Genomic DNA, 495867 nt, shown 5'->3' on the forward strand with positions numbered 1-495867 from the left:
AAAACCAAATTTTTTATTTATTTTTTAATTAAACATCAATTTTATTATAAAAATATTTCAATAATTTAAATTTTATTAACTTTTCTTAAATTATCTTTAAATTTTAAATTGAATATTTTTATTTAATAACAACATTTGTTTTGAATTTAATATTTATATATTTGTTTGACTCATGTAAAACATTAAATAATCATTGGTTATACTATAAAGTAAATTAATCAAGGGAACAAGACGTTTCGATTTATTTCCTTAATCTGGTTAATATATTTTAATCATTACATTGTAATATGTGATTGAAATTTAGTACTTAAATAACAATAAATATACTAAAAAGACTTGCATTCCATGAAAAATTTAATATTGCTTTATGTAAGAAAAAATCAGGATAAAAGCCTGTTTGTCCCTTTATCCGAAATTTATTTCAAGTGCGAAGTGCTGCAAGGATTGAAAAAGAGAATCTGAAAATAATTTCTCTTTACATCAATTCATTGCATCCCTTTTGATATTTATTTGATATCTCCTGTTTCATCACCACACATCAGAGCGTCGACTTTTTCATGCATGTATAAAATTAATTGTGTCCAGCACGAGAATGAAAATGCTCGTCGTCACGTTGCACACTCATTTGTGCGCCTGGATAAAATGAATTTTTTCGCTCTCTCTGGGAAATTCTTGCTCTTGTTAATGTATCATAGCAGCACGGCTAGGTGCAAAATTGAAATGCACGTTTGTTTTGCTCGCCGCCTCTCTTTGCGACCTTTTGCATCCGCAATCCGCCGGTGAGGAAATTAAAACAAAGTCGAGAGCGTCGTTACGAGAGCGCATCCATTCCTCTCTTTTTTTATTTTGCTGCACCGAGGAATTTCTTTTTTCAATTTGTACAATGCTGTGTAATCAAAGCAAACGGTGCAAAGATTAAAAAGCTTTCCATATTTCTGCTATTTCAACTTTACTCCTTTCACATCAAAGCAAAAATTCTTTTAACACTTGCTTTTATTCATGTTACGTTTTTTAACCGCTTTTGTAAAATTCTAAGTTAAAATTTATATTTAATTATATTTTGGGTTTTTTGTTGCATATCTTTATGGAAAAGAAAAAACTACTAACATACTTCAGATTTCTAAATACTTTTCTTGCATCTAAACTTGAATAATATATTTATTATTGTTATTTAATTATAATTATTTAAAATTCCTAGTAATTAACGCACAAGTTATTAAATTCAATTTTCAATTTCATATTATTTCTGCGAGGAAAAAGGATTTGAAGGTACAAATTTCTCAGTTTGTTGGGAAACCCCTAAGATTTTTAATTTTAATGACAATTTTAGTAATCACGCGAAGACTAGTGAGAGTTTGATTCAATTTAATTAAAATCCAACTGATTTTACTGATTTTTAAATAGCAACTTGAGAAAGCTCGAATACACTTTCTACGTTTTTAGTTTCTATTTCTATTTTCTTTTCCACCAGTTTTGATTATTAGAAGAATTGTTGATTTCCCAAAATTTTCTTGCTAATTTTTGCGAAATAAAGAAGAGAGTAACAGTTTAAAATAAATGTATTGTGCAAATATCATGAACAAATCTTATTTCTGCAACGAGGTTCCCACAAAATAAAGAGAGCTCCTCAATTCAGATTTTATTACACATATATAATAGCTTTTATATAGGAAATAGTAAATGAATATTATTAACTAGGAATATGGTGTCACACAAAAAGTGGTTTTGCTATCTCTTGACGACGCCACATGATTTCTATTTATAGACTTCCTGTAGAGTATTTGGCGAGACTTTAATAACGAGAAGCTCAAAATAACACTAAACCAGGCACGAAATTTTTTAAATTAAATGTTATTGACCTTGCTGCGCTGATCACTTTCATTCCTTTTTCTTGTTGGGTGCGTCTTTTAAATATAGCCAATGTCGCTCTTACAGCGAATGTGATCTCTTTATTTGCGGAGTAACCAAACTTGAAATCAAAAATTCCACTGGAAACTGCGATTTTGCTCTGTAAATCACCTTGAAACATAATTAATTATATTTTTACGCAGTATTTATGAGTGGATTTTGTACTGAACTTGATGATTGTGTATTTCAATGAGTCCTGAAAAAAATTCAAAATTTATCTTATTATTGTTTTAGTTTCATAAATTATTACTGTTACAACTTTAAAAGATGCTTTGTTGGAATACGACTAGTTTTGTTTAAAAAAATAAAAATAAATGCAATTGATTAAAATGCCCTTCAGTTGCGAATGAAATAAAACAATGTAACTCTAGAACTTTAATATAAGTGCAAAAAAATTAAATATTAATTTTAACTTGATAATTTCTAAATATCATTCCTTTTAAATTTAAAAATTAAAACCTTACATGCCTTTTATTTGGAAAAATTATAATAAGTTTAAATTTCAAATTTTATCTGCAATTGTTAAAAACGTTATATTAGATAATGTTACCAAGTGTGATTGATTGAAACATTTTTTAATTACTTTTTTTATTAATTTTAGCACCAAATAAATCTCAAGAACATTATTTGACGGTTATTATTTTATCATTCATTTGCCCAAAAGAGCCGGTCTGTACGTTTGAGGTGCGACGCGGATGAATAAATCAGCAGGCTCTTTTTGCAAGTACACTCACGTGGACATGTAGCACACGCTTGGCAGCGGCAAAAATAAATTATGAGTTTCCGCCGCACAAAATAACAAGCTGGAAAAAATGAGCTAATGAAAAAAAAAGGTATTTTTGCCATGCGTCGAGGAAAAAGTATCTGCGTTGGAAAATTTACTGCAAAATGCAGACGCCGTCGGTCGTAATGCACATTTCCAGCATGACTGGCGGCCAAATAAAAATGTCCGTGGCGCACAGCTGTGGGGAATTGTAAGTAAAAATGTACACATGCAAATAGCAATTAAATGCAGTGCGCTGGCAGGCGGAAAATGCAGAGAGCGCGGCTCAAATTGAGCGAACATGTGGCGCTGTCGTTAAAAAATATAACTCGCGTAATTCACTTCTCGAGAGTGCAGCTAATCCAAGTTTGCTCGCAAATACACGCAATGCAAAAAGTCATTGCAGCGAGAAAACTTTTTATACTACCGCTTGTAATTTTCCTCCGGAAATAAACTCGTATATTATTAATTATTATTAATCGCAATTATTTTCTGTGACCTGATTCAGGAGAGGCTTTTGCAAAAATAAAATAGAAACGGCCCGATTTATGTAAATTTAAGTAAGTGGGAGGATTGAATTTTTGAAAATGGACCATTTTTGTTATGCGAATTTTTTCTAAAATAATTTTTCCCTTTGCTTTGATAACACATATACAGGCCCGACATATATAGTTAAAAAATTTTATAGCCAAACGAGTTACTTGATAATTTATGCGTGTAAAAAGAGGCGTGCGCAGTTTTATTTCTTTTTTCTATGTAAATAAAAGCTTCTGGGTATAACCTTGATAGTTTGCCGTTCAAAATTGTTACGTAACACTCTTTTGGCGACAGAGCACCTCATTGTACATAATATATATGCATCCTCTGTTTGTTTGTGGAAATGGCCTGCCAAAACTCATGTAATACAATCAAATTATTTAAAGTAAATTATTTATTAAAAGCCACGGCTCTCCCTAATTCCTATTGTGCCCTATTTCCTTGCTCGCTCATTTATGGCGCTTTCAATAATTATCATTTAATTAAATAAATACGAGTAGATTTTTTGTTGTTATATGTATGTAAAGAATTTTTTAAATTATTGTTACACACATCCATAATTTCTCTATTTAAAAAAAAATCAACACTATTAAAAAAAAGAAATACAAAAATATGAGATTAAAATATGAATTTAAATTTATTAAAAAATGTAATTTACAAATAAGACGATTATTTTTGTGTTGAATGAGATAATAATAAGAGATAAAATAAATATTTTTTCTTTGTTTGCGCTTTTGTAAGACCGCGTCGACATGCAGCGCCACTGCATAAAAAATGTTTGGTTTGGATCAGCTGATCGCAGTACAAATTTTTCTCTCCGCCCGTCGACCTTCTCTTTTAGTTGAATTTTGAATTTGGCACGATGAGATGCCTCGACAGGCCTGTCCTGCGAATCATCAAAGTTAACAAATTCAAAGTTTCGTCTGAGGCGAACTTTGCGACCTCCGGCCAATCTCGCCAAGATATCAAGTGAGTCCATCATCCGGTGCTTATACATACCAAAAACGCCTCACTTAATTTTTATTACACACCAGACTGACCAGACCAAATCTCAAACCTGATCCTCGCTTAGGGATCCATTTCACAGACTCTAACTTGTCACGCACACGCAACCAAATGTTAAAACGTTAATCATATTAAATTTCTTTTTAGTTTTAAATATTAAAGAACATTTAAATACAATAATTTTTTTAATTTTTAAATTAATTTTTGTTAAATATTTAAAAACTAAACTTAAAATTATTAAAAACGATTAATTGTTTGGTAATATTTCCAGATGTGATCTCCTCGTTGTCGGAGGCGGCGCAGGTGGTTGTTCGATGGCCGCAAAATTCGCTTCCAAACTTGGCAAGAACAAAGTTGTGATCGTCGAGCCAAAAGATGTAAAAACAACATAATTTTGCCCTGAAATAAATAAATTAAAAATAAATGCTTCAGGTTCATTACTACCAGCCCATGTGGACGTTGGTCGGCGGCGGAATGAAAACTCTGGCCGACAGTGGCCGTGCCATGGCCTCGGTCCTTCCCTCGGACGCACACTGGGTCAAGGACCAAGTCGCGGAATTCAGTCCAAAGACCAACTCGGTCAGGACCAAAGGCGGAGACTCGATTCAGTACAATTTCATGCTGGTCGCCGTCGGACTCAAGTTGGACTTCCACAAAGTATCTCTATTTATTTTTCATATTGAGAGGAAATTATTATATTTTTCTTCTAAGATCAAGGGCTTGGAGGATGCTTTGGCCAAAGATCCAAGAGTGTGTTCCAACTACTCACCTTTGTATGTGGACAAGACCTTCAAGGCCTTGCAGAACTTCCAAGGCGGACCCGCCTTGTTCACTTTTCCCAACACTCCGATCAAATGTGCAGGAGCACCTCAGAAGGTTATGTATATTTTCGAAGAGTATCTTAGAAAGGTATTATTTTTCTCAAATTTGTATTCTGAATTTGTTCCTATTTATAATTTTTAGCATGGAAAGCGGGACGCAGCAGATATAAAGTATTATACTTCTTTGGGAGTAATTTTTGGTGTCAAGAAATACGCTGCGGTTTTGCTGGAGCTGTGCAAGAAAAGAGGCATCGAAGTTACTTTCCGACACAATCTAATCGAAGTCAATTCCTCGGCTAGTGAGGCAACTTTTGAAAACTTGGACAAGCCTGGAGGGACTCTCACTCAAAAAGTTCAAAATCATTTTAATTTTTAATAACAAAAATTAATTTTTCTTTTAAATTAGTACTCATTTCTGCATGCGACTCCTGCGATGAGCACTCCGGAAGTGCTTTCGAAGTGTGCTGACCTGGTTGACAAAGCTGGTTACTTGGAAGTGAGCAAGACCAACTTGCAGCATGTCAGGTTTCCCAACATTTTCGGAATCGGAGACTGCACAAACGCTCCCACCTCAAAAACTGCGGCTGCCGTTGGTAAAAAACTAGAAAAAAAATGAAAACCTAATGCAATTTGATAAAGTTTTAAGTATGAATTAAGAAACAAATTTAAATTAAAAGTAGCTTTCAAAATTACTTTTAAATTACCTTTTTTACCTAATTCATCTTAAACTGAAATTAAATGATAGCATTTTGTAGTAGAAGTTCACGATCGAGGGTTGATTCATGGTGGATTGAATTTAAATTCGGCTTTTCCTCGATGGGTTTTTGTGAGTTTTTATTGTTTCAGAGCAGGATATTGTTTTTCTTAAACAATAAAAACTCACAAAAACCCATCGAGGAAAAGCCGAATTTAAATTCAATCCACCATAAATGATAGCAATTGATCCCAATTTCGGGAAAGAAATTGTAAATAGCTAATGTAATTTTATTGTCTTTATTTTCACTTTGTTTTTAGCTGGCCAGTGTGGTGTGGTCAAGAAGCACTTGGCCGCAGTGATGGCAGGGAAGCCTCTGCCTTCGGTGGCCTACGACGGCTACACGTCCTGTCCGCTGGTGACTGGATACAGTTCGTGCATCTTGGCCGAATTCGATTACGATGGCCAGCCCCTGGAAACGCTCCCTTTCGACCAAGGCAAAGAGAGGTGGTCCACTTTCTTCATGAAGAAAACAATCATGCCGCAGTTGTATTGGCACGCCATGCTCAAGTAACAAATCGGAAATGGAAAATTATTTTCATTTTTAAAAATAATTAATTTTTTTCTTCCAGCGGATACTGGGAAGGACCAAAGCTTTTCCGCAAAGCATTCCACCTCGGAATGGGAAAATAATCTGAAAGACTAAGATTTGAACCAATAGCCATTCTCCAAGGAAAAATCTATATTTAATCTCAAATGGTAGAGGATATATATTTTTATTCTTCTTATATAATTTTAATTAAAAATCACGCTGTGAGCAGCTGTGAGTTTTGTGAACACGCAAGCCAAGTAATATTGTGATTGAATTGGAAACAAAAATTTATATTTTTAAAACTTCTATTATTGTCTAGTTTTAAATTTTTATTAAAATTATCACTTTTCAATTATATATTTTTTTCTTTTGTTAAAACAACCAAAATCAAGACCACCGAGTATAATAAAGAAAATAAATAAAAAATTATAAAGGATTTTTTAATAATTAAACATAATAATCAATACTTTTAGAATAATTAAAACCTCTTTTAGCTCTTTTCAAACAAAAATAATGCAGTATACATAGTTCTCACTTAGCAAGCAGGTATAATTATGCAACCCGCGCCTTTGCTTCCATCCACGTCAAATCATCGATCATTGCGCATGTGTCGGTGTCGTCGTGTCGGCTGATAATCAAAACATTGATCATGGAGGAAGTTTTGCTGGTGAGAAAAATCAACTTTTTTAGCGATTTCCGGCACCTTTTTGACCAATTCAAAGATATCCGGAAAAATTAGAAAAATTTCCGCCCTCCAGAGAAGTGAATTTTGTGGTCTAAAGGTTAAATATTCACTGAAAAATGCAGTCGAAATCGCCCAGTCTTATTGAGCTTTACAGGACATTAATTTTTCTTGTATATTTAGTTTAAATGTTATAAAAAGTCTTGTAATTTAAAAACAATTTTTATTTTTAATAATGAATGAAAATAGAACCAAATTTTCTTGTATTAAATTGATGAACAATTATGTTTCTCAGGAGCCAACATTGTACACCATCAAGGGGCTGGCCATCCTCGACAACGATGGAAACCGCATTCTGGCCAAGTACTACGACAAGAACGTCTTCCCCACGGTCAAGGAGCAAAAGGCCTTCGAGAAGAACCTTTTTAATAAAACGCACAGAGCCAACGCCGAGATCATCATGCTCGACGGCCTCACCTGCGTTTACAGGAGCAACGTTGACCTCTTCTTCTACGTCATGGGCAGCTCTTTTGAAAATGAGGTGCAATTTTGAATAAAAATTGGAGACAAATGCTTAGTTTACTTTTACAGCTGATCCTGATGAGCGTCCTGAACTGCCTGTACGACTCGATCAGTCAAATTTTGAGGAAAAACGTCGAGAAGAGAGTCATCCTCGAGAACTTGGACATTGTTATGCTAGCCATGGATGAAATTTGTGATGGAGGGTCAGTTTAATTTACTGAGATGCAAAATTACTTAAGCTCGCAATGAAATAAAAATTAAATTGATAAATTACATTCATTTAATGCAAGTTAAGTTAAATGTAATGGATTGTGACAAAATAGGGATTAAAAAGTATATTTAGGATAGTTGATTTATGATTTTACTGTTACGAGTAGAGTTTTATCTTCTCAAAATAAAAAATCCTAATTTTATAAAAATAATTTGTAAATAATTAATTTAATATTATTTTATACAAATTTTTAACATAATTATGAATAAATGCAGGTTGTTCATTTGTAAATAATTATTGACTTTGAAAATAATTAATTTTCAGGATTATTCTGGAGGCCGATTCAGGAAACGTGGTGCAGCGGGTAGCCCTGAGAACGGACGACATTCCTCTCGGAGAGCAGACAGTAGCACAGGTAATTTGACTCACTCTCCATTCGATCTGACTTCCTTGCAATCATATTTCAAATAAATTTATCCTCTTGCACAATGACCTGAGTGATTTGTTTGGTTGCAGGTCGTAGAATACCTTCTTGGTTATTGATGGGTTGGTGGTTGCAAGGAATTCGGTTGTGCCTCTCTTTCTATCTTGATTTTTTTTTCTAAAATAACTCTGAACACACAATTTTTCTCTGTAAATATACTCGCTTCACTCTCCTACCAGCAAACTAATAAAGAAAACTGTGCATGCCCTAAAATTACTCTTGTCAAACTAAAACACAAAAGATTTAATAATTATATTGTGATCGGTGTCGGAAAAGACTGAGCCTTTGGATTTTGTATTTCTAGGTATTACAGACAGCCAAAGAACAGCTGAAGTGGTCACTTCTCAAGTGAGCGACATTCCTAAAATTAAGAAAAGTATGTCATTTATAAATTATACAAATTGCACCGTTTTGTTACTTATTAAGTAAAAGTTTAATCGCAATGATTTTTTTTTAAATAAACCTGCGTTTTATTGTAAGCTGAAATCTGGTCTATTCTTTAAACAATTAAACCCCCAATTGAGAATTTTGCCTTCCTTAAAGGATTAATAATTTTGTTGAATAGCGAGGCCAATAATCCCTGCGGTTAAGATTAGGATTTTGTTATCTTCGAGCAAAGTGATAATTGCTCACGGACGCAAAAGCAGATAAGTCAAGTAGCAGAATAAATAGAGAAAAAACAGGTGTCGCTGTGGCAATGGGACTCGACTGTCTTACTCCGAAAGATGAGAAAAGGGCGACCGCACGGAGGACGAGCAGAGAGCTGGACAAGCAGTTGGCGGGCTGGTCCAAACCCTTCCAAAACGCCATCAAGATCTTGCTCTTGGGTAATTCATCGAAGAAATTTTTATAATCTGGAATTGCGGAATTAACCAAATTTTAAATTATTATTCGCGTCCCTGACGCTCGAGCGTTATCTTGAAAAATTGATGCAACGTACGTCGTCTGATTTTGACATGCAAATTTTTGTTTGCTAATCCTCATCTGCGCATTGAATTTAATAATTTTGAAAAAATTTTAAAGGTGCTGGAGAGGCTGGCAAAACAACCATCATCAAACAGATGAAGATATTGCACATTTCAGGATTTTCGGACAAGTATAAAAAAAATTGGTTTTTTTTATTTAAATTTATTAATATTTTCTTCAAAATAGAGAGCGATTGGAGCAGGTGAAGATTGTGCGCAAAAATATACATGAAGCTATCAGTTGCTTATGCAAGAATGTTTCATTTGCAAATGACCACACAGACGATACACGGTTGAAGGCTGCAGTTGAATACGTCCTGAAAGCAAATTTTCCTTTTGAAAAGGCTTGCAAAATTTGTCTAATATGGGAGACAAAAGTTTTTTAATTATGTAATTTCCACACAGGAATATTATGACAAGGTTGAGTTTCTCTGGAAAAATCCGATTGTGCAGGAACACTTTAAAAATTCAAATGTCTATCAAACCCTGGACTCAGCAAAATAGTAAATAATTATTTTTTAATTACAAAATTTTATATTTTAAAATTTATTGAAACAGCTTTCTAGACAAAATCAGCGCTATCAGACACTCGAATTACCTGCCCAATGATCAAGTAAGTAAAAAGCTATTTTTATTCTCATTTATTTTAATTTATTGTCAAATTTTGAGGACATTCTGCGCTGCCGAAAGAAAACGACAGGAATCCAAAAAGTGGAGTTCACCGCCAAAATACCAAAAAAGTACGGCGGCGGCTCTCAGACCTTCTGGATGTTCGACGTGGGAGGCCAAAGAGGGGAGCGGAGGAAATGGATTCAAGTAAATTAAAAAAAAAAAAAATGAAAATTGCACAAAATAAAGTATTGAGATGTAAAATTTGTACAGGCATTCGACGGAATTCACGCAGTGCTTTTCCTAGTCGCGACGTCCAGTTTTGACCAGACCCTTCGAGAGGACAACGCGACGAATCGGCTGCGGGAGGCGCTCACCCTTTTCAAAGACGTTTGGGACAGCAGGTGTGAAAATTATTTTCTTTTCTGTAATTATCATATTTTTTTCTTATTTCTTATTAATCAAAGGTATTTGAGAGATGCTGGAGTGATATTGTTTCTGAACAAGCAAGACGTCTTGGAGCAGAAAATCAAAAATGGTCAGCGGCTGGAAAAGCATCTTCCAAATTTTCTGCCTTTCGACGAGAAATTAGAAACTCTCGACGAGTACACTGACCGAGCAAGAGAGTACATCAGAGATCTATTTTTGGTACTGACCTAATTGCGTGTGAAAAAAATTAGTCGCACTGATTTGCTTATCTGTTCAAAAGGAGGCCACCAGAGAAAAAAGGCCGTCGACTTTGGATCGCAAGGTGACCATCGGCCCGAGCATAATTTATACTCCCCAGCTTAGGGATGAGCCCCGAGAGTGCTACTGGCACTACACCACCGCCGTCGACACCAGAAACATCCGAAATGTTTTCAATGACGTCCACTCGATGGTGATTTCTTGGAACTTGATGCAGTTGGGCCTGCAATGATTTTTCTTTATGATATAATTAAATTCGGATTTCTTGTGATTTGAATTTAGAAAGTTTTATTTTCGTCGATAATTCCGGTTATTTGCATAGGAAACTGTGCAAAAATAAAGACGAATTCAAAAATTCGTGTTATGTTTTCACAATCGCGGATGAACTCTAGATTCTCCCGCTCTTTCTGAATAAAATGGGAGCCCGTGATTGGCTGAGAAAAAATCCACGTCTCTGATTGGTCGGTTCATTCATTTCTATAAAATCAAAACACCGGCTTTTGTATGAGTAGTTTCGTTAGAAGTTTTGAGACTTTTGAGTGTTTGTTGTCTTAATTAGATCAAATTGTTCGTTAAATAAGCCATGCCGTCGTCTTTAGACACCGTCTGCATTAAAATAGGCTGCGTAAACTACAACCACTGCGGATTTCAGCCTGAAAATGAAGAAACAAGGGAGGTTTGGAGACAGTGGCTGCTGCAAGGAGGCCTCGGCGAAGAAGAGTTTATATTGGAGCAAGAACTCCGAGTCTGCTACAGACATTTCGACCACAAACAACTGACAGGTTTGTCCCCTCGAAAATCTATCTTTTATTCTTATTCGTATTGTTATTTGCAGTGATCAACAACGAAGTGAATTTGCTTCATCCTGATACAGCAGTTCCGAAACTCTATCCTTGTGACTGGGACAAGCGCAAGCCTGAGGACCAAATTTTGCATTATGAAGCGTGCACTGCATTGACAACCGACGTCTACAGGGCGAACTTGAAGAGAACTAAGAGAAAGCTTGCCAATGAACGGAATAATATTAGTCTGAGCTCCAAAACTGCTTCCGAGGAAACAATAACAGCAGCCAAAAAGCCTAAAAAAGTTCCTAAACCTGAGGAGGCCAAACCTGAAAAAATTATTAATTACGATATCCTTGTAATTATCATAAAATGGCTTTTTTATTTAAAATTTTAAGTTTATTAATTTTCCAGTTTTCGACGGCGGCAACTTTAAGTCAAAACATCCTCGGAGCTCACAGACTCATCCCTTTTGCACCAGTCTCACATGCACCAGATGGGTGTAATTAAACTCTAATTAATTTATATAGGATTCAAAATTTTATAGTTTTATCCTTTCAGCTGGTGATAATGAATCTTATCATGCAATGAGTGAAGTTCGGGAAGCTCTTTTAAGACATGACTGGGATTTGGCTCTGAAACTCCTGCCGATGCTGTTTATGAAAAGACACTGCTTGCAGTTTATCTGGAGGGTAAATTACTTGTAATTTATTATAAACATTTTTAATTTTTAAAACTCCTGACGTAGTCGTACTTGCAAATTTTCTGCCACCACCCGAATTCGACGCCCGAACTGCTTAGAGAACTTTTAGAGTGAGAGAAAAATTACAAATTATGGTCAAAATCTGATCAATCTTCCTCACAGGACATGCTTTGGTAAAATTTCCATTCCCACCACGGACTTGGAAAAAGTATTCTGCTTGCCCAAGCCGAGCGAAGAGAATCTATCCAAAAAGGATCCGGAGGAAATGTTCAAAATGTGTTCGATTGTGTACCAAAAAGCTTCTGTAATTCACAAACTGCAGCAAGACATCCCAAGTGAAACGATAAGAAAATTTACAAAAAACGTCAATGTTCAAAAGATTAACAGTGGCGATACCAAGAAAAAAGCTAAGAGTGGTAAAACTAAAAGTAATAAATAAACCGGAGACGGAATATAAGCCGATAAAAATTGTTTTTTATATTTGCTTAGAAATTTTATTTTTAAAAGAAAAATTAAAATTTGATATTACAGTACTTTTTTCTATTGTTCACCTGCATTTGATTGAGGGATCTATTTTTGAATTTGGCGCAATTTTATCCGTAGGCCACGCCCCCAAATTCTTCTCTGCCATTTTCAGCTGATCAATACGAGTCGAACTGAACGAATTTTCCAAATTTTCTCCTCTCTGAGCCGCTTTTCAAAATGATGTCCCCCGCGGCGAGGTTGGTTTCAAGAAGGTTCAACCACAGGAACGTGAGTATCGATCAAAACCACCCTAATTAAACCGTTTTCCCGTAAAAATCGTGGCTCGAAGGAGCGGCAATGTCAAAAAACAATGTTGCACACCGCACGGCCTGTGCCCTTGTGCCAAGGTCTTCCTCGCATTTCAACCCAAAACTACTATAATAGCAATTTCACTTTCCAACCTCACTAGCAAATAAAATTAACAAAAATGTTTCTGATTTTAACTGTATCTAGCTGGCCACTTGGTACGAGAATAGCAAAGATGTGGCGGCAAAAATTGTCCCCGACTTTGTGGACATGTCAGCGGTAAACTTACAGAAACCATCCAGATTTTTGCTATATATATTGTCATTTTACTTATTTTCTGCTAATTTGATTTACATTTTACTTCGTTATTCACATAATTTTTTTAAGTTATGTAATTATTGCAGTTTTTATTTCAATTTTTCTTGTTTTGTCAAACTTTTTTTTTTTAATTTAACATATTTTTTAACTCAACTTTTGCAAATTGATGCCGTACCAAAACTTCTTAATCTGATTGCAGCAAGCACTGGCTCCGTTCTTCACTTCGTCCAAGAGCTTTGCCTCCGAAGCCACTTTTGAAACCAGGGTATATTTTAAAATCAAATTATTATAAATAAATTTTAAAACAATAACTCAAATTTTCTGCAGCCTTTCAAACTCCACAAATTGGACGAAGGCCCAAAGACAACAGTGACCGTCACCAGAGATGATGCCCTCAAGTACTACAAACAAATGCTCACCATCAGGCGAATCGAAACCGCCTCCGGAAATTTGTACAAGGAGAAAATCATCAGAGGCTTTTGCCACCTTTACTCAGGCCAGGTATTTAAAGTTGAAAAAAATCGACAAAACAGAAAAAAATTTACTTTATAGTTGCATTATTAAATCTCCTTAAACTTATGTTTTTCTTTTATCAAATTGTTAAATTTAAAAAAAAAATGTATTTTTGGAAACATCATTTTTGTTTCTGTAAATAACCATTATTTTATTTAAAAAAAAAATCTTTAAATAAATAGAGTGTGTTTTAAGTTGGCTTATAATTCAATAATTTTTTGATTTCAGGAAGCATGTGCTGTGGGAATGAAGGCTGCCATGAAGCCTGCGGACGCAATCATCTCTGCCTACCGAATCCACGGCTGGACGTACCTGATGGGTGTCAGTCCCACCGGCGTTTTGGCCGAGTTGACCGGCCGCAAGTCTGGTTGTGCCAGAGGCAAGGGTGGCTCCATGCACATGTATGCGCCTCACTTTTACGGTGGAAACGGAATCGTCGGTGCTCAGGTGCCCCTCGGCGTCGGGGTCGCCTTTGCCAGCAAGTACAGGGGCGACGAGAATGTCTGCTTCGCTCTTTACGGCGACGGTGCAGCCAACCAGGGACAGATTTTTGAAGTAAATCAACACTTATAATATTTCTTGCAATATTATACAAATTAAAATAATTTTACATAAAAAAGACATTAAATTAGATCAATTATTTTATTTTATAAATAATTTATTAATTACTAAGAAAAACTTTTATTTAATTTCAAACTTCCGATTAGGTGTACAATATGGCCAAACTTTGGAACGTCCCTTGCATATTTGTCTGCGAAAACAACGGCTACGGAATGGGCACCAGCGCAGACAGAGCGGCGGCCAGCACAAATTACTACACAAGAGGAGACTATGTGCCAGGAATTTGGGTACAAAATTTATACTTTTGTATAAAAAAACAAGCCTTCTTGTATTTTGCTGTCAAAAGTTTAAAATTTTATTTTTCGAATGAATGTTTCCCTTTTTTCAATAACCAACTATTCAAGTTAGAGAAAGAAGGTTTTGATACCTCATGAGAAGCAAATTCTAATTTTATCATAATCGTCATAATATTTACATTTTCACCGTTTTTTAAGAAATTTTTCTTACCTTCGTTTCATATTATTTTGAGTATAGTTAAAAAAAATGAATTTAGAAAAAAAAGGAAATTTTTATTTAAAGTTAGAATCGTTGGTTAATTTAAGTTTTTTTCAATTTAGTAATAACTTTTGTGTACTAGGTTGATGGCATGGACGTTCTAGCTGTGAGGGAAGCTTCTCGGTTTGCCATCGAATACTGCAACTCTGGAAAGGGTCCTCTGGTCATGGAAACCGTCACTTACCGCTACTCAGGGCACTCGATGTCCGATCCTGGCACCAGTTACCGCACCAGAGATGAAATTCAAGAAGTTCGACAGACCAGAGATCCCATTGCTTCTTTCAAGGAGAAGATAATTTCCACAGACCTTGCGACAGCTGACGAATTGAAGGTAGAAAAACATAATTATTTTAATTATCAATAGTTTTTGAGAAGGAAAACAATTGGAAACATTGAATTCAATTATCAATGATTGACCTCAAGCTCTTCAAATGAACTTCCCTACTTGATTTGGATAAATTTACATTTCTAACCTTGGATGTTGGCCGCAATTAATCCTCGTAAAAAACAGCCATTTATGATAAGATGACCTAAAATTTAACAACATTGACACATTGCGCTACTTTTCAGCTCATTAGTAAAAGAATTAGGTTTTAAATTCTTTGAATGCATTAAATTTTCTCATTAGCTTGGATGTTAATTAAATTTTTCCAAGTACAAAGAAACTAAATCATAAATAAGCAGGGCGTTCAACTCTATTTACTGTTTTTTTATGACAACATCCCACACAGATCACTCGTCTTATCAAGATTTGAAATAAACAACCTCGTGTCTACTTTTTTTCACAGGCCATTGACGCCGAGGTCAAGAAAGAGATCGACGAGGCGTCTAGGAAAGCCAAGACCGACACCGAGATCCCGATGGAGGAGTTGCCTGCCGACATTTATTCTGCGCCCCTCGAAACCGACGTGCGCAACGTTGCGCCCTGGGAACCCCTGCAGCACAAGCGCATCGGCTCGGCAGTAAATCTGAAGTAATAAATTTCTCAAGAGAAAAATAAAGGACATTGTGTTGTCAAGCAGTTATTAAAAGGAACAACAAATTCATAGGGCTGTTTAGAAAGAAAGAAAAAAATTAAACAAAAAATTTAATCCACACGCTGCTAATTTTTCCTTATGTTAATGAAAATGTGGGTCAATTTCCTTGCCTCATCCAACGTTGGTTATGTAATTTCTCTCGTTTTTCCTCGATTGTTTCTCAAAACAACTCAAAGTTGTGTGAAATAAAAATGCTGTATATTCACGCCTGATAATTATATTGTTACGAAAAACTGAGCATTAAAAACCAAGTCGAGTATATAAATTTGCATTTTTTTTCTCTCTCTTTTTCGTGTCAAAACTGTCAATGGAATTAAAATGATGAAATAAAGTTATTAAATTTCAAGCAGCGCGCTGCGCACGTTTTGGTTCAGTCAGTCTTTCTCTATTCACCAATCTTCTTTTCTATTTTAATTCGCGGCAGCGCATGCCTGCTTTCGGGGCGATCGACAAAGCATGACCCACAATGTGTGCCGCACGCAGTATTGAACCTCTCGTCGGGCGCAGAGATTCACGTCGCAGTAGAGCCGGCTCGCGAAAACAAGAATTTTTCAGCTTCCAACGACGCATTGTCAGCGCTTTTGCAAATGCCGAGAATGCACTGCATTGCATTTGAATGAGGGAGCCGTGTCGGCGGCCTAGCTAGTGGGGACACAAACAACACCCGGGCGCACCACTTTGGTCTAGTCGTTCGCCAAATTCGCTCGGAGAGGCTTGATGCCGTACAAGAGCAATTCCAGAGAGAAGATGCTGCCCAACAAAGAGCCGTGGACGCCGGCGGACGGCGGCTTCCGAGCCTGGCTGGTCGTCCTCTCCAGCTTCCTCATCAACGGCCTCATCTTCGGCATCATCAATTCGTACAGCGTCATTTACTTCGACCTGCAGAAGAATTTGGAGGCGAATGGAATTCACGACTCGTCCTACAAAGCTTGTGAGGAATTTAATTAATATAATCTTTAATTAATATAAGAATCTAAATAATTCTTCAGCTAATTAAAAATACAAATATTAGGGTTTTTTTGTAAATATAGGCGGTGCGGAGATGAAGTATTTTTTTTAATTTAAAAGATGATACAATATGTCGGCTTGGATATTTTGCGGTTTTACTTCATCCTGTAGCATTTCCGTACATTACACGTGAGAAATGTAAAAATTACAACAATGTGTAAAAACTCTTCAACCAACTATGGAAACTTGTAGGCTACTAATCAACCTAAGGCTAATTTAGCACAAAAATAATGCTAGGTTTTTAAATTTAGGGTTTTTCAAGGGACATAATAATAATCCGATATACAAATTATCTGAATAAATATAAAATTGTATTCTATTTCAACTCAATTATATTAAATTACTAACTTTTACGATTTTAACGATATAAACATTTTACTTTTAATAGTAGCAAAGGAGGAAAATAATTATGTTAACTTTACTTTTTCTGCTAATTTTTTTAAGTTCGTGCTCTCTGTGCAAAATAAGCGAAAGGGAAAATAATAAGATTGCAAAAAACAAAAACAATGTGATTGGCATTTTGACAGTACGCAAAGATTAAAAAGTTTAGCAAGAAAATTTACGTAACGCGGTTTCTATTTATTCCATTAAATTTTGTGATTTGTTTTTGCAGCCCTGGTGGGCTCGCTGACGATTGGCGCGACCTTTGCCTTTTCTCCGCTGGCCGGAATATTGACCGACCGACTGGGCCACCGGCAAACCACCATGATCGGCGGCGCGCTGGCTGTCATGGGCATGGTCATGTCTTCGCTCCTCATTAAATATGTGAGAATTAATTAATTAATTGTGAGCCGAATTTTGATTTTGATTGTGCGATCGACTCTGTCAAGGTCAAGGCGCTTTACCTCACCTACGGCATTTTGTTCGGACTGGGCGCCTCGCTGGCCTACACGCCGTCCCTGGCCATCCTGGGCTTCCACTTCAAGCAAAGGTTGGGCCTCGTCAATGGAATCGTTACTGCTGGCAGTTCCGTCTTCACCATTCTGATCCCGCTCGCCTTTGGAAAACTCATTCCTCTCATCGGGCTCGAGTGGGTTTTACGCTCAATCGCTTGCCTTATGATTTTCATTGTCGTCGCCGCAAACTTATTTGAGGTAAAAATTATAATTTAATACGGTGCATGAATCAAAAGTAAAACCCAGTAAAAATTCACGACATTCTCAAATTTTCACCATCCATTGAGACACATTCTCTGAGATTTCTCAAGATTTTTGCCTTTGAAAGGTGGCGCATTTTTAACTTTTATGGTAATTTCACTATTTATTGTGCAACGTTAAGACCAACACCAATCGATAGAAAATTTAATTAGCTTTCAAAACGTTATTTAAGTTTGCTTTAATTGCAAAAAAAAAACACTTTGTTAAAACAAAGATAAATTTTTTGTCATTTTTTTTACTATCAAAAATGCAATATAGAATTTTTTTATATAAAGAAAGTTGAAAGTTGAAGCACCGTAAATTTGAATGAGAGGAAATGTCTATAAATTGTCACAATTCTCATCCTTAATATCAGGGCATATCACCTCAGGTGCAGTTGAGCCTTCTTAGATTTTCACCCAAACTGCCCCTAAGGTTAACATTGATCAGAAACATCATTTTTAAACATTTCCGCATTTATTATAACTTTTGCCGCTTTGGATTTAGAGGAAAATGTTAAATAAAAAAAGTGTGCTAAATTAAATATTCTTCAACTTTTATATTCAACATTTTCCTCTAAAACGTTTTCCAGAAGAACTAGAAAATCATAAAGTATTAAATGATAAAAAATTACCTTTTGATCTCAAACAATTGAAATTTTGCACCAAGAATTGTCTTGGTGACTTTTTTAAAGAAAATTAAATTTACTATTGATTTCCATTACTCTGATGTCTGTACAAATAATAGAAAAATTACAACTACAACAAAAATGCCACCTTTCAAAGGTAATTTTTGATCTGGAAAGGGTGGCTGATTTGCTGGGAAACCTAAGGAAATCTCGGAAAATTTTTTATAATTTTTTTAATATTTTAGAAATAAATTATATCTGAGAATCAATGGGTTGTATCGAGTAAAAAACCAAATTTTTCAGCTAATTTGAAGGATTTTTATTCATTATATTAATCCATGGGGCGCTTCACGGGTATGAGCATTTCTTGATTTAATGATTTTTTTAATATTTTAGAAATAAATTATATCTGAGAATCAATGGGTTGTATCGAGCAAAAAACCAAAATTTTCAGCTAATTTGAAGGATTTTTATACATTATATTAATCCATGGGGCGCTTCACGGGTATGAGCATTTCTTGATTTAATGATTTTTTTAATATTTTAGAAATAAATTATATCTGAGAATCAAGTGGTTGTATCGAGTAAAAAACCAAATTTTTCAGCTAATTTGAAGGATTTTTATTCATTATATTAATCCATGGGGCGCTTCACGGGTATGAGCATTTTTTGATTTTATGATTTTTTAATATTTTAGAAATAAATTATATCTGAGAATCAAGTGGTTGTATCGAGCAAAAAACCAAAATTTTCAGCTAATTTGAAGGATTTTTATTCATTATATTAATCCATGGGGCGCTTCACGGGTATGAGCATTTCTTGATTTAATGATTTTTTTAATATTTTAGAAATAAATTATATCTGAGAATCAATGGGTTGTATCGAGTAAAAAACCAAATTTTTCAGCTAATTTGAAGGATTTTTATTCATATATAAATCCATGGGACTCTTCACGGGTATGAGCATTTCTTGATTTAATGATTTTTTTAATATTTTAGAAATAAATTATATCTGAGAATCAATGGGTTGTATCGAGTAAAAAACCAAATTTTTCAGCTAATTTGAAGGATTTTTATTCATTATATTAATCCATGGGGCGCTTCACGGGTATGAGCATTTCTTGATTTAATGATTTTTTTTAATACTTTAGAAATAAATTATATCTGAGAATCAATGGGTTGTATCGAGTAAAAAACCAAATTTTTCAGCTAATTTGAAGGATTTTTATTCATTATATTAATCCATGGGGCGCTTCACGGGTATGAGCATTTTTTGATTTTATGATTTTTTAATATTTTAGAAATAAATTATATCTGAGAATCAATGGGTTGTATCGAGTAAAAAACCAAATTTTTCAGCTAATTTGAAGGATTTTTATTCATTATATTAATCCATGGGGCGCTTCACGGGTATGAGCATTTCTTGATTTAATGATTTTTTTAATACTTTAGAAATAAATTATATCTGAGAATCAATGGGTTGTATCGAGTAAAAAACCAAATTTTTCAGCTAATTTGAAGGATTTTTATTCATTATATTAATCCATGGGGCGCTTCACGGGTATGAGCATTTTTTGATTTTATGATTTTTTAATATTTTAGAAATAAATTATATCTGAGAATCAATGGGTTGTATCGAGTAAAAAACCAAATTTTTCAGCTAATTTGAAGGATTTTTATTCATTATATTAATCCATGGGGCGCTTCACGGGTATGAGCATTTCTTGATTTTATGATTTTTTAATATTTTAGAAATAAATTATATCTGAGAATCAATGGGTTGTATCGAGCAAAAAACCAAAATTTTCAGCTAATGTGAAGGATTTTTATACATTATATTAATCCATGGGGCGCTTCACGGGTATGAGCATTTCTTGATTTAATGATTTTTTTTAATACTTTAGAAATAAATTATATCTGAGAATCAATGGGTTGTATCGAGTAAAAAACCAAATTTTTCAGCTAATTTGAAGGATTTTTATTCATTATATTAATCCATGGGGCGCTTCACGGGTATGAGCATTTCTTGATTTAATGATTTTTTTAATATTTTAGAAATAAATTATATCTGAGAATCAATGGGTTGTATCGAGTAAAAAACCAAATTTTTCAGCTAATTTGAAGGATTTTTATTCATATATAAATCCATGGGACTCTTCACGGGTATGAGCATTTTTTGATTTTATGATTTTTTTAATATTTTAGAAATAAATTATATCTGAGAATCAATGGGTTGTATCGAGTAAAAAACCAAATTTTTCAGCTAATTTGAAGGATTTTTATTCATATATAAATCCATGGGACTCTTCACGGGTATGAGCATTTTTTGATTTTATGATTTTTTAATATTTTAGAAATAAATTATATCTGAGAATCAATGCGTTGTATCGAGTAAAAAACCAAATTTTTCAGCTAATTTGAAGGATTTTTATTCATTATATTAATCCATGGGGCGCTTCACGGGTATGAGCATTTTTTGATTTTATGATTTTTTAATATTTTAGAAATAAATTATATCTGAGAATCAAGTGGTTGTATCGAGCAAAAAACCAAAATTTTCAGCTAATTTGAAGGATTTTTATTCATTATATTAATCCATGGGGCGCTTCACGGGTATGAGCATTTCTTGATTTAATGATTTTTTTAATATTTTAGAAATAAATTATATCTGAGAATCAATGGGTTGTATCGAGTAAAAAACCAAATTTTTCAGCTAATTTGAAGGATTTTTATTCATATATAAATCCATGGGACTCTTCACGGGTATGAGCATTTTTTGATTTTATGATTTTTTAATATTTTAGAAATAAATTATATCTGAGAATCAATGCGTTGTATCGATTAAAAAACCAATTCTTTCAGCTAATTTGAAGGATTTTTATTCATTATATTAATCCATGGGACTCTTCACGGGTATGAGCATTTTTTGATTTTATGATTTTTTTAATATTTTAGAAATAAATTATATCTGAGAATCAATGCGTTGTATCGATTAAAAAACCAATTCTTTCAGCTAATTTGAAGGATTTTTATTCATTATATTAATCCATGGGGCGCTTCACGGGTATGAGCATTTCTTGATTTAATGATTTTTTTAATATTTTAGAAATAAATTATATCTGAGAATCAATGGGTTGTATCGAGTAAAAAACCAAATTTTTCAGCTAATTTGAAGGATTTTTATTCATATATAAATCCATGGGACTCTTCACGGGTATGAGCATTTCTTGATTTAATGATTTTTTTAATATTTTAGAAATAAATTATATCTGAGAATCAATGGGTTGTATCGAGTAAAAAACCAAATTTTTCAGCTAATTTGAAGGATTTTTATTCATTATATTAATCCATGGGGCGCTTCACGGGTATGAGCATTTCTTGATTTAATGATTTTTTTTAATACTTTAGAAATAAATTATATCTGAGAATCAATGGGTTGTATCGAGTAAAAAACCAAATTTTTCAGCTAATTTGAAGGATTTTTATTCATTATATTAATCCATGGGGCGCTTCACGGGTATGAGCATTTTTTGATTTTATGATTTTTTAATATTTTAGAAATAAATTATATCTGAGAATCAATGGGTTGTATCGAGTAAAAAACCAAATTTTTCAGCTAATTTGAAGGATTTTTATTCATTATATTAATCCATGGGGCGCTTCACGGGTATGAGCATTTCTTGATTTAATGATTTTTTTAATACTTTAGAAATAAATTATATCTGAGAATCAATGGGTTGTATCGAGTAAAAAACCAAATTTTTCAGCTAATTTGAAGGATTTTTATTCATTATATTAATCCATGGGGCGCTTCACGGGTATGAGCATTTTTTGATTTTATGATTTTTTAATATTTTAGAAATAAATTATATCTGAGAATCAATGGGTTGTATCGAGTAAAAAACCAAATTTTTCAGCTAATTTGAAGGATTTTTATTCATTATATTAATCCATGGGGCGCTTCACGGGTATGAGCATTTCTTGATTTTATGATTTTTTAATATTTTAGAAATAAATTATATCTGAGAATCAATGGGTTGTATCGAGCAAAAAACCAAAATTTTCAGCTAATGTGAAGGATTTTTATACATTATATTAATCCATGGGGCGCTTCACGGGTATGAGCATTTCTTGATTTAATGATTTTTTTTAATACTTTAGAAATAAATTATATCTGAGAATCAATGGGTTGTATCGAGTAAAAAACCAAATTTTTCAGCTAATTTGAAGGATTTTTATTCATTATATTAATCCATGGGGCGCTTCACGGGTATGAGCATTTCTTGATTTAATGATTTTTTTAATATTTTAGAAATAAATTATATCTGAGAATCAATGGGTTGTATCGAGTAAAAAACCAAATTTTTCAGCTAATTTGAAGGATTTTTATTCATATATAAATCCATGGGACTCTTCACGGGTATGAGCATTTTTTGATTTTATGATTTTTTTAATATTTTAGAAATAAATTATATCTGAGAATCAATGGGTTGTATCGAGTAAAAAACCAAATTTTTCAGCTAATTTGAAGGATTTTTATTCATATATAAATCCATGGGACTCTTCACGGGTATGAGCATTTTTTGATTTTATGATTTTTTAATATTTTAGAAATAAATTATATCTGAGAATCAATGCGTTGTATCGAGTAAAAAACCAAATTTTTCAGCTAATTTGAAGGATTTTTATTCATTATATTAATCCATGGGGCGCTTCACGGGTATGAGCATTTTTTGATTTTATGATTTTTTAATATTTTAGAAATAAATTATATCTGAGAATCAAGTGGTTGTATCGAGCAAAAAACCAAAATTTTCAGCTAATTTGAAGGATTTTTATTCATTATATTAATCCATGGGGCGCTTCACGGGTATGAGCATTTCTTGATTTAATGATTTTTTTAATATTTTAGAAATAAATTATATCTGAGAATCAATGGGTTGTATCGAGTAAAAAACCAAATTTTTCAGCTAATTTGAAGGATTTTTATTCATATATAAATCCATGGGACTCTTCACGGGTATGAGCATTTTTTGATTTTATGATTTTTTAATATTTTAGAAATAAATTATATCTGAGAATCAATGCGTTGTATCGATTAAAAAACCAATTCTTTCAGCTAATTTGAAGGATTTTTATTCATTATATTAATCCATGGGACTCTTCACGGGTATGAGCATTTTTTGATTTTATGATTTTTTTAATATTTTAGAAATAAATTATATCTGAGAATCAATGCGTTGTATCGATTAAAAAACCAATTCTTTCAGCTAATTTGAAGGATTTTTATTCATTATATTAATCCATGGGGCGCTTCACGGGTATGAGCATTTCTTGATTTAATGATTTTTTTAATATTTTAGAAATAAATTATATCTGAGAATCAATGGGTTGTATCGAGTAAAAAACCAAATTTTTCAGCTAATTTGAAGGATTTTTATTCATATATAAATCCATGGGACTCTTCACGGGTATGAGCATTTTTTGATTTTATGATTTTTTAATATTTTAGAAATAAATTATATCTGAGAATCAATGCGTTGTATCGATTAAAAAACCAATTCTTTCAGCTAATTTGAAGGATTTTTATTCATTATATTAATCCATGGGACTCTTCACGGGTATGAGCATTTTTTGATTTTATGATTTTTTTAATATTTTAGAAATAATTTATATCTGAGAATCAATGCGTTGTATCGATTAAAAAACCAATTCTTTCAGCTAATTTGAAGGATTTTTATTCATTATATTAATCCATGGGGCGCTTCACGGGTATGAGCATTTCTTGATTTAATGATTTTTTTAATATTTTAGAAATAAATTATATCTGAGAATCAAGTGGTTGTATCGAGTAAAAAACCAAATTTTTCAGCTAATTTGAAGGATTTTTATTCATTATATTAATCCATGGGGCGCTTCACGGGTATGAGCATTTTTTGATTTTATGATTTTTTAATATTTTAGAAATAAATTATATCTGAGAATCAAGTGGTTGTATCGAGCAAAAAACCAAAATTTTCAGCTAATTTGAAGGATTTTTATTCATTATATTAATCCATGGGGCGCTTCACGGGTATGAGCATTTCTTGATTTAATGATTTTTTTAATATTTTAGAAATAAATTATATCTGAGAATCAATGGGTTGTATCGAGTAAAAAACCAAATTTTTCAGCTAATTTGAAGGATTTTTATTCATATATAAATCCATGGGACTCTTCACGGGTATGAGCATTTTTTGATTTAATGATTTTTTTTAATACTTTAGAAATAAATTATATCTGAGAATCAATGGGTTGTATCGAGTCAAAAACCAATTCTTTCAGCTAATTTGAAGGATTTTTATTCATTATATTAATCCATGGGGCGCTTCACGGGTATGAGCATTTCTTGATTTAATGATTTTTTTAATATTTTAGAAATAAATTATATCTGAGAATCAATGGGTTGTATCGAGTAAAAAACCAAATTTTTCAGCTAATTTGAAGGATTTTTATTCATATATAAATCCATGGGACTCTTCACGGGTATGAGCATTTTTTGATTTTATGATTTTTTAATATTTTAGAAATAAATTATATCTGAGAATCAATGCGTTGTATCGATTAAAAAACCAATTCTTTCAGCTAATTTGAAGGATTTTTATTCATTATATTAATCCATGGGACTCTTCACGGGTATGAGCATTTTTTGATTTTATGATTTTTTTAATATTTTAGAAATAAATTATATCTGAGAATCAAGTGGTTGTATCGAGTAAAAAACCAAATTTTTCAGCTAATTTGAAGGATTTTTATTCATTATATTAATCCATGGGACTCTTCACGGGTATGAGCATTTTTTGATTTTATGATTTTTTTAATATTTTAGAAATAAATTATATCTGAGAATCAATGCGTTGTATCGATTAAAAAACCAATTCTTTCAGCTAATTTGAAGGATTTTTATTCATTATATTAATCCATGGGGCGCTTCACGGGTATGAGCATTTCTTGATTTAATGATTTTTTTAATATTTTAGAAATAAATTATATCTGAGAATCAATGGGTTGTATCGAGTAAAAAACCAAATTTTTCAGCTAATTTGAAGGATTTTTATTCATATATAAATCCATGGGACTCTTCACGGGTATGAGCATTTTTTGATTTTATGATTTTTTAATATTTTAGAAATAAATTATATCTGAGAATCAATGCGTTGTATCGATTAAAAAACCAATTCTTTCAGCTAATTTGAAGGATTTTTATTCATTATATTAATCCATGGGACTCTTCACGGGTATGAGCATTTTTTGATTTTATGATTTTTTTAATATTTTAGAAATAAATTATATCTGAGAATCAAGTGGTTGTATCGAGTAAAAAACCAAATTTTTCAGCTAATTTGAAGGATTTTTATTCATTATATTAATCCATGGGGCGCTTCACGGGTATGAGCATTTCTTGATTTAATGATTTTTTTTAATACTTTAGAAATAAATTATATCTGAGAATCAATGGGTTGTATCGAGTCAAAAACCAATTCTTTCAGCTAATTTGAAGGATTTTTATTCATTATATTAATCCATGGGGCGCTTCACGGGTATGAGCATTTCTTGATTTAATGATTTTTTTAATATTTTAGAAATAAATTATATCTGAGAATCAATGGGTTGTATCGAGTAAAAAACCAAATTTTTCAGCTAATTTGAAGGATTTTTATTCATATATAAATCCATGGGACTCTTCACGGGTATGAGCATTTTTTGATTTTATGATTTTTTTAATATTTTAGAAATAAATTATATCTGAGAATCAATGCGTTGTATCGATTAAAAAACCAATTCTTTCAGCTAATTTGAAGGATTTTTATTCATTATATTAATCCATGGGGCGCTTCACGGGTATGAGCATTTCTTGATTTAATGATTTTTTTAATATTTTAGAAATAAATTATATCTGAGAATCAATGGGTTGTATCGAGTAAAAAACCAAATTTTTCAGCTAATTTGAAGGATTTTTATTCATATATAAATCCATGGGACTCTTCACGGGTATGAGCATTTTTTGATTTTATGATTTTTTAATATTTTAGAAATAAATTATATCTGAGAATCAATGCGTTGTATCGATTAAAAAACCAATTCTTTCAGCTAATTTGAAGGATTTTTATTCATTATATTAATCCATGGGACTCTTCACGGGTATGAGCATTTTTTGATTTTATGATTTTTTTAATATTTTAGAAATAAATTATATCTGAGAATCAAGTGGTTGTATCGAGTAAAAAACCAAATTTTTCAGCTAATTTGAAGGATTTTTATTCATTATATTAATCCATGGGGCGCTTCACGGGTATGAGCATTTCTTGATTTAATGATTTTTTTAATACTTTAGAAATAAATTATATCTGAGAATCAATGGGTTGTATCGAGTAAAAAACCAAATTTTTCAGCTAATTTGAAGGATTTTTATTCATTATATTAATCCATGGGGCGCTTCACGGGTATGAGCATTTCTTGATTTAATGATTTTTTTAATATTTTAGAAATAAATTATATCTGAGAATCAACGGGTTGTATCGAGTAAAAAACCAAATTTTTCAGCTAATTTGAAGGATTTTTATTCATTATATTAATCCATGGGGCGCTTCACGGGTATGAGCATTTCTTGATTTAATGATTTTTTTAATATTTTAGAAATAAATTATATCTGAGAATCAATGGGTTGTATCGAGCAAAAAACCAAAATTTTCAGCTAATTTGAAGGATTTTTATTCATTATATTAATCCATGGGGCGCTTCACGGGTATGAGCATTTCTTGATTTATTGATTTTTTTAATATTTTAGAAATAAATTATATCTGAGAATCAATGGGTTGTATCGAGTAAAAAACCAAATTTTTCAGCTAATTTGAAGGATTTTTATACATTATATTAATCCATGGGGCGCTTCACGGGTATGAGCATTTCTTGATTTAATGATTTTTTTAATACTTTAGAAATAAATTATATCTGAGAATCAATGGGTTGTATCGAGTAAAAAACCAAATTTTTCAGCTAATTTGAAGGATTTTTATACATTATATTAATCCATGGGGCGCTTCACGGGTATGAGCATTTCTTGATTTAATGATTTTTTTAATATTTTAGAAATAAATTATATCTGAGAATCAATGGGTTGTATCGAGTAAAAAACCAAATTTTTCAGCTAATTTGAAGGATTTTTATACATTATATTAATCCATGGGGCGCTTCACGGGTATGAGCATTTCTTGATTTAATGATTTTTTTAATACTTTAGAAATAAATTATATCTGAGAATCAATGGGTTGTATCGAGAAAAGAACCAAATTTTTCAGTTAATTTGAAGGATTTTTATACATTATATAAATCCATGGGGCTCTTCACGGGTATGAGCATTTCTTGATTTAATGATTTTTTTAATACTTTAGAAATAAATTATATCTGAGAATCAATGGGTTGTATCGAGTAAAAAACCAAATTTTTCAGCTAATTTGAAGGATTTTTATTCATATATAAATCCATGGGACTCTTCACGGGTATGAGCATTTTTTGATTTTATGATTTTTTAATATTTTAGAAATAAATTATATCTGAGAATCAATGCGTTGTATCGATTAAAAAACCAATTCTTTCAGCTAATTTGAAGGATTTTTATTCATTATATTAATCCATGGGACTCTTCACGGGTATGAGCATTTTTTGATTTTATGATTTTTTTAATATTTTAGAAATAAATTATATCTGAGAATCAAGTGGTTGTATCGAGTAAAAAACCAAATTTTTCAGCTAATTTGAAGGATTTTTATTCATTATATTAATCCATGGGGCGCTTCACGGGTATGAGCATTTCTTGATTTAATGATTTTTTTTAATACTTTAGAAATAAATTATATCTGAGAATCAATGGGTTGTATCGAGTCAAAAACCAATTCTTTCAGCTAATTTGAAGGATTTTTATTCATTATATTAATCCATGGGGCGCTTCACGGGTATGAGCATTTCTTGATTTAATGATTTTTTTAATATTTTAGAAATAAATTATATCTGAGAATCAATGGGTTGTATCGAGTAAAAAACCAAATTTTTCAGCTAATTTGAAGGATTTTTATTCATATATAAATCCATGGGACTCTTCACGGGTATGAGCATTTTTTGATTTTATGATTTTTTTAATATTTTAGAAATAAATTATATCTGAGAATCAATGCGTTGTATCGATTAAAAAACCAATTCTTTCAGCTAATTTGAAGGATTTTTATTCATTATATTAATCCATGGGGCGCTTCACGGGTATGAGCATTTCTTGATTTAATGATTTTTTTAATATTTTAGAAATAAATTATATCTGAGAATCAATGGGTTGTATCGAGTAAAAAACCAAATTTTTCAGCTAATTTGAAGGATTTTTATTCATATATAAATCCATGGGACTCTTCACGGGTATGAGCATTTTTTGATTTTATGATTTTTTAATATTTTAGAAATAAATTATATCTGAGAATCAATGCGTTGTATCGATTAAAAAACCAATTCTTTCAGCTAATTTGAAGGATTTTTATTCATTATATTAATCCATGGGACTCTTCACGGGTATGAGCATTTTTTGATTTTATGATTTTTTTAATATTTTAGAAATAAATTATATCTGAGAATCAAGTGGTTGTATCGAGTAAAAAACCAAATTTTTCAGCTAATTTGAAGGATTTTTATTCATTATATTAATCCATGGGGCGCTTCACGGGTATGAGCATTTCTTGATTTAATGATTTTTTTAATACTTTAGAAATAAATTATATCTGAGAATCAATGGGTTGTATCGAGTAAAAAACCAAATTTTTCAGCTAATTTGAAGGATTTTTATTCATTATATTAATCCATGGGGCGCTTCACGGGTATGAGCATTTCTTGATTTAATGATTTTTTTAATATTTTAGAAATAAATTATATCTGAGAATCAACGGGTTGTATCGAGTAAAAAACCAAATTTTTCAGCTAATTTGAAGGATTTTTATTCATTATATTAATCCATGGGGCGCTTCACGGGTATGAGCATTTCTTGATTTAATGATTTTTTTAATATTTTAGAAATAAATTATATCTGAGAATCAATGGGTTGTATCGAGCAAAAAACCAAAATTTTCAGCTAATTTGAAGGATTTTTATTCATTATATTAATCCATGGGGCGCTTCACGGGTATGAGCATTTCTTGATTTATTGATTTTTTTAATATTTTAGAAATAAATTATATCTGAGAATCAATGGGTTGTATCGAGTAAAAAACCAAATTTTTCAGCTAATTTGAAGGATTTTTATACATTATATTAATCCATGGGGCGCTTCACGGGTATGAGCATTTCTTGATTTAATGATTTTTTTAATACTTTAGAAATAAATTATATCTGAGAATCAATGGGTTGTATCGAGTAAAAAACCAAATTTTTCAGCTAATTTGAAGGATTTTTATACATTATATTAATCCATGGGGCGCTTCACGGGTATGAGCATTTCTTGATTTAATGATTTTTTTAATATTTTAGAAATAAATTATATCTGAGAATCAATGGGTTGTATCGAGTAAAAAACCAAATTTTTCAGCTAATTTGAAGGATTTTTATACATTATATTAATCCATGGGGCGCTTCACGGGTATGAGCATTTCTTGATTTAATGATTTTTTTAATACTTTAGAAATAAATTATATCTGAGAATCAATGGGTTGTATCGAGAAAAGAACCAAATTTTTCAGTTAATTTGAAGGATTTTTATACATTATATAAATCCATGGGGCTCTTCACGGGTATGAGCATTTCTTGATTTAATGATTTTTTTAATACTTTAGAAATAAATTATATCTGAGAATCAATGGGTTGTATCGAGTAAAAAACCAAATTTTTCAGCTAATTTGAAGGATTTTTATTCATTATATTAATCCATGGGGCGCTTCACGGGTATGAGCATTTCTTGATTTAATGATTTTTTTTAATACTTTAGAAATAAATTATATCTGAGAATCAATGGGTTGTATCGAGCAAAAAACCAAATTTTTCAGCTAATTTGAAGGATTTTTATTCATTATATTAATCCATGGGGCGCTTCACGGGTATGAGCATTTCTTGATTTAATGATTTTTTTAATATTTTAGAAATAAATTATATCTGAGAATCAATGGGTTGTATCGAGCAAAAAACCAAAATTTTCAGCTAATTTGAAGGATTTTTATTCATTATATTAATCCATGGGGCGCTTCACGGGTATGAGCATTTCTTGATTTATTGATTTTTTTAATATTTTAGAAATAAATTATATCTGAGAATCAATGGGTTGTATCGAGCAAAAAACCAAAATTTTCAGCTAATTTGAAGGATTTTTATTCATTATATTAATCCATGGGGCGCTTCACGGGTATGAGCATTTCTTGATTTATTGATTTTTTTAATATTTTAGAAATAAATTATATCTGAGAATCAATGGGTTGTATCGAGTAAAAAACCAAATTTTTCAGCTAATTTGAAGGATTTTTATACATTATATTAATCCATGGGGCGCTTCACGGGTATGAGCATTTCTTGATTTATTGATTTTTTTAATATTTTAGAAATAAATTATATCTGAGAATCAATGGGTTGTATCGAGTAAAAAACCAAATTTTTCAGCTAATTTGAAGGATTTTTATACATTATATTAATCCATGGGGCGCTTCACGGGTATGAGCATTTCTTGATTTAATGATTTTTTTAATATTTTAGAAATAAATTATATCTGAGAATCAATGGGTTGTATCGAGCAAAAAACCAAAATTTTCAGCTAATTTGAAGGATTTTTATTCATTATATTAATCCATGGGGCGCTTCACGGGTATGAGCATTTCTTGATTTATTGATTTTTTTAATATTTTAGAAATAAATTATATCTGAGAATCAATGGGTTGTATCGAGTAAAAAACCAAATTTTTCAGCTAATTTGAAGGATTTTTATACATTATATTAATCCATGGGGCGCTTCACGGGTATGAGCATTTCTTGATTTAATGATTTTTTTAATACTTTAGAAATAAATTATATCTGAGAATCAATGGGTTGTATCGAGTAAAAAACCAAATTTTTCAGCTAATTTGAAGGATTTTTATACATTATATTAATCCATGGGGCGCTTCACGGGTATGAGCATTTCTTGATTTAATGATTTTTTTAATATTTTAGAAATAAATTATATCTGAGAATCAATGGGTTGTATCGAGTAAAAAACCAAATTTTTCAGCTAATTTGAAGGATTTTTATACATTATATTAATCCATGGGGCGCTTCACGGGTATGAGCATTTCTTGATTTAATGATTTTTTTAATACTTTAGAAATAAATTATATCTGAGAATCAATGGGTTGTATCGAGCAAAAAACCAAAATTTTCAGCTAATTTGAAGGATTTTTATACATTATATTAATCCATGGGGCGCTTCACGGGTATGAGCATTTTTTGATTTTATGATTTTTTTTAATACTTTAGAAATAAATTATATCTGAGAATCAATGGGTTGTATCGAGTCAAAAACCAATTCTTTCAGCTAATTTGAAGGATTTTTATTCATTATATTAATCCATGGGGCGCTTCACGGGTATGAGCATTTTTTGATTTTATGATTTTTTAATATTTTAGAAATAAATTATATCTGAGAATCAATGGGTTGTATCGAGCAAAAAACCAAAATTTTCAGCTAATTTGAAGGATTTTTATACATTATATTAATCCATGGGGCGCTTCACGGGTATGAGCATTTCTTGATTTAATGATTTTTTTTAATACTTTAGAAATAAATTATATCTGAGAATCAATGGGTTGTATCGAGTCAAAAACCAATTCTTTCAGCTAATTTGAAGGATTTTTATTCATTATATTAATCCATGGGGCGCTTCACGGGTATGAGCATTTTTTGATTTTATGATTTTTTAATATTTTAGAAATAAATTATATCTGAGAATCAATGGGTTGTATCGAGAAAAGAACCAAATTTTTCAGTTAATTTGAAGGATTTTTATCTATATATAAATACATGGGGCTCTTCACGGGTATGAGCATTTCTTGATTTTATGATTTATTTAATATTTTAGAAATAAATTACTTGGCGCTTGAGGGGTATGCGATTTTCTTATTATGTTTCTCAATAAATGTTGAAAAGTTCAGACTGGAGTGAATTTTGTCCCGATTTCGAAAGCTTTCTTTCCTGGAAATTAATTTGTTCTAATAATGATGAAATATGCATTTTTACCATAAAATTAAATTTTTAATGAGTAACATTATTATTTATTCTTTATTCTTCTCTCGGTCAATACAAATTTAACTTTTTTTTATGGATTTGCCTCAGATACCAGCAGGAGCAGCGAAGGTCCCAGATTCAAGCACTGAAAAAAAAGAATGCCTTAATTTTGAAATTTGGAAGAATAAGAAGTATGTGATATGGGCGCTTGCCATTCCGATTTCCCTCTTCGGCTACTTTGTTCCTTACGTCCACATGGTACATATTTTTATTATAATTTATTAATTATAAAAAACTTCATTTAATTAGGTGAAATTCGTGTCGGTCAACTTCCCAGACGCCGACGGCAAGATCTTAGTCATGTGCATCGGCCTCACCTCAGGCGTGGGCCGCATCATTTTTGGCAAAATCGCCGACATGCCGAACGTGGACCGAATTTTACTGCAGCAGGTGCGGCACAATTGAGCTGCTTTGATCGACGTAATTAATCGGTGGACGCGATTTCTTTGCAGATCTCATTCATCTCAATTGGCTCTTTGACTATGCTGCTGGTGGTCGCCCCCGCCTGGTCCTACATGATTCTAATTGCCCTGGGAATGGGCCTCTTCGACGGCTGCTTCATCAGTCTGCTCGGACCGATCGCGTTCGATTTGTGCGGCTCCGAGGGCGCTTCACAGGCCATCGGCTTTTTGCTCGGACTCTGCTCCATTCCACTCACAGTCGGACCCCCTGTTGCAGGTATTTCGTTTTTAACTTTTAATTGACAGCCTTATTAATTGTGATAATGAAAATCAGGCAAGCTCTTTGACCACTTCAACTCCTACACGGTGCCCTTCCTGCTGGCTGGAGGTCCACCGATTTTAGGCGCCATCGCTTTGTTCGCCATCAAGTGCGTCAAATCCGAGCCAAAGAACAACTCTCAGGGACTCCACAACAGTGTGTGATGATCATTTATTATAATTCCCTAAATTATTTCTCAGCATTTAAATATTAGCCTCGCTCATTGTGATAGTAATAACGAGATCAAAGAGATATTTTAAAAGAATTTTGTAGCTCATCAACGAAGTCATAGTTTTCTCTCAAAATAAATATATTTAAGATGTCAATTAAAGTTTAACAAAGAATTTGTTTTGTAAAAGAAAATATTTCCCAATCTGGAATAGCAGGTTTACTGTGTATAAATTCAATTTAACTTAAAATTTTCCAAGTCTCTGATTAGTTTTTTGCTGTTCTTTAATTGCTTTAATTAAGAGGTAGTAAAACTCTCAAGTGCAGTTTCTGCAGGCGGTGATGAGTAGCTTTTGTTCAATCACGTTGATTATTCTCCAAACAACAAAATATATTGAAAAAAATTATAGTTTACCTAACAATAAGGATTTTTTAAATAAAAAATTAAAGTATTCATATTATGTATTGTTTCCACATCATAATAGGGGAAATTTTTATTTAGCTTATAATTATTAATATTTTTTTATAGCTATTACACAGTTTTGTCCTATTTTTCATAAACTTAATTTAACTTGCACGCACATTTAGCTGAACACATTCGCTCTGTCCAGTCATTCCAACATTATCACATGTTGATGGCTATATAATTATTTATGCGGCGTGTTAACCCCTTAACAGTACATTTCTTTGTGCTCAATCAAATTATGCAATTAATTCCTCGTGTTTAAAAGAAAATCCAACGTTCAAATTTCACTTTGTTCTAAAAAAAAAAACATCAAAATAATTTATACAGTTTCATTGCCTTAGTTTTGTTTGAGTTTATATCTGCAGTGCTTTTATCTCTTTCATTCAAATGCTCTCATTCAAAACGAAATAACAACAAGTTTGAGTTTTTTAATTCTTCCGCATTTTTTCGATGATGATGCTCTGCTTTTGGGTAACAAAGGGTTGCATACACATCCTGGGGGGACTGAACACTTGAATATAATTATATTTTCTTTTTCTTTTTTTTATAAATTAGTTGCGCTGGTTATAGTTCCCTCTTTCTTTCTTTCCTTAATTAATGCGCGGCAACCCTGCGGCCAAAACACTGATCAAGATGAGGACCTTAATTTCTAGTAGCCTATCTATTGTCTAATACAATCTTTGGTCCAAGCTGCTTCCTAACATCGGATTTAAGCACAAAACCGCCTTATCTTTTTGTAATATAGTGTGTCCAATCAGCCTGATATTTTTGCTCTGCATTTTCAGATGTGCGTACCCCTTTTGTGAGATCAATTTTTGATTAATGAAAAAATTAAGGCAAGAGATAATTTTCAAAAGATATGAAGCCTCGATTTCAATGAAAAGGATTGATAAAATTAGTGTAAAAAAATTAGTCCGCGCTTTTCAAATTGGTCGGTTTCGAGGCGTGAATTGCAAAAATATTAGGGTACTATTATAATTGATATTGTTGGAGAGCAGAATAATTATCAGGACAGGGACCGTCGGTGGGTCTCACTTGCGGCTGTAGTTGTACTCGCTGTAGGCCACCGAGGGGCCGTCGTTATAGATTGCGCTGGGGCCCTCGATGCTGCACACCGAGTCTTCAGGGGTGCGCGACACTTCTCCTCCGTCCTCATTGTCGTGGTGGCCGTGATGCTTGGACGACTTTTGCCTGTGGTGCAGCGCCTGGCAAATTTCAACGATTAATATTAAAAATATCTCAAAATAGATAAAAAAAAAAAAAATATTAAAAAATTTCAAATTTGTTCTCATGCATTTCTCACCTTTTCGCGGCTGCCCTTCTTCTGTTAGCATGAGTGGGAAATCAGAAATATTGAGTGATTCGGCCAAACTACTGGACTTTACCTGCAGGGAGAAGCGTCTGTGCGCCACCTTTCGTCCGCCGCGCCGCTTGGAAATGTGAGGGTTGTCGTATCGAATAGTTTTGTTTTTGAGCACCTCCAGTTGAGTGTAAAGTCGCTTCAGCTCCGCCTGGTAAGTTTCCTTTTTTAAATATTGATTCAAGTCACGTTAGATTGATTCATCGAAACTCACCCGAATGTCTTCTGGGTTCATGTCGGCCAGACTGACTTCGGCAAAGTCGGCGTCCACACACGCGCCCAGGGCCGGACTGGCCGGAGCCGGAGCTTCGCCCAGCAACGGATAGGGCCGCGCGTTGGGCTTTTGCTTGGCGGCCAAGTGACAATACCACCACTGCAAATTCAAAAATTAATTGTTTTTTTCTTTTTAATTGAACAAAAGTAATAAACAATTTAAATTAAAGATAATGTTGTTACCTTTGGAACGAAAATGAGCAGCAGGACAATGGAGTTGGTGAGTTGGGAGCGGGCCACGTAGGCAGTGAAGGCCACGTCAGGGTGCAGGTGGGGCCAGGCCAACGCCCTGAGCGCGTAGAAGGGCACGCTGACCAGGAGCTCGACCACCAGGGCCGCGCACAGGAACTCGCGCTCCCGATATTGCGTGAACGCGTTCCTGCTGGCCACGCTGAGGTGCAGGCCAAAAATAAGTAGGCCGAATTCTCCGGCCTGCGTCACCAGCTCCCACCACAGAGGTTTGCACGTCGGAAACGAAACACCCTGCTCGAGAAGAAAACCAAAAAGATTTTTTAATTACATAAAAAAAAATTGACCATGAAAAATAATTCAGAGCTGAAATGAGATGTACCTGCAGGGTCCGCCCTCTGGCCATCAAGGCCCCCGGCCTCTCTTGCAGGGTGTGAAGGGCAGTGGCTGTGTGGCCAGCCAAGTAAACAAAAGCGATCAGCACCATCGCTGTCAAATATTTGAGCAGGTCTTTGTCTCTGACCACCCAGCGGTGTGCCTTGCGCGTCCGAAATTCAATTAAAATTCTAAAATTAATTAAAATTTTGTGTAAATAATTAGGTTGTTTATAGACACGTCTTACTTATATAGCTTAAGAATGATTGCCCCGTAGCAGATAACGAAACCAAACTCTCTGCACCAGGTTTCGAGAAGACAAAACTCCACTGAGGGATTGAAATACCGAATCAGCACCTTAAAAATTCAATGTAACATTAGTTCCTTTTTTCATCTGATTATATTTTAGTAATTCATACCCCTGCGTATAGAAGGAAAGTGCCAAATAAGATGGTTTCCAACATAGTCCACATGCTGGATGACAGCGGCTGAAAGAATTAATTTTAAATTTTTTAAATTCAGAATAAAAAATAGAGAACGTGCGTATACTTTTCTCTTCCTGTTGCGAAAAACAGCGACGGAAATAACAAAGGTGATGGTCATGCAGACGGCCTGCGTGGCCAAGAGGGCGGCCCTCAGGGTGGGCTGCAACTTTGCCTCGCAGCGGCCGCCCTTGCAAGGTTGGCACTCGTCAGGGCACTGGACGCAGGTGCGCGGCCCCAGGGGAGTTTCGCTGCTGGGCAGAAGGCCCGTCCAGTTGTCAGGGCCCTCAGGGTCAAAGAACCCTTCCACGCAGCGACAGGAATAGGCGCCTGAGCAGAATCCGCGGCCAGCAACGAAGACGCACTGCGCGCAATTATTTTCCATAAAATTACATGTACCAATTTTTTTCAAATCCTACCATTTTCATTGAAATATAGAATTTAACCTTCTCAATTTGACTCAAATGTGATGAAAAATCATCAACTTTTAATTTATCACAGGTCATTTTCAATTTCAAAAAGGTATTTTAAAATCAATAGCTTAATTTTTTTTCTAGTTGCCTATAAAACTTTGACCTAGAAACTTGGTGCACTTTAAAAGATACCTTGGTGCATTAGCTCCAACCTCCCACCGAGGAAATTAAACAATCTTTAGCCGCATTAATTTGACAGCAGTTTTGGTAAACCCTAGTTATGTATCCGGCTGAACATCAGAACTTGAGAAATATGAAGATTCTTCATTAATTCAGTATTTTTAGAACCATAATACGTACTAACGTGATATTTCTTTGCAGATTAAATAAAGTGCTCGAAAATTGGCTTAATTTTCTCAGAAACTAGAAAAAGCACATTTAGAAACTTTCAATTAGACTTTTCTCAATACTTTCGGCTCAAATTTTCTCCCTCTACATCGGCTCATGGTTGAGATATTTGTAATTTCATGCTCTTTTTAATTAACGACGGGCGGTCGATAAGTGCTGATTAAGTGTGATTAATAATTTAGCGCGTGCGACTTTGCGGATTAAAAATAATTGCTATTGGCGTGTACATGCGTGTTTAATGGATATTCGACATCCCCGGCCGGCGCTAAGTAAATGGGCGGCATTGGAGGCGCAGCGGCTTATTGACATACATTTTTTAATGGAGCGTTCACTTAAGGGCGCTCTCCGCCGGCGCGCGGCAGAAAATTATCAATATACACCGGCGGAATTAAAATTAGCAGCACTCACCGTCGATGTGGCCGGGTCGCACTTGTGCGTTCCCTTGAACAGCGACGCGTTCTCGTCGTCGCACTGATCAACATCCAGCGACTTGAGAGGCAGCAGCAGAGACAAAGAGCCCCTGCAAGCAACAATGAAAATGCGAACCGACAGAAAATATATCAAGAAAGAAGCAAACCTGCTGGCTACGGGGAATATTGCAGCCAGGACCCATTGAGAGGCGTCGCAGTCCCAGAAAGGACGGCTCCAGAGCGGGCCAGTAGTGGAATTATTGGCAGGGGTGGTCAGGGCGCCTGCCAGCTGAGAGTATCGCTGGGCCAGAGTGTTGTTCGAAGCGCTGTAGAATGTGCGGCCCGATTCTCGCAGGAACCACACCAGCTCTGAAAAAGTAAATCAATAAAAAGTGTTTTTAAATGAACAAAAAATTTCAAAATTAAATTGATCAGAAAATAGAAAAGAACAAGACTGGCGAAAACGTCTTTTTTCAAGAAAACTTTTTACTTTGTTATTTTAATTTCAAATGTTTTTAAGACAAGATATCAAAGTTTTTCATGATGCAATTTTTTACATTAAAACAATTATATAAATCCAACGATCAATATTTAAAGAAAAAATATCAATGCTCTCCGGAAATAAAATTTGAAATATTCATTTCATAAGTCCAGAAATTTTAACTAGTTTTTTTTTTTTTTACAAATAATTTGATTTTGTTAAATCAGCCTCAAATTTATTTTAAATCTAAATTATGCAATTTGAAATTATCCATTATCGAGCGAAAAATTCTTATTAATATGTAAATTATTTCCACCAGTCCATGAAAAATGGTTAAAAAAAGTTGAGAAGAAACAAGATTTATTGAAATACTTTTGGAAGTGTCGTGAAATACGAGGCCTATCGGCGAGGCGGGGGTGCGAGGAGTGCGCAGGGTGCGCCACAGCAGACCTAACCCCTTGGGACCCACGTCAGGGGGCAACACAGAGAGAAAAGCACCAGCTTCAAGTGCCGTCTAAAAAATTAAGTTGCAAAGGTGAGAGAAAAACACACACACACACACACATAATTTTTACTCACAACCAACTTTTGCAAATTCATCTAATTGTAGGAAAACATTGAAAACTTTTTACCTGCAGGTGAGGTTGGATCAACGCGGGGGTGGCGTTGTGCAGCATGTGGGGGTGGTCGAACGGCTCGGCTGTCTGTCCGCACGAGTAACTTTTCGTCACCGTGTCCAGAGCAGACTCGAGTGTCTCCTCGGCCACCGAAACTGCGGGGAAAAAAGCGCGTGAATTCGAGCAAGGGAGGAAATAGAAGAAGAAGTTTTTTCAGCAAAAAAATAAATAAAAAGAGGACAGACGGATAATTGAATGGAAGCGGCGCGTGAAACTCACAAGTTTGCTGCGTCGAGAGTTGCAGAGCCTTTGAAGTTGAAATGAGAGCCAGAAGAGGCAGCAGAAAAGTTCCACCTGGGCCCCAAGACATGCCTAAATGTCGTCCTTCACTTCAGCGCCAAGTCGAGCCGCAACTATATAACACAGAAAATATATAAATATTATATATATTTTATTTTTAATAAAATACAAATATAATTTATAAGTTAAGTGTAAAATATTATTGGGATATTGGGAAAAATGGGCAATTTTTTGGCCGAAATAGGGGTTTTCAAGTGTTTTTATTTTTAAATAAGTGATTTTTGCCAAAATGGGCAAATTCAAATGGAATTTTAACAGCAAAAAATGGTTGATAGAAGGCGGATAATATCAAAATAGGTGATTCTAATTTATTATTTTTTTTATGTGTCTCTTATTTTATATTTTACAATTAGATCATTTCTGACAATTAATTTGGTAAAAAGATGATAATTCATTTTCCCATCCTTAAACATAAATATTTATTTTCATTTATTATATGCTTGAATGAATTGCTGGAAAAATTCGCAACAAATTTTTCACCGATAAGAAAAGTTTGTTTTTCTTCTCAACCTCCTCTGCTTCAAGCACCAAAAACGTTGAAAGATAAAGCGGGCGCCAACAGAGGAAGAAACAAAATTTCCTGTTGTACTCAAAAAGACAGTGCGGCGGGCGGCACTTGAAAATAAATATGCATATATTCCATTTAGCGCAGGAAGTCTGAGAGCGGCGAAGCGTGCGGACGACTCTCGCAGGAAATTATTCGCAAATCCGCGCGTTAGCAAAGGAAATTTGCCGGGGCGAGGGAGGCAAAAATGGAGAACAATTCGGAGAGGGAGCGAGAGAAGCAGGACAAACAATCTGTCCCTCTTAATGGGTCTGGCCGAGTGAGATTTCATTGCACTCTGCGCGTCCGCATGGACCAAGCCAATCTATCGCTCCAGCAGCCAAAAATAGACGTCGCCACACAAAATACGAGAGAAGTGTGTGCGAAGCGTCGGACGAGAGAAAAACGGGGCAAGTCCGCCCCAGACTGAAAATGAGCGGAAAAATTCATAATATAATTAATACAAATAGAATTTATTAGTTTTTTAGAATAATTGTGAAAAATTAAAATTTGTCATAATTATAAAAAAGACAAATGTTATATTTTTATTTAATTTAAAAAAATATATCAAATATATAATTCAGTAACTCTAGTAAATTGGTTGGATTTCATATAATAATAAGCGTTTTTTTTTTTGTAATTAATCATTTTTCGAAGCAAAACTATAATTTCAAGAAATCAAAAGCTGACTTTTAAATTTGTAAGTAGCAAAATAAGTTGTTTTGTGTAAATAAATAAAACTGATAATCATAATGGAGTGAAATTAAGCTCAAAATTTTGTGTATCCTAATTAAATTGTGAGCATATTTTCAATTTAACTTGCGCCCCTCATTCAAAGCTAATAACTCTCCATTGATGCAAAAGTGTGGCAGCGATTTTCACAGAATCCCGGCTCATTAAATCACAATCCGTCGTCTCGAGTTCTCATTTCGCTAATGATTCATGTCACAGCGGGAGCGGCTGTGAATTCTCTAATCAAACCGCGCGCGCCTCGACACACAGATCTCCTCTTTGTTCTGGGAACGCGCGCGAGGCCTTTGGAAAAACACATAGTCTGGACACATTTATTCCATGGGGGCACATTCGGGCCAAAAATAGCTTTCCACAGATCGCGCCGCTTGGACCCCGTTCAAGAATTTATATCGGCTGAAAACGGTCTCGGCTTTTGCTTGCAGATTTCGGCCGCCGATATAATGTATTATTCCCCGAAACTACTACTTTCCAGCGGTCAAGGTCGAACGCCGCATCCATCTGACTGAGATGGAGCAACACACCTCAGCAGCTGCTGCGGATTTCTCGGTGGAGTAAATAAATACACAGGCCCCACTGTTGTTTCAGTAAACGAGAGAGCAAATTTATCAACAGTCAAATATGTTAAACAAAAATTCCCAGAGACGAAGAGCTGCGGAAAATAAAAAAAAGATCAAAGCGCCAAGAGGAACTTAATCGTTATAAAAAAAACTATTTCAAGATTTTATTAGCGGTGTTTTTAATGCATTTAATATATTTCTCAATCTTTAATCAATTGTGTTGGAAAAGAAACGAAATTGAAAGTAAATTGATTGGACGTGTCACAGAAAATATACCTTTGAGGAAATCAGTGCGAGACGGGGCTGAGAATAATTTGAGCAAAAAAGTGTGTTTTTTCGGCCTGGCGCAGCAGATAAATCGCGGCCGGCCTTTGGGGCGCGGCCAGCAAGCAAATTTGGGCAAAACGAGGTGCGGTGCAGACAAAAAGCGGCTGCATGGCCGCGATGAGTAATGGAGCCTCAATTTGTCTTGTTGCAGCTCTAGGGTGGGCACCTCACACACACGTACGGTGGTGCTAGGGCTGTCGAGGGGAGGCTGGCAGGGGGTGCTCCGCGCCGATGCGCCCGCCATCGATTTTATGGTGTTTGCAAAGAGGCAGGCGGCGCGTTCGTTCGTTCGTTCGTTCGTTCGTTCGTTCGTTCGCCGTCCGCGAACGTCAACATCCTAATTGAATTCCGCCGCCGAGGATATCCGCGATATCGGCCGCCGCAATCCGCAACCGCGGCCACCGGCCCCAGGTGGCCGCCAGGTCGATTCGCTAAAATCCAGATGCGCGTCTTTCTTCTTGTTCACCGAGGAGAATGAAAAAAAATATACAAAAAAAATCCCAAGCCACTTTTCGCGATGCGCCTCTTTTGTTTCGGAAAATGAACAAAAGTATATATACAGTGCGGGGGTGGATATGAAAATAAACACCGCGCGCACTCCGATCTCTCTGGTATATCTGCTGAGAATCTGAATGGATCAATGTGCAAATCCAACTGTTGAAGGGTGTTATCGCGGCGGAGGAACATTACTAGGGGAGAGGGCGAATTTGCATGGCTACGACCTGTGCAGATCTACTTGCATGTGTTTGTAATTTTCGTGACAAACGCAACAGGGTGTGTCTTTTATTTCCACTTCAATTACAACAAAACCCTAACAAATTTTATCAAATTAAAAGAGCTTCATTAAAAATGTACATTTAAAAAAAAATACCGTCTCGTCCCTTTCTTTTGTCTCTTACTTGAGAGCTTGAACAGGAATATTATACACATAAAAAGGACTTGTCTCATTCTCCCTTTGTCTCGGAGCAAAAATTAGCAGCGACAAAAAGGCAGAGTCTCTCTCTGGGCGCGCACTTTCTTTGATAAAACGAGAGACAAAAAATTTGCCCAGCTCTTGAGAGTGCTCCCTGCGCTCCAACCCCTTCCTGCCTAGATCGCGGTCTCCCTTGGAAAAGCGGCCGCCGCCCCCGGGCCCGGGACTTGCTTTTCGGTGTCTCTTTAAACTACTCACCATGAGCGGGCTGGGTTGCGGTGCATCAGGGGCCCACTCGGCGGCATTATTTGTCCTGCGGGTGCAGCTTCTGCTCTCTCTCGCGTGCGGCTCGGCCTCGGAAATGCTCCTCCAGCGGCGGTCCTTCGGGTGCGAAAAATACCCACGGCGCCTGCCCAATCGCTCGCAGCCCCACTCTCTGCTCTCCAGTCCCGTAAAAGCAGACCAGCCGCGATTAGTTTCGGGAACATTAAGGCGCTGCAATTGGCGTCCGGCGACACTATATATATACGAGATCGCCACATCAGGGAATATTATGGGCTCGACGGCAATTACGCACCGATTGTGTGTGTTTTCTCATCTCCCCTTAACTTTACGAGTGTTGCCCGCACCAATTGAGTACAAAAAAATATATATATTTACGACGGAGCAATGTCGCCGAACGGCAGCCCGCTCGACATCCGTGCTCAACATGTTGCATAACTTGTTCGCTAATGGCGTATTATAAATTTATTGGCTCCTAATTCACTAAACCGCTTAAGCAATAAATGCTTTACAAATGGACCAATCCTTAGATTAAATCGCGATCAAGTTTTCCATCCAATTTTTTTTTTAACCACTAAAAAATTGCAGTCTTCTCTTATAATTGCTTTTTTTTATTCGGTTAATTTAATTTTTTTTATTAACTCGTAAAATTACTTAAAATAGTTTAATTAAAATAAAAGCAGTAGATATTTTATTCAGCAATCTGATTTTTGTTGCATTACTTTCAATTTTTATGTTTCTGCATCAAAATATTAATTTGGTAAAACACAGAGGGTGGGTCCGAATATCAGAGAAACGATTCTTGAGAAACGTTTCTCGAGAAACGATTCTGGAGAAACGTTTCTCGAGAAACGTTTCTCGAGAAATGATTCTAGAGAAACGTTTCTCGAGAAAAGATTCTCGCGCAAGGATTCTCAAGGAACGATTCTTTAGTTGAGTTTTAAAGGCAGAAACGATCCTGGAGAATCTTTTCTCGAGAAACGTTTCTCGAGAATCGTTTCTAGAATCGTTTCTCTGATATTCGGACCCACCCAGAGCAAAACTTCAATTCTTCAATGTGAAGATATTAACTTAACCTCTTTCTTTAAATGAGTCTATAAAATGCAGCCACTCAACGTTGCACAGATTCCTGTAATAATAGAAACTGATTTGGATTAACACTCCTCTTCTTCGTTTTAATCATTTTTTATTTTGTACAACTTAACAACATTATTTTTTTTTGCGTGTTCTTCAATTTTGCCTCTACGGTCACTCCTAAATACTTGAAGGAATTCAGAATCAGTGCCGGCTATTGGGCATGTGAACAATAACTTATTACTTGAGGTTGGGATTTGGTTGCAGGTATCTTAGCCAACCACCAGGATTCCTCCGTCCTGGAACTCGTAGGGGGGAACTTCTAGGTTGAGAGGAGCAGGACCTTTGCGGATGCGGCCGGAGGCATCGTAATGGGAGCCGTGGCATGGACAGTAGTAGCCACCAAAGTCGCCTAAGATCAAAATTAGTTTGATTAGCTCAAAAGTTAAAATACTAAATAATAAGTTAACAATATAACAAGGAGTTGAATTCCAATTATAATAAAGCCTCGGCACTGAAGATATTTATTGAAGTGAATAGTGAAGAAAAATCAGCGTCATCATTGTTTAAAATTCTATTTTACCACAAGAGCTATTCTTTTTCTTTAAAAAAAAAAACCACAATTTTCTATAAAAATAAAACCAGATTTGGTTAATTTTTTAAGCGAAATCATTTTTTAGTGAAATAAAAAATTAAAAAAAAAAACATTTTTTTTTCATTCCGGTGCAAAATTAAGAGGAATGAAGTTTTAGAGAACTGATTAATTTTTAATTCCAGAAATTAAATTTGATCTAGGTCAAGGCTGGAGAATAAAACCAAATTTAAGTCTTGAAAAATGCCGTCAAATCCTTTTCTAAAAGCAACTTCTTTAGGTCCACTGGCTAATTTGATTTAATTTTGCAATCAAAATTTAAAAACGCTCTTCCATAGCTTACCAGCATTAGCAATGGGCACACAACCCAAGTGTGTGCAGACTCCGAGAACAATGAGCCACTCGGGCTGTGCTGCTCTTTCGCTGTCATGCTGAGGGTCACGCAGACTGCTGATGGGCACAGCTTGCTCTCTGCTGATTTCCTCAGAAGTCCTGGAATTTAAAAATATGTTAAGTTATAGAAAAAATTTGATGATGTAATGCAGAGCCGGACTAGCCTAACAGGCCTGAACGTAAACAAAAACATAAAAAAAAGAAATAATGCGATCTCAAATTTTGCAACCTGAAAAGGGAACAATCCAGGTTGCAATCTCAAAATGTTGCTATTTTTCACGATAAAAATTTTTTTCAATAAAAAGAACTAATTTCAAATGGTTTTAATCAATTCCTGTTTCATAATGAAGAGTATCAAAAAAACTTTTTAGAAAATTTCTATATCAAATGACATGAAGTTGAGTTCTTCTTACAGATTTAGCATTAAATTCTCACAGATTAATTAAGCATTAAATTTGCTTTCCGTGATCGCAAAAAGATTGCATGAGATTGACTTCCTTTTGTGATTTTGTTCATCCTTGACATTAACATTGGGTTTAAGGGCGAGGCCCCTGATTTAAAATTTGGCTCTAGTCAGGCCCTGACGCTATGCAATCCAACCTGTGGCGGATGAAAAGAGGTTTGCCTCTCCACTTGAATGTGACACTCTTGCCCTCAGGAATATCGGACAGTTTTATCTCGATCTTGGCCAGGGCCAAGACATCGGCAGATGCGCTCATGCTGGAAATGAACTGGGAGACAACAGCCTTGGCACTGTACGCAGCGGCCATTGAGGTGCCTGAAAATAATCAAAATTTTATTTTCGCATCGGACCCTACATATTAAAAAAATTCGATAAAAGTATTCAACGCCAATTAATTTCAGCAGGCCTTATGATTTCATTTACAAATAAAACATTGTTCTTATATAATATTTCTTCATTACGGTTCATGCGAAAAGTATTGATTGTAATTTCACCTGCGACGACAAAGTAAGAGAACGCTTTTCGGTTTTCGGCGCTATCGGCATTTTTCGAGGAAGGGCTCAAGGTGTCTTTGCGCCTGTAGGCACTGAAGTCTGGCACCTGGATGTCCGTGTGAGCGAACCGAACCTGAATGTTGCCTGAAAAATACAAAAAAATTAATATTCGGGTCTTTATAAAATAATTTTGATCCCAGATGATCGTTTGACCGACCAGCTGGTGCTGCATAGAGGTCAAACTTGGACCGACGATCGTGGCCCAGTTTTAGGTTTTGGGCCCAATTTAATGACCTTATTTTTAAGTTTGAGAGAAAAAGAACTCACTGCTCAGGACGGTTGTCGTGTTGGTTGCTCCCTTGGGCAGACTTTTGGCCAAAGAGTAGCCGGTCATCGGGGTAATGGGTGTCGGGACCGTGGGCGCCTTCTGTGCCACGGCGACGGCGGGTGCGGCCGCCTTGAGGCCGGAGGCCACCACCTGGGTGCTGGGCTTCAGGTAGGGGGCCAGGGAGCCCGATTTCGAGACGATGTTCATCATCTTGGCCCTTCTATTTACACCGAACCAATGCACCGAACCCACGAATTTTCTGCTGGACGATCAGCCAATATGGCGATGGACGACGAAAAGGGGGCGTGACGTCGTCAGTGAGCAGATGTTTGCGAAACCGGTTAAAAAACGGCAATTTTGCAAAAATTAAAAACTTAAACAAAAGTAAAATTTGGATATATTTTATAGTTTTAAAAGTATTTACAGTAGTCACAAGTAAAAAAAATTAATTTTTTTAATGAAATTGCGGAGAACAAGTGAGTTGCAAAAACGTTCACTTCTTGAATAATGGTTTTATTTGGAATCTTTTCAAGCGAAATCATGAGATATATATTTATTTGCAATATTAAGCTTTAATTTAGAATAACTTTTTATTGAAAGCACTGAAAATTGCAAAAATTGAAAATAAATACCGGTAAAAATTCACAACTAACCGGTTATTTTGTAAATAACCGGCACATTTACCACTGGCGGGCTGAACTTTTCACAGGCGAAAATTGGTGGCGCCAAAAGTCCATCAATTTACATTGGAGGGCGGGCCGGTGGCGCGACCTTGAAGGCGCACTGCGAATTCACGCAGACCGTGTGTGGTGCGCCTATGAGAAATTTGCTCGCCGCGCTCGGCCCCAAAAATTCGCAAATTGGGTCACGAATTCGCAAAATTTTGGCGACAACAGCATCAGCCGTTGTCGTAAAAAACATTCAATGAATTGGCACAATTTTTGCACTCGTGCTCACGGGGCGTGAAATTCGCACAGGGTGGTGTCGGCGAAAACGTGCGAAAATTTTCATACCAACAGGCCGCAGTGTTTCCGGCCTTGCAACTAACAATAAATTTCTTCTCTATGAACAAGTAGTGCAAATCTTGAAATTAGTCGGTGAACGCGTGCCTCAGGTCTGTCGGATTCGCCAAAGCAAGGGTGAGTGAGCGTCAGGGTCGCGTGTCACGCGCCGACACGGCCGATCGGCGGCCGAATATCGGCGCCAACACACAAATTGCATTATAGAAAAGAATTTGGCGAGTGGGAGGGGGAGCAGGGAGGGCAGCAGCAGCAGCAGCAGGCGAGTCGTGTCAAGATGGAAGTTGCATGCGACGAGCAGCCACAGCGCTTCACCTTGAACCGACAGCCTTGACTGCAGCCCGATTCGGCCGTCGACAAGCATAGGTAGGCCGACTGTCGCCCGATCCGAGAATTCGGCCGCCGATTGTAATCATAATTAATTCATTGCGAATCCGCGAGGAATGCTACAGTGTCCCTGCGCGAATTATATATACGTGCAAAAAAAAACCGGTCGACCCCCAAAAATAAACGCCGCCGCTGCACCGTCTCCGCGAAGAATTTTATTCAAGTCGGCACGTGTGTGCGCGCCGAAAAAATTCAAAACAGGGTTGGGTCGCAGGGTGGGTAGTAGAGAAAGCAGCGGCCGCGACGAGGGTTGAGAGGGAAAGTTGACATTGATCGTGAATAGTGCAGGCGGGCGGGGGGTGGGTGGGGGGCGTGCAGGCAGGCAGGGGTGGCCGGAGCGCACTCACGGTGCACTCGCGCGCGCCGCGGGAGGGGAAGGAGCAGCGAGCAAGCAGGAGCTGCCTAAGTCGGACGGACGGACCGACCCGCCGCCGCCGTGATTAGCAACCGCACTCTCAGGGTCCATTTTGCAGCCTGCGTGCCGATCGAGTCGCCAAATTTTCTCATCGCCAATTGCGCGTCATGCTCTTCGCCTGAAACAGACACACAGAAAGGTAAATTAATCTCATAGTTGTTGTTGCATCGCGAGTGGCTGTCTTGATTACATTTGGAATTTGTTTTCAATTTGCAATTGTTCGCCGAGGACGAATAATTATTATTACGAGACTTGCGTTTTTCGTCGGTGATTTAATGCAACGCAATTCATTTCCGGCAACACGATGTTTCCCTGCGCGCGATGGTTTAATTATTGCCAAGTGAAAAGCAGCATGACTGCCCGCGGTGTTTTTCCTTGTTATTTATTAATTATTCTCTCTGCAATACCGTTTTTCCAGGCATTTCGGAAATTTGTTCCGCCATTTCTGTGGTAAAAACAAAACAATAAGTGAATTTCAGAGGAAATTTGATTGTTAAAAGATATTTAAAATTTTATATTGCAAGCTCTAATACAATCAATTAAACTATTCTAAATTATCTTAAAATAAGTGATAGAGGAAATATATCCTATTCTGATTGATTTTTCATGCAAGCAATCTTTTTCGTTTTAATTATGTTCTGTTGAATTTTACAAAAAAAATTATGCTTACCATTTGGAAGTAATTATCTTTAATAAGAAAATTTTGTTTTAATAATTAATTTGATCTAACATAACAAAGAAAATAACAAAAAATTAAATTAATTATATAATTTGTTTTTAACACAATTTAGTTTTCTTGTCAATTTTCTAACATCTTCCAAACATTTTGAATTCGTCTCAATTAATATACCAACCTCATTATTTTCTAATGTAAGCAAATTCGGTTTTAATTGACGGCGCGGCGATGGAAGAGATCTTTTCTTCTTGGAGCGAAATTGAAAGTTTTGTTGACGGGCAAGTAAGTGCGATGAGCGCCAGCGGGCGGTTACGAGTATGCACTGTACCGAGAGAGTACATAGTTTTTATTCGGTGTGGTGTGAGTGAGTGCGACCAGAGCTAGCGCGGTGCAGAGCTGCCCCACCTCTTGTTTACATTGATCCGCGGCCACCCCAAACATGCCTTATTCACCCACATATTGATCTGAAAAAGAGAGTAAGAATGAAGAAAAAAAAATTGTCCAGATTCACTTTTATTTACGACATGCGAATCAAATAAAATTGTTCTCAAATGTATTTTATTATAAATAATTAAAATAAATTTTTTCTTTTCTCAATTCAATTCAGACATTTTGATCAATAATTTAAGTAACAATATAAAACTTATTTCAGGTATTATTAAAACTTAATCAAAAAGAAAAAAGGCAAAAAATGTAGAGCAAAATAATAATGAACAATGAAAAGACCAGAGTTTGGAATTTGATCTTATTGAACGTTAGATTTATCCACAATGAAATTAAATTCCCTATAAAATCATTGTAAATTGTTTTTATCGGCTGACCTATTGATTTTATTTTTCTATCCTAATTGGAGGGATTTGAACGTGAAAATTATATCAATTTTGGTTAGCCTAATTTTGAGAGGAAATAAATATTTACATGAAAATTCTCATTAGAAAAAAATTCTAAATTTAAAAAATTCAGTTCTTCAAATGACTTCAATTTTTCCTAGAATTAACTGACATCTAAAATTAGAGAAAAATTACCAAAAAAATTAATCAGGCCCGTTTTAGCAAAAGCCGTTGCGTGGTAAACCAGGAAATTAATTGGAACTCATTTCCGGGAGTAAATCTAGAAAACGGATTAATTTCCATTTAGTTATTTGAAAATTGACTTGAATTTAAGTTTCAAATCAATTTTTTGATAATATATAAGAAAAACATATTTATATTAAGTAAAAAATGTAAAATAATTAATGCAAATTTTTTAATTATTGTTCCCCAAAAACATTTTTATTTTACTTATATATTTTCCAAATGATGGAAACAGCACAGAAGACGAAATTTAAACTTCAAACTGAACATTTAAGCAATAAATAAAGTCCAATTAAATAAAAATAAGCGTGGTTGAGATTTGGCGATGATCCACGGCGCGCCGATTAAATGGCGGAGAGGCGCTGGCGGCGCTCTGCGAATTTGCAACTTGTTATTTTTTTTCTTTTTGCACACGAGTGACATTGAATAGAGAAAGTGTCTAGGGCCTCCTTGAGGCTGCAGGCGAACGGGCTCGGCCGTGTCTAATAAAATAACGTGCCCGAAATGTAAATTCGATCCGATGCACTCTTTTGTTTTCCTCTCGCGAATATTTATTTATTCCGCGTGCAATCTCACCTTGGCCGCGAGACCAACACAAAGCCCTTTCCAGAGAGAGAGAGAGAGAGAGACGCGCATTTGCAGATAATTAACGCGGCGGCGGCGGCGGCAAATGGAAAGAAATGAATCGGCCGCCATTTGCGCCTTGCAGAAAATCGATCTTTTTCCCGCCGCCCTCGCTGCACCAGCCCAGCAGCTTTTTGCCTCGGCGCCGCGCACGTGTTTGGAAATTCGTCGGCTTTTTGTGCATTCGCGGCTGACGTCAGAGCTGCAAGAATTCATATCGCATTTTATACTTTCAAATCCGCGCCGTTTCAAAGTCTTCGCTGCTTCAATTTTACATTGTCTCATTCAAATTAAATATCATTTAAATAATTTTCAGAACAAAAACTTGGTCGCTTTCGAATTATGTCAAACCATTTAAAACCAGATTGTTTTCAACAACGCCCATATTGAATGCATATATATAAAAACTCATCAATAGGGATGAAAATATTCATAAAAAAAATCCTAAATTTTACAGTTCATATGTTTTTTTAATTTGTTGATGATCTACGTTTTTACATTAAAAATTTGAAAAATAATTTTTTTGCACTAATTAATTGAATTAAATTGTTCAAAAATTAGTTTCCATTTTCCCTCAAAAACGTGAAAAGTTGCAAAAAAAAAAGAAACACATTTTTCTATCTTTTATTTAACTTTTCTAAAAAATTAACGTGGCAATTTAAACAATGATGATCCTGAGTTGTTAAATTTGAAATCCTCTTCAAAATCTAGTCTAACTTAGAAATTTTTAAATGGTTTATATTGAATAATCTGATGCAAATCTAAGTGGAATTTTTTCCCTTTCCTTTTAGCTGAATAATACAATTGGCGAAAATTAATATCCTCTAATGAATTGCGGTACATAATGAACGCTAATGACACAGAATTTGCATAATTCTCGCCACTTATTGTGCAAGGGATTTTCACGCTCTCCCCGTTTTATATTTTAGACGCGCTGAATGACATGTGATTCCGCACGCTTTGCTCTCGCGCGATCGAATCCAATAAACACTGCTGTGTACAAACGTGTGTTCGTACAAAAAGAAAAAGTGTTATGCAAATGGCAATTTTTATTCAAGTTTATTGATCACGTTCCCCATTCATGGGGACGCGCTACATGACACGGTGCCGTATGACTTGGTCTGCAAAGTTTACTAGCAACGAGATTGAGAATGAGTTAGTAAAATTTCACTTGGAAATCCAAATAAATTACTCTTAAAATAAAACTTCCAAAAAGTATGTTCAGAGAATATAGAGATTTAAATTTCATTTTTTATTTTTTAATGCTTTAATTGATATATTTCTCAAGACAAAAATCTCCACAATTCTGAAATTTTTATAGATGCATTTTTTTTAAAATCAATAAATTTAAATATTTGCACTATTCAACTTTGAGATTAGTTGCTAATTTCACACTATTTAAGTAATTATGTTGATTATTTTTGTTCATACCTGAAAATATATCTCAATTTTTGCTGTCAACAAATTTAAAGCTGCGCTTTTTAGTAATTAATCAATTCGAATCCACTTTTAAAATTCGCGTATTTTTAATTTTTATTGCCCAATTCAGCTTATGTGGCTGCGGTTTTTGTTTTTTAAAACTTTCTACTGGCGGATTTAAAAGCTTTTAGCCGAGTTTTATACATTTTGATTTCAAACGTTAAAATTGTTATATAGGATTTCTTTCCATTTTTATTTGGCGATGGAAAAAAATTGCGTGGAGCGATAAGTAACGGCGGTGGATGATGATTATGTTTTGGCGCGGCGGGGGTGGCGAACGAACACCCCCTTCACGGTGGGTAGAAAAAATGAAAAAATATCGGCGAAACCATAAAACATTTGCTGCGGTGGAAGAAGAAAAAGTGAAAGGAAAACAAAGACGATTCTTGGAGCGAAATTGCGAAACGCATAATTACATCGCACGGGGGATGCACGCGAGGAGGGGTGGGTGGGGGCGCGGTCGTCCATCGCTTCGGCCGGCCAGAGAGAGAGAGTGCTATGACATTTTTGCTATTGATTAGCTGCGAAGCGCAACATACGGCGGAGGTCAGGCCGCGCTGCTTCACTCGGTGTGGCGTGACGTAGGTTGCAGGCTGTGCGGCGGTGCAGTATATCAACCCCCCGGCCCGCCGCCCCCGCCCAAGACGCCCCGCGGTAATTACGCGACGAGCAGATGGATGCGAAGTGCGCGCGAAAAAAAATTCATGCCTTAAACGGCGGTTCCAAAATTCATTGGGTTCAAAAATCATTTCGGCTGAGATGCAAATTTTCTTTTCGATTTCGCAATCAATTATCCCGAGTTGATTTTATAAGGAAAATCGTAACAAAATTATCAAACCAATATGTATGCAAAATTTGTGTTTGACGAGTTAGATTAATTAATTTGTTAATATGTGTGGCTTAACAAAAAGTTTTTATTTTCAAATTTGAAAATATTTGTGGTCTGGTCGTACAAGTATAGTTTTGAACTCATTTTAAAGGGCTAAAGAAGTTAATTAGTGAAATCAATTCAATAGTTCAAATAATAAAATATAATTTCTTAGTGTCAGCTTAAATTGGTGTTTTCAAGAACACTGTCAAATTTTTAAAAATTATAACATGTTTAAAAAAAAATTAAATTACCATTTCTACGAAAGCATTTGGAGGATGATAACATTTTAGGAAATTAGTCATTTTTAATTAATAATGTGAGCGTTTTAAAAAGGAATCGTTTGCTAAATTTTTAAAAATCCCATTTTTCTGGGACATTCTGAAAACTTTTGACGCATGTTTAACTTTGCAACTGCAAATGCTAGAGTGATAAAAATTTCACCTTTAGATGTAATTTTTTATGCCGAACAACTTTTCTGTTGGCACCGAAGCTGTAGGTCAAAGGTCAAGGTCACCTTTATAAGATTTTCGTACTTTTTTATGAAAAAGGTCCAATTTTGGGGATGATGTTCCCTTATCATTGTTTTTGCAGGCACAGGAAAAAATGTAGCTTGTGTAATTTTACATTTTGCAATTTTCAAGTTTCTGCAATTTTTAGTTTGTTCACAAATCACGTCCGAAGCTAACCCCCCCCCCCCCCCAATTATTACCTGTTAAAGACCTCTGAAACCATAGCTCAAAATTTTCTCAGAATTTTCAAATGTTTAAAAAACAACAACATTGGCTTATGAATTAATTCACCCCTCGCGAAATTGTAGTCTTTTTAATCGTTTTAAACTAAAAAAATCCCATGTACTTAATTGTTTTCTATGATAAAATTTAGGAACAATTTTCGAGAACAGTCACTAAATTATTTTTATTTTTCATATCAAATTTTATATCTAATATCGTAAAATGATAAACCAATCCCTTTTCTCATGGTTTACTACTTTAAATTATTAAAAAAAAATTTAATAAAAATTACATCGAAAAGTCTATTTTTGAGTGCAGACGATGGGGCATCTGAAAGCGTTTGCAACATTTTAAATTGGCTTGAAACTCTGCCGTCAACCCACGCTTTCTCGTTGCGTTCGCTGCTTTTTTTCAGTCTGTTTTCGAGATACTTATTTTGCTGTGCTGACTGTGTACGCGATTATTTATTATTCGCGGGGGGAGAGGGGCGGAGTGCACCGGCACGTGGACCGTCGGTCGCCGCGTTCCTGCTGCCAAGACGGACCCGAGAGCAGAGCTTTTCTCGTCTTGCTGATTTTTTTCTCTTTGGCTGCCAGAACATGCTTTCTTTCGCTATCTTTTTTTTTGCCCTCTCTTACTTTGCTGAATATATATATTTAAAAATAATGAAGCCCAATTTAAATTTGCACGCGCGCACCGCCGCGCTAAAACGCAGTTTCAAAAGCTGCTGCTTTGTATGCTTTTCTGAACACTTGGCAGGCGGGGCGGGCGCGGCGGCCACGGCAGGGGCGCCTCTTTTTCTCTCTACTGCGCGTCTCTGCGCTGCAAATACTTAGCGGTGTGAATTTCATTTTAAGGGTCACTCGCGCGTCTTCATCTTGACACCCTTTCCTCGGCGCGCTCAAAAAGCGGGACACTTTTCGCAAAAAATCGTTGAGCCGGCAGAGATTGCTGCAGTTGCCACCCAAGAGCCACACACATCGTCACAGCTAAAAATTAATAAAAAAAAATTAAATACTTCCTTCTAACAACACCAAATTTAATTATAATTTCATTATTTTGACAAACTCTGGCCTTCTGGAAAACCTGTTAATTGGAAAGTTCATTACGTAATTGTTTTTCGGGCTCAAGTTTAGCTCTCATCATTGACGTTATTTTTATAAATCACTTGCAAAGAGCTTTTCATTTCACATTGTACCAAATATACCTAATTTTAATTGCAAAATAAATATTCCCATTAAAGCTTTTATACCCAATCAAAAATTTAACGAGTTTTAATTTATCTGTGATTACTTTTTTCTTTTATTAATTGATATTTCCTCAAATCTCTGAAATTTAATAAATAATTAAAGCATTTAAATTCATTAAATATTTAAAACTGGCCTTTTCCATATAAATTTAACATGTGTTGTTGAATTTCGATGATAAACTTAGGGTTGGTGGCTCAATCCAGACATTGCCTATCATACGGGCTGAAATTGGCGGGTCTTTTTCTGTGTTTTATTTAATCCCAATTATCTCGGCTTCTACTGGAGTACTTTGAAAAAACTCGGCACCGTTTGAAAGCCAATAAAATTGACTTAAATTCGTCTATAAAATTCATGGTCACAGGTTTAAGTTCAAGGTCACTAAAGTTTGATGAAGTTTTTAAAGCACTGACAAGGAGGTAAGGACCAATAATATTTTCATCTTATCCATAGAAAAGATGTTCCAAATTTAATTTCACATCCGAGTGCATATTTTGGTGACACATGTTTCGTTTTTGAGATATCTGCAGGGGGAGTCAGATAAATTTAGAACTCCTCCTCATATTTTGCTAAATTTTCAATCAAATTAAGCAAATACATTTCGGAAGTTGAGAAACCATTATATTAAATGCATTTTTCTATGATCAGGGCTCATTTTGAAATCCAACCCCACTTCCAGGGGCCATTTAAAAAAAATGTTGCAACAATGTTAAAATTTAATTTTTTTTTCTTATTGCAACCTCTTTTTTAAAAGAAAATAAGCTTCAACATTTAATTTAGTAAATTGTTGAAGATTGATAAAAATTTAATTAATTATTGATAATAAGTCAAGTGCCCTTGACAAAATATATTTTAAATTTCTGAATTCATTGAAATATTTCAGGTTAATTAACACCGGCAATTTTAATTAAATTTATCCATAATATTTTGTCAAATTTTATTCCGCCCTTCGTGCAGGTGGCATTATTATTATAGTTGATTGCGACAGTTGACCCTTGAGCCAATATATTTATCATTCGTTTTAAGCTTTTCAATAAATCCACGCGGGGCGATGCAGTTGTCCCAAAACAAACGTTGGTTTGTCGAACGGGCCGTGAGCGTGGAGTCAGTGCTGCGAGTTGATCGATTTTTTTGCATTATCTCGATATATAGCCAGGCGGTTAGGTCATGCGCCATGCACGGGTGCCGCCGCCGCCGCCGCCGCTGCTGCATAAAATGAGTTTGCGAAATTGCGTTCGAGAGAGAGAGAGAGAGAGTGAGGGAGGGGGTAGGGGGCGACCGACTCGCCCTTCAGCCCTCAGACCGGCAGCAGCCACCCCCGTTTTTCGGCGGGCGCCATCTGCATCCTTTGCATTCGCGATAAAACGTACACCGGCCGCGCCGAGCCTAATCAATAAGCACGCACCCGTTGCATTCTGCAACCCTCGTGCACCCCCGGCCAACCCCACCGAGCCCCATGCAGCCGAGCTGCCGCGAGCTTTATTTTCGCGGTGCACGCACCTCTCCCCACTTTGCCGCCGCCAGATCTTGATAATTTGCAGCAGAAATGAAATAAAATCAATTAAATTTTTTTAACAGGCCAAAATAAATTGTTTTCAACAATTGAAATAATAATAAACTAATAATGATATTTGATTTCATATTTACAATTTTTTATTTTTTATGAATTATTTTAATTTAATGAAGATTACTAATAATAAATTAATTTTTTTTTTAAAAATACAAAAATTCGTGAAAATTTGGCAATGTTATAAAAATTTAATTTTAATTATTCATCTTTACTTAATAAACTAATCAGTTTGTAATAATAATAACTTATTCAAAAATTGAAAAAGGAAATAACTCGACTAAATCATTAGTTCTTATTAAAATTCTGACGATTTTCATTAAAATCTATTAATTTATGCAAATTAGAATCACATTTCGTAAAAAAATTGATAAGATTAATAAATCCTCTTTAAATCTCTGATCAATGTTGTATTTTTTTTATAAACTCGTGATCTGTTGCAAGTTACTTGTAAAAGGCTCTAGTATGTTAATAGTTGGAAACGCGCGGTGCTTAAATAGAGGAGCATTCAGTGCATCGCACACAAAAAGCGCTCCTTTTTGCGCCTCTGCGAGTTCCCATCGCTTCGCTTTTGTTCCTCGGCCGGTAAACAGACGCGTCTTTATTTCTTTTCTTCTCGCATGCACCTGGATTTTTATTCCTTGGACGCTCTCCAGAGCTGCAAATGTGAAAATCGATCACGAGTCGGTTGGCCCCCGAAAAGTGCAAATATACACAAAGCTGCATTTATATATTTAATGAATAGGAATGAAAGAAAAATTCCCTGCGCCGATGCAGTTTGATTGGCAGCCGTGCAATGAATCGGTCTTTGGAAAACTACCAAATATTGGCTTATTTAATTTGTTCCCTGTCAATTAAAACACGTTTTCTTTATTAAGAATGAGACAAGTTTGTCTCCAGGTGTTTTCTTTAATATTTTTTTTTTTTAAATATTTGAATAATTGATTATAAGAACATGCAGATGCTTTTTAATTAAACAAATCCTGCAAAGGGGGAAAATATAAGATTTTTTATTAATACTTGAAAATTTAATCAATGAGCTAAATGATTGAATAATATTCAAATTCATTAAAAGGTTTTAATAGTCAAAAGAACCTTGGCCTTTGTGTCTAGTAACGGTAAAAAGTTTAATTAAACAGGTAAAGGAAAGAAAGAAAGTAAGTCTAGCCATAAAATGCGAACTTGGCCGTAAAGATCGCGGTTTTATGGATAGAACCGCAGACTGTAAAAATTGCCATGGTCAATATCAAAAGATATATTTAATCCTCGTTAATTATTAATAATTAATCCGGGGCGTGAAAAGAAAAGGTCTTTGCTGACCTTGGATAATAATTCCGGTGAATAGCTTCGTCATCGGGTTAGCACGTGATCATGTAAATGTTCTCTCTTTGTCTAACAAATAAGACTGTCATTAGGGCGTGTGAAGAACTGAATTTGAGATTAAGAAATTAAAAACTGCCGTCAGCACTGTTTTCACGCCATTCAAATTTTCAATAGTTTCATGAATGAATTGTAATTTCAATGACTTGCGCGATTTAACAAGAGGAGATGAAAAACCTTCTAAAGAATTTTAAATGTTTCGTCTGAAATTTTATTGGATCGTTCGGCAAAGTTATAAAGAAGGCCTAGGAAATTTAGATGAGAATCTAGATAAATTAAAAACTCACAAGTGCCAAATATATATTTGCGTTTTCCGCGCCATTAACGGCTGCGTGCATTCGCAGAGCAAGCAAAAGTCTCCTCTCACCTTGAACCAGCACTAATAATACACCTTGGCGAAATTTATACTTTGGGTGCAAGTGCTAGCTAGAGCTCGGTGGCATTGGCGAAAAGCACCTAACCGGCGATAAATCAAAACGTGTGCGCCGCATTTGAATCAATTACCCGCCGCCGCTCGCAGATAAATCGGCGCCCACAGCAGGAAATATCAATACATGTGAGGAGCCGCGCGTTTCATCTCTTCCTTATCACATGAGATGGTCCAGACGAAAATTAAGATGTGAAAATTGCACCAAAAAAGTAAATTATTTCAACAAGTTATAAAAAAGCAATATTTTATTCTGTTATTTTTTAAGTTTTATTAATTAAAAAGTAATAAAAACTGATCTTGAAAAATTATTGCAAAGGAAAGGAAATTTATTTGTATATTAATTAATTAATTTACCCGTTTAAATGATGAAAATATGTCTTAATAAATTTTGTACAATATATTTCTCATTCGTTTCATGTAAAATTGAAGAATACTGTGAAGAATATTTTACTATGGTGTATCGGTGTGCAGAAACTGAAAGGGTTCGTACGACAATGCAAGGGCAGGGGTCAAGGTCAGTGCCGGCTGCAAAGTTTGCCGGGCCGGGCTATTACGCCGCACATTTATCCGAAACTTGCCCCGTGTGTGCAGCGAGAGTCGTCGTTAGTCGGCGGCAGCGGCGTTTTTTTTTTTCAGCCTCCTGATCTCATGCGCTGCCTGCATGTCTTGTGTGCAAAACTCGTTTTCGCCGTCGCCGCGCCAGTACATAATGAAATAAAATTGATGCCTATTACATTATGTACGCGCGCGCCGGTGCTGCTCAACTAGGGAGCGAGCGAGAGGTGAATTTTTTTTTTGAACCGCCGCGCTTAATCTCGAAAATTCCGTTTTGCATATAATCGCCAAAGTTTTGAGTTGACTGCAATTTTTTAGAGTTGTATTTCCTCCGAGTGCATTCTTTGTTGTGAGCAAAAAGCGAATCGTGTTTCGGATTTCAAATTGATTCGTTATAATTTCATAATCATTAGGTTTTAAACAGAAATTTAAATTAGAATCCAAAAGATGAGGTTTAAATTGATTAAGTTTGATGCAGCCATTTAATTAATATTATAATTGCTTACTTTTAAGTACAAAATGTTAAACAATTTTACAAAATAATGAGAAAAAAAAACAATAAAATATTATTTTTTGAACCTCTGTAGTTCTGGAAAAAGTTAGAATTAATAATTATTGATCGCGTCTTGGCATTAACAAAATGTTATGTAATTGCAAAAGTCAATATACAATTCATGCAAATTTCCAGCAATTAAAAAGCACCGCCTTTTTTCAATATAATCTTGTAGTGAAGCAAAAGTTGGGAAAAGTGGGACTTGATCGGACGGCCCGCTGCGTTTCCGTTAATTTTGAGAGCTCTTGCAGTATTTCAGAAGCAATGAACTGATTTTTCTCTGTGCTATAGAATAAAACATTTCATTCCTTCTCTTAATACAAGATTATTTCCTGGTAAACTGGCAGTCTTTAATTTGACCTGCAGTCTGCGCTCACAGGAATTTTTGAAATTCGTCCGGTGCAGGAAAAGAGCGAACGCGCCCACCAAAAACGAGCCTATAGCAGGATTAGAAAGGTTTAAAACTATTCACTTTTCAGCCGTAAATCACAATGAACAGTGTTATGATTTTGCGAAATTTCCAGCTGAGTTGAAAGCAAGGCCAATCCATTGCAAAATTAAACGAGCAATTTTTCCCAAAACTCTTACATAGGAATGAATGTTTTTTAACTCTATATTTATATATTCGTCAACATAAACCATCAAAGTAAAGAGTGTCGCAGAAATGGAAATATTTTCCCCCAGAAAGAAACTGATCTATCAATTTTTCTTGGAATGCACAACCAATCGTAACTCTGATCCCTTGATCGTGTTTTGATTATTTCCAACTCTTTCTTTGTGCTTGTAGCGTGTTGTTGGCAAACATATTGCAAACTAGCTGGACTTCAATCCGACTGGTGCTTACAAAGTAATACTAAAAAAAAAAAAATGCAGCGAGGTCAATTACAACTTGAGCAGGGGCTTAAGTTCAAAGCTTAAAATTAACTCGAATTTAATTGCTCTTGACAGACACAACCAAGCAAATTTACACCATTAAAACTTAATGCTGAAAAGGAATTAAAAATAATTATTAATTTTTGTTTATTGAAATTCAAAACTGAAGCAAAATTATTGCTGCCTTCCTTTCCTTTTTTTTAAAATAAATTGTTTTGTTCAATTGAATACAAGCAATGCGTAAAAATAAACAAATAGCATTTTATCATTCAGACTATTCAGGTCAAATTACAGGCAATTATTTTAAGCTGCGAGTGATTCAGAGAATCCGCAAAAGTTTTTAAACTGAACTGACTGCATCCGAGTGCGTCACACGAAAGGTCTGGAACATGCACTTGGCTTGTTCGGCCTAAGTGCAATTGCGAGTCACGCGACGCCGAAATTTTCTGGCTTCCTCCTCGGCAAAAGTGCAGCTGAATTTGTTCGCGCCCAGATTGAATGAAGCCCTTTAATGGGAGCGCAGACAGGAATGTGTGTACATGAGGTGCAGCCTCACTCGGGCGGCGACTACCTGCGCTGGCCCTCGTGATCTCGCCTCTAAAATTTTCAACTTCAAGACTGTGGTGAATTTTTATATATTCGCTCTCCGCACTTAAAACCTTTTTTAATGCTGAAAAGTTTCTTTCTTTCCTGCTTGTCTTGAAGTCTTGAGACTGCACGCTCGATTCACTTCTGGGAAAAGCATGAGCTGGTGCATATGTAATAATTTTTGTTGCCCTCAAACGCCATATATAAAGAATTCAGATCGATTTGTTGCCGCGGAAAGTTTGAAACTTTGTTTTATTATTTGCTGTTTGTTGTGCAAAGACGAGCTGCGGGCGTCGCAGAGTTTTGCTTGCACTCAAAATAATTGACAACGCGTAATTGAATGTTCGTTCGGTGCCGCCGGCGGTGCTGCTTGTTTGCTCGTGGATTTTTTCTGGCCGATCGCAAACACCAAATAATGTACGCAATTGAAACATTGAAGAAAATTGTGCAATGTTTGCAGGAAATTACTTGAAATTCATTAAACATTCTGAATTAATTGCTTTAGTGATTAGTTTAGTGACAAGTTATTTAGTTCACTTCACGTGAAATTGGTAGTTTTTTCACCCGGTTTTTCAAGTTCGTACGTGATTTGTGAGAAAAGAGAAAACCACAAAATTAATTATTCTGAAAATAACATATATAATTATGTAAAATTACATAAGCTATAGTTTTTCCTGCACCTACTAAATAATCATAAGAGACCATCCTTCTCAAAATTAGACTTTTTTACTTAAATAAGAAAAAATCCCCAAAACGTGACCTGGACCTTTGAACTACAGCTTTGGTGTCAACAGAAAAGTTGTTCGGCATGTAAAGTTTCGTCATGTGGTGAACTTTTTATTGCTCTAGAATTCGCTGGTGTAGAGTTTCGCCCGTTTTAAATGTTTTCAAAATGTCCCGAAAAAACGAGCAAGACGAAATTTTTGGGTTCAAAATTTTAATAAGCTAAATAGGAATATTCCGTTTCAAAAACTTACACCATAACTTGGATTTTTTTTATTAATTTTAGTATTAATCCACTCTAGATTTGATTCTAAGCTTCTTCTCTGCATCCGCTGAGCTTGTGACTTTGATTAAATCTTGCGAATCATCTCTCGCGTTTAGCAGATCTTATCGATTCGCACACTTTTGATGCTTCTTTTCGCTCGACCGAGTCTGAAATTAATTATGCAAACGCTGCTCAACTAGAACAAGTTTAGTTTATTCGCAGTTAGGTGGTGAGACGAGCTCCTAATGCCAGATAATTAATGGTCCGCAAAAGGAATGCAAACTGCTTATTCAAAAATATTATCAAGTTATTCTATGCGAAGAGAGGCGGAGTAATGGCCAAATAGCCAAATTGCGCTGGCGATAAATTTCGAAATTTGCCCACCTTGTTATTACTTCCAAGCGCCGGCAGATATTTTGATAGTTAATTTTTATTTCTTAATTTTTTTAAAACAACTTTAGCGCTGTATCCAATTAACTCTAACGATCGAGAGATTCAATTGATTTCATGAATAAAATTATATTAAAATTCTGACCATATGAAAAATCTCGGTTCTTGCTTGGTTTTTCTTATCAATAAAATGTGTAAAGGAAGTGACAACGTCCTTATTTATCAAATATGCAGCACAACTGCATTCTACACATGCTGCCTTTGCTTATCTTATCTGAAATTCCAAGGAAACTGGAAAAGGCAGGCACGAAACCGCACGTTTTTCAAGCAGAAAATATGAAAACTAAACATTTAATTTCACAATCCAAACAATAAATATCCTCAGCTTTCACAGATTAATTACAATTTTGAAGTAAAAAATATCCCAGCTGGTGAGCAAATTCTAATTTCTTTTGCTCCGAGGCGGACGAAGTTGCAATTTGGAGTTGCAAAAAATATGTGTACCGCTAATTGCAATCCGGGCGATAATGTGCTCGCGTGATCCGACGAATCGAGCTGAGAGGCTACTTAAGAAAAATCGCGGCTGCCCGAAAAGAGAGTTAGTGTGTTTAATATCAAGGTCTATTGTTGCTCATGTTGTGACTGGCTGCGAGGAAGGAGCAGCAAAAAAATCCAGATATTCGCCTTGGCCGCTTCTATAATATTTTAACTCTAGCAGCAGCAGCAGCAGCAGCTTCGGAGAGAACCGGTTTTTGCAATGCAATGTCTCTCTCTCGCGCGCGCACTCACTCAGTCTGTTTCGATGCGCGAATATATTTATAGATGCGTACCCAGTAACAAACTCCCCCAGGCAACTTGGCCATTTTAGAGAGAGAGAGAGACCAAGGAGCATTGCGGCAAAACCTGTTCACGCCGCGGCCAGCCCCATCGGTGGGCAGGTGTAGAGAGCCCCCCTTACTTCTTATTCTCATTCCGCAGCGCCGAATTTTACAATTTTTTTATTCATCTCTGGTTTTTTTTTTTAAATTGGGCGAAATGCAATTTTGTATAATTATAATTTCGGCGGCCGTTTTTCGCTGCAGCCATTTCGCACTCGCATTTTTGCGCATTATTACGGCGCGTGCAGCAGCCAGAGATGATTATTTGCTCTTTCTCTCTCTCTGTGGCCGGCGCTGCTGTTGCTGCGGCCCCGGCACCACCGGCGGCGGCGGCGGCGGCTGCATCCATTTCGCGAGCGCGTAGACGACGCCAAATGGGGAGAGTGCGTAATCACCGCGCCGATTCGCAACCTGCGGACGACTCGCAAATCTGAAGACGCGCGCGCGGATCATTAAATATACTCGCGCATCGCCCGAATTAATCGTTCGGCACAGCCAGGTACACAAAAACCACGATTTCATCAATTGTTGATTGCAAATTTAAGAGCAAGGATGCACTTTTGAAATTGAAATAAAGTTAATTTTTTTCATTTAATTTTTTGCTTCTTTTATTAAATTTGGGTTTTAAAATTTTTTAAGTAGTCAATTTGCGTGATAAATAAATAAATCATTAATTAATAAATTAAATTTTTCGTGGGTATGAATTTCAAGAGAAAACTTAAAATTAATAGATTTAACTATGGAACAAAATTAATTAGACAATATCCTTTTGGCAGATTTTTGTGGATTTCGGCATTGGAGTAAAAAAATTATAAAATATTAACCAGGGAGATTTTTAATAAATAGGTCAAGTCCCTGCCCAAGCACATCAAAATTCACAAACCTTATCAAATTCAGTAGCAAAAACAGCTTCGTATTGGACCACAATACCATATTTGCCCTGATCTGCCCATCAAAAGAGAAAATGATAATTTAATCTTTTGGAACAAATCTCATTTTTTTTTAACTGAACACAATTCTAGTGAAAATATAAGGAATCCTGATGGAGTAACAGTCTGAATTGGACCTTTGCACAAACTAAAAGAATCATGATTTAAAGAGAACGCAAGCAATTGTTCTGATAGGCATAATATTTGTTTTATTATAAGAAGAGGCTTTTGTAAAAACAACGGCCCGATGTTATTTTGATAGTAATTTAACTCAAAATTTGCTTGTAGATTGTCCAAGGAAAATTCGAGTCAGTTGGAGAACTGAATTGTTCAAATTAAACATTGTTATTTGAATTTTCTAAAATAATTTATTCTCTAAATTTATACAAACAAAATTGATAAAAATCCGAACAAATCATGTACGTATCACCCCAATTAAGATATAAAATAAAATCAATAGATCAGTCGTAATTAAAAATTTACATTTATCCTCTGTGAAACGATTGATAAGTTTTAATTTCAGTTTTTAAGCTCCTCATTAATTCATAAATTATGACTTTTACTCCCTATTAAAGTCAACTTTTTATTCAAAATTGAAACATTTCCAGTGAAAAACAACAGAGTAATTAAAACGAAAATTTTGTCTTCCGGCTGAATTCAACATTGGTCACCATTCCAATTAAATTAGTTGGCCGCCGAATGTTTCAATTATCAAAATCATCAGTGGAAAAGCAGTAATTTAATTTCTCGGTAAACAACATCGCAACATCATTTAGAGAAGGGGCAAAAATTTATGCTCGGCCCCTGATCAGCAGCAGTTAAATTCAATCAACCGGTGTCGAAATTTGTTTTTGCCAGCAATTTGATGTAATTTTGCAGCATATTATGCTAATTAGCGAGCTCACAAAGGCAAATAAATATTTTCAATGCAAATCTTGGCCGGCAGATGTAATAATTATTTATTTTATCCCGGTCGCTTTTAATTAACGGGACAAAACAAATATTTACTTTGCGTCGGTTCCGAACCAAAGCAAACCGAATCTTGTATTTGCATAAAACTGGTACGAAATATAAAAAAAGGAGGAGATTGGGCATAAAATCGGAGCCGCGTGTGCGAAAAATGGAGTTGTGCAAATGAGGCGCGGCGCCATCATCCGAACGGCATTTCCATGCAAACGTGTCAAATTTTAGCATTTTATTGTCTTCGCACTGGATCAATAAAACTGCAGCCCGACGCGCGCGTAACCTGCTTTCTAAGCAGGGCGACTCGGTGCTGGTGGCGCGCCGCTCGTTGGAAAAAGAGTTTTCGCGCGATGCACGCACCAGTGTCGGACAAACGCATGACGCTCTCTCTACAGCCCCCGGCCGGCCTTTTGTTATTCAAAAATTCATCATTCTTCGCAACACAGAGGTAGCCACACTTTTCCCTTAAAAGTTTCAAACAGAAACAATTCCATCATTACCCTAATTTCACGTATCTTAAAATTTTGGAAAAATTTCAACCAATGGCATAATTTTCATCAAACTCCTTATTTATATAAAGTACTTGGAAGTAAACAAGTGGAAATGAGATATTCCTCAATGTATTCAGTTTGTAACAATTTCATGTGAGTTTTTTTAAATTATTTTAGAAAATTCCATATTTATTCAAATTAAAAGTAATTAGTTATAATATGAATGCAGATGCTAAAAAAATACGGCCTTTTAGAGTTATTTTGTTTGGTTTGTAATATAAATTATATTTTAAAAGAAAATTAAATTCGTTAGTGGTGCTGAATTTTTTTCAATTAACAATGTATCCTGTTGGAAATTTTCTAAAATCATTTTTATCTTGAAAGTAGACCAGATAAGAATCAATAAAAATTTCACCAAATCAAGTTGGAAATGTTAAATTGGCAGTTAAAATCTAATTTACATAGATATTATGGGGAAAATTTTCAGTAAACATTTTTCTCAGTGTAGATACCGTTCACTAAAAGTGCTCTGGATTAATTTTCCTTTTGTCTGACAAGTGTAATTATGAGAAATTCCATAACTTATTCCGTTCGCAACCATATCATTTTAATTATTTTTTCTGTTAAAATCTTATTTATTGTTTGTTTTCAAGTAATTAGGCAAATTTTGACCTCAATGCAAATGTGATTGGTACTTCTAACACCTTTTGCCTTTTATTTTGATCCTTTACTTGATTTAAAATGAACTCTTTGACTATTTATTGGCGCAAGAAGCAGCAGAAGGGACAAATAAATTTTTATCTTGTTCGTAATGGCGACCCGGGCCATTAGTCGGTTGGCCGGTCCCTCGGCGGGTTGTGTTTTTTTTTCTCTGATAGAGGCCGCCTCACCTCTCGAGGCACCACCAAATGCATCTTCTCTTCTTCTTCTTCGCTATGCCAAACCTGTCGCAGCTTTCTATACAAGCAGCCGGTTTTTCGCCGCAGCCCGCCCAGCTTCCAAACTTTTGGCCTCAACCGATAGAAAAATATACATAACGAGAGAGTCTCTTTGTGAAATGTAAAATAAAGCGAGTGCCTGCGCAAAACTGGCCCCTCCAAATATTGTCTCAAATCGGTACAATGGCTTTTGTTCGTTACTTCCAGCGTCTCGTTTTTTTTCCGAACTGGAAACTTTGATAGACTCGCTCAATTCGCATTAGGACTTGTGCTTGGGGAACCGGCCGAATTATTTAAAATTGAAACCGGTTCACAGCTAAGTTGTTTCTTTTTGCTTAGGTAACGCGTGACACTTTTTATTGGCGAGCAACACTAATTCAAATTTAGGATACTTTAATGTAAGAAAATAAAGTTTCAATTGCTTTTATTTATTACAAGGATTAGCTAATCTTGTCTCACTACTTTCATCGCTCAATTGGGAAAGTAAAGTGAGCAAAAAAATCATTTTTATGTTCGGCCCAGCAATAAAGTAGTGAAATTATTTATATATTTTTTAACAGGTGAACGTTTTAACGACGAGGGTAATGAGAAAAACCTTTTGCCATAAGATCAATCAAAAAAAAAAAAGATCAATGCAGATTTTGATTTCATCATATACCTAGATGGTTTTTATTACTGCAACTTGACTGGGGTGATATGACAAAATTTAGTGAAATTTTCATCGATTTCAATCGGCCCAATTTTGAGGAAGAAAATTTATTTTAGAAAATTTCGCAAAAAAACTTTCATTTAAAAAATTCAGTTCTTTGAATTAATTTAATTTTTATTACGGTTTCTTTTTTGAAATATAATCTACAAACCAATGCTGATGTAAAGGAAAATTATCTCTAAAATTAATGGGGACATTTTGATATATGAGCTTATTAAGTTAATTTATAAAATTTTGCTTAAAGTTGAAATTTTTAGATATTCGTGTATAAAAAGCAGGTTTCCTTTTACCTTAAAGTTGGAATTTTGCAAACGTTTTCGACGCAAAATAGACCGATGTAGACACACGTGGGCTGTAATTGCCACGTTGGCCAAAAAAAGGGCTTTGTTATCGCTCAATTTTATAATTTTAGTGCAGCCAAACAGCTTTTTCGCGACTATATTTATGTTCATTTGTCACGTTTCCGCACTGCCTTTGAAGCTATTCAAACAAGGTTAATGTAAGAGTCGGAAAGGATTTAATGATTTTATCTCTACAATGTCTTTGATCCAAGGCTGCAACAATGCTCCGCCGCTCATTTAAATTAAAATGACACCAAAAACCTGCAGATTTAAAAATGTTAACAAAATAGATATAAATTTTAATTAATAATTTACAAATAAAATACATCAATGAAATTTAGTATTCAAACTTTTTTACTGGTTCTTTGCAGATTTGATGCCAGAATAGTTTTCAAATTCATCAAAAACTGTGTGTTTTTTTAAGCATGAGTTTGATCGGTCCTGGCAAAATTAATACGTTCGCATCTTTACGACTTTTGGTGCGCGCGATAGAACGATTGCCCGGCACTTAAAATTTTAGTAGTTTGTGGTGCTTCTTTTTCTTTTCTTGTTCCATTTGGAAGAATGGCCGGCTGGGTGTGCCTGGCGGAGAGAAAAGCTGCTGCTGCTAATCCCTGCCATAGTTATCTGGAGCCGAAATCATTCTATCAAAATAATAGCTGAGGTAAAGAAGTTTTTTTTTTTTGCGCCAGCAGCCGGCGCGCGCAAGTCTCATTTTACGAGCGGATTTCATGTCATGATCGCGTAATAAAAACGCACAAAGCTGTAATTTTTAATTGAAACTGTTTTTATTTTCCTCTGCCGAGCGAAACGTAAACAATTCCTACAGATTTCATTTATTTTTCTTGTATCAATTCGCAAGTATATTGACACATGTTTCTTGTCATATCTGCGGTTCTTTTTTTTCTTCCGTCCGCTGTCAGAGGCCGATCTCTTCTTTTTCTGCAAATCTGCGCGGAGAACCGGTTTGTGCGAAAAAAAATGGCAAACCACCCGTCACACTGATTACGTTTGATGACCTTGATCTTTTGAACTAAAAGCACCCGCCAAGGACTGGCAGGTCTGATTATGTATTTTGATCAGGGACGCTCTAATGCTTGAAGGATGAGGGCATCTTTGCCCCTAATATTGGACCGGTTTCTTTCCTTCGAGGCAAAACTTGTCGGATTTGTTGTTTGATTTATTGTAACTTTGCTTAATTATTTTCTATGTTTTTTATTTTTTTTTTGCCATTTAAATGCGAGTTGAGTGAACCCGTTAAGTACTCACCTAGCGGCACAAACTAGATTCGAAACCGCTTTTTCACTTGTCAAGTTTTCACAGGTTCTGAAACAATTTGCGTCTATCTCTGATCGAATGCACGAGAATTAATTGCTAATTAATACTTGGCGGCCTGTTCAAGTTCTGAGCTGGAATTTTAAGGGAAATTTATGGGCGATTTATTTACAGGTTGCGGTAACAGGTGGTGATTAAATAACTTTTCATAATCAACACGCTCATGGTGTTTAACTCCAGAAAATTTAATTGAATTTTTTTTCTGCTTCAGTCACGTCAGTAAATATTAATATCAAATTCCGCAGGATTTCAAAGCATTTTGCCCTGATGTAGCTGGAAAAAAATCATGCTAGTTTGAAATTTTCAACATCTCCATTGAAACCCTTTTTCTGAGATTTTCCAAGGTTTTCCTCTGCCAGCTACTTTTTTTTCTTATTTTAATTTTTCTAGTAATTTTTCTATTCCTTGAACATACATGAAGTTAACGTCAATCGATAGGAAATTTAATAAGCTTTAAAAACCTCACCAAAGTTTCTTGAATTAGACGATTTTGGCGCAAAAATTTCAATTGTATGAACAAGCTCAATTTTTTTTTGTCATCTTTCTATGGTTTTTATAGCTTTAGCTTTTCTGGAAAACATTGCAGAGACAAATGTTTCAGACAAAACTTGTAGAAAATTTAATTCTGATCGTTTTTTATTTAACATTTTCTTCTAAATCCAAAGCGATAAAAGTTATAATAGCCGAAAGGTTGAAAAATAAGGTTTTCCGCTTAGGGGTGAAAATCAAACATGGTCCTTCAAGGCTTAAAATCACCTGAGGTGTTGCCCTTATGTATAAAAATACAATTGAATTATAAGCTTCTGAAATTTGAACGGTAAATATTTTTACATTATTGGAATAAATGATTGTCTTCAAATTTAAAAAAATAGGAAATATTACAGGATTAATAATTGATTGTCAAGCAAAAAATTAACGGAAGAACGTAAATTTAAGATTGAAACCTAGAATTATACATTATGCTTGGATTTTTTATTCAAATAAATTAATCATTAAAAGAAAAATGTTCAAAATTTCCTAAAGAAAGTTTTTGCAAATAATTTATGTATTGAAGAAGGTTTTACTCGAATGAGTTTTCAATAAAACCGTCCATGTATTTGATTTGATTACTTTTAATACCGGTTCAAAAATAATGTTCCATGTTTATTAGTTTTATTGCCAATTAACTATCGCACTACTTGTTCCGAATCCCAAAAGTTGTCTCGCTGCAAAAAAATTGCAAAATGTGAAAGTCCGGTCGGTCGCAACACGATAGAATGAAAAATCAGCCTCAATCGCGCATATAATTATATTTGAATGGAACACGCTATAAACTTTCTTCGCACATTTTCCGTCAAATGGCATAATTAATTTGGCCGCGGTGCCGGAAACGCACAGGATTAATTTCGATTCAATGAGAAATTTTCAAGCGCGCGTGTGTTCGGTTTATTTGCACAACGACCACGTGCAGCGCGTGCAAAAATAAAAAGAGAGACCTCGGAGCGGAGGGGAAAAGAAAAGAATAAGACGCGCATATAAAAATTCCGATAACACCCGCGGTTATCTTCCATTCGGGGGGTCAAGAGGTGACAAATATAAATACATGGAGTGCACTCGGACGACCCTCCGCGGACGGGAAACAAAACGACGCATTTTTATTTTGGACAAACGTGCAGTTATTAATTTTTGGTCTGCAGGAAAATGAAAGAAAATAGCTGTCGCAGTTGGTGCTTTTTATGTTATTGCTTTGGCAAGCTGATGCGCGATATCATAAAAAAGTTTTATTTTATTTATCATTTTTTTCCTCTTGTTTCGTCCGCAGAACTTATTTTTTTCCCAGCTCCATCTTTGTTTCTTCTGGGCGAAGGAGAGGATTAATATATATGTCGGGTCTTTCTGTGGATGGAGCTGGGGTGTCGCATTTCAATATAAAACTACTGAGCGCTTCGTTTTTCTCTACCTGCGCCCGGCCTCACTCTGGAACGCATTCCGCAAAACCGATAGAGGCAAAATGAGCGGCCAGAGAGCATCACGAGAGACCGCGTTTTGCAAGAGACCAGAATAGAAAGAAATGACGATCGGCCAAATGAGCCAACGCGCCGAAAAAATGCCACTTTTTGCAGGGGGGTCGCTTTTATTTCTATTCATACTCAATGCAAATAAAATATTACTTTAAAATAGTCAACATAGAGTTTGTCATAAAAATTAAACTATGCAAATGTTACAGAATTTATAGTTTTTTCTATAGAAATTACAAATTAAACGTAAAAGCATTCAAAAAAATTTGGTAACATTTTTTGATGCAATTTTTTGGTGTTCAAAGTTGGCCCTCCCTGAAAACAGTGCGGGGAACATGATCGGACAAATATATTGAATTTTCTTTTACTTCTCTACAAATGAAGGAGAGGCTTTTGCAAAAAAAAGAAACGACCTGGTTAATTTTGATGGAAGTTTTTTTGATATGGAAATTTAAGATTGAAGATTTACGATTAAAATCAGAACAGATATATTGATAAAAATGAAAGACATTGTGACATTATTTAAATCAATTTTAATAAATTGATGTTTTATTCGGCAATATGAAGATAAGACTGGCCTCTCAAAGTTGGCCCTCCCTGAACGCCTGATTGGACAACTGTAAAAAAAAATATTGCTAGAAAGTTGCATTTGTCATGTCAAAATTATGAACAGCTAGCTTTCTCAATTGGCTAAGAACACTTTTTTGTGTCCCGCTAAGAATGGAAATCTCAACTTGCTATACCGTTTTGAATGTCTTTTAAATTGACTGCCCATTTGAAGTGTTTGAAAAACTATGCGAAATGCGTTGCAAAGTGTCGGATTTTGCGGCGGTGCTCATTAATCCGACGCCCGTAGAAAAACAGGTTGTGCTGGTCATCTCTGCGCCTAGAATTCAAGTCTAGCCGGTGTGTTTGTTTGGGCGCCTCGTTAATTTCGCTGTTAATGTAAATCTCGCGGCTGCAAAAAAAAAAAATATGGCGTGCCAGTGATTTCAAAGCATCTCGAAAACCGGTTGCCTTGGCCATTTTGCATTCTCATTTTCCCCCTTTTCTAATCGATTTACTTGACTCGATTTATGAGACACTTTTCATAAGTTCCTCTTACAAAGTCGCGTTGTGCGAATTAATTAAATTTAATTCCCGTGGTGACGTCAAAGGATAATTTGAACTGAGACTTGTTGAATTAACAAGTGGCATTCTCTGTTGCAGACGGAATCCAAACAGGGGCGGGTCACGGCACACAGCCACAGGAGGGCTTGGCCCTCGCACTCATCATGGATTCCCAAAACCAGCAGTTCTGCCTGAAATGGAACAGTTTTGGCAGCAACCTGGCCACGGCTTTCGGAAACCTCTTCAAGTCCGAAAGCCTCACCGACGTAACTCTTTTTTGTGATGGTAAGTTCGAAACTTGGATGAAATCAATTATTTCCTAGGCTTAATTATTAAATATTTTATTCAAATTTATTTAAAAAATTGTCTGATCTTCAATTAGAATATGAACTTTTAGTATTGTAATTTATAGAGAGCTGTAATTAAAATGTGTAATTAAAATATCTTATTGAAAAAATTAATTTAATAGTCCAGGAATCAAAAGCATTTTGCCTAATGTGACCCAGAAAAATTCATGCCAGACTAAAAATTTGACCCATTATATGTTAACCTTGAGGTGAAAAACTCATTTTTTAACATTTCCGCTTTCATAACTTTTGCCGCTTAGGATTTAGAAGAAAATTTGAAATACAAAATCTGTACACAATTAAATTTGCTACAAGTTTTGTTGGAAATATTTTTCTCTAAAATGTTATCCCGAAGAGATATCGAGCTAAAAAAAAAACCCCAACAAAAAGTGACAAAAATGGATTTTTTTCACAATTGCAATTTTCGACGCAAAAAAATTATCTCATTTAAGAAAACTTGGCAATTATTAAGCTTAATAAATTTCCTATCGATTCGCATTTCTCTCATATTTATACAAGAAATAGAAAAATTACCATAAAAATAAAACACAATTTGTAACTAAAAATAAGAAATACGCCATCCTTCATAGGTAATTTTTGACCTAGAAAAGGTTAATGGCAGAAATTCTCATAAAATGTGTCTCTATGAACTCTCAACAGATGGTAAAAATTTCAGACTGGCATGAATTTTTTCCAGGTTGAAACCTTTCTTTCTTGGACTATAATATATGTTTTAAAATATTTGGTTTTTTTCTCATTAAAAATGACTGGTTATTTTCTTCATTTAAATTATCACAAATTTTGATGATGTTTTTAATCATAGCCATAATATTTAGAGTCGGGATGAAAGTCTAAGCTTATTTTTTTTTTTTTTTTTTTTTTTTTTTTTATTGACTTCTTCTTTGGCCACTTCACGCACACATGATAATAACCACTTATAAAATTGTAAATGTTGCACATTCAAGCCTACAAACACTCACTAGCTTTGCTTTATCAAAACTTATATGTACCGAAATACAAAATAATCTGCGGTTAATTTCACCGCCTGTTTGATAACAGAGAGTTTTGCAATCGATGCAAAGCGCCGTGTTTGTCAGATTAAATAGACCGCTCACGTCTCCCCTGCCAGACAGATAGATATTTATAAAATTGCACTTTTTCACTTGGTTTTATCTTGTTTGTTTTGACCGAAGCTCTGAACAATAATTTTTGAATCAGCTGCTGTTATTTTTCTCTCTCTGACGTCACGTCGGTGCAGTTTTTTCTTTTAATTAATCCTAGTTAACGTTGCGCTCACGAAATAATAATTAAAGCGTTTAGATCATAGTTGCGATGAGTGGTGCTCTTTTGTGAACAATGGCCTTCCTCGGAAATTACACCAAATAACTCTTAGACTTGTTAGATGCCAGATAAAAAAAGTAATACATACATAGAATAAGTGGCGCACCGCGCTCGCGCGTAATATTTCAAATCCGAGCCGCAATTACGCGCGCGAAGAGCGACGAGTTGCGAGAGATAAGATTATTTATTATGTGAGCTACTGCACTTTATTGCGGACCGAGCAATTCGTTATTAATATTCTTCTGCTAAAAAAAAAATGACGATCAATATGAGCTCAGCTGATGTATTTGAAAATATCACTTTTGGAGAAATAATCATTTTTCTATGAATATTTTTTGGGAAAAATATTATTAATAATTACACCTGCGAAGCTAAAAAATAAACCAAAAAATGTGTGTGTGTGTGTGTGTGTTTTTTTTTTTTAATTTGGATGTTATTTCAAAATTATTTAAAAAATGAAATTGAAAATGAACTGGAAATTTACAAATAAATACATTTTTTTTCTAATTTAGAAGTGTTATTTTTCATGAGGATTCGAAATCTACACTTTATTTTCCTCTCTGAAGATAAGAAAATTCAGAAGTTGCGAGTTTTCTTATCGCCGCTTTTTCTACTGCACGAATTTATGCATATAATTCACGCACAAAAGCGTATCCTCTCTCTTAATATTTTTTGGAGGTTGAACATCAAAACAAGGCCGCTTTTAATTCGGTTGTTACACTTGCTTGGTCCTCTCTCTGAAGTTTCCGTGTATCATGCCGGCGAGCCAACAATATTTTGAGAGAAAGAGAAACAAAGCGGGCGAGCGAGCGAACGCGGAACGAGAGAATTGTTTTTGGAACCGCATCATCGTCTCCACGAAAATTAATTAACACCGCCGCAAATTAGCTTGATAAACTTTCATTTAATTTTGAGAGGAAAGGAGTTGTCGTGCGACAAATGAGCCGGCCATAATTAATAAAGGATCTATGATTTGCATTCTCCGCACGCTTCAAAATTAGTAAATCCATTAATAATTGGTGAATTATGCTTTTGATAAAAAAACCTGTCCGATTAATTTTGTTGAAATTTTTTACCTTCATAAGCAAGTTTCACTGGATTTTAGATTCTATTTTCAAGGAGACAGAAAGAAAAATTAAATTCATTGCGGGAGAACTGAATTTTAAAAGTTAACATTTTCTTAAAATTTTCTTTTACGAAATTGGCCCGACCAAAATTGATGAAAATTTCATCAAATCACGTTAATTTCACCGCAATGAAGATGGAAAAATAAATTCTTTAATCGACGTAAAAAATATGTTATTGTTTTTCTTAGTTTAGATACCATAATATCCTCATTATAAATAAATAATGCAAATAATGGAAATGTTTGATAATTCCTAAAATTATTGTTATTTTTGCAGAGATGGTTTATATAATAGAAAAAACTTTCTTTCATTTTTTTTAATTAAAAAATAAACTGTACTTTTCAATATTAAAACAAAATTCTTGCTAACATCAGTTTGAAACTTTTCTCTTTTCAACAAGTTTTTTTTTTCGTTCAATTATCGCCGAAAATTTCAATTGAGATGAACGCAAAGGAAGAAAAGTTGCATCTCTCATTTGTCTCTGCGGCGGGCGTCCTCGGCAGCTTCGCAATAAAAGTGAATTGGGCACGTGCAGTGGTGTGTCGGGCGAGACTCAAGGTCGCGCTCTTTACCCGTTCTTGCGTTTATTTTGCTCTTTTCTTGTATTTGAAAGGTTTGCATATGTTGCAGGTGTGTCGCTGAAGGCCCACAAAGTGATCCTGGCGGCATGCAGCAAGCACTTCCAGGACCTGTTCGAGGTGGCGCCACCCTGCCCAGGCACCGTCGTCATCCTGGACGGCATGTCTGCACCCAACATGGCCGCCCTGCTCGAGTTCATGTACAAGGGCGAGGTGCACGTCTCGCAGGACTGCCTCTCCTCCTTCCTCAAGGCTGCAGAGTGCCTGCAGGTAAAACATGAAAAAACACCAACAAATGCTCAATCGAAATTAACAAACCCGTTTTATGCTCGGATCATTTCTTGATTCGTCTTTTACATTTAATTGCGGCGATAAATAAAATAATAATAAAAATCACCTGGGTTTTTGTATTTAAATATAAGCATTTAATTTAAAAAAGCATTTTTTGCCATAGATATTGGGAGTTTTTTACATTATTTAAAGCAATTATAAATGCTCTTTTTTTAAATTGGTGCAACTTTGTGTGAAATTTCTTATCTAACTAATTCGCTCAACTTGATAACAATTGAAATGCGCACGAAATTACATCTTTTGACCTCACCGAAGTCCATTCTAATAAACCAGCCAGTGTTTTTATATGACGAAAGCAACGTGAACTTTTTATGTCACTACGATAACCTTCCGAAATTTTTGCAAATTCTAATCATTCATTTGATGCAAACTTGCAAAGAGAACATTCTTGTTATCTTCAATATAATTAATCGCTGAAAAAACCAGATTAAAGGAATAAATGACTTCTCTTATGTAAACTTGCACACGTGCCAAAATATTTTGAAATTTTTCAACGAAACTTAGATATTTTTTATTTGGCGAGTGCCAAGGACGTTATTTGACCTTGGCACTTGATTCTTAAATACTTTGTTTATTAATTGGCTTCCAAAACTGTCAAAGAAAATAAGTTTGTCCAAAACATAATATTTCGTTCAATTTTTAAAGCTTCCCTTTATAATTTTGGCCATATTTTTAAATTTTTATTTTTTTATCCGAATTTAAGTAAAATAAAGATCCAGATGACGCTTTTGTTGCCTACATTTTAATATTTTTATTTTTAATGAAGGGCAATTTGTTCAAAATTAACAGCCGCTTTAGAGTACCAAGGGTAGTTCAAGTTACTGTCTCATCTCAAAGAGTTAAAAATTTGTCATAATATATTTATAACAAGATGTGACATAACTAAAAATGTAACTATAAAAAAGCATCAATTTTTCTGCAATTAAAAAAAATTATTGATTCAGGCATAATGAATGTTTATAACTATCTAAAAAAGAGATATAATTGTGAATGGAAGTGAAGAGGTTGGGCTTTTTTCTTGTTGTGAAATTTTTATCATGTTATATTATTATTATATTATATATTATTTTGAAATTTGTCACTCTAAAAAAAGAATCATTTAAAAAGATTTAAGCTATATCAAAATATTTCCTTGCCACGATAAATTTTCCTTTTTTTTTATCTATAAAATAAGTAAAAATACTACAGTAACTTCACAGAAATGAAGTTTTTTTTAATTATTCTTAATTTATAACAAACAATTCTAGCAAACAATTTTAAAGAATTAGTCAACAAAATTAACTGTTGAAACCTTTGTCAATATGAGAGTTTTAATTTAGAAGAAAACTAATTTTGACTTAATTTTGTAGGTTAAAGGCCTGTCGATCGAGCACGAGAAGTTGGCCTCGTCAGAAACGTACCTGGACGGGCGCGCGAGCCCGGCGTGCTCGGAGAGCGGCCAGTCGCCGCACAGGAAGACGCCCAAGCTCAACAACCACTCGGTGCCGTCGCCTATGTCCGACCCGACGGACCTGACCTCGCCCACCACGCCCACCTTCAGCTCGGTGATCGCGCCTTACATGCCGTCGTACCACCGGCCGTACGAACGCTCCAACTCGACCTCGGCCGTCGTCGCCATGCCCCCGACGGTGCCCTACAAGCGCCAGCGCCGCTCGCTCGCCGACGCCGACTCGGGCGGCACCAACGGCCCCTCCTCCTGTCTCGACTCCTCGTCCGCCGCCATCATCCGCGCCTCCGTCCTGCGCGACGGCAAGGGACGCTCCACCACCCTCTCCCCTGCAGATCTCACGGCTGCTAATTACAGGTGAAAATAGCTCAAAAAATTGCCAAATTTTTATACTTGAGATTTATTTACAAATTGGTTCTCAAAAAAGAATTTTCTTTCTTTATATAGCAGTTTTGGCAATTTCAGTGCAAATTTTAGAATTGGTTTTTATTGATGATAATGAAAATTTAGAAAAAAACAAGATTAAAAAGATTCATTTTAAGGGAGGGTGCATTTATCATTATTTCGGTTGTCCCATAAGTTCAAAAAATCATTTGACCTAAATTTTTCATCCCAAAATTTTTGTCCTAATTTGTTTTGCATTTCTCCTAAATGCTTTTGTCTGAAAATTTATTTGTCCTACATCTTGTGAGTCTTGGCCGGATAAACTTTGATAGTATTTTTTACCCTCAAAATTGGCCTATTTAAAATTGATGAATATTTCATCAAACCAAGATCATATCACCCCAGTAAAGGTGACAAAATGAAACAACTGAGGTAGCTAAATTTGAAAATTTATATTGGTCTTATGGAAATTTTTTAGTACCAAAATTGGTTAAACTTACCATAACCAATTTCCAGCAGAAATGTGTGTTAACATAAATTAATTTTTGATGAATAATAATTTAATTTGAAATTATTTTAATAATTACACATCAACTCTAAGATAAAGCTACACTTAAATCAAATGATGACTCTTGAACTTTTGAAATAATTTTTTATTATTAAGTTTGAGAGAAGGAATGCAATTACAATTTAAATCAAACAATGATTTGTGCTTTTATTTCCAAATTAAGGTTATTTCTGCAATCTCTGCCCAAAACGAGATGCATCATTGATATTATTCAAAATATTTAAATGAAACTACAAATTCTAGAAATAGCTATCCCGGTAAAAATCAATTTGCTAAAATTACACGTACACATCATATTTTTATGAAAATCAAACATTTTAAATCAACCTTTGAATACTTTTGAAAAAGATGACAGTATTTTACGATATAATCTAAAATATTTATATTTTATAAGCATTTCCAGCTTCAGCTTGAATTATTTAGTAAAGAATTAATTATTGAATTTACTAATTTGCTGTGATTATTCGCAGGGGACATAACGAAGGACAAACAGGCGACTCAACAAGGTACAATAACGACTGCGAGGCAACGGACAGGGCGAGCACGAGCAGCGGCAACCCGGCGAGCAACTCGTCGGTGTACGACCGGCCGCCACTGTCGGTGGGGTCGGGCAGCGGCGACCGCGACCAGGAGTCAAACAAGGACGAGAAGGTGGTCGGCTCGAGCCAGTCGAGCGGCAACGGCTCCTCGTACGAGGGCTGCCCCGAGAGCCCCGTGTGCCGCAAGCGCGGCCGGCCGCCCTCCACCAGCCTCGTGCCCACCGACCTCAGGGTCAAGATGGAGCCCCTCCACGCCACCGGACTGAGAGGCGACGAGCTCAGTGCCGTCAGCTTCAAGGAGTTGAAGCAGCAGGTGGCCGCGGCCGCCGCCGCCGCCTCCGGCAACGACAAGGCCATGGCCGCCTCCCTCTGGAACGCCAGCACCAAACAGGCCGCCCACAAGGGCGGCAGTGTTGCAACGCCTGATGGTCAGTTTCATATTCATTCCGCTCAAATTGATGCTGAAAATCAAAATTACTATTATTTTCATTATTTCTATTTAAGCTGAAATTCTTGACTTCACTTATTATGCTCTTAAAACATTGATTTGCATATTTTATTCATAATTTTTAAACAAATACAATACATTTTTAGGCCCAATCAGATCAAGATGTTTTAAATTCTTTCAGAATTACTTTTGAAATGCCCCAGATTTTTAAATTAGAGTATGAAATAATTAACGCAAATTTAACTCCTTTCAAATATCAGAACATGCAACCTGCTTTGGTGTGATGTTGAACCGGTTGCATACTTTTTCAGTGCTTCTTTTGGTTTTTCTTTTACACAAAATTTGGTTTGTCCCAATACAGCTAGAGTCAAAGATTCAATATCTCTTTTTTAGATAACGAACTTTTCAAAGAAAGCTTGTTTAATGAAATTTAAAATAGATTATTATTTGTTACATTCTTCACTATTTAAAAACCAAATCAAAGAAAAATAATAATAATAATGGTATTATGCTCAATTATTTGAAGTTATCTTTAACATCTGCTCAAAAGCTCCTATCATTTTCTTTCTATTATCCCTTTAATCACACCTGTGATGATTATTGCTGGTATTATAGAACCTCTTTTTGCACCTTCATTTTTTTTTTATTGATGCCTCTAGAAGACATTTGAGATGAATTTGGAGCTTTCTCAAACATACTATTCTCATTTGTTACATGTTTTTTTAGTTTTTTTTTATACATCGTCACCCAAATTTGCTGTTTTTAAATTTAGAAATTTTTTATTCTCATTAATTTTGTAATAAATTGAACCAGAATGCATTTTTTTTCTTTTGGTTAGTAAATGACATAAAACACAAAAGAGATCAAATTTTGACCAAACTGGTGTTCTTGTTCCTCTTCAGGAAACTGAATTTTGTCGATTTTCCATGCTTCGGGTGAAGATATTTAAAAAAATAGACCTTCAATCTCTATTTCTAGTATATTTCTAGTATGTTAATTTACATGACTTGGGCTACCTTTTTTGTATTTGAAACTTTCATATCCATGCGTAGCCTTGATAAGAATTTTGTGTTTTTAGTTTTTCAATTACCCCCTGAAGTCATAAGTGATAGTGACCTTGATCATCTATGACCTCGAGGTCAACGGGGAAGTTGTTTGCAGTGAATTTTTGTGAAACTATCGTTCAAAAATTTTTTGTTTAAAATTGAGCAAAAATGTCAAAATTTGTAATTTCAAGTTTTATTCTGGAACATAATATCATTTTTAGAATAAGGAAAAATGAACAAATTTGGAACTTGCAATTCACCACAAACGTTTCCTTAATACGAATTTGACAAACTAAAAAGTCCTCATATTTCCTTTTAAATTAAAATAATTGAGGAATTGAAGTTTTTGTTTCTCTGATCATGAAACATGTTCACATTCAAATTCATTTGAACGCTGCAGAATAAAATGCTAATATTTGATTGCAATTTCGCAGGCAAAAAGCTGAAGTGTCCGTTCTGCGAGCGGCTGTACGGCTACGAGACGAATTTGCGCGCGCACATTCGGCAGCGCCATCAGGGAATCCGCGTGCCATGTCCATTCTGCTCGCGCACGTTCACGCGCAACAACACGGTGCGTCGACACATCGCGCGCGAACACAAGACGGAGCTCAGCATGAAGACGGCGGCCGCCGCGAGCGCCGCAGTGGCCGCGGCGGCCGCCGCCTCGGGCTGTTTCCCGCTGCCCAACCACAGCCAGTAGGCTGCGTCTCGACTTCAGGAAGAAAACACACTACTTGATATACCTCACAAGGATCTTATCAATTCACAAGAAACTTTTACATGCAGTCCCGCTCTGGCAGCAGGACCTCAAGGAACCTTCACACATAATAATTATTTACTCGGGGGCTGGAGTCACCCTCTGAGAGGTGCCGCGCCAGCCTCTGTCCAATGTTAGCGAGTGTAAGATGGACCATGAAACACACACACAAACACACTACCAAGCGCTTTTGACAGACAAAAAAGCTGCAGATCATAGCCTCGAAGGCAACAATCTCAAAATAATGCGACATGAAGTGTTTTGAATACTCTCCGCACTCACAAGCCAGAAAATTGATATATACACACACATATATTTATTTATTTCGAATGTGCCCGATTTTATAAACTTTGAAAAAGTTTTTTAGTTGCAGTATTCCATAGTTAACCGATAATTATTTTTACACTCGAAACAACTTTCCGTTCTGGAAGCAAATCAAGAATTTTACGCTGTTTGAGAGAAAAAAAATCACTTTTTTTTCTAATTTATGTTGATATCTACAAAGTATTGAATGCTCATGGATTATTTTTGTTCGCGTTTCCAAAACGTGTTGACGTGTTGCAAACACCACAAAAATACCATCCCGCTAGCCCCTCTGGTCGGACCCTCTCGAAAGAAAGTGCCGAGCACTGTGACAAACAAACAAACTTAGTTCCCCGGCCCCTGACAAAAGAAAGAAAGAAAGAAAGAAAGGTTTCGGGAACTGTAAAATGGAACTTTTATCTACCTCGTTGTAACTGCTGCTGCACATCACATGCAGTTCCTCTTGTTAGTTAGCAAAATGGAAAGAAAAAAAATACCACACAGAAATCACACACATCGCTATAACCTTGCCTATCTTATTACTGTAAAAATAAATATATTTTGCGTGTAGTTTTGCAGCCTCGCACCAGGGCTAAGAGTTCAAACGTATTGGTGTGAGAGTGCAAACGTTGAGCCCCCCTAAGTTTAGGTTGCATAAAGAGCGAGCAAGAACAATTATTAATTAATGAGTTGATTGCTGTTGGTTTCATTAACTCGGTGTGCATGCTAACTTTCGTTCTTACATTTTATCCGGGAGTAGGTTTATTTTATGTATTCGTTGTAAATAATTATTTTTCAAGTTTTTAATTAACACACGCAAAACAATTGTGGAGGAGGGCTCTTGATTCGTGTCATGGAGAGGGAAATCAATCTTGAGAGAATCAATCAAACAATATGGAATTCTTTCAAAAAGAATCAATAATTTTTAATTCGGTTTTAATTACGGCCGCAGTGCGGTTTAGTATATTTTTTGTGCTGTATCCTTTTTGCTCATATCAATCACACGGACCTAGAAGATCAAAAAATGCTTAATTTTAAAATAAGTAAAGGACTAATCGTCGTCTCAGCTGCCTATTAATGATTTAACAACACTTTTTTGAAGACTCGCCCCTTAATTGTTATATTTTTGACTAAATTCTAGTCATTTATTTAGAAAGAATGAAAAGAGAGAGCAGCTTTTAATATTCCTTGTGATTGCGTCAGATTTTGTGCCAAATCTCCTCCTTTCGTTTTGCTTGCTGCAGAATTCGGTTGCCATTCTCCTTTCCGCACTGCACACCCTCTGTCTGCATCAACTCTTTTATTTTCTCCAAGCAAACCCGTCCCTCCTGCTGGACAGGCCCGAAACCACAGACAGACGAACAGACACATAAACATCCGACGATGTCCGCAACTAGTCAGTATAAAAATGAAGAAAATCATCAAAATCACAGAATATATACCAAGCCTTTCGAGAAAATTGTATTTAATGAGCTGAAAAAATTAAAAAAATAAAATTACCATGTGAGACACCCACGCATTTGGAAAAATTGATCGTCTGAAATTAAATATGGATGCTCAATTTAAATATATATTTACAGTAGATGTGGTGTGTCCTTTACTCTTGCACTCTCTCACCGGCTAATATTTATATACAATTGCTCTTGCACTCTCTGTGTTATTTTATTCCGTTGTTGAAACATGTATGTATTTCAATAGTTTACCAAGATGGCTACTTGTTTGCCCGGAATTAGACCAGTCCCTTGATTAGTCTCTGCTGTACTCTATATTTTTCTTTTTATTTCTACCGATTTTGTGCGGCGGCCCTTCCGGAGGCGGCGGCCTCGTTCTAGGGCATTTTCTCTTATAATATCTGGTGCTGCCGCCGCCAAAGGGTCGCGCCGCCGCCTCTAGTTACAATACACATAACGAGCTTTACTTTACCAAATCAGATTTTATATACCATTAAATTTTTCTCACCATATGACAGCCTGCTTAATTTTCTTTTATTCATTTCAAAGGCAGAAAAAACACCACACTCAGGAATATATTACGGCCAAGTGATTATCTTGTTTTAATTTAATAGCTCGCTCCGTCAAAACGAAGAAAAATACATGCAAATCTCCTAGCCCGATTAAATACTTCGAGGGTGGTGTGATTTTGAATCACCGAAGAGCATCGAATGCTCCTTCAAATCACACTCGAAGGGGATGAAATTAAAAATTACTGCAGTAAATCTCACAAAGCTTCGAAAGCTGAGAATCAGAAATAATAGTATATTCATATATATTTACTACCGTATTGGTTTTTGCCGAGCAAAAAACTTACACCCAAACATTTAATGTCCCTTCAATACACACCCTTTCAAGTTGAAATGTTTTATATTAATTGATGTTAAACATATAGTTGTTTCATAATGTTCTATCTATTATTGAAAGATGATGTTTTCTAACACGTTTGTCTCTTCATATCTTTCACAATCATGTACTATACTTACTAACCCCGCCCGGAAAAAGAAAAACTGCTTGACATTGATATATCTATGTAAATCTATATACACGCAATTGATTGATTTTCTGTGTTTGTTCTTTGTATTCTTCTTCTTTTTCGCTGTATAACAATATCTCTCTCTTTCTCTCTCTCTCTCTCCTTATGGATGTGTTGACAGAAGCTGAATGTTTAAAAACTCTCACTCTTACACACACACACACACACTTGAAATAGAGGTTGGCGATACACTTACTTGGATCTAGAATTTACATAAGCGACACACACACACATGGACGTGGTATACCAGACGAAAGGACGTGAGCAAACACACACATATAAAATCCCGGGATTGAATTTTACTAAAAACGCGGAAGAAATGCATGCGAAATATTAATATAGTGTTAAGTGTTGTTAATTACTAAGTGTGATAACGTTAATCAGCATAACAGCAACAACTAGTGGGAAGGAAGGCATTTGTGCGGCAATTAAGGGACTCTTATTGCTTCCCGAAGAGCAGCAGAAAAAAATTTAAAATTAAAAAAGAAGCGCGCGGAAATCGTAGCTTTCGTCGTAGGTAATTAAATATGATTGGGAACAATTTTTTACAAAACATATATTTGTAGTGAGCGTTTGAATTGATGTCGAAATGCTGAGCAAAAAAGCATCACCGTGTTTTAACGAAATTATAGCAGGTTTGGCTTTTACGCAATTATATCGAAATAAAAAAAAAACTCACCGAGATGTGAATGATTTTGCTGCTTCGGCTCTCGCGGCTTTTATGGAGGCGGTCTTGGAAATTCGAAAGAATTGTGTTATGGACGTCGTGATATTCGTGGCTCTCTTTTCTCTTTCACCACCCCAAATCCTTCACGTTTCGGACGGAGACGATCCGGACGAGAATCTCATAAGTTGGGGGCGTAAATTTAATGTGATGGCTGTATTCTTTTGTTTTATTATCTGGTCAATATCGTGCCTACAGTAATTATGCATAAAAAATTGTGTAGCATGAATGAGAAAATATTCAAATTTGCTGGCAAAATTATAACAAGCATGGGAAAAAAACACACACACAGACGCAGGAGTCGGGCTGAGCCAGGTCGCGAGTGACTATCCTTGGATTAAGGTGAACGAACTCTCCCCCGTGGGGAGATCTTGATGGGAATGGTGAGTGTCTATTTGAAGATATTCAGGCTGTGTTAGGTCTTTAACGGACCCTTTTGGGTGAACATCGTGTATGTATTCGTGTAAGGCAGCTCTAAACGGAAAGTGTAATTTTTTAGAAAAAGGAACGAAATAATTTTTGTAACGAAACGGACTTAACGTTGACTAAAAAAAGAAAGAAAAAAAATTAGCTATTGCTCACTCACTTTGACAGACAAGACGGTGGGGAACGTAAAAAATCGCTGACCGCCTCCAATTTTACATATTTCGGTTTCATAAACCGATCGAGTCGCGCACGGAAAGAAAAGAGTCGCCTGAAAATAACAATCGGAAATTGAGACGGACCGAGGAATGCTTACTTAGATCTGCGCTAAATCTAGAGGGTAGTCTTTATGATTTAACACTCTTCGTTTTAAGTAAGAGACCTTAGCGTTTAAGAACGAAAAAATTACAGTACAACATTGAACTAACTAAGTTTAGTATAAATATGGTAAAAAACGACGCGCGATCACATGTCCGAATTCAGCAATCAAGGCAGGCCATTTTTTCACTCGTTTTTTGCATTTAAACCAAATTTCTCTCCTATCTAAACAACCACTTCATTGCTGAACTTATTCGAGGCATTCTTAACCAACTAAAATAATTTAGAGCAACATACGCGATTCGAAAAGGAACTTCACTCTTGGTTTTGAGCAATTGCGAATCAACAACCGGCCCATTTTACCAAGAGTTTTAACGTATTATATGAAAGATAAAAAAGTTTTAAGAAAAATCATACCGAGCTTTAAAAATTTCCATTCGTTTTCGACGCAATTTCGCCGGTTGCTCCCGAGAACAAAGAAATTTGCGTTTTCCGTAAATATGTACAACAAACATCCACTCTTAAGCTGACACTACTTAAAATATATCTCTCCTGCTCTCGCTATCTCTTTCTAAACAAAAGAAACAAATACCTGTGCACTCACACATTCATACAAAATAATTGAAATGCCTTGGCAATTGAAACGGCGCAACTCTTTTTGTCCAACAAGAGGAGCGCGCGCCGGTTTATTGTCTTACAAATTAACCACATTCAAAAACACTCACACACACACACAAAGTACAAAATTGGCTTTTTCCTCCTCCACCGACAGCTGCTGCGTCAAGAGTTACTTTGGAATTTTGCAAACTGACAACTAACAATAAGCCTCTCACCTCTGTCTCTCCTTTTTTTTTATTCAACGCGATTTTTGTCTTTATATTCTTGCCAACCATACTACGATACCACACCTATTGTCGCTAAACTTTGGTTCACGTGACGGTGAATTGAATTATCTCAGGTACAATGACAGTGGCATTTTTTACGATCCCCTCTCATTAATTCACTTTTTTGTATTGTCCATCAAATTTATAACTTTAAATAGAGAGTGATTTTCTCCTTTTGATGCTCAAACCGGTTTTTTTTTTTTTAAATCAATCATGCCATAAATTTTAACTTTCCTGCTTTCAAAATATCTGTAAATTACGGGTATTTAAAGACGTGTAAGTGGATAATCGGAACTTCTCCCTGAAAATCACTCCGACACACACACTTATGAGTAATGAACTAATTATTGTATTAATTGAATCGGTGCATCAACTGGGGGGCCGAACCATTCAATTCCTGCTGCAACTGCGCGAGTACAAAACAGTTTACGATGAATTGTTTATTTTTCACTCGGAATATCCCAGCAAGTGTCTTTTTATAGAGTACCTCTACGGAAAATTCCAAATTAACTCTGCGATCACACACACACAAAACTACTCCCACTCAGACACCCACACACAGAAGACATCAATTATTGATATCCAAATATAATAGTACGGAATCCAACGAACGTTTTACAAATGTAATCATTCGGATATTTTTTGCTGTACAAAAGAATTAATCCCGGTTTTTAAACGCAAAGAAATATGTAGGATTGTTGCAAAAAAAGTGTCACGCACCTTAAAAGTGAATAATACAAAAAACCAGTACTCTTTCTTGGAAAATAGAAATATATAATACAAAAAAGAAAGCGCGATTTAAATTATATTCAATGTTTCCGGTCTTTGACCCCGCGACGTTCTTCAACTTCTTTGGAATTCGTTTCTAAAATCTTCGCTGTTTGCATAATTCTCGCTGGTGTGTTTTCAACACTCAAATTCATTATTTGTGGCTCCCGAGTACATACGAAAAATACAGAGATAGGTGTTTCGTTTTGAATCGTCGTTCAGTTGCTGTATTGTAAATCGTCTAGCTGTATAATTCATCATTAGTTTTTAATTGACAAGGCCGAGAAATTCTCGTTGGCCGAAATTTAAAAAGAAATGCGAATTAAAAATGCGCGCCACCGTTTTGATGCAAATCTATACGTGTCTCCGGTTACACGTTTTATGCCTTTTTGTCATTGATAGAGATGTTTTTATAAATACGATATATATATTAAATGTATGCGTGTGACTGAATGTTGGTACATTATTACAAATGACTTTCGTTTGAGTGTCTCATAATAATATACTTTTGTGTATAAAAAATCATCCTTTTTAATATACATATAATCAACTCGCTCAAAATGATTGTTCAAATCTTAGGGGATTGAAAAAGTAAATAGAGTAACGATATAAAAAGTAGCTCAGAAAACCGGTGGAAAAAACCAACCAAAAAAAGAAAGATGTGTAAAAATGTTTGCAAGAAAAAACACAAAACTCCGAGCTAGGGTATATAAAATTACATAGCTATGATTTTAGGGTGAAGAAGCCGCCTTTAATTTAAGAATCGTACACACACACACACACACATACACACACGCGACGCGTAGGAACTTTATATAATACATTAACAGAGGAGGAAGAAAAGAAGTAATTCGTAGGCTTTATTAAAATTATCGCTAGAAGGAAGCGCTTAATGATGATGTTAAGATTAAGTAACCGTGCGAGCGAGTGTGGAAAAAAACCGAGCTGAATGTGTTGTATAAAGAAAAGAAAAAACGGTACATTAATTAAACAAACACACACATAGCGGTAATTAGTTGGTACGAGCATTAAAATTAATTGATTGATGGCGTACGAGACCTAAATGATGCTAGCTGATAGAGAGAGACGGTTTATGTACAGGAATGAAGTGAAAAAAGAAAAAAAACACACACGTGAATTTCACCTCTCCATTTTTTGATCAGCGACGATTCCAATGTCGAACCCGATCACACACACAAAACACACAACCACACGCAGTAGGAAATTTTATTAAATGATAAAAATACAAATGCGCGTCACAACGTTCACTGCCATTATCGTATGCAAATTGATGAAAAATGGATGTGGAGTTTGCTTACATAGACGACTTGTTTGTGATATTTTCAGGTCTCGTACCGCTCCTTTCTTCGTTTTTAATTCATTTTCTAATTAATTCGCTTCGATTAGAAGAAGAAGAAAAAGTTGTTCTTTCTTTTTGTAATTAAATTTAATTAATTAGTTTTATTATTTTTAGCAACTTTTGAACAAAATATTGAGAAAATTATATTCTCAGCCCCGACTTTTCCTTTCACACGCATATATATTACGTAAATTGGAAAATTTACAAACCTTTTGAGAGAGATTGATAAGAAAAAATTAAATTACACAAACACATGCTGAATGTCCGAAGATGAAAACTAATCGAGCTTAATGTGACCATGAATGTCGCCATGTTTTCTTGACTTTTATGATTATTTTAATTATGTTTTTGAGTCGATAATTTGCTCTGAACTGTACAATATTAGTTTTCTGTCTGCCCGCGGAGGCCGTGGCGCCACCCCCGCCGCCCCCACGCACCCCCGAACAATCGCGAAATTATTGCAAAAAATTAAAATTAAAATTCTGCTGGCATAGAATTCGCTAATTATAATAAAATCTTACCCAATCAGATCACTCACCAAGGCTGTGCTCTTTTAAATTTTACGCGCGGACGGTCGGCGCCGGCGGCGCCGCCCTCGGCCCCGCGGCAGACGAAACCCAACAAAATCAAAACGCAAAATAGTCAAATCCGATAATTTTCTCCAGCTCGCCTATCGGCCCTACCATATATAATTCACTTTTAACTCTTCCAAACCCCCCATTTTTAGTGCCACCTTATGCATCGGACTGAATGAATCAATCAAATATGAGCGTTTAATTATTATATTAAGTTTTTGTAACGAGAGACACAACATACGCATGTAAATGAAATAGCTACACCACCCTGACATACACACAAATTCATTCAAAAAATTGAAGACAAACAAACACTTGATAAAATGTGAAAAATTTCACTTCCCCTCCGATTTAAATTTAAATTGAATTAAAAATATATATCCTTCCAACGGGCCAAGAAACAAATTTAATTATTCAGCCCGCCGCTGTCTCCGGCCTTTAGAATTATATTTTTGTCCCAGATGAAAGGGTTGTTGGACCCGAAGGCCCGAGACATCGCGGGCAAATCCACCCACTTGTTGATCATAGCCAATGGATAGAATAAAAGAAATCGCGCGCGCGGAATCGGAAATAATTCCGGCGAGCGACCCGTTTTTATGCAAGTTGAATGGAAAATAAATTCATGACAAAAGTAATTAAAATAAAAAAAACACAACACAAAAGCGACCACTACCTCCAATAGATAACGAGTAAATAATGTAAACTGATATGACAAATGGATGATCTTGTTTTTACCGCGACAATTATAGAAGAAGAAAATTAATAAATACAGAGACAGACACACTCATTCATAAACACACTCACACACACACACACACACACACACACTATACCGGTGATAGTTAATTGATACAAGACGAAATGGGTCAGTTTTTTTATCGAATTAGGAAGACACACACACTTGCATACACTGATTGAAATATGATGATGATGATGAATTAGTTCTTTTTTCTCGTTTATTGCTGTGCGTGATACACGATGTGTAAAAATGAGATATATGAATTATAATTATATATATACATGCCGTCCCAACTCTTTTAAGTCTACATGTGTTTGGCCGACGCCTCGGTCGGCCGCGCCGCCCGGGCTTGGCCCCGGCGCCGCCCTCACGGTGGGCCCTAGGCAAGGGTCGGCGCCGGCGGCGCCGCCCTCCCCCCCTCAAGTGTGTACAGAGTGCGGCACGGCGCGCACGCTGGCGTCGCTCTTTATAGATGGGAACGTTATTAATTATTAAATATGAAAGAAGAAGAAGAAGAAAGATGAGAAGTAAACGAATCATAATAATGTAATTTGTTATTTGTAACAATGTAACAATTTGGATTTGAGGAAAACATGGTCTGTTATCAAGGTACACCCCTGCTGTTTCATTTCTTAACAAAATTATTCCTTTATCGATGCAAAATTTTTTAATTATATTAATAAATACTAGCTAGTGGTTTCAAATGTATAAAAGAAAAAGTTCTATTTTAATTCAATTTAGAGTTTTCATGAAAAACCTTTTATTTAAATAGATTGAAGTTAATTAAGTTCAAATAAAATTTATTCGGAGGCAACAAAGCTCCTAAAAAACAAAATCTTTTTATATTGAGTGAACTTTCAGAAAATTTAATTACTTATTTTATTTAAATTAGCATAAAATTAGGGTTAGAAGACATCAAGACATCCTAATTTTCAGATTTCTGTTTCAATACAGCTGCAAGTCTTTAGTGAAGTTATTATGAAAGTATTAATGCTTTTGATGAAAATTGATTTAAAATCGGGTCAAAAGAGGATCAATATTTGCCAAGACCGGCGTTTCCACATGATTAAGAATTCAAGGTGGAAAGAGAAGAAATTCCTCAGCTGCTTTCCGAGCGAGTTGCAGTAAAAGCCGCTTTGCAATTTGTTCTCCCCGGCAAGAAGTTATTTACGCTGCACGGAGGCACCACTTTGCCGATGGGGCGAACGACGGGGGATTATTTTCATTACGCGCACCGTCCTCATAATGTACTTTGCCTCAGACGCTTTATGGACGTGTGCAATTTATGGCGAGTTGGAAAGTAACATTAGATGTGTTGCACAAGAAATTTATATGCGCAGAAAAAATTGGCACTGAAACGAGCAAATGACGTACGTAATTTGTTTTGGAATCTTGAAAACCAATTTTGATCAAAAATTATAATAATTTTAATTTCATCACAAAACTTTTAGAATATTCCAAATATTTTGATATATTTTTCCCAGTGTTCTATATTATATGTTCAGTAAAATAATATTAAATCGTGGCCCCTGTTAGTTAATTTTACTAAATAAACTATTGAATTACACCAACAATTATAGCAATGATAATTTTACCAACAATTATTAACAGTAAATAATTTAACTGTTTACTAAATTCCCAAAGTAAAATTGTTTTAATTTGTTCACTATTTTGTTTAATATTTAAAAATTCAGCGACAATAAATTGAGAATAGAATTTAGTTTAGATTTTTTTGTGCGTAATATTAAATAAATTTTATTAATTTTTTTATTTACATTTATTTTCAGACACATTTAATATTAAGTTATTATTAACTTAAAAAATTGTAAACAAAATTGTAAGTCTCCACTTTTTTTGCATTAATACAACTATCATTGTGTAATAATTTTAACAATAAATTATTTGAAAAATTATATTTATTAAGGATTATCACTGACAATGAATTTGTCATTTTTATTATTCTCCAGTAAGTCATTGCTTTTATTACTTATATTTAGAAGGTATTTAAGACTTTCTTAAATTTTTTTTATTTTGATTAATTTGAATGATTTTCCTTTTGAAGTATTGCCAGAAAGATTTTTGCTTCTCACATTTTAACCATTAATTTCAATGACATTCAAGAAATTTTCCCATAAAGTGCATTTGACGGGTGAAAAATTGTGTCTTTCTCTTGAAACTCGCGACGGCAAGAGGAGTTGCTAACTAAGTATCTTGTCTGTGGCTTGGGCGACATTTTCCAGCTGCGCGGATTTGCTCTTCACCCCCGCCGACGTCAATTGCAAAGTTTGCCAAGCAAAACAATCGATTTTTGAGAGTCGCAGCACAGAGAGTTGTCGTCGCGCAAATTGAACGATCGAGAGGCCGGAAATTAAAGGAAAACACCACAGCGTTAATTTCGCAACGTGCGCGGACGTTATCGCAAATTGGACCGCGCGTGTCGACGGAGTTATTATTTTGACACAACAACCGCAGCGAGATCACGCGTCATTTGAGCCAGAGGTAGACACGCATTTTGCAGGATTAGGCATAGAGTGCTCAAAATGCGGTATTGAATCCTGATAACCATTTATTCGATTAAATTTCAAATAAATCCTTCAATATTTGCAATAGCAACAAATTTCTAAATAAAAGTAATGAATCCATCAAATTAAATAATACAATTATAAAAGGATGTTATGAAATATTTAAAAACTTTATCCATTATGTTCAATTGAAGAAGCGTTAAAATTTTACTTTATTTTATTTTTAGTGATTTTTTTTAAATTTGAATTTTACTCTTTTTATTTACAATTTACTTTAGTGCATTTCGTCAATTATTTTAAGTGGTTCGGCAAGTCGCTGGTCACGTGTGGCACGCGGGTTGCATAAGGCCAGATCGATTCGGCCCTGTGCGTCATTAATGTACGTTGAGGCGAGGACCAGCATCAGGGCGCGAGTATTGACTGTCGGCGCCGCAAACTCGTAAATTTTAAAAACACTAATAAACGACTGGAATTCCCGCAATTCGTTCTGACCCGTCTGATTTTTATCGCCCGATTATAATTTTTTCGTTTGAACCCTTTGCTTCCCTTTCGTTCGGAGCGTGCATAATTGGAAATGCGGTTTTATTAGGTACCGAGGTGGCCTATGCTTTGCGGGTTGAGCCGCACACGCAGCCTCGGAAAGCTAATTAGAGACGAGCTGAATAACAGGTGTGTGAGTTTTCGACCTTGACCCCAAGGGTGTAGATCGGAATCAAGAGATTTATATTTTCGGCGAGACAGGCAACCTTGATTTGCCCACAAACCTGAAATAATAATAATAATTATTAATATTTGAGGTTTTTTATGGTTTGTTATAAACAAATTTAAAAAAAAACAGTGGAATTTATTTACTTGTGTCAAAATGTAAAATCAAGTTAAGAGAGAGAGAGAGAGAGTCAAAAGGTGGTTTCCAGTTATATTCATAATCCGAAATCCCTTTTCCATAAAAATCTACTTTATCTCATGTAATTTATGTTAAAAAAAAATGATTCGTTTGAAGAGAGCTTGTTTTTTCTCTCTCGTATAATGCGAGTTCAATATAATTTTTGAACGCGTTAATGTTGCATTTGGGTAATTTTTTATTAATAAAGAAACTCTGTAATTGAAATCTAATTATTAGTCTTAAATCATAATTTATTTTATTGTTAATATTTCTTTTGAATTACTGATTATATGCGTTTTAAGATTGTCCTCCACTGGAAATATGAAACAACGAAATATTCAACCCAGGCGCGCTAGGTAAGAAATCGTCCGCAAAATAAATTTAAATATTTAATGCTTGTTTTCAAAGCATTTGAGCACAATTTAAAATTGAGAATGAAATCAATGTTTAGGCTTCATACATGGGAGCTTTTGCTGATTGTTACAATTTATATTTGGCAATATATTAATTTCCCCCGAATTTACAACATTAATAGTTTATTTAGTTTCAGAATCAAAGAGTTCAAATTCAAAATAAGTGTTTGGAGAATTTTGTGCAACGCATTTGACCGCCGAACCATCTATTTTTTTTTTTAAAAATTCAATTTTTCGATGCTGCAGGAAACAGCAAAAGCTTTTTAATAAGTAAAATCGCAAACGGATGGCAAACAGCAAGCTGGCTGGCATCACATACTTTTTTCAGTTGTACGGGCCGGTACTTTGAAATGCCTCCGAGGGCAAAATTTCTGCTCTTATTCCTACTGGTCGCCACTCAAGTTCTACAACACAGCGTAAGCAATAATATAATTTTTTTTTGTAATTCTCTAAAAATTTCTAAACCAATCACAGGGCGCGGAAAAGCAAGTCATAAAATACGGTGATTGAAAATAAATATTTAATTTACGGCTCTTTTTATTGCAAACTTTGGTGTTAAAGGAAGAAGAACTGTTATAAAAATTATCACCGGCAAACGATTGCACATCATTAGATGCTGCGGCTTAGTAAAGTGTTCTGATGCTTTTGGTCAGGCCAAGACTCCCTCCAAGAGTGGGCAGAACACTCCAGTTAGTTTCCGTTAAAAAATGGTTAAATTTCAAATAAAGACTGGTTTTTAGATAGTGCTGCAAGATAATTCGACCCTGGGTCCTCGTGGAACAGCAATTACGACTTTGGGAGAATTATTGAGCACGCAAAATGACTTTTCTGCTGTCGAAACATCTGATTTTTTTTCACTCCCAGAATCGACAAATGGTGACATGCCAAGTTCTACCACCAAGGACACGGGGGTAAATTTTGAAAATAACAATTTTAAATTTAAAAAAAAAAAATCATGTATATTTTGATCAAAGATCCGCAGCTTTTCGGCAGCCTCAAAAATGCCTGAATTCAACAATAACCCAGAAACTCTGCAAAGTTCTATCATCACAGACACAGACACGGAGGTAAGTTTTGGAAAATAAATTTATTTTCAAATGTAAGAAACGGATCATGTTTATTTTAATCACAGATTCCGGAAATTTTGGCAACCACTGAAATTCCCGAATTTGTCCCCTTTGCAAAACCGTCCGTTGATTTGGGTACAAAAACTTCGGAACTTAACAATCCATCAGAAAGTATCACTGAAACAAGAACTTCCACCATTATATCGAACACCCCAACAATGGAATCGACAAAATTTGACACTCGGACGGAAATTATTTCTGGAACAACAATTTTAACCTCATTGAACACTCTGCAGTCAAGCATCTCGCCGGAATCTATAAACACGACAAAATTAATCACAACTCTAACCACAAATTTATCAAAAGTTTCAACCACGACAGCAACTGAAAAACCTTCAACCAATATGGTTACAACAACAACAACCATGGTCACCACCATTGACGTACACCACGAGTCCCCGTTTCCAATTTCCTCTCTAATGATTCACGAATTTGCAGCCAGCGCTGTTTGGAGAATGTAAAAGAGAAACAAACGCTGCTGTTAACGTAAAAATTCACATTTTCCCTTAAAAACAACATCGTTACGTAAATTTATTTCAGCCAGCCTTCTTTTTAACCAATGGAGAACTAAAGGGTTATATAAATTTTTCAAAATACGCGCGTTTCTTATTATCACTTAAAACAATTCCTTTAGATCCGGACGTGCACGGTTTCTGGCTGAACGCGTGCGGCCAGACCTTTTTGCTTGGAAAATCACTGGTCCATAACAATTCTGAATTTTATTTTCATAAAAATGAATTAATTTTTAGGGCTCTTGGTACGAAAACTCGGATAAATGTTTCAGCCTGAAAATGCAGCCTTTCGCCTTGGAGAGCAAAGAGAAGCTCGACTGCATGAAAATTCAAGGTCTTGGTAAAATTCCTGGTCAAAAGACTAAATAAATTTTAAAAAAGCCAAGGGATGGAAATTCAACATGAATTACTGGACGGGCGGAGCCAAGTACCTGGCGAGCGGCGCCTTTGGTTGGTGCTCGGCGAACGGTTCCAAACCCTGGCAGGACGTTCTGCCCCTGGTCAACCTGGACAAGGAAAAAAACTGCGTCCAGATGCAAATCAACAAGACAAGTGGCTCCATTTCGATCAGCGGCAGGCGGTGCTCGGACAAAACTATTTTCGCGTGCCAGGTTTAAAATATTGCATTTTTTTTTTAAATTGAAATAATTTTAAATCAGGGCCCGCCGACGAAAGGTCCCAAATGCACTAGTCCTGTTTGCCCAAGTTTCACCTGCGAGAGAGACGTATCAAGTTTTTAATTATGAAAATAAACATTATTTTACTTTAACTCACACAGCCATTGCTTTTCACCTCATCTGCTGGAGAAGCATCAATGATCCTGAAAAGTAAATTTTTGTGAAAGATGTTTTCATTAATTTTCTTTCATAAAATGTGATATATTTAAGATCATACTGTTCACGGAAAATGGTTCACGGTCAAACTGCGTAATTACCTCTTCAGTTTCGAAAAAGACACTAGAACTGTGAAAATGATCATTAATATCGAAATAAGAAGATAATATTTTTCTTTTGCAGAACTTTGGAGCGATGAAGGCCTGCTGTGCCCTGGGCATGACTCTGCTGAGTTTAGATGAGAAATACAAGTATGACGCTTTGGCCAGCATCAGCAAAACTGTCGAAATGAACAAAGGCACGCTGCAAAATTTTTTGTCAATTCTTACATCAATATAATTTGTATTGCACAATCATGGGCAAATTGAATGAACACTTTTTCATTTTCAAAAACTAATATAAATTAAGACGTTAAACATTGCTACGTTAAATAGAGTGCCTAAAGAAATTTAATTAATTAAAATAAAATGAAAAAATAAGATAGCATTGTAAAATTCAAATAGAGCTGCAAAATTTGACCTTCTGGACTTCTGGTTCGGACGGGGGCTGCGAGTCTGTATTCGGATTTTGTTCGGCCAAACGGTTGTTCCGGGGCGAGGCAAAGTGGCTGCCGGGACAGCCGGACAACGTCAAAGGAAAGGAGAACCACGTGGCCGTCCACATTTGGCGTCAAAGGGGACAAGTGCGTCTTGCCGATTACGACGGAATGAAAAGATTCAGATACATCTGCGAGGTTTTATTTTTCAATTTTGAACGATTTTTTCAAAAGCAATCTAATTTTGATTATAAATTTAGCAAAGACGAAATCCGCAGTCAAAGAATGGGAAGCAGGCAATTATTGATGAATGCTCGATTATTTACAACGTTACTTCAAGTGATATTTAATTAATTGCACTGCAATAGTAATAAATGTCTTTAATTTCAGCCGAAATTGATTTACTTCAGAATGCGACGATATTGGATTTGCGAATGAAAGTGTGTTTTTTTTTTATATGTAATAAGAAATTAAATATTTTTTTAGTGTTTTTTGCAGTGTGTTGGAGACGCTGTGGGCCTGGTAAAATTTACAAATGTAATAATAATTTTTTTGTATTTTTGATGTGGAAAAAGCTGGTTGATGGGAAGTTTGTGCCGAGCGAGGTGTTCGCGATGTTCGAAAGTATAAATATGCAAAATGCGAACGAGCTGATGAAAAATATGGCCATCATGGACGAGTGCAACAACAAAACTTGTAATTTTTTTTATAAATTTCAAGTTTAATAATAATAAAAATGGAAGATGGAATGGACGAGTGCGACAAGGCGTATCAATTGACCAAGTGCGCCAGGGACAAGGCGCCGGCGGTTTTTGACCAAATGATCAAGAATCTGGACAATCTAGCGTCAGATGTTATTGATCGAACAATAATTACTTTTTTCATTTAATTTAATCCATAAAATTTACAGAGTTTTGAATTGTCGTCCAGGTCGTCCGCATGTGTATATTGTAACGCTAACGTAAGAAATTTATAGTCATTAATTTTTATATCAAGCAGTGAATTCGAATTAGATTATGGCAAAGAAGAATTTAACGTCATTAAATGCGACTATGAGTACGTGATTCGTAATTAAAGTGAAACAAAATTGAAGGAGTAATTTTTAAAAATAGATCCGTCGAGTTATATTGAGTACATCAATAGGACGTACCTTATCAAATGCAGCGATTCAAAGATGTATATCATTATGTTGATTTCTGTAAAGCAAACATCATTATTATCGACCCCAATAAATAATTTTGTCGGCAGAAATTGACTTACGATCAATCTGTGAAAAAATGTTGCGAAATTGGAATGCGGTTGTTGTCGCCCTTGAATTACGCCAAAGCTTTAAAATGCATCAATAGCACCTTGCGTAGGTTCTTTTTTAAAATTAATTTTTAATAAAATCGCTGATGGAAAAATTCCAACAAAGCTGCGAAAACTGCCCATTTACCACAGGCTCCAGCGATCACAAATGGTTTGATGGTGGACGTGACGAGTGGACTCAGCTTTGACTGTGAAAGCCAAACATCTTATTTCCCGCAAAACCTGAGCCTGAGTCACACACCAGGATATAATCCTAACCAATTCTCCAGCGCTGGACCGCTCGCCACTCATTTTTATTATGACAGTGTCAGTAGTCAATTTAAATATGACCCCTATTCATTGACTGCTGCCGATTATTCCATGTGTGAGTTTTTTTGAAAGCTCACAGACATTAAAAAATTAAAAGTCAATTTTCTTTGAAATTTTTTTGTAATCGATTTAAAAGATGAAATAAAAATATGAATTTATTAACATGATTTATTTTGTGTTTTAATTAAAAATAAAACTATTTAATTAACTTTCAAAGGAAATAGTGCTCAATTTAATGCACAATAATCAATAATCTATCAAATTGTATCCATTCAAAACATTTAAGTTTATAAGACTTTTTAAAATGTTATCAGATTTTATTTAAGACCTCAACATCAAGGATCCTTCACACTTCCAAGCACCGAACAATGATAAATTCAAACAAAATATTATGCAGACCATTTGACAGCCGCACCATCTCTTCTGTTAAAATTCCATTTTCGCTGCCGCAGGAAACAGAAAAATTTTTTATTAGTAAAATGTCAAACGGATGAAAAACAACAAGCTGGCCACGCACACACGCTATCCGGTTGTAAGGGGGCTTAGCTCAGCAAATTCACACTTTGAAATGCCTCTCGGGGCAAAATTTCTGCTCTTTTTTCTTCTGGCCGCCATTCAAGTTCACCAAGACAACGTAAGCTATTAAATAGATTTTAATTGTCTTCATAACATTCTGAACCGATCACAGGGTGCGGATAATCAAAAAATAAAACATGGTGATTGGAAGTTAAAAGTAATAAATTCACGTCTCCATTTATTAAAAACTTTGGTGGTTATAGAAAGACGAGCTACTTTTAAAAGAAAAACCGGAAATCGCCCGCAGATCATCAAGTGCTGTGGCTTAAAAAAGTGTTCTGTCGCAATTGCTCAGGCCAAGACTCGCTCCAAGATCACTCAAGTTCATTTCTATTAAAAATTTGCTTTATTTCCAATAAATATTGATTTTTAGATATTGGGCGATAACTCGACCCATAGTTTTCGTGGAACAAAAGCAACAATAATTACGAATTTGGGAGAAATATTGAGCACGCAGACTGATTTTTCTGTCAAAACTTCTGATTTTCTGATTTCGACAAAATCGAACAATGGTGACATAATGCCGCTGTTAACGTAGGAATTCACGTTCCACTTGAAAAAATATGTTGCCTTATCATTTAATTTCAGCGATCTCTCTTTTTAACCAATGGAGAACTATCGGGTGATTGATTACATTTAAAAGATAAAAACTTTGCTTTTTCACTATTTAAATTTATGCAGATCCGGACGTACACGGTTTCTGGCTGAACGCGTGCGGCCAAACTCTTCTGCTAGGGAAATCACTGGTCTAGACCAATTCTGATTTTTTATTTCAAATGATGACCAAATTTTAAGGGCACTTGGCACGAAAACTCGGACAAATGTTTCAGCCTGAAAATGCAGCCTTTTGCCTTTGAGAGCAAAGCAAAGCTCGAGTGCATGAAAACGGAAGGTTGTTCTCAATAAAATATCTGCTTTGAAATAAAAACAAAATTTAAAAAAAGCCAACGGATGGAAATTCAACATGAATTACTGGACGGGCGGCGCCAAGGACCTGGCAAGCGGCGCCTTCGGTTGGTGCTCGGCCAACGGTTCCGCGCCCTGGCAGGACGTCCTGCCCCTGGCCAACCTGGCAAAAGACAAAAACTGCGTCCAGATGCAAATAAATAAAACGAGTGGCTCCGTTTCGATCAGCGACAGGCGGTGCTCGGACAAAACTATTTTTGCTTGCCAGGTTTAAATAATTGAGATTTTTTTATCACAATTAAAATATTATTTGAAATCAGGGACCGCCGACGAAAGGTCCCACGTGCACCAGTCCTGTTTGCCCAAATGTCACCTGCAAGAGAGACGTATCAAGTTTTTATTTTGTATTGGAAATTTTGTAATGTAAACTCGCGCATAGCCACTGCTTTTCGCCTATTTCGCTGTAGACAAATCAATGATACTCAAAAGTGAATTTTCGTAGAAACTGTTTGTTGTATTTTTTTTATTCATTTTATGGTAAATTGAAGATTATTCTCTTCATGGAAAATGGTTCTTGGTCAAACTGCGTAACTACCTCATCAGTTTCGAAAATGACTCAAGAACGGTAAAAATATTCATTAATTTCGAATTCAAATGTTGAAATTTTTTATTTTGCAGTACTTGGAAGCGACAAAGGCCTGCTGTGCCCTGGGCATGTCTCTGCTGAGTTTAGACGGGCAGTACAAGTACGACGCTTTGGCCAGCATCAGCAACACCACCGACGATATGAATAAAGGCACGCAAATTACATAATACGTTTAAATATTAAATTTTTATGAAGATATTTGAAAGTTGGAAACGGTTTTTTGAAAAATTGAGCGTCATAAAAACAAATTTCAAATGATCTTGAAAATTTGCACTGCTATTACCTAATTAGTGGTGGTTTCAAGATGAGATCGTTTTTAAAATGATCAAAAATATTGAAAACAAAAGAAGGATGGAAAAATCCAAAATAAGGCTTAAAAGAAAATAAAATGTTTCCTTTCAAAATTTAGAGCTGCAAAATTTGACCTTCTGGACTTCTGGTTCTGACGAGGGCTGCGAGTCTGTTTTTGGATTTTGTTCGGCCAAACGATTGTTCCGGGACGAGGCCCAGTGGCTGCCGGGACAGCCGGACAACGCCGGAAGAAAGGAGAACCACGTGGCCGTCCACATTTGGCGCCAGAAGGGACAAGTGCTTCTTGCCGACTACGACGGAATAAAAAAGTTCAGATACGTCTGCGAGGTTTTTTTTTCAATTTTGAACGATTTTTTCAAAAGAAATCTAATTTTGATAATAAATTCAGCAAAGACGGAACCCGCTGTCAAAGAATGGAAAGCAGGCGATCATTGATGAATGTTCGCTCATTTACAACGTCAATTCAAGTGATATTCATGAATTTTTAAAGCAATTGTTATGAATTGGTGTAATTTATAGCCGAAATCGATTTACTACAGAATGCGACCAAATTGGATTTGCGGATGAAAGTGAGCTTTCTTACAAGTCCATCGTTGAAAAGAAAAATCAAATTATTTTTTTTAGTGTTTTTTACAATGTGTTGGAGACGCTGTCGGCCTGGTACAATTTTCACGCGCATAATTATGATTTTTATTATTCAAATTATTTTTGGGGGAAAAGCTGGTTGGTGGGAAGTTTGTGGCGAGCGAGGTGTTTGCAATGCTTGAGAGAATAAATATGCAAACCGCAGACAGGCTGATGAAAAGCATGGCCATCGTGGGCGAGTGCAACAACAAGACCTGTAATTTTTTTTTAATAATTGGGAAAAAAGAGTTTAATAAAAACTTGAAAGATGGAATGAACGAGTGCGACAAGGCGTACTGGTTGACCAGGTGCGCCAGGGACAAGGCGCCGATGATTTTCGAGCAAATGATCAAGGAACTTGATAACCTAACTTCGGATGTGATCAATAAGAAATTTTTTGTAATTTTGTGATCCATTCAGTTTGCAGAGTTTAGAAGTTTCAACCAAGTCTTCAGGATGCGAAAATTGTAGTGTTGATGTAGGAAATAATGAAATTCATATTTTTTTTTTAAAAATAACAACTAATTTGCGTGGTATGGATAAAGATGGAGGCAAAGAAGAACTTAACCCTCTTAAATATAAGTGAGTACTTAATTAATTTAAAAGGAAATGTAACTAATTAAAAACTAGACGCGTCGAGTTGCATCGACTACATCAACAGGACGTACCTCTGCAAATGTAGCGGTTTAAAGATGTACGCCATTTTTTTCAGGGATAATTTTGTAAGTCAAATTTCATTGAACTCAAGCATAATTTAAATTTTAAACTCTCTGGACAAATCTATGAAAATAAACTAATTTTGTGGACAGACTTTTTCTTACCCTGGTTCGGTTAAGAAATGCTGCGAGTTTGGAATGCGGCTGTTGTCACCATTGAATTACGTCAAAGCTGTAGAATGCATTAGTGTCCTGCGTATGTTCTTGTTTTAAAAATAAATATCGAATCTCTGATGGAAAACTTTTACTTCCACACCGAAGTCGCAAACGCATCCTACCTTCCAGGAATTTGGGCGGTCACCAATGGGATGGTGGTGGACGTGACGAGTGGGTTCAGTTTTGACTGCGAGAGCCAGACATCTTTTTTCCCGCAAAAATTGATCCCGAGTCTTGAACAAAAAATAATAAGCCCGAACAAGGCCTTCGACGGTGGGCCGCTGGCCTTTTATTTGTCTCATTTTACTAACCGGCCAGAATTTTCACCCATTTCAGTGAATACTAGAAATTCTTTCATATGCGAGACATTTTGAACGTAGAGTTGCTTATGCACTTCACAAAATAAAAATTGTAGAAAGAAATGATAAAAATTTTAAAATTAATTATTTATGAAAATAGTATGATTGAGCAATAAATTTTTTAATATGGGAAAATCATGCGAAATTTCATTATCAAAGTAATAAATCAAGCTTATATTAAAATAATTGAAGCATAATATTATATGTACTGAATCTCCGACACATGATTTTTTGCACTGCTGTCTTCAAATAATGATAACTGTAGTGGGAAGTAGTCTATGGGACTTGGTGCTTGGATATGAATGATAATTTATTAAGTAAGCTCCATTCACATTATTAAGCCAACAATCATCATAAATTAAATATTTACATTTTTTAGCACTGTGAATTTCCCTCTATTGATAGCTGAATGGTAAAAATATATATTTTAAATGTTACACAGAACTATTTAAAGCATAATTTATAATTTGACACCTATGAATGTTAGTTTCAGAAGATTTTACACTAAATTCAAAAGATCATTCAAATATCTGCTGCTTTTAATCTTTTGAACATTTTGAGGACTAATTTTTTTTTTATTAAATATTGAATAAATTAGTCAAGAATATGTACAAGAATAATTATTTACCAGTCACAAATTTTAATTTTGAGAGCTATCTTTTATTTCCATCTTCTGTCGATTATGTTCATTATAAAATAACAATCTATAATGATGTAAATATACAGTATATGGAAAATTTTGCCGGAAGAAACACGAAGTGAAATATATTCCCCATTTCAAATTCTAATAACCTAATTATCAAAAATTACCCTTTATTGTATAAAATAGCAATCTAATTAATACATTCTGCCGCAGTGCAAATGCCATGCAAGAGAATTGAACATTTTAGGAACGTATATTTGATGGCCAAACTATGCATGATCCTATCTATTGAATTTCATTTTTTGATGCCGCAGCGCAGGAAACGACCACGGGCTCTATTATAGTTTTTACTCACAAAACTCGAACGGATGGAAAAAGAAGCTGACAACGCATTTTGGTTGCTCCGGCGTTTCAGCAAAATTAGTGCATAAAATGCCTCTGTTCGCAAAATTACTGCTCTTAATCCTTCTCGTCGCCGTCCAAGTTCACCAAGACAACGTAAGCAAGTAGAAAATTTTAATTTCTCTGTAAAATCCGGATCCGATTTCAGAGTGCAATAGAAAGGCGAGCATTTAGTAAAAAAAACGCAGGGAAACGTCCGCAGATAATCAAATGCTGTGGCTTAAAAAGGTGTTCTGTTGCAATTGGTCAGGCCAAGACTCGCTCCAAGAACACTCAGGTTCATATCTTAAAGAAATTTTCTTCATTTTGAATAATTAAGTTTAATAATTGAATAATTTATTATTATTTTTAGATAATGGGAGCTAATTCGACGACAAGAAGTCGTGAAACTAGTACAACAATTACTTCTTTGGGGGAATTAACGAGCACGCAGACTGACATTTCTGACAAAACTTCTGATTTTCTGAATTCACCGCTATCGACAAAGGGTGACATGCAAACTTCTAATACAATAGACGCACAGGTAAATTTTTGAAAATATTATTTTTAAATTATTTAATATGAATCATGTTTATTTTGATCAAAGATCCCCGAAATTTCGACAACCTCAGAAATTCCTGAATTGGTTCCAACCGCAAAACCGTCCGCTGATATGGAAACAACAACTTCATCATTTGTCGCAACATCAGAACCTAACATTGGGACAGAAACTATCACTGAAACGAGAATTCCTCCTAAATTGAGCACCCAGTTATCTGAATCTTCGGACACAACCTTGAAAGCAGACTCAACGCTAATCACAGATTCATCAGCACTGACAACACTTTCAACTACGAAAGCAATTGAAAAAACTTCAACCAAAATGGCCACAACAACAACAACCATCGACGTGCGTCACGAGTCCTATTTTCAACTTCCTCTCTAATGTTTCACGATTTTTCAGCCAGCACTGGTAGGAAAATGCAAAACGGAAACAAATGCCGCTGTTAACGTACGAATTCTTGTTCCTCTTTGAAAACTATATCATTACATATTTTATTTCAGCGATCATTATTTTTAACCAATGGCGAACTTGCGGGTTAAATAAAATCGTACAGTATGATCTCAGTTTAAAAAATTAAATTGAAATCCCTATAGATCCAGACTTGCACGGTTTCTGGTTGAACGCGTGCGGCCAAACTTTTTTGTTAGGAAAAGCTCTGGTTCCAATTCATTTTTTTCTTTCTTTGCTTTCATAAAATTGAATGTAAAATTCTAAGGGCACTTGGCACGAAAATTCAGACAAATGTTTCAGCCTCAAAATGCAGCCTTTCGGCATTGAGAGCAGAGAGAAACTCGAGTGCATGAAAACTCAAGGTTTATCTTTGAAACCACTGATAATGAATAAAAAAAATAATAATTATATAAAAGCCAAGGGCTGGAAGTTCAACATGAATTACTGGACGGGCGGCGCGAGGGACCTGACGAGCGGCACCTTCGGTTGGTGCTCAGCACACGGCCCTACGCCCTGGCAGGATGTCCTGCCTCTGGTCAACCTCAACAAGGACAAGAACTGTGTCCAGATGCAAATCAACAAAACGAGCGGCTCCGTTTCAATCAGCGAAAGGCGGTGCTCGGACAAAACCATTTACGCTTGCCAGGTTTTAAAATGAAATTCTGTACTTTTTTAGCTAAATATTGAACTGAATTAAAATCAGGGACCGCCGACGAAGGGTCCCAAATGCACCAGTCCTGTTTGCCCAAATGTCACCTGCCAGAGAGACGTAAATTTTTTATTGTTTTTAATTTTAAAAATAAATCAATTATAAAACCCGCGTTTCAGCCCCAGCTTTTCACCACATCTCCTGGAGACAAATCAACTATCCTAAAAAGTAGATTTTGCGTGGAAACTGATTGACGCATTGTTATTTTATGTTACGTAACATTAAAGATCATTCTCTTCACGGGAAATGGTTTTTGCACAAACTGCGGAACTACCTCTTCAGTTTTGAAAATGACACAAGAACGGTAAAAATATTCATTAATTTCGAATTCAAATGTTGAAATTTTTTATTTTGCAGTACTTGGAAGCGACTAAGGCCTGCTGTGCCCTGGGCATGTCTCTGCTGAGTTTAGATGGGCAGCACAAGTACGACGCTATGGCCATAATTAGCAACACGACCGAAATGATCAAAGGCACTGAGTAAAATTATGTTAATTTAATTTGATTTTGAGCGCAAATATTTGAAACAGTTTATTGTCATTGAAAGTTAAAAATATTTTCAATGGATCTTAAAATTCACTCTATTATAAATTCAACAAATTAAGAGAGAGTTTTCAAATTGATGTTTTAAAATAAAGACAAGAATCGTCACAATGGATTATGGATATAAACTCCAAATTAAGGCTTAAAAGAAAATAAAATGTTTCCTTTTAAAATTTAGAGCTTCAAAATTTGACCTTCTGGACTTCTGGTTCTGACGAGGGCTGCGAGTCGGTTTTCGGATTTTGTTCGGCCAAAAGGTTGTTCCGGGGCGAGGAAAAGTGGTTGCCGGGACAGCCGGACAACGCCGGAAGAAAGGAGAACCACGTGGCCGTTCACATTTGGCGCCAGAAGGGACAAGTGCTTCTTGCCGACTACGACGGAATAAAAAAGTTCAGATACGTCTGCGAGGTTTTATTTTTCAATTTTGAACGATTTTTTCAAAAGAAATCTAATTTTGATAATAAATTCAGCAAAGACGGAACCCGCTGTCAAAGAATGGAAAGCAGGCGATCATTGATGAATGTTCGCTCATTTACAACGTCAATTCAAGTGATTTTCATGAATTTTTAATGCAATTGATATGAATTGGTGTAAATTTATAGCCGAAATCGATTTACTACAGAATGCGACAAAATTGGATTTGCGGATGAAAGTGAGAGTTCTTATTAATTAATATGAAAAATATTGTGAATTAATATTTTTAGTGCTTTTTGCAATGTGTTGGGGACGCTGTCGGACTGGTACAATTCCTATAGATATTATTTTTTTTTAGCTATTTTTTGGGAAAAAAGCTGGTTGGTGGGAAGTTTGTGGCGAGCGAGGTGTTCGCAATGCTCGAGAGTATGAATTTTCAAAACGCGGCCGACCTGATGAAAAATATGGCCATCATGGACGAGTGCAACAACAAAACTTGTAATTTTTTTTATAAATTTCAAGTTTAATAATAATAAAAATTGAAGATGGAATGGACGAGTGCGACAAGGCGTATCAATTGACCAAGTGCGCCAGGGACAAGGCGCCGGCGGTTTTCGACCAAATGATCACAAACCTGGACAATCTTACGTCAGATGTGATCAATCGCAAAATAATCTGTACTTGTTTTTCTTTGAATAAATCAATTTACAGAGTTTGGAAGTGTCGTCCCGGTCATCTGGTTGCGTTTATTGCAATGTTGATGTATGAAATTAGTGATTTTTTTTTAATCAACAACCTATAAGCACGATTTGAATCAGATGGCGGCGAGGAGCAATTTATCTTTGATTAATATTACAATGAGTATTAAGTTCATTGAAAGAAACTAAAACTGCAAATTCAAATTTTGAAAAACTTTAGACGCGTCGAGTTGCATGGGCTTCACCAACGGGACGCAAATTTGCAAATGCAGCGACTCAAAGATGTATATTATTTTTTTCTCGAATTATTTTGTAAGTGAAACTAACAAATATGCATTGTTTGTCAATTAAAAAGTTCTTTTTTAACAGACATTTCCTTACGTTGAAGCGGTGAAAAAATGTTGCGAGTATGGAATGCGGTTGGTTTCGCCGTTGAATTACGCCAAAGCTATGAATTGTATTAGAGTCTTGCGTATGTTCTTTTTTTAAATAAATTTTGAGTAAAATGTCTGATGAAAAAATTCCACTGAAGTTGCAAACGGAAACTATGGACCACGTTGTTGGGCGGTCACCAATGCGATGTTGGTGGACGTGACCAGTGGACTCAGCTTCGACTGCGAAAGCCAAACGTCTTTTTTCCCGCAAAAATTAAACCCGAGTCAGAAACAAATGTTTGATCCGAACAAAGCCTACGACGGTGGACCGCTCGCCGTTTTTTTGTCTCATTACAGTGGACGGCCGGAATTTTCCCCCGCTTCAGTGAATGATATCAACCCTTTCATATGTGAGGCATTTTGAATTTTGAGTTTGTGCACAAGGAAAATAAATTGTTTGAAATTATTAAATAATTTTGAATAACTCTCAAGAGATTTCCAGCTGCTCTGATTACTGGATAAAAAAAAAATCCTCGGAACACTTTTGCTTCCAAATAATAATTTGCCGGCACAAATTAATTCCTTCACAGAAGAATTGACATGAGATTGGTTCAGCACTGAATTGCGAAACATTGTCTAAAATTACAGCCTTGCAAATGAACGCTGCGCAAATACCAGGGATAGAATTTTTATGAAAATCATTTGTCGATAGCAGCTCAGCAATCGGCGGGGTTTGCCAGGCGCAAATAACGAGGATAAATTATTCAAACAGACCGAATGATCTCGCTGCATAGATATTTTTAATTAATCGCTCTGGTGAAATTCTCTCTTTTCCAGCCGCTCTTGAAAGCTGAAGGGAACTTTACGCCTAGCGAAATTCAACAATGAGAGTTGTTAATTGGCACGGCTGCCTTTTGTTCCAGCATCCATCGCACTACTTCGCCGTCCTCTATGAATAATTGTCCGCTTGGCTGCAACATTGATATGCACAAAATGAGAGCGTTGCTCGCGCTCTCTCGTTGTCGGTCTGATGAACGAGAATTATTGTTCAACACGGATAAAATAATGGAGGGTCTTCGAGTCTGATTGGTGAATAGAATGTACAAATGAATTGTTTTAATACAAATTAGTTTTCGGTACATGATAAAATAAATTCAATCAAAATTTCATTCAAGTGATTGATATTATTAAACAAGTTTATTTACCTTTTTGGCTTGGATTTTATTCCTAATTAATTTACGAATTGTAGACTATAGATAAAATGATTGGGAAAAATTCATGATTTGATGAAGATTTTGATTAAAATTTCTATTATCTTTGTTTTTTACTGAAATTATATGAATTTGAATTAATTTAAAACTGAAAAAAACAAACACGTACTTTGAAAATATTAATTGATTTATATTTTCTATGGACTTAACATACGGATTCTTGCACTGCTGTTCATAAAATTTTAGTTTTTAAATAATTCAAAAATTTATTTGCTCATGATTGAAATTAAAAAATTAAACTAATTTATTAATCATCAGGCAATACCTTTACGAAACATATTGAAAAGAGAGTCAAATCTGCAATCTTTGCAATCTTGAAACTAAACTCACTAGCAAAATCGTCAATTTCAGCAGGAATTAAGCTATTCAACTTGGCTATAGCACCAATAGCTAGTTATGGAATCGAGGCTATTTGGCCATTTTTAAGCCAAAATGACCTTATTAAACTTGAGACTGTTAAATCAAGATTTTTGAAAAAGCTTATGTGTCTTTCCAAATATACAAAATCGAGATATGCATATGAATTAGCATGTACAAATTTACTCATTATTGATCTCTGTAATACATTCTCGTTAACTAAAACGACTGAATACGAGAATTTCCTAAATGTAAAAAATGTTACAAATGCAGAAATCGACCCACAATTTTACAACACTCCTGCAATGACTGAAAATAAATGGAAAGAGACTAACTTTAAAGATCGGCACCTTTTTACGAGGTATGCTTGCCATGGTTTTCATCATTTGTTATGTGAAAATAAAGATTACCACTGTGCAGCAAACAAAAACTGTAAATGTATAAAATGTGGTGAACAAATTGGAATGTATCACCTATTCGAATGTAAAAAGAGTGACTTAACACTAACTAAAGCAGCTTCTACGAAAGTTTAGTGCAATTACTACCTCTTCAGTTTGCACTATTATTATATGCATAAACAATTAATATTCATATATGTGTCTGTATACCGTTGGTATTTAATAAAAAGAATTAAAATTAATCAAATGAAGAAAATATTCAAAATGATTCAAAATATAGTTAGTAAATACAAAAATTTACGTTCTAAATAATAATTAAATTACAAATTTAATTATAAAATGTAATAGAGTTGGTTTAATCAAGCTGCCTTTTGGTGAATAATTTTCCTAATTTAATTTTGGAGGGTGGTCTATGTGGCAACTTTCGCCCGCCTCTCCGACTCTATTAGCAGTCGCTTTGTCGATGGGGCCAATTTGAATTTTATCTGTGGCTGCCGATCGTCGCCGCCTGATCGATACATTAGCGGCAAGAATAATAAATCTGGAGACGGTGCCGGGGCTTCTCGCAGCCGCAGGTGGCGCTCGCACGCCCCCTTGCCTCGGCCGACCGCGGTCAGTGCATTTTCATTATTCACCGCGAGCACCGACTTTTCCATTAACTCCACTGATTGGTCCGACTTTTGTTGTTGTTCTCGGCAAGCATTTCGACTAAAAGTAGTTCAGCTCCGGATCGACTTTCTCAACTTGTCAATTAAAGGTAAGATTGATTCTCTTCAGCTTCAATTCGAATGTATTTTTGAGATTTTGCTTGAAATCATTCAGTCGGGGTGTCGAACCAGAGCGATTTTTGGTGAAGCCTGACAAATGACAATTGGCATTGGCCAGACTGAGGCTATACAAATAACGAGTGGCTGGGTTTTTCACTCATTCGAGTTTTTTGTCACTCCAAGTGAGAAACTGACATTATGCGGTCTTCAGTTGCAAAACTCCCATTTGTTTCTGAGCAGAAATTGCCCTTGAGTGAATGATTTATTATTTCAAAAGCTTGGCAGAAAGCCAAAAATTAATAGGAATTGATCTGAAATTAAAAAAGAGTCATTTTACGATTTTTGTTACATTTTGTAACTTTTTCGCAGAAAGCATAATTAATGTTATTTTAAAATAAAACTCGAATTTGATTATATAATATTATTATGACAAATAAAATTTGTCCAGAAGCAAAAGATAAAATTTTCACCGATTGTGTTAATAAATTCTTAACTAAAAGACAAAACGTAAGCCACTTCCAGAATCTTTATGGCCATCAAAAATATTTTGTGTCTTTGGAAAATGTGATATATTTAATAAAATATTGTAACAATTTAATAATAAAAATGATAATTTAATAAAAATGTGCAAAGAGGTTTTATTTCTATTTTTGAATAAATATTTTTCCAATTAGAAAGTAAACATTACATTATTTCCTTACTTTGTGTACTAAATTTGAAAAATAAGGATGTCATTTTCTTTCAATTTCAATCAATTTGATTTATCTTTGAAATTTAAAACCACCTGTTACTTCTGGATTAAGTTTAAAAAACATATAACACTTTAGTCGTATAATTATATTTTTATGGAAAGTGATCGATTTCATTTCGTTCCAATCATCCTTGCTTGTTTTTGCTCTTCGCCGCCGAGCACACATTTTCTGATCACCGCGAAGAATGGAGCTTTTCTCGCCAGTTGATATTCCTTGAAGAAGGACGTGCGTCCCCGGCGGCGGGCAACGTTTAATTAAAATTTGTGAATGGGAAAACGACCGCGGTGCGAATAAGAGAGAGAGCCTCGTCGTTTGTGATTTACGAGATGGAACCTTGCCTAGCTGCTTTTACGGCGCTTTTTTACTGTCTGCGCGCGCCATGTGCATTCCTAGATGCGAACCAATTTAGGGTCCAAAGTGCCGAGCTAGACCGAAATAAACTCCCCTTCACTGCCCTAGCCGAGATAAATCAAACGCGTTTTCTCATCTTCCGCATTTATTCAGCACCGATCATTTCACTTTTCCTGTTTTTATTTTTTGTTTGGTTCAGCTTTTACGATGTCGCACAAACTCGTAGATATTGAATCGAAAAATATAATATTATTTGATATTTTCCTCGTTCCTTCCTCGAACGGAAAAATTGTGTTTATTCCTCTTTTATTAATACATATTGTGAATAGACATTGCTCATTTGACTGAAATAAACTTGCATTTGGTGTTTTTTTTCTCTAAATATTCATATGTAATTGGAAGTGAAGAACTTGGGCTTTTTACTCGTTGCATTAAAATTGTTGAATAAAGTTATTCACATCCATGATCATCTTCTCGAGTGTCAATTTCTTCAAACTATTTAATTAATTGTTATAATTTTTTTTTAGGAGTATTTCATTTTTCTTTAAATATAGTCATTATTATTTTAATTTTTTTACCAAATTTTTTTTAATTTTAATTAACTTTTGAATATTTTTATAATATTTTCATTTACCACTGACTTTCATATTTCATATCTTAATTTGATCTCTATTCGTACTTCATAATTTTTATAACACTTTTTTTAAATTTTAAATAAATTTTTGCTCACTTTCAAGGCCCATATAGTTGATTGTTGCTTAAGGCCTGTGCTTGTAATTGTTCCTATTGCTTGAAATTTTCCTCCACTCGCACACAATACATGAAATTTCGATGCACTTTTTTCACAACACGTACCCCGCGGCTGCAGAGAGAACATGATTGAATCATAAGCGACCCCCGTCTGGTCAGACCTAATGGCCATCAAATAGCCGTCGGGCTAATAGGCAGTCATTGCACCACAAGGCCCACGCAATCCCCTCCGATGAACGTCCACTGCGGCTTTCCAAGTTCACCATCGGAACCCTAAAATCTCGTCTCTTCCTTTTCCCACTCTTAATTTCATCTCTGAAATTTGAAGTTGATAACATTGCTCTGCGTATATTTGAAATATTTGCAGATTATTTTATACTTTGTACCCTGATTGAGAAGACTGAATTATTAACTTTTATATTCTAGCGATGAGATTTTAATAGGAGCCAACAGGCGGAGGCAAAAAAAATAGTGGCAAAATATTAGTGTACTTAATAAACAAGACAAATCTATATCAAATTCAATACTGCACTTATTCCATAAAATATGTTTCTGAGAAATTTTGAAGAATAAAGGCGCAATAGGTGCATGAAATATCATATATATTTTTTAAAAAAATATTTACTTCTCCTATTAAGTTTTTATTTTTAGCTCTTTTGATCAAATTTACCAGCAATATGAATCTGAAATTACTACCAAAGTACAAAATTTGATATCATTTGCGCCATCCTTGAAATGGTTTTGTAGACTCCAAATTTATGTGGTAGAATTTTGGTTAACGTTGATGCGCACTTTTCCAAGATTGAGAGAAATTTTATACGTTTTTTTGTTACACTGTTTAGTTTACAGTTATCTTTCGTCTTTAGATAGTGGAGTTCAAAATTTGGTTTGTTTGAGTTTGAAACATTTTAATAGTTATATATTTAATGGGATTAATAGGTAAATATATTTTTAAAATAACAATTGATCCTAAAAAGACACACTTACACTTCTAAATTAAGAATTAGAAAAAGTAATACTTTGTAAATAAAAAGCATTTCCAAGCTAACAATCTTGATCTAATTAATTAAATATTATATTCATAATTATATAATTGTTCCTAAAAATAAACATAACGTATATTATTTCCTAAATTGGTTAAATGTTAAATGTAAAGTTGATGGAAACATCTTTTGAATGATTGCATTATTTCAAAAACAATTTTCACCTTAGCTAGACCAGCTTGGAAATGTTCAATAATTATACTCAATAACATGATCATTGATGTATATTGCATTATTTAGTAACATAAAAAATTTAAACGAAAAATTACAGTCTATAAAACTGTTGTCGGTAAAATTATAACTTTTGTTACATTTTACTCAAAACAATTAAACGAAAGCGGTTATTTGGAATGTTCATTAAATTTTTTTAAACCCATACTGGTTTTATAAAAGAACTTATAAATTTAAGACAAACAAAGTTATTTTTCATTGATTATGAATAATTATTAATTAATAATTTAACTCTTTGCGGTGTGCGGTGTTAATTTTCATTGATTATGATTAATTAATAATTTAACTTTCAGGGGTAAATAATCCAAAGGCAGGGATAACAGTTTTGAGTGCAGCTCCATTATTAAGTGAGAAGCTGGATGTCGTTGCAAATTAAAGTCGCCTCCGCCGGCTCTTTCTTTCTCTCATTGTGCGACTTTCTTTCTTTCTTTCCATTTCCATCGGGCGGCGCATCTTGCATCGCGTTGCACGACAATCGCAGTCTCACTCAGTCGGCGAACACAAAAGGAACAGACGCATCCGAGTGATTTCCCCAAAGTGCACTTTTCCGAGGGAAACGAACCGCCTCTGCGTGCACCCACTTAGCTCTCTTCTGAATTATGCAACGATCCGCGAAAACTTTCTGGCTGCAACGCGCCACCAAAGAACCACAAGTTTACTTTCACAAGGGGCGGAGTTAATATTGAGCATTTTTATTTGAACAGTAGCAACGAAAATAAATAATATAAATCGGGTCAAAATTTTGAATTAATTATTTACCTCAAAGGTAAAAGAAAAAAAATTTATAAATATAACATAAGAAGTTGAAAAACACTCAAAGTTTTTGTTTAATTTTAAGATTATTTTAACAGTTTGATGAAATACCCTGCAAATGCATAAACACATTGAATAAATATATTAATACTATAGAATAATAGCATTTGTCAGTCCAGCCGCATCTGTGCTAAGTTACATAAATTTTGGAGATGAAGAAATCAGGCTTATCCTCGTTTTAAAAATTGTTTTTATTCAAAAATGAATGTTCCGATTTCTTCATTTTTCCATGATCATATCCTGAGTGTCAACTTCTTGAAACAAATACAAAAATTATATTTACTAAAATTATGCTTAACGTGAAAATAACTCTGAAAATAAGTCAGCCAAGCTCATCTCTACAGCCACGTCACTCAAATGGTGCATTTCCAGATCCATTTGATAAAAAAATCAATCTGCTCTTTGCTCTTTGTGAAATGTGTGGTGCAAAAGAGCGTGAGCGCCGCTCCGTACAAAGCCATTGAACACGCTCGTTGCTAAGGGCCATGCGTTTTCCCAGTTGAGGTTTTCGAGTTCTTCTTGTCGCTGAAGGGGGTGGTTTTGTGCGGCGTGTTTTTTTCCGATGCAGCTCATTAGAGTAATCAATAATTATCAAGGAGAAAAATGCGTGTCAAATTAAGTTGAAATACAAAATCTGAAGTTAAAAAGAGACACAATTATAAAGGGAATTATTTTTTGTGTATTACATCAAAAAATATAATTAACTGATCAAGCTGCGCACATTGATGGGAATTTGAAACAATTGACAAATAGTTTCATGCAGGTATTTCTTAAATCTTGTTTGTGATTTAATTATAATAAAAAATATATGTAATTTTTTAATAAAAATTAAAAATCTTGATTATTTTGAGAAATGAATGAGATTTACATCATTATTGGAACATGACTTCTTGCAATTGATGTTTGAGCCACTCTATAAAATTGATCAGAAGACACTCTTCTAAATTATAAGCGAAATATTCAGCGTGAAAATATAAACATTGAGTGGTTCATATTTGCATAAATTATGAATTAGTAATAATGGTATATATTGACTGCCTTCCCTCCACGTTCGCTAGTTTCCTTAGAAGCTCTTGGAAATAACCACGTCTTTTTCTGCTCAATTGATTTCTTTTTCTGAAATGGAAGTTGTGGAAAAGTGCACACGGATGGTCGGTTTCTTCAAGTCGAAATCTACCGGAAAAATTGAAAAGTTCTATGAATATTTCTGGAATATTTTATTTTTCGTGGCGTTTGTATTTGCCTTTCACAGCATATCGGGATTTTTCAAAAATCAGCACATTGTTTTTGTCATTTCCAACACCAACGCGATTATCATGGACGTCAGACTGTGCACGTCCACTTTATTCTTTGTCTTGAGAAAGAAAAAACTCCTCCAGCTGCTCGAGCAAGCTGATCAGATTCACGAATGGGGCCAGAATTTGCTGATCAAAACCAAGCTGGAAACCAAGAGTAGGGAGTTTTCGAAAAACCGAGACTTGCTGTGCATTTTCTTGCTGCCGTTGTGCACCGGAATCGTCGGTTTCACCTCTGCATTTGCGTTTCCAATGATCTACCATCAGTACCAAAAGAATCAGACCAACTCGGTCTCAAATTCAACCGAAATTGATTCTCCACAGAAATTCTTCGCTGAAAATAAATTTCTAATATCTATATTTTCGGCCATTTTCCTATTAATTTTGGCCATGGCTCTCATCGCGATTTTCCTTTTGCGAGTCAGATGTTTGGACATGCAAGCGGTCACTTTGTATTGGCGCGTCATTCGCGAAATTAAAGTTTTGGAACAGAGCCTGGTGGAAATTTTCAAGGAAAAGGACAGGTTATTTTTCCAAAAGGTCAACTTCACCAACTGGATTCTTTTCAAGAACAAATTGGTCAAGTATATATTAAACAAAATCCATTATTTTTTAATAGTTACACGATTTTTTAACATTAGATTTATGGCCGAGGTCAACAAATTTTTATCACCTTTCATAATATCATTGATCGTCCTGGACGCCTTCATCATTTGCTACACCTCCTACATAATCGCAAAAGTAATTAAAAAATAACATTTAATCAAATTTTCCGACAAATATATTTGTGCAGAGTTTTGGAGTTGGCCAGCAGGCTTTGTATTCTTTGGGAAGCATATTTGCGATCGCCGTCGTCGACTGCTTTTTGCTCTGCCACGTCGGGCAAATTTTGCAAAACCAAGTGGGTGGAAAATGATGTTTGCTATCGCGGAGTTGAAAAATATTATCGGTTTCAGGCGTCGGCCTTGCGCGACGAGATTTGCAGGGTGATGGCGAGCGAGAACATCGGCACCGCTCTGCACTTTGCGGCTATCGATTGCGGCAACACCTTCGTGGCCAAGGGAGGCGCGTTTTTTCATCTGTCGCTTGGCTTCTTCACTAATCTCATGGGCACCGTTCTCACTTACTTCGTCGTCCTCGTCCAATTCAAGGACTGATTTGTATTTTCACAGTCATAAATAAATTGCGGCCAATAACTGAGTGTTTCAGCAATTTTCATATCTTAATAATTTACCCATCGAGAAAAAGCCGAATTTAAATTCAAATCGCACCATGAATCAACCCTCGATCGTGAACTTCTGCTAATAATTTGTAGTTGATTTTTTATTGCATGTCAACATTTACAAGCATATTGTTAAATAAATCATTTAATTTCCTATTGAGAGTCAATATAGTAATATAAATAATTATAATATTTCATATATAAATTTTAGATAAAAATGAATTATTTAAAAAATAGATGGAAATTAATTAAGTGATCTAAATATTAATACAACCTATTTTTTACATTAGCTAAATTGATGTAACGAAATATTCAAATGAATTAAATCTTTTTGCCCCGCGTTTTTAATACGCTTAAAATGAAAATGAACTCTTATCAAACACTGCCCTAAATTTGTTTGGAAAATTAAAAAATGTTTCAAACAGAAAACTATACCTTTGCTTTTTTCCAAATACTTTGTGCTTTCCCGTCAAACCATTAAATTTGATGAATCCTCGATATATTCAATAAAACGATTTGACGTCATATATGCTTCACCATAATATTTGATATTACGAAAGCAATTACTTTAATGGCATTTGGGATTGATGAAATTTAACCGAACACTTTTCACTCAATAAATATTCCTCTGCAGAATGAATCCAATTCTGGCTCGTTTGCCCCTCAATGTGCGCCAGATTTTGAAAATCAACCAATTTTTTGGCTTCAACGTTGAAATCGAGAGAAATTTATTGAAAAACAAACTTCTAAAATTATACGAACTTCTTTGTCTCCTGCTGCCTGCCCTGCCACTACTCAATGCGACGTATTCAGGGTATACGTACTCCGCCGGCCAAAAATTTTCCACAACTTTCGAAACCATTGTAAATTTTGGCTCATTTCATTCATTATTTTCAATTAGCAAGTTTCAGTCGCCAGCGTCGTATGGATTTTTACGGAAAAAAAAACAGTTCCAGTTTGATTGGCTGCCTCCCAATTTTTTCATCAAAGAACCTTTTGGTTTTACACCGTTGCTCCGATAATCTTGGCTGGAGTGTTTTATTCGGTCAATCCTGAAAAATGGGCAGTTATTCGTTCCATGACGTGCTTTTCAGCAGAACGGCTCCGTCACTGGCGGAGTTTCTGTTGGTTTGCAAGAAATACGCTCAAAACGCTATTATCTTTTTCTTAATTAATGCAATTAAAGAGCTTGCGTTGAATTTTGCAAGCTAATTTGCAGTATGTTGGGCCTTTAAAAATGCATCCAAGGTGCTCCTTAAGCCAGTGGATAGTTTGCCAACAGGATCTATCAAAGTAATTTCTCAATGTTAAACGTAATTTATTAAAAATTTAAACATGCACAGCTTTGTTGAGCAAGTAAATAACGCATTAGCGACTTACCTCTTCATCATCATTCTTTGCATGATGACCTTTATTCTTGCAACGGTAAGTTTGATTTAAAATTATTTAAATCAGTTTAAAAAATTATCTAATCTTTACATTGATCTGGTGTCAAATCCTTGAAGTGGCGTTGTACTTGCCCTACATTTTTCTTTTCACGGCCGAGACTATTTTATTCTTATATGCAGGCCACACAGTCCAGAGAGAAGTAAAATTAAACTCTCCAAAATTAAAACTTAAATTTTATTCCCCATTGTTGCAGTGCAATTGCTTGATCAATGAACAATTGGAGTCCAGAGCAGCATTGGCAATTCGTTGCAGGCCGTGGCCATTCACTGCAAAAAAAAAAACACTGGAAATACGATGCGGACCGTTCTTTGAACTTTCAATGAGAAGCTTGACTTCATTGTTTAGCTTTGTCGCCACTTACATTGTCGTTCTTTTACAGTACAGAAAATAGCGACTTTGCTGCTTTTAATTGTTAGAGAGATTGTAATTAATTAAATTGGAATAAAACACAATTATTAAAAAGCTTCAACTTAATTGTGCTGAAAAGCGTTTCCAAAGTTCTTTTTTCATGAATTTGTGGCCACTGAATTTTTATATTGTTGCGGAATTTGTGTAAAAAAAATTATGGAAGATTTTTTGCAAGAGAATAATTATAATGAAATGGCACCTCTTTATTAAATTTGCCAAGTCTGCTCGAATAACGAAGGCCGCAACGTGGGTGAATCAACGCGTATATAATAAGCCGGCACCTTCATCCCGAGCGGAATTATCCGCGGCGGCGAGAGCGGCTCAAAAAGCGCTGAGGAGAGGATAAAAAAATAACGAAACTTGACAGGGGTAGGTGTTGTGCGGTGTCATGTAGACATTTGCGAGGCTCACAACAACACACAGAGCAGCAAGAGGGGCGTCACTTCACCCGGCAGCATCCTCATTATCTCGCACCCCTTTCTCTCAAAAACGACCCTGGGGCTCCCGAATTTGACCGAGGTCAGGGTGGTCAAGCGAGAGTAGAGCTTATTTCATCAAATCGAGGGTGCGAAACTTGGTCCGGAGAGGAATTTAAACAAAAAAAAAATGGTCTCGGGCCTTTTGGTAGCCAAAGTTTCTGGGGGCTGCTTTGACTCGGGGCGGCGATATAGAGAGGGCGCATGCAGGCCTGGTTTGCCCGGCTGCCGCTGCTGCTGGTGAGGGTGAGCGAGCGGGCTCAGCTGCAGCCACCCCTCAGTCGGCGACTTGGAGCGGCCCCGAGCAGCCGAGAGACCACCCTAGCTTTCCTGCTCAGGTACGCGCAGCCACAAGTGGTTTGCTCTTGGTGTTGCACCCCCGGCAGCGGAACGTGCCTCCACCGCACGCACCCTCCACCCCCGGGGGCGGCCTCACAGCCGCCCCCCCCACACTCCCTCTCACAAAAATAAAAAGCAAATTGTGTACGTGTATTTGTGTCTCTTTTGTACAATTCTTTCTTCCTTTCCCTTGTCTTGTAATCTTCAGCAGAAAACAGGGTAGTAGAATAGATTCTCTTCTATAGTTGGTGTTAAATGTCATAAGTGTAAATATACAAAAATATAGAGATTGTTAGACTGGCACTGTCATCTTATTGTATTTATTTTAATTTGTTTGAGGAACTCGGCATTTGATGAAATGATCGTGAAATTGAAGAAAACAAGCTTTTTCCTTGTTGAAATTTTTTTATTATTATTTAAAAAATAAAAGATAAATCAAATAGGAGAAAGCCCGTTTTCTGCACTTCCATTTTTATTTAATGTTCATTTTTGCGTCGCGTAATAATTGTAATTTTTTTACTAACGTTCACCATGCGATTCCCAGCGGCCCACGTCTTCTTTTATTCTCTCATGATACGGCCGAATTATTTTTAATACTCTCAACCGATGTAATGTAATTTATGTAAAAGTGAAAGGTCACGTTTGTTTCTCCTGCTGGCAATAAATTCGGTATTGAACAATACACAAGGCATGACCGACGTCACAAATTTGGCTTTTCCCAACAACGCCTGCCGGTTCCGGGAATAACTAATCCGGGTCAATTAGACAAATTGGGAGAGCGAAAAACGACCATGGGCATTGAATTTGGTTTGGATTAAAAAAAGAGCAATTTGATTCCGCACGTTTTGCAAATTTTCCGCTTTTCCGTTTGGCCTCAAAACCTAGCTGGAATTGAGATATCGGGTTCGCTTTGATGTTTTGATAAACGCGGCGGCACAGCAATGACCAGTTTATTTTGGTAAACGCGCCTCTCAAAGTTTGGCCAATATTATGTGGAATTCACCTCATATAGAGAGGTTAAGAGCGACCACTTCAAGTTGTATACAAAACGCAAGAATGTTAATTTGTGCTTGAGTCCAGCTTATCACCAGAGAAGCAAAGTTTGCATGAAATCTCTTTCGTTTCAACATTGGCAGAAAGAAGAAATATTTGTTAACTGTGAAAGTTTCCTTTAATCGAATCTCAAAGTTTTGAAATTTCTGAAAAATCTACAAGTTTTAATTTAAAATTAAATGAAATTTTACAAAATTAAAAAAAGAAATAATGAATAAAGAAATTTATGTGAATATATTAAAATTTTTTACTACTTCAGTAAATTTTACAGTTAAATGTGAGCTTAAAGAAAAAGTAATTGCAGTGAATATTTAATTTCAATTAAAATGAAATTTTAACCTTCTCACAAAGGTTGAAAAGCACCTCCTGAAAGCACAATTTTCCCCCTCCGCCTATGGAGTTTTAAATTTCAAAGTTGCCTAATGCCGGAGGATGCGTGCGACTTTTAATTTGAGTCTTGCAAAGTGGATGATGTCATAAAGGAGATTAGGTCGATGAATATTTCACGAGATCGATCTGCAGAGCAAACACTCGGCCGCGTCTCTCCCTCGCACGTAGACACACACACACGGCCTCTTTTGTCGGCAGCCCCTTGAGCTAGGGAGCGGAAAACGCTTTGCTTTGCTCACCTGACGAGAGACGGGGTTAATTTAATGTTTGATTGTACAATATTGACATAGCTCGGCTTGATTGCCAATTTAATGGCCTGCATATTCCTCCGCTGCGCGCATCGATTTCGCCCAAAACCGAATAAGGAAAATTACTTTACGGTCTTCCAGAACATAACGATTATTATTGAACACAGCAGCAGAAAAACTTATAAGAGTTTTAGGGCCTCGTAAAAATATAACAGCGCAGTAAAAAATGTATGCTGGAATGATCTCGGCGAGGGAAAAACGAACGCACACAAGCTGGTAGGGAATTTTATCGCCAGATCTTAACGGTCTCCTTTTATGGAAGGGAATTATTAACTGCGTGCATAAAATTTTCAAATTATGAAACACGTTGAGGGGTTGATAATTTTAACATTAATTTTTATTTATACGGAGTTACAATTAATATCTTTTTTAGGGGAATGTAACGAATTAAATTAATTATTTTGTTACAAAAAAATTATTAATATTTCACCTGAAAAATTAATATTAGAGATTTAGGAAGTTTTGAACTTCATAATTATAAAATTTTTTATTTCTTAATGAGGAATCCAAAACGACTGGCCTTTCATTTGAGTTTTTTTCTATTTACTTTCGCTTTTAAAAAAAAATAGATTCAAGGTACAAATCGTGAGCAAATTTAAGAGATTTATTTTACCTTTCTTTGCCATGGATTAATTAATTCCTAGATTTCAGAATTAATTTTATTTATTTAAAAATTCTTTAGCAAAATTAATTACAATTAATATTTTCCTGAAATCTCTCTCCTTTCTGGATAAATTTCACTGAAAAAAAGAGCTCACTCATTCAAGCAAAAATTAGAGCGCGAGTGCAGGATGAACGAAAAAAGTAAAGCAAAATAAACCAAACAAACCTTACATTTGCAGCGCGCCGAATCGTGAGATCTATAACTGACTAATCGGCGGTCGTCGCTTCATTGCCCCTAAAAGTGTAAATCTTACAAGAAATCTGAGTTCAATTTACTTATTTCATTTTGTTAACTTTGACGAGTTGGATCTCGTTGCCGCCTTTCTCATTGAAAAAGTGATAATTGCATCTCAGACCATATGATCACTGACCAGTATCAGCTGGAGTTTCATCATGCATAGTAGTCTTTGTTGGACGTGCCGATTTTGGCCGACAATCGTCATCAAAACGGCCGAGGCGACAAAGCAGATTAACAAGGTTTGTTTAATTCATTAGCTTTTGCTTTTTGGTTTTTCTTGCACTCGCGTTCCAATCGACGCAATTTTAAGTTGGAATGTCTTTTTTAATTGTAATTGCATTATCCTTCTTCTTCTAAAAACTATTACAATATTACAATTAATAAAATGTAAGTCAGTTATTGAATTGAATTCCGTAATGATTACCAAAGACTTTATCAATCAAGGTTAGAGATTCGTAGATTACGAAAGTTCTTTGGAACAACCCAATTAAAGGAAATATGCCAAATGAAATGAAGTGACTTTGAGTGAAATGAACTCGATAAATGGGTCCTAAAGACACCTTGCTTTCCCGGAAAATCTTGTGTGTAAGCGAGTAATCAATTTGAGAAATAATAAAAGTGCAGATGTGACGTCGAAAAGGACGCTTCGAGCCGGCGTGAAAAGTATTTGCATCACCATTACTTCACCTATATATCCGGCCGACCGATGCACCGTCTCTTCCAATAATTCTTTTGTTCCTTACTAATGACTTGTCACCAGCAAACGCACACACTCATGCCTGCATTCCTCGCGTTCCCCAATTTCAAAAAGTACTTTCCCGTGGGAATTTTGAAATAATTTTGACATATTTGAAATCTACATAAAAAGATGAGATTGGCGCAGTTTGAATCGTAATTCTACGACAGTTAGAAGTGAAAGTAGTTCTGGTACAAATAATTTTTATTCAAAGTTTTTATATCATTTCGATCTGTTCTGATCATGATTATAAAACTTTGAATAATTTTTATCATCAATATTCAATTTCTTTCATAATACATGATAATTGATTATTTTATATTGATAGAATTCTCATTTTCTCATACTCGGCCAAATTGACACGCGCCGCTGTTTCGCCGCGCGCGCACAGACTTTTGCGCGAATGCAAATGTTTTTTAGAACGCGTTAATCTAAAGAATTCAAAATTTCACCGTTGGTAGGTAATGATGTAAAGTATGTTTTGATGTGCTAATCTTTAATAAGTCTTAATTATGAGCGGAGTAATTAACGTTTCCGCGAGAAATTTGTTCTGGCTATTTAAAAAATGAAGGAAATTTTTTAAAAATATTAAAATAAAGAGAAAAATGTTGCCAATTAAATTTCCTACAAATTCTCTCATAGATCTGATGACGTCAGAATTTTTATTGCTTATGTACAGAAGACTTAAAGTCAAAAAATAATTTTTTTACTTATAACAAAATTTTTTTAATTTTTTTCAAGATAGCCAATCGATTGGAAATTTAATTTTCAGCCTAGAACTCGAATTTCATCAAAAAATATTCAGCCGTTTTGAAATAAGAAAAAATTATTTAACGACTCCTCAATCTGCTGAAGAAGAGGAGTAGTGGCATTGGCGCGCTCTTTGGAAAGAGAGATGCAATTTCAAAACGGCTGAATATTTTTTGATGAAATTCGAGTTCTAGGCTGACAATTAAATTTCCAATCGATTGGCTATCTTGAAAAAAATTAAAAAAATTTTGTTATAAGTAAAAAAATTATTTTTTGACTTTAAGTCTTCTGTACATAAGCAATAAAAATTCTGACGTCATCAGATCTATGAGAGAATTTGTAGGAAATTTAATTGGCAACATTTTTCTCTTTATTTTAATATTTTTAAAAAATTTCCTTCATTTTTTAAATAGCCAGAACAAATTTCTCGCGGAAACGTTAATTACTCCGCTCATAATTAAGACTTATTAAAGATTAGCACATCAAAACATACTTTACATCATTACCTACCAACGGTGAAATTTTGAATTCTTTAGATTAACGCGTTCTAAAAAACATTTGCATTCGCGCAAAAGTCTGTGCGCGCGCGGCGAAACAGCGGCGCGTGTCAATTTGGCCGAGTATGAGAAAATGAGAATTCTATCAATATAAAATAATCAATTATCATGTATTATGAAAGAAATTGAATATTGATGATAAAAATTATTCAAAGTTTTATAATCATGATCAGAACAGATCGAAATGATATAAAAACTTTGAATAAAAATTATTTGTACCAGAACTACTTTCACTTCTAACTGTCGTAGAATTACGATTCAAACTGCGCCAATCTCATCTTTTTATGTAGATTTCAAATATGTCAAAATTATTTCAAAATTCCCACGGGAAAGTACTTTTTGAAATTGGGGAACGCGAGGAATGCAGGCATGAGTGTGTGCGTTTGCTGGTGACAAGTCATTAGTAAGGAACAAAAGAATTATTGGAAGAGACGGTGCATCGGTCGGCCGGATATATAGGTGAAGTAATGGTGATGCAAATACTTTTCACGCCGGCTCGAAGCGTCCTTTTCGACGTCACATCTGCACTTTTATTATTTCTCAAATTGATTACTCGCTTACACACAAGATTTTCCGGGAAAGCAAGGTGTCTTTAGGACCCATTTATCGAGTTCTTTTCACTCAAAGTCACTTCATTTCATTTGGCATATTTCCTTTAATTAGGGTGAGACAGGCGCATTGTGTTCGTCGCTCATTATTGCCAGGAGGAGGAGTCGGGCTGAGTTTAACTCTCGTCACCCCTTTGCGTAATTCTGCAGCTGGCGAGGCACACAAATGGCAGACACGGAGCTTTGCAACATATTATAACATACGTGAGATGAGCCGCAGATTCATATTTATTAGGAAAGTTTTGATGAGAGACGACGAAAGTTTCATGCCTAACAAGGAAATGATGTCGCAGAGAAATTTCGCGGTTAAGGAGAGAAATATTTTTCAAAAGCAAACAAATTTTCGACTCTGCCGTAAATAAAGTTGCTGTGACGGATGCAATCTATCTTGAATTAGGTGCGGCTCTCGAGGAACGTTTGCGGAGGCCCCGACGGAAACATTCGCGGGCCTCTTCACCATTTCAATTCGGATGGAATTGCAAATTGGCCCACTTCAACTTGTCTCTCAAAACAAGTTTCCCTCGGCCTCTGTATTTCCATATAATATATTCCGCAGGATAGACTTGCAATGCAAAAGTAATTCTTAAATGCTCTAAGATGTCTTTTTCTTCACGAAAAAATACAGCGAATTCTAAAGTTAATTAATTTTTGCACTTTAATAACACTATTAGAAAGGTTTAATAATTTAAAAAGTTACTTTATGTTCAGAAATAATAATAAATAAAAAATAGTTTATCTTTATGTTTTGAAATATTATTTAAAAAATAATATATAATATTTAACGTTTGAAAAACTGATCAATTGTAATAAATTAGAAATGAATAATTTACATTTTTTGTTAGTTTTTAATAACATTTACTATAATGAGAGGTTTTTATATATATTATACAACATTTCCATTTGCAATTTGAAAAAAAAAAACACTAAAATATGCTTTTGCTAAACCTTAAACAAAATATGGTTTTTACAAGAAATAATAAATGTTTATAAAACTCAAAAATAAAAATATGTCAGAGCAGTTTATCCACAATGGATGATGGAGGGAAAAAGTAAATTGGTCTGTAAACAGCTCTCGGAGCACGTAAAAGGACGATTTGCGCTTTGGGCTTGTTAGAAAAGAAAATAACTGTGTCGTGAGTTGTGCAAGCAACGTAATTTTCCTCTCGGGTGCAAGTCACGCGTGAATTTGCACAAATGGAGGCTAAAAAAAGTGTCAACACAAACTCGCAATTCGATCTCTTACTTTTGTGCGTCGTTGAAAGAGAAAATTTGTCGCAAAACTTTTCTTCTTGAGAGGAAACACCTGCGCTGCGGCGTTAAATAAATAAGGCGAAAAGGTGGAAAACAAAAATATACGAAAATAGCCCGTGGCAGCTGCAGCATTGATTTCTTGTTGTTTCTGGTCATCGCGTTTCGCTCTATCTCTCTCATCCACGCCTCCCTCAAATCGATCCAACCTCGCCATTCCAATTTTACGCACTCATTCGCACTTGTCTGCGCCGTCGGTAATTGCAATTCTCCGAATTGTTCTCCCTTCCCACCTGACATTGGAATTCTTTCTTTGTTGCAAAATATGCATGTATTTGGAAAAGTTGACAAATAATCTTAATGAAGCTTTTTTACAAAAATAAAGATTTATGACACTAAAAACCGTCAAAAACTCAGAAACAAAATAAGCCAAGTTACATATTCAATTTCTTAAAATTTCTTTCATTTGTCTCTGCTCAATGACTAAAATTCTTCTTGACGCTCGCAAAAATGAAATAAGAATGAGTGCGTCATTTAATTTATTTCTTATGGCGAATTGTTTTTATCAAAAATTTAAAACTCCGCACACGTGAGTAGAAATAATACAGTTTAAAAAAAAAATAACTTAGTGCCAACTTTTTCTTATATAAAATACTTAATATGATCCTACAGGTGGTGAGCAAACGTTGGAAAAGTTGATTGAATTAAGATAACATGCGCAAAAGGGCCTCGGAGCTAAATGTTTTGGTTTTACAATTAGTAGCGCATTTTTTTGCCCGCGCTCGAATCAGAGGAATGCAGCCTTGGCGGGCAGAAGCGCGAGAGGGGCCGACACGGCAAACCAAATATGATGTAAATAATGTGAAATAAATTTTAAAACGCGGTTTATCCTACCTTGGCGATAGTCCCTGGTCCGTTTGAGGTCCTCGGCAGGTCGGCCAAGTCCTCCGTCGGCTCAAATTCGGCGAAATACGGGCGACTTTCGTTGCAAGAGCCAGGAATGAACACTTTCGCTCCGCCGGCTGCTGTTGCTTGGGTTGGAAGACGACGAAGACGAGAGCGAACAAGTCAGGACGCGACACGTGTCTCATGCCTGTCCTGACTTGTTCGCTCTCGTCTTTGAGGCCTTTGAGCATCAAGCAGCAGCAGCAGCAGCAGCAGGATGGAGGAGGCCACGGAGGGAGGGAAAGTGCATTTTTCGTGCAGTGCTCGGATCAACCGCGGTGGTGCCGCGGTAACGAAACTCGCCCGTCTTTCGCCGAATTTGAGCCGACGGAGGACTTGGCCGACCTGCCGAGGACCTCAAACTGACCAAGGACCATCGCCGCGTCCCCAAGGTAGGGTAAAAACCGCTTATCTATAAGGTTATTTAACATTCGCCAGGCTCAATTATTTGATTTGCCGTTTCTCGCGCTTCTGCCCGCCGAGGCTGCATTCCTCCGATTTAAGCGCGGGCAAATTTGACCAAATGCGCTACAAAATTTACCATACAAAATTTGACTCGGGGACGGAAGAAATTTGCAGAGTTTTCTTTACTTTTTTCTTTGTCCACGTGAGGGTATTTTACGGAAGCCCTCAAAATTATCCAAAAAGAAATTTAATAAAAATGATAGTATTAAATATCATTCCCCTCCCCAACTGGTATCCCGATATGATTTTTAATTATATATACTTCCGTTTTTGTTATAAGAGTTGAATTCGTCAGGAATTTTTATGATAAATTTTTCCTATAACATAAATTCTGCCTAATTTGTTAAGGAACAACTTTCGAAATTTCCAAAGTTTTTGAGCAAACTTGCTCAAATCCCAATTAGCTTTGAAAAGTGAGTGAAACAGTTTAATTTGATTTCACGAAGATGACGCAAAGCGAGCGCGGTCGCTGTTCGGCAACTTGCTAATTAAATTAATTCTCAGGCACATTATGATAATTAGCTTGAGCGCCTTTGCGCTTTTGTTTGAGACAAAACAAACTCTGCACATGGAAGGAAACGTTCTTTGCTCGCAAAAGTGACGCGTCCCGGGAAATGATTAAAGGACGTCGCAGCCACGGCAAATGCTGCTTAACTCTAATTACAAGCTGCTTTATTTCTACTGCGTAAGTCGAGCACGCTTAAACGCGGCCGGAAATAAATTTAATATGCTTTCGAGCTGCGTCTCAAAAGCAACTAGGCCAATTGGGTTTTGAGTAAACAACTGAAGTTCACGTTCAATTTAAGAGTTAATTTTTTATTTAAACATTAAAAAGTGGAAAAATGAATAAAAATTATCTCACAATTAAAAATACGAAAGAATTTACTTAAAAAATAGAAGTTTATAAAAGTAATAATAAGTCCCAAAATAAGTTGTCAGCTTTAACTGTTTTTCCCAATTTCAGATCTTCTTTTTGTCCTCCGCCTGAAAATGCATAATTCGTGTTGAGAAACAAACACACAGATTTATTCAGGTGGGGATTGCGATTCAAAACGTGGCCCGCGGTACGAATTTCTGAGCACCGAGGCAGCCCCTGGGGCGGAAAAGTTGGTCTCGTTGTGTGCGAGCGAGCGAGCGAGCGAGGCAGCCCTTGGGGCGCAGGGGAAATCTGTGCGGATGGACACGGAAAAAGTCGACCTTTTCCAGCAGTTGCGACACGCGTGGATGTGTGCGTGTGACACACTCGCGCGCAGCAGTGACCCCGCGCACCTGCCCACACCGCGGCCCTTACTCTTGATTCTTCTTCCCTTTGGTGCCGCTCACGCCGACCCAGCTCCTCTTCCACTCAAAATTCTCCTTTTAAAGGTATAAAATTTAATTACACAAGTATTTACATATTCGTAGAAGCACTAAAAATAATTAATTCCCTTATTTTTAATCAAATTAATCATAAAATGTCAAAATTGGTTGCATATTAAATTCTAACTCACAATGAGAGATTAGTCTTTTTTCATTTTATTAATATTCAATATTTGCAATGAAAATTTTCTTGCAATTTATCGCTGGCATTGTGAGTGAAAATCTGTTTAATGGGAAAGTTGCCTTGAGCCTCTCACGTGACATATTTTATAACTCGATATTGATTGATTTATTGATTGCGGCGGCGATACAGCTTTCAAGACTTTGGTCGTGAACTCAATTTCACTAAATCAAGATACCGTGAACACCGAGCACGTTGAATAATTTCTAACTTACAAACGACGACGACAAAGTTTATCAGACACCCAACATTTGAGTACACTGAAAATGAGAATAATGGTCTATGAAATGTTTTGATTTATATGAAACAGTAAATAATATAGTGTATTTGTATAATCTTAATTTCAACTGAATTGTAAGTTGAATTTAAATAAAACATATAAATGCAGATTTGCTTGAAAACAGGAAAAGGTGGAACTATCAGGATTCGAGTTAATTGAAAACTCTTTTTTTCGCTTGTTTTTTTTATTTATGTTTATTCGTACCATTGCTAATTAATTGAAATCATTTATGAATATGAAAAAGTGTATTAATCAAATATTCCATTTTATGATATTTTTATATGAATTTTATTTTTCAAATATTAATCAGCACAAATCTTTGCTTGAAATTGCACAATTCTTTAAAATGATCTCTATAATGATGCATTTTATTCGTGGTTGTTAAAATAATAATAACTGAATTATAAATGGATAATTCGTTTATAAATTGATCTACTAAGAAGATCAGTAAATTGATTATATTTATTTACAAAACTAAAAATAAATGAATATTACAAATAAATATTTATTGTCATTTTTTAATATAAAAATAAACTAAGTTTATTTCTTTCAAGAATTAGAATTAACCTTAAGAAAGTTAAATCTTTGCATGGAATTTAGTTGCGCTCTCCATCTTGAGTTGCAAATCGTCCAAATCGAGTTTATTGATCTGATCTATCACGAAAAGCGATCCATCCAAATGTTAATACAAAATTATACAGTTGAATGTCATTAAGAGAAATGATAAGAATTGTGCAGTAAACCTTTTTTTATGTACCATACGAAATAACAATAAATTCAAAATTATGAATTATAATTATTGACAAATTACTTCCCCCAAAGACTTGTTAATGGGAAATTTTAGTTTAAAAATTATATCCAAAAATTTAAATTATAAACGCAAATACAAATGCACGGGCCAAGTGGGCTTTCAGAGAGTTAGTTCTCCATTTTTCAACAGAAAAGCTCTTAAAAGTCAAATGCAGAGCCAGAGCCGCTTTTAAGCCGGCTGTCGCGCAAATCGACTTTTTGACGACGTCATCACAAAATGCGCTTACCAGAGAGGGAAAGCAGGCGAAACTCCGATAAATATAACGTACGCACACCCGGAGCGCGAAATTGGAGTTGCAAAAAACGGGACAGTGATTGAAATTCGGCTGCAGATGCGCCGAGTCCAATTTAAGTTTTGGAAAAGTGTTGTTCTGGGTGCACCGAGGGAAATAATGATTTTTGTCAGATGGGCGAAATTTGCATGCGGTCGAGCGACCTGTTGGCGAAAGAGCAGTAAATGGCCTCATTTGCATGCAGCCGGAATGGAAGCCTCAAATGCCAACACATTTGCGTCTCTCGCAGCGAGGCTGCGCTTCTTGCTGCTCATTCAATTTCGCCTGAAAGAGACGCGGTCTTTTGTGGGGCGAAAAACGAATTCCATGGATTACCCTAACCGCATTATTCTTTGAAAGAGTTTCAATCTCGCCGAATTTGCATCGTTCAAATGTGTGAAATGGCACGCTAATGAATAGAGTTTAAGCGGAAGGGACCAAAATTAGAATTTTTTTGGTGAATATATTGGGGCTCACCATTAGTTGCGGTGCCTCTTTGTGAATCAATCTTTCTGATAAACTGGTAAAAAGGGTCAATTTTCTTATTGAAAGAAAAAAAATTAAACAAATTAACAATAAATAATTACTGTTGGTGTGAAAAAAAAATCAAATTCAAGCATAAATCAGTGATATTTTTTAATTCATTCTTCAATATTAAAAAAAAAATTGAAATTTAACTATAGAAGCTTAATCATCTCTTTCATGCTAAGTATGACTCAATCAACGCATCAATCAGAAGACGGATACAATTCAAACACATCATTTCAAGTATTAATTTATGTATTTAATGGCGATTGAATGAAAGTTAGAGAATCAACTTATTTATATTAATTCAATACATAAAACTATTGAAGTTAATTTTAAATTTCATTGATATCTTTTAAATTTATTAATATTAAATATATTTTTATACCTATTTGTTTCATAAATTTGCATATTAGAATAACGATCGTCTCTGTAAATACTTATTAAAGTATTTAATTACCTTTTAAATCATATTTATACGGCAGCTTTTCAACTTATTTGGAAATATTTAGAAGTCGTCATAAGACTAATTACATGAACTCTTTTCCAGTAGTTTTGTATATCAACTATTAACTAAAAAAATAAATTATAAAAATGGGTAAATAATTAATATCCAGAAGAAATTGGAATTTTTTAAATGAAGCTTAAGGTTGCTTGGCAAATTGATGAGTCACAGAAAATATTGTTTCTCTTTGTTGTAGAAATTTTTTTTACTTCCTCTTCTTCAAGAATTTATTCGTGATGTTTGGATTAAAAGTAGGTTTTTCCTCTTAACGTTATTTGAGCTCATTGTTTTGTTTATAGGTAGTTTCTCTACGAAACGATACGCACGATTACTATCAAGTAATAGCCGGCTTAAAATTCAAAAACATTTTTCTCATTCTTCTAGAAAAACTCGTTGTGTGTTTTTTTTTTGTTCTCAAGAGTTTACAAGGGTAAAGTAGAGGTAGCAACAACCTTCTTGTTGCTTTTCCATTATTTTTCTCTGTGCTGCACGCGAATCCGCCATCCATCGAGTCGCAGTAAATGCCCAATTTTCTGATTGTAATCTATAATGCACAAGGCAAGCAAATCGGTCGCCATTTTCCCCTCGATTGTATAGAAATCTGTGAATGGCGAGGCCAACCATTAGTCTCTCGCTCATTTTGCATTCGTCGCTGAATACTAAGCATTACTTATGCCCAAGTAAGGCGCTTACTCTGCAAATGCCTTCATTGGCACTGCAATATCGATCCGCGAGAATTCTTTCCACGCTTTTTGCGCTCACTCCAAACTTTTCCTCGCTCGCTCTCTCATCAAAAATTGACGGCTACATTTATAAGTTTATAACATAGAAAAGTTTTGAGGAAAACTGACAGCATGAGAACGACGCGCGGGCCAGCACAATTTTTCACAAAGCGAAACCCGGCTGGCTTAATTAATTTGCGGGAAACTCAACTTTCCTTTGATGTTTTGAGCGAGAGAAGCTAGGACTAAAAATCGATGGAACAAAGTTAGGCAGGCTGCAAAAGACCAGCACTTCGTCCTCAACTAGACAGTTAAAAAGAAATTAGTAAAAAATTATTAATATTTATTTATTAATAAAAAATCAAATTAATACCGCAGGTAAATTTATTCAAAAATCGATTTTGAAGATTTCTGAAACTTTGTGGGCATTTCCATGAGTAGAATCAGGGCCTTTGGAGGAATTGCTTTAGTTTTTTTCGTTAAAAGGAAAAAATTGTTTCCTTTCACCTTTTTTTTTCAGGAGCCATTTGAAAGAAAACAGAAAATTAATCTTTTCTAAAATTTACATAATAAATGTTGAATTACACGAGCAACATTCATTCTTATACCTGCAGACAAATCAAAAGGGGCCGCAATCACCAAAATTGGACTTTTTCACTAAAAAAACATTAAATCGCTTAAACGTGACCGTGACATTTGACCTACAGCTTTAATTTCAATAGAAAAGTTGTTCGGCTTTTTATAAAAAGTACGTCAAATGGTGAAATTTTATTCACAGTTGCAGAGCAATACACGTTTTATGTTTGTTTTCAAATTTATAAAAAAAAAACATTAAAGTGAAAATTTTGGTACATTCGTTTTTAAAATCTTTCAAACATTTATGTGAAACTTTCCGAAACAAATTCCTACTCATGGAAATGCTCTTTTTATATTTTGGCGAACAGGTTTGAAATTTTAAATGAAAAGATCCTTATAATTTTCATTTTAGAAATTCTCAATTAAAAACAAAAAGAGGTCCAACTTTGTACGACTCTTAAAAATTAAATGGAACCATTACGGACACTTTCTTTGTGGAGTGAAATCGCCTGCGGTTAAAATGCATCAGCGGCCTTTCGACAAGTTTATCTGCAGAGCTGGGCAGTAAAACTTGGGCTCTGCTGAAGTAATTTCACGATCCGGTGTCGTTAAATTGCATGCAGTGCTTTTTCCCGCCGCTGATTTCTTTTGTTCGCCGCCAACAAAGGGAAGTAGAACAACTGCGCGTCCATTCGACATCCCGCACTCTCCTTTTTTCAAAAAGTTCCGCTCGCGTTTCTTTTTTTAATTAATCAAGTCTTCTTCTCTGCGCACGGGATTCTTCCTTTTTTTTTTCCCACCTGCCTGCGTGTGCTTGTACATTTATGTATCTTTCGCCCTCGCAGCAAGTTGTTTTTCTTCTTTTCACCCCCGCTCGAGGCGTGGAATTAAAATAACGAAGCACTTGAAAACGGTCTTCATTATTCCAGAAAGATATACGAACCTATCTAACCGAAATTTCTCTCTTTGCCGCAAAAGGCCTTGCCAGTCTTGAGCACATTCCAGGCTAACTTCGGCACCAAAGGTTTTTCCACGCCCTCTCTCGAGTTTATTTTGGAGTGGCCGAGCAAAACATTGTTTTATTAACAAGGACGGTACAGACAGGCTTTTTATATTACAGTGGAATTTCCGCTGAAATGCCGTGAGCGTGCTCCAGATTAATTTAACAAGTTAATTTCGTACCATGTTCCACGTTCTCTCCACATGCTGAGATTTTTTTATTTATAAGTGTTTTTAAGGCTATAATTTTTATTGTGATTTTAATATACAAAATTTATTTACTTTTTTTCCTTATTAAATTTAAAAGTTAATTTTTTGTTATTTTTTTATTATTTAAAAATCATTGTTTTTAGTAAATCTAAATTTTTTTAACAACTTAAAATTAAAATAATATTATAATTATTTAATATTATGTATTTCAATCAATGGTTTCAAAACATACAAATCTTGAGGATGCAACAATGTGACTGATTGAATTATATGAGTGTTTTTACAAAATATTATCATCGCAGGAAATGTTTGTCGATGGGAATTTAAGCAATAAAAGGATCATCAGCAATGAAATCATATATATTAATCAGTTTCTTTGTTTGAAGAAGTTGACACTCAAGGAGATGATCATGGAAATTAATGAATCGGGCTTTTTCCATTTATCAGTTTCATATTTACTTTTCTGGCTTTGCCAATTAAATTAAATAGGTCAATTTCAATCCATCAAAAAGCAAAGCCTGAACGTCACGAAAAAGCTGTTAAATATTTTATTGCCAATTGTAAACGCGCAGAACCCCTCAAGTTTTCAAAATATTTGCAACTTCCTCTATAAAACTTCAAGATCCGAAAAGTCCCGAACTCATCAAAAACTAGTCAGAACTCTTTATTGCGTCTTTGTTTGTAGCCCGAGCAGAGGGAGAGTTTGCGTGTAATCAAACACCGAGTTTCTCTCTCTAGAGCGATGGAAGAGGGAAAAAGAAATCTCACAAGGTGTGCTGCGAAAGCTTAACTCAATTTTCACTCCCTTTCGCCGGAGAAATAAAACTAGTTGAGCTCGATAGAGAGGAAAAGTTTGAGAGCAAAAAATAACCAGACAGTCTGGCTTGGGTTTCATTGAGGAGGATTGTTTTTGTCTGAAATTAATCACCGCGATCAATTTGGTAATGCAACCGGCACGACACGCGAGTGGGCCGGATTGCGGACACGCCAATTTTGCAGGCGCTCTCTCGAGTGCTTCAATCGTTTTTCGCGCCCGGCCGGAGCCGCCGGGATTTCGGCTCGGGGAATTGATTGTGCACGGAAGGTGGGTGGGTTTTTGTGCAATTGGATCGTCTCATGAAATACGTATGTTTTTTTAGTTTTTTTGCCCATCCCGCCTCTAAACTTTGCGCGGCAAGCGAAATGTAATTTTAATGTGCCCGTCGATGAAATATTGGATACTTTTTTGACGTCAGACCGCTATTCGCTCTCGCACGGTATTGAATAAAGAATGTTTTGGTAATTGACAAAAAAGGAGATGAATCATCTTTTTGTTGAGGCTTGGAAAAATGTACATACAAAATCGACATTGAATTGAATATTCAGTACATGCAATAAATTGAAATGTAGCGTTTATTTTTTTGGTCGAGACAAGGAAAATAGTGTTTTATCTTTATCGGTCTTTATTGTGTTTGTTTTATATATTTTTCTATTTATCTTTTCGCTTTTTTTACTGAAGTTGCTAAACAGAATAATATTCTGAGAATATTTTTTCAGAGCCCGTTTTCTTCCCCTCCAAAAGAATATTGATTAAAAGTCTCACAAACTTTCAATATTTTATTAAAAACAATGTCGAAACTAGTTTATTTTTTCATAAATGTTTTACTTTGAGAGTGTAAAATTATGTGATTTTTTTTAATTAGTCTCAGCATAAGAGGGATTATAATTGTATATATTTTTTTGTTTATTGTGTTGCAGAAAGTGTGATGCCGTGAGACAGGACACGCGAGGTCAGCTTCAGAATGGGCACCGTGGTGTCTCTGCCGGAGACGGCCCGCAAAGTGCTGCTCTGTTCTGAAGCCCCGATGCCGCCCAACGGCCCCCAGGAGGGCTTCGCGGGGGCCACCAACCGCTTCATGCAAGCATTCAGCCCGGCCCGCGCGAAGAGACAAGGTAAACAATTTTTAATTTATATTTATATCATTTGTATTTTTTGTTATTTATTTATTTATTTAATTATTTACCGTAATTTCGATTAAATTCATTAAATAATTGCAAATATTTTGACTTATGAATCGTTATGAATTTTATATTATTTATAATGCGTTTAGTAGCAAGGAATTTAATAACTGAAGAAGAATTTAAAAAAATTGATTCTAAAATAAAATAATATATTTTATACTTTGTATTTTATTGATAAATTACATGTATCAATATAAATCTATGGCGCGAATCGATGTCTGCAATTTTGTGAATTAAATTTTAATAATTAGTCAATTTTAAGAACTCTATGAAGAAAATCTGAATTTTTTATAATAATATTCTGTGAGTGAGAACATTCAGCACAATTTGAATTAATTATCCATTTAAAGGAAATATTTTTTTAAAAACTGAGGCTTAAAATCATTAAGATCATGCAGCTGTTTGCTTTTACCAAATCATTAATATTTCACCAGCGTTTGGAATGAAGTAAAATTAATGAGTTTCAATACTTTGAAGCTAATTAGTAAAGCGTCTTGGGGCGCTGGCAAGATAATTTGTACGTCTGCGCTTGACAGAAGCGAAGTGTCATTTGCAGGCTGAAATTTGTGCTCGCAGCATTTTGCGCCAAATCGAACAATTCGAGCATCCAAGATATTAATTTACGGCGGGAGCGAGGCTTGCATGGGCGAGTAAATATAGATCCGTCAACACCTGCGGGCAAATATTTGCGCCAGTCGTCGACAATTAATTATGGCGGTCCAAAATTTCGGGTTGCGGTTGAAGCAAGGCCGATTCGCAAAGCAACCAAATTACTCAAGCGAAACGTTCTCCGGGATCGAGATTTCATTTGCACGGCCCCGACTCAGCCTCAGCAGCCAATTATACTCGCCGTCCTTGTTAGCGAAATATAATGAGCCGCCCCACGCAAGAACACAAAATACAAGACACACACACATTTCTCCCTTTGTACACACACACGCGCGGGATAAATAAAGTCATGTTGCGCAGCCGAGCGGAAAAGTCCCAAGACGCACAATAACGGCTCAAAGAAAAAACCCACGAGGTTTTATTTTTGCAACTTCTGTAAATCTTATTTCAGAGGCTTGAGTACTTTGCAAGCAAAATAATGACGTTTTCTGCTTTTCTTGTTTGAAATAACAATCTGCAAAGGCCGAAGAATTTCACGTTGATTTTAAAATTTTGAATTCATTTTAGAATTTAACTGTTGAGAAATTTTTGATTGAAATTGTTTAAACGAAACATTGAAAGCTTTGAAAAAAATGTTTTAGAAATACCTGAAAAAATGTGAAAAGTAATTAATGTCTTTATTTTTCTCAAAAATATATAGAAATATCACAATGAATTATGTCTGCGAAACAATTTTGGACCCTAGCAAACCCAACGACAATGCCGAATTTAGATTAATTCAAACAACTCTGGAAATATTTTTTTTTATAACTATAGGACATTATAAATTATATTCGTATGTATAACTCTATACTTTCAATTTTTTTTAAACATGATATTAATATTTGCTTACTTTTATATCTAGCCTAATATTTTCTTTAAAAAATGTTTAATTTTATTTTATTTACCAAATTAATTTTAAGCATATTTAATTTATGTAATAGTAATTTAAATTTTACAAAAATAGTTTCTAAATAATTAGATTAATTGCCCAGCTATGCAGCTCGTAAGGTAAAATAGGTAAATTAATTAAACATGTGAAGAAGTTTGAGATTTGCATTATGTTAGTATCCATTGGTTTCATTGTCAGATAATTTCTGGTAGCAATGACAATTTTAATTACAGACCTATATAAAGAAATTAAAACCGTATTTCTTTCATTAACACCAGTTAATACAACATAAAAGTAATGGTGAAACGTAGGAATTTAAATGAATAATATTTAAAATAACAATTTATATTATTAATTATCAAATTTTAATAATTAAAATGAAATAAAATACATTTATAAATGTTTAAAAATGCACTTAGTTAACTTATATTTGGGTTTTTATTATACTTATTTAAAAGTTTAATTTGAGACAAAATCATCGATTTTATCAGATATCAAATAAAAATATATAAAAATAACACACTTCATTGCAAAAAGATTTTCAACACCTTTGCTTACTTAGTTATTTTCTCGTATATTTTACTAAAAATCACAATTTCTCTCTCAAGATTAATGTGTTTCTGTCAAAGTGAAACAAATTTCAATATGTTTTGACAAAATTAATTTATTCTGTAAATTAGATATGAAATTCAGACCGTCGTCACTGCAATATTGACACTTTGAAGTGCTTTTCAATTTAGTCCAAGACACTGTAACTTTCCCTCTCTGGTCTGTCACCGCACAAAGGCCCAGGTGCAAAGAAGGGTTAAGTCTGACGAGTGAGATTATTATTTGTCCGGGGGCGCCATAAATCATACTTTGCAGCCGAAATTGGCTCTCGCGGCGGCGGCTGATTGTGCGCGAAACGACCCGGTTGACAGGTGCATGACAGGGGGGTTGGTTGGGGTTGGTTGGTTGGTGCCATCTTCGTCGTTTCTCACCAAGTGTTTTGTGTGTCCAAAGGGGGCGCGTGCGCGGCCGAGGGGCCTCCGACGGTGACGTCACCAAGGCAACAACAAGCGGCGGGCTGGCTCAGTAGCGGCGTGTCTCCCCAGCAGAGCACGCAGGGTGCGTGTAACCCTGACAACAACATGCAGGACTCATCTGAGGACGCCCAAGGTAAGTGCAAGCAAATTTTATTTATTTTATTTCGCGCCGAAATGACACGTTGCTCGAAACGCGAATTATTTTATAAAAAGATTGATCATGAAATAAACACTTGCGGGAAAATAATGCTCAATGAATTTAATATTTGGTATTAATAGGAAAGCAAAAAGGATAATAACAAGAAGGCACTTTTTAAAATATTTTGCTGAAACATTAATTTTCGAATTCCGCATTTATATTTTTTTAAGTCAGTATTTACTGTATTATTCCCTTGAAAAAGAAAACGCGCAAATTAATGTAAATATTTTTTTTTTTTAATATTGATAATTAATTTGAATACTAGCGAAATATTATAAACTATTTTAAAATTCAAAATATTCAATAATTTTTACGTTTAAAATTTTAATATGAATTATAATGAAGTGTAATGAAGAGAAATTTAAACTATTTGACAAAAACATGTACACTATCATCATGTTATGAAGAAGTTATGAGGAAAATTAGTGTCTGTAGGTGAAATGTTTTCAAGGCAGTCGCGTGTAGGTTAAACTCGCAAGTAAGTGTCAAGTTAAACAAACTGCACGTTTATAGCATTCCAAGGCTTCCGTCATTGAAGTCGAGCTTGGCCTTGCTAATGCAACAAGAGATTTGATTTTGCAAATTCGCCTCTTTTCATCAAGGCTATTCCTTTTTTTACTTAAACAATTGTTTGAAAATTGGATTAATCGGTTTTTAAAAGATAAAGCGAAGGAAATAAGCCGCAGGACTGCCGCGGAGCTAATTGGCTCTCATTAAGTATTTAATCATTATCGCCGGAGAATGCAAATTGTGCCGTGTCGGAATATGAAAGAGCGCTGCATTAATTTCCAGCTGCTCTAATTTCGCGAGTAAAAAGTTTTAATAAAAAGCTGGAAGAATATTAATGAACGTCCAACGAGAAGCATAATTAGTCAAAATGGAAACGGTTTGTTATTAATTTGTAACTTCATCCGTGCAAAAAAATCAATGCTTTTTTATCGAGATTAAAAAAAAAATTGAAGGTTAAAAGAATTTAATTTTCCACAAAATCACTTCAAAATTATAGCTTGCGTTTGTGAAACTTTTGATAAATAAAATCATAGAATTTTGTTAGATGCCAAGTTTGGTCAAATTCTTAAATGAATCTGCATAATTCATCCTGAAGATTAAATTTACATAACCTTCTAAAATATTCAAATATTAATTTTTCACACAAAATGTAATTGAAAATCTTCAAAGGACAGACATATCAAGAAACTCATTTCCTCCTCTTTTCCATTCGAAACCTTTTCCTTTTCTTTCCGCTTTAGAAGGAAAATCCCCGCTGCGTCGCCGTGTGAGGTCCCAAAAGTCGAAACGGCGACATTATTTCCCTTTAGCCAGAACAAAACTCAAATATTTGCATTGTCAAGCGCGGCGCGTGCCCCGAACGGAAGAAGCGAAAGTCGAGGAGGAAAAGCATTTTTCCAATTTCGCTGCCGCCGCCGCCGTGAATGGCGATCGAGAGAGGCCATAAAAGGATCTTTCTTTTTCTCGTCATTGACACCGCAACCTAGTGTGCCATATTTACGGCGGCGGCCGGCGTCATTTCACGCCCGCTTGGTGTTTATCCTCGCATGTGTGTGACCTGTTTGCGGAATCGCGATTTGCCGCACATCGCATTTAATTACTTACCACACGATTTACTAGTCAAATATATCTCAAACATTAAATTATTCAATGGCAAAAAATAATAAATAGCAGAGAAAAAATTAATTTTAATTACTTTAAAAATTTACTGATTCATTAATATTAATGTATTTAATTTATTTTCAAAATATAATTAAAAATAATTCCAACTCTGCAAATAAATTGAATTTACTTTTATTTTCATAATTTAAAACAATTAATTGATTGTTGCTGCAATGAAACTATAAATGTTTTGTTAAAAGTTAATCAAATTTATAATTCTATGTTGCTTTGAATAAAAAAATAACAGTTCTTTTATCGGCTTAGAGTAATATTGTTTTATCAGAAAGATACAATATTGCTTTTACAAAAAAATGTATTTAAAACAATATTTGGCTCAATGATCCCATCAAGGATGTGCCGTTTTGAATTAATACAAATCAATAAATATCCAAACTCAATTAATATGTTTGGACTATGTTCATAAAGATTGCCTGATTTTGAAGTCAACTTTAGATTTAATTTATTTTCAATAAAATAAATAACTGGTTTCTATAAAAACATTCCATTTCCTACAAAAAACTTGTCCACGTTAACAGAAAAGTTTGTGTGTTTTTCTCATTGTTGGAAAAAAACTATTGAGGAAAAAAACCTGCAAATTTTGGACGCGGATGTGAGTTGCTGCGACGCTTGCATGGCCGCCCTCAATCCCATTGTGTGCAATCAATCCCGTTCCAAATAAATAAAGTTTGGATTCCCACCGCGGGGAAGAGTCCCCCGCTTTTATTTATTTATACACTCCGCTCGAGTTTCATGCACATTTTAATTAAAATCGCGAATGTAAACGAAACAACAGCGAAAGCCATCAAGGGGATTGCAGAAAGATGTTGTGTGTCTGTGGAGGTGGAAAAGTTTTTCAATGGCGGGCAAAAAAGATGGAGATGAAACACGGTTCTTCGGGGAGAGCGAGCGACGGACTTTTGTGAGATTCGGACTTAAAAACTCTTCGGATCGCGCGGGATTTGCGCACTCGATCGGAAGTAATGTCTCTTTTGATTAAGCCCGGCAGGCGGAGGAACTTGCTTAATTGCGCGCAGTTCGGGGCCTAATTTTCGACTAACTTGGATTTAGTATAACGCTTGAGATGAGATTAATTATATCGCAGAGCCTAGACCCAACCATTTGATTTTCCCTCAGGACAAATGTCAAAAACACTCTACTGAAAAGGAAAAAAACAAAAGCTTTTAGGTGGAAAATCTCTGCTGAAATTATAAAATTAATAATTACATATTTTTATTTAATTAGTTCTCTTATTATTTCCAACGTTGGAATTTTCAGTAGTAAAATAGCTTTGGATAAAAATCATAACTTGTATTTCAAAAGTATTCTATAAAAAGAAACTTATTGTGGATTCAGAAAGTGCTTGGAAAACAAAATGTCTCAATTTGAACTTGTCTGGAAATCTTAAATTTTCCAACACAATTATAATTTTACCATTTCATAAACTTGATTTGTTATATAAATTGACACATTTTTAGCTCTCCTTTATCACCTAAGCAAGCCTAGTGAAGGTTGCCACTGCGAATTACTCAGATAATGGTTCTAATGAGGTTGTCGATTACGCGTAGATCAACTTGCTAATTGACTTTTCCACCGTTCGAGCAGCGCTAGCCGCACAAGGAAAATATACATAGTAGTTTGTTGCGATGCATTGCCAGCATATTAGGCTAATCCAGCGCAGTCGGCAACCCGCATTACACCCGCTGCAAACGCACGTTCACCTTTGGCCGGCGCTAAATTAATCATCGCAGCGTGTGCGGTTTAATCGGCCCTTTGAAGTTTCCAGTTTCATTACGGCTCCGATCGATGCATTCATTTTTTATTTTCAATTTGCCGCCAAGTTTGCTAATCCGACTTAAAAGTTGCTTCTTCTCTCTTTATGGAAACAAAAATTCATCCGGGTGACGCAGGCGCGAGAAAAATTAATTGCGTTTCCAGGCGGCTGCGAGAGGCGAAATTGGAATTCTTGGCCTGCCGAGCCAGAATTCCCCACCAACGAACAATCGCCCTCCAATAAAGGCCTGCCAATTGAGCACCATCATATTTCATCCGGTGTCGCGTCGCGCGCCTCTTCTCCTCAGAGAGGAACTTTTGAAGCGAGTTTAATTGATTGGACCACACGTGCGAAAGTAGTTTTCTAGCGCGACAGGTGGAGGTGATTAGCGTGCAGATGGAGTAAAGTTTTGATCGCGCATCTATAAATAAAGCGACAGGTGGGGTGACCTCCTAGGTTATAATAAATTGATTCCGTGTAACGTTAAAATTGTGTTTTGAAAATAAATTTTTATTTTGCTAAAAGTTCAAACTAATTGATAATTTTGCAGCTTTAATTTGTCCTCAATCACTTCAAGATACGTTAATTCACCTAATATTATTTTTTTTATCTTAAATCTATCTGAAATCACAATTTTATTTAAATCCTCATCCCCAATTTTAAGTAATCTGTAATTTGGTTGATAAACCGCATTTAAAGTGAATTGTTATGATTCTTGTCACCTACTTTTCATCCTATGTAAAAGCAAACTTGTTTTTGATCTATTACTGAATTATGTGAGTACCTTGCTAAAATTTGCATAATTTTCCCAAGGATTTTGGCAAAAATTAAATTGTTGATAAAAACTTACAGAGATAACCTATCTCGTTCTTGATTTGATGAATCAGAGAGAAACGTTCGCAGATGAAATTAATAGGAAATATAATATTTTTTTTTAATTTCAGACTTTTCGCGAAAGATATTTTCCCAAAATGTTTCAGCTTCAGAGACTGTTATTTCGGCCCAGGCAGTCTCAAGATATTTAATTATTGGCCAAATATGACACTTGCATCCTTCATTCAATATTTTTTTGGTTTTTTGTTGTATAATTCGGTTAATTCATTATTTGCAAGTCATTCTAAACTTTATTTGATTACGCCTAATCATGAGGGAAAAACAACTACCACATTATTTATCGGCAAAGTGATAAAGTCCACAGTCCGTGCTGTTTTGAGACAAAAAATATTGTTGGTAAAAAGTTGAATTTTGGCGACATTAGCCTTGATAATGCGCGCATGCATGCGTGGCACCATATTGTGTTCGGGACACAGACTGGGTGCACTCGGGCGAGAGTTTGTAACCCGATGTCATCAGAAAATGCTCAGAGCTTCGGGGAATTTGCATAAAATGTTCGCGACGCATCGTCGGGCACGCAAAAAACCGCCGCACGCACTGATGGCCATTTTGCGGCGGCCACGTCGGCAATCAATCATTGCGCAAACCGTGCGTGTCCGTTACAACAAAAACGATCGAACACGCGCGCGAATTTCCCTAAAACACCGACGGGCACAATTCAATCAGTCTGTTGATCAAATAAAACTTGATGAATGTTTCATTGTTTGATTTCGGTGGACGAGAGATGGGGCGAAAAACGATTTTGCTCATATTGACAATTTATTCGAGGTAGTAATTTCAAACATTTGTGATTTATTGACTTGTGAAATATGAACCAGATTCAATTAAAATGATTGATGCAGAGCTGCAAATTTAATAATTATTTTTATTTTGATTTATTCAATCAAAACTTGTGTTTCAATTATTAAAAAAAAAATCTTATTCCTTTTTATTGTAATTTTAATTAATCTCGTTTTAATCAAAAGATATCCGTGATTTTTCAATGATTTATGTTTCACAAGCATTTTTTAATTTATTAAAATTAAGGTTCAAATATTTTTATACAATTTGTAGCAATATTTTTTCAGCTGCGGTGATTAATTACCGGCTTAAAAGCTTCTAGTCGAGCACGATTTATCATGAATCACAAAGCATCCGCCGCTGCAAACAACAGTCCCTTTTAATCTAAAACTTGGTCGTACGTCAAAACGCTGTAAAAAACGAGCGGCCGCCTCACTTTTGACGGCGCCACGTCCATAAAATTGGCCGTCCCTGTGATGAATGGACGCGCACAATCCATTAGCCCCCGATTTATCGTTGAAAAGTTGCTGCGCGCCGAATAATTAGCCAAACTTTTATTAGCAGGTGCGGAAAAAGTTTCTCGGTGACAACTGTTGCTGTTCGCAAAACTTTTGGCCCGCCGGATTTGGAAAACAAATCGCGCAGAACAGCTTTTCCTTTTGCACCGCTGGGGACAAAGTTGCGGAACCGAAATAGCCGCCACCATATTGTTGCGAGTTTTTAATGAGGTGCGTCAGTTTTATCCTTTCCTTTTGAATAAAAAGAAATAAGCGAGTGCGAGGTTCCTCGGAAAACAAAAAGGACATTTCGCAACTCCTTCTTTTGACACTGGACAAGGAGAAATCCGCAAATACAAATACCTTAATGAGATCAAATTCATTAAAAGACATCGTCATGATTATTTATTTAAAAAAAAGTAGAGATGTATTCCAACGATTATATATAATTTTATGAGTTAAAAAATTTAAACCATATAATTTGTAAAATAATTTTTTTAATTAAATTAATGTTCTAATTTGAAAACTATTTTGGTCATTAAAATTGGTGTGATCACGGTTTTAAGCCAGTTCATTCTAATTTCGCTCGGTTTTTGGCCTGATCATTCTTTTATATTTTGGAAGTTTACTCTGAAAAAGAGAAAAACTAAACAAAATTAAAACAATTGAAACCCTCAAATTATAATAAACTGAAATTAGTTCTTCTTTTTTTGTTTCAAAATAACAGAATAAATTAACCTTTGCTTCAGAATGAAATGAATTTAAAAATAAAATAAATCTTCTTTTAATATCAGAGATTTGGAACAAAATTCTTTTTTTAATTGTTTTCCTTCAATTTTTTTAACCTAAAAAATGCAGGATGTCTTTTCTCAAAGTTATGGGAGAATCCAAAAGTGCACAAACGGAATATCCATCTTGACAGGACTCTCTGTTACCAAACAGCCGAAAACAAACATCCGTGCGAATCCCGCCATCTGGCTGCATTATTTATCCTTTCCTCCCTCCCCGGGCGGACGAAACTCCAAAGACGCCCCAATTCGGAAATCCTCCTCCTTGAGAACGACGGTTTTCGCAACCGATTAAAGCAAATTTAAAAAAAAAAATGCGTGACCTTTTGCATTGTTGAGCACGCAGCAATCGAATTGCTCTCAATCTCGAGTGGGATATTCGCCTGCAAGGGCACACACGCCATGTGCAAACACACAAGGGCTTGCTCGGCTGCATCAGCATTATTCGTCTCTTTATCGCCGCCGAGAGACTCTTTCCTCAAAACCGTTGAGCGTGCATTTACTATTTATCGCTCGACTTTCGATGAAATGGTTCCAATTGTGGAGGAAAAAATATTGAAAAACTTAATTTCATTCAGTATCAACTTCAGTTACTTTTAAAAAAATGTTTTCTTACAATTTTAACTTTTGAAGTAAATATTTTAAAAGTCACTGATATGTTGTAAACCTCTTTTGTTTTTATTTATTATACTTCAGTTTAGTTATTTTCAGCTATTTTTATTCATATTTGATCAAATGCAAAAAGATTTATCAATTTTTTGCTGACAGCTCAAAATAAAGAACATCCTGTCATTTGAAGTCAAATTTCCAGCCTCTGAGACTCACAAAGCTTTTAGGGAAATGGTCAGATTGTTTCAAAATGTAAAAATAATTTATGGAAATGACCGTGGCCACAAAGTCCTGAAATAAGTGGATTTATTGAGATACTTATTTCTTAGGAATATTTTACGAGATTAGAAAATTAAAATTTTTCATTGGTTTGTTGATTTTAACAATTTCGCTAAATTTGATTTCGTAAAATAATTCCTTGATGTAGACAGAACCAAAGGAGTACGTCGAAATAGTGTTTCCATTGCTGTAATTCCAATATGAACAATGCAACAATTATTTAAAACAATTATTTGAGCTTTCAAATATTTTGTATTTTGAAAGCAACGCCAAACAAAGCTTATAATAATCTTATAAGACCAGTATAATTAGTTAATTAATTAAATATTATTAAAAGTAAGAAATCAAATAATAAGTTTTAAATATATTTATAATAATTGAAATTTTAACCAAAATATTAAATTAAAACTCTATACTGGTAAATCGTAATTTGAATAATGTGGATTTGTGATGATGTCTGTTAAATGTTTTTTTACTGTGTATTTTAAATATGTATGCTACTTTTTTTAAGAACCGTAGATTTATAGAATGAATTTTGGAGATTAAACGAACCGCTGGCCAGCGACGGTGTATAATCGGCTTTGAGTTTTGAGTCAACAAAGGCGGTGGATTTGTGCTTAATAATGCATGCATGTGATGCTCCGTGACTGGATTAATTGTCACCAGTTTGCGTCATTCAAAAGCGATTTCGCTGCGCCGCGGCTCCGGAAACCTAAATAAAAAAACATGCGTCGTCCTCCTGAGACTTAAATAGCGTGGGTCGATCAATCGCTCGAGTGGCGGTGCGAAATGAATTGGCAGATTTATCCGACCGGCAGAGACGCATTTTACGCTGATCAATAACCGTCAAGTTCCAAAACACATCAAATCAGGCACTTTTTCCAGTCAATCGTCTTTTTTGCAGATAGAATCTTGCGTTTTTCCTGTAAGATCAAAAGGGACATATTTTTGTGTGTGGAAAATTTTTAACTTTTTATAAATATGTAACCAAATAGGTTCAGGGTTTGTTAAAACAAAACGTCAAATATATCAAATTTCCATCTTAATTGACTAGTTTTTTCTTTCTAAAAATAATGACTTCTCAAAAAGAAATTAATTATCGGAATTTATTAGTTCATTATTTTTTACTCTGTGAAAATTTTTCAAATAAGAAGTATTTAAATATATTATATTTATACTGGTCAATATTATTTCAGTCTGATGTTTAAAAGATTATTTGCAAATAAAGTCTCCAAAAAGTGTATTATTATTTGGAAGTAAATCTGAAGACTGTCAATTTCTGATGTATGTGAGCCGAAGCGGAAAATGTGAGAATAGAGTGACGCACGACGGAAGGATCCCCTGAAGGACCCACCTGCCCACAAGCGCAATATCAGCCTGGCTTGTTTGGCGTCGGCACGCAAAAACTGAATGAAAAATATCGATTGGCGTCGTCGGTCGAGGAGTCTATTTAGCAATTTGGCCGTGGGCGGACGGCGAGTTATGCAACGCGCCGATCGGCGGCGTCCCGCGGGTTGCCGAACCCGAGACGCTGAAAGGGGAGACGAGCAGGAATTCGGCCTCACTCGGTGCAATAAGGACGCACAGATAGGCAGGCAAGGAAGGGTTCTTGACAATGGAGGGATAAAGTGGCTGCGCTCGCCATTATCGTGCAGCGCGTCCTATTTTCCGCTCTTGTCGCGCGATTCAGCGCTGACGAAGTGATGGATGGATGGATGCGCGGTTTGTGCACTTCCACCCGCACACTCCGTCAGGGTTTGTCCTTATCCGATGCACAACCCAACCCGCATACATGTGCTGTTATTTATTCGGCCAGACACCGCGCTCCGCTGCCCAGATTAAAGGCCCATCCACTCGCTCTCCAGTTGTGTTGGATTACAAAGATAATGCCCTCTCCACATTGCGATTTTCCTTTCCTGCATTAATTCTTGCCTGGGATTTCGAAACGTGCAGCGTGTTTGTTTTTGCGATTCTCTTCTGTAATGAAATTTGGTCAGGATTTTGGTAGGAAGATCAATGTACAGACTAGGGCAAGAACTCCAAGATTTTATTAATTAATTTTTCTTTGTAAAATCGAATTCCATCAGCCAGTCTTGTAATTCCATCCAACGCAACCCTCAGTTAACCGGGCTGGTAATTACACACAAAATGCTAATTTATTAGGGTAGGTGTGGTGTGCGCCCTCGAGCAGCAGATGCCTCGCAGGGAGGAGGCCGAAAATTTGTCACTGGCGCATTAAAATTCATGAAAGATTAATCAAAGTCCGGCGGCGGCGAGCGAACGAGCCAGAAATAAATCCGGCCAGAGGGCGAAGCCGCAAACCTGCTGCGAAAACCACAAAAGAAGGCGCTTGACGGTCTTCTGGCCCGATTTTATTTTCTCCAATCCCGCGGCCTGGAATCGAACAAATATCGCGAGAAATGGGCCGAAAAGAAGAAGAAGAGCCGCTCTCGAGGTTGCGTCACAGTCCGAACAAGAATAATGGGGGTGACGACGACTGCACTGCCTTATTATTTCTCGGCGCGCAGTAATAACAAGTGCTTAGTCGAGTATTACTCGACCTTCTTTCTTGTGCTCCGGCACACGCGACACACTCGTCCGCGCCCCTCGCACAAAATTAGGACCGGCTCCGACCCTCTCTGGAATTAGGTGCGCCTCCAAAAATAGAGCGACAGAGAGGACGCGTTTTTATCCCTCGCCTGAGGGGATGCAACTTCAAAGGTGCTGGAAATGGTTCCACTTTTGGCCACACTGCAGTAACGAGCTCGGATTGAGTTGGTCCGGAATAATATGTAATTAAAAAAGGAGATAAGAAAGGTTTTATTTATTTCATCAAGATTATTGAGGGAGTCGAGGCTGACATCGGCCGGTGTGCACGCGTGTGTCGGGAGCTCCAGCTTAATCGAGAAAAAAGGGTAGTTTTTGCCCACTCCCGACCTGCACACTCGGCACAGGGTACCGTGGATATCCTAGCAGCGCCCGGGGGCGGCCAGGCGCGTGCCCTGCCCTGCGGGGGTGGGTAAACGGTCTGAGGTACGTTAGAGGGTCCGACGGGCGCTGCTCAGCGGAGACTCACCTTTCCCCCGTGTGAAAAGTTTCCACTTTGTTGTCCGACAGTGCTCCGGTCTCGTGTGTGTGAAACATGGTAGCGGGCAAGGGAGTGGTGCTCGCCCTTTTTCTCGTCGCCCTTTTCCCGCTGCCAAAGGACGCTTTGCAGAAGAACCGCCAAGGTTATCGAGGGCAGTATGGTGTGTTCACGGTACGTTTCACATATCTCGAGACCATTGAAAAAAGTAGTGTGACATGTTGGTGCGCTGTCGGCAACTGTGCACCGTCAAAATGCACGAGCTGGAGAACGGTTTTGTTTGTGCGTGTGCTTGCACCCAGCACCGCTCGACGCAGGAATCGCAGGTATGCCCGGCATCGGCTCGACCTTTGGTCGCGTTTGCTGCTGCTCATCGCCCTCGCCGGTGACATTGAACTCAACCCGGGCCCCTGCGTGCTCTGCGACCGCGATGGCAGGAAGAATCAAATCAGGATAAAATGCGGTGAGTGTAAAAAGTTTTATCACTCGAGTTGTATGCGCTGGAGCCAAAAGGAGATAAAAAAGTTCAGGGGCAACGAAGATTTCGTCTGCTGGTCCTGCTCCCTGCCAAATTTCTCCGACTCGTTCATTAGCGCAGATACTCCTCCATCGAGTCCCCCTGCCGGCCAAAAATCCTCGTCTCGCAATAAAAATCGCACCTTCTACCGACTTTATTCGTTTAATGCTCGCTCTCTCTGCAATCGAAAAAGGCGCGCGGATATTCTCGCGGCAATTGACACAGTCGACGCAGATCTTGTTTGCATAAATGAGACCTGGTTGTCTCCCGACGTTGGAGACAACGAAATTATGCCGTCAGATTACGTTGTTTTTCGTAATGATAGGAGAAGTGGTCGCCGTGCTGCCGGCGGAACCCTTATTGCCGCGCGCCCCGAGTTGCACCCCCGCCGCCTCCAACACCTTGAGGCAGGCGCGGAAGTAGTCTGGCTGGAAGTAAACTTGGACAAATTAAAAATCTTGGTCGGCTCTGCATACAGAAGGCCAAACGCGACCGCTGCATACAATGACGAGTTAATAAAATCACTCGAACGGGTTGCTGAAGTAAAGCACGACTTTGACAGCGTCATTCTCACGGGCGATTTTAATCTGGACGTTAATTGGATGCATGACCCGCCAGTCGCCGGCCTCGCACCCGCAGCAGAGTTTTTGGATATTTTTGACGACCTCTCATTGACACAATATATTAAAGACGCAACCCGCACAACAGACTCCACATCAAAAATTCTTGACCTCGCCCTTTGTGACGCTGAGGGGTTAATTGCAAGGGCGGAAGTCACCCCTGGTGTGAGTGACCATGATGCAATTGTGCTTGAGTTAACTGTTCGGCGAGAAAAGCCCCGACGCGCCCGCCGAGAATATTTTGACTTTAAAAAAGTGGATTGGAATGAGCTTGGAGTGGAACTTTTCAGAAAATTGGAAAATCTGGAATTTAATTTCTGCTCAGTGAGTAAAGCTTGGGAGAAATGGCAGCAAATGTTTTTTGTTACCCTCGCCGAAATCGTTCCAAAGAAAATTGTCCGCCCGAAGAAACGAAAATGCGCACCATGGCTCACAAAAGAGGTCAGCTCGCTTATGAGCAAACGAGACAAAATGTATGCAGCCTGGCGAAAAACAAAATCAGCTTTCTCACGTCTCGAGTTTGAAAAAGCGAGAAAATCTGTGCAGAAGGCAGTTCGACTGGCACGCGATAAGTGGATGTGGGATCTGGGCCGTGGACCAGGCGGAAATAAATTTTTCTGGAACTACGTGAAGGAGAAGAGTAAAGTTTCGCCTGCAGCCGCAGTGTTTGACATTGGCGGCGAGAAAGTGTCGAAGCCCGAGTTAGTCGCCTCCGCGTTCAGCCGTGCGTTTCTCAAGAATTTCAATACTGTGCAAAACTATTTCCCATTCGTGCGCCGATCACCTGCCAGCGCGGCGGCCCCAGTGTTAAGTGATTTCTCTGTTAGCGCAGCGAGTGTGTGCTCCCATCTGCGGCAAATAAAAACAAATGCAGCGACCGGCCCCGATAACGTGCCCGCGATTGTGCTGAATAAGTGTGCCGCCTCACTCGCCCCCAGCCTCGCTCGAATTTTCAATCTTTCCCTTCGGCAGGGTGCACTTCCAGAGGGGTGGAAAACGGCCGCAGTCACTCCTATTTTTAAGAGTGGGAAAAAGTGCTGCCTGGACAATTATCGCCCCATAAGTGTAACTTCATTAGTCGGAAAAATATTAGAAAGGTGCGTGCGAGACAGGGTTGAAAATTTTATAAACGAGAGCAAAATTATTCCCGACTGCCAACATGGGTTCAGGCAAAAAAGGTCATGCACCACACTTTTGTGCAAGACCTTTGACAGTTGGGCCTGCAGGCTGGACGAAAGAAGCGGGACGCACGTCCACGCCATCTTCTTGGACTGGGCCAAAGCCTTCGACCGCGTCCCGCATGACCGTCTGCTGTCAAAACTCGCCCACTATGGCGTCGGCGGCAACCTCCTAAATTGGCTGAAAAGTTTTTTGACCGACCGCAGCCAGTTCGTCGTGTATGGAGGAGCAAAATCAGAACCTGAAAGCGTCCTGTCCGGAGTCATCCAGGGCAGCGTCCTGGGGCCGCTGCTGTTCAACATCTACGTCGCCGACCTGCCCGCCAACATTGACTCTGAATTAGTACAGTACGCGGACGACGCCACCCTCTGGCGCGAAATTCAGAACCTCTCGGACGTCGCCATGCTGCAGGCCGACCTGGACAGTGTCCGGGCGTGGTGCGACAACAACGGCATGTCCCTGAACCCGGCCAAGTGCCACGTGATGGACGTGACGCGTGCCCGGACACATCGGCACGACGTCTACAAAATCGGCGCCTCCACCCTCGAGTACGTCACCGACGAGCGCCTCCTCGGCGTCCAAGTGTCCAAAGACCTGCGGTGGAGCAAACACACGGACATCGCGCGCGGCAAAGCAGCAAAGGTGCTCTCGTTCGCGGCGCGCAATCTGCACGGCTGCACGCCGCGCGTGAAAAAGTTGGCCTACCAGACGATGGTGAAACCTCTCCTGTTCTACGGCACCCCCGCGTGGCACCCCTCCATCGATATTAACATCAACAAATTCGAGCGAGTTCAAAAAAGAGCCCTCAGGTTTGTGTACGGGCGGCACATCCCTGACGCGGCCGAACACGGGTTGCTGTCGGTGCAGCAGCAGCTTAAGTTTAATGACTTGATGTTTTTCAAGAAATGCACCAGTGGCGAGACTGACATGGACGCAAAGGCGAGAATCACCACCGGCCGAGTGATGAGAAATAGTGGCGGCGAGCACCGTTTAATTCTCCCAAAAGTGCGCACAGAGCTCGGTCGACAAAGTTTTTCTTTCCGAGTCGCGGATCAGTGGAATTCCCTGCCTTCTGCGTTAAAAAATTGTACGGTTCCTGAGTTTAAAATTGCATGCAAAATATATGTAACCCTTTGAATTTTCCTTTTTTTTCCCACTTACGGCTCCAGTTCGGCGAGTAGGTTTAAGTTGGAAACACTTTTGCTTCCAAATTGAGCCTATGAGTTTTAGTAAGCTGTTTACTAGAGCTGGCTGCCAATTCTCTCCCAATGTGATTTTTTTTAATTTTCTGTTTGACTTGTTGCGAGAGAATAAATGAAATGAAATGAAGATTAAATGTGGAAACAAGAGCAAAATTTCGCATAAAATTAAAGAAAGGTCCGCTTGGAAAATTTGTTTTCTCATGATTTGGAACCCAAAATAGGCGCGGAATGTTATCTAAAACTTTCAAGTATAACAAAGATGGTGAAAAATTCAAGACAATGACGAAAACATTTTTCAGATATTTGCATGAGAAACTTTCCAAAACTTTATTTTTCCTAACTTGAATTTATATCTTCACTGCGTGAGTGCCAACTTTGCTCGTGCCAAAGGAAAAGTTGCACCTTAAAATATGCCCAAACTAAGGCCAAGGGTGGAACAAAGAAAATTGAAAACGGCAGCCGCCAACTTTTAAAAGCTAGACCGAGTTATTCGCGGAAAAGACACGCAGCCACCCGCAGAGCAGTAATCTGTTCATTACGAGTGCGGCAGGCAGGGATGTTTCCGTGAAATATTTCCGAGTCTCTCTCGATTCCGAGGGCGGCTTAGGTTGGCAGAACAGCAGACATTTCGCACAGGGCTTTTGAAACCCGAGTCTTTGCAAAAACCACCGCCAGGGTTGCGAGCGCACTTAAATAAAATAGCCTGCGCGTGCTGCTCTGGTAATTACTTTTTTAATTTTAAACACACTCGTCTTTGTTCGTTTCGCAATGAAAAGCGGCATTTTCTACTCAGCCGCGGCGGCTCTTTTGTTGCCGCCAAACAATGTGTATATATAAATTATTTTCGCGCGAACAAAGCGGCCTCAAAAGAAGACGAGGAGGCCCAAAATAAAACCTGCAAAGCATAACTTCATTACAGCACACGCCACCGGCGTGAGTGGCGTAGTGGTTTGAGTGTTAGGCTACCAATACGAAGGTACAGAGTTCAATACTTTGACGTTTTTAGCGCGTCAAAAAGTGCTCTGTATCGTCACTCATGTTCGGGAGGTGTCGCAGGACGCCGAACTTGCCTGCTCGAGGTTTGTGCCGTTTCCTCGAGTTGTTGGAATTCCTGCACCAAATGGGGGCATTTCATAAAGTCCAGCGGCACCTGGCTAATTTGGTAGGCTTTCCAGCCGATAAGCACCGAATGGAGCTTGGCAGGATCATAGTCTATCCAAATGAATCACAAAAAAAAAAACTCCATCATTATCAGAGAAATTCCTTCTGCTCGCCCGCATAATTATTCCCCCCGCACTCGCCGCCAAATTTATTTCTTTGCTTATTTACTTGATCATGATGGAAAACTTGAAAAATTTGGCTTTTTTTTAGGTTTTCAGCTGCGAGGATAATTAAAAGAAAATAAAATTTAAAAGTATAATATGAAATTTTGTAAGATTATATTCCAATAGATTATGCCTAAATTCATGGAATTTGTCTGCGTAAAGCCTGCTTTTTCTGGAAAAAGTTGAAAAAGTCGGTTACTTATTTCATCTGTTTTATTCGTTTAGTCAGAAAATAAAGATATATATTCGATTTAAGATTGATGTCAATGTCAAAAGTTGATTGAATAAAATCACTGCAGATTTTGAGAGTTTTTTGTTTAATATTTCATAACTCAAACAGTCAATTTTTTGCGATGAGAACTTTTGAGGATTTAACGAAGCTCAAAACTTTTCTAATTTGTTGCAAATTCCTTTCACGGTTCTTCTAAAGTCTCCCTTCATCACTATGCCTTTGAAGGTAAAAAATAGAAAATTCAATCTGACACCTGACTAGGCAAATTGCTATCTTTTTCAGCTCACTCTGAGCCTAATTGTGAATGAGGAGGAAAGCGTTGTTGTTGATAAATAATTCAACTCATTTCGGACCTTTTGGTCTTTGGTTAGCTCGTTATAGAGGTGGAAAAGTCGCGGAAAATATGCAGGTGTAATCTCACGTGAGAAGTCTAACACGTTCGCGTGAATATTTTACTGCGGACGGTCTGAATTATTCGGCAGGGCCCTCAAATATTTATTGGCGGATGCGCACATTAGGCCCTTCTGACGTCACGTGGTGCCGCTTTTTCCAAGTTAAATTGAGCAAGAGCGGCAGAGACCGGTGGTTCGCTGGAACTAATAAAGGATAAAGTCGTTAGTTTGCTCCCCTGCCGCCCCCTCCCGCCAAATTGGATAACTTTGTGCGTCGACGAACAAACCACCTGCTGCGTTCTGATGCGTCTATTTCCAGTATCAAACAATTTCTATTTGTATAGACAAATTTATTATTCACATCGTGTGTAAATTTATAGGAGAAAAATGCAAGACTTTAATTTAAAAGTCATACGAACAGCTTCAGACAAATTTGATTCATTTTTTACGACATTCTCGTCAAAATGATACAATCAGATTAAATTTTTTTTGCATTCACAATCTTTATTTACAATTGTGTGATAACTTTCATTTTCATTCCTAAAATTTTTGCTGTCGGCGGTGCAGAGAGACCCTTTTTAACTTTTCCGACAGCTGCTGTTTTGGGCGAAAGGGAAATATGGCGCCCGCCCACCCGCCTGCTCCGGAGATAATTGACTCTTGAGTGGATTCGCGCTGCAGATCCGACACAAAATCTACTTTGCGCTCTCTCCAGACTTTCGTCCCGCCAGCTGGATTGGATTTTGTTATTTGTGCGAGGCGGATTAGCTTCTTCAACTTCTAATCTTCCTACTTTTAACAAGCCAATTTAAACAAAAACATTCATTAATAATGATAATCTAATTAAAACTTTCCCGATTGGAGCTCTAGTAACTGTAAAATCTAAATATTTCTGATCAATCAAAGTGAATAAAGATTCTGAAAATTCCATAAACTTGCTTAATTTCTTTTTGGTGACAAAAATCCAGTTTAAAAAAAAATGCATTATTCATTATCTAAATATTTTAGTCAACATCTTTAATGAATGATTTTGCTTTTTAATAAGTGTTCAGACCTTTTGCGAATAGAAAAGTCTCATTCTTGAAGCAAAACTAATTGCGTTAATTGGCCGGAGCTATTTAAGTGATTGGTTCCGGTGACAAATGAAGAGAGTCTCTTTGTCATGCTCGTCGCTCGGCCGAGCACCTGCCTTTGTGCTCGAGTACCTTCCTCCTAATATATCCGGCCCTCCAGTGTGTGTCTTTCTTTCTAAAGCGAAAAGAAATCTTCAGCTCTCGGTGCTGATCCTGGCAAATCCGCCAAAGGAAAATCCATACGCGGCCCCATTTCGCCGCCGATCACTTCACGCAGCGCCTTGAGAAATGCGTGAAGGCTGCTTTTATGAAGGCTCAAATGGGCAGCCGCGGCACACACTTGGCCGCAGCCCCACGGCTTTGCACGTTTATGGAGCACTTTTATTCCTGCCAGACGCGCACCTGCCAACCTACTTTACACGTCCGATGGACCGTCTTCATTTTTACGGAGGTGTTTTATGCACTTTCAGTCTAGGATTTTTAGGTGATGCACAAGCCAATGATCTACAGTGAAAGATTGTGGTAATTTTTGCACTTGTTTATCATTAGAGATTAGTAAATCCGGCTGCTTTCATGATGTAAAAATACTACAATTAAAAAAAAAAAACACTTTTGAGCCGAGTATTTAATTACTTACAATTTGAAATTTTATACTTAACAGATTAGTAAATTATATTTTTAGTAATAATACATTTATTAAAATAAAATTTTATATTAATGGGATAAATATAATAAAATTTCCTCCCGCTTGAAAGTGCTAAATCTTTAGAGCCGAATAAAATTTGTCCCGCCACTATCCTCCCGGGACTTAAGTCCTCCGGGGGGGGGGGGGGGATCTCCCGGAATATTTTTTGCCATGAAGTACTTTGTGTTAATAAAAAAAGAAAATCTCTGTAAAATAGTTTGAAAAAAGCATTTTGACGAGCATGAGTTTCCCTTAGTAATTTCCTCTCTGCGCGAGTTATTTCAATTAGTGCAACTATTCCAATCAGCAGTTTGTTTGAACTCAATCAACGTTGCGCACGTGCATATGGTGCACATTGTGTGGTCCGAATCAATAATCAAGAGACGTGTGCATGCCATTTGCCGTTTTATCGGCTGCAGCTCCAATCGCTCTCGATGTGGTACCAGAGCTGAAAGCGAGGTTATAAATTTGCCGTCGGCAGTACGGATTAAATTGGCTAATTAGGTTCCTCTCAGGTTTCTCTCAAGTTGGCAAAAACGACAGCAGGCGTGTAATTGAAAAGCGAGATAATTATTGCCGCAGTTAATTGGCGGGCTCAACATTTGTTCTATACAAACGAGATGCTCAACGCAGTTTGTTTTGCCGCAGTCACCGCGCAGGACACAATACAAACGCAGTCATGCGGGCCGAACGCGTTTCACCTGCTCGCCGCTTTATTAGTATTTGGTCGGCGGGGAATACAATTGAACAGAATTTGCAATTTATTTATCGAACTACTTCTTTAATATTCCATTTAAAGCTTTTGAGGAAATTAGTACCCAATTTTCTGACATTTTAAAGGACGAGCTGGTGGTGAAAGTAGACTGGAGCCGTCTCGGTGCTTCTTCTCTTTATTTGCACTGCAAGACCAGAAGCAAGTTGATTATTTTCCTCGGTTCAACAATGAAGCCTGAGTGACTTCAAAGGCCGCGTCACTTTGATCCCCGGCCATGTTGCTGCATTGTGTGTTTTTCTCCTGACCGAGACTTCTTGCTTCAATGAAAATTCTTATTCAGTCTCCGCGGTAGCATTTCGGTATCGACTCGGGTACAGACTTTCCCCAGTAAACTGTCTATTATTCTTACTGCTGCTTTTTTCGCAAACTTACAGTAATGTTCATTTTAGTTGCTCTATTATATTGTTAAGGCCAATTCAAAAATAATGTATTACTTTTACCTTTAGATTTAATTTGTTATTATTGAATATAATATTTAATTTCTTTAATTTTGTTGAAAAATATATTGATTGATTAAATTTGTTACTATTGATACAAAGCTAATGATCTAATGAGACAAAGTAAATAATATAAAATGTATAATCAATTATATGATTATAAAATTATAATTACATTTCCATTACGTGCAATTATACGAGATGATTCATTCAATGCTATTAATTTTTGCTTCCGTTTAATAATTCTATGTTTTTACCATATTACAAATAAATACAATTAAAGGATGTATTTTAGGCACTTCAGCGATAACTGATTGGCCTAGTCTAATGATAATATAAAAAAATTATCAGATGATCAAAGAGGAAAAGGTGCAGATTTTATCGGTCCTTCCTGAAATAAAATAGAGGATAAAGTCTTTAAAAATAATGAATGCTTGTCCCATCTGAAGAAGAAGTCGTTCTTGAAGCACTTGATAAATGGTTCATCGAATTTGTCGCGATTATTCGGCTGGATTGAAGTTCGCCCACGCGCGAGCCAATAAAAGGGGTGATTGAGTCGGGCCTCAGCAGATGGTGCCAGAATCCTGCTTTTTCCGACTTTCCCGTACTCGGAAAAGCTGCGACTAATTCCCAGGCTGATCGTGAAAACTGCCAGCTTTGGCACCTCGGAGAATTAAGTGACACTTTGTTAGTCGCGAGCAGGTCTTCTTTCCCCGAAGGACTACGGCAAAAAATTGGACCGAACACTGTCGGAGCCAAGGGAGCGGAATTAAATGCCTGCGTCATTCAAATAATACAAAAAACCGGCACGCGCGTGTGAATTATTTCGGCCATGTTTCACTTTCTCTCGCTTCAAAAGCTCTCTGCGTTTGTTTTTGCAAATAAAGCAGCGGCAAATTAGTGGGCTCCGTTTTTCCGCGAATATTCCGCCCACCAGCAGCCTTCCCTCTCAAACACGCAGAGGTTTTAAATTAACAATAACTAACGAGCCCTGCAGGTTTTTTGTATATGCAAACAAGAAAACACGAGCAAAGGGGTAGTGTGAGGATTTTCATTACGCAAAAGAACCGAAGCATAAAATGAAATATTTTTATGTATGTTTGCTTGAGATATATTTTTTATTCTTTTTGTTGTTTTGTTCAAAAGTTGAAATGAAATTTTACACGAAAATTTTAAGATTTTGAGAAAGAAAGAAAATACCCAATAAAAAATGCTTAAACTTTTTAATTAATTGCAAAGAATTTTAATAAATCACCCACATAATTGAATTATGAAATCAAGACTTATTCGTCAGAATCTCTTATTTAGAGTAATTGAATAAAATTACTTCATTTATATGCATATATTTCAAGGATCACTTAAAAATTTATTGGTCTATTTTAAAATTTGCCTGGCAAAATTTTACAAAGCAAAAGAAATTAGATCAGACCTTTTCCTCAAAGGGAAATTGCTCCATTGTTATACTTTTCCCTGAAATTCACGCAGGCACACCTCGAAAATAGTTCACAAGAAAATCAGTGTTGGGCACAAAGCCAAGTTGCCGGGCCACGTTTGCCTGCGCGCGGATTATATTTCACAAATCGAGCGGCTGCTTTTGTGATGGGGAGGAACAAGATGGGCACTTGCGGGGTTGCAGGCACCCTTTGGAGCCTGTAAAGCGGCCCGCAACTAATTGTGCGCGCAAGTTGAACGCGCGCCGGGCAATAGAAAGAGCTGAACATCTCTCCACTTTGAGTGCTTCTCTTTTGAATGGAAAGCGAATTCGCAACAGCAGCTCAGACGCGCAAATTGCTCTCTGATAATTCCGTCTCCGCAGGTTGAATTTTCCAGCATTTTACCACGAAAAGGATGAAAAAACGAGCTTTAAAAAGGTTGCTTATAAAGTTCTGATGTTAAAAGAAGTAAAATTAATTGTTTTGTTTAATAAACAAAAATAACAATTATTGATTATTTATGTTGCATTTAAATTTTTAAACTTTAAACGAAATTTTATAGGTATGAAAAGATTATAATTAAAATTATTTTTTTTGTTTTTTAGTATTAAAGTTATTTTAATATGTACTACAGACACAGACATTAAATTAGTGTATTTTTCGAATATCACTAATTTTTTATTAGTTATTCATTCCAAACAAGGAACATTATTAGCTTAACTCAACAATTATTAATCGCCATTTTTCTCGGCCTACCAATTTGAATATTAATTTTAACAAAAATAATCTATATCTTGCGCCAAAATCAATATTTTTGGCGCAATGTGTAACAATTTGCCAATATTTTGATGAAAGGCATTAAATTTTAGCAGTGGCGCGTTAACTTTTGTGCCAAAGTGTGCAGAGTCTGCCCGTTTTGATAAACTTATTAACTATCCCGCCGGCACGCACATTAATTTATTATCCCGCCCAAGTCCGGCAGGTTGCGTCCATTAAATTTGCAGGCGCGCCAGAATTCACCGATGTGTTTGCAATGCAAATGCGCGCGTCAGCCGAGTGAACGATAATCGACAACATAGAGCCGATGAATTTTGAATGAGCCGACGCGCACGCACACCCCTTTCGAAATTCCATTAATTTCGAAACAAACACACAGGCTCTCAATGAAAACATTAAGAGGAGGTTCCTCTGGCATTTTCATGTTTGCGGCGATAATTGCAAACATACGCCTCTGGAGAGGGCGATTGAATTATCAGCAAAGCTCCAAACACGCCACACGGGCGAGCATAATCTTTTTTTATATCCGTAAACCATAAAATGTTCAGATGTGACTCGCCATATCTGATAAAATCATATATTTATTACTTTAATTTCTTAGCAATTAAGGTGATTCTTTTACTGGGCTTTGGCAACAAACTGGATTAAAAATTGGTTCCATCAAAATAAAGGTAATTGAGATATTTTTACATTCTCATTCATATTTTGATGAAAATGAAATATTTCGTCTATGTGAAGTTTTTTTATTTTTCAATTCGTTGTAAACTTAAAAATTGGACTAAAAAATTTGATAAACAGTTTTTATTTTACATTAAAACTGAACAACTTTTAACAGGCGAGAGAGGGTTTTGTTTTAAATTATAACGTGAAATTTGATCGTCGGTGCAAGAAGAAAATGTCACCTCAGAGCCCAGCAGTTCCGCCATTAATTTAAAGCTCAAGTTGCTTAACCGCGACCCGGCCGGCGGTTTGGCTTTGCAACTTCGGGGGCGGCCGCACGCGGTGTTTGCCCATCACATTATTACCCTCGCTTTACTGACAGCAAAGCGACCGGCAAAGATAATATTTAGGCGCGCGCGCGCCTGAAATAGAACTTTTGCTGCTCGCGTCTCTCGATTTTCCATTCACCTCGCTCGGCTCGGGGCTGCAATTGAAATTTATGACCGTATTTGTCTGCAGGTTTAATTATTTGATGGATCAAGAAGTCGCCTGGTACGTGTGTGTGTTTGTCCGAGCTCAGAAACGAGACCGTGTTTGTCCAGATGAATTCGGTGGAAAAGGCGCCTTGTTTGTTCAAATAGAGAGAGAAAAGGACAACGCTGCACGCAAACACATTCATTTCGGCAAAACCTTTTCGCAGTTTGCTCAAATCTCTCTAAATTACCTTTAACCTATAAAATTTCTTTCAATTTAACATCATAAAATTAATATTCAAGAGAGTAAAAATATTAAAATATTCAAACAATTGAAATTATTATCTTATTATTATTTTCTTTTATTAAGTAGAAGTTCACGATTGAGAGTTGATTCGTGGTGATTTTAATTTAATATTTGGCTTTCCCTCGATGGGTTTATGTGAGTTTTTTTATTGTTGAAGGATAAAGATCAGGATATTGTTTTTTCTTAAACAATAAAAAAACTCACAGAAACCCATCGAGGAAAGCCGAATTTTAAATCACAATAGTAATTTTTTCTCTCGTGTAATTTTCATTAACAATGTATTTTTTTGTTTTCAAAATAATCTCATAATAACACAATATGTTTAACAGACTTTTTTTTAAGCCGATGTCTAAATATTCAAAGAACGCACTCATGTCTTCAGTTAAATTATGCAGGGATGGAAAAGAAACTCCAGAGCCTTTTTCCAAGTGAAATGAGAATCAGCCAGTGGCGTGTGTGTTTGAAGAGATGCTGCATTAGTTATTTATGTCCCTAGCTTTCCTGTACATTTTCAACTGATTGAATTTTTCCCTTCCTTGCTTTAATTTGACTGAGACTGAGCGACGGTCTGCCCCCCATGCATTTTAATGCGTCACCTCGTTTCCGCTTCCTCAGAGAAATTTGAATTTTACAAAATCAAAACCATGGTAAAAAACGCCTGAAAATAATTTTTAATTAATTTCTTGTTGGGAATTGACTGAAATTAATGAATTGAATAAATGTATAAATTATAAAATTTTCCATTTCCACCCCACGTCTGACATTTAGATTGATATTTGAAATAGTTTATTATTAATGAAAGAGTGAAATTATGAAATTTAAAGAGAAAATAAACAAAGTAATTTAAGAGAATTCCGATATTTAAAACCAGTTTGAAAATTATAAAGCATTCATTGTGATTATTATGGCATCATTTTTGTAACAAGAAATTATTTATACTATGTTGACATTTTGTAAGCAAAGCAGACCGAATCTGCATAAGGCGTTTTAAAATTAAAAGACGCTGACAAAATAATTTGGTCAACAGACGACCTTGCTAATTAGCATTCATGAGTGTGTGAGCCGCGAAAAAAGAAGCGCGGCGCGTTGCCCAACGTTAGAAAGCCGCGGCGGTTGATCAAAAATGCGCATACCAAATTGGGCAGGACTTTTTTTATTTTAACGCAGTGTCATTTGCGGCCAAAAGCCCAATTTGGCGGTCGAGCGAGCCAACAACGCATACAAATTACACCGGCAATAAAAATAAAATAACATTTATGCATGATTAATGACGCGACGAGAGATCGAGCACGTGTGTACGAGGGTGGGGGAGGGGCCAGAGCACCCCTCCCGTGCGCCCTTCTTTGCTAGGACTGCGTTAGTTGCATGGAGCCCTCCTGAGCCACCGCACAGAGCTGGTCCTTCCTCTCAAGTTCGCGCGCGATTCAAATTGGTTTAATCGGCTTAAATGCAGGATCAGAAGCAGAAGACGCTGTGCAAACGGCAGAGCGCGTGCACCATCCAGATCGACGGCGCCACCTACACCATCGGTGAGACTCGATTTCTTCTTATTAATCAGGATTAGCGCCGGCAAAATCGTTTAGCGCGCGCTTTGTTGATGTTTATTTTCCGGGCGGAATTTCATCAAGCCCAAAAGTAAAACGACGATAAGATAAAACAAAAGGCAATCGCATCTACACAGTCACGCGCACGTATAGATTCTCTGGATTTATTTGTTGCAGAGAAAAAAGGGCGAAATCTAAAATTAATTAATATCCATGCAAAGATCTTATTTGTTTTCATTATTAAATTTTTTTATCATTAGAGAGGATCAATATTAAAGAAAGTAAATAAATTCAAATATCTGTACATAGAATAATATTATGAAACAACTTGCCAAGCTGAATGAATCGAATGAATATGAAATTTTATTAATTTTTAAAAATGCTTCAATTAAACTCCTATTAAAGAATAACAATCATGATAAATTTAGGAAAAACCCAACTATTCTTTCAATTCATTTGGGTGTTTGGCTGAATTAAGGAATTTACAATGAAATTAAATCGTCTCAACCTTATCCCATAAGATCAACGTAAATTTGCGATGTCGTCTGACCTATTTATTTTATTTTTCCATCCTACTTACGAAAGTGATTTGGTCAAATTTTTATCAATTTTGGTCGGGAAAATTTAGATTAAAACATTATTTTAGAAAATTTCCATAGAAACAATGTTAAAAAAATCAAAAGCAAAATGGCAATTTTGACTCGGGAAGTAAATTCAGCAGAAATTTGTGTATAAAAATAGAGACTGATTGCAAGCTCGCGACATTGGTTTTCTTTCTTGAAAGAAATGCAGCTTTTAGAGCCAAAACAGTTATCAAGAGATGCACCAAAGTGTTTTCTGGCTCGAGATGTGGGTTAACGTTCAAATGAAGATATTCGCAATTGCACGAGATGTGTTTGTTGGACGCCATTTGAAATTACTGCGGTCGTAAAACTCTTTTTATATTAAAACCGAGATCTCCTTTGCTAGAGAAAAATCTCTTTCACCGCTCCGAGCTAAAGCAGTTGTCAAAAAAGGAAAAAGCATGTAATCTGGCACCATATTTATTGAACGGGAAACATTTTTCGCCGTCTCTCGCTTTTTTATATCGAGCGGACTTGAGCAATAAATGCGAATTGAAGACGGTGTATGTTTTTATTGAGCGACGAAATAAAAACAACTTCCTCTTCTTCCGCCATAAATTATTCGCGCAACCGAAACTTTCATTCAAAGTCAAACAAGTTCCGAAAAAAGAATCCAAATCAAAATATATAAATGCCGAGAGGTTCTTTGAAAGGAATGAAATTCACGCACGCATGTGTATAAAAAGAATTTCCCATAAATACTTTCACAGCACGCGCTTGGTACGAAAAACAGCGCCCGGTTTTTCTTTATCTCAGCATTTACAATTCAAAAGAGTTCCTCTCATACATATTCAATCATTTGCATTCTATCGCCTCGTCGCTCCTCCTCATCAAAAGAAGGAAAGAAGGTTGCATACACCTGCATCGCCCCCGAAATATTTTACGACGCAATTTCGCGCAGTTTATCTGCCAACGACACGCGCAATAAAATATTTTGTTGCCACAGCCGACCGCCGGGCGTGCGTCAAATAAAAATAAACCCGCGGCAAACGTGCAAAATATGTTTGAACTCGCCGATCATTCGCTAGCTTTGGTTTTAAGCGAAATTTTACTGCTTTTATGATGAAAAAACGGAAAAAAAAATGAGAAAATTAATTTTTTTTCTTTATATGCGTCACTACAAAAAAATTTAAAAAAAATTTCTTTTATTTTTGCTATTAAGGAATATTAAATTGTTTTTGCATAAATTTTTAGGAAGTGTAATAAATTTAAAATTAGTTTTTCGACAGCCATGTTTTTTTGTTTCTGCCCGCTATGAATTTTATAATATTTGATGAATTTAATTATGCCTAAAATTTGTTTCTAAATCATTTTTGCTTATTTGCGAAATCTCGTTTGAACTGTCTTTTCAACCTAGTGTTTTAAATTATTACAATTTCCAAGAATCTTGCATCTCGAGTTGTTTGTGTTTTAACTTTGAATTAAGCCAAAGAGTGACGTTGTGAAAATTCCCAAGCGTACACACACTTGACTTGAGTCGCAATAAATTTCACCGAGCGTGTGTGGCAAACTTGCTGAGCTAATAATCTGCACACGCCGCGTTGCTCGCCACACTTAAAATTTACCGCCGGAGAGTGACAGGGCATTTTGTAAGCTTTGAGACGCTTTTTGAATTTCGCCACACGCGGAGGAAATAAATTGTAACAAGGCGTCGAGTGACACTTCTTCTCTTTTACGAGATATATATTCGGAGCCGCTTTTTATCCCCTAAGTGAAATATGATTTGGCCGCGGCTCTCTCAGCGCACAAAAGTGCTCGCCAGCCCCATTCATCACAATGAAATCGCCGAGAGCAGAGCTTTTTGCCGCAGCTCGTCTTTCGCATCCGAGCAATCCGTGCCAAAATATAGAATATGCGAGCAGAACATCGTGTAAAACATGCAAAGGTGCAAATCAAATGCAGCAATCTTATAAATAAATTATTGGCATCAAAAAATTTTTTAGTTATTTTTTCAATTAATTTTATTTATTTTTGTATACATTTTAATATTTTAATGAATTAATTTTTTTTAATTATTTCCTGCTCAAATAGATTGAATTAACTTAACATCTCTAAAATCAAGAGCGAATTTAAAACAAACATCTAAATAAATAAAAAATTTTAGATGTTGTGAACAGTTTCATTGAATAATAATATGTATTCCTGATTAAATTCTTATTTTGGCTTTTTCCAAACAATTTTATATGTAAAATGTTCAAATTTTAACTCTTTAAATTTTAAAATTTTGCAACGATTTAAATTTCAAACAACCTGTTTTTTTTATAAGAAATTTATTTGCTCATGCTGTGATCAGAGAACAAAGCTCATCAAGAAAAATATAATTTAATATCATTTTATATTATCTATTTTAAAATCATTAAATCAAAACAAAATATGTAAATTAAAAGAAATGTTTAATATAAATTCAACATTTTTGAGCTGTTTCAAAATATCTCCAGTGCAGTTTAATAAGCTTGAAGTTTGAGCCAGTTTGGCAGATGGTCCCGGAAATTTTCAATTCGCCTCAGCACCCGCTTCCGCCACCCCGTCAAACAGCAGGCAAATCTCGGCCTTGCTCGTCGCCTGCACCAGACGCTCTCTCGCTTGACTGAATAAATTGGGTGAGAGAGAGGGTCATGCATGTGTATGTAGATTCGGCATCAACGTGTACGTGCGGCGGTTCGTTCCGTCAGCACCACAAAACATACAAGATCCTCAAAAGTTGGGTGAATAAATAAACATTTATATTAATTTTGCTGTGGATTAAAAAAGTCCCAAGAGGTTGAAATGAAAATTCCTTAGCACATGAGAAAGAAAGATGGGCAAATCATCAATCGCTTTCACTTCTGCAGTCTGGAAGCGAGGAATTTAATTTCGCACAGGCACCGTGACGTCATCGGCACCCAAGAGAGGTGACGCTGGAAGTTGAGAGAGATCCGGCGGCAGAGTTGAATAGATAAGGTTGCGGAGCATAACTTTGTTCAAGCTCAAGTTTGGACAATGAAGTGAGCAGAATTGCAGACAATTATTTAGTTTTCAATTAAAACGATCGATTGCATTCGAGTATTGTTAATAAGGCTTATGAGTATGTATGTTTGATATTATATTTCAGTTGTCGCACTTTTTAAAAGTTATATTGAGTAAGATTTTGTTAAAGAGAGGCAGCTGTAATGAGCATGACTTGTTCCTTTGAATTTAAATTTAATGTGCAATCAGGAGTGTTTGATCAACTCTTATTAGTAATTTGAAACTTAAAAATATTTTGCAAGTAAAATAACATAATGAAAAAACAAAACAGATTCTCTTGAAATTAACTCTGGCTAATATTCAATGATAGTTTACAATCATATCATAATATATTGGGGGAAAATGTAGCTCTTTTAATCTTTTTATGCAAGAGCTATTATTTTACGACCTCTTTTTTTAAATTAGAATAAATTCAAAATATAATAAAATATGCGTGTTTAAGAAATTAAATCAAAAATAATTATAAGGAAAATAAAATTGAGTAATTATCATGTTCCAAGCATTATATAAATTTAATTTAAATTTAAGCAATACTTTCAGAAGTTTCAAATTAGATTCCATTGAACCATTGGAATTGGTTTGATTTATTGAAAAAATTTTAATTTAAAAAGTTTATATCATACGTAAAAGATTGAAAGACACTTTGTGACTGACATGAAATTTAATTTCAAAAGCTCTTGGGCTTAAATTTTGATTTAATTTAAATTACCGCAGACAAGGAAATTATTCCCTTGAAACAAAATTTTCGGCTGTGCTGCAAACACAATGAAGTGTTGTTTCCTTTGGCGGAGGAGAGACAGAAACGTGACGATTCCTCGCCTCACACACACACTATACCTGCGTGTGTGTCAACTGGAGTGACACTTTAATGAATTCCAACATTAAGGCAAAGTCACGATTCTGCCGGCGGCTTGCAATTTTCGCGCGATCCCAGATTTCCACTCACTTTGCTGACGACGAAAGATAAAAAAACTCAGCCTTTGGAGCAGAAATTGGCGCAAAAATAATAAAATATAAAAAAGCGGCGTGTGTGCGTTTCCAGCTCGCGCGAAGTATAAATAGTGAGAGATGCGTCGGTTGCTTTGACAGACGAAGGCCGTAAATAAAAGCGAAACAGGGCTGGTGTAAATCCTCATAATCACTGCCGCTGACATCTGGAATTAGTCAAGTTTACTTTCGCCGGAAGCTTTATTTTCACGCCGGTCTACGGAACATCAAATAAATCAAACGAATCAAATTTAGAACGCGGCGGAGAGTGATTTTTATTTAATGAATTACTAAAATTATTAATAAATTATAAAAATAGCAGTTTTAACATAAATTTTGTAACGAATCTTGTTTATGACGAAAATTTAAAACGAAAGCTCTCTTTACTTCTCGCAGTCATTACAAGGTACACATACATTATAAAATAATTCAACAAAAATAATCTATCTTTCACATCAAATTTGAAGGAATGGCTGTTCTTTTTCCGATGCAAAAAGTGCCACATCAGCCAAAAGCGAAATTCAGACTTTCAGAGAAAATGGGAAGTAAAAAGTGGTGCGGTCAGGAGAGGAAATTAAAAAGGAGCGGCGATTCGCCTCTGATAGAGCAAAAAAAAAAATGCTTTGAAGCGTGCGTGCGTGGCAGGTGAGTGCCGAGGTAATGCAACGAGCTTATTTGGCGCTGAATGGCCCAGAAAGAGCGGCTCCGGAAATAAAAGAGCTGCGAGAGAGGATTCTGCTCACGTGCTCGCTTTATGCACTCGCTCGATCGCGAGATTCAATTGCGTCAAACTGCGGCAAATGGCAGCTACACACACACATGCCAGCTACTTTGATTGTGTGTTTCCTTTCGTCTCGCAAAGTAAGATTAGTGAAATTTCGGTGTTTCATATTTGAAAGGGTTAAATGTGATATTCTAGATTGAAACAAAAAACCTTAAATGTTTTTAAGAAGAACAAAATTACATTTTATCAAACAAAGATTTTTAGTATAAAATTTTACTCAAATTTTCTCTAACTGCTGAAAATTTTCATGGCATTTTCGCTTATCCAGAATAATATGGAGCCTAATGTTTGTGTAAATAAATATTGTGTTTCAAATCATTCTCTTCATTACTCATTTTAATTAAATGCTCTAAATTAAATTTGAATTTCTCATTTATTGAAACATTAAATTTATAGTATAACAAATGCATAGAATTGAATAGGAATTGTGATTTTCAATAACAAATGCAAAGATTTGTAGATAAATGTTGATTTTTATTTGAGAAAACTGCAGAAAGTGACTTACATGGTTTGATATTTGTTGAAAGTTCTTAATAAAAAAAATTATCAACTGAATTAAAATCTGACTTTCAAAGCCACTCTTCCACTCTGATTTGATGCTTTCACTGCGTTAGATTGAGAGCAAAAGTAGATTTTTCCATTAGTGGTGCTTTGCATCAAGGCCACACCACACCACTCCACCATTGCAAAAAAATGATCTCATTTTCCACATAATATGATTAAACTAAGCAATTATGCACTTAAATAGAACACGCTCCATACAAAATAGCACACGCTTTTTCTCAATAAACTCTCCGACCTACTTTGGTCCCCAGATATTGACTTTTGCAAATTTGTATCTTTTGCCGAAAGCGTTTTATTTCAACTGGCGGCACTTGGGAGGAAAAACTGCAGAGATCAATTTGCGATTTGCTGAAAATAGGGCGTCTCTCTGTCGTCGTCGTCGTCTAACCCTGTTTGTTTTTTATCGAGGAGAGAAAAGCTTTTCGGTGTGACAAATCACTCACATTTCATCCCTTATCTGTCACACCGGTTGCCCATGGCAGTAAACAACGAGGCGAAAATAGCTATGGTGCGAGGGTATGCAACCTGCACTCCTCCGTTGTCGGAAAAAAATTGAAAAGGAATTGGGTCGGATGTTTTGTTTGAAAGAAAAAGGGTATTAAAAGTATATTTATTTTCTTTCGGTCCGACTGCACATCAGCATGTCTTGGTCCAAATTACGTTGACTCTGTGCAGATTTCAAAAGTGGCTCCGAGGAAGAGCAGAAAAGTCTCTCATGCAGACAAGAGCGGAGGAAAACGACACAAAGGGTTAAAAGGCGCTTTTGTGCGAGACCAGGCCTTCCAAGTGTATCTATATTCACGGCGCACGGAGCAGTTTATTTGCCTTGGAATTTAGAAACGAATTTTTTGCACACATCCTGAAAATAAGTTAAAAAGTTTTTACGTTGAAAAGAATCCTGGATTTGATTTACAAATATTTATAATATTCAAATAAAAAAAAAATTAATTGCCAGTATTGTTGGCAAATTGTAAATCTTTTTCAATGGTTCATTGCCTTTGAATTAAATTTATAATAATCATGTCATTGGTTGGAGAGGTGATTTTTTTCCTTTTTCAAGTTCAAAACTTCATTTCTGCTTTTGAATTAAATTGTTCTTTCTATATCTCCTTGCAACTGAAATCTACAAAGCAATTGTTTTTTTTTCTCGCAAAGTCTCTCTTTAAATGAAAATATTTTTTCTGTCTTCAAGCGTTCGTGGAAATCTTCATTAAAATTAGCTCTCTTCAAATTAATTTCGGCTCTGCTACCGCACTTTTGTAACAATCTCTCGATTTATTACTCATTAAATTTGAAGCTCGTAAATTGCGTTAATAAATTTAAAGCAGCTGTTGCTACTTTTGATCCAGAGGTGACAGGTGCGTCGAGCAAACGAATTAATCGATTTTCACTTATTAAGCCCAAAGCGCAGCCGTGCAATCGCTTGTTAATTTAGAACACGCGTTTTTGCGCCTAATTGCCCATTCTGCGTCGCTAATTGAGGATAATTATAGACGCGCGCCGGCCCAAGTGGTGCCGAACACGCTCCACTGCCTTTTGATTCCAATCTCGGCTGACGTGCTTGTTAATTTAATGAGATATCACAGCACGGGGGCTAAAAAACGAACCACCCTGTAATTTGACAAGAAACATCGCCATCAAATTGCAACACGGAAATTCAATTCAAGTTTGCCCGGGCAAACTTGAAAAGGATAAAAGAATAAAATTGTTTGCTGAGCCAAAAGTAATTTCAGGAAAATTTAAGAAAATTTCATTTTTTTTCATCAAAATTAATTGAAGGTATTCCTTTTTTCAAATTATAAACGGCCATGGCACTTGTAAAAACGAAATGAATCACTTTGGTGCATCTTGTAGAAACATTTTCAGCAGCATTTAGATGGTGGCGTATTTTATAACCTCTAGAAAATGTCCTCTAAACCTGCTCTAAACCTTTGACTTTGGAACTATCTGAGCCCTCAGAGTTTAAGAGGAGATAAAAAGAATTTTATTTTGTTCTAGCAGCATTTCTGAATCTCAAATAGAACTTGCGATATTCAATTTTTAAGTTGAAACTACATTTGTTTCTCACGTCAGAACCTGTCAAATTATGAGTAATTTTCACTGAATATTTTGTATTTCGTTGATTTAAAATCTAGTTACAGAAATTGCAAACTCTAAACATGATAAGAAAAAACTGCTATCGCTTTATTTGTTTACATTTTCTATGTGAAATTTATTTCAATCAAAGGGAAATTATTGGACAAAACGGTATTTATTAAAATTAAATGAGAATTATAAAGCCCAGCAAAAATGCTGTTTACTTTTACAGACTCTTTTTATAAACTAAAGACATCCTCTATAATCTCATGCGTATGGCCCAAATATATAGTTTTCCTCTCCAAACTGTGTCGCAGCAAAGGAACGTGTATCAGCGGAACACGGAAGTTTTGGCGAGAGGACAGATATTGATCGTGTGATCGCAGCTTGATGTTGTCTGTCATCTGCGCGGCGCGTGTATTTGCTTTCCATTACAGAAATTGAATCGTCGCGCCATCACCGCGATATTGTTTACACTAGTTTTGTGCCCGGAGCGGGTGTTTCTTGTGTCCCTGGCGACGCGAAAGCTTTTCACTTCGCAGCAGGAAATATTTTCCCATTAGCGCTTTTCTGAGTAGCAGGATATAATTTTCGCGGCAAGATCCTGCCGAGGTTTCCTTCGCACCGACGCAAGCAAGATAAAAAGAGAGTTTAAATTGAATTTATTGCGCAGGGAGAAAGAGAGTTTTTTGCTGAAAGAAAGTTGGCTGCGGCAACCGGAGAGCGGGTAAATGATCTGTAAATTTTGAATTATGATTTTGTATAATTTATTCAGTGTTGTTACAACATTAAATTAAATTATAGAAAAGAAATTTTCCCAATTAGACTTGTTTAGAAATTTTACTTATTGAAACGAGTTTAAATTTTAAATTTTAATTTTATTTATTTAAAATTTCCATTATTTTGAGAGAGAATTTAAATAAATGCATTTTTTTAAGCTTTTAAATACTTACCAGTTTACATAAGAAAATAAAATTATAAATTTTCAGAGCAAATTCTTTATCTTCTTTTGAAAAATATCTCGTCTTCTCGCTCTTCCTCATTTGTGTATATAAAAGTGTAATTCAAAGTTCTTTCAGTTCAAGTATTGCAATAATTGCAGATTGCATTTGCAACAAAGTAAACCGCGGTGAAATTATTTTGTAAGCATTAGACAGTTCTCGGAGCTGGAAAATTGCCTCGTGCAATTGGCGGCGGTCCAAGTTGGAAATCTTTCTTCCGCACTAATCTGCAGTCCGGAAACTGCTCGCTCATCTTGTCAGTGAAATATTAAAGGGATGAAAAACGAGAGAGTGCTTTAAAGCAGAACCAGCGAGATTTGCGTGTAAATATTTCCCGAATTTTCCTCCCAGCGACAACAAATAGAGTCAATTTCGAGTCTTGAGTGTAATTAATTCTCGCGTCGGAATGTAAATGCAAATTGCTGTTGGCGAGCGGCGCATTTACAGAGCAAATTACAAACGCACTCGCCCGGCAAATCCTACACGGACCACTACACGCCTCTCGAACCAAAAACATGCGTGTTGCAGGCCGAGCAAGATTAGTGCCGACCCACGGGGACTGCACGATGAATAATAATATTGTTACGACCAACAACACAACGAATCCTCAAACAAAATTCCACCACTTTTTGCAAGGATTTCAAGGATCATGAACAGGAATTGCGGAAAAAAGGAAAAAATTTATCAAAATTACACAAAATTCAAGTGGATTTGTTTTAGTTTTATGTATTTATTAATGATTGGAATTCTACATTTATGCAAATCTCCAATATGCACAAAATCCACATACTGAAGAATACTTAAAAATTTGAAATAAATAATTTCTTAAAATTTATATTGGAAAAATTAAATTATGGTTTAAACTTCTATTTTATAAAATTTATAAAAAAATTTCAATAATGTTATGATTTAAATAATTAATTTTAAATAAAACCCACCAAAAGTAAGCGTAAAATATATTTAATAAATTGGCGCAATATTGCGGCTGAATCTTGAACTAAAATTAAGAAATAATTATGTATAATTTTATTAATAAATTTATTTCAATAAAATTGAATACAAAAATAATGGGTTTTTTCATCATCATGATTATCTTCTTAAAATATTCTTTCTCTTTCATTGATTCATTCCATCATACAGAACCTGATTTTTGCTTAAATGATGTTTTAAGGAGTAAAAAAGATTGAGATCGATTGTGTGCTGATTGTGTATCAAGCTATAAAAGAAGTTACTGGGTCTGTTGGTGAAGAGACCCTTTTCAAATCAACTGACTTTTGTGACCATTTCCACTCCCCGGCCGACTTTTCCTCCTAGCGAGTGAGCAGCGAACCCTGGTGTGGAATCGGTGATAATAAATTCGCGCACAGCAACTCTCGGGATCGGGAGACTCGAACCGTCTGAGAGAGCCCAGGAGACTTTTCGCCTTAATTAATTCAAATTGAATTAGGCCGCCGAGTCTGTTTTGTTAGTCGCTCTGCATATCTGGCCAAATCCAGCACACCATAAATATCCATCCGCCTGTGCAAAATAAATAACTCCGAGTGAGAGGGAGAAAAGTTCTCTTTGTTGACGCTCGGCCAACCCGGCCGAGCTGCCCCTGGCCACATATGCAGCCCCACTTTTAATCTCGGCCTGGCTGGCGCAACTTTGCTAATTAAGTGGCACTAATCTAGCCAGCGCAGCCACGGCCCTGCGAAATATACGTGTTAAAAATTTAATTAAAAAGGACATTGTTTGCTGAAAGACGAGAGTATTCATTTTTATTTTGGCAAAGGAACAACAAAATTTTCACACAAAAAATTCCCCTAATTCAGCAAAATATTTTTTTGTAAGTTTAATTCAAATTAAAAAAAACTTTATACTATCTTGATAATTTAAAATTGTATTTTATTATTGATAAAATATGTCAAAAATGTGCTAAGCAAAACTTTTAGATTTATTTCATTTTATACCTTTCATTCTAATCAACTTTTTATATTTTATTTTTATTTTTTTAACTCTTATTTGAACAAATTTACACTATTGAAAATTAAATCTTAAATAATTAAAAATAGAAATTTAATAAATAAAATAAATTAAAGTTTATAAAGAATTAGAAATTGCAATATATAATTAATTAATAATAAAACTTGTTATGTCTAATTTTATTATAAAAAGATAAACGCATAGTCGCTAAAGTCAATTTAATTATTCAAATTTTCAACAAAATATTCGAATTTAGGGACACTAAAAGCAATTTGTGGTCACTGTGGAATAATTTTCTTATATATAATGTAAATATAAAATCTGTTATTTTTTTCCCTCTCTCAGTTTCAGTGAAAACTCATTTGTCCTTCTCAAAATTCATTTCTAAACGAGTTGGGCAAAAACAGGAACGGTGTAAGCAAGCGAGGTCGTTGATCCACCCCGCGATCTGTTCTCCAAGCTCAGCGTTGCGTTTGTTTGCACGAGAGAGCAGCACCGGTTTCGTTCGCCGCCTCTTGGCCGCCCCGCTCAAGCCCCGCTCCTCTGGGACTTCTGCAAAAACCTCATCCATGCGCCCTGGGGGCTAATTTGGTCGTGGAACAGGAAAAGCTGCGGCCAAATTTCGCAACCCACCATCGACCCGGAAACTTTGAATTTCCCTGTAAATTCAATAACAAATAATTACATAACCAAATAAACGAAACGATCAATAATTTGTTTCATTAGAGATATTAATAATTTCTTCTCATTAAATTTCAATTTTATTTATAAGCTACGAAGAAATGGCTTTAACTTGGATTCTTATATTTCTGTACCAGTTTTATAAAAAAGTTAAAATTTAGAATTAAGTAATTCTAATTTCCACAGATTAGTTTTTACTTTTTCCAAATATAAATCCATAATTTCTAGCAAAAGTAACAATTTTATATCCCTTTTTTTAATTTCAAATAACACTAGAGCTTCAATGATTTTTTTTTCTTTCAACTTCTCAAAGAATGCTTACAAAATCATTTAAAAATTGAGAAGTTTTTAATCGTATGAAAACTTGGACACGGATTTTGAACTGCGTAAAAGTTTTGCCTTCCATTGACGCGTCTTGAGCATTATTCAGACTTTGCAGCCTCGTTTTGGCTAAAGAGCGAGTGGTATTGGCAGGTGCTCGGTTGCTCCGACCGCGGAAACCTTCTTCTCTGCTCGACGTGCTCATTACCCAGCGCGGAGAACATTACATATACATATGTACTCGTGGTGCTCCTGCGCGTATTTCACAGCATCAATTTTGCACGAGTCGTCCCAAGTGAAAAATGACGAGAGCCCAAAGAAAGAAAGATTTGTCATTTTGGCGGCGCCAAATTGGACCCTGTCATGTCCGTTGCCAACTTTGCACCGGAGCGGTTATTAGCCTCGCTTCTTTTCCTTTCACACAAAAATAAAATACAGGACATTTTTAAAGTCATTTTAGTCAGGAGATTATTTTTTTTTCGTATTATGCAAAATAATTAATGTATTATTCCTTAAAATTAGAAAATTTAATATATTTGTGGTGCTTTATTGAGAATTAGCTTTGTTAAAGTAATTAATTTTTGCAATTAAATTGAATCTAAGTTAATTTATGATTACAAAACAGACTATTTTTGGCTTATTTAGAAAAGATAAAAATAAACCAATGTGTGCATATCAGTTTGTTATTTTCACATTTCGGTTCAAATAAGGCAAAGGGTGTTCAACTCTGGCCTTGACCTACCAGCGGACTCGCAAAACAGCCGTTGATGATTGATACTGGTTTTGTCACAAAATTCGGATCGGGCTTTATATAAGAGGCGCGTAGGCCATCGCAAGTTCAGAGTCAAAGTGAAGAGACCAAGAAGAGACTGTGATGGCTCGTTTAATCTGGCTGCTGTTGGGCCTCGTCGCCGTTCTCCAGGTGGCCCAGGCCGACCCCCTGACCAACCAAACTACTCAGGTATGCTTAAAATATATTCTTAAATAGCAAAACTAAATAATGAGTGATTAAAAGTATTTGTTATTCAATGAAAATTAATTTTTTAATAGATTTATTTTCAATCAATTGAAATTTTAAATTTTTTCTTTGAAATTTGTTACATTTTATTGAAACTCTCTTTTAAAATGACAACTTAAAAAAATTTGGTCCTTCTATAGGTGGCCCAAGTCGGCACCCTGGCCAACCAAACTAAAGAGGTACTTTTTAAATTTAAATCAAAAATACTTGTCATAATTTAAGGACTCCTTATTAATATTCAAGGAGGTTCTAGCTTTTTTTCCATAAGAGTAATGTTAGGATATGATAAATTTTTATGTCCATGAACACCCAAAATTTTATCTTGAAGTTTTTTTCAGTATTTAAATCGCAATTTTTTCTCATTTTCATTAATCTTTTCCTTATCTTTCCAACATCAACGTCATATGTAAACAATCTTTAATAAACACACCAAAATTTGAAATTCCTATATTCTAGTCTCCACCTCACTGTGCCGCTGTGAATAGTAAGTTTTCCTTTAATAATTTATAAATAACTTTTTAAACAATTACAATATTTTATATTTTTAATTCAAAATTAGAAATAAATCCAAGGTTTGAAAAGCATAATTTAACAAAAGATTTTTGGAACGATCTGTTGACAAAAATACCAAATTATTACATTAATATTGAAAACAGTAAAAAAAATGTAGTTTTGCTCATATTATTATTAAGGAATAATTAAAATTAGTTAAAATATTTATGAATTTTGTAGGAACCATAAATTTGGAAACGCTAGCCAACGGCAAAAAGTACTTTTTCTCCCGTTGGTATGTAGTGAGTATTATTAAATTTTAATTTAAACCAAATCTGATTGATTTCTCTCACTGTTATTTCTCTCCAGTTGACCTTTGACCTCGCGATCGCAGGTTGCAAGGAATTTGGTCTGCACCTGGCTCACCCGAAGAACCAGGCCGATCTGGACGCGCTGCACAAGAGGGCAGATTATTACGACGGTGGCAAAAAAACCCTTCAACAAAATCTCAAATTTTGAATTCAATCGCGCTTTTTTAGAGCATTGGTGGTTCTATGGGGCGAGAAACTTTGCCGAGCCGGGTGAGGCGTTCGACTACCGTTGGGAGGACGGAACCAAACTTGAGGAAAACAGTCCGTTGTGGGGCGAAGGCGCCGACCTGAGTCGCGGCTGCGTCGACCTTTGGATCAGGGTGGACTCGAAACTGCGCACCAGCGACTGCACTCGCCCCCAATTCTTCGTCTGCGAGGTGCCCGCCGAATGCTACTAAGATTTATGTAGTCGACTTCTTTAATTGATCTGATCATATCAGAATACTCATGCAAAATTTAAAAGAAATAAAAAAGAAATGGTGAATTTAGACTTAAATGTTGTCATTTTTTTCCACTGTTTACTTTATTTGGGAAAAACGGTACTTAATAATTTGTTAAATTGTTTCAAGTGTTCTATTTTCTCTTTACTTGAGGCAATGCAACAGTGAATAAAATATTAAAACGTTTAAATTATTTGGGATGAACTAGATTAGGCAGTTTATGGGCGAAAAAAAATTGGAAAAAAAATGTAAAAATGATTTTCTTCCTACACAAAATCTCAACTTATGCAGAATCATATATTTATATACATCCTATCCACAAAATTTGTGGATAGGATGTATATAAATATTTAATAAGAAACCATATTTTTATAACTATTTTTTTTATAATTTTTTTATGCAGTTCCTTATCAGAAAATTACTACGTTTTGAGGGCAAGGTCGCGTATATCAGATACTGGTTTGATTCAGCATCTGCTGAAAGTTGTTTAGATTCATTTGAGCTTCAAAGAAGATGGACCGTTTTTGGTTGCTGCTCTGTCTGCTAAGCGTTCTTTACTTTGCCCAAGCAGAAGAGCAAACCAGCCTTTTCAGCAAGGTCTAAAGAGAAGCTTGAAATGTAAAAAATACAATCGCTGATCTTAACTTTATTCTAGTTTGTGAAGTTCGTGCTCCCGGATAAGTGCGATCTGCCTCGTAAGTTAACCAAAAATTAATGTTCTGTTGATAAAACTTGGATAATTTGAGATCAAATTATTAATTTGTAAACTATCGATTGCCACAATAATTCTGTTTTCTAAGCATAATATGTCAGTGTTTTCTTAATTTAATTAATTTTAATTAAACTTAACATGTTAGTAATAGATAGAAAATCTTTAACGTTTACAACCTAAAAATACACTTAAGTCTGAAAACCATTCAATCAATACTTTTTTTAATTTTGCTATGCGAAACGTGGCATCGCTTTGTAAAATTTCTCAAGTAATAGAAAAATATCAGATCCGGAATTTGATTATCGATTTAATGTTAATGTTGAACAATTAAATCGCTGTAAATTTCCAATGATGATATTAATATTTTAGGAAATAATGTAGATAATAACTTACTCTTCAGCTTTTTCATCTAATCATTTACTGGCCACAACAGGGCAGTGATCTCCGTGACCAAAGATTAAAATTCATCCTCATATCTCATAATTATTTCATACTTAATTTTGAATAAATGTGGTTTTTGAAAGGTTCGGCAAACGTGATTGCACTTTCCAATGGGAAAAAGTACTTTTTCTCCAAACCAAGCAACGTGCGTATGAAAAATTATTGTACTTGACTTTTATCGAAAGCCATATTTTTCTGGACAGAAAAACTGGAGCTTGGCTGAGGAGAGTTGCACAAAGATGGGCCTGCATTTGGCCACTTTGAACAGCCAAGAAGATTTAGACGTTGTGCACGAAAAAGCGCAGACAATCGAATGTAAAGTTTCAAATTTGAATAAGAAAAATTATTATTTTAACTGTCGATTTAGTCCATGCAAGTTGGTGGTTGTCTGCGAAAAACCGCGCGAGTGGCCGTCAGTTGGACTACCGTTGGAAGGACGGGGCCAATTTGACGCTGAACAGCTACTTGTGGGCTCACAATGCCGGAAAGTCCGAGGACTGCATTCAAATTCGAACCGACGAGGCCGCAAACTTGTACGACCAGAATTGTTCTTACGACAGATACTTCATCTGCGAGTTTCCTACAGAATGCTATTGATCAGATTATCAATAAATTCTTCGTACTTGGATAAAAAAAGAATATTAATAAAAGAAATCAAATAAACTTGCAAGATTTATGGCTACGCTGGTTGCGTTAATTATTGCAGTGTTGTAGAATCAAAAGGCTCGGTAATGCCATTATTTGAGGAGTAACCATAGAGTAAAGTCACAATAAAATAATGTTCCTGGTCGAAATTTTTTTAATTTTTAACAATTATTATTATTATTATTGTTTATTCGTCCAAATTATTACATCACATTGTTTACATACAGATTGTTGAAAACATTTATTTGGAAAAAAGAAATTGTTGCACAAAACGGCACCACCACTAGCAAAAATTTTGCTAAAACTTAAAATCACTCTTAATTTTTCTGTCATCAAAACACAAGCAATAGTAAGTCAACAATTATGATCAATATTTTGTACATCAAAATTAAAAAATTTAACAGAAGATGAAAAATAGTATTGGGATTTTTTTTTTATAAAAATCAATTAATGCAATGTTTAGTCAGGAGAGATTGATGAACGTTGCTCTGATGTTTTGCAATATCAGGAGCGGCAGCTTTTTTTAAAGTCGCCAGTATCGAAAAATTTCGCCAAATAATCAATCATCGCACTCTCTAATGAAGGGCGCTGGAGGAAAACTAGAGTGGCCCAAACAGACGCACTCAAACTCGGTCGCTAGAGGGGAAAAATCGCTGGCCCGAGATCGTTTTCGCTCGGCTCGTCAAAGCAATAAAAGAGAGCCGGCCCGAGAGTTGATTAATGGCCGGGCAAATTAAATTAATTAGAAGCGATTGAGGCGTCGCGAGTCGAGCTAGGGTGCCGTTGTAAACGACCGGCAGTGGCGAGCACAATTTTCGACAAGTTTCAGGGATTTTCCGTAACAGCTGAAGATTAGTCTTTATTTAAAATGTCATAAGTAAAAAATGTTTTAAAACTATATTTCAATCGTTAATAGACAGAAACTCAATTAAAAGGTGGCAAACAAAATAAAGTTCGCGTATAAATATCATCGTGTCGCGCTCTTCCTTGAAAACAACAATTTACCAGCCGCCCTATCTTGTTTTTCAATGTTTTGTGTTTTTCACTTGAAGCACAAAAAGCCCTCCGTCTTTTGCTGTCACGGGAAGATTTGCTTTGGCTTTTCTTCTCCGTCTTTCTCTGCCAGCGGCTGCAGTTCTTTAAAGCAAAAAGAGAGAAACATTGAAATTTTCTCAAAAACAAGAGAGCAAAATTGTGATTGTAAATGTTAACTTTATTAACTTGAGGGAACTTTTTGCCCAGATTATATAATAAGAGAGAATGTTTTCCTTATTGTGTGGAAATTTGCTTCATCTTTGTTTTTTGAGGTTGAACTTTCTAATCGAATGATATTTAAATTTTAAATGAGTGGAAAAGCGTCTGAAACCAAATTTTCACTCCAAAATAAATATTTTTCAATAACGAAATTTGTTAATTTGTTTCAAATAATATAATCATTGTTTGATTAAATTTTAGGACCGTTTTTGCAGGGTCCTGGTAATTTTTATTCTCATTGACATCTCGTCATAAAAACTTAATTAAGAAAATTTATTCATATCCTCTGCCTACAAATTGAAAGCTGTATACAGGAGCAGAAATGAAGTCGTCAATAAATTGCAAATTTCGCTCTCTCCATCATTGCCTGTCAAGGGTGAAAATCTGCTTAATCATCGGCGAATCAAAGTGGCTGCCGCTGCAAATGCAAATGAGGTGGATGTGCTGACGGCCCCTGTCAAAATAGCTTCGGCCGCCCCCGATGTAATTTATTCAGATCAGACACCTGTTCCGGCGGCACTTTTGAAGTCGGCGGCCGACCTTTGACGCAATAATTTTTCTGATCAGAACAAAACTCTCTCCGCACTTGATCGCACCTAATTTACCGGCGCTTTATTTATTTTATTGCGGTGACTCCATTAGCGACGTATATAATTTTCGTCAAGACCAACTTGTCGTCCTCGCGCACCAGCTGACTCGGCGTGAGAGCAGCGAGGAAAGTTCATAAAATTTAAGTGCGATCGTCACTCACTCGTTCTCACGTATAGCGATGGAGCGATTTGTATGTTAATTTTTGGAACCCATATCGTTTCACGGCCGAATAATTTGTTCTCCGCGCTACAATTATGCAAGAAGTTTAGTTTTAAGATATAGGTTAAAATTAAAGAATTGAGTAACAAAAATAGAAATAATAATTATCAAAATATAACATAAAATTTCAACTTGATTGTTTATAATTATTTTAACAGATATTTATAAATAAGGTTTAAAATCTCAGCTTCTCTCAATGTAATTGTAATGAATGAATTAAATTGATCTCTTAAACGCTCTGAAAATTAAGTTTTTTTCATAGTCAGGTCTATATCTTAAATATCTTTAAATTTAAATGATGAACGATTTAATATTTCAGACATCGCCAAATAAATTTGATAAGTGCAGTGTTTTTTTGTAATTCGGGCCGGTTATTCATTTTTGAATCAAGTCCTTGTGTCAATCTGGTTGAATTAGAACATTGGACTCTTTCAGGTTTCCAGACCATTTATCGAATAAATAATAAAGCTGTAAAATCTGATCTTAGAGATATCAACGAATAACCATATTTTCGCTTTAAAATAACACTTAAATACGGAAATTATATTTTTAAATTTTTAAATTGTAAAATAACCATTAAAATTAAATAATTTCTACCCAATTTGAAATCTTCTCGTTGTGAGACTAATTTGCTTGACAAAACATAAAATTTTACAAAAGTAAGAAACTTTCATCTGCAGTTCGATTAATAACTTTAATTTAAATTGTCCAACTTTTTTTGCGCTTCATTTTGAATAAACTCCATTATCTCCGTTAAATATGAGAATTCGAAGAAAAAAGACAAATTAAAATAAATTAATTCAACTAACGAGCAAAAAGCTCCTCTCTCGTCTTATTAGAGTAAATAAATCTGCGTGAGGAGAAAAGAGAGACCCTTTCAGGGCAAATTAGCCTGATGGATTGGAAGGCGACGGGGTCGGAAGTGTTGCTGATGATGATGGAAAGACAACACCCCCACTTCCACCCTGAGCGGCCGCCGCGTGCTGCTGGCTGGTGGGGACACAATCGCAGCTTCTCCTGCTGCACTCGGCGCCGCCGAACTCGCTCAGTCGGTCCGAGGACTCTGCAGTCGGCAGAGCGCGCGCCTCTCTTCTCAGAGCACAACAAGTTCAGTGACTTCCGAGGGCGATCACGGGACTTTAAGCCGAAATTAAGTGTGTCGTGGACTTTGTCGGCATCTCCGGGCTTGTCGAACTCTCCAAATTTTTTTATTGACTCGTGGTGGTTTTTGTGGTGCGGACTGAAGGATTTTGGAACAGCAGTGGCATGAGGTGGCCGTGAAATGGGCCAAGAGCCCGCCTTCCAGCCCCGCGTGGACCTCGGCCGCCTCCGCGAGCGCCGCAGCTCGGCGGGGCCCATCTCGTCGGGGGCGGCCGCCGCCGCCGCCGTGGCCGCGGCCGCCGTCAAGGGCCAACCGGTGGCCAAGTGCATGCTCACCCTCGACGGATACTCATACGTCATCGGTAATTATAATGTTCATTTCTTCATTGAATTAGAAAATAAAGATGAAACAATTAATCTATAGTTTTAAGAAAACATATTTTTTCTGTCAAAATATTCATTCATAAAAAATCTAATCAAATTTAAAAGAAAAACAGTATATTTTTTTCTAAAATTCACAATGAAATAATAATTACATTGATTGAATTTTATTTATAAATAAAAAAATATAATTTCTCATATTTGGCACAGGATTTGAATAATTATGTTTTGCCTATTTTAAGTATTTATGCTTCTGTCGTGAGTTTAATGAGGATAAAAATTATTATTATTTATTTATTTTCAGTATGAAAAAGCATAAAATAATATTTAAAATCTACTTATTTACACATAATTTTATTAAATTCTCTATTGCAACAAAGGGCACTTTTGTTCCCTTTGATCCTGAGCATCTTAAATTCATATTTCTTGGAACAATCTTGTTCTCATCTCGGCGCCACACCAAAAATTAATTAAACAGCGCCTCTCTCACATTAATGAAGAGTAATTTTAAAGTGGATATCAACAGCTTAGGATCGCAAAATCATTATTTAGAACTGTTAGTATGGACCTTATGGATCATTTTGATAACAAGAAAATTGGGGGTCACCCCATAAATTTTTGAGAAAATCGCATTTGAAGATAACATGGCTCGCGTATGTAAAATTTTCACAAAAATCGTTTAACTGTAATTGAAGTACATGAAAATAACTTTGCCAAAAGTTTGTGACCCACCATCATGTTCCTTAATAACCAGGCTACAGATTTGGCACAAGAAAATTGGGGGTCACCGCGTAAATTTTTGAGAAAAGTTTAATTGAAGGTCAAAAAACGTGGTTTTTTGCATTTTACTCGTTTCCGAGAAAGATAAGCTAATTTTTAAGCGCTTGGAATTAATTGATTTCTACATATAAATTTCATGATAGTTCGTATTTTGGTTCCTAAAATACCCAAGTAATAAAAAAATTTCATATTTGTCAAATTTCAATATGGCCGCCGGAGATACTGAAGGGTTTACTAAAACTGCTGTCACATTAAAACGGGTGAAGATTTTTTACTTTTCTCGGCGGGAGGTTGAAGCTAATGAACTAAGGTATCTTTTATCAGTGGTAACAAAATTTGTAATTCAAAGTTCATTGACCCTGGCAAAAGGCCAAAAATTAAATTTTTCTGCCCCTTGAAAATATGCAACCAGAACAAAGATCTGAGATTGTCAAAAGATGCGCCATGTCTTTTTATGTTGAGCTCTAAATTTTCAAAAAATTTGGTTGAGCCATTGGCGAAATGTTGATAATCAAAAAATTGTCTTCGAATGACTGAAATACGATAATCGAGACCTTTTCTGCCGACTGTAAACTTTAAAATTAGGGATATTTTTAAAATATTTTAGTCCCTATTGATGAGTTTTGATGCATCCTATCCAAAAATGATGATTTTAAAAAAATTTTGGTCGTTCTTGATATCCACTTTAACCCATCTTTGACATACAACCTGATCCCAACTTGAAACTTGAACGAAATTCTGAAAACTGGTCGCAAAAGCTTTCGAAGAAAAGGAATGCCGCATAAATGCCTTGCAAGCAAAAACTCTATATTTTTTCCCTCATAAATTTCTGTCTCTCGGCAGAAATGTCCTTCTTGCTCGGCGCTCTCGGTGGAGAATTTGACATGCCTGGGCGTCCTTTGACATTTAAATGAGCGCTCGTCCGGGAGCTGCGGAGCTTTTCAGGCTTGTTTTTGTCCCTTGCATTGCCAGGCATGTGATAATTATTCTGGCGGGGCTGATTAAATAGTTTTAAAACGAATTCTGCTACTTATCGAAGGCTTAGGATTTACGGGCAAGTTTAATGAGCTGCGCACCACGGTAAGCCTTATTAAGTACTGAATTAAGCGAATCAAACTTTATGCGGACGGAAACTTGTTAATTACATTTTGCACATGGCATTCTATGGAAGTGATAATCCTGCCTCTTGCTATAGTTAATCTGACCATTAAATTTCAGATTTTATAATGAAGTCGTTATAATTATTGTCCAAGTTTAGAAATTCTGTTTGTTGTTTATTAAAAAAAGTTTTTTTCATTTATTAGGTAAAATTTAGATTTGCAAAATGTATTAATCATTATTTTTTGTTATTTATCCTCCATTCAAATATACACAGACACAATAATAGCTGAAAAATAAACACAAATTGTACAAAACAACTGAAATAAACTAACAGAAAATGAGTATAATAATGAGAATATTTATTCTTAGGCCTTCAATAATGGCCACAAGAAAGCTTTCAACGCACTGAAATGTAATACGAAACTTCTGGGAAACAATTAGCCGAGAGAGTAAATAATCCTCTTATTTAGAAATGACCGGCGAGAGAGGAAATATAATGGCAAATTTGGAAAGCAAACCTCTCTGACGGCCGCAATTTGCCTGTCACAGTCGTCAGGATTCGCACACCGATCAGCGTTTGGCAATAAAATTTACCGCCGCGAGACGAAACATTCAAACTTTGGGAAAGACACGCACTTGTTTGTCCGAGATTGCGTGATTGTGACGCGAGGAAAACATAATTAAATCATCATTAGGTCGTAAATCACTGAGATGAAGAATGTAAATCAGAGACCGTTTATGGCTTTACAGTTTTGGGCGCTCCTAATGAGCTGCTGGACACGGGGCCACTCTCATCATGGATCACGTGTGCAAACTCAAATTGAAATTGCACACTACGAGAGGACGTTTTTAAATGCTGTGTGTACAGTGCAGGATTGTAATTAAATTATTTGCAAAATTTATGATATTTTCGAGTGATTTGCAATAGAACTGTACATTTTCTACTATATAATGATCGATTTGCATTATGGCACAACAACATTAGCTGGGATAATATTTCATAAAATAAATAAAATGCAATAATTTTTAAGTGTAAAAACTGCAAATGCAGTTTTATATAAATTTGAAATTAATGAAAAAAAAATATCAGAATTTTAACTATAGTAAATATTTCATTTTTTGATTTATTTATAATGATCATTTATAATGGATTTTTATTATTTAAATAGATTTTGTATTATTTAATTTGTTTAAATTTGTAAGTTAAACTTGTAACATTTTATTGTTGTTTGTCTGTAAAAATGAATATAAGTTTGAACTATTCCATTTATCTAATAATTCCAATTACTTTATGTAAAAAAAAACTTGATTTCGGTTAAAGTTCTTCATATAATTGACATAATTATGCTTTGACGAATATATAAATTTTTATCAACATCGCAGCTTAAAAACCCAATTTCAGGTGGTTTGAGAGGATTAAAGGATGGAGCGAAAAGGTTTATAATTGAAAAATGCAGGCGGGGCTGCTGAAGCTCGGACCGTGTTTGAGATTCATAGATATTAGTCAAGAGAGTTGAGCGTATGTATTTATTCACAGTGTGCGTTAGGCAAAATAAATGAAGGTGGCACGTTCCGCGTCCCGAATCCGAGAGCTAGGGACGAGCTTAATAAATTTCAATTCCGCCCCAGACTCGCTGCGGTTTAGCCGCGGCTTAATTCGATTCAAACTGCGGCCGGCGGCGAATCTGCATTCGGGGCACGCACGCCTCTGATCTTATTTTTAACATTGCGTCTCCGGCCAGAATCAAAAGAAGGGACTTAAAACACCGAAAAAGAAGCAGAATTGTTGTTTACAAGTTTTTTAATCGGGTCGTTCTAGAGGCGAAAAGTTGGTACATTTGTTTGCTTTTCTAGTTTCTGGCCGGCTCGGGCGGAGCAAATGACTTTTCTGAAAACGTGCCAAATGTGATAAGCAAATTGGCTGCAGAGATCTTTTTGTTTGACTTTTCTTGCCTGCTGCTTGGGAAATTGAAAAACAAGCTTTTTAATTTTCTTCTGCGCACAATTTTGATGGAAAAATTGCGCAAAGACACGACGAAATGGCTTTGCTTCTAATTACCACTTTTGTTTGCTGTGGAATTGGAGGAATGAAAAGCTCAACTTTCTTATCACAATTCAAACAAAAATTTGATAAGGTAAATATTGGAAAAATCTGGCCTTTGTTTTGCTATCAAATCAACATCTCGACACATTTCCTTATAAAATATTGAAAAATGTGCAAATTTTAAAACATAATCTCATTTCTTAAAACCCGCTCAGATATAATTTTTTAGTCCTCGGAACGATTAATATTTAGTCCTTTGCGACGAAAGACCAGTATTTTAAAAATGAAGTGGTCAATGAAATCTTATTTCTCAAAACCCGCTCAAATTTTCCACGGAACGACTATTTTTAATCCTTTTACGAAAGACCAGAATTTTAAAAATAAAGGGTACTTTGAAATCTTATTTCTCAAAACCCGCTCAAATATTCCACGGAACGACTATTTTTAGTCCATTTACGAAAGACCAGAGTTTTTTTAATAACTTCATATTTATTTTTAATTAAATTTATTTAGAACATTTTAATTATTTTACAATTATTTTTAGTTTTAATTCATGTTAGGAATCTAATTTAAATATTTTTATTTAGTAAATACAAGTAAAATTAGGTTATTTTTATACATAATACATGCAAACTCCAAGTTTTTACTCTTTGCTGATTTATCGTGAGGAGAAATAAAATTTTTATTACTTAATTTTATTATACTAAATCGGTATAATTTTAATAGTAATTTTACAGAAAATTTACATAAAATATTAATTCTTTGTAAATAATTTAAGTGATTGATTTAATAATTATTGAAATATTTAAACAAATTCAATGAAAAATATTTTTTTCCGTACTGTTTATTTATTTCCCTCTTTCTAACTCGCTTTCATTAATTAAGTCCAGATTTGCACGGCAGCTAGTTGCGATTAATCCAAGATTTATTTTAACGGTTACCCCATTACATACCGGAGCCGGCTTAACGCAGATGTTGATTAATCGAAAGCGGCATCATTTTTCACGCTTTATTACTCGCAGCTTTTTTTACTTCCTCGAGACAAATTGCAAAATAATCGCAAGAAAACGTCAATTTCTGGCAGGCGAATGAACCCCTTAACCTCCTCCTGGTCGGTATTGATCTCTGCGTGGCAAACACTGAGGTCGGCCAAAATCGGCAGAATCTCATTACGGCCAGTTTCACCACTTCAAAAGACGGTGGCATTTATTTATTTATGGTGATGATATTTACTTGTTTTGGGCGCCTCCGAAGAACCCCCGAGCCAAATAAACACACTCTCTCTCTCCCCCTTCAAAAATAGACCACGTAAAATATACAAAATGTCTCGGCTCGGCGATAAAATACAGATAAAATTCATATAAACTTGTCCGACAAAAGTAAACGTCTTCATTTTTTGTTCGCACCGCCAATATTAAACACGATTCACGTCTTAAGGAGCTCGTAAATTCCATCGAGATCAGGCCGTGAAATTGATGACTAATTACCAAAATCGTGTACTCTTGACAGGGATAAATACGACCGGGCCATTTTTCTCGACAAGAGAATTATGAGGTCTGTGGCGATGAAACGGTTCGCGCCTGTCAGCAATCTTGCCAACTTCCTTTCTACCAAAAGGAAATGGACCCGTGTGATGTATTTCTTATCCTGAATGTAAAACTGATAGGTTGTGTCTGTGTTGGCGGTGATTTATAATCACCGCTTGCCATTTATAATTATTGTGAAAGCTGCTGCAGACATATCTGAGTATCTGCCGGAATTATTTAAAAAAAGAAGTTGAACTACATTTCTTTCAAAATTGAACTTTTATTCCAATTAATCAATTTGTGAACGGATGATTTGAATTCAAAACAAATAAATTTATAGCTTTTCAATTATTTTTTAATCTTGCTTTCAATAAAAGTTGACGATTTTATGTTTATATCAAATATTCAAAATAATGTAAATTACAAATATCCGTGTTTGGCTGCAATTAAAAAGCAATCAACCTTGTAAATAAGCGATTAGCGTTTAAATTTAAACTACCCTTTCGTGAAAAGCTTTTAAAATGCGGATTTGTTTTTTACTTTTTCCGACCAACCCAGTCTGCCTCCTGCTCACATCTAATTTACGTTAATGGTCAATAAAAACCGATTTAATCAGCCGTTTTATCACTCCCGCGAGAGAGTCTGGAGGAAAATTCATTTCATAAGTCGTAACAACAACGTGGATCATCCCAGCATGTCAATGAGTTTTCGTCCGTATAAAGTTTAAACGTGTGGAAATTCATTGCAAAAAGTTTATTGCGACTGGCCGGCCGTGTTAAAACTTTGAACGCGTGTCCAGGGGCGCGGGCGGCTGCCACAATAATAATTTCAGCTTTATGCCTCGGATACACACCGCGGCATAAATAATTCACGCGAGAGCCGCCATAAATCTGGCGCCGGCTGTTCTTGTTCGTACATATTCACGGCTGATAAGCCTAATTTAACAGCCACCGCACAACATAGTAAAAAAACCAAAACGCACAACTGCGATTAGATTCGATTGCTAAAATTCTTTTTCTTTACTGAAACATGGACGCAACTTTCATTGTTTGTGTCTGAATTTAAAGGTAACTTTGAATTAAAACATGCTGCAATTCAGCTGCAATTTATTGCCGCGGAAAAAATTCTGAAAATTGAGTTTGAGGGAGATTTTTATCATCTTTAGCCAGTTTTATCAAGGAACAGATTTAAAATCACAATTCAAAACAGTTGAAATTATGAGAGAAATAAATAAATTTGTTCAACTGTTTTGAATTTTGTGATTTTAAACCTCTATCTCTGGATAAAACTGACTGAGAAAATAAATTATAATAAATCTCCCTCAAAATCATGAATAAATTTTCAGAAATTATTATTATTTTCTTACTCAATTAAGTCATTCGATCTTTGATAACGAATTTAACAGAAATAAATTCAGTATTTTAAACAGCTTTTGATTTTCTACTGAATTTCTCAGAATCCAAAATCCAAATTTTGAGCTGAAATGGTGTTACTTAAAAGGCCATTGTTGCCAATTTTTTTTTAGCAACAAAACAACGGGCAAACATTTTGCCATTTTGGAGGCCGGCCAGGTGCACTTTACCGTGCGTCAATATTTGGCCATTGTTGCCATTGTTGCGGACAAACACAGAGTTGAAAGACTCTCGTGCCGGGCCGGCCCAGCGTCAACACAATTACAAATGTCTCGGCTTTGTGCGTTTCTATGGCTCGTTTGGCCCAATGTCCGAATAAAGCTGGTTTTGTTTGTTTGTTTTGCTGGCCAAATGAATTTGCGAGCGCGCCAACTTGACACGCGCTTTTATTTCGCATTTGTTTTTATCGCTGACGAAATTCGATCTGGGCTGACGCTAATTTGATGGGACACGACGTTTTCAGTTCGATGCACCGAGGAATGGAAATTTTTGCATTTAATTTGATTTTCCATTAAATGAGAAAGCGTGGAATGAGAGTTGGTTTGAAATTTCGCAAACATATTTCATCAGATTGGGCTATTATTTTGCGTGCTGCTTTTGATTCAAATTGTTATATATTTGTCGTTTATTTGTCTGCATTTTTATTTTGTAATAATTTTTTTATAATTTAAATATAAAACAATTTTTTTTACATTTAGCTTAATTTTTTTTAAACCTCTATAATCAGTTGAAAGTTTTATTTAAATCTGCTTAAATCAATATTTATACAATTAATATGAAATTTTGAAAAAAGATTGATTCACAAAATTAATTAAAATTCTACCGAACAAGCTGATTTTTAATGCTATTAAAATCGTGCGTACAAATAAGACTACTTTTTATCGTTAAACTGCTCTTTTTTATGAATAATATATGTACTTTCTCAAAGGCTCCACGTCAGACAACTTCAAACTTCATAAAAGTTATTAACAATGCACAAAGGAGTGGAGCTGCTTCGATATTCCTTGCAAAATGCGCCGCGGGCTCGTCTGCGCAGCTCCTTTGCCTGCTCTTTCTCCACAAATGTATCGCTTTTGTCTGAAAGAAAGATCCGACAAAGAAGGCTCTGAAAAATGGGGCGTCAGTCAATATCCCTCGGCTGCCCTGAATGCCAAACGACGCAACTGCGGCTTTGTTTTAGACAAAAAAAAAAAAACAGCACATTCCAGCCGTGCGGTGCCAAAGGGGTGATCAGAAGAGACAAATTCGCTCTGGGGCCGATTTGTTTCTGCTGGCGGCGCAAAAAATATAATGCTTGGAATCTTTGTTGGGGGAATTTATTTCGCCCGGAGCCTCCGTTTTATTGGCGGCAAAAGGTCAGCGCAAATGTCAAAAGTGACTGCGTGCGACAATTTGCCGAGTGCCAATGCTAATTTTTCCAATTTTGTTTGATCGCTGCGAAATCCAATAATTTGCGGAATTTCGTTTTTTACGCCGACACTTTCTCTGGGAGAAAAATTCAATTAAATATGATTCTATTTAGGAATTTTTTGGGAAGTTTGTCATGAAAATATCTTCAAAGTTGAAATCGTTTTGAATTTAGGGATCATCGGGATTTTTTTAATAAAATGTGGATCTTTATATTGTAAATATTTTATGAATATAAAGCCTTATCTTTATAATTATTTAAATGAATGTGTTTGACAGATATAATTTTTGTCATCAATCTATTTGCTCGGAAATTAGTTTCCATTTTTTCTTCTTTAAGATTTGCCCTGATAATCGGGGCTGTTAGACCCTTCACATGCAGAACCAATCACGGAGGAATTTGCAATTAATTTCGCCTGCTTTGCAAGGAGCTTCTGCAATTCGATTTACATATTGTCGTTGGCTGCTGTCAAGTCCTTCGCCTCGGAGGAGGAATTTGATGACGCGCGGGCGAGCAACGTGTCACGCCTATTAAGCTCGGCAATAAATCTTTGCGATTAATTTGAAACTTTGGAAACACATTGACTGATTTATTCCCTTTTCTGATTCTAGGTAAGTTGCAGAACCTTTTGGAATGGAATGTGGGTTGACGCAGGCGATTCAGTAAGTAGCTTTTCAGAATAACAAAAGTACAAATAATGAACACGTGACTCGCTCATTGAAAATACACAACAGCGAGAGCGAGTAGGTTTGCTGATTAGAATATGCAAATAGCGTTTTGTAATTATTTCCTGTCATTACCAAGACAATCATACTTGGTGGAATTTCGCTCATTGATATTCTTGATCTGAAATTTATTTGCAATTTTTGTCGTTGCGTTGCAATCAAAGTTTGATTAGTGAAAAATACTTTGTGACTGAAAAATGGACAATTTTTTATATTATTTATATAAAAACCGGTAGACTCGATTGAACCAATTGAATTATTCTATTTACGACTAAAATAAGACTAAATGACTGACACTTCCAAACCTATTTTCGCTTCGATGAAATTTTCTTTAAATATTTGTTGAAGTAAAATATGAACACCATTTCAAATTCAATTGTTCACAGATTTTTATGTTCGCTTTGGAAATCAATTTTGCCATCATTTTCATGATCCTCGCAAAATTCTGATTGGAGAAAGTTTTTTTTTATGCAATTGGCCAAAATTTAAAAGTTCACGAGTCGTTTAATAAAAAACAGCTGATTTGATTACAACGCGGGCTAAATATTTATCCCGCCGACGCCGGGTTAAGAAAAAGTTATTTTGAACAAAAAATTTAAGGTGGGATAAAAAATGTTTAGTATTTTTTCTGAGGAAAATCCCAATTGAAAATTAACTATAAACCAACTATTTCGGCAAAAACCAGCTAAAAAACTAATGTGAAGTTAAAAATTGATTGAGCCAGTAAAAAGAACATTTTATGATGAAATTAAATTACGCATTTAATTTAACTCATTTTATTTCTTCCTATTTTTGTAGAATTTATTTATTGCATTTTGACTTTAAAAAGGTTGGAAATAAGAAGCTGCAAAAGGTGGAACATAAAGCGCAGAATTTAAAAGGGTCTTGTTCAAAAAAGCGAAAGCCAAGTTGAGGCCCGGTTATAATTCGGTCTCTCTGCTCTCGCATGAAATGGAAAATGAGCTCCGCGCATTGACATTCACCCACACACCTTAGCCGCGGGCCTGGATCAAGTGAGGTGTTCATTCATGTCAGGGCCCACCTGGCAGCTTAAATTATTACCTGCGCGCTCAACTTATCGCCAAGTTACACGCGTTTATTGCCCCACACGGCCGCCGCTTACTTTGCTTCTTGCGTGTTTACTTTGAAAAGAATATTATGGAAGCTGCTTTTCATTCTTGCTCGGCGGCCCGCGGCGCGCAAATTTTTGGCAACTTTCCTGCACGCAGACGCCTCCAAGTTGTTACTCTTGCTTTTTATGCAAATTTTGTTGTTTTCTTATGCAAATTGCGTCTGCGGATATTTTCAAAAACTTCTGGCAAAATCAAAATAAATTGGTTTCAAAATTAATTGTGGGCAAATTCATGACTCGAAAGCTACAAATTAAGTTTATAGTTAATAACGTTCATTACATATTTAGAAGATCCTTTTGAATATTTCATATTTTCATTCTCTATTCTCTGTATTTTCTATATTAAAAGGAATGCAGTTCTCGCGGAGAAAGTCAATTTTTAAAATTAATCATTAATTTATTGCGGTCATTGAAATTATATTATTTTTAGATAGAAATTAGTCTTTTGTTTTTTTATTAAGGCTCTGGTTGCTGATAAATTTAACAACTTTCAATTTGTTAAAGTTAAAATTGTTTTTAAACATAAAAAAAGTATCAAAATAATCTTTAAAATTTAACTAAAAAATAAAGAAATAAAAATGTTTTATTATAAAATATTGTTAATTTTACAAAAAGTTTAAGTTGATTTAGCCTTTTTTGTTGAGCTTATGGCGTGTTGAACGAATTAATGAAAAGTTAGCTCACCCAGGACGTTTTAATTAAAAGGCTCGCTTTGATCTCGATTGGGCTCGCTGGCTGGACGAATGTAAAAATTTGTCAAACACGTTTATCAAGGCTGGCGCAATTTTTCGTGCGTCTGATGTATAAATTTCGAATGCATCTCGCGCGCTCGCTCGCGGTGAAAACCAATAAAACAGGATCGATGTTCATAAAAATTTCCCACTCGCCGCCGGTAACGCCATAAATTTTGTTCCTATGCGCGTTGAAAAAGAAAAAAATCTCATTTTGGCCGATGACGCGCCAAATTAACAATTTTTTTGCCTCTGCTCCACTTTTGTCCGAGTTGATATTTGTCAAAAATACACACAATGGCGCTTTTTTGAGCAAACAGCCGGCGGCGGGGGACGCGGCAGGGGGCAAAGTTAATTAATTAGGATTGATTTGGCCCAAGGCAGGCGTGGCCGGTCCAGTTGGTTGACCTCTCGGCTCATTAAGCGCCGAGATTACCTATTTGGAATCTGCAGCGCCGAGGAGAAAGTCTCACTCGCTCGCTCGTCATGACTTTACTAATATCAAACCCACACCACTCGCGAAAAGTCTGCGCCGCGTAATTACGGCCGCCGATAATGCTGCTGCTGCTCTAATTTTAAGCTGCGTCCACGAAAAGTACATAAAGTTATGTAAGCAAACCAACACACATGGCTCTTGTGAATCAGACACTTTTTTCGCCGCCGGTGTTTTTTTATTCTTAATCCACAGTGACACCTGATATTCTCTCTCTCGGCCTGCGGTTTTTTTACTTGCCAGGTGGACGATTTTTATCAATTTTTGTGTGTGACGCTTTCATTTATTGTAAAATCGTCAGGCTAGAAAATATTATTCCAGTTTTATTAATTCAAAAATGTTGTTAAAAAAAATCAATTTCAGAGCATAATTTTTCTGGTGGAATTTCGTATTATTTATAACATTTTCATTTGCATGGATGAAATTAATTATCTTCAAGTGCAATTTAAACTTTAAAACCGGACATGCAACATTAATTAATAACTTTTATAATACGTGATATCTTTTGGAAGAAGAAGAGAATGTAATGTTTTTATTATTATTTACTCCAATAATAAAATAAAAATAGTATCAAGTATTAAAAAGAATGGCATGGAAATGCATAATAAAAATAAAATATAATTGATTTTCTTTAAAAACTATTTACTTGAAATTTGTGTGAAAATATAATTTAAGAAAAAAAAACAGAAACTGTTAAAAAAAATTTAATTTGTTATTTTCTGTTTAATTTGATGATGAAAATAGTACAAGGTTTTAAGAATAATTGAAGGTTTTGAAGAACACAATAATGCTAAAGTTGAACAAAAGTTTTAATACAGCAAAGAATTATTAAAAATTTAACTTTCAAATGAAGTGTAAAAAGATAATAATAGAGGAAGATAATGTTTTTACATAACGAAAATTTGTTGCCAAAGAACCATTTTAATTCTAATTTATGAATTTAAATCTGATTTCACCAACATCAGCAGCTATTTTTTTTTTTTTTTTGACAATAATCCATCAATTTTAAAAATGTCCAAGCTTAGAAGTCTGAAAAATATTTCTGAATTCCTTATTAGATCACCATACAATAAAATTAATGATTGAATGGGCCAAAAAGATCAATGCATCAATTAACCGCATCTCATCCCTTGTATTGATCAGAAAATGAGTGAAATCAGCTGCTCTTAATATTTCTGCTGAAATCTCGATTTCCCCCTCTTTCTCTTGAGGCGCCACTTGATATACCGGTGGCAATTTTCCACTTGTTCTTGTAGCAGCGTCGTCACAAATTTTCCACTAAGCGCGCTAGCTTTTTTTTTGTGCGGGCGTCTTTCATTTTTTGCCCGAAAAGCCGACGACCCGCCGCATCCATCTCTCATTCGCGCGCTAACTCAATACAAAGCAGCCCTGAGGGAAGCTCTTTCTCTCGCTCGGTGTCACTCCTATCAGCCCTTAAGATCAAATCAAATTTGCTGGCGCCGTTCGAGCTCGAGAGAACACCCAGACTTCCGAGAAAGCGAAATTTGATTCTGCTGCGAATAGTTTTTGCTCCTCAACTAGATTAACTTGATCAACTTCTCTCGCTCTTCGTCACTGTCAAATAGCCTCGTATTCCATCTCAAAATGTTTTTAATTGCATAATTCACATGACACAATTGACGCTTTCCTGAATCCATCTCTGAAATGGGAATCCACGGTATTTTATGTGAAATGCCGTAATTATTTGTGGATGGATTTTCATCTTCTTCAACTGGCTAGAAAAATTATTTGCGAGAAAAAAAACTGGGCCGAAGAAGGATGAGGAAATTGTCGAGTGCGTTGGCGGAGAGTGTCGGATGTCGCAGGGCGGTGTGTCTTATTTCCTGAATTGACGGCTTTCTCGATATTAAAAGGCCCCGGTGCGGTTTGCTATCCGCGCTCCTTGGAGGCGCAAATTGATTTAATGCCGCAGCCGCAAAATGGCCCGCAAAATGAGAGCCGGCCTAATTTATTTTGCGCGCACATCCATTTGGTGCGGGCGCAGGAAGAAGGGCGCAAACAACAAACTCGACGGGGCGACCCTCCTATTTATCAACGGGAAGTCAATTCGACTGCAATTTACTCGGCCGGCAACTGTCAGATAATTGTTTCCTATCTAACAATAGCACAGAGGTGCCTGCTGCGGTCAAAACAAAATTATGAGAACAAATTGGCTACACTGCTGGGCAGCTCGTTGACGCCTAATCTTATCAAAAACAACACAAAAAGGCGCCATAAACACAAATTTTGTGTTAAATTTCAACGAAAAATTTATTCTTTAAATTTCCATATTGAAATTGGAATAATTAAAGAAAGTTAAATGAAAAGAAAATCATTTTTTACATTAAATTTATTCAGTTAAAAAATATATTTCGATAAAAATCAATTTCCAGAATTAATTGAATGATATTATAAAAATATAAGTCAATTAAATTTTAATGCTTTATTCTGCGCTTAAAATTTTCGAACAAAAGCAAAACTGCCGGTGACTAGTCCCACAAAGACTAACGGATATCCCTGTGTGTGTGTCAAAACTGGTCCATCTGGCGAACATCATTACAGAGGCTCGATGTTGAATAGACTCGAGCGCGCGATAAAGGGTCGGTCGCCCGCGGAGGCCCAACTTAACCCATTCGGCGAACAGAGTCGTCAAAACGCGTTGCCCCGAGCGTGGTGTATTTTATTCAAAGACTGATGGCAGCGGCGGCCGAAATCCTCGCCATGTCATTGCTTAATGGTGTGCCCATTCATTGCGGGTCAGTGAGCACCACGCCGGGCCACCCCCGACCCAACAACCGCCCTGTCTGCAGCCCCAAATCGCTCCCCAGAGAGTCTGGCCGGCGGCGAAACAAGCCTGCTTTTTATTTCTCATGCATGATAAATGCAATAAGAAGCAAAAAATTTTATCTAAAGATAAGTTATTTTTGAAATGTTTCATAAATTATTTTATAAATATTTAATTTATATTTATTGTTTAATTAAATCAATTGAAAACAAAAATACTAACATATATATCTCACATATTTAAAGTTTTAAATATTAATCTAAAATTTTATATGCACCAAACCTTCACGTCATGCATTTTGTTTTAGGTGTAAAATCTGATCGAAAATAGTTTTCCGTCAGTTTTTGTTATGACTTATTTAATTATTGAAACGAAATTAAATTCTTATATGTTAGTCATAAACCACCGAAATTAAGCTCTTTAAAAGAAAACATTGAGAAGGATTAACTTTAAAGATTATTAAAATTGTCCATCCTTTGCGCTGAATTAGACACTTAATAATTTGCATGTCATCAAAACTCTCCCTTCTGCGGGACCCGAACGGAAGATCAAGTGAGTTTAGGAGCCAGAATATCTGAGAAAGGCCATGCATTTCCCCGCCCATATGTACTTCTACTTACATAGTTTCGTGCGCCTGAGCATGCGGATAGAAAATAGAGAGGAAACGAGGCCGAGATCGATTTTGCAGGAAATGATATGAAAATGAAGCGGGCAGAAACGGCGAAGCGTGCGAAATTCAATATTGCGCATAATGTGGGAAAGGTCGCGTCAACGAGAGGCTTTCAAATTGTTTTCCCGCAGAGAGAAACTTTGAAAAGAGTAAATCGTCCTTCTTTGAGATGGAAAAACGCTGCGGCCGGGAAATTGCTTCTTTGGAGCTTTGCCAAGCGGAGCACGTTTTCATCTCAGGTGTAACTTTAGACACAGAGATGATCCTATTTGCATCAGTTCAAGGCCTATATTTTTAAATTCAAATAGGACAAAGTCTTTAATAATGTATAAGATTATAATAATTAAATTGAAATATGAAAAAATTGAAGTTTAAAAATTAAATTGAGACAATTTTTAATCCAATATTCATTATGAAAATAAAATTTCTGATTAATTTTCCTCACTTTGAACTCGGAAATTCACCTGTTAAAGGTCAAAACTAATTAATGCTGAGAGAACTTACGAGCATATTTATTTCTCAAAAAGTTTTGCAAACAGGCGAGCGCTGTCGTCAACCGCGGCTTGGAAACTTTCGGAAAGTTCGAACCACTCTCTTTTGGCACAGGAATTGCGTCAAAATCTAAGCGCATTGGAGTTTGTTGATATAAACATTTCACGGTGCTTTCCGAGGAAAATCAGAGTTCATCAAATTTGCACGCACTCTGCCTCTCTCTTTCCCGGCAAGTGAAGCAAAAGCGTCCCACCTGCGGCACCTGTCGCTCCAACCAGGCGATTTTGTTCGCTGGAAAAGAGCAGAGCGTGATTGCATTCGACGTGCTCGGAAAAATGGCAAAGGGGATTTTGTCTGGCGCTGGCGCCATCTTTGGCATATACGTAATGAGCGCCGCAAATTGCCACACTTGACGTCGCGCGTCACTCTAAAGGCTTTTTTTCTCACTCCAGAAAAACGTCGGCACGGCTTTTTTCAAGCTCTTTCCACCGTGCGATTTATGCAAATTGCGAGAGAGATAAAAATTCGCGGGTGTCTTGCAATTCGCTCTGATTAGGACCAACGTGAGAATAAATAAAACACTCAAAACAAACTAGCAAAATGAAAACACACGCTCTTATTTCCTTATATAGAGTCATGCACCTTAGTATTAAAAGAGATAACTTAAAATCTTATAATAATATATATGTATTATTATTATCTTTATATTTTTATTAAAAAAAAGAATGTGTCGTTTTAATCTCGGTTAAAAATTCACAGATAAAGCTATTTTTTGCTGCAAATAAAAAAATTACGATGAAATCTATTTAACTTTAGTTCTAACATTGATTTCTTTTCAATACAAGAATGTAGGCCAATTTTTATCCACACACAAAAAGTAGTAGAAGCTTCAAGTTTCTGATGAAACTTGCAGAATATCGTACAAACTGTTGTAATCGAATCACGACAATAATATATTTATCTATTTCAAAATTTAGAAAATTTAAAAGCTTTGATCGCAAGTTCCATTTTGCATAGTGGGTATAATTACAAAAATGGGTTTTCAAAAAGTGTATTATCCTCATAAAAGAAAGCTTATTTCATTGCTAAAAAACCGTTTTGTGCATTCAATGAAAATCTTATTTAGTAATAAAAGAGTTTATAAATAAAATTATTTAAAAAAAATCATAAAACAATTTCAAAAATTATTTTATTTTAAATAGCCTTAAATTGTAATTGATCAAATTAACATGATTTTTTCATGTGTTAAAAAAAAGAGTCAATACTTTACTAGAAATATCAGTTTTGGCCAACAGCGCAGCACGAAAAGGCATATTTGATGGCCCAGGCTGATGGGGAAGTCTGTGAAAGCAATAAATCTCGCTCTCTCCGTCGGCCTGGTAGTCATTTCGCCAGATGGAAAAGTGACATTGGGACGCGCAGAAAAGTCGGGGCTCTATATTGGGAGTTGCATTTGGTGCGTCAGTCCTTCGAATTGGTGTCGGCGGCCGGGAAAAAGCATAAATTCGTTGGGCGCGCGTGAAATTGGCGGCGTGCGCGTTAGTCAAAGCAATTTCCTGGTCAAGACGGCGGAGGAAATGGAAACAAACTATTGGATAAGCAAACGCACTTTTGCGCCGCCGTAAATCATCGAGTGCCTTTGCCAATGGCAAAAGTGAGCCGGCAATATTTACGGCTGTCACGTGCTGACGTCAAGAGCAGCGAATTAAAACATTTGAAAATGTCGCACCTGCCACGAATTTCACTCATTCAATATGCGCAAATTTTTGATGTTTTAGCAAATAAATTCACCAGAATTAAGGCCATAAAATAAAATAAGTTGTAAAATATTCAGCTGGAAAAGGCGATAAGTTTCTGTTTAGACATTTCTGAACTGTGCAAATTTTGAGAACTATTTGACTTTTTCTTTATTCTTGGTAAAATAGAGGGTTTTCTATAACTTGAGTTTCTACCAATATTTTCATTTCTTACGCGTTTTTGCACGATCGTTGCAATTATAACCGATTAAAGAAACCAGAATTTGATCAAATTAAGTATTATTATAAATAGTTTAAGTTGTTTAAATTACTATTTACCTCTTATAAATTCTTAATTGTAAATAATTTTTTAATCATATTTAATTTTTTTCTTATTATTAATATTTATTAAATACTGTAATATTTTTTATGTATTCAATACTAACTTATGTAATTTTATAGAGTAGAGAACGTTAATTATTTAAAATATCATTCAATTTTATATTATAAAAGTATACACAATTATAAGAAAATTTTAATCTTATTAGGAATAAAAATGTTTCCTGAGGAATGCTCAGTGTGTTTAATTCAAATATATATTTATTTCAGTGATAATCAAATTATGAAGATACGAACTAGTTAAAAAGTACAACTTTTGAGCTTTCTTTATAGATTGGATTAATTGATAAATCCTATAAATCGTATTCATCAATTTCCTTTGCACACTTTCTAGTCCTTTGGTGTAATGTTTGCCATCTGGAGAGAAGGACCACGTGAAATTATTATTGAATACCGACTTTTGATATTGATTGAACGAAATTATGAGCTGAAAATAATTTTAATTATTATATAATTTTAATACATCATATAATAATTTGAAATTTGAATATATTTAAATTTAAAATTAAAAATAAATTTAAATTTTTGGTTCTTCTTCATAATGAAATCAAATTAAAACTAAATGAACCTGCAAATAAATATTTTTCAAAAAATTGACAGAGAAAATTGCAAACTTCCACCTTTTTCAATATTAATTCGCACAGAAATTCGCACAGTCTTGTAGTTCAATGGAAACGTGTGAGGCACGAGGTGTACTTTATTGGGTGCACCTGCGACAAAATGCTGCTGTCGCTCGACATGACACAGGGCGTGTGTTAATTATGCAAGCGTGGAGTGGAATGCCCGACGCCGAGGACGCGCGCAGCTGAATTTTTTAATAAACAAACGTTGCGAAAATCTCTGTTCGGGCGGGCGTGAAACAAAGGGGCGAAAAATGTGGCGCGCAAAGGGTTTGCGTGCCATCCGTGGGGCAAAACGACCGACTTTTTTCCGCTGCGTGCCACACACCCAGCGGAAAATTGCGGTTTCGCACAAGAATCTCGGCGATGAGATCTTACCACACCAAGACATGCAAATCTAAACAGATTCTAAGCTACACACATATTCCTTGGAAAAATGAGCAGAATAAAAATGAATTGACTCAATTTTAAACAAATTTATGGTGTTTACATTATTCAAATAATTACCTTTGTAATTTAAATTATAAGAAAATTTAATAAAGAATAAATTTAATTGTTATTATTTTAATAAAAGGAATCAAGTTTGAAACTATTCAAAAAAATATCCATTGAAAGGGAATTTGTATTATTATTGTTAACACAAATCAAGTCAGGTTTAACATAATATTTTTTTTTATTAAACTACTAAATAATTATGGAAAATGCTAATATTTGTAATTATTTTTGATCTACAACAATTTTATGGTGAATACTGTTTTTTTTTTCTAACTCAAAATAACAAATAAAATTAACAATTATAAATCGTGAGATGAAAAATGAGTGCTTTGATAAATATCCGTGAGAAGTGCATAAAGTCTTATAATGTTTCGCTATAAATCAGCCGCGCACACACACATTAAAAGGTATAAATATAAAATAAGCAATTACAATTATCGGGCGCGACCGCAGCTGCACATGCGATGCGGCGCGCAAGGTGGATTGGCACAGGTTAGGTCACGCCAGCGCCTCAGAAAGGGGTCAATGTCACCGCCGGACACAGTGTCCGGAGCGAACGAGCAATTATTACGTTCACGTGCACTCGCGCGCTCCGTCGTGATCGCAGCGAATCGCACGGAATTAATGATGCGAGTAGTTTTCTGATGACACACTGCACCGCACTCTGTAATTTACAAGAATTATTGTGCACCATCTATGAAAAGGAATTATTAATTTAAAAACATATTATATTATACATTCTTATCTTACTATTGGAGCAGAATTTTATAAATTTTATTAAAGATATTCCTAATGAGGGAGATTTCATTGAAGTTTTAACTTGGTCAGTTTTTTATTTTCATTTTAGCTGCCTGGAAATTACAATCTTAGAGATAAAAAGTAGCACTTTACTAAAATAAAAAGTGAAATTTATTGAGAAAATTTCATGAGTTAAATTTAAACTCCTAATGAAATGTGATTGATTATTAGCATGATCGATTTCGATCAAGTGAAATAGATTCGCTGAATGACAATTGTTGGTTAACAGATTTCAACAAAGATCACCTTAATTAAATTTACTTACAAATCTTATAATTTTAGTGATTTGAATTTGGAGTCGGCTCACCCTTGATCGTGAATTTCTACTACAAAATTATAATGTTTTGTTGTGTTTGATTACAAACAATGCTCAATTTCTTAAATTAGGAAGATGTTTCTTATTGAAAATTGACAATTTGTGTCGTTTTCAGCCTCAAAAATTTAATTTATACATTTTTATCTCATCAATTTTAAAACCCTTTAATGTTGTTTATCCTAAAATTCCTCAAACCTAATTCAAAATTGATTTCACATCTCAAAATTGACGCTTTCTGTAGAGCAAATAATTCTTGCCAACACACAAGAGCAACATATTCCATATTGAATACAAACTTGGATTTATAGTTTTGCAAAGAATGCCAAAAGCAGCGAATATTTACTTTTTTTGCACGCAAAAGTTTGCAAATGATTCTGTGTGCGTCGAGGCAGCGACGACAGACAGCTTGGGTTGGAATTGTTTGCATTTTACGACTCATTGTCAGCCCCAGCAGCACCCTCGAACGTGCCGAGACGAATTCTGCGCACTCGACGAGCAAATAAAACTGCCGCTTTTGATGTGCCAGTTTGTATTTGATTCAGGGCTCGGTATTCCCAGGCCCTTCTTCGACAACAATGGGCGGCAAAGGGTGCCACGTGTGGAGTGCATTGTTTGCCAATTTATTGCAAATCCACTTGCGAAGAAAGAAAATGCGATGTGGATTTCAAAACTAGACAAATAATAGACCAATTACAGATAGTTTGATAAAATCAAAAACTCGAGAGAGAAAAATCACAATAATTCATAAAAAAAAAAAAATGAACAAAAAGGAGACTATATTTTATAGACGAATTTTACAATCGATGAAAGATTGCCTTTTAGCGTTTTGAATTTAAATTCAGATTTTAATTGATAGGTTTTTTTTTAAATCTTTGATGTTGCATAGGATATTTTTTTCTGTTTTCTTCTTCTAAAAAAATTTGATAAAAGCTGGATTGAAATTCCAGAAATTATTGGGGGAGATTCAATAGACAGCTCTCCCGGGATAAAAGATATCCCGGGATAAATACAAAGGGATAAAATTTAGACCACTGTCCAGGGTTAAATATTTTTTGTCCCGCCTTCAATTTTTCGTCCCCAAGTCATTGGGTGATATCTTTTCTTAGCCCCCTCTACGGGATAAATATTTAACCCGCGCTAAAATCAAATGAGCAGGTAAATAAAAGGTCGTCAACATGCTCGCAAACTTTTTAGATTTTGGCCAATTGCAATGAACAAAAAACTTTTTCAAATCAGAATTTTGTGAGGATCAAGGAAATGAGGGCAAAATTGAAATCCAAAGCTAACAAAAAAATCTGTATCTAACTTAATTTAAAATTGTTTATTTATTTTGCTCAGAAATTTCTAAAGACCTCTTCATCAAAGCGAAATTATGCAAGGATTTTTTTCTTTTGAAATTTTTTGCACGTAAAATTTCTCAACTCTGAAAAATTAAAATTCTCAAGCTTACTTTTTTATTTGTAGATAAATTAAATTCGCTATTTTCTTTTAATTACACGTAACAAATTAAAAAGGAAAAAATTAGAGAACGTGAAAAATTAAAATAAATTTGCTTTTCTTTCATCTTAAGTGTTTCCCAAATATTTAAATTAGACCTTTTCGTCATAGTTAATTTGGGGAAATAAATATTTTTCTTATGGCTATCAAATCAAGTATTGAACCAGTGGCTGGCTACGGCTGCCGGCTGTCAAAAGTGCAACTGCAATGAACACTCAGCTCAGCCAAAGTCAAGAAAATGTTTGACTTGATTTTATTTTTTTATTACTAGCGGCTGACCTTTTTGTTTCAAAATTGACAGCAAGGTCAGCTGGTTCCACAGTCGAAATAGTTGACGGCTTATTGATGGTAAAATTATTGGGATGTTTAAGCGAGGTGGTATATAAATATGAAGGGAGAACAAGCTTTGCGTGTTTTAGCCCAGTTATGATCGCTGTGATCGTTATGATCGCTGTGATTGTTATGATAGTCATGATCGTTACGATCGCTGTGATTGTTATAATAGTTATGATCGCTGTGACCGTTATGATCGCTATGATCGTTATGATCGCTGTGATTGTTATGATCGTTATAATCGTTATGATCGCTATGATCGTTATGATCGCTGTGATTGTTATGATCGTTATGATCGCTATGTTCGTTATGATCGCTGTGATTGTTATGATCGTTATAATCGTTATGATCGCTATGATCGTTATGATCGCTGTGATTTTTATGATCGTTATGATCGCTATGATCGTTATGATCGCTATGATTGTTATGATCACTGTGATTGTTATGATTGTTATGATCGCTATGATCGTTATGATCGTTATGATCGCTATGATTGTTATGATCGCTGTGATTGTTATGATCGCTATGATCGCTATGATTGTTATGATCACTGTGACCGTTATGATCGCTATGATCGTTATGATCGCTGTGATTGTTATGATCGTTACGATCGCTGTGATCGTTATGATCGCTGTGATCGTTAAGATCGCTATGATCACTATGTTTGCAATGATCGTTATGATCGCTGTGATTTTTAAAATCGTTATGATGGCTGTGATCGTGATGATCGCTATGATCGCTGTGATTGTTATGATCGCTATGATTGTTATGATCCCTGTGACCGTTATGATCGCTATGATCGTTATGATCGCTGTGATTGTTATGATCGTTATAATCGCTATGATCGTTATGATCGCTGTGATTGTTATGATCGTTATGATCGCTATGATTGTTATGATCGCTGTGATTGTTATGATCGCTGTGATTGTTATGATCGTTATAATCGCTATGATCGTTATGATCGCTGTGATTGTTATGATCGTTATGATCGCTATGATTGTTATGATCGCTGTGATTGTTATGATCGCTGTGATTGTTATGATCACTGTGACCGTTATGATCGCTATGATCGTTATGATCGCTGTGATTGTTATGATCGCTATGATCGTTATGATCGCTATGATTGTTATGATCGCTGTGATTGTTATGATCGCTATGATCGTTATGATCGCTGTGATTGTTATGATCGTTATGATCGTTATGATCGCTATGATTGTTATGATCGCTGTGATTGTTATGATCGTTATGATCGCTATGATCGTTATGATCGCTGTGATTGTTATGATCGTTATAATCGCTATGATCGTTATGATTGTTATGATCGCTGTGATCGTTATGATCGCTATGATTGTTATGATCGCTGTGATTGATATGATCGTTATGATCGCTGTGATTGTTATGATCGTAATGATCATTATTATTATTATTATATGCCGGCTGGGGTCCTTAGCTTGCCTTTTGCTAGACACATTTGCTCATTTGAGGTACTCATATGAGCAGCTCATTTTAGGTTGTTATGATCGCTATGATCCCTAAGATTGCAATTATCGTTATGATCGCTGTGATTGTGATGTTCGTTACGATCGCTGTGATCGTTATGATCGCTGTGATCGTTAAGATCGCTATGATCACTATGTTTGCAATGATCGTTATGATCGCTGTGATTTTTAAAATCGTTATGATGGCTGTGATCGTGATGATCGCTATGATCGCTGTGATTGTTATGATCGTTATGATCGTAATGATCATTATTATCATTATTATATGCCGGCCGGGGTCCTTAGCTTGCCTTTGGCTAGACACATTTGCTCATTTCAGGTGCTCATATGAGCAGCTCATATGAGGTGCTCATATGAGCAGCTCATATGAGTACCTCAAATGAGCACCTCATATAAGCTGCACATGTTCAATGCAGTTGCACTTCTGACAGCCGGCAGCCGTAGCCAGCCACTGGTTCAATACTTGATTTGATAGCCATAAGAAAAAGATTTATTTCCCCAAATTAACTATGACTATGACAAAAAGGTCTTTAAATATTTGGGAAACACATAAGATGAAAGAAAAGCAAATTTATTTTAATTTTTCACGTTCTCTAATTTTTTCATTTTTAATTTGTTACGTGTAATTAAAAGAAAATAGCGAATTTAATTTATCTACAAATAAAAAAATCAGCTTGAGAATTTTAATTTTTCAGAGTTGAGAAATTTTACGTGCAAAAAATTTCGAAAGAAAAAAATCCTTGCATAATTTCGCTTTGATGAAGAGGTCTTTAGAAATTTCTGAGCAAAATAAATAAACAATTTTAAATTAAGTTAGATACAGATTTTTTTTTGTTAGCTTTGGATTTCAATTTTGCCCTCATTTCCATGATCCTCACAAAATTCTGATTTGAAAAAATTTTTTGTTCATTGCAATTGGCCAAAATCTAAAAAGTTTGCGAGCATGTTGACGACCTTTTATTTACCTGCTCATTTGATTTTAGCGCGGGTTAAATATTTATCCCGTAGAGGGGGCTAAGAAAAGATATCACCCAATGACTTGGGGACGAAAAATTGAAGGCGGGACAAAAAATATTTAACCCTGGACAGTGGTCTAAATTTTATCCCTTTGTATTTATCCCGGGATAAAAGATATCCCGGGAGTGCTAAGTCTATTGAATCTCCCCCATTATCATTTTGACTGGCCTATTTTGTTGTAATTTTTGTATTTCAAAGATACAATCAACAAATAATTTATGTTGCAACACTTGTAATTATTTTTGAATGGTCTAATGAATAAATTAATAAAAATGCAATTTCTTTTTATCTATGTTTTGTGTTGTTTTGTGTTCAAAGACGGAAGCAAGAAGTTGACTCTGTTTTTCACAGAAAAAAGTATCCACTTTTATGCAAAAGAGCGGCGCACGTGCCCCTCTTGGCAAATGGCAATAATTTTTCTCTCTGATCGCGACGGACGTGTGCGTTTCATGAGTAGTCTGTTGGCACAAATGTTCTTTGTACGTGGCTGGAAAGACAAAAGACGGTCTTTTTTAATAATTCTAATCGCTTGAATTTGTCACGAGCAGATATTTATATCCGTCCGGAGGCAATTTGCATAATTTTGCGTGGTGGAAAAAGCATGACATGCACTCGAGCTAATTGCAGGCGTCTGGAGGCGCTGATAACAGAGCAGACACGCGCAGAATCCTAATGCAAGCGTCGGCAGATCATCTCAACGTCTGCTCGGCGAAATTCCTTCTCTTTTTTGTGTGATTAAAACGAGAGGCGAGAATTAACCTCGCCAAAAGTCACAGGTCAAAAGGTCAAAGTGGGGCATACGTTTCGCCCGGCCGACTTTCAATCAATGGCAAATTCAAAAAATAGCCGGAATTTCAGCCTTTGATTTCACCAAACGAAACCTTCAATTTTCATTTGTCCAATTGTTACATCACATTTTTTTTTTTTACATTCAGTCTTCAATTTTCAAAAGTCTCAATTGTTGTGGAAAATCAATTTTTATCAGCTTAAATAGGCCAAATGCGGATGAATAGATGATTCTTAAACATCATTTTTTATTGAAATGGTTTTATTATTTGGCATTAATAATATCATTCTAAACAAACTGGCCAAAATTGCAATCATTTTCTTTTTTATACCAAAACGTCTCTCTGATTTAATTAATTTATATTTGCTTGAATCTGCAATAATTACAATTTTAAAACGAAATCCACTTAAGATAGGAGGAATTTGTTTATCTAAATATTCTTTGAACCGGAAAAAGTATTAATTTGCAAGAATTTGAACAATTCTAGATATTTTTTTCAAAAGATTGTCAAGTTGTCAACTAAACAAACACGTCGGCCATCGATCTGGTTCCACTCGGGACAACAAGCAAGCAACATTATTTGCTCAAATTTCATCCATTTTTTTTCTTGGCTTGGCAAGCATCGGGTAAAAAGCGAATGTTCACCGCATCGTCTCAGAAGAAACTGAATCCAGTTGCGAAAACTCACGCCGACGAGTGTGTTTGCCGTGGCGACCATACACGTGTGTGGCGAGCACAAATAAATTTAATGCATTTGCGGCCGCTTAAATGGCTCGGGTAACAACATATAATTCTTCTTTCGCAACCGCCAAGAAGAAGGCAAAAATGGGTCGCGCGGAAAAGCATCTCCGTCGTGCCGGTTGCATAATCGGCGCACTCGACATTTCTCCAGGAGTCCATAAAGGAGCAGCTGGGCGCTGATTAATAGATTTACGGCCGCTTTATTGCTCCAGATAGGCCGGGTCGTGCGCAGGTCTCGCTGGCAAGGGCACACGTCATCAGCAGGCCAATCCGCAAAATGTGAAAGCTCAGAAAACGAGATATCAAAAAAAGATAAATCCATGCGCGTCAAATTCAGCAAAATGAAAAGCTTTTTTCCAAAAATGAAAATTTTAAGTCAATTTTGTCTGTTTCCAGAAGTTTTTTAGCTGAACAAATAGATTTTGATTAAGTAGATTTGCTGATAAAATCTTGAGTATGAGAGAATTAAAAATAAAAATGGAATAATTTTTATAAATATGATTACATATAGTTCAAAATTGATGCTATCTATATTAGAATCTAATTATCTGAGTTTGAGATACGAAGAAATTCATGCATTAATTATAGTTAGCCAATCAACAAATTCATATTATTAGTTCAAATATCATAAATACATAAGTATTTTTATTTTCTTTTTTATGAAATAAATCATTAAAATTGCAATATTTCCACGTTAACTTCAAATTCAAATTAATCATTTAGTACTTTTTAATAATTTATTAATAAATAACTTAATTAAGTATTTTTTGTTCTTATTACGCGCTACGAAATTTCTCTGGTGGTATATTATGTCGTTATATTGACTTTGGTGAACGATGGTCATAAAAATTGCTCTCGCCACAATCTCGCAGGTCATAAATTCGCCGATGGCTGCTCGAACGCGCGACCAATAAAGCAAAGGCCGTTTTCGGTTCAGGAGCTGCGAACGAAAGATTTCTTTCGCGCTCTTGCATTGTTGCGAAAATCAATGCTGGAACAATGTGTGCAAGTCGAGAAGCACGAAAGGTGATCCGAATTGCAGAGAGAGAAGCAAATCAACCTCTCTCCTGCGCCAAATCCACTTCGCAGACTTCACATGGACCGCAATGCTCAATATTAGAACAGCACAATTATTATGGAAATGGATACAAGTCTTGAAAATGCGCAAATAAAAATAAAAAAGCAAGTTTATTAATTTTATTATTAAATTATATGATCAGGTTTATATATTACATTTATTAATTTATTTATCTTTAATTAGTTGCATAAAAAAACACTACAAACAACGATAACAATAAAATAGACAATTTTTTTTTTATATTACAACGTAATTATCAAGCTGCTGTAAGAAATTGAAGCTTTTGCATTTTGAATGACTTGTAAAATTCCAATATACAAGTGAATTTCGGCTGTGCTGTCAAAAGAAAATTACTGCCGTTGTAAAAGAGCGTGCAGACTTATTTTATCGCTTTTTTTACTCCTCGGCGCGCGGTGTGTATTGAAAAACGATAAGTGGTTTGACATTTTACCGTTGCCGCCGACTTGCCCACTTTGACAATGCTCGCCTTCGTTTTTCGCAACCGATAAATTAGCCCCGGCAGAAATAAATTAAAAAGTAATCGCAGCCACAATACAACACGAGAACCGGTGCCTCGACCATATAAATCACCTGCGCGAAACTTAATGCCAGAGGCTTCGCCGGTCGGGGTGCAAATTAATTTGCCCAAATCGCGCACCGACGAGGGACATGAAGGGCCCTTTTGCCAGCGCAAACACCACGAGCGGCTTCGCTTGTTGGTTTGTGGATTGAAATTTGAAATTCACCTGGCGAAAGTGCGCAGTGCGAAATGGAATTGGTTAACACTGATATGGGGTACATGCAAAATATTTATATAACACTCTCGACTTGTTCCTGACCGATGTGCCCGCCCTTGTTGCGGCCACGGAGGTGGTACCGGGGGTGAGCGATCATGACGCTCTTTTAGCCACCCTTACGGCCACCGCGCTGCGCCCCATGTCGGCGCCGCGCGAAGTTTTGGACTTTCGTCGAGTGTTTTGGCCCGATTTAAATGCCGCACTCGCTCAGAGGCTAATTGGAGTTTTCGCGATTAACGAGGTTAACGAGCTGTGGGAAAATTGGAAAAAGATCGTCTTTGAATGTGTCGAAGAATTCGTCCCGAAAAAGAAAATCGGCGGCGCCAAAAGAAGACTTCTCCCTTGGCTGGACAAACACACAAACTCGTTAATTAAAATTCGCGACCAGCTCTATAAAAAATGGCAAACAGAGAAAACTCTCCCGACGCGGCAAGCATTCTTGGCAGCCAGAAAAACTACGCAATCTGCCATCAGGTCGGCCCGGAACAAATGGCTCTGGCAGCTTGGAAAAGGCCCCGATGGCAACAATGAGTTCTGGCGGTATATAAATTCAAAAACAAAGGTGCCGAATAATAATGCCAGTTTTGAACTCAATGGGAAAAATATTGTTGAGCCCCGCGAGGTGGCAGCCGGCTTCAGTGACACGTTCAAGAGTAATTTCTCACGGGCCACAAATATTTTCCCATTCATCAGGCGCACACCGGCAAGCGTAAATTCCTCGGCTACTACACTATGCGAGATAGTATGCATACCTGGGCTGGTGCACAATGAATTGCAGGCAATAAAAGTAAACGCAGCCGCGGGCCCCGACGGTGTGCCGGCAGTGTTGCTGAAAAACTGCGCCGCCTCTCTTTCTCCCAGCCTTTCGCACCTCATTCAAAAGTCTCTCGAGACTGGCGAACTTCCCGCAGACTGGAAAACTGCAGCAGTGACGCCCATCTTTAAGGACGGCGACAAGCAGGACATGAAGAACTACAGGCCAATCAGCGTCACGTCTCTAGTCGGGAAAGCGCTGGAAAGAATAATCCGAGACCAAATTTCCCAATTTCTGGAAAGAGAAAGTTTAATTCCTGCGTGCCAACACGGATTTCGGTTAAAGCGGAGCTGCACAACTCTCTTGACAGGTGTGATTGACAACTGGACGGCGACCCTGGACAAGACAAGCGGCACGCACATCCACGCAGTGTTTCTGGACTGGAGCAAGGCCTTCGACATGGTGCCGCACGCACGGCTCCTCTCAAAGCTCGCCCACTACGGCATCAAAGGGCGGCTGCTCAAGTGGGTAGAAAATTTTCTCGTCGGCCGAACTCAGTTCGTTTCCTTCAATGGAGCGCAATCCGCGCCCTGCGAGGTTTCATCCGGAGTAATTCAGGGTAGTGTTCTGGGGCCCCTCCTCTTTAACATTTTCGTGGCTGACCTCCCCGAGGTCGTGGGCAATAGCACCCTGGTTCAGTACGCCGACGACGCGACCATCTACATGGAAGTCAATTCCCCTGAACACTCCGACAAACTGCAAGAAGATCTGTGCAACATCGACGTGTGGTGTGCAAATAACGGAATGAGCCTTAACGCAAAAAAGTGCAAAGTGATGGATATTTCTCACGCGCGCGATCGGTTGGAGTTCGTTTACAATCTCGGTGAATCGGTGCTCGAGTACGTGGACAAGCAGCGTTTGCTCGGTGTCCACATCGCGAGAGACCTTCGGTGGCAGGTCCATATGGACATTGTGTGCAGCAAGGCGTCCCAATCTCTCGGCTTCGCGGCCCGAAACTTGCGCGGCTGCACCCCCCGCGTCAAAAGAATTGCATACCTCTCTCTCGTCAAGCCAATCATGACTTACGGACTCCCTGCGTGGCACCCCACGTTGAAGGAGAACGTCAACAAACTCAATCGAGTGCAGAATCGGGCACTGCACTTCATTTACGGCCGAAACCTTCCGCCGCCAATCGAGCAGAGAATTATGCCCATTGACATGCACCTCAGGTACACTGACCTCTACTTCTTCAAAAAGTGCCTGAGCGGCGAGATAGATTTTGATGCGCGCGCCCGAATCGTAATAGGTCGCAAGCTGCGAGGTGACGACGAACAGGACCCCCGCCTCCAGCCACCCTCGGCCAACAACAAGTTCGGTCGCGGCGCTTTTTCCTTCAGGATAGTGAAGCCCTGGAACGACCTGCCACCTGCCCTCAAAGACTGTCCCACAAGCAATTTTCCCTCCCTTTGCAAGGAGCATTTGTGGCAGTAATTGAAGATTGAAGATTTTAAAGTGTTTGTGATATCGTTCTTTTTTTTTTTTCGATAGTGTGGGTTTACCGCGGCGGCCGTGTCTCTTTTGATGTCGGGCGTTTTAGCAGACATCTGCTAGTTGTAAACCCTTTCTTCTCTTTTTTCTCCAATTTAAAAATTTTTGTACAGACCGAGAAGAATAAATAATAATAATTTAATAAAATGATGAGATTTATAAAAAAATCCATTTTGGATTTAAAATAATGAGCGTCAATTATTTTGCAAATTATTTTTTCCATATCTCAGAACAAATGCAAAAATTTTCATTAAAATATTTTTTAACACTAACAATTTTTACAATAAAAAATCCGTCATAATAAAACCCTAATTAATTTTGCAACAATTAATAATCAATATAAAATTCAGTTAAGTATAAAAATACTTATTTGTAATTTTTATCTATTTCATTAAAGATATTTTTCTTTTTCAATTTTTTAATTAGCTAATTTTTTTTAATTTTGACAATTTATTTTTAAAACTGTTTATTTAAATAAAATCTATGCTTACAGTTTATCTAATTTCAATATAATTTCTCTAGTAAAAAAAACTAAATTGATATGAGGGAAGGAAATTACTACATTGAAGAAAACCGTAGAATTTATTTACAAAAATTAGTGTGCATTTGGCCAGAGATACATTTCCCTCGATTTTTATTTCGACCACGCGCGAGAGGAAAAGTTTGGCGGCACCAAATTAATTGGTTCATTTGTCAGCAGTCACGACCTCCACTCTGGGAAAAGCTGCTGGGACAATAACTGTTCAAATTAGTCCCTCTATTCACCGGCTGATTTACTCCCCGAATTAATTCTCTCGTTTGCAATTCAATCCACGTGTGGCGCCGAACAATCCACCGTTGATTTCAGACTTCCAAGTTGGCCCCTTTCCAGGACCCCCGCCCGCTAATTACCCTCGCAATAACACGCCCTCCTTTATTGCGTCCAATAATTATGCATGTATAAGAGTTTATTTTCACGTCGTCCCAACTCTCTTTAAACACGCCCGCAATAATCGTAAAAATCCAATGGTCTGTTACATCTGTGTGGGTGTGGAGGATTCCATTCCTGCCTCGGCCGGTTATGCTAATGGCGGCGAATGAAGACGTAAAATTTGCCTTTGATATTGCGAGTTTTTTGCTTGAAGAGTAAATTGCATGCAAATGTACGCCGACTTCTCTATTTCGTTGCATTTTCATGAGGCTTTGTTTGCAAATAAATAAACAGAAATATTTGTCATTTATGTCGCAAACACACAACAAATTCATATTTTTTTCAATTATCTAGTTGGCAACTATGGCAAAGTGCTTTATTTCAACCTAAATTCAGGTGCATATCAATTTTGGATACAAATTTTCAGCTCGCAGTAAATACGAAAATTCACAAAAAAAAAGTGTAGAAACACTAGAAGTAAATTAAAGACATTAAATTTGTTAAATGAAGCAAATCTAAATTTTAAATAATACAAAGAATTATGATATTAAAAAAAGAGCGACCAACTAATGCAGTTTCCACGAAATTTTAGTGATTGCTCATAATTTTTTACATTTACTATAAGTGTACTCAGTATTGTATAAAATATAATTATACTTTTATAGTTTAGATATACATTAATACAAAAAGTCTTTTCCAGCACAAGTTTTATTACCTAATTATTAATTAAATCTTTATAGAAACAACGCAGGTTTGTCTTTCTCTATTTTATAACGCTTTGAAAATTCAAACGCCTGTGAAAGGAATCAACAATTGGTATAAACAAGCGAGTGACACCAAATTACACGTGTTAAGACAATTTGCGGCGGACGAAGAATAGAAATACATAAAGAGAACCGGTTTTGCACTAGCAGGTGACAGCGCATCATCCATATGCCGCGAGAGAGACCAATTTATTTTTTATCGGCGAAATAAATAAATACGGGTTGAGAAACAGGGCTGTCGTTTTTATGAGTCAAGTGGCCCGCGTGTGTGTACTTGTTGGGCAAGACAAAGACAATGCGCGGCCAAAAGTCTCTGATTAATCGACGCCGAAAATAGCGGGGCCGCCGTTTGATTTCACTCGCGCGCACTCAGATCTGATCTGGCAAACACACTCGATCCGCGTTTAAACTGGTTTGTTTGTTTCTCTTTAATCGATGCGTGTTTCAATTTGATCCGGTGTCAATCTCAAAGGAGACCTCAACATTTTAATCGAGCTTTGCAAAAGAAGATAATAAAAAGCACACAAATTTAATTTGAATCGGTCAATCTTAAATATTTAATGCCAAAAATTAGTAAATTTTAAGTCCAGACCTTACTCAATTGGATTATTATGATTATTCTTAAATTTTCGAATTATTCTTTATTTATCAGAATAGTTTCATAGAAGAATTGATAAAATTAAAGTGTTTACATAGGAAATATAATTGGAAAAGCTTTCATAAATTTCATTCCGTTATGAGAAACAAATCTTTCCTATATTTTCCTGATTTATTTATTTTTTTATTATTATAAATGAACGAATGAATTCATCGTTCTTCCAGATGACTTTTTCATAAGAAAGATCAGTCTTTTTAAGCCGTGCTTTTAAGCTCCGGTGCCTACTTTTCATCTTCATGTCTGACAGCACTTCTTCTTAAGGCTCAGACGAAGGCAGGATCAGCTCTAATGCTCCAGCAAAACTTGACAACGTTTTAAGTCGATCGATCCTCTTCCTAGAAACTTTCGCTCTCCAGCCACTACTGACTTGCTGCTCCAAATATTAAAAAAAAAATATTCAAGAAACCTGAAATTGAGAATAATAATATTCCTCTCAGAGTGAAAATTTTTCTAATATAAAAATAATTTTATGCCTATTTAAGTAAATATTTTGAATAATCAACTTTTGTAGCCATTTTTCACCTTAAATTTATCGATTTAATCTTTAAATTCAATTTTAATGGTAAAAGAAGCACCAATTTGGTACTTTATGCAATGAAAATCAGGAAATTAAGTGGCTTTTAACATTAATTACCAATATGGGAAATTTTTTATCCCAAACGTTATCAATTTTCAATATAAAGATTATAAATTTTGAGTGTATTCTATTTGAAGTTTGAAAAATTGAAAATGTTCTCTTGATTGTCAAAATTAATTTAAATCACTTTGTTTGGAAGAGATTAATTGCATTTGGGTTACAAATCCGCAATCAGAGCGGCCTGGGTGGTCGAGCTGGACAAACGAGAGTGAACTAAACGCACAATCAATCAAAAGCGGCGAGATTTAGTGAATGCTGCAATAAAGCTCTTCGCAGAAGCCCATCATGAGCCTGCGGTAATTTACAAAAGAAATAATATCACAGCTGCTGTTCGGCGCGTCAATAAATCAAGCCGGTCGTAAATTTGACTCCTTAGATTAAATTAAACCAAGTGATGACAAAACACTTTTTTTCACTCAAACGAGAGGATTTCTTTGGCACCAAACGTTTCCGGCCAGTAAAAGTCGAAAAGTTATTTGTCTTTTGAAACTGGTTTTAATTCCGAAATTCGTTTGGTGCGGAGACGATCGAGTGAGTGCGGAGGCGGACGCCGAAAATAGAAGCGACCTGCCTAGCTGCTCCAAACAATACGCGCGCCTAATCTCTGACGATGACGCAAATCACTCCGCAGAGATATATAATTCCAGCCCTTTTGCGCCAGCCACTTTAATTTTCCTTGTTGCGAAGCGCCTTTTGCAAGCTGTGGAAATTCACTTGGGAAATCGCTGTGAGAAATAATGTGAAAAAAGGCCTTTCCAACAAAAAAACGTGTAAAGAGGATGAAAAGTTTCAATTATTGAAATTTAACTGACGCAGACTGTGAAAATATTACTTTCCACACTTATTTAACAGAACCGATTTATGTCTTAATTTTAAATGATTTTATATAAGTTATTTGTAAGGGGGAGTTGAAATAATTCATAATTTTGTTAATCAGAATTTATAAATTTAAAAGAAATTTCATCTTTTAATTAAAATATAATTAAATAATAATTTTAAAATAGTAAATTTAAAACTAAAAAATAACCTTTAATTAATTATAGTAATAAATACCAAGAACTAAAAACTATATTTTTACTCTCTGCATTTTTTTGCTTTATTAACCAGAAATTGGCTATTTAAGCTAAAACCCTCATATTTTACTTTGATTTCAACTCTCATAATTCAAAATTATCGAGGCATCGAGGCCAAATCTCAATATAAGAAAAATGTAAATCTTAAATTTGTTTCAAATTTTAATAATATTTTGTTTGCTAATAAAGTGAATTTCTGTGATTCCAGGTAAGCCACTTGCATCGCCCTCGCTTCCAAGCAAGGTCCCTCGCGCTTTTCCTCTCCATCCAGAAGCCCTTGACGTGCGTTGAAGTAAGCAAGGGTGCTCCAAGTAAGTAGGGCTGCGGAAAGAGCCTCGTTCTTTGATTTGTCCGCGTGGGCGGGCGTCCCTCGCCTTATTCCGCAGCCAGTTTACTTTATGGAAAGGCAATCCGCGAAATAGGATTTCTATTTCTGCACCCGCCGAGTAATTGCAGCAGCTCCGCTCGTCGCCACGCCGCCTTTGCTTCCAGGAATGAAAACACAGAGAGAAGAAGAAACGTTCGTCGCTTCTGCTGACATTTCATTTTCCGCCTCCGGAATTTCAATGGCTGGCAACGAATAAAACTATTAATAGAAAATTTATTTTATTGAAAAATCTCATCTCATATTTGCACGACATCAAAGCAAACTTTTATTTAATTCTGATTGAAAAAAATGATTTTGAAAATTTTTCTGGTTTGTAGATATAATTTCCAAGGAGATTTGATATGAAAAATTGAATTCATTGGAAGAACTGAATTTAGAAAATTAGCTTTTCATCCGATGGGAATTTTGTGTATTTAAATTTTATCTCAATATTCAAAATAAAAATGTCATCAAACCAAGTTCATAATTATCACCCCAATCAACGCGCAAAAATAAAAACAGCTCCTTTTTAATATTTGATGCAAAAGTAAGTTTTATTAAAATTAATAATTGTGTTATCCATTTCAATATCAAGTTGAATTATGAAAAAATATCAAAAATTTGGGAGTATTTTACTTAAGAATACTATTTAAATATTTAAAATAGAATTAAAAATAATTAAAATTATTGTGCGATGGTTAAATTTAATATTGTAAGCTTGAAAACTTTCTTGTGCTTTTTTGTTGAAATTTTGTTTATGAATTGAAGCTTTTTGCCAATTTTGTCAGCGTAGCGTGGAATAAATAGAAACACATTTTTTTTAAGCCGACCATTTTCAGCATATTCAGCTTTTAAAAAATAATCCTTGCACGTCCCGTCCGGGATTAGGCGTCATTTTTCCGCACGTCGGCCGGCGCAAAAGCTGTTTAGGCGAAAGCAAATGTTCGGGCCCAGCTGCAGAACTCTTGTTTTGCGAACGCGTGCGAGTTGTGTGTGTTTTGCAATGGCCTGGCTGTTTGCTCAACTCGATCAAAATAATGACGAGCGCAAAATAAACAGCGCGCCTAGAGTTCCTTCCACCATGGCGCGCGCTGAAAAATGGATTTTCAGCTGTTGCGAACACGCTTGCTCGTCTCTGCTCTCGCGTCAAAAATAAAAAAAATCTGTCGGTTTTCCCTGTGCAAAAAGCTCTTTTTGCTTTCACTTGCAGATTTTCACGACACGAACTTGTTCGTCGCGAGACCTCATCGGCCCAGCAAGCAAAATATTGACTTTCCACGCCATTCTCGCCCTCTGCGTTGTCACAAATAATGAGATTGCGAAAGGGTTAAAAGCATGTACGTACAATTCGTGGTGACCTTTATTCCAAGCTGTGTTTCCACAGACGGATAAAAACATCAAATAGAGTGCCAACTTTCAATCACAAATAATGAAAGTTTGTAATTACCATTTTTGTTTGGTTTTTTTTCAACACACAAAAGTTTTATTATTTAAAAACGTCTCTGTTTGTAAATTTTTTTTATATTTAAATAAAAGTGTTAAAGTAAAAAATTTCGAAATTTGTAAGAAATTAATATTTTTCAAAGAGAAATCATAAACTTGAATTTCTAAAAGTTTTTTAATAAAATAAATAAGAAATTTAATTTATATATAATTATTCATTTATATTCTACATGTTTTATATTTTTTTGTTTATATGTTTTACGTAATTTATTTATTATATTTACTTGTTTTAATTGATTATGATAGACATTTTCTTATTTTAAAACTGGGGTTAATTTAAAATAACATATTTTATTTAAAAATACTAATTATTTTACATAGAGGATATTCTAAATTCGCACCAGCTAATTCCAAATCAATCTCTAGCCAAGTTTACAGTCGACTTTGCTACTGGGGTTGATTTAAAGAGTAAAGATTTCTATGAAAAACAAATCCTCATTTTTATCCAATCTAAAATTTACTTAAATTTATTAATTGTGATGATTTGACAATCTCAATTGATTTTAGCCAAAATAAATTGATTAGCGCACCCCATTCGGAAGTTCCGTTTTGGTGAACTCGGCAAATTTCTCAATTGCGCCACAATAAAGTTCTAATCTGCTCGCTCTCGATCGGAAATCCCACAAAGAATGAGCGCGAGGCGATGATTGGAGCGATTGATAATACGGCAGGCAATTCGTTCGAGCCCTCGTGGTCTGACACTGAGAGAGAGAAAAAGCTCCACTTTTGCCGAATGGAAGAGAGAACAGCCCCGCGCGCTATAAAAGCAGAAACTCGATTTCGTTTGTCTTTCTTTCTTTCCCTTGCTCCCTGAGGACCCCCTCGAGGTGGTCTAGATTTCCTCTGCGGCGGCGGATGCAAATCTGCAGCGAAATTGCAAGTGGGGCGCGCCAAGTTCGCAAAGTCGTTGTCGCTCCTCGTCCGTCCCAACACGGGCGAAAATTAAGCAATTAGATGTTTGGCCGCACTGCAGTGCTGGCCGACGGCCAACACACGGGATTAGCCAGCCTGGCAGATGCATCACTGCTCAGTGTTGTTCCCAGGCAGAGACGGAAATGGCACTCGAATTTATAGGACTTTTCTCTAAACAAATCTATTATTGCCGCGAGACCAACGGATTTTTAATCGGGCGCACCGAAATTGACGTCTCTTTTATTTTAAAATCACATTAAAGACGAAAATCTGGTGGGTTTTTTTTATTGAAAAAAGGTGGTAAAATGGGCTTCGTCCACTTAATTCTAAAACAAAAACGCTCTACCAGTTTTAGTCTATTTCATCAGGCATCAGGAAATACATAGAATCGTCATATCTTTTTAATAAAATAAACATTTTTTTTTTTACAAAATTTAAGCTTATTTATTAAATAAATCAAAATAAATGAATGATAAATTTTTTTATTTGTTGTATGTTTTTATGTCATAATTTATGTCTTAATTGAGTACAACTTTCTATTAATTTAAAAAAAAATCATTCTAAAGCAATTTGAAATGGACAAAATAAACCCAATTGCATTAAATAGTGTTATTATCAGAATTAAAAAAGTCTTGTTTGTACAACGGATCAGATAAATAGTTCAAACAGAAAGCGTATTATTTGCTATCTTAAATTTCCTCCAAAACGTTATGAAAATGGATTTTTAAATCAATATAAAGAAAATTTACATTATGTAAATGTTCGTTTTGATACTAAACGACAATGAAATACGTAAAATGTGAGCAAAATATGATGAATAGCAAGAATTAATGAGCACAATTTACATCTTGTTTTGGGAAAAAATCAATTTCATTCGAATATCAACCTTTTTTCAAATAAATCTTGCTGTTTAAAAGTTAGTTTTCAAATTTGCTCTCACTATTTCATTTCTGCACCTTAATTGTTAAACTTTACCTGCTTCTGCGTTTAATATCAGTAAAGTGAGAATAGAAATGTGAAGGAAAAACTACCCTTGCATTGCTGATAATGAGAACGCCATTAGCGCCAGCGATGCACCAGGAAAGTGAAATGCACTCTGGAAACTCAGGGACGCACATCTGAAATTTTCCTGCATTATTCACAAGCGGCACTTTTCTCTCTCCCTGATGACAGACTCGGCGCTGACCTACATTTATCTGCGCATAATTGTTATAGCAAATTCCGAGTGCAGCCCTGGGAAAGGTCATAAAACTAATGGATCTAGGTTTTGAAAGATCTAATCTTTATTGCAGATGCTTTTGCAACTTTGTGTGGGCCTGAAAATTGCCCGAGGTTAAATGCAATTAGCTTTGTTTCCCGCCACTGCTCTTGATTGAATTCAAAGTTGCGCCGGTGATCGACAGAGAGTGAACGACGCTGGACAGGCTAATTTAATTTTATATCTAATGGAAAATAATTTCGCTAAAAGCTTTGCAAACAAAAATAATCTTTATTGATCGAAATTGTAAATTAATGAATGCTCTAAATTGAACCAATTAAACTTAGTTGCAGCTATATGTGATTGTAGCATATTAAATAAGAATTACTTTGATGATGAAAAATGATGACAGTAAAAAAAGAAACACAATATTCAGTTTTTATTTAAAACGATATAATTTCCTTAGAGTAAAATTAATACAAAATTATAAAATTTTAGTATTGCAAGTTATTGATTATTTTATTCAATTTATGAATTCAAATAAAACTTATTAAAAACCGTGAATATTTCTGAACCTAAAAGCATCGAAAATCAAAGAACCATACTTAATTTTAAAAACTAGTCAGTGAAATGTGTATTCCAAGTCCGAGCCAGAGTTTTGGCTGGGCCTTGGAAACGACGTGTGACCCGAAAGTGTGTTGGCCGCGCGCGGTCGGTTTTATCTCTCTTGGCAGAGCGTGATAAAATCGATAAGTCGCGTGTACGTGAGCACATGGCGGGCCAAATCTGTGCTCGCTGCACCCCCGCAGGGCTCTAATTAGCCTAATCGCCGAGATGAGACGAACGAACGTGAAATTCGAACGTGTCAAACTAATAAGACGGAGGCGGCCAGAGATGAGATCGCGCGCGCGAGACTTAATTAACTCGGCTCCTGTGTCTCTCATAAACGCCTCGATTCGTTTCATTTGCCACAGAGCGTGGAGCTGGAAAATTGCTTTCGCGCAAGCTTTGCTAAACAAAACTCGACACTCAGCCCCAGTTCGAATTTCTCATTTTTATTATTTTCCAATGACAAGACTGTTTATCAACCAGTCTTTGCAGATTTTTTTAGTTATTAATTGTTCCTTTTTAAATTAACTTTCAAAAGTAATCTTTTCAATTCGAAATTGAACTTTAATTTTCTTTCATGTCATGGAAGACGCACTAATTTTTATTACTTATTACAAAATAATTTATTTATTTCAATTACATTTAATCTGGAAAATAAAAATAAAAATCTAAAGTATTTAAAATAATTATTTAAAAAGAAAATTATTATTTGTAAACGTATATTATATGATAATTTCAATACATCAAAATTATTCTTGTAAAAAATATAATTATTATAAATTAAAAAAGTATTTTTTTTAATCTCTTTGTACTCAAAATTTAAGACCGAATTGACAAAATTTCAATTCAAAATTTACGAGAGTGAGATGTGCTTTTATTTCTGTGGAATTTTTACATTAAAATTTATCTTTCTGCATACATGTTACTCATAGAATCTGAAAATTAACAGTAAATCACACTCATACAGTGAAGAAAAAGCTTTTTGATTTGGAAAAAAATTCAGAATTTAACAGTAAAAAATATAAATATTTGAAATTCAATCCATATTTTAAGCAAAATACTCCCTGAATTGCAATTATCCAGAATTAGCTATTTTCCCCTCAAACTTAGAAGTTTTTTTTTATTTATCAGTCCGCAATTTTGAGACGCTTTAGGGCTGCAGCCCACGTCAGAAACGTGCAGACTCGCTGATGCATAATTAAATTAATATCACAACCTCCGCATCACGCAAAACGCACTCTATTTTTTCCTTCTCTTTTTATGATAAAAATAGGTCACGTTTTTCCAAAGATTGATTGGCATGCGATTGAAAAAAGATATTCTAAAAGCACAGAGGCTGCTCTCATTAATCTCCCCATTTTTTGCAAACGTATTTCCCACCCTTCGTTAGGGACCGTTTTTGTGCCGCCTTCGCGCGGGAGTGCATTGCCGGTTGCATAATGTGGGGCAGATACACGTCTATTGTTCGCAGCTGGAGGGCTGATTGATAACGAGCAGATCGATTGCGATAGCAAAATGATACCGAACAGAATCGGAAATGACGCGTTCTGTTTTTATTTGCAATTGTACGCAAAAGCCAGGAAAATAAAACAATTGAAAAATAATTATGCTTTGTTTACTATGAAAATTTATTTTATACAACTCTACATGAAAATAAATCATTTTATTGAAATATAATAAAAAATTATTTTAAATAAAATTAGATATTTACATCTCTGACATTCTTTTTCTCATTTCTATTTTTGACTTTTTGGCTTGTTAGCAGATTACACAGCCTGGGGTATTCTCCAGTCTGATTGTTGGAATAATTTGAAATTTAAAACCTTCCCAGTTTATTATTTCGCTCGCAGCAGCCGCGAAATCAATCCCAGGAGAGCTCGAATGATGTTTTGTTGTGTGTTTTCCTTGTTCCATCGATCAAGAAAAGTCGTTTTCCTTGCGAACATGTTTGTCTTTTTCCCGCTTGACAGGAAAAGCACAGAAAACTTTCTCAATAATGAATTTCTAATTGTAAGAAATACAATAAATTTTATTTCTTAGAATTATTCTTTTCTTGCTTTGGCGTTCGATCGAAATCGAAATAGCACTTTGGCCTGAATTCAAATTCGATAAAGTGGTGAGAGCATTTTTTTCCCCAACAAAGCGTGTTGCAAAATGCGCACACGTGTTTCATCTGCGGAGAGGAAATAAAAGAGAATTGCGCTGGCAAGGGAGGCTCTGAAGAAACCTGCAGAGATAGCCGCTTTAATAATTCATGGCAAAGTATAAGAAAGAGAGAAGAAATAAAGCTCAGCTGCAAGTGCTGTTGTTTTCCTTTCTTTCTTTCTTTTTGCTCCAGTGGAAAATGAAAATGATATGCCGCTTATAGTGGGGCGAATTGTGTGGGCTTGGAAAGAAGTGTGAAAGTAGCGGGAAAAAATATGTGCGAATATTAAATCAGTAATTTGAAACCAATTCAGAAAGAACAATAATTTAACTGCTACCAAGGCAGAAAACACATTTAAAATTTAAAATGTAATGACGAAGGGAATCTATATAGAAAAAAAAAGTTGTTTTATTTTGACTCTAACGGAGTAAATTTAACTCTTGACTTTCAACATGTTTTAAATCTTTACAATATGATAAAAATTTTTACAAGTTGTGGAAAATAATTATTAAAATATTGTAACTATGAAAGTTTATGAATATTGCAGATTCCAGTTTAGATAATTGTATCAATAAGTAATTTTTTTGCTCCAAAGTCAAATGTTGAAGCAAATTCACCTCAAAAGGAAAAAATACACAGACTGAAGGGAGGAGAAAAACGTAATTTATGACTGTTGTTTGAGCGAGGGTTCCTTATTTAATTTGTGTTCTGTTTACTTTTTTTACCTCCAAAGGGCAAACCCTTGATTATCCTCTTTTTCATTCTAAGCGATTTAACAAACAAGAGCTGACTGAGATGGAGAAAAGTTTTCCCTCAAGAAGAACCTCGTGAGTCTTTTTACCAAAACATTAAAAGATAAAAAGCAAAATGAAAGACGCTCTCAACTTTTCACTTTCCACAATTTTCCGTTGGTAATTTACTTTTACTTAAAAAAAATTTCTAAATGAGAATTGAAAACTTCCAGACGCTCTTTCTTTTGATTAATGGCGTCGGGAACTTTGCACATGAAAGGACCGCGGCAGAAAATTAAATCTGATGCAAGTCAAAGGTAAAACGAGATTTGGGCTCAATGAAAGGGCTCAAAGCAGAGATTTTGAAGGAAGCTTCTCATTTAATCAGCGATGGCCCCGCTAGATTTCCAGCCTCCATTTGCATTCGCTGCGGGGCTGAAAGGAAAAATTCCAGCTGCAAAATTGGGTCAACTGCATAGTGGGCTGTGCAAGCGCCAATTTGCTGCGCTTTGCTGCCGGCATTTCGCATTCATTGTTCCGACGCGCTTGAAATTGTTCGGCGACTGCAAATGCGATCCGCGTCAACTGTGCACGACGCAAAATCGAGTGCGTTTGCGGTGGACGTTTTCAAACGGACCGCATCGTCAATTAAAACTTTGCCGCTTTTGATGAGGAAAAGTTGGCCGTCGACTTTTTAACTAGAGGGACAGAAATGGGAAAAGCTCTCTATCATTTGAGCCGGCTGCAAATTGCAATTAGCAAAGACGAAACTTTTCCACTGCGGAAAAATAATTATTTCACGCCAACCTAGCAATGAAGCAAGATCAAAAAGCAGAGAGTCCGAAGAGTAAATTTAAATTTTCACAGATCGTAAATATTTCATTGCAATAATTGGGAAAAAAATTATAAACATTAAAAATTTGAATTATAATTTGCTCAATATTTTCATTAAAATTAATAAGGAAGTTCCTATAAAAATTAATTCAAGTTTAAATTTTTCAATTCCTCAACTTTCTTGAGCCCATCAAATAATAATCTTTATTTATTTTATTTACATTAATTCATTTATAAATGTAAATTTTAATAAAAACCACAAAATATAACAAAATATTACTCAAATTTCCAAAATCATCATTGATGAGCTTCATAAACAAACCGCGTCGAACAAACATTGTTGGGCCAGTTCGTAATCGATGCGTACAAAAGCACTCGGGCATTAATTAAAAAAGTAGTGCTCGGCTGAATGGTTGCGGCGGATTTAATGAGTCGCGATGAAAAGCAGAAATAATTAATATTCGGCGCTGACTGCGGAGGCGGAGGATAATTATCTGGCTTAATCAGCTCCGAAATGCATCTCGAGCCCTCTTCAATCTCGGATTAATTCACTAATTAGCACAACTTCTGTAATTAATAAATCATTTCATCTCTCTAGCAAAAGTAAACATTATTCTCTGCAATTATTGAGGTTGCAATTTTCACTGCGCCGCTATCAAAAAAGCCATTTATTCCAACTCGGCTGACTGAGATCTGGTTCGGCCACTTTTTAGAAATGTAACTGAATTAAGCCGCCAATAATTGCCACTGGCTTCGCTTGCAACGAACAATGAAACACTTTTAACGAATCATTATTTATTCAGAGCGCTTCGCAAACAGAGGTATTGATTGGAAAATAAATTAATCACATAAGCGGATTTTTGGCTTATTTGATTTATTCAAAACTGTGTTTTATATTGAATATTTTAAACACGAAACGGATTAAATTTTAAACGTTATTTATTGTAAATTGACTGACATTTTAAAAGATCCGTGAATATTACAAACTGCCATTACTTCCCATCTTCTACCAAAACTTCCGCCACGTTTCGAAAGCTTTTCAGGCCTAATAAATAATTTAAGGTAACAACTTTCATTCTGAAGCTCAAATTTATAAAATTACCATCAATCACAGGCATAGATTGGATGTCGCCTGTTCAAAATAATTGATTTCAATTAATTAGATTTCGTAAAATTATAAATTTCAATAATTCACCTCCAGCCTTTTTGAGTGCTTCTAATGGACACTGAAATAATGAGAAAAAATAATAATTAATACAATTTTTAAAGAAAACTCAATTAAAACTCACGGCTTCTTCATTTGCTATTGATTGTAAAATGTGAGCATCGTTTTGTGCAGGATTTTTAGACAATTGTTCCAAAATTTTCTGTTGCACTTCAAAATTCCTGTTCAAGGTTGAGGCGACGTAGAAGTCAAAAGCCAGTTGTGCCGAAATTAAAAGTCCCAAGAAAAAGAGTCCGTACCACAGACGGGACGAGTTTTGTTCGCCTCCAGAAACCATCCTGACAAAAATAAGACTGACTCTGCGTTTTTTTTTCGTCGGCTTCTTTATCAACGTTTATCTTGGGTAATTTTAAATGTGATCATCTCGCATTTGAGCACGTGAAGGGCATTAAATTTTTTTAATCGCGCCATGTTTTGTTATCAGTAGGAAATAAAAAAACACGCGACATTTGTTATTTGATGAAAATTATTGATGTACGTCCAATATTTATTTTATATTTTAAATTGAATCAAACTTTTGTGAACAATTTTACTTATAAAATTTAAAATCTCTTCCCCTACTGCGTTCCAAATTTGTGTAGACGTCATGGCGGTTCCAACTTGAAATCACTCAAAAAGCCCATCATCCTTGCGGCCCAGGTGGGCCAGGTGGGCCTTGGATTCCTGGGAGTCCTGGATATCCTTTGAAAAATGAAGAGAATTTCTCACTGCATGAAAATTTCTTCTAATTCAAAATTCGTACCTGCATCACCTGAAATGCGATCGCGGGTGTTGTGAAATTGTATTATTTGCATAAGAACCGCACAACAACAAAATTAAAAATTAAATTGTTCACAAATTTTTTACTTTGATTTTATTTGAATTTAATATTTTCTGCTAGAAATTGAAAACATAATTCACTAGGATACTTTCAAGATTGCATTCAGTGGCTTTTTTTTAAAGCATTTTGCCCCAAAAACGGAAAGTTAAAAGAGAATCGCATGTTTTATTCCAGTTGTTGTGTGGATCCGCGCAATTTCCGTCATCCAATTACGTGGTTCCTTGAATTTGGAAATTAAATCCTTCAAAATAAGAAAATCGAACCTTTCTCGCCTGTGACTCCTGAAATAAACAAAATTCAGATCAATTTTAACTTTCTTGCACGAAAAATTTAAAAAAAAAAATTAATTTTAATCCAAAATTTTATACTATGTAAGTTTAAAAGTTTGTTTTTCATTTACCTGGATATCCCGCGGGGCCTGCTGGACCAACAAGTCCTAAATTGTGGAAATTTTAGCCAATGTATTCCAAAGAACATTTTTTCTTAACCTCTGTCTCCTTTCGGCCCTCGTGGACCTGCAGATGAAATAAAATTTAATATGCAAAATTTCATTTTTAATTTGATTTTCCTTACCTGGAATACCTGGAAATCCGTCGTGGCCATTCAAACCTGTGTTTCCCTTCATTCCTGAATTTTGGAAGAAATATTTAATTAATTCGCGTGCGTGTTTCTTTAAATCATTTTACCTGGAAGTCCTGGTAACCCATCCTTGCAGGAACACTTTTGAGATAAATAATAAGAATTTCAAGTAAAAATACTTTATAATCTCTCACGTCCGATGGCGATTCCCTCTTTGTTCGAAGCGACCTTTCCATTTCCATTTGGTTGTCAAAAATTTTGACGTTTAATTGCTCCTGGTTGTTCATGATGTGGACAAACCCGCCGAACATGTACACGTCGAAGTACAACTGGGCCAAAATCAGCGCCCCTAGGAGGACGCTGCCCACCCAGAAGCAGGGCGATTTCCCTCCGTCCTTAATTGAGCTCATGAGATGCTTTCGAGACGGATGACTTTGAACGAATAACATTCACAAATCTTCCTATCACTCGCAGCGGGCCAAAAAAAGCACCGGCTGACATGAAAGGTCACAATTGCGTCTGAACAACAAGGAAAAATCGGAGCGAAAGTGAATTTATCTAACGTGGCCTTTTGATGTTTTGACCTGGGCGATCTCTGTACTTTGTTTGTTTCATATTCGTAAAGAATAAAAACTACGACTATTTTTGCAATCACGTTGCAAGCACTAAAAATTAACAAAATAATTTAGTTCCAATTCAATTTGTTTAATTATCTATGATTTAACAATAACACAGGAATTAAAAAAAATATTTTGCAATAAATTAAATTTGAGAAATTTCTAAAGACACTTTTTATTTTTCATGTAATGAAGCTGAAAAATTATTCAAAATTTGAAGGAATTTATTTTTCAGATAATTTAATGGCCTTTAATTAGAGTTTTTACGCTTTAAAGGCGCTAATTATCTCTGATTTTCATATAAAACTTTATTATTGAAAGAAGTGTTTAATTATTTTCCACATTTCTTTTTCACTTTTTCATCATTTTTGGAATATTGTTGATGGAGAAAAGCAAACTAATTAAATTTGTGTCGCAAGGATGGAAGAAGAGGGTGACGGGGCGGGTTGGGTGACATCGAGACGGACCCTCGAGGGACACGCTGACCTACATCAGAAATTAAAACAGCCCTCGGGAAGGAAGCGAGAGAGAGAGAGAGAGAGAGAGAGAGAGAGAGAGAGAGAGATATCGACACTGCACTCATAAAAGGCACACATAGTGGTTCTTGTGTGGGGGTCCCACTCGCTTTCTTTCTTTCTTTCTTTCTCCAGTTGCTTTTTTTTATTGGCGGCCGCAATTTCCTCGGCAGTCACGAACAACTTTGTTGCATTCTCTGTCATTTTTCAAACGGCTGCGAATCACGATTTTATTTCTACAGACTTGAAAGGGCTGCGGCGCCTTTTTTCTTTCATGCAGGAAAATTGATGCGAAAGAAAAGCGGTGGAAAATTCTCTCACCTTTCACGCCAAAAAGGAAAAGCTTGAGGCGCAACTACCTGAAAGACCTTTGTCAAGAGCAGACTTTGCATTTCTCTGCGCTCAACAATTGGAAAAAGCTTTTAATTGAAGCAGACTTTTTTTTCATATAAACCAAAAAATGAGCATTTTACAACAAAATGGTTTTTTTGCGTCTTAAGAAAATTAAATAACTATATTTTATTTTAAATATTTTGGTAAAATTCATTGTGAAACAAAAATTAAGATGTTTATTTTGGATAATTAATTATTATTTGCAAAATTTATTCTAGTTATATTAAAATTTTAAACAGTTTTTGGAATATTAATCCAAAATTGTAATTACATCTTAAGAATTTTTATCCTTTTTCCAATAAATTATTAAAATTTTCGATTCCTGCTCCCTTTTAATTTTCATTTGTTTCTAAAAATCCAACATGTTATCCCTCTAGCAGGGCGTTAAAGAGCGTTGGTTGGAACATGTTGAATGCGATTACGCGTGGAAACAATGGAGACCGAATCTGCACAATTGAGATAATTGGGACGGCAAATTATCTCGCAGGTGCCGGCGCGCGTCGTTATTCAAATGCAGTCTGCTGGAAGAATTGGAGTTTGTAAGAGACGATCAAATTTATGTCAGCCAACTTAACCCGTCGACGGTCTCAAGAGGGTGAGAAAGGCAAGGTCGGGTGTAAACGCGTTGATCCTGTTGAATAATAATTCGCGTGTCAATCAAGACCTGCAGGATTGGAATCAGAGAGAAGAGAAATTTCATGCTTGGCAGATTTGTTAGCGGTGATTGCATAATTTCAACACGAAATTTTAAAATCAATTGCATTAATTGCACATTTAATTGAATCAAAAAGTTGGAAATTGATTAATCAAAGTTTCATTGCATTGCATCAGTTTTATTAAATTCAAAATTATTATAAAGAAAAATGTTTCTAAAAATTTAACAAATTTGATGACGTAATTCAATGAAGATTATTCTGGGAATAATTGTACTGTCAAATTAAGTCTAGCAGGGACAATTATTGTGCCGCGATAAAATTCAGCTCGGGAGGTGATTAATCCGAAGAGCTTTCAAGCATTATTTTCCACACAAACGCGTCTGGTTGTGCGAAGCCTTGCGGAAAACGATGAATCCCGTCCACTCGCTTGCCTTCAGCCTCTGGCGCTGGCAAATCGCATAATTCTGCTTCTGAACAATCCCAAAGTTGATAATGGAGTCGCGTGCGGGACCATTGTTGTACGCAAACAATCGCGCCACTATGGCCAGATTAGCGCCCGTTGAGAGCAAAGACCGGACCCATGCAAAAACTGAAAACTGACATCAAAACTACTGTAACGAAGAAAAATTAGTGCGCTCCATTAAAATATTATTAAGATGAAATTTTAAACCAATTTCTTTGATATTTAATCATTTCAAAATTAAAATTGGGAATTAATTTGAAAGGCTCTTAAAACTAAAAATATAAAACTATTTCTACCTGAACTATTCATTTGGGAAAAAATTTAAATTTATAATTCTCTGAATTAAATGGACTTAATAATTTTTTTGAAACATTTTCAATTTAATATTTTTTTATACTGGATGTATTTTTGTTAAAATATATTCCAAAACTAGCTGCTGATGTCTTGTGAAATCAGAATTCAATCATAAGGAATACACCAACAACATTATTTTATTTCTTTTTTATGTACATAAATCGACCATTAACTACAGCTGATTATTTTTGCCAGTCCTCATTCATATTTTCACTAAAAAATTTCAACTCTATTTTTAAAACAGTAAGGCTTTAAGTAATGAGAAACTTTTGCTTTATAAAGTGACTTCTTGGTGCATCGCGCTGCCTTTCTTTGTGTGGATTGTGCGTCGGCGGCGTAATTTCCCTGGGCTGGCGGCTCTAATTAAGTTAATTGCACCTTGTTTGCTCGCCCAACCCCTTTTGTTCCACGATTTTTCCCGCGTTACCTACCAGCAACAAAACTCCCCTAATTAACTTATTTTCCTGCGCAGCTCAAAAGCGGCAAAAAAGTTTTCACCTGGTTTTAATTACCAGGGGTCCCCCCTATTCTGCAAATTGAGCAAAAATAAACATATTTCACTTGAACAATGGAAAATTAAGTATAATTTAGTATGATTTCAATATACTATTTTTTCTGTTATATTAACAAATTATATGTATTAAATAAAAAGAATCAATTTAAGTTTATATTTTTAACGTAAAAACAAATAAATTCGGAAGAATTTTAATGTTATTTAATTATAATTTATTAAGCTCCATATTTAAATTTTAAACCAACACTTTGGAAGGAAAAAAACACATTTCCATCAGAGAGAACAAAAATGATAAAAGTTGAAGATTTCATTAGGCTTTAAAGATGTAGAGAGTTTTGGCAAATCCATTTTCCGAGTCTCTCTCGTATTATCCTTTTGTCTGCTTAACGACTTTTTTGATCAGGCCGTGCGTGTGCCGAGGTCAAAGGCCGCACAAAAGGCGGAAAGTTTCGCAAGTCGAGTGGGCGGCCCGAGGCTGCGGCGGCTTTTTAATATTTCACGCGACTACCAACGACAAAGAAAATTGAACTGGCGGAAAAGTTTGTCCGTGTGCGAAAAAAAAAACACCGTGCGGCGTGTGTGAAATTTGAATTTCGGTCTGGCAACCCAGGAGACAACGTTGGACTTGATCTTTTTCACTGTCCTTATAAAAAATTAATCTTTTATATAATAAATTAAAAAATACCAAATTTCCTGCAATAAATGAAAAGTCAATTTTGTACTTGGACTTTCTTATTAGGCGTTTTATTTTTAATTACTTTTTCTATTTTTTGTAGCTCGCTTTGAGACACATAAACTGCAAGAAAATCGACCACGAAGGTCGGAAGGAAAACATTTTCTCTTGGTTTGATATGTAATTTTTATTTGCTCGCCGCTCGCACGACTGCTCGCCTGACTTCTTTATTTTTCTCATCTCTCTTCTTTGCCTCTGAGAAGCTTTAATCCGCGATTCCCAGCGAGGCAGTAACAAAAATAAAAATAAAAAACGTCAGACAAGGAAAAGGAAAGAAAATGGAAAAAACGGCCGGTGCTTTTTCAATTTTTCCCAACGCTCGGAACGAAAACCAGGAACTTGATGCAAATTGCATTTTGCATTCACTCGAGGGACCAAAGCTCATCGACCTCTGGCAACTTTTAATCAAAATATATCAAATAAAGTTGCCGCGATTAAGAAATCACGACTTGAGAGTAGAGACAGGCGGCAATTTTTTTTTCTGTTAATCCGACCCAGCCCATGGATTTGGCGGAATAAAAAATGAGCGCGCAACAAAGCGTGGCAACGAACCTGCTGCCACGTGGCCCAAGTGACTGACTTTTGTATGATAATTGCACTCTGCGTAATCACAGAACGCCTTTTTGATTGTCTGGCCTGTCATTGTGCCACTCGCAGATCTGCAATTTGCCCGTCCCTGCGCCGACAACACCCGCCGCAGTTCACCTGTCTCGCGCCGCACAAACATTTTTACAAATCAATAAATCGCTTCAAATGCTCTAGGATATAAATAATAATGGTACTCTTGGATTGATTATGAATTTAGAATTAAGTAAATTAATGTGAGGAAGTTTATAAAATAATTTAAATTGTTTGTATATAAATTTTTAAATTTCTCAGCTATTTTATTATATTTTAGCTTTAAATTTTATTTAAATTGTTTATTAATTTATAATATTTATTATTCTTAGATTAGATGTAAATTTATATTAAATTTGATATTAATTATAAAATTAATAATTTTTGTTATATTTTTAATTTATGTTTATTATGTGGTGCATGCTTTTAATTTCTTATTATTTAGCAGATTTAGAAAATCGCAAAAATTAGCACGAAGAACTCGAATGGTGACGAAACTGCACAAGGTATCTGTAATCATTAGATAAATGAAGCACTTGAAATTAATTAATTCCATGTTTAATTCCTTAAACCTATAAATTTAACTAATAGAACCTTGCTTGGAAGCATTTTTTTTTTAGCTCCATTTAAATCGCACCCCTTAAATGTTTGTGTCATGAATGTTTAGTGAATGTTCCCCGTTGGATGTTTCAGTGGCGAGTCCACCTGGCACTTTGACCGGCTCCAAGGATGACTCCTCTTTACCTTCGCACTTGCAGCAGTCGCAAGACCAATGCAATGCACCCGCCACAGGTCCGCACAGAAATGGACAATTATCCAGTAAGTCTTTTGCACAATTTCCACTTCTTATTTTGATTATTCGTGCTCTCGTTGTAGCTAGAATTTTCATCCAAATAATTTCATCCTTTCAATTTTTTTGAATTTTTTCTTTTAAATTTCCAATAATGTTATTTTAAATTATAATGAAAGATATTTATATTTAAAAAATAACTTTGATGAATTTTGGTTTTCTTGCCACACAATTTAATTATTTGATTAAATTGCATTGTTCCAGGAAAGTTTTTTTTTCACTTTTATATCAAAGTCTAACTTTTCCTTAATTGCGGGTCGTTGTTTGAAATTTATTTAAAAAGCTCTTTTTGCTTGAAATAAGGAAAAAAGGGAGAGCCGCATAAAAGGCGATAAGATTTTCAGCCCTGAAACTAATTTAGGAGCGATAAAAATTTAATGAATCCTTGCCAGCGTTGATAATGGAGTCGCTTAAACTTTGTCGGGCGCAGACAAAGCCGAATTTAATCTGAGAACTTGTGGGTGCAAATCGTGTATCTCTGGCCAGAGAGAACAGCCAGGCCAGCATTTATTTTTAGTCGCAGGCCCGGCATTAAAACTATCGATCGACTTGCCGTGAATTGCGGTGCTTCTTTGCTTCGCCAATTTCATCTCCGGTCCCCATTTTATTTCTTCGTTTGGGTACCTGTTGGGCGAGGCGGCGAATCAAAGGAATCGCATTGCCAATCAGAAAACTAATTTAGTCATGCGACCGGCCTGCAAACGAGCGACGTCTCAATTGTTCCACCGACCGGAACCTCCTTTCGAATGGGCTCTCGTGAAAGAGGAAAATTTAATACGGTTTTGGGATTTTATTCAATTCAAACATTTTTCAACATACTCTGATGAGATTTTAATATGAGGTTAAATGAAAAATCTGTCTTTCATAACAACAAAATATCTGGTCCTAGCAACAACTGAATTGGAATATTAATTATTTTATAGATTATTTTGTTTGACCAAACCAGGACCAAACTATTTAAAACATATCAGTAATTTTTAATTTACAAATAAGAGTTTTTAATTTAAAAACTATTAAATAGTTTTTAAAGTGCAATTATTTTAAAAAAGAAATAAAAAATATTGCATGAAATATAAATAAAGTTAAAAACGAACTATATATTAAATTATGAACATTTTCTTTTAAAATAAGAGTAAATTTAATATGAGTTTGACAATTATAATTATATTTAGAATGTCTCAATTTGATTTAAAAAAAGTTATTTTCAGTCAAAACTATTATTATTTCTAAAACAGAATTGTATTTTAAAGTTATGAATTCTTGACAATAATATCTAAAGAACGTGTTCAAATCTTAATATTTTTTGTTACAAAAAAAAGGGATTTTTATAATCAATTTGGAAATTTACAGAGGAAAATATGAAAATTTAGGGAAGGAAGTCAAATTTCAGCTTGATAAATGACATCCTGAAGCAAATTCAATTGAATTAATAGTTCGGCGAATTAAAATGCCAATTTTGCAAGGAATCGAATTTAAATTCCTAACTAAATAATTAGCCCAATTGATGAAGGCGGCTCCGTTTCCATGTAGTTTTATCAATTCCCTGCGGCTGACCGAGTTTCTCTCTCGCAACAATGCACCCAGCATCCAATTATTGGCAGGTCAAACAGGCCGTGAAATAGATTGCGCCTGTGTTCGTCGATCAATGGCTCGTGTGTGTGCGCATAAAATAATAAGCTCTGTACAGGTAAACACGCTGATGAAGCTGCGAAATCAAAGTGCTGAGTCGCCGCGTTCCCAATCAACAAACAATCTCTCGCCAGTTTAATTGAGTCTTCAGCTCTCAAAACACACCATGAATGGAGCTCAAATTGCAAGAAAGTTGTCCTTTGAAGCGAGTTTTTTTTCGTCTCCTGAATGGAACCAATTAAGGACCTTTTTCCCCTCTGCAATTTAATTTCGTTTTAATTTGCAAATCGCCGATTGACAGATGAAATTCGACGCACGTCGAATTAGCACATTTGAATGTGGCACGTAATTTGAATCCAAATTGAGCTTTGCAAGTACATGAGCAGAATAATCGCTCCATTGTTCAAATATTCGCTCTCTCGCGTGGGGCAAATATTGGATTTCTGCGTCAAAATTTATCTCTTTTTGTAGTCCCTTTGCAGCGCTTTCAAACCATTTAACCGAAAATGAATTTGATCGGAACGATTAATTTGCTCCATTTTAATAAATTAACAAAGAAAGAGAAACAAATTTCAAACTCAATGAACTAGCAATTATGAAATTGATGGTACCATTTAGCGAAATAAGGATAAATTAATTGGGAAAAGGCACATTTCTTTTAATTTTAAAAAGTTATATGAATCTTATAACCAGATTTCCAAATTTTTTTAAATTATTAAACTGCTTCAACTGGCAGGACTTTTTAAAAATATTGCAGAAGAATAATTTAAACATTTAATTGTGTTATGTTGAATAATTTCATACATTATTCACAAATTTTGCGATTCAAAATATTTGACTAAAAGATAAGATAAAAATTTGTTTTTGGTTAGATTTTTCCAAGGCAAAATTTCAAATTAACGTTGAAACTACTAAATCTCTCTGTTTAGTATTCATTTCCTGTCGCACGCAGCTTTCGCTAAAAGAAACCGTTTTTCAAAATGCAGATTACGCAACAAATCCGTGCGCCGCGGAAGATTGATGTTGATCCGCCGCACGAATTTGAATAATTCATCAGTTAAAGTGAAGCCCAGGCTGAGCGTGACTTGTTGGAATTGGCTCATTTTAATTTTATTTTCGGCCAAATCGCGACTCCCCAAACGACCAAAATAACTCTGTGATAAAATTATTAACAGTTTATTTTGGATCAGCAAATTGTAGCCGGAATCGTTCGATCCTCTGAGGGCAATTATTTTATATTGAAAAAATAGTGAGGAATTTTTTTGCTTCAGCGATGGCGCGATAATTGAAAATAGTTTCACCGCCGCATCAATATTGCGCGCATTCCGAAAATGACGTGGAAAAATGCTTGCAATTAACTTAATGGACCTTCCAGGAAAATCAATCGAGATCAATTTTGGCAAAAGAAGGAAAAGAAAAAGGTCCGCATTGAAAAGGCCGAGAGTGCGAATGTGTATGAGAGGCAAAAATGCGACGTTCGCTTTGATTTACGACTTTTCCGCTGCCTTTTTTCAGCCATTTCGCCTTTTGACAGACACGTACTGTTTACCAGCAGCTGCAGTTGCTTATCTTAATTTGAAACGTGGAAAAAGGAAAATAAAAATGGAGCGTGAGCATTTTTTCAACAATACCATTTGTCTGAACTCGGTAAAGTGACATTGCCCTGAATTCAAATGTTATTGACGGTAATTTTCAAAATTCAAATAATTAAATAGCAAAAAAATTATAACATTAACACTGTAATTTTTCAAAAATTTACAAAATTGATGCAGGTATGACTGGCAATGCTGTGAACATTTGAAATAAAAGCTCCAATAAATTAATAAAAGTTTATTGATTAATTTAATTTTCCAATTTACTCATTTCCTGATTTTACCTTCAATTGTTAAATTTCAGTCAGAATAGAATCGATAAATGGAAAAGCCAGGATTATTTTCACAATTTTTTTTTGCTTCATCTTTTGAGAGCCTTTTTTAATTAAAAACGAATGACTTTGTCTGTTTCAGAGCAAGGCTCGCTGACGATCGTGCGACGGAGCAGCGGAAAAGCGCCGCGCCACCAGGCCTCCGTAAGTTCGCCGCCTCCCGTTTCCACCACGCCACCCCCTTTTACCGCCCCCGACAGCCCTGGCATTCACGAGGAGGCCGCCCTGGAGGCGGTCGACCTCGCCGCCGACAATTTACCTTCCGTGGATACGCCCGACGCCTGCGACAAGGCTGCCCTCAGGTAATTATTTCTATAAATTTAATCTAGTATAAATTTGAAATTATTAAATTTTATTTAATATCTTAAATTTAGAAGATCTAGAATATATTTTTCATGTTTACTTTAATTAAAATATTTTTTTAAATTACTCTTAAAATGTATATAATTATGTTTCATTGAAAAATAACAATTCCTTTTAGTTCAAATAATTCAAACCACAGTCAAAACAGTTGATTTGAAAATGGTAGTATTATTTAATTTTTATTTAAAATAAAGCAGATTTCAACAATAATAGATTGGTGCTTTTTTATTAAAAATAGTAAGCATAAAAAAATGTAATTACAAAACTCTCATCGAATTGAGCAGAAAATTAATCAAAATAAAAAAGTAATTCGAAATATGGAAAGAAAATTTTGATAAATTTAATCAGAGAGCGCAGAAAATAAATAAGTTGGAAGTAATTATTGAGAACAAATTTCCGTGCTTTTTGTTATATTCAAGTTAAAAAAATCAAGCTTCAAAATTGGCTGTCGTTATACATTTGAGATTTTTCCGCTCCCTTGTGAACGATTTCGCCGCCAAAAATAACGCGTTTTTTCCATCAAAAAGGCCTCGATCGATCAATTCCCACAAGCAATCGGAGTAATTGCATTTTTTTATTTTTGCTCTGTGGTTTGCAGACTGCGGTGCCTGCTGAAGCAGCTGCACCGCGGCGAGGTGCCTGTCGACCTGCTCAGACGCAACTTGCAATACGCCGCGCGCGTATTGGAAGCCGTCTATATCGACGAGACAAAGTGAGTATCGCATTCTCTTCCTATTTTGTGCGTAGAGAGAGTGAGACTGACTGCTGCGCGCGAATTTAGTGCAAATTAATAATTAATTTGGTAGTGGCAAAGAAAACCAGTAGGTCTTGCGGATGAGCGAGTTGGTTTGTTTACATGTTGTGCTGACTTTGCAGTTTTAGAACTAAAAGCGAGGTGGTTGAATTAAGCAGTGGTAAGTGGCGAGACCCTTTTTCACTCATGGAAAAAAAACACAGCGCCCCGCAAATCATCGCTATCATTTTGCTTTTCGCTGCGAATTCAGTCTTGTGCACTCGAATTTATATTTCATTTCAGCAGCTGCGTTTAATTTCGTTTGTTTGCCGACGTGAATGAGTTTACCATAAAATTTGAAACACTGTTGATGATTAAAAGCTGCGGTGTTTTGCTTGCGTTTGTTTGTCCTGCAACAGAAAAAAAAACAATTATAAACAGCAGCAGCAAGGGTGATTCAAATTAATTACAGTGACAGATTAAAAAATAAATGCAGTGACAGGACTTTTATTTCAAATGAATTGTTTTGTTTGCTTTTTAAAGTAAATTATTTTTTAATAATTTGAATGCGAAAGTTCAAATGTAAAATCACAACCATCTTATAATTGAATTATTCATAGGGTTGCGAAAAACCTTCTAATTAAATGAATGAATCGCCCTCACTGCTGATCTCCTTATCTTACTCTATATTTGTACCGTTTTTTAATTTCCATTCTGCCACTTTTGAATAAATTTTCATCTCGCGTTTTTCAGTTTTGCACGCTAACGCGTTTATTACGAAAGTCAAACTTCTTCGGTCTTCCAATTTTCTCTCTTGCACTTCTCGAGCAAATTTGTAATTCAAATGAAAAGCTTCTCTATATTTGAACTCGTGCAGAGTTTTGAATTTCCATATCTCGCGAGCGCCCGAGCAGATTAAACTCATGCAAAAGCTAATTGGTTTTCATACGGAATTGAATCTCTCTCTCGGCTTAATTAGCTTTGCACCGGAAAGGGCCAAAGGTCACGCGGATAACCACTTTCGCGACTGTGGCAATTAAAGTACATATTCAATTTGGCGCTGAGAATGCAATTTGTTTGCATTATAAGGGAGGCCAATTAGTACCGTGAAGCCGACGCGCAATTATATCTCATTTCGTTGTTTGTTTGTGTTCGCTTCTATATAAATGTTGATCCTTATTTTGTTCTCCTCCTTTCGCTGTGCGTGTGTGTGTGAGTTTTTTGGTCTCTCTCTGGGTAAACGCAGAGTTAAAATAGGGCGATGCATTAATTACTCGACCCGCCGCTCTGTTGGTAATGTAGTGGTATGGTCAGTGTTTGGTTTAGAAATAAGGCCACTTTTGGCCCTGCCGAACTCGGTGATTATTCAACCTGCTCCCTTTCTCTGCTCCTTTTGATGTCGGCGCCGTGGAGAGCACAAAGGGCGCCCAAACCATCCCTCAGGGCCATCACCGCCAATTTCCAGCTCATGTCGGATTTACAATGGAATATTATCTCGCTTTTGATGAACAGAGAGATTCGCTTTGCACTTAATTTTGAGCTCAACAATGTTAAAGGTTCTCAAAAGTTGCTGATTTTTAATTAATTTTTAATTGTTTGTGAGCTACAGCAAAAATAGTGATTTAGTTCTTAGAAAAAATAATGTATATATATTTGAGCAAGTTACTTTAAGTTTTTAGTTTAAGAACTGGAAATTTGATTTCAAACTCCATTTCTGATGCTAAATAGTCAAGAATTTACCATTTTGAATTCTGCTAAAACGTAAAAGAACGTTAAAATTGTTAAAAAAAAGAAACAAACCAATTTTACCACAATGAATCGACAAAGTTTGTTCACTTTTTTTCGAGAATAATTCAAAATTGAATCATCAATTCAAATATTTTTCATAATTTATATTTTTTAGAGTTAATTTTGTCCAACTTCATAAAAATGAATCTATGAATTCAAGGTTAAGAGAGCCTTTAATTTTGGCAGAGAGACTAAGAAAAATCTGAGATCGGAATGACAACGTTGGGCTGGTGTCGAAAGTTCTCCACGACGCCGAACGAAGGAAAACCTCAAGCAACACTCCCCAGAGCTGGGGCCCGCAAGCGACAAACTCGGAGATTTATAATAATCTCCCTGCGGTGATGGTTGGTCAACGTTCACGGTGTTTGCGAAAAGTTGGGCTCGAATCTGCTGGGATCAAAGTGTCTTGCAGTTTGTTGTGCTTCAGCAAAAACTCGGCAGCGTAAAAAAATCAAATAAAAATGTTTTTTCTTCTCTACTATTGGAAATTTAATACAATTATATTTGCTTTTAATAACTTTTTTGTTATTTTAGTTTTAACTATATTTATCAAATTTGTTTAGTTTTCTATTTATAAAGTTTTGCTTGTGAGGAAAGCTCGGGCCAGCAGTCATTTCTCAAATTCACAGCGGCAGAGCGTGAAACGTTTTGCCATTTGTGCACAGCGCAGCTTGGCTCAAATCTAACTTAATGGGAAATTTCCCAACAAGATTAATCCCTTGCGGAAACTCGACTAAACGCATAAAAACGATCCCTCCTGCCGACTCGGCCACGCAAGGTCCCAGAACTGCGTCACGAGAAAGCGGCTCTTTTGAAAAATTGACTTATAAGTTGAATTTCCGTGACCGAAACGGCAGCCTTTGAGTGGAAAAGTGATATTTTCCTGCGTGCCCGCCTCAGGGGACGTGACTGGTGATATCAAAAAGCATTTCTTTTCTTCCTAGAAAAGAACAATTTCATTTGCTAATAACTAGATGCTTAAAAAATTGAAATACTTTTCTAAAAAAGAGAAAGAGGAGTAATTATAAATTGTAATTAATTTAATTTAGAGTTTTTGCTGTAATTTGTTTAAAATAAAGTCTCTCTTTTTTTTATCGACACGACAAAATTCATAAATTAACATTTTTATTTGACAATTTCCAACTTCTCGGATGATTTGAATGAATTTCTCTCGAAGAAGGTTGACCAATGATCGTGACTAGCTCTGCGGGCAGTGTTCGTTCGCGTCCGCACAATTTTTTCGGCCCCGCATGCGACTAGTTTTTTTCTTTTTTTGTTATCAATTTATTTTGGCTTGCACACACTGGTTGGCGGCAGGCAAATAGCAGCAGCTGCGCTATGCACACAGGGCGGAGACAGGTGGCTGCCCTGGCAGGACGGGCGAGGACGAGGGCGGCAAACGCACAGGGCGGGCCCTCCTGAGGCAGCAGTCGTCGCCGCCGGCGCCGCTGGACCACCGCCACCCCGCCGCCGCACCCGCACAAGTCAGCACCCCGCAGGGGGGTCTGCGACGGAGGCGCCTCCGAGCTCCCGTGTGGGCCAGGTTCATCCGCAAAAACAACTTCCCCTCGGCTAACTGCACCCCCCACCACCCCCCCCCTCACCACCTTTCTCCGCAAAAAAACAAGCACCTTTTTCTCTCACACACGAGTCTTTCCATTCATTGTTCTTTGCTTTTATATATTCATAAATATTGTGTGCGTGCTAGTGACACACATTCAATTAGCCGGGCAAACGTGGCAACAAAATTAACCAAAATTATTCCGCAATTTTTGTAAATAAATTTTAAATTTTCACCTTTTCCTGTAATTATTTTATATTCATACAGCATTTCAAATTTTAATCCAATCTGAATTTACTTTTAAAAATAATAAAAGAACAATAATTATCTCTCAACTTTGTGGCTACAAATTGAAATAATTAATTAATTATTTTGCAATAATTAATGTGGTATCTAGTCCAAGAATTAAAAGTATTTTGCCCCAAGTAACTAGGAAAAAGTCATTCCAGCTTGAAATTTTCACCATATCTGTAACAGGTGCATCGAGACACATTTTCTGAGATTTCCTATTTGACTGAATTTATAATATCGAAAATCTACATTTCCATTATTGTTGCTAACAATAAGATTTTAACGATTGAGAGGAAATGTCTATAAATTGGCACGATTCATCCTTGATTTTGTAGGTCAATGTTTGATCTTTATAAAGTAAAAATTGGACAAAAATCCTCATTTTTCAACATTTCCGCTTTTATAAATTTTGACGCTTTGGATTTAGATGATAATTTTAAACACAAAAAGAATTCAAAATTAAATTCTCTACGAGTTTTGTATGAAACATTTTATATTTTCCCCTAAATTTTTTTCCGGAAGAGCCAAAGCTAAAATCTAATGAACAAAGTATTGACCTATGTTCAAACAAATGAAATTTTTGCCCTCAAAAATTGTCTGATTCGAGGAAGCTTGACCTTTTGAAGGCTATTTAAACTTGCTATTGATTGTACGTGAAATAGAAAAATTACTACATAAAATTAAATATATACGCCACCTTTGAAAAGAACTTTTTGAGGTCAAAAGGTAGTGATAGGGAAAATCTCAGCAAATTTGTCTCAATAGATGGTGAAAATTTCAAACTGGCATGAATTTTGTCGAGGTTGAAACCTTTGCTTCCTGGACTAATCCGCTTTAAACTTCATCACCACATTTGTTTGCGCCATGTTTGCCCGGACTGTGCTGCAGCTGCACTCGCACCTGTGGTTCCACTTCCTCGTCTTGTGCACTTGCAAGGCAAACAGTGCCGATCTGATTAGGCGTGACAGCTAGTTGTTGAAACAATGCACTTGTCAGCGTAATTAACGTCCGTGATCTCCGTCCCTGTGAGGTGAATCAATGTCGAGCTGTGCAGTACTCGCTCGTGACTCGGAAAATCGCTTGAAAATTTGTGTTCCGTTTTCAAATTGCTTCAATTTCTTTTGTGACGTTGGGTGCAAAAGCCACAAAATCTGAGAATTCCGCAAATATAAGTATATTAGTTAATGTTTGTATTAATAGAGGATCTAATTTAGATTATAATACTTTAATTAATTCACACAAAAAGTCATGTAGATCTTTCTGCGCAAAATTACTGTTGCCGCCTTAAATGTAGATTCACTTAATTTATTTTAGGTAATTTAACGTCTTGTTAATAATTCAAATCATTTTAATTGAATCATGCGCGCATTAATTTAAAAATAATAAAATGTTAAAATCTTATATAATATTTATAAATAAATCATTATAATTATCATCTATTGAAAAAATTACATTTTAATTGCAAGAATTTCAAAAAGTTATGCTTGATTTAGCTTTTTACGCTAGTTTTTAAATCGATTTGCCTTTATTTATATCGTTTTCCCCATGATTGCGTCCGTCGCATCGCATGATGAGCGCAGATATAAAAGTGCCCTCGTCTGTTGCTCCGTCCGTAGGCAATTTGCTTCTTCCGTGCCGAGGCAACACAAAGTCGGATATCGGCCGAGTCTGGCGCGATGGATGTAAAATTAATCCGCATTTATTTCCCCGAGGGCCGATTCGCAGGTGCTCATTCCAGGCAGCGTAATTGATTGGCTTTTTAACGTGTCTGAAGACGAGTCACGAGCAAGCCCTGCACCGGCGCTGATATCATTTTCCGCCACCAGCTTTTAATTTCATCTCACCAAGTCTGTTTGTTCATGTAAAATATACACTCTCTTCCATTGATAATATTTAATTAAAAAAGCGACCGCATTGATTAAAAAGAAATTAAATAATCACCTTGCTCCGAGAGCTGGCAAAATTGGATCGGCCAAAGCTGCATCGATTTTCCAGTTTCCCTCTAAAGAAGCACGATTAATTCCTTCTAATAATTCCAGACTCGCAGGTAGTGTTTTTTTTTATCTCTCTCTTTTTGATCTGCTGAATTTATTATTAAACCGCTGCTTGAAGTTCTGCGCTTGCCTTTTGTAATTTGGCGCCTCTTGATGCATAATTTAGGCCAATTACTAACCAAAAATTCTGCTTTCCCAAGGCATCCGTCTCATTTTTTGCCCATTCTAGAGTGGAGCAATTATTAATTACATAGACACACTGCCTCCTCTACATTTACACCTTCACTTCATACAAAATTTTATCACTCCTTTGAGATCGGCACGTGAAACTGATGCACGATGAAAATTAGCATCGGCGTCACCCACTCGGAAAATGCAATTGTTGGGAATTGGGTCAGCGCGCGCCGCCGTATAACTAGCCTGGATGATGGATGCGCTTTGCAAAACTACTTTCCCATTGCGAACAGGAAAATAAAGTTGTCTAGGCATTGATTAATCTGCCTTTTAAATGCATCTGTGCGACTTAATGAAAGAAAACTCGTTAAAACGGAGCATTGGAAATATGATTGGAAATTTACAAAAGGGACGAAGTTTTATAATAATCTTTAAAAGTTTGTAAATTTTAATAAGATTTATCCCAGCTTACATCAAAACTTTGCATTGAATTTAAAAGTTTAAATCATTTTCTCAGTCAGATTTATTCCTTTTGACACTTTGTTACCACATCAAATTATCCTCAGAGAAATTTCTAAAACAATAACTTTTTCCCAGTTGTCGTTGAATCAAAATTGTTATTTCCACATTTCCTGCTAGTTTTGAAAATTACTGCATTTTTTGAATAATTAAAATATTCTCCGACGTTCCATTTTCACTGTGCTGATTTAATTGAGCGCTTGATTGGAATTTCCACAGTCGAGCAGAGGCCAACGGCCCACATTCGCATCGAGGGCCCTTTTGAAAAGAAGCAGTTGCTTGATAAATTGTTTGAACGAAGCGTGCCGTGTGTTTCGCTTGCTTTTGTGAGCCACGTGGCACCGCCAGATACCACACAATAATAATAATGATAAAACCATGCTTGTGTGCTATCACCGCGCGAGCAGTATCGACCCCAGCAACTCTCACTCTTTGCATTCACGTCAGGGGCGCGTTTGGCCCAAAATTAAAATTCCCTCTGTTTACTTTTCACTTCAAATTAAAATTTTGAACTCAACGGAATTCAACGGATAATTGTAACAATAAAAATACGAATTTAGCATTTTTCGATGATTGTTTGATGACGGCAGACGCGCCCCTGTCCCGAGCCCACCATTAATCACGGCGTGATGAATGGCCCGACTTCTGGCACACTCAATGAGAACAGCTCGCAGTTGTAAAAACGAAAACGGCCCATTCATTTGATAAGCGCACGCCGCATACAGAGAGACGCCTACGCAGAAGCAACACTACTTATTTGTGTGCACGATTAGGCTTGGCAATTTTCACACAGGTCGAAATTTTCACTAATTTTTAGAAACTTTACAGGATTCATGAAGTTTTTACGCGATATATTATCTATATTAAAAGTTAAAATAATTATTAAAGTTTTCTAAATTGTTTCAATTTTTATTTAATAATATAATTGGTATTTGAAATATAACAAATAAAATTTAATACAGCTTTAAATTTTATTACATGACAGAACTATAAATTATTATAACTCTCAATACCCCTATCATCTGCCTCTAATATAAAACTTTTGATTATTTAAAAATAAAATAATTTATTTAAATTACAAATTTAAATATTTGATAATTTTAATTGCTTCTTGTTATTTCGCAAACTTCAAGAATTTTTCTTTTATTAATGATTAAGAAAACGCTTAAAATTGTTATTTAAAACCATTTTTTTACATTTGAGGTTCATAGCTTAATTGCAAACGTTTAATGATTTAAAAAAAAAATTATTTGTCAAAGTTTGATTTAGATCGTTGTACTCTTCTTGAATACCATAATTATAATGAATATCATTAAATAGGCTGGATTTTCAACATTTTTAAGAGTTAATTTTAACGTTTAGGGTAATTTTTATGCCGGCAAAACAGCTTTACTCAAATCTGAATGGAAATAGACCAACTCTAGAGAATAGATAAATTAGAAGATGCCCTAATTTTTGTTATTGTTCCAAGCCTAGTCGAATGTGATTTTTTTTTGTCAATAATTCAAATCATATAAATAGACTAATCAACTACTTTTCTGAAACGTACCTCAAAAGCAAGCAGAACGAACAATAAATAAAAAGTATAAAATTATCCCATTCATGTCCAACTTTCCACAATAGCAAAGACTCGCAAGAATTATTATTTCCCTTTGTTAAAAACGCACCCCCACACGAAACACACGTTTTTTTTAAAACCAAATTCACCTGCTCCTGTTAGCGAAACAAGCCCCGAACAAACCCCCACGATTACACACGCTGAGTCGAGGAGCCGCCGTGTTTTTCGAGCACAAAAGCAGCGCGTCCGAATTTCATGTTGGTTTGATTTTTGACTGATGGGGCGCGTGTGTCCCGCAGGCGGCTGGCGGACGAGGACGACGAGCTGAGCGAGGTGCAGCCGGACGCGGTGCCGCACGAGGTGCGCGAGTGGCTCGCGTCCACGTTCACGAGGCAGCTGGCGTCGCAGCGGCGCCGCGCCGACGAGAAGCCCAAGTTCCGCTCGGTGGCGCACGCCATCCGCGCCGGCATCTTCGTCGACCGCATCTACCGACGCATGTCCTCGGCGCCGCTCATGCAGTTCCCGCCCGAGGTCGCCAGGGCACTCAAGGTCAGTCACTCTCTCTCTCTTCAATTCACCACTCTTCATATATTTATTTCTTCTCATTCTACGACTTTCTCTTTGATCCTAGACGGGAAGTATAACAATTGTTTTTTCTCTATATTTGTTTGTCTCTGCTGCTGCTGCTGCTGATTTAAAACGCACCACAAAATGACGTGCATTTCTAGTGAGCAAAACTTGCAAGAAAACACGGAAAATTTTCATTTTTCAAACATACTTTCCATTATAATTGTCTAAATTAGCATATCTAGTGTAACAATTTAATTTTAAAAATTAATAAATGCAGAAAAGATGAAATAATAATTATTTCAAGTGTTTTTGTTTTGTCGCAGATAATTAGGCTCTTGAAGTTGGCTTTACAAACACTTTCAAACAAGAATAACAATGATTTTGACAACTTTTCGCAACAAAAATTATTGAAAAAGTGATACATTTTATTTAATCATTTTTTTTTTACTTTTTTATTTTTTGCTAAGAATTTCATTATTAAGAAAAAGCCTCGTAATGTTATAATTTGCTATAATTTGTAATGCAAAAACAAAATATATTAAAATTTTTAAAAACATTAAATAAAGGTAGTTAAAATAGTGGCAAAAAATACTGAATATTTCACATTTAATTTTTAAACAATATATTGCTCCTAAGCATGAAACAAAACAGTTACTTGAAAAAAAGTCCAATTGCACTATCAGAAAGTTAAACAAGCTGATCACAAAAATTTAAAGTCTCAAGTAATCGTTTCCTTGCTATCATATATTTCATAGATTCAGATTCACAAAATTTGAAATAATTATGGCTAGAAAATTATTCAAAAATGTTGAAAACTTCATGATAAATTGTTTTTTTTTTCTTTAAAGCTCAGATTTCTTGATGAAAACTCGATGAAGTCGGCTCGAATAATATTTTAAAAATCTCAATAAGAAATTCGTCAAATACTGACTATTTTGGTGACTAAATTTCTGTCAAATAAAAAAACAGACTAACATGCAACATATAATTATTGATTTTCACGTTTCTATGAAGATTTTTCAGTTGTTCTCTTGTAAGCCGTCGTTCTTTTCACGTTTATTGCAATCTCGTCAAAAGCACAAATATAGTTTTAAGATTGAAACTATTCTTATAGTGTGGCTAGAGAAATGTAGCAGAAAGAGTAAACCTCACTGTCCGCAGCTAAAATTAAAATAAACCAGTCACCCTTTTCGAATTCAGAAATAAAATAGGAAAGTTCAGATTGCAATTTGAACGTTCCCAGTAGCGAGCACATTAATTTACTTTTTATTTATAACGTCAAATCAGGAATAGCGAAAAAAAGAGCACGCAGTCTCAATTCAAAAATTTTAGCCGCCTCACGAAATTAGATTTGTCGCCAGAATAACAAATAATCGTTTAGAATTTGAATTTGAAAGCGGAATGTGCATTTGCAGACGCTGGACGACTGGACGTTTGACGTTTTCGCCCTGAGCGAGGCAGCCAACGGCCAACCTGTCAAGTACCTGGGCTACGACCTGCTCAACCGCTACGGAATTATCCACAAATTCAAGGTGAAATTTAGAAGAAAAAACATTTGATTGATTATATTTGTGGCAAAACATTTTTGATTGAAAATTGAAAGCAATTCTGTCAGCAACTTTTTCGATTTGAATTATTATTAATTTTTTCTCTCTCTTTTAGGTGCAGCCACAAACTCTAGAGAACTTCCTGTGCCGGGTGGAGGAAGGCTACTGTAAATACAAGAACCCGTACCACAATAACTTGCATGCAGCTGACGTAGCACAAACTGTACATTACATGCTCTGCCAAACAGGACTGATGGTGAGTCGCGTCGAGAGCAAAGTTTGATCAACGCCCTGGGCTTTGCGAAAATTCGGAGCAAGTCAGTCAACGTTTGCTCCGATCTCGCGGCTTGTGCGCGCAGCCACGTCAAATGAAATTTCCCCGTTTGCTTGAAAAGAGCCACGCACGCCTAAAGTGCATGGGCAAATGGATAAAGTTGTTTACGGCTTTGTTGTTGATTATTGCTTCCTGTGTAAGATTTTATTTCCCTCTAATGCGAAATTTTAGACTCAACAATTAAAGGAAATACTTCACTCTGAGAAAATTTGCTATTTGCTTACAAATATAATTTTATTGTTGTTTCGAATCACTTATTTTTATACACATCAAAATGTTTCATCTTTTTTTTTTTTACTTGATAACTTTCATTTTTAATTAATGAGTTAATTGCAAAATGCTTTTAAGATTAATTGATAATTATAGACATGACATGATCCATATCTCCGTCATGTGAAACATGCAACAGGATAATTGTACCATTTTTTAAGTACTAATTAACATGATCCATATTAATTAATCTGGTTAATGAATTATTCAAGTGCCTTTTTAAATGATTAAAAATATTTAAATTAAATGAAGCTTCAAAATTTTGGTTTAAACAAATCTACCTCCAGAGTTTTTCTTTTTTGCAAATTAAATGTGTTTTGATTTCAGAATTGGCTGTCGGACTTGGAGATTTTCGCGACACTGGTGGCGGCCGTGGTGCACGACCTCGAGCACACCGGCACCACCAACAACTTCCACGTGATGGCCCAGTCGGACACGGCCCTGCTCTACAACGACCGCGCCGTCCTCGAGAACCATCACGCCAGCGCCACCTTCAGGTCAGTGCGTATGCAACCCGTTGAGCGTCTCTGACCGTGCGGTTGCATACGTTGGATTTTCGCAGGCGTTTACGCTTCCAAGATTGTCAAAATCAAAGTTTAATTTTTAAAGCAACGAGAGTGATTAAACTCGCGCATTTTAATGAATTCTTTTCTCGTCTTTTGTTTGAATTTTTTATTTATTTATGCTTCATTTAAGTTAAGCTCAAGTTTCGTTGCAGAATATTGAAGGAGGAAGAGAACAACATTCTGTCCCACTTGTCTCGCGAAGAGTATCGCGAGTTCAGAACTCTGGTGATTGACATGGTGCTCGCCACAGACATGAGTTTCCACTTCCAACAGCTCAAAAACATGCGCAACCTGCTCACTTTAGCAGAGCCCAGGTAAATTATGCATTGTTCGATCAGTGTCAAAAGACTTTCACGTGCCCCTTTCGTGCCCAAATTTACATGACATGGGCTTAGATTGACTTTAAATAACGCTTTTCAGCTTTAAAACAATATTTCAAAGCCAGAAAATTGAAATTTTGATCTTTATTCTGATTGAAAATAAAACTATAATTTGAGATCTATTGATTAAAAATCACCCTTTTCTTTACGAATTTATTCTTATTATAAAATATTAAATTGGGCGAAATGTTTATTTTGAAATTACAGTATAGACAAGTCGAAAGCGTTGTCGTTGGTGCTGCATTGCTGCGACATTTCTCACCCTGCCAAGCGGTGGACCGAGCATCACCAATGGACTTCGCTGCTGCTCGAAGAGTTCTTCCTGCAGGGCGACAAAGAGTCGGAACTGGGTCTGCCTTTCAGCCCGTTGTGCGACCGCAACAACACCCTCGTCGCCGAGAGCCAAATCGGTATACAACTTTCTCTTGTCCCTTTGTTTTCGCTTTTGAAATTCCCCGACTTGGCAGGCTTCATCGAGTTCATTGTCGAACCCAGCATGGGCGTGTGTAGCGACATGCTCGACTACATTTTGGCGCCGCTCAACGCCTCCTCCGCCGGCTCCACGCAACCCAGCACCACAAGCATAATTGAAGAAGGTACGATTCCAATTTGTCCATAATTGAAATCAAATTTCAAGGAAAACATTCAATCGAATTTTAAGACATTTTATCTCAGCCTCCTTATTTTAAAGAACTCGTTTTATTGCAATAGTCAAATCAAGTCTTTACACAAAAAATGTGGTGTTTAAAACTCCTAACAAATGAATAAATTTGTGTCTATTGTTGAAAAGAATCGTTTAGACTATTCTAATTAAGAGATATTATTTTTTTAACTAGAATTTTAATAAAGACTAAAAAATGCAACTGCTTTTTACATTATTACTTTATGTGAATTTTTCAGGCGAAGAAAACAGCAGTGCAAGTTCAACAGCACAGTCGCCAGCACCTTTTGTTCTTAAAAAACCGTGGGTTTCTTGCCTCAGTGAAAACAAAAGGTCTTGGAAGGACCAAGCAGTGAAAGGTATCAAAATTCAAATCAAATTTAATCTTGTGTCTTTTTAAACTTCTCAATCATTTCCCTTAAGATCAATTTTTTATGTAGACTTTAATTTCCCATCTTAATTGGAGCGATGTGAACGTGGTTTGGTGGAATTTTTATCAATGTTGGTTTAGCCTATTTTTGAGGAAAACATTTTTCCGTTTAGAAAATTGCCATACGAAAAAACTTGTTAATTTAGATGATTTTTAATTATTTAACTTATTTGCTTTTTTTTCTTCAGACGCAGACGCAAGAGCGCTTCAGAAAAAATTGGAAGAGGAGGCGGCGGCTGCGGCGGCTGAGGTCAAAGAGCCCACCGAGTGCCCTGAAGTTCAAAACGAGGAGTAAAAATAATGAGCAGTGTGACCAAAACCGTTTGTTTTTTTTCTCTGACAAATGGCGTTTCGATTTGGCGCCAAAGGTTTTGTACGAGTCGAGGCTTCTTCATCAAACACCAATAAGTGAACGCTGAACGTGTGTGCTCTGGTTTTTCGCCAAACAAGAAAATGTTTCTGTTGAAAACGTAAAAGAAAGAACTCGTGTATTTAAAATGTTGACGATCGTGACTCGGGCAATAAACACTCGATGTCTGGAAGCACTGCATGCACCCTTTGAAACTACTGCACCCTTTCAATTCTATCTCCGCCGTATTTATTAATATTAAAAAAACTCTACTTAACAAACGACAAGCTTATATATTTATAAAAAGTATCAATTCCATTCGGCCAGAGGGCAATGTTCCAAAAGCGACCCGGAGCGTAATTTATTTGTAAACTAAAATCTATAGAAATAACAAAACGATTGTGATCTACTTTACATATATCTTACAAAAGTTCATTGGAAAATTGATCACGGAAAGTTGCTTCTTATTATTATTTTTGGTGTTTTGTCATTGATGGGGTTGGTGGGTCGGCGCCGAGTGGCGAATGGAATTTGCATATGAGACTGATATGCCTCGTTTGTACTTCAATCTCTCTCCTTCTGTTGCTGTGGTTCTCGTTTTGTACAGTGTGTGAAGAAGAAAGTCTGGTTCATTCGAGAGCTGCGTGACTGTTCAGGGCGTGCAAATTTTAATGGTTAAAAAATAAAAATAAAATACACAACCAGAAGGAAAGACACTCACTTTTCTCTCTTTATCTGCGTGTGTTGATTTGGTAATTTATTGTGTTCTCTGTATAATTTTAATTTTAGTGACACATACTTGGATGTTGCGGGTATATAATACAAAAAAAAAATATGTACGAAAGCGATTCACCAATAATTTTGGTGGGTGGTTTTGCGAGCGCGCGTTTAATTTTAAAAGTGTTGCGTGAATTCATGAAAATAAGCATGAAATAAATGCGTAATAAATTAAATCCTCTCGCTTATTTTGCTAAAACTCTCACACACGTTTCCACTTGATAAACCAAGAGAGCCGTAAGCAGCACAAAACTAGACTATCGATGTTCATATGTAAAAAATATAATATATACATAAATATTCGCTTGAAAATGTATTCGGAATGCACTTTGTATCTCTCTGAAAAATCTCACTACTGCGGCAGCTGGTTTGCTGCACAATTTAAGTCCACCAAGAATTTATCGTAGCGATTAGAAATTAATAACAAACACTCAAATGGAACTCGTTACACTTGCAAATTAACGTAGGATTTACTAAATCGATTTGCACACATTTTCACTTGCAAATTCAGCTTCTGGCATTTTACTACTACTATAGAGTGTGTTTTAAAGAAAGGGACCATGAGAGACTCACTTATTGTCATGATGGAAAAAGCTGGCTTTTCTCTACTTAATTGTTTTGAAATTTTTCAGTTCGTTCACAAAAATGATGCATTTCGATATTGATTGCGGCTCACCTGCATTAATTGCACCTCTCTGATATAATATTAAGCCATTTCAAGCGAGGGATCAAACCCCTGATGCGGCGAGCCAAAATAGTAGTTTTTGGCTCACACACATCTTGTCAAATATATATTCACAAAACGGTTGTGTGGATTTGAAAATAGTCGAAAATATTTACAAAATAAAAAAATAGCCGTGTGTGAAAGTGAGTGGAACTAATTTTCTTTTGCTTTGAATCAGGCTCATCAAACTGGCTGGCTTAGCTGAAATTATAATTACCCATTCCTTCAGTGTTAAGTGGTGGATCACATAATTATTACTAACGCGACTGTTTCCTCTGGCAAAATACTACGTTGGCAATAATGGTAAATTTTTCACAAAATTTTAATCGCGGTTGTTGAAATATATTCTCAACCCTTCTCTTGCCAGTGCTACCTGTGAATCGGTGTCAACCCTGCCTGAAATGTTGACCCTTTCCATCTCCTCTCGTTCTCGATAAGGAATGAAAAATTGTTGATAGAAATCTCCTTGAGCAAAAAAGTATTCAAATAATATCCCTCTCTATGATTATTACGCTTAAAACTGCTGTCTAGTAGGACAAGATCAAACATTGCCAAGCTTTAAACACATTTCTACAATTTCATGAAAGGAACGGACGACATTCACTAAAGAAACTCAAATTAAAGTCGTAAATTTGGATCATTATTTAAAATTCAGTCTTTGAGAGTTTGACACATGACAAAAAATTTTGTAGGAAGAAGGGATCAAGGAAAGCGAGCGCGAGTATATTTAGATAAATATATCCACGGTGTACGTCATGATTGTGATAAAAACAGTGGTGTTGAAACTATTTCAGTGAGAGACACACGCAAACTTCACGTTTCAAATCCACATCAAAATACACACGCATAAACTACGTCAAGTAAATAGTAAAAAAAATATATATATATATGAGATACGGTTTACTGTGTGTGCGGCAAACTCCATATACAAGCATAACTGTACACAAAATTGTACATATATTGAAAAAAATAAAGCATCAATATATCATTCTCTCGTGATAGAGATTTTGAGCCAAAAGAGGGCGACATCAAACAAAATTATTTGCTCTCTGACAACGAGTAGGCTCGAAAATTGCGTTGGACCGTTCAAAATATTATGTATTTAATTTATTTCAAATCTTCATTAAAATTGTTGATGCTCAAAAGCATGCAAATTTTAATTGACAAAATAATCCAAAAGAGCTGAAAGTTGATGTTGAAAGTCTTGTTTGAAGATGTTTGTATTAAAAAAGGAATTTTTTTTTGAGTTGACTGTACATAATGATGATTATTATATTCTTTGTGGGAATCACATATATGAGAATAATAATTATTGTAACTCGTCTCTTTGTAGAGTGTAAGAAACAAATAAACAGAGATTTAAACCATAGCATGGAAAATGGTTTACTTTAAGGTGGAGTTACCCTGAACAGATTTCAGCTGCAGCATCAACCTTTGAAGGGCAAATTCGTAAAGCTCATAGTCCGAACGGAACTGGCGCTTCAGCACTTTCAGGGCTCGGAGTGACGGCTCTGGATGAGGAAGGGACTTTTTCACTTTTTCTGTCACGTCTGAAAATTTCACAATCAAAAGTTTCAATCTATTTGCGCAATGCTCGTAGAATAAAGTACCGATAAAAATAATGTTCCCGACCAAAACTTGTTTAATTTTAATACAATAAATAAATAAATAAATTATAGTTATAATTTTTTTTTCAAATTAAAAATAAGATTAAAATATTTTTATGAAAATAAATTATTTTAGAGTACCTTGATGTTTGTAAAGTGCCAAGATCCCTGTGAGGTATTTTGGCACGTAGGCTTCCATCACTTTCAGCGACTCTTTCATCAACTCCAAAATTCCTACAACGGAGTACTCGGTCTCCAAAACCCTCTTTGCCCTTTGCAGAGCTGCTCTGCTGTTCAATATCCTAAAAAACGTATATTTTTTATTTTCTTCTCAAATCATATTCAAACGAAGCCACTTACAGGCACTCAGGATCTGATCCACAGAAGTAAGCGACAGCAGTTTCGTAAGACTGGCCGTCTTGAAATTTACACTCCGGAAGACCGTGCAAGACGCACTCTCCGAAAACATCCTGCACCGAGTCCTTAAGCATGACACGACTGTCAGGGTCGGCCAGCAATTGGTTTGACATTTGTTGCGAATAGAAAAGGGACGCTGCTCTTGCTGCCGGATCTCGGAGGAAATTGATGTACGCTGGTCGGTAGACTCGGAACCTATGTAAAATTCAAAAGTTTTTGTATTTTCATATTTTTCTTATTAATTTAAAAAAAATCATATATACCTTGTAAAGTTTATATAGTAAATTGTTCTATCAAAAGAAAATGGGAAGAAGAAGAGTTTTTTCTCGCTCATGAGGTCATGGACAAACATTTTTTCTTCCTCGTAGGTCAATTGTCGGTAATCAAGTTCCTTTGACGATCTGTGAATGAATCCTCTGATGTGTCCCAGCCTAAATATTCTTGGTTATTTATTGAATTGAAATTTTTTATGAATATACTCTGTAAGTAGCGATTTTAAGGTAGTTCCTCCACTTCTTGGTATTCGGTTGTAAATCAGCATTAGCGGGTGATTCGGCGTCCTGTTGAGAGCCGACGGCTCTGAATCTATTCTTCTTGTGGCGTCCCAATCAAAGCGGTTGATGGAGTCTTTGGTATAATTTCCTTGGTTTTTGAAAAATGACTTGAAAAGAAAGTTCTCTACTCACCGAGAGTCTTTAGAGACAAAACGCAAAACAGAATGAACATAAATTTTGTGAGTAAGAATAGGAAGATAAGTGGCCTTTTGTTGGCCCTCAAAAAGTCCCATCCGCGCACTTGCATGTTGCACTAGCACATTCAAAAAGCAACTGCTGAGAGTGCGTCGGCTTACATAAAGTGGAGTGTCAGCAAAAATATACTTTCAGCTTCAGCTGGATAATCAAATTTATTTCTGCTGATCATAAAAATACTTGTTGATCTTCCGCATGTGTTGCTGTTATTTAACAAGTGAGAGGTGAGCAAACAATAATTGATTTTTTGTTTAATAAAAACATGAGTGCAAATTTATCACAATTTTGAGCATATCATTTGGCTACTTTTGGGAGTTATTTATATAGTAATATCTTGATCAAAATCACAGCTCGGCAAAGCGCCAAAGTGAAACGCTTCTATCAGTGCCTCCTGATGCAACATAATTTGCAGCCTCGTCAAGACCGACCGCAGTAATGGCGCCTGAGAAAAGATTTTTAATTTCAAACAAAAATTAAATCAAAAATAAAATACCCTTGTGCGCCTGGATCTGGGAAATTTGCCTCACTTGCCTCAGATCCCAGGCAAGCAGCAGACCTTCCAGGGTGCCGACGAGAAGGCGATTTTGCCTCCAGGCCAGCTGAGTTGGTTGTTGAGTTATTGTTTTGCAAAAGACCTGCAGACCTGAATTAAGATCGTACAAGCGAATTTGACTGTCAGATCCGCAGGTCAGCACCTGTCGGCAATCTGGGTCCAAAAAGGCTCCGACAACATCATCGTTGTGGCCTATTCGAATTTTATTTCTATATTTGACAATGGAAATTTGTAAAATGAGTCATACATGGAAAGTTTTTCAGTTGTTGGCGAGTTTCCAGATCCCACAGAATTACTTCTCCGGATGATCCTGACAAAACGAAATCTCTAAATTTAAGGAATTTAATTAAATTTCACTTGGATTTTTATTTCACTCGATTTACCTTTGAACGCAAATGGAATTAATTTTATTTTCGTGTGGCAATTCGGCAACATAGGCTTGAGGTCCTCGGATTGGATGCTTGCCCAGAGTTGCATCCTCGACTCTCCACAGACGCACCGAGCAATCCCACGAACCTGAAACCAACAGACCAGGCCGCCACTGGAGACATGTGACCGCGTCTTCGTGGGCAGCCAGCAACTCAACCCTCCGCCCGAACTCCACCTCATAAGAGTGTCTGCAAAGAATATTTTGTATTTCAATCAAAATTATTGTTTGACGGACTTACAAATTATTGTCCCAGGAGCCTGCTAGGACGGTGGTGGCGCCTGGAAGGACGGTGCAGCAAGAAAGGGGCAGAGATGAGAGGGTGGCGCTTCGCTCCACTGCCAAGTCGGGCAACTTGAAGATTTTCAAAGTGCCATCCTGCCCTACCGAGTAAAGGCGATCGCTGGAAAAAGTGACGCCGGAAACATAATCTCTGTGTGCTCTCTGCACCTCTTGTTCTTTACACACAATTGTTTCCTCGGAAAAAGTCTGCAATGAAATTTTCATTTTGATCCTAAAAGGCGAATAAAATTCTGCGATTAATTAACCTTGGAGGTAATTAAACTGTCTGTGACATCATTCAAATGTATCGGTGACTGTGGGCTGAGGGGAAGCTTAGGCGGGTGCGGAACTTGGAAAAGCTGCTTTGGTATTTGCCCGAACTCCATTATTTGAACCTCCAGAGCGTGGCGTTTGCCAAAATCCATTTCAGAATCCAAATCGACGCTGCCCTCATAGCACATGGGGTAAAATACTATTAATTTTGTAGGAATTATGTTAAAAAGTTTAACAAAACAATGAAACTTACTATTGTGCGCCTTTTCGGCCTCCTCTCCCATTTGTTTGTATCCGAAAATCAAATCTATCCAGTGATTCAAATTGGAAGACACGATGTCACTCTCCAAAGCTTCACGCATTTTGACGACAAAATCTTTTGCTAAAAGAGTCAAAATAAATTTAAATAATAATTTGAAAATTGAATATATTTTTGGTAAATTACAATTTGATGCCCAAGGGGGAAGCTCGACGTCCCCAACCTTTCTTCCGTCATGCCTGTGGCCAAAATTGATCCCAAACAAATTTGTGCAAAATCTGCCTTCCTGCTCAGGGTCGTAGAACTCTGGAGTCAGTTCTTTGAAATCAGACATGTTTGTGTTGATGTTTCTCCAGACGTCCTTCATGCTATAATAAAACTTAGTTTCAAAACAATTAGTGAAGTTTCTTTTTTAATACCTGTTGAACATTCGATCAGGATGATCGAAACGCCCGTTCTGGAGGCAAAGCATCAGATGGGGATATTGCCGAACCAGGTAAAAAAGAACCAAGCCAGGGGCGCTGTAATGTGAGCCATACAGGAATTTTGGAGGATCCATTTCATCGTAGCGATCCTGTCAATAAAAATTAATTTAAATCCTCAAAAGACAATGTCCGAAAATTACAAGCAGCTTTTGCAGTCTAACGGAATCCAACGCCCCAACAGGTTTGGTCAGATCTCTGAACACGAGAGGATTTTTCAGGTCAATTTGCTTGCTTTCGTAATCGCAAATCACCCACGGAAAAACAGGGTACTGCGTCAAATCGCTTGTACTTCTATCGGCTAAGCTGAAGTAAACATAAAACTAATTTATATGTGACATTTTTTTTTTTATAATTTTACCTGTTCAAATAGCTGAGGTACTCATAATTGGAAATAACACTGTTTTGCCACTTGAGGGTCATTTCGTCCTGCCGCAAATTGTCTAATTCCAGGTCCTGACTTAGAAGCGCCTCAGCGAAAGAATCTCTTTCGCTGGCACTTTCGAGACTGAAGTAAATTCTTGGCACACTACTCTGGGGACAGCATTCAATCTCAAGACCCAAGTGCCGCAGCAAAAACCTTCTATTCGTCACTCTTCTGACATGGCGGAGACGGATTTTTAAAACAACGGTCTGCAGAAAAAAAAATTGGTCAAACTTTTATGATTCTTGCCTTCTGTTGACTTACCTGTTCAATATTATTGAATGGTTGAAAGTATAGAATGCTGTTTGTGAGCACAACTCTGCCTGGATTCACCACCAAGGGTGTCACTTTGTTTGCTGTGGCTTCGAAAATTATTCTCTCGGAGAAATCCTCAAGCCACTGCGGGTCGAATTTGAATCTTGCTTGTCGGGAAAAAATAATTGTGGCGACCTGAATTAATAAAAATTGCTAGTTTCAATGTAAAAAATTCAAAGGTGATAAAACCATATTATTGTGATCTTGAAGAGGAAGTGTTGCAGCTCTGTGCAGTTGGCTCAGAGGCCGCAAAATGTGTTCGACGTCCATGTAGGTTGGCACAAATATAAATGTTTGAGACTCCTAATAAATGAGCAAGATCGATTTCAGCTTCAAATATTTAATGCAATTTTTATACTTTTAAAAATGAGTATGGAGCCAGAATGTTTCCAGGAAGCATTTCGATGACTTGATTGCACTCAATTTCAACACCATCGCCAATGCTAAAAATTTCAAATATGTAATTTAGAAAGTAAAAAATGTACGAAATTCACTTTTCAGTCAGGATTGGTTGAGATGGATCAACCCTGGAGCAGTGCTGAAGAGGCAGTTTTACGAGGGGCAAAGCAGTTTCCCTTGGTTCGAAAACAGCAGAACGGGAGCACAACTTGAGGCGTCCCGGAACTTGCTCTTTGGCTCCTTTCTTGAACCATAAGCCACTGAAATCCTCAAAGTACGTTTCGCCAGGCTCCAGAAGCAAGAGGCAGAATCTGTCAAAAAAATGAGTGTTTTTATTGGCAGGGTTTGACGTTGAGTTAAGTGCTCGATCGGCAAGATTTTTATCAAAACTTTTCTTACCTTTCTTTTTCCATGTCTCCTTTTGAAAGCTAAAATTTTTGATGGACTCAATATTTGAAATCAACGAACACAAAGCATTAGCGAGTTTATCGTTTTGTTTCTGAGAAAACCGCATTCACTTTACTTCTTCAGCGATAAACAGATAGAAGAGACTGATAAAACTAAATAATTATGTCCCAAAGGGGGCGTGGTTTTTGTTGACTATCAAATCGAGTCACGTGATTGGTTGCCCAGCCGAATGGCGCTCACTTCTGCTTGTGTTTGCCACCGCTAGGTGGAGAATCGATGTTAAGTTAATATTTAATTAACTTTCTGGTGCTGCTCTTTTCCTTGCAAAAGCCAATTTTTAATCAATTTTAATCATCATAAAAGGTGAACCAAAAAATGACATGAAACACCAATTATTATTTGTTACGATTGCAACCTGAAGTTATTTGCAAGTAAAAAACCTCTTTTGTTCTTAATGTGTTTCAATTTGTTCTATTTTCAACATTCCATTGGTGGTTCAATCTGCAATCAATTTAGTCTTGAGTCGAAGAACAATACTCGAATACATTCACAGCTCTGTCTGCTAAATTACTTCAAAGTTCAGTCGTCACAATCCAAAATAACTTTGCCAGTGGATCGACGCTCTCGCAGAAATTCAAAAGCCTCGTTGACCTTCTCCAGGTCAAACTCTGCAGAAACATGAGGGCTGATGAGCCCTTGCTCACACATGTCCACTACGTCTTCCACACTTTGCCTGAATAAACAAACTTGAGATTATCTTCTTTTATTTGAACCTCAAAAGAAAATACCTGTAGACTTCAGGATCGGATATTCTATAATTGGAAAGGGAAACTCCGACGAGGCTAAAGGCTTTGGGCAGAAGGCTGCTTGTCTCAACCTGAGGAATCTGCTTGGAGGCAAATCCTGCCACAACCACCATTCCTTCGTGGGCCACACTTGAAATAAATTTTATTGTATTAATTTTAACCATTTTTTAAAAGAAAACAACTCAAACATACCATTTTAAAGATTCTTCAAAAACGTGTCCGCCGACAGCATCGAAAATGACCCTGACCCCTTTGCCCTCAGTAATCTCCTTGACTTTGGCTCTGAGGTGCTCAGGTTTGTACGTCAGAGCTGCCCATGCTCCTTTCTCCCTCACCAGGGAAGCCTTATCTTCGGTGCCACAAACACCAATAACCTGACAAAATCAGTAGATTTAACAATTAAATACATATTATTTTATTAATTTTAAATTGCAACCTTTGCTCTGTAAACATTTGCAGCCAAGTCAACCGCAGCAAGACCGAGGCCTCCCGCAGCAGCAGTCACTAAAACAGAATCTCCCTCTTGCAGTTGAGCCCTTCTGGCCAGGCCTAGGAGGGCAGTGGCATAAGAGTCAGGTAGAGCAGCGCCTTCTTTGAATGAAATTTCCCCAGGCAAATTCCAAACGTCCTGTGAAACGAGCATTCAGATAAGAAAAAAAGCCACACACCCAAAATAAAAATTACATTCTGGTTGAGAATGCACTGTTGAGCGAACCCCGAGAAAAGGTCCTTGTTCAATCCAATGACTCTGTCTCCTTTCTGCAGAGTTTTCACTTCAGACCCAACTTCAAGAACTTCTCCAGCGACCTCAAAGCCCGGTACAAAGGGAAGTTTGGGCTTGACGTGATACTCGCCCTGGCACACAAGAAGGTCGGCTGAGTTCACCCCGCACTTGCTCACCTTCACCCTGACCTAAAGAAGACCAAGCGAGTTAAACTCATGATCAGTAATTTAAATTAATTTTACTTGATCTTTGTTAAGTTTAGCTGCTTTCACGCTCTCAATCTTCAGTGGCTGGCCGACTTCTTTCAAGACGGCCGCTTTGAAAGTCGAGGCTTGGCGGATGCTGGTCTGGACGATGGATGCGAATGACCGTCTCAGAGCCATGATGTTATTTATCGCCGGCTTCTTGTTTTGGAGGGCTCAATTTCACGAAAAACTTTGCATTTTTACTGTAAATAGCAAGCCAAGACGAGAAGTTGCTTCTCGTCAAGGATCTTTTATTTAAATAAAAGATCCTTGATCCTTGCTTCTCGTGTTGTTTTCCCGGTGCAGCTGAATGTCACGTGACATGAATCAACCAATGGGGAAGCTTGCAGTTTTGGCGGGAAAGATGAAAATGCTTTGAAAGTTTACAAATCTTTAGACCAATTTTTAAGCTGATTTGATACTTAACCATAAAAATTGCTAATTTGACTTATTAAAATTATCTATTCAAGCTCAAGTATCTACGAAATAACAAAATTTGTAATTCTCATTAGTTTCAACCAAAATTCATTTTTAGGAAACACTTCCGTTATGTTTGTTAAATAAAATGAGTAATAGTAAATAATCTTCATTTAATATATATTGAAAACTATTTCAAAACAAATATTCAAAAAAGAAGGAATTGATCAACGCTATTGAAATATTCCTTCTTCAATTTCTTCTCCATCTCTTCTTTGGTTGCCCAGACAAAATCTTTACTTTTCGCACGGCCACCTTGATACATCGCTTTGAAAAAGAAGACCTGTAATTTACGGTTTTAACAAATATTTTCTTTTTTTCAAACCCAATGTAAATAACCTTGGCACCCTCAACCCCACTTTGTTCTCTGACAGCTTTAGGGTATTTGTATTTGTAGAATCCGACTGGCGCATTGCCCAAGATTGTCGACTTGAATTCCGGACCCACAGCTTCGAGAAGGGCACGGTCTGCGGCCTGTCTCATGGTCTCTCCATCTTTTCGGGCACTATTGGGCATCAGCCATACGCTTTCAGATCCTAGTTTGTGCTTCGTAAGCAAAATTAGATGCTGGCTCAATTGGCGATCGATATTTTTCTCATCTTCGTCAACTTTTGGGTCTAAAATTTTAGTAACAATATTAATTAAATATGCTGTACAATAAGCTAACCATTTTTCCTCGAAGCCAACGTGAAATTGGCCAATTCGTCCAGACTGGAATCCTCAAAATCTTGGGCAGTGGCTTTGGTGGCCTGCTCGAGATCTGCTTCCGAGGCATTGCCCGATTTCAAGGCTTCCAACGTGACTTTGTCCTTTTCCTTTCGCAGCTCGTGATTGGATTTTATGCTTTGTTGCAACTCAATCTGTAGATCAAATTCATTTAATAGTAAACAAGACGCGAATTTACGGGATTTATCTCTTACTTTGCAGAGCATGCTCTGCATTCTTTCTTCCAGTTCCGTGAGGTCTGCGGAGATAACTGGCGGTCTTTCGACGCAAACGCTGCTGACCAAGTCCCACTTTTTTTTCGCCACAGCTGCTTCATTTGTAGCACAGTACTTGACCTGGCAGATCCTCAATGGTTTGTTGCCTGCTAACTCGTTTTCAAATAGAAAAGTTGAATCAACAAAGTGTTAAAAGAACCTGTGTTCCTGTGACTGCATAGCAGAATTCTTGACAAAAATCGCGTTCCAGAGAAACTCATTTTGAACTTAAGTAGCGACGAATGCCCAGAGTTGAGATATTTGTCGATATGCTGGCAAAAATTATAAGCTTTTTGCGGTGGAAACCTGCGCTCTGCCTGCGCTATAGTCTCTTTCACTGCAGAGTGCTGGTTATAGTTCAAAACAAAACAGTGAACAATTGAAGTAAGACACGCGCATGCGCAAAGCAAATTTGTTCGCCCATTTGAAACTTTTGCGTGAATGTGGCGGGAGAAAACTTTTTCCAACTTATTTTTGCAGATAAAAACTTCCAAACGCTCTCAGAGGCCTTACCCAAAGCCTATAGCAGTGTGTGTAAAGTGACTCTAATTATGCTAATTATTCCTCCAATTAGTGCTGCGGCCTAGAGCATATAATTTAACTGAGTAAATTTGTCTTCTTCTTGCCGCTTCTTCTTGAGCACCTCAGGCACCTCTTTTTCCTCCAGCAATGGCTGACTCAGTTTCTCCTCCCTGTACTGCAGTCACTGCTTCCTCAGCGTCCGCTTCCTCTCCTCCTCACTTCCCCTGCGATCAAATAGGAAATCAATACTTTTCCATTAAAAGAAATTCAACTCTCATTTCATTCAAGGGGTTCTGCACTATGTCTTCCTCGTCAGTGTCAAAGTCGCAGAACAGTTTGCCCACTCCATCCTCGTCTTCGTTGGAACTGGCGCAAGCCATCCTTTAACCCTCAAACAAGTCCTTTTTGTAGTCCAGCAAAGGACTAATTTTTAAAATTATATTTTCATTACTTTAATTGGTCGAAAAAGACAAAAGCTTACGCAATGCGAGACATGTAGCTTGGCCAGAGCAACAGGGAGCAAAACCTCTGCATGAAGAGGGACAGAGCTTCTTGAGGAGTCATTCGGGGCAATTCAAGAGAGCTTTCGTCGTTCTGCTCAGGACGATGGGCGTCTTCGTCATTTTCGTCAACTAAAGAACAAAATGAAAAATTGAAAAAAATTAGCGGTGAAGTGAAAACTGACCTTCATTGTAATCCTCATCAGGTGCGTTGTCAGCCCTGGTGACAACTCCCTTAAGGAAGGTCAGCTACTCCTTCTGACCCTCCAGGTTCATGGCCAAAAGGTTGCTATATCTTCCAGAAGCTAAGTGCGCAGTCCGACCAGAGATCTGACGTTCGGAAGAATTGATTGAGTGACGTGCTTCTTTTCACAGTCCCAGCCCTCTTCATAGTGCAGCATCTGCAGCTGGCGGTAAACGTTGAGGATGTTGTAGAACTTGGGGTTGGTGGCTGCGGCCTTGAGCAGCCGCTGCTCGCAATTCCAATCAAAGTGCACACCGAAAATCTCACACAAGTTCCAAGCAACGTTCACAGTTGCGGGTTTAGCAGTGTTGGGGTAGTACTCTGAAATCGCACCATCCACTTATTAGCAAGAAGAAGAAGACTAAATCATATTTTAATTAATAATACGCACTCCTCTTTCTTCCCCTTCGCTGCCGGTAGTGGCTTCGATAGACCTGGTCCAACTCCAAGTCCCGGTCGTCCTTCTTCTTTCTCCTCCGACCAACCTTTCTAGCCTTCTGGGCATTGCAAGCAAACTTAACCACATTCCTGGCATTGAAAATCTACACAAATATGTATTTGCTCACGAAAGAGAAAATAAGTCTTATTTTCTTTCGTACTGGAGTGCCTCTTCTTTAGTTCAGAACCCAGATTGACCTTTTCTCCTTGCGAGGCAGAGTGGTTTTGATCTAATTTAATGAAAAAAGCAAAAACAATTTATAAATTGATTTGTAATAATCGTAGGATAAAATTACCCCAGCAGCATCATATTGAGCAGCCTTGTGCCTGCCTTTGATCTGCTGCTTAAAACTTTTCTTAAAAATTTTTACGGAATCCAAGGAACACTCGGCTTGAAGCACTCCAGCCTGGTGTATCTAATTCTGATCTGGCTCTCGGTTCGACCTGGCATCAGGTTTGAGATTTGCATGAAGGTCATTTTTTGGCTGCGTGCGGCCGTGATGATCATGTCGTCCCTTTCGGTGAAGCCACCTGATTTGATCTTGGGGTCCAGACGCTGGGTCCAGCGCTGGGCCACCTGCTTCACACTCTTGCCTGGGAATTGATCCGCAATCTGCCGCAGAAAATTTCGAAAGCATAAAAACTCGAATTTAATAAGGAATTTTCTTTTTACCTTTTGCCACGGAATGAATTTTCCTTTTTGCAGGTTCTTGACAGCGCTTTTGAGTTTCTTGTCATCGGCGCCACTCCAACCTTCCCTGAACTTGTTCAAAATGCTTTGGTAGTGCAGGAAGCACTGGTACATGGAGCGTTTTCCACTCATCTCCTCGGCACCGATTGCAGCCCAGTTTTGAAAACAATACTTGCTAGCCGCAAACTGCACCAAAAATGCAGTCAATGAAGAATAAATAATTTTTTAAGCGCATACGAGATCAAATATTGGATTCATAAAATTAATCTTATTCGATCTTTTTGCGAAAGATGTTTTTACTTTCACAGGAATATAATAAGATAATTTAGCCAATTTACCCTCAAGAGATCATTTTCATGTTTGGTCCAGGCCGTCATCTCCAGGGTGAGGACCAAGCACTGCTTCCACAAGGCTCGCAGCTCGAGTGGCGAACGATGCCCTTCGAATTCGGTGAGCGAGATGCGGCACCAGTTGTGCTCGGCCTTTTGGGTTCCAGGTTAGTTTTCCCAACGCGTCTTATATAAAAAGCTAATTGGTCGCCTGGCACTGTGCCAACTTAATTATATGAGCTGTGAGAACGCTCCTGAAGAGCAAGAGGGTTGAAAGGAAGCAAAAAGACGAGAAAAGGAGACTCCAATTAGTGCTGCGGCCTAGAGCATAATTTAACTGAGTAAATTTGTCCCAGAGACCTGCCTCATTAGCAACTGAAGCTAATTTACTGATAGGACCACGTGCGGCCGCACGTGGGACCAGATTACTGCTAATTTAACGAAAACAGGCTAAAATAAATAATATATTCTCTTATTAACAATTTAAGTCTTTGTCTTTAAAGTTCAATTATTATTAACTGGAATTTGAGGTGAATTAAACGAACAAAAGGAATGTGAACATGTGCATATGGCACTCATTATTAGAAAATACAGTCAAAGTTACAAATATTAACCCCCAAAATTGGCCAACGTGTTTTGAATATTTTTGAATAACAAGTTAATGTGAGGTGCACAACAAGCCGACACAGATTTTGCGAAAAATTTGCAGATGTTTGATTACATATTAAAATACTACACATTAAAAAACATTTCTCTGCTCTTGCAGCAACAAAAGTTAAAAGAGAGGTAGAGAGAGAGAGAGAGAGATTACGACTTATTATTACTCACAATTAAGAATTGTCTAAAACGCAATATTTAAGTTCTCTTAACAAGATCAATTGTATCATTGTTAATTGGGATTGTGTGGGGGGACTTGCGCGAGCAATATGGGCACTTGCCGCCAGCTTTTAAAATGCAGTCCTGGCAGAACCACAGGTGCTTGCATGACAGAATGTAAACACGGTTGGCACTGTCGCAGCCCATGCATCCGGTTCCGATACGCATGCGGATCACCCCTCGCAGCAGAGCACGCGCGAGATCCTCATCGTCATCTGGGGGGAAAAAAAACAGCCACCTTTACATTCACTGCTAAAAATTTCTTGTATCAAATTTTATTTAAAAAATCTAAATTGGAAAAATTTAATTTCTTCGTAAAAAAGAAGCACAACTCTTTAAGAAGATCTCTATTTTCAAAGCACTTTTTTATAACACTTTATACACAGCAAAGTGTGCAAACTTGTTGGGAAAACAAAATTGAAAACACTTACAGGCTGCTGGCTCCTGAATGTTATTTTTGGCAAGGATCCCCACAATCTGATTCTTGTTCAAGTCCTCTACTTTCCCAGTGGCTATTGCAAGCGCCTCTTTGTCTGTATTTGTGTACAGTTTCTTTAAACAAAAAATTATTTTGAGTACTTAATTTTCAATTATAGAAAAATTTGAACTCACAGCTTTAACAGCCTGCCAGTCATGATTGCCAACTCTGGAACAAAATAATTTTTTTTAAAGAATTTTGGAGTGATGATGGTCATTGTTTTGAAAGAATTGCAACCTTCTCAGATATTCAAGGTTTCATAGAGAGATAAAAATTAAATTATACAATTAACACTTTTACTTTTTGATTTCTTGGTCATTTTCTTCATGAGCAACTTGGACCTCCAAATCATAATTGACACGCTTTGTTAGCGGGCCGGTCTTACAAATGAAGCAGCAGGTGGGCAACATTTGGCACGACTCGCAAGACGCGTGTCCGCAGAGCCCCACAAACACTGGCACTCGAGCACAAAGTTGGGTGCAGTATGGGATTTGTAAAAACTCGTCGCCCATGCGCTCTCTGCAAAGATCTTGAATGCCAATTACCTTAGTTAGCGTGTCTGAAATCACAAAAAAAAGTGGAGTCAATAATGAGCTACGTATATTGCTGCTACTTGGAATACTCACTTGAGGCCTTCGCATACTGGCTCAACATGTTCAGGTTGAAGAGAGAGTCCATTTGGGCAATAGAGAGTTGATCGATTCGGCAGCGCGACACCTTTTTCCAAGAATCGACATCTGGCGTCCGAATCCCCTGTAAACAAACGCAAAATAAGCTTAAAAAATCCGTGCCAAAATAGCAATCTTTAAGATAGATTCTTTCATTATTGATAGTTAAAAAAAAGATAAACTCACCATGAAAGCGTAAACCTTGACTTTCTCTCTCACGTTCCAGGGACTGCGGACCTAAAAAAAGGAAAGGTGTATTTAAAGCATGGATGAGAGCAGCGTCTTACTACTATGTTCACACAAAACTGGCCGGATATTTCAGGTACTCGTTCTTTAATATTAAAGAGGCTTTTAAGACTGTGTGTGGCAAATAGGATAGTTGTAATTTCATCTTCAATAAGGAATTTTATAAGGATTCAGAAAATGTGTGATTTTATCGAAATATTCATTGAAACATATTTTGAATAAACCGATTTCAAAAACTTTTCCAGCCAATCTGGGGTTTTTTAAAATAGGAGGATATATTGAATATTTTCTCCCCCATGTAAAGGCTACTGAATTAAAAGCAATCCGTACATAAACACGAAAAATTGAGAATTTTGGCAGAACAGCAAAAACCTTTCATTGCGAATGATGAAAAAATAAATAGGCAAATTTAAACGGCTTTTACAACGTATTGAATTTTTTGGTATGCGGCTCATAACTATTGAGATGTTGCGTTGTTACCGTAACCCCTTACAATTCTCAAAAAATAAATAAATAAATAAATAAAATAATAAGAAAATATCCAGGAAAAATTTAGGAAAGTGAGGAAAATGTAGTTTGATAGATGTTGAACCTTGGAAACTTTGAAAAAAAAAAAATACTAACCATAGCGCCCTTTGGCTCTCCTACAAAATGCAGTCGGCTTTGTTTCGGTGTACACGGACCAACACCACCTTCAACCTTTCCTTGCGACATCTTAGGGCTTCCAACTAAGGCTTTTGCTTCGTCCAGCTTGTTCAGCGATTGCTGTGAGCGAAACAAAGTTTGTCATTAATGAGATCATGTACAACTGATAAATATGTTGCAAATAAGGAAGATTATGTTGATTTCTCTATCATTTATGGTTATGTTTAGTATACTAGGATTTGTAAATCTCGCTTTATGATACAAAAAACGTGAGGTGGTTCCTTCAGAATTTCAATTTATGTGAAAATTTTAAAACCCCAGAAAATCAGAAATCCGTATTTTTAAGATTTTTTCAATATTTCGTCAATTCCTGAGGTTGGAGAAACAAATGTCTGGCTATTTTAGAAATCCTCATGAAATTTAGCATAGAATCATCAAATTAGGAGAAAATTTTGATGAATTTTGCTGCAATTGAAGAAAACCAAATGATATTGCCATTCTGTGGAAGAGATTTGGCGATGACAAACTTGGATTTTGGCTCAAATTGAACATCAAGATTACAAGTAGTTTAAGTTCACTAAAAGAAGACGTTGAAACACCAATTGGAAAGAGTGACCTACACAGCCTTAAACCGGTGAATTTATTTAAAAATTTTAATGGCTTTCATAAGTTATTTCATCTCAAGCGGCCGCATTCTCGCGTTGAGTGGGGCTGAGAGCGTGAACGCGCGCGAGTTTTGGCAGTTCATATGCGTTATGCTTCTTTTATTTACTTCCCACTTGTTTTGCTAGTTTCAACGCACGTTTGACTGGACAGCTGATAATTCCTCTGATTGAAGTGTATTTTAGTGAAATATTCAAGTTGAGATAAAAGTATCAGCAACACAAAAAAAAGAAACGACTAGAGTGGACAATTTATGAAACTGATGTGAATCAGAAATATTTCATCTGAGAAATTTTGCAAAAAAATTTACCGTCAGCCTTGTACACTTTGAAAACAAATGTACTGCTGCTTAATTTAAAATTAAGATTTTAGTGAGCGTAATTAAATGATATATCAATTTCAAATCAAGATGACCCGTCAGAGTCTACGTAGACTCGATAAAATCGACGCGTAAACGTTGCACATGCAAAGGAGAAAAAGAAATTGCGTGAATTTTATGAAATTCTGTTCCTAAACTTTTCTCGCGTCGATTCTTGATTTTGCTATTAAAGTCGACGAGGCAAAATCTTCCAAAGAATAAGGAACGAGAAATATTCATGCGTTTTAGTCACTTGTTGGCTAGAGATGTGATCGCCGTTTCTTCACTTTTTTTCAGTTGATTGACATGTGAAGAATAAACAATGACAATTCATGCGAACGAGGCGAAATATATTCGACATTCTCCGAGTGGCTCGCAAAGTTTTTTGTTTTCCACCCTCATCCGCTCGACTTTTGCTTTGTCGTGGCATTCTGACGAGAAATGAGCACTGAATGAGTGGCGATTTGGTCGCCAAAAAGCCAAAGGCATATTGGATTTTTTTAATTGAAGTCAGCCGAGTTCTCGTCTTTCAAATTTACACGCGAGTTTATCCTGCACCAAACACAACGCGCATTTTCTTTTACTTTTAATTTCATCACGTTCCACGAAATATTTCAAATTACATGCCTAGTGTCACCTTCTTTGGCAAATTGCAACCTCAAATTTCCGCTCTTCGCTCTCCTTTCTACTCTCGCAAAAGCTATTCAATCGGTTTGATTTCAACACTTCGCTTCATCATTTTGTGCTTCACAATTTTTTACAAACATCCACATTAAAATTAAGCTTAAACATTGCACATAAATTTTCCCTTGACCCCCGAAAATACTGGCCCACAGCCAAATATATAAAATAGACCCCGGTGACATGTGACCTTTTTTGACCTGGTCATACCTGTGATACATGGTTGAAAAGAGCAAAAGTCAATGGGAACAATTTTTGTCGTTACACATTTTGTCCTATCTCTAACAGGAGAAAAGTTATGGCCGTTTAAAGTTGTTATTGCATTAAAAAGGCTCGGAAAACCGCGTTTTTTACCCTTCAACCCTGAGTATCTTGAAAATAAAAAAAATAAGTCCCGCCATTTTTTAATATGTTGTTGGTAACTTAATTAATTAGGCAACTTTTGGCTATTTTGAAATCAAAATATTTTACTTCCGTCCTCCTTTGACATCAACTTAAAAACCCGAGGTCAGAAAAAGTGACCTTGAAATGTGACCTATGACCTTGGTTACCAAGGCAGAGTTGCAGGACGTCTAATTTCCCACAAGTTTGATAATAGAAACATTTGCGCTATCTCAAACAGGAACTGAGATATTTTCGATTTTTGAAAACTCCTTTCTTCAAAATCGCCAACTTTGAGCCCCTGTAAAATAGGCAATTTGGAGGAATTTTTTCAAAATCCTTCCAAAATATTTGTCTTGACCATGAAACAAAATGATGGGCCAAATTTCATACAATTTGGTTGACCCTTGCCAAGAGTGTGTCAAATTAAAATAAATAATGCCAGTTAATTTCAGAAAATTGAGCAAACACAGCTATAAATTGTTACTGGCCGAAAAAGCAGCCTAAAAGCAATTAAGGATCAATTTTTTTTTGTGGCGGGATGGCAGGTCATTTGAATTTTGAGGTAGCGAATTGCCCTCAAAAATTGCATTGCGTGCGGTGCTAAAATATTTTTCCATTCGAAACGGTGGACGAAAGGAAGTGCCAAGCGTTATTTAGCATGAAGCATGGAGCAAAAGCAAGTTTTGGCAAAATCTCTCGCCGTCGTCGGCCTGTCGACGATCGAGTGCGTTTTTCGAATATTTTGTGCTGCCGCACATTCATAATCTTGAGACGCATTTTCCAGATTTTTGCTTTTGGATGAGAAGTAGATGCTTCAGCGCTATTATTGCGAATAAAAACGGCCTTCTTTTTCATTTTACTTTCCTACTTTGATACTTTTTACTGTGGCGTTTTTTTCTCTTGCTACTATGTTAGGAAAGTTGGATCTTTTCAACCAAGTTACATAAGAAATAAGCAAAATAAAAAATAGTCACGTTGGAAAAATTAAAATTGGTCCAGCAGGAGCTGATAGAATCGCGATCGCAGTTTCGTAAAAACTCGAAAAATTGCCAACGGTTGTATATTTACAAATTTTTTATCCACATTTAATGCATATACTATTTATTACAAGACAATTTTGCGAGGCCCTTTTTCTCAGGCAGACATTTTTAATTGTTGAGCCGATTATGTGATAATTAGTTGATTTCATATTATATTTTATTGGATTTTAAAATTTCATGTTTATTACATGCAGAAATATCCTCCAAAAGTGATGATCTAGATACTTTTTATTACATACAACAATTAATCTGAAATACGAACTCGCTAAATTTTTTAAAAGAAAACTAAATTAGAATGATGTTTTAAGCCTTTTACTTATGGACCCAGTGAAGAGATTTATAAATAGGTTTACGACTTTTAAGTGAGAATCTTTCTTTATTACTATGTTATTTACAATCCCTTTTCGCCAAATCGACTGTTGAAACACCCGATTTTTGTAAATTGTCATATCAATTCCATACCAAGCCAGAATATTTTTTGTTGTATAGCATTCGGGTGGGCCAAACAAATCAAATTTTCAACTGGCGAGTTTAATCGGATGAGAAGGAAGGATTCTGAATCTTTTGCACCCATGCCCTGCATCATACCCCTGGTTGAGGCAAGTTGTTCGCAAAATCTAGTTGTATTATAAATCATAATCCCAACATCTCTTTTGAAACAAAAAATTAATATGAAATAATAATAAATATTTGCTTAATCCTCTCAATGATAGTAGAATTTTTTCGCGTTATGCTATAGGCATTCCATTCAAATTATATATTAATCTTAGAACTCCTTTTAACAAGAATTTCATGTGTGTTAAAAAAATCATATTGCAGGTTTCAGCTCATCCAAAGAGGACAAGTCAGTTTTGCTGGGAAAATATGATGTGCATCGTATTAAAGAGTTGAAGTATCACGATGATTGGGATCCTGCGGCGTTTCTCCTCTATAGTGGCAAAACCACCTTTTTTTAGGGTTTTTTGGGCCAACAACATGGGGCGGTTTGCGGCCGATGACATCATATTTGAATGAGAAAAGTCAGAATTTAACAAATAAAAACGAGAAACGCTTTTTGACACGCCTGGGCCTGGAGGTTGAAAAATGGCTGTGGCACAGATTCACTCTATTTCAAAAATAAACAGCAGCCTTGAAACAATAAAAGGCGATCAGATAAATGCTTAGCTCTCTACGATTTCACGTAAATTCTCTTCATGAGGGCATGCTTTTGGAACGGAAAGCTGATTGAGCTTATGAGCATCAAAATTTATTTAATATGCGTCTCATTACGTCAATCTATCGAATATACAAATGTAGCCTTGCCATTAGCGTGACCAATCACCGATAACACATAAAAAGGCAATAAATTTATAAAAACAACAAAAACTCACCAAAATCGGGCTTTGCGGTGGCAGGAGAAGAATCGCAGCACACTGCTCGGGCTGATGCAGTTTTTCCCGGGCTGAAAAGAGAAAATCCACACGCTCAAGTTACACCAATGGAAAATTTAACTGAGATAAAAAAGTCAGGATATCAAATGCAAAAAGTTTTCTATCACGATGAATGTGTGTATTTAAAATGCCCTTGTTCATTTTAAATGTGACTGATTTAAGACAAAGAGTGCGTTAGTGCGTTTTGGGTTCCGGAGAATGAAAATCGGCGGCAGCAACTAAAGAAAAAATGGTCGTCGCTGCGCACGCCGAAATAAATAAAAATTTTGTGTAATAAACAGCAAACATTGAACTTGACTAGGTTGCAAAGAGGTGATGAATATGTACTTTTTATATTTTCGAGATGATAGTGAAAAAAAAATAATAATGATAAGGCATCCACATTGAATATATTTCAAAGGCAAAAATCAACGCATAGTCGTTCAATATTGGAATGTGGGCCACCTTTGTGCAAAATATTAAAAAAATATAATTTAGATTTAAAAAAAAAAATAATAATTTTTTATGTAAATATCGTCGGTTTCAAAAAGTGGCTGCCTCCAAGGGCGGCTACCGGGCCGCGATCAGCAATGAGAAGCTAATTAAACTTGGTAATCGGATACTTGGACTACCTTTGTGCAAAAATTTTTAAAAAAATGTGACCAAGGTAAAAATTTAAAATTTAAAAAACTAATATTTTAAGTAATTTTCGTCGGTTTCAAGAAGTGGCTTCCCCCGTCGTTATCATCAACAACAACAACAATAAAATATTTTTTGCATATAATACGTGTTATAACATGGTTTCACTATGATATAAGAATATTAAAACACCAAACTTCAATTAACATTATTACCTTTCTTAAGGTTTAAATAATCAAACTCTACGTTTATGTTGGCAGCAGAAAAGTGGCCAAGTTCATTCAAGTGGCTGAAAAAAGAGGCCAATTCCAAAATCGTGCGCGCGATGCAAGAAATGTGCAAAATCGTTGCGCGTTTGCGTTTGCAGCGTCTCAAAAATGTGAGTGATGCTGCGAGTATGAGACACGGTTGTAAGCTGCGAACAGATTCCGGCGTTCTCGCGACATTTGACGATTTGACCTTGCCAATGTCACGACCTCTGTAATGTTATTTTCATATGGCTAATGACATGACATTGGAAAGGTCGAGAATGCGTCGCGAAAATCTGCTGATAAAATAATAGCTTTCCGTTCCCTGTCGGTTTGCTTTGCAGAGCCGATTCTCGATGATTTGTGCTGTTGACGAAACGTGTTTGAACAAAAGGGCACTCCTTGAACGAGTTTAAACTCCAAAAGTGAATAACAATCGGCCAAAAGAGAAAGCGACAAAAATGGGAATGGACAATTCCAAAGAAAGAATTCGCGGCCGGCGGGGCACTTGAAACATTGGGAGGAAAAAAAACCAAATAATTGTGGAACAGGCGCGAGTGCGTGATGCGTGATATTAGAGAAATACATAATAACATAATATATAGAAAGATAGAATCTTATAGGTGCGTTTGTGCGCATTTTACCTCGAGTTTCCGTTGTGCAGAGATTCGCCGGCCGTTGTTCGGATGGACCGATCTCTGCGCTTGTCTCACGCTGACCTTCTCGGCGGGCTGGACAGTGGACAGCAGATCGTGCGGCGGAGACGGCCACCGGACCACGACAACAAAGACACCCAGCCACAGACGCACAGCAGACCGGACTTCTTGAGACCGCAGGCGGAGGCAGACAGGGCAGACGGCAGAGCAGAGCTGGGTGCACACTTGGATGGACGCACGCACTCGGCGGATTGACGCGCGCCCATTGGCCGGCCGGCCACGCCCATGACGTTTCAACAAATTTAAAAGACAGCGCGAAACATGCGTGACAATGGTCAGCAAAAAAGCATGTTGTGTGGATTTTGAGGAGAAAATTTGCCCTATTGAGCGTTATTACTTTGAAAGACTTCTTTGAAAAAGTCGCAAAAGTCAACTGAAAGGGACTATCTTTTAAAAGAGCATTTTAGAACATTATTTTTTAAAAATTAGAAATCAAAGCAGGTGTCCTCGTCGCCGTTGATCTCCTGCCTTCCTTCATTTCTACAGCAAAGAAAAATAATATTCCGGTTTTTATGACGTTAGTTTAGCAGTGTTTAGTTTGAATCTGTGTTTAACTATTTGGCAGATTGTTATCATGGAATAATTAGTTATTTTCCAACCTAAATGCTTAAACTTCCGCATCAGATCAATGAAGGGAAATTAAATAGAATGAAGAATTAAATGAATAATTTTATTTTCCCTTTACTTTATTATGATTTCAATTTACTCCTTCAAATTAGTACTTATTTCAACAATATATTTCACATCAATAAATGGATAATCTCAAATGATTTTGAAAATCTAGCATGAAATGGTAAAATGATTCACCACGGAGAGTAGTCAATGTTGTTCCTGATGTGGCTCTGCAGCCAATTGTCCGCTTCCATCTTCTTTCTTCCCCTCTTCTTGGGAAGACGCCGCTTCTTCTTGAGCACCTCAGGCACCTCTTTTTCCTCCAGCAATGGCTGACTCAGTTTCTGCTCTCTGTACTGCAGCCACTGCTTCCTCAGCGTCCCCTTCCTCTCCTCCTCACTTTCCCTGCAATCAAATTAGAAAATCAATACTTTCCCATTACAAGAAATTCAACTCGCATTTCATCCAAGGGTTTCTTCACTTTGTCTTCATCGTCAGTGTCAAAGTCGCAGAACAATTTGTCCACTCCATCCTCGTCTTTGTTGGAACTGGCACAAGCCATCCTTTAACCCTCAAACAAGTCCTTTTTGTGGTCCAGCAAAGGACTAATTTAATCCACATTTCATTAATTTGGTCTTAAAGACATTAAACAAAAACTTACACAATGCGAGACATGTAGCTTGGCCAGAGCAGCAGCCTCTGCATGAAAAGGGACATGGCCTCTTGAGGAGTCATTCGAGGCATTTCAAGAGAGCCTTCGTCATTCTGCTCAGGACGATGGGCGTCTTCGTCATTTTCGTCAACTAAAGAACAAAATGAAAAATTGAAAAAAATTAGCGGTGAAGTGAAAACTGACCTTCATTGTAATCCTCATCAGGTGCGTTGTCAGCCCTGGTGACAACTCCCTTAAGGAAGGTCAGCTACTCCTTCTGACCCTCCAGGTTCATGGCCAAAAGGTTGCTATATCTTCCAGAAGCTAAGTGCGCAGTCCGACCAGAGATCTGACGTTCGGAAGAATTGATTGAGTGACGTGCTTCTTTTCACAGTCCCAGCCCTCTTCATAGTGCAGCATCTGCAGCTGGCGGTAAACGTTGAGGATGTTGTAGAACTTGGGGTTGGTGGCTGCGGCCTTGAGCAGCCGCTGCTCGCAATTCCAATCAAAGTGCACACCGAAAATCTCACACAAGTTCCAAGCAACGTTCACAGTTGCGGGTTTAGCAGTGTTGGGGTAGTACTCTGAAATCGCACCATCCACTTATTAGCAAGAAGAAGAAGACTAAATCATATTTTAATTAATAATACGCACTCCTCTTTCTTCCCCTTCGCTGCCGGTAGTGGCTTCGATAGACCTGGTCCAACTCCAAGTCCCGGTCGTCCTTCTTCTTTCTCCTCCGACCAACCTTTCTAGCCTTCTGGGCATTGCAAGCAAACTTAACCACATTCCTGGCATTGAAAATCTACACAAATATGTATTTGCTCACGAAAGAGAAAATAAGTCTTATTTTCTTTCGTATTGGAGTGGTTCTTCTTTTGTTCAGAACCCAGATTGACCTTTTCCCCTTGCGAGACAGAGTGTTTTTGATCTAATTTAATGAAAAAAGCAAAAACAATTTATAAAATTGATTTGTAATAATCGTAGGCTTAAATACCCCAGCAGCATCATTGAGCAGCCTCTTGTGCCTGCCCTTGAGCTGCTGCCTGTCCCTGTCTGGAAAGTACTCGTTGACGATAGACCATTGGTCTCTGCTGCCTTTGAACTGTTTGGCCAAGGCCAGCAGTTTTTGGTCATCCTCACTTTTCATTAAAAAAAGGTGTTAATAAATCATTCTTAAAACCTTTCTTAAAATTTTTACGGAATCCAAGGAACACTCGGCTTGAAGCACTCCAGCCTGGTGTATCTAATTCTGATCTGGCTCTCGGTTCGACCTGGCATCAGGTTTGGGATTTGCATGAAAGTCATTTTTTGGCTGCGTGCGGCCGTGATGATCATGTCGTCCCTTTCGGTGAAGCCTCCTGATTTGATCTTGGGGTCCAGACGCTGGGTCCAGCGCTGGGCCACCTGCTTCACACTCTTGCCTGGGAATCGATCCGCAATCTGCCGCAGAAAATTTCGAAAGCATAAAAACTCGAATTTAATAAGGAATTTTCTTTTTACCTTTTGCCACGGAATGAGAATAACAATATTAATTAAATCTGCTGTACAATAAGCTATGGCACAACCATTTTTCCTCGAAGCCAAAGTGAAATTGGCCAATTCGTCCAGACTGGAATCCTCAAAATCTTGGGCAGTGGCTTTGGTGGCCTGCTCGAGATCTGCTTCCGAGGCATTGCCCGATTTCAAGGCTTCCAACGTGACTTTGTCCTTTTCCTTTCGCAGCTCGTGATTGGATTTTATGCTTTGTTGCAACTCAATCTGTAGATCAAATTCATTTAATAGTAAACAAGACGCGAATTTACGGGATTTATCTCTTACTTTGCAGAGCATGCTCTGCATTCTTTCTTCCAGTTCCGTGAGGTCTGCGGAGATAACTGGCGGTCTTTCGACGCAAACGCTGCTGACCAAGTCCCACTTTTTTTTCGCCACAGCTGCTTCATTTGTGACACAGTACTTGACCTGGCAGATCCTCAATGGTTTGTTGCCTGCTAATTCGATTTCAAAAAGAAAAGTCAAATCAACAAAGTGTTATGATTTTAAAAAACCTGTGTTCCTGTGACTGAATAACAGAATTCTTGATAAAAATCGCGTTCCAGGGAAACTCATTTTAAACTAAAGTAACGACGAATGTCCAGAGAAAGTGATATTCTTCGATATTCTGGCAAAAATTATAATTTTTAGCGGTAGGAAGCGTAGGAAGCTGCTCGATTGTAGTCTCTTCTCTTTCGCTTGCTCGTTGATAGCTTGGTTAATACATGGTTCAAAACAAAACAGTGAAAGTGAAAAGAAGTGGAGCTCCACGCGCATGCGCTAAGCAAATTGGTGGGCGTGTCTACTCTAAAAAAAGTGAGCATCGTGAAAAGCCAAAAGCCTCTCGTGCCAGTGAAATCGGAGAGCGAGAGAATAGGCTTGAGAATAGGCGCGAGGAGAGAGGAGACGCAATACAAAATCCTGAACGAGTCTCAACAAGTCACAACTTGCAGAAGAATGCAGAATTCAAGGCACGCATGATGAAGAGCGCAGGCGTCGCTGAATGTAAATTATCGAGATAAAGCGAGGTTCCTGCCTGCCAACATTCCTGTACAAAGAGAGTACATAAATATACATAGCGAGACACGATTCAACACGTTTATAACTGAGGACCACGTTTGCATGCTCTTCGTGGCGTCCGTTGCCGATTTTAACTTCCAGCTCCACCGCAACTGGAGAAAAGTGCGCGACCTTGACTCCTTGAGTGCGTCCACCACTGATCGCGTCGCTTGTGCACGAAAACTCGACATTTTGAAGCTATTCTGTTCTGATCTCCTCTTCCTCTCGCTAGCTTGGAAGACCTGAAGCGTGCAGCGAAAGTGCATTTGGGTTCTATGCAGCTTAGCTTTCAGGTATACACAATAGTTCCTTTATAAATTTAGCATAGCTTGACTGTTGTGCGCAATTTAAAGCGTCAATTTATGAAAAAAATTTGTAAAGTTTTCATAAACTTGTTTTGGGCGCTATGTGTTTATATGCATTCTCTATGTATAAGATGGCCAAATAATGTGGTCCCATTTTAATTTTTAATTTTTATCATCAGCATTTATGGTTAAAAGCGTTAAAAAATCTCTGTTTTAAGGCTGGATTGGTCGTCATAAAAAGAACGCGATCACCACCACTATGGCTGAGCAAAAAGAGGTTTCTTCCAACGGCGATAAGAATTTGTTGCAAGAGAAAATCGCAAAACTGAAGAAGAATGTCCTGTACCAGCAGTGCCTGGAGAATGTTATCGAGGAGTATTCGGATATGAGGAGGGACATCAAAAGTGCAAAGGTCAGAGAAATTTGAAACTTTTTAATAACATGATTTGCAATTTTTGAACTCTTTTCAGTTGTTGGGGAAAAAGGCCGCCGCTGTTCTGAAACTCAAGTTCCAAAGCGCCGAGGCGTTCGAGGACACTGACCGGTCGTACAGGTCGGTCAAGAATTTTGGGGCGCCATACTTCAAGGACATGAAGAAGTTTTCGCCTGGCAAGAACTCTGACCAAGTGAAAATGGAGCAGCTGGGCTTTCTGGACGTCGCCAATCTCGAGGCTCCTAAGAAATGTAATAAAATTAGAAAAAAAATCACCTTTTTTACAAACTGTAAGATTTTATAAACAGGGCAGCACTGGGAGATGAAGCTGTTGGAGGTGACCTTGCGCAAAGTGGCCCTGGGTGCCCTGCGAAGGCCTTTGGTGGCCAAAAGGTCAATCCTGCTGGACCAGCAGAAAGTGGAGAGGAAAGCAAACTTGTCGTCTGCCCTCACCGATGTGCGCATTGCAGAGATCAACGAGCAGATCCAACAAATGAGTGGCGAAGCCCTTTTTGACAAGCTCAGCGACCAAGAAGCTGAGCACGACTGGTGCCGCATTTCGGTCACTGAATTCGAAGGTCAGCGTTCGCCACTCGAGCTGAGAGCCATGTGGAAGCAATGCTTGGTCCTCACCCTGGAGAGGACGGCCTGGACCAAACATGAAAATGATCTCTTGAGGGTAAATTGGCTAAATTATCTTCTTATTACATTCCTGTGAAAATAAAAACATCTTTCGCAATGATCGAAAAAGATTAATTTTATGAATCCAATATTTGATCTCATATTCGCTTCAAGAATGATTTATCCTTTATTGACTGAATTTTTGGTGCAGTTTGCGGCTAGCAAGTATTGTTTTCAAAACTGGGCTGCAATCGGTGCCGAGGAGATGAGTGGAAAACGCTCCATGTACCAGTGCTTCCTGCACTACCAAAGCATTTTGAACAAGTTCAGGGAAGGTTGGAGTGGCGCCGATGACAAGAAACTCAAAAGCGCTGTCAAGAACCTGCAAAAAGGAAAATTCATTCCGTGGCAAAAGGTAAAAAGAAAATTCCTTATTAAATTCGAGTTTTTATGCTTTTGAATTTTCCGCGGCAGATTGCGGATCGATTCCCAGGCAAGAGTGTGAAGCAGGTGGCCCAGCGCTGGACCCAGCGTCTGGACCCCAAGATCAAATCAGGAGGCTTCACCGAAAGGGACGACATGATCATCACGGCCGCACGCAGCCAAAAAATGACTTTCATGCAAATCTCAAACCTGATGCCAGGTCGAACCGAGAGCCAGATCAGAATTAGATACACCAGGCTGGAGTGCTTCAAGCCGAGTGTTCCTTGGATTCCGTAAAAATCTTGAGAAAGGTTTTAATAATGTTTTATTAACACCTTTTTTTAATGAAAAGTGAGGATGACCAGAAACTGCTGGCCTTGGTCAAACAGTTCAAAGGCAGCAGAGACCAATGGTCGATTGTCAACGAGTACTTTCCAGACAGGGACAGGCAGCAGCTTAAGGGCAGGCACAAGAGGCTGCTCAATGATGCTGCTGGGGTAATTTAATCATAATATGATTATTCTAAATCAATTTATAAATTGTGAATGTAATCAATTTAAAAAAAAAACTAGATCAAAACAACTCTGCCTCGCAAAGGGAAGAGGTCAATATGGGTGCTGAACAAAAGAAGAACTACTCCAGTACGAATGACAATTAGATTTTCTTTCTCCATTTTGACGAGCAAATATATTTGTGTAGATTTTCAACGCCAGGAATGTGGTTAAGTTTGCTTGCAATGCCCAGAAGGCTAGAAAGGTTGGTCGGAGGAGAAAGAAGAAGGACGACCTGGACTTGGAGTTGGACCAGGTCTATCGAAGCCACTACCGGCAGCGAAGGGGAAGAAAGAGGAGTGCGAATTATTGATTAAAATGAACTAATCTTTTTTTTTTCTTTTTTGCTCAAGGGTGAATGTTGCTATTTCAGAGTACTACCCCAACACTGCTAAACCCGCAACTGTGAACGTTGCTCGGAACTTGTGTGAGATTTTCGGTGTACACTTTGATTGGAATTGCGAGCAGCGGTTGCTCAAGGCCGCAGCCACCAACCCCAAGTTCTACAACATCCTCAACGTGTACCGCCAGCTGCGAATGCTTCACTATGAAGAGGGCTGGGACTGTGAAAAGAAGCATGTCACTCAATCGATTCCTCCCAACTTCAGATCTCTGGTCGGACTGCGCACTTTGCTTTTGGAAGAGCGCAACATCTTGGCCATGAGCCTGGAGGATCAGAACGAGGTGCCGACCTACCTCAAGGGAGTTGTCACCAGAGCTGACTTGACCTGCAACGCACCTGAGGAGGATTTCAATGATGGTCAGTTTTCACCGCATATCTTTTTCAATTTTTAATTTATTTTATTCTTTAGTTGACGAAAATGACGAAGACGCCCATCGTCCCGAGCAGAACGACGAAAGCTCTTATGAATTGCCCCGAATGAATCCTGAAGAAGCTTTGTCCCTTTTCATGCAGAGGTTTTGCTCCCTGCTGCTCTGGCCAAGCTACATGTCTCGCATTGCGTAAGTATTTATTTGTATTATGTCTTTTTAGCCCGAATTAATGAAAATAAAAATTATAGTCCATTGCTCGACTACAAAAAGGACTTGTTTGAGGGTGAAAGGATGGCTTGTGCCAGTTCCAACGAAGACGATGACGAAGTGGACAAATTGTTCTCTGACTTTGACACTGATGAGGAGGACAAAGTGAAGGAATCCTTGAATGAAATGTGAGTTTAATTTCTGTTAATTTAAAATTTGTTGAATTCTTATTTGATTGCAGGGAAAGTGAGGAGGAGAGGAAGCGGATGCTGAGGAAGCAGTGGCTGCAGTACAGGGAGGAGAAACTGAGTCAGCCATTGCTGGAGGAAAAAGAGCTGCCCGAGGTGCTCAGGAAGAAGCGCCGCCTGCCCAAGAAGAGGGGAAGGAAGAAGATGGAAGCAGACAATTGGCTGCAGAGCCACATCAGGAACAACATTGATTTTTCTCCGTGGTGAACAGTTTTACCATTTCATGAATTTAAAATCATTTCAGATCATCCACTTATGGATTGGAAATTTATTATGGAAATAAGTACTTCTTTGAAAGAGAAATTAGAATTATTAATAAACTTATGGGATTTTCAATTATTTAATTCTTTATAATTGCCCTTAATTGATCTGATGTGGAAGTTTAAGGATTAAAAAACCCAGGTTGGAAAATAACTAATTATTCCATGATTGTAAAACAATCTCCAAATCGTTAAGCACAGAATCAAACGAATTGACAGCTTATAATTAAAATCATAGAAACTGGGAACTTATTGCTCTTTGCATTAGTAATTTCTTTGTTGAGAAAAGGAAGTCAAAAGGAAAGCAAAAAAAGAATCAAATGCTCAATTTTATAACAATTAAGATGTATCAGCATCAATTTCAGATTGAGTGAGAGCAGTTTTTAAAGCTTATCATCAAAAGCTGACAATATTTAATTCCATTCATGGAACTTGGGTTGTTCAATAATCACTAATTACATAAAATGATTTAAAACTCATACACTTTTTAATGTGTTGGTAGTAATTTCTTCAAGAGAAGTTGCGTTGCCATGGAAGAAAGAGGAAACAGCGGGCTCGGAAAGGGAGTGCCGTGGTTGCTGGGCTGGCAAAATATGTGAATAGCAAAATAGCCTGACTAGTATCTTATATAAAATCTCTAAATTAAAAATGTATTTTCATTCCTATGCGTAAACAATATCAGGAATTGAACCAAAACTTTTAGTTTAAATTCAAATGGAGGCACATTTCAATTCTTGTCTGATTTTTAATTTAGAACCTAGTTTATGCTTTCACTTATGAATTTTACTTAATTCTGTCTCATGGAAATTATATTTTCTGATATTACAATAAAGATGTTTTGTTTTAAAATTAATTTCATTAATATTAAAGAATGAAAAAAGGTTATTCAGGGCACCTTAAATTTTGTGAAGGTCCAAAATAAAATAAAAGCCCCAATCAATTTTCGTACCTTTTCCCCTCAAACAAATTTTTGTTCATCAACTCAAACACATTGAAAATTAATTTTTTTTTTACACATTTTTACATAGAACATTTTTTAATTGTTGTGCTGAAGGCGCTCACTCATGACATCCAGGCGTAACCAAATTGTATGTTCTGAAACAAAATTCACAGACATCTCTTTTAATTAAATATTTATAATTAAATGCCAGCTATTTTTCTTTAAGGATTAAATCACTTAAAAATCAATTTGCAATTATTATAAATTTCATAAGACCTCTTCAATGGATAAAATTGAAGCGAACATTTGGCTTCTGCGGACTGCGGTTTTAAAGAAAATTAACAAAATACGATTTTAATTGATATCAAAAGTGAAAGAAATTAATAGCTTTTTTAATTGGCAAAGTGGCTGCGACAGATCATGTGTCAAGAGAGCAAAGAATGACCTAGCAGGGTCAGCTCAGACAGGCATTGAACTGGAAACTGCGGCAGTATCCTCTGTGACCTTAAATTTGTGCTATATTAAGAAAAAGTTCAAAAGCTCACTATTTACAGAAAAAGAATTATTTTTACAATTCATTGTTTATTCCAATGACACAATAATTTTTTTTATTTAATTTTATTATAATTTTAATTGCTCTGTAATCCAATGAAAAATATAGCTTAAAAAGTTTATTGCAAAAAACAAATAATAATAATTGCATAAGATTGAAATTGTGAAATTAATCAAAGTTGAAAACTGCGGTTGAAAACAGTTTAATTTAAAAAAAAAATGTTATCATTTTGAATTTGAATGAAAATACACTTCTTTTAAATATGAATTAAAATATGTTTACATTTTTCAACAAGAAATGTTGGAAACTGTTAAGGATTTATATTGAACATTAATTTATAATCATTGAATTCGTACCTCTGATGGAGAAATCAAATTGATGATTTGCAGACCAAGGGTGGGGAAAAATTTGAGCCGGCCCCTGTTGCTCTCTTTCAAACTGGAACAAAAAGTAGAAAAGCACAACACATATGTTCTTTTGGAGGAAGGATTTTTCTAAAGCAAGTCAAAATGAAATTAAAAATGGAAAAGCAAAGTTGAAAGCCCGTTGCTGACTTGGGCAGTGTCAGCGCTGGGCCTCCAATTTTGACGAGAAGAATAAAAAGAATAAGAGACCAAGAAGGATGTAGTTGGAAGTCCATTCTCAACTGGGCAGAGTTGAAATTGGACTTCCAAAATAATTATGGAATATTTTTTATATATAATTATATATTTCGATTGTAAATTCAGATGAAAAAAAATAGCTCACCTTAAAAGAAAAGGCCAAAGTTGGAGAAGATCTGAGAGCCTGAAACAAATTCAAAAGAGATGGAATTAGAGAAGGACAATAACAAATGTTTCGGAGAGTATTTTAAATTGTTTTGAATAAAGAGTGAAATTAATATTACCTACGAAGGGAAGAAAGAAACAGCGCAACCTTGGTCCAAGAACGTCCTTCGTGAAAACTGGAAGAAGAAAAATTATCACGTCTGCTTTTCCCCTCAAAATATCTGAAACATTACCTGATTTTTCCTAAACGGGTTTTGCCAAATTAAAAATATAATTATCAAGTAGCGGAAATAAAAATTTAAAAATAAAGAAAGAAGACACAGATTTAATTTAAACGTTTTTAATACAAAATAGCAAATATATACAGAATTATACAATTAATAGTGTAAATTTAAAAGGATTTTATTTACAAAAAAATTGATTTAGAAACATATTTACATGATTTTAAAGCGTATTAATTAACACTAATGGGCCGCGCTGATTTATTTGGTTCATCTTATATAAATACTTTGAAATGGAATTGATTTTTTTTTTTTTTTTTTAATAATCACCTTATATATGAATTTTAATTTATTATTTTATTGTTATTTTTTAATTTTCCTGAGTGGGGAGCTTATTTAACAATATACATAAAACTATAAATATAGACATGAAACCTAACTCGGTTGAATTAGATTGTCAGATTGCAGAAAAGTTGCGCAAATAAAAAAATTGTCAAGTTCAAAATCTTCTGTCCTCTCTTTTTCAGTAATTTTTAGGAGCTGAGAGAGGGTACATATGATTTTTGTTTTAAAGCTCACATTTGACGGGAGCCGTTGATTAGCGGCTCGAGCTGATCATTCAATATTCATCTTATTCACCTAATTAATTGTATCTGGCTGGGCGGAATATTCAGTTCTTTTTTTTTTCTTTTTTTTTTTAGAAAGCTTTGAATTATTAGAAGAGCCGTTAATTAGCGGCTTGAGCTTTAACAGAACATTTAGAGAGACGGTTTTTGTACAAAATTCAAATGTATAAATTTTTACTTTATTACTATTTGATGCCTTAAATTTAAAAGTCTGTGCTGTTTTTTATTTTTTTTTTTTTTTAAGCTCATATTATTTGATGAAAGCCGTTACTTAGCGGCTTGAGCTGCACCGGTTCATTTTTTTATTTTTTATTTATTTTTATTTTTTTTTTATTTTTAAGCTCACGTTTGACGAAGCCGTTAATTAGCGGCTTGAGCTGTAACAATATATTTGGAGGGAAGATTTTTTTTATACAACATAGTCTTATGTAAATACTGAAACTTAATTACTAGTTGACGCCTTGAATTATAAAATTGGTGTTCATGTATTTTTTTTTTTTTAAGCTCGAATTACTAGAAGAGCCGTTAATTAGCGGCTTGAGCTATGCCAGTGTGATTAATTAATCATTGAATAAAATTTTCACGAAAATTGTATAATAATGATCTTGTTGGGCGGAATATTCAGTTCTTGTAACAAAAATATTTATATAATAGTTTTGCTCGTAATTAAAAATAAAAATTAATAACAAAATATATTATAATTTTTTTTAAAGCAAGGCCCGTGCTGGCAAAAAAGTGGCTCTTGCTTTAAATACGTATAAAAAATATTTGATGCACTTGTAAAGGGAGTGCAAATTTATTGTGGTGTAAAAATAATTCATTTGGGGAAAAGGGACGCAAGGTGTAATTGTGCTCAAGACCTGTGAGCAAGTGAAGCGCACCCGATGCTGCAAGACCTGCCAGCAGGTGAGACTTGCCAGGGAGGTTGACTTTTTGCTGGGCGCAAAAAACGACGGAGAATTCATTGTTGGCGCGATTGGAGGTCAGGGGCGCCTGAGGCAAAGGTCGGGCCGATTGCTGACTTGTCCGAGGCTTCACACGCACGCGACCACCCAACGCGTCCATCACCGGACACGCGTGGATGCGGCGGCTCTTGTGAACCGCCGGGTCCCGGAACGTCGCCATGCTACTTTTTTTGCTCTAGAAACTACGTCCCTAGCCAAAAAAAAACTGAGCGTTGTGTAAGTGTTGGTTTGCGTTTGTGGGGTGTACGTGTGTTTTCAAACCTTCCATTTAACCTCAACTTTCATGAAATTCGTATCACTCTGTCGAGAATCGTGGAACATCTTTGGCATTTAAATTTTGCAATTTTTTAAAAGAAATGTGAAAGTTGATTGGCACCTTGATTTATTACACTTTTTGCTCCGATAATGGATTTTTTTAAAATTAAATTGGGGTGCAAAGGGAGGAAGTCAAGTTCAGTGTGGAATGAATTTAATTGTGGGTCCAATAATTCGGACAAATTAATTGAAAGAAAACGCGGCCGGCCTGACTGCTGCCCTCAGTCAGGCCCAACAAGAAGGAAAAAAACTCCTTCAATTTTTCGAAATTTAATTTTAGCTTTTAAAAAAACCACACAAAATTTGATAACCTGGGAATTAAAATAATTTTTTTTTCTTTTCAATCCGCAATTAAAGAAAAAATGGAAGAGATCAAAGCGCAAATTAACTTTAAATTTGCTTTTAAATTTTTGAAAATTCAAATGTCAAAGGAAGTGACCGTGATTCTTAAAAAGTGATACTACTTTCATAAAAATCAAGATCAAACTTCCGGAATGAAAAGGGGTAAGTGTGCTTGTGACGTATCCTGTGGCTGTGGCAATTTGTGTAGTCCTGCCTGAAAAAAGAATCGCTACACAGTCAAAAAAAGCTCCATGCCGCGGCCTGAAATCTCTATGCCGTCCTTATGCCAGTCCATCAGTGGTCATGCCGCGGCATAGCTCGATCATGCCGCTTAAAAAGTTCTCATACCACGGCATGGGGTCGGTTCGGCATGGCATGGAGTATTACCATGCCGTCCATGCCTTACTAAATTTTATCATGCCGGCATAGCTTTTCCTTCACAGGGCATGCAAGCCGCTTGCAAGTCCACGAAACACTTAAATTTTTTTGTCCAAAACCTGCCGAAAACATTTAATTTTATTTCATTTAAAGTTGTTTTAATTTTGACTAAATGAAAGTAAAAATAGAAGAAAAATTTTAAAAATCTTAATAATTAACTTTTATTATGCGTGTATTATTAACATTAAAATTTTACTTAGCAAAAACTAAGAAACTGACTAAATTTTTACGTAGAAAAATACTTGAAGTTGCAGTGATGGATATTAGTTTAAATTTGATTTGATATTTTACTCTTATTTTACAATTTTGTGCGACGACTGGATCTAAAATTTTATTTTATCAGACGTAAAATTAACAATATTATTTTAAATTTTCCAAATTGAAAATATCAATTATGTTTGAAATTAAACATGTGTAGGCTACTTTGCAAATTATTACACATCATACCAAAGCCTTTAATTGTGTATTACAGATCTAAAATAATATGGCTTTCATATATTGAAATTATTTTTTAGGAGGCGCGCATTACAAATTATTATTGTGAAAATTTTCATTGAATCTGGGAATATTACATAAGATTTAGTATTTTTGTTACGATTCCAACTCATTTGAGCGTATATGAAAATATGAAGTAATTAGAAATACTCAAATCATGATTCTGCCCTGACTATGGTGGCTTTACCTGAAGGTGCTTCCCGCGCATACTGGTTCAAATTTCACCCTCGCACAACATCGGCGCTCTTCGCGACCTTTGCGCCAGCGCCCTGAGCGCCCAACGAACTTTCCGAGCACATTTTTTACCTGAGCTCGTATGGAGTGTTATGGCCGCGGCAGGTGTTAATTTTATTCATTTGTGCGTCGAAATAAGCGCGTAAGGACATTTTAAAGACAAAGTGCGACACGCAGGAATATTTCCTTAAGAAGCTGAGCTGCTTAGAATCCGTTTGGAATCAAACAGGAGCAAAAGATGAAGAAAAAAAGTCGCCGGCATCCCCCTCGCGACGCGAGAGCGCAGCCCCTATCATCGGGCACATCAACTCAGCGGCGGGACAGCCAATATTTCTTTCCTCTCACCATCTCTGCCAAATCTGCAGCCGCGGACTGATTTTTGGAAATTAATTTCAGGTAACAAGCAATAATAATTAATTCAAAAAAAGAGCAACTAAAATGCAAAATTTGCATTGCTCACAATTTAATAATTTTTTAATTTTGTTGTTTGAATTTTTCAGTGTGATGAGGAGAGACTATTTCTGAACCGAGAAAATGCTGAAAAAAATTCATCGGAATTTGCGTTATGCCATCTTGCAGTTATTAAAGGTAGTTTTTGTTTCATTTAAATAAGATTATAATTTTAGTACCATAAATTTTGAATAACATGTTACAAGTTGCTGTAATAAAGCTTATTTTAAGCTTATACGTTTTATATTTTAAATCAAATATATGTGAATATGAGATCTTATTTTAGTTTTTTTTTACAGATTTTGCAAATCCTGTTCTGCAAGTGAACAATGCCGACAAATTAGGAAAGTTTGATGAACTATTGGACCGTACGTACGCGTGGAGCAGGAACGAAGGAAGAAAATTTTAAATTTGATGTAAAAATAATTTCAAAGATTGTGGGTATTATATTACTATTAAAAAATAAATTTTAAAAAGTAAACATTGGTATTATTTAGTAACTAAATATGCAAATCCTAAAATCTGAGTGGCATGCAGGCCAGGCCTGCCAAACGGCATGCAGGCCAGGCCAACCGGACGGCATGCAGGCCAGGCCGATCCGGTGCTGGCATGCATGCCAGGTGCGGAAAGCGGCATGCAGGTCATGCCGACTACCACTCATGCCGCTGGTATGGCCATGCCGTGGCCTTAGGTCGATTTTGCTCGAAAATGACCTGAGCCGAAATCCATGCCGCGGCATGGAACTTTTTTTGACTGTGTAACTGTGAATTTACGTCGGCGGTGCAAAAAAGAACAGCCGCAGACCGGACGCCGGCTGCTTCGGAAACTAGAAACTAGCGAGGCTCGAGGTCGCGAACAAGGTTGGAGGGCTGGAAAAAGAAAATGAAAAAACCTAAGAAAATCGAGCCTCGCAGCTACTTGTAGCCTCGCGGAGCTACGAAAGACGGCGCTCGTCTGGACACCTTTGCCGGTGCATGTTTTACGACCCGTCCGAACTTTTGTTCGCACGTGACTCGCCCTCAATCTGCCCGGCCGATCCCTCAGGCGCCCCTCACCTCCAATCGCGCCACCAACAAATTGTCCGTCGGTTTTCGCGTCCGACAGGGCAACTCGCCCTTACAAGAAGAAAACCTACCTGGCAACTCTCACCCGCTGGCAGGTCTCGCAGCAACGAGTGCGCTCGACTCTGCAGGCCAAGAGCAATTTCCAGCAGTTTCTATCACAAATAAGACCTAACAAGTCTCATCAGGTAATAAACGTTTCGTTTCTGACTAGAGGTCAATTTTCTCTTAAAAAATTCGCAACCCCCCCCCCCCCCCCCAAATTAGACTTCATTAAAGGCTTGACCTCGAAACTGACAGCGAGAATAAAATAATCTTGTGTAAAATTTAAATTGTTTTCCAATACCTGATAAATGAGACGCCTTAAAAACTATTGAACCAGTAATCAGCGCGGCCGTTATTCGGATAATTATGTAAAATATATACAAAAATACAGCAAAATATTTACAAGAAATTACAAATTAAGGGGAATCAATGGCTGCCGAGTGGGGAAAACAGTATATTTACAAGCTCATGGTTTTTTTCTGTGCTAATATTTCGGGCGTCTTTTTGAGACCCGCTCTGCTCATTTTTGTTATTATTTTAATAACTTGCGAAGATTAAGCAATGTCAATAATGTCTTTGCGCCTAATTTCATTGACCGTAAGAGCAGCACAGTTTCAATTCAACCTAAACTTTAGGGCTAAACTTAAAGGCAAAATCCTACTTTCATAAAGATTATTATACAAGTTTTGCTAATGAAAAAGTATAAAAATTTGCAAAATAAAACTCAGCTCCATCTATAACTAAATACTATCCCAAAATTGTGATCAAAATAATTGCTACTATTTTTATTTATTTTTTAATTTTTAGAAATTTTTTCTGTTAATTTTTTATGTTTTTTAATTTTTTTTAACTTTCGCTTTATATATTTTTTTCAATTTTTAATTCCTCTATGAGTAACGTTTGAAGTTAGTCAATTTTTATAAGGATTTGACTCCTCACAATAATCATAAACTCGGCAGCCAATTAAAACTAAAACTAATGATGTGGTTTTGTACTTATCAAGCTGCGGACCATCCTCGCCATCCTCTCTGAAGTGCTGGTGGTGCCAAATAATGCGCTTGATCTGAAAACCAAACCAAAAGAACTCCGTCAATTGATTACTAGCAAAGAACGTAACGAAAACGAAAAGGAAAATTTTATTTTTGCAATTCAAAACAGAAACCCAGGTTAACATTAATTCAATAGCTCTGATACCTCTATAAAGCCAAAAACTGAACAAGAATTTAAAATATTAATGTGACAAAATTTTAATTTTTGCTCTTCGGAGCTAAAAAAGCGTTTTTAATTTCAGGTCAAGATTTAATAATTGTAAAATAATCTCACCAGAAATGTGTTCTGATTCCACAAAAAGGCACCCTTGCTGAGAGGGTTGCGAAGTGTCAAACCGTGCTCTCTTTATCTCTGCAACAAAGAAAAATGAAAAGGTAAGTTATGAGGACGAATAATGATTGCAGAAAAAGATTTCCTTACCAATTGGTTGTTCGAGAGCCAAACTCCTTGTTCAATAGTGAGAACAAGAATGATGCACAGAGTTGACATTTGCTGTCCATTTTTCGGAAAAGCACAGCTCTGGGTCTGGCTGCAACAAAAAAGCAAATAAATTTAGAATTTACAAAAGTTTTTTTAATTAAAATGTTCAAATTAAATTATTTTGACAATCAAAAATTAATTAATTAAATAATTCACCCTTGAAAGTTTCAACTCACCTTTTGTGTCTGAGCACAATGAGCATGTTGGAGTAAATTGCCTTGGTTTTTTATCCTAATAGTTCATCTGCAAAAACAAAGCAAAAATTATGCTGCTGCTTAAACCTGTGAGGTGTTAACAAACCTTTTGTTGGGGCTTGGGTGTCCGTCGAGTCAGTGGCGACGGAAGAGGGCCATGTTGGCCCCCGGCCTGAGGCAGTAGCCGATGGTCTCCTTGGCGTCCAATGCAGCCCGACGTTTGTTGCTCGATCGGTCTCCGGGCAAGACATCAATTGGATCCGGCTGCCAGTGCTTCCTCTGCGACCAAAAGAAATTTTTGATTTAGAATTTGATGATGAATATGGTTTCAAGGATCTCTTACCTTTCTGCGCTCGATCGGCTGCCCATTGGCTTGAAGGGCGCGAGGAGCCTGTGGGCAAAATTAAAACAAAATTAGTCATTTCATTCAAAATTGACAAGTACAAAAGTTTATATTTACCTGAGAAACTGGCCTCACTTTGGTCTTCCTTCCCCGCTTATTCTTGGGACCTTCCTTGGCCACCTTGGGGACTGCAGTGGGGTCGGAACGGCGCTTCCTAGCCCTCTTCGGAGGCTCGTTAAGGCAAAGGGGCTCGATCTAGAACAGAAAGTCAGATTTGAAATGTTCAAAGACAAAAGAAGTTTTCACCTTTCTGGCCTTGGCCCTGCTCCTGGTCACAACGCCAGTGACCTCCTCGGGAGTGTCCTCAAGAACCTGGGCCACCCTCTTTTTCGGTTTCGGAGGCGCTGCTGCCGAAGGTGCGACCTGTGAAATAATACATTAGTTTTATTACTCTGAATAATTCCAGCAGAACAAAACACTTGCCTTGGCCGGAGTTTTTTCCTGGTCGATGGCTTTGGGGTCGGGCAGTTCAGCATCAGAGTCAGGTGCCTCTTCTTGCTCGGCCTCCTCCTCTTTGTCTTCAGTTTCGAGTTCGGGGACCACAAGACGAACCAGGATGACAACAGGGTTCATATTGGCCACAGGAGGGGTCACAGCCACGCCATCCGCCTGCTGATCCCCAACCTGGTCGCCCTCTTCCTCCTCAGGAGCATCATCTTCAGGGTCCCTGCCGTCCACTTCCTCATCGCGGGTCTCACGAGTGGAGGAATTTTCTTGGTCAAGCTGTTCCTCAGCATCGGAGTGAGGTGCCTCTTCTTCGGCATCCTCCTCTTTGTCTTCAGTTTCGAGTTCAGGGACCACAAGACGAACCAGGATGACAACAGGGTCCATATTGACCACAGGAGGGGTCACAGCCTCGTCATTCGCCTGCTGAACCCCAACGTCGCCCTCTTCCTCCTCAGGCGCATCACCCTGAGAAGCCTGTTCTTCAGGGCCGTCAACTTCCTCGTCGCGGGTCTCACGAGTGGAGGAATTTTCTTGGTCACGCTGTTCCTCAGCATCGGAGTGAGGTGCCTCTTCTTCGGCATCCTCCTCTTTGTCTTCGGGGACCACAAGTGGAGTCAGGAGGACAACAGGGTCCACATTGGCCACTGGAGGGGTGACAGCCTCTTCATCCTCTCCCTGGTCGCCACCGTCGGATTCTGATTCGGAGGCTTGGCCATCACTGTCGTCTTCGTAAACCAGAGAATCAAACAGGAGTGGGTTCAAGTCTTTCGACACATGTTCCCAGTCGTCCTCATCCACGGGCGCATCCTCTTGCGGCACGGCAGTGCCTGCAGGAACCGAAATCAAAGGAAGTTCAGGTTTTTCAGGAGGGTTGTACGTGGGGAAGACACCGGAGGAGAAATCCACTTCCTGCAAAAAGTTGAAAAATATGTAAGAATTATTTTTTGGGGGGTTGAAATAAGCACTCACATATGATTTGGGCCACTCCATCAACTGGCCTTTGTGGTTTATGCGCAATGCATGATCAAAGAACTGAAAATTTTGCAAATTGTAATTTTTTCTCCTTTTTTTATTATTTGTTTTAAATTACCTGGTTATCCAAGAAGTAGTTGATTTCTTCTTCAGTTTGGAAATTCAACTCTTCTTTCAGTTTGGGAGCAGAAATCTATTAAAGACACAAGGTTTAAAATTGGTTGTTGTAAAATCATCAAGGTTATAAGAAGACAAAGAGTGTATTTGTGTATTTATTCGGACAGAGAAATAGATTATTTTGATGAACCAAGCCCGGTGGCTCAGTGGTTAGAATGCTTGCATTCTAATCAGTGAGTTCCTCGGCCGTCATGGGATCAATGCTCAGCCTGGGGCTGTTTGTGGAAACAAATAGCCTCTGGTATGCGAATCATTGATAACATTTCGGCTGACACGTCGGGAATTTGGGAGGTATGGCGCAAGCTGTACCGACTCGCACTCGGAGGTTTGCCACGTTTCCTCCGAGCCACAAGCTGGAAGAACTCAGCTTGTGTGGCGAATGCCTGCGTTTCATTCCAAGTCCTTCGTGGCAAGGCCGGGTCAAGGGGTAAGGTCTCAAGGGGGGTGGGGGGCCCATGCGAGCACCACCAAATCTGCTAGAAAGCCCCCGAACAAGGGTCAGGTTGGTTGGGAAGCACAATTGTGCCAAGGGTGCTCGACTACGGCAAGAGACCGACCCAATAGCCTAATAAGCTCACGGGTGCCATAAGCAAAAAAAAAAAAAAAAAAAAAAGATTATTTTCAATTTTTATTACAGAAAAAATTAAAAAGAATTAAAATGACGTATTTTGTTCATTCATTTCAAGCACAAGGGCAGAATACAGAATTAAGAAACACTATTAATTAAATTGGTGCCAAAATCTGACCCAATCGTCCCAATCCAACTTCAATATACGAAGGGATGGTTTGAAACTTTAGTAAATAAACGTTTCCGTTATTTAGTTAAATTAGAAAAAAGAAATATAATCAAGGCAACTCGAATTTTTACTTGTGCTTTCTTAAGAAGAGAACTGCAAAATAAGAATAATTTGCCAATTAAGTTATAATACCTGATGAGCTGAGCAACTGTCGCTGATGAGCAGTTTCACATGCTGAGTGAATCTGTCAAAGTCAGTGTCCCAGGACGGGTAGCTCGCAGTTTGCTCCAAGTAAAAATCAAGCAGCTGCTTGCCAACAGGGCTGTGGTCCAAGGGGGTTGACTTGGTGAGGCGCAACCGGAGACAATTCTTGACGATTGCCGGAATCCAGCTCAAAGTTTTGACTGCACTCACATGCCGGACGCGTTCCAGCTCGCACCAGCGAATGGCCAGCTCGACCTTGGCCAGGGCGCTCGTGTTCAAGTACAAGGCCCACTCGGTGGCCATGACAGCATAAAAGGTCATGTGATAGGTGGGATTCACAAGGTAGCAGTAGAGCCGCTGCAGAATTCCGGCTCGCAGATTGAAGCCGAAGAACTCCTGAAGAGAAACAATATTGAAATCAGCCAAAATAACTAGGTTTATGGAAAATGCTACCTTCGTTATGAGCTCAGTGATGAGAGAGAAGAGTTGGTTGGGGTCCATTAAGGTGAAGAGCGGCGAGCCCGGACACTCGTCCATTTGCGCGTCCATCAAAGACAGCAGCTGCTGGAAGGGCAGCTCTAACATGAAGCTGATGGGGCTAGTTATGACAGCGGACTGAACCACCCTGGTTGTCAGTGGCCTGGCCAGGAGGCGGTGGGCATTGTGCACCACGCTCTTCTCCCGAATCCGCAGGCCAACCTTCGCAGCTTCTATGTAGCTCAGGGACGTCGTTATGCTCTGCAGAAAAGAGAGAAAAACAAAAGTAGAAAAATTTAAAATTTGTTTTTCATTTTATTACATCGAGCATCGCCTGCTGGGCAGCCTTGGACACTTGGCGGTACATGTAGAAAATGACCTTGAACCATCCGACAGGTCTGTTATTCACCCGGATGAGGAAGGGCAGAGCGACGGCAAAGTTATCTCTCGTCTTTTCCAGGACCTTCAGTCCTGACACCTGGATCGCCAGGTTTAGCATCTTTGAGATTGCCGAAGCCACGTCCAAAGTGCATTCGGGCACTGCGGATAGTTAAAAAAAATCATTACTTAAAAATTCTCCACACATATTTTTAATATTAAAAGTTATACTTACAAAATTCTGCATATTTGTGCACGTCGGAGAAGTCGTTCGATTTGAGAAATGGGGCGATGGCCGAGTTGAAAGTCTGGACTTGGACGTCCATGGCCCTGGTCAAGCTCGTCCGATAGGGCTCGTCCAAGTTGAGGCATTTTATTGCTGCCAAGGTAATTTTGCGCTGGTCCTTGGCTTGTTTGCCTTGCAGACGTTCGCTGAAGAGCATGGCAGCTCGGAAAACTCTGCGGAAAAAAAAACTCACAATTACTTTGCCACTTGAAAAAAGGAGAGGTGCACGACTTACGCAAACCAAGATAAGTTGCTTGGTTGGCCGACCAAGTTACCACGATCCATGTGCTCCCACAAGGTTTCAGTGATGTCCGCAAGCAGATCAATTCCATCTGCTTTCTTCGATCTTTGTGCTCGGTTGATCACTCTTTAATATGAGGAAATGCAGATTTAAAATAAAATAAATCAATTTATCGTAAGATTATTCTGGGTCCTTGTAAAAAAATTAACAACTGAGAGAAGGAAATAATTATTATTATTATTATTATTTATTCTTCTTATTAATGGGGAAAAAATTTGATTTCTAATAATCATAAAAAAACTCACCCTTTCAGAAGAGGATCAAGACATGCGTCCCTTTTGATGGGATCGATGGCAAGCGGGATCCTGCCTTTGCGATCGGCGCAGCAAAACAATTTGTCGTAGAAGTGCAAGCACTTCAGCTGAGGTTGCTGTACATTTTTGGCCACTGAAACAAAATTGATATTCAAATTAAATCAACGAATTTCCAGAACGGTCCATTACAAAATGGAAAAAAACATAAAAATTAAAATAAGAAATTAACTTTTCTACAAAATAAATCATGCATTTTTTTTTTAACTAAAAGGCGCATTCTCAATTACCGCTCCCCGCATCAATTAAGATTATTTGCGTGTTTTGATAGCAACCATAATTATTATTAATTCTTGTGTAACTTTTACATGAAATTAAAACGTGACAAGAATTCCTACAACTTTTCCAAACATTATTTTCCACAGTTGCTATAAAATTTGGTTGACTTTTTTTGACAATTGGTTTTTTTAATAGTGAGGGAGATAAGATATGATTATTCACTCTTCGACGGCAGAAAAGAACCATAAATTGAGGTATGAACTTCGGCCGCGCGCAATATAAATAAGTTTTAAAACCAACAAAATCCACTTTCAATTGGAAACGAAATGAAAAATTCGTCATGTCATAAAATAATAAGTGTCTGAGTTTGAAAAAAAGGCAAAAATTTGTTCTGATTAAAATTTTATATCTCAGAAATGATTGAATTTTTTAATTTAATTAATTAATCAAAACCCATTTTGTCAAAATAATTCACAGCTTTTGAAATATGGCCATAGCATGAAGCGCAAAATTTTTTCCCCTTTTTTATTCCAGAAAACCCATCAAGAAAAATATATTCGCTTCCGGCTTGATTAATTCATTTCATTATTTTTAGACTACGCCCGTATGGGAAAAGACAAAACATGACCTTACAATATGTTATTTAAATTTATAAATTGTTAAAAAAAAATATTAATTAAAAATAATTTTAATTTTTTAATTAATTAAAATTTTAATTTTTATCAAATTTCGCTTGTATAAATTTAAATATTGAAGAATTGTACTCTGATGAGGTATTTTCAATAAACTATATATTATTTTTAGACGCTGAATTTAATTTCGTTGTTATGGGAATTATTGAGTGAATATTTGTATTTTTAATTGAAAATGTCCTTGTTGTTTCCAGTCGCGGCTGATTCCTTGCCCAAGTGCATATTTGTGTGCGTTTACGACCTTTTTGTGCGTTTCAAGAAGTGGCGGCGGCGCTTTTTCTTTTTGCCAATCCGACTTTAGAGGGGAGCGGGAGATTTTGGATTTTATTTTTCCCTCAGAGTAAAATTGTTGGACAGACAAATTTACAATTCAAATAGTTGCCCAAGGATATTAAAAAGAGAGGAAACCACAGGCGCCTGGAAATTTTGTTGTTGGCTCAAAAAAGGGGTAAAAAGGATTTCTGCGTCAATCAATAAAAGACCAGGCAGGATCTCGCTCTGATTTTAATGTTTAGGTGAAACTAATCTGAAACTGCTATCATGCGCGACAGAATAAGGGACGCGCTCTTAAAATTGAAGCACCACTTCCTGTGAAATGCACAAACACCCCAAATTACAGAGCCTCGGGCGTCAACAATGAATCGCTCCTATGGTCACAGACGCGCGCTCTGCCAAAATAAATTAATGCGCGTCAATCACAAAATGTAGCAAGGTCAATTTACAAAATAAGAAGAGGTGAACCAAAGTAAAAAACAAAATTATTTGTGCATCCGGCGCCTTAAGGCTTAAATAAAAGAATTATTCTATTAATTATTTTCATTTCAATTATTATTTCATATGTCAGCCTTCATCTTAGAATGAAAAATTTTGTACTTTCTATTATCAGAATTTATTTCCACACAAATATAAAAAGTAAAAAGTGCAATTTGAGGTACAGACAAACTAGGCGAATTCTGATGCTTTCTCGGAAAATCGCAATCGGATTTAATTTCATAAAAATTGGGATCCAAAAAAAAACTTTGCCTCTTCATCGGGTTATATTTCCAAATAAATCCATGTAGCAAAAATATTCCACCTTTTATTGGCTCAAATAGCTCAAGTAGATTTTATGAAAAAAAAAAAAAAAAAAAAAAAAATGACCAATATATATAAGTGAGCGGAAAAGGGAGAGTTGTTTTTCTCTTTTCAAAAATGGGGAAAATTCAGTATCCAGGAATTGGCAGCGGCGAAGCAAAGGAAATTGAACCAGGAAAATAAAGTGCGCCGCGTTCCAAACTGACAAACGGGTGCAGCTGCTGCAGAAAGAGCCATTTATGAGCGCCAATAAAATTTTCTGCTGTCGCTCTTTCAAACTTTTTGCTTTGCGGAAATTAACAACAAAGACTTAAAATCCACCCCTACCCTCATTTTCTTTCCGCAATTTAAGACGCAAAAAATGCATAATTTGTTTTTAGGTTCTGCCCAAATGCGAAAATAATAACGCTGAGAATTTTGTTCACATCAATTGCACCACAGATTGAATTTTTCCCCTCCTGAGAATAAATCTTTACGCATTCAGTGTTTTTATTTTAACCATCAATTATTTAATTTTCATTCTTACTTTTGATCGCACAAGCAAATTTAATTCATACGAATTTTTTTGATTCATAAAAAGACTCGTTTTGCAGGTAAAAATATCACAAATTTTAACAGAAAAAAAACCGTAGGCAAATAGGAAAGGTCTGATTTTTTTTCGTGTAAAATTCAATTCCTTTGAAACTTTTTAATTCAAAAAATAGGGTGATCATCAAATTTTAGCATTTTTTTATATTCTAAATGATAGATTCAGTCGTGACCCTGGCCAGCCTGATTTGTTCAACAAATTATAAAATACCGAAAGCGTTTCTCGCCCAGTTGAATATGCGCTGATTTTAAAATAAAAATATGCATTGAATTCAAAAGTTCATTATTTGCATGACTAAGAAACGAAGGAAAATTTTAAAAAATTTTCTGATATTTCGGAGCCATTAATTGATAATTTATCGCGCCTGGAACGTGCACTTCTTAGATATGCGCCGACCAACAATTGAGTTGGAGATTTGAACGCGCGTGAGAGAGGAATGTGATTTTCCATTTGGGTCCCGGCACCATAAAAGAGAAGAAGTCTCAGGGGGCGAGTTGGAGGAAAAGCGAAATGAAGTCCATTCTTTCGCGGCGGCGACGGCGGAAAAAAGGAGGAAGGTTGGGAAGGCGGCCGAGAATCACTTCAAAGAAAGAAAAATCCATCTTGACCGGCGGCGCCGGCGAGAAGGAAAATCAGCCGCCGCGCCTAATGCAAAGTGCACAAAAGAGCAATAAAGCCGTCGTCAGCGTGCGAGCTTCGGCCGCGCACAAAGAAAAATCAACAGACTCGAGTGGCGACAACACAAATTCGTTCCACCAAGAAAATCCCCAGAAAATTAAAGCTCCGCCAACAAACACGCCGAGTCTGATCAAAATTGTTGAAAAAGTTTAAAATATATAGAACTGAAAATTTCTGGTTAAAATGATCGAGGCTTCACCGTGGCAGGAGTTTCAGCAACATTCTTGCTAGTTTTCCCAACAATTCCTTTTTTTAATAAATTGTTTCCAACAATTGAACGTGGACAAATCAACAAAAAGATTTTGTCGAGGTGAAAAATTGAAATAAAACTCTGAAAATTAATTAATGCCCAAATTTAGGTTAAAAATAAATGATTCACAGCTCGAATATGTATTATGGCTGCAGCCGAATGGTAATTTGTTGCTCTTTTCTACAAATTAAAAAAAAAAACCCATTGAGGAGAAGCCGAATTGAAACTAAACACACCCGGAATCAAACCTTGAAATTCTTCAACAAAATCAAAATCCATTTCTGTATCAGCATAACAGGCGCAATTAAAAAACTTTTATATCAAAATACGACTGAATTTGCGCAAAAGAGACGAATTAAATTTGAGCAAAATCAATCAGTAAAATAGAAAGGCTGGGAGGAATTTTATGGTTGTGGGTGGACGATAGGCTGGACTCCGTTTACGAGATCAGAGGAAGGCAGGAAGCTTCTTTTCCGAAACGCGCAAATGTGCCTGACGCGTCACTCGACTTAATCAAAAATCTCTTTAGCTCAATAATCTTTAAATCGTCGGCGATCAATGCATTTGCTTGTGAAATGAGATGGTTAATTTTGTCGCTTCTTAAGATTTCAAATTTTGTTACGAAAAATCCATTTGAGTGACATGCAAATTTATAAAAAAAAAATCAGATTTTTGTTTTTAAATATAACAGTTTTTTATTTAAACATAATTTGTGGAAATTTATGAAATTTAATTTTGTCCAATTAATTCTCACTCATTTTCAGGTCTAAAAGTTATGACTGCAACCAAGAAAGTGACCAAATTCATCAAGGAAAGCAGACTTGAAAAGAAAAGATAAAAAAAAATATCTCTTAATATTTTCTCGAGTTTTTCCAATTTCATGAAAAACTGAATAAAAAATAATTAAGTCAATTTGAATAAAGAACAGAAGGCCTGCGATTGAAAGTATTCAGCCCGTAAATTGTTCCGTCCGGTTTCCGATATCAAATTTCCAATCATAATTTAATAATTTTAATTTATCACATTTTACTTTGTGTCTGTATAGTCTTAAGCAAATTAACTCCAGTTTGATTCAAGGCTGCGTGAATCACTGGAATCTTTTTTGATGCGACTCTCAAAATTCGATGCGCAAAACAAACAAGGTCCGAAATTGTCGCAATTTGAACGCGGGGTGATATGAAGATGGAAAAAGGGACTTACTTTTCAAGCCGGAAAGTTTGAAGCAAGAGCAGGACTCGAAAAGAACGCCTGCTTCAGTCAAATCCTAAAAACAGCTAACCGAAGGAAAAGTGCGGCGAGGTCTGCGGGATGCACGAGCGAAAATGCACAAAATGCAGAGAAATAAACAAGAGAGAGTCTCAAACAGCACCACGGTGCGGGGGATGTCAACAAGGCAACAAGGGAATGCTGTGAATGAACCTGAATGAAGCAGCACTGCGTGCCTCGAATTCCGCATTGTTCTGCTTGGAAGGTGCTGCCGCCCCACGGCAGACATTTTAACTTGATGCACGTTACAACCGGTTACAACCAGTTACAACGGTGGTGGCGCCACTGTTGTTTCCTCCCAACCTCCCAATGGATCTTCCCGGGCCTTTCTTTTCGAATCAAATCAAAAAATCATTCGTGCACATGCGCAATACAAAATTGTTCGCCCACATGGGAGAAATATCGTAAATATTGCTGAAAATTTCGGCCGGTGAAACTTTTTTCCATTTTAATTGCAAGGATGGAAGTTTCGGAGGCCTGTCTGCTTGCGTATTGAAAAATGAGCTATCGAATTCTCGTCTGGTGGCGGGGTTTGCCCCGCAGAACCCTCTACAGTCAAACCGGACAATGGGTAAAATTACTAAAATTAATCTCTTCAATAAAAACGGCATGATGTATTAATATTTTTTATTTTATGTGTTTGAAGTGAAAATTTTCTCCCCGAAATTTTAATAAATTCGACATTATATTTTTAATTTTCATACTTTTACTCCTGATTAAAATCAAATGAATACCCCGTGTGCCTGATTACAAGAATACAAAACATAATATCAACTTTTTTATCTTTTAAAATTTTACTGACGAAATTATAATATTATTTCACTTCTTACAGGAAAAATTGAGCTTGGATGTTAAGAGGAAGATCGAGTCTACCTGGAGACCGATCGTGCAAGCCGTAGCCGCCAAAAAGAGTCCAAATCCTCAGGGCAAAATGTACTGCTTGGCGATGTTTCCGTACCCGTCCGGAAATCTACACATTGGCCACGCCAGGGTCTACGCCATTTCGGACACGATGGCCCACTTTCATCGGATGAACGGAAAATACGTCAGTTTTGTTTACAATTTATTTTTTCCGTTAAAAAATGAGCCTTCGTTTCAGGTGATTCATCCCATGGGATGGGATTCCTTCGGCCTCCCTGCAGAAAACGCAGCCAGGACGCACAAAGTGGACGCAAGAGAGTGGACGGTGGGGAATGTGTCCAGAATGCGAGAGCAGCTGGACAACATGGGCTTCTGCTTCGACTGGGACAGGGAAGTGTCCACCTGCGAGCCAGAATACTACAAAGGCAGCCAGCAGATTTTCCTTGAGCTCTTCAAAAGGGGTCTTGCGTACAGGGGCAAGGTTGAAAATCCAACCACTTTTATAATTTAGCTCTAATATTTATTTGTCAATCAGTCGACTGTCAATTGGGATCCGGTGGACGAAACGGTCCTCGCGGACGAGCAGGTCGATCAAAACGGCTTCTCTTGGCGCTCGGGTGCAAAGGTCGAAAGAAAGGAATTGACGCAGTGGTTTGTCAAAACAACAATATTTTCAGAGTATGGTGAATTTCATTTTTAGAAAAGATTTGATATCAACTTTAACCCTCCAGGCGTCTTTTCAGTGGACTGGAAAGTCCACAATTGGAAGACTGGGAGAACGTAATTAAAATACAGAAACACTGGATTGGAAAATGTGACGGGTATTTTGTTGATGCCGAAACTCAAAGGTACTTGAGTTATGACTTTGCTGTAATATCCAATTTCACCCTGTGCAATTTTTAGTGGCGAGAAATTAAAAATTTGGACTTCGTCGCCAGAAGACGCGGGTTTGTTTGTTGCTGTGCGAAGAACACACCCTCTGTGTTCCGAGAGAAAAATCGTCAAAGACTGTTTTTTGGACACAAATGTGGTCCACCCTTTGCACAAGAACATTCTTCCAGTCATAATCTTCGACAGAGTAAAATATTTACAGTTATAATTTAAAATTTTAAATAAATCTCATCATTAGAATGAGTTCAAAAAGGATGATGTTGCCTATCTCGGGGTAGCCTCGTCTGAGGAAGATCGAGAGATTGCCTTTTCCCTGGGACTGTCAACACCACCCTCTACCAATATGTCCAAGGAAGAAGCAATTAAAACCATCAAAGAAAGAGGTTCTTAAAAATACACGTTGCTAAAATAAATTATCAAAATGAAACTTTTTTTAATAGGACTTGGTGATGGAGTCCCCGTGAGTCACCATTTGCGAGATTGGCTCGTGTCAAGGCAGAGAAGGTGGGGCACTCCGATCCCCATAGTTCTGTGTCCCAGTTGCGGGCCACAACCTGTTCCTGAGGAGGAACTTCCTGTCTTGGTGCCACCGTCCAACATGGATCTCAACACGTGGAAGCAGAAAAGCTGCCCAAAGTGAATTCGACCTGAAATTCTTTTGAAAATTGCAGCTAAATTTATTATGACTTGCAGATGCGGAGGAGCAGCAGAGCGTGAGACTGACACACTGGACACATTTGTCGACTCGTCTTGGTACTTTTTGCGCTTTTTGGACCCCAAGAACTGTGAAAAACCATTCGATCCTGCTAAGGTCAACGCCATGATGCCTGTTGATCTCTACGTTGGGGGACTAGAGCATGGTATTTAATCAGAAAAACTCTATACTTAAAGTAAACTTAAAAAATAAATCTCTAGCTGAACTGCACTTGTATTACGCTCGGTTCATGGGTCACTTCCTTCACTCGATCGGCTGGTTAGATCGACCTGAACCCTTCAGCCGCCTTCTTATGCAAGGCATGATTATGGGCAAGAGTTACAGGGTGAAAAACTCTGGCAAATACCTTCGAGCCGACCAAGTGGACACCTCAGGTGTGAAATTTTTTAGCAAGGTTCAGTGCGATTTTACATTTCCCTCGACAGGAAAAGAGCCCGTGGAGTTTGGGACGGGAGCTGCGATTGTGGAAACGTGGGAAAAAATGTCCAAGTCAAAGTTGAACGGAGTCAGCCCGGAGGAGGTGGTGCAAGAATTGGGCTGCGACGCCACTCGACTTGCGATTCTGGTACAGGTGGCACCCACCTCGCACAGAAAATGGTCATCGGAAAGTACGCCGACCACTTAAAATTTGATTCCTTGAGAGGAAATGTGCTCAAGTTTTGTTTTATCTCATTTCCAGCTTACAAGGGAATCATCAATTGGCAAAAAAAGATTTGGATATCTATGAATGACTTTCTGGAGCAAAGGAAGAGGCAGGATGTGCCAATGAGTGATGAACTCTCGGCTGAACTTGCCAAGGAGGAGGAGCGCCTTTGGGATGCTCGTAATTACTGCCTCTCTAGCACCACCTATCACATGAGTACAAAATTGAATTGATTGCTTGATATTTTGGTATTTATTGATGCTGAAATTCCAGGTAAAATCGAACTACATCTAGCTATATTAGGAATGCAAGGCTTGACAAACAGCTTAAGAAGAACGCCAAAAAAGCTGATAACCTTATCGACTCAGTTCCAACGAGCGCTTGCTTTGCAACTTATTTTGATTGCCCCCTTTGCTCCTCACTTTGCGTCGGAGCTTTGGGCGGTTCTTGCCTTGGCCACTTCGATAAAAACAAATGAATTTGATTGGGTACAAAAAATCTTTGTGCAATTTTTATTTTTATAACTATTTTTTTTTAACAGAGCAAGTCTGTCTTGGAGCAGAGGTGGCCAAAGTTGGATGCTGAGTATAAACTTGACCTTTTTATTTATGTGAGTTATTCGCAAGTACCTCGGCAGGGTTATATAAACCATTAAATTTTTCAGTTGAACGACAAGGAGGTGGTAACGTTTAAACTGACCCAGGAGGAGTTTCGTAATATCAAAGAAAGTGAAGTTCTAGAACTTGCTCTAGGAAATGATCGGTTTAAAAACTTGCTGGGCAGCTGGGAAGTGAAGAAAATTTTAATGTACACACACCAAGATTATTATATAAAAGCCTTTATCACCTCGATCCGAACTGACAAGGATTGTGCAGCAGGAAAGCAAACAAAGGAATTAGGCAGTGACAATGAAAACAAAGAAGCTAAAAGGAATTTATAGTAAAGAGTGAATGTGGAGTACGAAAGAAAAATTTGGGAAAATGTTAACAAAATGAGGCAGTTTATTTAAGCAAATATTTCATTTTCTTAAAAAAAACAATATTTATACAAAATACATACAAAAAGAATTATGCATTATATTAAATTTGGTAAAATTGAATCAAGTTGTCAGTTTTGCCAACCAAACTACGAAAACCACTTTTAGTTTTAATTAAATCTATTATGGAAGTTGAAATTGTGACAAAAAAATATATTGTTAACGTAAGCAATTTAAAAAATACCATTTTATTCAATAAAATATTCGAAATTTAAATTTTTTATTCAAATTCTGATTAGTAGGTGGATTAAGTTGCGTGCCGTGTTGAGCCGTACGTGACTGACCACGCCCCTCAAGTAGACTTCGGACTTGCGGCCGTAAATTTCGCACGAATTTTGCTCTCTTGCCATATTTGCTGGTCTCGTCCTCGACTGCCATGGCTGGTAAAACACTCTTTAATTTCTACCGAATCGCCTGAACTATCAAATCTCTTGCTAAAGTCCACTGCGCTTGGCACTTTTTACGGAAAACCGAAACTGTTTTTCGCTAACCCCGCCGTCAACATTATTTTACAGTTGCTGAAAAATAATATCTCTGAGGGATTGATTCATTTACTGCGATGTCCTTATCGTCCTTTGTAATTTTTTTAATTTATTTATAATAATTTCATTAGTGAATTGTCCATTTATATCTTTTTTCACTCTAATATCGAATGACGTGTTTTTGTGCTAAGCCTATCATCCAGCAGTCTTTATAATTTAAAACTAAAATATTCATAGTGTCCAGCTGTCTTGAAAACGCATCTGATTTAAATGCAAATTAATTCAATGTGGCAGTAACAAAATAATAATCCATGAATAGCTTTAAAACCAGCCTCCACAGCCTGAACTATACAAACAAATGTTTTTTGTTCTACTTTTAGATTAAAACCCTATAAAATCGTGTGAAAAAATATTCAATAAATCATACTGAATATAAATTTAATAAAATTTTAAACCCCACATATCTAATGCACTTTTTTTCAGTTGAAAATTAGGAAAATTAAAAATTTATAAATTAGATGAATGAGATGAAATAAACTTAATTTAAAATTAATATGAGATTTTTTGCTTGAAACACATAGAGATATAGTATTAAATTTATTTCAAACAGTTGCATCGTGTCTTGAATTAATACATATTAAAAAATAAGGTGTAAATAAAGCAAGACTTTTTTTATTGAATTTGGATTCATTTTATTATTATTTTATTATTTCTTTCTTGAATTAATTTGCTGACCTTGTTGGCCACTTATGTGGAGTAATTTATTTTCATTTAATATCACATTATGCATTTGCATATTTTTAATTAATTTGCTTGGATAATATTTAAATTTGATGATTTTAGGCAACCCATATGCACAGTACCTGAAGAGCCTGGAGGTGGCGGGCAAGACCTTCAAATACTTTGACCTTCCTGCCCTCGGAGGAGCCAAATATGGTCAGTCAAATCTCATCATATTTCACCATTCTCATTAATTCTGAATTTTGGTTCAGACGAGTTGCCGTTCAGCGTGAGGGTTCTTCTGGAGTCGGCGGTGCGAAATTGCGACGAATTTTCCGTGACCCGGCAAGACGTCGAGTGCGTCCTGAACTGGGCGGACCAGCAGAACGTGGAGCTCAACTTCAAACCGGCCAGAGTCATCCTCCAGGACTTCACCGGCGTCCCGGCTGTGGTCGACTTTGCGGCGATGAGGGACGCCGTCGCCAAACTCGGCGGCGACCCCGACAAAATCAACCCCATCTGCCCCTCGGACCTTGTCATCGACCACTCGGTCCAGGTCGACTTTGCCAGAACGTGAGACCCGATTTCAAAATTTAAATAAACACGTTTGTTGAATTCGGTTTGAAATTTAATATTCATAAATGATTCTTTACTTTTAACTCAAATTAAATTAATTTAAGCTGCACAATGGATCCCAATTTCGAGACAGAATTCGTTAATTATAATTTTTTTATGCTTGTAGAATTAAAACTTTCATATTGTTAACAGGGCTGATTCGTTGCAAAAAAATCAAGACCTTGAGTTTGAACGCAACAAGGAGCGCTTCCGTTTCTTGAAATGGGGCGCCACCGCCTTCAGGAATATGTTGATCGTGCCGCCTGGCTCAGGCATCGTCCACCAAGTCAACTTGGAGTACTTGGCCAGGGTTGTCTTTTCCGACTCTGAAGTTCTGTACCCAGACTCAGTGGTTGGAACCGACTCGCACACCACCATGATCAACGGCCTCGGCGTTCTCGGTTGGGGTGCCGGAGGTGAATTAGATTTTCATCTGCTTTTTCAGCGAGAATCAATGAATCAATTGTGTTATTATTATTTAAATTAAAAAGCTCTTCTATTGGCATTGTTTTTTTTCTGAGTTTTTGTCAGTAAAAATAGGCGAATATGGAAATAAGTTTTAATTAAATTTGTGTATTATCTAAATTGAAAGTTTTATCACCGCTTTTGAACAATTTCAGGCATTGAAGCGGAGGCTGTCATGCTTGGTCAGGCCATTTCGATGCTTCTGCCCGAAGTCATCGGCTACCACGTCATTGGAAATCTGGACCAGTACGCCACCTCAACTGATTTGGTTCTCACAATCACAAAGGTAATCCGACAAACAAAAACTGGTTTGATTTCAATATTCTTTTAATAATCGTACTGAATTTTATGTTGTGTTTCGTTGCAGCACCTCCGTCAAATTGGTGTAGTGGGAAAGTTTGTCGAGTTTTTCGGGCCAGGAGTGGCAGCCCTTTCGATTGCAGACAGAGCCACCATTTCCAACATGTGTCCCGAGTACGGCGCCACAGTTGGCTACTTCCCTGTTGACAACGCCACCCTTGCTTACCTCAGACAAACCAGTAAAACCAAATCAAGTGCATATTTGTTTGAGTTTTATTTATATTCAAATTACAGACAGAGATGAACTGAAAATTGAAGCCATCGAGGCCTACTTGCGAGCCTCTAAAATGATGCGTGACTATTCCGATGCTAAGCAAAACCCAAAATTCACACAGGTAATCAAAATTACAATGCAATAAATTTCTTTGTTCTAAACTAAAATGAAGAAAAAAAAATGATAAACAAGTAAAAGGTTTAGAAAAGTTCTGAATCGCAAACTTCACAGCTAATCCCAATATTTCGTCTGATAATAATTTATTGTCGTTAATTTACAAGGTTGTGGAATTGGATTTGGCCACGGTTGTGCCTTCCGTCAGCGGACCTAAGAGACCCCACGACAGAGTGTCAGTGAGTGACATGAAGCAAGATTTCCTCCAATGTTTGACGAACAAAGTGAGTAGATTTTTTTATAACAAGTCAATTTGAGAAATAACTTCAAATTTTATATGCATACATTATTTAAAACTTGTTATCAGATTGATAAGAGAACATATTTCCTGGTTTTCAATCAGCGTAAAATTTCCTATGGTTTCATTATTTTGATGCCAAACTTAAATTAAGTCAAACACTTAAAATCTTACTGGCATACTTTTTTTTATAAATTTATATTTTATTCTGTAAATTGTAAACCGCAAAGGAATTTTAAATTAAATTTATAACATGAATACAAATTCATAACAAACAATATTTCTATTAGAAAATTCTGCTCCTAAAATTAAGAAATGCACAATGGAATTGTTTCAATCTTACCAAAAATTGAGATGAGCGAAGTAGAATTTGTGTTGAAAATTGGCGCTTGTAAGACTAATCATCCGAGCCTCTGTTGTTGTAAAAAAGCAACCCGAGCTTCGGATGATTAAATCTCTGTGCGCCCCAGAAGTTGAGTCGCCGGTCCGTGGCCGCGCGCAGACCTTTTATAAGCGGGCGCTGATAAGCGAGTTCCGGCCCGGCGCGCAAACACCTCCGTCTGAGCGGGTCTGATTGAAATAATTTCTTCAGGCCCTGCAGAGACAAAGTTGCTCGCGTTCAGGTTTCTCGCTCGCACTCAGGGTACATCCAAACCAAGACTGATCGGCCGCCGTGGCCCGGTGTCTCTTTTATCAACCCCCGGCCTGCCCCACCACCTGCGTCCTCCCTTCGGCCAACCCGCTCGGAAATCTCTACAGAAAATTTCGTCTTGTCTTGAAAAGATGAACAAAAAATTTGCAATCTCCGCGTTGGCTGACGATGAATACTTTTTTTTTTACTTCTTAAATTGAAATTCATTTAATTTATCAAAATATTTGTTTCTAATTTTCATTTATAACAACAACAAAAAAGTTGAATTATGCAAATTATAAATTTTATTTTATAATGAATCTGGTTTTTTCCTTTTGAGTGGCCAAGTTTATCGTTTTGGGAATTTCCCGTGTACTTTTTATAACTAAAATAATCAGTAAAGCGATAAATTGGAACTTGCCAGGAAGGATTTATCTGAATTAACGAGATTTAAAGCCACGTTTTTCTTGTGGAAATGAAATTTAAATTTAAACATAAAAGGATATTATGAAATATTTTTGTATTATAACACGTCCTTCAAAATTATCAAATAAAAATGATTTAAATATTTATTTCCAATCTCATCAGCATTATACAAAACTAAAGATTAATAATTAATTGAATCTATATCAATTTTTCAAAAATATTAATTATTTTGAATGATGAAATTTTTAATTTGAAATATAAAAACAATACATACATTTTGTACACTAAAGAGCAAAATGATTTAATTATTTTAACAATATTATCACATTTTTTCGTCCTCTTGCACAGTTGAAGTAATCATTGTTAAGAGAACTTTTTAAGTACAAAATTGTTCAATAAATGAATAAAATATAAATTTAATATCCAATCAAACTATGGAGCTGCCAAGAAAACACAAGAATGATAATAAGAAAGATTTTTCCTGTAAAAATTCTTTATTTAAATTTTACCACAGCTCTTACCTCTATTTTTATTAATTTTGCAATGGAAAAATTAAAAAATTAAGCAGAACAATTTCAATTCTGTGCCAATTTTACTTTTTTAATCCGGCCATACACTTTCAATAACTGTAAATACTCAATTTATGATAGTTGCTTTTATTCTAAATTTAATTTATTGCTATATAATATAAATTAGGGACAAAAATAAAATAATTATACTGAATTTTTTACTTTTTTCAGGTTGGATTCAAAGGGTTCGGCCTAAACAGCAACAGTTTGGACTCTGTGGGCTCTTTTGAATATGAAGGCAAAAACTACAGCCTCAAGCACGGCTCTGTTGTCATTGCCGCAATCACCTCATGCACAAACACCAGCAACCCATCCGTCATGCTTGGTGCAGGTGAGGGAAAATAATTAAATTAAATTATTATTTATTACTTCAAACTTCAAAATTGAAATATATTTTGTCTGCATATTGTTTCAAAAAAGGTAGGAAAGAATTGGAATGAAAAAAAAACTTATTCATTTCCAATGAAAATTATGTTTAATTTGATCGTCAAAATATTTTAATGTAAGTTTATATTAAGATGTTTTTAATTCATTTGGAAACTTAAATTACGAACTTTATAGAAATTTTCCAAAAAAATCTACAATTTTTTACTGGAGAGAAGAAATCATGCTCTCAGGATATTTCACACGGGCTGAAATTTGTCTCCCCCTTTTCCAACAAAAGGAAGAAGGTGACTGCCCTTTAGCAGGCCATCAACCTGGCTGACAAACAAGCCTCTCGTCTCAAGAGAGACGTTTTTCCGAGAAAATCTCTCCCCTTTGCGACGCCTGAACACGCTCCTGAAAGACCTGGCACCACCAAATCTCTCTGCCTTGACATGTTCTCGACTTTTTTCCTATAAATCTGCACAAACATGAGAGAGGGTTTGGACCCCCACGGAGCGAGAGATGATTCACCGCAGCACCTTCTTCTCGCAAAGAGAGTTCAGGTGGAAAATCCTTCGCCCGAGGGGCACAAATTCGGTCTCAGGAACAACAAAACAAAATGCATTTTTCTTGGAAAAAATCTTTATTCGGACGAGTGCATCCGTCCTGCTGTTTGAGATTTTCTCGTGAAATTTTCCTTCTGGTTTTTGTCAGAACTTGTTTGAAAACAAAATTCCCCTTGCAGCAGATTTATTTTCCTTTGCATTGAAGGCGGCGAGCAGGAAAAATATTCCTTATCATCGACTTATACTTTATTTTTGCTCTTTCAGTTTTCACGGAAATTATTTGTATTTTTTTTTCATTCTGATTACTTGCGGTTAGATTAAACTTGATCCGCAAACACGTTTATCTTTAATCTAATTAAAATAACAGAAATTTATAAAAAAAAAACATTAATTCCCTCAAATTTACGAACATAAAATTAATTTTTAAACTAGATTTATTTAAAAAATTAAAATAAATTTTCAAGTAATGTTTTGATTTGGAAATAGTTGAATTATAATTATATTTGTGAATTAATAAGTTTTTTTTTTAAATTTTTTTTTATATATTTCAATTTGTTTCTCAGGGCTTCTTGCGAAGAAAGCTGTCGAGGCCGGTTTGGGTGTCGCTCCGTACATCAAGACCTCGCTGTCTCCGGGCTCAGGTGTCGTGTCCTATTATTTGCAAGAGTCCGGAGTCCTGCCCTTCCTCGAGCAGATGGGCTTCAACAACGTCGGCTACGGATGCATGACTTGCATCGGAAACTCGGGGCCTCTTCCAGACGCAATCGTCGACGCCATCGAAAAGGTAAAATTTTATTTAGACACTTGCGAGATTTTGATTGTTTTAAAATAAATTGATTAAAAACAGAATGACTTGGTTTGCTGCGGAGTTCTTTCTGGAAACAGGAATTTCGAGGGGCGCATCCACCCCAACACCAGGGCCAATTACTTGGCCTCGCCTCTGCTCGTCATCGCCTACGCCATCGCTGGCAGGGTGGACATCGACTTTGAATCCGAGCCTCTTGGTAAGGAGCCGAAAAGCAGAAATTTTAATTGAATTAATTACTTTTTCTTTAATATTTTTAGGTCTGAATGAAAAGGGAGAACCGGTTTTCCTGAAGCAGATTTGGCCAACCAGATCCGAAATCCAGGCTGTCGAGAGCAAACACGTGATCCCTGCCATGTTCAAAGAGGTCTACTCGAAGGTCACTCAGGGCTTCAAGGCCTGGCAGGAGCTGGAGGCGCCGGAGGGAAAGCTCTACCCTTGGGACCAGAATTCCACCTACATCAAAAGACCGCCTTTCTTCGACAGCATGACTCTGGTATTTTTCCAATTTTTATAAAAATCTTATTTTACAAATATTTTATCCAAGGACCTGCCAAAACAATCTGCTCTGGCCGACGCCAGGTGCTTGCTGAATTTGGGCGACTCGGTCACCACTGACCACATCTCCCCTGCCGGAAGCATCGCCCGCAACAGCCCTGCAGCCAGATACCTTGCAGAAAGAGGGTATGCGGTGTTGAAATCGGTCAATGTTTAATTTTAAATTTATATCTCGAGCAGGCTAACTCCTCGCGAGTTCAATTCGTATGGCTCTCGACGAGGCAACGACGCAGTCATGGCTCGAGGCACCTTTGCCAATATTCGACTGGTCAACAAGTTGGTCGGCAAGCCTGGACCGAAGACTATTCATTTCCCATCGATGCAAGAAGTAATTTTTTGAGCAAATATCATTTCCTTATTATCTGATTTTTTTTAAATAAGCTTGACGTTTACGATGCTGCCGAGAGATACACACAGGAAAATGTGCCTCTGATTTTGCTGGTTGGAAAGGACTATGGCTCCGGTTCGTCCAGAGATTGGGCTGCCAAGGGACCGTATCTCCAAGTAGGGCTTTTTTATTAATTAAAAAACTGTTATATAAATTTTTTCTGATTGTAGGGAATCAAAGCAGTGATTGCCGAGTCCTTTGAGCGCATCCACCGATCCAATCTTGTTGGCATGGGCCTTGTACCTTTGGAGTATCTGCCCGGACAGTCGACTGACTCGCTTGGGTTCGACGGATCTGAGACTTTCACTCTGCACATTCCGGACGATTGCAAGCCTGGCCAGCTCATCTCCGTCAAAGTACGATTTCCTTCTAATATGAATGAAAAGTTTGTTTTTCAATTGAATTCTAGGCCTCCAATGGAAAGGAGTTCAGCGTGAAGTTGCGCTTTGACACTGAGGTCGATCTGACCTACTACAGACACGGCGGCATCCTCAACTTCATGATTCGCCAGATGCTACAATAATCACATACAAATAATGCAGGCGTATATTTTTGTTACCCCCTGTCTGTGCCAACCATTTGTTATTTTCTGTGGCCTTTTAAGATTTTATCTGCATTTGAACGAAAATATGTTTACTTTGTGTTTGGTGCTGTTTTTTTGTTATTTTGGTTAGGAAATTTTAAATAAATCAATAAAATGTATTCCTTTTATTAGTGTTTAATGGAAAAATTCACAATACGCAATATTCAAAAGCAAATAAATTACAAAAATAATTTTAAGCTTCACTTTTTAGCCTTCCCATGAAGGGCTGATAGGAAATTGTCAACTCCCACCTTCCTCAGCATGTCCTGTGGGTTGGAACTTTCTTGCGGGCTTTGAACCTTCAGAAACAAAAATTCAGTTCAAATTAACAGAAAAGATGATTTAAAAATACTCACTTTTGACCTAGACTTTGAAGGTGAGCCAATCAGGGCAAAAGTCATAAGGTCGTCATCCTCTGGACCTGGAGCAGAAATTTAAAATTTAATAATTGCTGAGACTCCTTTGATTTGAACATCCAACCTCGGTCAAGCTCCTCCTCGGACGATTCAATTTGCTTCCTCCTTTCAGCCCACGTGACTGTTTCTCCTTGATAAGAGTCCCAGACGTGGGTCTGACCCCACTTGAGGGAGATGTCCATTTCCTCCCCGTCCTCTCCCTCGACGCTGATGGTCATGCAGTATGACCTGTCCAGGTCTGGTTCAAAGTTTCCTGCCGAAGTGCCTTGCCATGCACAGGTCACCAGTTTCATTCTAGGGTTCCCGAGTTCGAAGGTTGGCTCTGGAATTCGGGGAGGAGGCTTCGAAGGGCTCAGCTGGAGAGACTCCAACAGGCGCTCTTTCTCAGCGCACGTCTGGGAGAGAGTGGGGGAGGAGTTCAGGGTTCTAAGGGCTGCTCTGCTCCGTTTTGTTGCAGACTTTGCTGGGGTTATCTTACTTCTCTTGTTTTTCTCCTGTGAATCAAGATGCAGAATTAAATTGTGAAAATTAGTGTTAATTTAATATGCAACCTTTGCTTTCTGTGCAGACTTGCGATCTTTCGTTGGGGTTTTCTTTGGGGTGGATCGTCTCTTCTTTGGTGAAGCTTTTTCGCCTCCTATCCGACGCCTCTTATTTTTAACTGGCGATTTTTTCGGACTGGACGCATTGGAAACGGGTCCGATGAGGGATCTCAGTTTGGCATCCCAGCTCATCGAATCTTTGGCAGGCTGAATTTCAGGAGACTTTGGCAAAGGTGGAGTGTGGGGAGACGGAGGAGTCTCAATCGGAGGAGAAGGTTGCGTCGGAGATTCTTCCACCAGAGGCGGGGGAGGAATTTCATTTTCAGGCACTGAAGTTTCAACTTCTGCAGGCGCCGACGGAGGCTCTTCTTCAGAAATTAGGGACAATTTATTCAACTTCTTGGATTTTGCTGTTTCTGGAGACTGAAATTTGAATCACATTAATCGCATTTCTTGCTATAAATTAATAAGCAAAACCTTTTCGAATAGACGAGATCGAACAATTCTTGCAGCCGTGAACAAGTGCTTGACCGTCGAAGAAGGGCTTCGGTGTTGAGCCAGCTTCGGAGAGGTATGAGCTCTGCGCGCTGCCACCTTGTGCTGTTTGGGGGTGGAGAAGTCGAGGGCTCGGACGTAGTTGCTGCCCCTTCTGGGTGTGCTCAGGCTTTTCCGCACCTCAATGGGGCGTTCTGTGCTGCCCTCGGCAAGGACGGGGGCAATCGGCGAATCTCGGGGTGGGTCTGTTGACCTGGCACCTAAAAGAATAATATTTATTTAAATTATGCTGATCAAATTTTTATTGATTACTGACCTTGTTGAGCAGGACTGATGCTCGGCATGGACACAAACGCCATTTGTGGCAAGGGCTGTCCTTGGGGAAATGGTGAGGCAGACGGCAGAGCATGCTCCGGGGTTGGAGGAATTATGTCTGGCGTCGGAGGAGTCGGGTCTTCCTCGACTTCAGGCGCCGAGACGTTCGGATAGTCCTGCTCAAACTCCTGTTCCACCGGAGGATGCACAATCAAACCTTCAATGGTGATAACTGGGGGCGGCATGTCAGGAGCTGCCAGTTTCTTGCCACCACTTTTTGGTACCTTCACTTTCTGGTTCAGTTTTCTGTCTGGTTTGGCTTGGGGCATGATTTCTAATTCAAAAGCAATAAAAACCTTGAGATTCCATTCAAATTAATTAATGAAACAACTATTTACTTGGCAATGCACCATTCGGACGAATTGAGGGGTAGCGTTGGGTAAAAATGTTTCTCGTATTATTAGGGGCTGGAATTAAAAAAAAAAATTAATAGCTTCTTTATGTAAAAATTGATTAATCCGTACTTGTATTTATGGAATCCTGAGGTTCCATGATCAGAATTATTGAGCCGACAGGGTTCGACGGCAGGGGTGGATTCGGGTGAATTTTGGTAGGGGGTAGGATGGGAGCAGGAGGCGCAGGTGGTTCTTGGACTTGCGTCTCTGGCTGGCTGAAATCGGAGCTGATCGGCATGGGTTGGTTAAACATACTGACAGACTGTTGTTCTTCCAAGCTTAGAGGAATTTCCAGTGTAATTTCTGGCGCTTCCACTGAAGTTTTCTCCTGCAAAGTGAACATTAATCTTACTGACCATTTATTTATTTCGAATTTACATTCTCTACGTTTCCGTCTTGTTTTTTGTCAACGGAAACATCCATGGCCGTTTCCCCCTCTGGAGGCGTGGCAATATCAATATCAGGGATTGCTTCGACAATGCTTCGGACCGCATCTTCATTGAGTATGTGCAGACTGTCTTGGGAAGCGTCGCCGTCGCAGTGGCCAAGTTTGGAGGCGCTTCTCAGCCTAGCCTTCAGAGGAACTTCATTTTGTGGTTCCGCAGAAGCGCCTTTCGCTCGTCCCTTCCTGCCGCGGGTGGGAGTGTTTTGAATTTCAATCTCCTCAGGGTCTCTGAAATTAATTGTGATTAATGAAAAAAAAATTGATACGAAAGCAAATTTTCATCACTTACGGGGTGTGAAGCTCGTTTGCCTGAGCGAAGTCTTGTCCGTTCGAATCAAGTTGCAAGGACAACGGAGGAGACAGGGCTGGGCCCAGACCATTGTCTTCACTGCCAACGTCGGACAGAGCAGCTGAAAAGTCTTTTGCAAAATTATAAATAATTTTTCTATAAATAAAAGCCTTGCATTTTGCACACCTTGGGTTCCGACGCAAATTTCCTGAATGATTTCCTCAAAAGTCGGGTCTTTTTCAGTCTCCTTGACAACTTGGTGGATGACTTTTTCAAGATCTTGATTCACGTCCTCGCAGCTGGCTTTAGGCTGGAAAATTTTGTTGATGCTCTCGGCGATCCTCTCGTGAAACTGGGTGTTCTTCAAAATGGGATGCAAAATCGGAACAATATCTGCGGGCGGCGCCATTCCTGAATCATCGGAAGTCCCTTCGAGATTCATACTGGGACTGCCAGTCATTCTTCTGCAAAAACGAAAATTCAGTCACATTTGACTTGACACAAATTTATCAAAAACCTCTTCTTGAACGGAATGCTAGTTTTGTTTTGCTTCAATTTGTTGGCTAGGTTGGCCATGAGTGCTCGAACTGGTGATGTGTTCATCACGTCATCAACTGGAAATAATTAAAATTATTATAAAATAAATTATATTTGAATAGAAAACTACTTGATGGATTTGTGTTCACTGGAGAACCTTCTCGGTAATCTGCAATTCCTTCCCCCATAGCATTGACTTCTTCTCTTTGGGCCTTTAATGATTTATTTTTTAGATCAATTTAATACAGAAGGAAGAAAATACCTCAAAAGCACTAGTAGCTTTAACGTGAGTAAAAAGTGCATCAACTTTATTGCAGAGACTTAGTTTGCTCTTGACATCCGACTGTTCTTCTGGCGAAAGACAATTCTGGGCTTCATAGACTAAGAATTTTTTCGTTAGGAAATTATAAAATGCTGAAGTTCCAATTTTTTAAAATTTTTATCACCATAATTGAAAGTGTCCGAGAGGTCTGCCAGCAAGTCCAGAAGAGAGTGTCCGTGGACAGTGTCCAGCACTCGTCGACCCTTCTGCTTTGCGTCTCTGCACTCGGCCAGCGCGGGACAGTTTTTTAGAAAAACGTGGCCTGCACTTGGACACTCCGCTTGCAAGTAGCCTGATTTTGAAAGTTATAAGGAATATTATCAAATTAAAAAAAAAAGACACAAATTTACCCCAAACGAGGCGGGCAATTTCCGATGGCAGAAGCGCCTCCATGGTCACCCCCTGCGGTCAACTCTTCACTTCGAACATCTTGAATTGTAAATGGAGCATTTTAATCAATTAATGATGAGGTGAAACGGCGTAAATTGTCAAATTTGACTAAAAAAAATGTTTGTTTATGTTTTTCTTTTCATTTTCAATAAAAGGCAGCGAAGAATCTCCAGGTTCGCTAACTTACCAAGAGATGGCGTTGCTTGCATTAAAATCGTTTCCTCGTGAAAAAATAAAACACAAACACAACACCACGTGTGTTTTAAGACAATTTTTGAAGACACATTTTAATTTTTAATTCGAATTGAAATTAGGAAAGCAACCAACTCATAATGAAGACAAAAGGTATGCATTAAGAATTCTTTCAAGACTTAAATTTTTGTCAGAATGATTGTGATCGTGCCTGACACGTCGTTTAAAAAGTTTTTTATTAAATTTTTGGAAATTTTTATTTTGATTGCGATTAAAATTTCAATTATTTTTCGACAGGAAAGGGCAAGAAGGGAAAAGCGTTTAGCAAGGCCGACGAGATGAAGCTGAGGAAAATGATCAACAACCAAAGTAGCAAAGCGGACGAGGAATCCGACGACAGCAGTCTTGACGATGAGGATTTGGATGTGCAGGACGACGACGCTGAAGACTTGGAGTTTGGATCCGATGAAGAGGTTGCTGATGATGAGAATGGAAATGAATCAGACGACGAGGAAGATGAGGAGGAGAAAGATGCCGGCAGCGAAGAGGACGAAAGTGTTCGTTAACTTAAAATTTAATTTTAGAATTAATAATTATTTCTTGACTCTTGTTTTAAATTAGGTTGAAAATGAGGGAAGCGGTAAAGAGGAAGACGTCGGAACTACTAAACAACACAAACAAGCACTAAATAGGCTGAAGGACACGGATCCGTCGTTTTACAAATATTTGCTGCAAAATGACAAGGAATTGTTGAATTTTGAGGCGTCGGACGATGATTCTGATGTTGACGAAGATGAAAAAGTTCACAAACCACCTGAAACACTGGCTGTAAATTTTTAATTATAATTTATTATAACCTGAATAATCAATTTCAAATCACAGGAAGACAGCGAAGACAGTGACTTAGAAAATGAAGAGGAATACACCGGTGCTCAAATAAATGTCACCAAAGCCATGGTTGAAAATTGGAACGACAGCATGCAATCGGACGGGTTAGTAGGAAATTTCAAAGAAATATCAATAATCCTTAAAACTGCATTTAACAGATCTCTTGAGGTTGTTGCCGAGATTGTCAAGGCTTTCCAGTCCGCAGTGGTCCAGCTCCATGGCAAAGAGGACGAAGGACGAACCAATTTGAAGTACCATTTTGTCGGCGCAGGACGTAAATATTAGTTTTTAATTGTGTTTCGTAAAATAACAATTCCAACAAATCCCAGACTTCAACAGTATAATGCAGACCTGCTTGTCCTACATGTATTCGTCGCTGAGGAAGATTTTGAAAATGCCCAGTAACGTTTCCATTGCCCAGCCTATGAAAAGCAAGAGGTGGAAGAAGGCCAGGCAGCACATCAAACTCTACCTGAACACTTTAATTCAGGTAAATTATTTTTAGAATATCGCAAAAGTCGTTGATTTTTTTTCATTCCCAGTACCTGGGTCTGGTCTCGTCCGAAGAAGTTCAAGCGACGGTGTTGAAGCATTTCCATCAGATGTCTCTATTCGTTGTTTGCTTCCCCAAAATGTGCAAAACCGCCTTGAAACTTTTGGTCAAACTGTGGTCGGAAGGGCTCAGCCAGCCAGTGCGAATTCTTGCATTCCTCTGCCTGTCCCGATTTGCTTGCAACAGACAAAACCAAATGTTGGAAATGGTCCTCAAGGTTTGTCAATGTAAATTTCCGCTGCGATTTTTATTAACTTTTACTCTCCAGGTCATGTATGTGACTTACGTGAGAAACACTCGTTTCCTCTCTCCGAGCGTCCTGGCCAATGTCAATTTCATGCGATTGTCCCTCGTTGAGCTTTTCTATGTTGACGAGGCTGCTGCGTACCAACAGGCCTTTCTCTACATCAGGCAGTTGGCCATTCACCTTCGCAATGCCGTCAGGGTCCACAAAAAGGTTCCTGCTAATTAAAAAAAAAAAAAAAACAGCTCAATATTTCTTCTTTTAAAAAAATTGATATTTGGAAGTTTCAGAATTAATTTCTTTCTTTAGGAAACTCTGCAAACAGTTTGCAACTGGCAGTATGTTAGCTCTCTGCAGCTGTGGTGCACCCTTCTGGCTAGAACAACTAAATCTTCACCTTTGAGAATGCTCCTCTATCCGGTTGTTGAGGTTAGGAAGCAATTCTGCTTCTTTTTGTCATGAAAAAAAATTATCTTTTATTTCAGCTGACAATAGGTGTGGTCCAGTTGTTCTCATCCCCGCAGTACTACCCTCTCAGGTTCCATTGCGCCAAGATGCTGACCTTCATCTGCAAATGCAGTCCGACTTTCATTCCCGTGCTTCCCCTGTTGTACGAAGTGCTGGACGTGTACGACTTCAACAAGAAGCACAAACACGTCAGCATGAAGCCCATCGTCTTCACCTGCATCCTGAGAGTCAACAAGCGCCAGCAGCTGGAGAACAGCTTCAAGGACGCCATAATCGAGCAGATTTACGCAGTCGCCCTTGAGTATTTGGCCTCCCAGAGCTACTCAATCGCTTTTCCTGATTTGGTTGTTCCGTTCATTAGCCACGTAATTATTTAAATTTTAAATTTAATCCGCATTGCTTCTGAACTTTGATTGCTTTAGCTGATCAAGTTTTCCAAAACTTGCAAAGTGGCCGCTTTTGTCAAGAAAATGAAGAGTCTGCAGGACAAAATGGAAGAGAACAGCAAATTCATCGAAGAGGCTCGAAAGACCAAGAATGTCAATTTGACGAAACAGAATGACCTCGATGCTTTCGATGCATTTGTCAGAAGCAAAGGTGTGTATAAGAAAATTTTATTATTTAAATAAAATAAATCTGTATTAGTTTCTCCTCTGGACGCATTCTACCAAAATTGGAGAAAGGCATTTGAAGAAAAGAAAGTCATTCGGCAAAAGCAGAGCGTAGGTTTTGTATAAAACTATTTTTCAGTGTATAATTTATGTTTTTTCTAGTTTGATGAAGCAAATGTTCCAAAGCTTAAGAAGCATGCTGCTAAAACTAGCAATGACGAGCCCACTGAATTGTTCCCGTCTGATGATGAAGAATCTGATAACATTGTTTTCAAGTGAGTTTTATTAATTTTCATTAGATTGCAGAATAATCTTGTTTTTCCTAGGGGAATCGACTCCGATGAAGAACAAAAACCTGCTCCTAAGAAGAAGCCAAAGAAGACCAAAAAGGCGGCTCTGGTAAAACCTCCACCAGCTAAGAAAGCTAAGGTACAAGAACCTGTTGACGACATAGAGGAGGGAGACATTGTCGCCGATTTCGACTTGGACGATTTCTAATTTGGAAAAATAAAGCTATTTTACATAAAAAGCAGATTTTCTTAGAATTAAAAACTCCAAATAACTTTATTTGATAAGAGACTGTACAGTTTAAAATTGTAAACTCTAGAGGCCTGGCATGATGTAGGCAATGTTGTCCAAAATTTGTGCCAGCTGCTCTTGCGGGCAAACGTTGAATTCTGGAATTTGTTGGGTGAGGCAAATGAGAGGGCCCATGGCACAGATCAAAGAGTCCAAAAGGACCGAAACGCTCCCGGAGACGGCAATTTGACCCTGCAAAAGTAATTATAAGCAAACTAGTTTAACAACAACCACGGTCTTTATACTACTTCGTGCTCTTTGAGGCGCTCGCCGATGTTGGACAAGGACTCGCCCAACAGCTTCAGGTGCGCGGCCACATCCACAGGATTTGTGGTCACAGGTTTGAACAAGACAGCCGCGTGAGGATCTCCAGGACTCGATTTGACCGGACTCCTTCTGGACAATTCACATCTGACTGAGAATTAAATTTGTGCGAGAAACTCACGAGACTTCCGAAGCTGCCGCCGCAAGTGCATTTTGAAGTTGTTGCTGCTGCGAAAGTTGCATCTGTTGTTGCTGTTGGGCCACAGCCGCTGCCGCCGCCAGGGTGTTGAGCTGACCCTGACCACGCCTGTCTGGCTTCGGCCTATGAAAATATGTTATAAACTTATAAGGGAGGGAATTGCGAGCATTACTTGGTGGGAGACGGCTTAGGTTGGGGTGGAGGAGCAGTGTTTTTGAGCTTCCGCTGCTGGCCCTGGGCCAACGCTCGGTGTTCCTCCAGCTTCTGCTTGGCCGACAACCTTTTGGCGCGGCGCCTCCAGGACAATTTCTCACTTGTGGGCACCAAACTCCACATTTCTCCTAATTTCTTGCTCGTGGATGAGAAGTCTAGAAATACATTAGGTAAAAAAGGGATTCAGTCTTCACAATTATTTATTACCCATGTCTGGATCGAACTTCAGTGCATCTTTGCGCGCTTGCTTAGCCCACAACATGTAAGCTGTGTATCTTGTTTTCTAAATCAATAAAATAAAATGATTAGGGGTTTTAAATTATTTTTAAATTATAGATCTACCCCTTTATCTTTCCTCTGAGCCTTTTGCCGTCCAACCACTTTTCCGTCTTTCACAACCAGTTTCTTCCTCGATTTTTCCATCATGTACAAAGACATAGCCTATGTTAAGGGCAAATTTTTAATTCAACTCCTGCAATAATTTCTGTTCCATCCAAACCTGGTTAGTTTGCTTCGGTCTGGGAGATTCGTCAACAACAAATTGAGGTTCGTCATCATCGTCGTCATCAATTTCATCCTCATCGAGCTCATCATGGACCACAGCATGGTCTAAATACAATTTGAATTAAATTAAGTGATGAAAAATTGAGGACAAACCTCCTTCTGCGGAATCGTCACTGAGATGGTCATCGTCCTCCACCACTTCCTCTGTGTGATGAATTTCCGTGTCAGAGTCGGTGTCCAAGTGAGCGTCATGAGGAAAGACAATCTCTTCCTCCTCCACCAATTCTTCTTTGGACATGAAGAATTCCTCTTCCACCGGTGGTGCCGCAGGAGGAGGAGGTGCGGGGGGAGTCACAGAAGGTGCCTTCTTGGTGCTTTTCTTACTCTTTGGTGTAGACGGAGCTGCTGCTGCTGGACTATCTGTGGTGGAACTGTCAAAAGTCCCTTTTTCACTCTTCCGTTTGTAACGGGGATCAATTTCATCCGGAGACTTGAAGTCGGTGAGTTTTGAGGATTTCTTCCTCACACGACCAGAGCGCGAAACGCCAGTGACCTCAAGTTCTGCAGATACAATAAGATTGAGGACATTCTTATAAAAATTGCGACGTCTTACTTGGAGAAACAAGATCCTCCTCGCTCTCTGCTTGATGCTGTGCACTTACCGGAGCACTTTTCTTTGATGGATTTGTTGGTTTCTTTTTAGGCTTCTCTTCAGCAAACGTTGGTACCAACAAATCAGCACCCACTATAGTGACAAGGGTTTTATTACTTTTTGAAAAAATATTTACACCGTACTTTCAGGTATTTCATCAAATTTCTCTTCACCAACAGTCTCCTCTATGGTCTCCACAGTTTCTTCAGGAATTTCAGGAATCAACTCCTCGGCCAAGCCAACATCAGGTGTGTCCACTAAAATAATATTTTAATTGTTTTGTAACGAGTCCATATAAATTTTACTAAAAAGGTCATCTTCTACGATGTCCATAGATGACCTAGACCTCCTCGAGCTTTTCCGTACGGATGCAGGTTTTTTCTTGGCTGCTGCTAAATTTCAAATTTGAGAATCAATTTAGTGTATTTGACAAGCAGAGAAAATAGAAGGCATTATATGAAAATAAAATTGTGTAATAAAATAAATAATCAATGCGCATGTACTGAGTACGTACCTTCCCCTTTGGATTTCTTTGCGGCTACGGGAGCGACCAAGTTTGGAGAAACGCTCGGAGAAACTGAAAGAGCCTCTCCGGGCTCGCCATCCTCTGATAGAGCCAAATCCAATTGCTGTTCACCTTTGTTCAGATAGATTTTCTTCCTCTTCAAATACTTTTCCATTTTTAAAATTTTGACAAAGCAAGGAAATGCGACTATTTTCCTTCGAACATGGAATTTAATGCTTAATTTAAAGCTAAAAAAATCTGCAGCTTTTTGTGCTTTTTTCTATCATATGTACACTTTTGTTGTTGTCAACAAATTCCCAGTCTTAAGAAAGGGGGCGTAACTACCGAAGCCGCTCAAAAGCCGCGCACGCTCATTAGTGAAAAAGTCGCCAACCTAACAAAAATATTAGCTTCATCTTATGTCTTATAAATTTGTTTCAATTTGTATAAAAACTTTATAAAACATAATCAATTTAAATTTTATTACGTAAATTTTTGTTTTACTTGTAATTAAGTCCGGTTCCATATTTATATTTCGTGGCGAAAACGATTTTACTGAAAGGTTGGCAAAAACAGTAAACAGAAGTTTCCGTTTAACATGGCCGACGCCGCTGTTGACGCTCAATCCGATTGTGCGTAGGAAAAAACACCGAGCCGAAATTCTCCACGAAAAGCCTGCATGCTTGATTCCGACTCGAACTTGGCTAGATTTGGACAAAAGTGACCCGAAGGAGTGATAGGCACAGCGACCGGTGAGTGTCCAGAGGGGTTTCGGGCCGCTTTATGACGAGGTGGGATTGTCCTGAGGGGGTTGGTCTTTCCATTGCTGAAAATCCTGTTAACCCGTCGTCATCGGGCCGTACAGTGACGTTATCAATGATTGTGATATCAACTTCGATTCCGTCGACTTGTTTTTCTCTCCTATTGTCTCCTATGATTGAAATCTCTTTTTCCAGGTTTCGTTAGGCATCATGTCCACCACAGTCGTCACGACTCCCAAACCTAGAGGTATGAAATTAATTCCTATCTAGAACAAAGTTTTGTTTGTTAGATTAAAAAAAAAAATCTAATAACAATTTATTTATCAGGGCGACCTCCGAAGCCAAAAGCATGCTGCACATGGTGCGGCGAAAACAAACAGCCGCTTCTCTACGTTTTTCCAACACCGAATGGAAAAAAGGAGTTTTGCGCTGAGACATGTTTGGCCGAGTTCAGGAAGGCCATGGCCAAAGTTAGTATTATTCTTGATCACAATTTAAATTATCTTAAAATTTTTGTCCTCTCAAAATAAGAGAAAAATGAAGTTTATTTGCATTACATAATGAATTACTTTGAGAATTGCGCTTATGTAACCAAATTTTATTTTAGGGAACTTGCCTGCAATGCAAGGAGGTGATTCGAGGCACCCCAGTCAAATGGGAGGTTGCAGACCAGACGGCCAAGCTTTTCTGCAACGACGCCTGCCTCAACAAGTACAGAAAGATAGAGCTGAAGAAAAACGGCGAATCCACACCCACAACTGCAGGGAGGAAGCCCGGCCTGTCGGGAGTTTCAAACATAATGCCCAACGAGTACGGGAATTTTGACTGGGTTTCCTACTTGGCCGAGACCAACAGCAAGGCTGCTCCAGCTCGATGCTTCAGGGTCAGTACACAAAAAAATTAAAACAATTTGTGCCTCCTTGATTTATTATGTAATCAGTTCTTGAAAATAAGTAAAAGGTTTTAAATTTAAATTCCTCCTGCAGCAATGGCCTGACCCACCAGCAAATGAGTTCAAACTCGGCATGAAGTTGGAAGCCAAAGACCCGAGGAACTTGGATTCGACTTGCATAGCAACGGTGGTGGGAACTTTGGGTCCCAGACTTCGTTTGCGGCTGGACGGCTCTGACAACAAGAACGATTTCTGGAGGCTAGTCGACTCGAACGAGATTTTCCCGGCTGGACACTGCAAAGCCCACGGAGGGATTTTGCAGCCGCCTCTGGGCTTCAGAATGAATGTTTCCTCCTGGCCCACCTTTCAACAGAAAATCCTGGCCGGGGCTGTGCAGGCTCCGAAGGATGTTTTCAAAAAGCACCCTCCGAGGCCAACATCGAACAACTTCGAGGTTGGCCAAGTTGATTTGCCCCATTAGTCTTTTTTACATTTGCATTTGATTCAAGGTTGGGATGAAACTGGAGGCGGTCGACAAGAAAAACCCACTCCTGATTTGCGTGGCCACGGTTGGGGAAGTGAAAGGGGACATGATCCACATCACATTTGATGGTTGGCGCGGCGCTTTCGACTACTGGTGTCGGTACGACTCTACCGACATATTTCCTGTAGGTTGGTGCCAGAAAAGTGGCCACCCTCTCCAACCTCCCGGAAACAAAGGTCTGTACCAAGGTATAAAGGTGTCGTTTTGGTTTGTATTAACGTTCATTTGCAATTTACTCGCCTTTTCCTTTTAACCCCACCCTGTAACTTTGCTTCTTAATCTTTCGTTTCCTTAAAATCGTTTATTCTTTGTGTAAAGTCTTGTGAATTATTGCTCAATCGGAGTTGGATTTAAAATTATAATTCCTAAAGCATCATTTAAATTGATCACTATTGGTAACTCTTTCTGTGATCGTACTGGATTGGAAATTTAATTATTGTCATCATTTTCAGCTGTTTCCGGCTCTAGTCGTGTCAAGTCCAAGGCAAACACTCCAGCCGCGGCGACTCCTGTTGCCGCAGCAGAAGTTGCCTCTCCTCCTGCACCTGCTAAGCAAACAAACTCCCTGCCATCACCTGCGACAGAGAATGCATTGAAAAAAGAGGAGACAAAGCAGGAACCCAAATCTCCTCTGAACAACAACATCACAGTCACAGAACCAGACACGTCTGGCAATCCTTCCTCCCCAGAATCAGAAAACAGCCTCAACGGAAACATCAATTCGGTGACTGTGTTGGTTAGCAATTTGTGCAAATGTGGGCCATTCTTGGATCCCAAAAAGGTAGGAAGTATAATTTTTCATAATAAATTGGAAACCTAACTCTTGGTTATTATCAGATTGCCAAGTTTCCGTCTACCTTTGGCCCGGGAAACATAAATCGTGTTCTGGAAAAGAGCATCCAAGCTTTGGTCGATGCGGCCATTGACCCGAGGCAGGTTTACGGCTTGGTGAGACAGGGAGTGGGAAAAGTTTACATCAGAAGTAAGATTTAATGTTGCATCGTTTGAAATAATCTTCAATGATTAATTTCGGTAGTAGCCTCGGACCAGAAGACGAGTGTTCGGCTGCCTGTGGTTGAAACGGCCGAGGCCTTTTGGAATTTTGTTGAAGTGTTCTTGGAGGACTTGCGATGTTGTGAAAACCTTTTCTCCAGGAGAGCCGCTCGGCCAGACTTCATCTGCTCCAAGTGCACCCAAGAAAAGACTGCACCAGGTATGACAAGAAGGTTTTTTTTTGTACATTTTTGTATTCACACTTTTGTTCTTAGCTGCGAATAAGAAACAAGTTGCCCAAGGCAACAGCAGCACCAAACCAGCCCCCAACAAGAGGCGTTGGCCTTCCTCGGAGGCGCCGCCTCCGTCCAAGACTCCACCAAGCCCTGCCCAGCAGGTCCCCACGTCACCAAGTGATTTCCAGCCCTCTCCTAGCAAGCAGTCACGGAAGAGTGTGCCGAGTAAGCAAATTAAATTAATTTTTAATTTAAAATATAACAAAATCAAAAATTCAGCTGAACTGGAAGCAGCGACTTCTACCACCCCCTTGGACGGACCTCCGAAACTTCCCACTGAAGTGATCGAGTGGACTATTGAGGACGTCATCAATCACATCTCGTATACGGACCCATTGCTTGGGTCGCACTCTGATATTTTCAGAAAACATGTAATTTTACCTCAAAGACTTGTTAAATTCGAAAATAATTTTTTCCAATTCAGGAAATTGATGGCAAAGCCCTGTTGCTGTTGAATTCCGACATGATGATGAAGTACATGGGACTGAAACTGGGACCAGCCCTGAAGATCAGCAACATCATCACCAAGATCAAAGGCAGGAAGCACTTTGTCTCTTGATTGGCTGAGCGGCCGGGCTCAGTCAAGAGGAAAAGAAGTTTGTGAGGATATTAGCATGCAAACCCGATTCCTTTGTGTGTAGTACCTTGCAGTGCCGAAAACTGCATTTTTGATAAATGTATCCTACTTTTCGAGTCAAATTTGTTTTGCATCTGTTTATGTAAATTTGATGTTTCCGTAAATCTTTACCAGTTGAACTATAATTTGCTCCGCTTTCATCACATCACAGTTGAGATTTTTCTGTGGTCCTTTCGGATTTTCCTTGTGATATGAGCCGCTGAAAATTTGTTCCGTTTTGATCTCCTCCGCCTTTAGTTTCTCATATCAAAACTTTCCAAATCGATCACATCATAAATGGAACACAAATCGGATGAGAATGAACTTGAAATATTTGTCTCAGCATTGGGGTTTTTGCGCCTGGAATGCTTAATTTGTAATCAGGAAGATATTTTTGTACAAGAAAATAACGAGAAGTGCGTTGCACAATTTTAATGCGTTTTGCTGCCCAAAGGTGATGCAATTGTTAGCGAGCAGGTAATATAAGACTTAGATTGTATATTTGTGATAATAAAAGCAAGGTTTCGCCGTTTAAAACTCAAGAGAAGAAGAATACAAAATAATGAAAGCAGTTGCTCACGATTTGCGCAATAGCAATCCTTCAAAGCTTTGCATCATCCTTTGAGTGGTCTTCTATAATTATGTGGAGTAAAAAATGTACTGGAGAAAATGTTGAAGATTTGTTGATGCGTAAAATATGAAATATTTTATCTCTGAACCATTATTGCAGACACTTATGAGATATATTGGAAATAAAAAGCAGCTAAGTGCTTGAAACCCGTTTTTTTTTTTTTTTTTTTTACAGTGAAAATCTTCACTGACTTTGTGATGGTATTTGAAAAATATTCGGTGGGTTAATTAATTTTTAAATTTATACTTTATTAAAGAAATTATGAAAATAATTTATTTAAAAGAAATATATCTTAAAAATATTAAATTATGATGTATTTATTTAAATTTTCAGGAAAGAATTTTATTTCGCGCCACAAAAATTTGAAATTTTAGTTCGGCGCCAATCGAAGGTGTCGCACGCGCCACAACAGCCAGTGAAAGCCGAAAGCCGACGACTAAATAACCATTATGGCGCTCAGTCCCGAAAATCTGCGCTAGATTTTTCAGACGACCGACCGAAATTTGCCCATGCCATCATGACTACGACGTCGGTTCCAACATTAATGCGAAAGGTAAACCTCGAAGTTTGCGTTTCGAGTTGAAAAACGTGTTCCGGCAACGTTCTTCCCTTCAAATCTCGCTCCCAAAACCGAGCGGAGTTGAATTTCTTGGAACTGCCCATTTTCGTTGCTGTCAAATGTGGTCCATTTTTCCGACGGCCTCGAAATTTCCCAATTTTTTCTTCAGCGCTGTTGTTAATGCGAAATAAACACAATTTCCTTCTGCAGAATGACCAGCCCACGTATGAAGAGAAATGGCCCGACATGCGCCCGACAATTCTGAAACTTTTGAATCAGGAGACGGTCACGCAACAAGAGTACCATGACCTTTTCTACAGCGTCTACGCCGTGTGTCAGTGGGACGACAAGGGCACAAACAAAATCAAAGATTCTCTTCAAGAGGACATAATTGATTTCATACAAAAGGCGCAGCTGGTAAAATTATTTTGAATTTTAATTTTTTTATAGTTTTATGATTACATATTTTGAACAGAGAGTTTTGGCCCACAAAGAGGACGAGGCCCTGTTGAAGGCGTACATCGTCGAGTGGAGACGTTTCCTGACCCAGAGCAGCTACTTGCCGGCGCCTTTCAAGCACCTCGAAGCCGCCCTTCTCAAGCAGCCAACAAACAACGGCAAAAAGCCACACCACGACGAACACATCATTCGCAAAGTAGGATCAATTAAATTTATTGACAATTCAAAATTAACAAATTTAATGCAACAGCTGATGCTGGATTCGTGGAACTTGAGTATTTTCTCAAACATCAAGCAGCGTCTTCAAGATTCGGCGATGAAACTGGTCCAGTCGGAAAGGAACGGCGAAGCTTTTGATTCTCAACTTGTGATCGGTGTTCGCGAGTCTTACGGTTTGTCTTGGGATTTTCATCAAATTCTTTGGTCCCAATTTGCTCATTTTCAGTGAATCTCTGCTCCAATTTTGAGGACAAGCTGCAGATTTACAGAGAGAACTTTGAAAGGGCGTATATGGAGTCGACAGAGACCTTCTACAAGGTCACGTGTGCCCAGTACCTTGGCAGCAACGGAGTGCAGAACTACATGCGGTACGCCGAGCTGAAGCTGAGGGAGGAGGAAGTTCGGGCCAAAAAATACCTCGAGTGTGACGAATCTGTCCGAGTGGTAAAATAATACAATCAATATAGAAATTATTTCTAGTCTAAGGTTTTGATTCTAGTTAGTGAATACCTGCGTCAACACAATTGTTACACATTTCAAAACCACAATCTTAGCAGAGTGTCCCAAGATGTTGATCAAGGCCAACGAGACCGACAGTAAGATAATTTGAGCTTTAAATTCAAGTTTAATCTTGATATTTGAAATTATTCGCAGAAGTGTCGGTAATGTCGGCCATCAACGAGTTGAAACTCATGTTCAAGCTGATGGACCGTGTACACGAAGGGGTCACTCCGATGCTGAGCGACCTGGAGCAGCACATTGTGTCCTCTGGCCTTGCGGACATGTTTGCTTCTGCCGAGCAGGTCACACAAGACTCTGAAAAGTACGTGGAGCACCTCTTGGATCTGTTCACGAGATTCAGCACCCTGGTGACGGACGCTTTTGGCGACGACCCCAGATTCCTCACGGTCCGAGACAAAGCCTTCAAGCGTGTTGTGAACGACACTCAAGTGTTCAAACTGGACTTGCCGTCTAAGCAGGTTCGTGGGGAAAAAATCATCTTTGGCTGGATCGAGGTTGAAATGTTTCTGATTTGCAGAGCGGAGTTGTCAAAACCCAGCCTGAGTCAAAGTGTCCGGAATTGCTGGCCAATTACTGCGACATGCTGCTCAGGAGGACTCCTTTGAGCAAACGACTGACTTCGGACGAAATTGAGGCCAAACTCAGAGATGTGGTTAGTTTTATTATCAAAAATTAATTATTATTACAAATACCAATGTTATTTTGTTCCAAATGATTCTCTTAATTATCGCACACTTGCAGCTGCTGGTGTTGAAGTACATTCAAAACAAGGATGTCTTCATGAGGTACCACAAGGCTCACTTGACCAGAAGATTGATTCTCGACACCTCGGCTGATTCTGACAAGGAGGAAAGCATGGTCGAATGGTCAGTTTCAGCCTGAATTTGTCAATTAGAAAATTTTATTTTGAATTGATTTGGTTTCAGGCTAAGGGAGGTGGGTATGCCTGCAGACTTTGTCAACAAACTGGCTCGAATGTTTCAAGACATCAAAGTCAGCGAAGATTTGAATTCGCAGTTCAAAGACGAGTACAGAGCGTCCAAGGGCAGTTTGGCAGGTGAAGTGTTAAGAGTTTAAAATTAGGAATGAATTTGAGAATGTTAATTGTCTGTGCAGATTCTATTAGTATTAAAATCCTGAACGCTGGTGCCTGGGCCAGGGGTAGTGAGAGGGTGGCCGTGTCGCTGCCACTGGAACTGGAGGACTACATTCCAGAGGTGGAGGACTTTTACAAAAAGAAACACAGTGGCCGTAAACTGCAGTGGTACCACCACATGTCCAATGGAACTGTAAATTCCGAGTTATTTGCAACAAATTTTTGGAAGTAATTTATTTTTTGATCAGATAACATTTTCAAATGATGTCGGCTGTTTTGATCTCGACGTCACCACTTTTCAAATGGCTGTTCTGTTTGCGTGGAACCAACGTTCTCATGACCACATTACCTACGAGAACCTGAGACTTGCAACTGAATTGCCTGATCCTGAACTGAAAAGAACTCTCTGGGTCAGTGTTTATATTTGTAACGGTTTTCCTTTTTCTGACATTTCGCTTCTGCAGTCTCTTGTCGCATTCCCGAAATTGAAGAAGCAAGTTTTAGTCTACGAGCCTGCAGTCACTTCAGCCAAAGACTTTGATTTAGGCACAACCTTTTGGATCAACCAAGACTTCTGTCTTGTGTAAGAGTCAATTATTTCGGTCTGGGTAGTTCATTGATAATAATTTTCAGAAAAAGCAATAAGTCGCAGAAGAGAGGAAAGATCAATTTGATTGGCCGGCTGCAGTTGTCGACCGAAAGAAGTCGGGAGGAGGACAACGAAGGCATTGTGCAGCTCAGGATTTTGAGAGTCCAAGTACGCAATTTTGAACGTATTTTACCAAAGTTCATTAACTCAACACTGAATTTTTGCAGGAGGCGATCATCAAGATTCTCAAGATGAGGAAGAAAATCACAAATGCTCAACTGCAGGTCGAACTGGTCGACATTCTCAAGAACATGTTCCTGCCCACGAAGAAGATGATCAAAGAGCAGGTGGAGTGGCTGATCGAGCACAAGTATCTGCGGAGGGACGACAACGACCTCAACGTCTTCTACTACATTTCGTAAGCTTTTGATATAAGTTAGGTAGGCTTGGATTTGTCCTGTTTGAATGTTTCTGGTAGCTTGTATCAAGCGTACCACTGATTACGTATTTGTAATAAAAATGATTTGCAACTTAAGCAAAATAGTGATTAACAAGCAAATATTGATTTCCATCTTAATTTCATACCAAGTAAAAAGAGCATAAATTTATAAGTTGAATTTTGCCAAACAAGACGGACAGGCATCAGGCAGCTTAAAGAATTTGGGCTGTTTCTTTCTTCTTGAAACTTGGAGGAGGCCTTGTCCGCTACAGCTTATTCCTGATTAACAGAAGCAGTGGGAAATTGAGTTTGTTGTGCAAAAAGAAAACAATTATTCAGCATCTCTCAAGGAAAAGTATAAATTTAGAATTTACTGGATTACTGGAGGAGCTTTGGATCTGATCTCAAGTTGGAGCAAATAAAAGATTGTATTTCGTTACTTATACAATTTATCCATTAATTTTTTATACAAATTAATTATAAAAGTGAGTAATTAACAAATGATTCTTTGTTTATTTTCCATCTCCGAATTTCATAAAAAAGACTCAGCAACATTTAACAAAACTCAGCGCCAACCCTCCAGAAACGAGTGGGGCGCTGGCCAGAACAAAGGGCAAGTAGTACGTCCCCGTTCTGTCAAATAGATATCCTAAATTTAAAAAAACAAAAATCAAATATTTTTTCTATTTTGTCTAAAAACTGATACACACCTGCTAGGGGTGGCCCTAGGGCTATGGGGACGGAGCACACTGCGAAGTACAATGCAACCGCCTGGTGGGCACTTTGGACCCCGCACAGCTCGACCGCGATCGGCGCGATCTGGCTGATGAAGCAGCCGTCGAAGAGTCCCATCAGCAGGGACAACGCGATCGCCCAGTACCACTCGGAAATCGCGCTCAACGCCAAACAGCACCCGCCGACAATCACAAGCGAAACCTGCACATTTCACAGTGAATCAATTGAATTAGAATAAATTGTTTGCATATACTTGCTGAAGGAGCAGACGATTGGCATCGATTAGATTGGAAACCTGGCCGTACACTATGCGTCCGACTCCGAAAGCTACGCCGATGCAAGTTATCAAAACGGATCCATCGTGATTCGGGAAATTGATCGACACAAACTTGGGCTGCAAAATAATTAAATATTATACTTAGAATAAAAATAATTATTTATTTTTTAAAATGTTTATTACCAGGTGAACGTAAGGGATGTAGTATCCGACGAGCGCCACCACCGTTGCAGAAACCCACGTTAGAAACTTTTTGTTGTGCCAAATGAGGGGCAGCGTGGACCGTGCAGACGCGGTGCTCGAGTTGCTCTCCAGCAGCAGCGTCGATTCCCGAGGAACCTGTGCAGTGATTTTTTTTCCTTAATTATTATCATATCGAAAGGATTGTTTTTTATTTCTTCTGACGACGAACGTGAGGGCCGCCAGGACGACGGACAGCAGCAGACCGGCGACCAGCCTGAGCGTCCACTCGAGTCCACCGGCCGCGATGCAGAGGCCAAGGACGTGAGGTAAGATCGCCGTGAAGGTTGCACTCGCCACGGCCACGATTCCGTTCACCAAATTCACCTCGCTTTCCAAATAGAGACCCAAAATCGTCAAGGACGGTGTGTATGAAAGAGAAGCACCAAGACCGAAAAGAACGCCGTACGTCAAGTACAGCAGCTCTACCTAAAATTAAAAAATTAAATATAGTGAATTTGAATTAATTTAATTTAATAAAATAATTACTCAATTTTTGATAAATTAAGATTTTTATTCTTCCACCTTTTTTTAATGTATCTTTTTGCCAAAATTTACAAAATTTTAATTTACCTCTGACAATGAATAAAAAAAAATTCATTTTTAAAATTTATCAAAATATTTAATTCTAAATTAAACCGTGTGTGTTACCAAAGTTTTCTAATTAATAAAAAGTAGAATAATGATATTAAATATTAATTAATTATATAAATTATAATGACAATTTCCTTTAATTACACCAAGTTCTGTCAAAAATTCTAATTACAATTTATCGACTTTTTATATGATTTGTAATCAGAGATACAAAATTTTTATTTCCTAATCAGTTTAAAATTTTAAATTGAACAGTGCAATTAATTTGTAGAATTTTAATTAAATAAATTTTTTATAAAACGTGAAATTTCAGCAGAAATAAAAATTATTCTAAGTAAATTATTAATTTTACTTCTTGTATGAGGTATGACGAGGCAAACACCCCTATTGACGCCACAGCTCCACCCAGAAGAGTCGTTTTTCTCGCCCCAATCGCGCCCGCGATCAGTCCTGCTGCAGGGCTGAATGCGAAAAGCACCCCCATCGTCAACGAGCCGACGAGAGCTGCAAATCGACATTTTTGAGCGCACCGAGAGTGATTGAATTTTTTAATAAACTTGCCAGCTTTGGACGACGGCTCGGGAATCTCGTTGGCCGCGAGTCGCTCTTGCAGCGCGGCGTAGAAAACTCCGAACGAGTTAACAAGTCCGAGGCAAAGTCCCGTGGACACGAAACTCGCGGCCCCCACGACCCAGGCCCAAAGGCCTCTCTCTGTCGGCGCCCAACTCGACTCCATGCCTTTCTCCAACACACAAATAAAGTGGGTTGCTATAGAATTTTCTCTTGGAAATTCCAAGCGTTTGTGGAACTTGACGAAAATCATTATCGCGCATTCACATTTTCTTTTTGTAGGAATAGAACTGCAGCGATTGGAATTTAATTTGCACGTGAGAGCGAAATGTGAAACAGAATCATTCTTAAAAAAATATCAACATAAATATCTCATTTTTCAATTTATGAAAAAAAAAATTAAATTATATTGGAAATAATAATTTTGAACAACTCCCATTTTTCGAAGTTTTCAAAATTAATTCCCAAATGAATTGAGTAAAAATGGATTTAAAAAATAACTTACTAATTTTTATTGCTCACAATCAGTTCAATTTTAATTAAATATATTGGACAAATCAAGAATAACAAGATTATATTTATTTTGCTACATTGGTTTGTTGATTTCAGGCGTGTTTCCACAATCCACCGCATATATGATTAAATAATTATATAAGTGGTGACGTTGGTGTGTAAAGAGCGTAGAATTGAGGGTTACAAGAAGACTTTTCGGTGCTCCACGGCACATCCCTCAAGCGACCCAGGCTGACGACGCCGCGCAAAAAGTGAAGATCAGTCTCGCGGTCGTACAAAGAAAACCCGCCGCCGCTGTCGCCTTTACACGCACCTCTGAATTAAGAAAAACAGTCTAATCTTGACAAAAAAAATCATTAATTTAATATTTAAACAAGAGCATTTTTGGTATTAAGCGTGGCTCCGCAAAAATCGTACTCTCGATTAAATGTGCGCGAAATAATGGCATGCCAAGGTGTTTTGTTCGCTTTCCACTTATCGGCCTCCAACGATGAAACCACCCCAGCCTTGACGTCCCCTTTTCTGCCGCGTCTTGGCTGAAATATAATAAGGTCTAGGAATAGATTAATGAAACTCTAAATTATTCAAATCAAATTAAAGGTGCATATTTCAGCTTATCAGAAAAAGTTTTGAAACTTAAAACGAGCGAGTGTCGTCGTTCATGACACTTATTGTTAAATTTCATTAAAAAATTGTAATAAAGTGTCTTTTTTTTGCTGAGAATTAAGTGAGATCTTTTTTTTTCGTACTTGTTTTTTCTCATTTAATATATGGCCTGATTATTTTGGATCGTGTCAGAAATTATCAAGTTGAATCACATGTCATGAGCGAAAAACACTAAGCTGGAAATAACGCCTACTTGTCACTTACGTTCCACGAGTACTAAAAAGTTCTTCTAACTTTTAATGCTGTTCAAGACTATTGCGTACATATATAATAAGTATTTACATATCTGTAGTTTTACACTATTTATATCATATTATCATACAAATATAATGAACAGAAGTAAATTTAATTAATTAAAGATGGGAGAGAAGGTGGTTAGTTACTTATGGATGCTCGCCTGCATCTTAATTGCCACTGCTGGAGCTCGTGATTTTGATTGGAATGAGGCCGCTAATGAGGTGAGTTTTTTTATGAACTTTGATGTAAATAAGAATGTTTTCACGTATGTATTCAATTCTGAGCAACAAGGATGAATTTGAATTAGCAAAATGATTACCAAGTCCTATTTTTTTTTTCGATAATTTATTTTCATTTCTTTAGACAAAGATTTTGAGGTAAAAAGGATTTATTATTTCTTAAAATAATAATTTTCTGTAATAGGAGTTGAGCTTCACCGACTGCTGGACTAGGAGCAACCCATCAAAAAAATCCGGATTCCCAAAACCTGGTACGAAAGGAGTATTAAAATCAAGAAATTATTGGCAGTAAAAAGTAACGTTCTTTTGCTGCAGAACACTAAGAAACCAGCACGCAAGTCAGGCAAAAGTTTGCGTTTAAATACATGACACTTATTTATGTTTTTTTCCTTGTTTAATATTCTCTAATTTACTTTTACTTGTCGTGTGTGAATTTCTAGTCTTTAATTTTGAGAAGGAAAACTTAAGCTTCAAAGGCTGCGGTAATTGGTATGGAAAAAATGACGGAAAACTCGCTCCGTGGCACGTTTTACTCTACAGGCGTTTTTGCCCCGGTGTGGTTTTGTCAGATCGAACTATCATTACAACAAATGGAAGTAGTGCAGAAAAAGTTACGATTGGGCAAAATAATTTGAAATGCAGACAGGTGCGCTTACGTGCTTGAGACGTTCAAGGAGACGCAAGAGAAAATAACAATATTCGGCGGCGAATGTGCTGATAAAAGGAACGAAGACACTTGCTACATGTTCAGAGGTTTGCTGCGCCAAAGGGTGATAATATTTCCTAATCACACTCATATGGTTTTATTTGCGAATTTGAGTGAGGTGATTGACGTAAAAAAAGTTGTCATCAACATCGGCAGTTTTTACTCACAGTCCATATATCTGTGGGAAGTTGACATCAGTCTGAAGTTCACGCCGAGCTTGCAGCCTGCCTGCCTCTGGAACAGCGGAAACGAAAATGATCACGTGACGGAAAAGTTTTACCATACCAATGTTAAAGTGGTCAAGGCAAGTAAAATTAATAATGCATGAATAAGTGCCATTTTTCCAATATCTCTCTCAATTTTAAGTGCTGCTCTTGGCCAATTTTAAGTGCTTCATGCTAAATAAACGCATTCCAGTTAGTTATTTTAATTGTTTTATAATTGTAAATGGGCAACATGAAACCTATTCTATTTTAAACTGAAATATATATAACTCTGAAAGATTCACCTTTTTTTAATTACAAAAAGAAACGCTTAATTTTTGCGTAAAATTTTTTTTAAATCACCTTATTTTTATTTAAATTTTGCATGGCAGCCAAATTCCCGTTTATCATCAGATTTCTTACAAGAAGAAAAGTGTTTTGAAGACAGTACAGTAAAAAAGTGGCAATGTGACCTCTACGGCAATTCAATCTGCACGGATTTTGGCTCAAAGATAAGTTAGTAAATTATTTCATTCACAAAAACTTCTTTCTAAATATATTTATCTCTTGCAAGTAGCAACAAATAGAGGGTCATTCTTATTCATTGAACGGCGAGGTCGCTTCTACTTGCGAGCTTCGATTGGTATGGCTAATGAAATCAACAATGATATTCTTGCATGGCTCGACTTGGTACCTTATTTGAGGCGCATTGTTGCTGCGTCGGCCAACCTGGCGATGATGCCAGAAATCCCCGATTTGATAAAGAAGAGAATAGGTTAAATTTTCGTTTGAAACCCAGAAATCAAGTAAAATAAAAAAGTTTCTACAGATTTCGGTGCTACTCAGAGTTTTGAAAATTGCGGTCGCCAACCAAGACGACCACGGAGCAGAAGAGAGACGGACGACAAGGCGCCGGCGGGTGGTTTCATTGTTGGAGGCCGAAATGCGGTCAAAGGGCACCACCCTTGGCACGCCAGTATGTCGCGCGAAACGAACCTCGGCGTTAATATTCCTGATTTTTGCGGCGCCACCCTCGTCACCAAAACGACTCTTGTCACTGGTTTGGATTTACATTTTCTTTTAATTTTTATATTAAAAAATCACGTCATCAGCTTAAAATTTCGATAGTAAATTTGTAAAGCACATTGAATGCTATTCTTTTAAACGAAATTTATTTGAAAATTCATATTGAATTATTCCAAAAGAAACAGTTTAACAGTTTTTAGAACAAGTTTCAAATTCCAAAATAAAAAAATTGCAGCCGCGCACTGCCTTGTTGGCAATGATGGCCCTCGGTATAATATTTCTGAATTATATGTGACGCTCGGGATGCACAGCTCGCTGAGTGAGAATGAAAATTCGCGACAATATTTCGCGGTAAAAAAATTAATTATACCATTTCCACCTAATTTACTCAATTTCTTAAAAATGTAGTGACTCCTGATTCATAGAGACATTCATAATTAATAAATTTAAAATGTAAAGGTTCTGGATATTGTGGTGCACCCCAATTATACTGGAGGTTTCATCAACGACATTGCCCTAATTGAATTGGACGACGAAGTCGAAGTTACTGAATTTGTGCGGCCGATTTGTTTGTGGAACTCGGACCACGACCTGGACAAAATCACCAACAGGACGGGCACGGTGAGAAGGATTTAATTCTTTTGCTCGAATTAAAATTTACGATTTTTGAAAAGGTGGTCGGCTGGGGTCACACGTCCAACCAGACGTACTCGGACATTCTGCAAAGAGCCGAACTGAAAATTGTGTCGTACGAGGAATGCTACGATAGCAAAAAGTTATTCTTCTCCGTCCACTTGAAGCCGAGGGGAAATTTTTGCGCAGGATTCATCCACAACAGTAAAATACTTTTCTTATACTTGGGATTAATTGAGGATTAATTTAATTTCGATCGCAGACACCGGCGCGTGTAAAGGCGACAGCGGCGGCGGGTTTTCTTTGTACGACCGCGAGCCTGATCTTCACTTTTTGCGCGGCGTCGTCAGCCTGGGTCGCTTGAGGGATGTGCCGTGGAGCAGCGAGAAATCTTGCGATCCTAAGTTCTACGCTCTTTACACCGACGTCACCACTTATATGCAGTGGATTGTTGAAAACTCGCCTGGCATCAATAAAAAATCCCCGCTTTCTTAAACCTGTGTCTTATCTCTACCAACAATTTATTGTAACCAACTTTTGTAATATTTTTTAATGATAATGAAGTACCTTCTTTATTCAGATTTTTTGTCCAATTTTGGAAATTCAATCATTAAAATAAAACACAATTTTCATTAATTATTAGAGGAAACATAAAAAAAAATCCTAACAAAAGTTTATAATTAACTTGGTTAGTTAGGAAACTTTTTGTGACCACAATCCGCGATAAATCCCAGAATCTGATGCCGCTCCTTTAGCAAAAAGCGTCAAATTAAAGGTTAAATTCTCCTTCAGTTTTGCAGTGTGAATATTAAACAGCTCTAAATGCTGTGTTAACCATGTTTTTTTTGTGGTTTTCCGTTTGTACACCAAATTACTCAGCAACAGAAGTCATCTTGTGTATATCGTGAGAAATCGCATTTCCAAGGTAATTTATTTATTTTAATTGACAATATTTTTCATATTATCTTTAATTGTCCATCGTTCTCTTTGGATACTCGTAGCATTTAATTTTGGATTCAATTTTGACGCTGATTGCAAGTGGAGCGCGGCAGATAAAATTATACTGATCGCTGCGCTGCTCACTATGAGCTTCCTAACTATAGCCAAGTAAATTATAATTTTTTGATAGGATTTTTTCCACTGATTTAGTTAATCATGAAAGAATTTTATGTTTTATATATTAACAATTAAAATGTTTTTCCAAAATTGAACATTACATTTTGTTTTTAATGTAAATTAGGGTACTGTCTGTAATAATAATAATAATAATAATATCATTATCAGAAAAATATTACAACAAATAAATGTTAATTAGTTTGTTAGCTGAGAAAACAGACACAGGCTTAAGAAAGCGTGGGTTTGTTTTTTATGTCAGGCGTGTTTCAATAATCCACTGCATCGCTGCATGGTGTAAAAATAACGTAGAATTTAGGATCGCAAGATTTCTTGGAAAATCCCGCAAGCGACCCAGGCTGACGACGCCGAGCAAAAAGTGAAGTTCGGTCTTGGCGGTCGTACAAAGAAAACCAGTCCTTATTATTTCAACTAACGCATATTATTATTATCAATTATACTCAATTAGCTATTAAAAATAATCAATAAATATATTGACGATATTGACATCTAACAATATCTCTTGTTAAAGGTCATATGAAGTGAATTTTATTATTAAAATTGGATGATTAAGTAACAGATTTTATTAAATCAATATCATTTCTTCTACAGAAAGCGCTTCATGGAAATAGTAAGGGCCTCATCCCATCCACAAAAAATGCACAGCGGCAAACATCATCATCTTTCCTCTTGTCTAATTGTTTCTTGCCTTCCTTTATGACGGTTTAATTTTTAATTAACATTTAGGAAGCTTTTATAAATCATGCATGGAGATTTAGATGTATTTGTTTAAATTTTAAATATAATAAATTTAATAATAATTAAAAAGCTATTTTTACAATTAATATTTATGATTTTAACTTACTGATACATTTTTTGCGTTCCAAAACTTTATTGAAATAATTTAAATTTTTTAAAAATTGTTATTGAAAATTAAAAAACCTAATTAAAATCAAAAATTTATAATAAATATTAATTTTTTTAGTATCCACTTTGATATATTTTATTATCGCAAATATATTTTTGAATATATTACTATTAACTCAATTTTTGCTAGTTAGGTACGTATATTTTTATTAACAATATATTTAAGTGTTTTTATTATTATATTTTTTCGTTTTGCGAATTTTGAACCTGTTTTGGATGAGAATTTTGTGTAAAGAAGAAACTGGATTGTTTTTTAAACTTCTCTCCTAACTCGTCCTATCTCTATCTATCTTCGACATCATATCTTGATCATAATATATCATATCCATAATATTCACAATCAGATGTAGCCCAGAATGTTGGTACGTATTTAGAATAAAGTAAATTCTGTTTGGTTGGTAATGCTTGTGTTTAGCTTGAGAAAGGGGCGTGGCTTCTTAAAAAACACGTCAGAAGCAGGTGATTTTTGGGCAAAATGCGAAAAAGAGCAATACTGCGGGGCTGGTCGGCGTGAGAGCGACTGGCCGAATCTTCCGCCCGTCGGCCAAGATCTCGAGCTCGGCCGAAATGTACCTTTTATACCGAATTCTGCTGGGTTTGGTGCATTTTTTGTTCTGGTGCCTCGAGTCGGTGGCGTTCGCGTGTCTCTTCGCCCGCAGAAGGTACGGCTCGTTGTGGGGCCGCGGCGAGCCGGCCGACGACTTTCGGCTCGTCGCCGACTGCGTCAAGCACCTCAAGAACGTGCCGACGCACGTGGCGTTCGTGCTGGTCGACGAGAACGTCGTCTCGGCCCAGGATTTGGCCAACGTGATCGTCTGGAGTTTCGCCGCTGGCATTTCCTTTCTCACCCTTTACGACCACGACGGTAGTTATTTTTAATAATTTACGCAATATTGCCAAAATTAATTTATATACAAGTTTTTTTTAAATTCAAACTTGATTTTTGAAATCAAATTTAAGTTGACACAAAGTAAAAAAAAAACCGATCCGGGCTTATTCGGACTGATTGATATCTTTTTCTGTTATCTGATGAAATTTTGCTTTGCAGGCAAAATCAAGACATGCGAGGCTAAGCTGATGCAAGAGTTGGCCAGAAGAGCGGACACCAGAATCCTGAAGAACATTGTCTGGGACTCGCTTTCCTGCTCCAACGGCCACAACGACATTTCCAATGGAAATGGACACTGCAATGGTTATAAAAATGGTATATTTAATACACCAATTTAAGAGGTTTTCAACGTTTTGCTTTTTTAAATTACCTTCCACGAACAATAAGCAACTATTATTTATTAAACACTTTGTATATTTAATTTATAAAATTAATAGAAATAAGTAAATATTTTGACAACACGACTTGTAAAGTTTACTTCATAATCTGTCTGTATCAAAAATATCATTAACAAGGATTTTGTTGACTTTTTTTAATTAAAGGATGCAAATTTAACAAATAAGAATTACAAATAGCTGCAAAAAATGTTGAAAAAATATAAAACAATATTTAGAATTTCAATAAATCGTTGAAATTTTATTTGTTTTGTCTTTAACTCTTTCTCATATTACAAGATTTTTTTCTTCTAAATTTTACAAATTTCCAGGCTATAGCAGTCACAAGTTGCGGATAAACCTGATGAGCTACGAGGATGGTCGTCCGAAGATCATCAGAGCAGCAGTCGAACTTGGTTTGAGAGAGAAAATGGGCAACATCAACAGGGACGAGCGTCTCACGGTTGGTGAGGCCGACGAGGTCATCAGGGCAGTCTACCAGTCGCAGTTCGGCTCCATGCCAGACCCAGAGCTGGTTGTGTGGTGCGGCACAACCACCTGTCCTGCAGGGTTCCTTCCGTGGCACACAAGTCTGACAGAATTTTTGTAAGATTTTTTTTTAAAAAATTCAGTCAAATTCAAAATTTTGCTATAATTGATTAAAATTTGCTTTTTTGATTGAAACATGATTAAATAAATTAATACAATTTTTTTTCTTCAGGCGCCTGCAAAGCCATCATGGTCTAAACTCATCCGACTTCCGAACTCTAATGACGAGTTTCAGCAAGTGTGAGCAGCGCCTCGGAAAATAGCGACTGTGATGGAGTGATTCGAGTTGTGAGACTTTTGAAGACAAGCTGACTGTAAATTTGTGGTCCCCGTACTTGCGTAGAGTGTAGTCCGTTGTTATTAGGGATGATAAAAATCATCTCTACACAATATAATCCTAATGGGCTGTTTATTTATAAAGAAGTGGCCACGCATGGCAGGTCACACAGGCCTCTGCTTCCAAGGAATCGAGTTGTGGTGCAAATGGTGTTTCTTTTTTTTCTCAGTTTGATCGGTTTTGTCAGTAACGGAGTAATTGTGTTGAACTTTGGTCCAATCATATCAATTTCAAACTTTCGAACAAAGCAATCAATTAATTCACACCTTCCGATGTCCTCTCATCGTGCAAAGTGCCACAGCATCATTGAATGCAATGAAGTCATTGATTTTCTGTTTTATCTGGAATGTTGGCTTGTAAGGTTGAAATTGGTTCGGAATCACGGTACTGTGTAATGCAACATTCCAATGTAATCATCATTGATTTTAATGAAAATTTATCAAGTTTTGTTTTCAAAAATAAACAATATCCAATGAACAAAATGTAACAGCTGCGTATTTATGTAATGATAATGTTGTGACCATCTGGTTGCCAAGGTAACCACCGATAGCTGAATAGTTGTAAACATGGCCCTGCCAAGGGTTTGGGAGGACAGGGAAATTCGATTTGACCTGCCTGGCATGTGAGTTGGATCCTTGAATTAGACTGAACTAATACTTGAATTGATTTCAGTGAATTGCAGCCTCGTTCCGGGGAGAAACTTTTGATGAGATGTGACGGAGTGGAGGACACAAAAGGCAACGCCGGTGACAGCGGCACTCTTTCCATCAGTAACTTGAGGGTGGTCTGGAATTCGCACGTCTCCTCCAGGATAAGTCTTTGTGCGGTTTGCAATTAAAATATTTGTTTAATTTAACCAAAATTACAAAAATTTTCAGCCATCGGTTACAACTGCATAATGCATGTGTCGACTAAAATCATCAACTCGGTGAGATCTCAAATGATTTCTTTAAATTTTTATTCCTTCCTTTTTGATTAGAAACTGATGGGCGTCGCAAAAGCGCTTTACATTTTGACCAGAACACCTTCGGCCCGGTACGAATTCATTTTCACAAACTTGGACGCTTCCGATATTCTGCGCCACTACAATGCTGTCTTGGCCGTTTATAAGTATGAGTCATTTTATAATTTGCTTTCGTTTAATCATTTGATTTGTTCAAAATAGAGCGTACAGCAGCTCAAGATTGTTCCGAGAATTGAGATTGCGAGGCGCAATCTTCCATGCTCCGGGCCAGCTTCGGACCTTGAAAAACGAGCGAATTTTGAATACCCTGAGAGGCATTTGGAATCTGGCCAGCGACCAGGTATGTAAAATCACAATAATAAATGAATCCCAATTTTATATAATTTCTTCAGGGGAGCTTGGGTACGATGCTGATTTCCAACATCCGAGTCGTTTGGTTCGCAGAAATGAACGAGCATTTCAACATTTCCTTGCCTTTTCTTCAAATAAAACAGGTTTGAACAATTAAAAGAAAGTGAAGCAAAATTATTATTTTGAAATCTGTAGGTTCGAATTCGAAACTCAAAATTCGGTGATGCTTTGGTTTTGGCGACTCAAGATGGGCCTGGCGGCGGAGGGTACGTTTTGGGCTTCAGGGTAGACCCTGCCGAGAAGTTGCAGGCGGTTTGCCAAGAACTGACTGCTCTGCACAAGGCGTTCACCAAGGAGCCTGATTTTGGCGTTTACGTCGACTTTGCTTCACCCGAAGTGACTCGAGGCGAAGAAGCGGCGCAGCAAATTGTGAGTCTTCTATATAATTGATTCAAAAATGAAAAGCACAAATTAATTAGCGGGAGGAGGCGGCGGTGGAAAAGGAAGTGCAGGAGATCGATGACCGTCCGAACGAAATGTCGGACGCTCTGGTCAATTATTATGCGGCCGGTTCTGAATCGACCACCCCAGAGGTGCCCGGGGCCAAAAATCCAGTCAGTTTTTGCTCCGAGTTTGGTTTGGCCATTGAAACTCCAAAGGAAGGGTTTTCAGTAAAATCACTTTGGGAAGTTTTGACGAATGATTCATGAATATGTATTATTTTGTAATTCTTTTTTTAATTAATACAAAAATTTATTTTATTCACAAGTGCTTGATTATGAGTTTCCACATCAATATGTACAGAGATGAGAGGCAAATTGAAGCAATGGAGAAACTCAATTGTTAACATAGACTAGCACCTACGACAATGAGTTTCGCCAACTTTTCATGATAAAAGTTGATTAAAGTATTTCGACTTTCTATCGAGACGCCCAATCAACAGAGTTCCGTTTGAGTTTGAGAGTTTTTAATTAAAATAGATTATTTTTATTTTTAGAAGTCACATTCAAAAGTATTAAGTATAAATTAGACTGAAAGAGATTTTAGAATGAAGACTAGCTGGAGGCTCGCTTCCTTCTGTGCGACACCACTGCCATGTTGTTCCCCTCCAAGGGCTGCGGGTCGGGAGAGAAGTTGAGGGCCTCGGTGCTCTCTCCCCCTCGCAGTCTTTGCACCATGATTGCCCCTTCGGTCGTCGTAGTCATCGTCTCACTGTTAATCAGACTTTTTGTTAGACCGAGTAAAAAATAAGAGTGAAAAAATTACAACCTTGTGGTGACGGTTGTGATTTGCTTTTTGACGTGCCTGGTCATTTGTTCCTGAAGCAACGCCTGCATTTCCGGCCACATTAAAACCTCGTCCGTCCCACTCGGAGGCGTCAGAGACATTTCCGGCTCTTTCGAAACCAGAGCTTTTGACGCCTGAACACAAAATTTATATAAGAGAAAAAATTTAAAATTAATACTCACAGGAACTAGCGCTTTAGATTTGCTTGGACTACCCCTTGGGCTGCCTGCAGAATTGGGTCGAGACCGCGGATTTGATTTCACCGACCCGCCACTGCCAGCTATTCAGCAATTTTTATTTAAAATTTTTATAAAATTATCCATCTTACGTCTCTGGCTAGCTTGTTTGCTGCTGCCTTTTCCCTCTCCATTCTTGATGTTCAAAATGTAATTGGCGCAGTTTTCTCCCCCTGCTGGACTAGGCACTGCTCTCACATTCCCCTTCGTCTTGGGACTGCTTTTCTTGAGTTCGTCCTTGTCTCCTTGGGGGTCCTGCTTTTCGTCATTTTTATCCTCGCCATCTGCCAGTGGAGGAAAAACCAGTCTGAGCTCCATTTCCGGTTGAGGGTAGAGACCGGACAGGGTGACGCTCCAAGTGCCAGAGTCGGTGGAGCCAGCCTCGGCCACGATTGTGCCGGGCTCGATTTCAGACTAAAATTTCAACGTGAAAATTTTCAATACGAAAAATTATCTATATTTTATACCTTTGCGAGAATGTTGCTTTGCTTGACGACCGCAACTTTGGCTTTGGACGGCGAAAGAGGCGCCGTTTCTCTTCCACTCTTGCTCCTTGTGAAAGTCCTGAACTTGACAGACTCGTCGGTCGGAGACTGAAGGGAAGGCAGGGCGACGTCCTTGGACTGTCTCCGCTTGATGGCGGGAACAGGAGGGTGCCTTTGCATGTTGGGCACAGGTCGCATTCTGTCACTCGAACTCGCGCGTCCACCTTAAAAATTTTATTATGTAAATGAAATTCGGGTTGAAATTTACAATTTTTTTTTCGTACCACTAGATAATCTGGGCAGAGAATAAGAGGTTGACTTTGTGACCGAGCTGGCTGCCCGTTGCTGCTGCCTCATGTTGGAAGGGTTTTGCACTTTGATTGTTGTGGTTATTCTCTCCTCAGAACTGCTAGTTTCGATTTTCGTCCACTTTTTCCGCGCACTTTTTGCTAAAAAATTTATATAGCTCAAATTAAAATCACAAAACTAGGCAACTGGCGCCACTGCCAAGTTGTGCCGGTTGCCTAATTTAAATATCGTACCTTTCGGAGCGTCACCTTTGGCGTCCTCGTCGCCCTTGATGACGTAGAAATTTCCCCAACCAGGGGTCGCGGCCGCCATGTCCGTAAGGCGCTTGCCTTTGACCTTTGGCATTGGCAACGGAACCACCGACTGGATGGCTTCTCTGCCGTCAATCTTGGAAGACAAGATTGACAAGTCTTTTGTCTCTTGCACTATTCCTTGGAGCGCTCGCTGCGAGTGGCCCACTTGGAAGCGCGGCTCTGCGGAAATTTCAATTAATAAATCACTAAAAAAATAAATAAATCTTTTTTAAGTATTGCAATCTTAATTGTTTGAAAACAAAAAAATAATTTTTATCTTCAGAGATAATTTAAAAAAAAATACAAAACATATTTTAAATATACGCATTAAAATTTATAAACAAAAAAATAAAAATTCTAAAATGTAAACTTAATCTGGTAAAAAAATGAATGCTCAGTTGGATCGACGTATGTAAAAGTTGGCCACAGTGAATCGCAACGCACGCTTTTTGAGGTCACCGACACAGTTTCAAGTGGGCAGTATAAGAAATTATATCCCAGCAGGTCACGAATGTCGATCCCACTTTTGAGATAAGCGTCGTGTAATCACGCGTTATACTTTTGTTTTGCTCCACTGGCCAAATTTTTACACAAGAAACTCGCAAATGAACACTTTTTTCTATTATTATTGTTAGAGGAGCTTCTCATTTATTGATCGATCAAGACAAAATTAACTTTCCCTATATCGGGTGTTGAATTTTTTATAAGACGCACCACAAAATGATTGGTGCAGGTGCGCCTTATAACTCAATATGTCATCAATTTTTTTCTCAAAATAATTTAAAGGTTTTTTTCTTAGTTAGAAAAACTCACGGTAATTTCGGGCCAAAGCTCTGGATCGCGCAATCTTGATCCTGTTGTTGGTGTCGAGATTTTCCTCGGGAATGCTTTCGAACTGGTTGAACTTGTTGATGACGATGCGTCTGGCCCTGTTGAGGCGCGGCGTCCTGGTTCTGGGCGTCGGCAAAGGGTCGAGCGCCTTTTTCCTCTCCAACTCCAGCCGGCGCTTCTCCAGCTTCTCCCTCAGGAATTCGGGAAGCTGCAGACCGAAGTTGTTTTGCTCCTGCTCCTTCAGGTTGACGAAGAACTTTTCAGGTTTGGGAAGAGGCGATTTCGGCGGTTGCTGAGTGGACAGGGCCGTCGTCAAAGCCGACTTGGCGTCGCCTAGGCGCGAACTCAATCTGGAAAACGTATTTTAAAACAAATATTATTTTTCTGAAATAATTTTTAATTTTTACCTGGACAAATCCTCAAGACTGTCGGCCAAACTGTGGCACTCCTCTTCGTTTTCACTCGAGCTTGACGATTTTGAAATGTTCGCGAGCATGGACATCGTCCTCGGAAGAGACGAGAAGCGGGGGATGATTCTCGCGGGCAGGAAATATTCATTCTCGATGTAATTGTAGTTGTAATTCATGTCGTCGAAGTTGAGACGACAGGAAAACTCGATGTGCTGTTGCATCTGTGGAAAAAAATTTATTTAATGGAAAAATGAAGGTTTGCGCTGACCTGCTGGTCCTTGTTGCCATCGTGCTGGTGGTGGCAGTAGCAGGGCGTCCGGTTTTTGGGCATGAGCGTGCCGGTGTCGCCGGGCAGCAAAACTGAGTCGCTGCACATCGCAGGGGCCGAGAGGGGGCGAGCTGCCGGCTGCTGAGCGGTGGGGGCGGCCAAGAAGAGGCGGCGGAGGCGGGCCTCGGGGGCGGAAGGCAGTCGTCGTCGACAAGTAGTAGTTGTCACCGTCTCTTGTCTGCAAAACAATAAATGCAAACCCGAAATTTTCAAAATTGTTCGATATAATTTTATGCACAAAATTAAGAAATTTTAAATTTTCTAAAAAAATTTTATTTTTATTTCTGTTTAAATTTTGAAACAAATAACCAGCATTGAATTAAAATTATCAGTAAAATACTAAAAATAAACATTTAAAAGCAAGGAAAATATTAAAATTTAATTTTAAAATGAATTCTCTTTGATAATATTTTATTGCTGAAGAAATTAACTGTTAATTGAGTGAGTTACGTCAATTTAATCATTATAAAAATTAATATTGAACTTAATTACTTATTTACTTTTAATTGAAGTAAAATTAATTAAATAATTAGTATAATTATAATAATTATAATAACTTAAAATGTACTTTTTAAACTTAAAACAAGAGGATCGAAACAAAGAAATCAATTCAATATTAAAAATAAAAATTTTAAATTTGGGAAACTATTAAAATTTAATTTTAAAATTCCCTCTCTTTGATAATAGTTTGTTATTTGTCACTGAAAAAATTAAATAATAATTGAGTGAGTTACGTGTCAATGTATAAATTCAGACTTACTAACCTTGGGTGTTTCTTTTTGCGGTAGTAGTTAATCCTTACAAGTGCAAACAAGGAAGCGGCAGAGAAAGGTTAGTCTGCGAGTATATTCGATAAATATGGATTTCGCGCACTGAGTGTTGGTCAGCGAGCGGTCGAAGGTGAATTGGGAGCAAAGCTAGGCTCGGGGCGGAAGGGGTGGCGCGCTAATTTATGCAAACGCCAGACGAGGAAGGCGCATGCCCCCCTTGCTCCGTCTTTCTGCCTTTCCGATCTGGGTTACGACAAACTGACCAACACGTCGGATTAACAATAAGTGGGCGAGATAAGTCGAGGGGTGGATTTTTATTGGGGTGACTTTGTGCCTTGGCGACACGCATAGTCTCGTCGGCCTCATTTCAACGAGATGCTGATTACTTTTGAATTTTTCAGCAAAAGTGGGGCGGAAGAGATTTTAATTTTAATTATATTCACTAAGCAAAATTAAGCGCCACAGGATTGAAATAAAGAGACCCATTTGTTTCGGCGCAGGAATGTTGAGTGAAATTCAAAACCTTTAAGAAGCGGCGGCGGTCAGTTGGAGAGCGAAAAATGAGACGTGGTTGCGTGAGTTATCAGAGCGAATCTTTAGTGGGGCGGCTGGAAAAAGGTTAAATTTAAAAAATTTGCATACAGAGAAGTAAACATTTTTGGCAGACAGTAAAATTTACGGACGCTTTAAATCACTTTAAATGTGAAACCCAAATAAGACCTGATTATTTTGCGGCTAATTGCTTTTAATATTCTGGAAAAGTAATAAATTTTGACTAGTTCAATCTGAGTTCAATCAAGTCTCTAAAATCATCTAAAATAGAAAATTAAAAAACTTAAACATATGATTTCAGTTTAAATTGCCTTTGTGATATATCAATAAACACAATTTGCAACTAAATTAGAAATAATTAAAGCAAATTTTATAACAAAATCAACATATTAATTAAAGGGTCTAAATGAAATTAACTTATTAAATTTAAAAACACTAAAAATTAAAATATTAAGAAACGTTAAACTTTATTAACTTTGTAAGTAATTTTAATTTTTTTAAACTTCAAATCTTATTTTTTTTTTTTTAATTTGATTTTCTTAAAGAAATTAAATCTATAATTTATTCTACGCTCCCAGCTTACTGGAAATTTCCACAATGGAATAAATTATGAAAATGCCATTGACCTCTTGATAGATTCAATTATCTTCGTGGCCAGTTATTTTCTTTCACACGCCAAAGCCGAATTTGGCAATAGAAAATTCAGCCCACTCACTTCCTACTCGCATTAGCTTCAATTTCGTTGTTGCATGCAAATTATGCATTTCTCTGTGCCTGGCTGGGCCCATTTCATCCATCACCGCGCATATCGACTTTGTTGCATTCGATTGAACCACTTCATCCTTTTCTATGTAAGCATTAATGAATGCATATGTTCGGGTGGCGCGCGGAATAAAAAAGGCTTTCGTGCTCGTATTAGGGCGAATATTATTATATGTATGTTGCGGCTAGATAAAGCGCACGCAAACACTCTCTTAATAAGGTAGAAATCAAGCGTTTCGCCTGTTTAAACTTTATAAATTATGCTAAAATTGAGCTTAATTATTTTGACATTCAAGGTGTTAATAAATTATTTAATAATTAATTTAAATAATTTAAAAGTTAAAATTAATCATAATTGTTTACTTATTTTTATGGATGAAATTAACTTAGTATTATTTTAATTTGAACGGACATTATGCTTAGGTTTTAATACTTCTAATTGATATACTGAAGATTTGTTTGTTTCAATTTTTTTCCTCTGGCGCTGGAGAACCTTTTCGAGTGGAAAATTCTAGGCTAATAGTCTGCAAAACAGCTGCTGCCCTTATTCTGTTGTAAAACGATCGTGGCGATGACGGAGGGAGGAAAAAAATGGAAAAGATCGACGGTGGCATGCGGCGGCGAGAACGGAAAATGTGTTTGCATAATGAGAGTTTGTTGTAAGTGAAACTAATCAAAATTGACATTTTGAACTATTCATGGCGATTTTATATCAAAATTACGTATTTAAAAGTGCTAATGAAAAAAGTTTGAATTTACAAAAGCAAGGGTGGTGTGCGAATAATTAGTCAGTCGCATGCAGTAATAGGGAGGTGAACTTACACAATCGTGTTGCACGACGATGGTGGTCTTGGCGCGTTCCAGGTTTCCCTCAGCAGCATTTCTGAGGCCTCTGCTTTGATTCGTTTGTGATTTTGATCCTTGAAATCTTTTGACGTTCGATTTTCAAACTGGTGGTGGCCACTCGCGTCCTCCCCTCGATCTGCCATCAATATAAAAAGTAGATTGAAGAATTCGGCAACTTTTTAATATATGAATCGCAAAAGAGTTAATATAAATTAATAAAAAAAAATATTATATTTAATATTTACAAGGACTATTTATATCTTTTTGGTAAAATTTCTTTTACTTGCATTTAAAGCAAAATAATCAGAAATTAAAACGCAGAGAGCATAATTTGAGCCTTTTCATTTAAATTTTATTTTGGCTTTTGTTTGAAAATTTGTTTGTATCAAATCGCTGACTTGAAGCATTTTTAAATAAAAAATATCCTTCCAAGAATTGACTACAACTATAAAAGAGCAACTAATGCACTCTCATAATCAAATATGCTTTCCATTCTATTTTTAGCATAAATTTTATGGTCCATCGTGTTATCGCAATCTTGATCTTTTCTACCCGCGGCCGATTATAGTTTTTGACGGAGAGGAAAGCGTGGATTGTGAACGGCGCGTATAAGTGCAGTGGCCCCTTTGATTATTTTATTTTAATGCATGCATGAGGAGCTGCTCCGATGTGCTCCGTCAGTCGGTGCCCTGCTTGCACTCTTCATAAATATCCAGCGATTCGGACACGCCCTTTGCGGCAAAAGGAAATTATTAATTAATTACGGATCGCTCTGAGTTAATGACATCAATAGTAATATAAAACGATGGGCAGCGAAACAAAGTGCGCATCTCATCGCAGCTTCAAAACAATTGTGGAAGCAGCGACGCAATAACAAAATTTCATCCGCAGCTCTAAACAAAGACGATGTGTGCTGAGATTTCCACTTTTTTGCGGCAATTCCACGTATATTTCATTCTTTTAGTCGACGATTTTGTAAGAATTTTAGGCCTTAGCTCTATTTTGCTAGTCGTATAATAATTTGACTAATTTCAAAGCGGGACGACTGAAAAAAGCAAAAATGAAACAACCGAGTTGTTCGACTTTTTCTTTTATTTGGCAATTCCGGGACTTTTAGTCTTTTAGTGGTCGATTTTGAAAACTTTAATCCTCAGCTCTGAACGTAGACCATGTGAAATTTCCTCTTTTTTGGCAATTCCACTTCTGTTTTCCTCTTTTAGTCGGCGCTTTTTAAAATTTCTGTTCTTAGCTCTACTAATACAAGAGCCACTTTTTTGCAATGATCCGGGTCTTTTTTCTCAATTATGGTCTCACAAAAAATAAACCAATTATAAGCAATTAATTATAAAATCTGGCAATATTCAGCACAATATGCAGAAAAAACTGCAAAAATAGTAATATTAGTGCAAATAATTAAAATTTATTTCCAAACCTTCTTAAAATTGAAAACAATATTGTTTGTTTTACAGTCTTTCAAGCAGTAAAATTACATTGTGCGTTGGAATTCGAAAAATGACAGAAATTTTCCATTTAATATTTCCCACGGAGCTCAACCGAAAATTAATAGATTTTAATAAAGTCTGTTAAAAACCTTAAAAATAATCAGATAATTTACATAAATTGGTGTATAAAAAACCTAACCTGTGGCTTTTTTCTGCAAAGAGCTTCCCGGCAGTTCATTTGACGGCGCCGATTCTTCAGCGGCGCCCGAGCTGGAGCATGGGTCAGGCGACGCCAAAGTCTTCCTGCGAAGCAACACAAGCACCACTTCACTTCACTTATTCAAACGTATAACAATGTGAGGCGCGGACGGACGAGCGAGCATAATATAAAATGTTGTGTAAGACGACGGTGGCCGAGGGCGTCCAGAATTGAATTCGGAATTATGAAAACCGACAATTCGTGATTATGGTAATGAAAAGGCACGATGCGCGGCCGCTTTTTACGCTCTCGTTTCACGGACCACCGAGTTTAAAGTGACTCTGATTGAGCCTCGCCCTCCAGACCGCGGCTCGCATCCGTTCAGAGTAGCTTTTCACGCCGCAACAGTCGAACAAGTCATCTTTTGCAAATACTGTGAAGTGTGAGCGGAAAAATAACTTGCTTATACAGAATAAAACAACTGTAGTTTTTGATATGGAAAAATTTGTGTGTTAAAGTTAAAAATTATCCTGTTTTTATAGGAATTTTTATAACAAATTGTATGAATTAATTTTAAATCGTGAATAATTTTTTTTTTAAATAATTAATATATACAAAAATCCAAAAAGCTTTGATTTAAAATAAGAATGGAAGCAAAATTGCTCAAATTTCATTAGAAATCAGAATAATATTTTGTATAAATTAACTTTCTAATTGAATGCTCAGCGTATTTAAAAAAATTGGAAAATTGGATTTATATTAACCTGACGAACTGGATACAAATTGTAACACGAGCTAATTTTTAGTTATTTGATTTTAAATGTGTCGAAAAAGCCACTAGATTTTTTATAATCAAACGGTTGTTAACCACATTATTGAAAAATGAGTTTTAGAAAACGTATCAAAGATAAACGAGAAGTGACAATTTTAGAAAAAGACTGATTCACTGTGCTTAAAAATGTCTCGTTTTCATTATAGATAAGTTTTGGTCAAGTCAAGTACCAAGTATATGTATGATTCGATCTAGAAGCTCGCTTTTGAATTTTTTTTCCATTTTGATGTGTATCTTCTTGACCTTCGTTATTTCCTCGTTTGACGGTAAATGGGAATGAGCTTTTATTGATCTTTTTCCATGTGTTTATAACAATAGAAGTATTAATATTAATATGGAAAATTCCCCAAAAAATATAATTAAAAAATATATAAAATGTTACATGAAATTTTTATGAAATTAAAGGAAAAACAAAATAGTAAAAGTCAAACTAAAAATCTCGTAAAGGATTATAATTGTAACGAATAAAGAATTAATAAAAAAACGGCAAACCTGCAATCTTCGGCCGCTTCGTGGTCGTTAACAAACTGAATGGGCACGTCAAAATAAACAAAACACAGAGGCATGCCGCGACCTTGACACTGGTCACCGCCGCCGATGATTTGTAAGCACTGATTCCGCATGATGTTCTCCGACTTTCCGATCGCCAGGATAGTGTAGGGAAAACACCTGCAGACTCAGGTCTTCTTGGTGCGAAAATCCAGGGCAGAAGATTGAGGCGCAAAAGCAGATTCCTCGTTTGCCTGCGCAAGAGCGCGACCCGCGGCAACTGACCAACGGCGCAGCACACGTTCGTGTCAGCACAGATTGCGGTCTGGAGAACAAAATCACGCACCCCACGGCAGACTGCTATTGATTGTGCTTAATCATCACCCCCTGACCGTGAGCCACTCTTTATTGCTTCAGTTGCTGACCACAAATTTACCACTAAAACGCATTATTTTGTAAAACTGCAGTTAATTTTTCAATTTAAATTGCAAATTGAACCTATAAGTTTTACTGAAAACTGAACAACAATTTTCCCCCCTGTGCAAAAATCTCGTGTGGCAGCAGCAATTTTAGTGATTAATTTCATTTGACTTGATTTGTGAAGAATAAACGGAATATACAACAATATAATATTCTGAAACTAATTGCTAACATGGAATTTAAGAAGTAAAATGAACAAACAGACTTGCTGACGGGAGCATTACCATCAGGCTTTTCCTGGAGAGGCTTTCATACAGAATGTACGATCCTTTGAGGGTTGCAGAAAGACAGGAATATATATTTCTATTTATTTATATATAACTTAAACATATTTTTAATTTTAACAAAAACCAGTCCAACATCAGAGGCCAAAGCGGCGTCAGGACAACCAGCACGAATCTGACTCGGACTAGAGACCCATGAACCTCGACTTAATCTGGAACTCTGTGACAAACGTTATTTTTAACGGGCTGTGAATTATAAATAAATAAGAATACTATACATTACCATACTACTCAATTTCGGACAGTTTAATTTCGGATGAACCATTTTTCGGAGAAAAAAAAATTCGGATGAAGTATTTTCGGAGAAAATTTTGAAAAAATTCGGACAAAAATATTTCGGACACATTATTTTCGGACACTTTATTTTTCCGGATTCGGACACAATTATTTCGGACATATTATGGGCCCCCAAATGAACGGATTAAAATGGGTGAAAATTGTATATCTTGACTTTTTTGCTTTTAAATATAAAAAGTAAATGTGTAAGTCAACCAAGGCTCATTTTGGCGGAAGAAGCCTTTTATTATCTCACCATCAAATTTTTAGCAACTACGGTTTTTGTGTCAAAAATTAACTTTATTTTTAAAAAGTTGTTTTTTCAACAATTTTATGTTAACAATGTGATGTAATAATTAGGAAAAATAAACAACAACAATAATAATAAATAATAATAAGCAATTTAATACAAAATATTTATGATATATACAGTTTATTCATTAATGCTTGAGGCGAGTCTTTTTCGTCCTATTACAATTTTTCCTCAATGGAAATTTACATTTTTTATTGAAAAAAAATTTTGAATTCAAATTTATTTTGATTATTTTCTTCATCTTAATTGATCTCAATGTTGTTTCTGTCTCGTTGTGAAACGTGAAACTTACCTTTAAGAGAGAACGTAATAGAGCGTTCTACTGTTGCATGCATCTTTCGCGCCAAACGTTTGAAAATTTTGAATTCGGTGTATTTTCTGCTCTGCGCATGCGCCTTAATTTCCATCAGGAGAGTTGACGATTGTCGACTGGGTGACTGTGACTGGAATTTCACACTTTTTGGTGCTAATTGACCAAATTAAACAACCTAAAATCAGTTAATCGTTGGTCATTCGTGACTTCTGGGTCGCACCAGTGACCGGAATGAACCGAACGACAGAGATAAGGGTACATAATTCAAATATTTGAGCATCGCTGGGTGTGAATGAACGCGAATTTTCTTGGAAAGTTATTAAATTCGTTCAATTTTTGATGATTTTTGACAGCAGTGCCTTGAAGCAAATTACTTGCCGTGACAAGCGAGTTATAGAGATCACCATCACCAAAATCAAGGCAAAATCCATTACCATGACTGAAGCTGGAATTCCAACCCTGTTCTCCTTCGAGCTGATGAAGATTGGAGGGTTGATTGCAGTGTTTATGATCACCATTATTGCCATTGCCATTATTGCAGTGTGTGCTGGTTAGTTTTCGATTAAAGAAGAGAAATTTTAATTAACTATATTTTTAACTCTCAGCGCTTGCATTGCTGTTGGCCATTATGGGTCATGTGCACAAATTCTTTGTGGACAGGGCTCTCAAGGATCAGGCTCGGAAAAAGGCGCTGATCAACAGAATCAGAAATCGCATGAAAAGCACAGAACTTGCAAACGGGCCTTTTGATGTTCCCATCGACCAGCTGAGAGATGAGCTTCTTGGAGCCAACAACATCGAATGTGTGTTATTTAATTTTTGTTTATCTTGGTTGTTGACAAATTCTTTATAATATAGGTATGAAAAACATCTGGGAAGAGGCATTGGCTAGCGTTTTGAAGCACGACCCACACATCAGGCTGGAGACGAAAAGAATCGGTGGTGAAGAGACTGATTGCCTTGTATGGATTCACTCCAGGTGTCCTCAAGGAAACAGAACCTATCAGAATTTTCAAGATGATGTGGCAGAACAAAGAGAAAACGTAATTATTATAATTTTTCCACTTGCAAATGTAAGAACTTGCTTTCATCATGCAGTCTGAAAGTGCATCCCAGATGTCAAAAGGTAACATGAGCAAAGGTTGGCAGAGACCAGCCGTAGAAATTGACGATGGGTTCTTGACTTCTCTACCTGTGTTCCCTGCTCAGTACCTGGAGATTCAACTCGAGTTCTTTCCGCGCAAGTGAGTTTTTTTTCAAATCGAAATTGCATAGTTTACCAAGATATTAAAATATTTCTTATAACATCTAGATCTGCTTCTTCTGAAAGAGTTGTTGATGCCATTTTTGAAAAGTGTGGGCAGAACTTTAACATTCTGCATTACAAGGTGGACTCGACTGCAGATGACTGCTGCGTCTTTATGAAAACTGCAAGCCAAGCCGACGCTGGACAAGCTTACCGAGCCTTGCACGGATGGTTGTTTGATGGTAGGCAATCTAATCTGCACGGAAGGGTTTTTTCCTAAAAAGCATTATGAATCAGGAGACTTGGTCACCCCGTAAAGCTCTTGCATCTTGAGTACTACCACCCAGGAAACAATGAGTATTTGTGGAATATTTGCTGAATATTCCTGGATATTTGGAAATATTTGGCTACAAATATTTCCCAAGTATTTGGATGTAACATTTTTTAAATCTTCCTGAATATTATTATATTTATCTTTGTGGAATATTTGTGGAATATTTGGCAAGCATAAAATGATTTTTAGATCGCAGGTCAATATTTACTTTTAAATATTTGTGAATATTTCTTTTATTTCTGGAATATTTGTGAATATTTACAGAATATACATGGAAGAATATTTAAAACACAGTTTTCTTCAATAAATGGAACTTTATTACTATAAAATCAGACAAAAACAAAATTTTAAACATAAAAATACAAGGAAAATTTACATGTAAAATAGAATTTCAAATACATACATGATATTGAGATAACAAACACAGAAAAAATAATTTAGAACATATAATATTTTAATATTAATTAAGTAAGACACATCAGTTTGACGGAAATGTTTACTTAGAATGCAACTTACACAGCCCTACGAATCTCTGAAACAATTTTTTCACACTTGTTTATTTTCTTTAGTTTAAAATTAATTAAGCCTTACACAACTCTCACTTTAATGCATATTTTTTTTAATTAATATGTCTCAATCAATAGTTTACACGGGTTTAAAAATGAAAATTAAGTCAAAAATAAAAAACGCAATCACAATTTTTAACATCAAGCCATTATCTTCCTTCAAGTATTTTTTTTTTACCAATATGAATTATACACAAGGAAGTCGGTTGCAAACCAAAGTTCAATCAAAATTGGGGTGTCACTTCAAGGTTTACACATTTTTTTACTGATTCAAGCGCAATTTGTTTGTCGAGTAGTGAAGGAGCCGTTAAGAACAAAGCATTTTGAAAAGTAAAATAATTAATATCTAACAAAATATAAGTCAGGCCAAGCTAAAAAATATTGAAAAATTAACACAAAATTTCAGTGACTCTAAAATAGCAAAAAAAAAAATGCTTCAACGATTCTCGTGGACGTTTATAAAACAGAAAACAAAAAAAGAAAATACCTCATTGCATTTTCCAGAATGTTAAGTTTTTAGATTAAAATTTAATCCGAATGCATCGCAAAAGACTTTCAAAATTAAAAAGGTAAAAATTAAAAATTTTTGTATAAAATTAGATTAATTATATATTATCCTTTGAGATTTTATTTTGAAACTTAAGCAAAGTTGTAAATTTAAATTACTTTTTATGGGTTTAACGCATTCGATTGAGCAGTCCGAACGACACGTTTGCCTGGGGTGACCGAAAATTTGGTGTTCGTATCGGCTCTATCGGTAATTAAAATAAATGGGTGTTGGACTATCTCTGCGCTTTTGCCGCATGTTGGCCTGCTAAATTTTGGCCCACAGTCTCGGCAGCCTCGGCAGGCTGAAGCGAGAGAGGAGCCACTATGTGCCAGCGGGCTAATGCGACACGGCGAACCAAATAAATGTGCCCCGCGCGTTTAATATAATAAGATAAGCGGTTTTACCCTTCACCTTGGAGGCACGGCCGTAGTCCCGGGTCCGTTTGGGGTCCTCGGCAGGTCGGCGAAATCCTCCGTCGGCCCAAATTCGGCGAGATACGGGCATCCGAGGCACCAAGAGGCTTAGTTATATCGTCGCACATATTCTCCCTCCATCCTGACTGGCAGTGGCTGCTGCTGCTTGATGCTCGAAGACCAGAGCAAAAGCCAGGACGGGGTTGAGAGCCGTGTCGCGAGAGGCAGGCAGAAAAATTAAAATGACATCGCGCGCAGATTAAAAATATTATTATAAATTATAACACGTATAAAATCAACTTCATATTTGCACCATTTATAAAAAATAAAACACGCTTATTTCATATTTCATCACCTATGGTGCAAATATGAAGTTGATTTTATACGTGTTATAATTTATAATAATATTTTTAATCTGCGCGCGATGTCATTTTAATTTTTCTGCCTGCCTCTCGCGACACGGCTCTCAACCCCGTCCTGGGGCTTTTTGCTCTGGTCTTCGAGCATCAAGCAGCAGCAGCCACTGCCAGTCAGGATGGAGGGAGAGTATGTGCAACGATATAACAAAGCCTCTTGGTGCCTCGGATGCCCGTATCTCGCCGAATTTGGACGACAGAGGATTTCGCCGACCTGCCGAGGACCCCAAACGGACCCGGGACTACGGCCGTGCCTCCAAGGTGAAGGGTAAAACCGCTTATCTTATTATATTAAACGCGCGGGGCACATTTATTTGGTTCGCCGTGTCGCATTAGCCCGCTGGCACATAGTGGCTCCTCTCTCGCTTCAGCCTGCCGAGGCTGCCGAGACTGTGGGCCAAAATTTAGCAGGCGAACATGCGGCAAAAGCGCAGAGAGAGTCCGACGCCCATTTATTTTAATTGCCGATAGAGCCGATACGAACTCCAAATTTTCGGTCACCCCAGGCAAATGTTTCGTTCGGACTGCTCAATCGAATAGGTTAAAACCATAAAAAGGTTGACTTCAGGGGCCCTTTTATTTAAAGGATCACAATAAAAACTGCTGATTCATCTTTTTTTTCAAATAATCACAAGAATGTCCTAAAAATTGCTAAAAAATAATGCAATAATTTTTTACCAACCAAAATATGTCCGCTTGGCTGCTTTTCCTATTTGTGTGTATTGAAATTTCAACTTATTCTTTTGACTAATCCATATAATTACAAAATGCTGCTTAAATGAAACAACTTGAAGAGTTTGTGCCGTTTGTGGACGAGGCACAAACTTGCCCAAAAACTATGATTGCTGTACAGTACAATGACAGAATTTTAAATACAAGTGACTAATTTTAAAATTTAATGATAAATAAATTTTCACTGCATAACATTTTTTTTCTTTGTGTGCAGAGAAAGACCAGTGATTTGCTCGAGTAAAATTTCTCATTTTCAAATATTAGTAAGGCGCAATTCAATTTGAAATTTAGATTTCAAAATTTAGTTTGTACCAGATTTTATCATTTATCAAAGGTATTTTTGTATCATAACCATGAAATTTGTTACAAAATGTAGAAATTGGTTTAGTCAAGTTCAATATTAATAATAAAAATAATAATATTAGCATTTTATATATTTTTTACTTATTGTTAGACGAACCACAGTCTGACGTTTTCTTGTGTGTAACTGCCAGATTCCAAAAAGCCACCACTCCGGCACGTCCACAAATTGCATTTTGTGATGTGTCCAAAACAACTGCAAAAAAGAAAAAAAAACATAAGGGTAAAAAAAATTTGAAAATAGATTTTTTGCCTTTTAATTAATTTTATGACTTATTCCACCTACAAAAATGAAAACCAAATTATAAATAGCAGTTTTGAAAAATTAGCTACGTTATTTAGAAATTCAAAGCATAACACTCACATTAAGTTCAGAACAGAGGCGCGCTGCTCTGTTTCCAGTCTCGCAATGATCCCTGGAAAATTCTGGATCCTGTTGTCCGACCCCGACATTTGCAAAATTCCAGGCTCTTCCTTCAAGGATGATTGTGCAAGGCTGGGAAACGGCCGGGGTAATTTCAAACTTGATCCATCTTCAGCTTTGGGCATCGCGCGGCCGCCGGCCGTTTAATTTGTGAAAAAGGCGACCGGTTTTTGCTGCTCTTGCACGTCGAATTTCACAGACCGCTCTGGCGTGTTTTTGCATACATAAATCGAGCTAAAAATCAGATTATAAGCTAAAGAATTGTCAATTTCTACGGTTGATACCTTAATTTCATAGTAGAGGTGGATTTGGACGGAGTCGAGCTGCATTTTCACTTTGAAAAGTGTTTAAATTTGACGGAATACAAAATTCGCGACTCCCAATCCTAATTGCTTTGAAACAAAAACAAAGCCGATAACTGCGCCAGCAGCGCCACAGCGGTCAAGAAGCGAAACCGTTATATTTCTACCAAAATATTCGCCAAACATTTCACAAACATTTAAATGGAAATTTATCATTCGATAATTTTATATTTATGTTATATTTGACTGCAATTATTCAAGAAAGATTTTTTGCAAATATTTATAAATCTAATACTCATTATTATTCTGCAAATAAAATCTGCAAATACAAATATACGGAATATATTGGAAATATTCACAAAATATTTCATATATTTTCAAATACTCAATGTTACCTGGGCACGAGAGATTCCCAGAGGCCATCAATGCTTGCATCCCTTTTCGCCCGTCTAACAATCTGAAGCGCTTTATTTAGTCGTTTCGCTCTCAGAACCGCCCGACCGAAGATTCATTTGTTCCTTACGCCCCGGCCCTTTCCTATCCTTTTCTGCAGGTGGCGACAAAGGCAATTAACTCTGGGAGGACAGATCAAACTGATGCGGGAAAACTCACTCATTTTAACCTTAAGACTCTCACCAATTTTAACAGAATTAGCATCTTCAGACTTTAAAGAAGCTAAATAGAAACTTCGATTGGAATTGAAAGTGCTCCTTTAAAAAAAAAAGGAAAATGAATATTTGGCGCACTTGGATAAAGTTCAACATAGAATAAGTTAAATGAAATTGATCTTGAAAAGTTGACCACCCATATTTAAGTTTTCCATATCCGTGCAAATGTGAAGATTAGGGTGTTTTACATAGGGTGTATGGCCCATGCCAATTTAGAATTTAACGCTCCAAAATTTGGAATGAGATGTATAGCATAGTAGAAGTTAAATGTTTTTAATTAAATTGTCAAATTGAATTATGTTTTTAGTTTCACGTTTGCTCTGAAAATTGATACGGATATAATTTTAGTTTTAATGATATAAATTGAATTTTATCCTATGATTCTTAGCTTTCCTGCTTGTAATTGCTAATTAAGTAAATTTCAATGATGTCAAGATTATGTATATTAATACTTTTTCAACAAATGACTCATTTTTGTTCTCATAAACTTGTACTCTGAATAAAGCGACGAAGACTGCTAAATTTATAGATAGAGTATTTATTGAACACAACTAGGTGTACAACGGGTGTCTAAAGCTAATTTGTATTCCTAAAATTAATTTTACAATTAAGCTTGTTTCAGTAATTATTACAAAGTACAAAAATTAGTTAATTCTGATTTTTGCAGCCTCTCTTAGGCTTAGTTTTTGTTCATTACATTCAAGAATATGATATTGTGATGAAATTTTATTTTCAAACATTTTTCTTATTATAAATTGCATGCATCTGTCGCGGCAAAAACTTTGAAAACTTTTGAATTCCAAGTAAGGAGTTTCTGCTCTGCGCATGCGCCTTCATTAGGATTGTGTTATTGTTGACATTGTCGACTCCAGTTCAGAAATCTGTAATCGAGCGTCTTAATTTTACACTTTTTCGTCTCTGCCGGTACTTATTGACCTATTTAAACAACTAAAATTAGATAGCCCGCCGGTCACACGTGATGTCTGAGTCGCACCAGTGACCAGAGCCAGCAAAACAGAGGTAATAGGTACGGTCACCGCGCGTCGTCGAACTTTATTGCGAGTCAATTTTGGTGTTTTTTCTTGTCCCCCTCGTGTGCATTTTCTTCATTTCTTTTTAATTTAACACAAATAATCAGCCTTTTATTCATGATAAATGAATTTCCCCTAATTTCAGATTGGTTCCAATCAAGTATAGTTATAATTTACGCCAAAAGCATCTCATCTTGTTCTTCATGCTGGAAGCTTATCATGATTTTTTTACGGTCGCGAGAATTTTCGGTTACGAAAAAACTTTTTCCGTTGGGTGGAGTTAAAATTTTCGGTCAGGAAAAATATTTTCGGAGGGCGGAGCTAAAATTTTCCGTTCGGAAAACTTTTTCACTTGCGCGTAAATCTTTTTCACTTGTGAAACAGTTTTTACGGTGGCGCTGGGGGGGCGTGTGTGGCGTGGGTTTGTTTTGATCATGGAAGTGGAATAAAAACGGTAAAAAATTGAGTTTTCTTTATTTTGCCCAATCGCTTTGATAATAATTTGATGGAATATTAAATTTAGATCAATTTCGTATGCTATTCTCCTTAAATTATCGGCCCGGCCGCGGATTAAAAGAAATTGTTGCGACTGGTTCGGAGCATAGGTCATGGTTTGTCACATTAAATTGCACTATAAATACCTTTCCCTTAATTTTTAATTAATTGGGAGATACACAAATTGCCCTACAGTAAATCATTCACATAATATTAGCACAACGAATGATCTATCTGTTTATTTATTATAGAAACCTCACTTCAAACATCCAAGCTATTGACAATGATCAGCTTTTTTACGGTTCAAAATTTTCGGCTGCTAGGAGCAGCCGTAAAAATCACTTCCATTTGATCAATGTTAAATTTTAACCTGACCGAGAAAAAGTTTTTCGCCTCATGTAAAGTGTGTTCACTGCCGGTAAAACGAACAACGCCATCTAGTGGCCAGAAAAAAAGCTAGCTCGACCGTAAAAATGTTTTTCCGTGACCGTAAAAAGTTTTTTCCGCGATCGAAAAAAATTTATTCGTAAATCGAGAGTTACGCCCACTTTCACACAACCGTAAAAAATCATGATAAGCTTCCTGAAGCCGGCGAAACATAAAGTGATCCACAAGTACTGGAATGTGGAGCCGGACGTGCTGAGGACGAACGGCAACGAGTTCTTCAGGCAGGGCGACTACGTCAGGGCCATCGCCCTTTACACCAAGAGCGCGTCCGTGGCGGCCGCGGACAGCAGGCCTCGAGGTCTGGCCTTGGCCAATCGCAGCGCCGTCCTCCTGGCCCTCGGCCTCTACCAAGAGTGCCTCAAGGACGTGGAGGCCGCCTTCAGGTGCGGCTACCCTGACGATCTCGCCCACAAGCTGCACCTGAGGTCGGCCGTCAGCCACAAGGCCCTGGGCGACGCCGACAAGGCTCAAAAGAGCTTTCAAAAGGTGATGGAAAAATCTTCTAAATGATAATTATTCATTGCGAAATTTATAAATATTTTTATTAAATTTTTGTTGTCAATTTATCCTACTTATAAATTTTGAAATAGAAAACAAAAAAATAAATCCTAAAAAAAGACTGAATTGAGTTCTGTTTCGATCTAAGTAGCATTTTTGTACCTTTAAACCAATTTTTTCTCTCTTTAAATACAAAACTGATCATATTATTTATAAAAAAGTTTGCATCCTTGATTCAAAAACACAATTAATTCTGTCCCAAAATATTCTACATTTTCTAAACCATTTGCTAAGATGAGATTTGAATTAAAGGTGTTGCAAGAAATCAACCTGCCTCTGGACAAGAGGGAAAAGGTCGCTGAGGACGCGAACAGGCAATTTAAAGAAGTTCATGTGCCGAAAGTCCCGAGGATCAGGGTGCAGTACCTGAATCCACCTGAGCTGAGCTACGGGGCTCAACAGGAGAATCCAGCATTGTCCGCTGGTGTGAGGAAGAGACCAAATCCCACCTTGGGCCATGTTTACGTCGCAGAAAGAGATTTGTCCATCGGTGAGGAGAGATTCCTGATTTTTAAATTCTTTTTAACTCAAGATTTATTTCAGGCGATGTGATTCTGGTTGAAAACCCGATGATGTACGGATTAACCTTTGACTACTACGACAGTGAAGAGAAATATTGGACGTACTGCCACGAGTGCTTCAAATTTTGTCTCAACCTCACACCCTGCCCGTCATGTTCGTGGGTAACTGTTCTGCATTTAAGTTTAAAAAACAATCCTTAATGTTGTAATTTTATTCCCACAGTCTCTCTATTGCTCCAAGATGTGCAGGGCTGAAGCTCTGCAAAAGCACCACAGAGTCGAGTGCGGAGTAAAACAATCTGCCATCGATGGGATTTTGAGGAAGCAGAAGAAGCAAATCAAGACCTCGGTGCTCATCGCCGTCGACCACCTCTTCAAGGTCATCTCCTTCCTGGGTTTGCAGAACTGCATCACCGCATTGTCTGACGACGACAAGCACCAAGTTTTGGAAACTGCCTCTGAAAGCATCAAGAAAATCTTTGCTGTGAAGAAGGTCAAAATTGGGTATAGACGTGTCAAGGACTTTGATGAGTCATTTGTTGTGGACCAAGTTGTGGCCAGCTTCAAGCTCAGTCCTAAAGAGACCAAAAGACTGGCCACCTTCCTCACAGAGATCTCTTCCATTCTCGAGAGGTACAAATTCTGCATCCTCGAGTGTGTCATTTCTCAGAATGGCGACCACTATGACTGCCTTGACCACAATCAACACGCCTGGGGCTTTTTCGCCACAGCCACCAAGTTCAACTACTGTTGTGATCCAAACACGATCCAGTGTTTCCACGGAAAGACAATGGTCCTAAAGTTGCTCAGACCTATCAGATGTGGCGAGGAGATTTTCCTTCAGGCTGACTTAGACTACAGGTAAAATATGCTCACAAGTTGACGCAAACGATTAAAAATAGCTTAATAACCATGTCAACTTGGGCCCCTTAGTGCAGTTTTTGCCCTTTTTTATGTATCTCAAGAGTTGCTCCAACTAAATTGACCCTAAATCCAAAGTTTGTGAAAATAAATCCCTAAAATTTTAGAACTCGTTAAAAAAACATGACTCTTCTTGAACTAAATGCATCTCTTTGTTTAAAAGATTAAAACAACCTTGATAAAATGTTTATAGGACATACATAGAGAGGTAATAACTTCTGAGGTTGTGATAAGTTTGCTTTTCTTAGAAATCCACTAACTTCCTAAATTGTGCCAAGGAATTATATGCCAAAAATTTCAAATTATTGTTCTCCATTTTTTCTTCAAAGTGCTTCAAAGTGAGCTTTAAACTTTCCTGAGACATTTTATTATTGGAAACGTTGTCAAAAAAATGGTCCAGGATTGTTTTCATTTTTTATTATTTCAATATATCAGACACAAATTGAATGATTTGAAAATAATTTGGATATAGCTGCCCCGGAACTTAAATTTTAAAGAATGAATTGGAGATGAGTCTCATTATAAATAAGGTGATTAAATTGACATGGTAATGCTTTTGACGGTTTAATGAGTTTTCTTAACTTCGGAATCGTTTCGTAGGTTCTTTCCGCTCGCTGACCGTCAGATGGTGAACAAGTTCAACTCGTATGAGTGCCAGTGCGACGCGTGCATCTTTGACTGGCCTCGATCTGATGATCAGAAAATGGGTGCAGACTTTGTGCACAATGACCTCAACTGCATGCTGCTGGCCCTCAAGTTGTCCAAACACATTGAGTCAGTCGACGGAGCTTATCGGAGAAACTTCGAGTCTGACGAAATTTTCAGAGTTTGCGTCAGCATCACGAATGAGTACTCCGAACGTCATCACCGGAGAGATGATCAATTGTACGGCCAAGCCGCCATGTACATCTTTTTGTACCTGCAATCACGCTCCAAGAAGTTTGTGTTCGGCGAAAGAGCTGCTGGTCAGCAAGACGACGAGACACGCCATTACGTCTCTATTCCAGAATCACTCAACATTTTCCACACAGACAATACAAGATATGGACCATGGAGCTGCGTTGGTTGGCCGCTAATGATTGAAAGACCAGCTTGTTAGTTAAAAAAATTAACACTCATTGAATCGAGAAAAAATCTAATTTGGTTTCCAAGCTGTTTTGAAAATTGAAACTTTCTCGTGCCCAGTACAACTCAGTTGTAAATTTAAAATAGTATTTTGGAAAATTAACTAATCTAAAATTAAATTAAATGCATCAAATTTATCTGGGTACTGCGAAATGTGAACATTTGTTGTAGAGAAATGCACCAAACTGTAGAGTGTCATTTTAGTTGTGATGCTTAGCTTTATCATGTGCCTAACTTTGTTTGAAAATTTATTTTTGCCAAATTTATGATAGAAAATTTTGCTTTTCAACTAAAAACTTAACGATCATAAAAATTTTACGATGAAACTATATATAAATGCAAAATTTTCCCTACAGTGAAATTTGTGTTTTGGCTTAGAATGCTTTTTATGGGAGCCCGATCCACAGCTACTGTCCTTCCTCTGTTCGTTCCACCATATTCGTACAAAAAATGCGCGGGAACACCGCGAGCCAACAAGGTTGTTTCAATGCATGGGTTTTTACCAAGAGCGCATACCATTTTATACTTCCTGGTTTTTCTTGTAAATTAGAGAATTAATGGAAGTCCTCTTTGATAAAAAAATTTCATCCAATAACAAAATAACATTTTTGCCAAAATTATGTATTACAGATTGCTGCATGAATAATTTATCAGAATTATAATCATATAACTGCAACAGCGAAGCCGATTTGTGAATTTTTCTTAACTTTAGTTTGAGGTAAGAAACTTAGAAAGAGCCTAAAGAAAAATAAATGTAAACAAATGTCAAGTGTGCAAGGATATTATTATTTCACAACTTTATAATCAGACCTAGCTATAGGATTGATATTAAGGTACCAATAATCGAGCTTCAATCATTTCATTACTATTTCAGCTGAAATATAGCAAATAATTGTAAATGCTTCCTTGAAAGTAATTGCAAGCATGTCAATATTTTAATGCAAACTATTGGTGATAATGATCTGGAATCAATTCGGTTTCTACTGTTTCTCTTTATATTAATGAAAAGCCACTTCTGAAGCCTCTAGGTGATATAATCTTCAACGAATGAATCAAAAACAGAGTTTGCAGATCATTGCAGAATATAATAGTTATTTTATTGTTTTTTCCCATTCATTTTTCTCAGTTGATTTGCAAGTTATACTAAAGCCAGATTTACTTAAAATAATTAATGAAAAAAACGAGGATTTGCAGCTTCGGTGTATCAAAACTTGTTAGCAATTTATTGTAAGTGCGCAGCTTTGCAAATGATTTCAAATCTCTCCTCGCACTTGCGCCAAATCTAAACAACATTACGCTTAACATTTCTGGAGACGACGGAAAGGAAAAGTTCAATGCCTTTGGCCTGAAAGCCTTTGCCAAAAATGTTGGAAACATTAGTCTGTCACCGTACTTTTCATTTTGAAGCCCAAACTCATGTCTAGCCCTGCGGAATAATTATCTTTTAATTTGATTGTAAACCTAATTGAAGCATGTGATGTTACTTCTATTAATGAATCATAATTGTTGTACATAAGGAACTTGTTTGTTTTGTTTACAATAAGTGATGGTATTAGTTGTAAAAATGAGATTAAAAAAAATTAAATTTTAATTATCTTATAATGTTGAAGTGAAATCTGATTTTCACTTGTTGATTATGCAGAAACTATATGTGATGCTCGTCTCGTTTGAGCTTTGAGCCCCTCATTTATATTTTAATGACTGGGACATCTGGAAAATTATTCTCTTGCATGCATCATTCGCGGCAAAAACTTGAAAACTTTTGAATTTCTAGTTGATACTATAAAGCGCATGCGCTTTCTTTTCAAGAGTTTTTGTTTACATCAACTTGGGGAGGAGAAGAAATCGGCATTTTTGGCATTAATTTTACACCTTTCGGTATCTGCATGGAGCTGGTTTACCTTAAAAAAACAACCGAAACTTAACAAACTTGCATTTCACACGTAATCTGAGTCGCACGAGTTACATTTCAGAGTCAACCGAACGACAGAGATCATACGTCGTCGGCGTCCGTCGCCCTTTTTTGAGTCGTCTGTGGATGCTGGTTTTTCTACCTCACGCATCTTTTCATTGTCTTTATTTTATTTTTTTTTTTGTTAAAACAACATAAATAATCGGCCTTTAATTCATGGTCGGTGTTTTCCTTTAATTTCAGTTTGGTTCCAAATCAATTAGTTTGAATTTGCGCCAAAAGCATCTCTTGTTCGTCATGCTGAAGCCGGCGAAATATAAAGTGATCCACAAGTACTGGAACGTATGGAGCCGGACGTGCTGAGGACGAACGGCAACGAGTTCTTCAGACAGGGCGACTACGTCAGGGCCATCGCCCTTTACACCAAGAGCGCGTCCGTGGCGGCGGCGGACAGCAGGCCTCGAGGTCTGGCCTTGGCCAATCGCAGCGCCGTCCTCCTGGCCCTCGGCCTCTACGAAGAGTGCCTCAAGGACGTGGAGGCCGCCTTCAGGTGCGGCTACCCTGACGATCTCGCCCACAAGCTGCACCTGAGGTCGGCCGTCTGCCACAAGGCCCTGGGCGACGCCGACAAGGCACAGAAGAGCTTTCAAAAGGTGCGATGAAAAAAATTTAAGCAAAAATCGGTGAATTATTGTGAAACTGCAAAAGCAAAAGGTTTATTTCACAGTCAATGATGACATGAAAACTCATTTAAATTTATTAAACGAAAATGTGAATAAAATTAGAAAAAATGGTCTGCACTCTCTTTTCACATAAATTTATTCGTTCAATCAAATTTTTAAAACCTCAAATATTTTTATTTAAAGAGGAGATGATTTCGATTTCAAAAGGTTCTCCAAGAATTCAACCTGCCTCTGGACAAGAGGGAAAAGGTCGCTGAGGACGCGAACAGGCAATTTAAAGAAGTTCATGTGCCGAAAGTCCCGCGGATCAGGGTGCAGTACCTGAATCCACCTGAGCTGAGCTACGGGGCTCAACAGGAGAATCCAGCATTGTCCGCTGGTGTGAGGAAGAGACCAAATCCCACCTTGGGCCATGTTTACGTCGCAGAAAGAGATTTGTCCATCGGTGAGGAGAGATTCCTGATTTTTAAATTCTTTTTAACTCAAGATTTATTTCAGGCGATGTGATTCTGGTTGAAAACCCGATGATGTACGGATTAACCTTTGACTACTACGACAGTGAAGAGAAATATTGGACGTACTGCCACGAGTGCTTCAAATTTTGTCTCAACCTCACACCCTGCCCGTCATGTTCGTGGGTAACTGTTCTGCATTTAAGTTTAAAAAACAATCCTTAATGTTGTAATTTTATTCCCACAGTCTCTCTATTGCTCCAAGATGTGCAGGGCTGAAGCTCTGCAAAAGCACCACAGAGTCGAGTGCGGAGTAAAACAATCTGCCATCGATGGGATTTTGAGGAAGTAGAAGAAGCAAATCAAGACCTCGGTGCTCATCGCCGTCGACCACCTCTTCAAGGTCATCTCCTTCCTGGGTTTGCAGAACTGCATCACCGCATTGTCTGACGACGACAAGCACCAAGTTTTGGAAACTGCCTCTGAAAGCATCAAGAAAATCTTTGCTGTGAAGAAGGTCAAAATTGGGTATAGACGTGTCAAGGACTTTGATGAGTCATTTGTTGTGGACCAAGTTGTGGCCAGCTTCAAGCTCAGTTCTAAAGAGACCAAAAGACTGGCCACATTCCTCACAGAGATCTCTTCCATTCTCGAGAGGTACAAATTCTGCATCCTCGAGTTTGTCCTTTCTCAGAATGGTGACCACTACGACTGCCTTGACCACAATCAACATGCCTGGGGCTTTTTTGCCACGGCCGCGAAGTTCAACTACTCTTGTGATCCAAACACACTCCAGTCTTTTCACGGAAAGACAATGGTGCTGAAGGTGTCCAGACTCATCAGAAGTGGGGAGGAGATTTTCCTTCAGGGCGACTTTGACTTTAGGTCAGTGCATCCACACAATTTTTTTTTACCTATCAATGCAGTGCACTTTTTGCACTTCCGATGCTTTACACCATGTAACCTAAAAAAAGCACAATCTCATTTATTACTTTTATTTATTCAGGAAAACACTGTTTCAGGTTCTTCTCGCTCTCTTACCGTCAGAGGGTGAACGAGATTAACTCGTACGAGTGCCACTGCGACGCTTGCATCTTCGACTGGCAATGCACTGATGGGCAGAAAATGCTTGCAGATTTCATTGAGAGTAGTTTCCATTGTCGGCAGCTGGCCGTCAAGTTGGCCAAGCACATCAACACAAATGATCCAGCGGCGTACCTTCCTAGGTTTACATCTGATGAAACTTACAGACTCTGCGTGGATGTTGTGAACGAGTACTCAAAGCGCCAACACAGAAGAGACTTTGTTATGTATGGCAAAGCCGCCATGTATATCCAATTGTACCTGCATTCTCTCACCAAGAAGTTTTTCTTCGGAGAAAGAGCTGCTGGTCAGCAAGACAATGAGACACGCCATTACGTCTCTGTTCCAGAATCACTCAACATTTTCCACACAGATAATACAAGATATGGTCCAGCAATGGTTGGCCTCTAATCATTGAAAGTCCAGCCAGTTAGTCATAAAAAGAAATCTCATTGAATTGAACTAAGACGAAATTCTTAAATTTTAAAAATGTATTAACAATTTCAATAACTTTCTTATGCCCAAATAATACAAGTTTACAAATTTTAATTTGGTGCATAACTAAATTAAGTCTAAATGCATCAAATTTGTTTCAGAAATGCGCTAAATTTAAGTGCCAGTGTTGTTTATTAGTGCTTGAGCTGCCTTATTTGGTTTTGAATAAAATATTTTTGCAAAATGCTTGGTTCGTAAATCACGGATTTTCATTTCATATGTAAAAACGAAAAAGGAACTCGTATTTTCTGGAAAACTCTTAATTTCTTACACAAAAGTAACAAAAACAATCGTATAATATATTTAGTTTCAATTAGTTCAGCACAAAATTACTGCACCCCAAATAAAAATGTCGGATTGGAGTCTGTCGGAATAATATTTAAAAGAGTATTGGAAAAGCACCACTTTTACATGCATTTCTCGCGGCAAAACCCTTGAAAGCTTGAGTCTTCGCGGTACTGCGCATGCGCCCGTCGCGCCCACCAGCGGCGGCATTCAGATTCAGAGGTCAACATGGCTGCCTTGTTGTGCTCGTGGAGTTTGTAAATATTGGCCTGTCTGCTCGAAAAGCGGTGTCAATTCACAACTCAGGCAGTTTTGCCGTCGATTTAACTTGAAAGTAATATTTTCCCCACGTCGCCATGGGAGTTCCAGCATTCTTCCGATGGCTCAGCCGGAAATATCCGTCTGTGATCGTCGACTGCGTCGAGCAGCAGGTAAAAATCCACTCATAATTTTTTTTCTAAATTTTATCTTTCTTGCCCCGAAAAGCCCATCGAAGTGGACGGAGTGATGATTTACCCCAATGCGATCGAACCCAACCCCAACAACGTAGAGTTCGATAATCTGTACCTGGACATGAACGGCATTATTCACCCGTGCACTCATCCGGAGAACAAGTGAGATTAAATTTTACATAAATTTTATTTCAACTTTCTTTTTTGTTTTGATGCAGAAGTTTCGATATGATTAAAATAAAGAAATAATAAATTTAAACAATTATATCTTGAAAATTCACTATATTATTTTTATGTAAAAATACATTAACTTCTAATCTTTTATATCTTCTATTTTTAAAAGTATGAATTATTAAATTTTGTTTCATCCTGTCAGGCCCGCCCCCAAGAACGAGGAGGAGATGATGATTGCCATTTTTGAGTGCATCGACCGTCTTTTCCGTATTGTCCGTCCGAGGAAGGTTCTGTACATGGCAATTGATGGAGTTGTAAGATCAGAAAAGTTGATTTAATTAAACATAAAAATAAAAAAACAATTTAAAGGCCCCGAGAGCAAAGATGAACCAGCAGAGGTCTCGTCGTTTCCGGGCCTCTAAAGAGACTGGTGAGAAGATCGAGGAGATTGCCAGAATTCGAGATGAGCTTCGGGCCAAGGGCGTTCAGTTGCCCCCTGAGAAGCAGAAAGGCGAACACTTTGACAGCAACTGCATCACTCCTGTATGATTAGAAAGACAATTCTTTTTGAATTGCAAAGTTATTCATCCAATTTTAGGGAACTCCGTTCATGGCCAGACTGTCCGAGTGTCTGCATTACTACATCCACGACAGGCTGAACAATGACCCCGGTTGGCAGAACATAAAAGTTATTCTTTCCGACGCCAATGTTCCCGGAGAGGGTGAGCACAAAATCATGGATTTCATACGCAGGCAGAGAGGTAAAAATCAACTTTTCAAATTTATGGACTAAATAAATTTTCAATTAAAGCTCAACCTGACCATGACCCGAACACGCAGCACGTGCTTTGTGGAGCTGACGCCGATTTGATCATGCTGGGTCTTGCCACTCACGAGCCAAACTTCACAATAATCAGAGAGGAATTCAAACCAAACCAACCCCGTCCTTGCGAAATATGTGGCCAAGTTGGTGAGAAAAACTCAATTTTGTGGTGTTTGTTTTACTTTCTAATATTAAATTGATAAACCTTTTTAGGCCACGAAGTGAAAGACTGCGCTGGTGTGGCTCAGCAAGAGAGCAAAGAGGATGTCATGACCGTGGGTGGGTCGGAACCGAATTTCATTTTTGTTCGTCTCAGCGTCTTAAGGGAATACCTCGAGAAAGAGCTGCAAATGCCGAATCTGCCGTTCAAGTTCGACTTGGACAGGGCCATAGACGACTGGGTGTTCATGTGCTTCTTCGTAGGAAATGATTTTCTACCTCACCTGCCCTCACTTGAAATACGAGAGGGTGCCATCGACAGACTGGTTACTCTGTATAAGCAGGCCGTCTACAAAACCGGGGTACCTTGTCTCAATCCATTTGTGTTGATAGGTTAAAACAATTTTACTTTAGGGCTGGCTCACTGACAGTGGAGATGTTTCTCTGGACCGAGTGCAGCTTATAATGACGGAATTGGGAGAGGCTGAGGATAGTATTTTCAAAAAAAGACAAGAAACGGAAAAGTTTTTCCGCGAAAAGAATAAAAAGAACCGAAGGAGAGAACGAATGATGAAGGGTTTCCAAAGACCAGCCAGCGGACAGTTTGCGCCTCAAGTAAATTTGTTTTCAATGATTAAGTTCTCCGGCCTCATGTAAATTTTCTGCCTAGGCGCTTGGACGGAACCAGGCACCAAATCCTGTTCAAAACGCTCGCCAAGAGGCGTTCCAGATGAGAATGCAAGGCACCTCAGCGTCGGAGAGGCAAGTTCGAGGAATCGACGCCAACACCGGGCTGAATGCAATGCTGCGTCCAGAGGTAAATGAAATTTAAAACAAGGTTTTTATGAAACCAACATGAATGATTTTAGGGTCAAGGTTCTCAGCAAAGGCAGGGGAGGTGGGGTAACGATGGATATGCAGCCCAAAACGAAGACTCGAATTCGGAGCCTGAACCGGACGACGAAGTTCGTCTTTGGGAAGACGGATTCAAAGATCGTTATTATGCGTCCAAGTTTGGCGTCGAAGTGACTAACATTGCATTTAGACATAAATTGGGTCTCGAGTACGTCCTTGGACTTTGCTGGGTACTGAAGTACTATTACCAGGTAATTGCCATTAAAAACTTCTAAATGATTTAATAATTTATTTTTAAAACAGGGCTGCGCGTCTTGGAAGTGGTACTTCCCTCACCACTACGCTCCCTTTGCATCGGACTTTGTCAATATAGCGGCTCTTAATAATAAATTTGAAAAGAACACTCTACCAGTAAGTAATAGATCATATTTTGTTATTTAGTTAACAAGTGAATTCTTCAGTTCAGGCCATTGGAGCAGTTGATGGGCGTGTTCCCAGCAGCCAGCAGCTCTCACGTTCCCGAACCTTGGGCAGAGCTTATGAGCGATCCAGTAATTCTTCACTAAATTAACTTGAATTTGAATTTATCTTTAAAATTCTAGCACTCGGAAATAATTGACTTCTACCCGACCGATTTCAAGATCGACTTGAATGGCAAGAAATTTGCGTGGCAGGGAGTGGCCTTGCTTCCGTTTGTGGACGAGACGAGGCTGTTTCCAGCGCTTGAGCCTTACTACGAAAAACTCACGGAAGCAGAAAGTAATGAATTCATAAAATGTTATTGTTGGTTCGTATTAATTTTTGAAACTCAAGAGCGGCGCAATGTTCGTGGGGATGACAGATTATATGTCAGCAATCATCATTCGGAGTCAAATTTCCTGAACATTTTATACGAGTCGGGCAACTTTGAGCAGGAGTTTGAGCGTGTTATCGAAGGAGTGCGAGGAAACTTGCTGCTAGCGCAAGACCGAGTTTCGTATGGAGGGTAATTAATCTTCGAATCATCGTTCTTGATTAATCTAAATTATTGATTATGCAGGACACTTCGTTCTCCCCTGAGATCACTAGGACCAATATCAGGAAACAGGGTTGTATGGTAAGCCCTGCTACTTCCTCTTTCAACATCAACTGAAATTTTATCGTTAACAGTGTTCGTTTCCGAGACCCTAAGTACGACGACAATTTCATCTTCCCTGCAAAGAGATTACCAGACGCTATGTTAGTATCAATTAGATTTTAAATTATAGAAAAAATCTAATGATCCTTGTCCTGCAGCGAACCACCCCGCGTTCTGAAACCTGGGGATTATGACAACAACAGGGGTCAGTGGCGGCCGCAGTTGGGCATGGCACCCTCTTCTCACAAAGTCACCATGAATCAAGCTGGATTCAGGATGATTCGGTATAGTTGATTCCCGTTTTTGCTCCCAATTATTAAAAAAAAAATCGACATTTAAAAAAATAAGCAATTGAAATCATTATAAATTACAAATTCAAAGCAACAAATTAAGAAAAAAAAAATATTTTTCAATTCTTCCCAAAATTTGGATTCATTAAGAGCTTTGATTTAATTTTTGTTTAACTTGATTCTTTTCTTGCATTACTTTTAACTAAACTCAAATTAATTTTAAAAAAAATGAGGGAATTAAAAGTAAAAATTAGTTTTTCTTTGCCTACTTGAGAACTATTTTTCCTTTTAAACTCTCCTCTTTTTTTCATTATTCATTACTATTAACTTTGCACTCAAATTTATGAAAACTCTACTACCATTTCAGTCATGGAGCAGGTGGCCAATTCAACAATGGCGGCGGCCAGTCCAACAACCAGTGGAGAAATGGAAACAACGCCCCCCATCCGGCGAGGGGCCACATTCCCGACGTCCTCGGTGAGTACAGAAAATTAAATTATTATCTTGCGCCTGGAGAGGCAAGCGAGAGACAACGAGGCGAAAAGACCGGCCGAGAGTGGAAAAGAAAAAAAGAAAGAAGCCCGCTTGTTTGTGAGGTATTTGTTGGTCGTAATTAAAAGTTGAATAGCTGCACTCAAGCCTGCCAACTCCTGATGATGGCCACAGGCAGTCTCTTTGACTCTGAGCATCTCTTGTATTGTTTTGCGCCCGCGGCTGCTCCGACTGCAGCACCCACTGCAGGCTCTTTTCCTCTCTTGGTCGGCTTCTCCTGCACCCAATTTGCCGCTTGACCACATCAAGAAGAAGCGAAAGGGCCAAGCATTTCGGCACTAATTACATTGTAAATTAAAAAAAAAAAATTTTTTTTCGAACTCGGAATGAATATTTCTCACGAAGTCTGTCATCAAAAAACCATCCACTCGAGAGCTGGATTAAACATTTTCTAAGCGATTGCATCTTTCAACACCGGTGGGGATTACCGTCGAGAATAATAATAATAATAATCGGAGGAGAAAATTTTGATCCGGGGGGTGCAAAAATAACGATCAAAAAGTGCTTATCAATTTTGCTCCCCCAACTATAGCGCTGGTGGAAAGATTGTCAAGTGGCTGATGCAGCTGAATTGTCAAACTTTATTTATAAGGGGAAACAGATGTAATGCGCAGGCAGGGCCGCTGCACCCCCCGCGCCGAGGGTGCACGACAGAATGCGCGGTGTTTATATATACCGAGAAAGAAGAATTAATTCTCGTTCGGGGGCGTTGTTTATTGGGGGCGCGATTGAATCAATTGAATCAACCCCCGCCCGCCCGCGCTCGGCTGCACCCCCCAAATTGGCCGGCCAGCGCTAATGCCGCATAATTGCTGCACTTTGTCGCTCGCTGGCCGGCGGTGGCGCAAGTGGTTGGTTTATTTATTTGGCGGCAAATGAGATTTCGTTCGCCTGCAGCTGACACAGACGGACAGGCCAGCGGTTCAAAGCAAACGCCAAACTGACCCTGCGAGATTTTAATTGATTGACTCGGAGGAGAGAAGAACATACCACGCATCAGATGCAGGAAGAACTAAAAATTGGTTTATTGGGACGTTTTTTATTGATTTCTTTCGACACACTCTTTGCGCTGGCTTGCTTTCAGTGTGTAGACAAATGGTTGAGAAGGATTATTTTGAAAAAGTCTTAACATTGCATAATTTACAGGATCCCCTCAAGTTGGGCATTTTTTTTAAAGGTGATTTTGATAATGGAAAATATCTCGGCTCCTGTTAAAGATAGCGCATAAGTACAGATTACAAAAGTTGTCAGGAATTAGATGCCCTACAACTTTGATTCAGTGATCGACGTCGTAGGTCAAAGGTCAAGGTCACCTTCTGGAACCTGAATATTTAATTAATCTGCCAAAGTACCTGGGAAATTTTTTTTTAAATTTTAAAATAGCCAAAAGCTGCCTAATTTAGTTTACAGAATATGTTAAAAATTGGTGAGACTTGTATTTTTCGTTTTCGAGATATCCAGGGTCAAAGGGTAAAAAAACATGGTTTTCCGAACCCTTTTTATGGAAAATTAGCTCTAAACCGCAATAAATTTCCTCCTATTAGATTTAGGACGAAATGTGTAATGACAAAATATGATACCCGTAACTTCCTCTTTCGATCCATGCATCACACATGGTGGCCAGGTCACAAAAGGTCATTGCCCCCTGTGACCTGTGACATTTAAAGTTTATTTTTATTAAGTGTGGCACATAAATAGAAAGTGGACATCAGCAGAAAACATTTTGGTGTCATTTATCGAACAGGGAAGAAAGCGCTGAAAAGATTTCCAAAAAAAGGGCTCGTAAATCTTGAACTTCGGACACTGCAAAAACGAAACTAATAACATTAAAAAGGCTCACCAATTTTCATATGTTGTGCACAATACTATGTTTCAGTTGGATTATAATGAAAGTACAGTTTAGTAACATTTTATTTTAAATTAAAATTATTCCGTTAAAAAAATCATTTTTCAATGGTATTGAGTACACAAGTGTCCTGTGATTAGCACGAAATGAGCGTTCCTAATAAACTCCGGCTTTGGTCTTGTCTGCGTCAAGGGCACGCATTCATCTCGCGAGTGCTTAGGTACTTAGGTACTGCATTCGTGGTACGTCAACGAGACGGTGCAAAATTCAAAAGCGGCAAAATAAACATGCAAAGCGAATTGAAAATTACGCCCGCTCGCGGGAGGTTTTTTTTTTATTTTTTGCTTCACGTGAAAGGGGCAATTACGTTGCGTCGAGAATTGCGAATGCGCAGCACATTTTTGCCACTCGTCATCAATAAGGTTATTTTAAGAGTTTTACAATCGAGTCGAGATTTATCTCGGCTCAAGAGAGTCGGCGGTGCATACGAGAGCGCTTGTAATGATTCAAGAGAACCCTCACGAGTGTTATTTGATATAAAAGCAGAGCGAAGAGACGCACTCCCGTCGTAATATTTCTCATGCGTTTTGCATCAAATTAAATATACACGCAGCGCGCCCTCGTTTCCTTCTTTTTCTTTGTCGCGCGCAATCGGCACTCGACAGGCAGAAAAGTTCGCTAATCCTTTCAATGCGATGCTGCTGCTGCTGCATCTTCCTCTCTGTAGAACGAAATAACTTTTCGCTGCGGAACTGGAATGGAAAAAAAGAGGATAAAAAGGTTGAATTGAAAGATTTAACAAGTTCTGAGATAAAAATAGACGAGTAGAAATTTTATTTAATAAAAATAAAACTAAATTTCAAACCAAAATAAAACCGAGATTACTAAAATAATATTCAATTTCCAGAAGCAATTTTTTTTCTTGAAAAATGGCCTTTATGAACAAATGTGATGCTTCAATTGTATCAGAACAATTCAGAGATTTTAATTAAAAGCTCAATTTGATAATCATTTGAATTTTTTAAAGAAAAAATGTTATGATGCATCTCAAAGTTTTAAAATTAATTTTAATAAAATCTGGAGTGGTGCATTGAAATCTAACCAAATTGATTAATATTTGGTTTCAAGTGGAAATAAAATTGCAATTTGGAGTTTTCCATGTTGAAAGTAAAGAGCCGAGCGCAAACGGGATCTCAGGCGCGTTCTTCGGGACATAATGAAAAGCTGTTTGATGGGCTGTGATATCATTATTCCGCGAGTCTGCCCGCAGCAACTTCCTGTGCGCGTTAACCATCAATAGGTAAACAGTCTTTTGTGCGCCGCAAGCCGGAGGAGCGTGCGATAATTTCAGATTACGCCCCGAATGTTTATTCCGCGCCGCCGGTTTTTCCGATCTGATACGAACCGAGCGCGCTTGGGGGATGCTTTGAATATAAGTAAGCGGAAAAAAAAACTACTCAATGCAATACAAAAACCAAATGGGGCTGTTTACTCGAGACAAGATCAATCGCGTTCAGCTGCGGCCTAATAAAACGAATTCAAATTGCCTTCACGCTCGTTTACGCTGATCGAAGAAAAGAGATTCGGCTAATTTATCTGCGATTCCAATCGCAGGGAGCGCGATAAAGATTTTAAGTACATCAACATTTTATCAAAGTTTATTGAAAAGAGAATTATAAAGTCTGTGAAAATTTTATTACTTTTTGAACTCGGAAGCAAAAATGTGGCGTTGAGTAAAAATCGATTATTTATAAAGATTTTTTTTTAATATTCTAAACAAAGCCTATAATTGGAAAAGATTTATTTTAATTAAATGAGAAGGTCATCCGATTATAACCAAATTTTTCAGGGAGATGCACCAGACTTAAAACGTCTGTATCTTGGCTTCCTTTGGTCGTTGAACAAAAATTTGAAGCGCTTTGGAATCTTTGCGTTTCACAGCAAAGTTGTAAGTCACAGATCAAGGTCACCTCTGTTGACCTCGTGACCTTTGACCTGAAATTTAGGGAGAGCCAAAGTACGTTTATCAAAATTCTCAGATAGTCATTTTATAGAACGCAGAATTTTACACAAGGAATGAGGATAATTGAAGTGGGACACCTCTTAGTTTTTTTAATGCAAAAATAAAAAGAATAAAAAACGAGGTTTTCAGATCAGAGCTCTGTAAATAAATAACTTTGAACCTTTGTAACTTTCTACGAGTTAGAGATAGATAAATGTTCCTAATAACAAAAATTGTTTATTTTTGCTCAAGCTATCCAACCATGCATCACACATACTGACCAGGTTACAAAAGGTCATCAACCCTGGTGACCTACGATCTTACAATTATTTTTATTACAAGTATGATACATCGTTGGAAAGAGGACGTTAAGAGGACCATTTTCACTCTTTTGTAGTAGCTCAAATAGGGACGGAGTTATTAACGTCTGAAAGCTAACTAAATTAAAAAAATTTTGTTTAAAAATCTGCAATAACTCTGTTGCTGTCTGCTAAATACTTCGGTAATTAATTAATTATTTTTATTGAGCTTCTTGTATTGGACCAATTTTTAAAGAGTTCTTTGATTCGTTTTTATTTATCTGATATTAGAAATTCATTTTTTGGTCAACCTTTGCATTGTTAATGGTATTTAACCTTTTTACCGATTTGAAGCGTCTTGTCGGATAAATTTTCGGAGAAATTTGAACAAATTTCAGAATAAATTTGAGGCAGTAAAATTACTCTAAAGAAGTTCCAGTTTCTTTTCTAACTAGAAATTTATCGGCAACAGCGAAATGAATTTCTGATCTTTGTACGTTTGAATTTGCGATGAATTATAATTAATAACGCTTGTGTTGCGGCCGGAAAACAATGCAGAAAAAGGCTCGGCGGGATGTTGCGACGGAAAAAACGATCGTCGAGTGCATGCACACTCAAGTGGTTGCATATTCAGCAGGGGTCGTTGGATTCGCAATTTCCCGGCGGGCGGAGAAAAAATTAACGGCAATAACATCGACGACTGGCGCAATGCGCCCATTGTTGCCGCCCGTGCATTATTCTGCTCTCTCTTTGCAGCCAGTTTCAAACTTTTCTCTCATATATATTTATTCTTTGTTCGAGCGAGCCGAGCAAAAAATGGAAATCTTTTTCTTTTTGCGTCGGAGTTGAGTGGTGCTGCCGGTACAAGTTCCACCTCATGGTCTTTGGAGTGAATGCTCGGGCTGGAGCGCGTGCATTATCCTTCCCTGTTTGATCTTTCAAGGGCCCATTGTTCTCCTCAGGGGTAGGCACCACTCGAGCATTGTTGTCGTCATCGCCATCTCTCTTTCTCTCTCTCTCTCGTCCTCGTCCTCGTCGTTCGAGTGAAGGTCTGCACGGAAAATTTTGCCACTGCAAACGGACCGCGATTGAACTTGAAGAAGCGCCTGAAAATGCCCGACTTATGCAACCGGCTCGGCGTCTTTGTCGCGCCAGTTGCCTCACGATAATTTTAAATAAAAATTCATTTCTTATTTTTCACCTGGAAATTATTAGTTTAATGAAGGAATTATGACGTCTACTCTTTAAAAATACTTCTGAATCTTTTCTCACAAAATCTGTAAATTTTTTTTGGCCTATTGATTTTATTTTTCCATCTTACAATTAATTGAGGTCATTTGAACGTGATTTGGGGAAATCTTATCATTTTTTTGTCTGGTACATTTTAAGAAAAAATTAATAAAATTCCCAGCCGTAACAATTTTAAATTTCAAAAATTCAGTTCTACCAATGAATTAAATTTCCCCTTGGACCTGAAATCTGCAAACCAATGAAAATGGAGATAACAATCACCATCAAAATTAACTGTTTTATTTTTTGTAAAAAGTTCGCCTCAAAATACAAAGTTGATGAGATGGAATTTGCAAATACGCGGCTGTGAAGTTCTCTAAAGTACTAAAGGTCCTGTCTAATCACGCGGCACGCAAATTTTGCCGAGTCTCTTCTTCTCTCTTGCTCGCTCATTAGTGGACGCATTTACATTTTGCATAATTCATCACAGGGCAGGCGGCGCATACGTACATTTAAATCACCATTGTGCACAACGGGCCGGCCGGCCTCGTCTTTGTTGTTGCCATCCGCGCGCGATTCGAGCGATCGATCTCTGCCGGCAGCGGCGCCACCGCGACACTGCACCCTCGGCACTTTGCTTGCAATTGCTCATTCCTTTCACGGAAAAAAAAGGAATTAAATTTGATGAATTTTGTCACAAAATAATGTATTGAGTCAAATTGAAGAGTAATGAGAACGTTTTCAAGTATAAGAATCAGCCAAATTTGTGTGATAATCGCAACATTTTAGGGTGAATTAGGCAATGAATTGATTGAGTCAAATACAGACAACTGAAGTTCTTTCTTTAAGATTTTCTTTCTTTTTATAAGAAAAAAATAGGAAAATTGTTTAGAAAATTAACACAATTTTTGTTTCTTATTCACCACGCATATAAATTAAAGCAGAAATTTATGATTTAACAAAGATTTTATGATATCTACACTGAAATTAAATTCTCTGAACCTTTCTCAGAAGATCAATTTAAATTCTTTATCTTAACTGACCTATTGATTTTATTTTTTCTTCTTAATTGAGGTGTTACGAACGTGATTTGGTGAAATTTTCATCAATTTTGGTTAGGCCAATTTTGAAGAGAAAAATATTATTTTATAAAAAAAAAAAAAAAAAAATTAATTGGGTGGTGCCTTCTGTACCACCAATAAAGGGCACAGGCCGACAAGACTTTGTCTTGGCCTGACCCTACAAAAAAAAAAAAAAAAAAAAAAATACCATGAGAAAAATGTTAAATTTCTAAAATTCAGTTCTCACAATGACTTAAATTTCTCCTTGGAAATGAAATCTGCAAACCAATCCTAATGTAGAGCAAATTTACCATCAAAATCAATCGGGCTGTTTAAAAAAAAAACTACTCCTTTATGGTCAAATTTAAAGTTTTACAGGCTTCATTTTATTTTATTCTGTTTTAGGGTCAGGCCTAGACTTTCTTTCTCAGGATACTAAAAACCTTGGGAATTCAAAACCTTTTTTAAAGGAATAATTCCTCGAAAAAACAGCAGCAAAGATTTTGATAAAACTTCCGGAAAAAAATACACCATCCATCTTAATATTGCGGACTGAAACTGGCCAAAATTTGCATAATTGCCTATTGTTTAATATAAAAATTGCAATCTACTCTAAATCAATCCCTCGTGAGATCTTGTTGAAATTTTTCAAGATCGGTCGCGTTTGAAATTCGCCCCTCTGCTAATGATCCGCACTTTTCGGAAGTTTCACGAACGAAAAGTGCAATTCTGCTTCGCTCTCGTGTACACACCGAGAAAGAGAGACGCGCACGTCGTCATTTGGCGAGGGTCCTTGGAGTGTTGGCGTTTTCGCCTTTCGCATATCTGGGGGTTGGATCTGCGTGCGGCGGAAAACAATCGCTGGTGGAGGGTGGAGGAGCGTGTCAGCTGGTGGGCTAATGAAGCAAGAGGGGCGCGGATAGATCGTGCTCAAGTCCCGCTTACGTGACGAGCCTCTAATTGCGAGCCATACAAAAAAAGCAGAGAGAGAGATGAGCTGGCCGAGATGCGACGGGGCTGACTTTTCACCAGAGAGCAAAAACGTGCAGTCGCTCGCGAACCTGGCACGCCATAAAGGCTCATTAAACGCCGCCCGCGACTGCCGCTTTAATTATTATTGTGCACGCTCTATCATCACAACAACAATGCTCCGCTCTTGTCTTTTCATCTCTGCAGCCGATGAAAGCGCGGCCGGGGATTTTTTAATACGTGCCTTTGCCGTGTCGTCGAGCGAGCCAAATTCTCGTTTGTGCGCGCCCGCGGCCTCTCATCTCTCTCTGCTCTGCTCTCTCTGCGCGCCCGAATTCAGCCTCTTTCAAAGTGCGCCGATGATTTTCCGCACCGCAATCTCCTTTGTCTGCGCCACTTTGACCACCCGAGCGTGCAAATTTTTACTCAAAACCAAAATAACTCTCAATTTCAATCATTTTAATTTGTGCATATTTAATTATTTGCATTTTTTGAAATCAAACACATTTGCTACAATAAATCAAAAAACTTTACTTTTAAACAATCAATTAATTTTCAAAAGCTCCTCTTATGATTAAGATTTATTATTAGCATTTTATAAGTTCGACCTCAGCTATAAGGTCAAGGAAGTTTTAATTTTTATTTTTTTATTACTATTTTCAGAGTAAAGAACTTAATTTTGACCCTAATTTCAACATAACTTTTTCAGAGAAGCGTCAGAACTGCTAAATAATAAATGAGTTCATCATTTTCTACAAAAATGATTACTCAATGAACGTATTTTTATGCTTGTTAGAAATATTTTGGAATATTTATTATGTCGATGAAACCAGTAAATCATTTTTGATTAGAATAACTTGAACCCACTCAATTTGTATCAAATTCAAAGAAAGACATTTTTTTTAATTTGTTATTCAAATATTGAGTAATTATAAAATCATCGATGATAATCTCAGGATTTCAGAAAAGATCTTATAAGACTCGATTATCTCACAATTTGCTTCTTTGATTTTAAACAAAACATTTTGAGAAGAGTCTTTGAATTTGATCGAAAGAGCGTGTGTGTGTGTGTGTGATGTGACGCAGCAATAAATTTCGGCTCAATTAAAATTCAATTTGCAGGGCGGCCCTGCTCTTGTGTGTCTCCCTTTGACTTTGGCTGCGAAACGAAACATGCAAAGTGTTTCAAGGGCGGAATGTCGACAAAGGCGATGCGCACTTTGTTTTGACGGAAGCAACAAAACTGCAATTACGCGAGAGCGCGGGGGCGAACAAATTGCATAGCAGCGTCGATAACAAGGCAATAATCGAGTCGGACGCGCGCAACCCGCAATTATACACGACGTGCGCCCGGGGCGGCAAAACGAGAGCGAGGGTGCAGGTTGATTGACGCGCGGGGTGCAGCCCGGGGAGGCTTTTTTGATCTCTTTTAATCGCACCAGGATTTGTCTGCGATAAACCGACAAAAGCCGCAGCAAAGCGGCTCACTCGGAATTAAGTGAGTCTCAAAGTCTGTTTGACGACTCAATTGATTTGAGTCAAAAGTCAAATGGTTTATTGATTTGGTTCAGAAATTTCATATTTGTGGAAAATTTACCAAGGGTATGAGAAATTCGATTCTTGCAGCGATTCTCAAGAAGTGATTCTCGCGCAAGGATTCCCTACGAACGATTCTTCAATGGCAGAAACGTTCCTAGAGAATATACTTGCGCGAGAATCACTTCTCGAGAATCACTTCTCATGAATCGCTGGAAGAATCGATTCATCATATTGGGACCCATCCAAATATTCTTTTGATGAAACATAATTTAAATCTTCAGTGTACCAACATTAATTCATAATAATTAGAGTTTTTTCAAATTTTGGTGGATTTTTGGTGATTTTTAGTGGCAGAGACGAAGAATTTGGTCAACGTTGTGTGTGGCGGACCACCCTGCGCAGCTCGGAGAGGATTAATTTGAAAGCGTCAGTTTCACTCTCTCTCTCTCTCTTTGCAGTTTGCACGCGGCGCGGCTGCTGGTCGAAAGCGATTTGCTTTCATTTTGCGACGGTGGTCATTACCGGACGCGTTTGTTTGGCGGGCCGAGTGGCTCTTGAAACGCGAAACTCCCTATTTCCCATAAATTCCAAATGAAGTCCATTACAAGATGTTGTTACAGATAGCGCGGCCTTTGATATGCGCTTTATTTGCGGCGGCGGCGGCGAACCCTTCTTTTTTTCATTTCCATGCCGACGAGTGGCTCTTGACCGACGCACTCGTCGGCATTATACGAGTCCGCGGCCGGTCCGAATATCCGCACAGCAGCAGCAAAACTCCTTTGCCTCACACGTGATTTTCAAGCCAATGAAGCACCTCTCGTCCTCCTACCTACGGAGGGCCCTTTGCTCTTTGCACGCAGCGCACTCGAACCGGCCACCACGCAAAAATAACACACACTCTCGAACGAACCAAAACTTCTCTTTCCGAGTTGAAAAAGAAACGTGTGAGAATGACGTCCTCATTTCATGTAATGCGTATTTGCGTGCGAAAACCAGAAACTCTCCAAAACTCCATTTCGCAAGCTTTTTTTATTCCTTTCAAAACGTCCTCTCATTTAATGCTTTTGCAGTAATTTCCCTTTGTAGTTCTTTTGTTTAAATTGAGAAATTTTTCAGGCAAAGTTATCATCTAAAAGTTCACATTCTAAAGTAAAATGTTCATATTTTTGTCAAATTCAGAGAGATTTATTAAAATTTGTCCCAAATTACTTTCAGTAAAGATTTTCTTGGTAGCAAACCAAGGTGTCTTTTCTTATCGGTCATCAAGTTCCTAGATCGAAGGCCATTGACCTTGGCAAAAGGTAAAAATATAAAGTTTTTGTGCCTCTTGAAAATATACAACCTGACAAAAAAAATCTGGGATAGCTCAAAGGTGCGCCATGTCATTTTGCAACCAAATTCAAATTTGAAATATTTTGGACCAACGTCTTTTGAAAATATTATTGATTTAAAAAATTTAAATTACCGGCAAACAACTCCAAGGACTGAAAAATTAGAAAATGATGCTTTTTTTACATCATATTTGAAACAAGTTGAGTAAAGATTTTATTGCATATCATTTAAAATCAAAGATTTATTTAAAAAAAATTGTAGGTCATCATTCCAAATACTTCGAATTGTTACATAATTATCAAATTCATTGAGTATTTTGATATTTGGCCTAATATTGATAATAATTAAAAAAGATTTACACAAGATATTGAAGAGATAATTAAGAGAAATTTAACTAAAATCTATCAAGTGACTGTGTCGTGAAGACTTGACTTTTTGTGGTGCGATCAAAGGGAAAAAGTGCAATGTCCACGATTTATTGCGCGCGTTCGGCGGGAAGCTGGTGGCGGGTGCAGAGGCAGACTCGGGGGCTGCAATATTTGGTTTGCACTGCAGGCCGTCGAGGGCCGATTAGTATGCGCATATCATTTGCTGATGAGGCAATTACACGCGCGCGGCCAAGGAAATTGCAAACTCAGGTCAAATGCAAATGCGGGCCGCTCTCGAGGGCCTCTCGAGCCAAATGTATGCACCCCTGCCTGCGTGTGTCACTCATGAGCCGTCGTCCTGTTCGCAGGTCTCGCGGACCTGCACCTCCAAGGCCCGATTCAGATTCTCGCCAGGCCGGCCGCGCCCGTCAAAATCTGGGCCAGAAACGCCCCAAATGAGGAAATCGAAAGTCAAATCCAACCGAAATGTCCGTCCAAAGAGACGAAGCGAATTGCCGGGCAAGACCAACTCTTGTCCCGTGCAATTGAAGGCGGCTCTGGCCGCGCCAGGGGCAGCTGGAGGGGCAGAGGCAAGTCCTTATCTTCTTCATTTTGGATTTTAATCATTTAGTTAAAAGAAACATGAATTATGAGCTTTTTCTAATTTTTACATTATTTATTCAATCGGTATTGATTTCAGGTCAAAAATTTTAAAATTCACGTTATTTGGTGCTTTTTTAAGTATTTATGGAAATGAAAATGGCAAGAAAACAAATTCACGAAGTTTCATAACTTTTTACTTCAAACAACTTCCACATTGACTTCTAAGTCATGGGTCGATGTTCAGATGGCCACGACGAATAATTACAAAAACTAATTTCTCATTTACGCTTTAAATATGGAAGCTTTAAACACAAAACAGATAGATCAAGTCATGGACAATCACATACTATATATTGTTTAGTTTATGAGTGATCATGGCTGGCAAAATTTGGGGTCTGTGGGAGGCAAAATTATATTGATTTAGTCAAAAGAGATCATTTCAATTTATAGTATAACGTTTTGGAGGTAATCGAGACGTTTCCGGAAGTATCGGGAATTTATGTAAAATTACTTGGAATTATTTATCAATTTTAAATACTTAAACAAAGTTTCGAGAGCAAAAAATTTTACCGGAAAAAAATTCTGAATATTTTTGATAGCATTTATTTTAAAAATTTGCAAAAGTTACTAAAATTTAATTTACGGATCTTCAAGTATTGCTTTATATCGGTTCAGAGCAACTCCTCAAATCAAGCAAGAAGTTGTCAGAGGAGGAATTAGGGCGGCGGCATTTTAAAGAGGCCTCGAGCGAAGAGTGGCCGGATCGCTTTTTAATCGGCTCGAGCGCGCTAATCAAGAGCCGAAGGCGCTTTCGACTCTGCTCTCGGTGTGTGTGTATTTATGGCAGCGGAAGGAAGGGCGAGAGAGGCCTAACTAGCTCAAATGGAGAGTTTTCAGTGGCGCTCAAGACGAGTGTCACTAGACGGCGGCGGCGGCGGCGGCACCTTCAGCCAAGGGTCGTCCACTGTTGTAGCAACAAACACACAACAATTGCATCTTGTGCCGGCCGGCCACGTGTAGGGCCCTCCACATGGGCTGGATGGCCCTCGCGCGCGGTCAAAGATCGCGTGCATCTCTCTTTTCCGCGCGCGGCGATTGCATTCGAATCCGCAACCCTCACTCGCAAGGGCCTCTTCTCTCGATTGCCGCTCTCGCTGTGTTAATTTTGTTGCTCAGCTTAGGCGTCGAAAAACTTGGCTTTTAATTGAGAAATTAATTTTCAATTACTCTAAAATTCATCTTTTTGTATCTCTAAAATGAAAAAAACAATAAAAAAACGTAATTAGGGCAAACAGAGCCATAGAAAAAATAGTTATTTCCACTCGCTGCTTGAAAGCTGGTCTAAAAGAGCTCAAACTCTAAATGATTTTGGTTTCCTGAAACAAATTGCTCTCCTTTTTATTTCTAAGTCAAATTGGCATTAATTGGTATTTTCTTTTGTTCCTTTGGTTTTGACCTAAGAGTCGTGTCCGTCCAGTGGGCGGCACGCGGACCATATTTGCGGCGAGGTGTGTGATGAGCACCACTCGTCGCTATCTCCGCCGCTGCTGCTGCTTTTATCGCGCGTCTTTTCAGCCGATGAAATAGCGCCGCTCTCAGATGAGCCTCTCGAGCGCTCTCGGCCGCGCGTGTTGTGAAAAAGCTGTGCATGTGTTCAGTGCAGTGCCACCCTTTGTGCGCTCGCCGCGATTATTTTGAACTGAATGGCCCTAATGGGATGGAAAGCGCCTCGTCCATTTGCACAAAAAGCATCCCCATCACTCACGCTCGGCGCCAAAAATGAAAAGCATTTTTATCTCTGCAGAGAGTGAATGTGAAGGCTGCACTTTAATTTGCTAAAATTTACGACTGGCCATACTATTTTATACATTTCAATGCGCAAAAATGTTACTTGATTCATGAAAATACAAGCTTGAAGTTTTAGATAAGAATGCGGAATAACAATTATTTTACAAAATAATAAGAGATTCACTTCAAAAAATGAATAAAAATTTCAATTAAAATGTTAATATTTTGATTTTAAATTGCTGAAATTGTTTTATATTTCACATCTCAAATAATTCTGAATTTGAAGTAATTTTTTGTTGTAATAACTTATTTGTATTCATCATATAAAGCATTTCCTGAGCCTCATTCATAAATTTTAGTTTGATTTGAAACGAAATATCAACTCTATCTGAATAATTCTGTGGTTCGGAATAACCAATTCTGAAGAGTTACATCATTTTCAACAGAGATTTGCTATTTTGATTCGTCACTGATGCGAGCATTGATGAAAACCTGATAGTTTCAATCTGGAGCCCAAATATAAAAAAAACGTCAATTGCGGCAAAAGAGTAAACATACAAATTTCGAGTGCGCACGTACGCGGTGAAAAGACATGCATGTGCTTTTCTCTTGAATAATCAAAAACGCTCGCTGTGGCGCAGGAGCTGGTTCGAAAAACCAAACAGCCCTCCAGCGCCGAGAGCGCACTTATCTCATCATAATCTAATGAACCAATTACACGGGAAACTCGGCGGCTGATGAAGTGACTGAAAAGCTAATTCACGTTCGCGACTTTATATATTCGCGAGATCGAATACAATCGCGGGCGCGCGCGAGATGCAAAATAAATAAAACCTCGCTAATGATACATGAAATGTATATCAAGTGGCGCGCTGCACGCATTCAAATAACCCTCCAAGCATAATTATCCCCCGATATTAAGTAGCTTGTCAGTTTTGCTAAAAGGGCTCCCTCCTTTCTCTCAAATTGTAATGGAAAATTAAAAAATAAATATAATTTTATATTTAAGGCTCTAAAAAAAAATTGAAATTTAAAAGATTTCATTCATTTAAAATCTGAAGTTTCTCTCTAAATTGAATTAATAATCTTAATAAACTCCATTGTCTTAAATTCCTTTGCAATAAAATCAGGTGAGAAGAAAAAACACAATATGATGAATTTTGGAAGAAAAAAAAAGTACAAAATTCATGTCGTTTGATATTTTTGAGTTTTTTATGAAAATTTTTAAAAAGATATCATCCTGAATTTTTAATTTCTTGTTTGCAAGGTTAGCCTTAACATTGTTAGGACTAATCTTTGAAAAAAATTTCAAGGAATTTTATTTTTGCATGTGACCTCTAGAAAATGACCTTGACCTTAGACCTCAAGATCATTTGAACCCTGAGGTAAAAACAAAATTTTGTTCTTGCCTCATTTCTGTATCTCATATAGAACCTGAGATTTTCAATTTTCAGTTTTTTTGGGGAAAGTTTTGAATTTTTTAAAAGTTTTGTCGACGCCAAATTCCATCGTATTATGTATTCTTTCCACCTGAGCTTTTGTTAAGAAATCCACGACCCCTTGCCATTGCCAACCGACCTGTGACAGTTGAAAATGAATGAAAATTGTAAACGTTTGGCTAAAATTATCAACCTTTTTTCTTTTCCAAATTTTGCATAATCTTCCAAACTACTGAACTTACTTTTGGTACTTAATAAAAGCTAAAAGATTCAAACTCAATGTGCTTTTCATACACCAATGTTTGAATGTTCCTTTCTAAATTTTCTGCAAATTCGATATTAAACGCAAAATTGTGTCACTAAAATAAGTTCAAAAATCTTCACTTTTCCATGCGAGGACATTTGAGATTGAGGATCGCTGATCGAGCCATTCAAAGTTTCAACGATCAACTATCAATTTGTAAAAGACAAAACGATTTTCTGCACAATCGTTTTTCTTTTAGAGTTAACGACGGCGACCCGCGGTGCTGCTTAAGTGTTGGGAAAAAGCCGCGCGTCGAGCGTTATTATATATCAAAATACATATTTCGCGCACAAATGAGCCGGCTCGAGTGGCTTCGAGACAAAACTCGCATCTGCCGCTCTCGAGGCGCAGCATTTTTTTCCTCCGCCGTTCCAAGCCAACAATTGAAAATGTGCTGAGCGTTTTATGCACACAACAACGCTTGCACTCGCACAATGCGCGATCGACGCTCACAATGAAAATGCATGCAGCGCGCCGGAAAAGCACTTGAGCCACAAAAATGCGATACAAAATGGCGCGGTCGTTCGAGAGCCGTGCAAAAAGAAGGGAAAAAAATCCGAGCAGGGGTAAAAACGCACAATGGGGAAGGAAAAACGCGCTCCACTCTTTTATCCTGGCTTTTTCATTCCATCCGAAATCCAAAAGGTTTTTCTAATGCTGCATAGAGTTTTATTTTTGCAGACAGGAAGTGGGAAAAGTCCTTCTAAAATTAACATTCCAGTGTTCGTTTGGATTGATTTAATTGTATAATTTTGTCAAAACCGTAGAAAATTATTCAAGAAAAAATGGAATTAGCTCATTTTTGTACAAATTGAAGGCATTTTCAATGATTTGAGATGTTCATTATAGATTTTGAACTTCCTAAATCGAACCAATTCAGTCTTTTTTTACCCTAATTTCATTCAAACTTATGTCTCCAGATTTTTAGTCATTTTAGAGTCCATTTCCATTGCTAGAGAGTGGATTTTAAATGTCAGTTTATCGGTCAAATTTCAAACAGTTTTAATGATATTGCAAAAAAGAATGTAAAATTTTGAATAAGACTGAAATTTTACAACTTTTGTGTTCAACTGTTGATTTGGAATTTTTCAATATCTGCATTCAATTTAAACAATATAAAGCTATCAAGACAAGTTTTCCCCAAAAGATTAAAAAATTAGATTTTCCAAATTTTTGTTGGTGTTAATAACTGTAAAGCTGTTTTAGGGTTGGGTTTTTAATTTCATGACTACTGAAACTTCTCTTATGATAGAAATGCACCAAAATTAAGTAATAAATAATAATACCTCAAATAATTGGCTTCTTGTGTATAAATAGAAATGGAAAACGTCATCAATAAAGTATTCTTAAATGACTCTTTATTACATTTTTTTTGAGTCATTAAAAAATTAAAATATAAAATTTCGATATTTATTCGATTTTTTCTCGCACAGCTTCGGTAAATTAGTGGAGAAATGCAAAATCTCTAAAATTTTGCGAACTCCAAACATTTTGAAAGTTCAATCAATTTTTTATTTGAAGGGAGAGACAAGTCTCGGGGCTGAACAAGAGAGAAGATTCACGACGAGTTTTAAGTGAGCGGAATCAATAAAAATATGGCAGGGTGAATCAAATAAAAGCGCTCTCGAAAGAGCAGAAAAAAAGTTGGTCTCGGCCGGGATGCTGGTGCGGTGGTGGCGCGCGCGAGAGAGAGAGAGAGAGAGAGCGAGCGTCGCCATGGCAACCAACGGCAGTCATCAGCAGGGCTGGTTTGACCGGGGGATGCGGTGGCGCAGGCAGGGCCGCCGCCGACAATCTCAAGTGGCCTCTGCCGAGGGTCAAAAGTGCTGTGCGCGCCTTTCACCACCACAAATGAACATGCGCGGCGCGCCTTCAATGAAATAATGCGGCACAATAAAAATGTCAACCGACGCTAATTAGCATTCGCTGCAGCGGCCAACCGAGCTTTTTGCCTCCGCAATTTATTATCGTGGTCAGCCGCGCGCATAATTCATTGCACTCCGCCCTCAAAAAACCACCCACCGAGGGTTGTTTTCGCCCCGGGGCAAGTCAAGTGCGGACGCTCCGAGCCAACGCAGTAGCGAGTCCGAAATTTATTTTGAATTTCTTTTTTGTCCCGTTACAAAAAGGTAGAATTATAAAGCGGAATTGCTCCTGAAAATTTATTATTTCATGTCATTTGAAATATTTGAACTAAAAAGGAGACAATTCGGTGCTATAAATCTGAAACTAACCCTTTTAAAAATGCTTAGATTAAATTTCCCAAAATTTCTTTAAACCAATTTTGAATTATGAAAATGAATAAATCAATTTTTCCATTTTGCTATAAGTAAAATATTCCTGAAAAAATGGTAGATTTTCGAATTGCTTCTTTTCTCATTATAATTTGGGCTTTAATTTCAAAACCTTATCATTAAGTGCTAAAAACGAGCCGATTACTTAATAAATAGTTGACAGAGCTTAAAAAATTCAGCATTAAAAGACTCTTCATCAAAATAATTAATTCTACTTTCTTTTTGGCAAAAAAAAATTACAAATTTGGGGACAAGTTCCTTTCTTTTTTAAATATTATTTTCTTAAACAATAAAATAAATTATGAAAAAGCTGAAAAGATGAATTATATTTGGAGTTTTGTTTTCAACGGTTTTTGTGAAATTTGTGCGCGCTGAGAGGGAATTCGCGCCTCTCTCTTGGTGCGGCTCTTTGGCTCTTTTTCCCCCGGCGAAAGTGCTCGACGCGAAATCAAACGCTCTCGGCTCCGCGCACTTGTGTCGCTCTCACAGTCGTGCTTGAATGCAACAATAAAATTCATTGTTTGACTGGCAAGCATCACTAATGCGCGCTCTTACGCCGCCGCTCGACGAGACAATCTCATTGTGATTATCATAATTCATCAGGCCATCATTGTCGCAGCTCTTGATGCAGCTTTCGCGCCTCCTGCGCTGCAAAATTGCACAAACGAGGCGTGTGCAGTCTTCAAATTTACATAAAAAAGTTGTACCGACAAAATTAAATAAGAAAAAATTCATTTAATTGATCCAAACTTTTTTGAAAAGAGCATTTCTGAATTTGGCAATGATCAAGCTAATCTGATTTATAAAATTTTCTTTTTTTATTTAATTTAATTTCAACATTACAATCAAAACTACAATTGTTTTAATTGCATCAAAATACTGTTTACTCTGGAGATTTTTTGTTCGTCATTAGCAACGCGAGAGACGCACTTTTTGAAATTCGTGTGTATTTTTTTTCCGCTCCGGGTTTTCCCACCGAGAGTTGAAATGAAAATTCGCCTAAGGAAATAATAATGAAACGGAGGAGTGGCTCCGTGTGTGTCTGCTGCGGGTCCACTCGTGTGCGTCGCGACGCGTGAATTGTGATTTTCATTCGCTGCTCTGCGGGTGGCATAACGTACACCTCAAGTGCATCCAACCCGCCGGCCGCGTGCACATTTTTTTCCTGCGCCTTCATTAACATGAATTTATTTTTTCAAAATGAGACGCGGTCCACAATTAATGTGCCCAGCTGCGCGAAACGATTTTCTCTCAGCCAAGAAAGTCGTCAAGAGGCTCCGAGCCAGCTGCAATTATATTCACACTTCTTTTTTTTTATAAATTCAGACTGCAAATTATGCAAAAAAGCGTCATTTCAAGGAAGTAAAGCCAAGTTTTAATGTGGAAGGAAGAAAAAGTTTGATATGTAATACAAAAATTAATTCAACTACAAAATTTAAATAATTATTCATCCGAACAAAAAATTAACACAAAAATGTTCAATGAAGTAAATTAAATTGGGGATAAAAATTAACTTTCAATTCATAATTTTGTAAACTTTCAAAATTATAAAATTGAAATTTTTTATTTTTGAATCAGAATCTATGAAATAATTATTATAATTATTTTTATTTGTTTGTTTTTTTAAACAAATTTTGATTTATTTGCATTAAAATTTTCAAACTTTGAGTGGAAAAATACTCAATTTTGTGGCTATGACTCGAGTTTACGTTGATTTTGCAAGAAAAATATGACTAATCATTTATAAAATTTTGAAAACACGACAAAATTGTTGGATGCATTATTTTTCTTGATTTGTAAACAGGCTCAATTATTCTGATATTAAATTGTTGTAAAAAAAAGAACTGAAAGCAGCACAACATTTATCATTGACCTATTTTTCTGCTGCAAACGTAATTTTCCATGAATAATTAAAAATTTCCAGGTGCAAATTGAGCCTTCCTGGAAAAACGGCATTTTACGTGAATAATTATTTTAATGAATCGGCAGAGTGGAAAATATAAATATGAACCGCACTTTTGAGGTGTAATTAGTGCAGCGAGCCTCATTGCGGCAACAAACGCCACCGCACTGTTTAGTCTGTTTCCAACCCAGCGACAAATTTCTCTGTCAATTGCAAATGAAAATAAAAATTACTAATTAGGGCAAATTATTTCAAACCTAAATGCAAAAAATAGAAATTTCTGAGATCATGTAAATTCACACTTATTTATTTCATCTTGTTTGCATTTTTAGCATGAATTCCAAATTTAAAATTGTAATTTTTTTATCATAAATATTCTAACGCGTGACTTTTGGTTGTGATTCCAGGCGTTCCTCCCCCGCAGGAAAGAGGCGGCTGGGGCCAGCGGGGTGGCTACCAGGGTGGGCAGCACAGGGGCGGTTTCCAGCAGAGGGGTGGCGGCGGCGGCGGCTACGAGGGCAGAAGCCAGGGCTACTCCACCAGGGAGGACAACCGAGACAACCGAGAGTGAGTTTCAATTCAAATTTAACCCAAAAATCATAGTTTTGATTGATATTTCTTTAAAAATCCTTCTTTTCTTAATTAAAACTTGAAAATTTTGGATATTTTATCATTTGCAGTTTTAATAAATTAATAAAAAATTGAAATTTTGTGATTGCAGTCGAGGCGGACCCGCGAGGGGTGGCCAAGGCCACAGCCAACGCTTCAACCCTTACCAGCAGAAGGGTGGCGACAACTGGCGCAACAACCAGCAGCAGGTACAATTATTTAAATTATTTCCGAATATTTTAATCAATTAATAAAATTATAATTTCACTTAATTTTTTTTCCAATTTTAACTAAATTTTAAGATTTTTTGTATTTGTTCTTTTCCACTTTCTCTTGAAATTGATCAAGTTTGTAAATTTGTTTTTTTTTCAATTATTATTAAACTCATAAAATTTTCACAAATTAATTCTTATTAAATATAATTTAAATATTCATATTAAAATATGAATTTTATAAAAAAAAAAACATAATAATAAAAATTACAATTTGATAATAAATTTTGGAGAGACGATTTTTGGCGCTGGTCTTGTGGGCATTGTATTGATTGGTGTGTGTGTGTGTGTCTGTTTCAGGGCTACGGCGGCGGCGGCGGAGGCGGCGGCGGGCAGCAGCGCGGTGGTGGCCGGGGAGGAGGCCGGGGCAGGGGCGGCTACGAGCAGAACCGCCGCTTCTGAAGCTGACCATCATCTGCAGCATTTTTCGGCGCTCAAAATTTATGACTCGCGTAAAGTGTGACTTATAAATTTATTGTGCTCGCGCCAGAAACCAGCGTGGCCGAGATAAAAATATATCTAGATTATTTCCGGTCATAGATTTTTGCCCAGTGTTCAAACAACAAAAACTCCTGTTTTTATTTTGGGCGACAAAAAAAACTTATAATTTGCTAAATTCACAAATTCTTGTTTTGGCCAACGAACTACAAATTGTATCAAATTAAAAAAAAACCTCTTAACAAAATTAAAAACTTTGACTATTATTTTAAGAATTCGTGGATTTTGTACTTTTCTGATAATTAATCTAGTCTGAAATGTCATAAAAAAGTTGTTGAGGCCGGCCGAGTGCAACTAGCTGTTGATCTTGTGTGCTTTTGCAGTCTTATCGGAGAGAGGAAAAGCTCTCTTGGAAAAATAATGGCCGCTCTTTCACATGTGCTGCTGCTGCTCAAGGGTTTCAATTACAATTTCATGAACGAAAATATTTTCCCAGAGAGCGGTGGCGCGGCACGATGAGATTGTTTCTGAGAGTGCCATTGAGTAGGTTTGTGAGTAGTGGTTGATGGCTCTAGACGAGAGCCAAGAGCCGCCGCCGCCGCCCCAGCCCAACAAACTCCGCACTCGCAGATGTACACATTTTTGCCCCTTTACCTGCGAAGCAAATGCAGATCGGCAAAATCTTTTTTCATTCCACCACTGCAACTTCTTGTTGACATGGTAACTAATTAAGAATTGGTTTGGTAATATTTAGTGATTTAGCCAATTTTTACATTATTTTCTTTCACTTAATTTTCAAGTTATTGAATTCGATAGTCCGTTGTGAACTGCAGAAAACTAATAGTATTAATTTTATAAGTCTTAACAGAAATAAACTTCTAAAAGTGTTCAAAAGGTTAAAAAGTAAATCAAATTTCTTATTTTTATTACAATTAAAAAAAAAAAATAACTCTAATAATAAAAGCGGAATTTTTCATAGAATACAAATATACTGGATGTTTCAATATTTTAAGTTATAGGTTTTTTTATGCTGAAATCGGCTGAAATATTTTAGTTTATCAGAAAACTCTTTTTGTTTGTGCCACAATATACATTTCAATAATGGAAAATTTTGTTTCACTGTATTTAGAATTGTTATCAAAATATCAAAATTCTGGTGCTTTGATTAGTTTGGGTCTATAATCAAAATTATTATTTCTTAAAGTAGCATTTTTATAGCAAAGTCACACAAGGGAGTCGATTCTCTCTCGCAATTAGTCTGTAATTTTTTAATTTTATTATTATTTATTATATAACTATTATTTTCTACTAATATTGATATTATTATTAAATTAGTAAATATCGTAAATATTATGTTTTTGTTTTATTGTTTATATTTTTGATTATGATCATTATTTATTAGTCATATTTTATTATTAATATTTTTAATACAATAATTTTAATAATATGAGAAAAACATTTAATCTTAATTTATAACGACATTTATTTTTATTTTCAAATACTTAATAATTATCAAAAGTAAGCAACAAAATGAACTCATAATTGCATGTTTTAATAAATTGAATTAAAAATTCTCCTTTTCTTACATATAATTTTTAATTATCAATTCATGTTTTCAGTTTTCACAAATTGTGTATTCGCGTGAATGCAATAAAATTATTCAGTAGATCGCTCAGCCCCTGGGAAAGCTGCCGTGAAAGAATGATTCGTTTTTTTTCTCTCTCTCGTCGGAGTGACTTTTCAAGAGGCAAACGTCTCGTCGGACAGCAGCAAATCATGAAAAGCTTAATTCGTCTGTCTCGTGAGAATCTGCAATTGCGCGGAGAAGTGATCTGGGGATGCATGGGAATGTGGAGGGCCCCACACGGCGCGGCCCCCGGGCCCCCCGGGGGCGGCCGAGGCGCGGGTGCAGTGGCGCGGACCAGTGCGCCCGCCCCACCTGCCCTCCCATGAGAAGAAAAATGGACCACTTGACTGCGGCGCGCATTGTTCTCGCCACCGACCACACCGAAAATCGCTCTTTATACTTCATGGGCGGCGCGGCAGAAAAGTAAGCCTTGGGAAAAACTGCTTTCTGCTTTTTTAAACTAAATTATATATTCATTCTTCTTGCCAAGTGACCGTTTTTCTCGATTTTGCCTACTTTTCTCCGCATTTATTCTCTTGTCAGTGAATCTTCAAGTGCTCGGATGTGAAATGCCCCCGTTTTTCTTCAAATATCTGCTGGACCGAGAAAAGCCATTAGAGAGAATTTTCTTGCAACTTGTTTTTATTCTATGTAAAATTGCGTCAGTTTTTTTATATATTGTTGACAATTTTAAAAGAAAGTAAAAATTTATATTAAACACTCATTTAAAATTATTATAAATGATATATTTATAAAATTGGTACTTTAACCCTTTATTCTAATGAATTAAGTATCAAATTTTAATTATCACGCTCAAATCGAAAATTCAAGCGATGAAAAGAATTGCAAAAACTCGATCAAGAATATGGGCTTCGAGTTGCCGATATACTTTACAAATCTTTGATCGCCGGACTGCAATTTTGAATCAATTTTGATTTTTCCGACTACAGTTTTTTTTATAATCATCTAAGGATTGAAAAACTACAAATTAGATTTTGTTTTAAAGTTAAAACTGACTTACTTGTGGCAAAAATTAATTGCTCCAAATTTAACTCGCCTATAATGTTATTCAGCTACTTTTGTATCGCGCAAATCCACCAACTTTTTTTAACTTCAAATGCGCAAAACAAAGAAATTGAAGACGCCAGCAATTGAAACTGGAATATTTTGATGATTTTATTAGATTTATTTAATTTATATGATTTGATGATAGAGCAATTGTTTATTTTTTAGGGTCAGTTTTAAGTTGAAAGAAAAAAATTATAAAAAAAAACTTGATTTGAAAACAAATTAAGGACTCGTCATTCGTGAAAAAAACTGTATATAAAATTTGTATGCAAGATTTATTTGGTACCGCAATTAATAGGTGGAGAATGGGCAGGCGGGGGCGGCGGGCGGGGGCGGCGCGCGCGCAGGGCCGAGCGTGCGCGGCTGGAGCGGCCAATCCGTCCGAGGCCTCGCGCGCTGGCCGCCGATCAATACGCGTCGATAAATAGAGCCGCGCACTCGAGAAATGCCTGCGCCTGCATCATCCGCCCCCGCGGCCTCCCCCGCCCGCCCCCGACAATCGCTGCCACTTTATTTTCCTCCCTTGTTTGCAGCAAACGAGCAGAGGGAGCTTTTTGACTTTCCACGCGCTAAGTCGATTTTGCCAGAACCAAAAGCCAAAGTCAAACAACGACACGGAATTATATTCGGGAATTATTCGAGCAAATCTCCGCTTGTAATACCAACTTATCATTTAGAAATTATCGGCATTACATGCGTTTATCAATTGATCATTGATTTCTTTTCATTTTCAACACGTTAATGCTGAATAAATTCAATTTTTTTTTAATTAATTAACATAAAAAGGTTGCAGTAATTTAAAACAAAAAGAATGTTCAATCAAATAGTAAATTTAAAATTTGATGAAATTTGATGTATTAAATTAATAAAAATAAGTTAAATTGTATAAAAATACCTATTATTTATAAAACGGTACAAATATAAGGTATTTTTAATAACATTATTATTTAAATTTTATTATTTATCAATCATTTATCAATATATTTTAGAGCATTTTCAGCGAATATAAATAAAAATTTTATAATTAAATAAATAAGAGATAAATAGAAATAAAAAGGATTTAAATTAATATTCGTTCACATAAAAGCTTTTTCAGCTCAAATAATTCGCAATGAATGCGCTTATTTTGAACACACTAATTAAAAAATTCGTTTGTTACAGCAGAGTCGATCTTATTCAGCGGAAAACGAATTCAGAGTTGACGGGTCTTGCGGTGTGCGCGGGGATTTATATATTTTTGAAGGAGTGCGGTGGAGAGAGTGTCGATTGAAGGGGTTGAAGGGCTCTAATGTTTTCGGGCAATCCGACGCGAGTTGATGATGGAGCCTGAGCGAGGCTGGCCGGCCGGCCGGCCACCGTTTATCTGCCGCGGCGGCGGCGGTGCAGCCGCGCAAAAGCATCCACCCACTCACATGGTAGTCCACCAAAGAGCCCTTGGACTCGATGAGAGAGAGAGAGAGAGAGAGAGACGTCTTAAGCCAAGAGCACCTACATGCAGCACCCTTGTGCAGAGAGACGACCACGTGCGATCATCCGCCTTTTACTTTCACTCCACAACTCAATTCAGCGCGATGTAATTTATCGCATTTTATTTTGCTTCTCATTTAAAAATTCATACAGACCATTTTCTTCGTTTCATCCAAAATTAATTTCCGATTCAATGAATTCCTCTTGATTTCATCTTCAGAGTAATTTGTCTTGAATTTCAGATGTTGATGTTCATTTTATATGGGTTTTCCAGCAAAAAAACAAAAATAAAATTAATCCGACAGTTTTAAAAAAGAAAATTTTAGCTTTTCAGCAACCTAAAGTTTTTTTCTCAAAATAAATAACCTTAAGTTCACTGCAAGTCTTTTTTATCAATTAAGAAATAAGAAGAGTCTGTTACAAATTTATACTGTTTAATTTAATGAAATCCTAAAAAAATTCATCTCAATGAATGGAATTTTTAAGAAAAAACTTTCCCATTTGTTTATTTATTTGCACCAAATTAATTAAAATTAGTACATTCATGTAATTATTGTTTTTTAATTATAAAATATTCTTTTATTCATTAAAATTACAAGAAATTAAAATTTTGACGAGAAACTGGAAATTTTTTTACCGATACGAACACAGATACCTTTTTTAATTGAAATTAATTTTAATCCCAAACAAAACGCCTTATTTGGGATTTGGAAGGAGCGAAGCATGACAAATTCTTGCTAGACTTGTCGTCAAGTGTGTAATTTGCGAGGCCGCTGCCTGTTTTTTCCGCGGCTGCTGAGCACATACGCAAGATTAGAGTGGCTCGTCCTGCTGGGCGCGCGCGAGCGAGACACTTTTGTCGCGGCGCACCTGAAAAAATATTGCGCTCCGAGCCTGCTGCTCGCTCCGAGTATGTTTGTGCTGCACACACGAATGTGTAATTTACTTGTACCGCGCCGCGTCTCTCCGACTCACCAACCGTGTTTCACTCTTTTCCAGCAACGCTATTTTTTTCCGTCGCTGCGTGCATTGCACTCAATTATTTCGCCGCCGGCAAATCCCGCCGCCCACGCACACACCGCGCTCGCCCGTAATTACACTTATTTTTATATTTTTCGCAATTAAATCCACGCAACGCTGCCGACGTCGGGGAGCGCACAAGTGGCTCAGCCGCGGAATCATCTGGACCGGAAATTTTCAACAGGGTGTTTTAAATTAATTTAAATTAAAATAAAACGTAATTTTTATTAAATTTGTTGATAATTTTGTCAATTTTGTCAATAGTTTAAAAGTAAATTGAAAATTCAAATTTCAATCAAATAAATAAAATTATTCATTATGTATTGCTTTGTTTATCATATTTTCTACAATGTATAGAGCATATTTTTAATCTCCTGTTGATTTTTATTCTTCTTTGGTTGTCGCCGTGCGGCTCTTTTGACCAAAGTGTTCACGTAATAAACGGGCTGGATAGACTCTTGGCCGGCTGCAAAGGACTTGACGCCGTCATCGCATCAACAAGCATTTTCGATGATCATTGTATTAAGTTGAAAACTCTTGAATAAAGCAGCCGGCGCAGCCGTATTATCAGCCACACCATAACCATTTCACACCGCCGCGATCCGAGAGAAGAGCGAAAAAGCCTCTCTCCTGGTCTGAGTAGTTTTTCGGGCGCGCACTCACGTTCAACAACAATCAGTATTCAATTCACTTTCACACAAAAAGTCCAACTTTTATAGCACATTTCTGAAGAAAGAAAACTTCACGATTCAGAACTCTTTGTTGCATTCAAATTTTGGTTAAACAGCTTCAAATTTAACTTTTATTTTGACAAAATTTTCATTTACTGAAAAATTATTTTTCACCCAAAATTTTAAGGAAATTTAACAAAAGAACAAATATTATTGAAAAGTCTTTTTTATCTTTTAATAAAAAGAAACTAAATAGCGCTTTTATTGAGAATAACTCCGACCCCCGTGATTATAAAAATTAATTATGGTGAGGCAAAATAAAATAACTATATTACTCCTTACAAAAACCAGGATATGCAACCGGCGTGACACAAAAGTGCGGCAAGTTGCATTTTGAAAGACATCAAAGAAAAGCCATCCTATGGGCGTACTTTGAAATTTCAGTCGTTTTTAGAAAATAATTTTTTTTACAGGTATTCCTTAATATAATGAATTTTCCGCGGATATTAGAAATTCAAGAAATCTAGAAATCAATTAGCTGTATTGAGTAAAAAATTAAATCTTTTGGCTAATTTGAAGGCTTTTCATCCATGTATTAATCAATGGCGGGCTTGACAGGTAAAATCATATTTCTTCATAGCTGCATTTTTGTTTCAACAATTTTCCTTCCAAATAGAGTGCTCAAGCCTATAACACACCCTCTTGTTGTGGCTGAGATTAAAATGTAATTTTAATTTAATTTATGAAATTGCAGTTCTAGAAGTAAATTTTATTTGAATGGTCGAAAAAAAAATACTAACAAATATTTGAGTTTATTTTAAGGTATTTGCTTTTAACAAAAAATGATCACTTTCATTTTTAGTCAATTTCTCTTCGCACAAGCAACAAAATGACAGCAAACAATGCATGGGACATTGAAAAAAATTGCTGGAAAAAGGTAAATTATAAAAATTTTCAGTCTCTTTAGGATCGTCTAACGATTTACATTGTTTTGCTAGTTCAATTTTATTCAATATTTTTTTCTAATGCAATTACATTTTAATTACAATTTTCTTATTATGAATTAAATTTGATCAGCTCTGCAATTTGCTTGAATAGAATTCACAATCTTAAAAACAAAAAATTTTCCATTTATTTCCATCACATTTACGATCTTTTCATTTCCATATAATTGCCGAAGAGATCGTTTTATTTATTTTATTTCTTGTAAATGAAATTATGCTTGTTATATCTGCAATTTATTATTCGATAGAATCGGAAAATTGAGCTGTATAGGTGAAAACATATCTTGCGGCGTGTGAGGGGGTGCGAGTGACGCGTGGCAAAATCGCAAATAATAAATGCTTGGGCCGCCTCGGAGGCGTGAAATCGCAGGAAGCGCCGTCGAGCGCAAGAAAAGCTGGTCCGGCGAATATAAATAGCCGCGGCTGTCAAATCAATGCGTGGCCTTTGTTGGGGATCGAGCAAGGGATGCGGACCCAACGACGGAGCCACTCGACTGCACTTTTGTCCCTCACATTTCCATGCCTCGCTCTCTGCATGCGCTGATCGATGTTTTCGCAGGGCGTGTCCGGCCGGCCGGCTAACGAGGCAACCGGCCCTCGCCGATCAATAAAGCCGACCGACGGACGGACGGACGGACGGACGGACACGGCCGGCCGGCCGCAGCTCGCAAAAATAACTAGCTGCCTACTTAGCCACCCTCACGCCTGCTAATTGGGCCCTCACTGCGCTGCACTTCGGCCCTCTTTGCATTTCAATGCGCTGCTTCACCTGCTCTGTATAGTCAGTCGCCCTCTCCGCGGGCGCCATCGCCCATCTGCAGAAAGAGAAAAATAATCATACATTGGGACGCGCACAATGTTAAATTATATTTATGCAGAAAGACAAACTGGAAAATGGTTTTAGTAATTTAGACGAGGCAACGGAGACAATTTCACGTGTATTGTGTAAATTTTTATCCAACACCTTGCAAAATGAGTTGAAATACAAAAGTGAGAAAACTCTGTAAATAAAATGTCAAAATCGAAATTATAACTTCCTTAAAATTAAAGAGCAGCAGAGAAAACATGATTTGATGGTTGTAAGAAAGTCATAGTTTATTCCATTTATAACCTAAATGATTTTCCTTAAAACTGTCAACTTTCTCAATGTGAATTGAAAGCAATGGTTGTTAAAACACGATCAATTATGTTATAAATTCTTTTCTGGTTTCTTCAATTTGAAATTGTATACTGATAAATGCGAGGTAGAAATCGTCGTTGCTGATCATCACTAACGAACGTTCCTAATAAAATAAATAATTTTATATTAAATTGAAACTTCATTTAATCGAGTCATCATAAATTACCTGTTTTTTTTTTTTAATGATTTCAATAAACTTCTAATGTATTTAACAACAAATAACAACATAGGATAATCCACATTTTCCAATTGTTGTGTATTTTTATTAAAGATATTAATTTTTTCAAATCTCTTCTTGTTAAAAATAAAAAATTACACGGTAATGCCTCTTGGCCAAAGGCGATGAAATCAAAATGAAATCTTTTGCCCCAGCGATACCAAAATCACAATAATTACTGTTGGTGAGCTTCAATTTTTTCTTATTGTGTGAAATTTTTTTGTTTCATTCCAATCGCTCCGAAATTAATTCTGGACCACGGTTGTTGGCAAATTGAGATATTTAAAAGAAAAATGCGTTGAGAATTTTTGTCCTAGAACGTGATTTTGAGGCTATTTTGAATTAATTCGGGGGGCGGTTTTGTTATTGATTGAGGACTTTTGCAATCAAATTTATTACTTTAACGCTAAAATTAATGTAAAGACGTTTATGTATGGGAATTTCCAAGTTGCAACTGTCAAGTGGCTTGATCTGCTCCCTCTGCTTACGTTGCTTGAAAGAATGAAGGGAAAAAAAGCGATTCATTATTTGAAGATGTGCAGAGTCAGAGAACGGCGCGATTTGCGATGACGCTCGCGGAAATAATGAATTGACACTTTGCTGCTTTCGAAAACAAAATAAAATAATGTACACATTCCGATAGCAGAGGCGTGAGCGGGATCGAAAGCTGCGGCTCTAGTTTTGTTTGCAGAGAGACTCGCGGTGGCGCCCACACGATGAACACGCATATTTAAATACCTGTCTGTCACTGTCTGCTGCTGAGACGAAAGATTTAAAGAAAGAAAGACAGGAATGGGAATGTATAAAGAAGATATTTGCTCGGTTTTATAATAACTGCGCCTCCCCCGCCCCGCTCGGTGCAGAGTAAACAGCACAAAAACCCGTTATTGTCATGTCATCATTTCACAAAAACCAAATTGCTGCGGCTCGAAAAATATTTTCATTCAATCTCCGTCCGTCTCTCTCCTGCTTCTGATCTTTTCACATTTCGGCGAAAAGAAAACACACCAACGACGAGCGCTTATTTTCCTTATTTTTCCTAAAATTGCTGCCACCGCCGGATTTTGAATGAGTGAGGTGTGGGCGGCTTTTAACTTTTTGCTCTCTCAAGTGGGGGAACTTGAAATTAAAAGTAAATAAGACGTTGATTTACGAGCGAGATTTACACACGTTCATTTATTCTAATAATATTTTAAAACTTGTTAATAAAGTTAACTGAATTTTAATAAAAAAAATTTTAAATGGGGAAGAAAATCATGTGGATTTTGCTCAATATTCCAAACTATACCTGACGCTCTAATATAATTAATTAAAAAAAGTTGTCTGAATTAAAAGAAATTGACTTTTTTATTAGGGTTCAAATAAGGTAGTTCGTCAAAATTTCTTAATTAAGTTAAGCTTTCAAATACAAAGGCGAAGAAAGTCGTTTTGATTTTTGTTTTAATTCGCTGCTCCAAATTTAATCTTGACGAATAAAGTTCTTCAAATTATGAGATCTGTTCGATGACTTCACTTTTATTTTCTGAACTTTTCAATGCCTTTATAAATTTGCCGGAAGATTTTAGTTTGTTTCTCCTTCAGCCCCAGAATTAATTTAAAAAAAATACATAGTTATCTTTTAAAATGCAAATATCAACGTAAAGAGACGATTTTAACTCTTATTTTTGGTTAAAAACGATTTTAATTTGTCGCAATAATGGAAAACAATCGGAACATTTAATATTGTTGTAGCAAAAAACATCCTCTTTTTGGGGTTCGACTTCCTTTCGAGGTTCAACATGATTGAACTTTGTGCATGGCCGTTTTTTGTCCGCCTCTGTGCGCGCCGTTGTGTGTTGACAAAGAGCTTTCGGGTGCGGCGCCGATTATCAGATTACCAAACCGGCAATAGCCAGATTCGCGAGCAGCAATTTATTTATTAAAGCGTGTGTAATATTAGCGCGCGCAGGTAGATTGGCCGCGTGTGCGCCCCTGCTTATTATTAAACTCGATATCCGACGCGACCTAATGAAATTCCCCCGTCGGCGGCAGTGTCAGGTGCGGCTTATCAAAGAGGGCCTAATGCCATCAAAGCAATCAACAAAGGCCGGAATGTAATAAAACACACCTCAAGAGAGCAGCCGTGGATAAATTTCTATTACACCAGCGCGCGCACCGGGCTTCTTTTTTTCCCCAGTGCGATTAATTTCGCTTCAGCGTTATTAAAACAAGCCTCTCATGATCCCTCTTTATTGTGTTGAACACGTGACGAGAGTTTGTGATGTGGAAAAATTAAAGCATTCCCACGTGATTTGCAGGCTTAAAATAAATTGTTCATTTTGATTGATTTTTGGAATATTGTTTTTTCTAATTCAATTAAAATTGTGATTCGATTGAGTTTTAAATTAAAATTACAATAATTCAGTAATTGGCAAACGACAAATCTTAAAGCATGAATCAATGTTTATATTAATTTAATTATAAATAGGTGGATAAATGAAATAATATTTAATAAGTTGCAAAAAATTATTGAAATATTCAGAATAATATTCGCGCTGGTCCTGTATGTCAAGAAATTGCCTAAAATATCTATAAAAATGATAAGAAATGTGAAAAAATAGTTCAGTGTGGTTATTTTCCATAATAATTTGCAACAATTAAAACACTTTTGATGCAATTAAAATTCCAATGAAGTTTTGATCCGTGCGGGGCTGATTTAATAATCAACCCTTTGTGAATGATTTGTGCGGAAACTGTTGGGAATTTGTTGTGTAAAAAGAGAGGACGTGCATTTCCGTCATTGTGGCGCGCGAACAAAGCGATTAGGATTAAATAACCAAAGTACGTGACTGCAATAATAGCGCGTGCGGCCCTCAAGGAAAAGGATACACTTTTGCTGGCGGCGGCACAATGCAAACTAAGTGGCTCGGCAGGAAAAGAAAAAAGATGCAGTAACAATGCTCGCGATCTCGCGGTGGGTGCGCGCGCGAGATGAGAAAATAAGAGACGAGAAAATCGATGACGACGTCGAATATGAAAAGGGCCAACACGTGCGTTGCTATGGTTTACATTTTCTTTGTCCGCCGCGTCCTCATTGTTTTCCTTTGCGACGCCCACACGTGCATCCTCATTCAATGAGATGTATTATTTATTTTGACTTGCAACAAAAAACCAGCATCAAATCCATTCACCTGCGCGATACACACACATCCCGTGCGTTGGAATCAGAAATAAAAGTAAAGAATGAGTTGCTCTCGCGTCGAGTGCGCGCCTTCATTATTATTTTCATTACCTTTGTACAACTCCAGAGCTATTTATTTGCGCTGCACTTCAATTGTTACGGTCCCTTTAAATAAATTCAATTCAAATTTGCTGGTCTCTTTTACATTTTAATGGATCATCAGATTTTTTATCAAGCTCAAAATTATAAAACGAACATAATTTATCAATAGTAATTTGCACCAATTGTGAGTAATTTTATTATTTTAACTTTTTAACTCCATTTAAATTTGCATTTAATATTACTAATTTTTATAAAATTTGAAATATTTAGGCAGAAACTTAATTAATTTTAATTCATTCACACTTAAGTGTTTTTCAATATTTTTAAGAATTTTAACCACTCATTAGCAAAAAATATCATCATTAAAAGTAATTTATTGCATGTGAAATTTCCAGTACTTATTTGTCTCAAATATGAAGACTAAAGGAAGTAAAAATAATATCAAAATTTGAAGAAACCACGGCCTAAAGAGAGGTCTGCGCCAAAATAGGTCGTAAATCGGATAATTAATAAACTTGAACGAAACTGAAAATAAAGTTATAAAAGGCAGCAATTATATTGTAACCTAGCAATTAAAATATTAAATCTGCAATCAGCTCCATAAAGGGTTAATTGGCTCGATAAGACAATTTTCTTGTCTTGCTCTGAACTAAAAAACAGATTTTATCTGTCACAATCAAAGTAATTGACTCATCGCAGTAGGCTTTTATTGGCTATCGAAAATATAAATCAACTTCCAGATGCATACTCAACCTCTCTGAAATGCGAAATGGTTTTACTTCCCCTTAAAGTAAGTTTTATTTCTCATGAACGCCTATAGTATTCACTAAACCAAAAAACTTTATGTGATTCTTATTATGGATATAGTCTGTGACGCAAGTGTTAATGGCGAAATAGTTTTACAACTTATTTTATTATATTTTGTTATATTATAGACGCTCTCATATCTTGATTGAAAATATGTCAACATTTCCTGTTAAATTAGAGGCGTTATTTATAAAATGCCTCGCCTTATTTAATTGCATGATTAAATTGCACTTGAATTGATACCGCGTGTACCACCTCTGCAGTATTTAAGCGCAGAGCACAATTAGCGCCAACAGTTCTTCTTGCTCTTGAGTCTTGGCCACGCATTTCACACTCCAGAAGTAAATATGGCACCGACTTGGCTTGTAGTGATGGTAAATTAAGAACTTCACAATTAAAGTGTCTCTAATTTATATTAAATTTAAAATTAATATAGTTTATTTTTAATACTTTTATTTCAAGAAAACTGCATTTCTTTTACGCATATTTTTTTCAATATTGTTTATATACGGAATTTTAAAACATGTGATTTTTTAAAGGCATCCTGAAATTTAAGTATTTCTTTTACTTCCTCAGAATGTAGAAAATGAATTTTCAAAAGAAAAAGTGCAAACTGCACACAAAGTTCAGGAATTAATTTAATAGATATTTTAGGTTTTGGCTTTTGCAGCGAATGCGAGCGCACAATTTTTTTGCCCTCCGTCGGAGGTTCTATGCTCGGTGAATCGGCGATCTTATTCGCGATGCCCTGACTCAGGCGCCGTTTCGGGTTGTTTGCCAGCAGCACCTTCGTGTAATGCCGACTCGTACTGCTTTGAGGGCTACAACGGCCCCCGAGGCCCCTGCATCCCGATCCTCTGCATGGTCCCCACAAATGATGGTCCCGTCGGAGTCCCTCAAGGCAAGCATTTTCAATTATTATAATTAATAATTACAAACTATTAAATTAGGTAATAAAGATGAATTTAAACTTTAAATCTTAATTTAGGCATATTATTTATTTCAACCAGCAACATTTGTGTGTGTGTTTTTTTTTTTAATTAATTTAATAAATTTGTTTCGAATCCGCAGCTTGTGGCTTTTACTACACGTGCAGCAACAACACGGCGCTGACTTTGACCATTTCAAAGTGTCCGATCGGAAAACATTTCAACTCGAGAACCAAAGTGTGCGACGAGCCCCACTTGGCCGGTTGCGACCCCACGATAAGCACGACCACTGTCACTACGACCTCCAGCATCCCCATCGGTACCAAAACCTCGACTACGCCCACCACTACTACGACCACTGCAAGTCCTATTAACATTAAAACTAGCAGCCGTCCTCGCTCCACTACGAAGAAGAATAATATAATCAGTGGCGACGAAGATTCTTCCGAGGAAAATCTCAAAGTTTCTCCCAAATTCTCAAAGCTCTACAAATTTTTCTTCCTGTAGAAAGAAAATTAGAATAACTATTGTAATTAAATTTATTTTGTATAATAATAAAGTATAGGTATTTAAATACAAAATAATTACAAAATTTTGATAAGTTTAAGTTAATTTTTTTATTATACAATTATTTACATTTTTTTTATAATAAATTCAAAAGATTCCAATGATGACAAGTATAACAACAAATGTTTAAAAGAATCAAAGTTAACTGTGAAAATGTTTGTATATTTTCTAAATTTCAAGATTTTCCATCGCATATATGAGATAAGTCAATTATAATTACTAGCTATAATTAATTAAGCTAAGAAGATGAGCGGACAGCAGGGAGGTTTAATAAATTAAATTCATGCGCGAGATAAGTTTTTAGAAATGTGCTAGGATTTTTAGCTCTTGCCTCGTTTATCAGGATAATATTTTGCATATTTGATTTGTGAGAATCGTTTCAATTGTCAATTTTCCAATTGCATGCAATATATTTAATTCTGTAATTGAGTATTAAATAATATTCATTTTTTTTTACGTGATCTCATTTTTAGAGATGCGGTGTGGCGCCGGCTGCAGTCTATATCAAACTTTAAACGCCAGTTCAAATATTAATATGACAAAAAAAAAGACACTGTATCCTTGTTCGTGTGTGTTGAGAGAAAAGACGCGTCGTCATTGGATTTAAACCGCGATAGCGCGAGGAATGCTGATTGGGTCCGATTTGAAGAACTCACACGAAGGCCCCGAAATGAGCGCCCATTTTTCGAGGAGGAGGTTTATTTGACCAGTGCGTTTTTTTCGCGTCATCCAACTTTTCACCTCTCACTCGACGCCAGACACGTCACTCTCGGCTCGAAATAACACTTTTTTACCTATGTCGTTTCGAACCATTGTTTGCCGTCGCGCACATGCCGTCTCAAGAATTATATACACTGAAAATTGTGCCACTTTGTTCACGTCTTCCTTTCCTGGAAAAACAGCAGATATATTTTGTGCAGCTTGTATTTTTACACTTAATTCTAACAATTAAAAAATTTAAGTTGTTAGTTTTGAAAACCTCGCTTTCCACACTTTTTTTTTTGTTAATTTTGAATTGGAAAAATATTTTTTTTTCTAAGAATGTTTTTCATATTGAACATGAAATAATGAACTATAAAATTAATTATTTTCTTTTTAAATGAGTTAATTAAAACAAGTATTTTTCGGTTCAGTACACGTGGTGAATCAGGTGAGTGGATCGAGTCGGAATCTCCTGCTCTGGGGAGGCAGAGAGTGCAGAGGGTTGAGTATTTTTTTGTTCTTCTTTTTCTCCCTACGGCCGTGTCGTGCAGGAATTATGATACAGGAGCAATCGAGCGGACGTAATCGCAAAGCTGGTCGAGAGAGAGAAAAGCTTTTCAGCTTTCCGCGCGCACAATGAGCCGCGAGACCCTCCGCGCTTTATACATTGCGGCATCAAAACGCAAATTGGCTCAGGTAATTGTTCTGAGAATGTGCAGCAGCAGCAGCGACAGGCAATCCGCTCTGCCTTGCCCCCGTACAATGAGCAAAGGTTTTAATTCTCTTCTATCGCATCATGGAAAATAGAAAAAAGGCGCAATACAATATTGCTGCTGCATTCATGAAGCGCAAGGTCTTTTACCCGCATAATAGGGAGTATTTTTACATATTAGTGCGTTGGAGCAACTGAAAAAAAAGAACGGAATTTGTTTTGTTTTGAAAGACAAAATTGTCCGCATTATCTAAATTTTGTAAAGCTCGTGTTAAATTATTGAGATGACTAAATTTTCAAATTCGTTATTAAAATTTTACCAAATTTTGATGAAAAGACGAAACTTAATTCAAATACCATAAAGTTGTAAATTTTATTATTAAATGTTATTTTAAGTTTTAAAATTATGTAATTTTGGAAATATTTATTAAAATATTAATATAACATAACAAATTATTATTGTTTTATATAAATTATTTTAAAAATTATATGACATTCCACTTTTATAAAAGCAATAAAAAAAAAAAAAAAATAGAAGTTTCTTATATTATTAATTAACTTTATTTGTTTAAAAAACTTGTTGGTTTAATTTAGTTTCAAGATAACATGAATTCAAATTTGAGAACAATAGGAAGAAATAATGAATTTACATCTTAATTAATTATGAATAAGTGAGTCTGATTTTAATAAGCAGTGTGGAGTGCGTTTGAAATGAAAAGACGCACAATGTGTAAACGAGAGAGAGAGAGAGAGCGCAAGTGAGAAACATATAATTAAAAATTGCACCAAGTGGCGTGCAAACAAATAATATTCATAATGCTAACAGGGGTGCGAGGGTGAGAGACGCAGCAAAGCGCATGCACAGTGAAAGAGAAAAGAAAATTTGTGCTCCTGCGTCCGAAACGCAATTTGGGACGTGTCGTTTGCAGCAGCAGATAATCCTGTGCATTTCGTCGCACCCGCGGCCGATTGTGAATCAAAGAGGGCCGGGGGTGCGTTATTTCCATACTGCACGCTCCGATTGTTGTCGCGCCGCTCATTGTTGTCACTCACGCCCCGCGCGCGCATGCATAAAATATAAAACAGCTTCTGCATATTATGAGTAATGAGAGCAGAGCGACCGCCGATCTGTATAGGGGCGAGGGTCACTCTCTGTGCGCGCGATAATTTATTCGATTATACGCGGATGCGAATGATATTTATCCTCGGCAGTTTGTTTGCGGCCCGCGATTATTTACATACCAGTTCGCGCCTGTCAAACACATGCAAACCACGCTCATAACATCCATGACACGTTTTATAATTTCCGAAAATTAATGTGCACAGGAAGAGAATCGACCATCTCCAGAAATAAGTTTGACAGACAATTTAAAACCCAATTGATTTTGGGAAATGTTCGTCCTCAATTAATATTTTTTATTATCTCAACAGGAATTATCTAACTTTTTTACTCTGGTTTTTTCTCGGTATCTCGCGTCTCGGAACGTAATTCCACGTGCGTTTAGTCAAAAGTACTAATTTAAGTTTGAGAGAATTTGTGCATTTTTTTTTTTTTATAGCAAATTTCATTTATAATTCAAGTCTTAAAATGATAAATTAATAAAATATGAATTACAAAAATTTCATTTAATTTTTCAGGACACCGAAAAGATTTCAAAATTACTTTTTGTTGCACTTCAATTCAATTATTTTTTATTTGTTGGAACCAATTGAAATAAAAAACAACAAATTTCAGAGAAATCCAATATGTTGAATATCAAAATCTTCATTTAAAGGTCACGTGGCAACTCGTTCGAGGCCGAAGTCTGTGAACAATGAAGCGGCTAATGCAGAAATAAGGGAGCATTTTATTATTATATATTTGTTGGAACGATTTGTGCAGCGTGCGCGAGATTTTAATCCTCTCTTGGCGCACGTCTGTGTTTTGTATTGTGCAGACAAAGGCAATCAGCAGCAGCAGCAAAAGTATTGATTCTCGTTAGTTCGTTAGTGCGAGCCGACCTGCCATGCAAAATCATATTATTATTATTATGGGGATAAAAAAGCTCCTCATTGTTTTCTCCACCAGCAGAATTCCCTTGTATTTTCAGGTCCCTTAAAACCAATTGATTTTTTAACACAAATTATTATTTTTTTTTTAAATTTGTTGCATATTTTTAATATTTTTTCATTTATTCAAACGGTTCGAGCAATGCTTTGATTATATTTGAACTTTTTTCTATTCAAACCAGGATCTGCAAAATAAGAGCGAAGCAAGTAACTCGGCTTGCGTTGCGGGAAATTAAGTGTTAAGGCTGCACTTTCATTTAATTTCAAAAAGCTTTATTGTGTATTAAACTTCCGTTTATTTTGTTTACAAAATTATAAGCTGCATTACAATTTCCACCTTGTTTTAATTACACAGTAACTTGATTTGGGTAATTTTGAAATTTTTAGTTACTTTTGTCAGGACAATTGTGAGAAAGAAATTATTTTTAGAAAAATTGACATACTTTTGTAAAAATAATAAAAAAAATTAAGCTCTTCCAAATGAATTTAAGTTTCCTTAAAACTTCTCCTTGGAATTGAGATCTATTGCAGAGGAAAATTATTAAGAAAATACTTAATTGGGCCGAGTTTTTTTTTTAAAGAAGCGCCTTTTTAAATTTGAATCTATTTTGCTGCAAAATATTTCACAATTTAAAAACGGTTTGTTTGCTGAAGCGCTGTGAATTAAGTTTTTGCAGAATTTGAAGTTGAAATTGAATAAAAACACAATATTTGTACCTTGAATTTCAAAAGAATAACGTTGAAAGGACAAGCGCGCATAGAAATTTTTCGCTCACTGAATAACGCTCACACAAAAGCGAGTCTCTCTCTCTGTCTTCCCTTGATCTGCAGCAGAGAGAATTTCTGGCAAAGGCGCGCATGTATAAATGTACGCAGGGTACATTTGGGGATGCCGCTCGCTCGCACTTTTAATGGCGGGTGGACGGGGTACGTGTTTGCATGAAGCGTGCTCTAATGACGTTTGAATGTTAATGACGCCTCGAGAGGCCGGTAATGACTTGCCTTACAAGAGAGAGAGAGAGAAAAATAATATCCACCCTTGTGTGCGCCTCGCGACTCCCTGCTTCTTGCTTTAAATATTAAAAAACCACCCCTTGCTTTGCTGCCTGCACATTTCTCGCCCTCTCGAGCCGCATGAATATGTACATTTTACGCGTGCAAGCCAAGGTGCTGCTGGACTTCTTTATTATGCACCCCGGACGCGCGCACGCCCTCTAATGGTAATTACACAGAGAATGCAACGCGCCTTCTTCAAAAGTCACACAAAATTAAAATTGCAAACTCGTTGCGATGAAAAAAAAGACGAGGGTGCAGTTTTTCGACGCTGCGGAAATTTGATACAAAAAATAATGCAATCCAAAAAAGAATAAGCAGAAAATTTGAAAAGAAAGAAAATAAATTTTTTTGAACAAAAGTTTCATCTTTTCATAAATAGTCAACAAATAAAATTTACATATCAATCTTCTGGGAAAAAGGTTCAGTTAACATTCTTCTCGGTGAATAAAGCTCCATGTTTAGCTTATAATTATTACAAACAAATAATAAATATTTCATAATAAAGGAATTAATAAAAATGTGTATGCAATAAATTAAATTATTAAAAATATTGGTTAATTTATTTATTTATTTGTTTGAAGAAATTGACACTCGATCTCTCTTCATTTCCATACTAATTTATTTTGTTAAATATTTTGGTTTAAAGAAACCCCATGATGCGGTAGGTCTGATGGTCTCTATATCTGACGATTATTGTTACGAATCAAATTGCTAACGCGTCGTGTATAAAATAAAAAGCGAGAAACTCAAGAGCAAAGGAAAAATTGTACTTTTCAGTTGGGAATTTGAGCCAATTTGCTCGGCGTGTGAAAAAAAGCTTACCTTTTATTGCTGGCGAGGATCGTGCGCGCTGAAAAAAGCGCCGAGTCACTGCCCGGGTCAAATCGGAGCCACTTTGGCTTGGCCGCGGACGTTCGACTTCCTCTGACGCCGACATGTGTGGGCCTTATCTCTGGGCCCGGCGCAATAAGTGGCCCTGATTTCGGACCAAAGAAAATAAATGAGAAAAATTAAAAGCTGCGTCTCACTTCCTTGATGGTTTGACGCGGCGATAATTCTTTTTTTTCTTCACTAGTGCGGATAAGGAATTAAAAAATAAAATCGTGGCTTATTTTCTGACAAACAGGATGAGATGAACTTTATTGCTAGTATTTACAAAGGCTCAACAGTGAATGGAGTCACAATAATAAATATATATATTTGCGCGGATTATACAGAAAAAAGAGACGGGATTTTTTTACTTCAAATCTTGTAGAAATCGTGATTTTATCTCATAATATAGAGAGTGGATTGTGAGTGTTGTGGTCTTGGACAAAAATCGAGTTCACATTTCATATGACACAATTATTAAATACGGTTTTTCCTTATTAATTATAATTTTTTTTGTTTGTAATTATACATATGGCTACACATTATCCAACTGAGACGTGCTTGTTCGGCATTTTATTGAGTTAAACCTAATTACGTATGACAAAGTATGGTACGACGAGAAAATGCACACATGCCCTCTCTAAAAATTGTACACAACACTTTCCAGGTGCGCGAGACAAAACCCTGCTAAACCAACCAACACCCGGATTCTCGCTGCCGCGAGTGCAACAAACCGCGCGGCTATAACAAAAAAACCTTCGATTCACATTCCCAGTTTAAAATCGTGCACGACAGTTTTGTATTTAAAATTTACGCTGGTACAAGTTTTGCGCGGGGAGAGGCGGCGAGATTGCCAAAGTTTTCAAAAACGCAGTCAAAATTTAATAATAATCTTTAAAACAAGACGATGTTTTGATATTAAACAATTTTCAATCGGTGAATGAAAAGTAAAAAATAAATAATCAGTTTTCCTGTGAAACTTTTATACTGAATATGACGGATTGAGTTTATTGCTTGAGTTGAGGAGAAATTTCTTTTTCAATTGTTATGTTTGTTCAATTTCTGCCATAATATGAGATCAATGTGATTTCAATTACTTTGGAAATTGAAAAGTAGGCAAAATATTCACACAGAGGTCGCCTTTGTTGCCTAAATATCAGTATTTTTTCATGTCAATTGAAGTTCTAGAGTAAACTGGCAAAAAATAGAAGTTGTTCCAGAGTCCCCTGGTCAACTTTCATCAAAATTGGGTCGCATTATTTTATATCAATCGGGAAAAAAAACTATTAAGATAAGAAAATTCGACGGAAACAAAATTGCATTACACACATTATTAATCTCTCATTTTATTTAATTTTAAATTAATTACATTTTCAATCATTAAATGAAGAATAATAAGAAATTGTTAAAAACAAATTCATACCAAAATCGAAATAATTCAATTCTTCAGAATTTTGTATTTAAGAGAAAAACTGAAAATAAATAAACTGAATTACTTTTGTACTTTTATGTTAATTTTAACAATTGAAACAACTTTCTTGGTGCCGAAATTTTATGAATTTAAATTCGAATCTTTGCGCCAATCATCGGTGCCTCTGCCCTGCAAATATGTGGATTATAATATTTTTATGTTAATTAAAATACACCCGGTCGCGTGTCCTTCACTTTGCATGTGTCTCTCTGTGCACCGAGTTGAAAATATGGCGTTTATTTACAAGCGTGGCGTCTGCAGTGGTTACCAGGCGCGGCCCTGCAGCGGCAGGTAGGACGAGCACATGTTGGCCTGTTGCTGGTGGTGCTGGTTGATGAGGTTGTGCTGGCGCTGGTAGGCCATGTTGGACAGCAGGCTGGCCGTGCTGCTGCACGCCTGCTGCTGCTGCTGCTGCTGCTGCTGCTGCTGCTGCAGCTGCTGCTGCACCGCCGGCGAGTGCGAGCACGTCGGCGGCGACTGCCCGCTCGCGGGGCTGGCGCCGATCGCGGCGCCGAGCGCGGCGCCGCCGCGGCCGTCCGCCGTCCCCGAGCACGGCTTGCCGTCCTTCACCAGTACGGGAACTGCAACACGACGTGGTGAACTTTGAGCCTGCGAACACAGCAGTCGAGTACCGCTATCAAAAAACCATGCACGCCCACTACCAACTTCAGCTAGATCGACCTGAATTCTTTTTTGTTTTAATTGGTACAAAAAAAATTCAAGCCCATCTTGCGAAACATTCACACTTGAAACGATCAGGAACTCTATCAAGATTAATTAATCTATAAAAGGGATTTTTACTGAACAGCTCGTTTTTCATTGATTGCAAACTTAACCTGAAATCTGCAGTTTTTGCATTTTGTTTTAAAATCAACTTAAAAAGGAGTTTGATATGCGCATTTTTTTTAATGTAACAGAAACTTTATAAAACGTAAAAATTCAAAGATAGAATGTCTCCTCGCCTAAATCCGTCCCTGCTGCTTTCATGGATAAAAATATGTATATGCAACCCGCGAAATAACAAGGTTAATTAATGAATTCAGATGAATCTAAACTTAAAATATTAAATTGCAAAAAAATTATTAAATATAATATAAAAAGTTTAAAAATACTAAAAATAGTAACATTATTTTTTAATTTCATGAACTTTTAGCATAAATAAAATGTCTTTCGATTTGTCATGTGCACTTCGAAGAACCTTTTAAGAAAATTTAGAAAGTTTTAGCAAATTTATAAATTAAACAAATACCAATACCGCATCCAATCTCTTCTGATAGAACAGAATTATTTTTTAATCGAAAAATTCGCGCCGATGTTATCTTGCAACACATTCACACAAGCTTTCAGGACTTTAATTGGCAATAATACTCTAATAGGGGTATTCATTGAATTTGGTTATTTCCTCCAACAGCTCGTTTTTCGGTGATTGGAAATTGTGGATCAACAAGGAAAATTGTGAATTGTTTCCTAATTTGTCAACTTATCAGTTTTAGGAATTCTGCAATTTTAAAAACCTTTCTTACATTTTTACTATTTATATTTTTGAATTTATTTCTGTTGAGATAATTACATGATACACTTAAACTGAGTTTGAAAGACATAATAAGTTCGTGTAACTTCTATTAAGAAAAAAAACTTTACAAAACACTTATTCCATTGATTAATTTGCGAGTAAAATTCGTGCGTCTGTTTTGCTACAAATTCCATCCTCGCCGCTTTAAAGGATAAAAAGATTAGGCAACCTGCGGAATATCAAAAGGAACGCACTGGGATAAATCAAGACCTAAATGTAAAGTAAAAATTATAAATAACAATTGAAATTTGTGGAAATATGAAAAGTGGCAGCGCATAAGTTTTTAATTTCATGAAGTTTTAATATCAATCTAAATGAAAAACCCCTAGAAATTAAATTGTTCTTAATTCATATATTATTGACAGGCAATTTCACAAGAAACGAGATTAAGTTTAGAAAAAATTAGGAACACCAATAAGAAAACGTTTTAATGCTTCACACAACTTTTAAATAAACTTTGATAGATATTTGAGTCCCAGATAACTGTTTATCATAGAATATTTTATACTAATTAAATTTTTGATTCGTTTTCCAAGTAATTGATATTTTGCTACGAATTGGTCGATGAAAATTTAATTTGCTTGGACAATTTCCAGTCAACAATAGCGAGTGACTTGCGCGTTCACAAAAGGGGCCGCCGAAGTTAAGCTTTGTGTTAATACACGCGGATCTGCGTTAAGCCCCTGAAATAACAGGCGAGGAAGGTGTTGATTTTGGCTGCGGCGGCGATGGCGTTTCGCGCCGAGGGAGTTTTGCTTTTATCTCTTCGTAGCTGGGAAATGCGCGCGGTTTCCTTTTCCGAAATGTAATTCGATTTGCGAGAGCATAAACAGCTATAGGGGTGCCAAAGGGACTCTGATGCAATTACACCACCACAATAGCCGCGGGCACGCAGCATCCCCGGCACCGAAAGATCTTTCATTCGCCGCCGCAGCGTTTTATTGTTATTCCGAACCATTTCCCTCCGCTCCGGCAAAATCGATCACAGCAGAGCCGCTCGCTCTTCTCAACAAGAAAAACGTACACGGCGCTGCACTTTCAAGAGATTAAAGAGGCGCGCACAACTTTTATCTTATATCTAGCTCTATCAGAATGAACTTTTATAAGAATAAAAGGAAAGAACTTATTTCAAAAATAGAGCAAAATATATTAATAATAATTATTTTTAAATAAATTAATTTTACTTTTTCATTTCTCTGCCTCTAAGTTGAGGTTATTTTTTAATAATTTACTTCAAAATACTTCAAAATTTTGTATAAACTTAGAAGGTTTGGAATTGACGCTATGTAACTTCTTTTAATAATGTGAACTAAAGAAGAAAATGCACAAGATATTCTTTTATTCCCGTTTTCACAATTGATTGTATTGACTTGTTCGGAGAAAAATAATTGAATTGAATTGAATTTACTTGCTGGGTATTTTGGCCTAATATTAAATGCCAACAATGGATTGAAAATGATTCCTGATTATTAATGTTTCAAGCTCGAAAACCATGATTTCTTCTTGCCCCGTCGCTTCTCCATAGTTCCGTTGTGAAGTTTCTCTCAAGATAATTAACTAATTTATAATGAATTCGCCAAATAAACTGAGAATTAACTAATGAACCAATCATTGTTTCCTTTTTTTATTTTATCGAACAAAAGAGAAAGACACACTCGGCTGTTAAAAAAAGCACGATGGGAATGTTTTATGCTTTTTGAAGCATCCTTCGGTGGTGCAGAGCAGAGGGCCCCGCGCGCTGGCGGAACGGAATTATTAGAAGGCTGTTTGCGCTCAAGGGCTTCAATTACTCTTCATCATTACGCTCGAGCGACGAGGCGCGCACATTGTTGGCGATTGCGCCTGCATCAGAGAGTTTAATTGGCGCTTTCTCTAATTAGACAGCAACAATCACGCGCGGCGCCAAAAGAGCACCAAGCAAAGATGGCGGCGCCGAGTTTCTACATATTTATTGTGTATTATATTTGATCAAGCGGCTGTTTACCGCGGAAAAGCTTTGCTCTTCCACCCTATTGAACGCGCAGCTTTTCGTGCACACACACAAGGGTTGCTTGGCAACGCGCGCGCGCCTTGCAATGAAACACCGCGACCGAAATTCGGCGCCCTCGTCGTAATAAACGTAATTAATTCGGGCACCAACGAGACGAAAACGCTGCGCCCAGAGAAGGAAGGGAGCGAGCGAGCGAGCGAAAGCAGCGTTTTCCCGTTTCGGCGAAAATGGCTACGCGGAGGGGGAGGGGCCAGCGCTATTGATGTGGCACAAGCGCTCTTCAAACTCCGGGGGCCATTGCGACTCGCTCAGACAGACACTCTCGCTCCGCACAGGCCAACAGAGACCCACTCCATCATTTCAAAAAACACAAAATTTAGAATTTTCAAAAAATCCATTCATGACGATTCAAAACTTTTTCTAAAATATGGAGATCAATATTAGATTGTGGGAAAAATTTGACAATTTCACTGTCCCCTGGAATGATTTTCACTTATTGATCTGTTTTGAGCTTTGAAGTGAAAAGGGTTTCAGAATCTATCTGGAAATATTCGTCTAAAATTTTGGAGGACTCATTTCGTGCGAGTGGTTTTCTTAAACTGAAAGGCCTCTTTCTTTGGATGGAAGGCTCTCGTGGTTTTGAGGACTTGCGGCCTGACTGAGATGGAAATTCGCCTCTCTCGCCAATGAAAAACCAATTACGGCCAATGAGCGCCTCTCTGCAGATCTTCCGAATGGTCTCTTCAAGAAAAGCAGGCGTGTAATTTTGAGCACCTCGTCTTGTTTCAAAGCTTTAAGTTTCTTTCCGCGGCTGTAAATGCGCTTTTGCTCTCGATCTGCGCAAAGGTTTATGTCTTTTTGCACCCGCAGAGCAGAGTTTTTGCATTATTCGCGCGCCTAATGGTACTTGAGCCGATATTGAAAGTGCAGCCGCCGCCGCCGCCACCGCTTTGAACCCTGCCAAGGGCTTCACGGAGAGAAAAGCCATCGATGTGCCGCGTGTAACTTCAGGGGCACTCGAAGGCAGGGGATCTTTCATTTCATGCCTTCAACCCATTGATTCTCAATGTCGTTTGATAATAAATTTTCCCGAGAAATTACAATTTTGAAATTTACTAACTTAATTAAGAAGTTGTAATTAAATTTCATTATTTATGAAAATCTTTTAAATTAAGGAAATAATACTCAAACCTTGGAGCCTATAATATTTTGTTTAGTAAAAATCAGATTTTCATTTCATTTGGCATCGGCAGCAGCAGCCGGGCCAAAGTCATTTACATTATTTGAACAAGTGATGGGCCAACAAAGCCGGTGCACATTTTCGTCAGTCAAATCGGCTAAAACACTTTTGATGTACCGCGAGTTATTTTCCTCTTTCTTTGCTCGGCTGACGCGTTTTCAATATTTGCTGTGGCAGCCGCGTCTGATATGAACCGCGCCTTCTTCCACCGCCATGAAATTCAAACAAAATTGTACGAGCTCTAAATTAATTAATCTTTAGCGAAACCCCCAAGGGAAGAAAGGGGTGCGTGGCCTTTCTCCCTTTTCTGGTGCGGCGCCTCGATAAAATTCATACGAAACGCAATCACGAGTCGTTCTATGTGAAATATAATATTATATGTGTATACGAGGAAGGTTTTGTGGTCCAACAGAAGTGAAGACAAATATTGGCGTCTCCCTCTCTCTATCTGTGTGTTTGCCCACGCAAGAAGCGCATTTCATCTCCCGAAAATATATATAAACGTCCCTTTCAAATCCAAATGAAAATGCGCCGCGTAGAAACGGACAAAAATTCCTGGCGAGTAATCCGGTTTGTGAATCTCACACGTGCTCTTTAAACTATATACTTTTTATTTATACAGCCATAGAGCGGAAAAAGCACTCAAGACGGAGCGTGTAAAGAATTCAATTTGGACGTGTATTATGGAATATTTTTATATCTCTAAAGATAAAGAAGAGAAAAACGAGCTGTTGTTTATAAATTGCATGTAAAATCAGGGTTGGTTGTGACTAAAAAAAAAATTGGATGAATATTTTTCTTACCTGGTTTTGAGCGTTCTGCTCGGCCATGGCCTTTTCCTTAGCCTGTCTTTTGCACTTGTATCTGTGGTTCTGGAACCATATTTTGACCTGCAACAAAAAGCAAAAAAAAAAATCCAAATCATCTCAATTGTTTATCAAAAGCAGGGCGGGGTATGCAGCCTGATAAGTAGCAGTGTTGGGCGCGTTGCATAAATTTGAATGCAAAATGTAACCAATTTTCAAGTGGAAATCAATTAATTTTGCTAACACTGCATCAAAGATATAATTTTGCTAAATTTTAATTTGTAAAATATTAATTGAATTGCCTAAAAACAGATTAATTTGAATTGAAAACAAATTAATTTGCCATACAATGAAAAAGCCCAATTTGGAGAAATTTAAAACAGATTCACATTACTTAGAGTTAATTAGTTGATTCTGACAATTCACTTTGTCATTAGATAACAAAATTTAACTAATTTTCAAAATTAGAATTAATTAATTCATAAATAGAAAGTATATCTAGATTAACTTTTCAACTTTATAACTTGCAAGAAATTTGTCCTGTTTTTTTTCTGATCAAAAATGTTATAAAAAATGAAATGAACTTGTTAATTATTTAGTCAAATTATAACGAATAATAGCACAAATGAAAAAAAGGTGAATGAAAAAAGAATTTGGGAGTTTGTTTAGTTAATTAACGATGATGATATTTACATAGTACAAAAAAAAACTGAATTGAATTTTACTCAAATTTGACATGGATCAGTTAATTAAAGTTTTGAATTCCTTGTCGCCACGTTTATATTCCCACAGTGATGTGGTTGCAGACACGAGTATTTAAACCAAAACACCGCCCATATAATTATCTAATCTGCATCTTTGCGGTCTGCTTGGCAGCGAATTCCGCGGCGCGCTGATTTAATCCCTGAATGCGCTTTGTTCCCACGCGCGCGTTTGCGTTAAAACGAACCACGTCGCACCCCGTCGCGGCCACCGGGCTGGTTCAACACGCACCCCTATATCAAAATATCATCCCCGCAGGCGAATTCCTCGGCGCTGCAAAGCCGCCAAATTTGCTTTTCCGCGCCACCGCGCCCTTTCGCGGATACACACAATAATTTTTATTTGATTGCATTACGTGGGAATAATGATACAAGGGATGAAAAAGCAGCCCCTGCGGCGCACCAGCGAAAACACATTCATTGTATTCGCGCTCGCAACTGTATAGAAATTATACACATCCTTTTCACAGAAGCTTTGTTCGCGCGGCCAAATCCTTTTTATTGCTTACAATTTGTGCAATTCCGCGACATAATCGCTCTGCCAATCAAACGAAAAGGGCTAGCAAAAGAGAGCTTGTTCCACTTTTGTGTATCAATTTATATTTGAACAAATTCAAACTTTCTTATTGCGATCTGATTTTATCATCAACATAAAATTTAATTTAATTTTGACATCTAATGACAAAGTGAATTGTCTGAATGCGAATCAAATCAATTTTACATTTTTCCAAATTGGGCTTTTTAATTTTCAAAATTCAATATAAGATAAAATTAATTTAACTATTCCTAACTTCAATTAAAATTAATCGGTTTTAAGGGAAGTCAATTAATTTAAAAAATAATAATAATAATAAATATAAAGTTTATTTGGAACAGAAACTATTTATTTCCTTTTTCTGATCTAGACTGCAAGGCACAGTTTTGCAAATATTTTATTCACGGCGATCTGCTGCTGCTGTTTGTGCATCGCTCGGCGGAGATTTTCGGTTGTAGATATAACGGCTCGGCGGCTGCGATGCTGCCGGGCTGCGCGCGGGCATAAATTGCAAAGTGAATATTTCATGAGTGGCCGCCGCCGCGTCTCTCTCCGCGCGCACAAGCAAATATTGGACATTAGGCATGCACGAAAATAAACAACGCGACTGACTATAATAATGACTCAGTCGGAATCCAAAGAAAGCAAAGACGGAAGCTCCCCTCGCTCGCGCACCCAATCAAGATTTTATCTCTCCGTATTTGTCGATCCCCAAAGGTTTGCGCTTCTTCGAATAGCAACAAAATCTCCTCAGCAACCGATCGAAATTTATTTCTGCAAGAATTAAAAATTGATTATTAAATTTCGATATTATATTCATTTCATTCCTTAAAAACTTGTACTTTCAACTTTTACTCAAAAAAATTCAAGTTTTAATTTATAAGGAAGAGGCTTTTGCTAAAAAAAAAACGGCCCAAAATTAATTTTGATGTTAATTTTTCTTAACATTAGAGCATAGGTTTTTAGATGTAAGTTTTACTCTCTAATCTTATTGAGGAGTTTTTATTTGTCTTTTAAAATTTATTGGCAAATGCTTTATTCGTTGAAATTCGCACGCCACTTTTGACAAACCTTGACTCTCGCATTATTTATTTCCACCGTGAGATTTTTTTCAAATCTCCCGTTAAGACTTGAATAAAATCTGGACAACAATGAGACCCCTTTTGTTGGCAACAGAAGAAATTTTTCAATATTTTTAAGAACACACTCTCATTAATGAGCTCTCGAGAAACACACTCGAGTTGCATACGAACGAAAATTCCCAGCCTTGTAAAATATAAAAGTAGGGAGCCGAATTATAATAATGAATTTCTTATTGGCTGCAGCACACGTGATTATCTTTTAATAAGCTGCGGGTCCCACTCGAAGGAACATGTGTGAGCCCTTTTGAAAAATGCGTAATTTTCAAGTGAGTTGTGCGCATTGTTTTTGGCGTACATAAATTGTCGCGCGCAGATTCAGGACAAAAAGGCTCTCGAGACGCAGCTGCTCTCGCAATATTTCCGAACGGGGGGCCCTTTTTATTCACGTCGCGTCCATTCATATAATGACAGAATAAATAAACGCCCGCGATCGAGCCCATTAATTATGGATCGAGCATTCGCGCCAGATGGCCGCGCGGTTTGTTATTTCGGGCTTTGTTCTCGCGGCGGCCATTGTTGCTTTAGGACTTCTGTACAAAATGTCTGCAGGACGGATTAACAAATTAAATTAAGCTTTCGACGCTAAATAATATTAATGAATTTTAAAATAATTAAATAATATTTGCAGCTCTGATAAAATAAAATTAGCAATAAATTGATTAATTTTGTTTCAAACTCATCGACTAGAAAGTATAATTTTATTAATTCTCTTTGATTTTCATGAAGATCTCCTGTTAAATAAGGATTATGATAATTCTGTTCATGTCTGGAATTATTTTCAAGACGAAAATTTAAATCAATTCAAGTTCAACCTTTTTAAAAAGACAAATGCTTTTTTCCAAATCATTCAGATTTTTTTGTAAGTACAATTTTAATTGAATACAAATTTAAATAGGAGAAGCAAAAGGTTAATTGAATAAGAATAAACCTATTCAGTAGTTTCAAATCGATAAATTTTCTGGATAAAATAATAACATGCTCAATTAACCTTTAAATGAACTTCAAATAAGAGCTTATTTGAGGTGATATGAACTATACTTTGATATGAAATTTTGATCATTTAGACAGACCGATTATAAAATTAATTTAAGGTTAATGTTTCGGAATATCTCATTAAAAAGAAATAATATTCGTGAAGGAAAAAAATTACTTTTCCTAGTTCATCAAATTTTAGGACAACTTGGATATTAAAACTTCTGATCCTTCAAATGACCTCTTGATTTAATTTTTCATCTAAATTGGGGTGGTTTGAACGTAATTTGGTCAAATTTTTATCAATGTTGGTCACGCAAATTTTGAGAAAAACATTAATTTAGGAAATTCAAAATTCCCATTAAAATCAACGTTAAATTTTTTGCTCGCCGTGACTTAATAAATTTTTCTTGTTATGACATTTTACAAACCATTGCTAATGTAGAGAAAAATTACAATCCAAATTAATGAGGCCATTTTTTACTTCAAATTTATCATGATTAATTTTTTATCAATATATTCATGAAATTAAATTTCGGCACAAGATATTCGCACATAATTCAGTTCTAGTTCGCATGATCTTGCCATTAATTGTGCGACGCAATTAACATATAAAAATGCTGGCCGAAAATGCGGAAGTGGGCAATCAGCGTTGAGATTATTTAGAGCGACGTCTTGGGAGCCGAGGAAGTCCAATTCTGATAATTGCAGACGCGACCCTTTTGCAGATTGGCCGCGATTAAAAAATGGACCCGCGCGCGTCGTTTGAACGCAGCTTTTTGTCTTAATCCCAGGGCACGTCGCGATTTTTCCCCCCTATGCATATAATTCGCAAGAAAAATCCACGCGCGAGCACTTTCTTGCTCCAAAAGTCAATATTTGCTCTGGGATTTTAATGATTTTCTTCTCAATCGAATGCGGCAAATTGTGTTTTTATACGCGCGCTGATCCCGCATGTATAAGAAATGATCTCTCAGCGAATTTTCAACGCGAGCGGGGAAAAATTAATGTATTATTATTCGACGCGCACATCCGCGTATTTTAATGATCCGTACGTGTCTCTTTTTTTCGCTCAATTATTGATGTCAAACGTACCCTTTATTGTGTGTGTTGCGAAATACGTGCGCCTCGCGTATCAATCAACTTGAACGCATTCGCGCCGAGGTGGTGATTAAAATTTACATTATTGCACACACAAGACGAGCGAGCGCGTTCTCATTAATATCGGCGCGAGTTCAATTGCAATTCATCGCGGCAAAATGTATTTCTGCGCGTGTTTAATTGCACTCTTGAAAATATATGCGGAGCGCAGAGGATAAAAAAATTCTAAATTACAATACTATTGAAAAAACAAATTCAATATTTGATTTTTTGAGGATATTTTATTTTAAATACAAACAATGCTTATTAACAATTAATTATATTTAAATTACATTCGTCTTCAATTGTCTTCCATGAAGAAAAATAAACAATAAATCATAAAGGGAATTAATAAATAATCAACATTTTGTTATAATTGTTAAATAATATAACAGATTAGTCTTCTTTTCACATTTTGAAGTTAACAAACTTTTAGAAATAACATTGGGTTGATAAAGAAAAAATATAAATGATCAATTCAAATCAAAATTGATCAAATTTTAAAATAAATTCAGAAAAGTTGCTAAACATTGGCCGATTGTAAAAGCTTTAATTGAACTAAATTTTTCTACTCCAATCCATTTTAAAATTAAAATGAGAATTAGAAATATATATGTATATAAATAGAGAAATGAAAACTAAGATAAGAATTATTGGAAATAATAATTATTAAAAAAGCCAATTTCAATCCATGAATTTTCTACATATTTTATACATTCCTCATTGATTTTTCTTATTCCAATGATATAAAAGTGTAAATTACTTGCGAGTGGAATCAAGAGCCAAAGAAACCTAAATTATGAGACTTGTTAATGAATTTTAAACAAGTTTTTAATCAAGACCGAGATCGAAACCTTCTGAAAATTCAAAAGTAGTGCACTTGAAAAACCTATCAAAATTCTGAACCTCCACACTAAACTATAATTTGTTGAAATTGTTTTTAAAAAATTAAATACAACGTAAAATTTTCACTACTCAAAATAAAAATTGAATAATTGACCCGCAGCACCTCCATAAATTTAATTAAACGCGGCGGTTGATTGCTGCGCGGATGTATCAAGTGCGCATACATTTATTGCGTGTACGTGCAATGCAGGGTCAATATAAGGAGGGACCTGTTGAGTGGCGCGACTTGCAGGTCTTCAAGTCACCAGATGGGCGCTCGAGAGCTGTTGTTCCACATTAGCATAAATGAATTGTAATCCCGGCGGCCGAGAGCGCTGGAGTGAGTAATGCCCAGATTATCGCACCCCCAGCTCAATCCCGCCACTAATTTACGAGGCCTCGGGGCCAATTAGACCGCATTCGATGCCACGGATTTCGCAATTTCGGACTCACCTGGGTGGGGGTGAGGTGGATGAGGCTCGCCAGGTGCTCCCTTTCCGGCGCCGACAGGTATTTCTGCTGCTTAAACCGCCTCTCAAGCTCGTAAACCTGCAACAATTCAAAAAGTATAAAAATCAATTCAGGTCGACAAAAATTTGTTTTGTTAAAATGGATTCCCATATTAAAATTATAATTACTACAGGAAAATTTTAGGGTTTAAAAGTAATTATGATTGTTCCTCAAATTATCATCAGGAGCATCGGAAAGTTCAATGGCTAAAAAAGAAGGGAAGCGGTGCCTTTTAAAATTAAAGATTATTCAATCAGAGCTCATTTTTAAAAAATTTCGCTCATCTGGAGTCACTCGTAAGTTAATCGACTAAAACGGAAGCAAAGCGGGCGCCTTCAAAATTAAAGACTATTCAATCAGAGCTCATTTTTAAAAATTAAAAAAAAAATTCCGCTTTGAGACGAGCATTGCACCGCGAAACGTCTAAAACACAAAGAAAACGGCGCCTTTTAAAATTAAAGACTATTCAATCAGAGCTCATTTTTAAAAATTAAAAAAAAAATTCCGCTTTGAGACGAGCATTGCACCGCGAAACGTCTAAAACACAAAGAAAACGGCGCCTTTTAAAATTAAAGACTATTCAATCAGAGCTCATTTTTAAAAATTAAAAAAAAAATTCCGCTTTGAGACGAGCATTGCACCGCGAAACGTCTAAAACACAAAGAAAACGGCGCCTTTTAAAATTAAAGACTATTCAATCAGAGCTCATTTTTAAAAATTAAAAAAAAAATTCCGCTCGACTGGAGCATCAGAAAGTTAAAGGTCTAAAAATGAATAAAAGCGGTGCCTTTAAAATTAAAGACTATTCAATCAGAGCTCATTTTTAAAAATTGAAAAAATGTCTCCTCTAAGAATTTTTGGAAAATTGAAGCGGGAAAAAGAGAACAAAGCGGAGTCTTGTGAAATTTGCGATTATTTCAAACAGAGGTCATTTTTAAAAATTGGTAAAAAGAATAGTCTAAGATTTTTTGGAAAATTGAAGCGGCAAAAAACAGCAAAGCGGAGCTTTTTGAAATTTATGATTACTTCATACAGTGCTCATTTTTAAAAATTAAAAAAAAATCAGCCCATCGGGAGCATCCATAAGTTAAAGGGCTAAAAAAGATGGGAAGCGGCGTCTTTTAAAATTATAGATTATTCAATAAGAAAAAATTCTGTGGCTAATCAGTAATTTGAGCAAACATTTAACTCTCTCTTTAATCATAAATTATACTTTTTTACCCTTTTTAAAGAGGGGGATATTAATTCAAATTTAATTAATCTACAAGACTTTCCTCCGACTCACAGAATAACGAAAAAAATTTGAAGCCGAAATCTATTTCGCTGTAAATTTTATGAATATTTTTTAATTTGATGAATAGTGCAAGCTTTTAGTTTTCTCTATGGACCGAAATCTGTTTTCTGAGGCGTGCTGAAACTGTGCAGAGAGAAAAATCTCACGCGCGCGTTTTGCACCCCAGCTGAGGAGGGCGCGATAGGGCACGCGCGCCCCTCGACGCCGCAGAGATGCAATCTGCAGTGCCAGCGTGCGTGAGATATCGCCTGCATCTCGCGCCACCGCCAACCGCGGCCTGCTGACTACGGACTTTAATTTTTCCGTCGCCGCAGTTCATTGAGACAATTTAAATAACTGGCTAAACAAATGGAAAATCAGTTTTAATCCATTTGTTGGAAAAAAGCTCAAAAATATTATTTTATTTCCAAATCATCACGTATTTTATGAAAATTTTCACCTGATGTTTTCAGGAAACAAAATATGCTTAGTTAAAAAAGTCACCTTCATGTATTTATGTAGGTGTTTTTGGCGGTTTTTTGGTGGAAAAAAAGTGAAAAATGTGAATATTTTGTAATTTATCAAAGTTTTTATAGAAGAAAATTTCTTGAATGAATATCAATTAGGTGATTTTCGTCAATTTTTTTAAATAAATTTATATATATTTTGCTTTTATAAGTACATTTTCGTCATCTTTTCCAACAAATAGTTGCGCAAAACGGCGCAAAAGGTAATTTTCCCAACCCTTACTAAGCAAAGAATAGGTCGGAATCATCTTTTGAAATTCATCAAATTATATTTCTGGCGATGAAACTAAATAGGCGCCTCTTGTAAAAGCCGCAAATCCATACTTTTATTGAAAGGTAAATAAAAATTTGAAACTGACCTGAGCCTGGGTGAAGAGGACCCTGCGTTTCCTGCGCTGCGTCAGGGGAAACTGCATCGGCTTGGAATCGGCCGAGACGCTGCACGTCGACAGGCTCGGCATGTTGGGCATGTTCATGTTCATCGACGCGGCCGCACTCGACGAGCCCATTAACCGCGAAACTGCAACAAAATCAAACATTTTCCTTCAATTAATCACAATTTGTGTTTAAAATTGTAAAAATTTAAATCAGTAATTTTTATAAATGAATAAATTGGACTTAAAATATGATTCACTGAACGAAATAAAGCTGTTGAAATTCAAAAATAATTTAACGCCAAATAATAATTGCTACAACCTTTTGAAAGTGAAAATTTGTTTAATTCTCAAGAATTAAATATTATTTTACATTTTTTTAAAGTAAATCTAAAAAAATCTATTTCTGTTAACTAAATAAATTTATATTTTCTTTTACTAAAAAATTCAGTATTTTTATTGGTATAAATCTGCATGAGATTAATAGTTTTAGTTTTCATTGTTATTATTTGGCCAAACGTAATGAGAAGTTTTTAAACTTTTTACTCTTTTGTGAACGACCAATAATTTCGTTGTTGTGCTCCGTCGGCATTCAAATGAGTCAATTAAAAGCGATCAGACTGACGTGAATGTTTTCGTATCTGATGTGGTGAGAGAGAGGAAAATTTAATGCTGCAGCGCGTCTGCGGCTGCAGCGGTTGTTTGAAAAAGTAAAAGGAAATTGCTTTGTTAAGGCTAATTTAAGCTGCATGGGGGAGTGAAATAAATTTATATATCAAGCCAGTGAAAATGGAGAGGATAATAAAGAGCTCGAGTATGTGGGAGCCGCACAGAAGCTCAAATGACAGCCAAATAAATCAAAAGATTTTTTGTTCTTTAATTATTTGTGAAATTGAAAAACTTGGTAAATGTTTCACTAATAAATCAACAGGGAAATGATTAAAATTTTTCCTTTGGATATATTTAGTGATGCGTTTTATTTTCTTTGGCATGTCTTTGAAGATGAAAATACACAATTGACATGAAATTTCTAATCTCGCGTCAGCTCGGGCCGCACACATATATTGTCTCAATTCGAGCTGCCTTTTAAGGACGGCGAAAGAAAAACACGCCAAATATGCAAACAAATGAATGAAAAATTGTGCGCTCTCATCCACTAATCTCGAGCTAATACCTTGAGCTGCTTTTCAAGAGAATGTGAAACAAGAGAGAGAAAAATTTCCACTTCCCAAGAACTGACAAAATGAATGAACAAAGTAAGAGTTTCAAAAGTCAATTTGTATTACAAAAAACTCTCTGTAAATAGTTCAAGCTCAAGCCTTAATGCTGTAATTACTGTCAATAAAGTAAATATAATTAATTCAGAAATTATAAGAAATCTTGTTATAGGAATTGATGCGATTGTTGCTATTACAATAATCTTCTACAGAGATCTCAAAATTTCATTATTTGCTTTGATTAAATTAAACTTTGTAATTATTTAGAAAAATTGAGTGCAATCAAAAAATTATTCTTGAATTGTTTAGCATTTGAAATCAATCATAAATAAAAAAGATCAAACTTAAAAAATAGTTCATTACAATTTGCGAGCGTTTAAAATTTTCAAGCCACGCTGAGGAAATTGAATATTTGTTGCACCTTTTTGCGAGTGGAACTTTAAAAAAGTAGGAAACATGCAGGAATGGCCGCCGCCGTGGGGAGCAGCTAGGCAGGCCGGTGCGAGACCAGTTTGAGTACTTGATTATTTTTTTATTTTTTATTGTTGGTGCAGCCATCACTCTGCGCTGCTTTTATTATAATTTAGGCGCAGAGAGAGCGAAAACTCGTATAGACTGACAGCTGCCATTTATATTCAAAATGAGACATGCCAGAAAATAAAAAGCATTTATAGGGTGCAGCAGACGCGCTCTCATTATTTTCATCACGCAACACGCGTCTGCTCTATTTTCAATTTGAAATAGGAAACCAAATTCATAATGGAATAGAAGTAAAAAAAATATTCAAATCAATAAAAATTTCAAGCAAATATTTAAATAATTTGTCATTTTAAGTAACATTTCGTCAAAATTGAAGGATAAAGGCGAATTATTATTTCAATATAATTTGAAAAAATTATAAACAAAAAATATTTACAATTGCAACACGAATAATTGGGTCGAGTGTTCACGGGAACTGCGGGTATTTTCCTTCGCTTTTTCTTATTTTTAATGAAGTATACGCGCGTGCAATTGTGTATATAAGAAAGATGTGTGGCTGTACAGATATGAAGAAATGAATTGCAGGACGAGATTGCTCATGTGACTCTCGAGAGTGAATATTCAGAGTGATTGTCACCTCGCGCTGCACTCTTGAGCGCAGCAACGAGTGCAGCATAATTGCGTGCGCGAGCAGCCAGGCAATCTCAAGAGGACCGCGCGTCTCTCGTCATTAAACAGTTGACCATATTTTGTAACACGACTTTAGCTTGCTTGCTTGAGTAAGACAACGATCAATAAAGGAGCACCAAGACAACAGTAAAAAACGCTTTGCATTCAAACGATTCTAAATAAATTCGAGATAAAGGTCAAAGTTCCAAATTATAAAGAAATTAAAGGAAAAAGTGAAAAAATGACTTATTATGTTGCGAATAAAAAGATCAAAACCGAACTCCAGTTGTAATTTTTGCTAGATTAAAATAATTGAAGATGAATTGGAATTTGTGTATTTATATATTAAGAGAAAAATTGTACAAATTCTACACCAAGAATGACTTTTTCATTCGTATAAAATTTGAAATAAAAAAATAAAAAAAAACTTTGGTCCTTAGATTTATCTTCTTCTAATAGTTAATTTATAAATTTGTTTTTAATTCAAATCATTTAAATTTGGAACTAATTTTATAGTGAAATAAATTGATGATCTAATTGTGGATTGTTCATTTCATTTGAAAAAGGAACTATTTAATAATTCTAACTTGATTTCGCCTAAAATTTGTCAAAAAACCTGCGTAACTCATTCTTATGGCGTGGCTAAATTGCCTGCGACAATAAATGACGAGCCGTGCCTTTTGAAGCTTTTGATTTCGCCACAATTATCGGCTCGATTATTCTTCTCGAATTTCCAGCAAGTATCAACCCTTGAAATGAGAGGAGTCTGATTGCACTCAAAATAGCAGCCGAACCAGAGCTATTGAAGGATAGATACACGTAGGCGTGTTTGCTTTGCCAACTAATACACGGGGCTCGCTCGCACTCCAAATGCACATTAACCGGCTCGGATTTCACCCCCGGAGAGTTTGATACACCAGAGAGTGCTTTCAACGCATAATCAAAGCTTCAAACTCTACAAATTTTGACAAGAAATTTCATTTATTATACAAAAATGCCAGGGAATTTTATTTTTCTTTGAGAATTTATTTTTGCGAATTTTCCCGAACCATAAAAAACACGAGATTGATAGCAAAAAATATTGATGACATTTTTCTTGATTCAGAAAAATATATCATTAAAATAATTGTTTAATTTTAATTGAATTGATGAAATTCCTAGCTTTTCTTTCAATTTTATTTTTATACGAGCGTGGAACTGTCTTTTTTTTCTTAATGCGTCGCTTGCGAATGTATGACGCTGCTGTGTGTGTATTTTAGTGATCCCGCGTCCAGTTCTGTGGAGCGCACTTGAAATCCCTTTCATGCGCAGCGTTTACAATTCTTGCTTGTGTTTGCTTAGTAAAAACTGCCCACTCGAAGAAGGAGCCGTGGAGAGTGGAAATTTCTTCTTTTTGTCCTTTCAATTTATATATTCCTTTCGCCCACGCTCAAAATATATATAAAATCGACACACCCCTGTTGTTGACACAGCTCGTTCGAAAAAAAAATTACACAAAAAGCTTTCTTTCTTTCTTTCTCGGCGTGAGAATCGCCACCAACTGCACAGCTGCCCAGTCAAATGGAAAATCCTCCGTGATAAAAAAAGTGACCACCCCCATTGTTCGTGTCTTTTTCTGGACAAAAGCGTGGGTAGAATTTCAACATTAAGAATTGGCGCCGAGACGAAAAAACGCAGGCAAACGAAATCCTTGCGCGCTTTGTACGCAGAATTTTTTTCAGACCGTTCAATTTTTGGAATTCGTCTGGCGTCGAAATCAGTAAATTGAACACAAGCGTCTGGATCCAGGATTAGCAAAACATATTCCCACGATTTTCGTTTCCGCAGAAGAAATTCTAGATCTTTTTCGAATTGAAAATTTCAATCATCTGCTCTTATATAAAATATGTCCAAGAATGATTTCGATGAAAATTTATATTAACTTTAATTGAGAATTCAAATTGAAATTAATTTTGAATATTTTGGTTTTGATGAGGATTTTTTCACACATCCTCTGTTAAAAATATAGTTTTTTTTTTAATTCGAAGAGAAAAAACGATTCCTAAAACGTGATATCAAATTTAATCTTGCATGGGCACAAAACGAAATTTACAAACCCCACATCTTCAATCCTGTATTTTTTAATTATAAAATTGGTATAATTTCCGCCGAATTTCTTATAATTGTTGAAGTAAGCGATTAACAAATTTAATTTAAAACAATTAAGCGTGATTCCCTTTAGCAATGAAATGAGTAAGAAAAAGAAATCAATGTTGATTGGTTTTCATAAATAAAAACTTAAAAATTAATTCAACGCAGCATTTTAACATTCAGAGACTTTTCCTGCACCAAAATAATAATATTATGTTCAAAAAAACTATATATTCAAATACCTGGTCCTTTCATCCAGGCAAAGCACATTCCAGTCTGGCCTGAGGGCAACAAAAAGTGTCTTTGAAACGAGAGCTTAGAGAGGTGTTTGTATTTGAAAAATTTTTGGTTTTCGCCGGTGAAAGGAATTATATTATATGTTTTGTGCGACCAGAGACTGCCCTTTTCAGGCTGCACAAATATTTAGGAAATGGCATTTTGTCAGGTGTATTTGCGCGACGAGAGCAAACGCAGGGCGTCTCGGCGGCGCATCTCCAGTTTCACCGCACGCAGGGTGGTTTTCGGCTCGCCAGGAATTCCCTCGCGCGCCTTGTTTGCCTTTTTCACGCGCGTCGAACAAAAAAGCAGAGCGAATGCAAACACGCGGCTTGGAAAATTATAAATGAATTTCGTCGCGCCTTTTGTGTGAGCTTTTTTCACCCCAGCAGCGCGCGGCTGTTTACCCCGCGGATGCTCAACTCTCGGCGCAATTTGCAGCTTGTAATTTGATATGCAACGATTTCCACCGCGCCCTGGCGAACGACGATTTGTTTGGCAAAGGGGTGTGACGCAAATGACGCACGATAAACGGAAGAGCGAGATGAAACAAAAAGAATTGTCAATATATTTGAAATTTGAAAGAAACATTTTTTTTTGCCCAGTCTTGTAAATTTATGCATTCGTAGAAGGTTGGGAAACGGACGATTGGATCATCATTTGTAATTATTATCATTATCTAATTTATTTTGATCCGAAGAAGGGGAAATAAAGTTTAAAGTGGCTGGTCTAACAACATTAAAGAAAATAAACTGAAAAATTTAATCAAATCAATTATTCTTTGTGAAAATAAGACATAAACGTTTTTCCAAGCATTGCCAAGTTTCAATTATTATTCTACAAAATGAGATAGAAAAAAATTGTTGAAGCATTTTGCATCATTAACATGATTTTGAGATAAATATACGCAGAAGGTTTCATTCAATACTATAATTAATATTTTCATGAGTTGATTAAATTTACATTTTCTGGTCATAAAGAAGTTAAGTACAAAACAAAAATAACTTTTTATTATATACGATTCGATCTGAATTATCAAGGTTGGCACCAACTTTTTTAATGAAAATCATCAAGTCTAAAAAGTTGAGAGCGACAAAACCACGTCTGTTTGTAAAGTTACTCTAATTATTTAATTGTTTGTTTTCTTCAAAGTATATTTTTTTCCAATTAAAAATTTGCTTGGCCCAAATCAAGTAAAATGAATAAAAAAATTGACTGAATTATTGACAAAATGATTGGATTTTTTCCAAATTCTTTTGCTGTTATGGAGCTGCCAAAATAAATAATCCAAAATTTTGATGAAGCTGATAATTTGTATTTTAGTTTTAAATACAAATATTATTGTTTCAGGACACATAAAATTCTAATTTGTTTTGCAAAATATTAAGATTTCCAATTAACAGTTAAATGTGGACATTTTCATTCGTTTTCCAAGCAGTGGTTTTTAGATCGCTCTCTGAATCCGCAGTTATATTTGCTTTATCTTGATAGGGGTCAATTTAATTAAAATTTTCATATCATAATCCTAAGAATACCAGAAAGTAAAAGCAATTATTGTACCTTTGAATAATATTGAATGAATTTTTGATTTGATGAATAAGGTGGTAAGAATATTATGTAAGAAAAGTGGTTTTGCGTACTCATGTACTCACTGGCGAAGCGCGGGTCGTTGGCCGTGGCGCCGTACCAGCCGGCGGCCGCGGCCGCCGAGTTCCTCATGTCGCCGTAGGCGGCAATATCCGTGCCGTTGCAGTACTGGGCGGGGAAGGCGGCGGCCGTGGCCGCGGCCGCGGCGCCGTGGTGGCCGGCGAGCTGCGGCACGTGCATGTACGAGCTCATGGCCGCCTGCTGGTGCTGGTGGTGCTGGTGCTGGGCCGGGGGGGCGGCCGCCGGGCCGCTGGCCGTGCTGCTGGCGCTGCTGCGATAGGGCGAGGGCGGGGTGGCGAGGTCGAGGCCGCCCTGCTGCTGCTGCTGCTGCTGCTGCTGCTTCCGGTACGACTCCTCGATCGGGCTGAGAATGTCGGTGACCGAGAACGGGGTCGAGTGCGCTACCTGCTGGTGCTGCTTGGGGCTCAGGGACATCGCCAGGTCACCATTGAGCTCGGGCAGCAGCTGCAGCTCGGCAGCCCTGCTCAGGTCGTGCTGCTCGAACGCGGCCGTCGAGGAAGCCAGCTTGCTCTGTGCCTACTTTGCTGCGACGCCCGCCTGCACCGGCAACATGCCAAGACTTGTCTGCCGCCGACCCCGACCAGTCCCGACACGCACGCACCCACCGGAGGCGGCGCCATCGGCTGGAGGGGGGACGCGGCGCCGCCTCCCGAGGCGGAGACGCTTCTGCTGCCGGGGGTTGCAGAGGAGAGACGTGCGCGCAGGGGTTGCTTCGCTCGCCCTCTTCCGTTGACCGTTTTTCAGCGCCGGACCCAAACTGCTGGAAAATGAAAAAAAAAAATCGTTAAAAATTAAATTTGCTTTGTGAGGAAAACAAATTTATTTAAAAAAAGTCTTGATATTTGAATACAAATTTTGAATTCAATTACGCTCCTTTCAAATCACTTCATTGTCTCTAGGAAAAGCTTATTAGTCATTTTACCAAAAATTGTAATGTTGATTAAGCTTTTAATTGTATGTCATTTTAACCCTTTATAGAGGGATAATTGAAGCAGGTGTGCTTTCACCGAGAGCAATTAATGAAAATCCCACATCGCATAAATGTCACTTTATTGAAATAAATTATAAATTTACAACGAGCTATTTCTGTCTCTGCACGCTCTGCGCTGAAATTTACACATCTTTTCGCACACTTTGGGAAAATTAACAAAAATTGGAAAAGGCATTTCTCAATTATAACAAAATATAATTGAAATATTTTGTTTCCTGCAACTTTCCCTGGGTCGAAATTTGTGTGAAAAATTAAATTTCAAACTTAATTTCTGCTAAATAATATTGCCAACTTTTTTCAATATCACAAAACCAAATCACCCTTCCTGCATGATATTTTATAACCATGATAATTATATAATATATTTTTGGAAGATATTTAACTGCTCCGACCAACTGCTGCTCTCCTTAAACGGCGCTGTGCTATTTCGAACAGTGCTCGATTTTTTTCCTTTTAAATTAATGCAAAATTATTTTCATTACGTACGCATTTTGCACCGCCAATCGAATCCCTTTGTCAAAAATATTTCGAGTATTTTTTTTTCTTGCATCTTAATGACATCCTAAAAATGTGCTTGTTTTAAATTGCTTACTTTTTATGCTCTATAAATGAGAATCAATTACGTCAAGTATATAATTATACTTAACATGCCAAAATAAGCCATCCAAAGGCACTCGAGCCGCCTTGAAGAGGTGCGCGCCGCGCATTCATTCGCTCTCTTCATTCATTTCGCCGCATTCACTCTGCTGCTCTCGGCAATTTAAACATACGACGAGGAAAAACGCTCATCTCCGCCGAGATTTGTTTTGATTTCGGCGGCTGATTTGCGCGCGGCTCTCGAATTACAAGCAAATCCTTCTTCACAGGCATTAAATGAGAAGAGTTTTATGTTATTCGACTCTTGCGCTGAAGAGTAGCGAGTCGAGGGCGCTCTTCAGGGTAATTGCAGCTTTTTAGGGTGTTCTTCTTGATGCACTCGAGTTGTCATCAATATTTGAGAGGTGCTGCTGCGCTGGTCATGACCTGCGCCAATATTATCATAAGGAGTGTGTGTGTGTGTGAGATCGCGCGCCGGCGACTAAGTTGTTTTCTTGTCGAGAAAACAACTCTCGGCGCCTGCAAATGCGCCGAACACCCCTTATTGCCAAAGCCGCTCTCAGCTCATGTGTAGATCCAGATAATGCTCACTTTGCGTGCATTTATGGCTCATTTTGCATAAATCTGTGCTTAAGACATACTCAATTTTCGATAATCGCTCTGAAATTTATCAATTGAGACATTGAAAAAGCTCTTATTTATTAGCAAAAGGAATGAATTTTTTTAAATTAATTTTTGCAGAAGACATGAGGAGGCTTAATTTAAGCTCTTTTCCATATTTAAAGAGAATGGAACCACGCCAGGACAGCAAATATACAATAACTTTCAGCTATGTTCATTTATTATGATAGCCAGAAAATTGCGGGTCGCTGGCGCCTGAATTTGTCATGCTGAGGAAAAATCATTTCGTGGATCGCTTCAGATCGCTCAAGAAAATTTTTGTCAGAATTAATTCGATTGTATTTCAAACTTTGGCACCAGGAACGTCGGGGTGACCGTGTAAATTTTATAAACAAAAGAGTTTCATTGTAGAGTTGAAAAAAAGTGTTAATTTCTTTCCTTTCTCTCGCTTCGGAGAAATTCAAGAAAAATTTTGAGCGTTATAGCTCTCGATATTATTGATTTTTGCAAACAAATATGCATGATAGTTTGTTTTATGGCTCGATAAAATACCCAAGTTTATATAAAAAATATTCATATTTTATTAATTCCATATAGGCCGAGGGAGTTAAAAATAGTTGCTGCTAAACATTAATCCGCGGATAAAGATTTTTCAATTTTCTTTGGTGGGAGGTTCGAGTTAAGGGACCAAGGAATCTTATCTTAACGAGCACCAAGCATCTAGGCCAAAGGTCATTGCCCCTGGCAAGATTTCAAATTATAAATTTTGATGCACCTTGAAAATAAGCTACTGAGATAGCCAAAATGTGCACCTTATTTTATACAAAAAGATTTTAAAAATTTTAAACTGAATTGTTTAAAAAATATAATAGATTTTGAAATAGCATTCTTAAGATCTGCTCAAATGGGTTAAAATTAAAACTGATACCTATAAAATTTAAAAAAATGAGAGGCTTTGTTCAACATATATGAAACAAATCGAGTACATTTTTTTATCGCATCAAAACTGGAATTTAAAAAAAAAATTGTTATCAATAATAGGAAAATTTAATCATCATTGTTGTAAAGACTTGATTTGACTATGTCACTAAGGAGTGCTTAAGAAGATAGATTGTGAATTTCTAATATTACGCTCGCTTCTTATATCTGTTATAAATCTTTTTTCCCTCTTTCGTCTCTACTCCTGCACACACATCAGTTGTTTTCGCAGGTGCACACATACCTGAGATTGAGTCAGGGTGCGACCCTAGCCGCATTGTTGGCCTGTCAAGACCGAGCGGCAGCAAATGTTTTGACGTGTCAATCGAGGTTGAATTTTCACGCCCCATTTCAGCTGCAAGGTAAATACACGCTTATTGAATGCAAAATTTACTCACTCGCAGTGAGGGGATTAAGGGCGTCTCTGGCCCAAATGACTCGAAAATCCCCGGATTAGATCTCACGACCCTCTACACAGTGTTTGCGGATAATGCATTTATATATTATAAGCTTTTCCTCGCCACACTGAACGATTTTCTTTTCAATCCCACCTACATTGAACTTGAAAGTATGGTGCGGATTGATCAAGTTTTCGAGAGGTTTACATTTCTATATAATGATTTTTCACACGTTTCCTGTCGTCAATCTGCAATTTTTATATACAGAATTTATTTAAAGTCTTCCAAAAACTATATTGAAAAAAAACTTTAATATTATTTTCAAATTAGTAATTAATTTTGCTCTATAGCTTTTTTTGTATTCAGGATGCTTTGAAGATTTATATCCAAAATATTTTAGAGGCTTAATTTGCCTAAAACTATTTATAATTAACCTTATATTTGTCAGTGTCAGTAATTCTATTTTAATCAATTTGTAATAAGAAATATTTAATTGTGCTCATTTTACAATGAAATTGATGCAATTTTTATTGACCGCAGCAGAATGGCTAAATTTGCTGCAATTTACAAAGCTGTTGCTTTGAATGGAATAAATTCCATTCCATAAAATTGGGGACGACCCCTCATTGAAGTTTTTTTACTGCTCACTGCTGCCGAAAGAAAGAATTCAAGCATTTGACCAAAATTTACCCAACAAGAAAAATATACCCTTCATTGTGCAGCGTCGACGATCTCATCATCGATTTCCTCCCTCGCTGCATTTTTCCCATTGTGTCCCCGTCAGCAGTCGTGGGTGCTTCGCTGCAAGGTGCATTTCTCACAATAAAAAAAAAAATCATCTCACTGAGGTCTGAATGAACTTGGGACTCTATTGCGCTTGAAATAAGTGGTTCCGCTGTTTGTGCGTGAATAGATTTTGCCTTTGGAATTCTCGATCCTTATAAACTTTTTATTTTCTCTGCTGAGGTTTTGTATAAATACCTGTCGAGCGCGGCACCTTTGATTTCTGCGAGTTTTTTAAATAGCTCAAATTTGTATTTAAAAATCACTCTAAATTTTGAATTTCAATTACAAAAAATATTAAAATGCTGAATTTTTTTTGGGATTTATTTACAATTATTCTTATTTGCAATCAAAAAGAGAAAATACGTGAAATAAAATCAATGTGAATAAAACAAGTTTATTTGGATTGTGAATAAATTAAATTGTGTTTTTATCAATAATTATGTGAATAATCCTATACAAATTTTTCATTTTCTAAATAACTTCATTCTATTCTAATTTGAAAACTTCATCTCATCCTTTCATGCTTGTTAATTCTTGGAAAGAGCGAAAGGCCCCTTGAGCGGCGCACAATTGAGGTGGCTGAAAAGAAAATTGCTGCGAGTGCGTTCTGCAAATTTAAAGCGCACTTCTTGTCGTGTCTGCATTTTGACCAGCCAGTCAGTCAGTTTTAATTGCGGAGATAAAAGCAACGAGCGCGCGCGCAGCAAAATAAAAAATGAAAAAAAAAAAGATAAAAGTAATAGCACTTGGCGAGAAGAGCACTCTCGGCGAATATATACGACCGACGGATTTTATACATACAAACTGCCAGCAGCAGCTTTGCTTGGGTGTATATTCAGATTTTTCATATATATACACGCATTCAGGGACGCATAAGCATGAAATTTTTACCGAATCAGCTGAAAAATGTGAAATCTTTTGCTCAGGAAATTAAAATATAATTATTTATTATTAACTTTACATTGCATTTTTTATGTTAGGAAAGAGATTTTTACTCATGGTTTTTACAATTAAATTGTTTAATTACATACTAAATTTTTTAAAGGGTTATAGATATTGTTTGGCAAAATGGAAATAAATTTTCTAAAACTTAATCCGAGATCAAAAAGACACTATAATCCGACGTAGGGAGCCTCAATTACCAGACTATGTATTTGTAATTAATATTATTTTTAATTCTCGAACTTACAACTTTTCTATATTAGTGTAAATTTAGGTGAGCATTTCCGAGTGAGATTGAGGGGGTATTGGACAATTGGACGCAAAAATAACCCTATCTGATTTTTACATATGTCAAAGAAGGTGCCCAAAGGGGTCCTCTCACAAATTTTCAGACCTCAAAAATGGGGCGTTACCCAAAAATTTTAGGGGTGAAAAATTGACCCTAAATTTTTAGGATTTTCTATAACTTTGGAACGGCTTGCGTTAGAAAAACGGTTTAAACTGTTCCTAACTCAGATTTTCACGCTGAACAACTTTGCTGTTGACAAAAATGTCGTAGACTTAAGGGAAATGTCAAGTTTTGGCAATAATTTAATTAAAGTCAAATTTTGACGATGATACCCCCCTTCGATTTTTCTCGTGGTATAGGAAAAAATGTTGCCCGTGAAATTTTACATAGACCCTGTAATTTTCAAAACGGCCATTTTCTCAGTTTTGTAGTTATCACGGTCCGAAGAAGAAAACCCGTGTCCGAACATTCGATTTGCCCGAAAAATCACATTTTTTCTTCTTCGGACTACAAAACTGAGAAAATGGCCATTTTGAAAATCACAGGGTCGATGTAAAATTTCACGGGCAACGTTTTTTTCCTATACCATGAAAAAAATCAGAGGGGGGTATCATCGTCAAAATTTGACTTTAATTAAATTATTGCCAAAACTTGACATTTCCCTTAAGTCTACGACATTTTTGTCAACAGCAAAGTTGTTCAGCGTGAAAATCTGAGTTAGGAACAGTTTAAACCGTTTTTCTAACGCAAGCCGTTCCAAAGTTATAGAAAATCCTAAAAATTTAGGGTCAATTTTTCACCCCTAAAATTTTTGGGTAACGCCCCATTTTTGAGGTCTGAAAATTTGTGAGAGGACCCCTTTGGGCATCCCCTTTGACATATGTTAAAATCAGATAGGGTTATATTTTTCGTCCAATGCCCCCTCAATCTCACTCGGAAACGCGCAGGTGAAAAATTATAATAATTATTTAATATTTTTGATGTAGAAAAAAGGCCAATTGTGCGGTCAAAATGCGTTATTCTTTCAAACTTTTGTCAGATTTCGAAGTTTTGCTCTTATTATTTTTTTTTTCAATATCTTCCTTTGTGCAAATCAGTGCAAATTAATTTTTACAGATTCATATCTTATATCTGATTTTTGAGAACTACAATAAATTATTATAATTCCGTTCCTAACTTTTGTTGTTGAGTATAAGGTCTTATTAATTCTTATAATTTTGTCCTGTATTTTAGCGCCACTTCAAAACCTTCAACAGTCTCCTTCTCTCTTCTCAACTTCACTTTGAGTTATTTGAGTATATACTGACTAAATAAAAATGAAATTTTAGCATTAAAAATTAACCTTCCGAGCCCCGAGGTAAATTGTGCAGTTATTCTAATTATTTTTTTGCACTTTTTTCTGAGATTTTGTGTAGATTTCAATCAATTAAAACTGTAGACTCTCACTTTTGTCCTGAATGCATTTGTCCTATTTTTAGCTCTCGTAAATTAAATTATTTAAAATTGAAAAGGTTTTGCTTTTTATTTTCTTCATCAGTTTTTTTACTGCACGCAATTATTTGAAGAAAAAAAATCTTTGTATACCTTATAAATCAACTCTAATTTATTAGAGCGCATAATACTTACTTTTCTGCATGGCCACGTTTTAAATAAAACGTCCTCAAAATTAATGACTTTCAAAGATTTAGTTGACGAAACTTGTGCACCGTGCGCGAGCGTGTGCGGAGGCATTATTATTTTTGAAGCAATTAACCTCCGCGGAAGGGAACAAAAGGCGAGGGAGCAAACAAGCAATTAAATTCGACTTTTGTTCGCTGCCGCCGTATTATTATTATTTTATTTGCTCCACCTTTGTGCCAGGCTAAACGTGTGCATGCGCGCGGGATTAATTTCCGAATCATGAATGCAGCTTTATGATTTGCGTATTTATTCAAGCGAGCGAGCTTCGGCGGCCGCGGGGGAGTTTTCCCGACCCCCGCGCGCGCTCTCTCCGAATTTCGAGTGCGTTCGAGCTGCACTTTATTTGCTTATTTGCTCGTAATCCCCGCGTCCGCTCTCAATGCAATAATATATAGACCTGCAATTACGGGTCGCGCGTTTATGGGCCACGCAAAAATCAATCCATTCTCCTTTGGTTTTATTTACGAAAGGCGCGCGATGAGTCAAGAGATTCTTCATATCTAAAAACACTCATTAAGGTGTATTTTGCTGCAAGTGCTTTCAATCTGGCTAAATACCTAGTTGGTCAGCGCGCAAATTGGCTAAATACATCAAACTCAATTTTACAGGAGAGGGTAAAATGCACAGCGATTTCCTTGGACTTAATTTTGAGTGTCTGGCGCTTGCCAAGTGAAAAAATGTTGATGGAAAATTACTAATGGACATTAAAATTAAACTTAATTATGTTGAATCGAATTAAAGTGAAGAAAAACTAATATTTTTTGGGTAAAAAATTATCCAAATTTAAAATAATTTAAAAAAATTACCTTTGTTAATTTTTAGGATGAAAAAAAAGTGGATTTTGAACTTATAAAAAGATATAAATTTAGTTTTCAAGGCCAAAATTGCCGTAATTTGATGTTGAGTAAAGTATTGCAAAAAGGTCTGTAGCTCGGTAACTAATAGTCCGAATTTGAAAAATTGATAATGAAAATGACCGCAAAAATATGTTTTTTCTAATAAATGTTTTGTTTGAAATTTTAGAATTTTATTGGTTTCCAAAATACCAGCTTTATAAAAAATATTTTCAAAAAAATTAAAAAATTTGAGCGAAACGCTGTATTAATTGATTTTTAATCCAAGAAAACCAAAATTGACTTTATTTTGAGCAATTTCATTGAAATTTTTTTTTAAATTTGGTCCAGCCGTTGCTGAGATACAGGCCTTGAAAGAAACCCTTGAATTAAAAAAATTATCTTTTAATTTTTTTACAAATTTTTCAATTGTGCTTCAATTGAGCTCAATAAAGTGCGAATAAAAAAGGATATTAATCACAATTTCTATAAAATAACTGTTAAAGTTGGCTTAAATAAAAATCTTTTTATCTCCGAATAGTCTCCCTAGGTCTATGTACTATGTAGCGAGAGAGTTTATTGTTGCCCGCACCCCTTCTTTGCATTATCGGTATGGAAGAGAGACTTGAAGAGCTTAGGAGACTTGGGTCTATACATGGGAGCCTGTTTGGCAATGAACCGTGAGGAATAATTATTTAGTCTCTGCATAAAGAGTGCGCGCGGGTTGGTGGTCCTGCGCTCGGTCAATATTGACTCTGGTGACTTGCATAGTCCTCTCGGCCAACTCTCGGTCCTGCCCATAATAAACATGCATTTAAATTACATATGCGAGCGGCAGCACCCACTGCGCATTGTGTGATGAGATCAGCAGCGCCGATTATTTCGCCATTTGTTTGCTCGGCCAATCCCAAATTGCTTTCCAATTCCAATCATTTAATTTGTGCAACTCGTGCGCGATGTTTGCGTTGCACTTTGCTAGCCGCGCTATTTTATAATTGATCGCAAATTTATTCGTGCCGCTCGAGCAGTAAGATTTTTGAATGTAAAACGTTTAAACAGAACTCTATTTTCGTTCTTCCAACTGACTTAATGAAATCGTACATTGTGGCCAAAACTTATACGTGCCGTCAAATTAACTACTCAGGAAAATGAAGATCTTTTAATAAAACTCGATAATCACGTTAATTTCTAAAAACTCTGGAAAATTCAATATTTTCAATTTTGCTATCATACTCATTGTCAGTTATATTATTGACCGAGATTTACTTATAGTTTTTTGAAAGCGGAATTTTTTTTTTATTTTTAAAAAAGTGCTTTAATTTAGTATAGTCGAGAATTTTGAAAGGCGCCCGCTTTGCTTCCATTTTAGTCGTTTAACTTACGAGTGACTCCTGATAAGCGGATTTTTTTTAAAATGAGCTCTCATTGAATAGTCTTTAATTTCAAACGACTCCGCTTTGCACTCTATTTCCCGCTTCAGTTTTCCAAAAAATCTTAGACGATACTTTTTACCAATTTTTAAAAATGACCTCTGTTTGAAATAATCGTAAATTTCACAAGACTCCGCTTTGTTCTCTTTTTACCGCTTCAATTTTCCAAAAATGCTTAGAGGAGACATTTTTTCAATTTTTAAAAATGAGCTCTGATTGAATAGTCTTTAATTTTGAAAGGCGCCGCTCTCTTTGCGTTTTAGACGTTTCGCGGTGCAATGCACGTCTCAAAGCGGAATTTTTTATTTAATTTTTAAAAATGAGCTCTGATTGAATAATCTTTAATTTTGAAAGGCGCCGCTCTCTTTGCGTTTTAGACGTTTCGCGGTGCAATGCACGTCTCAAAGCGGAATTTTTTTTTAATTTTTAAAAATGACCTCTGTTTGAAATAATCGCAAATTTCAAAAGACTCCGCTTTGCACTCTATTTCCCGCTTCAATTTTCCCAAAAAATCTTAGACGATACTTTTTACAAATTTTTAAAAATGACCCTTTAAAATGATTATTTTGTTTATTTTAAATTAGGGCTTTAATTTCATGGCCGTGAATTTTGAAAGGCGCCGCATTCTTTCAGTCTTCGTCCTTTTGCTTTATGATGCTCGTCTGAAATCGCATTTTTTTTTTAATTTTTAAAAATGAGCACTGAGCTGCTCTCTTTCAGTTTTAGCACTTTCGCGGTGCACAGTTTGTCTAGACATGTTTTATTTTTATTTTTAGAAAAGTGCATTCATTATAAATAGTTATGGTAATTTTTAGAGAGGTAACATTTTCTCAATTTTTAAATTGAGGGCTATTTGTCAATAGTCGAGAATTTTAATCCAAAATTCTTGATACTTCCGCAATGACAAACCCGAGCTGGAAACAAGAGCGCACTTTGCGAACAGACATGTAAAAACGAGTTACGCAGTGCACGGTTTCCACTTTCTACTCTGCAAAAATAAAACTTTCCATACTGATATAAATAAAGACTGTGAATGTGAAAAGTGCGGATGTAAAACGGATTATATCATTTATTTGAATGTAGCGCAAATAATCTTACTTTGTCTGAAAGAGCAAAAAAAAAACAAAAAATAAATTATTATATATGTAATTTTATATTAAAAATTTATTTTAAGCAAAAAAAAATATTGTATTATATCTGGTATATACTGTATGTTGTACACGAAAGTGTCTAATAAATGTCTGATGATGATAATTTATTAATTAATTATTCATGGTATTAATTTGCTCCGCATGTGAAATATTGGCATAAAATTATCTTATGAACCTCAACTAAAATTTTATTTTTAATTTTAACTTCCAAATATTTTAGGTCTTTATTATATTCACATTCACACAAAGTGGATATAGTGTTGTTTTTAAAATTGAGCAAACAACAAAAGAAATTTTCCCCTCTTTTTTTCTCGTTCCCTCAAAGGAATTAATAAAATGTGATGTATCTGTGATGTATAATGTATACTTTAATATTTGTTCATGCACCCAACGAAGTTTAGAACTGCTACACCCCTACACCTAATTTAACGTTATGGGAAATTTCATAGAGCTGTGATAGCTCTACAAATTTGTCCATAACGTTGCGATAGAGCAGTCACTGCTCTAACAATTTCTCATGACGTTCTCTTGGAGCTGCGGCAGCTCTGAGCTTAGAGCTGTCACTGCTCTTAAGCAAGAGCTGTGAGAAGTCTGGAGTTGGTTGGGTGTGTGCATATTGATCTATTTCTCTCAATAAATTTTCTTTCATATACTCAAAATTCCAGCTATAATACTGAGAATTACGCAACAAGTAACTAGGGATTGAATGAAATTTTACCTTTTGTCCACAGAGCCCCTCAAAAATCCAAATTATTTTGCAAATCATTTGAGCACTGTTTACTGAGAATATTATTAAATGCATAATTTTTTTTCTCAAATATCCTCTCCAGACAGTCTTTATGACTTGTCTGATTCATTATTTAATCCCCTCCGATCAGATGACCCTCTGGGCCCGAAAAAACTGCAGCCTGCCGATGTCCGGAGCAAGTTTGCCGAGGACGCCTTCTCCTTCAGGGTCGTCGGGCCCTGGAATGCCCTTCCGGACGCTCTGAAAACCTGCCCGGTGGAACAGTTCCCTACCCTGTGCAAGGCCCACTTGTGGCAAACTTTGTGATCAGTGCCGAGGCTCACTGCGGCGGATGGGGTCTTTTTGGCCTCGGAAGTTTTAGCAAAATTCTTGCTAGTGGTATGGACATTAGAAGCTGGATTGGTCGAGACGCCATTTTTCGGTTTCAAGACCCCAGGCGGCCCGGGGTCTTGAAATGGAAAAATGGCGTCTCGACCAATCCAGCTTCTAATGTCCATAGCTAGTGGTGGTGCCGTTTTGTCCAACAATTTCTTTTTTTTCTTTATTTATTTATTTATTCTCCATTCAGATACAATAGAAAAGCACAACATCTTAATTACATCAAGTCAATACACAATATAAAACATAAAACACTGAAAATACATGTAAAGAATGTTGGTTAGAGGGGTGAATGGAGAAATGGCTCTTCGCTAGCAAACAACTTGCTAAAGCAGGGCGCACTCTCCTTCGAAGAAGAGCGCACCGGCCGCTAGAGCCATTGGGCAGGGGGGCTACGGATCAAGTTTTAGCCACAGATACGCCTTGCACAGCGCTGGAAACTGTGCCGCGGTACAGTCTTTTAAGGCGGGTGGCGTGTCATTCCACGGTTTGACGACGCGGTAAGAAAACGCCTCGCGCAACGCCTCGCGTCCGAATTTTGTTTTCCAAAATAAATGTTTTTCAACAATTTGTTTGTAAACAATGTGATGTAACAATTTGGAAAAATATTCAACAATAATAATTAAATTTGAAATGACACTAATATCACTATAAAATGATATGAATGATGGATTTATGTTAATAAAGGATATTCTTTTCTCTTGTGGGTGATCCGCTTGATAATAACTGTGAAAAATCATTGTGTACACAGAAATTTACTCGTGCAACATTTTACTGTCCCTTAATGATTCAGACTCGTGTGAATGTACCGTTCGTTTTCCTTTTTTATATTGAAAATATTTCAGAGCAATATGAAGATTTGCACTCTGCGTTCAATTTTTTCTTCCCATTATTTTGAGCAATCGCTCACAGCGCGCAAACCTCAAAGCATTTCATTTTAAAGTCTATGTAATAGTTTACTTTCAGCTTGCGCGTTATGTGTTGTAAATAACATTCAATCTATAAATCGATCTGCTTATTCAATATAATCCTTAGTTAGCCAAACAATAAACATCGATGGCCTGTTCAGTTCCATGAATTACTGTGCCAATCTAACGGGCCACGTTCGAACAATTGCGCACCCTTATAGCAGGCGCGACGTATGTTTATAGCACGCGCGACGGGCCGTAAATCCAGTGAGGGGCAAAGCGAACTCCGGAGGGCGCTTTTCACCATCGTAAGAGGCGCGACGCATGGTCGCATGCTTATAGTACGCGCGACGCATGCTTATAGTACGCGCGACGCATGCTTATAGGAGGCGCGACGCACGACTAATTAATTATTATAAAAGGTGTTGCACGCGGCCGGAGTTGTGGGCGCCCCACGAACCGGCAACTCGGAGGTGGGCAACCCCCAAGATTAATTTTTGCAGAAGCCGCGAGCGAGGGGTGGAGGCGCAGCGAGGTCGAGGACGTGGGGAAGGCCGTGCGGAGGGCGAGGACAAAAGCCCTTTTTTTTTGGCTGTGTTCATGAGGGGGCTCCGCAGGAGCCCCCTCACGAACCCCGCCCTTTTGTCCCGCCCGGAGCCGGCCTTCACCACGTTCTCGGGCGAGCGCGCCTCCAGCCCGAAGCTCGCAAACCCACTACGGAGTTGCCCACAAAAGGTGTTGTCTGCAAAGGGAGTTGTGGGCAACACACTTTTTGCTTTCCAAGCCCTTTTTGCAGACAATTCCTTTTGTAAGCAACTCCGTTGTGGGTTTGCGAGCTTCGGGCTGGAGGCGCGCTCGCCCGAGAACGTGGTGAAGGCCGGCTCCGGGCGGGACAAAAGGGCGGGGTTCGTGAGGGAGCTCCTGCGGAGCCCCCTCATGAACACAGCCGCCCTTTTGTCCTCGCCCTCCGCACGGCCTTCCCCACGTCCTCGACCTCGCTGCGCCTCCACCCCTCGCTCGCGGCTTCTGCAAAAATTAATCTTGGGGGTTGCCCACCTCCGAGTTGCCGGTTCGTGGGGCGCCCACAACTCCGGCCGCGTGCAACACCTTTTATAATAATTAATTAGTCGTGCGTCGCGCCTCCTATAAGCATGCGTCGCGCGTACTATAAGCATGCGTCGCGCGTACTATAACCATGCGTCGCGTCTCTTACGATGGTGAAAAGCGCCCTCCGGAGTTCGCTTTGCCCCTCACTGGATTTACGGCCCGTCGCGCGTGCTATAAGGGTGCGCACGGCCCTCCGGAGGTCGTCTTGCCCCATTCTGAACCCATCCCAAGGGCCCCTATTCTTCCTAGCAGTCCCCTTAATTAAGATTGTAGGAAAAGAAACATGTTGTGGAGGTATCGATGGAATAATCGGTTTCCTTAAAAATTACACCGCCACCAGTATTGAGCGCGCGACGTAAAACCATTATTGTATGCGCGACGTAAAACCACTATTAAACGCGCGACGTAATGCAAGTGATGCCAACTGAAATCAGGGATTTTGGGAATCACGTCGCGCGTACTATAACATTACCGAACAATTTGTATCTTTTTTTGTTACTCGTACAGCAGCATCGGCCGCATCACTTTCAATTTTCAATCCCATCTTCCCCCAGTTCCACCCCGCATTCCGCGGTTCGATTTAGCAAAAAATTCTGATATTTTTATTTATTTATTTATTCTATAATTTAATAGACCAGGTGTGCTTGTTCCCTGTGCTGTTAAATGCCCCATTGAACCAATAATTAAAGTTGAATAATTATTCAAACCAATGATCTGCTATATTTCGCTATATATTTATCAACGCTCCACTTACACTTAGCCAAAAAAAGATTTTGTATTAAACGCTTTTGCATACAACAGGTGCAAAGTGTACCCTTCTCAACACGAAATCCTGCGGCCCCCGGCCGACTTTCAACCCTTCACTCGCAGTCCCAGCATGAGAAATCACGCAGGTTCCCCCGAAGAAAAATCCGCTTGGAGTCACCCGAGGCCCGGACTGGGCCCACGGGCAGTCGGGCCCAACCCCGATGGGCCGCGGCCCAATTTAACATTGGTCTTATGGGGAAAGGTAGACTGCGCCGCCGAACTGGACCGCGCTTCTTCAATGATATCGCCCTGTGGGCCGCGGAGCCCCAGTCCGGGATGGGGCTTAAGCGCGCACGCTCCACATTCCACAAGCCACTGCCACTGGAGACGACCAAAGCCCTCAATATTCGCGCCACCACCGATGTATCGTGCAGATAGTGCTATTCGGTGCTATTGTCTGTCATGAGGTGGCAGCACCTTCCAACCTGCGAATTGGGAATCAAAATAATGCAATGCACGCAACTTTGTTGCACGCAACGACACGCGTCACGCATCATGAAAGGAAAATATCGCAAAATTACATATATATTGTAAAAAAATCTCACGTCGAAGCGAGGCTCCGACAAAGCGAGACACGATTCAACACGTTTGCGCTGCATCCGAGGACCACGACGACTGTAATCGTGTTGGTATTTACGCTTAGCTAACGTTTTGCCGATTTAACTTCCACTTTTTGCCATTGCAATAGGCCTTGAGATTGTGCGTCTAAATTCTAAATTGCTAGTGCACAAAAACTCGACATTTTGAAGCCATTCTGGATCTTCTCTCGCCAGCTTGAAGACCTGAAGCGTGCAGCAAAAAAAGTACAATTTGGATTTTGGCTATTAACTTGGCTTTCAGCAGGTACAATACATACTACTATTAGTTCCTAAAATCAGCTTATTTTGAAAGTGGTGCGCATTTAATGCATCATTTATGCAAATTTTACGTCATGTACCAGCAGTGCCCTGAAGAAAGTTATCGAGGAGTATTCGAGCATGAGGATGGGCATCGGGAGTGCAAGGGTCTGAGAAATTTGGAACTTTTAATAGCTTTTGATTTGCCATTTTTGAACTCTCTTTTCAGTTGTTGGGGAAAAAGGCCACCGCTGATCTGAAACTCAAAATCCAAAGTGCTGAGGCGTTCGAGGACACTGACCGGTCGTACAGGTCAATCAAGAATTATTAGGGTCGCCATACTTCAAGGACATGAAGAAGTTTTCGCCCGGCAAGAACTCCGACCAAGTGAAAATGGAGCAGGAGGGCTTTCTGGACTTCGCCAATCTCGAGGCTCTTAAGAAATGTTATACAATTGGAAAAAAATCACCTTTTTTACTAACTGTAAGATTTTATAAACAGGGCAGCACTGGGAGATGAAGCTGTTGGAGGTGACCTTGCGCAAAGTGGCCCTGGGTGCCCTGCGGAGGCCTTTGGTGGCCAAAAGGTGGACCAGCAGAAAGTGGAGAGGAAAGCAAACTTGTCGTCGGCCCTCACCGCCGATGTGCGCATTGCCGAGATCAACGAGCAGATCCAGCAAATGAGTGGCGAAGCCCTTTTTGACAAGCTCAGCGACCAAGAGGCTGAGCACGACTGGTGCCGCATTTCGGTCACCGAATTCGAAGGTCAGCGTTCCCCACTCGAGCTGCGAGCAATGTGGAAGCAGTGCTTGGTCCTCACCCCAAAGAGGACGGACCAATCACAGAAATCAGCCTTCGTAGAGGTAAAATTCAAGAGTTTTCTTTTACACAGTTAATCGCACAAGATTATGCCAATTTTATTTTATGCAATTTGATATAGTTACAGCGTGTGGCTGGCATGGAGTGACCCTGCTTCACTAATTGCCATGGAAAATGGTTAAATTTTAACCGCGATCGAGAGCAAGAACATTTTCAAAAATTGGGCGGCCGTCAGTGTTTAAGTGAGTGGCAATTAAACGCTCCATGTACCAGTGCTTCCGGCACTTCCAATGCATTCTGAACAAGTTCAGGAAAGATTGGAGTGGCGCCGATGACAAGAAACTCAAAAGCGCCGTCAAGAGCCTGCAAAAAGGAAAATTCATTCTGTGGCAAAAGGTATTTTTATTACATTTCATTGTCATTATTTGGAATTTGTGTGTATTAAAACTTCATAAAAATCTGATGTGATTGATCAAGAATTTGAAGATGCAGAGGTTTATATAGACAAGAACAAAATGCCGTCAAACAAAGACCGAGGAATAGATTTAAAAAAGAGGAAGAAAAGAAATTAATGCAGAGGCCGAGATCGATTCGCCCAGTTTTCCAGATCTCCACCATTGTCTTGTCCTCATGTTCAGAGAACTTCAAGAAGAAAGGGTAGATTTTAATTTTATTTTAAAAGAAATTATCATTGCCATTTTGAAAATACTTCAATAGATCAGAGGGAAATGAGCAGAATGACCATGAAAAGCAACGAGCAGGAGCGAATGCTCGAGTGTGAACGAAGATCTCTGTCCGGTCTGCAAGTGCAACTGGACTTTCATTCTCAAAGTGTCCGAAAGACGGACGCAGAGTTGGAAACTTCTGTCCAGAAGGCGCTCAGACTGGAGGTCCAGTTGTCTCATGCCAAGCAGGAAATCGGTGTTCTCCGAGCAGAGTCCCACAAATTAGAGGTGTGATTTTTTTATTTATTTGGCAAGCAAACTTTACTTTGACTCTTTTGCAGGTTCAAATTCTGGAGTTGACGCAGAAAGCAGCGAGTCTTGAGACAAGGATGATTCAGTTTGCCAATTTCAACGAATCCTGCGGAGGCTTTCAAGACAAAGTTAAATTTTATCTTTCATTGTCTGAAAAGGAAAATCATGATGAGAAAATTTATAATGACTTTTATTCACTTGAATTGTGCAGGGAATTGTCTTCGCTGAGAAAAGAAGTGTGCCGAGTTCAAGATGATGTTGAAAAGTGTTGTTAGCAAAGCTGTGGCTTTTGTTACATTGTTAGAAACTTTTGCTGAATCTCATCAGAGTGAATGTGAGAATTGCAGAACTTCCTGGTGAAAAAGCAATAAAAGTGCATTTTGTTGTTCGGTTTTATTTTGCATTTAGCACAAATAAAGAAAAGTATTTCTGATAAGAACAAAATCACAAGTGTGAAGATCTTTTTGCATGTGTAGAGGATTTATCTTTTGTGATATAAATAAAACAAAATATCTTTCATGTGACAATTTGTTTCCTTTCATATCTTTTGCGCACCGATTAATACGAAAATAGTATTCAGACAAATAAAAAAGAATAAGAATTTTCTGTCCAATCAACAAAAATAAAACTTTATTTTGAGCAGTTACATTAATTTCGGAGTCCTTAATGTTGAGTACAATTATATGGGAATTATTATCATTCAAATTATAGGAGAGAGAGTTACATTTTCTTTGTGATCCGCACATAAAAAAAAAAAACAAGACGGGTGTTTAATTGGCTGTTGAAAGAGGTTGTCGAGTAAAAGCTCGCTCTTGAACCATGAATGAAACATTGAAATTTAAGTGCAGAATAGAGCTGCACCAGACAAGGAAAAGAGCCGCAATTGGCCAGGTAGATGGGGAACCAGCTGAGGAGCAGATCCGAGAAGAGCTCAAGGACGGAGAAGACAGAAAAGTGAGCAAATTAGAGCTGTCTTCCAATTTCTTTGTCTTCTCAGGGCACTGATTGGGTGTTCAACAAGCTTATCATGTCTCACAGCCGAAAAGAAATTATAAGTCAATTATCGGAGAGAACGTCGAATGGACTTGCATTCCTCCACAAGCACTTGCTGTCCCCGAGGACATCAGCCAGTGTAAGCCCCGAGGTCTCCTGCAAGCGATTTCCTCGGACAGAGCAGACAAACTTCTTCAAATTTGGAGACTCGAGAACACTCCGCATGAATTGGTTGTGGCATTCCAAAGCTTGCTGGGATCCAATGAGGAAGCAGCTGCCGAACGCTGTCAATCTCTCATAGAACAACTCGTCGATGGGCCCAGGATCAGTGAAAACAAGATTGTACAAGCAGACCGTCTTAAGACGAGGTGAGCCAAGTAGAACTTCCCAGTAGACCATTTCGCATGAAAGGAACACATCTCCTGAGGCGAGGCAGATTTTCTCAACTCTCTCGTGGCCTTTCCATGGCTTGGAAGGTTTTTTGTTAGAAGAGAGGTCTCCTTCAATTGTCAAGTTTGCCACATTGGGGCACAAGTCGAGCACTTCGTAGACGTCGATTGCGAAACTCATTCGCAGCAACGTCAGTTGGTTCAGACGTGGGCCAACTGATTGAAGGGAATGGAGTGAAAGGCGACCGTGGTCTCTCCCAGATAAAAGTAGCATTTCTAAGTGCTCCATTTTCACCAAAATTTCAGGGCTAATAATAGCTTCATTCCGGGTGTAGTTGATGAAAACGGACTTCACATTCGGCAGAAGCTCAGGCAATCTGTTTGAAAATGCGACATGTAAAAGTGACTATTTGAATATTAACATTTAATTTTGTACCTGTGGACTTGTCCAGCAACGTGGTAAACAACCTCCAAGTCGTAGCAAGTTTCCAGTTTGGGCAGCAATGTAATAGTTACTCCCTCCTCTTGCATACGCCCTTCGTAAAAGTGGGGGTACTCTGGAAAATTATAAAATGCACATATAAAACAATTCAATAGACTTTCTAGTGTTGAAAATTAAAACATTTATTGCTTAAATAAATGATTTCTGTATAGAAACTGATCATTTTAGGAAAAAAACTTTATTTAAATAAATACCTAATTTTGCAAGACTGCAGAGGACTTTCAATCTGGGCAGCTTTTCAAAAAGAACTTGAATGTTTGCCGCTTTCTCCAGCTCAGCGTGGGTCATTTGTTTAAAGTAGTCGCTGCCAATAAAGATCTCTTTGAGATTTGGCAGCTTCTTCAAATGTTCCACTCCTTTGGTGGTGAAGTTGGCTGACCTTTGCATGCAAATTGTTTGCAGACTTTTGCAACACTTCACTACCAGGCCAAGATTGTCTAAAAAGAACGATTAATGACTCATTAATTATTATTTAAAGATTATATTCAAAACATACTGTCACTCAGGCAGCACATTGAGGCGTCGAGATATTTCAGGTTCCTCAATCTGATGATGCAGTTGGTTATTGCCAGGTTGTCCAGGGGTGTCTCACAACTGAGAAATACATTCGCGTTTCTGATTTCTTGCAGATTAACAGAATGATCAGAGAGTCGCTGCCAAAATCGTAGAATCTCCTCATCGCTGCACTTCGCAAGTAAAACCAAGTCAATCTCCTCGAGCTCTTTGTTGATCAAAAGCTCAACCAGTCCCACTGGCGGCAGCAACTTTGCAGACTGGTTGAAATCATAAGTCTGTAATAATTTATTTTTCAGCTTCTGAGATAATTTGTGTCTTAGTATCCGATTAATCAATAATTGAAACCAATTATTCAGAACAATTGTATATATGCAAATTACAAACCTGCAGCCGTCCGTTGGCAGAAGGCAGCACAGATTTAAAAGTTTTCAAGTCAAATCCAAACTTCGGAACCAATTTTGAGAGCCTGGCCAGGACCTCCGTTTTGGACTCATCAGCTGCAAAATGTTATAATTTTTTATTTAGATGGCTCTATAAACAAACATTTTTTTAAATTTCCTCATGACTTATTAATATGTTTCTTTGTTCAAGTATAAAATAAAATGTTCAAATAATAACAAACGAAAATGTAATTATTTCAAATAATATCTTACTCAAAGTCATCAGTAGCTCTCGGCTCAAATATCGCTCAGCTCTTTCTGGATTCAAAAACAGGGAAACAACTTCCCGCAAGGCCAGCAATTGCAACGGGGCTTCATTCAGCTGCAAGTTGTTGACAGTGCTGGCTTCCATGGAAAGCACCCTGGTGCTTTCAGAGCTCAGCACTGCAACTGCAAAGTAAAATAGAACACATTAACGTAATTAAATGCACTCTGCTTTCAAATATTTATGCAGTATTAACATATAATATGTTTTTCGCCCCATTTTATATTCAATGGCAAAAAGTTGGGATTGAAGATTATAATATTGCATACGCATAATTTATGATTACGTGTTAAACGCGGAACAGAAAATACTGACCTTTAAACGATTTTAACCACCCTCGATCCAGTCGATCCATTGTCTCTGGAGTCTGGAAAAAGCTGCAAAATTAGGGGAAAATGTGCGAGAATCCACAAAAGGCCTGTTGACAGTGGTGAGTCGCTGGCGTACGGACAGAGGGCAGCACAGGCCAGCGGCAGAGGGAACGAGGAGAGGGTGTTGAGCCTCCAGCCCTTTTTGCCTCCAGCGTTCCCCTCTCCGCACTTTAGGCGGCAGGTTCAAATTGCATAATAAAACGAAGACGCAACCACAATTTTTGCTTCAATAACAACGGCGCAAATTGCGTCTTTTCTTACATTTTTGGGACCACGGTCGATAATATCGCTATGCCTGAGCAAAGACAGGTTTCTGCCGCCGACGGCAACGAGAATTTGTTGCAAGAGAAAATCGATAATCTTAAGAAGAACTGAAGAATTAATCGAATTTATGGCAGTAGTGCCTGCGGAGAAAATTATGTGTTTGCCATTTTTGAACTCTCTTTTTTTAGTTGTTGGGGAAAAAGGCCTTAAAGGCCGCCACTAGCTGATCTGAAACTCAAGTTCCAAAGTGCCGAGGCGTTCGAGGACACTTGACCGGTCGTACAGGTCAATCAAGAATTATTAGGGTCGCCATACTTCAAGGACATGAAGAAGTTTTCGCCCGGCAAGAACTCCGACCAAGTGAAAATGGAGCAGGAGGGCTTTCTGGACTTCGCCAATCTCGAGGCTCTTAAGAAATGTTATACAATTGGAAAAAAATCACCTTTTTTACTAACTGTAAGATTTTATAAACAGGGCAGCACTGGGAGATGAAGCTGTTGGAGGTGACCTTGCGCAAAGTGGCCCTGGGTGCCCTGCGGAGGCCTTTGGTGGCCAAAAGGTGGACCAGCAGAAAGTGGAGAGGAAAGCAAACTTGTCGTCGGCCCTCACCGCCGATGTGCGCATTGCCGAGATCAACGAGCAGATCCAGCAAATGAGTGGCGAAGCCCTTTTTGACAAGCTCAGCGACCAAAAGGCTGAGCACGACTGGTGCCGCATTTCGGTCACCGAATTCAAAGGTCAGCGTTCGCCACTCGAGCTGCAAGCCATGTGGAAGCAGTGCTTGGTCCTCACCCTGGAGAGGACGGCCTGGACCAAACATGAAAATGATCTCTTGAGGGTAATTTGTGAGAACTTCTTTTAGATAACAAAAAATCGACTAGATTGATTATTAGATATTTTATAAATGACAAATCTCTGCAGTATTGTTTGAAATGTAGAGAAACTGCTTCACCTACGCCAATTAATGGCATAAATAGAAATGTAAAATCGAAGAATTGTGACCTCAATTCCACTCTCAGTTTAAGTCTCTGGCTGTGATGCTGCTTTACTCATAGATTTTTCCCACGATGGAAGGTATTAATTTAATTACGTGAATATTTTTTATTTAGTTTGCTGCGAGCAAGTACAGTTTTCAAAACTGGGCGGCCGTCAGTGCCGAAATGAGTGGCAAACGCTCATCCATGTACCAGTGCTTCCTGCACTACCAAATTAAGCATTCTGAACAAGTTCAGGGAGGTTTGGAGTGGCGCCGATGACAAGAAACTCGAATCCACTGTCAAGAATCTGCAGAAAGGAAAATTCATTACTCCGGAAAAGAAGGTATTTCCTTTATTACTGATTTCAACATCAAATATTTTTTAAATTCCTTTTATCCGTAATGAGCATTTTTATATGTGCTTGACATAATGTTGGCAGGTATTTTATTATTACTTCTTAAACATCTGAAGTGAATGATCAAGAATTAGAAGCTGCAAAGGTATATCACATATAGGTATACATTGACAAGCAAAATGTCGTCAAACAAGAACGAGAGGAATTGAAACCGGCGCAAGAAAGGAAGAAAATGCAGAGGCCGAGATCGATTCGCCCATTTTTCCGGATCTCCACCATTGTCTTGTCCTCATTCTCAGAGAACTTCAAGAAGAAAGGGTAGATTTTGATTTTATTTAAAAAGAAATTATCATTGCAATTTGAAAATACTTCAGGTTTTGCGCATTCATTAGATCAGAGGGAAATCAGTAGAATGATGATGAAAAGCGACAAGCAGGAGCAAATGCTCGAGGGTGAGCAAAGATCTCTCGTCCGGACTGCTAGTACAACTGGACTTTCATTCTCAAAGTGTCCGAAAGAAGGACGCCGAGTTGGAAACTTCTGTCCAGAAGGCACTCAGACTGGAGGTCCAGTTGTCTCTTGCCAAGCAGGAAATTGGTGTTCTCCGAGCAGAGTCCCACAAATTAGAGGTGATTTTTTATTTATTTTGCCAGCAATTTTACTTTGACACCTTTTTAGGTTCAAATTCTGAAGTTGACACAAAAAGCAGCGAGTCTTGAGACAAGGATGATTCAGTTTGCCAATTTCAACGAATCCTGCGGAGGCTTTCAAGACAAAGTTAAATTTTATCTTTCATCGTCTGAACAGTGAGATTAGAATTTGTATAAATGACTGATTTTGATACTCGAATTGTGCAGGGAATTGTCTTCGCTGAGGAAAGAAGTTTGCCGAGTTCAAGATTATGTTGAAAAGTGTTGTAAGCAAGCTGTGGGTTTTGATACCTTCTGGTGGAAAAAGAATACCTTTAGTTGCTTCAGTTTTTTGTGTAGATGCTAATATAAATGTAAAGAAGAATTTAAAGAAATAAGTGGCCACACAAATGCGAACTTCATTTAAATGTACGTTCTGCTCTTGTGAAATAAGAGAAAAAATATCAAGATTTAATACAAAGCCAGGAATGTGGTCAAGTTTGCTTCTGATGCCCAGAAGGCTTAAAGGGTCGGTCGGAAGGGAAAAAAGAAAAACGCCCTGCACTTTGAGCTGCACCAGGTCTTTTGCAAGCAGCGGATGGTCAAGGCCGCGGCCACTGACCCCGACTACTACAGCATCCTCAACGTGTACCGCCAGCTGCGGATGCTGCGTTTCAAAGTGGGCTGGGACTGTGGCAAGACGAGTGTCACTCAATTGATTCCTCAGAACGACTCTTCTGGAAGAGCGCAACATTTTGCCCATGAGCCTGGAGGATAAGAGGGAGGTGCCAACCTACACCTCAAGGGAGTTTTCACCAGGGCTGACTTGACCTGGAACCCACCTGATTTGGATTACAATATGAAGGTCTCAATTCATTTTACCAAATTTTTATATATTTTTCTTTAGTTGACGAAGACGCCCGTCCTGAGCAGAATGGCAAAGGCTCTCGTGAATTGCCAATCCTGAAGAAGCCGTGTCCCTTTTCATGCAGAGGTTTTTCTCGCTGCTGCTCTGGCCAAGCTACATGTCTTGCTTTGCGTAAGTCTTCCTAAAATGTCTTTAAGACCAAATGAATGAAATGTGGATTAAATTAGTCCTTCGCTGGACTACAAAGAGGACTTGTTTGAGGGTGAAAGGATGGCTTTTGTGCTAGTTCCAATGAAGACGAGGACGAAGTGGACAACTTGTTCCTTGACTTTGACACTGACGAGGAGGGCAAAAAGAAGAAATCCTGCAATGAAATGTGAGTGTCATTTCTGTTAATGGAAAATTCATTGAATTTGATCAGGGAAAGTGAGGAGGAGAGGAAGTGGATGCTGAGGAAGCAGTGGCTGCAGTACAGGGAAGAGAAACTGAGTCCGCCAGTGCTGGTGGAAAAATAGGTGCCCAAGAAGAGGGTAAGAAAGAAGATGGAAGCGGACAATGCTTGCAGAGCCTCATCAGGAACAACATTTCCTTCGCTCCATAGAATTGAATGGATTTTTAGGATTTCTCTTTGCTTCAGATTATAATCTTAATGTTAGTATTTTTACTAGGACAATACAATTAAAATTTAACATCTAAAACAAATGTATTAAACACCTGAATGTATTTAGAATATAAGAACTCCTTGACACCTACGATTTCATTATGAGAAGCTTTTTTCACAACAATTATTTGATGCAGGAAAAATGTAATTTAATTACATATTTAGCAATGTCCTCATTTTTCTGTAAATAAATTTGATTCTCTAAGGGTTTAATAATAAATTTTATAACAAAAGAAGATCCGTGTGTTTCAATTATACTAGTATTCACACTTCAATTCATCTTGCGAAAGTCAACATTGTGAGCTTTGGTTTCGATTAAAATTCTGTGACTTTTTATTACAAGATCTTTAGATCTTACAAAATGCGAAATTGTTATTTGTGAAATTAAGCTTTTTGCTTCATTGTAAATGAATTTAAGCAGTCAAGTTCATTTCTTCTTAAGCGATAAGTTGCAAATTTTGGGTTGAAGAACAAAATTGGTACAGCATTATTTAAAGTCAATTTATTTTTAGAAGCAGCGCACATAAATGAATAACAAATCCTCAAGCCAATATATAAGAAATACTTAAAATAAAATGCTTAATTTATAGAATAAGTTGAATCAAATTTTACAGCTATAATTTTTTTACAATTGCATCAATATTGAGCAGGACATTAATATTCTATTAAAAAATCAGCACAAAAATTAGAATACCTTGCAGGGGATGAAATGATCCAACTGCTTAGGTTTTGCATTGGTGCCACTCTCCTTCAAATACTTTTTAACATGGACATGAAAATAAATATAGAGAAAATCAGACACATTATTATACTGCTGATCATCCTTTCGTTGGTCAACGTACAATTGCTGAATTTGTTGGCACAGTGTCAAGTTCTCAGGAGAAAGTTTGGAAAGGTGCAGTTTTCCACGGAATAAATGCATTGGCTGCCTAATGTTTGCCTCAAATTTGGGACAGAGAAATCTTTTGAATTTGTCATTGCAAGTGACGAACTCGTGGCAGGTGGTTAGGTTTTTTGACTCCGGCCAATCCTCTATGCAAGCTCTGCAATGGCACCTGAAAGAGCGACCAAACAGTGAGCAGTAAACAGCCTTGCGCTCTTCTAGTGGAGCCACCGAGTACTTCATGCCCCTTGTAGTGATCGAGACATTTTCGCCAACAGAAATTGGTCGCGAGGCTCGAAGAACCAAAGTTTTCTGATAATAATGACAGAAAGTGTTGGAATCACAAGTTGAAATCAGCCTGGATGTTTTGGGGTAAATACCAAAAGCAATGTTGATAAGACCAGAAGGATCGGCACAAAGTTCCCCACCAACTAGAGACATCTCAGTGAGCATCAGGTGCCTATTAATGTGCCCCCCAAACAGGATCTTAGCAGATTTCACCAAAAATTTGAAAAGTGCTGGTTTCTGAGCAGAAGATAAGCCCAAAGATTTAGATTTAGTGACTCTCCGAATGCCAGCCTGGAATGGTTCACCGTATGCTAAATCACCCATTTCACATCCTTCAATTTGCATCAAGTCTCTGAGTTCCTGCGGTGTGCTAGAATGGTCGGCATTTTCAACAAAATAGTTGATGCATGTTTCAAGGCCGTATTTCGAAATCATGGCAAAAGAATAATTGACTGCGGCGATGAATCCAACAGGGTGTGATGTGTTGATTTTCCCGCTGATAAGCTTCTCAACGATCTCTTTCTTCACCATGCACTCATTCTTGTGGTAGTTTTCCCAGGCTTCAGATACACACGTCTCACTACAATAAAGAGCCTGGAACACAAATGGGAAAAATAAGACATATATTCATGCTTCGATAATAAATACGGTGAGGCATAAAATAGGAATTTGAAATTATCTCATAATTTCTATAATCTGGTATTATTTGAGTTTTATTGGTTTTGCAGAATTAAATTTGAATCTGACAAATGATGCTACATTAAATTTAAAACTCAAAAGCAGTGTATTTAAGATTTCGATTTGGGATATATATGAAGAAACAATAATCTAATGAAAATCAAATTTACCTGAGAGCAGGTCTGGCAAGGCTGGAGGTTTACACAAACCTTGAGGCAGCGACTGCAGTGGATCCAACTTGGATCACCTCCATTCATGTGGCAATGGTTGACCACGAGCTTTGGTTCCTCAATCAGCAGAACGTCACCTATGCAATAATAAAAGAGCATTTTAAAATCAATTTCAGCAAACAGATCATTCAAAATAATTATACCGGTGTTAATATTCCTGTTGGCCACCAATGACAATTTCTGGCCAATAAGCTTTATGTCGAGAGCTGACGAAATGGACGAGTCCTGGGGATGTGGTCCGCAGCACAGAGGAGGAGGTTCAAGGTACTCTACTCTGATTCGCGGCAACTTTGGCTGGTGACGTTCTGCGAATTGGCCTTTGATGCGCTCAAAGGCTGCCGACTCCATTTGCTGATCCTCAAACAGCCGCATAACCGCCTGCATGTGCACTTCGGCTTCAGTTTGCTGACCCTGAGCCTTGTAGCAGGTGGCCATTCTCAGGTGCAGTTTGTAAGCCAAATTATCAGGGTAGTTGTTCTGCAGAGCGAATTTGGCGTCGCTGATGCACTCGTCGTAGTAGCCCAGGCAAAGCAGGACTGCGCTTCGGTTGGCGTAGGCCAGGCCACGCAGTTCGCTGCCGGCAGCAGCCCTGGCGAGGCTCTTGGTGTAATGGGACACCGCGTTCCAGTAGTCGCCGGCCTGGAAGAACTCGTTGCCCAGGTTCCTCAACTTGTCCGGATCAATCAGTCCGAGAGGGAGCCCTCCATGTCTGATCTGCTCACCTTTCAGCATTTTTTGTCCAGAAAAGCACAAATATATAGCAGCAGAGCGTCCTGCACACAAGAGACAAGCGAGGTTTCACCTGAGGATATGAAAAGGTAAATTTTAGATAATATTAAAAGGAATTGCTTATCGAACAAATGGTTTCTGTTTTTATGGCACTTCTGCTGATCTGATGATCTCCATTTAATTTTAACTCACAAATTCTCTGAATTAATTATTGTGAGATGAAAGTTGAAAGTAGGAAAAAGGCCGGCTTTAAATTTAAAAATTGAGATACTTCTCATGTTCCGAATAATACCCTTTTTATCAAATGAAACCAAATTTTAACTTTTTCGTTCAACACATTCGCCGATTTGATTAACCTGATCGTTTTTGCGGCGCGAGTGGAAACGCCACTAAAAACCAGACACCAAAATCTCCTTAGATAACCTACCCTATTGAAATTTTTGCAAACGTCTGCGGCCGCCGCAACAGTCTCGTCCAACTTTTTTTTACCGTCCCGGCCCGTCCGAATTGGGTGTGCGCGGCAAAATGCCGAAGTAGGACACTCTATGCCGAAGCAAACGTGCAAGATGGCCGAAACCGACGCTCTCCGTTTTTGTGCCTTTGTGGTGTGCAAAATCTTACGGGTCGTCACACTGTCGAAGGGTGTGATTTTTGTTGAGAATCGTGCACACTTTTGCACAAACTTGTATGAACCAGGGCAGGCTTCTTTCGCTCCTGCCAGCGCCAGCACAACCCCCACCCCCTCTCGGCCTTCTCCGCAGCGCACCGTTGCCAAGCCTATAGGCCGTGCTACTCGTTTCCATGGCAACACACAATTTCTCTCAAGAGAAAATTATCACACTACATAAACAATTTTAAGTTTTTGATGTGCGAATTTAAATTTATATGTTCTATTTACATGGAATTATTAAAAAGTTCTCTGCTTCTTTTACGCTTAAGTCTGACATAAAGAGAAATATTATATCCGATATAATATCGACAAATGTAAAAATTAATAAAATAAAATAAAAGAATTCTTTTAAATTTTTCATGATTTTTATAAGATCTTTATGAATGGATTCCTGTTGACGTCCTTTTCAAAACAAAGACACTTATGTATGAAATTTCTTCAGGGTGATTTCACGTCTTAAAAACCAAAGTGTGGACGCTTATATGATTTATTTGACAATTATTTAAAACAGGTTTTCTAGATAAATGCTATCCTTCACATCTGCTTCACATCAAATTAAACCCACTCCGAATTATAAGCTCACAAATGAAATATAAATAAAATGAACAAAAGACAAACAAATGGAATTTTCATTTCCCTCTTTTTGTTACATAATATTTTATTTTTTGCATCGGATAGAAGCCTTAATTGTGATCAGCCCATCGTAAAAGAAATCTAAGGTAATCTTCTAATCTATTAAATACATTCAGGAGTTCAATACATATAATATTCAGATGTAACCCATTTATGGCGTATTATTGAACATATTCACAATATCGGTCTCAGTGGTTAGGTTAAATAATTTCATTCAATTCACATATTGTACATAATAAATGAAATGTTTTGAAATAAATTCATGCATTTTATCAATCAGACCTTAAACATTTCCTATGTAGAATTAATTAAAAGCATTAAAAGATAAGCTTTGGATTGGACTGTCTGCAAATTACTTCAAATTTTCTTCATTTGGTGGTCAACACGTCGGAGTATTTACTCCAGTCATCTCCTGAAGTGGTTAGAGCAGAATGGAACTGTCTTTTTACTTCGTCCAAGTTCCTGGCAGAATCTGTTACCACTTTTTCAGGACATTCCTCTGCAACTTTGACGTTGTTTGTGCTCTGCGCCTCGGATGAAATTTCTTGCTTGTCGGTTTGGACTGACTTTTCATCAGTTGGGGCTTTCTTTGAGGAAATCTGCAGCTGCTTCAACTCATTTCTATAAAACAAATTAACAAATAAGCTCCAAAGCTATATAGAAAATATTCAATATAAACTTGAGGTCAATTATTTCTTGCTTCGAAACGTCTTCGCTGGCTTTGCCGGCAGCTAACTTTGCCTCTGCAAGACTCAGCTTAGAATTTGTCTCTGATTCAAGCTTTTGGAGAATCTCCTGCGACTGAACAGCTTTGCTCAGAATGTCTTTCAGTTGTTTCGAGACCATTTTCTCACTTGCAAGACTTTTCTCTAAGGTTTTGATTTGACAAACAAGCTGAAAATCCATTATATAAAATAAGTTTATGAAACGTTTATAATAGTTAAACCTCTTTTGTCAAACTGCTTTCATTTGGTTTATCAGTGTTTTTCGATAGTAGCATATTTTTTTGAAGACCATCAATACATTCTGAAAAGTGGACTTTTATTATGCAAAAAAAATACTTATCTTAATTACTATAATCGAGAACTAAGGCAACAAAATGTGTACTTTGCTTTTCTACCAAGACATTCCGCAATTTGTCATATTCAATCAGATGACTTTTCTGCAGAGTCTCAAACATCTCAACTGAGGCATCAAAACCCACAGCTTGCTTACAACACTTTTCAACATCATCTTGAACTCGGCAAACTTCTTTTCTCAGCGAAGACAATTCACTGCACAATTCGAGTATCAAAATCAGTCATTTATACAAATTCTAATCTCACTGTTCAGACGATGCAAGATAAAATTTAACTTTGTCTTGAAAGCCTCCACAGGATTCGTTGAAATTGGCAAACTGAATCATCCTTGTCTCAAGACTCGCTGCTTTTTGTGTCAACTCCAGAATTTGAACCTAAAAAGGTGTCAAAGTAAAATTGCTGGCAAAATAAATAAAAAATCACCTCTAATTTGTGGGACTCTGCTCGGAGAACACCAATTTCCTGCTTGGCAAGAGACAACTGGACCTCCAATCTGAGTGCCTTCTGGACAGAAGTTTCCAACTCTGCGTCCTTCTTTCGGACACTTTGAGAATGAAAGTCCAGTTGCACTTGCAGACCGGACAGAGATCTTCGTTCGCACTCGAGCATTCGCTCCTGCTCGTTGCTTTTCATCGTCATTCTGCTCATTTCTCTCTGATCCAATGTGTGCACAACCTGAAATGTTTCCCAATTAAAATGATTATCTTTCACAAAATAAAAAAAGTACATACCCTTTTTTCTTGAAGTTCCCTGAGCATGAGGACAAGACGATGGTGGAGATCCGGAAAACTGGGCGAATCGATCTCGGCCTCTGCATTTTCTTCCTTTCTTGCGCCGGTTTCTTTTCCTCGATCTTTGTTTGACGACATTTTGTTCTTTTCTATATTCACCTTCTTTAATTGTAGCTCCAAATTGTCGATCAATCGCTACAGATGTGTATGAAGATATAATTATTATCGAAAATACCTGCCAACATTGTTTAAACACACAAAAAATTGTTAATAATTTTTGAATCTATGTATACGTTATTAAGCAGGTGCAAATAAAAACGATGGAAACATTAGAACTGTACACGTTTTCATGATCTCTCTAATGAAATTGCAGTCATATTAATATAATTATGTACGTACATAATTACGCTTATCATGCTAACGCAAATGAGCGAGCCGAGCGAGTGTTGACGTGTTTCGAGTCGACTAATTCGACTCGTTTCGTTTTGTTCTGTCTCATATGACGTGTCGCTCCTCGTCACTCTTCTGTCTCTTCTCTTTCTTGCTGCGTCTGCTTGTGGCGCTTGTGCTTGTCTTTCATTACTTAATTTCTCCTTTTTTCCTGCGTCAACGTGATCAAAGTGATCAAACCTCTCAAACCTGTTAAACTCAGATCACATTCCACCAAATCCACCAATAAAACGTCAATGGTCAATTATTCTCATTATTTCACGATCACGACTGCCGCTCCATCTCACGACGTTTCATGCAAGCATTGCCAAACTAACAAGTCTAAGCCGGGAAACAGCAGAGAGCAGAGTGAAGTAGAGTGAGCAGACAGACCAAGCAGACGCCGGACGCAGGTCATACGCAGGCCACACGCAGGCCGGACACAGGCCAGACGCCAAACTTGTGTGGCACAGACACAAAGAAGTCGCTCCTTGCAAGAATTAAGTCATCGACACCGACATCGCTTTTTCTCTCCGCATCTTTCATAAATTTGGCCAGAGGACGGAAATTCCGGGAAATTCCAACGACCATGGATCGTAGTTGGGTCAGTTCCTCAAGCGGATTCAAAGGTTTGTATCATAAATACTTTATTTCAGAAACATGTTAACGGTCTTTTGGACTCGCGGGGGTCGATTTTGGGGGTAGGCGAAGTTTCGTCGAAGAGCATGACAGAGAGAATGACAGAGTATGGGAGCATAATCTTCTGTCATTCTCTGTCATTAATCCTGTCATTCTGTGTCATTCTCTGTCATGGATTTTTTAGCTGGGCCCATGTGAGGCCCAAGCCGGGCCCATTTCATTCTCTGTCATTCCCTGCCATTCTGTGTGATTCCCTGTCATACTGTGTGATTCTCTGTCATATTTTATCATTCTGTGTCATTCCCTGCCATTATGTGTCATTCTGTGTCATTCTTTGTCATAATGTGTCGTTTTGTGTAATTCTCTGTCATTTTGTGTCATTCATATTTTAGGGGCCCCATATGGGACCCTAACACTGGGCCCATTTCGTTTTACTTCATTCCCTGTCATTCTTTGTCATTCCCTGTCATTCTGTGTCATTCACTGTCATTATGTGTCATTCACTGTCATTATGTGTCATTCTCTGTCATTTTGTGTCATTCTGTGTAATTTTGGGACATTCCCTACCAGCTGCCCGCGCGTCAATATTTAAAGAAAAAAAGTGCAATTAACAATATTTTGAGCTCATGGATAAAAATTTTTTGTGTTTTTTGTGATGATGATCAATAAGTATATTGTTAATTGAACTTTTTTTCTTTAAATATTGACGCGCGGGCAGCTGGTAGGGAATGGCCCAAAATTGCACAGAATGACACAATATTACACAGAATGACACAAAATTAACAAGAATAACACTAAATGACAGAGAATGACACATAATGACAGGGAATGACACAGAATGACAGGGAATGACACAGAATGACAGGGAATGAAGTAAAACGAAATGGGCCCAGTGTTAGGGTCCCATATGAGGCCCCTAAAATATGAATGACACAAAAAATGACAGAGAATTACACAAAATGACACAGAATGACACATAATGGCAGGGAATGACACAGAATGACACAACATGACACAGAATGATAAAATATCACAGAGAATCACACAGTATGACAGGGAATCACACAGAATGGCAGAGAATGACAGAGAATGAAATGGGCCCGGCTTGGGCCTCACATGGGCCCAGCTAAAAAAATCCATGACAGAGAATGACACAGAATGACAGGATTAATGACAGAGAATGACAGAAGATGATGATCCCATACTCTGCCATTCTCTGTCATGCTCTTCGACAAAGGCTTTTAAAATTCAGGTCTATCGTTTAGTCTTCCCGCTTCTCTAGTTCCTGTTTAGAGCGCCCGCCGCTTTATTTTTTAGCACAATCCTTAAAATAACTATATTTTTCCAACTATTTATGACTTTCCAGCTCTAAATATTTTAATAAGAAACGGCGCTTTTAAAATTCAGGTCTATCGTTTAGTCTTCCCGCTTCTCTAGTTCCTGTTTAGAGCGCTCGCCGCTTTATTTTTTAATACAATCCTTAAAATAACTATATTTTTCCAACTATTTCTGACTCTCGAGCTCTAAATTTATTTATAAGAAACGGCGCTTTTAAAATTCAGGTCTATCGTTTAGTCTTCCCGCTTCACTAGTTCCTGTTTAGAGCGCTCGCCGCTTTATTTTTTAATACAATCCTTAAAATAACTATATTTTTCCAACTATTTCTGACTCTCGAGCTCTAAATATTTTAATAAGAAACGGCGCTTTTAAAATTCTGGTCTATCGTTTAGTCTTCCCGCTTCTCTAGTTCCTGTTTAGAGCGCTCGCCGCTTTATTTTTTAACACAATCCTTAAAATAACTATATTTTTCCAACTATTTCTGACTCTCGAGCTCTAAATTTATTTATAAGAAACGGCGCTTTTAAAATTCAGGTCTATCGTTTAGTCTTCCCGCTTCTCTTGTTGCTGTTTAGAGCGCTCGCCGCTTTATTTTTTAACACAATCCTTAAAATAACTATATTTTTCCAACTATTTCTGACTCTCGAGCTCTAAATTTATTTATAAGAAACGGCGCTTTTAAAATTCAGGTCTATCGTTTAGTCTTCCCGCTTCTCTAGTTCCTGTTTAGAGCGCTCGCCGCTTTATTTTTTAACACAATCCTTAAAATAACTATATTTTTCCAACTATTTCTGACTCTCGAGCTCTAAATTTATTTATAAGAAACGGCGCTTTTAAAATTCAGGTCTATCGTTTAGTCTTCCCGCTTCTCTAGTTCCTGTTTAGAGCGCTCGCCGCTTTATTTTTTAACACAATCCTTAAAATAACTATATTTTTCCAACTATTTCTGACTCTCGAGCTCTAAATTTATTTATAAGAAACGGCGCTTTTAAAATTCAGGTCTATCGTTTAGTCTTCCCGCTTCTCTAGTTCCTGTTTAGAGCGCTCGCCGCTTTATTTTTTAACACAATCCTTAAAATAACTATAATTTTCCAACTATTTCTGACTCTCGAGCTCTAAATATTTTAATAAGAAACGGCGCTTTTAAAATTCAGGTCTATCGTTTAGTCTTCCCGCTTCTCTTGTTGCTGTTTAGAGCGCTCGCCGCTTTATTTTTTAACACAATCCTTAAAATAACTATATTTTTCCAACTATTTCTGACTTTCGAGCTCTAAATATTTTAATAAGAAACGGCGCTTTTAAAATTCAGGTCTATCGTTTAGTCTTCCCGCTTCTCTAGTTCCTGTTTAGAGCGCTCGCCGCTTTATTTTTTAACACAATCCTTAAAATAACTATATTTTTCCAACTATTTCTGACTTTCGAGCTCTAAATATTTTAATAAGAAACGGCGCTTTTAAAATTCAGGTCTATCGTTTAGTCTTCCCGCTTCTCTAGTTCCTGTTTAGAGCGCTCGCCGCTTTATTTTTTAACACAATCCTTAAAATAACTATATTTTTCCAACTATTTCTGACTCTCGAGCTCTAAATTTATTTATAAGAAACGGCGCTTTTAAAATTCAGGTCTATCGTTTAGTCTTCCCGCTTCTCTAGTTCCTGTTTAGAGCGCTCGCCGCTTTATTTTTTAACACAATCCTTAAAATAACTATATTTTTCCAACTATTTCTGACTCTCGAGCTCTAAATTTATTTATAAGAAACGGCGCTTTTAAAATTCAGGTCTATCGTTTAGTCTTCCCGCTTCTCTAGTTCCTGTTTAGAGCGCTCGCCGCTTTATTTTTTAACACAATCCTTAAAATAACTATAATTTTCCAACTATTTCTGACTCTCGAGCTCTAAATATTTTAATAAGAAAAGGCGCTTTTAAAATTCAGGTCTATCGTTTAGTCTTCCCGCTTCTCTAGTTCCTGTTTAGAGCGCTCGCCGCTTTATTTTTTAACACAATCCTTAAAATAACTATATTTTTCCAACTATTTCTGACTTTCGAGCTCTAAATATTTTAATAAGAAACGGCGCTTTTAAAATTCAGGTCTATCGTTTAGTCTTCCCGCTTCTCTAGTTCCTGTTTAGAGCGCTCGCCGCTTTATTTTTTAATACAATCCTTAAAATAACTATATTTTTCCAACTATTTCTGACTCTCGAGCTCTTAATTTATTTATAAGAAACGGCGCTTTTAAAATTCAGGTCTATCGTTTAGTCTTCCCGCTTCTCTAGTTGCTGTTTAGAGCGCCCGCCGCTTTATTTTTTAACACAATCCTTAAAATAACTATATTTTTCCAACTATTTCTGACTCTCGAGCTCTTAATTTATTTATAAGAAACGGCGCTTTTAAAATTCAGGTCTATCGTTTAGTCTTCCCCCTTCTCTAGTTCCTGTTTAGAGCGCTCGCCGCTTTATTTTTTAACACAATCCTTAAAATAACTATATTTTTCCAACTATTTCTGACTCTCGAGCTCTAAATTTATTTATAAGAAACGGCGCTTTTAAAATTCAGGTCTATCGTTTAGTCTTCCCGCTTCTCTAGTTCCTGTTTAGAGCGCTCGCCGCTTTATTTTTTAACACAATCCTTAAAATAACTATATTTTTCCAACTATTTCTGACTCTCGAGCTCTAAATTTATTTATAAGAAACGGCGCTTTTAAAATTCAGGTCTATCGTTAAGTCTTCCCGCTTCTCTAGTTCCTGTTTAGAGCGCTCGCCGCTTTATTTTTTAATACAATCCTTAAAATAACTATATTTTTCCAACTATTTCTGACTCTCGAGCTCTTAATTTATTTATAAGCAACGGCGCTTTTAAAATTCAGGTCTATCGTTTAGTCTTCCCGCTTCTCTAGTTCCTGTTTAGAGCGCTCGCCGCTTTATTTTTTAACACAATCCTTAAAATAACTATATTTTTCCAACTATTTCTGACTCTCGAGCTCTAAATTTATTTATAAGAAACGGCGCTTTTAAAATTCAGGTCTATCGTTAAGTCTTCCCGCTTCTCTAGTTCCTGTTTAGAGCGCTCGCCGCTTTATTTTTTAATACAATCCTTAAAATAACTATATTTTTCCAACTATTTCTGACTCTCGAGCTCTTAATTTATTTATAAGCAACGGCGCTTTTAAAATTCAGGTCTATCGTTTAGTCTTCCCGCTTCTCTAGTTCCTGTTTAGAGCGCTCGCCGCTTTATTTTTTAACACAATCCTTAAAATAACTATATTTTTCCAACTATTTCTGACTCTCGAGCTCTAAATTTATTTATAAGCAACGGCGCTTTTAAAATTCAGGTCTATCGTTTAGTCTTCCCGCTTCTCTAGTTCCTGTTTAGAGCGCCCGCCGCTTTATTTTTTAACACAATCCTTAAAATAACTATATTTTTCCAACTATTTCTGACTCTCGAGCTCTAAATTTATTTATAAGAAACGGCGCTTTTAAAATTCAGGTCTATCGTTTAGTCTTCCCCCTTCTCTAGTTCCTGTTTAGAGCGCTCGCCGCTTTATTTTTTAATACAATCCTTAAAATAACTATATTTTTCCAACTATTTCTGACTCTCGAGCCCTTAATTTATTTATAAGCAACGGCGCTTTTAAAATTCAGGTCTATCGTTTAGTCTTCCCGCTTCTCTAGTTCCTGTTTAGAGCGCTCGCCGCTTTATTTTTTAACACAATCCTTAAAATAACTATATTTTTCCAACTATTTCTGACTCTCGAGCTCTAAATTTATTTATAAGAAACGGCGCTTTTAAAATTCAGGTCTATCGTTCAGTCTTCCCGCTTCTCTAGTTCCTGTTTAGAGCGCTCGCCGCTTTATTTTTTAACACAATCCTTAACATAACTATATTTTTCCAACTATTTCTGACTCTCGAGCTCTAAATTTATTTATAAGAAACGGCGCTTTTAAAATTCAGGTCTATCGTTTAGTCTTCCCGCTTCTCTAGTTCCTGTTTAGAGCGCTCGCCGCTTTATTTTTTAACACAATCCTTAAAATAACTATATTTTTCCAACTATTTCTGACCCTCGAGCTCTAAATTTATTTATAAGAAACGGCGCTTTTAAAATTCAGGTCTATCGTTTAGTCTTCCCGCTTCTCTTGTTGCTGTTTAGAGCGCTCGCCGCTTTATTTTTTAACACAATCCTTAAAATAACTATATTTTTCCAACTATTTCTGACTCTCGAGCTCTAAATTTATTTATAAGAAACGGCGCTTTTAAAATTCAGGTCTATCGTTTAGTCTTCCCGCTTCTCTAGTTCCTGTTTAGAGCGCTCGCCGCTTTATTTTTTAACACAATCCTTAAAATAACTATATTTTTCCAACTATTTCTGACTCTCGAGCTCTAAATTTATTTATAAGAAACGGCGCTTTTAAAATTCAGGTCTATCGTTTAGTCTTCCCGCTTCTCTAGTTCCTGTTTAGAGCGCTCGCCGCTTTATTTTTTAACACAATCCTTAAAATAACTATATTTTTCCAACTATTTCTGACTCTCGAGCTCTAAATTTATTTATAAGAAACGGCGCTTTTAAAATTCAGGTCTATCGTTTAGTCTTCCCGCTTCTCTAGTTCCTGTTTAGAGCGCTCGCCGCTTTATTTTTTAACACAATCCTTAAAATAACTATAATTTTCCAACTATTTCTGACTCTCGAGCTCTAAATATTTTAATAAGAAACGGCGCTTTTAAAATTCAGGTCTATCGTTTAGTCTTCCCGCTTCTCTTGTTGCTGTTTAGAGCGCTCGCCGCTTTATTTTTTAACACAATCCTTAAAATAACTATATTTTTCCAACTATTTCTGACTTTCGAGCTCTAAATATTTTAATAAGAAACGGCGCTTTTAAAATTCAGGTCTATCGTTTAGTCTTCCCGCTTCTCTAGTTCCTGTTTAGAGCGCTCGCCGCTTTATTTTTTAACACAATCCTTAAAATAACTATATTTTTCCAACTATTTCTGACTTTCGAGCTCTAAATATTTTAATAAGAAACGGCGCTTTTAAAATTCAGGTCTATCGTTTAGTCTTCCCGCTTCTCTAGTTCCTGTTTAGAGCGCTCGCCGCTTTATTTTTTAACACAATCCTTAAAATAACTATATTTTTCCAACTATTTCTGACTCTCGAGCTCTAAATTTATTTATAAGAAACGGCGCTTTTAAAATTCAGGTCTATCGTTTAGTCTTCCCGCTTCTCTAGTTCCTGTTTAGAGCGCTCGCCGCTTTATTTTTTAACACAATCCTTAAAATAACTATATTTTTCCAACTATTTCTGACTCTCGAGCTCTAAATTTATTTATAAGAAACGGCGCTTTTAAAATTCAGGTCTATCGTTTAGTCTTCCCGCTTCTCTAGTTCCTGTTTAGAGCGCTCGCCGCTTTATTTTTTAACACAATCCTTAAAATAACTATAATTTTCCAACTATTTCTGACTCTCGAGCTCTAAATATTTTAATAAGAAAAGGCGCTTTTAAAATTCAGGTCTATCGTTTAGTCTTCCCGCTTCTCTAGTTCCTGTTTAGAGCGCTCGCCGCTTTATTTTTTAACACAATCCTTAAAATAACTATATTTTTCCAACTATTTCTGACTTTCGAGCTCTAAATATTTTAATAAGAAACGGCGCTTTTAAAATTCAGGTCTATCGTTTAGTCTTCCCGCTTCTCTAGTTCCTGTTTAGAGCGCTCGCCGCTTTATTTTTTAATACAATCCTTAAAATAACTATATTTTTCCAACTATTTCTGACTCTCGAGCTCTTAATTTATTTATAAGAAACGGCGCTTTTAAAATTCAGGTCTATCGTTTAGTCTTCCCGCTTCTCTAGTTGCTGTTTAGAGCGCCCGCCGCTTTATTTTTTAACACAATCCTTAAAATAACTATATTTTTCCAACTATTTCTGACTCTCGAGCTCTTAATTTATTTATAAGAAACGGCGCTTTTAAAATTCAGGTCTATCGTTTAGTCTTCCCCCTTCTCTAGTTCCTGTTTAGAGCGCTCGCCGCTTTATTTTTTAACACAATCCTTAAAATAACTATATTTTTCCAACTATTTCTGACTCTCGAGCTCTAAATTTATTTATAAGAAACGGCGCTTTTAAAATTCAGGTCTATCGTTTAGTCTTCCCGCTTCTCTAGTTCCTGTTTAGAGCGCTCGCCGCTTTATTTTTTAACACAATCCTTAAAATAACTATATTTTTCCAACTATTTCTGACTCTCGAGCTCTAAATTTATTTATAAGAAACGGCGCTTTTAAAATTCAGGTCTATCGTTTAGTCTTCCCCCTTCTCTAGTTCCTGTTTAGAGCGCTCGCCGCTTTATTTTTTAATACAATCCTTAAAATAACTATATTTTTCCAACTATTTCTGACTCTCGAGCTCTTAATTTATTTATAAGCAACGGCGCTTTTAAAATTCAGGTCTATCGTTTAGTCTTCCCGCTTCTCTAGTTCCTGTTTAGAGCGCTCGCCGCTTTATTTTTTAACACAATCCTTAAAATAACTATATTTTTCCAACTATTTCTGACTCTCGAGCTCTAAATTTATTTATAAGAAACGGCGCTTTTAAAATTCAGGTCTATCGTTCAGTCTTCCCGCTTCTCTAGTTCCTGTTTAGAGCGCTCGCCGCTTTATTTTTTAACACAATCCTTAACATAACTATATTTTTCCAACTATTTCTGACTCTCGAGCTCTAAATTTATTTATAAGAAACGGCGCTTTTAAAATTCAGGTCTATCGTTTAGTCTTCCCGCTTCTCTAGTTCCTGTTTAGAGCGCTCGCCGCTTTATTTTTTAACACAATCCTTAAAATAACTATATTTTTCCAACTATTTCTGACTCTCGAGCTCTAAATTTATTTATAAGAAACGGCGCTTTTAAAATTCAGGTCTATCGTTCAGTCTTCCCGCTTCTCTAGTTCCTGTTTAGAGCGCTCGCCGCTTTATTTTTTAATACAATCCTTAAAATAACTATATTTTTCCAACTATTTCTGACTCTCGAGCTCTTAATTTATTTATAAGAAACGGCGCTTTTAAAATTCAGGTCTATCGTTTAGTCTTCCCGCTTCTCTAGTTCCTGTTTAGAGCGCTCGCCGCTTTATTTTTTAACACAATCCTTAAAATAACTATATTTTTCCAACTATTTCTGACTCTCGAGCTCTAAATTTATTTATAAGAAACGGCGCTTTTAAAATTCAGGTCTATCGATTAGTCTTCCCGCTTCTCTAGTTCCTGTTTAGAGCGCTCGCCGCTTTATTTTTGAACACAATCCTTAAAATAACTATATTTTTCCAACTATTTCTGACTCTCGAGCTCTAAATTTATTTAAAAGAAACGGCGCTTTTAAAATTCAGGTCTATCGTTTAGTCTTCCCGCTTCTCTTGTTGCTGTTTAGAGCGCTCGCCGCTTTATTTTTTAACACAATCCTTAAAATAACTATATTTTTCTAACTATTTCTGACTCTCGAGCTCTAAATTTATTTATAAGAAACGGCGCTTTTAAAATTCAGGTCTATCGTTTAGTCTTCCCGCTTCTCTAGTTCCTGTTTAGTGCGCTCGCCGCTTTATTTTTTAACACAATCCTTAAAATAACTATATTTTTCTAACTATTTCTGACTCTCGAGCTCTAAATTTATTTATAAGAAACGGCGCTTTTAAAATTCAGGTCTATCGTTTAGTCTTCCCGCTTCTCTAGTTCCTGTTTAGAGCGCTCGCCGCTTTATTTTTTAACACAATCCTTAAAATAACTATATTTTTCCAACTATTTCTGACTCTCGAGCTCTAAATTTATTTATAAGAAACGGCGCTTTTAAAATTCAGGTCTATCGTTTAGTCTTCCCGCTTCTCTTGTTGCTGTTTAGAGCGCTCGCCGCTTTATTTTTTAACACAATCCTTAAAATAACTATATTTTTCCAACTATTTCTGACTTTCGAGCTCTAAATATTTTAATAAGAAACGGCGCTTTTAAAATTCAGGTCTATCGTTTAGTCTTCCCGCTTCTCTTGTTGCTGTTTAGAGCGCTCGCCGCTTTATTTTTTAACACAATCCTTAAAATAACTATATTTTTCCAACTATTTCTGACTCTCGAGCTCTAAATTTATTTATAAGAAACGGCGCTTTTAAAATTCAGGTCTATCGTTTAGTCTTCCCGCTTCTCTAGTTCCTGTTTAGAGCGCTCGCCGCTTTATTTTTTAACACAATCCTTAAAATAACTATATTTTTCCAACTATTTCTGACTCTCGAGCTCTAAATTTATTTATAAGAAACGGCGCTTTTAAAATTCAGGTCTATCGTTTAGTCTTCCCGCTTCTCTAGTTCCTGTTTAGAGCGCTCGCCGCTTTATTTTTTAACACAATCCTTAAAATAACTATATTTTTCCAACTATTTCTGACTCTCGAGCTCTAAATTTATTTATAAGAAACGGCGCTTTTAAAATTCAGGTCTATCGTTTAGTCTTCCCGCTTCTCTAGTTCCTGTTTAGAGCGCTCGCCGCTTTATTTTTTAACACAATCCTTAAAATAACTATATTTTTCCAACTATTTCTGACTCTCGAGCTCTAAATTTATTTATAAGAAACGGCGCTTTTAAAATTCAGGTCTATCGTTTAGTCTTCCCGCTTCTCTAGTTCCTGTTTAGAGCGCTCGCCGCTTTATTTTTTAGCACAATCTTTAAAATAACTATATTTTTCCAACTATTTCTGACTCTTGAGCTCTAAATTTATTTATAAGAAACGGCGCTTTTAAAATTCAGGTCTATCGTTTAGTCTTCCCGCTTCTCTAGTTGCTGTTTAGAGCGCTCGCCGCTTTATTTTTTAATACAATCCTTAAAATAACTATATTTTTCCAACTATTTCTGACTCTCGGGCTCTGAATTTATTTATAAGAAACGGCGCTTTTAAAATTCAGGTCTATCGTTTAGTCTTCCCGCTTCTCTAGTTCCTGTTTAGAGCGCTCGCCGCTTTATTTTTTAGCACAATCTTTAAAATAACTATATTTTTCCAACTATTTCTGACTCTTGAGCTCTAAATTTATTTATAAGAAACGGCGCTTTTAAAATTCAGGTCTATCGTTTAGTCTTCCCGCTTCTCTAGTTGCTGTTTAGAGCGCTCGCCGCTTTATTTTTTAACACAATCCTTAAAATAACTATATTTTTCCAACTATTTCTGACTCTCGAGCTCTAAATTTATTTATAAGAAACGGCGCTTTTAAAATTCAGGTCTATTGTTTAGTCTTCCCGCTTCTCTAGTTCCTGTTTAGAGCGCTCGCCGCTTTATTTTTTAACACAATCCTTAAAATAACTATATTTTTCCAACTATTTCTGACTCTCGAGCTCTAAATTTATTTATAAGAAACGGCGCTTTTAAAATTCAGGTCTATCGTTTAGTCTTCCCGCTTCTCTAGTTCCTGTTTAGAGCGCTCGCCGCTTTATTTTTTAACACAATCCTTAAAATAACTATATTTTTCCAACTATTTCTGACTCTCGAGCTCTAAATTTATTTATAAGAAACGGCGCTTTTAAAATTCAGGTCTATCGTTAAGTCTTCCCGCTTCTCTAGTTCCTGTTTAGAGCGCTCGCCGCTTTATTTTTTAATACAATCCTTAAAATAACTATATTTTTCCAACTATTTCTGACTCTCGAGCTCTAAATTTATTTATAAGAAACGGCGCTTTTAAAATTCAGGTCTATTGTTTAGTCTTCCCGCTTCTCTAGTTCCTGTTTAGAGCGCTCGCCGCTTTATTTTTTAACACAATCCTTAAAATAACTATATTTTTCCAACTATTTCTGACTCTCGAGCTCTAAATTTATTTATAAGCAACGGCGCTTTTAAAATTCAGGTCTATCGTTTAGTCTTCCCGCTTCTCTAGTTCCTGTTTAGAGCGCTCGCCGCTTTATTTTTTAACACAATCCTTAAAATAACTATATTTTTCCAACTATTTATGACTTTCGAGATCTAAATTTATTTATAAGAAACGGCGCTTTTAAAATTCAGGTCTATCGTTTAGTCTTCCCGCTTCTCTAGTTCCTGTTTAGAGCGCTCGCCGCTTTATTTTTTAACACAATCCTTAAAATAACTATATTTTTCCAACTATTTCTGACTCTCGAGCTCTAAATTTATTTATAAGAAACGGCGCTTTTAAAATTCAGGTCTATCGTTTAGTCTTCCCGCTTCTCTTGTTGCTGTTTAGAGCGCTCGCCGCTTTATTTTTTAACACAATCCTTAAAATAACTATATTTTTCCAACTATTTCTGACTTTCGAGCTCTAAATATTTTAATAAGAAACGGCGCTTTTAAAATTCAGGTCTATCGTTTAGTCTTCCCGCTTCTCTTGTTGCTGTTTAGAGCGCTCGCCGCTTTATTTTTTAACACAATCCTTAAAATAACTATATTTTTCCAACTATTTCTGACTCTCGAGCTCTAAATTTATTTATAAGAAACGGCGCTTTTAAAATTCAGGTCTATCGTTTAGTCTTCCCGCTTCTCTAGTTGCTGTTTAGAGCGCTCGCCGCTTTATTTTTTAACACAATCCTTAAAATAACTATATTTTTCCAACTATTTCTGACTTTCGAGCTCTAAATATTTTAATAAGATACGGCGCTTTTAAAATTCAGGTCTATCGTTCAGTCTTCCCGCTTCTCTAGTTCCTGTTTAGAGCGCTCGCCGCTTTATTTTTTAACACAATCCTTAAAATAACTATATTTTTCCAACTATTTCTGACTTTCGAGCTCTAAATATTTTAATAAGAAACGGCGCTTTTAAAATTCAGGTCTATCGTTTAGTCTTCCCGCTTCTCTTGTTGCTGTTTAGAGCGCTCGCCGCTTTATTTTTTAACACAATCCTTAAAATAACTATATTTTTCCAACTATTTCTGACTCTCGAGCTCTAAATTTATTTATAAGAAACGGCGCTTTTAAAATTCAGGTCTATCGTTTAGTCTTCCCGCTTCTCTAGTTGCTGTTTAGAGCGCTCGCCGCTTTATTTTTTAACACAATCCTTAAAATAACTATATTTTTCCAACTATTTCTGACTTTCGAGCTCTAAATATTTTAATAAGATACGGCGCTTTTAAAATTCAGGTCTATCGTTCAGTCTTCCCGCTTCTCTAGTTCCTGTTTAGAGCGCTCGCCGCTTTATTTTTTAACACAATCCTTAAAATAACTATATTTTTCCAACTATTTCTGACTTTCGAGCTCTAAATATTTTAATAAGAAACGGCGCTTTTAAAATTCAGGTCTATCGTTTAGTCTTCCCGCTTCTCTTGTTGCTGTTTAGAGCGCTCGCCGCTTTATTTTTTAACACAATCCTTAAAATAACTATATTTTTCCAACTATTTCTGACTCTCGAGCTCTAAATTTATTTATAAGAAACGGCGCTTTTAAAATTCAGGTCTATCGTTTAGTCTTCCCGCTTCTCTTGTTGCTGTTTAGAGCGCTCGCCGCTTTATTTTTTAACACAATCCTTAAAATAACTATATTTTTCCAATTATTTCTGACTCTCGAGCTCTAAATTTATTTATAAGAAACGGCGCTTTTAAAATTCAGGTCTATCGTTTAGTCTTCCCGCTTCTCTAGTTCCTGTTTAGAGCGCTCGCCGCTTTATTTTTTAGCACAATCTTTAAAATAACTATATTTTTCCAACTATTTCTGACTCTTGAGCTCTAAATTTATTTATAAGAAACGGCGCTTTTAAAATTCAGGTCTATCGTTTAGTCTTCCCGCTTCTCTAGTTGCTGTTTAGAGCGCTCGCCGCTTTATTTTTTAACACAATCCTTAAAATAACTATATTTTTCCAACTATTTCTGACTCTCGAGCTCTAAATTTATTTATAAGAAACGGCGCTTTTAAAATTCAGGTCTATTGTTTAGTCTTCCCGCTTCTCTAGTTCCTGTTTAGAGCGCTCGCCGCTTTATTTTTTAACACAATCCTTAAAATAACTATATTTTTCCAACTATTTCTGACTCTCGAGCTCTAAATTTATTTATAAGAAACGGCGCTTTTAAAATTCAGGTCTATCGTTTAGTCTTCCCGCTTCTCTAGTTCCTGTTTAGAGCGCTCGCCGCTTTATTTTTTAACACAATCCTTAAAATAACTATATTTTTCCAACTATTTCTGACTCTCGAGCTCTAAATTTATTTATAAGAAACGGCGCTTTTAAAATTCAGGTCTATCGTTTAGTCTTCCCGCTTCTCTAGTTCCTGTTTAGAGCGCTCGCCGCTTTATTTTTTAATACAATCCTTAAAATAACTATATTTTTCCAACTATTTCTGACTCTCGAGCTCTAAATTTATTTATAAGAAACGGCGCTTTTAAAATTCAGGTCTATCGTTAAGTCTTCCCGCTTCTCTAGTTCCTGTTTAGAGCGCTCGCCGCTTTATTTTTTAATACAATCCTTAAAATAACTATATTTTTCCAACTATTTCTGACTCTCGAGCTCTAAATTTATTTATAAGCAACGGCGCTTTTAAAATTCAGGTCTATCGTTTAGTCTTCCCGCTTCTCTAGTTCCTGTTTAGAGCGCTCGCCGCTTTATTTTTTAACACAATCCTTAAAATAACTATATTTTTCCAACTATTTCTGACTCTCGAGCTCTAAATTTATTTATAAGCAACGGCGCTTTTAAAATTCAGGTCTATCGTTTAGTCTTCCCGCTTCTCTAGTTCCTGTTTAGAGCGCTCGCCGCTTTATTTTTTAACACAATCCTTAAAATAACTATATTTTTCCAACTATTTCTGACTCTCGAGCTCTAAATTTATTTATAAGCAACGGCGCTTTTAAAATTCAGGTCTATCGTTTAGTCTTCCCGCTTCTCTAGTTCCTGTTTAGAGCGCTCGCCGCTTTATTTTTTAACACAATCCTTAAAATAACTATATTTTTCCAACTATTTCTGACTCTCGAGATCTAAATTTATTTATAAGAAACGGCGCTTTTAAAATTCAGGTCTATCGTTTAGTCTTCCCGCTTCTCTAGTTCCTGTTTAGAGCGCTCGCCGCTTTATTTTTTAACACAATCCTTAAAATAACTATATTTTTCCAACTATTTCTGACTCTCGAGCTCTAAATTTATTTATAAGCAACGGCGCTTTTAAAATTCAGGTCTATCGTTTAGTCTTCCCGCTTCTCTAGTTCCTGTTTAGAGCGCTCGCCGCTTTATTTTTTAACACAATCCTTAAAATAACTATATTTTTCCAACTATTTATGACTTTCGAGATCTAAATTTATTTATAAGAAACGGCGCTTTTAAAATTCAGGTCTATCGTTTAGTCTTCCCGCTTCTCTAGTTCCTGTTTAGAGCGCTCGCCGCTTTATTTTTTAACACAATCCTTAAAATAACTATATTTTTCCAACTATTTCTGACTCTCGAGCTCTAAATTTATTTATAAGCAACGGCGCTTTTAAAATTCAGGTCTATCGTTTAGTCTTCCCGCTTCTCTAGTTCCTGTTTAGAGCGCTCGCCGCTTTATTTTTTAACACAATCCTTAAAATAACTATATTTTTCCAACTATTTATGACTTTCGAGATCTAAATTTATTTATAAGAAACGGCGCTTTTAAAATTCAGGTCTATCGTTTAGTCTTCCCGCTTCTCTAGTTCCTGTTTAGAGCGCTCGCCGCTTTATTTTTTAACACAATCCTTAAAATAACTATATTTTTCCAACTATTTCTGACTCTCGAGCTCTAAATTTATTTATAAGAAACGGCGCTTTTAAAATTCAGGTCTATCGTTTAGTCTTCCCGCTTCTCTTGTTGCTGTTTAGAGCGCTCGCCGCTTTATTTTTTAACACAATCCTTAAAATAACTATATTTTTCCAACTATTTCTGACTTTCGAGCTCTAAATATTTTAATAAGAAACGGCGCTTTTAAAATTCAGGTCTATCGTTTAGTCTTCCCGCTTCTCTTGTTGCTGTTTAGAGCGCTCGCCGCTTTATTTTTTAACACAATCCTTAAAATAACTATATTTTTCCAACTATTTCTGACTCTCGAGCTCTAAATTTATTTATAAGAAACGGCGCTTTTAAAATTCAGGTCTATCGTTTAGTCTTCCCGCTTCTCTTGTTGCTGTTTAGAGCGCTCGCCGCTTTATTTTTTAACACAATCCTTAAAATAACTATATTTTTCCAATTATTTCTGACTCTCGAGCTCTAAATTTATTTATAAGAAACGGCGCTTTTAAAATTCAGGTCTATCGTTTAGTCTTCCCGCTTCTCTAGTTCCTGTTTAGAGCGCTCGCCGCTTTATTTTTTAGCACAATCTTTAAAATAACTATATTTTTCCAACTATTTCTGACTCTTGAGCTCTAAATTTATTTATAAGAAACGGCGCTTTTAAAATTCAGGTCTATCGTTTAGTCTTCCCGCTTCTCTAGTTGCTGTTTAGAGCGCTCGCCGCTTTATTTTTTAACACAATCCTTAAAATAACTATATTTTTCCAACTATTTCTGACTTTCGAGCTCTAAATATTTTAATAAGATACGGCGCTTTTAAAATTCAGGTCTATCGTTCAGTCTTCCCGCTTCTCTAGTTCCTGTTTAGAGCGCTCGCCGCTTTATTTTTTAACACAATCCTTAAAATAACTATATTTTTCCAACTATTTCTGACTTTCGAGCTCTAAATATTTTAATAAGAAACGGCGCTTTTAAAATTCAGGTCTATCGTTTAGTCTTCCCGCTTCTCTTGTTGCTGTTTAGAGCGCTCGCCGCTTTATTTTTTAACACAATCCTTAAAATAACTATATTTTTCCAACTATTTCTGACTCTCGAGCTCTAAATTTATTTATAAGAAACGGCGCTTTTAAAATTCAGGTCTATCGTTTAGTCTTCCCGCTTCTCTTGTTGCTGTTTAGAGCGCTCGCCGCTTTATTTTTTAACACAATCCTTAAAATAACTATATTTTTCCAATTATTTCTGACTCTCGAGCTCTAAATTTATTTATAAGAAACGGCGCTTTTAAAATTCAGGTCTATCGTTTAGTCTTCCCGCTTCTCTAGTTCCTGTTTAGAGCGCTCGCCGCTTTATTTTTTAGCACAATCTTTAAAATAACTATATTTTTCCAACTATTTCTGACTCTTGAGCTCTAAATTTATTTATAAGAAACGGCGCTTTTAAAATTCAGGTCTATCGTTTAGTCTTCCCGCTTCTCTAGTTGCTGTTTAGAGCGCTCGCCGCTTTATTTTTTAACACAATCCTTAAAATAACTATATTTTTCCAACTATTTCTGACTCTCGAGCTCTAAATTTATTTATAAGAAACGGCGCTTTTAAAATTCAGGTCTATTGTTTAGTCTTCCCGCTTCTCTAGTTCCTGTTTAGAGCGCTCGCCGCTTTATTTTTTAACACAATCCTTAAAATAACTATATTTTTCCAACTATTTCTGACTCTCGAGCTCTAAATTTATTTATAAGAAACGGCGCTTTTAAAATTCAGGTCTATTGTTTAGTCTTCCCGCTTCTCTAGTTCCTGTTTAGAGCGCTCGCCGCTTTATTTTTTAATACAATCCTTAAAATAACTATATTTTTCCAACTATTTCTGACTCTCGAGCTCTAAATTTATTTATAAGAAACGGCGCTTTTAAAATTCAGGTCTATCGTTAAGTCTTCCCGCTTCTCTAGTTCCTGTTTAGAGCGCTCGCCGCTTTATTTTTTAATACAATCCTTAAAATAACTATATTTTTCCAACTATTTCTGACTCTCGAGCTCTAAATTTATTTATAAGCAACGGCGCTTTTAAAATTCAGGTCTATCGTTTAGTCTTCCCGCTTCTCTAGTTCCTGTTTAGAGCGCTCGCCGCTTTATTTTTTAACACAATCCTTAAAATAACTATATTTTTCCAACTATTTCTGACTCTCGAGCTCTAAATTTATTTATAAGCAACGGCGCTTTTAAAATTCAGGTCTATCGTTTAGTCTTCCCGCTTCTCTAGTTCCTGTTTAGAGCGCTCGCCGCTTTATTTTTTAACACAATCCTTAAAATAACTATATTTTTCCAACTATTTCTGACTCTCGAGCTCTAAATTTATTTATAAGCAACGGCGCTTTTAAAATTCAGGTCTATCGTTTAGTCTTCCCGCTTCTCTAGTTCCTGTTTAGAGCGCTCGCCGCTTTATTTTTTAACACAATCCTTAAAATAACTATATTTTTCCAACTATTTCTGACTCTCGAGATCTAAATTTATTTATAAGAAACGGCGCTTTTAAAATTCAGGTCTATCGTTTAGTCTTCCCGCTTCTCTAGTTCCTGTTTAGAGCGCTCGCCGCTTTATTTTTTAACACAATCCTTAAAATAACTATATTTTTCCAACTATTTCTGACTCTCGAGCTCTAAATTTATTTATAAGCAACGGCGCTTTTAAAATTCAGGTCTATCGTTTAGTCTTCCCGCTTCTCTAGTTCCTGTTTAGAGCGCTCACCGCTTTATTTTTTAACACAATCCTTAAAATAACTATATTTTTCCAACTATTTCTGACTCTCGAGCTCTAAATTTATTTATAAGAAACGGCGCTTTTAAAATTCAGGTCTATCGTTGAGTCTTCCCGCTTCTCTTGTTGCTGTTTAGAGCGCTCGCCGCTTTATTTTTTAACACAATCCTTAAAATAACTATATTTTTCCAACTATTTCTGACTCTCGAGCTCTAAATTTATTTATAAGAAACGGCGCTTTTAAAATTCTGGTCTATTGTTTAGTCTTCCCGCTTCTCTAGTTCCTGTTTAGAGCGCTCGCCGCTTTATTTTTTAACACAATCCTTAAAATAACTATATTTTTCCAACTATTTCTGACTCTCGAGCTCTAAATTTATTTATAAGAAACGGCGCTTTTAAAATTCAGGTCTATCGTTTAGTCTTCCCGCTTCTCTAGTTCCTGTTTAGAGCGCTCGCCGCTTTATTTTTTAACACAATCCTTAAAATAACTATATTTTTCCAACTATTTCTGACTCTCGAGCTCTAAATTTATTTATAAGAAACGGCGCTTTTAAAATTCAGGTCTATCGTTAAGTCTTCCCGCTTCTCTAGTTCCTGTTTAGAGCACTCGCCGCTTTATTTTTTAACACAATCCTTAAAATAACTATATTTTTCCAACTATTTCTGACTCTCGAGCTCTAAATTTATTTATAAGAAACGGCGCTTTTAAAATTCAGGTCTATCGTTTAGTCTTCCCGCTTCTCTAGTTCCTGTTTAGAGCGCTCGCCGCTTTATTTTTTAATACAATCCTTAAAATAACTATATTTTTCCAACTATTTCTGACTTTCGAGCTCTAAATATTTTAATAAGAAACGGCGCTTTTAAAATTCAGGTCTATCGTTGAGTCTTCCCGCTTCTCTTGTTGCTGTTTAGAGCGCTCGCCGCTTTATTTTTTAACACAATCCTTAAAATAACTATATTTTTCCAACTATTTCTGACTCTTGAGCTCTAAATTTATTTATAAGAAACGGCGCTTTTAAAATTCAGGTCTATCGTTTAGTCTTCCCGCTTCTCTAGTTGCTGTTTAGAGCGCTCGCCGCTTTATTTTTTAACACAATCCTTAAAATAACTATATTTTTCCAACTATTTCTGACTCTCGAGCTCTAAATTTATTTATAAGAAACGGCGCTTTTAAAATTCAGGTCTATTGTTTAGTCTTCCCGCTTCTCTAGTTCCTGTTTAGAGCGCTCGCCGCTTTATTTTTTAACACAATCCTTAAAATAACTATATTTTTCCAACTATTTCTGACTCTCGAGCTCTAAATTTATTTATAAGAAACGGCGCTTTTAAAATTCAGGTCTATTGTTTAGTCTTCCCGCTTCTCTAGTTCCTGTTTAGAGCGCTCGCCGCTTTATTTTTTAATACAATCCTTAAAATAACTATATTTTTCCAACTATTTCTGACTCTCGAGCTCTAAATTTATTTATAAGAAACGGCGCTTTTAAAATTCAGGTCTATCGTTAAGTCTTCCCGCTTCTCTAGTTCCTGTTTAGAGCGCTCGCCGCTTTATTTTTTAATACAATCCTTAAAATAACTATATTTTTCCAACTATTTCTGACTCTCGAGCTCTAAATTTATTTATAAGCAACGGCGCTTTTAAAATTCAGGTCTATCGTTTAGTCTTCCCGCTTCTCTAGTTCCTGTTTAGAGCGCTCGCCGCTTTATTTTTTAACACAATCCTTAAAATAACTATATTTTTCCAACTATTTCTGACTCTCGAGCTCTAAATTTATTTATAAGCAACGGCGCTTTTAAAATTCAGGTCTATCGTTTAGTCTTCCCGCTTCTCTAGTTCCTGTTTAGAGCGCTCGCCGCTTTATTTTTTAACACAATCCTTAAAATAACTATATTTTTCCAACTATTTCTGACTCTCGAGCTCTAAATTTATTTATAAGCAACGGCGCTTTTAAAATTCAGGTCTATCGTTTAGTCTTCCCGCTTCTCTAGTTCCTGTTTAGAGCGCTCGCCGCTTTATTTTTTAACACAATCCTTAAAATAACTATATTTTTCCAACTATTTCTGACTCTCGAGATCTAAATTTATTTATAAGAAACGGCGCTTTTAAAATTCAGGTCTATCGTTTAGTCTTCCCGCTTCTCTAGTTCCTGTTTAGAGCGCTCGCCGCTTTATTTTTTAACACAATCCTTAAAATAACTATATTTTTCCAACTATTTCTGACTCTCGAGCTCTAAATTTATTTATAAGCAACGGCGCTTTTAAAATTCAGGTCTATCGTTTAGTCTTCCCGCTTCTCTAGTTCCTGTTTAGAGCGCTCACCGCTTTATTTTTTAACACAATCCTTAAAATAACTATATTTTTCCAACTATTTCTGACTCTCGAGCTCTAAATTTATTTATAAGAAACGGCGCTTTTAAAATTCAGGTCTATCGTTGAGTCTTCCCGCTTCTCTTGTTGCTGTTTAGAGCGCTCGCCGCTTTATTTTTTAACACAATCCTTAAAATAACTATATTTTTCCAACTATTTCTGACTCTCGAGCTCTAAATTTATTTATAAGAAACGGCGCTTTTAAAATTCTGGTCTATTGTTTAGTCTTCCCGCTTCTCTAGTTCCTGTTTAGAGCGCTCGCCGCTTTATTTTTTAACACAATCCTTAAAATAACTATATTTTTCCAACTATTTCTGACTCTCGAGCTCTAAATTTATTTATAAGAAACGGCGCTTTTAAAATTCAGGTCTATCGTTTAGTCTTCCCGCTTCTCTAGTTCCTGTTTAGAGCGCTCGCCGCTTTATTTTTTAACACAATCCTTAAAATAACTATATTTTTCCAACTATTTCTGACTCTCGAGCTCTAAATTTATTTATAAGAAACGGCGCTTTTAAAATTCAGGTCTATCGTTAAGTCTTCCCGCTTCTCTAGTTCCTGTTTAGAGCACTCGCCGCTTTATTTTTTAACACAATCCTTAAAATAACTATATTTTTCCAACTATTTCTGACTCTCGAGCTCTAAATTTATTTATAAGAAACGGCGCTTTTAAAATTCAGGTCTATCGTTTAGTCTTCCCGCTTCTCTAGTTCCTGTTTAGAGCGCTCGCCGCTTTATTTTTTAATACAATCCTTAAAATAACTATATTTTTCCAACTATTTCTGACTTTCGAGCTCTAAATATTTTAATAAGAAACGGCGCTTTTAAAATTCAGGTCTATCGTTGAGTCTTCCCGCTTCTCTTGTTGCTGTTTAGAGCGCTCGCCGCTTTATTTTTTAACACAATCCTTAAAATAACTATATTTTTCCAACTATTTATGACTTTCGAGCTCTAAATTTATTTATAAGAAACGGCGCTTTTAAAATTCAGGTCTATCGTTTAGTCTTCCCGCTTCTCTAGTTCCTGTTTAGAGCGCTCGCCGCTTTATTTTTTAACACAATCCTTAAAATAACTATATTTTTCCAACTATTTCTGACTCTCGAGCTCTAAATTTATTTATAAGAAACGGCGCTTTTAAAATTCAGGTCTATCGTTTAGTCTTCCCGCTTCTCTAGTTCCTGTTTAGAGCGCTCGCCGCTTTATTTTTTAACACAATCCTTAAAATAACTATATTTTTCCAACTATTTCTGACTCTCAAGCTCTAAATTTATTTATAAGAAACGGCGCTTTTAAAATTCAGGTCTATCGTTCAGTCTTCCCGCTTCTCTAGTTCCTGTTTAGAGCGCTCGCCGCTTTATTTTTTAACACAATCCTTAAAATAACTATATTTTTCCAACTATTTCTGACTTTCGAGCTCTAAATTTATTTATAAGAAACGGCGCTTTTAAAATTCAGGTCTATCGTTTAGTCTTCCCGCTTCTCTAGTTGCTGTTTAGAGCGCTCGCCGCTTTATTTTTTAATACAATCCTTAAAATAACTATATTTTTCCAACTATTTCTGACTTTCGAGCTCTAAATATTTTAATAAGAAACGGCGCTTTTAAAATTCAGGTCTATCGTTTAGTCTTCCCGCTTCTCTAGTTGCTGTTTAGAGCTATTGCCGCTTTATTTCTTAACACAATCCTTAAAATAACTATATTTTTCCAACTATTTCTGACTTTCCAGCTCTAAATATTTTAATAAGAAACGGCGCTTTTAAAATTCAGGTCTATCGTTCAGTCTTCCCGCTTCTCTAGTTCCTGTTTAGAGCGCTCACCGCTTTATTTTTTAACACAATCCTTAAAATAACTATATTTTTCCAACTATTTCTGACTCTCGAGCTCTAAATTTATTTATAAGAAACGGCGCTTTTAAAATTCAGGTCTATCGTTGAGTCTTCCCGCTTCTCTTGTTGCTGTTTAGAGCGCTCGCCGCTTTATTTTTTAACACAATCCTTAAAATAACTATATTTTTCCAACTATTTCTGACTCTCGAGCTCTAAATTTATTTATAAGAAACGGCGCTTTTAAAATTCTGGTCTATTGTTAAGTCTTCCCGCTTCTCTAGTTCCTGTTTAGAGCGCTCGCCGCTTTATTTTTTAACACAATCCTTAAAATAACTATATTTTTCCAACTATTTCTGACTCTCGAGCTCTAAATTTATTTATAAGAAACGGCGCTTTTAAAATTCAGGTCTATCGTTTAGTCTTCCCGCTTCTCTAGTTGCTGTTTAGAGCTATTGCCGCTTTATTTCTTAACACAATCCTTAAAATAACTATATTTTTCCAACTATTTCTGACTTTCCAGCTCTAAATATTTTAATAAGAAACGGCGCTGTTAAAATTCAGGTCTATCGTTGAGTCTTCCCGCTTCTCTTGTTGCTGTTTAGAGCGCTCGCCGCTTTATTTTTTAACACAATCCTTAAAATAACTATATTTTTCCAACTATTTCTGACTCTCGAGCTCTAAATTTATTTATAAGAAACGGCGCTTTTAAAATTCAGGTCTATCGTTGAGTCTTCCCGCTTCTCTTGTTGCTGTTTAGAGCGCTCGCCGCTTTATTTTTTAACACAATCCTTAAAATAACTATATTTTTCCAACTATTTCTGACTCTCGAGCTCTAAATTTATTTATAAGAAACGGCGCTTTTAAAATTCAGGTCTATCGTTGAGTCTTCCCGCTTCTCTTGTTGCTGTTTAGAGCGCTCGCCGCTTTATTTTTTAACACAATCCTTAAAATAACTATATTTTTCCAACTATTTCTGACTCTCGAGCTCTAAATTTATTTATAAGAAACGGCGCTTTTAAAATTCTGGTCTATTGTTAAGTCTTCCCGCTTCTCTAGTTCCTGTTTAGAGCGCTCGCCGCTTTATTTTTTAACACAATCCTTAAAATAACTATATTTTTCCAACTATTTCTGACTCTCGAGCTCTAAATTTATTTATAAGAAACGGCGCTTTTAAAATTCAGGTCTATCGTTTAGTCTTCCCGCTTCTCTAGTTCCTGTTTAGAGCGCTCGCCGCTTTATTTTTTAATACAATCCTTAAAATAACTATATTTTTCCAACTATTTCTGACTTTCGAGCTCTAAATATTTTAATAAGAAACGGCGCTTTTAAAATTCAGGTCTATCGTTGAGTCTTCCCGCTTCTCTTGTTGCTGTTTAGAGCGCTCGCCGCTTTATTTTTTAACACAATCCTTAAAATAACTATATTTTTCCAACTATTTATGACTTTCGAGCTCTAAATTTATTTATAAGAAACGGCGCTTTTAAAATTCAGGTCTATCGTTTAGTCTTCCCGCTTCTCTAGTTCCTGTTTAGAGCGCTCGCCGCTTTATTTTTTAACACAATCCTTAAAATAACTATATTTTTCCAACTATTTCTGACTCTCGAGCTCTAAATTTATTTATAAGAAACGGCGCTTTTAAAATTCAGGTCTATCGTTTAGTCTTCCCGCTTCTCTAGTTCCTGTTTAGAGCGCTCGCCGCTTTATTTTTTAACACAATCCTTAAAATAACTATATTTTTCCAACTATTTCTGACTCTCGAGCTCTAAATTTATTTATAAGAAACGGCGCTTTTAAAATTCAGGTCTATCGTTTAGTCTTCCCGCTTCTCTAGTTCCTGTTTAGAGCGCTCGCCGCTTTATTTTTTAATACAATCCTTAAAATAACTATATTTTTCCAACTATTTCTGACTTTCGAGCTCTAAATATTTTAATAAGAAACGGCGCTTTTAAAATTCAGGTCTATCGTTTAGTCCTCCCGCTTCTCTTGTTGCTGTTTAGAGCGCTCGCCGCTTTATTTTTTAACACAATCCTTAAAATAACTATATTTTTCCAACTATTTCTGACTTTCGAGCTCTAAATATTTTAATAAGAAACGGCGCTTTTAAAATTCAGGTCTATCGTTTAGTCTTCCCGCTTCTCTAGTTCCTGTTTAGAGCGCTCGCCGCTTTATTTTTTAACACAATCCTTAAAATAACTATATTTTTCAAACTATTTATGACTTTCGAGCTCTAAATTTATTTATAAGAAACGGCGCTTTTAAAATTCAGGTCTATCGTTTAGTCTTCCCGCTTCTCTAGTTCCTGTTTAGAGCGCTCGCCGCTTTATTTTTTAACACAATCCTTAAAATAACTATATTTTTCCAACTATTTCTGACTTTCGAGCTCTAAATATTTTAATAAGAAACGGCGCTTTTAAAATTCAGGTCTATCGTTTAGTCTTCCCGCTTCTCTAGTTCCTGTTTAGAGCGCTCGCCGCTTTATTTTTTAACACAATCCTTAAAATAACTATATTTTTCCAACTATTTCTGACTCTCGAGCTCTAAATTTATTTATAAGAAACGGCGCTTTTAAAATTAAGGTCTATCGTTTAGTCTTCCCGCTTCTCTTGTTGCTGTTTAGAGCGCTCGCCGCTTTATTTTTTAACACAATCCTTAAAATAACTATATTTTTCCAACTATTTCTGACTCTCGAGCTCTTAATTTATTTATAAGAAACGGCGCTTTTGAAATTCAGGTCTATCGTTTAGTCTTCCCGCTTCTCTAGTTCCTGTTTAGAGCGCTCGCCGCTTTATTTTTTAACACAATCCTTAAAATAACTATATTTTTCCAACTATTTCTGACTCTCGAGCTCTAAATTTATTTATAAGAAACGGCGCTTTTAAAATTCAGGTCTATCGTTTAGTCTTCCCGCTTCTCTAGTTCCTGTTTAGAGCGCTCGCCGCTTTATTTTTTAACACAATCCTTAAAATAACTATATTTTTCCAACTATTTCTGACTTTCGAGCTCTAAATATTTTAATAAGAAACGGCGCTTTTAAAATTCAGGTCTATCGTTTAGTCCTCCCGCTTCTCTAGTTCCTGTTTAGAGCGCTCGCCGCTTTATTTTTTAACACAATCCTTAAAATAACTATATTTTTCCAACTATTTCTGACTTTCGAGCTCTAAATATTTTAATAAGAAACGGCGCTTTTAAAATTCAGGTCTATCGTTTAGTCTTCCCGCTTCTCTAGTTCCTGTTTAGAGCGCTCGCCGCTTTATTTTTTAACACAATCCTTAAAATAACTATATTTTTCCAACTATTTCTGACTTTCGAGCTCTAAATATTTTTATAAGAAACGGCGCTTTTAAAATTCAGGTCTATCGTTTAGTCTTCCCGCTTCTCTAGTTCCTGTTTAGAGCGCTCGCCGCTTTATTTTTTAACACAATCCTTAAAATAACTATATTTTTCCAACTATTTCTGACTTTCGAGCTCTAAATATTTTAATAAGAAACGGCGCTTTTAAAATTCAGGTCTATCGTTCAGTCTTCCCGCTTCTCTAGTTCCTGTTTAGAGCGCTGGCCGCTTTATTTTTTAACACAATCCTTAAAATAACTATATTTTTCCAACTATTTCTGACTTTCGAGCTCTAAATATTTTAATAAGAAACGGCGCTTTTAAAATTCAGGTCTATCGTTTAGTCTTCCCGCTTCTCTAGTTCCTGTTTAGAGCGCTCGCCGCTTTATTTTTTAACACAATCCTTAAAATAACTATATTTTTCCAACTATTTCTGACTTTCGAGCTCTAAATATTTTAATAAGAAACGGCGCTTTTAAAATTCAGGTCTATCGTTTAGTCTTCCCGCTTCTCTTGTTGCTGTTTAGAGCGCTCGCCGCTTTATTTTTTAACACAATCCTTAAAATAACTATATTTTTCCAACTATTTCTGACTTTCGAGCTCTAAATATTTTAATAAGAAACGGCGCTTTTAAAATTCAGGTCTATCGTTTAGTCTTCCCGCTTCTCTAGTTCCTGTTTAGAGCGCTCGCCGCTTTATTTTTTAACACAATCCTTAAAATAACTATATTTTTCCAACTATTTCTGACTTTCGAGCTCTAAATATTTTAATAAGAAACGGCGCTTTTAAAATTCAGGTCTATCGTTTAGTCTTCCCGCTTCTCTAGTTCCTGTTTAGAGCGCTCGCCGCTTTATTTTTTAACACAATCCTTAAAATAACTATATTTTTCCAACTATTTCTGACTTTCGAGCTCTAAATATTTTAATAAGAAACGGCGCTTTTAAAATTCAGGTCTATCGTTCAGTCTTCCCGCTTCTCTAGTTCCTGTTTAGAGCGCTGGCCGCTTTATTTTTTAACACAATCCTTAAAATAACTATATTTTTCCAACTATTTCTGACTTTCGAGCTCTAAATTTATTTATAAGAAACGGCGCTTTTAAAATTCAGGTCTATCGTTTAGTCTTCCCGCTTCTCTAGTTCCTGTTTAGAGCGCCCGCCGCTTTATTTTTTAACACAATCCTTAAAATAACTATATTTTTCCAACTATTTCTGACTTGCGAGCTCTAAATTTATTTATAAGAAACGGCGCTTTTAAAATTCAGGTCTATCGTTCAGTCTTCCCGCTTCTCTAGTTCCTGTTTAGAGCGCTGGCCGCTTTATTTTTTAACACAATCCTCAAAATAACTATATTTTTCCAACTACTTCTGACTTGCGAGCTCTAAATTTATTTATAAGAAACGGCGCTTTTAAAATTCAGGTCTATCGTTCAGTCTTCCCGCTTCTCTAGTTCCTGTTTAGAGCGCTCGCCGCTTTATTTTTTAGCACAATCTTTAAAATAACTATATTTTGTCGCCATTGATCAGGCAACATATTCATGACAAAAGCTCTATCTTAAAGGATTTGTATATATAAATAGTTTATTCGTTCAACTGGGTTGCAAATCGCACCCTTCTCTAAACGAAATCCTGCGCCCCTGGCCGACTTCAGCAAAGAACAACCCTTCACTCACGGTCCCAGTGTGAGAAATAGTGAGAGTGCAGGTTCCCCGGAGAAAAATCCATCTGGAGTGGGAATCGAACCCTCAATCTCAGGGATAAGGGCAATAATATATATTATTAATGCTTTTATTAAACGCTTTTGAGTACTGGTATTACAAATTTAGTTTATTGCAAACCAAATAATATTAGGAAGTTGCAAGTAAGGGGTTAGCATATTACGAATATACTGACTAAACAAATATTCTGTTTTCAATTGTTTTAATTATTTACTCCGTTTGAACTATTTCTATTGTTTAGGGGGTATTTGTTTTAACAAGTCAGGTCGGCTTACACACGGGCTTTATTTGTTTACAGCAATTCTGGCGGAATGGGTAAATTTCACTACTCGATAATTGTTCGTCGAAGTTTCTCTTGATTTAACAAATGGAGCGGTATTCCCTGGGTATGCTGGCAGGCTTGCCTGGAAACGTCCTCGCTGGGAACTCGGCGGCTCCCTGCAGGTCGGCGGCGCTCCGCACGGCTTCGGACGGCTCAGCCGCACCCCTGGCAAGGACGAGTGGGACACGGATGTGTCACTCGAGGGGCTCGGGACGCGGTCGGCCTTCCGGTCGTCCTCGGACGAGCCAGCGTCGGGACAAGACAGCGGTCGGGGCCTTCGGACAGCTCGGACGGGTGTGAAGACTGCGAAGGGATCCAGGTGTCCTGCGAACAAAGAGCAAAGGGTTGAATGCTCTCCGTCAGCTGGCTCGAGTGTCGGAGCTTTACCTCGGATTTCTCTGAGGTCTGTCAGCCTTCTGCATCGAGCCAGCGGACGGAGCGCCTTTTTATAGCGCAGGTCGCAGCCCTGGGAGGGTCATGCGAAAACCACCCACCCATTTGATTTACATTGAGAACTTTCTAGATGCATAGAAAGTTCTCAGTGTAAATCAAATGGGTGTATTTTTTGCACCTGAATTTTAAAATGCCTTAATAAATTCCCTTGAATTGCAAAGAAATCAGAAATCCCATGAATTCTACAAGTGCAATGAATTCCAATTGAATTTATTATGAATTAATTTGTGTAAATTTAAAGTTACTTTGAAATTTAATATAAACTCATATTTAGGAGTTACTTTTCAACCATCAGGAATCTCTTTTGGAAAGCACATTGAAAAAAGAACGAGAGCTGCATGTGGTGGCACACATACCCGCGAATAATTGTCGAACCGAATAATAACTGTTGTATATTAAATGTCTCTGCGAGTAAGGTTAGACATGGCCATAGCTTTTCTATTGAGGAAACTTAACTTCATTCCGAGCAAGCCTCGCGCGCGCTTTTCCAAATCTCCCGCTGACCTTTCCCTGATGGCGCGGACCCTTCAGCCAACCTGAGAAGACCGATCGGCGCGCGCAACCTCAGGGCCCAATCAGACCCACGGTCGAGCCTTGGAGCCGGCTCTCCGTGCCTGAAAGCCTCAGACGAGCGACGCCCGAAACGCAGACAACACCCTGTCCTATTCCAACCCGTTTTGCCAATGGCGACCACGTTTTACTTAATTCCCAATCAATCGGTAATTATTGGTTTTCCTCCGTTTCCTCAGTCTTAGTAAGTTCAGACTAGCTTTTTCGAATCCTAATCTGGCCATATTATGTATTTTGTTCCTCTTATATTTAATAATAACTTTAACTTTAATTAATTGCTTTTAATTAATAACTCAAACCTAGTCAAAACTAGAGTCATAATAAATTAAAGTAACTTTAGTCCAAGCCATTTAAGGAGTGCTTGGGCTATTTATTTAAAGGATTAAAGAGATATTAAGAGATAAGTTTGAAGTCACATGGGGGATGAAATGCACATGGGGCCAGAAGGGACATCGAGAGAAGCCAATTAAATCTCAAACTCCAGTCTGCAAATTAAGGCGCCGCTCGGCTCCAGCTCCGCTCTTCACT

General features: G+C 37.0%; 47 protein-coding genes and 4 long non-coding RNA genes across 118 annotated transcripts; 31 read left to right on the forward strand and 20 right to left on the reverse strand.

The window, feature by feature from the left end:
• Nucleotides 1-4002: 4002 nt before the first annotated feature.
• LOC132195660 (sulfide:quinone oxidoreductase, mitochondrial) lies at nucleotides 4003-6753 on the forward strand. Its single transcript, XM_059617803.1, has 8 exons — nucleotides 4003-4177; nucleotides 4485-4590; nucleotides 4646-4870; nucleotides 4925-5122; nucleotides 5177-5386; nucleotides 5441-5627; nucleotides 6049-6298; nucleotides 6361-6753. Exons 1-8 carry the CDS (start codon nucleotides 4071-4073, stop codon nucleotides 6419-6421), a joined length of 1344 nt encoding a protein of 447 aa, XP_059473786.1. The 5' UTR covers nucleotides 4003-4070; the 3' UTR covers nucleotides 6422-6753.
• Nucleotides 6754-6906: 153 nt separating this feature from the next.
• Nucleotides 6907-8705, forward strand: LOC132195672 (coatomer subunit zeta-1). 2 transcript variants are annotated; one of them, XM_059617831.1, is made up of 5 exons: nucleotides 6907-6987; nucleotides 7298-7543; nucleotides 7594-7727; nucleotides 8060-8150; nucleotides 8524-8705. In XM_059617831.1, exons 1-5 carry the CDS (start codon nucleotides 6970-6972, stop codon nucleotides 8569-8571), a joined length of 537 nt encoding a protein of 178 aa, XP_059473814.1. In that variant the 5' UTR covers nucleotides 6907-6969; the 3' UTR covers nucleotides 8572-8705. The 2 variants fall into 2 exon arrangements, with proteins under 2 accessions (XP_059473814.1, XP_059473815.1); XM_059617832.1 differs by lacking the exon at nucleotides 8524-8705 and adding an exon at nucleotides 8252-8517.
• Nucleotides 8706-8898: 193 nt separating this feature from the next.
• On the forward strand, nucleotides 8899-10757 carry LOC132195622 (guanine nucleotide-binding protein G(f) subunit alpha-like). Its single transcript, XM_059617737.1, has 9 exons — nucleotides 8899-9046; nucleotides 9243-9315; nucleotides 9372-9528; nucleotides 9590-9687; nucleotides 9743-9797; nucleotides 9854-10000; nucleotides 10067-10197; nucleotides 10261-10441; nucleotides 10503-10757. The coding sequence occupies exons 1-9, from the start codon at nucleotides 8917-8919 to the stop codon at nucleotides 10710-10712; spliced, it is 1182 nt and encodes a 393-aa protein (XP_059473720.1). The 5' UTR covers nucleotides 8899-8916; the 3' UTR covers nucleotides 10713-10757.
• Nucleotides 10758-10942: 185 nt separating this feature from the next.
• Nucleotides 10943-12433, forward strand: LOC132195623 (uncharacterized). The gene is made up of 6 exons (XM_059617738.1): nucleotides 10943-11262; nucleotides 11316-11620; nucleotides 11677-11764; nucleotides 11824-11954; nucleotides 12011-12075; nucleotides 12128-12433. The coding sequence occupies exons 1-6, from the start codon at nucleotides 11064-11066 to the stop codon at nucleotides 12402-12404; spliced, it is 1065 nt and encodes a 354-aa protein (XP_059473721.1). The 5' UTR covers nucleotides 10943-11063; the 3' UTR covers nucleotides 12405-12433.
• A 141-nt stretch (nucleotides 12434-12574) lies between these two features.
• LOC132195630 (probable pyruvate dehydrogenase E1 component subunit alpha, mitochondrial) lies at nucleotides 12575-15985 on the forward strand. 2 transcript variants are annotated; one of them, XM_059617750.1, is made up of 7 exons: nucleotides 12575-12718; nucleotides 13254-13319; nucleotides 13382-13555; nucleotides 13796-14122; nucleotides 14275-14415; nucleotides 14766-15014; nucleotides 15472-15985. In XM_059617750.1, exons 1-7 carry the CDS (start codon nucleotides 12668-12670, stop codon nucleotides 15658-15660), a joined length of 1197 nt encoding a protein of 398 aa, XP_059473733.1. In that variant the 5' UTR covers nucleotides 12575-12667; the 3' UTR covers nucleotides 15661-15985. The 2 variants fall into 2 exon arrangements, with proteins under 2 accessions (XP_059473733.1, XP_059473734.1); XM_059617751.1 differs by lacking the exon at nucleotides 12575-12718 and adding an exon at nucleotides 12964-13015.
• A 216-nt stretch (nucleotides 15986-16201) lies between these two features.
• Nucleotides 16202-34481, forward strand: LOC132195629 (monocarboxylate transporter 10). 2 transcript variants are annotated; one of them, XM_059617748.1, is made up of 7 exons: nucleotides 16205-16651; nucleotides 17342-17493; nucleotides 17559-17822; nucleotides 32854-33003; nucleotides 33055-33195; nucleotides 33258-33483; nucleotides 33541-34481. In XM_059617748.1, exons 1-7 carry the CDS (start codon nucleotides 16438-16440, stop codon nucleotides 33687-33689), a joined length of 1296 nt encoding a protein of 431 aa, XP_059473731.1. In that variant the 5' UTR covers nucleotides 16205-16437; the 3' UTR covers nucleotides 33690-34481. The 2 variants fall into 2 exon arrangements, with proteins under 2 accessions (XP_059473732.1, XP_059473731.1); XM_059617749.1 differs by lacking the exon at nucleotides 32854-33003 and having other exon boundaries at nucleotides 16202-16651.
• LOC132195627 (probable G-protein coupled receptor 158) lies at nucleotides 34162-43005 on the reverse strand. Of its 5 annotated transcripts, none has more exons than XM_059617744.1 (15): nucleotides 42880-43005; nucleotides 39447-39580; nucleotides 39183-39322; nucleotides 38923-39064; nucleotides 38237-38438; nucleotides 38068-38179; nucleotides 36906-37202; nucleotides 36776-36844; nucleotides 36604-36713; nucleotides 36364-36547; nucleotides 35976-36275; nucleotides 35734-35892; nucleotides 35545-35682; nucleotides 35463-35483; nucleotides 34162-35364 (listed from the first exon to the last, which is right to left on the reverse strand). In XM_059617744.1, exons 2-15 carry the CDS (start codon nucleotides 39535-39537, stop codon nucleotides 35191-35193), a joined length of 2139 nt encoding a protein of 712 aa, XP_059473727.1. In that variant the 5' UTR covers nucleotides 39538-39580; nucleotides 42880-43005; the 3' UTR covers nucleotides 34162-35190. The 5 variants fall into 5 exon arrangements, with proteins under 5 accessions (XP_059473727.1, XP_059473726.1, XP_059473728.1 ...); XM_059617743.1 differs by lacking the exon at nucleotides 42880-43005 and adding an exon at nucleotides 41658-41774; XM_059617745.1 differs by lacking the exon at nucleotides 42880-43005 and adding an exon at nucleotides 41658-41772 and having other exon boundaries at nucleotides 35545-35670.
• A 1071-nt stretch (nucleotides 43006-44076) lies between these two features.
• On the reverse strand, nucleotides 44077-46547 carry LOC132195814 (cytochrome b-c1 complex subunit Rieske, mitochondrial). Of its 3 annotated transcripts, none has more exons than XM_059618038.1 (6): nucleotides 46247-46547; nucleotides 45920-46063; nucleotides 45563-45740; nucleotides 44913-45061; nucleotides 44222-44389; nucleotides 44077-44157 (listed from the first exon to the last, which is right to left on the reverse strand). In XM_059618038.1, the coding sequence occupies exons 1-5, from the start codon at nucleotides 46455-46457 to the stop codon at nucleotides 44250-44252; spliced, it is 822 nt and encodes a 273-aa protein (XP_059474021.1). In that variant the 5' UTR covers nucleotides 46458-46547; the 3' UTR covers nucleotides 44077-44157; nucleotides 44222-44249. The 3 variants fall into 3 exon arrangements, with proteins under 3 accessions (XP_059474021.1, XP_059474020.1, XP_059474019.1); XM_059618037.1 differs by having other exon boundaries at nucleotides 44077-44164; XM_059618036.1 differs by having other exon boundaries at nucleotides 44077-44389.
• A 682-nt stretch (nucleotides 46548-47229) lies between these two features.
• Nucleotides 47230-89949, forward strand: LOC132195812 (zinc finger protein chinmo). Of its 3 annotated transcripts, none has more exons than XM_059618032.1 (6): nucleotides 47230-47386; nucleotides 71884-72069; nucleotides 75230-75447; nucleotides 76878-77332; nucleotides 78398-78894; nucleotides 80395-89949. In XM_059618032.1, the coding sequence occupies exons 2-6, from the start codon at nucleotides 71949-71951 to the stop codon at nucleotides 80658-80660; spliced, it is 1557 nt and encodes a 518-aa protein (XP_059474015.1). In that variant the 5' UTR covers nucleotides 47230-47386; nucleotides 71884-71948; the 3' UTR covers nucleotides 80661-89949. The 3 variants fall into 3 exon arrangements, with proteins under 3 accessions (XP_059474015.1, XP_059474016.1, XP_059474017.1); XM_059618033.1 differs by lacking the exon at nucleotides 47230-47386 and adding an exon at nucleotides 47497-47632; XM_059618034.1 differs by lacking the exon at nucleotides 47230-47386 and adding an exon at nucleotides 48020-48207.
• A 3502-nt stretch (nucleotides 89950-93451) lies between these two features.
• Nucleotides 93452-97880, forward strand: LOC132195783 (uncharacterized). Its single transcript, XM_059617991.1, has 26 exons — nucleotides 93452-93571; nucleotides 93630-93657; nucleotides 93717-93844; nucleotides 93896-94066; nucleotides 94130-94222; nucleotides 94288-94665; nucleotides 94721-94768; nucleotides 94823-94856; nucleotides 94917-94981; nucleotides 95032-95128; nucleotides 95176-95405; nucleotides 95454-95519; nucleotides 95573-95621; nucleotides 95682-95758; nucleotides 95811-95925; nucleotides 96131-96360; nucleotides 96423-96501; nucleotides 96553-96602; nucleotides 96661-96684; nucleotides 96738-96858; nucleotides 96906-97015; nucleotides 97073-97123; nucleotides 97176-97218; nucleotides 97275-97360; nucleotides 97411-97516; nucleotides 97577-97880. Exons 1-26 carry the CDS (start codon nucleotides 93506-93508, stop codon nucleotides 97846-97848), a joined length of 2817 nt encoding a protein of 938 aa, XP_059473974.1. The 5' UTR covers nucleotides 93452-93505; the 3' UTR covers nucleotides 97849-97880.
• A 1826-nt stretch (nucleotides 97881-99706) lies between these two features.
• Nucleotides 99707-101254, forward strand: LOC132195784 (uncharacterized). Its single transcript, XM_059617993.1, has 8 exons — nucleotides 99707-99886; nucleotides 99940-100057; nucleotides 100317-100546; nucleotides 100608-100686; nucleotides 100739-100788; nucleotides 100844-100879; nucleotides 100940-101060; nucleotides 101112-101254. Exons 2-8 carry the CDS (start codon nucleotides 99976-99978, stop codon nucleotides 101252-101254), a joined length of 741 nt encoding a protein of 246 aa, XP_059473976.1. The 5' UTR covers nucleotides 99707-99886; nucleotides 99940-99975.
• A 4-nt stretch (nucleotides 101255-101258) lies between these two features.
• On the forward strand, nucleotides 101259-102074 carry LOC132195744 (uncharacterized). The gene is made up of 5 exons (XR_009441685.1): nucleotides 101259-101321; nucleotides 101389-101425; nucleotides 101474-101565; nucleotides 101653-101755; nucleotides 101821-102074. It is a non-coding gene; the product is annotated as an uncharacterized LOC132195744 (long non-coding RNA).
• A 972-nt stretch (nucleotides 102075-103046) lies between these two features.
• On the forward strand, nucleotides 103047-107372 carry LOC132195677 (uncharacterized). The gene is made up of 24 exons (XM_059617838.1): nucleotides 103047-103215; nucleotides 103268-103396; nucleotides 103472-103642; nucleotides 103706-104008; nucleotides 104063-104110; nucleotides 104164-104197; nucleotides 104257-104321; nucleotides 104379-104475; nucleotides 104530-104759; nucleotides 104817-104882; nucleotides 104942-104990; nucleotides 105050-105126; nucleotides 105180-105294; nucleotides 105543-105772; nucleotides 105835-105913; nucleotides 105967-106016; nucleotides 106069-106104; nucleotides 106156-106276; nucleotides 106324-106433; nucleotides 106490-106540; nucleotides 106597-106639; nucleotides 106697-106788; nucleotides 106846-106948; nucleotides 107009-107372. Exons 1-24 carry the CDS (start codon nucleotides 103150-103152, stop codon nucleotides 107272-107274), a joined length of 2631 nt encoding a protein of 876 aa, XP_059473821.1. The 5' UTR covers nucleotides 103047-103149; the 3' UTR covers nucleotides 107275-107372.
• Nucleotides 107373-118696: 11324 nt separating this feature from the next.
• LOC132195811 (dual specificity calcium/calmodulin-dependent 3',5'-cyclic nucleotide phosphodiesterase 1-like) lies at nucleotides 118697-251750 on the forward strand. 6 transcript variants are annotated; one of them, XM_059618026.1, is made up of 16 exons: nucleotides 118697-118771; nucleotides 134910-135104; nucleotides 137716-137871; nucleotides 231852-231977; nucleotides 235644-235863; nucleotides 236523-236636; nucleotides 239794-239988; nucleotides 244842-245091; nucleotides 246528-246644; nucleotides 246775-246915; nucleotides 247591-247760; nucleotides 247982-248143; nucleotides 248417-248619; nucleotides 248677-248805; nucleotides 249110-249229; nucleotides 249489-251750. In XM_059618026.1, the coding sequence occupies exons 2-16, from the start codon at nucleotides 134954-134956 to the stop codon at nucleotides 249593-249595; spliced, it is 2361 nt and encodes a 786-aa protein (XP_059474009.1). In that variant the 5' UTR covers nucleotides 118697-118771; nucleotides 134910-134953; the 3' UTR covers nucleotides 249596-251750. The 6 variants fall into 6 exon arrangements, with proteins under 6 accessions (XP_059474009.1, XP_059474008.1, XP_059474013.1 ...); XM_059618025.1 differs by lacking the exon at nucleotides 118697-118771 and adding an exon at nucleotides 126514-126660; XM_059618030.1 differs by lacking the exons at nucleotides 118697-118771; nucleotides 239794-239988 and adding an exon at nucleotides 126514-126660.
• Nucleotides 174754-176316, forward strand: LOC132195697 (uncharacterized). Its single transcript, XM_059617862.1, has 6 exons — nucleotides 174754-174911; nucleotides 175109-175147; nucleotides 175425-175452; nucleotides 175701-175762; nucleotides 175830-175941; nucleotides 176000-176316. Exons 1-6 carry the CDS (start codon nucleotides 174825-174827, stop codon nucleotides 176227-176229), a joined length of 558 nt encoding a protein of 185 aa, XP_059473845.1. The 5' UTR covers nucleotides 174754-174824; the 3' UTR covers nucleotides 176230-176316.
• On the forward strand, nucleotides 176746-178094 carry LOC132195680 (snaclec agglucetin subunit beta-2-like). Its single transcript, XM_059617840.1, has 5 exons — nucleotides 176746-176868; nucleotides 176927-176966; nucleotides 177508-177569; nucleotides 177628-177739; nucleotides 177792-178094. The coding sequence occupies exons 1-5, from the start codon at nucleotides 176785-176787 to the stop codon at nucleotides 178019-178021; spliced, it is 528 nt and encodes a 175-aa protein (XP_059473823.1). The 5' UTR covers nucleotides 176746-176784; the 3' UTR covers nucleotides 178022-178094.
• LOC132195638 (collagen alpha-1(XXIII) chain-like) lies at nucleotides 224593-226758 on the reverse strand. Of its 2 annotated transcripts, XM_059617763.1 has the most exons (11): nucleotides 226490-226758; nucleotides 226403-226436; nucleotides 226290-226343; nucleotides 226205-226231; nucleotides 226117-226152; nucleotides 225980-225997; nucleotides 225639-225647; nucleotides 224961-225577; nucleotides 224867-224897; nucleotides 224774-224803; nucleotides 224593-224716 (listed from the first exon to the last, which is right to left on the reverse strand). In XM_059617763.1, the coding sequence occupies exons 1-8, from the start codon at nucleotides 226742-226744 to the stop codon at nucleotides 225519-225521; spliced, it is 492 nt and encodes a 163-aa protein (XP_059473746.1). In that variant the 5' UTR covers nucleotides 226745-226758; the 3' UTR covers nucleotides 224593-224716; nucleotides 224774-224803; nucleotides 224867-224897; nucleotides 224961-225518. The 2 variants fall into 2 exon arrangements, with proteins under 2 accessions (XP_059473746.1, XP_059473747.1); XM_059617764.1 differs by lacking the exon at nucleotides 225639-225647.
• LOC132195813 (heparan sulfate 2-O-sulfotransferase pipe-like) lies at nucleotides 250436-254011 on the reverse strand. The gene is made up of 6 exons (XM_059618035.1): nucleotides 253861-254011; nucleotides 253654-253801; nucleotides 253438-253605; nucleotides 253118-253369; nucleotides 252899-253059; nucleotides 250436-252700 (listed from the first exon to the last, which is right to left on the reverse strand). Exons 1-6 carry the CDS (start codon nucleotides 253973-253975, stop codon nucleotides 252534-252536), a joined length of 1011 nt encoding a protein of 336 aa, XP_059474018.1. The 5' UTR covers nucleotides 253976-254011; the 3' UTR covers nucleotides 250436-252533.
• Nucleotides 254012-254059: 48 nt separating this feature from the next.
• Nucleotides 254060-257923, reverse strand: LOC132195810 (protein FAN-like). 2 transcript variants are annotated; one of them, XM_059618024.1, is made up of 16 exons: nucleotides 257737-257923; nucleotides 257433-257648; nucleotides 257297-257381; nucleotides 257128-257241; nucleotides 256888-257073; nucleotides 256561-256832; nucleotides 256343-256505; nucleotides 256137-256291; nucleotides 255904-256085; nucleotides 255712-255840; nucleotides 255452-255657; nucleotides 255145-255392; nucleotides 254860-255093; nucleotides 254724-254803; nucleotides 254417-254668; nucleotides 254060-254365 (listed from the first exon to the last, which is right to left on the reverse strand). In XM_059618024.1, the coding sequence occupies exons 1-16, from the start codon at nucleotides 257748-257750 to the stop codon at nucleotides 254268-254270; spliced, it is 2634 nt and encodes an 877-aa protein (XP_059474007.1). In that variant the 5' UTR covers nucleotides 257751-257923; the 3' UTR covers nucleotides 254060-254267. The 2 variants fall into 2 exon arrangements, with proteins under 2 accessions (XP_059474007.1, XP_059474006.1); XM_059618023.1 differs by having other exon boundaries at nucleotides 255452-255840.
• Nucleotides 257924-258194: 271 nt separating this feature from the next.
• On the reverse strand, nucleotides 258195-259821 carry LOC132195658 (quinone oxidoreductase-like protein 2 homolog). The gene is made up of 6 exons (XM_059617801.1): nucleotides 259518-259821; nucleotides 259236-259463; nucleotides 258988-259179; nucleotides 258744-258925; nucleotides 258534-258680; nucleotides 258195-258478 (listed from the first exon to the last, which is right to left on the reverse strand). Exons 1-6 carry the CDS (start codon nucleotides 259656-259658, stop codon nucleotides 258325-258327), a joined length of 1044 nt encoding a protein of 347 aa, XP_059473784.1. The 5' UTR covers nucleotides 259659-259821; the 3' UTR covers nucleotides 258195-258324.
• A 272-nt stretch (nucleotides 259822-260093) lies between these two features.
• LOC132195640 (large ribosomal subunit protein mL46) lies at nucleotides 260094-261341 on the reverse strand. 3 transcript variants are annotated; one of them, XM_059617769.1, is made up of 5 exons: nucleotides 261138-261341; nucleotides 260918-261087; nucleotides 260665-260857; nucleotides 260337-260605; nucleotides 260094-260280 (listed from the first exon to the last, which is right to left on the reverse strand). In XM_059617769.1, the coding sequence occupies exons 1-5, from the start codon at nucleotides 261196-261198 to the stop codon at nucleotides 260146-260148; spliced, it is 828 nt and encodes a 275-aa protein (XP_059473752.1). In that variant the 5' UTR covers nucleotides 261199-261341; the 3' UTR covers nucleotides 260094-260145. The 3 variants fall into 3 exon arrangements, with proteins under 3 accessions (XP_059473752.1, XP_059473751.1, XP_059473750.1); XM_059617768.1 differs by having other exon boundaries at nucleotides 260337-260614; nucleotides 260918-261084; nucleotides 261138-261340; XM_059617767.1 differs by having other exon boundaries at nucleotides 260337-260614; nucleotides 261138-261337.
• A 2899-nt stretch (nucleotides 261342-264240) lies between these two features.
• On the reverse strand, nucleotides 264241-272131 carry LOC132195656 (uncharacterized). Its single transcript, XM_059617798.1, has 9 exons — nucleotides 272004-272131; nucleotides 271111-271181; nucleotides 266594-266734; nucleotides 265910-265960; nucleotides 265682-265808; nucleotides 265356-265614; nucleotides 265190-265223; nucleotides 265009-265129; nucleotides 264241-264792 (listed from the first exon to the last, which is right to left on the reverse strand). Exons 3-9 carry the CDS (start codon nucleotides 266681-266683, stop codon nucleotides 264557-264559), a joined length of 918 nt encoding a protein of 305 aa, XP_059473781.1. The 5' UTR covers nucleotides 266684-266734; nucleotides 271111-271181; nucleotides 272004-272131; the 3' UTR covers nucleotides 264241-264556.
• A 1301-nt stretch (nucleotides 272132-273432) lies between these two features.
• Nucleotides 273433-273962, reverse strand: LOC132195657 (uncharacterized). Its single transcript, XM_059617800.1, has 2 exons — nucleotides 273823-273962; nucleotides 273433-273769 (listed from the first exon to the last, which is right to left on the reverse strand). The coding sequence occupies exons 1-2, from the start codon at nucleotides 273924-273926 to the stop codon at nucleotides 273556-273558; spliced, it is 318 nt and encodes a 105-aa protein (XP_059473783.1). The 5' UTR covers nucleotides 273927-273962; the 3' UTR covers nucleotides 273433-273555.
• On the reverse strand, nucleotides 273828-276278 carry LOC132195655 (uncharacterized). 3 transcript variants are annotated; one of them, XM_059617796.1, is made up of 10 exons: nucleotides 276065-276278; nucleotides 275838-276004; nucleotides 275520-275777; nucleotides 275218-275459; nucleotides 275014-275158; nucleotides 274846-274947; nucleotides 274671-274776; nucleotides 274221-274600; nucleotides 274026-274167; nucleotides 273828-273969 (listed from the first exon to the last, which is right to left on the reverse strand). In XM_059617796.1, the coding sequence occupies exons 1-8, from the start codon at nucleotides 276123-276125 to the stop codon at nucleotides 274341-274343; spliced, it is 1341 nt and encodes a 446-aa protein (XP_059473779.1). In that variant the 5' UTR covers nucleotides 276126-276278; the 3' UTR covers nucleotides 273828-273969; nucleotides 274026-274167; nucleotides 274221-274340. The 3 variants fall into 3 exon arrangements, with proteins under 3 accessions (XP_059473779.1, XP_059473778.1, XP_059473780.1); XM_059617795.1 differs by having other exon boundaries at nucleotides 275838-276007; XM_059617797.1 differs by lacking the exon at nucleotides 274846-274947 and having other exon boundaries at nucleotides 273829-273969; nucleotides 274671-274821; nucleotides 275838-276007.
• Nucleotides 275481-281155, forward strand: LOC132195654 (uncharacterized). The gene is made up of 14 exons (XM_059617794.1): nucleotides 275481-276901; nucleotides 277132-277325; nucleotides 277384-277597; nucleotides 277655-278025; nucleotides 278179-278382; nucleotides 278442-278683; nucleotides 278743-278887; nucleotides 278963-279031; nucleotides 279090-279240; nucleotides 279315-279701; nucleotides 279754-279904; nucleotides 279964-280110; nucleotides 280164-280373; nucleotides 280933-281155. The coding sequence occupies exons 2-14, from the start codon at nucleotides 277173-277175 to the stop codon at nucleotides 281027-281029; spliced, it is 2541 nt and encodes an 846-aa protein (XP_059473777.1). The 5' UTR covers nucleotides 275481-276901; nucleotides 277132-277172; the 3' UTR covers nucleotides 281030-281155.
• Nucleotides 281156-286381: 5226 nt separating this feature from the next.
• Nucleotides 286382-287244, forward strand: LOC132195696 (uncharacterized). The gene is made up of 3 exons (XR_009441680.1): nucleotides 286382-286722; nucleotides 286827-286914; nucleotides 287076-287244. It is a non-coding gene; the product is annotated as an uncharacterized LOC132195696 (long non-coding RNA).
• Nucleotides 287245-288116: 872 nt separating this feature from the next.
• On the reverse strand, nucleotides 288117-299109 carry LOC132195671 (uncharacterized). The gene is made up of 18 exons (XM_059617829.1): nucleotides 299002-299109; nucleotides 294234-294375; nucleotides 293923-294054; nucleotides 293637-293860; nucleotides 293346-293563; nucleotides 293000-293284; nucleotides 292535-292942; nucleotides 291547-291621; nucleotides 291426-291488; nucleotides 290433-291365; nucleotides 290256-290372; nucleotides 290067-290204; nucleotides 289950-289997; nucleotides 289713-289885; nucleotides 289589-289655; nucleotides 289353-289461; nucleotides 289206-289283; nucleotides 288117-288945 (listed from the first exon to the last, which is right to left on the reverse strand). Coding segments are annotated over exons 1-14 (2928 nt in total). The 5' UTR covers nucleotides 299003-299109; the 3' UTR covers nucleotides 288117-288945; nucleotides 289206-289283; nucleotides 289353-289461; nucleotides 289589-289655; nucleotides 289713-289741.
• A 326-nt stretch (nucleotides 299110-299435) lies between these two features.
• On the forward strand, nucleotides 299436-303389 carry LOC132195755 (leucine--tRNA ligase, mitochondrial). 2 transcript variants are annotated; one of them, XM_059617941.1, is made up of 15 exons: nucleotides 299437-299638; nucleotides 299900-300112; nucleotides 300167-300409; nucleotides 300464-300606; nucleotides 300660-300776; nucleotides 300832-301006; nucleotides 301058-301202; nucleotides 301260-301455; nucleotides 301513-301679; nucleotides 301735-301908; nucleotides 301960-302142; nucleotides 302214-302393; nucleotides 302451-302665; nucleotides 302719-302787; nucleotides 302842-303387. In XM_059617941.1, exons 1-15 carry the CDS (start codon nucleotides 299567-299569, stop codon nucleotides 303115-303117), a joined length of 2568 nt encoding a protein of 855 aa, XP_059473924.1. In that variant the 5' UTR covers nucleotides 299437-299566; the 3' UTR covers nucleotides 303118-303387. The 2 variants fall into 2 exon arrangements, with proteins under 2 accessions (XP_059473922.1, XP_059473924.1); XM_059617939.1 differs by having other exon boundaries at nucleotides 299436-299638; nucleotides 301735-302142; nucleotides 302842-303389.
• Nucleotides 303390-303442: 53 nt separating this feature from the next.
• On the forward strand, nucleotides 303443-311492 carry LOC132195754 (cytoplasmic aconitate hydratase-like). Of its 2 annotated transcripts, XM_059617938.1 has the most exons (17): nucleotides 303443-303596; nucleotides 304539-304631; nucleotides 304688-304988; nucleotides 305184-305446; nucleotides 305651-305781; nucleotides 305863-306034; nucleotides 306090-306190; nucleotides 306351-306467; nucleotides 308279-308438; nucleotides 309603-309823; nucleotides 309887-310043; nucleotides 310105-310340; nucleotides 310392-310528; nucleotides 310583-310730; nucleotides 310784-310906; nucleotides 310961-311146; nucleotides 311200-311492. In XM_059617938.1, exons 1-17 carry the CDS (start codon nucleotides 303590-303592, stop codon nucleotides 311311-311313), a joined length of 2667 nt encoding a protein of 888 aa, XP_059473921.1. In that variant the 5' UTR covers nucleotides 303443-303589; the 3' UTR covers nucleotides 311314-311492. The 2 variants fall into 2 exon arrangements, with proteins under 2 accessions (XP_059473921.1, XP_059473920.1); XM_059617937.1 differs by lacking the exon at nucleotides 303443-303596 and having other exon boundaries at nucleotides 304529-304631.
• LOC132195753 (uncharacterized) lies at nucleotides 311493-315761 on the reverse strand. Its single transcript, XM_059617936.1, has 16 exons — nucleotides 315540-315761; nucleotides 315314-315481; nucleotides 315130-315248; nucleotides 314998-315079; nucleotides 314848-314944; nucleotides 314517-314794; nucleotides 314331-314460; nucleotides 313975-314269; nucleotides 313666-313924; nucleotides 313540-313608; nucleotides 313143-313475; nucleotides 312809-313086; nucleotides 312341-312754; nucleotides 311854-312283; nucleotides 311730-311794; nucleotides 311493-311672 (listed from the first exon to the last, which is right to left on the reverse strand). Exons 1-16 carry the CDS (start codon nucleotides 315580-315582, stop codon nucleotides 311574-311576), a joined length of 3159 nt encoding a protein of 1052 aa, XP_059473919.1. The 5' UTR covers nucleotides 315583-315761; the 3' UTR covers nucleotides 311493-311573.
• Nucleotides 315762-315787: 26 nt separating this feature from the next.
• Nucleotides 315788-319053, forward strand: LOC132195756 (nucleolar complex protein 2 homolog). Its single transcript, XM_059617942.1, has 14 exons — nucleotides 315788-315924; nucleotides 316069-316328; nucleotides 316393-316599; nucleotides 316654-316763; nucleotides 316818-316933; nucleotides 316989-317149; nucleotides 317202-317429; nucleotides 317481-317669; nucleotides 317766-317885; nucleotides 317942-318289; nucleotides 318347-318521; nucleotides 318570-318646; nucleotides 318698-318810; nucleotides 318862-319053. Exons 1-14 carry the CDS (start codon nucleotides 315912-315914, stop codon nucleotides 319031-319033), a joined length of 2289 nt encoding a protein of 762 aa, XP_059473925.1. The 5' UTR covers nucleotides 315788-315911; the 3' UTR covers nucleotides 319034-319053.
• Nucleotides 319054-319075: 22 nt separating this feature from the next.
• LOC132195758 (HMG box-containing protein 4) lies at nucleotides 319076-322287 on the reverse strand. Of its 4 annotated transcripts, none has more exons than XM_059617949.1 (12): nucleotides 321461-322287; nucleotides 321252-321335; nucleotides 321090-321203; nucleotides 320908-321039; nucleotides 320448-320855; nucleotides 320290-320399; nucleotides 320133-320231; nucleotides 319998-320073; nucleotides 319750-319945; nucleotides 319560-319700; nucleotides 319360-319510; nucleotides 319076-319306 (listed from the first exon to the last, which is right to left on the reverse strand). In XM_059617949.1, the coding sequence occupies exons 1-12, from the start codon at nucleotides 321624-321626 to the stop codon at nucleotides 319139-319141; spliced, it is 1845 nt and encodes a 614-aa protein (XP_059473932.1). In that variant the 5' UTR covers nucleotides 321627-322287; the 3' UTR covers nucleotides 319076-319138. The 4 variants fall into 4 exon arrangements, with proteins under 4 accessions (XP_059473932.1, XP_059473929.1, XP_059473931.1 ...); XM_059617946.1 differs by having other exon boundaries at nucleotides 321252-321338; nucleotides 321461-322285; XM_059617948.1 differs by having other exon boundaries at nucleotides 319360-319507; nucleotides 321252-321338; nucleotides 321461-322284.
• LOC132195757 (polycomb protein Scm) lies at nucleotides 322024-326328 on the forward strand. 3 transcript variants are annotated; one of them, XM_059617943.1, is made up of 12 exons: nucleotides 322024-322203; nucleotides 322408-322459; nucleotides 322540-322682; nucleotides 322820-323095; nucleotides 323199-323558; nucleotides 323614-323836; nucleotides 324101-324429; nucleotides 324486-324630; nucleotides 324685-324861; nucleotides 324917-325102; nucleotides 325157-325308; nucleotides 325362-326328. In XM_059617943.1, the coding sequence occupies exons 2-12, from the start codon at nucleotides 322423-322425 to the stop codon at nucleotides 325494-325496; spliced, it is 2163 nt and encodes a 720-aa protein (XP_059473926.1). In that variant the 5' UTR covers nucleotides 322024-322203; nucleotides 322408-322422; the 3' UTR covers nucleotides 325497-326328. The 3 variants fall into 3 exon arrangements, with proteins under 3 accessions (XP_059473926.1, XP_059473927.1, XP_059473928.1); XM_059617944.1 differs by having other exon boundaries at nucleotides 324688-324861; XM_059617945.1 differs by having other exon boundaries at nucleotides 323614-323824.
• A 284-nt stretch (nucleotides 326329-326612) lies between these two features.
• On the forward strand, nucleotides 326613-330434 carry LOC132195620 (cullin-5). The gene is made up of 15 exons (XM_059617735.1): nucleotides 326613-326737; nucleotides 326954-327160; nucleotides 327219-327398; nucleotides 327453-327594; nucleotides 327648-327865; nucleotides 327921-328017; nucleotides 328076-328401; nucleotides 328461-328595; nucleotides 328685-328809; nucleotides 328870-329000; nucleotides 329060-329232; nucleotides 329288-329449; nucleotides 329504-329622; nucleotides 329673-329796; nucleotides 329856-330434. Exons 1-15 carry the CDS (start codon nucleotides 326702-326704, stop codon nucleotides 330048-330050), a joined length of 2370 nt encoding a protein of 789 aa, XP_059473718.1. The 5' UTR covers nucleotides 326613-326701; the 3' UTR covers nucleotides 330051-330434.
• A 107-nt stretch (nucleotides 330435-330541) lies between these two features.
• LOC132195621 (monocarboxylate transporter 10-like) lies at nucleotides 330542-332678 on the reverse strand. The gene is made up of 7 exons (XM_059617736.1): nucleotides 332475-332678; nucleotides 332266-332417; nucleotides 331485-331748; nucleotides 331263-331418; nucleotides 331056-331196; nucleotides 330778-331003; nucleotides 330542-330716 (listed from the first exon to the last, which is right to left on the reverse strand). The coding sequence occupies exons 1-7, from the start codon at nucleotides 332647-332649 to the stop codon at nucleotides 330613-330615; spliced, it is 1218 nt and encodes a 405-aa protein (XP_059473719.1). The 5' UTR covers nucleotides 332650-332678; the 3' UTR covers nucleotides 330542-330612.
• Nucleotides 332679-333848: 1170 nt separating this feature from the next.
• Nucleotides 333849-338703, forward strand: LOC132195667 (uncharacterized). 6 transcript variants are annotated; one of them, XM_059617815.1, is made up of 13 exons: nucleotides 333849-333936; nucleotides 334022-334120; nucleotides 334323-334389; nucleotides 334579-334734; nucleotides 334781-335148; nucleotides 335440-335563; nucleotides 335622-335822; nucleotides 335877-336107; nucleotides 336309-336424; nucleotides 336533-336694; nucleotides 336748-336910; nucleotides 336969-337631; nucleotides 338432-338703. In XM_059617815.1, exons 2-12 carry the CDS (start codon nucleotides 334022-334024, stop codon nucleotides 337199-337201), a joined length of 1920 nt encoding a protein of 639 aa, XP_059473798.1. In that variant the 5' UTR covers nucleotides 333849-333936; the 3' UTR covers nucleotides 337202-337631; nucleotides 338432-338703. The 6 variants fall into 6 exon arrangements, with proteins under 6 accessions (XP_059473798.1, XP_059473802.1, XP_059473801.1 ...); XM_059617819.1 differs by having other exon boundaries at nucleotides 333856-334120; nucleotides 334781-334908; nucleotides 334963-335148; XM_059617816.1 differs by having other exon boundaries at nucleotides 333879-333936; nucleotides 334000-334120.
• A 460-nt stretch (nucleotides 338704-339163) lies between these two features.
• On the forward strand, nucleotides 339164-341382 carry LOC132195704 (dehydrodolichyl diphosphate synthase complex subunit NUS1). Its single transcript, XM_059617870.1, has 4 exons — nucleotides 339164-339611; nucleotides 339795-339950; nucleotides 340342-340615; nucleotides 340731-341382. The coding sequence occupies exons 1-4, from the start codon at nucleotides 339314-339316 to the stop codon at nucleotides 340819-340821; spliced, it is 819 nt and encodes a 272-aa protein (XP_059473853.1). The 5' UTR covers nucleotides 339164-339313; the 3' UTR covers nucleotides 340822-341382.
• A 28-nt stretch (nucleotides 341383-341410) lies between these two features.
• Nucleotides 341411-342966, forward strand: LOC132195703 (Bardet-Biedl syndrome 5 protein homolog). Its single transcript, XM_059617869.1, has 8 exons — nucleotides 341411-341517; nucleotides 341568-341716; nucleotides 341774-341823; nucleotides 341875-342005; nucleotides 342061-342199; nucleotides 342252-342353; nucleotides 342406-342639; nucleotides 342690-342966. The coding sequence occupies exons 1-8, from the start codon at nucleotides 341462-341464 to the stop codon at nucleotides 342918-342920; spliced, it is 1092 nt and encodes a 363-aa protein (XP_059473852.1). The 5' UTR covers nucleotides 341411-341461; the 3' UTR covers nucleotides 342921-342966.
• On the reverse strand, nucleotides 342914-352547 carry LOC132195702 (uncharacterized). 2 transcript variants are annotated; one of them, XM_059617866.1, is made up of 13 exons: nucleotides 352285-352547; nucleotides 350961-351064; nucleotides 349296-349455; nucleotides 346330-346567; nucleotides 346059-346282; nucleotides 345634-346001; nucleotides 344761-345000; nucleotides 344503-344667; nucleotides 344201-344442; nucleotides 343826-344147; nucleotides 343680-343777; nucleotides 343480-343631; nucleotides 342914-343422 (listed from the first exon to the last, which is right to left on the reverse strand). In XM_059617866.1, exons 1-13 carry the CDS (start codon nucleotides 352413-352415, stop codon nucleotides 343266-343268), a joined length of 2601 nt encoding a protein of 866 aa, XP_059473849.1. In that variant the 5' UTR covers nucleotides 352416-352547; the 3' UTR covers nucleotides 342914-343265. The 2 variants fall into 2 exon arrangements, with proteins under 2 accessions (XP_059473849.1, XP_059473850.1); XM_059617867.1 differs by lacking the exons at nucleotides 349296-349455; nucleotides 350961-351064; nucleotides 352285-352547 and adding an exon at nucleotides 347154-347289 and having other exon boundaries at nucleotides 342916-343422.
• A 1500-nt stretch (nucleotides 352548-354047) lies between these two features.
• Nucleotides 354048-360020, forward strand: LOC132195734 (inner nuclear membrane protein Man1-like). Of its 6 annotated transcripts, XM_059617914.1 has the most exons (8): nucleotides 354048-354202; nucleotides 354304-354497; nucleotides 354553-354750; nucleotides 354806-354990; nucleotides 355046-355191; nucleotides 355260-355435; nucleotides 355491-355533; nucleotides 359691-360020. In XM_059617914.1, the coding sequence occupies exons 2-7, from the start codon at nucleotides 354383-354385 to the stop codon at nucleotides 355508-355510; spliced, it is 840 nt and encodes a 279-aa protein (XP_059473897.1). In that variant the 5' UTR covers nucleotides 354048-354202; nucleotides 354304-354382; the 3' UTR covers nucleotides 355511-355533; nucleotides 359691-360020. The 6 variants fall into 6 exon arrangements, with proteins under 6 accessions (XP_059473897.1, XP_059473898.1, XP_059473896.1 ...); XM_059617915.1 differs by lacking the exon at nucleotides 355491-355533 and having other exon boundaries at nucleotides 359844-360020; XM_059617913.1 differs by lacking the exons at nucleotides 355491-355533; nucleotides 359691-360020 and having other exon boundaries at nucleotides 354048-354233; nucleotides 354301-354497; nucleotides 355260-355484.
• LOC132195736 (uncharacterized) lies at nucleotides 357907-359684 on the reverse strand. Its single transcript, XR_009441683.1, has 3 exons — nucleotides 359273-359684; nucleotides 358929-359222; nucleotides 357907-358760 (listed from the first exon to the last, which is right to left on the reverse strand). It is a non-coding gene; the product is annotated as an uncharacterized LOC132195736 (long non-coding RNA).
• Nucleotides 360021-360937: 917 nt separating the features above from the next.
• On the forward strand, nucleotides 360938-365828 carry LOC132195789 (uncharacterized). Its single transcript, XM_059617998.1, has 7 exons — nucleotides 360938-360954; nucleotides 361135-361149; nucleotides 362063-362417; nucleotides 362742-362979; nucleotides 363033-363172; nucleotides 363234-363871; nucleotides 364532-365828. Exons 1-7 carry the CDS (start codon nucleotides 360938-360940, stop codon nucleotides 365028-365030), a joined length of 1902 nt encoding a protein of 633 aa, XP_059473981.1. The 3' UTR covers nucleotides 365031-365828.
• Nucleotides 365829-366813: 985 nt separating this feature from the next.
• On the forward strand, nucleotides 366814-369265 carry LOC132195661 (SET and MYND domain-containing protein 4-like). Of its 4 annotated transcripts, none has more exons than XM_059617804.1 (6): nucleotides 366814-367100; nucleotides 367212-367621; nucleotides 367859-368096; nucleotides 368150-368289; nucleotides 368351-368988; nucleotides 369126-369265. In XM_059617804.1, exons 2-5 carry the CDS (start codon nucleotides 367313-367315, stop codon nucleotides 368453-368455), a joined length of 792 nt encoding a protein of 263 aa, XP_059473787.1. In that variant the 5' UTR covers nucleotides 366814-367100; nucleotides 367212-367312; the 3' UTR covers nucleotides 368456-368988; nucleotides 369126-369265. The 4 variants fall into 4 exon arrangements, with proteins under 4 accessions (XP_059473787.1, XP_059473788.1, XP_059473789.1 ...); XM_059617805.1 differs by having other exon boundaries at nucleotides 366814-367086; XM_059617806.1 differs by having other exon boundaries at nucleotides 366814-366999.
• A 923-nt stretch (nucleotides 369266-370188) lies between these two features.
• On the forward strand, nucleotides 370189-395525 carry LOC132195730 (5'-3' exoribonuclease 2 homolog). 2 transcript variants are annotated; one of them, XM_059617904.1, is made up of 22 exons: nucleotides 370189-370397; nucleotides 370453-370580; nucleotides 370795-370906; nucleotides 370962-371135; nucleotides 371191-371353; nucleotides 371404-371562; nucleotides 371629-371936; nucleotides 371989-372189; nucleotides 372245-372391; nucleotides 372444-372680; nucleotides 372733-372840; nucleotides 372891-372980; nucleotides 373032-373188; nucleotides 373243-373414; nucleotides 373469-373525; nucleotides 373579-373647; nucleotides 373705-373830; nucleotides 374204-374313; nucleotides 385403-385624; nucleotides 393773-393932; nucleotides 394087-394183; nucleotides 394547-395525. In XM_059617904.1, exons 1-22 carry the CDS (start codon nucleotides 370323-370325, stop codon nucleotides 394646-394648), a joined length of 3174 nt encoding a protein of 1057 aa, XP_059473887.1. In that variant the 5' UTR covers nucleotides 370189-370322; the 3' UTR covers nucleotides 394649-395525. The 2 variants fall into 2 exon arrangements, with proteins under 2 accessions (XP_059473887.1, XP_059473888.1); XM_059617905.1 differs by lacking the exon at nucleotides 385403-385624 and having other exon boundaries at nucleotides 394547-395522.
• An 11781-nt stretch (nucleotides 395526-407306) lies between these two features.
• LOC132195735 (uncharacterized) lies at nucleotides 407307-408784 on the forward strand. The gene is made up of 3 exons (XM_059617916.1): nucleotides 407307-407381; nucleotides 407662-407908; nucleotides 408079-408784. Exons 1-3 carry the CDS (start codon nucleotides 407355-407357, stop codon nucleotides 408441-408443), a joined length of 639 nt encoding a protein of 212 aa, XP_059473899.1. The 5' UTR covers nucleotides 407307-407354; the 3' UTR covers nucleotides 408444-408784.
• Nucleotides 408785-414143: 5359 nt separating this feature from the next.
• LOC132195639 (homeobox protein Nkx-2.1) lies at nucleotides 414144-436081 on the reverse strand. 2 transcript variants are annotated; one of them, XM_059617766.1, is made up of 5 exons: nucleotides 435516-436081; nucleotides 429077-429237; nucleotides 426861-426956; nucleotides 420970-421056; nucleotides 414144-415972 (listed from the first exon to the last, which is right to left on the reverse strand). In XM_059617766.1, the coding sequence occupies exons 1-5, from the start codon at nucleotides 435943-435945 to the stop codon at nucleotides 415628-415630; spliced, it is 1119 nt and encodes a 372-aa protein (XP_059473749.1). In that variant the 5' UTR covers nucleotides 435946-436081; the 3' UTR covers nucleotides 414144-415627. The 2 variants fall into 2 exon arrangements, with proteins under 2 accessions (XP_059473749.1, XP_059473748.1); XM_059617765.1 differs by having other exon boundaries at nucleotides 435504-436081.
• Nucleotides 436082-450638: 14557 nt separating this feature from the next.
• Nucleotides 450639-453311, forward strand: LOC132195637 (uncharacterized). Of its 5 annotated transcripts, none has more exons than XR_009441656.1 (9): nucleotides 450639-450804; nucleotides 450864-451018; nucleotides 451067-451179; nucleotides 451241-451456; nucleotides 451513-451873; nucleotides 451951-452225; nucleotides 452307-452486; nucleotides 452547-452782; nucleotides 452836-453311. XR_009441656.1 is itself a non-coding variant. In XM_059617761.1 (3 exons), the coding sequence occupies exons 2-3, from the start codon at nucleotides 452558-452560 to the stop codon at nucleotides 453079-453081; spliced, it is 471 nt and encodes a 156-aa protein (XP_059473744.1). In that variant the 5' UTR covers nucleotides 452240-452486; nucleotides 452547-452557; the 3' UTR covers nucleotides 453082-453311. The 5 variants fall into 5 exon arrangements, 1 of the variants encoding a protein (XP_059473744.1); XR_009441655.1 differs by having other exon boundaries at nucleotides 451119-451179; XR_009441654.1 differs by having other exon boundaries at nucleotides 450864-451179.
• A 77-nt stretch (nucleotides 453312-453388) lies between these two features.
• Nucleotides 453389-456354, reverse strand: LOC132195635 (uncharacterized). The gene is made up of 7 exons (XM_059617760.1): nucleotides 456227-456354; nucleotides 455860-456036; nucleotides 455591-455703; nucleotides 455187-455481; nucleotides 454885-455127; nucleotides 454625-454745; nucleotides 453389-454565 (listed from the first exon to the last, which is right to left on the reverse strand). Exons 1-7 carry the CDS (start codon nucleotides 456264-456266, stop codon nucleotides 453863-453865), a joined length of 1692 nt encoding a protein of 563 aa, XP_059473743.1. The 5' UTR covers nucleotides 456267-456354; the 3' UTR covers nucleotides 453389-453862.
• A 125-nt stretch (nucleotides 456355-456479) lies between these two features.
• On the forward strand, nucleotides 456480-460233 carry LOC132195647 (uncharacterized). 18 transcript variants are annotated; one of them, XR_009441677.1, is made up of 11 exons: nucleotides 456488-456964; nucleotides 457021-457384; nucleotides 457656-457866; nucleotides 457963-458196; nucleotides 458253-458507; nucleotides 458557-458684; nucleotides 458736-458805; nucleotides 458856-458936; nucleotides 458990-459546; nucleotides 459603-459751; nucleotides 459797-460233. It is a non-coding gene; the product is annotated as an uncharacterized LOC132195647 (long non-coding RNA). The 18 variants fall into 18 exon arrangements; XR_009441676.1 differs by having other exon boundaries at nucleotides 458868-458936; nucleotides 458994-459546; XR_009441672.1 differs by having other exon boundaries at nucleotides 456480-456591; nucleotides 456735-456964; nucleotides 458736-459546.
• Nucleotides 460234-460531: 298 nt separating this feature from the next.
• LOC132195681 (SET and MYND domain-containing protein 4-like) lies at nucleotides 460532-463537 on the reverse strand. Its single transcript, XM_059617841.1, has 4 exons — nucleotides 463272-463537; nucleotides 462259-462917; nucleotides 462056-462192; nucleotides 460532-461801 (listed from the first exon to the last, which is right to left on the reverse strand). The coding sequence occupies exons 2-4, from the start codon at nucleotides 462845-462847 to the stop codon at nucleotides 460722-460724; spliced, it is 1806 nt and encodes a 601-aa protein (XP_059473824.1). The 5' UTR covers nucleotides 462848-462917; nucleotides 463272-463537; the 3' UTR covers nucleotides 460532-460721.
• A 450-nt stretch (nucleotides 463538-463987) lies between these two features.
• LOC132195666 (uncharacterized) lies at nucleotides 463988-466527 on the reverse strand. Of its 2 annotated transcripts, none has more exons than XM_059617813.1 (8): nucleotides 466357-466527; nucleotides 465958-466152; nucleotides 465650-465901; nucleotides 465473-465600; nucleotides 465255-465421; nucleotides 465094-465173; nucleotides 464827-465041; nucleotides 463988-464768 (listed from the first exon to the last, which is right to left on the reverse strand). In XM_059617813.1, exons 2-8 carry the CDS (start codon nucleotides 466093-466095, stop codon nucleotides 464516-464518), a joined length of 1233 nt encoding a protein of 410 aa, XP_059473796.1. In that variant the 5' UTR covers nucleotides 466096-466152; nucleotides 466357-466527; the 3' UTR covers nucleotides 463988-464515. The 2 variants fall into 2 exon arrangements, with proteins under 2 accessions (XP_059473796.1, XP_059473795.1); XM_059617812.1 differs by having other exon boundaries at nucleotides 465958-466192.
• Nucleotides 466528-495867: the final 29340 nt, after the last annotated feature.

This window comes from Neocloeon triangulifer, unplaced genomic scaffold, assembly GCF_031216515.1.
Source record: "Neocloeon triangulifer isolate White Clay Creek 2 clone unplaced genomic scaffold, ASM3121651v1 ptg000010l, whole genome shotgun sequence".
Lineage (NCBI taxonomy): Eukaryota > Metazoa > Arthropoda > Insecta > Ephemeroptera > Baetidae > Neocloeon > Neocloeon triangulifer.

What these genes read in the sequence shown, in the direction of transcription:
- LOC132195756 (XM_059617942.1), top strand. An exon ending in CCGTCAGGGTCCACAAAAAG is followed by an intron (nt 317,670 to 317,765) that starts GTTCCTGCTAAT and finishes TTCTTTCTTTAG; the next exon opens with GAAACTCTGCAAACAGTTTG. An exon ending in TCCTCTATCCGGTTGTTGAG is followed by an intron (nt 317,886 to 317,941) that starts GTTAGGAAGCAA and finishes CTTTTATTTCAG; the next exon opens with CTGACAATAGGTGTGGTCCA.
- LOC132195654 (XM_059617794.1), top strand. Translation starts at nt 277,173, where the DNA reads ATGGCTGAGCAAAAAGAGGTTTCTTCCAACGGCGATAAGAATTTGTTG. An exon ending in AATTCATTCCGTGGCAAAAG is followed by an intron (nt 278,383 to 278,441) that starts GTAAAAAGAAAA and finishes TTTCCGCGGCAG; the next exon opens with ATTGCGGATCGATTCCCAGG. An exon ending in AACATTGATTTTTCTCCGTG is followed by an intron (nt 280,374 to 280,932) that starts GTGAACAGTTTT and finishes ATGTGTTGGTAG; the next exon opens with TAATTTCTTCAAGAGAAGTT.
- LOC132195623 (XM_059617738.1), top strand. Translation starts at nt 11,064, where the DNA reads ATGCCGTCGTCTTTAGACACCGTCTGCATTAAAATAGGCTGCGTAAAC. An exon ending in CGACCACAAACAACTGACAG is followed by an intron (nt 11,263 to 11,315) that starts GTTTGTCCCCTC and finishes TGTTATTTGCAG; the next exon opens with TGATCAACAACGAAGTGAAT. An exon ending in GCTTGCAGTTTATCTGGAGG is followed by an intron (nt 11,955 to 12,010) that starts GTAAATTACTTG and finishes CTCCTGACGTAG; the next exon opens with TCGTACTTGCAAATTTTCTG.
- LOC132195630 (XM_059617750.1), top strand. Translation starts at nt 12,668, where the DNA reads ATGATGTCCCCCGCGGCGAGGTTGGTTTCAAGAAGGTTCAACCACAGG. An exon ending in AAGCCACTTTTGAAACCAGG is followed by an intron (nt 13,320 to 13,381) that starts GTATATTTTAAA and finishes AATTTTCTGCAG; the next exon opens with CCTTTCAAACTCCACAAATT. An exon ending in CGACAGCTGACGAATTGAAG is followed by an intron (nt 15,015 to 15,471) that starts GTAGAAAAACAT and finishes TTTTTTTCACAG; the next exon opens with GCCATTGACGCCGAGGTCAA.
- LOC132195657 (XM_059617800.1), bottom strand. Translation starts at nt 273,926, where the DNA reads ATGGCTTGTGCCAGTTCCAACAAAGACGAGGATGGAGTGGACAAATTG. An exon ending in AAGAAACCCTTGGATGAAAT is followed by an intron (nt 273,770 to 273,822) that starts GCGAGTTGAATT and finishes ATTTGATTGCAG; the next exon opens with GGAAAGTGAGGAGGAGAGGA.
- LOC132195789 (XM_059617998.1), top strand. An exon ending in AGAAAGAGATTTGTCCATCG is followed by an intron (nt 362,980 to 363,032) that starts GTGAGGAGAGAT and finishes GATTTATTTCAG; the next exon opens with GCGATGTGATTCTGGTTGAA. An exon ending in CCTGCCCGTCATGTTCGTGG is followed by an intron (nt 363,173 to 363,233) that starts GTAACTGTTCTG and finishes TTATTCCCACAG; the next exon opens with TCTCTCTATTGCTCCAAGAT.
- LOC132195730 (XM_059617904.1), top strand. Translation starts at nt 370,323, where the DNA reads ATGGGAGTTCCAGCATTCTTCCGATGGCTCAGCCGGAAATATCCGTCT. An exon ending in AAGAGATTACCAGACGCTAT is followed by an intron (nt 373,648 to 373,704) that starts GTTAGTATCAAT and finishes CTTGTCCTGCAG; the next exon opens with CGAACCACCCCGCGTTCTGA. An exon ending in GGCGCAACAACCAGCAGCAG is followed by an intron (nt 394,184 to 394,546) that starts GTACAATTATTT and finishes TGTCTGTTTCAG; the next exon opens with GGCTACGGCGGCGGCGGCGG.
- LOC132195681 (XM_059617841.1), bottom strand. Translation starts at nt 462,847, where the DNA reads ATGCTGAAAGGTGAGCAGATCAGACATGGAGGGCTCCCTCTCGGACTG. An exon ending in CAACAGGAATATTAACACCG is followed by an intron (nt 462,193 to 462,258) that starts GTATAATTATTT and finishes ATTATTGCATAG; the next exon opens with GTGACGTTCTGCTGATTGAG. An exon ending in CTTGCCAGACCTGCTCTCAG is followed by an intron (nt 461,802 to 462,055) that starts GTAAATTTGATT and finishes TTTGTGTTCCAG; the next exon opens with GCTCTTTATTGTAGTGAGAC.
- LOC132195627 (XM_059617744.1), bottom strand. Translation starts at nt 39,537, where the DNA reads ATGTCTTGGGGCCCAGGTGGAACTTTTCTGCTGCCTCTTCTGGCTCTC. An exon ending in ATTTCACGACACTTCCAAAA is followed by an intron (nt 38,439 to 38,922) that starts GTATTTCAATAA and finishes TTACTTTTTCAG; the next exon opens with AGCTGGTGTGGTTCCTGCGA. An exon ending in GCGACCCGGCCACATCGACG is followed by an intron (nt 37,203 to 38,067) that starts GTGAGTGCTGCT and finishes AATTGCGCGCAG; the next exon opens with TGCGTCTTCGTTGCTGGCCG.
- LOC132195783 (XM_059617991.1), top strand. Translation starts at nt 93,506, where the DNA reads ATGCCTCCGAGGGCAAAATTTCTGCTCTTATTCCTACTGGTCGCCACT. An exon ending in TCGAAAAAGACACTAGAACT is followed by an intron (nt 95,759 to 95,810) that starts GTGAAAATGATC and finishes TTTCTTTTGCAG; the next exon opens with AACTTTGGAGCGATGAAGGC. An exon ending in TTGGAGACGCTGTGGGCCTG is followed by an intron (nt 96,685 to 96,737) that starts GTAAAATTTACA and finishes ATGTGGAAAAAG; the next exon opens with CTGGTTGATGGGAAGTTTGT.
- LOC132195703 (XM_059617869.1), top strand. Translation starts at nt 341,462, where the DNA reads ATGGCCCTGCCAAGGGTTTGGGAGGACAGGGAAATTCGATTTGACCTG. An exon ending in CGATTTGACCTGCCTGGCAT is followed by an intron (nt 341,518 to 341,567) that starts GTGAGTTGGATC and finishes AATTGATTTCAG; the next exon opens with TGAATTGCAGCCTCGTTCCG. An exon ending in CGACTAAAATCATCAACTCG is followed by an intron (nt 341,824 to 341,874) that starts GTGAGATCTCAA and finishes CTTTTTGATTAG; the next exon opens with AAACTGATGGGCGTCGCAAA.
- LOC132195621 (XM_059617736.1), bottom strand. Translation starts at nt 332,649, where the DNA reads ATGGAGTCGAGTTGGGCGCCGACAGAGAGAGGCCTTTGGGCCTGGGTC. An exon ending in CGAGCCGTCGTCCAAAGCTG is followed by an intron (nt 332,418 to 332,474) that starts GCAAGTTTATTA and finishes GTCGATTTGCAG; the next exon opens with CTCTCGTCGGCTCGTTGACG. An exon ending in ACATCCCTTACGTTCACCTG is followed by an intron (nt 331,197 to 331,262) that starts GTAATAAACATT and finishes ATTATTTTGCAG; the next exon opens with CCCAAGTTTGTGTCGATCAA.
- LOC132195784 (XM_059617993.1), top strand. Translation starts at nt 99,976, where the DNA reads ATGTCTCTGCTGAGTTTAGACGGGCAGTACAAGTACGACGCTTTGGCC. An exon ending in CACCGACGATATGAATAAAG is followed by an intron (nt 100,058 to 100,316) that starts GCACGCAAATTA and finishes TTCAAAATTTAG; the next exon opens with AGCTGCAAAATTTGACCTTC. An exon ending in TTGGAGACGCTGTCGGCCTG is followed by an intron (nt 100,880 to 100,939) that starts GTACAATTTTCA and finishes TTGGGGGAAAAG; the next exon opens with CTGGTTGGTGGGAAGTTTGT.
- LOC132195810 (XM_059618023.1), bottom strand. An exon ending in CATTCAATAATATTGAACAG is followed by an intron (nt 256,833 to 256,887) that starts GTAAGTCAACAG and finishes TTTTTTCTGCAG; the next exon opens with ACCGTTGTTTTAAAAATCCG. An exon ending in CCAGATCCAGGCGCACAAGG is followed by an intron (nt 254,366 to 254,416) that starts GTATTTTATTTT and finishes ATCTTTTCTCAG; the next exon opens with GCGCCATTACTGCGGTCGGT.
- LOC132195677 (XM_059617838.1), top strand. Translation starts at nt 103,150, where the DNA reads ATGCCTCTGTTCGCAAAATTACTGCTCTTAATCCTTCTCGTCGCCGTC. An exon ending in CTAATACAATAGACGCACAG is followed by an intron (nt 103,643 to 103,705) that starts GTAAATTTTTGA and finishes TTTTGATCAAAG; the next exon opens with ATCCCCGAAATTTCGACAAC. An exon ending in AAACCATTTACGCTTGCCAG is followed by an intron (nt 104,760 to 104,816) that starts GTTTTAAAATGA and finishes AATTAAAATCAG; the next exon opens with GGACCGCCGACGAAGGGTCC.
- LOC132195813 (XM_059618035.1), bottom strand. Translation starts at nt 253,975, where the DNA reads ATGCAAGTGCGCGGATGGGACTTTTTGAGGGCCAACAAAAGGCCACTT. An exon ending in TTAAAATCGCTACTTACAGA is followed by an intron (nt 253,606 to 253,653) that starts GTATATTCATAA and finishes AAGAATATTTAG; the next exon opens with GCTGGGACACATCAGAGGAT. An exon ending in GGCACTTTACAAACATCAAG is followed by an intron (nt 252,701 to 252,898) that starts GTACTCTAAAAT and finishes TGAAATTTTCAG; the next exon opens with ACGTGACAGAAAAAGTGAAA.
- LOC132195656 (XM_059617798.1), bottom strand. Translation starts at nt 266,683, where the DNA reads ATGTCGCAAGGAAAGGTTGAAGGTGGTGTTGGTCCGTGTACACCGAAA. An exon ending in GAGAGCCAAAGGGCGCTATG is followed by an intron (nt 265,961 to 266,593) that starts GTTAGTATTTTT and finishes TCCTTTTTTTAG; the next exon opens with GTCCGCAGTCCCTGGAACGT. An exon ending in AATGACCAAGAAATCAAAAA is followed by an intron (nt 265,224 to 265,355) that starts GTAAAAGTGTTA and finishes ATTTTGTTCCAG; the next exon opens with AGTTGGCAATCATGACTGGC.
- LOC132195735 (XM_059617916.1), top strand. Translation starts at nt 407,355, where the DNA reads ATGGCACCGACTTGGCTTGTAGTGATG. An exon ending in CGACTTGGCTTGTAGTGATG is followed by an intron (nt 407,382 to 407,661) that starts GTAAATTAAGAA and finishes TAGATATTTTAG; the next exon opens with GTTTTGGCTTTTGCAGCGAA. An exon ending in TCCCGTCGGAGTCCCTCAAG is followed by an intron (nt 407,909 to 408,078) that starts GCAAGCATTTTC and finishes TCGAATCCGCAG; the next exon opens with CTTGTGGCTTTTACTACACG.
- LOC132195757 (XM_059617943.1), top strand. Translation starts at nt 322,423, where the DNA reads ATGTCCACCACAGTCGTCACGACTCCCAAACCTAGAG. An exon ending in CACGACTCCCAAACCTAGAG is followed by an intron (nt 322,460 to 322,539) that starts GTATGAAATTAA and finishes TTTATTTATCAG; the next exon opens with GGCGACCTCCGAAGCCAAAA. An exon ending in CCAAGAAAAGACTGCACCAG is followed by an intron (nt 324,862 to 324,916) that starts GTATGACAAGAA and finishes TTTTGTTCTTAG; the next exon opens with CTGCGAATAAGAAACAAGTT.
- LOC132195702 (XM_059617866.1), bottom strand. Translation starts at nt 352,415, where the DNA reads ATGCGGAATCAGTGCTTACAAATCATCGGCGGCGGTGACCAGTGTCAA. An exon ending in AGCTTTGGCCCGAAATTACC is followed by an intron (nt 345,001 to 345,633) that starts GTGAGTTTTTCT and finishes AAATTTCCGCAG; the next exon opens with AGCCGCGCTTCCAAGTGGGC. An exon ending in ATCACAACCGTCACCACAAG is followed by an intron (nt 343,423 to 343,479) that starts GTTGTAATTTTT and finishes TCTGATTAACAG; the next exon opens with TGAGACGATGACTACGACGA.
- LOC132195697 (XM_059617862.1), top strand. Translation starts at nt 174,825, where the DNA reads ATGGCTCGTTTAATCTGGCTGCTGTTGGGCCTCGTCGCCGTTCTCCAG. An exon ending in TCACTGTGCCGCTGTGAATA is followed by an intron (nt 175,453 to 175,700) that starts GTAAGTTTTCCT and finishes TGAATTTTGTAG; the next exon opens with GAACCATAAATTTGGAAACG. An exon ending in TTTTCTCCCGTTGGTATGTA is followed by an intron (nt 175,763 to 175,829) that starts GTGAGTATTATT and finishes ATTTCTCTCCAG; the next exon opens with TTGACCTTTGACCTCGCGAT.
- LOC132195704 (XM_059617870.1), top strand. Translation starts at nt 339,314, where the DNA reads ATGTACCTTTTATACCGAATTCTGCTGGGTTTGGTGCATTTTTTGTTC. An exon ending in CACCCTTTACGACCACGACG is followed by an intron (nt 339,612 to 339,794) that starts GTAGTTATTTTT and finishes TTTGCTTTGCAG; the next exon opens with GCAAAATCAAGACATGCGAG. An exon ending in ACAAGTCTGACAGAATTTTT is followed by an intron (nt 340,616 to 340,730) that starts GTAAGATTTTTT and finishes TTTTTTCTTCAG; the next exon opens with GCGCCTGCAAAGCCATCATG.
- LOC132195661 (XM_059617804.1), top strand. Translation starts at nt 367,313, where the DNA reads ATGGAGCCGGACGTGCTGAGGACGAACGGCAACGAGTTCTTCAGACAG. An exon ending in AGAAAGAGATTTGTCCATCG is followed by an intron (nt 368,097 to 368,149) that starts GTGAGGAGAGAT and finishes GATTTATTTCAG; the next exon opens with GCGATGTGATTCTGGTTGAA. An exon ending in CCTGCCCGTCATGTTCGTGG is followed by an intron (nt 368,290 to 368,350) that starts GTAACTGTTCTG and finishes TTATTCCCACAG; the next exon opens with TCTCTCTATTGCTCCAAGAT.
- LOC132195640 (XM_059617767.1), bottom strand. Translation starts at nt 261,198, where the DNA reads ATGAGTTTCTCTGGAACGCGATTTTTGTCAAGAATTCTGCTATGCAGT. An exon ending in ATGCAGTCACAGGAACACAG is followed by an intron (nt 261,088 to 261,137) that starts GTTCTTTTAACA and finishes AAAACGAGTTAG; the next exon opens with CAGGCAACAAACCATTGAGG. An exon ending in GTGGGGTTGAGGGTGCCAAG is followed by an intron (nt 260,281 to 260,336) that starts GTTATTTACATT and finishes CGTAAATTACAG; the next exon opens with GTCTTCTTTTTCAAAGCGAT.
- LOC132195629 (XM_059617748.1), top strand. Translation starts at nt 16,438, where the DNA reads ATGCCGTACAAGAGCAATTCCAGAGAGAAGATGCTGCCCAACAAAGAG. An exon ending in TCGCCGCAAACTTATTTGAG is followed by an intron (nt 17,823 to 32,853) that starts GTAAAAATTATA and finishes GATTTGCCTCAG; the next exon opens with ATACCAGCAGGAGCAGCGAA. An exon ending in TTGTTCCTTACGTCCACATG is followed by an intron (nt 33,004 to 33,054) that starts GTACATATTTTT and finishes TCATTTAATTAG; the next exon opens with GTGAAATTCGTGTCGGTCAA.
- LOC132195635 (XM_059617760.1), bottom strand. Translation starts at nt 456,266, where the DNA reads ATGGATCGACTGGATCGAGGGTGGTTAAAATCGTTTAAAG. An exon ending in GTGGTTAAAATCGTTTAAAG is followed by an intron (nt 456,037 to 456,226) that starts GTCAGTATTTTC and finishes TTTACTTTGCAG; the next exon opens with TTGCAGTGCTGAGCTCTGAA. An exon ending in CTGCAGTCTTGCAAAATTAG is followed by an intron (nt 454,746 to 454,884) that starts GTATTTATTTAA and finishes ATAATTTTCCAG; the next exon opens with AGTACCCCCACTTTTACGAA.
- LOC132195637 (XM_059617761.1), top strand. Translation starts at nt 452,558, where the DNA reads ATGAGCAGAATGACCATGAAAAGCAACGAGCAGGAGCGAATGCTCGAG. An exon ending in CAGAGTCCCACAAATTAGAG is followed by an intron (nt 452,783 to 452,835) that starts GTGTGATTTTTT and finishes ACTCTTTTGCAG; the next exon opens with GTTCAAATTCTGGAGTTGAC.
- LOC132195622 (XM_059617737.1), top strand. Translation starts at nt 8,917, where the DNA reads ATGGGACTCGACTGTCTTACTCCGAAAGATGAGAAAAGGGCGACCGCA. An exon ending in ATTTCAGGATTTTCGGACAA is followed by an intron (nt 9,316 to 9,371) that starts GTATAAAAAAAA and finishes TCTTCAAAATAG; the next exon opens with AGAGCGATTGGAGCAGGTGA. An exon ending in AGCGGAGGAAATGGATTCAA is followed by an intron (nt 10,001 to 10,066) that starts GTAAATTAAAAA and finishes AAATTTGTACAG; the next exon opens with GCATTCGACGGAATTCACGC.
- LOC132195639 (XM_059617765.1), bottom strand. Translation starts at nt 435,945, where the DNA reads ATGTCCCTGAGCCCCAAGCAGCACCAGCAGGTAGCGCACTCGACCCCG. An exon ending in CTTCGCCAGTGAGTACATGA is followed by an intron (nt 429,238 to 435,503) that starts GTACGCAAAACC and finishes ATTTTGTTGCAG; the next exon opens with TTTCGCGGTTAATGGGCTCG. An exon ending in TCCTCTTCACCCAGGCTCAG is followed by an intron (nt 426,957 to 429,076) that starts GTCAGTTTCAAA and finishes GAATTGTTGCAG; the next exon opens with GTTTACGAGCTTGAGAGGCG.
- LOC132195671 (XM_059617829.1), bottom strand. An exon ending in CTTGATCCTCTTCTGAAAGG is followed by an intron (nt 294,055 to 294,233) that starts GTGAGTTTTTTT and finishes CTCATATTAAAG; the next exon opens with AGTGATCAACCGAGCACAAA. An exon ending in AAGTGAGGCCAGTTTCTCAG is followed by an intron (nt 289,998 to 290,066) that starts GTAAATATAAAC and finishes TTTTGCCCACAG; the next exon opens with GCTCCTCGCGCCCTTCAAGC.
- LOC132195655 (XM_059617795.1), bottom strand. Translation starts at nt 276,125, where the DNA reads ATGAGTTTCCCTGGAACGCGATTTTTATCAAGAATTCTGTTATTCAGT. An exon ending in ATTCAGTCACAGGAACACAG is followed by an intron (nt 276,008 to 276,064) that starts GTTTTTTAAAAT and finishes AAATCGAATTAG; the next exon opens with CAGGCAACAAACCATTGAGG. An exon ending in CCGAGTGTTCCTTGGATTCC is followed by an intron (nt 275,159 to 275,217) that starts GTAAAAATTTTA and finishes TTTAATGAAAAG; the next exon opens with TGAGGATGACCAAAAACTGC.
- LOC132195754 (XM_059617937.1), top strand. Translation starts at nt 304,529, where the DNA reads ATGATTTTAGGCAACCCATATGCACAGTACCTGAAGAGCCTGGAGGTG. An exon ending in CAGGTCGACTTTGCCAGAAC is followed by an intron (nt 304,989 to 305,183) that starts GTGAGACCCGAT and finishes TATTGTTAACAG; the next exon opens with GGCTGATTCGTTGCAAAAAA. An exon ending in CCAAGGGACCGTATCTCCAA is followed by an intron (nt 310,907 to 310,960) that starts GTAGGGCTTTTT and finishes TTCTGATTGTAG; the next exon opens with GGAATCAAAGCAGTGATTGC.
- LOC132195667 (XM_059617815.1), top strand. Translation starts at nt 334,022, where the DNA reads ATGGGAGAGAAGGTGGTTAGTTACTTATGGATGCTCGCCTGCATCTTA. An exon ending in ATCCGGATTCCCAAAACCTG is followed by an intron (nt 334,390 to 334,578) that starts GTACGAAAGGAG and finishes GTGAATTTCTAG; the next exon opens with TCTTTAATTTTGAGAAGGAA. An exon ending in TTTGATAAAGAAGAGAATAG is followed by an intron (nt 335,823 to 335,876) that starts GTTAAATTTTCG and finishes AAGTTTCTACAG; the next exon opens with ATTTCGGTGCTACTCAGAGT.
- LOC132195680 (XM_059617840.1), top strand. Translation starts at nt 176,785, where the DNA reads ATGGACCGTTTTTGGTTGCTGCTCTGTCTGCTAAGCGTTCTTTACTTT. An exon ending in TTTTCTCCAAACCAAGCAAC is followed by an intron (nt 177,570 to 177,627) that starts GTGCGTATGAAA and finishes TTTTCTGGACAG; the next exon opens with AAAAACTGGAGCTTGGCTGA. An exon ending in AAAAGCGCAGACAATCGAAT is followed by an intron (nt 177,740 to 177,791) that starts GTAAAGTTTCAA and finishes CTGTCGATTTAG; the next exon opens with TCCATGCAAGTTGGTGGTTG.
- LOC132195620 (XM_059617735.1), top strand. Translation starts at nt 326,702, where the DNA reads ATGACTACGACGTCGGTTCCAACATTAATGCGAAAG. An exon ending in ACGAACACATCATTCGCAAA is followed by an intron (nt 327,399 to 327,452) that starts GTAGGATCAATT and finishes TTAATGCAACAG; the next exon opens with CTGATGCTGGATTCGTGGAA. An exon ending in AACTGAAAAGAACTCTCTGG is followed by an intron (nt 329,450 to 329,503) that starts GTCAGTGTTTAT and finishes TCGCTTCTGCAG; the next exon opens with TCTCTTGTCGCATTCCCGAA.
- LOC132195758 (XM_059617946.1), bottom strand. Translation starts at nt 321,626, where the DNA reads ATGGAAAAGTATTTGAAGAGGAAGAAAATCTATCTGAACAAAGGTGAA. An exon ending in TGACGATTCCGCAGAAGGAG is followed by an intron (nt 320,400 to 320,447) that starts GTTTGTCCTCAA and finishes AATTGTATTTAG; the next exon opens with ACCATGCTGTGGTCCATGAT. An exon ending in GACCGAAGCAAACTAACCAG is followed by an intron (nt 320,232 to 320,289) that starts GTTTGGATGGAA and finishes CCCTTAACATAG; the next exon opens with GCTATGTCTTTGTACATGAT.
- LOC132195672 (XM_059617831.1), top strand. An exon ending in GATGAAATTTGTGATGGAGG is followed by an intron (nt 7,728 to 8,059) that starts GTCAGTTTAATT and finishes ATTAATTTTCAG; the next exon opens with GATTATTCTGGAGGCCGATT. An exon ending in GAGAGCAGACAGTAGCACAG is followed by an intron (nt 8,151 to 8,523) that starts GTAATTTGACTC and finishes TTGTATTTCTAG; the next exon opens with GTATTACAGACAGCCAAAGA.
- LOC132195814 (XM_059618038.1), bottom strand. Translation starts at nt 46,457, where the DNA reads ATGATGAACATCGTCTCGAAATCGGGCTCCCTGGCCCCCTACCTGAAG. An exon ending in CACGACAACCGTCCTGAGCA is followed by an intron (nt 46,064 to 46,246) that starts GTGAGTTCTTTT and finishes TGTATTTTTCAG; the next exon opens with GCAACATTCAGGTTCGGTTC. An exon ending in CCTCTTTTCATCCGCCACAG is followed by an intron (nt 45,062 to 45,562) that starts GTTGGATTGCAT and finishes TTTAAATTCCAG; the next exon opens with GACTTCTGAGGAAATCAGCA.
- LOC132195658 (XM_059617801.1), bottom strand. Translation starts at nt 259,658, where the DNA reads ATGGCTCTGAGACGGTCATTCGCATCCATCGTCCAGACCAGCATCCGC. An exon ending in AGTGCATTCTCAACCAGAAT is followed by an intron (nt 259,180 to 259,235) that starts GTAATTTTTATT and finishes CTCGTTTCACAG; the next exon opens with GACGTTTGGAATTTGCCTGG. An exon ending in TTTGAAGAATCTTTAAAATG is followed by an intron (nt 258,681 to 258,743) that starts GTATGTTTGAGT and finishes ATTTATTTCAAG; the next exon opens with TGTGGCCCACGAAGGAATGG.
- LOC132195755 (XM_059617939.1), top strand. Translation starts at nt 299,567, where the DNA reads ATGAGCTATCGAATTCTCGTCTGGTGGCGGGGTTTGCCCCGCAGAACC. An exon ending in ATCGGATGAACGGAAAATAC is followed by an intron (nt 300,113 to 300,166) that starts GTCAGTTTTGTT and finishes CCTTCGTTTCAG; the next exon opens with GTGATTCATCCCATGGGATG. An exon ending in AAACAAATGAATTTGATTGG is followed by an intron (nt 302,666 to 302,718) that starts GTACAAAAAATC and finishes TTTTTTTAACAG; the next exon opens with AGCAAGTCTGTCTTGGAGCA.
- LOC132195811 (XM_059618026.1), top strand. Translation starts at nt 134,954, where the DNA reads ATGGGCACCGTGGTGTCTCTGCCGGAGACGGCCCGCAAAGTGCTGCTC. An exon ending in GGCCCGCGCGAAGAGACAAG is followed by an intron (nt 135,105 to 137,715) that starts GTAAACAATTTT and finishes GTGTGTCCAAAG; the next exon opens with GGGGCGCGTGCGCGGCCGAG. An exon ending in CTCACTTTAGCAGAGCCCAG is followed by an intron (nt 248,144 to 248,416) that starts GTAAATTATGCA and finishes TTGAAATTACAG; the next exon opens with TATAGACAAGTCGAAAGCGT.
- LOC132195734 (XM_059617913.1), top strand. Translation starts at nt 354,383, where the DNA reads ATGACTGAAGCTGGAATTCCAACCCTGTTCTCCTTCGAGCTGATGAAG. An exon ending in CATTATTGCAGTGTGTGCTG is followed by an intron (nt 354,498 to 354,552) that starts GTTAGTTTTCGA and finishes TTTAACTCTCAG; the next exon opens with CGCTTGCATTGCTGTTGGCC. An exon ending in CTCGAGTTCTTTCCGCGCAA is followed by an intron (nt 355,192 to 355,259) that starts GTGAGTTTTTTT and finishes TATAACATCTAG; the next exon opens with ATCTGCTTCTTCTGAAAGAG.
- LOC132195753 (XM_059617936.1), bottom strand. Translation starts at nt 315,582, where the DNA reads ATGGAGGCGCTTCTGCCATCGGAAATTGCCCGCCTCGTTTGGG. An exon ending in AATTGCCCGCCTCGTTTGGG is followed by an intron (nt 315,482 to 315,539) that starts GTAAATTTGTGT and finishes TTTCAAAATCAG; the next exon opens with GCTACTTGCAAGCGGAGTGT. An exon ending in AATTTGCGTCGGAACCCAAG is followed by an intron (nt 314,461 to 314,516) that starts GTGTGCAAAATG and finishes ATTTTGCAAAAG; the next exon opens with ACTTTTCAGCTGCTCTGTCC.
- LOC132195638 (XM_059617763.1), bottom strand. Translation starts at nt 226,744, where the DNA reads ATGTTATTCGTTCAAAGTCATCCGTCTCGAAAGCATCTCATGAGCTCA. An exon ending in AGAGGGAATCGCCATCGGAC is followed by an intron (nt 226,437 to 226,489) that starts GTGAGAGATTAT and finishes TTATCTCAAAAG; the next exon opens with TGTTCCTGCAAGGATGGGTT. An exon ending in AGGGCCGAAAGGAGACAGAG is followed by an intron (nt 226,153 to 226,204) that starts GTTAAGAAAAAA and finishes TCCACAATTTAG; the next exon opens with GACTTGTTGGTCCAGCAGGC.
- LOC132195812 (XM_059618032.1), top strand. Translation starts at nt 71,949, where the DNA reads ATGGATTCCCAAAACCAGCAGTTCTGCCTGAAATGGAACAGTTTTGGC. An exon ending in CGTAACTCTTTTTTGTGATG is followed by an intron (nt 72,070 to 75,229) that starts GTAAGTTCGAAA and finishes CATATGTTGCAG; the next exon opens with GTGTGTCGCTGAAGGCCCAC. An exon ending in CTCACGGCTGCTAATTACAG is followed by an intron (nt 77,333 to 78,397) that starts GTGAAAATAGCT and finishes GATTATTCGCAG; the next exon opens with GGGACATAACGAAGGACAAA.
- LOC132195660 (XM_059617803.1), top strand. Translation starts at nt 4,071, where the DNA reads ATGAGATGCCTCGACAGGCCTGTCCTGCGAATCATCAAAGTTAACAAA. An exon ending in TCAAGTTGGACTTCCACAAA is followed by an intron (nt 4,871 to 4,924) that starts GTATCTCTATTT and finishes TTTTCTTCTAAG; the next exon opens with ATCAAGGGCTTGGAGGATGC. An exon ending in TATTGGCACGCCATGCTCAA is followed by an intron (nt 6,299 to 6,360) that starts GTAACAAATCGG and finishes TTTTTCTTCCAG; the next exon opens with CGGATACTGGGAAGGACCAA.
- LOC132195666 (XM_059617813.1), bottom strand. Translation starts at nt 466,095, where the DNA reads ATGTCGTCAAACAAAGATCGAGGAAAAGAAACCGGCGCAAGAAAGGAA. An exon ending in GGGAACTTCAAGAAAAAAGG is followed by an intron (nt 465,902 to 465,957) that starts GTATGTACTTTT and finishes GAAACATTTCAG; the next exon opens with GTTGTGCACACATTGGATCA. An exon ending in AAAGCAGTTTGACAAAAGAG is followed by an intron (nt 465,042 to 465,093) that starts GTTTAACTATTA and finishes ATGGATTTTCAG; the next exon opens with CTTGTTTGTCAAATCAAAAC.